Source organism: Heptranchias perlo, chromosome 25, assembly GCF_035084215.1.
Source record: "Heptranchias perlo isolate sHepPer1 chromosome 25, sHepPer1.hap1, whole genome shotgun sequence".
In the NCBI taxonomy this organism is placed as follows: domain Eukaryota; kingdom Metazoa; phylum Chordata; class Chondrichthyes; order Hexanchiformes; family Hexanchidae; genus Heptranchias; species Heptranchias perlo.
In genome coordinates, this window is record NC_090349.1 from 14,958,544 (window position 1) to 15,503,900 (window position 545,357).

Below are 545,357 nucleotides of genomic sequence, written 5' to 3' on the forward strand. Positions count from 1 at the left end.
GGCCATGATTTGGACTATCTCCCTCTTCCTGCAAATTTGCATACATTTTTTCCTTGTTGCAAAATTAATCCCCCTCCCTCCAGATCTCTGTGTCATGAAATGGCTGTGGCTGGGATGATGGGAGGGTGAGCAGCTGTCTCTGCTGATGCAGCTCCAATCATTGCTTTGTTTAGTAATTTTTGTATATTTTTGTTGGGTAAGAGCATCAAGGGAAATGGAGCTAAGACGGATAAATGGAGTTGAGGTCCTGATCAACCATGAGCTAATTGAATGGGCTCGAGGGCCTGAATGATCTACTCCTGTTCCTATGTTCCAGGTGTGCCACCCATGTTGTTCAAGAATGGTGACAGCGCTCTGTCTGATTTTTTTTTCTCTCTCTACCCTTTGTGCGCAGGTGCCCGGCCTCACTGCCTCCCCATTAAAGTAGCACTTGAGTTTGGGAATTAAGTGAAGTTAGGGATTAAGCTCACAGGCTGAGCTCTCCCTATGAGTAGCTCAGCAATGAGAACAGGAACGACTGAGGTTCCATCCCCAGTCTATGCTGAGTTGGCTGATCTCAGCCAGAATGGCAGTTGCAACTGCATCTTAGGATAAGAAACAAAAAATCAGTCAGCGTTCCTGCTCCTGATCGCTCTCTAGTGACCTCGCTGAAAGTGAGTGTGTGTGGACTTGAAGTGAGTGCTGCAAGATGGAGTTTGTAAGCCAGCAGTGAGTCACTGAATGTTGGCTGACTATGAAATTGTTTTCAACCATAATAAGTCCAGCTCGTTTTCTTTTATCATTTGATGCTGCGTTATTGGGGACAACAATAGCTTACATTTATATAACACCTTTAACGCAGTAAGATGCACCAAGTTGCTGAGCTGCAATAGAAAAGTTAGGAGATGTAATCAAAAGTGTGGTCAAAGAGATAGGACTGAAATAAGCTCACCTGTGATGCACTCATTGTCAAACCGGCTGCTGGACCCTCGCCATCAAGACTCGCACATGAACAATGGTTACTTGGGAAAGCAGCCTGGTCCAGTGTCAGCTGGGCTCACTGGTAGCAAATGGTTGTGGGCCAAGCCCCACTCCAGGACTTGAGCATAAAATCTAGGCTGACATTTCACTATGGGTGAATCACAGGTGAGCTTATTTCAGTTTTAGCTCCGCCGTCGCAATCTTGCTCCGTAGCGGGAACAGCAGAGGAATTTCCCGGCTGGTGATGCTGAAGGGGCCATCGTACTCCAGCTGATATATCCTTACATATTGAACCCTCCTCTCTTTGAAAGGCACTTGAAAAATATTTACCTTTGTAAAGTTCTCTCATTGGGTTTTCTTTTTAAGTGCACCTCTAACCTGGCCGATCTCACCTCCCTCTAGACCAGCTGCAGTGATGGACATGATAGTGGCCCCTGTTGGTGAGCATTTCCACCATGCAGAAGGACTCAGGCAGCACGGCCTACGGGAAGAGATTTGCTTTTTGAAATGATTATTCTCAATCAATATTCTGGGGGAAGAATCGTGCAGTGACATCATAAACATGATTCATAATAATAATAATCCCACCACTAAGAACATCGGTTGGGGATTACGACTATTTCCCTATGGATCTGGTAAATAAATGCAGGGTCTATGTGTCTTTTGAAGTTTGTAGCTGTACAGCAGATGAATGCACACAGACTTGTACACTGCAGCCCCCGTACACACAGCCATCTGTGATCTATAAACATTGTGTATATGGAATTAATATTACAGTGCTAACAAAGACATTTTTAAAATGAGTTAAATAGGATCAGATTAACTCAATCTTGAAGGTCAGGTTACTTGGTATAAATTCTTTTCTGGTTTATGTTATCTGATTGTCTCTCATTTTATATTGCTGTCTGGTAGTCATCCATTATTTTACACACATTACATTGGACCAAACTTTTCAAGTTTCAAGCCAAGTTGATTCATTTAATGGTGGGTGACTCCTTGCACTGTACTGACGGATTGAGGCTAGGTGTGTCGATTTAGACTGCAGTTTGAGACCTTCAATGGGCTTCTTGTCCTCTGAACTGTGATGATGTTCAGGTGGTTGTTGCTGTCGAGTAGTTCAAAAATCGTTGTTTGTGCTCAAACAGATGAATCAGGCCTGCTACTCCTGTTTCTCTTTTTTTAGTTCTTTGCTGGACCCTGCTCTCCTTACCCATGTCATTTTCATCTTCCCCTTCTCTAGCACTAAGACCTCCCCCTTCTCAGATCACTACTCCAACCCAACTCTCACCCATTGTTACTCCTTGGCCTTTCTTGCCCGCATTGCAGGCTTGAATCTGTCTTCAGCAAGCCCAGGGCTTCCATCTGTGCCTCCCTCAGCATTCCCTGTTGGGGCCTTTGTAGCATCCGTCACCACCTCTTTAAGAACTGCAACCCTGATTACCCCATCTTCCTGCTTTTAGAAACTATCCCGCACAAGGCACTCCTCGGTTAACTTCTCCAACTCTGCACTCACTGCAAGGGCCGACAACTTGTTCCAGTGGTTGATGACCCTCTGTGAAAAGAAAAACCTCCTGACATCTAACCTACTTAGGCAAGCAACTCCTTGTGCTAGGCGATTTCAGAATTTACCTCAACTCCCCTAGCTCCCTCTCCCCTGCCCTCCTGTTCTCGTTCAATCTCACGCTTCATATAAACTGCTTTATCCATATCCTTAGTGACCCCTTGACCTTGTTATCTCTTGTGACCTCTCTGCACTTGTGCTCTCGGACTCTGACAAGGCCATATCTGGCGATAGCATTTTAATCTCCCTTGCTACCCACATCTCCATTCAATCCCATTGCTTTCACCATTCACCCACTTAAAAAAAAACTCTCTCCCAAGTCCTTTACAACCACCCCCTCAGACTCCCTAATCCCTCACTTTAGGCTCCCTATTTGTTAGGACAACTCTGCCGCAGTCAATTTCTTTAATTGCTCTCTTGTCTCTATCTTCAGCACCCCAGCAAATGTCTCCGACCCCTGCCATTCCCCAGGTGTAAATCCCAACTTTGTTCCTCATGTCTGAAGGGGCACAAATGCAAGCACAAATTGCCAAGACATCCATCACCAGATCTGGCTTGAACATGTCAAGCATTACCATGATTTGCTCTCCTCAGCCAAAGCCTGGACGCCAAGGATGACCTCAAGCTCTTTTTTTTAAGCAAGAATAGCTCAAGATTCCTTTTTTTTTTACAAACAACTAACCACCTCCTTAAACTCCGCTCTCCCCTCCACGTTAAACATCAAGGAGCTCATAGACTTCTTCATCGCCAAGATCAACAACATTTGCGCAGCTCCCTCCATTGTGCCCCCCTTTCCCCTTGCTCCTACGCCTCAGCCCTCTCTCTGTCTCCTATCCACTCTTCTTCTAACCCCACCACCACCCCCCCCTCCCCCCATCATCTCTCTGCAGTGAGATTCCTCCTGCTCCCTTGAACCCCTTCCCACTCAACTCCTAGCCACACAACTTCCCTTCTTGGTTTGCTTGCTAGCTGACATCGTCAATGGTTCCTTCTCTCCTCAGGCACCGACCCTCTCCCCTTCAATACTGACATTTTACCCCACTTCCTCAAAGAAACCCACCATAGACCTCTCCGTCTTATTCACCTACCATACCATTTCCAACCTCGCTCTTCTCTCTAAGGTCCTTCAACACGTTACCCATCTTTGCTGTAATTCCCTATTCGTATTCCTCTAGTCTGGCTTTTTCTCCTCTTGCAGCACTGAAGCAGCCCTAACCAAACTTAGGAATGACATCCTCTGTGACTGTGGTGCATTATCCCCTCTCATCCTTCTTTGCTGCATTCAACACAGTTGACCATGCCTTTCTGCTCCATCGCCTCTCCTCTGCCATCCAGCTACATGGGAAACCTTGTATGGATCGATTCTACCTATTTGAATGTAGCCAGTATATCTCTAATGATGGTTTCTCTTCCCTCCCCCATTCCATAGTCCCTAAATATCTATCCTTGGCCCCCTCCTCTTCTTCATCTGCATGTCACCCCTCGGTATTATAGTTTCCAGACATAGGGTCAGTTGCCACATGTTTCCTCAAGGCCTACTGCAATGTTACTTCAACGTCCCAACATTTATAGTGGGCACCACACAGAATTCCATTGTGTTGGCATTGCAAAGTAACTACTGAACTTTTAAGGTGAGTTTTACAGCCCCGTGTTTTGATGTGATTTCATAATCTCAGTATGTAAAGCAGAGGCAAAGCAATTAGTGGACTTTTAGATGCTGAAGGCCTGAATTATCTTCAGTTAAAACATTGGTACACCGTTTTAGTAACTTGTGCTTATAGGGTTGCTATGTGTAGTGACATCCTAGATGTTGCAAAGATTTGCTCTTGACATCCATAGCAAATATTTTTAAGCATGTTCTAGAAATACCAAACAGAAGAACTCTTCGCAAAACACACTCATGATGTTGCTACAAATCAAAGGATTCGTACCCTGGTCTTAGTTATAACTGTATCATGCACTATAATATACTGCTATGGATCATATTTCGTATTGGAAATTCAGGCAGCTTTGTTCCCAAAAAGGGGCCATGACATGTATCTTTTGAAGATAAACTAGTGTGAAGTTCAATTGACATTGATCTAGAGCAGTGTGCTCTCCTGCATGGTACGACAAGCAGCATATCAGAAGCATGTAATCCTTTAGGCTCCTCTGTCAAGGCATTTACAATAGTTGTAAACAATGCTTGTCAGTAAAACTGAAAGACAGCTAACTCCACATAAATGCACGGTCTTGTTCCAATCAAGAAGCTGCCCCAAGTGCTAAACCATGTCCCATTCTATCGAATTCCTGATCATAATATAACTTCTTAATTCTCTCCAATAGTCTCCCCATCTTTCCCAAAGGTGCTAAAACAGGCCATTTGACCCATCAGGTCTGTGCTGGTGTTTTTCTGTGCACAAGATAACTAGTCTAATCCTATATTCCTGCCTGCTCCCCATACAATTAAATAATCCTCTTTTTCAAGCAACTAATTCCCCTTTTAAAAGGATTTCTGATCTCTGCTTCAGCCACGAATTGTGACAGAGAATTCCAGGTTCTGGCCACCTTTTGTGTAAAGACATTTTTTTTTCTAACCTCCCCTTTAATTCATACTGGACCATGGTTCCATGGGCCTCACTGCCCTCTGCCATCTGGTCCCAGTGGCCATTCTAAACATGTGGACTTGGGAGAGTATGTGAGAGCTCAGTCCTGTCCTCGTTAGATATCTGCCCATGCACTCTATCGGAAGGAGTCACCGAGTAATGATCCTGGGTGGAAATCCTCCCGCCTCACCCCAATCCTAACCCAGGGCACCAAAACCAATTGCAGCGTCCCTACAACTACCACTGCTAACTCAGCACCGACTGGGGACCAAACCTGGGTCTTTCCTGGTAGTATCTTATTTAAAGAAAGTGGCAGAGTGGTGATGTGGTTGGCTTGAATCTAACATATGGAGGTTCGATTCCTTCCTTTCTTGTTATGTATGGGCCATTATCATTCTCCTAATATAATATTTAAATACAGCTTCCTATTCCAAATGTAAAATGTCTGCCAGTGATGCGATACTAAGTGCAGTTGGTAAGTTCTCTTAATGTCGCACAGGAACTGACTGTTTGCCGGATTCCGCAAAATGCTCAAAGGGCTCAGCAGCCAGGCCTTCGTTTAAGTAAATGGGTGGGTTGGTGGTAATTTCCACTGCTCCCAGTTTCAGGCTTTCAGTTCAAGCTGCGAGCTGCTTTAGCATTGAAACCCCGTAAATTACTGGAATAATGTCCTTAGCTAGGCAAGACTCTGGTCGTGCACTTTCTCCACACAGACAGGGATGATTCTATAAAACTTATTAATTATCAAGAAAAACGCTGGTTCTATGTCCTGGCTGGAACCAGTTAACTATCTTTACCTTCACACCCACTGGGAATTATGAGTTCAGATATAAAATGCCTGATTCTAGGTAATGAAGTTCAGTGTGCAGTTCTGGTCGCCACACTACAGGAAGGATGTGATCGCTTTGGAGAGGGTGCAGAGGAGATTCACCAGGATGTTACCAGGGCTGGAGCGCTTCAGCTATGAAGAGAGACTGGGAAGATTGGGTTTGTTTTCCTTGGAACAGAGGAGGCTGAGGGGGGACATGATTGAGGTGTACAAAATTATGAGGGGCACAGATAGGATGGATACTAAGGAGCTTTTTCCCTTCGTTGAGGGTTCTATAACAAGGGGACATAGATTCAAGGTAAAAGGCGGGAGGTTTAGAGGGGATTTGAGAAAGAACTTTTTCACCCAGAGGGTGGTTGGAGTCTGGAACTCACTGTCTGAAAGGGTTGTGGAGGCAGGAACCCTCACAACATTCAAGAAGCATTTGGATGAGCACTTGAAATGCCATAGCATACAAGGCTACGGACCAAATGCTGGAATATGGGATTAGAGTAGACAGGGCTGATGGCCGGCGCGGACACAATGGGCCGAAGGGCCTCTATCCGTGCTGTATGACTCTATGACTCTCTATGACTCTATGACTCTAATACATGTTTATTACCAGTCAGCAAGAAATAGCCCAAGTGGATACTCTGCCTGATTCCTGCTGGTGGTGCAGCCCTAATCCAGCTCAGCGGGCAATGGGCCTTCTGGGTTTTTATTGCTTATCAATTTTTATTGCTTATTGAAGTGTAGTCAATCCATTGCCAGAGATCAGTCGGAGACAATCGAAGATCTTGACTGCATTTACCTGATAGTGCTGCTGCCAACGGTATCCCCCACTTAGGCAGCAGTGCAGCACAATAAATGAGGCAGGGCTGCTGCCTGTGGTCGGTGGTGGTTTTCACTGGAGGCCTGGGCTTGGTCTCTCTTGGTTGCTGTTGGGCTGAGTGGCTCAGCCTGCCCATTCTCGCAGGCCCAACCATCTTCAGCTGCTTCATCAATGACCTTCCCTCCATCATAAGGTCAGAAATGGGGATGTTCACTGATGATTGCACAGTGTTCATTTCCATTCGCAACCCCTCAGATAATGAAGCAGTCCGTGCCCGCATGCAGCAAGACCTGGACAACATCCAGGCTTGGGCTGATAAGTGGCAAGTAACATTCGTGCCAGACAAGTGCCAGGCAATGACCATCTCCAACAAGAGAGAGTCTAACCACCTCCCCTTGGACATTCAATGGAATTACCATTGCCGAATCCCCCACCATCAACATCCTGGGGGTCACCATTGACCAGAAACTTTATTGGACCAGCCATATAAATACTGTGGCTACAAGAGCAGGTCAGAGGCTGGATATTCTGTGGCGAGTGACTCCCCTCCTGACTCCCCAAAGCTTTTCCACCATCTACAAGGCACAAGTCAGGAGTGTGATGGAATACTCTCCACTTGTCTGGATGAGTGCAGCTCCAACAACACTCAAGAAGCTCGACACCATCCAGGACAAAGCAGCCCGCTTGATTGGCACCCCATCCACCACCCTAAACATACACTCCCTTCACCACCGGCGCACAGTGGCTGCAGTGTGTACCATCCACAGGATGCACTGCAGCAACTCGCCAAGGCTTCTTCGATAGCACCTCCCAAACCCACGAACTCTACCACCTAGAAGGACAAGAGCAGCAGGCACATGGGAACAACACCACCTGCACGTTCCCCTCCAAGTCACACACCATCCCGACTTGGACATATATTGCCGTTCCTTCATCGTCGCTGGGTCAAAATCCTGGAACTCCCTTCCTAACAGCACTGTGGGAGAACCTTCACCACACGGACTGCAGCGGTTCAAGGCGGCGGCTCACCACCACCTTCTCAAGGGCAATTAGGGATGGGCAATAAATGCCGGCCTCGCCAGCGACGCCCACATCCCATGAATAAATTAAAAAAAGATTCAGCAACGAGAAACAAGACCTTCAACTGTGTCCGTACAAACTTGTACAACCAGAAATGTTTCGTTGTCGTTCCTGTACTGGGCCTGGCAATGTAAACGAGGTGGTTTCCATAGCACTGGGGATCTGCACAATGGCTTTATAAGCAGGTTAGATTTTTTTTTAATGCCTGTTTTCCTCCGCCAATTATTTCCCTCCTTCTTCTGAAGGTATCAGCTCCTTGCTGGTATTTGATTTCCTGGGCGCTGGGGCACTTCCCAGTACCTTGAGCCCAAGTAGCCATTCTGCGTGCATGAGCCAAGAAGATGGCGATAATTTTCGTGTTCACCGCTTGAGCTGTAAACCAACGGGCATTGTGGATTCCACGCCAGTTATAGAGACCATCCGATTTTCAGTTGCATTGATTTCAACAGAAATAATAATCGGGCGGTCGATCCGCATCGGCAGTTTTACGCCCAGGCGGCAAGCTGACAATCTACCCCAGTGAGCGTTAGCAGGTCATTTGGCCATGAGGGTCGAGCTTGATCTGTTCTCACCCAACAGCTACAGGTATGAACTTCCAGCAGGGGGCGCTGTATTGCATTCGAGAGTAGAAACCCCAGCTGAATCCCCCTGCCCCTGTTCTCCCCTCGCCCCTCTCCTAACTCAGGGACTGTACAGCACATCGCAGTGCGATATCACCACCCCAAGGAGAGATCAGCCAGCTCAGGATGTTATACAATCCTGGATTAGCTACTCACTGGATAAACTCACCATCAGCGGGGAAGCCTCGAAGCAATTCTGCAACATAAATGCGGCCTTAGAATACAAGTGGTTGTGGAAAATATAGGCTTTTGTTTAATGCTTACAGTTAATCTGAAGCTGAATTACAGGCTGATGCATTAAATCGGATGTTTACAAACCGTTGTAAATTGAATGCCTTTATCCAGTGTTTATGACAGTCTTGATCCAAGCAAAATATTTCTTACCAAATTTGGATTCAAATTGAATAACATTAGAAAGATAGTTGAACCCTTTAATCCCGATCTCATCAAAAAAACAGGATAATAAATGCAATTGCCAGGAATGGGAGTAACTTTCTACACACGGCCTGGGATTCACCAGCCTTTAAGGCGGCACTTGGCTGGAATTTGTGCTATTTTTTTGTGCAATAAGTTCTGAAATAAACAGGAAACTAGTACAAATTACCACTATTGGACAAATTACATTAATTTCATTTTAGCAACATTTATGGAATTGTTGAGGTTGGTCAGCCTCGATACTAAGATCAGGAGTGACACAGCACAGCAGGCACTGAACTAGTCACTGGCAGTATACGACAACTTGCATTTATTTAGCGTTTTTAATGTAGGGAAACGCCCCAAGGGACATCACAGAAGCGTAATCAGACAAAAATTGCCTAAAAGCAAGCACAGGGGTGATGGATGAGTGGGTCTTGGTGCAGGTTAGAATATCGGCACCAGAGTTTTGGATGAGCTGAAGTTTATGGAGGGTGGAAGTTGGGAGACCAACCAGTAGAGTATCAGAATAGTTGAGTCTGGAGGTAACAAAAGCACAGACGGGCTGAGGCAGGGGCTAAGACAGGCGATATTACAGAGGTGGAAGTAGGCAGTCTTAGTGATGGAGAGGATTTGGGGTCAGAAGTTCAGCTCAGGGTCACATAGGTCGCCAAGGCTGCAAACAGTTCGGTTCAGCCTGAGAGAGTTGCCAGGGAGAGGGGTGGAATCGGTGGCAGGGGTACAGAGTTTGTGGATGGAGGAGGGCTGGGAGTGAAGCCAATGGCTTCCCAATGTTTAACTGGAGGAAATTGCAGCTCATCCAGACGGACAAGATGGCTGACAACACAGAAACAGTGGAAGGGTTGAGAGAGGCGGTGATGAGGTGGAGCTGGGTATCATCAGCGTACATGTGCAACAGGACGCCAAGTCTTCGGACGATGTCGCAGAGGGGCAGCGTGCAGATGAGGAATAGGAGGGGGCCAAGGATAGATCCGTGGGTGAAAGCAGAGGTAACGGTGCAGGGGCAGGAAGAGAAGTCATTGCTGGAGATGTTCTGTCCACGACTGAATAGACAAGAATGGAACCAGGCAAGGGCAGTCCCACCCAGCTGGACAACGGAGGCTGTGCATTAGAGGAGGATGGTGTGGTCGACTATGTCAAAGCCTACAGAGAGGTCGAGAAGGGCATGGAGGGAAATACGCACCACAGTCATGGTCACAGAGGATGTCACTCGTCACTTTGATTAGGACCGTTTCAGTGATGTGGCAGGGGTGGAAACCAGATTGGAGAGATTCAAACATGTAGATTTGTTGAGAATCTCCATTTAACATAAGCACAAATAAACTATTGAATTCAACACATCTGATTGACATCAAGTGGTAGATGCAACTCTCATGTCCCGAGGATTGTGTTCGATGTCTTAACGGATTCACAGAAAGATGCTGACACCTAGTGGATCACTGTAGGATTGTGGCTAGAGATGTAAAGCTATCAAAAACCTCGACAGACCACAGGCAAATATTGAAAGCATTTTTCTCTTTAACATCTTTGGCTCTGAGAGTGAAAGTTCAAAGAGGAGATAATGATACGAAAGCCTAAGATTAACAGGTGTGGTTTGTATAGAGTGAACCATGATCAGCAACATTTATAGGCTCCTGGCTCCAGGTATTCATGGAAACATGAAATTTAATGCACTCATAGAATTTTAAGAATTGCAGTTTTAAATATTGCCATTTGCATTCAAATCACGTTTGATGAAATTACTTGATGAAAAGGGACTGAAGTCACTGCTGCCATGATATGATCAGAACGATGTTAGATAAAATTGGGCAGCTCTTAATAATTAAGGTCTAGATAATCAAGGTCAATGGGTAGATTGGAGTAGGATTACCGGGGATGGGCAACTTAATGAGACCCAAGATTCTTTCACCTTTGGGATTCTGAAATTCAAATTCAGCTCACACTGAGATGGTAAATGTTTCCTTTCTTTGTTGGTCGTAGAGGTCCTAAATTAAATGAGAAGCCGTTTTCCAGTCCAATCCAAAGCCTTTCCTGTCCAGCTGGTTTGGAACTGTCTGAAAACTCTGCTGAGTCTGCTCAATTCTGTTATACTAAAACCCGAGTTTAAAAAAAATGGTGGAGAATGGGTGAGATATTTTCAAAACAAAAAAGGATTGGTACAGGAGAGATGGACTGTAACTAAACCAAGTAGGGGGCAGAGGCCTGCAAGTAACATTGAGGCAGTAACAGAGAATCATTAGACTAGATTGGCTGGTGGTTGGTAGGTGGGGAGGGGGGGGGTGGAAGAGAGGGCAAGGAGGAAATGGGATTCTCGATGTGTATGAGCATAGGGCAGAAGGTAATCAGCTGGTGGATTTAGACACAGAAACTCCAAATCATATATGATCCAAAGACCAGGAAAAGTCGGACAGTGGGGGGGCCATGAAATCTATATTAAAATGTGTATATATGCGAATGGTAAAGTATTAGAAATAAGCTGCTGGATCTGGGGCCTGTTGTGACAGCAGGGCAGTACGACGTAGCAGGAATAACAGAAACGTGGCCAACTCCAGAGGATGGGAATGAGTGTAATACTCAGAGGTATAAAGTGTTCAGACACCTGGAATGTAAAAGAAGTTGTTCCACTAGGAGGCGGAAAAGTACACAACAAACTACTCTGGTTAGACAATAACTTGAAAAAAGCCAAGTTAACATTAGGGGTTTGCCATAGGCCTCCAGGTCAGCACAGGAAGGAAGATAGTTCGCTCTTTGTAGAGGTGGGAAAGGTATATGAGAATAGGAAAGTTATTTGAATGGCTGATTTCATTCAACCTAATATAAATTAGGTCTAGAGTCAGAGCTGGTAAATATCATGCATGACTGCTTTGTGACCGAAAGCTTCTGAAAAGCCACAAGAGGTAGAGCTCATCTTGATCTGGTGTTTGTAAATGACCCAGACACCGTACAGAAAATAAAATCATGGTTTTGTAGACAAACATGACAGCCAATTTGCACACAGCAAGGTCCCAGACCAAAGTCCTTGGCTTTTCTGAGGAAGTGACATCCCAGTGGACTGTGGCAAGCCTGACAGTATGTTGTACCTAGACTTTCAGACACATTTGCTAAAGTTCCACATGAAAGGCTTTAAATAAGCTCAAAGCTATGGGGATTCAAGGTAAATCTTGGGTATGGATAAAAAACTGGCCGATGGATGGGAAACAACAGGTAGCTGTTGGGAAGAGTTACGTTGGGATGTGGGGAATAACAAATGGGGTTCCCCAAGTATTGGTGTTGGACAACTATTGTTTCAAATTAATGACTTGGACTCAGAAACCCTATGCAAACTGGTCAAATTGACAACTAAGAGGGGCATTGGAATCAGAGGCGGCAGCTGAGAAATTATAGGATGAGCTGAACAAAATATGTAAGTGGGCAGAAAAATTGCAGATAAATTTTACTACAGACAAATGTGAAGTACTATAAATAGGAAGGAAAAATGAGCAACACATATACTTTTTGAATGGTGTTGAACTGGCTAAGGATGCAGTTGAAAAAGACCCAGGAATCTGAATAGATTTGGCACTAAACATGTCCAAACAATGCAGAGCAGCAATCAACAAAGCTAATAGAATATTGAACTGTACAGCCAAAACAGTAGAATACAAGTCAGAGGAAGACATTATCAAAATGTACAGTGCTCTGGTCAGACCGCACTTTGAATATTGTGCCCAGTTCTAGTCACTGAGACACAAGGGAGATCTCCAAACCCTGGACATGGTGCAGAGAAGAGCCACACGGACAATCCAATGCCAACTACACTTTTGTTATAGTCCCAGCCTGCTAGTTACATAGCCTAGTAATACATTTAAATTTTCCATCCTTGGTGCTCTCAGTTATGAGGAAAAATTGAAGCAATTTAAGCTGTTCAAGCTTGAAAGAAGACGTCTAAGGGGGGATCTTGTAGAGGTATATAAGATAGTTAATCATTTGGAAAAGTTAAATCCAGAAAGTTACTTTAAATTAAATTGTAAGAGTAGAAGACAGGGTCACAGGTTCACTCTAGTAAAAGGCAAATTTAGGATTGGTTTCAGGAAATTCTTTTTCACACAGAGAGTGATCAATACGTGGAATAGACTTCCAGATAGAGCAGTGAAGGTGAAAATCCTGGAATCATTTAAGAACTAATTGGAGACCTTGGGATGGATGGATGGATGAACTAAGATGGACCGAATGGCCTTCATGTCCATAATTATCTTACAATCCTGCAACGCCTGATTCCAGAGTCAGCCTAATTTGAATAATGGTGGCAAGCTCCCAGTGTCAGAAATTGGGAGCTCACCACTTCAGGGATTTGGGGAGAAGAAACTAGAACATGCTGTGCAGTAGAAGGATCTCAAAACCCATGGAACTTGAGCATGTCATCCTTTCTTCTGACAATCACCAGGCTCTTAAAAGTGGCGCTAACTGACCTGCGTTCTTCCAGCATTTTCGATTTCTTTGAAATCCAGCATCTGCAGTATTTTGCTTTTAGCAGCATCCAGACTAGTTTTGTTCGTGAAAATGCAGACCAACTGGTTTTAAAATGTAGTGTAGAAAGCTATCAGAAGGGGGAAAGATGGCATACCCTGCAGCATCTCTGATTGGGACCTCCTTTTCAAGTTGTGTCACCAGGAAAAGGCAATGCAGCAAGACTTGAAGTATTTTCCACAGATGAAAGGAAGTATATACAACCTTAAACACAAAAGAAATGCTCAGTCATTTCATATTTCCCAGCTCAATAAAAGGAGAAGGTTGATTGCATCAGTATCAGATTTAAAGGCCTGTAGCGACTTAAAGGGGTAGTGCACTGAAAAAGTGGATTAGGAGCAGCTATGAAAGCTTTCCTGCCAAATGTGTTTTTAGGTTTGCAGGAGGCATCAGAACCCCCACCCCCAACATTCGATGAGGCAGTGGAAATGCTTCTCCATGAAGTTAGGCCGAGAAGGGAGAAATTGCCTGGAACCTTGGATGTCATCCCACAAAGAGAGCAGCACGGCGGCAATGGTAGTCGATGGCCAAAGCAGTCACTGCAAACTCAGCAGCTCCATGTACAGCCCCCCATAAAATTAAATGACTTTACCAGGTCTGGCAAGGTAAGAGAAGGTAGCTGCACCTTCCAAGAATGAACTGAACTAATCATGTTTCCTACTTACAATTACTTCTCCTTCCCTGTTAAAGTTCTTGAATAGGTCAATATAAAGACCCATGAGATAGCATAGGGCCCTTTACATGCCCAGCATTCACCGGCAAGTATTGCTTCATTTACAACACTTTCAGTCCATTAAAAGCCTCACTTAGTACATAATTGATTGGTTCTCACACTGTTGACACCTGGATTTGACTGCATCTCATGGCAACCAGAGGTCATTCTCACTTTTTTCATTCTTTTTTGAGGAAAATAGAGCCTGTAATAGCTGAGAGAGATTGGTAGCAGACAGTGGACTCCCAAATCTCACTTTTCCCCCTCCTACAAAGCAGCAAGCATTGAAGTCCCTGTGCAGATTGGGCAGGAATCCATTGAGGGAGTCAGAGACGGGAAGTAAGAGGGCAGGCTCGTCATGACATCAACTATATGTGCAGGCATTCAGAACAGTTTCTGACATATGTGCAGCAGGTCAAATGGAGGAAAGAAAGAAAGACTTGCATTTATATAGCGCCTTTCTCGACCTCAGGACATCTCAAAACACTTTACAGCCAATGAAGTACATTTGAAGTGTTGTCACTACTGTAATGTAGGCGACGCGGCGGCCAATTTGCACACAGCAAGGTCCCACAAATAGCAATGAGATAATGACCTGATAATCTGTTTTTAATTATGTTGGTTGAGGGATAAATATTGGCCAGGACACCGGGGAGAACTTCCCTGCTCTTTGAAATTATGCCACGGGATCTTTTACATCCACCTAAGAGGGCAGATGGGGCCTTACTATGCTCAAGTCTCTGCAGTGGAACTTGAAGCCACAGCCTTCTGACTCAGAGACAAGATTGCTACCAACTGAGCAGCGGAGCTGACACTGGCTGAGGAATTCACTACCTGCATCTGCAATAGCTTGATGAACGGTTTGGAGAAACATAAAGTGCTATTCCTTGAGTTTCATTTGGAACAGCATTGAATGCTAAAGATGAAGATGGGGAATCAGACTAGTGAGCCATAGGGAGCTCAGGGTCACACTTGCAGACAGAATGGAAGTGCTTTTTATTTGTAGAGGTTAACTGCTGTTGGTGGGGAAGCTTACAGATTGACAGGTAGTTGTAGCTTCCTGGCTGTAGATCAGAGGAAAGCGACATGAAATGACTGTCTTGCTTTCTCTTCTTTTTATCGTTTTGACACTGTGAAGTGTGATGGATGTACACAAAATTCAAGACAAAAAGTGAGAAAGAACTGTTGAAAACTTGACTCTACAATTAGCTGCTGTTAAAATGAACCACTGCGCTGCTGCTGAAAGATTGATACTGCAGGTTTTCTGAACAGAAAGGAATTTTCTTTGACTGTGAAATTCCGATTGGGGCCAAGGAGGAATCGCAGCGGATGTCTGGGTTGGGCCTTGAAAAATTGGGCACAATAATGTTCCACTGGGATTCCGCCACGTGTTTTCCATCCTGCTATTTTCCTGGTCCAGAGGTAGACCTTTTGTCCACCCACACACCCCCTTATGTCGTCGGAGGCTGTGTCTGAGGGAGTTCCCACTACCCTGGGAATTCTGCCTTTTATGTCCTCTGTAGACCTCAGTAGAATACATATTAATTGAGAGCAACCAGCAAAAGGGGCCTCAGACCCGTACTAAGGAAAGATAATTGATCCCAGAGGGGATTAATTAACTTCCAAACAGGGCTGCTTGCTCCGTTGGGAACAGAACAGAAAAGGAGATATTTCTTCAGGGCCTCCTCCCTGCTGTCTGAGCAACATGGCACCGCTCCAATATTCCATCACGGTTCAGGGTGGGCACTCTTGATATGCACGCCCCGACCATGCAACTGACTCCGTCCCTAGGGTTTGGGATGGGGTTTCCACCCTAGAGCTAGGGCGGATGGGGGGGTCCCATTCCACCACACCTGCAAAGCAAACCCTGCCCCCAAAATTTCAGCCCCCATATATTTTACAGATGACAAAATTGGTTAAAAAGTTTGTGTTTCCATATTTCACAAGTAAAAATATATTACATTGTAACTTATGTTTGGTTATTAATATTTAGGCAGCACTAAAGTTAGCTGCAGTATTAGGTTAGAGCAGTGTCACCCTCTTTGTGCCAAGGAAACTATTTTGCCTTTCTCTCTCAGTTCTGTACCCATGAGCTCTCTTTTTTAAAAAAACATTACTACTGTTTTGATACAAATTAATAATTTTGTGCAAATGTTAAGATATGATGTCTCCCTCTGGGTAACTTGCAGACTGTCTCGACAGACCATTTGGTGCTTTGTAATCAATGGTAAAAAAGCATTTGCACCATGAGGTTGCAGCTCAACTGAATTTTCTGCAGTCAATTTAGTTCCTAAATAAATGTATAATCCATTAACGATGAGTTTTATGTATTTTGATATCAGCTGTATGAAGTGTTGTGGAATAGTTCAAAATATACATTATTATATATTTTCTTTTGCTTTAGAATCATAGAAATTTATGGCACAGAAGGAGGCCTTTCGGCCCATCATATCTGTGCTGGCCGAAAAAGAGCTATCCAGCCTAATCCCACTTTCCAGCTCTTGCTTCGTAGCCTTGTAGGTTACGGCACTTCAAATGCACATCCAAGTACTTTTTAAATGAGTTGAGGGTTTCTGCCTCCACCACCCTTTCAGGCAGTGAGTTCCAGACCCCCCCCCCCCCCACCCTCTGTGTGAAAAAATATTCTCCTAATTTCCCCTCTAATCCTTCTATCAATTACGTTAAATCTTTGTCCCCTGGTTATTGATCTCTCTGCTGAGGGAAATAGGTCCTTCCTGTCCACTCTATCTAGGCCTCTCATAATTTTATACACCTCAATTAAATCTCCCCTCAGCCTCCTCTGTTCCAAAGAAAACAACCCCAGCCTATCCAATCTTTCCTCATAGATAAAATTCTCCAGTCCTGGCAACATCCTCGTGAATCTCCTCTGTACCCTCTCTAGTGCAATCACATCTTTCTTATAATGTGGTGACCAGAACTGTACACAGTACTCTAGCCGTGGCCTAACACCCCCAGTGTTTTATACAGTTCTAGCATAACCTCCCTGCTCTTATAGTCAATGCCTCGGCTAATAAAGGAAAGTATCCCGTATGCCTTCTTAACCACCTTATCTATCTGTCCCGCTACCTCCAGGGATTTGTGGACATGCACTCCAAGGTCCCTCTGCTCCACTACACTTCCCAGTATCCTCCCATTTATTGTGTATTCCCTTGCCTTATTTGCTCTCCCCAAATGCATTACCTCACACTTCCCCACTTGCATTTGCTACTTATCTGCCCACCTGACCAGTCCATTGCTATCTTCCTGAAGTTTACAGCTTTCCTCCTCACTATCAACTGCATTGCCAATTTTTCATTTGCAAACTTCTTAATCATGCCCCCTACATTTAAATCTAAATCAATAATATATACCACAAAAAGCAAGGGACCTAGTGCTGAGCTCTGCGGAACCCCACTGGAAACAGCCTTCCAGTCACTAAAACACCCGTGGACCATTAACCCTTTGCTTCCTGCCACTGAGCCAATTTTGGATCCAACTTGCCACTTTCCCTTGGGTCCCATGGGCTTTTACTTTCCCAACCAGTCTGCCATGTGGGAGCTTGTCAAAAGCTTTGCTAAATTCCATGTAGACCACATCAAACCTCATCGACCCTCCTTGGTACCGACTCAAAAAACTCAATCAAGTTAGTCAGTCACGACCTTGCCTTAACAAATCCATGCTGACTGTCCTTGATTAATCCATGCCTTTCTAAATGACGATTTATACTTTCCCTCAGAATTGTTTCCAATAATTTGCCCACCACTGAGGTTAGGCTGACTGGCCTGTGATTACTCGGTCTATCACTTTCTCCTTTTTTAAACAACGGGACAACGTTAGCCTCCGGCACCATGCCTGTAGCCAGAGAGGATTGGAAAATGAAGGTCAGAGCCTCTGCAGTTTCCTCCCTTGCTTCTCTTAGCATCCTGGGATACATTGCATCTGGGCCTGGTAATTTATTTACTTTCAAAGATGCTAATCCCATTAATACTTCCTCCCTCACTATGTTTATCCCATCCAATATTTCACACACCTCCTGCTTAACTACAATGTCTGCATTATTCCCTTCTTTTGTGAAGACAGACACAAAGTATTCATTAAGAACCATACCCACATCTTCCGCCTCCACACATAGGTTACCTTTTTGGTCTCTAATAGGCCCCACTCTTTCCTTAGTTATCCTCTTGCTCTTTATGTATTTATAAAACATCTTTGGGTTTTCCTTGATTTTACTTGCCAATATTTTTTCATGGTCTCTCTTTGCTTTCCAAATTTCCTTTTTAATTTTATCCCTGCACTTTCTATACTCCTCTAGGCTTTCTGCAGTATTGAGCTCTCAGTATCTGACATAAGCTTCCCTTTTTTGCCTTATCCTACCCTGTATGCTCCTTGACGTCCAGGGGACTCTAGGTTTGGGAGTCCACCCTTTTCCTTTGTGGGAACATATTTGCTCTGAACCCTCACTATCTCCTCCTTGAATGCCTCCCACTGCTTTGACACTGATTCACCTTCAAGTAGCTGTTTCCAGTTCACTTTTGCCAAATCATATCTCAGCTTAATAAAATTGGCCTTTACCAATTGAGGAATGTTACTCTTGTTCTATCTTTATCCTTTTCTATAACTATGCTAATTCTAACTGAATTATGATCACTATCACCAAAATGCTCTCCCACTGATACCCCTTCCACCTGCCCAGCTTCATTCCCTAAAACTAAGTCCAGAACTGCCCCCTCTCTTGTTGGGCTTGCTAAGTACTGACTAAAAAAGTTCTCCTCAATGCATTTTAAGAATTCTATGTGCTCTGTACCTTTTATACTGTTTGTATCCCAGTTAGTATTTGGGTAGTTGAAATCCCCGACTATTACTGCCCTATTATATTTGCACTTCTCAGAAATGTGCCTACATATTTGCTCTTCTATCTCCCTCTGACTATTTGGGGGTCTATAGTACACTCCTAGCAGTGTGATTGCTCCTTCTTTGTTCTTCAGTTCAACCCATATGGGCTCATTTGGTGATCCTTCTAACATATCATCCCTCTTCACTGCTGTAATTGTTTCTAGTTAAATGTAATCTTGTGCTCCTGTTTGAAAATTCTGCTAAATTTCTTAACTATTGTGACATAAATGGATTTTTATCTATGATTGATGTTTAACTTGTATTTTCTCTTGCTGGAAACCACAAAGTTGCACAGATTATTTTTCAAAGGGAAAGCCATGAGCTCAGAGACCAGATATACTGGCAGCGGTAGTCTTCACAAGGCGTGAATGTTCAGGGAAGTACACTGGAATGTCTAAGGTGCTAACTGGGTTAATTGGCCACGCATTTCACATTGTATGGCAAGCATCGTAAGCCATTGCCAAAGATTGGTATTATTAAAATTCACAATGAAAGTGAAGCCTTTTGTTTTAGTATAACTTCATAGAGATTTGGATTGTACTTCTATGAAAACCAAGACTTAACCTATTGCCTTCTACCTAAATTTGGACTTTCCCAGGATCTCAACTCTATGAAACTCCTGACCTCTCTCGATCTTTCTCTTCCTTCTACAATCTACAGACTTTTAAAACTCAGACTGGTATTATCCAATGAGTACTTCTTGATGTATCTCATCTGATTTCCTAGTGTTTTCAACCTTGGTGATGTCCTCACTCTGGTCTTTGGTCCTTCACCTGGCTTTCTCAATAATTAAAAACAATTGATTACAAAAGCACTGAAATTAATTTTTGATTTACATCTGAGCAGATGCTACTGTCATGACAGAGAGTAGTGATAAAGATATCTGCTTAGCCAGTGTGTACGTGTATGTATAAATACTGGTTTCAAAATGAGTCAATTTAACATTGTCAGACTAAAATAAAAAACAATGAATAGCCATTAAAACCACCATACCAATGCCAAATTTTTCTAACTGCTGCAGATTTATTGATTAAATCTGAAAACTCTCAACTCTAAATATAGCAGTTAGCATGGATCCAGGATGGTGATTGAACTCCAAATGCAATTTGAGAAGGAAAAGGATGATGTCTTGTTCCAGAGAAATTTGTTGCATATCATAGAGTGGCGAGAATGAGTAGGACAAGTCAATCCCTGGACTCTTCCATATTGAATGCACCTTAGGATTTGTGTGGTTTGAGGTAGAAATCCTTAAATGGATCATTATTCTCAGTGGGTTTTATTTCAATGAATGAAAAGGTATTACTGCTAAACTCTGATGCAACTTTGTTCTCCTGCACAAACTGTGCACCTTTACTGTAAAAATGAAGGGCTTCATCTTTTGGCTAAAGGACTATGTTTAATTTTAAGCATTGCCAAGTATTTGTGGGTTCAACAACACCTTGCAATGATTTAGCGCCTTTAATGTGGTAAAATGTCCCAAGGTGCTTCACATGAGTGTTATCAAACAAAATTTGATACCGAGCCACATAAAGAGATATTAGGACAGGTGACCAAAAGCTTGGTCAAAGGGGTAGGTTTTAAGGAGCGCCTTAAAGGAGGAGTGAGAGGTTTAGGGAGAGAATTCCAGAACTTAGGACCAAGGCAGCTGAAGACCCGGCCGCCAATGGTGGAGCGATGAAAATTGGGGATGTACAAGAGACCAGAATTGGAGGAGCGCAGAGATCGAGGAAGATTGCAGTATTGGAGGAGGTTAGAGATAGGGAGGGGCGAGGCCATGGAGGGATTTGAAAATCCATTACAGCTGTGACCAACAGAAATATGGAAACTCTCAATGGTATTATTGCCTTCTAATCACTCCAAGGTATCTATGATTCTCTGTACAGGTAATTGCCAACAGAGTGCTATTCCTGTTGCTAACTCTGCCAGGGCCACCATTGCTTTTATCCACTGCCCAATTTCTCTCTTTCCCTCCTGAAGGCACTGACTTGTTGGGGTGCAGTTCCAAGATCACAGGCTGTCCTCCAGTATGTTATCCCAGTGAGTGTTCTTCGCTTGTCAGCCTGGAAAATGAGTGTCAGCTGGCTATTAAGCCATTGGTAGCACTCTCGCTTCTGAGTCAGAAGAGCCCTGCTCCAGAGATTTGAGTACATAATCTAGGCTGACAGTCTAGTGCAATACTGAGGGAGTGCTGCATTGTTTGAGCCGTCGTATTTCGGATGAACATGTCACCTCCAACAGTGGTTAAACTGAGGCCCCATCGGTCCTCTCAGGTGGAGGTAAAAGATCCCATGACACTGTTCAAAGAGGAGCAGGGGAGTTCCCCAGTGTCCTGACCAACATTTATCCCTCAGCCATTATCACAAAAACAGATTGGCTGGTCATTTATCTCATTGCTGTTTGTGGAAACTTGCTCTGTATAAATTGGCTGCCTTGTTTGTCTATATTACAACAGTGACCACACTTCAAAAGTAAGTCATTAACTGTGAAGCATATTGGGATGTCCTGCAGACATGAAAGGCGCGGTATAAATGCAAGTTTGTTTGTTCATTCTGTTTGACTATGAGGCGTATCAGAGGGAAGCCCGATCCCATCATTGCCCAATGTTCACATGTGTGCTTTCCAACAGTGATCACTGGATGGGACTTAGGAATAAGAATCCCATCAACTCTCATTTATTTTCAATGATAGTCATTCTTTTTAGGAAAAAGTTCAAACTATTTCTTTATATGTCACCTTGAGGGAGAAATCTTGACTGGTGTCAAATTGATTTATAATCTGTTACTGTTTTCTCAAAACATCTAAATGCTTCCTCTGATGATGCAGTGAGATTTTCCAATGAGGAGCCACGCAGAACAAGAAAGTCCTAGGTTTGATGCTGGTCTCTGCCAAGTTAGTTGGCAGATGCAGGACTACCATAATTGGCCTCAGCAATGCTTGGGTACGGTTCCTTCCCTGATTGTTATCCAGTGACTCCTGCTGGACGTGAACAAGAATGGATGTTGGGCTCACCTGTGATATCTCCAATGTCAAATAACCCGTTGACCATCACTGTCAAGGTTCAAACAAGAATAACAGCCAATTGGATGGGCTGTCAAGGAGACGGTGGTGCCTGTTGAATTGCACTCAACAAAGAAAGGAGAGGGGAGAAAATTTGAGTAATTGATGAAGGAAGAAAAAGCTGTTCTAAAGAGTTTGATCTTGCCATGGATGACTCAAGGGACAGCAGGCTATTTGACCACTGGGGTATCACAGCCGAGCACAACACCAACACATAATCTTTAAAACGGTGATCAATAGAGTTCAGGAGAAGTATATTCCTCTAAAAAGCAAGAACAAACTAGCCAATAATGAAACACCATGGATGAATAAAGAGGTAAGGGTAAAATTGAAACTAAAGAAAAAGGCATACTCTAAAGGACAATAAAGGAGAGGATGACAAAAGGGAATACAAAGAGGTTAGGAAAGAAGTCAAAAAAACAATTAGGAAAGTAAAGAGGAACCATGAGATTAAATTATCAAGAAATATAAAAAGAAATAGTAAAGTATTCTATGGGCACATAAATAACAAAGGAAAAATCAGAATAGGGATAGGGCCACTAAGGGATGCACAAGATAAACTCACAGGTAACGACAGCGAAATGGCAGAAATATTGAACAGTTATTTTGCCTCAGTATTTAACAGGGACACTAACATGGTGGGCATGATATTAGAAGAAGAGACCAAAAAAGATATAAATACATTTAAGATAGAAAGGGAGGAGATAATTGATAGACCAATCAAGCTTAGGGAGGATAAAACCCCTGGTCTGGATGGATTGCACCCACGAATATTAAAAGAAGTTAAGGAAGAGATAGCAGAGCAACTATTACACATACATAAAAATTTATTAGAAAAGGGAATAGAGCCAGAGGACTGGTGGACAGCTAATGTTATTTCTATATTTAAAAAGGGAGATAGAACAAGTCCAGGGAACTGCAGACCAATTAACTTAACATCGGTGGTAGGAAAGATAATGGAATCTTTACTCAAAGATGTAATAGAAAGACAACTAGAGACCGAAAATATAATAAAGAATAGTCAGCACGGATTTCAGAAGGAAAAGTCATGCTTGACCAACCTTATTGAATTCTTTGAAGAAGGAACAAAAAGTAGTCAAGGGTAATGCAATAGATATAATATATTTGGATTTTCAAAAGACCTTTAATAAGGTACCTGGAGACAAGAGAGAGTTTAACCACCTCCCCTTGACATTCAACGGCATTACCATTGCCGAATCCCCCACCATCAACATCCTGGGGGTCACCATTGACCAGAAACTTAACTGGACCAGCCGTATAAATACTGTGGCTACAAGAGCAGGTCAGAGGTTGGGTATTCTGCGGTGAGTGACTCATCTCCTGACTCCCCAAAGCCTTTCCACCATCTACAAGGCACAAGTCAGGAGTGTGATGGAATACTCTCCACTTGCCTGGATGAGTGCAGCTCCAACAACACTCAAGAAGCTCAACACCATCTAGGACAAAGCAGCCCGCTTGATTGGCACCCCATCCACCACCCTCAACATTCACTCCCTTCACCACTGGCGCGCTGTGGATGCAGTGTGTACCATCCACAGGATGCACTGCAGCAACTCGCCAAGGCTTCTTCAACAGCACCTCCCAAACCCACGAGCTCTACCACCTAGAAGGACAAGAGCAGCAGGCACATGGGAACAACATCACCTGCATGTTCCCCTCCAAGTCACACACCATCGCGACTTGGAAATATATCGCTGTTCCTTCATCGCTGGGTCAAAATCCTTTCCTAACAGCACTGTGGAAGAACCTTCACCACACGGACTGCAGCAGTTCAAGAAGGCGGCTCACCACCACCTTCTCAAGGGCAATTAGGGATGGGCAATAAATGCCGGCCTTGCCAGTAATGCCCACATCCCGTGAACGAATAAAAAAAAATTGGAGAGGGAGCATAAAAGATTCATGAGGTTGATACCAGAACTGAGAGGATATCCTTATCAGGAAAGGCAGTACAGGCTGCGGCTCTTTTCTCTAGAAAAGAGAAGGCTGAGGGATGACCTGACAGAGGTCTTTAAGATAATAATGTTTGAGAGGGTAAACGTAGAGAAAATGTTTCCACTTGTGGGGGAGACCAAAATTAGAGGTCATAAATATAAAATAGTCGCTAATAAATCCAAAAGGGAATTCAGGAGAAACTTTTTTACCTAAAGAGTGGTAAGAATGTGGAATGTGCTACCACAAGGAGTAGTTGAGGCAAATAGCATAGATGCATTTAATGGGAAGCTAGATAAGCACATGAGGAAGAAAGGAATAGAAGGGTATCCTGATAGGATTAGATGAAATAGGGAGGGAGGAGGCTCGTGTGGAGCATAAATGCCGGCATAGACCAGTTGGGCTGAATGGCCTATTTCTGTGCTGTAGTTTCGATGTAACTTGATGTAACATGTTCGCTTACAACAAGTATTGCTGGACCTATCTTTTTCCAGAGATTTTAATTTTAATTGGCAATTCTGCTGAAGGAGAGAATAGCTGTTGTATTAGTGCTGCACTGAAGAATCTCTTAATAAAAAAATAATTTTAAAATACAATGTTATAAGGTTATAAGAACATAATAGAAGCAGGAGCAGGCCATATGGCTCCTAGAGCCTGCTCCACCATGGCTGATCTTCAACCTCAACTCCACTTTCTCGCCCGATCTCCATATATATAGGGCTCGATTTCTAGACGTCCGAGCGGGTGGGTTCGTGGCGGAGGGGGGCTCCGAAAATCGGGGATTCCCGGGGCGGGTCCGGAGCCCGGCTCAAACTCGCCCACTTCCGGGTTCCCCAGTGACCTGCTTAGATGCGCGTGCAGCTGCAGGACATGTAGTGGCAGGTTGGGTGAAGCATGAGAGGGTGAGTATGAGATAGAGCCATGAGATTGTATGAGGATTGGGTTGAGTGGTAGTGGTGGGATGAGTACTGGCGAGGTGAGTAAGTGCGGGTAAGATGAGGATGAGTGGGTGTGAGGAGTGATGTGATAGAGCAGTTTTGGCAGTGCAGAAGGAGATGTGGGATGGGGGCAGTGATGTGGCAGACGGAGTGTAGGGGAATGAGTAAGTGTACTCACTTCGGCTCACCTACTTAAGTCATTGAAGGGCCTCCTGCACTGTATGCAGGTGCGTGATATGTTGGTGGTGCTGGTGACCTCCTTTGCCACCTCGAGCCAGGCCTTCGTGGTGGCAGAGGCAGGCCACTTCCTCCCGTCCGCCGGGTGGAAGATCTCCCTGCTCCTCCTCCTCCTCCTCCTCCTCACCCCATCCAGTAGGACCTGGAGTGAGGCATCATCAAACCTGGGAGCAGCCTTCCCCCTGGGCTGCTCAATGCTGTAATTTTGCCTATTTTCTGCAGCATCAGTCAGTGGAGGACTGCCCCTTTAAATAGGAACATAGGAACAGGAGTAGGCCATTCAGCCCCTCATGCCTGCTCCGCCATTTGATAAGATCATGGCTGATCTGTGATCTAACTCCATATACCCGCCTTTGGCCCATATCCCTTAATATTTTGATTGCCAAAAAGCTATCTATCTCAGATTTAAATTTAACAATTGAGCTAGTATCAATTGCCGTTTGCGGAAGAGAGTTCCAAACTTCTACAACCCTTTGTGTGTAGAAATGTTTTCTAATCTCACTCCTGAAAGGTCTGGCTCTAATTTTTAGACTGTGCCCCCTACTCCTAGAATCCCCAACCAGCGGAAATAGTTTCTCTCTATCCATCCTATCCGTTCCCCTTAATATCTTATAAACTTCGATCAAATCACCCCTTAACCTTCGAAACTCCAGAGAATACAACCCTAAATTGTCTAATCTCTCCTCATAACTTAACCCTTGAAGTCCGGGTATCATTCTAGTAAACCTACGCTGCACTCCCTCCAAGGCCAATATGTCCTTCCGAAGGTGCGGTGCCCAGAACTGCTCACAGTACTCCAGGTGCGGTCTAACCAGGGTTTTGTATAGCTGCAGCATATCTTCTGCCCCCTTGTACTCTAGTCCTCTAGATATAAAGGCCAGCATTCCATTAGCCTTATTGATTATTTTCTGCACCTGTTCATGGCACTTCAATGATCTATGTACATGGACCCCGAGGTCTCTTTGGACATCCATTGATTTTAACTTTTTACCATTTAGAAAGCACCCTGTTCTATCCTTTTTTGATCCAAAGTGGATGACCACACATTTGCCTACATTGAATTCCATTTGCCACCTAATCTATCAATATCCCTTTGTAATTTTATGTTTTCATCTACACTGCTTACAATGCCACCAATCTTTGTGTCATCGGCAAACTTAGATATGAGACTTTCTATGCCTTCATCTAAGTCATTAATAAATATTGTGAATAATTGAGGCCCCAAGACAGATCCCTGCGGGACTCCACTAGTCACATCCTGCCAATGTGAGTACCTACCCATTATCCCTACTCTCTGTCGCCTTTCGCTCAGCCAACTTCCTAACCAAGTCTGTACTTTTCCCTCGATTCCATGGGCTTCTATCTTAGCTAACAGTCTCTTATGTGGAACCTTATCAAATGCCTTCTGGAAGTCCATATAAATGACATCCATTGACATTCCCCTGTCCACTACTTTAGTCACCTCTTCAAAAAATTCAATCAGGTTTGTCAGGCACGACCTACCTTTCACAAATCCATGCTGGCTCTCTCTGATTAACTGAAAATTCTCGAGGTGTTCAGTCACCCTATCCTTAATTATAGACGCCAGCATTTTCCCCACAACAGATGTTAGGCTAACTGGTCTATAATTCCCCGGTTTCCCTCTCTCTCCTTTTTTAAAAAGCGGAGTGACATGTGCAATTTTCCAATCCAGAGGGACAGTTCCTGAATCTAGAGAACTTTGAAAGATTATAGTTAGGGCATCTGCAATGTGCTCACCTACTTCCTTTAAAACTCTGGGATGGAAACCATCTGGTCCTGGGATTTGTCACTCTTTAGTGCTATTATTTTCTTCATTACTGTTGCTTTACTTATATTAATTTTATCGAGTCCCTGTCCCCGATTCAATATTAGTTTTCTTGGGATTTCCGGCATGCTATCCTCTTTTTCTACTGTAAATACTGATGCAAAATAATCATTCAACATGTCCGCCATTTCCCCATTGTCAATGACAATATCCCCGCTTTCAGTTTTTAAGGGGCCAACACTGCTCCTGACCATTCTCTTTTTCCTAATGTAACTATAAAAGTTCTTCGTATTGGTTTTGATATCCCTTGCGAGTTTCTTTTCATACTCTCTTATTGTAGCTCTTACTATCTGTTTTTTGACCCTTTGTTGATCTTTGTATCTTTCCCATTCGGCAAATCTGTACCATTTTTTGCCTTTTTGTATGCCCTTTCCTTATGTCTTATACTGTCCCTTACCTCTTTAGTTGTCCATGGCTGTTTTTTTTGGCAAGTAGAGTTCTTGCCCCTCAGGGGTATAAACTGATTCTGTATCACGTTAAATGTTTCTTTAAACATTTCCCACTGAACATCAGTCGTTTTACCCATTAACAGATTTGCCCAGTTTACTGTGGACAGTCTCTGTCTCATCCCATTGAAGTCGGCCTTACCCAAATCTAGAATCTTAGCAGCTGACTCACTTTTTTCCCTTTCAAACACTACATTGAACTCAATCATGTTATGATCGCTATTGGATAATGTTCACGTACAGTTAAGCCGTTAACTAAATCTGGTTCATTACTCATTACTAAATCTAATATGGCTTACCCCCTTGTTGCCTCTAGGACATACTGCTGCAGAAAACTATTCCGGACACTCAAGAAATTCACTACCTTTCTGACAGTTGCTAGTCTGCTTTTCCCAATCTATGTGAAGGTTAAAGTCCCCCATTAAGACCACAATGCCTTTCTTACATGCTTGTCTAATCTCTGCATTTATGCAGTCTAGCACTTCAGAGCTGCTGCCAGGGGTCCTATACACAACTCCCACTATAGTCTTAGATCCTTTCCTATTTCTCAATTCAACCCATAAGGTCTCTGTTGGCTGCTTACCTCTCGTTATATCCCCCTTTATCATTGAAGTGATTTCATCTCTAATCATTAAGGCTACTCCTCCCCCTCTTCCATTTTCCCTGTCTCTCCTGTAGACCTTATAACCCGGTATATTTAGTTCCCAATCCTGACCATCCTGCAGCCATGTCTCAGTAATAGCTATCATGTCATACCCTCCAATTTGAATTTGAACCTGTAGTTCATTTAATTTATTCCTTATACTCCGTGCATTTGTATATAGAACTCTTGGTTGGGCCACACACCCTAGCCTGACCTTCAGCTTTGATGCTGGGTTAATTGCCTTACACCTTCTAGTTTTCACTTTATCTGTAGTGTCTAAAGTACACTTTCTTTCTGCTGCTCTACGCTTTTCCCTTTCACTTGTTCTTGAACAACTGTTTATACTATTTGTATTGTAAATTTCCCCTGGGTCTTCCCCTCTCTTGCTGCTCTCAACTTTACTCCCTTCTGACTCCCCTCTCAGGTTCCCATCCCCCTACCACTCTAGTTTAAACCTTCCCCAACAGCACTAGCAAACACCCCCACGAGGACATTGGTCCCGGTCCTGCTCGGGTGTAACCCGTCCCGCTTGTACAGGTCCCACCTTCCCCAGAACTGGTCCCAATGTTCCAGGAATCTAAATCCCTCCCTCCTACACCATCCCTGCAGCCACGCATTCATCCGGTCTATTCTCCTGTTCCTATACTCACTAGCACGTGGCACTGGTAGTAATCCTGAGATCACTACCTTTGAAGTCCTGCTTTTTAATTTATCTCCTAACTCCTTAAATTCACCTTGCAGCACCTTACCCATGCGCCCAGTCGACCCCCCGCTGCCAAGCCGCCTCCCTCCTAATATCGAGCCCATAATGTGGGAAAATGTGAACTTGTCCACTTTGGCAGGAGGAATAGAAAAGCAGCATATAATTTAAATGGAGAGAGATTGCAGAACTCTGAGGTACAAAGGGATCTAGGTGTCCTAGTACATGAATCACAAAAAGTTAGTATGCAGGTATAGCAAGTGATTAGGAAGGCAAATGGAATGTTGTCATTTATTGCAAGGGGAATGGAATATAAAAGTAGAGATGTTTTGCTACAGTTGTACAGGGCATTGGTAAGACCATATCTAGAATACTGTGTGCAGTTTTGGTCTCCTTATTTAAGAAAGGACATAATTGCTTTAAAGGCTGTTCAGAGAAGGTTCACTCAACTGATTCTTGGGATGAGGGGGTTATCTTATGAGGAAAGGTTGAACAAGTTGGGCCTGTAAACACTGGAGTCTAGAAGAATGAGAGGTGATCTTATTGAAACATATAAGATCCTGAGCGGATTTGAAGGGGTAGATGCTGAGAGGATGTTTCCTCTTGTGGGAGAGACTAGAACTATGGGCCACAGTTTAAAAATAAGGGGTCTCCCATTTAAGATGGAGATGAGGAGAATTTTTTTCTCTCAGAGGGTCGTGAGTCTGTGGAACTCCCTTCCCCAGAGAGCGGTGGAGGCAGGATCATTGAATATTTTTAAGGCTGAGTTAGATAGATTCCTGATTAACAAGGGAGTCAAAAGTTATAGTAGGTAGAAGGGAAAGTAAGGTTGAGGTCACAATCAGATCAGCCATGACCTTATCAAATGGCAGAGCAGGCTCGAGGGGCTGAATGACCTACTCCTGCTCTTAATTTGTATGTTCTTATGTTCGTATGTATCCCTTGATGCCCCTAGAGTCGAAAAATCTATCCCTCTCAGCCTTGAACATTTTCAATAACTCAGCATCCACAGCCCTCTGGGGTAGAGAATTCCAAAGATTCACAACCCTCTGCATGAAGAAATTCCTCCTCATCTCAGTCTTGAATGGCCGACCCTGTATCCTGCGACTATGCCCCCTAGTTCTAGACTCTCTAGCCGGGGAAACAATCTCTCAGCATCTACCCTGTCAAGCCCCCTCAGAATCTTATATGTTTCAATGAGATCACCTCTCATTCTTCTAAACTCCAGAGAGTATAGGCCCATTCTACTCAACCTCTCTTCTTAGGACAACCCTCTCATCCCAGGAGTTAATCCAGTGAACTTTCGTTGTTCCGCCTCCAAGGCAAGTATATCCTTCCTTAGATAAGGAGACCAAAACTCTACGCAGTACTCCAGGTGAGGTCTCACTAAAGCCCTGTACAACTGTAGTAAGATTTCCTTAACCTTGTACTCCAATTCCCTTGCAATAAAGGCCAACATGCCATTTGCTTTCCTAGTTGCCTGCTGTACCAGCAAACTAACTTTTTGTGTTTTTTGTACCAGGACACCCAAATCTCTCTGATCACCAACATTTAATAGTTTCTCACCAAAATATTTTTAAAATATTCTGTTTTTCTATTCTTCCTACCAAAGTGAATAGCCTCACATTTCCACACATTATATTCCATCTGTCACTTTCTTTCCCACTCACTTAATCTGTCTGTATCCCTTTGCAGACTCTTTGTGTCCTCCTCACAATTTACTTTCCCACCTAGCTTTGTATCATCAGCAAACTTGAATACATTACACTCGGTCCCCTCATCTAAGTCATTAATATAGATTGTAAATAGCTGGGGCCCAAGCACTAATCCTTGTGGCACCCACTAGTTACAGCCTGCCAACCTGAAAATGACTTGTTTATCCCTACTCTCTGTTTTCTGTCCTTTAACCAATCCTCTATCCATGCTAATATATTACCCCCATCCCTATGAGCCCTTAACTTGTGTAACAACCTTTTATGTGGCACCTTATCGAATGCCTTTTGAAAATCCAAATATACCACATCCACTGGTTCCCCTTTATCTGCCCTGCTAGTTACATCCTCAAAAAACTCTAATAAATTTGTCAAACGCGATTTCCCTTTCATAAAACCAGTTGACTCTGCCTAATCATATTATGATTTTCTAATTGCCGTTACCACTTTCTTAATAATGGATTCCAGCATCTTCCCAACAACCGATGTCAGGCCAACTGGCCTGTAGTACCCTGTTCTCTTGCTCCCTCCATTCTTGAATAGCGGGGTAACATTTGCTACCTTCCAGTCTACTTGGACTGTTCCAGAATCTAGAGATTTTGGAAGATCATAACCAATGCATCCTCTATCTCTGCAGTCACCTCGTTTAGAACTCTAGGATGTATGCCATCAGGTCCACGGGATTTGTCAGCTTTTAGTCCCATTAGTTTGTCCAATACTTTTTCTCTAGTGATATTAATTGTATTAAGTTCCTCACTTTCATTAGACCCTTCGTTCCCCACTATTTCTGGTATGCTTTTTGTGTCTTCTACTGTGAAGACAAGATACAAAATATTTGTTTAATGCATCTGCCATTTCCTGATTCCCCATTATAATTTCTCCTGTCTCAGCCTCTAAGGGACCAACGTTTACTTTTGCTACTCTCTTCATTTTTACATACTTGTAGAAGCTCTTACAATCCATTTTTATATTTCTTGCTAGTTTACTTTCATATTCTATTTTCTCCCTTATCATTTTTTTGGTCGTCCTTTATTGGTTTCTAAAACTCTCCCAATCCGCAGGTTTATTACTTCTCTTGGCAACATTATAGGTATAATACATACTTTTAAAAATAGAGCATATACTATTTAGTCACCGGGGAACTAATGTTATTATCCCAGTCAGTCAGCGAGCCCAGGCCTATCTTACTTGAGTTGCCTTTTTTCACTCAAGATTTGTATAATGGCCTGGAGCCAACAATCTTTAAATGTGCTCCCAGGCAATAATGTTCACCATGTGTTGTTCATCTCCTGGACTGAGTTATATAGTTCTCTTTCGGAAAAAGCTCATGGATTTAAAAAAAACTTCTAAATCAGTCCATCTTGCTGCCTGCATAATTAGACCGGACCATGTGAGGCTTCGTGGATGCTTTCTGTGGCACTCCTTGGTTCCTTCAACTGAGGGTTACTTGAGCAATGAGGGAACAAACCCATAGTTTCTCTTCTCCCTGCTTCGGGCCACCCTGGCAAAGGCTTATTAGAAATATCCAACAAGATTGGAATGTCATTGTTGGGCTCCATTTCTGGAGTCAAAAGCTCTACTGCACTTGCCACCAAACCCTGGCTTTTGATGATTTGGATAATATTTCAATGCTCCCATATCTTTGGGAAGAATGCAGCCTTGACAGGGCTTAGGGACATGATTTCATCCCATCAGCTAGTCTATACAAGATTGCCAGCTTATCCAGGGTACTGTACATGTGGGTATTTTTGACCAAATTGTTTATGACCATTTTGTTGAGTGCTTTACCTCAGGATCCAGGTGACATGTTCTTATATTCCCTGTGAATCCTAAAAACATAAGAAATAGGAGCAGGAGTAAGCCAATCGGCCCTTCGAGCCTGCTCCGCCATTTAATAAGATCATGGCTGATCTGATCCTAACCTCAAATCTAAATTCATGTCCAATTTCCTGCCCGCTCCCCGCTTTGGGAGAAGCAAAGAATGAGGGAAATAGCAGCAAAAAAATAGAATGAGGCTCGTCAACCACAAGAGTCAGTCGCAGCTAAATGGTTAAAAACATGTCTGCCAATGGGCTGAGTGGATGAAGTACTTCAGGAAAGGTTGTTAAATATAAATACAGTCAGAGAGTAAACAGTAAAGAAAGAACAAATTTGCATTTATATAGCATCTTGCACCTCAGGATGTCCCAAAGCACTGCATAGTCAATGAAGCCAGGACACCAGGAGAAGTCCCCTGCTCTTCTTCGAATAGTGCCATGGGATCTTTTATGTCCACCTGAGGGCAGATGGGGACTTGGTTTAATGGTATCATCCAAAAGATGGCACCACCGACAGTGCAGCACTCCCTCAGTATTGGACTGTCAGCCTGGCTTTTATGCTCAAGACTCTGAAGTGGGTCTTAAACCCATGACCTTCTGATTTGGAGGCGAGACTTCTATTACTGAGCCATGGCTGACACCTATTTAACAAGTTAGGTTAAAGGATGAGTACTGTAATTAAGTAACTATATAATACAAATGCTTTCTATGTGCTTGTTCATTCTTTGTCAAATAAGTTTGTTTGCTATTTTAAACTTAAAATGAGGTCTGATGTGACACTCTATTGGAGTGTGACCTTATGAAAACATAAAATAAGTCCAGTAGTTGAAAGCAATGGACAGGATTTGTTGTTTATTTCCCAGGCAAGTTACCTGAAAGTCTACCTAGATCTTAAGGCAAGGATAGGCACTCCCTGAAAGAATGGAGAATTGGAATTCATTGATAAGAATTATTTAAAATACAAGAGCTGAAATAATTTAAAGTAAAAAGGCTCGAAAGACCCAAAAATGTAATCAGCTCCTAGGCTGAGAAATTCCTCAGGGCTGCTCCCTCTCGGCCTTCATAACTTTGCCAGAAATGTGGCAGAAATCCGGTTTACGGCAGAACAGGAGCAGCTCCAAAGAAAGTCTCAGCCCTATTCTGTGATAAAACTCCTAAGCCATGGGGCATTCATTATAGGGGGAATAGAAAACTATGAGATCAAAGAAATCATCTGCTGTCGATTAACAGAGTGCTTTGCATGGAAAACAATTTTTGAAATAAGTTCCAGCTCCAGTACAATAATACCAGACATCTCGCACTGAATTAAAGAAAGAACAGACTTGCGTGTCTGTCGCACTTCATCGCATCTCTCAGTAAGGTTCCAAAGTGGTTCACATTAGATTAATTATTTGGAAGTGCAGTCACTTTTGTTAGGTACACACACACTGCAGGCATTTTGAACACAGCAAGGTCCCATAAATAAATGAGATGATTGGCCAGTTAGTCTGTTAATGTCATGGATCTGTTAACCTAGAACAAAGCTTAATACTGCTGTGAAGTTTGGGATTTGTATACAAGTACAACCAGATGGAGACCCCAGGAGGAACTTGACAAATCTGCCCTCCCATTTCTCCATCTCCTATACCTTCAGTCACCAGCCTTCCCCCAGAATCTCTATGGCTTCTTTCTGAAAGCGGGAAGGGGGATGGTTTAGAATCGGTCAGTTCACCTGTCACCAGTTGTATTGCTCTCCCTCAGAATGTGGGCTATCTTCTTCCTGCAAGGGTAATATAGGAAATGTGAGACATAATGGTATCTCAATCCACTGAGTATTGCAGTGGGATTGTTGAAATGAGTAAGGATGCTTGTAAACACACTTGCGAAGGGGAATGTATGGACAGGCCTGTGAGACAATTGGTGGGTGGGTAAGTTCGTGGGGAACGTATGACAGCATTCAGGACTCTTGAAGAGATTGTAAGTGTCCAATGGCTGAGTATTGGGGAGTCAACACACATGGTGGGACAAATATCTATGTTGAGTTTCAAGTGTCTGGTCTTGCCTTGCCCATCTCCGTTGGGACATTACATTTCTCGTGGCACTGAACTGCTGACCTAGAGGGTCATGGAAGTGGCACTCTCAGGCTGTGACATCTCCTCCACTGTGTTTCAGCCACTTATCTCAAGGAACCCTTTGCACTATTCCCCCATGCAGAGTTTCCTTCTTCTTCCTGACTTGCTGCAGGGTATCTACAGCTCCCCATCACTGAACTTGGTTGAGCGATGTCCTGTTTATGCCTTGGAGGCCATTCTGTGAAACCTCCCAATAGTTTCATGCCCTGCTCCTTCTCTCTAGATTCCTCAGTGAATTCCTACTCACCAGTCTGAACACAGCCATCTTCTGCCTCCTCCACCAAGTGTAACCATAAACTTGCAAAACCTCTTTACAGACGATCATGGTCCCTGGAGAAGCAGCAGGACTTGTAAATGCCCCATGAAGCATCTTGAGACATTTTTACTACGTTAATGGGACTGTTTAAATGCATGGGGGGGGGGGCAGAATTGTACTCCCGCTGAAGTTCCACCAGCTCAACAGCATAGTGGAAAAGCCTAGGCTTGTACCTTAAATCTCTCCTCCTAACCATAGTTTCTGATCCCTGGCATCAACCTGGTGAATCTATGCTATACACTCTCTATGGCTTTAGTGTTGTTTCTATAATGGGGCCCAGAGATCCACCCAGTAATGTAACTGTGATCGGAGCAAAGTCTGGGGCAAATTCAGTTTACTGGGGAGTTTTCCCCAGTGTCCTGGCCAATATTTGTTTCTCAACCACCATCACTAACAAAACAGATTATCTGGCCATCATCACATTGCAGTTTGAGAGATCTTACTTTGTGCAAATTGGCTGCTCCGTTTCCTACATTACAACAGTGACTACACTTCAAAAGTACACTAGCTGTAAGCTGCCTTAGGACGCCCCAAAGTCATGAAAGGCACTATATAAATGCAAGTCTTTCTTTACCCATTGCTTGATATTTGTGACGAGGCTAATTCATGCTTCTTGTTGAAAATTGAGCCATATATTGCTTTTTAGAGATATCTATTTAGTAAGAATTCCTCCTAATTTAAAACTTATCTTCTCAGGGCCCCTTCTGCTCTATTGCCAGTGAAACTGGTCAGAGAGTCCACAGCACACGCTCTGACCAGTTCTATCCTAAAATGGCAATGGGTGGGGGGGGTCGTCCTGTGTACGTCTTAGGATCCCAATTTGCATATTAAAAGTGGTCTACCGCCTGAAACAGGCAGGTGCTTTGGCCACCAAGCGGTAGGCCCGTTAAAAGCGGCAGTAGGTCGATCGCTGGAGTTACCTGGGCGTTAAATCTACCGGCCCCATTTTGAGCCGTTAACACCGCTTTCGGCAAGTTAAAGTCAAACACCATTGACTCTTGTGCTGCATTGGTGGAGGCCTTGAAGTGTGGCGGTTGTCTGTCCCCTGGGCTGTAGGTTGCTCTGAAATTTTAAAAAAACTGCCACCAAAAGTAGAAAAACAATAAAAGAAATGACCTTCACATTTAATAAAAGGAGGTTGGTGCCATTAAAATATGCTTCCTAGGCTTGGTCTAGAAATAACCAAAATGGAGCAGACTTATAAACTAACAGGAAAGCTTAACATATGACTAAAGTGAATCATGAGAGCTAGACGTGAATACAATATGGGGTTGAGGAGAGGCTAGTAGGCCCAGATTGATGCAACGTTAAGATAGGCCCCAGTCACCAACTCTCACCATTGCCAAGGAAAATACCAGAGTCTTAGGGCTCTGATGTAGGAAAATGATGGAAGATTTGAATTACATCATCACGTGGGCTCCAGAACTCAGTGTAACCATTTTAGGCATTTATTTTTTATATGCGCAGTGAATTCTTGGAAAACTATACTGTCCCTGCAAAGTTATTTGGATCTCTCCGAGTTGTAATGCAACTATGCATCTGACTGAAATAGGATCAGATTGTACTGCCAACCTGTGCAGTCTGTAAAATCTTCCAATCCAGTCACCATTTCTGGAGACCTGTGCAGAAGCGTGCCAATTATACACCAATCACAGAATTGCCTTTAGGCAGTGGTGAAATCTCACAAAAGGAGATATGCCTCTCTGCCGCAGTTGTTGAAAGTCTCTTTAGTGGGACTTGAACCCAGAGGCGAGAGTGCTACACACTGAGCCATAGCTGACACGTAAACACTATAAACACATCAGCTATAAGAATGCAGAGTAACTCAGAACATGGAAACAAACAACTAACACCAAAAGAACTGAACGATGAAGATTTGATTTGAAGCCACAACAAGAAAGCGTCAGTAAAGCTTTACTTGATAAAACTGTATTTTTCACAGACATTTGTACATTTTTTGTTACAAAACTGTATAGTACTAAAATTTAAAATCAGTTTTTGGTCAGAGAATATTTAATCTTTTGTGTGCAATTATCATGTATTTACAAGGTCTCATGTTAGTGATTTTCCAATGATTATTTCATAATGTCATACACTCTCCACATAAGACATGGCTTAAGATAAATATATTAGTAAATAAATATTCTGAGAACATATTTCCATAAATGAAATGTGCCGCTATACATATACAGAATATACAGACAATTTCTAGCCTTTTAACACGTTAGAAAAAATGGTAATGACGGAGAGAACTCTTGACCATTTTATAATTCTTTACAAGAATTTCAGACAAATCTTTTAAGTGCTACAAATGTAAAATAGTGCCTTAAGTACCCAACAAAATTGTTACTTTGCATGGATCGGTCAGGCAGTAAAGGCATTATTGTGTACACAAAACTCAACCTTGGTGCCTTCAACATGGATGTACAAAACATACACAACTGTTGCAGTGTCACTCTACTTGTCCCATGGCTTCCATGAATCCCCGTTATAGCCAATCTGCTTCTCTTGATACAGCACAGTGAAGAACATTCAGTCACAGCAGTAATAGGGCTGCTACTTCCCTCCCCCCCCCTTTTCTTTCCCAACTCCTTCCCCTTCTTTTCCCTCCCTTTATGTTTCCCATCCCCTCCCCCACCCTCCTCTCTTTCCTCTTCTTGCATTTCATATTGCTGACTTACTAAGGCAACCATAACCCTGAGCGTGCGAAAGGCTCAAAAATCCCTCTGACTACGGATCGAAGTTTATTCCTGACGTTCCTTGACAACAGTAGTACAGTTGCCTTGCGATAAAGGGCAGCAGGGTTTTAAATAACAGCAGAACTTGGTCTCGAAATCACGAGACAGGAAGCACGAACTGGGTCGTGGGAAGATGCATCAGATTTGGTGTTTTTCTCCACATTACCACTTTTGTGTGTTTTGTCAAAGCTAAAACAGTCGCACAAGGACTGAGTTTGGAGTCTTATTGATCGCTTCCCGTATCTCCGTACTTATATACATATATATATATATTTATTTTAAAAAATCAGATGTCCTGCTCGGTGGCACAATCCTTTTCCAGCATGAGAGATGGTCCAGACCCTAAAGAAAAAAAAAACAGGATTACCGAGGAAGAAGTGCCCTTATGCATCCCTTAATTGAAATGAATAAGTTTTTTAAATTCAGAGGTATAAAAGGATTCCTTTATTTATACGGTTTAAACGCAATACCCATCGTCTGTTATAAGATGTAGCTTATTAACTGAAAATATTCTACCATAGAACAGTGTTACTTGTTAACTTTTTGACAACGGCCAGAGTCCAAATCGATGTCTTTTGTTTGAGCTCCACTCTTCGGGATGTTCCATCGCCAAGTAGAAGACGACAGGTCCATAGCTATGATTTCCCCATACAGTCAGCTGGCTGGTTTCAACTCTGCTACTGTGAGCATTTGCTAAGTGGAGACCAGATCTTAGGCACTGACTTAAATGCAGAGAGAAGCAACAGCTCCTCCACTGTTCAAATTGGGAATGCAATGGACCCCAATCTGAGAATGGCTGCACTAGCCTTGCTAGGGGTAGGCCCGTTGCCAGATGGTGGCCTGCTTGTCTGCATTTAGTGCAGTACTAAGGGAGTGCTGCGCTGGCGGAGGTTCCCTCTTTCGGATAAGATGTTAAACCAAGGCCCTGTCTGCCCTCTCGGGTGGATGTAAAAGATCGCATGGGACTATTTCAAAGAGTAGGGGAGTTCTCCTTGGTGTCCTGGCCAATATTTATCCCTCAACCTACATCACTAAAACAGATTATCTGGTCATTATATCATTGCTGTTTGTGGGACCTTGCTGTGTACAAATCGGCTGCTGCGTTTCCTACATTACAACAGTGACCACACTTCAAAAAGTACTTCATTGGCTATAAAATGCTTTGGGAACCCCTGAGGTCATGACAGGTGCTAAATAAATGCAAGTCTTTTATAGTATCATAGTATGATACAGCGGAGAAGGCGGCCATTCGGCCCATCATGCCAGTGCCGGCTCTTTGAAGGAGCCATCCAATCAGTCCCATTCCCCTGCTCTTTCCCCATAGCACTGTAATTTTTTTTCCCTTCAAGTATTTATCCAGTTCCCTTTTGAAAGTTATTATTGAATCTGCTTCCACCACCCTTTCAGGCAGTGTATTCCAGATCATGACAACTCAATGCGTTAAAAAATGCTTCCTTATGTCATCTATGGTTCTTTTGCCAATCACCTTAAAATCTGTGTCCTCTGGTTACCGACCCTTCTGCCACTGGAAACAGTTTCTCCTTATTTACTCTATCAAAACCGTTCATGATTTTGAACACCTCTATCAAATCTCTTCTTAACCTTCTCAGCTCTAAGGAGAACAACCCCAGCATCTTCAATCCCTCCATATAACTGAAGTCCCACATCCCTGGCACCATTCTATTAAATCTCTTCTGTACCCTCTCGAAGGCTTTGACATCCTTCCTAAAGTGTGGTGCCCAGAATTAAACAATACTCCAGCTGAGGCCTAACCGGTGATTTATAAAAGTTTAGCATAACTTCCCCACTTTTGTACTCTATGCCTCTATTAATAAAGACCAGGATCCCAAATGCTTTTCTAACAGCCTTCTCAACTTGTCCTGCCACCTTCAAAGATTTGTGTACATACACCCCAGATCTCTGTTTCTGCATCTACTTTAAAATTGCGCCATTTAGTTTATATTGCCTCTCTTCATTCTTCCTACCAAAATGTATCACTTCATACTTCTCTGCGTTAAATTTCATTTGCCATGTGTCTGCCCATTTCACCAGCCTGTCTATGACTTCCTGAAGTCTGTTACTATCCTGTACATTGTTTACTACATTTCTGAGTTTTGTGTCATCTGCAAACTTTGAAATTATACCCTGTATACCCAAGTCCAGGTCATTAATATATATCAAAAAGATCACCTGGGGAACACCACCATATACTTCCCTCCAGTCTGAAAAACAACCATTCACCACTAGTCTGCTTTCTGTCCCTTAGCCACTTTTGTATCCACGCTAACACTGCCCCTTTCATCCCATGGGCTTTAATTTTGCTTATAAGTCTATTATGTGGTACTTTATCAAATGCCTTTTGAAAGTCCATACACACATCAACCACACTACCCTTATCAACCATCGCCGTTACTTCATCAAAGAACTCAATCAAGTTAGTCAAACATGATTTTCCTTTAACTAATCCATGCTGACTTTCATTTATTAGCCCATACTCTTCCAAGTGCCAACTAATTTTGTCCCGGATTATTGTGTCTCAAAGTTTCCCCACCACCGACAATAGGCTGACTGGCCTGTAATTGCCAGGTTTATCCCTCTCCCCTGTTTTGAACAGGGGTGTTACTTTTGTAGTCCTCTGACACCGCCCCCATAGCGAAGGAGAATTGGACGATTGTGGTCAGAGCCTCCGCAATTTCCACCCTTCCCTCAGTAACTTGGAATGCATCCCATCTGGACTGGGTGACTTTTCTACTTTGAATATTGCCAACCTTTAAGTACCTCCTCTTTATCTATTTTTAATCCTATTCAATATCGCTACTACCTCCTCCTTTACTGCTACATTGGTAGCATCCTCTTCTCTAGTCAAGACCAGTGCAAAGTATTCATTTAGTACCTCAGCCATACCCTCTGCCTCCATAAGATGATTTCCTTTTTGTCCCTAATCGACCCCACCCTTTAATATTTACATGTTTATAAAAGACTTCTGGGTTCCCTTTATGTTAGCTGCTTATCTATTCTCATACTCTCTCTGCCCATTTTATTCCCTTTTTTAGATCTCTTCTGTACTCTCTGTATTCAGCCTGGTTCTCTACCTTACATTTCTCATAAGCCTCCTTTTTCTGTTTCATTTTAATCTCTATATCTTTAGTCATCCAGGGAGCTCCAGCTTTGATTGAGCTTCCTTTCCCCCTCGTAGGGTTGTGTCTACTCTGTACCCAAACCAACTTTTCCTTGAAGGCCTCCCATTGTTCAATTACTATTTTGCCTAGCAATTTTTGATTCCAATCCACCAGGGCAAGATCCCTTTTTAACTCACTGAAATTAGCCCTCCTCCAGTATTTTTGCACTTGATTGTTCCTTGTCCTTTTCCATAACTATTATAAACCTAATGATATTATGATCACTGTTCCTCAAATGCTCCCCCCACTGAAACATGCTCCACTTCATTCCCCAGAACTAGATCCAGTACTGCTTCCTTCCGTGTTTGGCTGGGAATACATTGACCAAGAAAGTTCTCTTGTATATATTTCAGGAATTCCTCCCTCTCTTTGCCCTTAACACTGTTTCTATCCCAGTCTATATTGGGATAATTGAAGTCCCCTATTATCACTACTCTGATTCTTGCATTAATTTGCCTGCAAATTAGCTCCTCTATCTCCTTCCCACTATTCGATGGCCTATAATATACACCCAGTAGCGTAATAGCTTCTCTATTGTTCTTTAATTCTAACCAAATAGATTGACCCCTCAACCACATCACCCCTTTCCATAGTTTCTTTGATCAATACTGCCACTCCCCCTCCTTTCCTGAATAACCTGTAGCCAGGAATATTAAGTACCCAATCCTCCCCGTCTTTGAGCCAGGTCTCTATTATTACCACTATATTTTAGTCCCATGTGGCGACTTGTGCCTGTAGCTCACCAACCTTATTTACCACGCTAAGTGCATTTACACACATACACACCAAACTCACCTTAGACTGCCTCGCATTTCCCCGCTGTTTGATCCCTCCTATTCCTGAACTGTTCTTTACTCTAGTGCCATTTGTCTCTCCCAGTCCTCTGTGCACCTTGTTTCTCCTCTCTAATGGTACAGCCTGGTGCCCATCCCCCTGCTAAATTATTTTAAACCCTCCCCCAAGGCAGTAGCTAACCTCCCCGCGAGGACATTGGTCCCAGCCCTGTTCAGGTGCAACCCGTCTATCTTGTACAGGTCCCTCCTGCGCCAGAACTGGTCCCAATGCTAAGTCTTGCTTTCTTTCTTAAATCCATCAAATTTCCCGTGCTCCAGGGAGCCGATCCATCATTCCCCTCAGCTCCCCGGAGTGCAGAATATTATTCTGAATCCGCTGATCGCCCATGCTTGGGAATTAAAACAGGTGAGCGTTCCAGCACTGAGCCCAACCGGAGAAAGGAAAGCAATCCACTCAGAGAATGGCAGCCCTGGGTTTGATCTTTCTTGTGTGCTGATCTCAGTTGGAATGCTGGTAGAAATACTACAAATGGAACTCAGCTCTCTGGGGCTAGAGAGGGGAAACAACAGCCCCAGGGCCCTCGCTCCTGTTTGCTGTTCACTAACCTTTGCTGAAAAGGTTGATATGGATCCAATTTAGCTGTGATTCGTCCCCTCTCACATTCAAAGAGCTTGCTGGCAATGACGGTCTAGATTCACCCTTGAAGACAGAGGTACTAGAGGGTTATTGGCATTAGTGCTACAATTTCCCAGCATATGTCCGCACCTTCGGGGAAGAGAGGGGGAATAAAATTGGGGAAACAACAAATTTGATGCAATGGGAGTTAATGGTTCTATACAATAGGATTAATGTGGATCAGCATGAATCATGTGTTGCTTATTTGGAGGCAACTGCAGCATAATAATGAACTGTTGCTCTTCCCTGGCCCCATTCATAAGTTAACATTTTTTCTTGATTTAAATAAAATAAAAATTCATCTTTAGTTTGACTAGCTCCTCTTTCCAGATGGCTCAAGGGCAGTCATAGCTCTGTTCCCAATTAGGGACACCAATCTTCAAAAGCGCAGAGTTCACTAAATACTAATGTTTCACAAATGTGCTAAGCAAAACTGAGGCTATGAAAGCCCACCATCCTGAAAGTCATTCAGAAAATAAATTTACCATTTAATCATAGGAGGCACTCCTGCTACTGGCACTTAAACGTGACCAGCAGGTCACTAAGGGCTTCTAGCTGACGTCTGCTGCAATATTTCAGCAGAAGCACATAATTTGTTTTTCAACTTAACTTTTCCGGGCAGTTGCCAACAACAATAGACAAGTAATGATAATGATACTGCACTCAACGAAGTGCGTGCTAAATAAGGCCAAAGATGAAGGATAACACGGCACGGTTCTTAAAATTACTGCGGTAACTTCAAGGGCATCACAACACACTCTTGGTTGGATTGTAATCATGGCAATTGACCTTGCGCAGTACAACATGTTGTAACAAATCTTCGATTTCCATACTTGAAAGAGCTTGCTTTTATAAAGCATCCATCATGTCCCAAAGCGCTTGACAGCCAATGAATTATTTTTGAAGTGTAGTCACTGTTGTAATGTAGATAAACATGGTAGCCACATTGCCGACAGACGGCAATGAGATAAACGACCAGATATTCTGTTTTTTAGTGATATCGGCTGAGGAATAAATGTTGGCCAGGACACACCAATTTTACATATCCAGTTATCCTGGCACTAAAGTGTGCGCGGATGTGTGTCCACATTTGCTATTTAAGATCCCACATGAAGAACGGCCACTTGGTCAAGACAGCAAAGGGTGGCTGGTACCCGTAGAATTGGACACAGCAAGAGTCAACATATTGGAAGAAAGAGGGGACAAAATCGGAGGCAAACCAGAAATCAGTAGGGAGAGGAACATCTGGAAGAAGAAAGGTTGACATTTCAGATGGAACCTTTGGGTAGTTCTGCTGAAAGGGTTTTTCTTTATCTTGCTAGTTTTCTGCACCAATTTTGTCCCTCTACCTTCCTCTCAGCTTTCATTCCTCACTGCAACGCGGTTCCACAAGAGCTGGTCACCCACCAGTACTTTGCCTCAGTGCAATGGGGAATGTCAACAGTCTATGCAGTCTCAGGGGTATCACAACTGAGCTTGATTCTTGTCCAAGTTCACTTCCAGAAAGGGTGATTGAATAGCAAACAGGAACAGGGACCCTATCCAATTTTCCTCCCCATAATCTAGGGAGATGAGACCAATTTTAGTGCCTAATCACTGCCCTGGCTGATATGAGAACATAAGAAATAGGAGCAGGAGTAGACCACATGCCACCTCGAGCCTGCTCCGCCATTCAATAAGATCTTCAACCTCAACTCCACTTTCCCGCCCGATCCCCACATCCCTTGATTCCCTTAGCATCCAAAAATCTATCGATCACAGCCTTGAATATACTCAGCGACTGGGGTAGAGAATTCCAAAGATTCACAACCCTCTGAGTGAAGACATTTCTCCTCATCTCAGTCCTAAATCGCCAACCCCTTATCCTGAGACTATGTCCCCCAGTTCTAGACTCTCCAGCCAGTGGAAACAGCCTCAGCATCTACCGTGTCAAGCCCCCTCACAATCTTATATGTTTCAATGAGATCACCTCTCATTCTTTTAAACTCCAGAAAGTATAGGCCCATTCTACTCAATCTCTCCTCATCCCAGGAATCAATCTAGTGAACCTTCGTTGCACCTCCTCCAAGGCAAGTATATCCCTCCTTAGGTAAGAAGACCAAAACTGTACATAGTATTCCAGGTGAGGTCTCACCAAAGCCCTATACAATTGCAGCAAAACTTCCTTACTCTTGTACTCCAACCCTCTTGCAATAAAGGCCAACATTTCATTTGCCTTCCTAATTGCCTGATGTACCTGCATGCTAACTTTCTGTGTTTCTTGTACAAGGACACCCAAATCCCTCTGAACACCAACATTTAATAGTTTCTCACCATTTCAAAAATATTCTGTGATTCTATTCTTTCTACCAAAGTGAATAACCTCACATTTCCCCACATCTCCCATCTTCTTGCCCACTCACTTAACCTGTCTATATCCTTTTGCAGACTCTTTGTATTCTCCTCACAGCTTACTTTCCCACCTAGCTTTGTATCATCAGCAAACATTACACTTGGTCCCTTATTAGTTGACTCTAAACAGATCAGGGATTGAACTTACTATAACTTTCAGTATGACTCAGCTACTAATTGGATAAAATCACTGAGCCGTCATAAAAGATTAACACATCAGATTCAACACATGTTTTTCTTTCAGTTACTGTTTGATCTTTAGCATTGTTTTTAAAAGTCTGAAGTAAAAAAGACTGAATCCCCTATATGATTATTCTATTATGGATCTTCCCCACCCCCACCTGTTTAGTCCCCCTTTTTAATGAACAACCAAGTTTTTTCCTCCACTGAGGAAATATAAAGCAGCGCTGTTAATATTTCTCTATTCCTCAAAACCCCTTTTCAACAGATATCCAGCTTTCCAGCATATTATTCAAAGGTTTGGATTATGTGTAAATCATTGAACTGTCAGTTGACTTTTAATTGTCTTGAATAATCTGTTTAAGAATGTAGCTCCCAATTGGAGTCTTCCTGGGACCAGGAACAATGCCTAATATCTTCAGGGCACGGTAGTCTAGTGGCTATGGTACTGGCCTAGTGACCCAGAGGTCATGAGTTCAAATCCCAATGTGGCAAGATGTGCAGTTGAATTGAATTCAATACACCCGGTCATTTGTGGGCTAGCATCAGAAAATAACCACTAATGGATTATTATAAAAACCCCATTGGTTCACTAATGGGAACCTGCCATCCCTACCTGTTCTGGCCTACAAGTGACTCGAGTTCCACACAACGTAGTGAAGTCTTAATACGCTCAGGATAACTAGGGCTGGGCAACAAATACTGCTTTGCCAGCATTACCCACATCCCAAACAAAATCATGAGTGGTGAATAAATGATTGGTATTAACTAAACATACACAAACACACGCACCCACTACACACACCAACTACATGCTGCACATTAAAACATAAAACAATATTTTTACTCTGCAGCATTGGTGCAAACTAGCTGAATCTGTGCTAAAAATAAGGATTCTTTAGCTTTTACTAATGTGCATGCTGCAGCAGGGTATCATTTGGTTAAAAGGTAACATCTGTTGCTTTGACTCTCAAGTTTTCTTTCTCGTTTTGCCAAGCCTTAAATCTAACACTGGTTGCTGAGGAGGTTCACAGAAAGTGTACTGTAGATCTGTTTTTTTTAAACCAAAAATCCCAACGGGTCTAGACAGCATTAAATTAGAAGATACAGTGCACTGTGGGTTTCGAGCATGCCAGTGCTAGTTATTCAGAGGACTTAAAAGCAGGTGCTGGCGACTTAAGAGATGCTGCCGATATTCTTGGTTAATTCCCCAATATTATTCTAGCTTCTAGCTCTTTGAACTGGGTTTTTTTCTGTTTGGGGCCAAAGAAATTCTTCTGGTTTAGAAAGAAAGAACTTGCATTTACATAGTGCCTTTCACCTCAAAACATCCCAAAGCACTTCACAGCCAATGAATTACTTTCGAAGTGTAGTCATTATAATGTAAGGAAACAACAAACTTTGCTTCTTATTGTATCTCATCACTGCTCCCAGGATTGCAGGTATTCATAAAATAAGGCAGATTATTTAATAAATCATCCTTTTCTCTTTCTTGAAGACATTGGCACCAGTTTGGAGAACGGAGTGCACAGAGGCTGGTCATCTTCCAACGCCTCACTCAAGTGGCCATTCTAAATGTACGATAATCTAGGCACCTCTTAGATCTCCACCAATATTATTCCACTAGATGGTGCACCAGAGGGATGCAGGATGATTTCCCCCACTCCTATGCCCTCCGCTCAATGCCTCCCCATGTCCACAAGGCTGAGATCAGACACTCGCTTTATGCACATTGTTGGAATCGCACCCTCAAAAATAAATAGCGAGGGAGCCTCTGGGGAAGGACCAAAGGTTAGAACTAGAATTGCCACTTAAATATTCAAATAAATGTCCCTCAAATGTCTATTTTCAGAAATATTCCAATTATTTTCTCAAGCTGAAATCCAGTCCCCTGTCATAACAATTTGATCCCACTCACAGGATCACATAAGAAATCTCTCTTAAGTGGATGATTAATAATAAGTATCCTCAGTTGAGGCAGGGCAGGAGGAAAGAATCAGCTACTCTCAATTGCTATCCCCGTGACCCTTGTTGGAAACTGCAGGCACGTGGATGTCGGACAAAGACATGATACGGCTCAGTTGTGATGTCATCTTCCTCCCTCCCTCCCTCCCTCCCTCCCTCCCTCCCTCCCATGATTGAACGTTAACAGGCTATTCTTTGTCCAAGCTCACTCGTGAAGAATGGCCATTTGGGTGAGCGACCCAGGACTGCCAGTCCCTATGGAACCATGCAAGGTGCAGCACCTTTGAGGGGAGGGGAGAAATTGAAGGGGAAGCTGTGTGTTTTGTACTGATATCCTGATGGGTAAAGGCACCGTTAAAACAAGATTTTAATATTAAGCTCAAAACACAATGGCCTCGATTTCAACTCCCTCCGCCTGTCAGAAACTGGACTAGGGGGGCAGTTAAAATTAAGGCAGTAACTTACCCCCTCTGATCCCACTGCCTTCCTGCCGTGTCCTGATGTTAACCTGCAGGTCTAACCTGCTAGTGGATCTGGCCGGGTTGGGAGAAAATTTATGGAAATGAGGCCCAACCGTTGAAATCGGTCAGGCCTCCACCTCCCCAGACTCTCCCGGTTCACCCTCTTCGGGGCTCGCATGCACTTCACCCACCCCTCCCCCCTTTAAAATTGGGGCCAATGAAGCATGATTTCTATTGTGGCTGATTTATTAACTGGAGCACTGGTTTGGGAACATTCAGCTTTAAGAGACAAAAACACTCAAATTTTAAATCTCAGCATGAAGTAGACCAGGCTGATAATGATTGATATCCAGCCTTTGAAAAAACAATCTACCTCCCTCACAACGTTTTATCTTTTTACCGGAAAATGTCATAGCAACACATTTTTCACTTTTGAAAAAAATACTATGTATTTGTGCTCAGTAGGCAGGGTAAGGGAGGTCAGTGATAGGGAAATGAACATAAGGTTGTGTATTGTCTGTAAGGTGTGATACAAGGCTCCTTTCTAGACCACCCACCAATGTATCTCCACCTCAGCTTTAGAAAAATATACACTGTAACTGTCGATCATTTTCATTTCTAACACATTCTGGCGTGCCAGTGAGGCTGCCAAATTAGTTCCATTAATGTATAAAGATGGAGATTATTTGCTATGGGAATTGGATTAACACCAGATAGTTACTGTACACGGGACTCTGAATGGTAGCCAGAGTGAGGAAACTTTAATCCTATCAGTGTGAGTTGGACTCAAACCCAGGTGCCAACAGTGAAAGGATCATCACTAGATGTGGACGAGAGGGGTGATTTGGCCCATTCGAGCTCATTATCCAGAAAAATATTATGGACCTCCCCACCCCCACCCCTACAGCAACCAACTGTTTCCTAAATGATTCCAGGGCTTTTGCCTCATCTACCCCACCCAGAAGGGTGGCAAGTTCAGTTCCCAGAAGGACATTGGTGAACCAGTTGCATTTTTACAACAATCCGGCAGCTTTTCATGGCCATTTTCTGGTGCTAGGCCACAAATTACCAGATTTATTGAATTCAATTTCACAACTTGAATTCATGACCTCTGGATTGCTAATCTAATACCATAACCACCAGGCTATTTTACTTGTCTCCTGCCATTACATAAATACTTTCCACTGTTTGGCAATACAGAAAAATACTTTTAGATCATGCACTTTTCAGCAAGTGCTGGGAAGTCAGGAAATTGCAAACCAACTCATGATTTTCCATCCATGAGTACCCATAGACAATGTCTCCTATGGTCTTTATATTGTGACAGGATATGGTGTGACACCCATCCACAGACCAGGTAGAGTTCTGTGACACCCCCAGTAGTTGAATAGCCTGTCAATGCTCACAACTGAGGCACAGACACGAAGAATGGCCCCTTGGGCAAGGTGACAAAGGATAACCTGCATCCACATTGCTGTACCCAGCAAGTAGTCGACACCTTCAGGAGGAGAGAGGTGTGGAGAAAACGGGCGAGAGCTTAATAAAAAAAGACATTTTATGCAAGGCTGCGACTTCCTGCATAAATTGAGTGTGATTGGGATAATACATGGATGCAGGATTAGACTGATCATGTCCTTGAACGTTTCCTGTATTGTACTGTACAGTGCTACAATGGTACTGTCCGCGTGGAGTTTGTTCAAGAGATCATATTCGGCAACCTAGAAAAATGACACAAAGTTGACCAATTGCTTTGAAAAGCTGACACAGGCCCCAAAAATTGTCAGCTCAAAAGCAACTTTGAATATTAACCTACAATAACATGAAAACGAGTGGTTACATGGGCTTGTGTAAATCTAGCTCGAAGTACGATCTGCATTCCAATTGGAAAGGAGAAATGCAAAGGTTAACGGGACAAAATTGGTGGTGCATTTCTATGAGGGGGGAGATACTGGCGCATATTCCCCCAGAAAATTTTGAACTTTTACAATAAAATTGTTGCTGTTAATTTTTAAGCACTTTTATACTTCACAATGATAGATTTTTAGTCTTAAAAACAAAGTGACATTTCAAAAAAACAACCAGACCATCACTTACTCAGAAGTTACCTCAACGGTCACTCTCCCATGACAACACCCCCGCCCCAATGCATAGAGACACTGTAGCACCCCCCCCACCCCCTTCACAGTAAAACACTACTTTTTCTGGCACTCTTTTCCCCCTAGTCAAGCTGGTATTTTTCTCTTCCCCCACCAGTTCAAGTGAGCATTCTTCTTTCCCCTTTAATGTTGGTACTCTTTTCCCACTCCCCCCATCTCAGTTAATATTGAGACACACACACACACTTTTCATTTAATGCTGGTACTCTATCCCCTTGCTTGATAAACTTTTCGCTCCCTCCCTAAGTTATTGGTAGTGTTCTTAAGTCTCCACATAAGAGATTGTTAGCTAAAATTAAAGCTCATGGAATTGAAGGCAAATTATTGACCTGGTTAGGAGATTGGTTAGGCAGTAGAAAACAGTAGGGATAATGGGTATGTACTCGAATTGGAAGGAAGTGACTAGAGCTGTCCCATAAGGATCTGTGCTAAGGCCACAACTATTCATTATATTTATTAATGACTTAGATAATGCAATAGAGAGTCATATATTCAAGTTTGCTGATGACAGAAAGATTGGTGGCAAAGTAGGTAGTGTAGACGGAAGCATAAAATTATAAAGAAACATTGATAGATTAAGTGAGTGGGCAAAACTGTAGCAGGTGGATTTCATCATAGGCAAGTGCAAGGTCAAGCATTTTGGACCAAAAAAGGATAGATGAGTATTCTTTAGGTGAAAAGCTAGGAACAGTGGAGGTTTAAAGAAATTTAGGGATCCATGTACACAGATCACTAAATGTAATGGTCAGGTACAAAAAATAATCAAAAAGGCTAATGGAATGTTAGCCTTTATATTTATAGGGCTAGAATATAATGGGGAGGAAGTTTTGCTACAGCTATACAAAGCCCTAGTTAGACCACATCTGGAGTACTGTGTGCTGTTCTGGGCACCGCACTTTAGAAAGGATATATTGGCCTTGGAAGTAGTGCAGCGCAGATTCACCAGAATGTTACTACAGCTCCAAGGGGTAAATTATGAGGCGATATTACATAAACTAGGCTTGTATTGCCTGGACTATAGAAGGTTAAGGTTTGATCGAGGTTTTAGGGTTTTGAAAGGAATTGATAGGGCAATTAGAAACTTTTTCCACTGGTGGGAGAGTCTAGGACAAGAGCACAAAACCTTAAAATCAGAGCCAGGTCATTCAGGAGAGAATTTAGGAAACACTTCTTTACACCAAAGTGGTAGAAGTGTGGAACTCTCCCACAAAAAGCAGTAGATGCTAGCTCAATTAATAATTTTAAATTGGAGATCGATACATTTTTTCTAGCCAAGGGTATTAAGGGTTATGGAACCAGGATACAAATCAGCTATGATCTCATTGAATGGCAGAACAGGCTCGAGGGGCTGAATGGCCTTCTGTTCCTATGTTCTTTCCCCGCTCCGTCTCCAGCTAATGCTGGCACGCTCCCTCCCCCATCCTCAACTCACCACTTCCAGCTTCTGCCTTTCCCCACCTCCTTCTCTCTGACTTCTCGTTTCCCCTTAACACAGCTCCGACCCGAATGCTGCTACTACAAGTGATTCCATCCACTGTATACGGTTAGTGGGAATTCCTGTTCTCAAATGCTGACATGTGAACTGGGCCCCCCAAGACATTGACTGCCAATGTGAAATACTGATGGTTAGTATGTATGGAAAGATGGAGTGATTAATAATGGCAAATTACTGTCATCACAATTAGTCTCATTTTGATGCTATCATTACATCAAAACAAGACCCAATTATTAAAGTGAAATCAACTTATTTCTTTTCAAGTATAAAACGTACATAACAGCTGCAGATAAATTTTATTCTTGAAAACATCTGTTCACCATATATTTTAAATAATCAAAAACGGGCAGAGTGGTTGTCACATTTTGATGATATCACACATGATGCAACCCAATTCTCTACAGTAAAAACTTGGCAGGAGGAAAGGGGGAAATTATGTGTGGGCAGATATGGATTTCATTACTACCAAACAAATTAGAAAATAAGGTACATATATTGTTTTTTTTTGCCTTACGCCTGGCTGAATATCTGTGCAGAGAAATTTGCCGCAGTGGGTTCCCCCATAATTGATACTGCAAAGTCAGCTGTGTGCATGGACCATTGGGTCCCAGGGCATAACGTTCAACAAGTGTCAGTTTTGGCTCAGTGGTAGCACTCTTGCCTCTGAGTTAAAGGTCGTGGATTCAAGTCCCACTCCAGAGACTCGAGCACAAGTGTCTTGCTGCATGATATGAGAGCCACGAGACATGTCTGTGTCTGTGCATTCCCTCAAATAGTGAGACCCACTGCGGGCGGTACAAAGTGGAATACAGTTCACGCAGGAAAAGACAGAAGAAACATCGAACAAACGATAGGAACAATACAGAAAGGACAAAAAGCAAATTGCTGCAGACGCTGGAAATCTTAACCAAAAACCAGAAAATGCCGGAAACACTGAATGGGTCAGACCGCGCCCGTGTAGAAAATAGACACGTTAATGTTTCAGGTGCAGATCCTTCACCGGAACCGGAGTGTTCAGACAAGGGCTCGGCACCTGAACCCAAATTGACTTACCTGTTCTCTCCGCAGATGCTGTCTGACCCGCCGAGTGTTTCCTCCATTTTCTCGGTTTTGTCTCCGATTTGCAGCATCTGTGGTATTTTATTTTTCATTTAAAATCTCCCCCCACATCTCTGAATCTCTCCTGCACAGGACCGCTCTGCAGAAGTTTAAGTGATTCGAAGACATTGTGGGTGAAATTGGTCTCGGGCGATAGATCAGGGGCAGCCCGTTTTGCGCTACCGCCTGATTTTCTTTTCAACAGGAGAAGAAAATCGGACGGGGCGTAAAATAGGGCGGGCGGTGAGCCACCGCCCGTTTTGCGCTGCCGCCCGGGACCAATCTCACCCCAGCCCAGATCGACTCCATGTACTGTTTAATACTCGTGGGTGATGTGCGAATGTAATCTTACCCGCAGAGTTACTTTTTATCGTGGACTCGTGCAATCCGGAGCAAATGTTCTGAAAGGCGGCCTCATGGTCGGGAGGGCTGTGGAAAGGCGGCGGCGGCGGCGGCGCGGCGCACAGTTCCCTCCGTTCCTCCGCTGCATTCTCCGGCTCGGAGGGGGCAGCCCCCGGCCCGCACAGCCTGGTGGCCTCGCAGTCCTCCTCCTCCTCCTCCTCCTGCTGCTCTTCCGCCGCCGCCGCCGAGTCGCAGTCCGTGTCCTCGGGGATTATGGGGATGCGCTGGCCCAGGTCGCCGGCCGCGAAGCGGTTGTGGACGGCCTCGTCGGCCAGGGTGTACTGCACGCTCACCGCGTAGTCCTCGGCGAAACAGCCGCTGCCGTGATGCACCTGTTTCTCCTCGTAAAAGCAGCAGGGCAGGCCCTCGTATTTGCCGGGGTCTGTCCGACACGAGCGGCCCGCGTTAATACTGTACAGAGTCTGCGAGGCAGTCCTAGACTCGGCGCTCCTCCCGCACGCATTGCAACAGGGCACGTTTAACAACGAAAAGTGACGGTCTGTTTTGCTGCCGTCCGCCCCTTTGCAGTCCAAGGGATGGATCTCGAAGCAACAAGCGCAGGCCTGCTCGGGCGATGCCGCCGCCGCCGCTGCTTCAGGTCCGCTCCAGCTGTTACTGTCCGCAGCAGAGCCCGAAGAGCACTCGGGCCTCCCTTCTGAGGTAGTGGCATTCGAATCCCTGTACTCGAGTGAGGAGTTGCTGCTATAGTTCATGTCCATGCTACAGTTTGAGAGCTGGTCCCCCGGGGACGGGGCCTGCACCGGCCTGCTGTCGCCACTGGGAGAGGTGCAGCTGTACGCCGGCAGCTCGTCCTCCTGCGGGCCCTCCATCAGCAAGCCCCCGCCGCCCCCGCCCCGGTTGGAACTCGACTCGCCGCCGCCGCCACCGCCGCCGCCGGCCCCGGCCCGGCAGGGGCTCCGGCTCCGGTAGACGTACGGGTCGTAGTCGCTGCTGAGGGAGCTGCGGAAGGTCGAGCAGCTGCCGTAGACGCCCTGGTTGCTGACCTCGGTGCAGTCCAGCATGGAGTCGCTGGAGGAGCAGTGGCACTGGCCGGAGGAGCTGGAGCTGGAGCTGCTGCTGCTGCTGTCACTGCCGGGGCAGTCAGCCAGGTAGCCGCTGCACACCGACCGGTGACCATGGTAACAGCTGAAGCTCGAGCTGCTGCCCCCGTCCAGGTGGGAGGCCGGGGGGATGTGCACCACCGTGGGATACAGCATGCTCCCGCCCGACGGGAAGGCACGGGAGGGTCCCTTATGATTAATAACCCCGGCCTGGGATTCAGTCTGCGGGTAACTTAGCCCTTGAATGTAATAATGTTGGTACATCGTCTCATACTGAGAAAAGCAGGCGGCCCTCGAGTAGTTCCGCCCGTTAAATTTAGGCCGTCGGAAGGTGTGAGTCTGAGGGTAGGCCCGGTGCTCCAGGTTACAGTGGTGAGCGCTCAGGCTGTGGTCCAAGTGGACAGGCGGGTAACTCCTGACATAGGCGCCCGACTGTGCGGGGAACAGCCCCTGCTCGCTGTGCTGGTCCACCGTCAGCACGGTGACGGGATTCCCGCGCGGATCCATGCTGGTCCTGGTGGGATACGTGGTCAGCTGGCTCGTCCTGTGGACTCGCCCGGGGTAGTGGACAGGAAGCACCACCCTCTGCCTGCTGCGTCCTTGGCTGTCGGCCTCTATGCAGACGGGGCCATTGCTTTCTTTTTTTCGTTCTGCGGAGAGAAATGAAGGGGTAAGTCGTGTTTTAAAAGACGGATTTATTTTTTTTTTAAAAAGCGTAGAGTGGCACCTCCGGTATCCGCGCTCACATTAACTTCGACCCACCGGACAGCTTTCTTTTGTTATTTGTAGCTGCTGTTCAGTCGCAAGTTTCCTGCACGATGTGGTTACATGGATTTTTTTTTTAGATTGGTAGTGAGGGAGAACTGTTTTTTTTTTAAATGGGATTTTCCGGGCTCCTAACTATGCAGTGATGGCTGTGTGTTTCCGTGGTGACAACATGTTGTCATGCACAAACATCATTCCTCTGCGCCTACGTGGTGGCCATAATCTCAAGGCCAGCATGTGCAGAATGTTGGACCTCCTTCCCCTTTACAGTGCAGATGGTGTACAGGAAAACATAATCCAGGCTGACAATTCAGTACAGTGCTGAGGGAGTGCTGCACTGTCAGAGCTGTTATCTGTCGGATGAGACGTTAAACTGAGGCCTGGTGTCCTGGCCAACATTTATCCTTCAACCAACACCACTAAAACGGATTATCTGTCCACTTATCTCATTGCTGTTTGCAGGACCTGGCCAAGTGCAAATTGGCTGCCGCGTTTCCCTACATTACAACAGTAAGGACACTCCAATGGAGAAGAAAATTGGACAGATTGTAAAATGGGCTGCCACTTCGGTATCACCTGCTTTGCACTACTGCCCAAAACAAATTTCACAGCGAGTGTCTTGTGTTTAGGGGTGTGCCTGTATTGCACAATATCTAACTCTATGATCATGTAAACCAGGGGTGTAACAATTCCCATCCCTTGTGATTTGAACTGTATGGTCATGTCTTTCACAAAAGTGCTTCTTCAATCTCATCAAAAGGAGGAGCGAGAAAACACTTGGTGTGATGAGGCTAGAAACAAATCATTGAGCTACTTTATTTCACAGTGAGTGAACATACAGAGCAACATTTTTGAACAGATTCACTTACTTTAATCAGCACTTGTTTTCATGTAATAATACAAAATAATGAGCATGCTATACTTCCCCACATTGGTGGGTCATCTTACTTAAATAAAACAAAGTAACTTAAAACTATGTTCCTCTATTCTCCTTCTGAGCCTGGCCAGAGCTTGCCTGGGCAACTTTATGTCTGCCTATCTTTTTTTATCTCCTTTTGTTCATGGCCTAAAAGAAACAGAAACTTTCCAGTGCAATGAGCAAGAGGTGTTTAATGATTGCTAAGGTAGGCTTATGAATTGGTTGTTGGAAAACATCCCATTAGCATATTAATCACCTTTTGACTAGGGTTTTTTTTAGAAAAACTTGTCAATATACTTAAAAACTCATCTTTTAAAAGTTTTTCTTTTTCTAAATCCTTTCTGTGGAAAACTAGTCAAAAAAGCCCAAAATATGACATACATACAGGCATGGAACAAGAACTAATGCCAAGTTCATTCGTATTTATTGAGGAAATCCATTATTGACTAGAATTTTAGTGAGATATGTGGAAACATATAAACAGGCTAGTAGGCCAGTGCAAATTTCCCTTTTGCCATTTAGACCAAATTATATATTTTTGATGCCTTTGTCTATTGTATTGAAGGATATGTACCGGAGAATGGAATGCTTTGCATTTAGTGACAGTGCAAGATCGGGAATAGCATACAAAGCAATTGTACTGTAAAGTTTCCCTGTTCAGTGTACCTGAAACCCAATCTCAGAAGAACAACTGTATGAAATCATCAAACATGCCAATTGTGCTGAATCATCAGATAGTACCTTGTACTGTTACCTCATGCCCACTTTAAACTGGATTGAGTCTGCTGCACTTAATTGAATGAGGACTTTTAACACGAAGAGGCATTTTCAGCCCAAGTCCATGGTGAAAGGATAGCATTCTATCAACAAACGAGCCAGTGACCTTGCTTGTGCGTACTAAGAAGTTTTTGCCTGAAGGGGTTTCCGATACGTAGTGTTAAATATACAGGGACCAAAAACTCGCCACTCCTCCTTGCATTCCCACCTTGACTCCACCTGAGGGGTCGCAAATTAGGCTGAGACTTGGATATGCTAGGTGCCTGCCTTCCATTGGGAGTTCCTGATGGCATGTAAGAAGCGAAGTTTTCATCTGCCCCAAACAAAGCCATCGGTGTAGGAGGGGGCAAGGCCGGGACTTCCATTGTGGGCGTTTTCATGTCTTCGGCCTACAAAACAACAGCCAGATCCTTGGTAGCTGGGCTGCCTGGTTCGACCAGGTATCCCACCCTGCTGAATAGCCCTCTGGTGGCCCTGGGTCATGGCCTGAATCCTCAAAAGTGGGGAGGGGGAAAAGTCAACGAACCCCCACCCGAATCCACCATGCAAGGCCCCATTTTGCGAACTGTCAACCTCGGTGGGCACCCAAGATGCACCCCTAGTGGGGCGGATGCCTGCCAGATCACTAAAGTTAGGGAATCTCTCTCTGACCCCAAAATGCTTGCCAGGAACAGCACGAGTGGTTCCCGGCAGACACATCCTGGCACTTATGCTGGGTTGCCGCTTCCGACGATTTTTGGCCTCTCAGTTGTCTTCTTTATTTTATCAATGGAAATCTAATGACTAATATTGGGAGACCGTCACACCCTTGACCCCAGGGAACTGGCCATGAACTCTACTAGGTTTGATGAGGATGAACTTACCAATGATATTGTGTCTGCAGTGCGGACAGGTGTGATGCTGTAGGAGCCAGGGATCCACACACTTCTTGTGGAATCGGTGTGTGCACGGGATCACACGCAGCTCCTGTCAACAAGAAAGTCATCATTTAGAAGAGGCTGGACATTTTAAAATGTAAAATTCAATGTGCCGAAAAGTACAGATGTAAAACTATAATTGACTGATTAACAAAGACTTGAGCCCCTGCCTGTGTACTGACCAAACTGTTGATAGAATCTAAGGAAGATAAACAGAAATAAAATATAAATGTGACATTAATCACCTATACAGGACCTTTGTAACTGTGGAGTACGTTTTTGGCTTTCTGTAAATCTAGAGTAGAAGTTCAACACATAATGGGGCACTAAATAATGTTTATAAAAGTAATCTGTAGGATCAAGTCCAATTATGTTTCAAGGCAAGGAAATGGAACTGATAGGTTTGAGTGCCCATTCAAGAAGAGAGGAAGTTTGAATCCCATTCTGGCTGACTCCAGTCCTCCCTCCCAGTCAAAGAAAATGCAACACAGTAGATAACAAACCCCGTTCCTTCCGCCACCATCCCTTTCCACAATGAGAAGATATTATGAGTACCTCACGCTGAATTCAATAACTGACAGAACTCTTGTATGGCTGACATTCCAGGTCACAGACCATAGCTCACATCTAAATGTTCTTAGTTGCACACCCACGCTTGGCAACCTTTCCTCCATATTTTCCTGTCCGCTTTTGTTCTTTGTATAAAAGCAGATGTTTTGACAACCGGCCAGCCGATATGCTGGCCTAAGGCTTCGTTTTGTTTTTTGTAGGCTTCAGTGAATGTAACATCCATGAAATGGCTTTAGATCTTGAGAGAAAAATGGTTGTAGGCCCTTGTTCCATATATTTATAACTCCTCACCTCGTCCTTTTTTGATTTCTACAATTCTCTTTATTCACCTTTCTTTGTCCTTCCCTGCTCAGCGCTCACTGTTCTGCTGCAGCCATGTCACATGATCACTCGGAGCAGCGTGAATTGGTATGGATTGTCCTGGATTGGTATGGCTGTTCCCAGCATTGACCTCTGACCCAAGATGGAAAACCCTTTCTCACAGGCTTACTTATACACAAGGCTTGCAATTGAAGACCGAATATTGATTCTCAAATTATACCGCTTTCAAAGTCATGGTATGAAGTCCAAAAGCAACATCAACAGCAATCAATACAAAAAGGTAATGCAATATTGCCATTGTTCCTTGGGGCTCACACTGATAAATTAGGCAGTGGGGATAACTCAACACAATTGAAACTGTTGCCTGATCCACATGAATACTTCCAAGTTTTTTTTAAAAAAACAGATCCATTTAAGATTCTGGAATTTTCCAGCAAATCAACTGAAACTGAAGAACTTTCAATGTTACTATTTGATCAAAAAAAATCCGCACAATTTGCTTTGTAAGATCTTGATGCTAATTAAGCTGACTATTCTATACCAAGTAATTTGCAAACTGTCTGAATCAACCAGGAAGCAGCTTTTTAAAAAAAAAATACTTTCCCCACCTCTCCGTCAACGTATCTTTCCAAACAGATAGCGCAGTCCGAGGTGGAGCTGCTGCTGAGCGTGTCTGAAGCACCACAGCTGCCTTCTCTAGGAACTTTGCTCTTTGACTTGAATTTTCTTGTCTCCATCTTCTCCAGGGCTTGGACTGCCATCCTATTCATCGAGCTCTGTAGTAGTATAGAAAGATTCGAATAAGTTACAATACAGTCAAGATTTGTTGCAGACTAATTCTTTGCCAGAAGCTCAAAACAGTAGAGTTCCTTACTTCCCTCAATCTTCCAATCCTCCTACAACCTACAGGCCTTGAAAATCCATCCCCTAACCATTACTACTTGATTTACTTCACCTTTTTTTCCCCATTCAACTTTGGTGCTGTCCTACGTTATGGGCCTTGACCCTTCACCTAGGGTTGCCATTTTAAAAAACAGTTAGTGATCTTCGTAGACGGTAATTTGCTGTAGGGATTTGGCTTCACTAATTTCTTCAATTTAATAATTGTTTGACTACAGCACGTGTATAGAATTACTCTTCAATGCATCAGGTATTGCATCATCTGCCTATTGCTCCCTTGCTGGATTATGGTCCCATGGGCACCAATTGTCCTCTGCTCCCTTGCCCAAGTGGCCATTGTTCATGTGTGAGCATTAATAGTGAATGTTAAAGTCTAGTCATCTGCAGGGGATATGACAGCTGGGGCCAATCCTATCCCTACCTGATGTCCACACATGTATACTTCCAGTTGGGGGCGGGGGGTGGTCTTTGAATGCCAATCAGCAGTGTGAACCCTGACTGTTTTCCCCTACTCCCCAACCCAGGGACATTGCAGCATCCCTTCACTTCCCTGCCTAAAGTTAGGTAACTGAGCATACAGTGGCAATCAATACCTCTGCCATTGCTGGTCTTTGTGGCTCGCTGGATAAACCCACTGAGCCATCAGGGGAGACCTTTGGTTTGGTTTGGTCATGGTCACTGTACAGGTTATACTCACTTGTAATTTAAGGCACCTCCACTATCCAACTTTTTTTTTTAAAAGACTGCTACAGGTTGGTGTTTGTTGGTTGACATGGTTTGGGCCGACTCTATTACGTACTGTACAGTGCACCATTCAAAACCTGAAGTCCGTGTGCATGCTTTAGACTTCGGAGTAAAGTCTTCACTCAATGCAGTTGGGTACAGAACGCCTTGTCTGATGGATTTGAATTAGAGAAAGTCAACCCAAGAAATACGCCAGCACAGTGTGGGGACATTTCCTCGATGCGCCACGTGTATCAGAATCGTAAGCTTGTTCTCTTTTAATAGGTTTATGATTTAATTCCACATGGCATGCAGAGGAAATCTTCTTCCAGTAATCGATGTGCTATTGACATGATTTTTATTGTCAGTTATTGAGATTGTGTCCCGTTTTTTTTAAAAAGACATAAAATATTTTGACAGTACATTCAAAATTGTTAAATAAGAACAGCCACGACAAGCTTCATAAAATAAATATGTATCCCAGTCATTTTATTCAACCACCAGATAATAAACCTTTGTGGTCCTGATGCTCGTTGTATGAAAGGTATGGACTCTGTTATACACTTGACAACTGGGCAGGTGATTGCATAGATCTAGGAATGGAATCAACTGCAGTCAGTTCCATTTATAAGGATACTCAGCTGCCGTATTAAAAGTGCTGCAAACGGTATATACAAAACAGTGAAGAAACTTGTAATGTACCATAATTTTAACTTGTAATATTAACATAAGTAAAGCAACAGTAATGAAGAAATTAATAGCACTAAAGAGTGACAAATCCCCAGGACCAGATGGTTTCCATCCCAGGGTTTTAAAGGAAGTAGGTGAGCAGATTGCAGATGCCCTAACTATAATCTTTCAAAGTTCTCTAGATTCTGGAACTGTCCCTCTAGATTAAAAAATTGCACATGTCACTCCGCTTTTTAAGAAAGGAGAGAGAGGGAAACCGGGGAATTAAAGACCAGTTAGCCTAACATCTGTTGTGGGGAAATTGCTGGAGTCTATAATTAAGGATAGGGTGACAGAACACCTCGAGAATTTTCAGTTAATCAGAGAGAGCCAGCATGGATTTGTGAGAGGTAGGTCATGCCTGACAAACCTGATTGAATTTTTTGAAGAGGTGACTAAAGTAGTGGACAGGGGAATGTCAACGGATGTTATTTATATGGACTTCCAGAAGGCATTTGATAAGGTTCCACATAAGAGACTGTTAGCTAAGATAGAAGCCTATGGAATCGAGGGAAAAGTACGGACTTGGTTAGGAAATTGGTTGAGCGAAAGGAGACAGAGAGTAGGGATAATGGGTAGGTACTCACATTGGCAGGATGTGACTAGTGGAGTCCCGCAGGGATCTGTCTTGGGGCCTCAATTATTCACAATATTTATTAACAACTTGGATGAAGGCATAAAAAGTCTCATATCTAAGTTTGCCGATGACACAAAGATTGGTGGCATTGTAAGCAGTGTAGATGAAAACATAAAATTACAAAGGGATATTGATAGATTAGGTGAATGGGCAAAACTGTGGCAAATGGAATTCAATGCAGACAAATGTGAGGTCATCCACTTTGGATCAAAAAAGGATAGAACAGGGTACTTTCTAAATGGTAAAAAGTTAAAAACAGTGGATGTCCAAAGGGACTTAGGGGTTCAGGTACATAGATCATTGAAGTGTCATGAACAGGTGCAGAAAATAATCAAGAAGGCTAATGGAATGCTGCTGGCCTTTATATCTAGAGGACTGGAATACAAGGGGGTAGAAGTTATGCTGCAGCTATACAAAACCCTGGTTAGACCGCACCTGGAGTACTGTGAGCAGTTCTGGGCACCGCACCTTCGGAAGGACATATTGGCCTTGGAGGGAGTGCAGCGTAGGTTTACTAGAATGATACCCGGACTTCAAGGGTTAAGTTACGAGGAGAGATTAGACAAATTGGGGTGGTATTCTCTAGAGTTTCAAAGGTTAAGGGGTGATCTGATCGAAGTTTATAAGATATTAAGGGGAACGGATAGGATGGATAGAGAGAAACTATTTCCGCTGGTTGGGGATTCTAGGAGTAGGAGGCACAGTCTAAAAATTAAAGCCAGACCTTTCAGGAGTGACATTAGAAAACATTTCTACACACAAAGGGTGGTAGAAGTTTGGAACTCTCTTCCGCAAACGGTAATTGATACTAGCTCAATTGCTAAATTTAAATGTGAGATAGATAGGTTTTTGGCAACCAAAGGAATTATGGGATATGGGCCAAAGGCAGGTATATGGAGCTAGATCACAGATCAGCCATGATCTTATCAAATGGCGGAGCAGGCACGAGGGGCTGAATGGCCAACTCCTGTTCCTATGTACCATGTCATAGAATTATAGAAAGGTTACAGCATCGAAGGAGGCCATTCAGCCCATCGAGTCCGCGCCGGCCCTATGCAAGAGCAGCCCAGCTAGTCCCACTCCCCACCCTATCCCTGTAGCCCTGCAAATGTTTTCCTTTCAAGTACTTATCCAGTTCCCTTTTGAAGGCCATGATTGAATCTGCCTCCACCACTCCCTTGGGCAGTGCATTCCAGATCCTAACCATTCGCTGTGTAAAAAAATCTATGTTCTCTGGTTCTTGACCCTTCCGCGAATGGAAACAGTTTTTCTCTATCTACTCTGTCTAGACCCTTCATGATTTTGAATACCTCTATCAAATCTCCTTGCAACCGTCTCTGTTCCAAAGAGAACAACCCCAGCTTCTCCAGTCTATCCATATAACTAAAGTCCCTCATCCCTGGAATCATTCTAGTAAATCTCTTCTGCACCTTCTCTAAGGCCTTTACATCTTTCCTGAAGTGCGGTGCCCAGAACTGGATACAACAGTCCAGTTATGGCCGAACCAGTGTTTTATAAAGGTTCATCATGACTTTCTTACTTTTGTATTCTGTGGCCCTCTATATGCTTTTTTGACCGCATTCTCAAACTGCCCTGCCACCTTCAACGATTTGTGCACATATACTCTCAGATCTCTCTGTTCCTATACCCCTATCAGAGTTGTGCCCCCAGCTTATATTGCCTTTCCTCGTTCTTCCTACCGAAATGTATCGCTTCGCATTTTTCTGCGTTAAATTTCATCTGCCATGTGTCCGTCCGCCCATGCCACCAGCCTGTCTATATCCTCTTGAAGTCTATCACTATCCTCCTCACTGTTTACTACCCTTCCAAGTTTTGTGTCATCTGCAAATTTTGAAATTGTGCCCTGTACACCCAAGTCCAAGTCATTAATGTATATCAAGAAAAGCAGTGGTCCCAGCACCGACCCTGGGGGAGCACCACATGCAATAGTCAGTGTGAAGTTATTTGTTTACTTATGTCACAACCATGCAAGATTCCTGGCAGGCCTGGTCCATCACTCATTGACCCTCCAGGTAAACAGTGTTATACCAGTAAAGCTAAATTTGTACCATATAAAGCACTTACCAAGGAGGGAGATAAGGATTGTAGCCAAAGTAACAAGACCAATAACTGCAGGTGTTTGTTCTGATGGTTAATGATGCAATTTGAACTCCGCTGTTGTGCTACAGCTTTAGCACATAAAAGGAGTACATTACATTTCTAATATTTTACCTATTTTAGTCACTGGCTCTCAAACCAGCACACAAATGTATTAAATAGGAATGCACAGAACTGGAAGAGACTGCTGCCGGTCTCAAAATTAAAAAAAAACCACTGGGTAATTTTGACTTTGGGCGATAGTGTAAAACGGGCAATATTAGATCAGCTACCCGTCATACATCTCTCTCGATTTATGTTTCCATGGGAAATGAAAATCGGGAGAGATGTAGGAAGTACGGCTGATCCGATATTGCTCGTTTCAGACTATTGCCCAAAGTCAAAAGGACTCCCCCCCCGCCCCCCATACTCCTGTAGCTCACATTTCCCTCGATCCCTTTCTCTTCCCAAATATCTATCCAGTTCCCTGTTTAATTTGTTGACACGATCCACTTTTACTGCCTTCCTGAGCATATTTACCTTCTTTATAAAATAGATCAGTCTAAACTTTCTGATCATTTTCACCCTTCTAAGCCTGTGCTCCCTTGTAGAAGTTGTGATTATGTGGAAGATATTATTCAGGTTTGGGTGTTTCCAAAGCCTTTAGAATCTGTACTGATTCTGTCAGATTAATGCTAAAAAAAAAGCAACCACTCAGACTCTTACCTGACTCCTGCGTTGTTTGAGCTTGATTTTAATGAGTAGAACCAGACAGACGAGAGACACCACCACAAAGAAAGCCAGGAAGATCCCCATATCAAAGTATTCTGTGGGCTGCTGGTGAGGTGGAAGGAAAGAAATATGTTAATAGCTGCTGTTAATCGCAGGGGTTGTTGACAGAACTGTAATATTGTTAAATTAAGCAGGTCCAGCCACAAATATTGTAATAATTGGTGACAAGAAACAATAGTGAGCATTGTTCATGAGGGGTATTCAGTCTTGCTATCACCTAAGCCTTTAATGCCATGCTAATATGCTTTTTGTGTGATATTCTTAATTCCCTCTAGCATCACCAATGACAGACCAGTAACTATCGGTACTTCACCATATTGTAGCATTGACAGTACAGAAATTACACTCCCTACCGTTACATTTTACTGAAATCCCAGTCACAACACAGAAACTACAGAAAAATTACTCTCTGCACTTACTGCTTTCAGGTACTGGAGTGCTTGGAATACAAAACTAACATCTAGATTACAACATACATCACCAGCCAATATTTAAATGGACGAGGCACTGTTAAAATTGGAATTATTGTGTTGGATATCGTACAGGGCAGTCCGTAAAGTACATATATTGTTTTTAAAACATTTTCCCGCTTGCCAATCAGACTCCCCACAAGTTAGGGGTACCAACCCTCCCGGAATGACCAGGAGTTTCCCGGAATCAGAGGTTCCTCCCTAGTGCTGCCTCCAGCAGCCCGAGAGATCAGCGATTTAAATTGCCTGCCGCAATGCACACCCCCATGCCATAACGTCACCAGCTGCTGTTGGAGAAGCCCCCAGCTCGGTAATGTCACCCAGAGAGAGCCACAGTTGGGGGAGGGCTGGAGGGTCGGGAATCGGGGAGTCTCGACATTCCGGGGATGGGGGGTGGGGTTGATATTGAGGATCTCTGAAATCATGGGGGAAGGGGCTATGAAATCAGGAGGTCTGAAATCAGGTTGGACTCGAGTGTGTGTGGTGGGGGGAAAGAGAGGGAGACTGGGGAGAGATGGGTAATGTGGGCTCGGGGACCGAGTGAGACTGGGGATGAGGGATCAGTGGGAGAGATGGGGAATGAGAGCTGGGGAAGCGAGGGAGAGAAGGAGACTAGGGGTCGGGGGATTGGGGCTCAAGTTGGGGGGGGGAAATGGGTTGGGGGTGAGCTTGGGAACCAGCATTTCCCATAGAGCCAGGTGCAGCAGCAGCAAGGTGGTGAGTGGCAGTGAGAGAGGGGAAGCCAGTAAAGGGGTGAGTGAAACCTGGGGACCTTACTATGGGTAAATAGTGGAAGATTATTTCCACTGATGGGCAAATGGGGAACTAGGGATCGGAAACCAAGGATTCTCACTGGAAGAAACTAGGGAGAAGGGAGGAGTAACGTTCTTGAACTGAGGGCTATTAGACCGTGGGATACTTCACCACATGTGGATATTGAGGTAGAGACTAAAACTTAATTTCAAAGGGAATGGGATATATATTTGAAAAAGAGGAATATAAATAGATCTTGCGGTGAGGGGGTTGAAAATGAAATTACAGGAGAGAAGGTCAGCACTGGGAGCCAAATGGCCTCTTCCTGTGCTGTAATTTCTATAATTCTATGAAAACTTTCCTTTATCGAGCCCAAGCTCAGGGAGTGGTTTAGAAATGTTGGTGCTCAGCTGAATTTAGGACGATATGCCCTGTGACAACTGCCCCAAACACTGAGCCCACCGCCTTGTGTGTGATCTCTTGGTTTAGTTCCGGTCGGTCTGAACATTACCACTTTACCATTAGTTATCAGTGCAATTTCAATGAGTTACCATTAGTTACTGGTAGAATTAAACTTCCTCCCATCTCTGGTTTCCCCTCTGCTAATCGCTCCCCCACCATCGGTTTCCCCTCTTCGCCTACTCAAGGGGGCCTCCTGGTTCTTTGAATTTGTGGCACAACAGCTGCTGGCACGAAACCACGAGCAAAAATACTCAACTACAGGGGACCCAACCTTTATAAGGTAAATGTAATAACTTTTTTAGAAGTCACTTGATCAAATGTCATGTGAGCAGATGTCATGTGGTCAGAATGTCACGTGACTAAACCTCCAGGAATGCCTCCAACCAGAGTTGGCAACCTTACCACAAGTACCTACACTTTGAGTATCTCCCTCCAAAAGTTAATTCAGTCAACTGTTTGGAAGAGTCGTTCACTGCTCCTCACCCAACAAAATTGCCTTAATCTTTCTGCCCACACCCAAGGTCTCATTTTTCATTCATCCTTACAGGTAGGCCCAATTCCTTTCTGACAGCGAAGGCACAACACAGATGTCCAGGTGCAACCCTTCTCTCAAGTCTTCCCCATCAACCCTCAGCCTATTAAGACCAACATGGTGAGCTGAGAGCTGGATCCTGATCCGTAGGGCCTGCCCAACACTGCAGCACCAGACGGCAGCTACAGAATATGATCCCTGGTAAGAATCCTGGGAATCCCTAAGTTCATGCAATAAAAAAAAGAATTAAACTTATTCGGTCACCATGAAAGTAGTGTCCCCAATTATAGATCATTGTATCTAATCTGTTCTTTCTGCTAGAAACCAATAGATATGCATTGCATTATTCTATATTATTTAAACTAATCAGCTGAACGTATGTGCAGAAAATACACTTTGATGTGGAAGGGTTAATGCTGAACTGTCTCCAAACATGGTGACATCACTGGGTCGCTAGCATGTCAGTGAAGAATGTTGGCCCCCAGATGTGATGTCATCTCGCTTCCACACCCTTGTAAGCCTGGAGTTCTTTTTCAGGAAATATTCCGATATATAAACCGATTTGCATGAAAATCTCTAGGTCAGAACAATACTCAAATATTAAATAGGTGGAGTTGGATTCCATTATTTTCAAAGAACTTTAAAAAGTCTTTTTAAAGTAGAGACCTCGTTTTTTTTTCTTTGCTAATCATTTGTATCATTTTTATTTCTTGTGCAGAGAGAGTAGCCTTTCATTAGAAACAAGGAGTGGACCTGTGGAAACTGGAGAGTCTTGTGTCCACTCTCTGAAAGCAGATGCTTTCCACCCGGTGTTCTAGATATTGGATATACTGGGAGGTTATTTCCAACTTCACTGCCCTAGCGTTAACCTGGCGGAGTGGATTGTTGGCCTGTTGAATCTGCACAATCTTTGTTCTATTGACTTCAAGGGAATGAAAAGCGGGCAGGTTTTACAATGGGCACATTACCATCTAGGCAGTGAAGTTGAAAATTACCTCACACGCTTCTATAATTTCCAAGGGAAATGATGGTACACCCCATCACTTCTGTATTGGTTCCATTCAGTTTGAATACGGATATACCGGGATTTTGGATACAGCTACTTAATACAGAAACTGCAGAAATACCTTTTTTTAAACAAAATGGTACTCACTCAATTAGCGAATGGCTCCCAAAAACCATTCCTGAATGAATTAGTGGCAGTTGTTAGCTAGACTTTACCTTCTTGTAACGAACAACAACAAAAAAAATTCCAATCCTGACCTGACTGAGCCAGCAAGTCAGTAAATGCATGACCTAGCATGGAACTGAATTCATACAGACCAGGAAGGGCCCAAATTTGATCGCAGGTCTGTGCTGTTAACGCAGTCGAGGCAGTGTTAAGGGAACAAAACCAACCAGGGTTCCTGTGATGCCGTGACCCCTGCTGCTGGCTGTTTATGGATGCCGGTTAAGGACAGGACTACGCTCAGCCTTCATGCTCCCCACCCCCTTTTCTGCAATCAAAAAGCCCTGGTGTCATTCATGGCCCAGGCTTACGCTCAAAGAATGGGCAATATACTGGAAGCCGACCAGCATCTGCGGAACCCACGTGAGTTAGAATGTGGGATTCTCTGCTGTAAACCTTTGCTGATGCAGAGTCCATCAATTCTTTTAAAAGGGAATTAGATAGTTGCTTGAAAAGAGGAAAATTAAAAGTGGGGAATGAGCAGGAATATAGGATCAGACTAGATAGGTCATGTAGACTTTATAGGCTGAATGGCCTGAATCTGTGCTGTAGCATTTTATGAGTCTATGATAACAGCCACGTCAGCTCCTTCAGTAGGGAGAAATACAACAAAACAATCTTTTCTATGGTAGACCACTCAATGGAACAAGCATTGCCGCCCAAAAATGTACTGTTGAAAGGATCAGTCAGTGTAGTGGTCACTAGTTGGACTTCAACCTCTTCAAACAAACAAAAAAAAACTCCAGTCTTGAATTATAAATATAATAAAAGATTATTAATAAAGGAAGCCCCATTCACCTTGAATAATAAAAACAGCCAAGTATTAAAACAAGTATTGTTTTTGAATCTGGCAACACAAATGTTCAACAACACTGAGCTATTAGCAGAAGCAAATAATGGAGAGCTCAGTTTAGAATTACATTGGCCAGCAGATGGAGGCCTAGCTGCACAATAAAGCCTCAGCCAAAGTTATTCATCATACTGTGAAGCACATTTCAAAGGCATTCTCCTGTCATGAACTCATCTTTCATGTCAACCCACATGGATTTTAATTTAGCAGGAAGGCTTGGCAGGCAAAGTGTCAAATTAATTTTTCAGTTACACTGTGTGGTTGGTTCCTGCATAACTGGAGAAATCATTGGGGAGAGTTTTTTTTTGCCACTCAGTGAATCAAACAGAAATTTAGGTCAAAGACAAGGGATACTTCAGTGATACCAGGCTAGCATCCGTCCATTTTTTATTTTCTGGAACTTCTCGCAAGCAGTGTCTCTCAGCTGGGGTTGGCTGGATGATGTGCGTGACAGATTTCGCTACAATTAATGGCAATTCTTTTTCATAACGGAATATACAAACATTTTTTTTTCCAAAGGACAAAGAAACAGCCGTCAAGCCCATTACTTCCACGTGTGTCTAACTTGTCATATTGACTATCGAATTAAAGGGGCGCTTCCTTCATGAACAAAAACAGTAAACCTTTTCTTGTTTCCAGAATTGTCTAAGTCACTGGGCCTAATTATGTGTTCTGATACAATTTACACATCTGGATTTTAAATGAGTGAAAAAATAATTGCCAAACATTTTTTAAGAGGGTGGCCCCTTAATCTCCTAAGGGAGGTGAAAACGGGATGTCATCTTTTTCCCCCTGAACCCCTAAACTAATCCAGCTAAACTCCAGGATATCAATCTAATGCTGCAACCTACATTATTCAACCATAATGAATTGCATTCCATAGATGCCATTCCCATGGTGGCAGCAGCATGGGCCCATCAGTAGTGCATTTGATCATCTATATATGTATTTACCTTTGTAACCTGCACTCCCATTGCTAACTAGTTGTTTATCCGCGCTCTCTAAAGGGAGTTAATCAACATAGTCTGAACTGGCTTTGCTAGAAGTCCATTCCATCTACTTTACAAGAGGTGGGGGAGGTCAGAGCAAATTTCTTCCAATCTCACTTGGGGCTTGTTAATTTTGCATTGGTGGTGGGAGAGTAATCAGCGTTTGCAATACTTTTGCTGAAATTATTATTCTTGAGTCATGGTGAAATGGATATGACAACACTGTCTTTGTGCAAACTGTGGCAAGATTTTAAGCCACTGTGTGCATTTGTATTGTCAATATTGTAACAATTGCATTTGAAAGGAAATGCTACTTCATGTTCTAATTTCTGAGGCCACCAACAGCAATTCTCTGTTATTTCCTGTCTTGATTATCCCAGGAAAACCACATGCAGTCGCTTTGCTGGTACAACAGAGGTAGGAAACCTGTTAGATAGACCAAAGTAGTCACCAAAACAAATGGGGTCCCTAATGACAACTAAACTGGAATCAGCTGGGATCTGCAGAGGAGACCGACTCAATCAGGAGAAGAGCAACCTAATTAGAAGCAAATTGACCTAATCAGGAGGAGCATAGGAGATCAACCTAATCAGGAGAGGTATAGAATGACCCAATCAGGAGAGGTATAGAATGACCCAATCAGGAGAGGTATAGAATGACCCAATCAGGAGAGGTATAGAATGACCCAATCAGGAGAGGTATAGAATGACCCAATCAGGAGAGGTATAGAATGACCCAATCAGGAGAGGTATAGAATGACCCAATCAGGAGAGGTATAGAATGACCCAATCAGGAGAGGTATAGAATGACCCAATCAGGAGAGGTATAGAATGACCCAATCAGGAGAGGTATAGAATGACCCAATCAGGAGAGGTATAGAATGACCCAATCAGGAGAGGTATAGAATGACCCAATCAGGAGAGGTATAGAATGACCCAATCAGGAGAGGTATAGAATGACCCAATCAGGAGAGGTATAGAATGACCCAATCAGGAGAGGTATAGAATGACCCAATCAGGAGAGGTATAGAATGACTCAATCAGGAGAGGTATAGAATGACCCAATCAGGAGAGGTATAGAATGACCCAATCAGGAGAGGTATAGAATGACCCAATCAGGAGAGGTATAGAATGACCCAATAAGGAGAGGTATAGAATGACCTAATAAGGAGAGGTATAGAATGACCTAATCTGGAGACATATAGAATGACCTAATCAGGAGTAACATGGAATGGCCTAATTAGGTCATTCTCCTATATTGCTCCTGATCAGGAGGAGCAGGGGTGCTTGGGGCCCGATACTTCCACACATTACGTGGAGAATGGAGGAATGATTTAAAATTTAGTAATATACGCTCCTGTCTACTCGCATAATGGAGTTTTTTTTTGTTCTGGATGTGGGCGACACTGAAAAAGCGCATTTATTGCCCATCCCCAAATGCCCTGAGAAGAAGGTAATGAGCCTTCTCCTTGAACCACTGCAGTCCTTGTGATGGTGGTCCTATAGTGGTGTTAAGTTGGGAATTAACCCAGTAACAATGAAGGAACGGCGATATATGTCCAAGTCAGGATGGTGTGTGAGTTGGAGGGGAACTTAGAGTAGATGATGTTCTCACAACATTGTTACTTTTGTCCTTGTTGGTGGTAGAGGTCTCAGGAGATGGAGGTGCTGTCAAAGTGTTTTTGGTGAGTTTCTGCATTTCATCCTGTAGATCATACATACTGCATCCAGACGTTTTTACTACGTTAAAGGCACTATATCAATGCAAGTTGTTGTTTTGCCGGTGATGGAGGCAGTGGAATTGAGCCTGGGAATAGGGTTGTCAATCAAGCAAATTATACGTCTAGGATGGTGTTGAGCTTCTTGAATGTTACTTAAGAAAAGACATACTTGCTCTCGAGGCAGTACAAAGAAGGTTCACTCGGCTAATCCCGGGGATGAGGGGGTGGACATATGAGGAGAGGTTGAGTAGATTGGGACTCTACTCATTGGAGTTCAGAAGAATGAGAGGCGATCTTATTGAAACATATAAGATTGTGAAGGGGCTTGATCGGGTGGATGCGGTAAGGATGTTCCCAAGGATGGGTGAAACTAGAACTAGGGGGCATAATCTTAGAATAAGGGGCTGCTCTTTCAAAACTGAGATGAGGAGAAACTTCATCACTCAGAGGGTAGTAGGTCTGTGGAATTTGCTGCCCCAGGAAGCTGTGGAAGCTACATCATCAAATAAATTTAAAACAGAAATAGACAGTTTCCTAGAAGTAAAGGGAATTAGGGGTTACGGGGAGCGGGCAGGAAATTGGACATGAAGCTGAGTTCGGATCGGTCAAGGCCCTGTGCTGGCGGTGCAGGCCCAGGGGCTGAGTGGCCGGGTCCTGCTCCTACTTCTTGTGTTCTTTAGATTTGTGGTTGGGATCAGATCAGCCATGATCTTATTGAATGGCGGAGCAGGCTCGAGGGGCCGATTGGCCTACTCCTGCTCCTAGTTCTTATGTTGTTGCGGCTGCACCCATCCAAACAAGTAGTGCGTTTTCCATCACACTCCTGACTTAAGCCTTGTAAATATGGTGGTATACAATTCTGCTGCTGCTGGTGGCCCAAAGTGCCTCATGGATGCCCAGTTTTGGGCTGCTTGACTTTAGTCTGCCCTGCTTAGTAGGGTGGTAGTGTCTCACCACACAATGGAGATACAAATCTATCTTCACAAGGACTGTATGGTGGTTATTTCTACCAATGCTATTGTGGACAGGCATATCTGACAGGTAGGTTGATGAAGATGAGGTCAAGTAGATTATTTCCTCGTGTTGGTTTCGTCACCAACTGATGCAGGTCCAGTCTGGTAGTTGTGTTCTTCAGGATTCAACCAGCTTGGTTAGTGGTGGCACTGATTACATTCTGTGCCCACCAAGTGATGTTCAATATGGAGGAGTACTGATTTATCATTTCAGAGAGGGAATGTAAGGTGATAGTTAGCAGGAGGCTTCCTTGACCTTTTTTACCTCATGCCATGTCAGCTTACGGGGTCCAAAGTCAATATGGAGGACTCCCAGAGACACCACAACCCAACTGTATACCACTATACCCCCACATCTGGTGGGCCCATCCTGCCATACCTAATGATGGAGGAGTCTGGGATGTTGGCTGATAATTCTGTGAGTCAGGCTGTTACTTGACAAGTATGGGTCAGCTCTTCCAACAAAGGCACTTGGTAATGAGGACTCGGCAGAGTTCGCTTGGCCAAGATTGCCTTAGTTTATCCTGATGCATTGCTGATAGGTCCGTTTCTGTCTAATTTTCTTATTATTATTGAACTTTGTAACAATTATTTATAACTGGATAGCCACTTCAGAGGGCGTAGTGTGGGACTAGAATTACATGTAGTAATACCAAGTAGGAGTAGCAAGGCTCCCTTCCCTAAAGAACATTAGTGAGCCAATTGAGTTTTTACAACAATTCAGTTTTCTTGTGCTAGCCCACAAATTACCAGATTTATTTAATTCAATCCAACAATTTGTCACTGTAGAATTTGAACTTATGGCCCCAGGATTGCTAGGCCAGAACCATAACCACTAGACTACCATATCCTCCTAAAACAGCCTCCTGAAAGATCTGAAAGCTATGGACATGTAAATAAATAACCCCAGGAGATTTGGAAAGTTCACTATTTGGTCAAACTCATATGACCACCTCAGTTCTGCCAGGTTGTCCATGAAGAACAAATGAAGACCATTTTCTGCAAATGAGATCAGCAGCCACCCAGGGCATGCAACGTGATGTTGACACCAGTTGGTACTAGCTACGTCCCCAGAGGACACTCAAAGTGAATGATTTGTCAGAAAAGGACTGTTTTGTTAGGTCTAACGGTCTTTCCATATTCCTAAAAGATTGTCACCACTCTTCTGATCTTCATATGTTTAGTTAACAGTCTGCTTCTTGACAGAATATTGAACCACTACCTTACAATTAGCTGCGTGTTCATTGGGTCTATGTTTGAAATTCTTGGACACAACAGCTTCTCTGACATGGAGTGGAGGAAGAAACCAGCTTCCATCAGATCAGTCACCTTGCTGTTGTCTTTACAGCTGGTGTAGTAAGACCATGTTATCAGAAACACAACAAAAGCCAAAGCTGTGTGGTGTCCAAAGTGTAGATAATTTATAGATAACAGAACCTCTGGTAATAAGATTTCCTACTAATTGCCTTTCAGCTGGCTTGCAGAGCTTTATAAATACCAGCTGCCGATTAATCTGCGACCAAGCCTCCAAAGGAATGTTAAATATGATATTATGCATAAGAATCTGAAGCCCAATAGGTTTTCTTTGAAGTGCACTTATAAAGTAAATTATAGTCCCCGGGTTCAATCTCTGGTCTGTGCTGAGTTAGCTGATCTCTCTATGGGGTTGCTACAGCCAAGCTCAGTAACCCTTGGCTAAGGAAATAGGGCTCCTGCTACTGATCTTTATCTAGTGCTCCTTGCCGGAGGTGGACCTGTGAGGGAGTTGGGTGAGGACAGGATCAGGCTCGGCTGTGACTATGTCCCCCAGGCCACCAGTGTAGCCAGGCAATGTACTGTACGCAAATATGTACATTTTTTTTTCCCTTGGAGATGATGCATCTGCTTGTGCTGCAGCAGCTAATCTACCTCTACAAGTAATCTGGTTTGGGGGAGGGGGTGCGGTTGAGACATTTCTGAATCGGGGTGTAGTAAGTCAGGCTATTATATTACAGACATAGAATTTACAGCTCAGAAACAGGCCATTCGGCCCAACAGGTCTATGCCAGTGTTTATGCTCCACGTGTGCCTCCTTCCACGCTACTTCATGTAACCCTATCAACATATCCTTCTATTTCTTTCTCCCTCATATACTCATTTAGTTTCCCCTTAAAGGCATTTATGCTATTTGCCTCAACTACTCCATGTGTAGCAAGTTCCACATTCAAAGCACTCTCTGGGTAAAGGAGTTTATTCCTGAATTCTTTATTGGATATATTAGTGACTATCTTATATTTATACATCTGTATTTCCACTGATGAGGTTCAGGTAGGATTTTTTTGTGTATTTTGTATAAGGAGAATAACAACGAAAATGCAAATAGAAACACTGAATGGAAAAAATGGATGCTTTGTGAATTCGGGAGGGTGGCAAGATATGGAGAAAATATACTGGTTACCAATGGGCCAGTCACAAACTTTCCACAGTCCAATACATCTTCCAGCAGCCCTGATTCAGCCAGTAATGATTAATTCTGCACCAGATCTTCTGCATACAAGAAAGTTCCAAGCAACACCACCGTCTGGCTGGTGTCCTACAGGATAAACGGTGGATGAAGTTTAGGAATTGACATTATCTATGGGCTTTTCTGGGTTGATCCAGAATGTTGATGTGCGGCTTGCAGCAGGATTTATGACCCTGGCAGTAAGCTTTTGTGCTGTTCCAGTCGTAATCTTGACAGACAGCATGGCAACACATCTTTCTAGTGTTGTGTGGGACTTGGACTAGGCTACCCTTGTCAAGCTTGTTAACGTGTGTGGCTTTAAACTGTCCCGAGTCCAGCAGAAGATGGGCTTTGGTTGCAGCTGCCAATTGGGCCTACAATATTTAATCACTGGACAGATGCATGCTTCGTAAGAATGCTTCGTTATTGGCAATGACGGGTAGGGCTGGGCTTTCTCGAGGATTCCATTTTTTTCCCAGCCATCTTTACCTTTATAAACACATTGGATCTGGAGTGGAGCAGACCAGTAACAAAGAGATGAATGTGTAACAGAAGAGAGGGAAATAGAAAGTGAGCGGGCAACATAAAAGTTGTTAACCCCCTCTCCCCAAATTCTCATTTCTAACTTTTTCCTCCCCCCAAAAAGTTTAAATTTAGGTTGATCCATCGAACTACACAATTAAGTTCATGTTTGACTCTTTATTCTGGATCTCAGCTACAAACAGTAAGCATCGGCTGGAATGGCCTCAGTGAGTTGTCCTGTCTGTCAGGCACAACACTCACATATGCAGTTTTGTCGCAATTTCCGTCTAACTCTGTTCACAGAAGTAATATGCAAACAAAAAAAGTATAAAATAGTCATTCTGTTTGACGTAATAATGTTTTTTTTCTCAGATTTGCTGTTGGCACTGATAATCATCTAGCATTTCAGCAGTCACTCACTTTTGGTTTGTTTTTTTATGATGAGGGACCAGTTTTGTGGAGAGACAACAGAAGCTGGGATTGTTCTCGTTAGAGCAGGCTCGAGGGGCTGAACGGCCTACTCCTGTTCCATTGGTCCTAGGTCCGTACAGGCCAACAATGCACTGCACAGTTAGGCCTTGTGTGAGAGTCCCTGAGCATACAGGGTTAAGTGCACATAATCCATGTGACCCTTCTTCACCTCCACCCTCAACACAGCTTTATTCAGTTTGACCCCTAACCGTACACTTTTGTGTAGCTGCACAGTGTTTTATAAACTTTGAACTGTTACCACAGGCTCCATCATTACAGAACTAGGGTATCCACAGTACGAGCACTTTGGTTCCATATTTAAATAAAATGTTTTGTTACAGATTCTACTCTGATGAAAGTTTCATTTCCGTTCTGTGAAGACTGAAATGAAAAGCTTATAATTATCCTTTCAATTTTTGATGAATATACTGCTTCATCTTCCAGTAGTTTTATTTTTGATGTACATTTATGGCTACAAATTCTACACGGATATTAAATGGAAGTTATTTAAAATGGCTTTAAAATGACACATAATAACTCTCAACATTGCTAAGCTGGGACAGTCTCGATATACACTAGAAGTGCTAAAAGCCTGTCGTGTTACATACGTTAACCCCTTCAAGTCAAATTTCCCAGAGAATTAGTTTCAATTTAAAATGAATCCTTAGTTTTCCTCATGGTTGTGTTGGTAAGTGCAGGCACATGTGGAGGTAAGTGTGAAAATGAGGTATAAAGAGCAGATAAATCCCGGATTAGATCCTTGCCCCGCACTGAGTTGACTAATTTCAACCAGGATGGCATTAGGGTTCGGTTCTTGTCTCACCAGCTCTGGGTTAGGGAGGAAGAGGGGAAATTAGGCCGGGTTTCCACTGCTGCCCACTGTCCTGTAACCCCAGCCGGAAAATGAGATTGTGCGGACACTGAACGAGTGCAGGAGTAGGCACTCGTTGGTCGAATTACCGGCCAGTGCTGACAGCTTAAAGAATGGGCACTTGGGTGAGGTGCCAGCTGCAACCCATGGAACTGTACCCCAACGTGACCTGGCGTTACAAGAAGAAGAAGTTGGGGTTGGGGGGGAAAAATAATAATTATTTTTAAAAATGCTGAACCCAAGTGACTGCCAGACCATAGATTCTGATGGTTGGTGAGCCCCTTATTATTGCTGCAAAGTGCAAATGGTCAACACTATGTTGGAGTTTCATTTTAGGCCATTTCAGAGATTGAGATTAGGTGAAATGCTTCCCAAAATGGTGATAGAGCCCCTTTGAATCCAGTAAAAATCTTGAATATATCTCGTGTATTTCCATATTTAATTTGTTCCCTACTTTTAGAGATTATGGTAAATAGATTATCCACGTGAATGGATATTACAAAAAGGACTGCAAGATAAGTGGACTCTTTTCCCATTATAGTACTATTTGTTTGCTGTGCTAGTATCACAGAGCTCCAGTGAAGGGTTAGGTACATTTATATAACAATTGAAAAATGGGAGTACTGAAATGGCATAGAAAGGAAGTCAAAGAAAATAAAGAGGCAGAAGTTCTAGGGGATAAAAGTATTAGGGAGGAAGATCTAGAAATGTTGCAAAACAGGTCTTGACTGATTAAAAAGGATGAACTTAATGATGAGTGCTATTTACATTCTAGCTAATTCCCAGAGCACACCTTCAACAGTCCACAATTAGCAGATTGAAAGCTTTGGGCATGTTTATGCTTTAATTTAGGTTAGCTACAGGCTGCTCGTGGAAAGAATCAAACTCAGAAGGATGGATGAAATTAAAATGGATTTAATTATAAAATGGGGTTAATTTAGAAACAAGACAACTGATCCTAGTTCCACCTGACTAGCGCCTTGCTCCTCATTCTTGGGAATTTTGCCCACTAGTGGAACCTAAAGTTTGGGAATCTTTTCCAAAACGTAATATCGGATACCTATAATGGGGGGAAATTATTAACTACACTGCAATGGTTTTAAATTTTTTTTTGCATGTGTCCTCGTTAAAGTGAGGATATCTGTGTCAGCATTACTCCCAGTCACAGGCCAGATATTACATGGGTTAGATGCAGGATAAAGCTCCCTTACTCAGTCTCATCAATGTGTCTTGACTCCAGTCTCAGGACAGCACTGTGTGATATTTCCATTCCCACACCAGCTACCTTTGTGACCCCCTTTGAGTGAGATTGCTAATTAGTTTTTGAGTTGTGGGCAGCTTACTCAGCGGATTCATGCCCGCTATTGGATTTGGGTTCAGACCAACCAAACTCATCTTAGTTAGGCCCTTACAGACATCAGAAAGAGAGACACTTTGAGCTGAATTCAAACCCAGGTCCCAGAACTGAAAGAACAGGGTTTGCACCCACCGTACTGCACAGTTCCCTGACATTACCCTGTGTGATGTGACGCCCACAATTTCTTTGGTGGAATATATTCTGATAGCCTTTCAACTCCATTTCATTTAACTATCTTACATGCAGTTCATGTGCTATGGGCTTGTACAAATCTTGGAAGATGACAGGAGACTTGCCTTTTTGCAATGTTCTAAGTGGTTTAGGTACAGCTGTATACTAATAAGTGACTGTCAGTGTAAATTGGATCTACTAAGTACATTACAACAGCTGGAATTCACCATTTGAGATCTCAGGTTAGGGAGTCTAGATCTAGACTTCTTACAGTTGCCGTTGTTTAAACAACTTTAAGCCACGTACATAAATGTGCATTTTGTTTAAAAGAAAGATTTTCCTCCGCTCCTATTCGTTTAAAGTTGTGACTGGAAAGAGCCCTGACTGCAGCCTGCAGCCATTTGGTGGTTCAGTGCCACTACCTAGCGAAAATATTCTTTTGATCTTTAATTCAACTTATCAATCAACCTAAGCAATGGAGCCTGTGGCAAAACAGTACACAGGCAAGGCTAGGGCCTCAGCAGCAGAAGAAAAAAAACACAGCGCACAAAAGGGAATATATTTTAATGCCTCCCATTTTCCATTTGGAAAAAAAAAAGGTGAAATGATCCCTTCTGTGGAAAGAATGAAAAACATCTCCCAGATGAAAAAAAGGACATAAAACATAGTAATCCAAACCAAAAGAATTTTTTTTATTTAAAAAAAAAGGAATGGAGCCAAAAGGCCAGCATTGAGAAAAGCAAGAAGGCTGTAAGCTCAATTCTGACATAGCTATTGGCAAAGTTTGAGTCACAAAAGGCATGAAATTAAATCTGCGTAAAAGTATTCTTACAAAAGCACTGAGCTATAAATAATTCACAGTAGGAACTGGTAAGATTAATGAGCTGTCATTTCTCATAAGCTGAGGGTGTTAGCTGAATATCAGAAGACCTTGTTCTCTTACCTCACCTATTTAATGTGCCCCGTAAGGCTCCAACATGAAGAAGGAACTTAATTCACAATAGAATATGCTTGATCATTTTGATCCACATTTTTGTCCTACATCCTCTCCAACCCCCCCCACCCCACCCCATCCTCTCCTCTGTGGGTTGCTACATATCTTCCTCTAGACTTCGATTATGTGTTTCTACCTTTAGCTTCAAAAATGTCCACCTTTCATGAGAAAACTTAAGCAGAAACTAAATGTTGATCACTAACTATACCTTTAAAGAAAAAGGGTCGTACTGTAGGACCCACTATATAAAAAGATGTTGAAAAGAACTCTGACAAATTTTATCATCCATGGTTCTGGATATTCCTGTTGAATTTCTTTTGCATATTTTTGTGTTAATAGTGACTGTTTCAATCATCAGAGGAACCAACTCAATATTGGAAATCTTCCTGCTACGTTTAAAATGCTGCCCACCTATATCAACCACAGGAAATCTTTGCTCTAAGGAGGTTTTAGAGAACTGAATTGCTGCATACAAAAACCCACTATAACACTCTTGAGTAAGTGACCATCTCTGGATATTAAATCAGCAACAAAACACCATTAGGTATGGTAACTTTCAAGCCAGTTTCACCCTAAGATGTCACCAGTACCCACCATGAGCCATTTTATATGTGATGTAAATGTCATTGAAATCCACCTTTGTGTGATGCCTTCATGATACTGGAGCCATGGGGCGGGGGGGGGGGGGGCCGAGGGGGAGGTTGTCTATGGATAGCAACGGACCCGAGTTGGAGCTGTGAGGATCGATGATGATTCGGTGGTTTTGGGGATCAGGGAATATTTATGTAGAATTTTCCCTCCGGAGATTAAAGAGGTGGGGCAAAGTTTGTGATGAGGTAGATTGTATATGCTCTGTGGAAGTAGCAGACTTGACAGCCTGAATGGAGTGTTTTTTCCTGCCAACCAATCTGCGCACTGATTGAGACAATAAAATAAAACCTCAAGATACTTAATGGGGAAGGATTGGAGATGGAAATAATTTTCACGGGCTCTATGCATCCAGAAAGCTCCTTTCTCACTTTCAAGTAAAGTTGGGAGTATTGAACAGGACCTCAGTGATAGAGATTGAAGTGTTTTCTTCATCCTTACCCGTGGTGGTCGATGTTGGATCCGTGCTCGTGCCACTTTCTGCTTGTTAACGATGTTCATTAATCTCACTGCGTCAACGCCTTTGACATAAACCACAGGCCGTTTTAATGGGTCTTCTGAACCTTGATTCAACTGCAAAACAAATAAAGCAACATCAGCATGGTACTGGTTTATAGAACTTATAGCACAGAAACAGGCCATTCAGCCCGAGGGGTCCATGCCGGTTTTTATGCTCCTCACGCGCCTCCTACTTCATCTAACCCTATCAACATATCCTTCTATTCCTTTCTCCCTCATGTGTTTATCTAGCTTCCCTTTAAATGCATCTATGCTATTTGCATCAACCACTCCATGTAGTAGCACATTCTAACCACTCTCTGGGTAAAAATGTTTCTCCCGAATTTCTTATTTGGATTTCTTAGTGACTATTTTGTATTTATAGCCTCTAGTACTGGTAAGAAGAACTGTGAATTGCTGTACAACATGGTTGACTCTTAATTGCCCTCGGAAGTCGTCTAGCAGGCCTCTCAGTTGTATCAACCCGCTACCACACGGACTGCAGTGGTTCAAGAAGGCGGCCCACCTCCACCTTCTCAGTGAAACCAAGGATGGGCAGTAATTGCCAGTCTTGCCAGCAACGCCAACATCCTGAGAATAAATTTTGAAAAAAGGAATAAAAGAAACATTAAGCATAGGAATTGTCTTAGATCGCTGCATGCTCTTGGGTCTGATTATTAGAATAAAACATGTCTGATAGGCGGAGGTACAGTAGTTGATGGTGTTACCTTTGCCATTAGCCTGCGTATGTTGGACCTTAATTGGGCTTCAGATTACTTCTATCCATAGTTATGGCCGTCACCAGAGGTTCAAATAATAAGGTTTGATGTGAGTCCTTAATTGGCCGTGGCATGGGATGGCTCCTAGTAGTTGAGCTTTGAAGTGGGAGGAAAATGGAAGTGGAAAAGCTGATATAACGCCTGTCAGTAGGGAGCAGGAAGCAACATTGTGTGTCAAAAGTCAGAGGCACTCAAAGTATTTGAGAGCTGACCAACCAGCTGGAAATGACAGCATGGAGGCGAGACTGCATAGAGAGGGGAAAGACAGCTGACAAACTTATGTTATCAAACAGTTACAAACGTAATCCAGTGGCACAAAGATCTGGCAAGCCCTTTAGAAAAACTCAGGCCCTTAAATTAATCAGTGGGGTTTTGTGAAATTCCTCTTTCTGCTATTTTGATAGAGGCATTAACTGGTTTGAAATAAATGTGTGAACGTCACTGCTAAAATAATGGAGAGCAGAATTTCAGAACCACATTCACACTTGTTCATTGGTATCCCATGGAGTCATTTTGGGGCCCAGAGTTTCAGGGTGCATTCGTGCTATAACTGTTGTGTCAGTGTTACACTTATAGCGAAATCTGAGTGACACCACAGATGACTCCTTGGCCTGAGGAGTATTATTATTCCACAGGACGTGTTCAGTTTGAAATGCTACACGCATGTCCAGCTAGAAGACAAGCAAATGCTGGCACAGTACCCAAAATACCAACTACTGACCAATGGCCTTGATTATAAGCCTATGACACGTGACAAGTACTTACTCAGGCTTTGTATCTAGGGTTGCCAACTCATGTTGGACATATTCCTGGAGGTTTCATCACATGACCTCCTGCGTCCAACCGCCCCGCCCTCTCACTCCTGCCATTGATTGCCCGACGTGTCCATACTTGTGGTGCACCATCTTCCCACGCCAATTGAAAACTAAATAGACTCTTTATCACCCATCTGGATGATTCTTGACTGTCAGTCAAACAGCCTTTTTTCCCATGTCCAATAATTTTATAACTAGTAAACAAAAGTGTTCAAAGAAAATTTTTTTGAAACACAATTTATTTTAACGCCACAGTGATTTATCTCCTGGGTTTCTCGCAGCAGTATCTTGGAGATTAGTCTTTCCCAGAGACACCAGGGCAATCCTGAAGGGTTGGCGACCCTATTAGTACCATAGTTCTAGGTATACTCTACATTCCTTCAATTATGTTGGAGGGGTTAAAATTGTTGAAGGCAACTGAGTTGGTGGTGCAATTTTAGGGTTTGTCTGGGAGCACGCGCCCCTGGAAAATTTTGAATTTTTGCATTAAGAATGACACATTCTGGTTAATGTTAAGCACTTTTATATTTCACAACCGTGAGATTTTTGATCTTAATAGAAAGAGTAAAAAAAAGTGACAATTGCATTTTTAACAGATCAATCAGATCATCACTTCCCCAAAAGTTACCTCAACAGTCACTATCTGACATTCAATCCCCCACCCAGTTCACAGGTACTATAGGCATCCAACTCCCCACCTCTCCGCAGTGACTCTCGCTCCTCCTCTAACCCTCTCTTCTACTTCTTCCCCATTCAGTTCAACTTGACACTCTTATTCCCCCCCCCCCCCCCACCTTCCTTGGCTCCAATCAAGTTACCACTCTTATTCCCAACACATTCACGTTGGGACCTTCTCCCCACCATAGAATCATAGAAAATCTACGGCACAGAAGGAGGCCATTCGGCCCATCGTGTCCGCGCTGGCTCAGAAACGAGCCACAGAGCCTAATCCCACCTTCCCGCATTTGGTCCGTAGCCCTGCAGGTCATGACTCTTCAGGTGCACGTCCAGGTATTTTTTTTAAATGAGTTGAGGGTTTCTGCCTCTACCACCCTCTCAGGCAGTGAGTTCCAGACCCCCACCACCCTCTAGGGGAAAACATTTTTCCTCATTTCCGCTCTAATCCTTCTACCAATCACCTTAAATCTATGCCCCCTAGTTATTAACCCCTCCGCTAAGGGAAATAGTTCCTTCCTATCCACTCTATCTAGGCCCCTTGTAATTTTGTACACCTCAATCAAATTACCCCTCAGCCTCCTCTGTTCCAAGGAAAACAACCCCAGCCCATCCAATCTGTCATCATAGCTAAAATTCTCCAGTCCTGGCAACATCCTCGTAAATCTCCTCTGCACCCTCTCGAGGGCAATTACATCCTTCTTGTAATGTGGTGATCAGAACTGTGCGCAGACTCAAGCTGTGGCCTAACTGGTGTTTTATACAGTTCCAGCATAACATCCCTGCTTTTATATTCTATGTCTCGGCTAATAAAGGAAAGGACCTAGTACCGAGCCCTGCGGCACCCCACTGGAAACAGCCTTCTAGTTGCAAAAACACCCATTGACCATTACCCTTTACTTCCTGCCACTGAGCCAATTTTGGATCCAATTTGCCACATTCCCTTGGATCCCATGGGCCTTTACTTTTTTGACCAATCTGCCATGTGGGAACTTGTCAAAAGCCTTGCTAAAATCCATGTAGACTACAGCAATTGCGCTACCCTCATCGATTCTCCTTGTCACGTCCTCGAAAAATTCAATCAAGTTAGTCAGACATGACCTCCCCTTAACAAATCCGTGCTGACTGTCCTTAATTAGTCCATACCTTTCTAAGTGACAGTTTATCTGGTCCCTCAGAATTGATTCCAATAATTTGCCCACCACTGAGGTTAGGCTGACTGGCCTGTAATTACTCGGTCTATCCTTCGCTCCCTTTTTAAACAACGGTACAACGTTAGCAGTCCTCCAGCACTACGCTTGTATCCAGTGAAGTTTGGAAAATGATTGTTAAAGCCTCCGCTATTTCCTCCCTGGCTTCTTTTAACAGCCTGGGATCCATTTCAGCTGGCCCTGGTGACTTATCCACTTTCAAAGATGCTAATCCCCATCCCCACCCTCCCACCTCCATCACCTCTGTTGAAGCTGGAAACCCCCCCCCCCCCCCCCACCAAATCTCAAAGCACCACTCCTGGCTTCTGCCTCTTTCCTTTCCCTCTTCATTTCCTTCCCTTCACTCACCCCTCAGTGCTGCTCCTACCCACGTACTGTTGCTATCTGAAATTATTCTGGCTACTGCATTCCGTAGGTGGGAATTCCTGTTCTCCTGAGACTTCTCTTCTAAAGTATGCAACAGTCGAGCTCACTTCAAACAGCAGCACGATGTGGATAGGAGCAGCACAGAGGGGAGAGGGGGGCCTGGTCTGCATTGATTATTATCAGCAAATGCTGACAAGCAGACAGCAGGGTCAGAATGACAGCCTATGCCTTAAAAAGCTGATTAGATGTTTGTGCCTAAAAGGTAGCTTCAGTTTAAGTAATATCTTTTTTTTTTAGCCCCTGCCAAGTTGGCAGATGCGTTAAACAAATATTTTGTATCTGTCTTCACAATAGAAGACACAAAAAGCATAGCAAAAATAGTGGGGAACCAAGGGGTAAATAAGAGTGAGGAACTTAAAACAATTGCTATCACTAGAGAAAAAGTACTGGACAAACTAATGGGACTAAAAGCTGACAAATCCCCTGGACCTGATGGCCTACATCTTAGGGTTCTAAAAGAGGTGGCTGCAGAGATAGTGGATGCATTGGTTATGATCTTCCAAAATTTTCTAGATTCTGGAACGGTCCCAGTGGACTGGAAGGTTGCAAATGTTACCCCACTATTCAAGAAGGGAGAGAGAGAGAGAAAACAAGGAACTACAGGCCAGTTAGCCTGACATCAGTTGTCTGGAAAATGCGGGAATCCATTATTAAGGAAGTGGTAACAGGGCACTTAGAAAATCGTAATATGATTAGGCAGAGTCATCGTGGTTTTATGAAAGGGAAATCATGTTTGACAAATTTATTAGGAGTTTTTTGAGGATGTAACTAGCAGGGTAGATAAAGGGAGAACCAATGGATGTAGTATATTTGGATTTTCAAAAAGCATTCCATACGGTGCCACATAAAAGGTTGTTACACAAGGTAAGGGCTCATGGGATTGGGGGTAATATATCAGCATGGACAGAAGATTGATTAAAGGACAGAAAACAGAGAGTAGGGATAAACGGGTCATTCTCAGGTGGCAGGCTGTAACTAGTGGGGTGCCACAAGGATCAGTGCTTGGGCCTCAGCTATTTACAATCTATATTAATGACTTAGATGAAGGGACTGAGTGTAATGTATCCAAGTTTGCTGACGATACAAAGCTAGGTGGGAAAGTAAGCTGTGAGGAGGACACAAAGAGTCTGCAAAGGGATATAGACAGGTTAAGTGAGTGGGCAAGAAGGTGGCAGATGGAGTATAATGTGGGGAAATCACTTTGATAGGAAGAATAGAAAAACAGAATATTTTTAAATGGTGAGAAACTATTAAATGTTGGTGTTCAGAGAGACTTGGATGTCCTGGTACAAGAAACACAAAAAGTTAGTATGCAGGTACAGCAGACAGTTAGGAAAGCAAATTGCATGTTGGCCTTTATTGTAAAGGGATTGGAGTACAAGAGTAAGGAAGTCTTACTACAGTTGTATAGGGCATTGGTAAGACCCCACCTGGAGTACTGTATACAGTTTTGGTCTCCTTATCTAAGGAAGGATATACTTGATTTAGAGGTGGTGCAATGAAGGTTCACTAGATTAATTCCTGGGATGAGAAGGTTGTCCTCTGAAGAGAGGCTGAGTAGAATGGGCCTATACTCTCTGGAGTTTAGAACAATGAGACACGACCCCATTGAAACATATAAGATTATGAGGGGGCTTGACAGGGTAGATGCTGAGAGATTGTTTCCCCTGGCTAGAGAGTCTAGAACTAGGGAGCATAATCGCAGGATAAGGGGTCGGCCATTCAAGACTGACATTAGGAGGAATTTTTTCACGCAGAAGGTTGTGAATCTTTGGAATTCTCTACCCCAGAGGACTGTGGATGCTGAGTCATTGAACATATTCAAGGCTGAGATGGATAGATTTAGGGAATCAAGGGATATAGGGATTGGGTGGGAAAGTGGAGTTGAGGTCGAAGATCAGCCATGATCTGATTGAATGGTGGAGCAGGCTTGAGGGGCCGTGTGGCCAACTCCTGCTTCTATTTCTTATGTTCTTATGGCTGCATTATTAACAGCCTGGAACCATTCCTTGGAACCATTTCCAGCCAAGAGTTAGAATGAGTTTTGAGGACTGGTGTATATTCTAAAATCTATTTCTCTGAGATTCTACTGTGCAACAAGTATTTGGATTGAAACACAAGAAATTGTTCTTCTATCCAAATAGCTTAACATCTTGTTTAGCATCGAGCCAGGTGATTGAGATGTACAGGAAAGATATAGCCACATTGGTATTACAGGGCTCTGTTTTTTATTACTCCTGAATCAAATGAAGCAATTATTGATCCACATTGATACTACGTTGATTGGTTTCTGTCTCTGTATGGCTGGATTCTGTGTATGGCGATGGTTTAATGCCGTTAGTAGCTTATACAAATCATCTTCATCATTACCGGTGTTCCAAATCAGGAGCTCCCAACAATGCAGCTCCTTTAAAATGCACGGATTTCTATTTCTGGAGATAAGAAGGTGGACAACCACTTGCTGTCTGTCTACTCACAGTGTAAGCATAGGAATTGTTAGACGAAAAAAGACCACGGTCCATCTAGTTCACCTTCTACCATCCTGGTAGTCACATGATACAATGATAATGGAGTTGTTGACTAATTATAGCAATGAATCTCTATCAATTAGACAGACCCAGACATGACACAAAGAAAACCCCAGTGGTGGAAAGCTTTGAGAACCATAGACCCAAACTCACTCCCCCCACCACCACCACCGTCCCCCCCACCAAGTTTGCTACACTTACCACATCACGTATCACATTCCTCATATCCCAAAATATTATTTTCTGAAAGAAATCTATCTAAATTGCATTTGAATGAATCAATACTAACTGCTTCCCTAGGGAGTCTGTTCCACAGATTGACCACTTGCTCAGGTGAGGTCTGGTACCCAGCCTACTGTAACCTTGCACACTATACTGACAACATCCACCTCTCCCCCAGCTAGGCAGACCATCCCAGTTCAGGCATTTTTATATTGTGTCTAGCACTCCTGCACAAGGAGGTCGGTGGTCTCCATTTGAGTCAATCTGTGGAACTGTTGGTGCTGCTGCTTCTAAGGAAGATCTATCAGAAGTGGCAGCCCCTGCAGTTCCCAGTGCTAGACTTGAGGAATCAGTCTCAGTCACAACTCAGCAAGGCCCAGGAAAATCATAAGAAAAAGTAAGCTGCTGTCAGATAAGGATGCTTTGTGTCATTTAAACTAGAGTGACACAGACAGCGAGACTACTGTACTTAATAGGTAAAAGTGCCTTATATGTAAGCTCACGCCTCACAGTTATACACAGTACAATATCACAGCAGTGGACTAAAATATCCACAAATAGTGTATTTCTAAATCAGAGTCAGGCTACTAAAAGTGTGTGTGTATGAATTTACAGAAAGCGCAGCGGTTCAAGAAGGCGGCTCACCACCACCTTCTCAAGGGCAATTAGGGATGGGCAATAAATGCTGGCCTCGCCAGCGACGCCCACATCCCATGAACGAATAAAAAAAAAAGTCCTTCATGTTTAAAGTACCTGTCAAACCTATTGTATAGAATGTATAGATCCCTGATGCAATAATGTAAATTATGTTGAAATGTTTTGTTGCGTCTATTGGACTCTGTATGATTCTTATGTAAATAATGCAAGGAAGGATTGTTCTCCTGCCCCAAAAGGTTTGCCAAATGGTTTCATGACGACAAAGCCCTTCAATGAGCGGGTTATTGGCTTTAATTTGTCACACTGCTTGTCCGACATCCAGTACTGGATGAGCAGAAATTTCCTCCAACTAAATATTAGGAAGATCGAAGCCTTTTTCGTCGCTCCCCACCACAAACTCATCTCTCTCCCTGGCCACTATCTGAGGCTGAACTAGACTGTTCGCAATCTTGGTGTCCTATTTGACCCTGACATGAGTTTTCAACCCCATATCCACTCCATCACCAAGACCACCTACTTCCACCTCCGTAAAATTGCCCGTCTCCACCTGTGCCTCAGCTCATCTGCTGCTGAAACCATGCCTTTGTTACCTCTAGACTTGACTATTCCAATGCTCTTCTGTCCGGCCTCCCATCTTGCACCCTCTATAAACTTGAGCTCACCCTAAACTCTGTTGCCCAAATCCTAACTTGCACCAAGTCCTGTTCACCCATTACCCCTGTGAGCGCTGACCTACATTGGCTCCCGTTCCGGCAATGCATCGATTTTAAAATTCTCATCCTTGTTTTCAAATCCCTCCATGGCCTTGCCCTTCCCTATCTCTGTAACCTCCTACAACCCTCCGAGATCTCTGTGTTCCTCCAATTCTGGCCTCTTGCGCTTCCCCGATTTTAATCGCCCCGCCATTGGCAGCCATGCCCTCAGCTGTCTAGGCCCTAAGCTCTGGAATTCCCTCCTTAAACCTCTCCGCCTCTCTACCTCTCTCACCTCCTTTAAGATGCTCCTTAAAACCTACTTCTTTGATCAAGCTTTTTGTCACCTGTTCTTATATTTCCTTACGTGGCTCGGTGTCAAATTTTGTTTGATAACGCTCGTGTGAAGCTCCTGTGGGACGTTTTACTACGTTAAAAGCGCTATATAAATGCAATTTGTTGTTGTTATTAATGCTTCCCGATCCTCAAATATTTCGTAGACGGGCAAGAAGAAGGGGAGGTCAATTTTAACTGCGACTGCCCGGCATAAACGGGGCCTGAAAATGGTGTTGGGTCACTTAGCGCCCTGTTTGTGCTGACATTCCAGCCGCTGCCATCTTGGCGGGGAGCCTTTGGATGGGTGGCCGGAGCAGTTGTCTCTTTAAGGCAGGAGGCCACTTTTAAGTAACAAATTGAAGCCCTACGATGTACATGGGAAACCATTTTCCTATTTATTTTTGTGGAGCCAGGAGAATGGGAATGCTTATCCTGGCCCTACAAAAATACTCTGGTTTGTAGCAGGCCCGTGCCAGGCCACTTGCCCTACATCACCCTCCCCCGCCCCCCCCCCCCAACATGTCCTATGTAATCTATTTTAAACAGGTTAGCACTTCTGTTAAGGAATAGCATAAATGCACTAATAGTCACACAGCATAATCTTGATAACTGAACACCTCCTCCTAGCCTTCCTCTGACTCACTGTTTTAAAGTGTGTAAACTAAGGGATGAGGAGCAGACACCAAGTTTGGCAATTTAGAGGGATACTATTTCCCTTTAACCCTCTATGTCATTCCCATATAGAAACACCAAACCAGTTTCACGAAGAAAGGCTTAATCTTTGAAATCCTATGTAAAGCGATTTATATTCCAGGAATAGTCATCCTTTGGTGATCAGGTATATGTTAACATAGTAACAAAACCAATGAGCCTTATCTATCACTTCCCTTTTCCTAGAAATTAAAACCACTTTTCCCATCCGTGACATCAAAGAAGCCACAGTTAATGACAGTTCTTGGGCCCAGCCATAAATCTTTTATTAATTTTCAACTGCGCGTTGTAATATAGCCCTGGGTCTCTGACTAGTTCAAACTGTTCCCTTGAACATTTGCTGTTCCTGCCCAGACAGCAATACCGGTGTTTACCTGGAGGGGTGGAGGGCTTCTCAATTTTGGGTATTACAAAGCAGCCAAAGAAATGCACAGAGGAATGTGCAGATTCCATGTTTTCTTCCAGACCTGTACATTCCTATGACAGAGATTGAGGGGGTCTGGGAGACAAGAGTAGTGTTTGGTCTGTTTTTTTATCTTTTGTGATTGGCAGGTGGACTGCCCTAGCCTCTTTTCAGTTCTGCACATTCCTATTTAATATCCTGACAAACTCAAAAGGTAAACGTTTGCAAATGTAATAGATGTTTGCTCTTTGGGGCGTTTGTTTATGAAACAGGCCAACACCAACAGCTCATCAAAAGTGAAGCTCTGCTGAGGGCTAGAAATTGGGACCAGGGAAGGTCCCCGGGTTTGATCTCTGGTCTATGCTGAGTTACCTGATCTCAAGAAGGGTGGCAGTGATAGTTGGCCTCAGTGCCCTGGGATGGAGAAGGGAAAACTTAGCCAGGGATTTCCCCCCCCACTCCCCCAACCCCTCCTTCTCACCGTCCAGTGAACTCTGCTGGATAGCACAGTACATGCAGGGCAAGGGTATGATCCGATGCGATGCCACCTCAAACGTTCAGATAGGATGCCACCACTAACTGTCCAGATCAAAGCATGAAGAAAGCCATTCAAGTGAGGTGCCGAGTGAGGGCCAGCACCTGCTGAACTGTACCCTAACATGAGTTCATTTTAGGAGAGGAGGGGAGACACTCGGGGCTGGGGGGGGAGGGGGTGGAAGGTGCAATTCAGAAGTGATTTAGATAGATTCCTGCTTAAGCAGGGAGCTAAAAAATATTAATCCAGGTCCTGAGGGAAAACCTATATTCTAGGGCCACTTTTCATTCCTAAAGTTTAATATTATAAATAACTTGGATTAATGTATATGATTTGTTCTACTTTTTGCTGAAGGATGCATAAAATTTAACTAATGATTTGACTAGATTAGTTATTGGCCTTTCAACACTACACCAAGATTATGATATTGGGTCAATTCCTCCTTTAACCAATAACAGGACACTGTCTGCTTTCCTCTGTACTGATGACCCACTAAAGGGACTATGGGAATGAACTCCTTTCAAACGTGCCATTTTTGAGAATGCAGTTTTGTTCATGGGCCCATTGATTGCAAAGACAGTCAGATATTCCCCCACTTTTTGTTGAGGAAAATTTCACCATTTATTAACAGCAAAAAAAAGAACATTTCCAACAGAAGAAAAAAGAAAAAAAGAACTTGCATTTATATTGCGTTTTTCACAATCTCAGGATGCCCCAAAGCGCTTCACAGCCAATTGAGTACTTTTGAAGTACAGTCACTGTTGTAATGTAGGAAACATGGCAGCCAAATCGCACACAGCAAGGTCCCACAAATCAATTTGATAATGACCAGATAACTTGTTTTTTTAGTGATGTTGGTTAAGGGATAAATATTGGCCAGGACACCGGGGAGAACTTCCCTGCTCTTCTTCAGAATACAGCTGTGGGATCTTGTATGGCCACCTGATGGAGCAGACATGGCCTCGGTTTAACGTCTCATCTAAAAGACGACACCTCTGACACTGTAGCACTCCCTCCGTACTGTACTGGAACGTCAGCCGAGATTATGTGCTCAAGTCTCTGGAGTGGGACTGGAACCCACGACTTTCTGACTCAGAGGGTCTACCAACTGAGCCATGGCTGACACTACCCAGAATCACTGCCAGTCAGGCTTAAAGAGAAAGCTGGGCCTATGACTGGGCCTAGTTGTCGGGATTGAAATAGTAAATGCAGTGTAATATTATTGGGCGTGTGTACCAAGTGACTTTTTAAAAAGGGCACACATATGTACACATGTTCACTGCTCCTGACTGGTGACTTATGAAGGAAATTATCACTCCAATCTAAAATAATGAAAAAGGTTAACAAATTGTTAATAAATGTTGACTGTTATTTAGCAGCAATCAACTGCAGCTGGTCCCTTGTTAATGTTGAAATAATATCTGGATCAATAATTGAGGTATGAAATGTCTGTCATGACACCGTTGGCACCAAGAAAAAATGTAAATAGAATTAAATTGTTCTCACTAACATCATAGTACTATATCCCTCTCTCTCGCTGTCTACACCAGCTCATGCTGTGTTAGAGGATATGTGACTTTATAGGGGTGCAATAAACAGTGTGACAGGGATAGGGTTACAGGAAGTAAATGCAACACTTTACACAGAGCGTGCTATAAACAAGATGTGTTATAGATAAATAATAGGAAGAACTTGCATTTATATAGTGCCTTTCACGTCCTCAGGATGTGCTTTACAGCCAGTGAATTACTTTTGAAGCGTAGTCACTGTTGTTAATAATAATATAACCATGGAATGGGTTTACAGGCACCAATCTGATCTCGGAAATTAAATGGCAGAACTGCCCTGGTTTTGTTCTTGCAGTTTGTGACAATACGTGAATCTCTCAGTGGAACTGCCACCTTGAGGTAGGAATTCCTCTGGTCACTTTGTGTAGAAACATCATGAAGGTGTTCGCAAAATCACTTCACTATTTCCAAAAGAACATGGGGGAAGATCTTAGCAGATAGTGTAAAATGGGCGATAGCGAGTCGGCTGGCCATTTTACATCTCTCCTGATCTTTTGAAGTCAGTGGAAATAAAAATCACTTTTGCCCGTTTTACGCTATCGCATAAAGTCAAAATCTACCCTCACGTTTCCAGTTTCGGTTAAAATGTCAAACACAGGAAGCCCTCACAGACACATTTACGATGTCGCTACACGTGGCAATTGAGGAACCTTTACCCCTTTGTCCTCATGCCGGGAAATTCATTGTTTGATAATGTAGCTATACAGAAGGTTCAAGGGAAGAAAGAGCCTGCATTTATATAGAGTCCTTCACAACTTTGGTACGCCCCAGAGCATTTCACAGTCAATCAAGTACGGTTGAAATGCAAAAGTGTCACACAGCACTTTCAGAATGCTATTACAGTAACTCGTGTTGGCATGAGGTTAGAACTGGTACTGATAGGAAACTAGTTCAGAAGAGAGTTCTCAAGATTGAGATGTAGACTTTATGGGAGACATCTTGCCATTAAGAGTTACTGTTCTACAAATCATAGAGTCATACAGCATAGAAGAAGGCCGTTCGGCCCATTGTGCCTGTGCTGGCTCTTTGAAAGAGCAATCTAATCAGTCCCACTCCCCGGCTCTTTCCCCATAGCCCTGCAAATTTTCTCCCTTCAAGTGGTTATCCAATTCCCTTTTGAAAGCTATTATTGAATCTGCTTCCACCACCCTTTCAGGCAGTGAATTCCAGATCATAACAACTTGCTGTGTAAAAAAAAATTTCTCCTCTGGTACTTTTGCCAATTACCTTAAATCTGAGTCCTGTGGTTGCTGACCTTCCTGCCAGTGGAAACAGTTTCTCCCCATTTACTCTATCAAAACCTCATAGAATTTTGAACACTTCTATCAAATCTACCCTTAACCTTCTCTGCTCTAAGGAGAGCAATCCCAGCTTCTCTAGTCTCTTCACATAACTGAAGTCTCTCATCCCTGGTACCTAATCTCCTCTGCACCTGCTCCAAGGCCTTGACATCCTTCCTAAAGTGTGGTGCTCAGAATTGGACTCAATACTCTAGCTGAGGTCCAACCAGTGATCTATAAAGGTTTAGCATAACTTCCTTGCTTTTGTACCCTATGCCTCTATTTATAAAGCCAAGGATTCTGTACGCTTTTTTTTTTAAAAACAGCCTTCTCAACTTGTCCTGCCACTTTCAAAGATTTGTGTATGTGAACCCTCAGGTCAACCTGTTTCTGCACCCCCTTTAAAATCATAATATTTAGATGTGATGAGTAGACTGTATGTCCGTGCCAGACAGGCTTTTGTTAACTTGCCCTCACTTTCCCTCCGAGGGTGTACTTTGACTTTGCTCGCCTCCTGATGGGCCCTCCTACCCCACCCCCCAGCCTCCACCCCATCGACATTAGCAACACATCTTGGAGGGAATTATGGGTATGAACTCATGCCATACCACCCTGTGGTGGATGGCTCTGGGAGTCCAGCACCAATGGGTGAGCTTATCTCCCCACTTTGTGCCCCATTTCACCTAGGTAGGAAAAAAAATATTGGAATGTTGATATTTGGACTGTGGTTAATAGCTGACGTAATCCCATGATGTTTTAACCCTTGTATATTACATTTAAAGTGAAATTTTAGACGCCACATCCTGTACCGGTTATCATGTGCTATGAAAATTAGAGCTTGCTCAAGTCAGTCAAAATGACCCTGTATAAAACACTGCCGATTACTCCCAATCTCACTGCTCCTTTACTTGGGGAAAGGAAAGCCTCTTGAACTTGCAACCTCTGAATTCAGGAAATCCTTTTGCTTGTACACAGAGATCATGTAGAAACTCTGGGAAATTGTGTACTGCACTGATGCTAAATAATGGCTCCATTTTTCTCTGTTCGCTAATTTTAGTGCTAAAATATTCATGAGTAAAAGGGGACAGTGTTTATACTGTATGTAGATAGAGAAGAACTGTTTCCATTGGTGGGGGTTGTGGGGTGGGGGGGTGGAGTCCAGAACAAGGGGCCATAACCTTAAAATTAGAGCTAGGCTGTTCAAGGGTCAGGAAGCACTTCTTCACACAAAGGGCGGTGGAAATTTGGAACACTCTCCCCCAAAAAGCTGTTGAGGCTGGGGGTCAATTGAAAATTTCAAATCTGAGATTGATCGATTTTTGTTCGGTAAGGGTATTAAGGAATATGGAACCACGACGGGTAAATGGAGTTAAGATGCGGATCAGCCAGGATCTAATTAAATGGTGGAACAAGCTCGAGGGTCTAAATGGCCTACTTCTGTTCCTATGTTCTTCTACTCATGCCTGTGTTTTTGCTAATATTGGCAAACCAAGGAAAATATACCCCTAGGTGATGTACATTTGTGAACATGCAATATTCCTTTGGATAAAGGGCCTTCAATAAATTCCAGCACCCTTTAATAATCTTTTAATATGGCTATGCCTTTTCAAATGAACACACAGCTTTTATTTTATCTCGGCAATAACATTTTTTGACCAAGGGGTCGGACGCTACTTTACATTCTTGGTTACGGGAGGGGGAGGAGGGGGGAAACAGGAAGGAAGGTTAGTATGTTGTGGAGTTCAGAAACTCCATTGTAGTAGTTGGTTGATGGTAATCTGTGCCTTAGTTTGTGGGCTCTCCAGTGGCATTGCTCATGGTAGGTCAGAGGATGCTTGTTTTATAATGTCAGGAACGTTATACTGTGATACGAACTATGTATTCTGTTGCTAAGATGCAAGCCGTGCTTAAATTGGCAGATCCCTTTTTAGGCCACAAAGTATCATTGCTGAAAATAGGCACATGCTGAGGTCAGGTTTACAGATAGTAAGTTCCCAGCTTCAGGTCAGAAGAAACTGGCTTTGCAATGACTGGCTTTCTTTCTCTTTTTGTTAATACTCTCAACACCTCGAAGCATGACAGACTCCAAACTTTCATTGTTTTGTATGTATAATAAATACAATATTCAGAAGTATCCCCGTGAAATGTCTTGACTATGTACACACAAAAGTATTTTCCACTCAAATGCTGGCCTCTTGGGTGTCTGCCATTACAACCTGTATTCTGAAGAGTTAATTTAAGCACAACTAATATTGGCAATAAAAGAGGCAAAACGTTGGCAGTAGCTACATGGCTTTATAGCATGGCGACCTTCAAAGATAATAAATAAACAGTACGTGGAACTTTCTAAATAGGTCAAGATGTATAAAGGTAATTCTTCATCAACTAAGACTTTTCAAAATTACCTGATAACACTTAAAAGACAAAACTCTGCTCCCGATGACTTAAATGAGCAAAGCACTGCTCGGTGTGGTACTGAGCCATACAAATCAAGAAGGTCTCCGGTTCAAACCCTAGTCTTTGCTGAGTTCGTTGATCTCAACCAAGATTGGTGATAGGGGTTGATGTACGGCAGTTTGGGGAAGGGGGATGTAGTTTACTCTTTTTCTCTTATGATCCACCTCCTCCAAGCAAGATTCACAAATCCACACTTAAAACTGAAACGGTGGAGCAGGTTGGTAGGATAGAGTCAAGTGTTGGCCAAAGGGCAAAAACAGAAGCTTGGGGCTGAGCATCAGATGTCAATCCAACCTCCAGAAATGAAAATAATAAAAAAGCTCCCACTATTCCTTCAGGTAAAGATTCCTCTGGTTGCTATGTGTAGTGACGTCGTAGAAGTAAATAGTGAAAGATTGTTTTCAATGGCCGGTAGTTTGTTTACGAAAGGATATAAACTCAGGATTATCACTAAAAAGAATAAGAGAGTGTTTTTTTTTCCACACAGAGGGTTATTAGAACATAGAATACTTTACCACGAATGACTATTGAGGCAAGGACTATAACATCATTTAAAAGGGAACTGGAGAAATATTTCAAAGGGCACAATATAAAAGGATACAGGGGAAGGGCGGGGGAATGGGATTACAGTAGCTAGCTCCAGTTGCAGAGCTAGCACTGGTATAGGCCCAAAGGGCCAAATGGACTTTTGCTGTGCTGTAATTTCTATGATTCTATGAAATGCATTAGTCCTCAGGTATTTCTTGTGAAATCGTGAACACATTTATGTTGCAATCACATATAGGGGTAGATTTTGACTTCAGTGGAAATAAAAATCAGGAGAGATTTTAAAATGGGCTTCCGATTCACTATCACCCATTTTACACTATCGCACGAAGTCAAAATCCATCTCATAGTGACCAGAGGAATTCCTATCCCTCTCTGATTTTTTTAAAGCTCTAAAATGGCCTAACAAACCCTGTACAGATCTGCAATGAGAATCCATTCCATACCTGGTCAATGGCATCTGGGTTTTCAGATACATCAAAGATGACAGCTGTCGCTCCTCTCTGGACCGCCCGCTTAGCCTGCAAAACAAAATGCAAGATCTCTAAGTACAGAGTATATTTTAAAGAAACAAAAACAGTTTAACTACAGTAAGCATGACAGTGATATAGTTTTCTCCAATGCAATGTATAGCACAGCTGGTAATATTTTTCTAGGCAAGATGGCCAGAGCTCTTTTCAGGGAATGAAGTCTGTAGCAGATAAATCTTTATGCCCTTCCCCCTCAAGAAATTCCCACTTATATACATCTTGCTTCGGTTAGGTAGATTAGTTAAACGTGGCATGGATTGTCACCAAAGTGATACAACGTTAGGGTTTTTAATAGTAACACACCTTCTTTAAAAGTTGCTCACCCTCTCCTTTCTATTGTTGGTCTTATATCACACATCATGCATGGTGGAGAAGATAAGTGAGTGAAGGTCTCTTCAACAGTGCCCTGAAACTGGCTGCTAGGAGATATACAAGAAGGTTCTGGGGTTGGTTCTCACCAATCCATCTTGCTCCTCCTCCTGTGAGGAAACACTGGACCCCCCCTTGTTCAATGCTTCCTCGTAGAACCATGGCCACGTTCCAGAATTCAGCATGTTTGGCAGGGTGCAGGAGTCAAAATGTGAACCTTAATTCTGCCGGTCCATGGAACAAGTCGGTGTTCCAATGCCATCCCTATAAGAATATTATCCTCATCCCCCTCCCCCAGTTTTCTCTCTTGTAGGCTCATATTGGGGTATGGTCCCATGGCAACCGACAGCCCTCTGGTACCTTGCCATCCTTACTGTGTAAGCCTCGACAACAAGTGTCAGCGGGCAAGCCCAATCGTGTCCTCACCCAACGTTTGTACACGTACACATTTGGCTACATAATAACAGTGACTGCACTTCAAAGTAATTCATTTTACATGAAGTTTTTCAGTGCAGTTCTAAATCCAAGTGTTTATTCATTTTCCTTTCATCGGGAGCCACTAGATAGCGAGGAGCGCTAACCCCTGCTTAATACTTCTTTCTCCGTCCATAAGCAAGGGGATGCTGTGGCCAATTTTATCGGTCGAGATCAACCAATTTAGCGTAGGCCGAGGTTCAAATCTAGTCTCTGTGGCTCAACTCCACACTGCGCAGTGCATTTACCAAGGGAGAATAGGAGGAGCTTAAAGATAAAAGTTTTTAATTAGTGTTGAAATACAGCCAAGGGATAAACCATCTGTTCGTGACATCTCTTGCTCATCAATCACTGGAATTTGTTTTTTTTTTCAGTTACCCTGAGGTCTGGAAACTATTTCAGTGTGAGGTCTGCAACTCCCCTTGACTATGGAAAGGATTGTTTCCTACTATAAAAGTTAAGACATCCTACTGGGCTGCTTATCTCAAACGAGCTTGTCATCGGGCATTAAAGATTTGAAAAGTCAAAAATTCTGCTTTCAGATTCTGACAACACAAGGCACCGCTCAGTCTAGTCATATCAAAATGGCAGCGTAAAATAAATGAAGGTATTAGAGGCTTTCTCAAGGCGACCGGGCAGGTAGGCCCCACTAATTATTTGCACTTGCAACTCAAATACCAATAGGCCTTCTAATTCAACACAGAACATTCACCATGTTATTTGAAAATATCTATGGAAACAAAATGTCACCACTCCTTCCTGATCAGATGGAATTGTCAGCAGAATGTTTTTACAGTCTCAGCCACCTCACTATTTGTAGTAGTCCTGTGCACTCACCCACTATCAGGAGAGATCCGTAGTTTTTTAATACCGTGAGACCCCGGAGAGCAAACGGATGAATGGATTTCACCATTACAAAGGGCCTTCCCTTTCTTTCCGCTGTTGAGAAATCCCATTTTCTCACATGGAATACAATGTCCTCAAGGACCACTAATGCGCTGTGAGGCTGTGGTAGACCCAAGAACGTAAGGAAATATAGAACAAGAAGAGGTGATTTGCCCCATCAAGCCTATTCCATCAATACTCCATGCAGAATTCCCTCTTATCTTGGGAGTCTAACCAACCCATTAAAACCTCCTGAGGAAAGTTTCTTCTTGCCATCTCCTCTCCGCAGGTAAATCAAGTAAAACTCCAGACTACCCCATCTAAACTTGTGTTCACCATTATATATCCTGCACCGGTAGCTCTCCTTGGTATGGTCCTTCCATGGTCCCAGCAGTTCAAGGGCCTTCCGTACTTCTCCATATAACGTGCAGCCTCGCTACTAACCAGATGTTCATCTAACCCCTTTTTTCTAATGGGGTTTATATTGCTGATCCACTTTAGGAAGGAGATCGCAATGCCAGTTTAGGTGGAGGGTGCTGCGGAAACTGCCCGAGGGTGGGGTAGGTTACTCAGCAGCCAGAACAATAGAAAAACAACAAGTGGGCTCTATCTAGCCAGCCTGTTGGCTTGGGGAAAACATGGCCTCCTTTGGCTCCAACATCAATCAAGTATATGTTCATGTTGCTTTACTGCAACGTCGGTGGCAGGGTTGTTATCAATGAAGCTTGGTAAAATAGAGAGGATGCTCTGAGGTTGTGAAAGGCGCTATATAAATACAATTCTTCCTTTCTTTTTTCTCTACACCGTCCCCACCACTTAAACGTCCATGTTTAAAACAGGCAGTCGCTTATATCGGCTAAAAAGCGATAACCATTATCCGTTTGCATTAATGTCAATTTCAAAGTTGTTGTTTGTAATGTCTTAAGTGCTCCGTGTATTTCGGGCAGAAACAGCTGTGTTTACTCACTAGGACTCCTCAATCACTCAAGAGAAATAGGAGTGCATCGGCTTTAATCCCAAACCGGATTTTTTTTAAATTATGATATAAAAACTGCTGGTTTTATTTTCCTGGTCTAAATGTATTTTTTATTTAATCTTGATACCCTCCAAGAAAAACAAAAAGTAATTCTTTCACCAATAAAAGTCCAAGCACTTAACAGCAACTTTCAAGTCAACCTAGAAAGCTCTGGCAGCTGACTTTAAACGTCCTTCCGGTATCCTAATTTCATGTTGCTTACACACATCATGATACTCTGCTGTATTAGTGCTGTAATGAGTGAAATACTCTTAAGAAACATGACAAAGATTTTATGGTTCTGTACAGAAATTCAATCAATTTATTCTGGCCAAAATAATCTTATTTAATGCAATGTTGTTTAAAACAATCGCTTGTAGCTGGCTTGTATTTATTGGTCGAGGAATTCTACGCTGACAATTTCAGGATGATTAATGAAGGCACCTTTTTCTCAGTTATAAGGACTTCCAATAGGCATTGTGTTGGTAAATCTTCTGGTTTCAGTATATACACTAGGAGGGTACTATCGTAGTGCTACCCCGTTATACCAGCCATCGCATATAGTGAGCAAATCGCGTCTGCACGAACACGCCCGCTGTAAACAGTGGGGACTGGATTACTGGGTTCATTGATGCAGCATTAACTGTTATAGCTATGAGCCTAATCCACATATCCATGACTGTGGGGATAAGCTTTCCTTGTCATCTCAAATCTTGCTTAAGGTTTATTACTTTTTTTTACTTGCATACATGAGGGAGAAGGGAATAGATGGAAACAGGGTCAGGGTAGGAAGAAGTTATTAAGAGTGGGAGGAGGTTTATATGGAGTACAAACACCGGCGTAGACTAGTTGGGCCGAAAGGCCTGTTCCTGTGCTGTAAATTCTAGGTAATTCTATGTAATTCTATGTAACGCTTGCATCCTTTAGTTTTGTGCTCACAGTCGAAGTTAGATAACCTGCTTCCATCTACATTGCCCAGAACTTCTCTGCATTTAAAACTCTGAATTGTGTCTCCTGATCTCAGCCAGACTGTCTGGGGCTGTGGATTTGGGGGTAGGGGTGCAGGAGGGGGAGGAAGTGAAGTGTAGTGAAGTGAATACCAGGAGATGCCTCCAAGAGAAAAAATCTGATCTAAAATTGTATCCGTTTGGGAAAAGGGTCATGCCAAAGTGCTCTTATGCCTCTTTAAGTAGTGTTGTAAACACCTGCTTTGTTCCGATAAAAGATACACACCTGAGACATCGTATCCTATCCTTTCTCTTTACAGATGCTGTGTATTTCCACCATTTTCTGCTTTTACTTTTAATATATAAAGAACACACTAGTCCCACTACAACTCACAAACCACGAAAATCTTCCCCCTTAGAAAGTGGTGGAAACATAACTTCTCAAATGGAGTAGGGGGAGGGGGGAGGGGCTGAAGGGGTGGGGGGGAGTTTGCGGAGCAGGATTTTTTTTAAGTGCGGACGCTTTGCTGAGAACTGTAGCAACTGAAAACAAAAGTGGAAACATCGCAGACTTCCTAGAATAAGGTGGGAGTCGACACTTTATTTATGAACTTCAAAGAGCTGGGTATTAAGGCCGTGTCCCTCACAGCTATAGAGGGAGTGAATTTATGGGTGGTGCGCAGTACACTGGCGCTGTTAATGGGAACAGAGCTGCAATTGTGCAGCTGCTGTAAACTGTATTGATTTATTGCAGTGTTTATTTCATTCAAGGAGTAAACTCATCCAGCGACATAATCTCTCAAATGAAGACCTGAGGCATTAACCCTTCGACTGCAGCATCCATGTTCAGCTTTGCAATGTTACCACGATAAAAGCTCTGTCAGTCTCTTCCTGCTTCAAATTGTTTAAGGAACATACGGTGCTTGGAAGGCTTTTCCCCCACGCCCCCCTCTAATTTCTCTCCTTAATGCATCGACTCATGCTGGGGGCATAGGCCCTCCAATACCTCTTCCGAGTAGCCATTATTTATGTGCGAGACCTAACCACGAGTAGAGGTAAACTAAGGGCACATCACGGCCCAGCATGATCTGTCCTCAGCAGATATACAGGCAGGTGTGACTTCCATCTCAAATGCCTGGTGGTGCCCTAACCCAGAGGGTGTGAATCCCAACTGTAGTGCCCCTACTGTTCTCCTGGCTACGATCAGTTAACTCAGCACGGAATTGAACTGGTCTTTGGTTTCTGGTCTTCATGGCTGTTGGTTTTCTTTCCACGTTGGGCAGTGCATTTGCAATGGAGCCATCCGGGGGAGTTCACCCCAAAAAGCTTTCGTATTCCAAAACGAAGTAACTTCATAATATTTTTAGTTTTGATGCAAAAGGGGTTAGAGAGATCTTAACAGGGCACCCGGCTCTACTCCACTCCGAACCAAACTTGGTGCAGTGGACCTCTTCCACCTGCACTCCAATCTCCGACTTCAAATGGAGAAGAATGAGTTGTGCAATAAAACGGTGTTGCTTACTTCAGCAGAACAGAAGATCTTTTAATCCAGATACAAACGCCTAGCTCAAATGGCTCGGGTTTCAGCAGACTAACACAGGAATGTTCCACACACGCTGTTGATGCAGCTGACTTTCTGGGCTGGAAACAGTCAGGTTTCCCTCAGACTCTATTCTCCGATGCAAAGCTTCAGCTCCACGAGCTTGAGCAATGAGGCTGATCCCTGGCGTTGGAGGGGTGAACTATGAGGAATGACTGGATAATCTAGGCCTCTTCAGCTTTGATAAGATATGTCTTAGAGAGCACCACGTAGAGCTTTACAAGATACTTAACGGGATAGAGAAAGTAAACCCTGATAATGGGATAAAGTAAACCCCGAGTAATACTTTCAGATAAACCAAGGTAGTTGACACACGAGGCAGGTCCACAGTTGCGAGGAGCAAGCTTATGATAAGAGTCCAGGATGTATTTCTTTGCACGGACAGTGATAAACAGCTGGAATGGGTCACCATGAATGGTGGTTGAGGCTTGGACACTGGACTAAGCTTAAGAAACAGCTGGAAGCTGTAATGGGAAGAGGGTAAAGTGGGCATTCTGGAAGGATGAGATCAAACTAGCCGAAGGATTGTCTTCATCCGAAGTGATGTTGTGATGTGGGACTGTTCTGGGCCTGCTCCCAAATCCCTGAACTTGTAGTCCCATGATAAGATTTAACAATGAGAAGAGCCATACGATCAAAATGGAAAAGCTAGATTTTGTCTGATTTGAGGCAAAGTATGAATCTGAGATGAATAGATTAATTTGAGGAAAATCACAGGTTGGTGTACAGGAAGAATTCAGGCCAAACGTACACTCGTTGGGGCAGATCTTGACTTTGTGTGAGAGTGTAAAACGGGCGATAGCAAGTTGGCAGCCCGTTTTACATCTCTCCCCATTTTTATTTCCTTTGACTTCAATGGAAATGAAAATCGGGAGAGATGTAAAACAGGCTGCCAATTCACTATCGCCCATTTTATACTATCGCCCAAAGTCAAGATCTGCCTCAATGGCTCTGAAATCCCATGGGAAATCTCCCACTCTCCCACTGTAACTTTGACAAAAGAACAGGATTAAGCTGGATAGCTCTTTTTCGGCCGCCACGAACACGATGGGCCAAATGGCCTCCTTCTGTGCCGTAACTTTCTATGATTCACAATTTCCTGGGGAACTCAGGCAGTCTCTTGGGAATGATACACCTGAAAGAAACCTGTGGAATTTCAGGGCCGATGCTTAAGTCCAGAAGGCCGGTTCAAAGCAATAACTTGCGCTTCCTTAGCTAGGTTTATGACCGAATAACTGTGCGTGACTTCCCAGCATACCTTGCACGAGAAAGAGGTGAAAGTTCAATGGACACAACGTCTGCACTCACCAGTTCGCAATTTTCCGCCTATTCACTTTAACAGAGGGGAAGTCGTGGACTGGCAAAAACTTCAGCAGAATTCCTACCCCTTGCTATTCAAATGTTTATTGGCTTTCCCAATGTGCGAATCATTCAGTAGAATGAGCGTTCAGACTCTCAATTCAGTTTGGATTCCTCAAAATTTAAATAATCGAAGTGTGAATTTCGTAGAAGAAAAATTGTTCATTATTTGTATCAAAATTGGAAACGTCAGTATAAAGAACACATTTACAACTTTGCTACAATGCATTGAGCATAGAACCTGAGATGTTTTCAGCTTAGACGGTCATTCGACCCATTGTGACTGTCAGTTCTTTGCAAGAGCAATCCTAAACTAATCCCATTGTTCTCCCCATAGCCCTGTACCTTCCTCTACTTCAAATATGTATCCAACTTTCCTTTAAAAGATGCGATGGTATTTACCTCAACTACTTCCTGTGGCAAAACATCCTATACCTGAACAACTCTGCATAAAGTAATTTTTCCTAAGTTCTCTCCTCGCACTCTTAGTGACAATTTTAAATCGATGATCCCTCATCACTGATTCCCCAACCAGAGGAAATAGTCTTTCCCTAATCACCCTATCAAAACCCTTCATAATTTTAAAAACCTCTTATTAAATTTCCTCTTAGCCTTTTCTGCTCCAGTGGAAATAGTCCCAGTATCTCGAGTCTCCTCATAACTGCAGCTTTCCATCCCTGGCATCATCGTGCTGAACAGAGGGAGTCTTCCTGCAGAGAGTAGCCTCTCCGATGGACAGCATCTTCCTGGATCATGAGGGAACATGGATAGATCAGTCCCCGCTGGAGGCCCCTAATTGATTGGATAGACGTGTCCTCATCACTCACCAGAGGGAAGTTGGGCAGATGTCACAGGCACCACAGCCAGAGAAAATGGAAAAGGAAGCAAAAGTACCAGACTGGACACTAGCTCACGAAAAAGAAATGACACAAACCTTTGATGTGGCTTCCAAAATGACACAGGGCTCGTACAGAAAGGACACAAACTGTGGAAAAATTTGACATTTTTGTGGTGGGGGGTGGGGGAAGAAAGGAAACAAACCATCTGAATTCAATCTTGCAGGACATCGAAATTTCAACTAATAAAGGGTTTGTTTTGCCTGTTAAGCTCGGCCCTGCTGTGCTGATTGTGATCTCAGTAGAACAGAAGTGGCCTCTGCCATAGTGATGCTTCAAGTTTGAATTCTTTTGCAGTAAAACAATATCATAATTGTAGCATCCTTCTCCCCGAGGGAACAATGCTGCAAATGGAGAATAAAGCTCACTGTGCAGAGTGCTAGCTGTCCAGTAGGGGGCACTCTCTTCCCTCTTATGACTTAGCAGGATGCTGCACTGGAGCATCAGATCACAGGTACCAATTCGTAGTAAAATAACTATTGGAAATGGACGTTGGCTCTATTTAGAGCTGGAGACTTCTGAAGTGTGAAGATCCAGCACAAATTTTTAAAAAGGCTTCAATACATTTTTGCTGAAGTAATGCATTCTGATGTAAAACTGGTTTGAGATCTTGTTGCAGGAACCCAGGACGTCAGAATATAGCTTGCATATTATAAACAAGGACAGGCACTGCATTGTTGCAAAGACATCCACCTCCTACACAATACGGTTTGTGGGACAAAGTAAATGCACGTCACAACAAGATTGTCACCATTGTAACTTTCTACACAGGTAGCTGACTTAACTCAAAACATTTAAAATCTAACCCTATCAGGATACCCTTCTATTCCTTTCTCCCTCATGTGCTTATCTAGCTTCCCCTTAAATGCATCTATGCCATTTGCCTCAACTACTCCTTGTAGTAGCACATTCCACATACTAACCGCTCTTTGGGTAACGAAGTTTCTTCTGAATTTCCTATTGGATTTATTAGCGACTATTTTATATTTATGACCTCTAGTTTTGGGGCGGGCGGGAGGAGAGGGGAAGGGAGGAGGTGGAAAATACATCAGGGAGGTGCATGCATCCTGCCATTTGAGTCTGCAAAGGAAAAGACCACGTACACATGGGGCAGGGAACTTGACGGCACCTGACGCATGAACTAAGTGCATGCACAGCAAAATGCAGCTGCTGGAAGAGTACCTTCAGTTCAGCGCCGCTAATCAACCAGATCCAACATGAATGCAAATGTTTAATCGCAGCTTCTTCGTATGAATCGGTTCTCTTGTAAGCCCACCCAAAGTCTGAAGCCATTGCATTGTTCTAGAGCAGAGGCGGCCTCTGGCCTCCTTGTTTTGGACTAAACTGGAAACTAGCACGCATTCTATAACGTTAGTGACCCGTGGACACCAGTGTCCGTATCCTACGATTCTCTTGTGACTCAGAGTTTTCCGAGCAGGGAGCCTGTAGCAACCTCTGATGTCATCCCACTGGAGTTGGTCCGAATGTACTGGGCATGTTTTTCATGGAAACATAGAATCATTGAAAGTTACGGCACAGAAGGAGGCCATTTGGCCCACCGTGTCCATGCCAGCCGAGAAAGAGCTATCCAGCTTAATCCCACTTTTCAGCACTTGGTCCGTAGACCTGTAGGTTACGGCACTTCAAGTGCACATCCAAGTACTTTTTAAATGAGTTGAGGGTTTCTGCCTCTACCACCCTTTCAGGCAGTGAATTTCAGGCAGTGAATTCCAGACCCCCACCACCCTCTGGGTGAAAAAAATTCTCCTCAGCTCCCGTCTAATCCTTCTACCAATTACTTTAAATCTATGCACCCTGATCACAGACCCCTCTGCTAAGGGAAATAGGTCCTCCCTATCCACTCTATCGAAGCCTGTCATACATAATTTTATATACTTCAATTAAATCTCCCCTCAGCCTCCTTTGTTCCAAAGAAAACAACCCCCCACAGCCTATCCAATCTTTTCTCATAGCTAAAATTCTCCAACCCTGGCAACCACCTAACCACCTCCCCTTGACATTCAACGGCATTACCATCGCCGAATCCCCCACCATCAACATCCTGGAGGTCACCATTGACCAGAAACTTAACTGGACCAGCCATATAAATACTGTGGCTACGAGAGCAGGTCAGAGGCTGGGTATTCTGCAGCGAGTGACTCTCCTCCTGACTCCTCAAAGCCTTTCCACCATCTACAAGGCACAAGTCAGGAGTGTGATCGAATGCTGTCCATTTGCCTGGATGAGTGCAGCTCCAACAACACTCAAGAAGCTCGACACCATCCAGGACAAAGCAGCCCGCTTGATTAGCACCCCATCCACCAGCTTAAACATTCACTTCCTTCATCACTGGCGCACTGTGGCTGCAGTGTGGATGCACTGCAGCAACTCGCCAAGGCTTCTTCGACAGCACCTCCCAAACCCGCGACCTCTACCACCTAGAAGGACAAGGGCAGCAGGCACATGGGAACACCACCACCTGTACGTTCCCCTCCAAGTCACACACCATCCCGACTTGGAAATATATCACCGTTCCTTCATCGTCGCTGGGTCAAAATCCTGGAACTCCCTTCCTAACAGCACTGTGGGAGAACCTTCACCAAACGGACTGCAACGGTTCAAGAAGGCGGCTCATCACCACCTTCTCAAGGGCAATTAGGGATGGGCAATAAATGCTGGCCTTGCCAGCGACGCCCACATCCCATGAACGAATAAAAAAAAAATCCTCGTAAATCTCCTCTTTACCCTCTCTAGTGCAATCACATCTTTCCTGTAATATGGTGACCAGAACTGTATGCAGCACTTAAGCAGTGGCCTAACCAATGTTTTATACAGTTCCAGCATAACCTCCCTGCTCTTATATTCTGTGTCTCGGCTAATAAAGAAAATTATCCCGTATGCCTTTTTAACCACCTTATCTACCTGTCCTGCTACCTTCAGGGATCTGTGGACATACATTCCAAGGTCCCTTTGTTCCTCTACACCTCTCAGTATCCTCCCATTTATTGTGTACTCCCTTGCCTTGTTTGCCCTCCCCAAATGCATTATCTCACACTTCTCTGGATTGAATTCCATTTGCCACTTTTCTGTCCACCTGACCAAGCCATTGATATCTTCCTGCAGTCTACAGCTTTCCTCCTCACTATCAACCACACGGCAAATTTTTGTATCACCTGTAAACTTCTTGATCAAGCCCCCCATATTCAAGTCAAAATCATTAATATATACCACAAAAAGCAAGGGACCTAGTACTGAGCCATGCGGAACCCCATTGGAAACAGCCTTCCAGTCGCAAAAACACCCGTCAACCATTACCCTTTGCTTGCTGCCACTGAGCCAATTTTGGATCCAACTAGCCACTTTCCCTCGGATCCCATGGGCTTTTACATTTTTGACCAGTCTGCCATGTGGGACCTTGTCAAAAGCCTTGCTAAAATCCATGTATAATACATCAAACGCGTTACCTTCATCGACCCTCCTTGTTACCCGCTCAAAAAATTCAATCAAGTTAGTCACGACCTTCCCTTAACAAATCCATGCTGACTGTCCTTGATTAACCCGTGCCTTTCTAAATGACGATTTATCCTGTCCCTCAGAAATCGATTCCAATAATTTGCCCACCACCGATGTTAGACTGACTGGCCTATAATTACTCAGTCTATCTCTTTTTATCAGCAATCAGAGCAGCTTCAGTGAGCAAAGAGATAAAGGCCTGTGCAAGCAGGGTCAACAGAGATGCCAAGTGCTCGCAAACCACAGGCTTGGCTCGCACCTTAATGCCGAGAAGGGTGTATCTGCAAACTTACTTTATTTTATATATATATTTTTAAAAAAGCAATGGGGTTTTATTTCAATTATCTTCCCTCTCCAACTGGGACAGCAGCTGAGATGCTACAGTTGGCCTCAGCACTGCTGAAGGAGAAAGAAAATGAGAATCAAAGAATGGTACAGCACAGCAGGGGGCCATTCTGCCCATCGTACCTGTGCTGGCTCTTTGAAAGAGCTATCCAATTAGTCCCACTCCTCCTGCTCTTTCCCCATAGCCCTGCAAATGTTTCATTTTCAAGTATATATCCAATTACCTTTTGAAAGTTACTGTTGAATCTGCTTCCACCACCCTTTCAGGCAGTACATTCCAGATCATAACAAATCGCTGTGTAAAAAAATTCTCCTCATCTCCCCTCTGGTTCTTTTGCCAGTTATCTTGAACTGGGGCTGAGGGAACCAAAAAGTATATATTGCAAATCCACCAAACTCCAATCAAGTCTACATGGCGGTAGCTCCCATTTTACAAGATTTGGAATAAACTCTACTGCATCAACTGGTCTGCAGAGATGCACTGACATTATCACCCATCCCCATTACAGAGGCCTTATGAAAAACTTAAATGTGTCGTCTTGTCTTGAAACCTATTAACCAGGAGCCTAAAATGTTTCACTAACCTCCCTCCTACATTGGGGAAGAAACCCTGGTTTTACCTCAGTGGCTGGGATGGTGTGTGTGTGCAGGGGTCGCCAACTCTAGTTGGACGTATTCCTGGAGATTTCATCACTTGGCCTCCCACCTCCAACCGTCCCGCCCAATCAGCTATTTTCCCCATCTCCAATATTTTTTATAACTAATAAAAGAAAGCGATAAAAGAAAATGAAAAAAAAAACACACGATTCTTTTTCTTGTCCCTACGATTTTTCTCCTGGGTTGATTGCAACAGTGCCCAATTCCTGGAGCATCCAGGGCAATCCTGGCTGGTTGGCAACCTTATGCGTGTGTTGAAATGTAAAAGGCTGCGAATGACTTCTCCAGACCTTAAGTACAAGGCCCTTGCGTTGTACTGTGCCGCACATTTTACCGGTCAGCTTTTTTTTTTCCGACCTCCTTAAACTTTGATGATCAACTTCCTGATCAAAAAAAAAGAAAGGGTGGGGGAAAAAAATTGGGAAATTAGGTTTCATCGCCGAAGCGTTTCCACCGCAGCCCAGCGAGCACGGTTAACGTTTCTGCCCCTTTTGATGTCTGCTGACCTGGTTAATAATTAATGGCTTTCAGTGAAGGGCTAAAAGCACCTCCATCAAGGCTATCCCTCTGGTGCAGAGGCTTGCCTGAAAAACAGGGTTGGAGGGAGAAACTATTCCCTTCAGGCCACCCAATGTTTCTGTTTTCCCAAACCCTGGTTCTGAAGGAAGGCCTCAAGTCTTTAATTTTCAAGCTGTCACAGTTTGTATTACCTGCCTTTAATTATAGAATTGTTTCTTGCAGGTGCATTAAACATGGAAAGAGAAACGTGGGCCATTAACTCTTTCAGTGCCACAGATTACACGTTGACTACCTGACTCAGGGTTGAGGGGCTGGATGGCAGGGTGTAGTTTGTGCTCCTTTATATTACTCCTGATAATACAATTTGCCCATAAAACAATTGAAATGATCCAGCAATTCAAATTAAGAACATAAAATAACAGAAAAGTGGGTGTTTAGCAATCGTAAAAATTCCAAATGATCAGATACATAAAAACACATGGAAGTTATAACATGGAAGCAGGCCATTCGGCTCAACCAGTCCGTGTCAGCGTTCACCCCCTATGCAAGTAAACAGTCCAAATCACCCGTTTCCCTATCCCATCAACCCCTTTTCTTTCATCCATCTATCCAATCCCCTCTTGAATGTTAACGTGGGCTCTGAATTTACTTGGACGTTCTGTCACTATGCCAACGTACCTTTGATGAAAACACCGTCTACACGTGTAAATTGCAGCGCAGTGGCAGAACAAAATTCTTGGCCATAGTGTCTCTCAACCACCAACCCTGGAGTTGAAATCCACAGCCGTGCAACTCTGTGTAAAGAACTTTCTCCTGCCCTCTGTTAAAAAGAAAGACCTGCATTTATATAGCGCCTTTCATGACCTCCAAAGTGCTTTGTCTCCATTGAAGTACTTTTGAGGTACAGTCACTGTTGTAATGTAGGGAATTCTCAATTGAATTGAGCGACTTCAAATTAAGCGTAAACTACCCATTTCCCACATCAGTCTGAGAGCACTGCATCTTCATGGCATAGAGCGTAAAGTATACCAACTGATTAGGATGGTATTTATCTCCCACAATTAACTCACAAAGATGTTCCCTACCTCAGCCGAGCTGTCTTTGGTGGGATTATTTCCACGGAGCAGAGATGCTCTAATGAAACAAATGAGGAAAGGCGACAACCCAGCACGGCTTTAGTTCCTTGTATGGAGGGCAGTAAAGTGACCTGCTCCCTGCCATGCTTTTCCTAATCCCTCGCCTTGCTAAAACGGCACGTGTTAGTAGTCCAGCGTGAGTCACATTTCCCCTCCCTACAGGAAGCCTGGGTTCTTCACTGCGTAGAGAAATAAGCACTTTTATATCGCAAGAGACCCATGACTGCACCGCCAGACCTCCCAAGTGTTGGGACTTGCAAGCCAAATGTAAGCCCACTGGGATTCGGTAAGAACGGCTGCCAAGCCGACCTATTTCTAGTGGGTCATTCAGGTCACCAGCCTTAGCGAGTCGTGGCAGTTTTACAATGGGCTTCCAGCCAGCTGTGTGTGACCTGCGGTTGGGGAACCCGGTTACTAGTGCCTACATGAGTGAAATTCTTTTTCCTGTATCTGGAAAGAACAGTAAGTCGGGATCCTGCCACCCTCCTCTGAGATGAGTGACCAATCCGTTACCAGTGTTTGAAGAGATGGCTTTCAAAATCCAGTGGAATTTCCAAAACTAGGAATGTTTAAGCTCCAGTGTCAATGTGCGAACATCCAGAATTCCCTAACACTTCAGTAGTGACCTCCCTAGTTTTTATCCCTTCCTCAGAAACCATTGCTCGATTATACAGATCATCAGAGGCAATGCGATCTTCATGGAAAGTTTCTGGCAAACCTTCATTGTTTATTCTTAAACATGTTATGCAAAACCTTGAATTGTTTTGAAAACTGCCACTTACCAATAAAGTGACCGTGACTCAGAGGGTAGCGCTCTCACCTCTGAGTCAGGGGTTGTGGGTTCAAGTCCCACTCCAGAGACTTGAGCACAAAATCTAAGCTGACACCCTAGTGCAATACTGAGGGAGGGCTGCAATGTTGGAGATGCTGTCTTTCAGATGAGACATTAAACCGAGGCTCTGTCTGCCCTCTCAGGTGTTCGCAAAAGATCCCATGGCACTATTTCAAAGAAGAGCAGGGGGGCTCTTCCTGGTGTCCTGGCCAATTTTTATCCCTCAACCATCACTAAAATCTCATTTTCTCATTGCTGTTTGCGAGATCTTGCTATGTGCAATTTCGCTGCCATGTTTCCTACAGTGACTACACTTCAAAAGGATTTTACTGGCTGTAAAGCTTTGGGACATCCTGAGGTCATGAAAGGCGCTATATAAATGCAAGTTCTTTTAATGTGAAAAAAAAGTACACAGCCTTCCCCCCTCCCCGGACAAAAAGGATTGGCCAAACGCTTTTCCTGAAGAAAGTGCCCCTTTAAAAATTTGCAGTTGTTACAGGAGAGTTTTTGATCTGCGCTGTTTGAGAGCATTAAGGAACATTTGACATTTAAAGAGCTAGTACACAGTGGCGATACCATACACAATGTACGGTTTTTCATTTCCACTTATTCCTTTTGTTCCTTTCTCCGGTTTCATTATTTGCACGACCTCAAAAAAGTTAAATAGGGGGCATTACGTTGGAAGCAAATTACAGCGCAAGTTAGTATTTCTATAGTGCAGAATAAATTGCTACCACCTGCAGCCCACTTGCCACACTTCCTGCTGAGTGTTACCTTCACAATAGTTTATCACTACTCAAATATATAGAAAAGAAATAGGAGAAAAGTAAGATTACTTCAGAACGCCATGGTTCTCTGTTTTACCGCACTCACAACTTTTACGTCTGCTGAAGTGACAGACACCAGAGTGAGACAAACATATCTGTGTCACCGCTACCTGGGAACCAGGGCCCGGTTACAGATGGCTGATAGCGTGCTTGAAATTATTATTATTGAATTTTGTCAATGATCCCACCTCTCGCAATCCTTTTAAATACTGGGATCCCTGCTGCTTAAACAGGAAATCTGAATGCCTCCACACTATTCTCTGCACGTTTCTTTCCTCCAGTTTCCTCTCTTTCCCTTCTGGTACGTTCCATGGATGCTGACAGACTTCCACTACCTCAACCCAAGGGGCGATTCTTAATGTGTGAGCTTGGATATTGAATGTCTATTCAACTGTTGGGGCATCGCAGCCGTCTGCCCTCTCGGGTGGACGCAAATAGTGATCCTGTTCTCACCTGAAGTCCACATGCAAGTGCTTTCTAGGGAGGTGTGTGGGGATTGGGGGTGGGGGTGTAATCGCATATCGGATAATGGATCAGGAATGGGGCCTTGGCTGATTTTTTTCCCTCCTTCCCTAGTGCCCCAAATGATATCAACTAATTCGGCATTGAACTTGAGACCTTCTGGTCTGTATGACATGTATGCCACACCTTTAACCATTAGACCACAGAAGAAGCTACATATTTAGACCAGTCCTGGTCTATTATCTTGCTTCCCCTACCCTTATGTCATTTCCCTGCATCATCCGCCATTATGGGCCGAGAGTATGGGCAGGAAACACGTTCTCAAGTTTCTGTCGGTTTTCTGTTTAACCGTCCTTTTGGAGATGAATGGCAGCAACATAGTGAGGCTCTCCCTCTGCTCTTCCTTCCCACTGTGGACGGACTGGGCCTCTGCTGGAGGCTTCTCCATGGTGGCATGGCACGCCTGTATAATTGTATCCCACTGCTCTCTGTGGCAGGCATATCAAGGTGACATAACACTGCACCACCATCTATGTAACTCTTGAAGATAGAATCTTTTGAGAGGAAAAAAAAACTAGGCCCAGGTTTCTTGGATCAGATTGTGAGAGCTTGACTTGTTCCAACCCATGCAGGATGGTTGTTTCCATAGTTAATGAATGTTGGTTTGCAGCTATTTTCCAAACATACACTGTACTAGAAATACATTGACGTGTGACTGACCACTAGATCATGTTCCTGTGATTGTTCACTAGACATTTTTCAATTAACATTGAGAAACAGAAATCTACCACAAACGTTGATTCACTGAGAAATGAAGGAATCACCATTGCAAGAGGGAGGCTGTTGTGAGACAGCCTGAGCTGCCAATCTATAATCCATGGTGGTGCCGGGCATTAAAATAAATGGAAGTCGATCCCCTCTCCCCCTCCACCCCACCACCAAATAATCACAATAAAAGGGTCTTTGTTGTCAGGGCTTGCAAGCCAGATATTGTTGATTATTAATAGGACAGTTCCGGGAGGAGAAGGGTGGGGGGGGGGAAGGGGCTGTTAAAAAAAAGTCAGAATGGCCATCATGTACCTGTCTGCTACTGTCTTCACAGTGAGCAGTTTGTAAATCCATTTCAAAAAGATAACACCCAGAACCCACCTTTGAAATGCTTCAAGAGCATCTTTCATTGTAAAAGTGACAGCAAACCTGTGGTTCCTCTGAGTTTCAGTACTTTGACTGGCCTAAGTTTATGCACAAACATGTCTGGCTTGCTGTCCAGAAGCCTATGCTCTATGTAGTGCTCTGTAGTGTTTTTGGCATGCAATCAGGAAATTCAAGGCAATAATGTGCCTTTAAGTTTTGAACTTTAGTGAGAAGTGCTTTAAATCCCACTGATGGTGAAACCCAGGGGTTTGAAGCTGTCTGAAGTGCAAATACAATGATTATATACAATTAAAGGAGCGGTGTCGTCAAACGGTGAAGGGTTTTGGAACACTGTGTTTGTAAACAGACATGTGTGATGATTCAATCACATCTTATCAAGTTAATTTTTAACTAAAAATATAAAAACTTGATTGTAGATGATCAAAGTGTTGGTGGAGTGAGCCTGTCGAACATTTCCTGCAAGTGCGGCAACATCAGCCCTTTAACACCTCCCACTCCAACAGACCTCTAATTTACTAAGCTGGGAATAAAGTCTCTAACCCGCTCCAATTTTCCTCCCTTTTCTCCTCCCTCCTCCCCCCCCCTCCCCCCGCCTCTCCTGAAAGCCCTGCCTCATGCCGAGATACAATTCAGTACATCACTCAAGCAATTTTTGAAGTGTAGCGAGCGTGGGGAGGCTATTCAACTATGGGAGAAGAATCACAACCGAGCCCAATCCTGTCCTCAGCCAAGACTTCAGACCGTGAATTAAGCCCGGGGCAGTCCTGGTCTAAATGATTTCGTATTACATCACATGGTTCATTTGCTCACTGATGGGGAGAGGGAGATCAATCTCAATAGCCTGTTTCACATTTTGATCTGTCAATGGTTGGGTTAAAATATCCATTTGCTGATGGCCCCTGCTTTACAGTTGGGTTAGAAAACAAGAGATCACTGGCTTCACTGATAGCATTCTCACCTCTAAGTCAGAAGGTTGTGGGTTCAAGCCTTAACTCCAGCACCTGAGCACATAATCTAGGCTGACACTTCAGTGCAGTACCGAGGGAGTGCTGCACTGTCGGAGGTGCTGTCCTTTAGATGAGACGTTAAACCGAGATTCCATCTGCCTGCTCTGGTGGATGTAGAAAAATCCCGTGGCACTATTCAAAGAAAATTAGGGAATTCCCCCAGTGTCCCAGTCAGTATTCCTTCCTTGTCCAGCATCACCAATGAGGATTAACTAGCCATTCATCTTATGGCTGTACATGGGAGCTTGCTGTGTCCAAAATTGGTGTTGAGTTTCCCTATGTAACAACACTCCATACCATTCAAAATAATTCATTGCATGTGAAGTGCTCAGGTCCTATGTAAATGCAAGTCCTAAACTTGACTAATGACACGGACAGTGTAAAGCTAGTTTAATGACTGCAGTGCTACCAGGCAGGGGTTGGAGCAATAATCAGCCTCTTTTAAAACTGAACTTTAAAATCCCTGTTTTGAAGAAGCTGAGGAGAATAGGGAAAAGAGTTTCAGAGAAAACAAAATGTTTGTCAATTTATGGCAATAGTTTCTGGCTGTTTCTGGGCATGTGTGGATTATTTTTTTTAATTGGTCAGTCATCTTAAGCCCTGATGCCGAACCAAGCCTTGCCTGCCTCCTCAGCCAAACAGGTTTTCAGCTGGGCATGCCCCCCCCGATCCAGACCCTGTTTCCCCCCCCCCCCCCCCCGATCTACTCCCCTCCGCCCCACCTCGATCCACTCCCTCTTCCCCACACACCCAGAACGACATAAAATGGAGCCTGAACCAGTCACGCCGTATTGTTCTCTAATATCTATAAGCTTTTACCAGAGATTCCTGGGTTCATCCACATCAGGATCGTGCTTTCATAAATGCAAAGAGCAAGCCAGATTCTGAAGCCATCGAGTAGGGTTTATTATGGAACCGTTCAGACATGTACAAACAGGTCATTTGTTTTAAAACAAAAATTAAAATCAAAACTGAAGGTGTATGTTTCACTCCAAAGGAGTAAGACTTGACAAGCCTACAATTATGCAGCAATTTTAACTTGGTGCCTTTGTGTGAAGTACACCTTCGCTGCTGGTTATTAAAAAATTGGGTGTTTGAAGAGATTATTAAAAGATTGATGTGATGTTGCTGGCAGTGATGGGAGGCTGGACTGAATTCCCTTTCTATATTCATAGGATCTGCGGGCAGCCATTTTGCAAGAATCCCCAATTGGGAAAGACTACCAGTGAAATTTTCCAGCCAAGGCCTCCCGATCATGGAGAGATTTTATCCAGCGGGACAAGGAAGATCCCAGGTTTGATCCACGGTCCGTCGGGTTTGCTGAACCCAGCCCCGTGGCTGTAGGGGATTCTACAATTGGCTTCAGTGCCCTTGGGTTGGGGGTTGCAGGTTGCTCCTGCTCCTGATTGCAATTCAGTGCCCCTCCCAGTCCCAGCTGAAAGTGTGGATGTTGGGACAGGACAGGATCGGGCTTCAGCTTTGATTCTCTCCCCCCCCACCCCCACGCCAGATATCCCGCTGACACTCACTGCCTGGACTCTCAGATGAAAAGTGGACACTTGGGTGAAGTACGTGATTGTATCTGGTGTACGTGAAACCCTGGAGTCAACAAGGGGAGCATAAAAATAAAATCAGCAAGAAAGGGGACGAGATTTTTTTTTAAAAAGAGGTTTTCTAGTTTGCATTTTAATGTCCAACTCCTGAGGTATGAGATATTGCCAATTGTTCATTCTGCCATGGCTAACTAACCTGCTCGTATTAGAGTTGAGTCATGAGAGAAAACAGGAACTACTGTTCCTTTCACAATGAGACATATGTCATTTCTTCCTTGTCCCCTTGTGATTCATCACTACGACAGTGTGTGTGTGTGTTGCTCTCCCCGTCTTCTCTCTCCGGCAAGGAGACAGCCTGGGACTTCAAAGCGCCGCTCCGAGAGACACTTCAGGGCACCTCCTGCCATCCCACGAGATGAAAGGGAGCCAACAGAAACTGTTTATGCAGCAAGCTGGGGCTGGGAGCAAGGCTTGCTGAGACGTGACTGGGCTGAGGCACTGGAAGCTGGAGGAGGAGGAGAGGGGCGAAGAGGCAAGCAGCCGGCAGCCTGCTCAATGAGAAGGATCTAGAAGGTGGTTTTTCTTTAAAAGAAAAAGAGGCTGTAGTCCTTTCTCTGGGCCTACATATGGCTGCAGCTGGTGGGGGGAATCGGAAAGCCCTCATTGGCTTTTATTAATCTTTCAACAATTATGGTGAATTTAGTAAACAGGAAAAAAAAATCCTAAAGGGATTTTTTTTGTTGTTGTTATTAAAAGAAAAATGCAACACTACATCAAAAGAAACATTTAATAAGGGGGATAATGCTCAGACGAACTGGGCCTATTAGTTTAAAGAAATTAAAAGTGAATAAGCCCGATAGATTTTGAAGTGCTAACTAAACTCCAGAATTGCTTGGTGCACTGATAATGAAATTCAAATTTATTCCATATTCCTTCATAGAGAAAAAATAATTTTATCTCCCTCTCTCTCTCTCTTCCCTGCCCCCCTCCAAAAAAAGACTATTTCCATATCTGTCAACATTGAGGGACTGTTAAGACACTGAGCAGAAGCAAAGCCAATGGGGGTCAATTTTAACCTAACTCATCGGGCGGGAAACCCACGGGATCGGGCGGACCGCTAGTTTTACTCCCCGCCCAGTATTACTCTCTATTGACTTCAACGGAGAATAAATTCGAGTGGGATGTAAAACCAGCGTTGCTCCCAATCCCGTCAGTTTTCCGCCGGACAGGTTAGTTTAAAATTGCCCCCAGTGGCAACTCATAGAAGTCATCAAAAAGTGGGGCTCGTCTGCTACTTTGAGGCACAGAGAGTCAGTGGAGCTTGGTGAGGGTGGGTGATGGGGGTATGGACGTGGGCAGTGATGTTTTCAATAAGTTGTAGAGTTAGTGGAAGGAGAGTGGAAGAGCTTTCAAGTCTTGAGGTGATAAAGGTATCAATAAGGGTTTTGGCAGCAGAGGAGGAGAGTTGAGGAGGGCAGCGTTTCAAAAGGTAGGAATGCACAGATCTGCTGTATTGATCAGATACAGGAGAGGAATCTGAACTTCACACCTTTGGGTTTAGCCTGAGATGGCAGCCAGGCTGGAGGTGCACAAATGTTAGCAGGAGCCGGAGAGGATTGCATCAATTTTTCTGACATTTAGTTGGAGGAAGTTTTGTCTTAACTGGGCCCTAAATTTTGAACAGGGATTTGGAGAGCAGACTGACAAGACTGGAGTCAATGGAGGAGGCAGAGGGGTAGAGCCAGGTGATGTTAGCCTGCACGTAGAAACTGATCTCGGCCTTCCAAATGACGCCACCCCGGGGTGGCATATAAATGGTGAAGAGGAAGAGGACAAGGCTGAGACCCCTGTGTACACTCTATGAAAAATGTGAGTGATAAAAGATTACGGATTGACCTTGCTGGCTTGAAACAAATGCTGAAGAGAAAGGAAATCTCTAAAATTAAATGGGTGGATTCAAGCCATCAACTGTCGGATTGTTTTACTAAAAGAAATACATGCACAAAGAAATTATTAGGGGTCCTGGAGAAGGGTCGCCTCACAATGTAATGCTTTGAATAGTATAAGTTGTACAGAGTATGGAAGTTTTTGATTTTTGTATTGTATAAGGTTTAATTTTTTTATATTTAAAGAGAGAAAGAAGGGAATCTGTTAATTGTATTCATATGATTTATATCAATTGTATTCAGGTGGTGCGTATCAATTGGGGACACTATTGTATCCATTTATATGAGAGCTTATCTCGGGTGTGGTGTGGGTAATGTGGATCTCTGTGAATAAAGGGATGGAAGCAACTGAAGACTAGGCGCTCGTAATCTATCCTTCACCAGCTGGCTATCCAATTTATTACATGGATGGGACCCCTGTGTACACTGTACATGGTCATATGGTTCAAACTCCGAGAACATCGGAGGGAAATCGTACCTCGACGATTTAAACTTGCTTTCTGCCGTTTTCCACAATGGCCACTAGGCTTTCAAGTTTTTTTTTGTTCAAAAAAAAAATCGTAGTTTCCAGCCTCCACCTTTAGGGCAACCATTCTCTGCTACCATGTAATAAATCATTAACACCCTGGTGTACAGTAGAAGTAGCAATACAGATATGAGAGGAGAAGCCATTGGAGGGAAGGAGGCACCAATGAAGGGGATTCAAGAAGTCGGTGTGGAATCCTGAGAGAGTAGTGCCACAGATGTGCTCTGTGGAGGAGAGACGCTCGAGGAGTTTGGAGCAGTAATGGTGTTTAAGGTAGAAGAGAGGAACAGGGGAGATGATGGGTCTGGTGACAGTCATACAGGATGGTGTTTGTGACTTTGGCCAGTCTCAGTTCTGGAGGGGGAGTTGGTGGATTCCTGACTGGGAAGGTCTCAAGTAGGGAATGGTGGGAGCATAATTACGAGGTAATCACTCATTTCAGGAGTTTAGAAAGAAACAGCAGGTTGGAGACTGGGCATAGTTGGAGAAAAAGACGGAGGGGGTTGGTGATGGTTGTTTTGAAGGACTTGGGGTCTGTGCCAGTAGACATGTACAGATTGCAAGAATCTGTTTCATATTTTGTGTCAAATAATATTCTATCACTTCATCTATTGTGGATGTCTGAACTGCCTCGAGTATCTTTCAGTAGCTCACACCAGATTCACTGCACTTCTTCGAAAACCTTCGTATTGTCTTTGCTGATATTAATGGCTTTTGTAGCCGGCTTGTCTTGGGGCCAGGGGGTCAGACTAGTCAAGTGACCACAACACTTGCCAGATCCTGAAGGGTATCTAAGCTCATCTGATTTTGCTGCCTCAAAGAATTAACCAACTTGGTTTGAAGTAAGAACAAATGAGATCTGGCAACTATAGTGGCGAAGGCTAAGTGCCCAACTCAGAGGTGGCAAGTTCAAGTCTCAAGGGTGCCATTACCCAATGGTTTTCGGATTTCACATCTGGGGCCCTAGATGGAACGCCGTGCAGAAGCGAGGTGCAAGATTTGTTTGGATTAACTGGAGCAGGGAGGGGAAACTATCCAACATGGGAAAAGTCCACAGCCCATATGTCCCTGTGCTATAAGAGAAAATAGTTTTAAATAAGAAAAAGTAAAGAAAAGATACCTACATTTAAAAAGAAAAGAATGTCAAAAAGAAATTGAATCTGATTAACCTATTTCACCTAAAGATGGAGGCCTGGAAATTCCATGGGGTTCCTCAATCTCCTGCTTTAACTTTGCCAGGAAACCAGCAAAACCCCCAGAGAAATGGTGTAAATGGCCACTTACTCCGTTTTTCTGGTGTTACCAATGGTCTCCTGTTGACGTTGCAGCCGGAGACTGGGAGAACCCATGTGGAATTCCAAGGCCGCATTTTTAAAACTAGTACACCGACCGTTCTGTCTTCACGGGTCACATAGCTTCAATCCGTGGAGATTTGGGGCCACAGTTAAAATTTCAATCCATGTTCCCGTTAATTTACATATATCTCAGTTTGCTGACACTAACAGATCTTCGTGTTCTGATTTAGGATTTATCCATCGATGAAGCAACAGGGCTTAAAAAAACAGCCCGTTCCAAACCTCCAGGCCCACAAAATTCAAGCAGGGCAAACCAGCGAGTAAAAAATATAAGCACAAGTAGGGCTGAGTCGCCTTGGTTTCGAGGGCAGGATTGCCATTGTGGCCTATAGGCTGTAGTTCAGACACCATTATAGAATAACATTGGCACCTCTAATTAACACTGGAATTAAAATGTAGTTTCTTTAAAAAAGTTGCAAACACACTGATTAAAATAATGGAGCAGTTGTTTATAGAACTCGTTTCCATGCCATGTTTGCTCCAGTGCTTCTTTAAGATCTGAATTAATACCCTTCCTCAGGCTGCCCTCTGGTCGGTTGTCTGTAAACAAGAGGTGCGTGAAAGGGTTAACTGGCTACAGGCAGAGACAACAGCATCTGCTCTTCTCCCCACCCCCCCCCCACCCACTCCCCTCTCCTCCCCTCATAATACTCTCACTGTAGCTCAAACCCACAGCTTTGTATGGGACTGCTCCATTGCCAACTTTCTCTGAGGTTTATTGTGCAAGAAAAATAAGATCCTGAATCCACTTTTGGGCCAGCTCCATTTCCACTGATTAGCAGCAGCGCGGCCTGACCTTCCAGGTTTCCTTGGCTGGAGATCAAAGTGGTAAGCCGCAAACACCACAGAATGCAGTGGATGTGCTGCTTCCCTTCCCCCACCCCTCGGTGCTCCTCCACCACTGCCCCTTTTCTACAGAGCACAGCGGCAGGCTGCAGCTCGAGCTGTGCTCTTTTATCTCATTGTGAGTCTTTCCCCTTGGATAGCAACTTGCGATCCAGAGGCCTGGGAGCATAAACACACCTGCAGCATGGAGGGGATGGGGGAGTATGGGGAGGGAAGAGGCGGCACATTCTTTTCACACCACAATAATGGGATACTTTTCAGCAAAGTCACTCAGCATTGCATTGGGAAAGCTCGTATTGGTATAATTAAAGCAATTATGCCTTCAGAAATGTTCCTATCTTCCATTATACTGTAATTTTATGTCCTTCATTGCCATCTGTTTATTAAAAAGGTAAGTACATACTCTTCTTACCTAAACCAGCTCTTATCTGTCAGTTCGACTTAACTCAATATTGCAGCCTGGAACAAGGTATTATTTACCCACTGGGACTTTGAATCAACAATAGCTGTGGAGTCAGGTTAACCTCTGCGACCTTGCCTAGTATTTTTGTACAGTAGCAATTGGGTTAAGGGAAAAAGGGGGGGGGGGGTGGTTTCTTGTTGGGCGGCGAGGGGGAGGATTTCAAAAGTCACAGGACAGTACCCATGATGTGCTCCCGGCAGCTCCTCTTACAGGGGTGGTGTTATGAATTGGGGGGCTTCTGCTTCAAGCTCTGTTTCACAAACAGGTTGCCCCCCTGAAAGCTTAGGTTCAAAGATAGCACAGAATTCCTCGATATGATTCCCCCGTTTGCAATCTTAATTTTAAAGGAACACCCTCAGCTCCACTGTTTTGGCTCAATTGGTCAGTGCAAAGCTCACTGCAGAGGTGAGGTATACAGGCCACGGCCTGATTCCCACGATCCATTGCTTCCAACGTGGAGCGACGCTTTCGGGGGAGGGCAACTCAGGAAATGGCCAGCTCAACACCCATCCCGAAATACACTTCCTGTCAACACCCCTCCCTTTGGGAGCGCTGGAATCACTCCTTAGGTTTGATGCCTAACTTGGTGTTGATGAGTGCTCATAAATTGGGGGTTGGAGATTGCGAAAGGTTCCCCCATCTCATTGCTATCCAGTGATTCCTGACAGAAAGTTTATCTGTGTGGATGTCAGCCGAGGACAGGATCAGGCTTGGCTTGACGTCCTCCACAATTAAACAGCCTACCTCAATATGTACTGTCTCGCACAAAGACTGGCCACTCGTGTGAGATACAGGAGGGCTGGTGCCACCTATGGAACCATACCCCAATAAGAGTCATCTCCATCAGAGAGAAGGCAGAGATAATTGGCATGAAAAAAAAATCAAGTGCCAGATGCAATCACTGCCACACTAACGTCATTGCAAACCTTCTCCTCAGTGTATAAGTACGGTTAGTCCCTTGTGTGCATTCTATCATTGGGGAATCCAAACTATAGCCTAAGGGCTACATGTGACCCATGGGATCTGGGTATTTGGCTGGCAAAGCCCCAGCCCTAAAAGAGCAGGGGAGTTCTCCCCGGTATCCTGGCCAATATTTATCCCTCAGCCAACATCGCTAAAAAACGAATTATCTAGTCATTATCACATTGCTGATTGTGGGACCTTGCTGTGTGCAAATTGGTTTCCGGGTTTTCTACATTACAACAGTGACTACACTTCAAAATTACTTCATTGGCTTTAAAGTGCTTTGGGATATCCCAAGGTCATGAAAGGTACTATATAAATGCAAGTTCTTTCTTTCTTTAGTCCCCATTGATTTAAGTCTGCAGTGTGGCTTGGGGAGAGCTGTCTTTACATGTATTTAATTACAATGAATTAATTGTTTAATTGACTGCTGATTAAAGAAAAATAATATTGCTTTAGTGTAATGCCGGCACTTTTAAGAGTGACAATAGTATTGTCTACAAGAAGAAAGTGAGAAAGAACTTGCATCTATGTAGCATTTTTCACGACCTCAAGCTGTCCCAAAGCGCTTCACAGCCAATGAAGTACTTTTGAAGTGTAATCACTGTTGTAATGTAGGGAAACCCAGCAGCCAATTTGCGCTATTCAATAAATTATTCCTTGAATGTGATGTTTGGTTTTGTTATTGTCACTCTGTGCTCAGAGGGCCGCAAAGTATAAAAGTAAAACCACTTTTACATTAAGCGTGTCTGTAGTTAGGATCACGGGAGAGCAACATCCATAATAAGCGAGACTCCATACTGGGATCGGAGTCCCTGAAAACTCACTCCTGTATCATTTGTAATAGTAAACTCTGGGCCTAATTTGACGTCAGAGTGCAAAATACGCAAGCCTCATTTTCTTTTAAGCTACTCAGCTAGGGTTACCAACTCTGGTTGGACGTATTCTTAGAGGTTTCATCACATGACCTCCCACCTCCAACTGCCCACCCGGTCAATCAGCCTTTTTTCCCCATTTCCATTATTTTTATAACTAATCAATGGAAGTGTTCAATGAAAATAACACACAATTTTTTTAAGCCCCATATGATTTTTCTCCCAGGTTGCTTGCAGCAATGTCCAGGAGGTCAATCTTTAATTCCTGGAGGGTTGGCAACCCTACACTCAATGCATTTTCAAAAGATCATTCGAAGTTTAAACGAGTGCAGAAATCTCATTAATCTTGTGTTACTGGCTGTGCCTTAAAGTATAATGGTACAAACAGAACAGGAGAAACCTCCGTGCAAACCTCCTTGTTTAAAAATATATATAAATATGATGCAATATTGATTAACGTATAATGCAAAGGAATACAAAGATCTGGACTTTGAGTGCCCTTGGCCCCCAGTTAAAGTACAATTAAACTGGTGAAAATATGAATGAGGCTGCACTGACTCAATGTTTGACTCTGTTCTCTGGAACGTCCTGTTAAAACTTTACTAGCAGTTGTACAGGGGCCAAGCCTGCCAATGTTAATAACACCAGGAGAGCACAAGGATTTGTTTTATGGATCTATGGAGTTCAACAAGAGGGTGACTGGAGACACTTGCCCCACCTCCACAGGTGTCAGCCATGGCTCATTTGTAGCACTCTCACCTCTCAGTCAGAAGGTGGTGGGTACAAGTCCCACTCCAGAGACTTGAGCACAAAATCTAGGCTGACACTCCAATGCAGTATTGAGGAAGTCTCTTGGATGAGATGTTAAACCGAGGCCCCTTCTGCCCTCAGGTGGACGTAAAAGATCCCATGGCACTATTTTGAAAATGAGCAGGGGAGGTCTCCTGGCCAATATTTATCCATCAACCAACAGATTATTTCATTGCTGTTTGTGGGAGGTTGCTGTGTGCAAATTGGCTGCCACGTTTCCTACATTACAACAGTGGTGACACTTCAAAAGTACTTCATTGGCCGTGAAACGCTTTGGGATGCTTCGAGGTCGTGAAAGGTGCTATATAAATGCAAATTTCTTTCTTTGATTTCTCCCCCAGGTCAACTTTTTGAGGACTGCACTAACAACCCTGTATTGATTGCAGTGTTGTCACTTGGTATATTTAGTAATGTTATTAATATGCTGTAGGATAAATGTCACTTATGCCAATACACCTTAATGTTCAACGATGCTCTTAATTCATCCCCTCCAACTGGTTGCACCAGCAGTGACAGACCTGAAACCACCTGTTTCGGTATGGCTGTGACATCCCATGATTCCAGTGTTAAAAACGTTGGGGCTGATGTTCAATTTATGTGGGATCTGAATGCTCATCCTGAATGGTTACCTCAGCACATGGCCCTAACTGTTCTGCAGAGAACAGAAGATTCAAAGAGAGCCGCCATATTTACCCTAACAAGCTCTTTTGATAGTTTCAAAGCTGCAGTGTACAGATTAAAAGCTTTTATTTTCCTGAGCAGTCCATGTTCAGCCATCAGGAAGACATCCTGCAGACAGTGTTGCTATGGTAACATCACCTTTAAGAAAAGCAGTACTTTATTGTACATATTCCTCAGCCCCCTTTTCTCTCGTCAGTTTTACCCTCCTACATTCTTCATGTGTGAGCCTCAACAGTGATCGTTGGTGGGCTATTAAACCACAGTGGGCATCACAGTCAAGCCCAATGTTGTCCTCATCTGACGTCCATCCATGTAACTTGCCAGCAGGGGTCAATAGATAGAGATTGAGGCGGGATCTACGCGTGCAGGGGCCCTGGGCGAGCGACAAACTCGCATGCTGAGGCCCAGAGAGATTTTAACTCCTGGGCCTCATCTAAATATTCAGGCTCGGACTCCTGCCCTAACCCGTCATCGGAGCCCGAACTGCATATTTAAAGAGGACCTCACCGGCTTGGGGGAAGGGGGTGGCGGTGGTGTCCTTGTTGCCTGCAATTTAAAATTGCAGTCGGTCGGATCGGGGCGGGCAAGGAGTGGATAAGTCCCCCATTCCATTTTAACTGCCCTCCCCTCACCCCGCCTGGTTTCCACCAAGAGAGGGGAGTTAAAATCGAGGCCCAAGAGTCGGAAGCCCTCGCTGATTTTTCCCTCTCTAACCCATGGACGCTCAGGTCAATTATAACACCCCTCCCATCACAGACCAGGACTTGAACCTGGACAAAGTCACTGAGCCACGGGGAACTGTTGTTTAATGTACAGTCTATGAAGTGTATTTTCATGGTTGTAGAGGATAGTTGCTCCTCACGGGGTTAATGATCACTAGCTACAGTACTGGGGAGGGTGAAGCCATGCGTTAGGTACCATCATTGCCTTAGGAACTCGATGTGGCAACAGTGCATCATTAATGGAAAACAATCCATATTTTGTTTATTGACTCCTGTGGAAGATGTAATGCCCTACTGCAGAATTTGTATAGGCTAGCAAAGAAAGAACCTGCATTTATATATTACCTTTCGCATCCTCAGGATGTCCTAAAACTTTTGAAGTGTAATCACTTTTGTAATGTAAGAAACGTGACCGCCAACTTGTGCACAGCAAAGTCCCACAAACAGCGATGATATAATGACTGGATAAATCTGGTTTTAATGATGTTGATTGAGGGTTAAATATTGGCCAGGACAAAGGGACGAACTCCCCAGCTCGAAAAGTGCCATGGGATCTTTTACATCCACCAGATGGGGCCTTTGTTTAACCTCTCATCTGATAGTGCAGCACTCCCTCGGTAGTGCACTGAAGTGCTAGCCTGGGTTATATGCTCGGACCTCTGGAGGCTTGAACTCATGACCATCTGGCTCAGAAGCAAAAGTGCTACCACTCAAAATGACTTTCCAGGATGCTATGGGTGTGGAATAGAAGGATGGAGAACGAATAGTGGACTGCCCCAACATAAGAACATAAGAAATAGGAGCAGGAGTTGGCCATACAGCCCCTGGAGCCTGCTCTGCCATTCAACAAGATCATGGCTGATCTTCAACCTCAACTCCACTTCCCTGCCCGATCCCCATATCAATTCATTCCCCTAGAGTCCAAAAATCTATCCATCTCAGCCTTGAATATACTCAATGACTCAAGATCCACAGCCCTCTGAGTGAAGAAATTCCTCCTTATCTCAGTCTTAAATGGTCGACCCCTTATTCTGTGACTATACCCCCTAGTTCTGGACTCTGCAGCCAGGGGAAACAGCCTCTCAGCATTTACCCTGTCAAGCCCCCTCAGAATCTTGAATGTATCAATGAGATCACCTCTCATTCTTTTAAACTCCAGAGAGTCTCGGCCCATTCTACTCAATCTCTCCTCATAGGACAACCCTCTCATCCCAGGAATCAATCTAGTGAACCTTCGTTGCACTGCCTCTAAGGCAAGTATTTCCTTCCTTAGATAAGGAGACCAAAACTGTACGCAGTACTCCAGCCCTGTACAATTGTAGTAAGACTTCCTTACTCTTGTACTTCAATCCCCTTACAATAAAGGCCAACATGCCATTTGCCTTCATAATTGCTTACTGTACCTGCGTGCTAACTTTTTGTGTTTCTTGTATGGGGACACCCAAACCTCTCTGAATACCAACATTTAATAGTTTCTAACCATTTAAAAAATATTCCATTTTTCTATTCTTCCTACCAAAGTGAATAACCTCACATTTCCCCACATTATACTCCATCTGTCACCTTCTTGCCCACTCACTTAACCAATCTATATCCCTTTGCAGATTCTTTGTGTCCTCCTCACAGCTTACTTTCCCACCTAGCTTTGTATCATCAGCAAACTTGGATACATTACATTTGGTCCCTTCATCTAAGTCATTAATATAGATTGTAAATAGCTGAGGCCCAAGCACTGATCCTTGCGGCACCCCACTAGTTACAGCCTGCCGACCTGAAAATGACCTGTTTATTCCTACACTGTTTTCTGTCTGCTAACCAATCCTCTATCCATGCTAATATATTACCCCCAACTCCATGAGCCCGTATCTTACGTAACAACCTTTTATGTGGCACCTTACTGAATGTCTTTTGAAAATCCAACTATACTACATCCACTGGTTCCCCATTATCTACCCTGTTAGTTACATCCTCAAAAAACTCGAATAAATTTGTCAAACACGATTTCCCTTTCATAAAACCATGTTGACTCAGCCCAATCATATTATGATTTTCTAAATGCCCTGTTACCACTTCCTTAATAATCGATTCCAGCATTTTCCCGACGACTGATGTCAGGCTAACTGGCCTGTTGTTCCCTGTTTTCTCTCTCTCCCCCTCCTTTCTTGAATAGCGGGATTACATTTGCTACCTTCCAATCCACTGGGACCGTTATGGAATCTAGGGAATTTTGGAAGATCACAACCAATGCATCCACCTCTTTTAGAACCCTAGGATGTAGGTCATCAGGTCCAGGGGATTTATCGATTTTTAGTCCCATTAGTTTCTCCAGTACTTTTTCTCTTCTGATATTAATTACTTTAAGTTCCTCACTCTCATTAGCCCCTTGGTTCCCCACTATTTCTGGTACGCTTTTTGTGTCTTCCACTGTGAAGACAGATACAAAATATTTGTTGACGCATCTGCCATTTCCTGATTCTCCATTATAATTTCTTCTGTCTCAGCTTCTAAGTGACTAACGTTTACTTTGGCTACTCTCTTCCTTTTTACACACTTGTAGAAGCTCTTGCAATCCGTTTTTATATTTCTTGGTAGTTTACTTTCATATTCTATTTTCTCCTTTTTTATCAATTTTTTGTTCATCCTTTGCTGGTTTCTAAAACTCGCTCAATCCCTGAGCTTACTACTCTTCTTCGCAACGTTATAGGCCTCTTAGAACATAAGAAATAGGAGCAGGAGTAGGCCATACGGCCCCTTAAGCCTGCTGCGCCATTCAATCAGATCACGGCTGATCTTCAACCTTAACTCCACTTTTCCACCTGATCCCCATATCCCTTGAATCCCCTAGAGTCCAAAAATTCTATCCATCTCAGCCTTGAATATATTCAATGACTTAGCATCCACAGCCCTCTGGGGTAGAGAATTCCAAAGATTCACAGCCCTCTGCGTGAAGAAATTCCTCCTCATCTCAGTCTTGAATGGCCAACCCCATATCCTGCGATTATGCCCCCTAGTTCTAGACTCTCTAGCCAGGGGAAACAATCTCTCAGCATCTACCCTGTCAAGCCCCTCATAATCTTATATGTTTCAATGAGATCACCTCTCATTCTTCTAAACGCCAAAGAGTATAGGCTCTTTTAATCTAATACTATCCACAGATGAATCACTTTTCCCATGCAGTTTTTATTTCTCAATGGAATGTATATTTGTTGAGAATACTGAAATATTCCTTTAAATGTTCACCATTGCTTATCTACCGTCATACCTTTTAATCTAATTTTCCAATCCACCTTAGCCAACTCGCCCCTCATACGTATGTAATTGGCTTTATTTAAGTTTAAGACTCTAGTTTCAGACTTAAGTATGTCTCTCTCAAACTCAATGTGAAATTCTATCATATTACGATCACTCTTCCCCAGAGGATCCTTTACTGTGAGGTTACTAATTAACTGTGTCTCATTATACAATACAAGATCTAAAATAGCCTGTTCCCTGGTTGGTTCCATGACGTATTGTTCTAGGAAACTGTCTCAAATGTGCTCCATGAACTCGTCCTCCAGACTACCTTTGCCAATTTGATTTGTCCACTCTATAAGACGAATAAAGTCCCCCATGATTACTGCGTTGCCTTTGTTACAAGCACCTATTATTTCATGATTAATACTCTGTCCAACAGTATAGCTACTATTAGGAGGCCTATAAACTACTTCCACCGGTGTTTTCTGCCTCTTGTTATTTCTTATTTCCACCCATACTGATCCTACTTCCTGATCTTCGGAGCCAAGATCCTTTCTCACCACTATCCTTATGTCATCCTTTATTATCAGGGCTAAACCCCCTCCTTTTCCATTCTACCTGTCTTTTCAAAATGTCAAGTACACTGGAATATTTAGTTTCCAACCTTGGTCACCTTGCAACCATGTCTCTGTAATGGCTATTAGATGAAACCCATTTATCTCTATTTGTGCCATTAATTCATCTATCTCATTACAAATGCTTCGTGCATTCAGATAAAGAGCCTTTAATTTTAACTTTTTACCATTTTTCCCTGCTTTGACCTTATACTATTACCGTTAAACTCTCTGTCCCTTCCTGCCGCACTCTGCTTATCTTCACCCAAATCACTACACTGCTCTGTTGCCTTGACTTTTCTCTTTATATTTCTAAATTTCCCCTCACCTGACCTCTCCCCCCACTCCTTAGTTTAAAGCCCTATCTACAGCCCTAGTTATTCGATTTGCCAGGACACTGGTCCCAGACCAGTTTAAATGGAGCCTGTCCCAACGGAACAGCTCCCACTTTCCCCAGTACTGGTGTCAGTGCCCCATGAATCAAAGCCCTGTCTCCCACATCACTCTTTGAGCCACGCATTTAACTCTCTGATCTGTTTGTCCCAATGCCAATTTGCACACGGCTCAGGTAGTAATTCAGAGATTATTACCTTTGAGGTTCTGCTTATTAATTTAGACCCTAGTTCCTCAAACTCCCTCAGCAGAACCTCATTCTTAGCCAACATAATTGGCATCCATTTTTACCTGTGGGATAGGAGTGTAATTCCACTTGACATGCATGCTTAAAAAAAGTCTAAATGCATCTTAAAATGCAGGAGACGTGCTTAGCTGAGAAGACAGCATCCCTTTTGGAGTCTTCTGTTGATCATATTTAATAACCTTCAGCAGCTCTGGACATGCCATCCTGTCCTGACCTTTCACAAGGTAGGATCTATATTATTGGTAAATGACTTTGAATTAAGCGCAGGACTCCTCAGAAAAGGTCACCTGTTGTCCCTCTTTTAAAGTCAGACAGCAGCAGAGGATAAAAAGCTTACAGAAATTTCTCAACTCTTGAGGGTCAGGGACTCCCTTTAATTAAAGAGCCTGTTGGCAAATGTTGGAAGTAACATCATCTGCATTTAAAAGCAACATAAACTGGATTGTGTTTTTTTATATAAAAGAAAACAACCGTCTTTGGCACTATCAAGGGCAACGCTGTATAATAGATAGCCTGATAATCTGATAGGATCATTTCTCATCATTGCCCATGAGATACCAGCACAGCCCCATGGTAAATCGCCTCCTCCATCTGTCGATTAGAGTTCCCACTCCTCATCACTGTACAGTGAACCCCACTGGAAAACGCACAGATATGGAAGTCAGATAACAGCAAGATCAGGCTGAACTGTGATTGCCCCCTCCTTCCCCCTCCCCCCACAACAACAACAACAGCAACTTGCATTTATATAGCGCCTTTAACGTAGTAAAATGTCCCAAGGTACTTCACAGGAGCGTAATCAAACAAACTTTGATGCCGAGCCACATAAGGAGATATTAGGACAGGTGACCAAAAGCTTGGTCAAAGAGGTAGGTTTTAAGGAGCGTCTTAAAGGAGGAGAGAGAGGTGGAGAGGTTTAGGGAGGGAATTCCACTGTCAAATGTCCGTTAACACTCACTGTCAAGACTCGCATGTGAAGAATGCCCGCTCAGGCGAGACAGTGGAGAGTTAACTGACACGTACGGAACAGTAAACCAGCAAGGGTGAGCATCATAGCGGGTAGAAGGAAGAAAATGGGGGAGCGACAGGAAGGAGACCAAGGGGGTGATTTTAAACCCCAAGAATGGGTGGGTTGAGGGTGGGTGAGAGTTGAAAATAGTTGTTTTTTTTGATCACAACGGCAAAATTTTCCGACTTTGCATTCCCAATGCAAAGCCTGTACTTTTCCGCACAGACGTTAAACCCGGAAATAAAGCCGGGTTGCAGTGGCGACCCAAAAAAACAACTATTTTCAACTCCCACCCACCCTCAACCCACCCCTTTCTGGGGTTTAAAATCACCCCCAAGCTGAGAAAAACCACGCTTTGGGAAAGTTGCCTTGCTCAGATACAGCACCTCATACAGGGCCCAACCTTTCGAAGATTAAGCCGGCCTTAAGCTCAAAGAGACTTTAAAGTTAAACATGCTTACTAAAAGAAAACTATCCATTTACTGGTAACTGCAGAACTGTGCTCGTCAGGAACCATAGAGCTGGGATCATTGAAACACACGGACCTGCCAGTCGAGGCTTTTGAAGAGTGAAGACTGCTGGATGCGATTTCCTGTACGACATTGATCTGTGTCTAATTCTTCATATAAAAATGCCAGACCCAGCTCGCTACATTTGCAAATAAGCAGGTGATGTCGCTGATAAGAGTCTAACTAAACCTCCGCATACAGTCAGGCCTGCTCCTGAGGAAAGCATTTCCTGCGATGTGTCTGATGTGTTTCAGAAAGTCATCCCAATCGATAAAAGAGCAGAGGAAAAGGAAATTTGCAAAGCTTCAAGCCTTTGTCCTTCAGAGGCTACCACGAATCTCCAACAGACAAGATGTGGTATAACTGTGCCGACATAAGCTTTTTGGTCTGTGTTGCACTTGGCCCATTCCACCCACCTCGATCACAGTGACCTTTGATTGTGGGTCCTCGCCAGTATGTAAATACAGAGATTGGGACCAATGTGGGGATGGGTTGCGTCGAAAGCCTTTCTCGCACGATTTTCTGATCATTCATTTTCATGGATGGAAAACCGTGTGGCCACATCCGAGTTCCCAAAATGGGCTCTCATTGCACAAAGCTCTACGTCGGGAGCACTAATTCGTAAAGTTCATCACTGTGTTTCGGATTGTGCAGATCTTGGTTTGCAAACTTGATTTTATCAGATGACGCTATTCCTATCTGTGCTATATACCTGGAGATCATTTAATAATTATATGAAGCCAGTTGCAGCCAACAAAAAAAAAACAATCTTTTAGCCATATATTCCCAGTGGACAAATTACCCTAAAACCTATTTTAGATGAATAGATCAACTTTGGCCAATGCAGTGAAGTACACAGCAGGTGGCATTAAACTGGTCCAGTTGTACTTAGTGCTACAGAGGGCCAGTAAAGAGTTAAGGATTTGAGATTTCCAGAATCTGAAATCCCTGAGTTCACAATACGTCCCCTACTTACCACAATGTTAAAAGTTCAGCCTTATTCCTTATGCATGACTTAGTTCCTGAAATAAACACTTTCTTGAATAATTTACATACGAGTGGCTGAGTCCACTGTTTTATTTATGTGTAAAGCATTCCACTCACTCTTGTGCTGCTTTCATACATGGAATAATGAAATGAGTTCTCAGATTTAGAGAAAAACAGATCTCGATCAGCCCTGAGACAACAAAATAACCATGTAATTTACACAGACTGCTAGAAAGTAGTCAGCTAGCGAGTGAGGATACTAATTACACTGCTTCACTCATTGGCAGTGCCTCAATTTAGAACCTGTACGGAGGCACACTGCTCTTCCTCACAGGAAATGAACCGCTCTTCCTGGGAATAATGGGAGATTTCTCCCACCACCTCCTCCCTACTCCACCCTGTAACTGGTGGTTTTAGAAGGTTTTTTTCCCCATTTGAAGTGGCTTGGTAATGAAAGCAGTGCAGGCCTAGCTTCCTACCGGATCACTCCAGGGCAGGCCCAACATCAGGCCTCCTACGACCAAAGCACAATTAGGATAGAGAAGAAAATAAATATTTTTTTCCCTCAACTTTCTTCCCTTCTTGAGATGCGGACTCACGCTAGGATATGACTCAGGGCATCAGCAGCCATTCTGTATCTTATCTGAGTGGCCATCATTAGGGTTGCCAACTCTGGTTGAATGTATTCCTGGAGGTTTCATCACATGACCTCCTGCCTCCAACCACTCTGCTCCCACACTCCTGCCATTGGTCGCCTGACCTGTCCATCCTCACGGTGCACCGCCTTCCCATGGCCAATTGGAAAGCGAATAGACTCTTCATTACCCAATTGGATGATTCTTGACTGTCAGTGAAACAGCCTTTTTTCCCATGTCCAATATTTTTATAACTAATAAACAAAAGTGTTCAAAGAAAACATTTTTTTAAAAACACAATTTTTTAATGCCCCTATAATTTTTCTCCTGGGCTGTTCACAGAAGTGCCCTGGAGATTAGTCTTCAATTCCTGGAGACTCCAGGGCAATCCTGGAGGGTTGGCAACCCAAGCCTACACAGCAGGCTATTTGACCGTTTAGGGTATTGCTCCCAAAACTCATCCTGTCCTCACCTGTGGAAAATACATAGGCACTTTCCATCAGAGACATTTTTTTCACACAGAGGGTTGTTAAGATCTGGAACGCACTACCTGGAAGGATGGTGGAAGCAAATTCCATAGGAACTTTCAAAAGGCAATTGGAGATATGCTTGAAGAGGACTAATTGGCAGGGTTATGCGGAGAAAGCTGGAATGTGGGACTAAGTTGGACAGCTCTTTCAAAGAGCCGGCACAGACATGACGGGCCGAATGGCCTCCTTCTATACTATAAAGCTCTATGGTTCTATGATTCTATCAAGGGGTCACTGAACCATGATCAAAAAAGGGATCCGTGACTGGTTTATCATTGTGCATCACGGTGACACACTAAAAAGGAGCAGCTTATCCCAGCTGAGTCGAACTTTTATTAAAATTAGAATCAACTCCAATGTGAATTGACTCATTTTATAATTTCTGGCTGCCATCAAATCAAATCAGCAACTTCACGGCCGGCCTGATTCTCCTTACCCCAAAGGTATATTGTTTTATATTTTTTTTAATTGTTCCGTTCAATTTTTCTGAGGGGGTAGCGGTAGGGAAGAGAATGTCTGAATAAAGTGCTCAGTGTCTGTCTGGCCCCCATCAGTAACACCAGGCAAGAGGAGGGATCGAACCCAGGCTCAGAGAGCACAGCCAGACACAGACTGCCGAGGAGGACCATTTCATTATTAATGGCAAAGTGAACAATTGGCTCGGATCCCAAGTGTCCTTCCCAAACAACAATAACAGAATAAAAATAGAGAATTGCACTATTAACATCAAAGGAAGCACCGAGCAGAAAATTGGCTCAGGGCCAGCTCAAGCCAGCGTCCGATTAGCCTGGATTTTTGGATCATTTCTGTACGGTACGCGGCTTTTGCAAAGGTTGGAGTTCTTTGATGGCTCATGTGATAGCTTTACACATGGAACATCACAGAGAGCTGCTAATAGATCTTAGTAACTGTTTAACAGTTTGCCACGGAGGACCAGGCGCAGGGGGTTTAACTAATAGCCACCTCTGGGTTTCAGAACCTCAGTCCACATTAGTGCCAGTCACATTTGGAATAGCAGAGTACGCCCCAATGGCTTAATGGGAAAATGCACTGCCCGGTGTGGTACTGAGCCATGAAGACCAGGGAAGTTCCAGGCTGGTCTCCCAGCTGAGATTAGCCAACTCAGCACTGGCCAAAAAGGTCCATGTTGAATTAGCTGATCTGAGTGGGGTACAGTCGTAAGATCACTACAGCTGGCCTCAGTGCTCCTGAACTGGGAGGTGGAATAAAAATTAAATCTGGATTCCAACTTCTACTTGATATCCAGCGACCTCCCCTGCTGAATCAGACACAGTGCAAGGCCAGGAAGGAGCTCAGCTGTGATGCCCTCCTCCCACTGCTGAATTGCCTGTCAACAGCGAGGGGGTCATTTTAACCTAACCCCCCACACCACCCCGCGCCCCCCACCCTCCCCGCCGGGCGAGAAACCAATGGGATCAGCTCCCTCACCCCATTGAAATCACTGGAGAGTGAAATTGGGGGTGGGGTAAAATGGACGGCTGACCCGATCCCGTCAGCTTCCCGCCGGGCTGGGTCGGTGACAATGACCTCATCGACCGTCTGGGCCCATGTGAAGAATGGGCACTTGGGAGGACGGACTGGAGGCTGCAAAGTCCCCAGTGAACCCAACACTGTAACTGTGCTGCGTGGCCAGCTAACTCACTTAAAGGACTCATTTTTAAGGAATTTAAAGGAGACATTTGAGGAGGTGGGGAGACAAAATCAATAGCAGAATAAACCTGACATCATTCATTAAAAAAAATTCAATTGAAAATCTAAAGCAGTAGATTATAAGTTCTACAGGGGAAACAATAGACATTTGAGTTATATTTCCCTCTAAGTTGAGTAAAGTTCTATCTAATGCTTCATTGTGAAGATCCTATGATCTGGAGTTTATATCCGTGCTTTAATATTTAATCTCCACATTATATGAAGAGGCAGCAGAAGGAATTTTTTTTTGCATGAGAAATTTTCCTTCAGGCATTCGACATTTCTCCAGCTGACCTACAAAGACCCTTGTCTTGCAGCATATCTATTTTTTTTCTCTCTCTGAACTACATTAATGAGAGAAGTTAGTCATTAACAGTTCAGGAGACATCAGTCAGTTAATATAGAAATCCTTCCTAACCGCTCTTATCTCTGATGCATGCCAAGATTACAAAACCAATATCTCCTTGGAAGCTTCTGCAAGCGGAAAAGAGAGGTGGGGGCGGGGGGGGGGGGTGGGGGAGAGGGAAAAGGATCCGAACCACATTCCTGATAACAGAGGGAGGAAGAAAGGAGCCGATTTTGAACTCGGTTTTGCTTGTCCACCCCTTGAACTGCCCCAGGAAACCTGCCCTTTGCGAGCAGGATGAATGATTTAAAGCCTTTCAGACACTTACAGACGGAGTCTTCAAGTTGCTCGGGGTTGGGGGGGAAGAGGAGGGGTGCGGAGAAGATACCATGGGCAGGATTTTGACTCGGAGCCTGGAAGGGGGCGGGGGGGGGGGTCGAATCAGGGAAGTACGGGTTTCCCGGACATCCTTATGATTTTGATGTAAGGTCGTCTGTTTTTTTGTCGGTTTCCCATCCGACAGGCTGGCCTGATTGACAGACTGGTCTCAGTTGGATAGGAGCAGAGCGAGGAGGAGGACGTGAAAAGGTAAGTCTTCAGGTAAGTCTTAGATTGTATGAATGGGAGGGGGCATGGGTGGGCATGGGGGCACCGGGGTGGACATGGGGGCACAGGGGGCACGATTGGGCATGGGGGCATGATTGGGCATGGGGCACAGGGGACATGATTGGGCATGGTGCACCAGGGCATGGGGGCATGGGTGGGCACAGGGGCACCGGGGGTATGGGGATCATGGGGGGGGGGATCAGTCATCGGGAGGGATGAGTCAGCAGAGGTCGGCCACCAGGGGAGTCAGTCATGGGGGGATGGCGGTCGGGGGTCATGGGGGGCGATCGGGGGTCATGGGGGCCAATTGGGTGTCAGTCACCGGTGGGTCAGTCTCCTGGGGGGGGGGGGGTCAAGATCAGGGGTCATCTCAGGGGTCCGCGATCATTGTGGGGGTGGGGGGGGCCGCAATCATTGTTGGGGGGGGGGGGGGCTGCAATCATTGGGCTGGGGGTCTGCAATCGTGGTGGGGTGTGGTCCAAGATAACTGGCGGGGAGGGGTCGCTGCAGGTAGGCTTGTTGGGCCTGGGGGAAGCACTCCTGCTCCTCTGAGCCCACAAGCTGTGCCAGAAAGGCACCTACCTACAGTTTCGGGCCTTCTCGCCTCCTCTCACGTGGTGTGAAGGAGAAGGCCCAGGAATCCTGGCTCCCATGGGCTATAATCGCAAAACCTTTCAAAATGGAGGCCCACAGCCTGAATTGGGTCTGAAATTGTTGCAATTTTCAATGCCCCCCCACCCCCAACCCACCCGTTTCTCACAGTTAAAATCCTGTCCCGTGTGTTTTTAAAAACACCGCTGCCCCAAATCAAACCACCAAGGTGCTTACATGGACAGTGAATTGTTCCAAAAGGTGACTTTTTAATTTTCGTAACAGAAGGGGCAATTTTAACCTAACCCTCCTGTCGGGAAACTGACTGGATCGGGCGAAATGCTGGAATTACATCCCTCCCCACCGATGTTACTCTCCGTTGAGGTCAAGGGAGAGTGATATTGGACGGGTGTAACACTGGCATTTCACCCGATCCTAGGGGGTTCTCGCCCAGCGAGTTAGGTTAAAATAAAAACCTAATAAAAAAATTGGCTGTGGGAGGGTGGGAGTGGGTGGCGGGGGGTTAATTTGAACATAACCCGGGTAACGCGGGTGACTGACCCGACCCCATCAGTTTCACGCCGGGCGGGTTCCGTTAAAATTACCCACCAGATGTCTTCAGTATGCACATTTCCCAGCTAGATGTTATTGGTTAGTGATCAGGAGCAGGAATCCGGCAGGATTTTTCACTCCATAGCCCAGGGGTGCCAAAGCCCTATAGCATTTGGCTGAGTCCAGCTACCTCAGCCTAGACTAGGGCATTAAAGCTCATTTCCACACTGGGTACGGCGTCAGCGTGTACAAGGGGCAGTTTCAATCTGGAACACCTTTTTATTCCCCGCTTACAATTTCTACCCCCTCCTTCAACGTAACAACTGTCAAAATCTGTATTAAGGAAACGATACAGAATATCTCACCATGAGATAGCCCCACCCTCGTCACTAGCGGAACTGTGTTATAAATTGGAGAGCCAGGTTGTGAAGGATAGAATACTAGAGCCTAGTCTTCAATTGCTTCCAAGCCTTTATTCACAGAGCTCCACATTACACCCACACCACACACTAGATCAGCTCTCATAAATGGACACAAGAGAGTCTCCAATTGATACGCACCACCTGAATACAATTAACACTAATTGATATAAATAATATGGATACAATTAACAAGCAGGACTCTTTTACTTTGTGGGAAACTCAAAAGTTGCAGAATACAAAATGCCACTTTAATACTGATGTTGGCACTAGGAGAGCAGAGACCCCTGACCTCCAAGTACCACTTGCCCCTTTTAATTGGCCAGTGCCCTACCATTGGTTCTTGGGCCCACTGAAGAGTCAATCAGAAGGAGAGGCACTTTTCCTCTGACAGCTTCTCTCAAGACCCATGGAAGTTCAAGCCTTGGATGCAGAAAGATGCATGAATGGTGTTCGCCTGCTTTATACTGTCCAGTGCAGAGGAGATTTACCAGAATGGTACCAGGGATGAGGGACTTCAGTTATGTGGAGAGATTAGAGAAGCTGGGATTGTTCTCATTAGAGCAGAGAAGGTTAAGTGGAGATTTAATAGAGGTGTTCAAAATCATGAAGGGTTTTGATAGAGTAAATAAGGAGAAACAGTTTCCACCGGTAGGAGGGCCGTTAACCAGAGGAAACAGATTTAAGATAATTGGCAAAAGAACCAGAGGGGAGATGAGGAGAATTTGTTTTACGCAGCGAGTTGTTATGACGTGGAATGCACTGCCTGAAAAGGTGATAGAAGCAGATTCAATAGTAACTTTCAAAAGGGAATTGAGAAAGAAAAATTTGCAGGGCTATGGGGAAAGAGCAGGGGAGTGGGATTAATTGGATATCTCTTTCAAAGAGCTAGCAAAGGCATGACGGGTCGAGTGGCCTCCTTCAGTGCTGTATAATTCTATGATTCTAATGTAAAAGTGCCCAAGTATAGATTGGTGTATAAACGGACTGGAGACCCGGTACATTGGAGCGGCAACACGTTTTGTTATGGAATACCCACAAGATTGTTTCACGTGAAGAAGGACCTTAGCCCATTTAACCAAATTCTTCCAGAATACCAGATTCCCATTACTAGTTATTTCTAAATTGAGCTCAGTGTCCTGGCCTCAATCACCCTTCCTTGCACCTCACTGTTGATTGCCCTTTATATGTAGAAATACTTCCTGGCATCTGTCCTAAATTTGCCCTTTGCAACCCTAAATGGGTCCAGAGGTCTGACCCATCCCCATGGGTAACCCGTGGGGGGTGGGGAACACTGTACCTTATACAGCTCCTAGTGGCCAATGATACAGCATTGTAGGCAAATGATTGATATGTGTCAATCAGGGTGTGGTGTGTGGTTTATAGGAGCAGACACAGACCAGCATTACATACAGTAATGGTTTTAATCCACAATCATAGGACCTAGGACATAAATAACAAGCAAGTGCTGCCGTTCAAAGGACGATAGAGACACCACATTTTTCTTTGCGGAACTCGATGATCCCCAGTCACAATACTGTTGTCACAGTTCGAGGCTGGAGTCGAGTACTTTTGGATGAACAATTGTACAAAATACAAACCTCCACACCCCAGAGAAACCCGTCCATTAAAAAAAAACCTCTGGTTCCTAATTAGAAAAACTCTGAAAGCAGAGAAAAGAAACCTTAAAGTCTGTGCTATGTCTGGCTCTCGGAGCAAGAGAGCAGGTTACCACATAACAAAAATCCAAACGACTGCTGCATATTGCCGGGAGTACAAAGGATTGCTAAACGGCTCCACCTGAGTTTTTTCTTTCTTGCGTTAAAAGCCAAAACGGTGGCTGGTGCTGGGATCAATTCACCGAGCCACGCGTGGCAAGTGGCTGGGCCTGAATCGCAACTCTGACACACTGAGGTTAATCAATACCCAACAATCTGCCAGCCTGGGAATGAAATTTCTATCAGGCAATATGTTTCTTCATGTTGCTACATTCTGCCACACCTCTGAAAGAAATGCTTTTGAAGTCCATTATGCTGCATGTGGAGGGGACTTAAGGGGACCTGCACGTTGGGATGGCAGTTCCATTTTCTAATATTTTTCTTCTGCGGGCTACTCATCTCTTTCCCCATCCCCTCCAATTTTCTCTTCAGTTTCTCCTCTTGCTGGGGTAACATTCCACAGGGGTCAGTACCTCACTCAAGCGAGGTATTTTTCATGTGCGAGGCTATGTGGTGAGTTTCTGCAGGCTATTTGACAGCAAGAAGCATCGCAGTCAAGCCCAATCCTGTCCTCATCTGGTGTCTACACACGTGCACTTTCTAATAGGAGAACAAGAGTTGCCAGATAATGATCGGGAGCAGGAACCTGGACTCATTTCTCATCTCCATAACTCCAGGGAACTGAGGCCAACTATACCAATCCTACAGCCTCCTTGTCTGAGATCAACTACAGGGATCAAACCTGGTCTCTGTGGCGCAGTTCTAACAATTTACCAACTGAGTCAGCAAAGTATCTAGCTAAGCATCTGATGCAGTTTTGCTCTGTCTCTCTCACACTCTCACCCGCGCTCTCTCCCTCCCCCCGCCCTTTATTAATCAATCCCTCATGGCATGGTGCTGCATGCAAGGAGTCAGGGTCAACTGTAGTCTTCAGGTGAACTACGCTTAAGAGGACAGGAATAATTATACCAGACCGCAGAGATGTATTTCAGTCCTTGTTACGCTATTACTCAGGTAACTTCTTTACCGAGAGAGTGGTTAGAATGTGGAACTTGTTACCACAGGGAGTGGCGGAGGCAAATAGCATAGATGCTTTTAAGGGGAGGCTAGACAAGTACATGAGGGAGTAAGGGATAGAATGCTTATGCTGATAGGGTTAGATGAAGTAGAGTGGGAGGAGGTTCATGTGGAACATAAACACCGGCACAGACCAGTTGGGCCGAATGGCCTGTTCCTGTGCTGTAAAGTCCATGTGATTCTACCCATATTTTTGTATTTCCATTATTAACTCCTATATTCTGCCTTTGTAATTTGGCCACGCTGCAATTACACACTTTTGCCAGCGGAGGTGCTGCAGCATCATCACAGGCAAGAGGGTGTAATTGCAGTGTGATAAGTTTACACAGATAGTTTTCAGTATAAATGTAGACCTAGGAATTTATAATGGGAAGTAAATTGACAGGAAGGAGCCGATTTTAACTCTGCCCTCTCCGGCAGAAACCATGTGGGATTGCAGTTAAAAATGGCCACTGGTCCTCAGCATCGGCCTCCTGCCACCTCAAACCGAAATCCCGCTCCCGGCCAGCAACTGCTTCCCGCAGGGTGCGGGTGGGAGACCGATGGGAGTTAAAATCTCCCGGGCCTCAATCTGTGGAGGGCCGGATGGTTTGCTGTCTGCCTCAGTCCCCGCCTGCATGCTGGGAGTTAAAATCGGCCCTGAACAGTGCGAAGGTGCAAGATTTTTAATGTATGACAAATTTAAATGGGTAAAACCCACTACAGATGCAGACATAGGAATTTATAATGGGGAAAAAGTTGACACTCAAAAAGTGCGACAAAAAAGCTGACAACAGGAAGTCAAGTTGTGCAGACAGGAAGTGTGAGCAGACATAAGATTTTTGATAAGATTAGATATGTATGTATTTAAATTGAAAAAAAAAATGCTCTTCAAATTTATTTCCAATGAATAAGTGGGAGTCAAATTCTGTAATAGTATTTTGTTAACATGGTTCAGGATCTATGGCTCAATAGAAAGGCTGGTGTGGAGCATAAGTGCCAGCATGGACAAGTTGGGCCGAATGGCCTGTTTCTGTGCTTTAGACTCTTTGTAAAGTAGAAATGACTGTTAATGATGTTATTGTACAGATATTTAACATGCTTGTACCAAATTCCTCTTTCCAACAGGTTAATGCCTCTAAAATGAGAGAGAGAGAAATTTGGTACAAATGCACTAAGTTTTTATAATGGTAACATCACTAATGGTAATTTACAGAGATTCTGAGTTCAAATTACATGCACGGCCCATTGAAGTAAATGAAGCCTTCCTCTCCCTTTCCCCTGTTTCAGCTGCTTTTCAATTGAGCCAGACCCGGTGATACCAGCCTCGCACAGCTGCCTGCAACGCAAACTTGCACGAATATGCCATGGTTGGCAGCCGGGAAAGCCCATTCTTACCGGGACCTTGCAGCCACTGGCCTCGGCCAAACCTGGCAAGTTTACTCTCAGGTTGCAGCCGGCTGCGCTTGGAAGCCAGTAGCACTAGTGCAGGCCGCGTGCAGTGTGAAAGCTGCCTTCGCTGGCTCCCATTTTCCAACACTTCCAGTGGGAGGCCATATAGGGCCCGCGAGGATAGCAGGGTAGGAGTTTCAACTTGCCGCCGCAGGCAAGTCTGGCGTAAAATCGGCGTCGCAGATCGGCCGCCCGTGTTAAAAGCCATCGAAATCGGTGGAAATGGATGGTTTCTTTGACGGGCGGTCAATCCACAGCGCCAGTTCTAAGCCCGAAGATCGACCCCAGCATTTCGGGAAAGCACCGGGCCAACAATCTCTAGCGCCACGCTCCCTCTCCCAGCGGGATGTCCCCAATTGCCTCTGTAGTGACTTAAGAAGAAACTAGAGGAAGTGGAACGGATCGTTGGAGAAGGAACTGAAATCTGAACTTTGGATTCAACAGGGGGTGGGGGCAGGGGAAAAACCTGATTCCTGCAACACAGTCCAGCCAAGTGGCATGTTAATTATTAATAATACTCAAACTATTGGCAAGAGCTTTGAGAAAGTGCAAATGGATCTGAATCAAAATATTTTAAGGTGCACTTTTTTTTCTCTGATAGTCAGTCAACAAAGAGGCCCTGTACAATCTGGATGCGGTCTTACTAAAAGCTAACTGTAGTTATTGCAAGCGAACGCCCATTTTCCCACTGAACCAGGTGTGTGAAACCAACTCCAAAATGGTCTCTTCACCCATTAGCTCAGGCTCACAGGTCACAGCTGGGCAGTTTGCTGCTCTGCATCACAATAACAGGCCGAACAAATGCAGGCTCCCCCCTTCCTCCCTCCCCCTCACCCCCTCCCCTCCCCTCCGAGGGAGTCCCTTGGACAAAAAAAAAGGCCAGCAACCACCAGGCCTCAGGATGAATAAGCGGGGCCTGGCACTGCAGGACATCACAGCAAGAGAGCCGAGCGCCGGACAAAGCTTGGGACACGGTGAAAGCATCTTCCACGACAACTGAAGATTGATTAAACCCCCTGGTTTCCACATCAAAGCGGCACCAACGCTCTGATATCATTTACCGTTGTCCAATTCCCAGCTAGAGGCCCGGGGAACGCATCCATTCTGTTCAGACCGCTGATTCACACACAGATTTAAGTGCCAGGGGATTTTGCCCTACGTTCTGAATACTTTTATGCTTCAGTCCTGCAGTGTGTCTTTTCTTATCCGAAGCCTTGAGCTTCTCTCTCTCTCACTTTTTGGGACAATCGAGCCGGACGGAGGGATTTTGTTTTTTTTTATTACCGCTTTGGCCAGAGCTTGTCCTTTGTGTCAGTTTTAACTGCTCATCCTGTGTTAACAGTTGGTGATTTTCATCAAAAGGTGCTTGTGTGCTCAAACCTTTCTCGCTAGAATGTTGTTTTTTTTTTCTTTTGGCCTCTTAAAATTATTGGCTCTGCAGTGGTGCTATTTAGAAAAGGGTCCTGCTTTGATGCATGGGCAGCGAGGTATAATAATGCTCATTGTACTTCACTTTCAAAGCCAAGTCATTCTGTGAGGGAACAGCTCACTTGGAACCACATGGCATTGAAAGCTTCCCAGTGACCATGGCAACGGGCCCAGTGGGTTCCCATCCTGAGAGAGCCGATCGGTTCGCGGATGCTGGCCCGCAGAGGGGAATAGGAGGGGAATAGCTGGGCCTGGCAGAAAAGACGGGAGACTCCCCACCAGGAGAATCCACTCAATAATTCCCAGAGGTCTGCGCACACAAGACAATAATAAAAAAAAACCACTAAGCTCCGCGGCTCCTTCTGCTCTGAAGCTTCCGATGGCGAGGCACAATGTCGCCTTATTGTCCCTGATATCCCACTGTCCTCCTCAAAAGCTCATCGGATCAATAAATCCGAGGCCTGTCAGGCTGGGGTTTAAAAGGTAGCAAATGTAACGGCACTAAATACGTTCTTTTATGGTGCAAGCTGGCCGAGGGCTTCTCGCTGCCGCTCGGGCCACAAATAACTCTGGGTAACCCCGGCACACAATGATACAGAAAGCCATTCAGGTTTTCCTATTCAGGGGACACGACATGGGTTCCCAAATTCCTCCCCCTCCCCCCACCACCGCTGCCCTTGCTTCACGATTAAACTCCAGTTGGACATCGGCAAGTGGTTTAACAAGAAAACTTAACTCTTCAATAGTTCTCAAGGGTGGAGTTGCCTGCAGCTACAGAACAAACCAGGGGTGCAAGCCCACATTTCCTGACAGCAGCACTACAAACAGGAGTGAGACAACAATGCGTTAGTCAGTGCAGAGTATTAAAACAGACCCGATCCTCAAACTGGTGATTTGACACAGTCTAAAAGTCAAAATCCTATTTTTGTTAAAATCCTCATGAAAGTTTTAACGACAGCAAACTGCTTTGAACATCACGTCTCAATGCTTCAATGCCATTACCGGGGGGCTTGTAAATAAAATATGGTCTGGTTTTGGCTGTGCAGCAATTCTTGTTCTCTGATCAAATTAAACTTGTTGTAGCATGAACGAGTAGCTGAAATGATTGGTGTGTGCAGATGGCAGAAGGCCGGATTGTTTTAAACCTCAAATCTGAGGTAAGTCAACAAAAGTAGCTCACCTCCCCACCCCAGAGGAGGAATTTGTTTTTCTAATGTTCAGCTTTCCCTCTCCCCCCCACAACCCCAACTTACAGGATAAAAATGAACCGCCTAGTGTGAAACTGAGCCACACAGATCAAGAACGTCCTGAGCTTGATCCTTGGGTGACCTGCGCCCAGTTCGCTGATCTCAGCTTGGGCCTATTGGGAGAAGCCCAACAATTGGCCTTGGCTCCCTGGGCTAGGGTGGGAACGAGGAGGAATATCAGCCGAGTATCTTGCTCTCGATTGCTATCCACTCCAGTGTGTGTGGATGCCAGAACCAGGCTCAGCTACGGTGCCTCCCCCCTCCCACCACAGTCGAATAGCCTGTTGACGCTCGCCGTTTTAGGCCTGGACACGTGGAAAATGGCCACTTGGGAAAGGTGCCAGAGGGCAGCTTGTGCGCATGGAACGGTGCCACAGCATACGTCAGTCAGCGCCTCGGGAGGAGGAGTGAGAATTTTCCTTTCAAATGCTCAATATTCCTCTGTATGAAAACAGGATCAAATCCAAGCCAGTGATGGCCTGTGGTTTCCAGTTTGACGGTTCTCCAAACAGACACAAGACTTGGCAGCAGCGCGCAGCCAACGACAGAGCAGAGGAAACTTATTGTGGAGCACAAGTCACCGAGTCGGCCCCTTCGGGACACTCCTTTTGCTTGCTCGTTAAAGCCTTTCAAGAGAGAAAAAAAAATCAAGTCTAACCCCTCTCTGTGTGTGCAAAGCAACGTTTTCTCTGTGCAGATTCTCTGTGTGCTCCTTTCAGCTGGCATTGTCCTGTGGCGGAAGCTGTCATTTTGGAGCATCAGAGGGTGATTGATTTGTCTGTTGGTCTGCCAGTAAGTAAACCATACTGGATAGTCGGCCATTCCTAAGGAGATTGGTTTCCGTGCACGCAGAGCACAGACCAATGCTCCTGCAACTTGAAATTAGTTTTTTTTTTATATAATGTAAATACCTCCACTTTCTCTCATCTTATTTTCAAGTCCTCCGCTCACAACAGGTAACAGCATTGTTCCACAGCAGATCTACATCAATACGGGAGGGGGAGGGCTATTTAACGTAGATAAAAGAAGTAAGTTAGTGCTGCAGATCTTTTAAAACCTGGGTCAGCTGAGCAGGTATAAGCAGCACTCACTCCTGCTTGTTTACAAACCAAAAAAGAGGGTTTGGTTGCCGAGGAGTTCAGTGATGTCACCACCGGCGACGAGCAGACGGGGTCTACTGCCAGTTTTCCCCTGCGTGAAAACTGGTTTGAGACAGTCTGCTTTGTACTGGCTACTTGTAGATCCATTCCCCCTCCCCACCCCCCTCACTTTAAGGGGCAGTGTCATCCTTAAAATGACACAAGATCAACTCAGGACTGTCGTCACAGTCTCAGCTGTCACGTCTCTGACATTCCCACCTTTCTACAATTTTGAAGGCATGATTTATTTCGAATCCTTGAAATGTTTTTTTAAAAAATCTGACTCAATTTTTAAAAGGTGTGTTTTGTTTTTCTCCACACCGTAGAAACATAGAAAATAGGAGCAGGAGTAGGCCATTCGGCCCTTCGAGCCTGCTCCGCCATTCAATATGATCATGGATGATCCTCTATCTCAATACCATATTCCCACTCTCTCCCCATACCCCTTGATGCCTTTTTTTGTCTAGAAATCTATCTAGCTCCTTCTTAAATATATTCAGTGACTTGGCCTCCACAGCCTTCTATGGTAGAGAATTGCACAGGTTCACCACCCTGAGTGAAGAAATTTCTCCTCATCTCAGTCCTAAACGTCCTACCCTGTATCCTGAGACTGTGACCCCTCGTTCTGGACCCCCCCAGCCAGGGGAAACATCCTCCCTGCATCCAGTCTGTCTAGCCCTGTCAGAATTTTATATGTTTCAATGTGATCCCCTCTCATTCTTCTAAACTCGAGTGAATCTCTCCTCATATAACAGTCCTGCCATCCCAGGAATCAGTCTGGTGAACCTTCGCTGCACTCCCTCGATGGCAATTATTTACTTTCTTATGTAAGGAGACCAAAACGGCACACAATACTCCAGGTGTGGTCTCACCAAGGCCCCGTATAACTGCAGTAAGACACCTATCACTGGACAGCAGATCAGTAACCCAGAGCCAGAAAGCCCTCTTAGTGAAAAGCAAGGAGCGTGCTTGTTCTTTTTTTCTCTCTCTGCAGTTAACGTTGGCCAACGAAATCATAAGAACGCCTGACCTGGAAACATGCGAATGTATAGAATGCCAATGTTGCTGAGCTGCTGCATGAAAAGTGGTCGCATACAAACTCTACTGGGGTGACTCGTCCTAGAGAGTTTCACCGCAGGGAAGAAGTTGACCTCCCTCTGCGCCTCAACCCGACAGCAAAGCCGAGATCAGGAACTTGGCTAGCTGGGGAGCCCTTCGCCATTGCTGCCCAGATAGAAAATCCAAAGCATTCTGGTCAAAAAAATAATAATTCTGGATATTCAGGTCATTGTAGAGTGCTTAAAATGGAGAGCGACATCTGTCGTTCTGTCGGACGGTAAAAGTTGGCACAGAACATATTAAAGAAGGAGAACGATCATTAAATGTTTGCTAGAACAATGATTCTAGGGTCAGTCCTGTTTTCATGCACATTGAATCTTGCTGATCCAAATGCAGATGCCTGCTCTCCAGCTCACCTCATGAGGCACTTTTACCTGTGCACTTATATTGCATCCATTTGTGGGAGAGAGAGACATCCGTGTACCTCTCTTCCACTTTTATGTTTGGGCTGGGAAGCCAGGGTTGATCTGTTCCTAAAAGCAGAACACAGGCCAACTAAGAAGATAGGAACAAGAGGAGACCATTCAGCCCCTCAAACCTGCTCTCTGCCATTCAATTAGATCATGGCTGATCTGTACCTAGAATCATATAGCACAGAAGGAAGCCATTCGGCCCATCGTGCCTGTGCCGGCTCTTTGAAAGAGCTATCCAATTAGTCCCACTGCCCCCTGCTCTTTCTCTGCAAATGTTTCCTTTTCAAGTAAATATCCAATTACCTCAATTCCATTTACCCGTCTTAGCCCCAAATCCCCCGAGAACCTTACCCAACAAAAATTTTGTACAGCGCACTCCAGCGAGTCAACATGTGGGTGTTTACATAGCTAAAACCGACTCCCTGCCCCAGCAGCAGAATTGTAGACTCACATTATCAAGGGCCTAGAGTGTTGTTGCTTCCTGGAACCCGGGCTTGTTTACACTATGAAACACAGCTGAGGGAGACCCAGGTGTTTGTCATTGGCTGCACTCCCGTAGTATAAAAACACCTATGGACTAACTACACGGTATCATATTACCAACCAGCATGCGCTTCACAGTGTAATGCAGGGAAGGAGAGCAAAGGGGGAAATTCTATTTTTTCCTTTGTTTTTACAACCCTCCCAGATCTCTGCATTCTTCCAATTCTGACCTGTTGCACATCCCCGATTTTCATCGCTCCACCATTGGCCGCCGTGCCTTCAGCTGCCCTAAGTTCTGGAATTTCCTCCCTAAACCTCTCTGCCTCTCCACCTCTCTCTCCTCCTTTAAGACGCTCCTTAAAACCTACCTCTTTGACGAAACTTTTGGTCACCTGTCCTAATATCTCCTTATGTGGTTCGGTGTCAACTTTTGTTTGATAATCGCCCCTGTGAAGCGCCTTGGGGCATTTTGCAATGTTAAAGGCGTTACATAAATGCAAGTTGTTCTTGTATCATCATCAAAGGTGAAGCTATTTGCTTTGGAGAAAGTGGCTGTTTGGGCAAGGATTTGATTCTTCACTCTTAACTGTTTCTGAACCAGCATCGCAATTAAGTCAATTCCCATGGTTTCCATGGCGATTTTAAATCTGGAACAGCTACTAAGGTAGAGGTGTTGTGAGTTTAGAACCGGAGAAGTGCATGGTGGAGAGATAAGCCCACAGACAGCCAAGTACTGATGTTCCCCCTGTCGTAATCTATGCTAATCTGTCTAAAAATACAAAGCTCTAGGTAGAGCTCACCAGCCAGAAAGGTTTTGTCCACAGGATAGAACGTGATCTACCAATTAACAGTGATTGATGTGGCTCTCTGATGCCTAGCCTGCTCACTGACAAACATATAAATCCTCTAGAGCTTTAAATAACCATCCTTACAGCTGTCCGTGACAATATAAATTGATGTGGGAAAACCTGGGGAGACCCCCCACTGTCTGTCCCACCCAACATCCTGAGACCCTTGGTCTCCACGGACTACAAATTACAACGGCAACATCTGCCTCGACAAGGAATGCTGCTGTTAACAGAAGGGTATAATCTGCTAGTCACTTGGCGCAGTTTAGTAGCACTGAAAGTTATTACCACCAGCAATGCAATGGGTGGGAAAATGGCCCAGTTAAAACAATTCATCAGCAACTAGAAATTCACCACAGGAATGGACCACACCATTGAGTATTGGTCGTTCCACCTTGTAGATTAGTCTACAGTTCACAAAAATTCTCCATTTACAAAGCCACAGTTAAAATATTGTGTTCAGTTCTGGGCACCATACAACAACAACTTGCATGTATATAACGCCTTTAGCATAGTAAAACATCCCAAAGTGCTTCACAGGCATGCTATCCAACAAAATTTGACACCGAGCCACATAAGGAGACATTAGGACAGGTGACCAAAAGCTTGGTCAAAGAGGTAGGTTTTAAGGAGCGTCTTAAAGGAGGAGAGAGAGGTAGAGAGGCAGAGAGGTTTATGGAGGGAGTACTTTAAGAGGATGCCAAGATTGAGATGATGCCAGAGATGAGAGGCATTCGTTATGAGGAGAGACTTAAAGAAACTGGGGCTTTTTTCAGTAGAACAAAGAAGGTTAGGGAGATCGGATAGGGGTGTTCAAAATTATGAGGGGTTTTGATAAGATAAATTGGAAAAACTAGTTCCACTAGTTGGTAAATCAGTAACTAGATGGTGTAAATTTAAGATCGTTGTTAAAAGAATAAAGGGAGAGGTTAGGAGAAATTGTGGCATGCGGAGTTTTGTTAAGGCATGGAATGCACTACGAGGAACAGTGGTGGAAACAGAATCCATAATAGCTTTTAAAAGAGAAGTGGATAAGTACTTGGAAAGAAAAATTTTAAAGGGTATGGGAATGGGACTAAGTTTCTCTTTCAGAGAGCCGTGTCAGGTACGATGGGTGGAATAGCCTCCTTCTGTACTTTAAAGTTCTATGATTCCACAACACTTTTATGATGACTGATGTTGGCAAGTTCTTTAAATCACAACACAATGCCAAGTCTCACAATGGAAATACGTGCTTCCCAGCACTGTGTAAACGGAGCCTACAAGCAAATGAAGAAGTGCAATGTAAAGCCAGTTCAAGGTTCTTGTATCCTCGGGCCTACCTTGAACCCAGACCCACCATTTGTGTACTCTGTCCACTATAGACAAGGGACCAAGAAACTGGAGGCTCATCTAGAACAAAACATAATGGAAGGCTTGTCGACAGCAGAATCTAACGACCAGTAATTTCCAACGAGGGTTCTCCCGACTTTCTGCCATAACTTCGACAAGATATGAGCGGAAACCCCAGAGAAACGGATTAAACAGCCGTTTAGATCTTTTCTCTGGGATTTACGCTGGAGAGATGGGGGCAACCCCTACGGAAATTCTACCCCTATGTGTACATTGCAACACTATCTGTTCTTTGAACGAAAAGTTGGCCCAACATGATGCTGTAAATTGGAATTTTATATCATTCTTATCAATTGGAGATCGCGTAAGTCAAATTATCCACCCCTTCCTCCTGTCTGACCATGCCTTGGTCCTGAGGGACTGGGGTTTGTGACATTCAGTGCAGTACATTTCTCTTGAGCACCTATATGCCTAGAGCTTTGTGTGTTGTTTATAGGAAGTTAACCACAGAGTTAACCACAACTTCCTGAACCAGAGTCACTAGAGCAGACATTCAACTCTGGGAAATCTTGTCAGTATTCCGGTATAATTTCTTCAAGTTTTTCTCCGCTACCAGCAGCTACCAAGATCAATTTTTATGAGACATCCGGTCTTGTTCCAGTTGTCTCCGACCCAACAAAACTCTTTGCACTTGTCATTTGTTGAGCGAAGGGGTAATTGTTGAAATCCATGGAGCTGTTGCAGAGTTTTGTAGCTGATTTTTTCACACTGGCACCGAGAAGGATTCATGGGCCACACACTTACCAAGAAAGTACAACTCTGAGGTTTCTTAATCGCCTATAACTGGGGCAAGTGAGGTGCAACAATCTAGGAACATTAGGAACAGGCGTAGGCTATTCAGCCCCTCGGGCCTGCTCCGCCATTCAGTTAGATCATGCCTGACCTCTGCATCAACTCCATTTACTCGCCCTGGTTCCATATCCCTGGATACCCTTACCTGCAGTAGTAATTCCTGCAAATTTCTACATGTGGTGCAGTTTGAGGCCCTTGTGTTGTGATTTTGAATGGCAAGTCCTGGTAAAATGCCAAATTTTGGAGTGTATTCGAGAGATAACAAATTGTTTCCCCTAGCTAGAATACATCACCAAGGCCAGGTTTGCATGACTCAAATCATATTGGTGTGCTTTATGTACATGTAAAATTTCCGGCTGATTAGAATCATGTGCCAATATTGTCATGGTAAATACAGTGCTAAGCAGCTGTCTTGTCCTGGTTTGATGGGAATCTCATGCCCGTTGTATCTTCAATTTCTCCACGTGATATCAAGAAATAGCTGAGTGCACTGGATACAGCAAAGGCTATGGGCCCCGACAACATCCGGCTGTAGTGCTGAAGACTTGTGCTCCAGAACTAGCCTCGCCTCTAGCCAAGCTGTTCCAGTACAGCTACAACACTGGCATCTACCCGACGAAGTAGAAAATTGCCCAGGTATGTCCTGTCCACAAAAAGCAGGACAAATCCAATCCAGCCAATTACCGCCCCATCAGTCTACTCTCAATTATCAGCAAAGTGATGGAAGGTGTCATCGACAGTTCTATCAAGCGGCACTTACTCACCAATAACCTGCTCACCGATGCTCAGTTTGAGTTCTGCCAGGACCACTCGGCTCCAGACCTCATTACAGCCTTGGTCCAAACATGGGCAAACGAGCTGAACTACAGAGGTGAGGTGAGAGTGACTGCCCTTGACATCAAGCAGCATTTGACCGAGTGTGGCATCAAGGAGACCTAGTAAAATTGAAGTCAATGGGAATCAGGGGGAAAACTCTCCAGTGGCTGGAGTCATACCTAGCACAAAGGAAGATGGTAGTGATTGTTGGAGGCCAATCATCTCAGCCCCAGGACATTGCTGCAGGAGTTCCTCAGGGCAGTGTCCTAGGTCCAACCATCTTCAGCTGCTTCATCAATGACCTTCCCCCCATCATAAGGTCAGAAATGGGGATGTTCGCTGATGATTGCACAGTGTTCAATTCCATTCGCAACCCCTCAGATAACGAAGCAGTCCGTGCCCGCATGCAGCAAGACCTGGACAATATCCAGGCTTGGGCTGATAAGTGGCAAGTAACATTCGTGCCAGACAAGTGCCAGGCAATGAGAGAGTCTAACTACCTCCCCTTGACATTCAACGGCATTACCATCGCCAACTCCCCCACCATCAACATTCTGGGGGTCACCATTGACCAGAAACTTAACTGGACCAGCCATATAAATTCTGTGACTACACGAGCAGGGTATTTTGTGGTGAGTGACCCACCTCCTGACTTCACAAAGCCTTTCCACCATCTACAAGGCACAAGTCAAGAGTGTGATGGAATACTCTCCACTCACCTGGATGAGTGCAGCTCCAACAACACTCAAGGAGCTCGACACCATCCAGGACAATGCAGCCCGCTTGATTGGCACCCCATCCACCATCTTAAACATTCGCTACCTCCACCACAGGCGCACCATGGCTGCAGTGCGTACCATCCACAGGATGCACTGCAGCAACTCGCCAAGGCTTCTTTGACAGCAGCTCCCAAACCCGTGACCTCTACCACCTAGAAGGACAAGCGCAGCAGACACATGGGAACACCACCTGCATGTTCCCCTCCAAGTTACACTCCATCCTGACTTGGAAATATATCGCCGTTCCTTCATCGTCGCTGGGTCAAAATCCTGGAACTCCCTACCTAACAGCAGTGTGGGAGTACCTTCGCCACACAGACTGCAGCGGTTCAAGGTGGCAGCTTACCATCACCTTCCCAAGGGCAACTAGGGATGGGCAATAAATGCTGGCCTTGCCAAAGATGCCTGCACCTCAAGAATGAATAAAAAAAGAATAAGTTCTCCAGGTACCCTGGCTAACCTGCCTCTCTCAACCAGCTTCACCATTAAGACAGATTAACTGGCCTTTTGTCTCATTTCCAACATTGGGATTGTGATGTGTGCCAAACTCTTGGCTACATAACAACGGTCACTGCCCTTCTCAATGACATGATGAGGTACTAAAAAATGCAAATGGTTTTCTTTCCTTCTCACCACTGATAGCGACAAAGTGAGGGGTCATTTTAACTTTGGGCGATAGTGTAAAGCAGCCGATACCGATTTAATCGCCCATTATACATCTCTCCCCATTTTTCTCTCCCCATTTTCATTTCCATTGAAGTCAGTCGGGAGAAAGTCGGAAGAGATGTATAACAGGTGGCTGAATCAATATCACCTGTTTTACACTATCGCCTAAAAGTGAAAATTACCCCCAGTCACTGACAAGAGTCAGCAGTAGTTGTGGCAGTTTTAAATGAAGGCCAGTAGGCTGAGGAGACCCTGTGGGAATCAAAAGAAAAGGCTCGGCAACTTTCTGTTAAATACATTCTCCAAAGTTGGTGGAATGCCTTAGGAAATGAGACTTGACATGTTTCTCCCTCTAGAAAGCTCACTGAAAGCTCAACACAACTGTGGTTATGTGGCACACACGGGCATCATGCCAGTCCAATTCCTCAAGTACGTGGGCAAGTTACGGCCCAGCCACTGGTAAAATATATTCAATTAAAGTGGCTACAGATTCAGAATTTCTCAGCCGTCCATTTGTTTCCCAGTGAAAGACAAAGTAATAATTTAAATCCCTTGAACTGCAAATATACACAAGAGGCAGGTGTTTGATGTGCCTCCTGGTCTCTTACTGAATATCAGTAATGAAATAAGTGACTACTCATCAGCTCTCCATTACTGCATCTGATGACAGACAAACCGCAATGCCAATTTGAGCAAAAACAGTTGGTAATAAAAACACTGCACTCTTTTATATAATGAGGCTGACATTCTTTCCATTAATCTATTCACTGTAAAGCATCCAGGCACTGTTTGCAAAAAAATCCTTTCATTTTACATCATTAGGCCACATTAATCCTTCATGGTGCGTATGGGTCCCTCCTCAAGTGTCGGAAAACACCCCCATTCTCACTCAGCTAACATCTGCCACCAAGAATACTTTCCAAAGATCAAATAAGACACGTGTTGAATGAACAATGTCAACGCCACTCGCGTACGGCACTACAAAAAACGATGACTCCGAGCTCCCCCGATGGTTCAGAGGGCGAAGGGACAACCTTTGCGGAATGGAAACGTAAAAGCCCAAGATCGGCCCAAGTTTGATCCCTGTTGTGAATGAGTTAATCTCAGGTCAAGTTCCACAATTGGCCTCAGTGCCCCTACACTAGGGAAGGCCAGAAAAAAAAAATGTAGCCAAAGTTTGTGCATCCGCTGAAAAGTGGGTGGATGTGGATGTTGGATGATGCCAGGATTGGGTTTCTAGAATAGCCACCGGGGCAAGGTGGTACCCGAGGGGCCAGGGCTTGAGGAAACAAAATGAACAATGGTGGAGTTAAGCTTGGCTGACTGAGGGGGGGGGGGGGGGGGGGGAGTGGGGGGGGAGGGAAGTCGAACTCGAGATTTGACCGACTTTGCAGGAAGGGGACCGAGCTGGGAAGTTGGGAATGCCGACACACCTAGTCCGAAGGCCGAGCCAGGAACTGCACAGACTTGCAAGCTGAACTCGGAGGCAGAGGACAGATGACAGAGGTTCCTGGGAGCGAAATGGAGACGGTTCTCTATAGCTATGTTGGCCAACCTCAAAATGATTGGGTCAGGGTCATGACCCTCCCACTGGTTCGGCCACCTGTAATGAAATCTGACTTTGATACACCAATATTATCCCAACCTTTGCAGGTTAATTCCAGGATATACAGGTCCACATGTCTTCAATCTTTTCAAAAATATGAGACTTCTAAGCTGTAAGCTGTATGCTGTGGAACAAAGGGGCTATTTACAAGGATGAAAGATCTGCAATTCCTTGGTTACAAAGTTCTCCCTCTGTTGCATCTGCATCTTTTGGACTTTTTGAGGCAGGCGCATGGAGAGTTGGATACCTGGATCAAACACACGTCCTAATAATAGTTGTGTCAGACATTTTTCCACTGCCAAATTCCAACCCCCCCTTCCCCCCCCCATCCCCTGCAGACCACTATCACAGGCATTTCATACATGTAGAATATAGCCTGTGTAGCCCAGAGATTAGATATTAAGAGATGAATGTTTATGATATCCTTGTGTTCGCTATTTAACACCTGTGTTAACTGGTTGATTTTCAATGGTTTAATCCCTCTGTTAAAATAGCAGACAAAGAAGCATCATTCGAAAGCATTAAGCATTCCTCTGCTGTTATCATCGATAGTAATTTCTAGACATAATGAAGGACCAATTCCAGTCAATACAAACCACCATTTCCTTCATCAACTTATCAGCCCACTTCCCAGAAATAATATTCCATATACTTTTCCAACCCCAGCCAATGAAATCAGTGATGGGTCATTCAGCCTGACTTACCCACATTAGCAAAAAAAGGATTTTTTTTAATAATTAACATCTTTAATGAACCTGAACTAATAAGGTAGGCCTTGATCTTTTTTTTATATATATATAGCTTTGGGACAAGATAAAACCAAATGATGATTGACAACATGTTACTGTATTGATATGAAGAGTTCTGTTTGACACTCAAGGGCACATGTTGGAGTAGACTTCACTGCACTGTGCGGATTGAGTAAATGGCAATTACCTTTAGATTACCGTATGATGAAAGATACTTTTTGAAAAGGGGAATTAGAGTCCTCCAAACTTGCCTCCATAATATGTTTCACACCAATCTTCTTGTCCGTGTTGTCCATATAAGCCCATACAAAGAGGCCGAGATTAGGAGGAGATGAAGAGCCCTGACAACTTCACTTCTTTCAACAATTAGGCCTGAAGAGACTTGTGGTTCAGCTGGCTCTGGTATTGTCTGGTACTGTACGAATTCCAAATAACTTGCATATTGCTGAAGAATTAGCTTGAAAAAGTTACCTCAGCAGAGTAATGAGAAAGATTCTTTTCTCCCCTCCCCCTACTTTTACAATGTTCACTGTGGCCTGGCATTAATCCAGCTATTTTATTCCCACCCCCCAATTTCTCCTCTCCTGCGGGCATGGATTCTGACTCGTACCAAAGAATAGTTCCACAGGGACCAACAGCCCTCTCATAACAAGCAGAATTGGCCATTTTCCATGTGTTGTACTAGGCTGTGGAGTGTTAGTCAGCTATTCAACCATAGGAAACATAAGAACATAAGAAATAGAAGCAGGAGCAGGCCACATGGCCCCTTGAGCCTGCTCCGCCATTCAATCAGATCATGGCTGATCTTCGACCTCAATTCCACTTTCCTGCCCGATCCCCATATCCCTTGATTCCCCTAGAGTCCAAAAATCTATCTCAGCCTAGAATATACTCAACGACTCAGCATCAACAGCCCTCTGGGGTAGAGAATTGCAAAGATTCACAACCCTCTGAGTGAAGAAATTCCTCCTCATCTCAGTCTTAAATGGCCCCTTTATCCTGCGACTATGCCCTCTAGTTCTAGACTCTCCAGCCACGGGAAACAACCTCTCAGCATCTACCCTGTCACCCCCCCTCATAATCTTATATGTTTCAATGAGATTCACCTCTCATTTGTTTAAACTCCAGAGAGTATAGGCCCATTCTACTCAAACAGCACAGCTGAGCCTGATCCTTTCCTCACCCATTATTCACAGTTAGCAAGAGACACTGGAGAGTGATCAGGAATGGGAACTTAGGCTAATTTTTGTCCCTCCCTTACCCCAAGCACACTTGAGGTGAATTGTATTCCCAACTACTGATCAAGCTAACATGGTCGAGACCAAGGGTCAAACCTTGGATCTTTTTCATCTAGGTGGTAGAGTGGAGCACCATCACTGTGCCACGGAGTGTTGGGGTGCAGGATTGCGTCTACAATCTCCTTTTCCTAAAGCCTATAAACCCTTCTATCCAATCTCAGCCATGCTGTTGTGGGAGGTGGCAAATGTAGTTCAGGCCTTTCCACAGGAAGAGAGAGGCCAGGTAAAAAACAAAATCACAGACAGTGTCAACCTCCAGGCCATTCTTGTATACCTCCTACACAGCGACATGGGTAAAGGTCTATACAGATAGTGCACAATGCAGGGTCACTAATGCAATAGGGAATCTTGTCCCAAAGAAAACAATTCCCAAAGCTCCCCTTCTCTGGTTTAGTAGGTAAATGCACTGCATAATGTGTTCCTGAGCCAAGCAGACTAGGAAGGTCCAAAGTTTTATCCCAGTCCAATGCACTGCATGGTGTGTTACAGTGCCAGGCAGGCCTCGAACATTTGATCCCAGGCCTGGCCCGAATTAGCGGATCTCAGCTGGGACAGCAGTCGTACTGCTACAATTGGCCTCAGTGTATACACGCTATAGAGTGGTGAAAAAAGAATCACTTGGGTTCCCACTCCTGATGGCTGTCTAAGAATGCTGACTAAAAAGTGACCAGAGCAGTAAGGTCCCGGGTTCAATTCTTTCTCGCGACATGCGTATTTTGATGATTAAATGGAAGCCATAAGCAGGCTTGCTCCTGGTACAATGGACACAGTGGGCAGGAACCAAACAGCCAATATCATCACTATTATGCTTTCAGCCATCAAACTCACTCAGTTACAAGGCTCCCAACCTGTCTTTCAGATGAGACGTGAAACTGAGATCCCATCTGCCCTCTCAGCTGGACGTAAAAGATCCGACGACACTATTTAAGAAGAGCAGTGGGAGTTCTCCCCAATGTCCTGACCAATATTTATCCCTCAACCAACATCTAAAACATATTATCACATTGGTGTTTGTGGGACCTTGCTGTGCGCGATTTAGCTGCTGCATTTCATACATTACAACAGTGACTACACTTCAAAAGCACTTAATTGGCATGATCTGAGGTTGTGAATGGTGCTATAGAAATGCAAGTTCTTTCCTTCTTTATCACTCCTGATAATGTTTCCCCTCCCCTCCTGAAAATATTGACTCTATACTAGGGAATGGCTCCATAGGCGCACATCACCCTCTGACACCTCACCCAAATGTGGTTAGACAACGTGACTACAGGAGCCATCATGGCGGACCTCGCCCCTGCGCCCTTCAGATGTCGCTGGCTGGCGCTCAGGGGCGAGGTGTTTACACGTTACACCTTGTGGTGCGTTATGGGACATCATGAGGAGCACACCCCTCCTTATAACACCCACATACTTGGCTGACGAGACGTCGACGAGGGTGGAGTGCATTGGGGATTTGCATAGCAGCGTTGCACATACAATGTGTGGATTTGGCTGCATCTTCCTACTTTGAAGGTGAACACTGGGAGTATTTTGAGGGAATCTGCGTACGTTTTACTGCAAGTCGAAGCCCCAAACAGAACACAGAATGGAATACTGTCTCCTTGAATTTATTTTGCTCAAGTTCAAACAAATTGAAATGCAGGGATTAAGGCTCTTTGAAGTCTGTCGGTTTACAGAGTACAGTTGAATTGGGGCTGCACTTTAATTGAATCTGAATGTTACCAAGCTCTGGGTAATAGACAATCAACATGGTTTTAATTCAGACCCATTCTCCCCTCTATACATGATCTGCATACAAATTCCTCCCGACTGGCCCTTCAGGCACTCAATCAGCATTTATTATCGTTACAAACATGAACATTACATTTCCACATTGTTAAAACTGCACAAAATACCTTTAACAGACTCTTTTTTTGACAGCCATGTCAAAAATTGATTTTACTTCACTTCCAAAGTGGCCAGCAATCTTTAGGACGGAATATTCAAATTGCTCAATATTCTTAAAAGTCATTTTCTATTCACAAAATTGCAACTCCATTGGATGAAACATTTACAAAATTGGTGGCACAGAGACAGTTTTCATAGGTTTTAACTGGTAGTTTTGGGGATAATGGGGTAAATAAATGTTGTGAAGTAAAATGTGGCCACGCTGGGAAGTAGCCTGGCCATGAAGTTTGCTTCTAATATGCAAGATGACATTCTTGTTAAGGGAGCTCCACTGTATGTGGGGGAACACTCTCTTATCACCAGCCCCAGTCTATAATAACCTAGCTGTCACACATCAGCAGACAGGTTCATCACAGTCCTCAGATCAACCAGCAGGGAGAGTCTGTCCACAGGTCAAAAGGAACAAACAAAAAAGCACAACACTGAGAAATACTGGTGTTTTGGATTTTCCGTGAGGCAGGGGGGGGAAGAACACGAGAGAGAGTACCAGTGAGGAAGGAAAAAGAGAAACGGCCAAAAAGTGCATCAGAGGGGGAGAGAAAGTATGAGAGAGAATAGGAGCGTACAAGAGAGACAGAGGCCGAGTACAAAAAAAAAGTACACGAAAGGGAGTGAGAGAGAGAAAGTGAGGCCGAGGCCAAGATTCTTATTACATAGAATTTACAGAATTCGGCCCAACAGATCTATGCCAGTGTTTATGCTCCACACGTGCCTCCACCCACCCTACTTCGTCTAACCCTATCAGTCATAATCTTCCATTCCTTTCTCCCTCATATACTTATCTGCCTTCCCCTTAAATGCATCTTGCCGTGTTTAAAAAGGGTTTTCTTTTGGCATCACCCATTCACTTAAGGTTTCACAGCAGAGGCCAGTTCCAGAAATGGGCAGCGTTTGTATAGACTCTACAGAGCTCTGCATTCCGTCCCTTGGCTGCTGCTTTTCATGAAATGGAGGAGGTTGGTGGTTTAAGTAATGCAAACTACGCACTCCTGACATGGATTTCAACTTGAATAAACGTCAATGTTTTCAAGATGGCTGACACAAAGAAACCATTTTAAGTAGAGTGGCTACGGCAGGTTCCTATCCAAGTCCCTCTCTTTCCATTTGTTCTCTTTCCATCTCCCCCTTCTCTCTATTGTTCTCTCATCACCTGGCTTGACTGGGAGTATTTTCCTTTTTTTGTCAGGTTTGCTGTGCAGAAATGGTCATGAAGAAAAAAGCGGATGGGCAAAAACAGAAAGACAGGACAAAAAGGGAGAGAAAGACAGGAGAGAGAGAGCAGAGGAGTTAAATATATAGATGTCACATGTGACAGATCCCTTTTGACACTTTTAACTATGTTTTTTGGCATGATTGGACTCCTTAGATATACAGTTCCTGGCTGAAAATTTTACATCTAGGATTTGTCATGCTTTGCCTGTGTCACACCTTTTTTTTAAGATGCAAAAAAGCAATTAAAAATGGGCTCAAAGGACACCCTACCCTCCCAACAGATAAACGTTTTGAGATGCACGTCCCAGCTGCAGGATTAAGATGCCAACTCTGGTTGGACATATTCCTGGAGGTTTCATCACATGACCTCCCAACTCCAACTGCCCTGCCCGGTCAAACAGCCTTTTTTCCCCATCTCCAATATTTTTATAACTAATAAACAAAAGGTATTAAAAAAGAGCATCATTTTTTCGAACGCCTCCTATGATTTTTCTCCTGGGTTGCTCACAGCAGAGTCCAGGAGATTAATCTTCAATTCCTGGAGACTCCAGGCCAATCCTGGAGGGTTGGCAACCCTCTGCAGGATGCCAGTGAAGCTATAAACAGCACCCAGAGCTGGCATGCCGCTGGGTTAAACTTTAAGCTAAAGAGACAGCTGCTGTTAACCGATTTTTCTTTTATTTCATGACCCATGGAAATTTCAGCACAGAAAGCTTATGTAGGTCGGGCCTGCACACTCAGGCATCACCCAGTGTTTCCTGCCTTACCTTGCCCAGCACAGTGAGACAGGGTTTGGGGTCCAGCTCCGGTTGCTCCAGCTTCACTACTCCAACCCATCCATATTCGTATAGGTCCTCCTCATCATTGTTGTTACATAGTCCCAATGGGTGCATCTGGAAGAGTCAAAATCAATGGGAGATTAATAGCTGCAAGATTGTTTTTATTTTATTTTTCTGAATAAATTTTACAATTATATTTAAGTATTATGTGCAGACAAAATAACAGTATTGAGCTGCTTAACCAGATTCCACCACATTTTGAACACATAGCTCCCAGTTCCTAGTAAGACCAAGATTCTATGCCAGCCTTATCATACGTAGATCTATCCTTCATTTACCACCACTAAAATCAACGCAACAGATCCCCCCCCCGCCCACCAATGTTATTTGTCTTGTGAGGTGTCACTCTCTGAACAGATCAGAGTAAGCAAATGGTTATCACTCCAGTGATTTATCCCACCGTCATGACTAACCATCTTATAAATGCCAGTGCACTGTAGCTGGTGGTAGTGGCAAAGGTAGGGCCACCGGTATGATTGGCAGCATGAATATACTTCATTTACTGCTGCCCTGCCCTTGTTATATGATCACAGTGCAGTGAAATCAGAGCAACTACTATCCCAAAGGGAGGGCTGGTCCTCTAAGGAGTGCTTCTTTAGAGGGAAAATTGGAAGTGTTGTCCATCTCCTTTGCTCTCCACCCGCACCTCCAACTAGCCCATCCATTAACTTGCACTGATGTCAAGCTTATTCATCCACCTAATAGAGAACTGCACATGGCAAAAGGCTTTGAAAACAGGATATACTGTAAAAAACATGGGCTGAAATGCAGGGGTGGGGAGGAAGAGGTCAGGTAGAGATAAATAAAATCTAGAACAAATTCCTATCATAGTGGCTGCCTCATAGGATTTAATATTGATGTAACAATTTGGTCAGATGGTGTGAAATTTTAGTTTGGATCAGGTCAGAAGTACCCAAGTTCATCAGTGCAGCAGCACAGCCTGTCCAGGTTAAATGGCAAAGGTCATTTGATGGATTGGTCAGCAGATGTCCAGGAAAATACATCACCATCCACCCTCCCTCCCCCAAAAAACATACTGATTAACATCCCAGGACACACTATTCCTCCCTCCTCCCTGCCCCCCACCCACCACTCCCTTCTCTCCCAAGGTTGCTTGTGGCCACGTTCCTGCTGTAAGGGAGAACTGGCTGTATATGTTGACAGCATACACAAGCACTGTGCAGTGAGATGGACAATCTGTCTAAAGATAATTGAATACCACAAACATTCAACCAGCTGGCCAACTGCACGATGCCCCCCGAGTACATTGTGAAGACAGCTCGCATTTTAAAATCTAACGATTGTTTGCTGAAAGTAAATACGAGATCGCCAGACTATATTAATAAAACAAACTTTTTTTATTAACTTTTTTTACCCCCACCCCCTCCCCAATCTTCTCCCCTCTCCTGAAAGCCCCGTTTATTGCTGAGGTACAGTTCCATAACTGCCAGCCTCCAATTGACCATTCTTCATTTGCGAGCCCAGGCAGTGAGCAGATACAGAGTATTCAACCATGTGTGGCAGCATTGCCCGAGACCAGCCCTGACATCGCCCCCCAAACCTTTACATTCGTGCACCTTCCAACAGGGTCACTAGGACAACAGTCAGGAGTTGGGACTCCCACCCCCCGCCACCGGAGGCAGCGAGGCCAATTGCAATTTGAACCTGGCACCTTCCTGGTCGGAATGATTCAATTCCGCACTAGGCAGTGCCCTTTACCAATTGATCCAGTAGGGGAGCTTTCCTTAACGTGGTTTTGGGTGCTCACTCCCAAAGACAAACCTGCATTACTCAGTGACCACCAGGGCGGGGCTTTCTTATGGGACGTCCCCCAGATTCCAAGCAGGTTCTTTTGCTTAACCAGGAATTTAAGTCCTAGGATCCACTTGAAGCAGAGGAGAAGTGAATGAACTCACTCTGCATTCAGCAAGCGGCCTGGATCACAAGCCCATGGCCTCTCAAACAGTTACCTCATCGATTCAAACAGTAACCTCATCAATATCAAGCATTAATAGATAAATACAGACGTAAATTATATATACATGCATACATTCTATACACACACTGGCTCAGTGACTCAGCCGTGGCTCAGCTGTCGCACTCTCGTCTCCGAGTCAGAACGTTCAAGTCCCACTGCAAAGACTTGAGCACAAAATCCAGGCCATCGCTCCAGTGCAATACTGAGGGAGTGCTACACTGTCGGATGTGCCATCTTTTGGATGAGACGTTAAACCAAGACCCCGTCTGCCCCCTCAGATGGGCGTAAAAGACTCCACGGGATTAGTTTGAAGAAGAGCAGGGGTGCTCCCCCGACGTCCTGGCCAATATTTATCCCTCAACCAACATCCAACAAAACAGATTATTTGGTCATTATCACATTGCTGGGATCTTGCTGTGCACATACTGGCTACTGCATTTCCTACATTACAACAGTGACTACACTTCAAAAGTACTCCATTGGTTGTAAAGCGCCTTGGGATGTCCTGGGGTCGTGAAAGGCGCTATATAAATGCAAGTCTTTCTTTCGCTAGTATTGAAACTGGGCATATTTAACAATACATACTGTAGGGAAAAAAAATTCACACTGAAGCCCAATAAATAATCTTTAATATTATGCTTCTTGTACGATACTCTTAATTCATGTACGATACTCTTAATTCATCATCTCAAATTGTTACCACTGCTACCATTACCATGGGTAGACTTGTAACCTTCACTATTTCATCCTAAACATGCTCATTCCAGACACATCCCCCAAGTTCGGAAAGGCAAAACCCATCGCTGAACTGCTGGGTGTTTTTTTTTTCCCGCAGTGCGAGTGATGAGCATTTCACACGCCCACCATTGAACTATTCTGAAGTCCTAGCGACAACGCTGCACGTTATCCCCCAAAAAAACCACCACATGGAAACGGGAGGGAACACAATAAAAAAAACACTGCCTTTTTTTTGGCTGCTGTAATTATGTTTATCTTTGTGGTAAACTTCATGGAATTTGTTGACAACACAGACATGCACTACAGTACATGAAAGGATGAATGATTTTCTGATAGTTATTAAATATGGCTTACGAAGTCAAACAAAGGGGATACTGTCTATTTAACCGCAGAATGTACAATGCTGCAGCCACCTCTAATAATGCTTGGCCTTGGTCACAAAGCAGGGGTTTGTGTGAGCTGGTTGGATTACAGCATTGGCCAACAGCCTCACTTATTAAACCTGCCCTAATGGTCTCCCTCAAAAACGTTTCGGACAATGATTCAGTTTTGCTTTAGTTGCATTAAAGCCCAAATGTTTTGAGTGGGCTAGTCCAGTGTACAGTAGTTGCTGAATGTTAGGACTGCCCGGTGTTTGCAATTTAACATTGGTTACTACATCCTTCCACAGGAGTAGGGTTGCCAACTCTGGGTGAATGTATTCCTGGACCTCCTGCCGACAACTGCCCCGACCCCACTCTCCCACCATTGGTCGCCCAACATGTCGATCCTCATGGCGCCCCGCCTTCCCACACCAATTGGAAACGAACAGGCTCTTTGTTACCTAATTGGATGATTCTTGACTGTCAGTCAAACAGTCATTGAGTATATTCAAGGCTGAGATGGATAGATTTTTGGACTTTAGGGGAATCAAGGGATATGGGGATCGGGCTTGAAAGTGGAGTTGAGGTCGATGATTAGTCATGATCTGATTGAATGGGGGAGCAGGCTCGAGGGGCCGTATGGCCTACTCCTGCTCCTATTTCTTATGTTCTTATGTAACAGCCTTTGTTCCCATCTCCAATATTTTTATAACGAATAAACAGAAGTGTTTGAGGAAAATGAAAAAAAAAACACTATTTTATTTAATGCCCCTATGATTTTTCTCCAGAGTTGTTCGCAGCAGCGTCCTGGAGATTAATCTTCAATTCCTGGAGACTCCAGGCCAATCCTGGAGGTTGGCAACCCTACAAAGCCCTAAGCCTTTGGCTTAGTGATAGCATTCCTGCCTCTGAGAGAAGGTGACGGGTTCAAGCCCCACTCTGGACGGTCGTGGCGAGTGGAGACTGTTTTGTAGTCTCTAAATACTGGGTTGACATCCAGTGGGGTACTCGTGTTGTAAGGGAAGGCGGGGCTCTTTAGCTTCAGTTGCAGCCCTTCTAGGAGAAGGTGCTCTGTGTCAGCTCTCTGAAAGGGCTATCCACTTAGTCCCATTCCTTTGCCCTTTTAAATTTTGGCTTTTCAAATATTTATCACTTCCCTTTTAAAAGTGATTGTGGATTCTGCTTCTACCACTGTTTTTGGTTGGGCATTGGATGTCCTAACAACCCTCTGCGTGAAAACATTCTCCTAACCAGCTCCTATGTTCTTTTGGAGATGATCTTAAATTTATGCCCCCTAGTTATTTTAAAGTAATATTTGGGGTTTACCTTATGTAAAGGGGCGAGCGGACTGCCCTCAGATCCAATCAGGTACAAACATTACCATTTGAACAGGGCCTGCAACTTCCTCCTCTTCCGCAGTCCTACCCAAATAAAACAAATGGAACCTGTTTTAAGAGGTCCCATTCATGGCCCCAGAATGGAAAGCAGTCTTTAAACCAGTGTTCGTTGTAAAAACAAGTCCTTGAAAGCCACAAATTGCACAATTGACGGTCAAATCAACTCAGGTAAAAACAGTTATTAAAAAAAAAGAATGTTTTTGCAGTTTTAAAAAAATACGCACATCTGTTTGAGTGAAACCTCCACAAATCACAGGCTGAAACAATCTGCTAGTTACCACTGGTGAGTCCTGACGCAACGAAAAGCAGAAAAGCTCAGTTAAAAACCATCTAAAAACTGCAGTGTTCTACTGAGGAGAGAGGGAAATTTCCTCTGCCCTCCCCTCTTCTCACCTCTTTTCCTGAAGATGATGACTCATGTTGGGGTATGGCTTCCTTGCCATGCCCCATTCTTCAGGTGTGAACTGGGAGGCTATTTGATCGGGGATGCCATCACGGCTGAGCCAGGAGGGAATGCCCAAGGACCTCGGGCCTGTGCCTGGCTCGACCACACGTTGAACGTTTATGAGAGGTCGGACTCGATGACTATTTGAATGACATTCACTCCAAGATAAAATCCGCCACACAGTCCACTTGCTTGTGATCATAGTTATATTTCTGGGCCACGGTGTCGCATTGTGAAGTTACATGAAGTTACATGACCAGTGAGCACCACACAACAACCTGGTGCAAGTATTCTTACAGTCTACGGCCACATTCGTTATTCAATATTTTGGAAACCATGGGAGGAATTTTAACCCCCCAGGACTGGCGGGATAGGGGTGGGGAGGGTTAAATTCTTAAAAATGTGAAACCCGGCCCCAACCCGCTGCGAACGTACCTACTGCTGGTTTAACTGGGGCGGGTTGGGTGGGGGGGGAGAACGGGCAACTCTTGAGAGGCAGGTTGGTAATCTAAATATGTTAATGAGGCTACGTGCCTCAGATTTTGTTAGCCATTTCGATTTAACGCCTGTGGGCTGGGTTCCCCTGGGCTCGGGAGACCCATCAACTGAAGGTAAGTGCTTTTCCAGCACTGCTTGTGGGCCAGGAGGAGTAGAAGAGTTTCCCCCTGGCCCCCAAGCCACGATCGCCCTCCCTCTCCGCAATCCACCCCCCCACTCTGCGTTCCCCGTATTTCTCCGCTGAAAGTCGCCCCCGCTCCCTGCCCACCTTCCCGTAAATATCGGGGCCCATGTTACTAGTTCAAAATATTTCAAATAAGTAAACTAACAAGTATTAGGATTTAAAACTGTAATAGAAAGAAAGAAAGAACGAAAGAAAGAACAAGCTTGCATTTATATAACGCCCACATTACTTTCAAAGGGGAATTGGATATATACTCGAAAAGGAAACATTTGCAGGGCTATGGAGTAAGAACGGGAGAGGGGGACTAATTGGATAGGTCTTTCAAGGTGTCGGCACAGGCATGATGGGCTGAGTGGCCTCCTTCTGTGCTGTAAGCTTCTATAATTCTTTCATGTCTTCAGGACATCTAAACCGCTTCGTTGTAGTCACTATTGTTTTGTAGGCAAACACGGCAGCCAATTTGCGTACAGCAAGGTCTCACAAACAGCATTGAGGTAAATGACCAGATAACCTGTTTTAATAATGTTGATTGAGGAACAAATATTGGCCAGGACACTGGAAGAACACCCCTGATCTACTTTGAATGGTGTGGAGATGCCGGTGATGGACTGGGGTTGACAATTGTAAACAATTTTACAACACCAAGTTATAGTCCAGCAATTTTATTTTAAATTCACAAGCTTTCGGAGACTTCCTCCTTCCTCAGGTAAATGTTCAGGAGCTCCTGAACATTTACCTGAGGAAGGAGGAAGTCTCCGAAAGCTTGTGAATTTAAAATAAAATTGCTGGACTATAACTTGGTGTTGTAAAATTACTTTGAATGGTGCCTTGGGATCTTTTATGAGGGCAGACGAGGCCTCGGTTTAACATCTCACCCTAAAGGTGACACCTCCGACCGTACAACACTCTCTCATCACTGCGCTGAAGTGTCAGCCTAGCCCAGTGTTGCCCAATATGTTAGCCACATGTGGCTAATTGGGAATCCAGATGTGGCGAATTGCATTTTTGATTAATAGATAAAACAATGAATAACATACACCGTCATTGGGCACGTGATCTCAATACTCATATTCGCACGGTGTAAGCACCCGTACTTTATAATCTTTTTCTGCATTTGTTGGTAAAATGCAAAGACGAAAAGCAGAGTGTGCAAGTGTTTTTTGATCGTTGTGTGCTTTACTTCCTTGGATACTGAATGGTGGTCGATGTTTGTTAAGTACATGTACATGTGAAATACATACTCAATAAAGACACATTGGAGAAATGAAATGCTGTCCTTCTGCATATTCGGTGAATCCACTCACTGAAAAGATCTGTACCATAAGAGATGGTTTCAAAATCAGGAACAGTGAAATGACTTCAGCACAGACATTACTAAGTCTGTTAGCTTTGAAAACTACACTTTGAGAACGTGACTTCATTCTTTGTCATTGAATCCGGAGATAAATTGGAATTTCCCCCAGTTTTTGTTATTGAAAAATTTCACCCACTACATTTGTAAAGTAGGAGTGTGTAAGGATGCCAGCAACCTCATTACATCAACATCTCTGTACATGTCAGTCAGTTTGCTGAAAAATGGAATCTACTAAAATATATTTGAAAACATATTACAAAAGATGTAAGAGGTAACAACAAAATTTTCAGAAATCACAGTTTTCAAAGACTACAGAGTTAAAACTGGGGGAATTGGCGTTCCTGTGAAGCATCTTGGGATGTTTTACTACGTTAAAGACGCTGTATAAATGCAAGTTGCTGTTGTTTATCTCTGGAAATAATGACCAAGAACAAAATCACGTCCTCAGAAATGGGATTTTCACTCACTGGAAGTGAATACTGGGAATTTTGGCATACTCTTCCCACAATTTTCTATCCCATCCTTTCAATGGTCGGAAAATGGTGAGGAGTGCGCACCAGAATTCCTGATATCTGCTCCTGGAGAACAAAACTCTGCATCGGGAGGGCAAATGTGTAAAATGATCCCTACAAAAGTCTGCTGCTGTGGGCACTTTATTCAGCACCCGGTGTTTCAAATATTTGGAGCAAGTTGTTACTGAATAATAAAAACTTCCCAGTTCAAGGGCACTGCCCCTTTAATTGGTGATTGGGAGAATCCTCAGCTGTGTTAGTATTCAAGTAGGCTGTGACTGGACACGTAGCAATCATGACCAAAGATTCTCTTTGAACAAGGCCAGTAAAAAGATTTTACAACTTATGAGATGAACCGAGTCATCCCTCAGCATGAAAACAGTGTAAGCAGCTTGCCCTCAATTCAGATCCCAAATGAGCGTGTCTTTGTGATCCAGGCTAAACTACCGGAACGCAACTGGATGTTAACAGGGATCTTAAGTAGGATTTTTTAAAAAAGAATAAACTTGCACTTATACTCTATCCTCTCACAACCTCAGGCAATCCCAAAGCACTTTAAAGCCATTGGATTTCTTTTGAAGTGTAGTCAATTGTCCTTCAGGGAAACATGATAGCTGCTTTGCGCACAGCAATGTTCCACAAACAGTAAATGAACAAATGATCACATTATTATTTTTGGTGGTGTTGATTGTGGGTAGAATGTTGGCCAGGACACTGGGAGAAGTCCCTGCTCTTCTTTGAATGGTGTTATGGGATCTATTACATTCACCTGAATAGGCAAGCAAGGCTCGGTTTAACCTCTCATCTGAAAGACAGCACCTCAGACAGTGCAGCACTCCCTCAGTACTGCACTGATGTGTCAGCCATTCTACACAAGTCTGTAGTGCGGCTTTAACCCACATCCTTCTGTAAGAGATGCTACCAACTGAGCTAAGCTGACACTTGACCAGCTGACAAGGGTTGCATTGGAGCCCCAAGTGTTTCTGCGATTGCACTGGCTCTTATAATACATTGCAAAATTATCGAGCTGCCATTTAACAAGTAATTCCTGTATGTAAAAGGATTACTTGGGTCAAACTGATGGACTGAGGATCAGATTTCACAACCAAAACAGGATCTAACCAAATACACTTCTATGTCAACTTCCTGTACAAAACTGCAGATGTGCTTTGAATTGTGCTTTTTGCCTCCTTTACTTCAATTTTCTCACTTTTAGAATCATAGAAAGGTTTCAGCAGGGAAGGAGGCCATTCGGCCGATGGAGTCCACGCCAGTTGGCCTCCCATTCCTTGCCCACGTTGTAAGCCTAGACAATAAGCATCAACGGGCTACTTGACCTTGGAGGACATCTCGGCCACGCCCGATACTATCCTCCTCCGATATCTGTAAACACTCACTTTCCAGCAGGCAGCACGACAAAGCAATCAGGAGCTGGCACTCTGCAACCCAACCGTAACTTTTACTGCCACCCTGTCGAGATCAGCCAACCTAGCACAGACTGAGGATTGAATCTGGGACCTTCTGAATCAATCTAGATGTCAGCCTTGACTCAGTGGGTAGAACTCTCACCTCTGAGCCAGAAGGTCGTGGGTTCAAGTTCCACTCCAGAGACTTAAGCACAAAATCCAGGGAGTGCTGCACTGTCAGAGGTGCCTTCTTTCAGATGAGACGTTAAACCGAGTCCCCGTCTGCGCTCTCAGGTGGACGTAAAAAATCCCACGGCACTATTTCGAAGAACAGCAGGGGAGATCTCCCCGGTGTTCTGGCCAATATTTATGTCTCAACCAACATCACTAAAAAGCAGATTATCAGGTCCTTATCACATTGCTGTTTGTGGGAGCTTGCCGTGTGAAAATTGGCTGCCGCGTTTCCTACATTACAACAGTGACTGCACTTCAGAAAGTATTTCATTGGCTGTGAAGCGCTTTGGGATGTCCTGAGGTTGTGAAGGGTGCTATATAAATGCAAGTTCTTTCTATCTTTCATTTGAATGGCTCAGTTTCACATTGGGCAACGCCTTTATCAACTGAGTCATCGAGAGATTACTAGATCCTGTTTATCGTAAATGCTGATTTAACCTACAGGAAGACTAATGTTAAAAAGGGCCCCCTGTGGTTTACAGCACTATTATAGCATGCAGTTGGGAGGACTCAAGAGTGGAGATGAAGCAGGCCATCTAGAAAACAAAACTGGTTGCCAGGGAAACAGTATGTAGTTTTCCCTTCTGGAGCCTACACCTGTTCTCCATGTATAATTACACATAGTTTATGCAATGATGGGGTAGGTGTCTTCACCCCATCCATGAAAATGTAGGCCGTTAGCCTCTGATCGGAAGTTGTGTTTCAATATGAGCATTTACAGTGGTAAACCATACAATTATTCAATCAGAGGCATTTGAACCACTGTTGCTCGAGCTGAAGTTAAACCCATTTCCAGAACAGGAATTTAAAGCAACAGTACAGCTTTCTTTACTAAGTAACCACTTGGGTGAGGTACCAGAGGCCTGATGGCACCTGTAGAACTCTTGCCAGTCAGTACTAGAACTCTTGCCCATCAATACTAGAACTCTTGCCAGCCAGTACTACAACTCTTGCCAGCCAGTACTACAACTCTTGCCAGCCAGTACTAGAACTCTTGCCACTTGGTACTACAACTCTTGCCAGCCAGTACTAGAACTCTTGCCAGCCAGTACTAGAACTCTTGCCACTTGGTACTACAACTCTTGCCAGCCAGTACTAGAACTCTTGCCAGTCAGTACTAGAACTCTTGCCAGTCAGTACTAGAACTCTTGCCAGTCAGCAGTATCTTCTGGAGAGGAGGCAGAAAGCTGGGGGAAAACAACTTTCAGAAAGCGATTGGAGTGGGGGGAGGAGGTTATTATGCCTAATAATTTACATAGGAACATAGGAACAGGAGTAGGCCATTTAGCCCCTCGAGCCTGTGTCCGCCATTCAATTATATCATTGCTGATCTGTATCTTAACTCCATCCACCCGCCTTGGTTCTGTAACCCTTAATACCCTTGCCTAACAAAAATTTGCCAGCCAAATTGACCGGGAAACTAAATAGAGGAGGATGACAAATGTGGTGACATGACAAACATTGCAAATACATTTTCTTAGTTTTAATAAAACCTGAGTTGCAAATCCTTTATTGTAAAAGGTGCATACTGGAACAGATGAAGTTTCCGCTGCATTGCCAGTTTTTCATGACAATCAGCATGGCGGGGTGGCATTGCTTTCCCCCTAGTGTGGCAAAGGAGTTTTCAGGGACAGCTATGCCAAGCTCTGATCCAGCCTGATAACTTTCCACTAAGATGGATAGTGCACTTTTAAAAGCTGCAGTCATTCAGCTCTCCAGTGGTTACTAATAGTGCTGCCTTTTGCAAATTGTTACTCAGTTCCATATAGAGCAAAACCACCAAAAGCATTTAAAGGGACAGTGTCTAAATTAAAGACAACTGTGCAACCTTTCTCTGTTTACAAACAAACAACAAATCAAAATCCTGCCTTTCAAGTATGCTGGCATCACGACAAAAATGTCGAGTTATCCTTCCAGCTGTTCTCCTTCCCCAAATAAGAGCTTGCCAGATTTCCCACCCCCCCCCCCCCAAAGAAGTTGGTGCCCCTTTAACAAATGATCTGCCTACAAAACTGCCTCACTCAATCTTAGAATCTCAATAGAAGAAACAAAGCAGAAAACTTCAAAGCCATTTGAAAGGATGGGAATACCTTCCAGTGAAATGTTACTGTACCAACAAAACAATCACAGCTACCAGGAAACAGGTTAATGCCAGTCCAGGAGTTGCCAATGAAAGTAGCTATTTCATCAGGAAATACCACTTTCAAAATATTAAAGCACCATTTTACTTTATGGCCATTTAAACAAGTAATTACTATAAATCTATCGACATGTATTTTTTATATATATTGAAAACAGTACGTCGAATGTGCACAGACATGACACACCAGACATCACAGTTTGTTACAGATGTAAAACAAGATTAGATTGGATAGGTGGATAGAGGAAAAGGGGTTGAAGGGATATGGGAACAGGGGTGTAAATGTGATTAGAACTATTCGCTCACATGGACGGTAAACAGAAATGCGCACTGGTTGGGCAAAATGGCCTTTTTCCGTGTTGTTATTGATATATCTATATACGTGTTATTTATACTGTGTGTATATATATATATATATATAATCTATATTGTGTATATATATATATAATTTATACTGTATTGTGCATGTGTTGATATATATGTATATTATTTATAATACATATATGTACACAACATTTTTAGAACTGAGGATGCACAGCAATATGTGCAAGGTGTACCAGTTGGAGGTAGATATCTGGTATTTAGCAGCGCAGGGGAGGAGGGATGGCGTTTAGCTGCAATGGTGGGAGTGGTCATAGGCTTTGGCAGCATTAAGTGGATAGTCCTGCAGTTTGGCAGAAACAGGGGTGGGATCTTAGAGTTTAGCAAAACTGGGGTAGGGGTGCTGCGGTTTAGCAGCATGGGGTCCCTTCAATCTGGCATCACTGTGGAGGGAGAACGTGAAGTTTGGCGGAACTGGCGATAGATTATGGTATGTCAGCAGTGAGGGGAGGAGGAGAACACGGACCTGGTAGTATGGGAGAAAGAGGGGTCCTGGGTCTGGCAGCATAAGTTTCGAAGAGATCTCTATAGACACATTGAAGTCAATGTTTTATTATTAGTTCCTGGATGTGGCTGTCTGGGTCACAATCTCCCAGTCTCGCTCTCTACCTCTTTCTCTGTCTATCTCACAGCTGGGACTAATTGGAAGGATTACATTCTATGATTATGAGGAAATTAAGGTGTTGATAATCAAAATCTTTTTGTTTGCGTTAAAAAACTAACAAAATTCAATTAATTTGTTAAAAGAAGAAATAACTCAAATTAGGATGAGGAATGACATTATTTCTGTCTGTCTCTTTCCCCCTATCAGCTTGGTATGCTTTCTGAGAGAAAAAAATGAATAGCTTTTATTTATCAGTTGAAAACTGATCCAAGTTTATCATCCAATTTGTGTTCAACTCATTCTCAAAAACATATAAGCTGAAATATTGTTATGCACAGAGATACAATTTTACTTGAAAAAATTGGAATGGTCACAATTTAATCATAAACAGGTGCGCAATCACCACAGTCATATTTGAAATGCGCCTCTGTTCCTCTCTGTCTTTTATACGCATACATAATAGGTAGTCTCTCTTTTTGAAAACACTCAGTATAAACTTTACCTGATTAAAGTATCGAAATATCTCCTCTTTCTGCCCTTCAAATAGTTTTTAAAAAACAGCCAAATAGATATTCCTAGAGACTCAAGTGAAGCAGTGGGAAAACTAATTGCTACAGATGCATCCTGGGCAACTGTGCACACTGCACAAACTCAGACTTAACGATCTGCCTTCATCCAAGAATCACAGCTCTGGGCAAGAACATCAGGGTTGAATCTCTGCAGGGGACCTCCCATGCTTCTGCCATAAGTTCAGTGGAAGAGCCGCATAAACCTCGGAATAAGGACATCAGTACCATTTACACTGTTTTTCCGGAGTTTCTGCAGTTCTTCCGCCGAGTTATGGTCGACGGGCGGGAGAACCCCTTCAAAAATTCACTGGCATCAAGTCCAAGTTTGGGTTTTGGGAGAGATCTTGAGGCCTTCAAGTGAAAATCTTAATGAAGATATTAAAAGACATTTTAAAAATTCAATGGAGAAATTTAAACATATTATTGTGAAATATGTAATTTGTATATTTTTATTTTGTTTAAAATCCTATTTTGGACATTTGAAATTTCAGTTACTGAGAAAAAATGGCTTGTGAATTTTTTTTTCAAAAAGCTTTTTTAGTGATTCAATTGACCCACTTTTTTATTATTATTGGTGGGCTCGTCCAACCAGCTGTTTAGGATTGGTTATTTTCATGAGTCCTTTCCCATTGGCAGCTTTATAGCCACTTTCCTTGTTTTTGATTTGTAGTTTCTCTACCTCTTCAGTTCAGATTTGCTGCTGCTTTACTTTAAGTCAATTAACTAAGTGTGACAGCACAAGTGTGACAAAAGAAAGTTGCATTAGAGGCAAGACTTTAGTTTTACCTCTGCCATATTGATGGTATATTCCATACCCCACACTCCAGATGTCACATTTTGTTACAGATGCAAAACAAGCCAATCATTTCATCCTGCGTTCTTCCTACGTGGAACCTATAATTTAGCAACTGCTAAAATAGTTCTCAGGTGTTTAGAAGCAGCTGCTATTGCCTGCATTTATCTATTTAGATCACTTCCCCATAGATCATTCTTGTGCAGTGGCCTTACAAGGTCATGTCAGGTTAAACACAGCTCCATCTTAACAGTTAAATATCACAGCCACGCTCCAGGCCCCAAACAACTGGCTGCAGCACTGCAAGCTAGAGAGGTGAATAAGGGCCATAATTCCTGCTACTGATTGCTATCCAGTGACCCGTGTGTGTGCGTGTAGGCAGGATTGGGGGTGGATGTGATACACCCCTCAGTTGAATAGCCAGCATAAAATTGCTGTCAAGGCCCGCAGGTGAATAACGGCCACTTGGGAGAACCGAGTGATCACAGGTAGAACCAAGCCCTAGCGAGGGTATCAGTGGTATCTGCAGAAGAGGGCAGGGGAGTAAATCAGAGAGAAAATAAGTGAATGCTGCTGACATTATCAGAAGAACCTGGGCTAGAGGAATCACTGAAGGAACAGTGAGAGGGGACAGTGCATGGTCGCTGGATCCCCTCAGTAATCTGGGGAGCCTGCACTTTTTATTTGCTATGGAAGTATGAATTCAGTTTCCTTACACTGGGGTTCAGTAACTCCTCCAAATCAGCACCCCCTCACCTCTCCACAATGAGGTTGTCAGTACTGAAGAGTTTCTTCATCACTGAGTAATGTCCTACAGTCAACATCACTGCCTCGGGACTGCAAAATGCCCACTTTGGTCAGTTGCAATTGCCTCTTTTGCGGAGAAGTACACCTGGGATACACTATTGGGAAGAATCAAGAAAATTCCGTCAAGCTCTCAAATTACCATGCAGCTAAGAGCAAACTCCTCCTGGTGCACATACTTAAGCTAGCCACAAAAACAAGGCCGGGCACCACCATACAGCCTCGTCCGTTGCAACCATTGCTTTACTGACCAGAACTTTTCAATATCGCAGTAGGACCAGTGTCCCAGTGTAGCTTATCTAACAGTTGCATAATATAATTAAAAATTAACTGTAGGTCGGCAATCAGTGTTCATGTTTTTATTCGCTTGTGAAAAGAAACACCAGAAAATCTCAGGGTGCACAACATACTTGTTAAAAACACACTGATTTTTTTATCCTTGCCCCGGAATCCTGGTTTAGTTGAGGAAAAATGCTGGACAAAAGTAAGGAAACTTTGTCATCCCATGGAACAAATCGGATTAAATGCTCAGTTATTTAAAAAGGCAGATTAATGGATAAGCAGCCCCTCTGTTCTCAATCTCCCGATCTGATTTAAGGACACAAAAGTTGCCGCATTTGAGCGGAGGTCAGAAGGTTGCCCAGCCTCATTTATCCTATTAACCCAATGACCAAACAATGCCTATAAACCAGTTTTGCTGTGCTGGCGCCAACACAACCCTATACCCTTGGGGCGGAGGCTGACTCTTAAAAGGTCCCTCTGGTGACCCATAGCAGCCCAAAACCCCACCTCAGCTTTCATTGAAGGCTTGCAGCCTGGAACAAAAGGGGTCAGCTTTAACTGGACCCAAAGGGTCCTTAAAGAAAAACTGATGCAATGGTTTCTAATAGGTGCTTATCCTCCTCCTTTTGTGAAGGGGTTTCAGCATTAAAACCTTACAAAGAAATGCAGAATCCTCTCTTTAGAAACCAGCCCAGACCATTTCAGGAGTTAATCCACATGGTTTCTGAACGGAGGCCCTTTACCTCAAGGCAGAGAATTCTTTCATTAAGAGAGAGAGAAAAAAAAATCTCAAATTAGGGGAAATTGTGCACGGACATACCATAAATAAGTAAGCTGAAACACAGCCACAATATTATAGTAAGTGGTCAGTAAGAAAGAACTGGAATCGTTCAGTTCAAAATAGCTTTATAAATGCAATTATAGCTTTATATAAATGTAATTAATGCAATAGAAGAAGAAAAAAATAACGAGGAAAATATATAGTCTACTATGGGGTGTGGAAAACCAGTCTCCAAATTACAATGTCGAATAAACTTTTAATTTGCTTCAAAATGGATGTTTACTCTTTAATATTGTCTTGCAACTTGTGATACTAATTCACTTTAAAAAGAGCAGTACAAAAGTTTTCATTAACATTGTCACAGATCCTTTCATTAAAAAGTGTTTTACAAATCATTTTTCCCTGTCTGTCTGCGAAGGCACGACGTAAATGATACTCGACTGCATCATTGCATCACCCGCAAAATAAGAGAGAAACGGCAGCCGGCTCTTCTCCCTCCCCAAACAATTAAAAAAACTTTTGCCGAACAATTTTTTTTGCTGTAGACAATTACAACAGTGACTACATTACAACAGTGACTACACTTCAAAAAGTATTTAATTGGCTGTAAAATGCCAGGATGTCCTGAGGTCGTGAAAGGCGCTATATAAATGAAAGTCTTTCTTTCTTTCCTTCTTCTATTCTTCTTTCTTCCCTTCTTTCTTTCATTTTTTGCTCAAAGCGTGTAGTTCAGTGGAGTTTGTAAGAACAGGTGAAAGAGTTTGTGAGGTTTTTTGCATTTCTTCAACAAAGTCTCATTCCTGAACCTGGATGGACGGGGAAATCACAAGGCACCAGATCAGCCTTAAAGCAGACGGACTGATGACTTGTTAACTTAGTGCTTTTTATTCCCCCTATAGTCTTCTCCCCCTCATGTCCCGAAGGTGCTAATTCACATTGGGGTATGGATCCACGGTGCCCTCCAGGACCTTGTCCAAGTCGCCGGTCTTTTATGTGTAAGTGCGGGCTCTGAAGCAATGATATTCCCACTGGCATCATTTTAACACCGGCAGTTAAAAACCCATTTAATATGGGCTAACGCAGGGTTATAATAACACCAAAAGGAATATCTAGCCGGATATTCAACCATGATGGGTGTAACAGAGGCGAGCCAAATCCTGCCCTCACCTGAAGTCCAGACACGTGTCTATCAAGAATCCCACCAAGATATCCTCTAGGAGCAGGGCCTCTGGCTGGTGTTTCTCTCTCTTTTTCTTCATTGGCTGTAAAGCACTTTGGGACATCCTGAGGTCATGAAAGGAGCTATATAAATGCAAGACTTTCTTTCTGTAGCCCAGGTTGCTGAGGTCAATAGTGGTGCTCCTACTGATACCCTGGCTGAGATCAACGAACTCAGCACAGACTGGGGCATCGAATCTAGGCAGGGCCTTCTGGGCCTCTATGGCTCAGTTCCACTTTGGCTGCTGGGGGGCTGGGGATTAGGGGGAGCAGACTTGTTTTATTTTGTCCTGCTGAATTGATTAGCAGCACACCAGCAGCGGAAATGTGTTGCCTTGAGCCTCGGGCCCTGTAACGTACACCGGCCGGCTGGGCAGGTGACTGCAGCAGAAAGGCGTCGACAGAAAAGGGATAGTGTCGCTTTAAACTGAAGGGACGAGGCTTGAATACGTGCCTTGCGAAGATGGTCGAAAGGATATAATAAGATGATAATAGGCACTGTAGGTCTGCAAATGTACAATACCGACCGGAAGGGGTGTGGCTCCCCCAGCTCCAGCTCTGATACAAAGTGTGGCGACAGACTCTGTAGGGCTTGCTGTTCCTGTCTATTGTTAGCAGGGTTCCAGCTGGATGATATGAGGACTCAGACAATGAACAGGATTGAAAAGGTTTGATACAGGGACCATGATATTGATATCAGATCTGGTATTACACTGGACAAAGTCTGGCTCTTAGCCCTTTCCATGTCAGGAAAGAATAGCTGCTGGCCCAAAGCCATAGGGTGATTATGTGACCAGTTCAACAAAAAAAGTTAAAACCGGTTCTCTTCCCCCCACCCCCCATACATAGTAGTTTATATATTTTTTTTAAACTGTTAGGTTCCATTCAAAAGGGAGTTTAATTCATCTTGATGTGGTCTTAATTTACCTAATGTGATATCCTGTTTCCTGAATCTTTTATCATTCTCTTTAGACTTGAAAAATGAAAACAGAGCAGGGATTTTTGTTTGCATCTAGGTCAGCTTGATTACTCATCTATAAAAGTAATTGTTTGAGTTGACTGACTGACTACCTGCAGTTATTAGGTTGTTGGTGCCTCCCGCATTCAGAGTAAACAAATCTCCATTGGATTTCGGTGATGAAATTGATCTGAAATTGACCCAAATTGCCATTGGATTTTGGTTGGTGAAATTGATCTGAAATTGACAAGATGCCCCCCTCCCCCAGTTTGGATGACGTACTCAGTAGGATACCAACTCTTGATACCAGTGCACCGAACAGAGAGTTACACTACTCACACAGCATCCAGCAACGAGACTGGAGCTATACTGCACTCTGTGAAACTGGAGCAAGATGACCTCTTGGAGGGGGCTTCCTCAGGGTTATAGAACCCTCGGTAAGCACCCCCCCACCTCAAGTAACACTGCAACTTTTGTGTTGCTGCATACCCAAAAAGGCCGCCTTACCTGATTGCAAAAAGCGACAGTGTAAACTGCACCCTGAGGGAGCTCACTCTGTATCCGGAGCAGGGACTAGTGCAGAATGCATCGTGAAATTTATATCTTTGGGTTTTTGTTCACAGGGTACACAAGATGAGGATAGAAATCCGCCTTGGGATGGTAGCCCAAAAACGGGCGGTACGACATCTGCCGCCCAATACACTCCCCTCCCGATGCACTCCCTGTTGGATATACTCCCCGCCCGATATTCCTTTGATTTCAATAGAACTGGATATCAGGGGGAGCGTGTAATGGGCTGTCGATGCCATACTACCGAAGATGATTTTCTACCCTAATCATCTCCATTAAGCTAGAAAGACTAGCAGTGCATCGATACAATGCACAGTATTCAGCAGGAATTCACTTCCAGTAGTTTGCCGGGAACTTGTATACTGGGTATGGATACAGCTAAAAATGAGGATGTGTAATTAGGCTCCAGAGACCTGCATTTCCTCAGTTTCTTCATTCTGTTTAAATTCCATAGTTATACTGAAATTTTGATTAGACTCAATGTAATGGTTTCAGCCAGACAGTATATAAAGGACACATGGCTGGAGTAAATGATGTATCTATTTTATTGATACTGCTATTGGCAATGCTCTTCTGAAGTGTCTTCTCTTGTTCCTCCGAAGCTATAAATACACCATTCCACATACTCTACCATCTCCCTGCATCCTCACAGTGTTGAAATTAAGACTTTTGCATTGCCTCCTGCTCTTCATTCTTCCCCAATTCTTCAAAAATTGAGGAGCTCTTTACCTCTCATAGCCATTGCCTATATAACAACTGTCACTGCACTGCACAAAATGTGAAGTTGAGAGGTTTCGATGATACGTTGACGCTCTGCAAATTCAAGTTCTCTCCGTTTTTTCTCCTTTGACAAAATACAGGCTTTTAACTCACCTCGCCTCCTATTCTTTCCAACCTCGGTGGTAACCTGCACTAGAGGCCTTGGCTATTTAGTTACATTTCTCAATTTTAAAAAAAAATGTGTTTCATACTGTACGCAAGGCATTTTGCTCAAAGCAGCTGTAAGTACTGATTATGCTGTAAGTTTATATCTGTTAGTGCTAAGCCACTTTCTTTTATGGAGCGGCAGATTACACGTCACCAACTTGGAGTGGAATTACAGTCACTGTGGAAGCTTTTAATTTGTAGTTTGTCCAAATTTAGCAAACTCATGTTATTTCCTGAAGCTCAATTAAGGGTTTAACTTGGACCAAATTGCACATCAAAAACACACAACTAGAGGCCTATAAGTGGCTAAAATAAGATCACTTTACTCTTCTTTCTATTTAACATCTTACTCCTATTTGTAAAAAGACGGAAGAGCAGGATCCAGATAGATATAGTAGGTGTGACAGACAGCCAGTTGCAACATCATAGCAGCCTTCAGGAAAATCAAATTAAGTCACTGGGAGAGCTGCTTCTCCCTGAATACATCTTGGCTACTAGCAGATGGGACATAGAGGCCCATCTTTAATGGGAGTATGTAAATTGTTACTGGCAAACAGTTATCAATAGGGTTACTTAAAGAGGGGAGGGGAATCATCCACTCCGCCAATATATTCCTTTCTCTTTCCTTCCATGCTTGCTTTTCCAGGTCCACAGAGTCTCAAACAGGACTCACTCCCAACACCACAAGCAACCACCAACAACCACTACACCTGAACATGATGAGTTACTTTGGAAACAGATTTCTAAAGCCTCAAATATATGCCTTTTCTAAAATAACCAATAAGGAGACACTGGGTTGCCCCAGTGTCATCAACCAGAAACTAAACAAAAGTGCCTCCTTTTCAGAGGGGCACAACTAATAAAGAACTTAACCATGAAAAAGCAAAGGAAACTTATATATTGTTACCAGTGTCCACTATACTCTCCAGTCCCTGCTGGATGCAGCATGAAGATTTCATCAACTCACTATTGGCACCAGTGACAACACTGCAGCTCTGATGGCAGATACATTTCACAGACTTGGCATCTTGAAGGGAATTAAAATATTTTCCCCTCTACCCCCCCCCCCCCCCAACCTCTTTAGGTCTTCCCAGGTCGTACGCTATGCTCAGCTTGCTTCTGGGTACCACTCATTGGCGTAGTATCCACTCAGTTGTGAAACAATTGCTTCAGTTGCTGTCAGCCATGGCTTAATGGTAACACTCTCGCCTTTGAGTCAGGAGCTTGTAGGTTCATAGTCCCACCCCAGTGACTCGAGCACAAAATTTAGGCTGACACCCCAGTCCAGGGCTGCAATGCCAGAGGTGCCGTCCTTCAGATGAGATGTTAACTGAGGCCCTATCGGCCCTCTCAGGTGGACGTAAAAGATCCCACGGCATTATTCTTTGAAGAGCAGGGAAATTCTCCCTGGTGTCCTGCCCAATATTTATCCCTCAACCAACATCACTAAAACAGATTATCTGGTCAGCATCACATTGCTGTTTGTGGGACCTTGCTGTGTACAAATTGACTGCCATGTTGCCTACATTACCACAGTGACTACACTTCAAAAGTACTTCATTGGCTGTGAAGCGCTTTGGGACATCCTGAGGTTGTGAAAGTCTTTGACTCTGCCTCCCCTTCTCCAGCTCTCCAGGTTTACCTTGAGGCATTGCGTCAGATTTACCTTTTCTCTGGTGTTCAGCAGTTTACATACCTCTAGAAGGCCACCTTTTCAGTTGCTTTTCAAGGCTTATTCACGCCAGGAGCAATGGAACTGAGCAGAAGGTACTTCATATGTTGTAGAACGTTTAAGGGGGATTTCCCTCCCCCTTGGTCACAGAACATATGAAAACGATTTTTAGAAAAGTAGCATGAAAAGAGCAGAATGGCCATCTTAAGTGTGGGGGGAAGGCTTCATCTCAATGTTCAAACGTTTAGTGACGTTATATAAGTTAGCCGCGAAGCAGAACTTTTTATCTTCTCCCAGCATTGTAGACACTGATATTGGTGCGTGTCCCAAAATGTCATAGGCCGATTTGTATTAAATGGCGAGCTACCCCATAAAATTTAGGGGGACAGGGAGAAACACAGCACATAGTTTTCTGGCCAGAAAATAGCTGCAGACTTTTCCACTGACTCAACTTGGCGTCAACATGACAACAGTCAATCAGGCCCATCGAGTTAAACAAAGAATCCTGCAGCAGGTGCAGGGTTAACGGGTGCTTGGTCTTATTTGCGATAGCTGATTATCCTTGGCAATGATAAATGCCAATATTGCCAGATGTCAATCACACCGCAAGGCACCACTCTGTATATCTAATTCCGCCCCCCCCACCTACTTTTATACTGACATTGGCAAGTAGGAGCATTTCTAGCTCCCGTCAAGCTCCAACTTGGAATGGAAGAGTATAAATACCAAATATCTCTGGAAAGCTGCAGATTTTCCCAGCCATCATTATTCCTTCATTACAACAGTGATTACACTTCAAAAGCACTTCATTGGCTGCAAAGTGCTTTGGGATGTCCTGGGGTCGTGAAAGGCGCTATATAAATGCAAGTTTTTTCTTTCTTTCTTCATCCCTTGTGAAATAAAATCCGCTTTGGCCGGGGGAATCTGGGATGTAATTGGACTTATCCCAGGTTCCCCCACTTAGGGGGCCTGCATAAAGCAAAATGTTACCGAGCAGTACAGGGAGGGTTGTTGTGTGATCGGTACAGACGGCCTCACGTCGAGCCCCGGCAGTCAGATCCAAAATCAAAAGCTGTTCAAAAGAAATGATAAAGGACATCAAAACATAAATCATGCAAGCATGACAGTGAGCTGATGGGACCCAAGGGGCCATCTCCAGCTGGGTACTTCACGCATCATCTCGTTCAAGTCTTGTCTGGGCTTAACTAAAAATAATTACCAATAATATATTTGGTACTTGCTCCAGAATCATAAAACAAGGCTCGACATATCCAACAGCAATCAGGAGCTGCTCCTTAAATTCTTTATGAAATGTTCGATTCTGTGCAACTATGGGATACAATGCCTGGGGGCGTGGGGGGGGTGGCGGTGGAGGAGGAATTTGGTTGAGAATTAATCAATCTTGTGAAGTGCAGCATGGACTATTTGATGCCTCTCACTAGTTCTTCCATTTGTTGTGTGGAATGTAACTCTTTTCGCACACTTCTGGGAGTTTCGGGTTCTTTTTGGGAGGAGAGATAGAGGAGTGCCTCTGAGGCTCCTCGAGGTGAAGGATGTCCATGTTGCACAGTTCAATATTTTGCCATTTTTTGCAGCCAGCTTCAGTTGCAAACATTCAGGTATAGCATGGAGCAGATACAGAGGAAAGCTCCCTCTTCCATACATTACAACAATGACCACACTTCAAAAGTACTTCATCGGCTGTAAGGAGCTTTGGGACGACTTGAGGTCGTGAAAGGCGCTATATAAATGCAAATCTTTCTTTTTCCTTGCCTCCTTGGATGTGTGAAGTTCACAATTTAATGCCGAGTCTGGTACAGTTTTGTGCTGACCCCACTCCAGGAATTGAGCACATTATCTAAGCTGACACATCACTGTGGTACTGAGGGAGAGCTGCTGCATTGTTCGAAGTGTCATCTTTTGAAGGAGACATTAAACTGAACCTCTGTCTGGCTGTTCAGAATGATCTCGTGGCACAATTTGAAGAAGAGCAAGAAATTCTTCTGGTTTCTTGCCCAACATTTATCCCTCAACTAGCACCACCAAGACAGATGAACTGGCCATCCATTCATTTGCTGTTTATTGGACCTTCCTGTTCACAAATTTGGTTACAGAGCAAGAGTAACTATATTTCAAAAGTAAAAGTTTTGGGTGTGAAGTGCTTTGGGATGTCCTCAGGGTGTGAAAGGTGCTACGTAAATTCAAGTTCTTTCTTTTAGACTCTCAATGAAGTTCCTATTGGGCGCTACAGGCCTAACTCATTTAGTATGGGATTAAGAACATAAGAAATAGGAGCAGGATAGGCCATTCAGCCCCTCGAGCCTGCTCTGCCATTCAATCAGATCATGGCTGATCTTGAACCTCAACTCCACTTTCCTGCCCAATCCCCATGTCTCTTGATTCCCCTAGAGTCCAAAAATCTATCTATCTATGAATATACTCAATGACACAGCATCCACAGCCATCTGGGGTAGAGAATTCCAAAGATTCACAACCCTCTAAATGAAGAAATTCCTCCGCATCTCAGTCTTAAATGGCCGACTCCTTATCCTGCGACCATGCTCTCTAGTTCTAGACTCTCCAGACAGGGGAAACAACCTCTCAGCTGTTCCAAGGTGTTCCAGTAAAACTACAACACTGGCATCTACCCGACAATGTGGAAAATTGCCCAGGTATGTCCTATCCACAAAAAGCAGGACAAATCCAATCCGGCCAATTACCGCCCCATCAGTCTACTCTCAATCATTATCAAAGTGATGCAAGGTGTCGTCAACAGTGCTATCAAGTGGCACTTACTCACCAATAACCTGCTCACCGATGCTCAGTTTGGGTTCCGCCAGGACCACTCGGCTCCAGACCTCATTACAGCCTTGGTCCAAACATGGATAAGAGAGCTGAATTCCAGAGGTGAGGTGAGAGTGACTGCCCTTGACATCAAGGCAGCATTTGACTGAGTGTGGCACCAAGGAGCCCTAGTAAAATTGAGGTCAATGGGAATCAGGGGGAAAACTCTCCAGTGGCTGGAGTCATACCCAGCACAAAGGAGGATGGTAGTGGTTGTTGGAGGCTAATCATCTCAGCCCCAGGGCATTGCTGCAGGAGTTCCTCAGGGCAGTGTCCTAGGCCCAACTATCTTCAGCTGCTTCATCAATGACCTTCCCTCCATCATAAGATCAGAAATGGGGATGTTCGCTGATGATTGCACAGTTTTCAGTTCCATTCGCAACCTCTCAAATAATGAAGCAGTCCGAGCCCGCATGCAGCAAGACCTGGACAACATCCAGGCTTGGGCTCATAAATGGCAAGTAACATTCGCGCCAGACAAGTGCCAGGCAATGACCATCTCCAACAAGAGAGAATCTAACCACCTCCCCTTGACATTCAACGGCATTACCATCGCCGAATCCTCCACCATCAACATCCTGGAGGTCACCATTGACCAGAAACTTAACTGGACCAGCCATATAAATACTGTGGCAACAAGAGCAGGTCAGAGGCTGGGTATTCTGCGGCGAGTGACTCACCTCCTGACTCCCCAAAGCCTTTTCACCATCTACAAGGCACAAGTCAGGAGTGTGATGGAATACTCTCCACTTGCCTGGATGAGTGCAGCTCCAACAACACTCAAGAAGCTTGACACCATCCAGGACAAAGCAGCCCGCTTGATTGGCACCCCATCCACCACCCTAAACATTCACTCCCTTCACCACCGGCGCACTGTGGCTGCAGTGTGTACCATCCACAGGATGCACTGCAGCAACTCGCCAAGGCTTCTTCGACAGCTCCTCCCAAGCCCGCGACCTCTACCACCTAGAAGGACAAGAGCAGCAGGCACATGGGAACAACACCACCTGCACGTTCCCCTCCAAGTCACACACCATCCCGACTTGGAAATATATCGCCGTTCCTTCATCATCGCTGGGTCAAAATCCTGGAACTCCCTTCCTAACAGCACTGTGGGAGAACCTTCACCACACGGACTGCAGCGGTTCAAGAAGGCGGCTCACCACCACCTTCTCAAGGGCAATTAGGGATGGGCAATAAATGTCGGCCTCACCAGCGACACCCACATCCCATGGACGAATAAAAAAAGAGCCTCTACCCTGTCAAGCCCCCTCAGAATCTTATATGTTTCAATGAGATCACCTCTCATTCTTCTAAACTCCAGAGATTATAGGCCCATTCTACTCAACCTCTCCTCTTGGGCAACCCCTCATCCCAGGAATTAATCTAGTGAACCTTCGCTGCACTGCCTCTAAGGCAAGTATATCCTGCCTTAGATAAGGAGACCAAAACTGTACACAGTACTCCAGGTGAGGCCTCACCAAAGCCCTTACAATAGTAAGACTTCCTTACTCTTGTACTCCAATCCCCTTGCAATAAAGGCCAACATGCCATTTGCTTTCCTAATTGCCTGCTGTACCTGCATGCTAACTTTTTGTGTTTATTGTACCAGGACGCCCAAGTCTCTTTGGACACCAACATTTAATAATTTCTCACCATTTAAAAAATATTCTGTTTTTCTATTCTTCCTTCCTCACATTTCCACACATTATACTCCATCTACCACCTTCTTGCCCACTCACTTGACCTGTCTATATCCCTTTGCAGACTCTTTGTGTCCTCCTCACAGCTTACTTTCCCACATAGCTTTGTATCATCAGCAAACTTGAAAACATCACACTCGGTCCCTTCATCTGAGTCATTAATGTAGATTGTAAATAGCTGTAAGTTGCAAATAGACCCAAACTGATTCTAACAGTTGATAGAGAGAAGAAACTTTCTTCCCATTAATCTGGGCTGTATTTGAAGACCCCCTCAGGTCAAAGGGCAATGGAGTAACCAAGTATAACATGATACAGTCCTCTTAGTGAAGACATTTAACAGCGAATGATACCATTTATTTTGATGATGGTCGGTCGAGATGAGCTCTAGGTCTTTATTTTCTGAATCCATGTTGGAATATATATTTTTATGAGATTGCGTATATCACAAAAATACTGGACTACAAAAAGTCCAGCGGGAATGTTGTAACAACTGAATATTTGAAATAGCTTTGGCAGTTAATCATGTAAATAGGAGTCCCGATGGTTTAAACCCTTGCTATTCAAAGCATTTGTCCCTCATATATGAAGTTCCTGTTTACTGTAAAAAAATTCTCCTGACTGTTCCCTCTCCAAACGGCTCACTCCCTTGACGGCTCAAAGAACTTATTCAGTGTTCGGTTGAGCCATACAGATCAGGGAGGTCCCAGGTTTGATCCCTGTCTGGGCTTAGTTAACAGATCTCAGCCAGGATGGCAGTAGAAGAGCATCATCTGGCCTCAGCCGAGGTAGAAAAATGGCACTCAAACATAAATTAAAAAGCAGCAAGAAAAAGGCCATTTGTTTCCATGAAAAATGTTCAGTGGGTTTTGTCGTTGGTTTGGTGAAGAGAATAATTTTTGGTCACATTTATATCACTCGCAAGTAACGCGATGATGCCTCCTGATGGCTCAGGTGCACTCGCTGGTAACAGTACCGAGCTATACAGACCAGGGAGCTACCAGGGAGCTTCCAGGTCCCTCAGTTTGGTCATCTTAATGGGTTGGGAATGTTACCATTGGTGTCAATGCTTAGGTGACGCAGGAGGGGGAGGGGGGAGGAAACGGCCAAGGCCCCTTTCCTTATTGCTACTTAGTGCCCGCTGCGGGAATGTGCTGACGTTTTGTGTTGACATTGTGGATGGGGGGTGGTGGAGACAGGTTCAGGCTCATCCCACACACTTGAAGATCTAGATGGAAGTACTGGGCAGCAGCTGACACCCATGAAACCATCTCCCATAGCACAGCACAGTGACATATTTCAATGCAATTTGAATTATTGCGTTTCTGCCCGAAAAAGAGAAAAAGTCTGACAAACATGATGGAAATCAAATTGTTGAGTTACAAAAAATAATTCCTATCCCTTCAAGCAAATATGTTCAGGACTTTGGAGTCATGGACAGAAAGCAGCTGGGAATGCAAGAAAAATATGTTTAGTAAATAAACATAAAAACATCTACATTTCTTTTCTTTTGAAAATGTATTTCAAAGTCCATTATTCTGTTTGGCAAGTAAATATTCGACTCTAAGCTGCGGTCAACAAATGTTTGAACTTATTTTAAATCCGAGTACAAAAGAGGCAAATAAACATTATGACGCTTGGCAGCCAATAAGAAAGAAGAGGAAGTAAACAGTCCCATGACCTTTGACATCAAAAATGACAGAATCCCAACCCTCTCTCTGCCGCCACAGTTCCTAAACGCTATACCATTGTGACAGCCTTGGTGCCAGAGGTTCTCCACTAATAAAGGTCAGTACCATTTGTTTTCTGTGAAGTGACCAAGACCCCTCCCTTCTCGGCCTAGACCATAGATTTAAGAAAGAGCAAGGTAAATATCAAAGGTATGAGGTAAACAACCTCAAGAGTCGGCCTGTCTGTCATAATGACTGGCTATAAAATGATTTGAGGCCCCAATCTGTGTGGACATGGCACAATCAGATTAAGGGCGGCCAACTGGACAAGCCTTTGATGCCATTGTTTTATCTGCCTTGGGTAAACACGTAGTGCGGTACTAAATAGTGTTCAAATTATCCTGTATTCTGATCGCCCATTTCCACCAGCTTCAAAGTACAGAGAACAGGATGGCTGGGAGTGCGCTACAAGGCTGTAAACATGCTCAAAAAAGGTTTCAGGTAACAAACAAAGCCAAGAGAGTGAACTCTTGAACACAATCCCAGCCACGTAGATTTCTTAAAAGGTACAACATTCTTCACTTCCTTGGGAGCTTCCCATTCCAGTTTTATGGATTCAAGGCTGTATCTTTGGTTACTGCCAGCATTGTGCACAAGAAATGTGTTTTGTTTATGGAATACAAGATTGCAACAAAAAACGAGGGTTGTAAAGGTATCAGCTGACACGAAGTGTTGTGTTAGGACATGGTGCAATGGTTGAAATCTTTATTGGTCTTTTTCTGTTATATGCTACTCTATGAAACTCTCATTCGTGCCTTCATTACCTTTATACTCTGAAGCTCTCTGCTGGCCTCTCATCTTTCTCCTTTCACAAACTGCAGCTCACCTACAATTCTGCTGCTCGTATCCGATCCTGTAGCACTCGCACGTTATTGGTTCCAGACCCACCAACGTCTCAAATTTAAAATTCTTGTCCTTGGCATTAGGTCCCTCTATGGCCTTGCGTGACCTCCTCCAGCCTTTACAACCCTCCTCCTGAACTCACCATTCCTCCTCTTGTGCATCCCCACCCCACCGTTGGCAGCCTTGTTTTCGGTTGTCTGGAATTCCCTCTCCAAACCCCTTTGTCTCTCCACCTTCCTCCTCTCCTTTAAATCTCTACCCAAGTTTTTGGAAACCACTCATAATCTCTCTCTCTTTCTCTTTGGGTCGATGTCTGTTTCTCACTGTGCCTCTGTGAAGGATCACAGAACTTTTTTCTACATTCTGGAAAGTGGTGGCTGTGAATACTTAAGAGGCCATATTTAGAATTGGGAGCCCAACTTAGTCACTAATGTAGAAACCGTATCTCAACGCAACCTTGATCTCCTGGAATTCTAAAAATCTGACTGCTTTTGTTCCAATTGTTCATGTATAATTTTTTCACCTGCCTTCTCCTGTCTCTTGAAGGTGCTGCCACCTTGCTTGGTGTGGTGTTCTTTGGTACCTAATCCAAGTGCTCATTATTCTTGGATGATCCTTGACAGTGAGTGCTATCAGGCTATTCAACTGCTGTGGCCATCACTGCCTTCACTCATTCTATATCCATGCACAGAGGAGAGAACGGGAATCCTGGCCAATCGTCTCCTTTCTAACCCCGGGGAGGGGGTCACTGAGAGACCAGTTGCATTGACCCTACCGCAGCCCCGGATGAGATCAGCTAATTTAGCACAGGGAAGTATCGTCCACAAGAACCTCCTGATCTGTTATGACCTAGCAAACTTGCTGGATAAACGCACTGAGCCATCAAGGGAGACCTATAATATTGGTGATGCAATCAGATGAATATGCTTTCCTCCACTTTCTAACTTGCCTAAGTGGCTAGCAAAACAATTTGTCAGGAAAGAAATAAAGAACTTGCATTGATTCCTGGGATGAGAGGGTTGTCCTGTGAGGAGAGATTGAGTAGAATGGGCCTATACTCTCTGGAGTTTAGAAGAATGAGAGGTGATCTCATTGAAACATATAAAATTCTTAGAGGGCTTGACAGGGTAGAGGCTGAGAGGCTGTTTCCCCTGGCTGGAGGGTCTGGAAAAAGGGATCATAGTCTCAAGATAAGGGGTCGGCCATTTAGGACGGAGATGAGGAAAAATTTCTTCACTCAAAGGGTTGTGAATCTTTGGAATTCTCTACCCCAGAGGGCTGTGGATGCTCAGTTGTTGAGTATTTTCAAGACTGAGATCAATGGATATTTGGACATTAAGGGAATCAAGGGATATGGGGATAGGGCGGCAAAGTGGAGTTGAGGTAGAAAATCAGTCATGATCTTATTGAATGGCAGAGCAGGCTCGAGGAGCCGTACAGCCTACTCCTGCTCTTATTTCTTATGTTCTTTATAGTCTTAAAGAACTTTACAGCCAATGAAGTACATTTGAAATGTAGTCACTGTTGTAATGTAGGAAACAAGGCAATCAATTTGCACGCACCAAAGTCCCACATACAGTAATGAGATAAAAGACCAGATAATCTATTTTTTAGTGATGTTGGTTGAGGGATAAATATTGGCCAACATACCGGGGATAAGTCCCCTGCTTTTCTTCAAAATAGTGCGATGGGATCTTTTACGTCCACCTGAGAGGGCAGACCTGGCCTTGGTTTAATGCCTCATCTGAAAGACAGCACCTCCGACAGTGCAGCACTCCTTCAGTACTGCACTGGAGTGTCAGCCTAGATTTTTGGGCTCTCTGGAGTGCGACTGGAACCCACAACCTCCTGACTTAGAGTTGTGAGTGCTACCACTGAGCCACGGGTGATACTATGCTGTCAGCATGCAGCACCCATTTAGCAGATGGTGAAAGCCACAACATCTGCTTCTTAGTTTAAGAGATATGTTAATAAGTGGACATAAATCTGAGTGTTGACTTAGAGGAGGTTCAGTCACAACCCGATCCAGATACACTTTTAGGCAATCATATGACATTTTTTTTAAATTTAAAGGGCATCAACCTCTCTTTTGATAAATGCATTTTACTATCTTAAGAGGGAGAATGCCCCTTTAAGTAAATTAATTATGGCTGCACCTCAGGTAAGATTTATTTGCCTGTAATTTTAAAAAGAAGCCGGGTGGAGCTCAGCACTTAATCGTATAAAACTCAAGATTTTTTTTAGTATAAATTATTATACTTTTCAAGCCATTCCAAAATCATGAACAGACTAGTCACTCTGAAAGTGTTAAAACTTGCAGCAGGAGCCAAGCTTCATTCTGCAGAATTGGAGCGTGAAGGCTTTCATTATTTCCACCGTAATGACAGGGTTTAAATGGTGGAAATGAGGGCCGTTGTTTTTAAGTGTGTGACAGCCATTAACGACATGGAAAGTGATGAGGGAGGGCAACTTTTATTTTACAAAAAAAGGGTAAATTGCTCATTGAGGGGAGACGGGGTTGATTTTAGGACAAGTTACTGGTACCTTTGAGGACACAAAATCTTCTAGAATCAGCAGGCACTGCACAAATCAGGTGAACATCGGGTACAATAACCCACTGACTTAAGATGTAGTTTGGTGCTTGCAGTTATCCTCACGACAAACCCTTCTGTGCAACTGTGGTAATGGAATTAGACTTTCTCCAAAAGTTATACAAACATATGAAGAATGACAGACAGGAAAAGACCCTGTGGTCCATCCAGCCTGTCCCACACAATTGCGATGCCTTGTGCATCACAATATATAAACTCCCCATCCCACCCGAAAACCATATGAGCTCCTGGGAGAATCGACAAGCCAGATGAAAACCCAGGCCAATTAGGGGGGAAAAGATCTGGAAAATTCCTCTCTGGTCCCTTTGGTTGATCGAAAACTAGTCCAGGAGACCATTCTGGCCATGATTAATGCTATACAGTGCCTACCTTATCCTAATTCTGCAATTGCTTAGTTACCAAAGGAAGTGCTAAGAAGCACAAAGGTCTCAGGCAACCCGTCTCAGTCCATTTAGAAGGGGGGTGCTACAATTTGCTTCTGTGTCCCTGGGCTGGAAGGAGATGGGCAGGGTGGGAGAAATACGCAGCAAGTCAGGCAGCATCTGTGGAGAAAGAAACAGAGTTAACGTCTGACGAAAGGTCTTCGACCTGAAACGTTATCTCTGCTTCTTTCTTTACAGATGCTGCCTGACTTGCTGAGCTTCTCCAGCATTTTCTGTTTTTATTTCAGATTCCCAGCGTCCACAGTATTTTGCTTTTTGAAGGAAAAAAACACAGCCTGGTTACATGTGCATTGACGAGAACAGGATCGGGCCTTGTCGTGATGCCCTGCAAGGTTCAAGGAGCTTGCTGATAACCACTGTATCAATTCATACATGAAGAATTGGGTGGTGATGCTGGCAGCCATGGAATCGTACCTCAGCATAAGTTAGTGTCTTCCAGCGATCAGGGCAGAGAACAAAAAGCAATAAAGAAAGTTACAGGATTGCTCAGTGGTTACACTCTTGCCTCCGAGTCAGAAGGTTGTGGGTTCAAGTCCCACTCTAGAGACTTGAGCATATAATCCAGGCTGACACTCCGGTGCAGTACTGAGGGAGTGCTGCACTGTCGGAGGTGCTGTCTTTCGGATGAGATGTTAAACCGAGACCCTGTCTGCCCTCTCAGGTGGACATAAAAAATCCGACAGCACTATTCGAAACCGAGCAGGGGATTTCTCCCTGGTATCCTGGCCAATATTTATCCCTCAACCAATGTCACTAAAAACAGATTATCTGGTCATTATTTCATTGCTGATTGTGGGAGCTTGCTGTGCGCAATTTGGGTGCCACGTTTCCGACACGACAATGCTGAATCCACTTCAAAAAAGTACTTAATTGGCTGTCAAGCGCTTTGGGACGTCCTGAGGAGGTGATACTATATAAATGCAAATCTGTCTTTCTTTTTAAACCTTGTATTAGCCGGTTACATAGTGGCACTGGCAAAGCTTGGAGGTTTGTTGCCTCAGTAACACCCAGTAGAGGTAATGAAAGGAATGCCTTTCTTCATTTATCCTTTCTTTGAAGATATGTGTCCTGCAATTATAAATAGTTGGGAGATAAAAGCTGTAATTCAGCTTCAATCATCTTTTAAAATACTAGGTGGTGTCCCATGGTGTTGCTCACGGGTAGTTTGAGGTCAGAAGCACAGTTGTGATGTTTAGCTGCTAGCTTTGGCTCTCCCTTTTAAGACCAGTGCTCAAATATTTGCTGTGGGGAAGAGGTCAAAATTGGCAAATGCAGCTAACCCCAACTGTTTTGAAACTGCTGAGGTCACTTAGAGTGCAATTGCTTGCTAGTTGTCAATTTCAGGGTCCAGGCTTTCTTTTGTCTTTTTTTAAAAATCATTTTTCACCTGTATCAAAGTGCAAATTCTGGAGTATGAGGGACTTGCAATAGATGCAAGACTTTTACAATATATGGAGGGAGACATTCTTGTAGTTTTGTAAATCTGAACCCTGCAACTGAGCAGCAGCTTATAACTCAGTCCCAGAGGTTGTTGATCTATTCTCGATCCGGGAGCAAAACCTGTCGTGGCAAAAACTATCACCTCTGGTAGCTCTGTGGATAAATGCACCACCTGGTGATACTGAGCCATACACGGTTCAATCCCCAATCTGTGCTTAGTCAGTCAGTATAGGCCGTATCTGATAGGGTCAAGTGAAGAGGGGAGGAAGGAGGCTCGTGTGGAGCATAAACACTGGCATGGACCCATTGGGCCGAACGGCCAGTACGTTCTATGTAAAGTTGAGCACTACAACTGGCCCCGAAGTTACCAGGTTAGCTAAAGGGGAAAATTAGCCACCTAGTCGTAAAGGGAATTAGGGGTTATGGGGAGCGGGCAGGAAATTGGACATGAAGCTGAGTTCGGATCGGTCAATGCCCTGTGGGTGGCGGAGAGGGCCCAGGGGCTATGTGGCCGGGTCCTGCTCCGACTTCTTGTGTTCTTTAGATTTGTGGTTGGGATCAGATCAGCCATGATCTTATTGAATGGCGGAGCAGGCTCGAGGGGCCGATTGGCCTACTCCTGCTCCAATTTCTTATGTTCTTATGTTCTAGTCACCACTGCTAGACAGTGCGCACATATGTGAACATTGGTTGAGGGTAGGGCTGGATTTGGTTTTGACGTTTTATAGAATCATAAAGAATCATAGAAGTTTACAACATGGAAACAGGCCCTTCGGCCCAACATGTCCGTGTCGCCCAGTTTATACCACTAAGCTAGTCCCAATTGCCTGCACTTGGCCCATATCCCTCTATACCCATCTTACCCATGTAACCGTCCAAATGCTTTTTAAAAGACAAAATTGTTACCGCCTCTACTACTGCCTCTGGCAGCTTGTTCCAGACACTCACCACCCTTTGAGTGAAAAAATTGCCCCTCTGGACCCTTTTGTATCTCTCCCCTCTCACCTTGAGAGTGGTCGAATAGCCTACTAAAACACATGAAAAGTGGTGACTCGGGCAATGTACAGGCTACCTGTAACTTAGCGCATCGCACCTTTCAGAAGAGAACAGAAAAAAAATTGGTCAAAGAATTGAAAGTCCCGTTTAGGTTTCTGCTTTACAGCTTTAATAATCCCTTGCTACAAGGCCATGCTGTGAGGGCAGCATCACCCTACCATGCCTCCTATCTCACATGAGATAGGTTATGAAGCCTTTTGCCCACTTGTCAAGAAAGGGGTGGATGGTGAGGGAATGAATTTCTGATTTGGAATGAATCCTACTTTTCACAAGTGGCTGTTGACGATGAAAATTTATAATTCAATCCAGACAAGAAAGAGTTATTTAGAAACAGTTGCCTAGATCTCCAGCGATGTTTCTAGGTTAACATCTGGTCACTGAGTTCAGAATAACTTGTGTAGTGCCCTCAGGGACTAGGAACACAAATAACTCTTCAGAAAACTCTTTGAAGGGCCCTTCTCTCTCTCTCTCTCTCTCTGACGCTCGTTTTGCACTCTTTCTCTCCATCTCCCTCACGTGCACTTCCCTCTTCACCGCCCCCCCCCAACTTCCCCTGCTCCCAAATACAATTAGAATCTGAGGTCCAGAGAGCTCCGCTACAAGGACAGTTGGAAAGTTTCCAAAAGAGAAGGAATGTGGCAAAAGCCTCGGCTTCACCCGAGGAATGCGATTATTCCAGTGTACAGGAATCTGTGTGCTGGAAGAGCCACTCTGCAGCCTTAGCCCTGCTGAGGCCTACATTTCTACATAGAACCAATTTATACAGCAGGGTTAGCACTGTTTAGCTTAGAGAGAACTGAGGTTACTGGTAATGCAAGCTCTAAAATTATTATTTATTTTCAGTAATAATACTATACATATATTGTACGCATCAAACGGGAGCAGTAGTAATGTATGGAACACCCTCCTTAATTAACAATGGCATGACTATATAAAGCTGTGGATTAGAAAGGGGGCATTTTTTCTTCAAAAAAATTTACATTTGATTGAAGTGCTACAGACTGTCTCTATGGCCTTGAAGATCAATGAGATATTGCCTCCATTAAAATAGTGAAGAACTTTAGATGAACAGTCCTACCTAGTATTCCATGGAGTAATTTGACGGCCTATAAGTGCAGTAATTGGGCTTAAACAAACATTAATTTGTTCTCCCTTTCCCCTGAAGTTGTCGACTTCTGTCTGGGGTACGGTTAGGAACATTAGGAACAGGAGTAGGCCATTCAGCCCCTCGAGCCTGCTCCGCCATTCAATTAGATCGTGGCTGATCTGTTTCTTAACTCCATAGGCATAAGCCATCCTCCGGTACCCCCTCTCCGGTACCCCACCTCAGCGTAAACCTAGGCAGCGAGTGTCGACAGCCTGCTCAACTCTGGGCCTAACAGGCCCGACAGCCGCGGCTACACTCAAAGCCCACACATGCGCACCTTCAGTAGCAGTCACTGGATTACAATGCGGGATGCAAATCCTGCCTGATTTTACCCTCCCTAATCCCATGGATATTGAGGCCAATTGTAGCCCCCCGGTAAGAAAGAAAGAACTTGCACTTATATAGCCCCTATATAACCTCAGGATGTCCCAAAGCGCTTTATAGCCAATGAAGTACTTTTGAAGTACTGTTGTAATGTAGGAAATGCAACAGCCAATTTGCGCACAGCAAGCTCTCATAAACAGCAATGTGACAATGATCAGATAATTTGTTTTAGTGATGTTGGTTGAGGGATAAGTATTAGCCAGGATACCGGGGAGAACTCCCTGCTCTTCTTCGAAATAGTGCTATGGGATCTTTTACGTCCGACCGAGAGGGCAGACGGGTCCTCGGTTCAACGTCTCATCCGAAAGGGCAGACCACCCTTACTGAGATCAGCCAATGGCACCTTTCTGGTCTCTATGGCTCAACTGTTCACCAGCGAAACTCTCCAGCCATCATATCTTTATGAGATTTAAAAAAAAATTTTTTTTATTCGTTCACGGGATGTGGGCGTCGCTGGCAAGGCCGGCATTTATTGCCCATCCCTAATTGCCCTTGAGAAGGTGGTGGTGAGCTGCCTTCTTGAACCGCTGCAGTCCGTGTGGTGACGGTTCTCCCACAGTGCTGTTAGGAAGGGAGTTCCAGGATTTTGACCCAGCGACAATGAAGGAACGGCGATATATTTCCAAGTCGGGATGGTGTGTGACTTGGAGGGGAACGTGCAGGTGGTGTTGTTCCCATGTGCCTGCTGCCCTTGTCCTTCTAGGAGGTAGAGGTCGCGGGTTTGGGAGGTGCTGTCGAAGAAGCCTTGGCGAGTTGCTGCAGTGCATCCTGTGGATGGTGCACACTGCAGCCACAGTGCGCCGGTGGTGAAGGGAGTGAATGTTTAGGGTGGTGGATGGGGTGCCAATCAAGCGGGCTGCTTTATCTTGGATGGTGTCGAGCTTCTTGAGTGTTGTTGGAGCTGCACTCATCCAGGCAAGTGGAGAGTATTCCATCACACTCCTGACTTGTGCCTTGTAGATGGTGGAAAGGCTTTGGGGAGTCAGGAGGTGAGAAACATTTCCTTCCATTTAACAGAGTTATGGAAAAACCAGAAGAAATCATTTTTTTATATATAAACTTTTTTTTTAATTGAGCTCTCAAAATTATACAGTTTTGAATTTGATGAAGCAGCTATACCTATAGGTGTACATTCATACATTTTTATGGGGCCAATGGAGGATTAACTGTTTTAACATAGAATCATACAGCACAGAAGGAGGCCATTTGGCCCATCATACCTGGTTAGCTGTTTATACTAATTGGAGGGCACAGTTCCAAGGTGGAGACTCTCAACCGTATGTATCAGTAATTTATATGGGGCTTTTTGGATAAGTTGCTCCCTTTATACCCAGTAATTGCCACCGCCCCTCCCCCCCACCACCCCGGTCTGATGCTTACAACTGGGAGGTCGGGTACTATGAAATTGTGAAAAATGTGAACAGCCCATTGAGAAAAATGTTGCTGCCCTTCAGCGGAGTGGCTGAATGGGCTGGCGCATTAGTAGGAATGCACAGTGCCAGAGGATGCAATGGCTCACAGCTGGCCTCAGATGAAAACATTCCGAATGTACAGATGTTAAGTAAGTGTTTAAAAATTGACACGGTCGAAAATCTCAGCAGTATTGTCCTCTGCGAGAAGATTTAGGGTTTCACTGGAGGCCTGTTTCAGGAATGTGCAGTTTTGTGTGCTGACACTCTCCACACCCCTGGGTTCTGGCTCAGTCATTGGCAGGGGCCCAGGGGCGAGGAGCAACGAGCTAGCGCCATGAGTACACAAACCAAACAGGCCTCGACTCAGCCTCCACTGGGGAGAAAAAACATCAGAACTGAAGGGCAGTTACAGACAGGAAGGTATCCTTAATGCTTACCTACCCTCTTTGACTGCAGGGCTCTGTCGCTTGGCCGTACTCACAGCAAGAGAGTGCAAATGTAACTTGAAACACAACCAGGCTCTCCTTAATGGTTCAGTAAATGAGCCAAACAAATCAGGCAGGTCCCAGGTTCAAATCCTCGGTTTGCACTGAGCTAACTGATCTCAGCCAGGGAGGTGGGGGGTGAGGGGTGATGGGAGTGCTATAACTGGGCATTGCATCCCTCAGGATGTGAGGGGGGAGGAGGAGAAGGGGAATCAGCCAGGGTTCCTGCGCCTGATCACTATCCAGTAACCCTTTCAAGTGTGCGTGCGTACGTACAGATCGGGTAGGAAGGACTGGATCGGGCTTGGCCCTGATGCCCTCATGGTCAGATACCCGGTGAACATAAATACTGAATCGTCCATTTATTTGGGCACCAGTCGAAGCTGTGCCAGGGTCGGGGATTGGGGGGGGGCGGTGAGGAGGGTGGTAACATGGGCTGGCAGGCCTTTGAGTTCCTGGGCGCACGAGTCAGGCAGATGCCAAAGGCGTGCCTGAAGTGGTAATTGAACCTCGCCTGCCCCGTGTAAATGAGGTGCCTTCCCACTGACCTCTAAACTCTGGCACGAGGCAGGGGGGGATCAACGTTTGAGGTCACCGATGGAATCGCAACCAATGGAATTTGAGGGCCCGAATACATTTTAAAATTAAAGTAAATGGATATTTTAGCAGAAACAAAGCACAGTATTTAGTATGTGATTCTCTACCCCCAATATAAGAATTCGGCCCTCATTTCTCCTAGGAATTTTAAAGAACTACTGTTTGTAATTCTTGGGAAGACGAGCCGAAGGGGATTCTAAAGGCTAACCATAAAGGGATGTGTCACGATCCAATATGAATAAAAACTCTGGCACAGATATTCTCTCCGGGGAATTTTGAAAAGGAAACTGCACATCCCTGGCAGGCTGCGCGTTTAGTCTGGAGCAAGCCGCGAGTCTAATTATTGCGCTGCTCGGGTTTCAGGGATCCCAAGTTTGTTTTCTTTAGGAAACATTAACTGGTGCTGGTATCGTTTCGGAAAGAAACATCCACCTGCCCCCGACATCCAGCTCCGCACTCGGGGTCAGCTCACATGTGGCATTCATAACCTGCCTGCCAACAGCCCCCTCAATAAGAAAAAAACACACAACACACTCACTGAATGCTGGGCAAAGGCTTCTAGTTACTCACGGATCATGTGTTAAAATTCTTTTATCCCTTCCTCCAGGACACCTTTTTAAAATCAGATTTACCCATTCTTCATTTTTGTTGGCGTAATTAAAATAAATAGTTCCGTTTTTATTTTAAAATTGTGTTTTCTTTAACCTTCCCCAAGGGACCATCTCTAAAGTTCTTGGTCTAACCTCAAGTGTACAACATTTAGTATGAATTTCGATTGCCACTGTTTCCTCTTAAATCAAGAAGTGGTTTGTTGGCTCTTCTGCAGAGTGAAGATGCAAAACTACAATGGCCTTTTGTGTCATTTTCCTACCTGGTCTCCTGCCATCTTTACTGCTCACTTCCTTTCTCCACCTTCATCTACCTATATTTATCCCTCAATCAACATCACTAAAACCAGATTATCTGCTCATTATCACATTGCTGTTTGTGGGAGCTTTCTGTGCACAAATTGGCTGCAGCGTTTCCTACATTACAACAGTGAGTGCACTTCAAAAAGTATTTTGTTGGTTGTAAAGTCCTTTGGGATGTCCTGAGGTTGTGAAAGGCGCTATATAAATGTAAGTTCTTTCTTTCTTTCCTCATTCTGCTCATTTTTTTTCAGTCCCAATTTTCTACCCTCTTTTACTGAATGTTGGGTCATACCTGGAATTTTAGAAAGATCCTCTCCTTGGAGCTTTCATCCACATGGTTATACTTCAAAATTCTCATTGTATGAGACGTCATTGGGGTCATTTCTGAGACACGCGATAAGGTTTTTTTTTAAACTACAAACCTGTCTTTCTATTTGAGCTGGAGAGACAATCTTACCACCAATCCCACAAGGTTTTGAGAACCAAGAGCAGGAGTGCTGTAGACCTAAAATACAAATTAAAAAGCTGGCAGAGTGGAAAATGCAGAGGAATGGAAAGCCACAACACGCAGCCAATTTATGTCATATCGGATCATATCCTTTATGTCATCCAACAGCATGTCAAAAACACTCACCACTGCTGTGTAGATTACATCGACTGCTGTATGCCAATCAGGTGACCAACCAGCGGTGCCAAATTCTGACTAATGTCAGGTTCAGAACATTGCTGGGGCATTGGTGGAAACTTTGACTTCTGGGCATAAGATTCCTGGTCTTTGGTGCGTTAGTACAAGTCTTAAGTGAAATTTGGCTTTAAAGTAGTTCAGTTTGCAATTCCCTTTTATTGTGTGAGGGCTCCTCTTATCCCAGCTTGTCCACTCTCAATGCCTGATCACTTTAAATACCATAAAGTCTCAGCCTTGGCACAGTTGGTAGCACTCTTGAGTCTGAAGGTTGCAGTTTCAAGCCCCCACTCCAGAGCACATAATCTAGGCTGACTCTCCAGTGCAGGACTGAGGGAGTGCTGCCCTGTGAGAGTTGCCATCTTCTGGCTGATGCGTTAAACCGAGGCCCCATCTGGCCTCTCGAGTGGATATAAAAGATCCTATAGCATTATTCAAAGAGCAGGGGAGTTCTCTTGGTTTCCTGGTCAACACATCCTTCAACCAACACCAAAAATAACAGATTATCTGGTCATTAATATCACTGCTGTGTGCAAATTGGCTGCCGCAGTTGCCTACCTAACAACAGTGACTACACATTAAAAGTACTTCATTGGCTGCAAAGCATTTTGGAGTGTCACGAAAGGTACTATATAAATGCAAGCTCTTTCTTATGAAATTGACCAGGAACTATGCCCACAGGAAATCATTTAGTGAACTTCCAATGTTGACTATGCCATCCAGGAGACACAAGAAGGCAAAAATTGCCAGGTGGATAAGTCACCCCAAGTGCCACTCGAGCAACGTTGATGATGGACAGAGGAACAGGCTACCTTGCTGCTCACTTGAGAGAAGAAGGTATGTAATATGGATGACCTAATAAAATATTGGAGAAATGGATAGGGTAAGGTCTCATGTTGGGTCAATTGGTCAGTACTGAGTCATACAGACCAGGAATGCCCCATGTTCAATCCCTGGTCTGTGCTGAGTGAGTTGACCTCAGAAGGGGCAGGAGTAGGGATGACACAGTTTATAACAGGCCCTAGGACTGAACGTGCGGTGGTGATGAAGGGGGGTGGGTGGAGTGGGGGGGAGGTGAAATGAGCCAGAGTTCCCACTGCAGATCATTGCCCAATAGCTCCTGTTGGGAAGTGCATGTGTCTGGACATCAAGTGGTAACAGGGCTGACTTCAGCTATGATGCCCTCCATAAGAATGAAAAAAACCTGAAGAATATTTTACAACCAACGAATTATTTTTGTGGTGCAGTGATTGTTGTTATGTGAATAAACACAGCAGCCAATCAATGAATGACGAGCTAATCTGTTTTTGGTGCTGTTGGTTGAGAGAGGAATGTTGGCCAGGACACTGGAAGAGCTCCCTCCTCTTCCGCGAATACTGCCTCAGGATCTTTTACATCCAACTGAACAAGCACATGGAGCCTTGGGTTAACATCTCATCAGAGAGACGGCACCACCAACAATGCAGCACTCCGTCAGCATGGCATCGCAGTGTCAGCCTAGATTATGGGCTCAAGTCCGTAGTGGGGTTACACCCTGTAACCTTCTAACCCGGAGACAAGGGTGCAACCAACTGAGCCAAGCTGACTCGAATAGTCTGCCGATGCTCCTTATCTAGGCTCATACATTAAGAATCTCCAGTTGGATGGGGTACCAGAGAGCTGTCAGTGCCGGTAGAACCTACCCCAGCATGAGTTGGTGCTTTTAAGTGAGGTGGAGAACTGACTTGTAGTTACAGTATTAGTAAGAAAGCAAACTAATTAATGAGGAATATTATTGACTGCACTAGGTGTAGTAGCATTTATATGTGCAAAGACCTTTGGGCCAATCTTAGCTGGAAGGGTTTAATTTGACAGCCACTGACATTTACTGCACTGGACAGAGCAATGTAATCACAGGCACTTTCACTTGAACCAAGTGTTCACACTGCATACATATCTTGATCCGTTTAATTAGTTCCACATTGTAATGGGAAAGGAGCTGCTAACACATACAGAAATGCAATGTAAAACTTGACTTGTAAAACTGATTGATCAGTGTTCTGATTTACAGCTAATCTGGTGAATATAATACCTGCATTTACAGTCTCTTCCCCATTGAGGAGTGTCTCAAAACTCTTCACACAATGAATCACTTTTTTTTGAAGTGCGGTGACTATTCTGCAGACAAATGAGGGCTGTCTATTCAACCAAAAAAAAGCTGCACTGATCGCTTAACCAGTTGTTAAATCAGCTTCATTTCCCTAATGATACTTGCATGCAATATAAATGTGCATAAACAGGGCCAAAGTGTTTCCTGGTATTAAATATTGAGGAGGGGAATATTGGCTGACAGTATAATCAGGGGCACCAGTGATATTGCACGAAGGGAGAAGCCTGGCCTGCCACTGGGTGTGGGGGGGGCTCTAGAAACTATCGGAAGTGCTTCAGATTGGGGAGTCGTTTAGCCTTTGGCAGGCCAATCGGAAAAGCTTTGCGTCAGCTCGTGTCCCGCTGGACCCACGCGACTGTGCAGTCACACTGTGGCAGCACGAGCAGGCCCAAAGACTATCATCAGCTCAAGCTTGGAATCATTGCCTGGTGAAAATAATGGGTTGGGGGGTGGGGAAAGAGCGAGAAAAAGACTTGATAATCTGACACTAAATAGTCACAGTCCCGTCAAACAATCCCAAGGTCCCGTCTTTGGAAGCGGAGATATTCGTTCCTATACACACTTTTAAAAAAAAACTTTTAAGAGCAACGGTGACCCTGAATTTCCTTGCGACTTTCTGCACCCCGTATCTTCACCAGAAGTACGTTCGCTAACGGGATTTCCGCTGCACCTCCAGCAAAGTCATGGCAGCAATAAAAAAAAACGCCGGAGGAAATTCAGGCGCCAGTGTCATTGAGATACACTGCCTTAGCACAAGGTTTGATCAAGTCTTTCAGTGCAATGATGTATTGCCACATGTATTGTGTCTTGTCACATCAATTATATTTGTCTTTTTAATTATCAGTTTTCTCCCCTGCTTGAGGGTGCTGATTCATACTGGGATAGTTTCACAGACACACTCCAGCACCTCTCCCATGTGACCATCTTTCCACCATCACACTAGATAGTGAGCATTGGTAAGATATTCTACCACGTGGGGCATCCTACTCTGTCCTCACCCGACATCTACACACGCACATTTGGCCCAGCTCGGGTCATTTAATAGCGAGGAAACGTAACCTAGGACAAGTTTCCCCCACCTCCCCCATAGCTCAAGGGTACCGAAGGTTCACAAGATTGATTCCTGGGATGAGAGGGTTGTCCTATGAGGAGAGATTGAGTAGAGTGGGCCTATACTCTCTCTGGAATTAAGAATGTAAACAAAACATTTACCTGAGGAAGGAGAAAATCTCCGAAAGCTTGTGAATTTAAAATAAAATTGCTGGACTATAACTTGGTGTTGTAAAATTGTTTACAATTGGAATTAAGAAGAATGAGAGGTGATCTCAGTGAAACGTATAAAATTCTCAGAGGGCTTGACAGGGTGGATGCAGAGAGGCTGTTTCCCTCGGCTGGAGAGACTAGAACCAGAGGGCATAGTCTCAGGATAAGGGGTGGACGATTTAGGACTGAGATGAGGAGGAATTTCTTCACTCAGAGGGTTGTGAATCATTGGAATTCTCTACCCCAGAGGGCCGTGGATGCTGAGTCGTTGAATATATTCAAGACTGAGATCAATAGATTTTTGGACTCTAGGGGAATCAAGGGATATGGGGATTGGGTAGGAAAGTGGAGTTGAGGTTGAAGATCAGCCATGATCTCATTGAATGGTGGAGCAGACTTGAGGGGCCGAATGGCCTACTCTTGCTCCTATTTCTTATGTTCTTATGAGGCTGATTGTAGCACCTCGATCGCTGGCCCCGGTTGCGGTTAAAGGATTCAACACGGATCTCGAGCTTGGGACCTTCATGTCCAGGATAGCTCTGTAACACACAGGGCAGTGCCCTTTCCAACTGAGCCATTAGAGAGCTCCATCATATTTGTATCAATTGAACTAAAACACACCTGTCTGCAGCATTGCTATCTGACCAGGTTGTTGCACGTACTGAACATACCCACTTCTCACGCCCCCAGAATGACAATATCAAGAAAAATTAAGAAATTCATACAATAAATTCAAAATGGAAACCGGGTATTTTTTCTTTCCTTTCAAATTTCTTCCTAAAAATATCAAAATAAACCTAACCGTCTCCACCTTGTGGGTCCAGACGTAAAATCTCCACATCACAGGAATTCGGAAGCTCCCGGGTTTGACCCCTGTCCTGTGACGAGTTAGCTGCTCTCAGTGGTGACGGTCTCACTATTGGCCGGAGTCCCTACTCCGGATCGGTATCCAGCGCCCCCACCCCCCCTGCTGCCTAATGCGCACGTGTGAACCTCATGGTGATGACAAGGTCAGACGTGGCCGTGATGCACTCTACAGTTGGACAGCACGCTGACTCACATTGTCCAGACTCACGGTGTAAATAATAGGCCAGTTAGGTACCATTTCCCCAGCAAGGAGTCAACAGCTTTAGGTGAAGGAGAGAAAACCGGAGGTAAATGATAGGTAACGGTCTCTCGTAACAGAGGCAAAAGCTTGGAATGATTTTAAGGAACCATCAGACAGGGTGAAGATTACTGGAGTGCTGCTGCTTCACACACCTGCAGCAGAGGGCATGTGATAAATATTATCCAACAACAAAACCAACCTATTGAGAGAGCAGGGACCCCCACACATACCTCAGTAAAATGTCCGCTGACTGCAGCCCCCTTTACAGGTTTTATTCAATGTGAACACATGACAAAGAAGTAGAGGTGGCCAAGTTAACAAACCCACTGTTGACACTGTTCAAACACCCCCCACGTCCCGGATCTGTAGACACCTCAATTCAGTTCTGTCTCCAGCAGGAACCACCCTGCTCAAGCTGAATAAAAGTTCCTCGGGAGGAGGAAATAAGATATCCTGCGGTAAATGTGAAGCACTGGAGTGGATAATATCCTGATGAGGATCTGGACATGCACATACACATATATGTATGTGGCAACACAACAGGCCGTGTGTGCCATCAGCAGGAGGGCTGTACTTCGATCACTAATGACACACTATATCAAAGAAGGTAAACTCCAAACCTTCAGTGGACCCAGCATTAAATTGCTTGTGGTTCCAGAGAGCAGGGATATCAAACACAAGAGCCTCTTTTCATTGCCCTCCTCCCAATGGGGACTGGAGGCTCACAGGTGCTATAAACAGGGGAGAAAGCTTAAGTGATGCCATCCCAGAGCTTGAGGAAGGAGAAAATCTCCGAAAGCTTGTGAATTTAAAATAAAATTGCTGGACTATAACTTGGTGTTGTAAAATTGTTTACAAACGTAAAGGGAGTTTGAGGCAAACGAGCCCCTGTTAGTTTTGGAGTGTGGTAATCAGAGAGCTCCTGCAAAGCAATTTCTCCGCAGCTGCAGTATAAACAAATGATAGGAAATTCAATTTGAATAAATCTATTGGAGTTTGATTTGCTATAACAACGACAACTTGCATTTATATAGCGCGTTTAACATAGTAAAACGTCCCAAGGTGCTTCACAGCAGTGTTATCAAACAAAATTTCACATCGAGCCACATAAGGAGATATTAGGACAGGTGACCAAAAGCTTGGTCACAGAGGTAGGTTTTAAGGAGCATCTTAAAGGAGGAGAGAGAAGTGGAGAGGTTTAGGGAGGGAATTCCAGAGCTTAGGGCCTGGGCAGCTGGAGGCACGGCTACCAATGGTGGAGTGATTAAAATCAGCGATGCGCAAGAGTCCAGAATTGGAGGAGCGCAGAGATCTCAGAGGGTTGTAGGGCTGGATGAAGTTACAGAGATAGGGAGGGGCGAGGCCATGGAGGGATTTGAAAACAAGGATTAGAATTTTAAAATCGAAACGTTCCCGGACCGGGAGCCAATGAAGGTCAGCGAGCACAGGGGTGATGGGAGAACGGGACTTGGTGCGAGTTAGGATATGGGCAGCAGAGTTTTGGATGAGCTCAACTTTATGGAGGGTGGAAGATGGAAGGCTGGACAGGAGACCATTGGAATAGTCCAGTCTGGACGTAAAAAAGGAATGGATGAGGATTTCAGCAGCAGATGAGCAGATAAATGGAGCCCAATTGTGATGGCACAAAAAGCTTCTCAACAACAACAACTTGCATTTATATAGCACCTTTAACATAGTAAAACGTCCCAAGGCACTTCACAGGTGTGTTATAAAACAAAATTTGACATCGAGCCACATAAGGAGATATTAGGAGAGGTGACCAAAAGCTTGGTCAAAGAGGTAGATTTTAAGGAGCGTCTTAAAGGAGGAGAGAGAGGCGGAGAGGTTTAGGGAGGGAATTCCAGAGCTTAGGGCCTAGGCAGCTGAAGACACGGCCGCCAATAGTGGAGTGATGAAAATCGGATACATTTCAGGTACAAGGAAGTGTTCAATCATCAATTAAACCAGGCAATATCTAACGTTGCTGCTGTCGATTTAATTCCGTCCACACTTCTCTTTCACATTAGGGGCAAGTTAAATAGTTGTAAATTATGGTTACACAATTTGGTGGGGCCCATCACAGACTGGTCCGCATGAATACACCTTGTACCTTATAAAGGCAGTACAGTAATGACAGTTCAGTGAGTCAGGTAAATGCCTGTTATGATAACATCAAGCTAACTAGACATTGTCACAATAACACCCTCAGAGGGAACTGCTTATTAAATGCTCACTTTTACATTAAAGGAGTTGTCCGAATGAGAAAATGTTCGGGCGGGATATGTTCTTACAGCAATCCTCTCTGTGCTGGGGCCCCGCCTCCATCCAGGCCAGTGAAGCAGGTTTTTGCTGTTGTTGGGTTCCATGTCCCTTCTCTAACCATTGGGGAAGGTAGTGGCTCCGGCAAAACAGGAATTGTTTCAAACTTTAAAGATTGTTGCATCAACAAAGCTTTAATGTGGATTTGGCTGCTGTAGAGACTGCACCACAATATAAACAAGGCCGTTTCTACAGCAACGGGAGAGGCAGCGACTAATGAAGAACTGCTTCAGAAGGCCGTTATCCAATACAAATGCAGTAAAAGTCTTGCCTCAGCTCTTGTACGCAATTGATGTTTTCTGGGCCCTGGGAGGAAGGAATAGGAAAATATCTCCTCGTGCGCAGGGTTGGTACCTTGTTCAATTTGGATTTATTTTAAATATGCAGTTCACTCCGAGTACCAATCCCAACATCTCCGGACCGTGGGCCATTTGAGCACTGCAAAAGAAATGCCAGCTCTGCGTGGAGATTCGCACATCTGCCATTCTTGGCTGCCATGAGGCGTGTGGGAAGATCAAAGACTCACTCTGGAGTCAGATTAGGCCTGCATTTATACGATTATAATGCTGGCATGATGTGGGTATGAGGCCCCCATGGTCCAAAGGGCAGAATGCTTACAGAATAAACATGGCAGAGAATGGTGGCATAGAGCTGACATATCAAGTGAGCTCTGGGACCAGTATTCAATTAGTCACTCGGCCCATGGTGTCTTGATGATGCCTGCGACTCAGTGCTGTTTTAAATTTAGCAAATCCATGAGGTAAAGAAGAAGACTAGACCCTGTAGATCACTTGTTTGTTTTTTAATATCTGTATATAGCCCATAAAATACCAGAGGGCCTATAAATTTGGAAGTATCGTGATGTAACCACAATCCAAGCCGGCTGCCATTTTCTAAATTGGCAGTAGCATTTAACACGGCTTTAAGAATTAACAGCAGCTGCAGGAGTTACAGCACAAGCCAGTTTTGTCCCCTGAACTCCAGCCCACTGGCCCCTATCTTATCCAGCCGTCTCTTGTTCTAAAGCAAAGCACGCCTTTGATACTCGACTGGAAGGAATCTGTAGGCGTTAAATGTTTCTTCTGTACCCACAGCAAAGAGCCCTGTGTACATGTTTAACACTCAGAGCGTGTGCCAAAGCTTAGATTATTTTGAAATGAACCACTACAATGAGAGCAACTTCTGCCCTTTCGATTGAAGCTCCTCCGGGCCGGCAGTTGCAGCACAAAAAAAAAGGCCCGATTGTCCACTTTTTGTACTTTCGCCAATAAGGGATTTAATTTTGAATTGGGATGAAAGCGGTCGGTCGGCGGGAGGATCAGTACACTAAATAAAGAAGGTGTAATAAAAGCCGTCTTGGGATGAATCACGCTAATGCAGCAATTTTTTTTTTAAAACAATAAATAAGTGCCTTTCAGTTTCTTTTCCTCCTCCGACCCCACTTCTACCCACTCTTGTAAAACTGACCACATCAAACTTCATTACACCACTTCAAAAAAGACCCAGAAAGGTCATTTACTTTTGCAGCCAGATGGTGAAGTGGGCATCTGAATGCCAATTTTGCCAGTCTCCTGAATTTGAAAGGTCACTGTGAGCCAGTAATCGGAATGCCACATATGGTTAAAGAAGCCACGGAGAGGGGAATATGGAGGACACCCGTGTCCTTCTCCTTTCTAACTCGTGTCGCCTGCTGTTTCACAACTATAATATGTATTTTTTCAACGAGTTTTAGAGGCCGATTTTCTAATATTACAAAGCATGACCATTAGATTCCTTGTTGCTGTTTACAGCCAGTATGCTGACTCCTTCATCTGGGAGTTTTCAGACCATTAGCCAAAAGAACATTTGCTTGTGAGGAGCAGGACCGAACCTCCTCTCTTTTTCTCTGCCCATACCTCCTCTCAACATGAAAAGTGGAGAGATGCAGCAAGGGGGAGGGGTTTAGAGAGAGAAAGGTTCAGTGTGTGGGGATAACATATTTGAAGGCTATGCCTTCTGATGGTAAAGTAGATGGAGGAGGAATGTTCAGTAGACTACAAAATAGTAAGAGCAAAGGGTTTGAGTGGGGATGTAGAGCTGGAGGAGGTTACAGAGGAGGGACAGAGCGAGGCCATGGAAGGATTTGTAGAAGAGGATGACGATTTTGATACCAATGAGCTCAGGGAACAGGAAGTCAGTGAAGGTCGGCGAGGAGAAAGCTGATAGATGAATGGGGCATTGTGTGGGATAGGACGTGGGTGGCAGAATTCTGGATGAGCTGGCTAGGGTAATATGTAGGGTTGAGCTTGGGATGTCGTCAAGGAGAACATTGGAAAAGCTGAGTCTAGAGGTGACAAAGGCCTAAGTTAGTGTTTCAGCAAGGATGGGGTGAGCTAGGGACAGAGAGGAATTATATTTTGGTAGTGGAAGTAGACAGCCTCGGTGATGGAGTGGATGCGGGGCTTGAAGATATGTTCAGAATCATGCAGGACATAGAGGTTGCATATCTTGGATTGAGCTTGTGTGGGCTTCCAGGAAAGGGAAGGGGATCAGAGTCTAGGGCGCAGAGTTTCTGTTGGGGGCTAAACAGGGTGGTTTCAGTCTTGTGTGTGTTGAGGTTCAAAAAGTTCTGGTTCATTCTCAACTTGATAATGGACAGATAATCAGGAAGAAAGGTGGTAGAGATGGAATCAATGGTGGTGGTGGAGAGGTAAAGCTGGATATATTGGCCATCGACCTATATGTTGATCATTCCACTCATGTAGGTTAAATTCCCTCCATAAATATTGCAACGCAAGGCATTTTAATGATGGAATGACAATTTAATTGAATGTTAAAAATCTCATTATGACATTAGGAAAATGTGAGACTGCTTCTTGTCGCAAATCCTTAACTGTAAAAGAGTGGCTCCTTTAAGGTACTCTATCATGTGAACTCATCTATTATTGGTGGAGAACATGAAGTAACAATGAATTTAAAGGGGCACTGTCTTTACAAACAGACAACAGAGTATCATCTACACTGATACTAGGATTTCAATAAAGCATCATGGTGGGCTTGTGAAATTTTTAGCCAATGTCTAATTGAATTGTGAGAAATACCCAATAGTACAATTGTAGATTGTGTTCTTCCAAATTTGAGTTTTATTTAGTAAGTATTGAGTTTGAGTGCAGTAAGAGTGGTGTTGGGCCTGTCATTAGGCCTGTTGGTAACAGTGGAAGTAATTTAATTGAAATCAGAGCATCGCAGAAATGTACAGCACAATATAAATACAGATGAGGAAGGTCAGAAAAACACACAGTTTCCCCTCACGACAACATCCAACTGTTGTAAACAATTCCAAAGTTTTTGCCTCCACTACCTGATCTAGTCTTTGCAAGAGGAAGAATTTTGTTACATTAGTCCTAAATTTGCTTTTCATCTGTAATAACAGGCGTCCCTTATCCTACTGTCACAATTCGACTTGAATCAGTTTTAGTTTATTTACCAACATAGCCATTAAGGCAGGTAGTACAAATAGGGTGAAACGGCAATTTAGACGCATTCAGGAGAGAGAAGAGATTGAATGATACGGAAAGAAGGATATGGTGAGAAGGTGATATATGGGATATCTATGTAAAAGGGTCAGGTATGTTAGACTCATTAGCCTTTTCCACTTGCGAAAAATTCTTAACAACATCTTTGCCTACAGTATATTGGCGCCAACAGGTATTGGTGCCAATATACTAAATACCATTTGGGACAAGACTGATTGAATCCATGTGCTGTCACATCACCTGCATAAAAGACCACTCTTCTCCCTCTGCAAATAAGAAAAGGTTCACAAAGATAATCCCTCCTTAACTAGTGAAAGCACTGGCACAATGTAACAGCATAGTAATATACTCGTCCATACCAGATACATCTGCTGCTGCCTCGTGCAAATCCCTTGCATGCAGTGCAACATTCCACAGGGGCCAGATTCATTCCAATAGCCGCTTATCCAGGAGTAGAACTGTGACAAGTATCAAACGATACATTCCTCAGGAATCCAGCCAGTTTGATCATAAAGTAAATGGTTGGATTAACGAGGGTGTCAGATTATTAGTTAATACAGGCTGCGTGTGTTTGCTCTGGGCCAATGCCCGTCTGTGGGGCGTCGAGGTTGCAAGATTAATGAGGTGCGACTGCACTTCCAATGCTCTGGCTGTCCTGCAGCTCCTCTGCGGGGTGTATTTCGTTTGATTCTGGAGGACATGTGCAGAGTGCAGACTCCCAGAGTTTGCCACGGAGGGCTGGCTAAATTCACTTTGTGAACGTTTTTAAAATGACTGGCTGAATGTTTGCGTAGAGATATCCTCCGCCACGTTAGAAAGTAACAAGTGATTCACATCAAGCATTTGAAAAACGTCAGGCTTGTGCGCACCTTTCTGCACCCTACGCCCATTCCAAGGGAGGGTTTGGGAGTGTCGGGGAGGGGGGGGAAGAGAGGGTGATAGAGAAAAGAAAGAACTTGCAATTATCTATGTACGTGCCTTCCACAACTTCAGAATGTCCCAAAGTGCTTCCCAGCCAATGAAGTATTTTTGAAATGTAGTCACTGTTGTAACGTAGAAAACATCAGCCAATTTGCAGACAGCAAGGCCCCACAAACAGCAACCAGATTAATGACCAGATAATCCAACATGTGCTTGTGCACAATCATTTAGTGCAATTCAGCCGCAAGTTCAGAATAAAATTGGATTTGCAGTCATAATATGAATGGTCATTGTGCTCCATTGGAACGGAACTAGTGTTCTGTCACCATGTAGCATTTATTTTGCTACTTTCCGACTGATAATACCCGGTAATAACACGGTGAGTGAGGGGGAACTGGCGGTACTGGAGTACCAAACAAAGTGGCCCATGCGTCTGACAGGAACACTGCCCTCAGTGGTAATGACAGCATGCTGGCAGTCTGCACATCGATCATACCTGCCCTCTGCAGACCAGCGAGGCTCCCATTGTCTCATATGGACCATAAGGGAAAGTAGCAGCGACCAAGGCACAGCAGCAATCAGCAACTTTAAAGCTGAATGGCGCACAAACTTGCGTGCTGCGATTTGTTTTAATGTGCATTGCAAACAGGGTGGGTTTCCCACAGCAACGGGAGCTGCAGTCAGTACTGCAGAACCACTTCAGGAAGTCAACTGCCTTATCTACTGTAAACCTGGCTCCAATTGTCTGAGGTACAGCCACTCCTATTCATCCCTGTGCCTTTCAGGGCTCCTGCATGGATACTAAGATACATTATATCATCAAGGAAGTATTTACATTCATTCTTATCCTTTGATACGGTAACAAGGGGGTCCCAAGGGTACCATTCCTATTGTTTAATAAGGGCGTTTGATGGCTTTAAATCCTGGAGAGAGGAGGATTATGGGAAAACTTCATGTCTAGCAGGGCTGCCACTTTCTAAGAAGCTCAGAGGAAGGCAGTAAATTCAATTAAATCACGTAGTTCCACACATCTATTGACATGGAACTTTTTAGGTTTTTAAAGAGGCACGGTCTTCCTGAAAAAGTGTTTGGCAAACTTTTTTTTAAAATGGAGAATAGGGAAGTTGGAATGTCATTGCCATCAAGTTGATATCTGCCTGTGCCACTCTAATGGTAAATTCTGAGGTGATTTCCCCTTGTTGTCACTGGGATTTCAGTAATGTATAGTGGTTGTCATGTGAATTTTCCAGATACACTCAAAACTGGGAAGGGAGAGGAGCACGACCCTCATTCAAAGAGTGGAAGTTGAATTGAATAAGCAGTGCAGTGATTAGCCACGTTCTAAATCCACTTTTATAAGACCCTTGTTCAGTTTGCCTTCCGGGAGAGTGGCACCTGCGAGCCACCTCTTAGTGCTCTGCACCATTAAATCCTGCTCCTTAATTCAGCGGCAGACTGCGAAAGCCAGTTTTCTGTTGGTCTTTGAGTCTACCACGGCGATAAGGGAGCCAGTTTTAGCAATCTACATTTTGGAACATGGCTACAAACAGCCACCGTCCAAACTAAGAGAGTACCTGTACAAAAATGGCTCAGCATCATTAGGAAACTCAATGTCAGTCTCAAAGTTGCCTCAAAATTGGTTGTGTGTTACTAGACAGAGGGGAAGATAGCCAGGTTGGGCTGATTTCATCTGGATTAAATAAATCCAGATTTTCTTCATGTAAACATGTCTTTAAATGGTGATGGTAAACTAGATCCTGGGGATTACTACCAGATTAATCAATGTTGACCATTCAGTAAAAGAGAGAGTGACAGGGAACAGCCAATTTACAGTTTTCTGAATGGCCTTCCTTTCCAAGCTTCAAGGCATTTCAAAAGGACAGGGGGAAAAACACTAAACAAAGACTAATGACCAGATTACAAGAAACAAAAGAGCATTCCTGTTGGCTGAGTCACGTCAATGGCTTCCAAATCAACTGCTATAAGATCAGCCTCTCTTTAGTCTTCTGGGCCTATTGTGAGGTACAGTTAAAGTGACCGCTGTTTGTTTAGATTGCATCCTGCGCTTAAGGATACAATTCAGGACGATAATCACCAGCAGACGCATTCATGTGGTACTGCCAATGGAGGATCTTGCTCTCTGTTTCTATTACTTTGATGGACCTCTTCTCCCCCCCGCACCCCCCCCCCGACCTAGGAACACTTCCTCTTCACACATTTGCACATGGAGCATTCTCAGATTAACAGGTCTGTACCTCACAAATATTTAGCCAACAGATATCACGCAAGCATTTACTCAGTAGTGCTTTGGTTCCCAAACAAATTGAAGTGCTCTGCAATTTGCATAGTTTGTTTAAATGCTGCGGTATGAGTTTGTGTGAAAGAGTTTCTCCGTTTGAAGGGGGGAGTGGGGGGATCTCAGCTGTTCCGGTCTTTCTCGTTCCCTTGCCCCGTTATTTTTTTTTTTAAAACCTTGATAAAAGGCAAGTGGCTATCATCATTTTACAAGACTGTATTTTAGTCAACAGTTGCTTTTGCAGAAAGCAGTCTGGAAAACTTGCCTTGAGTAAAAAAGGGTCAAGTTGCAAAGTGTGACGTGACATTTTTCGAGATCCTGAACTTGAATTCTGTACTGGGATTCAGCCAAGTCCCAAACTACTCCCAACTAACTACACACCAGTAAGAGCAAACAAGGCTCTGTGTTGCAGCCTGGTCTTGTTTCTTCTCATAACATTAAGGGGCACACGTAGAACCTGAGCATGCATTATTGCATGAGAAACCAAGATCGTTTTCCCTGAAATATGCATCGTATGTATGAAAGCACAACTTACAGAGATTCAGTATGACCAATAATCTAAATTGATTTTGTTACCTCAGAAACATACTGCTCCTCTTCCAAATATCTACAGGTGATTTTACTGATATTAAAGCTTTGGAAGAGTTCACAGACCAAAATATGAAAGTAGACACTATTATAGGATGATTTTGTACCTGCCAGATTGCGATGGTGCTGTAGGTTATTTCTATTGTGACTACAGTTTGCCATGGTCAGTTAGTCAGTCCGAGTTATTAGTCCAGTGATCTCCCCTCACTGCTCCCCCAGCCACCACACACATTGGTACATCTGCCACCTGTAATTTCATTATTGTTTCCTTTTACAATCATACCATAGCTTTCCCTACCAATTTATCCGTCCATTCACAACTTAGCAGCTAGGCATGGATCTCTGGACTTCATTCTGTAGCAGAGTGATTAACTTACTGGACAAGTATTAAAAATAACTTTTGGAGACTGTAAGGTGCTGTGAGGACATGATGCTTTCATTTCTGGGACTTGTGTTCAAATCCAGCCTACAGTGATTAAATTAGTAAAGCCAATCTCAGGCTGATTTTTATTAAGTACACCCCCACCCCCTATAGACAGCCTGACCGAGATCAGGAACTCACTTTGTTGGCAATTGATGGATCAAGCAAGTGTCTCCCCTTCAGTCCATAGTGCTAGCCATTAACACATCAATATCAATGACATCCTACGGCTTCTATTAATATCAAAAAGAGTCCAATTTGGCATTGTGGGTGACAGTTTGAGTTGGACTCTGAGAAAATTTTCCTGCATATTTAGTAGAATTTTGGATCTTTGGTGAAGAAAACTTTACAATCCAGCACTTGAAACAAAATGTGACTTGATATTAAGAAATTGGTTCTAACTTTACCACTTAAAAGATTTGCAAGAAAATTCAAAAATAGTACTTTTTTTAATCAAAAAAAGCATCCTTACTCTGCTGATAAAAGTATTGACATCTCTGCCACTGGTCTAGCCAGTTACACCAATCCAAAATGGCGGTTGTATTTTTTTAAATGAGGTTGCTGATATTTAATAGGAGTGCTGTCCTGTATGTTGTTAATGCTCCTGTTACAACAAATAGCGTAGGTGTGCTTTATTGATGAGAAAGGGCAAAGGTTGGAAGAAAGTGTCTCCTATACTCCGCCACTAAAGATACCCACTGTTTATTTTTGCTAAAGGTTGCTGCACATTTCCCCTTGATTACGAGCAAAAAAACCCAATGCTGCTCCACGGCTTCTGCAACTCCCCTCAAGCCTTCGGTTGCTCGCTGCCAACTGAGCCTTGCAAATATTACCTCAGCATGATCAAACAAGAACAGGCTCAGCTGAAGCACAGCGAGTGGAGTGGAGGAAAGCTGGGAAAGTGGAGGCTGGCAGTGGCCAGCAAGCAAACACTAGGACCTCATCCATAATATTAAAAGAGGAGACAACAGGAGGAACAGCAAGGGGTCATCATCAAAGCTCCTTGTTACCACAGTGAGAGAACATGGGCGTTAAGCATGTGAACATCAAACCCGGCAGCTGACAGCACACCGCCGAGGCGCTGCTCGTCACAGTGGGGTCAAAGACGCAGACAAAAAGCACCAGCGAGCAGCTGGGTACTAGAAAGTGAACTAACTGCGATTGAGGCAGAGGCCTAGCGACGGGTCTCCCATCTAAAACCCAGCCGGGTGCTGCTTTTGTTCCAGCGCACCACATAAGAGGAATGTCACAAAGCATGACTCATCCACGCACTGTCAACAGCTAGATAAAAGTGAGGAAGATGCCGATCTCCAAGGGTTTTCAAGTGAATGCCACAATTTCAGCACCATCACTTAACAAGGGGCTGGGACAGGCTACTGTACAACCAAAAGACTTGTGTGTACCTTGTGGATCAATGGTGATCCACCCCATTACTCTTTGTCCTTGCATTTGTTTGAAAGCACTTTTAAAAAGTAACCTTTAACATCATCTGCTGAAGTTTTCTGTTCTTCTTCGATGTGACCCATTTCTTACTTTAAAAAAATGAGCTGAACGAACTATTATCAGTTACCAAGCTGAAAGATCCCCTTTCAAGTTGGAACTTTGGGTAGATTTTGGCAACATTTATGCTTCTGAAAAAGCTAAGAAATTCAATATGTTATTCTCAAGTATCTTTGTCATCCTGCATTGCCTGTAGAAAGTGATGTCCTTGTGAGTGTTTCATGATGGTTCAGTTAGTAAATACACTGCTCCTTGTTTAAAGGAGCAATGCAGCCCAGGAGGGTGCCAAATCCAATCCCTGGTTTTACTGATTTATCTATCTATTTGAGTTGGACGTGGGGACACACTAGAATTGGCCTCAGCATCATAAGGCTGGGGTGGGGGGGGGAGGTGGGTACACAGTGATAACCCTGTAAGCCCTGGAATTCCCTCCCTAAACCTCTCCACCTCTCTACCTCTTCCTTTAAGGTGCTCCTTAAAACCTACCTCTTTGACCAATATCTCCTTATGTGGCTCGGTGTCAAATTTTGTCTGATAACACTCTTGTGAAGTGCCTTGGGATGTTTATACTATGTTAAAGGAGCTCACTGTTTTACACAGCGAGTAGTTATGATCTGGAATGCGCTGCCTGAAAGAAATTGGATAAATACTTGAAGGGAAAAAATTTGCAGGGCTACGAGGCAAGAACGGGGGAATGAGACTATTTGGATTGCTCTTACAAAGAGCCAGCACGGGCTCGATGGGCCAAATGGCCTCCTTCTGCGCTGTAACCATTCTATGATTCTATGATGTAAATGCATGTTGCTGTTGTATCGGTCAAACACAGCCCACATTTGAAAGGACAAAACCCTACCATTATCCTGCTTAGTGGAATGATAATTTCACACATCCCCACCCTCCCGCTATTAATCTTTACTGGAATTCCAGTGACAACACAGCAATGGTAGGAGAACAGCAGAGAATGCACGCCGGTGACAGTATAAATCTGCCTTTTAGTTCAGAGCGAGAAAAGGCCATTAACTCAATCAGAGCTACTCAAATTGGTCCACAAATACAACCACTTAATGTACGTGGCAGATCACAGCGCAAAAAACCCCAGTGCAGCAGTTAATCATTAAACTATTGGTTAAACTTCAGATACCAATGATTTTTTTTTCTCTACTGATAAACATCAGTATGACGGGTTTATTTAGCGATCTGAATGAATTTAGAACAAGCTATTATATTAAACCTCCATCTCTGGGGTCCCGTTCAGCTGTCATATTCTTAAAGGACAGCAATAAAAAGATTCATATTTTATAACAAAGGGAGAAGTAAAAAGGGATATCAAAGGCAACCAGCCCCTATAAAACAACAATATACTAGTGAAGGCCCCATGCAGTGCTAAATCAACTGGTTTACACTACAATAAAAGTCCTTATTAATAATGTGAGACTCGATCAACAGCCACAGTTTAATTGTACGTTTAACCAATTTTCAGACCTCGGGATTGTATTTCTTTGCGATTTCACAAGTAAGGGTTCCCTCGGGCCTCATGGTGAGTGAGCTTTCTTTCCAAACTAAAACGGTCTTTCGGCTTTAGAATTTTAGTTAGACATGAACTAGCCTGTGCTCATTTTGCCTCCCCCACACCTCCTGGTAATTGTTATTGCGGCCCAGTCTGGCACTGAACCTTACAGACTAATAGGATGCTAGGTCTGTGTTGATTGGTTGATCTCAAGTTAGGGCAATGATAGGAGCGCTACAATTAGTCAAGATTCATTAGCTAAGATATCAGCCAGGTCCCCACACCTGAATGCTATCCTCTTTTTAATTGGATCAGCTCTTTATTGTGGGAGGGGAAATACCAGGATTTGGACTCAGGGCCTCCTGTTAATGAGGCAAGTGTTGTAGTTCACTCTGCTAAAAAAACGAACTTGCAGTTATACAGCGATCTGACGATCTCAGTAAGTCCTAATGCGCTTTATAGCCAATGAGGTATTTTTGAAGTGTGGTCACTGTTGTAATGTAGGAAATGTGGCAGCCAATTTGCACACAGCAAGGTCCCACAAACAGCAATGAAATTAATGACCAGATAATCTGTCTTACGTGTTGGTTGAGGGATAAATGTTGGCTGGAAAACTGGGAGAACTTCCCTGCTCTTCTTCAATTAGTGCCTTTTACGTCCAGCTGGGAGGGCAGACTTGGTTTAATGTCTCATCCAAAAAACAGCACCTCCGACAGTGCAGCACTCCCTCAGTACTGCACTGAAGTGTCAGCCTAGATTATGTGCTCTAGTCTGTGGAGTGGGACTTGAACCCACAACCTTCCAGCTCAGAGGCGAGAGTGCGAACCACTAAGCCAAGGCTACGTACCAAGCATGCTCCTGGTCAATAACAAGTTGCATTTATGTAGTGCCTTTAACGTTCCAATGTACTTCCCAAATAGGCAGCTAGATGCAGAGCCAGAAAGGCAGAGATTAGGGGCGGTGACCGAAAACTTGAGATGGGTGAATGAGGATTTTAAAAGGTAGAGAGAGAGAGAGAGAGAGGAGATCGCTATCTAATGACTGCTCCTGGAAAGTGTGGACATGCTCAAGGCTCTTCAAGGTCAAACTAACCTGTTGACAATCACCTGTAGGCTCATACACATAAAGAAGTCATCTCTTGGGCAAGTTAGCAGAGGGCTACCTACCTCATATAAGTACAGAAAATACTGAAAACGCTCAGCAGGAAGAGGAGAGAGAAAGGTAGGTTTAACGTTTCAGGTCCTGTGACCCCTACCTACCCCAGCATGATTTGGTGACTTCAGAAGTGCAAGGGAGAAAATTGGGAGGAAAAATTATCATATTAGCTTGCATATAGGGCACCATTTTTAAAAAAACAAATCAGTTTTAAGGTGGGGGTGTGGCCTATATTCAAGGTAATACCTCACCACCACCACCCCCACGAGGGAGGGGCTCACATCTGGGATGCAGCCTATAACATGCCAGTATGATATTTCAGTATCATGCGAGAGGGAGCCCCCAGATTCAATAAGTAAAATCCATCCGCTGGACACAATCAAAAACTTGAAATTCCTAACATGCATCCCTCTATTAGTCCCTGGATGGTGTCAAGATCCAAGGTTCAAGACTCCGAAAGGATTTATGCTGGAATTTAGTTTTGCCAGTTAATTACCAGCTGAACTGGTAAAGGTAGATGCTGCACGTAACTCTTTATTCGAGAGTTCAGCCTCTGAGCCGAGAAGCATTCACCTCTTAGAAACTTAAAAAAACTGGGGGGCAAGAAAAGAGCACGTGGCTCGAGCAGCTCAAAGCGACAGTGCCTCCCCACCCCACATCAGAGAGATTGCAGGCACCGACCGGCCAAGTCCTGGAATTGACTGCTGCAAAATGCTATGCAGCAAAGGCCCATTCCATTAGCTGCAGAGGGAAGGTCATCCAGTTATGAGGCTTAGTTTAATACTTTAAAAGAAAATAAACAACAACCGCAAAAAAAAATGTTTTGTCGCACTGGGCAGATTGGCAGCACCGTCCCGCCATTGTGCCGCGGATCAATTCATCGCACCCTCCTCCATAGAAAAACTCTGGTTGATTGGCTGGCTTGCAAGATGGATTACCATGGTGACAGCACTCCATTTAAATGGAAGCCTTCTTGTGCTAAGTCTAACTATAGGCCTAGATTATGTACATCAAAGGTATATACTGATACACATGAACTAATAAGAATTTTCCTAATTCTTATTAGTAGTCTCTAATCTTCTCCTGGCACTTCGGTTTGAACAATCACCATCCCAGTCGGCATTAACCTACACATTTATCCCCCCCCCCCCCCGCCTCCCTGCCCCACCCTCTCTGCTGACTGTTGCCGGGATACAGTCCCACAGGCGCTACTTGCCTTTCAGCACCTTACTCAGCAGATCTTTTGTCGCACGATCCTAAGTGGTGAGGGTGTCTCGGTTAGTTAACTGATTAAAGCTGATCCCAATGCTGTTGTCACCGATGTCCACACACCTGTGCTTTCCGGCAGTGGTCACCGGATAATGATGAGGGGCAAGAATAATGGCCAACTTTTCTCCCCCGGTGGGTGCTGAGGCCAATTGTAGTGCCTTTCCCCCACTCCATCTGATTAATCTGGGGGGAGGGAGGGTACAAAAAGGGAAATGGAATATTCAAACCTTAGAAATGTTTTATTTGATGTAATTTACTCAAACGTTTTCAAGAGGAGTGTCGGGCAATTTGAAAGATTTTTCAAAGTTGCGCATCAGAAGGTTTTCTGCCGCTGCCATAATATGCTATTGTTAATCTGGTATAAAGATGTTATCCATCACCGCAGTAGGAACATTCTGAGAATGCAGCCCTTCACCCAGGCAGCATTCCACACAAAGGATGTGTGTTGCTGTGGGCCTGAGCTCAAAGGCAGGTTTCATAGGTTCTGTCAGAGTGGGATATGTGTTTGTGTGGGTGGGTATGGGTGTGTGATATGTGTATAATTGGGATATGTGTGTGGGTATTGTGTGTGGGATATGTGTTTGTGTGTGTGGAGCAGGGGGGAATGTGTGTGTGTGTGTGTGTGTGTGTGTGTGTGTGTGTGTGAGATGTGTGTGTGTGTGTGTGTGTAGTGAGGTACCCGAGAGTCATCACAGGCTAATTGAACACAAGTTTAAAGAAAAGTCTTTACACAGAGAGTAGTACATATGTGGAACTCGCTAACACATGGTTAATCACGTAGTTGAGGTGAATGGCATAGATATATTTAAGGGGAAGCTAGATAAGTACATGGGGGAGAAAGGAATAGAAGGATATGCTGACAAGGTTAGATGAAGTAGAGTGGGAGGAGGCTCATGTGGAGCATAAACACTGGCATAGACCTGTTGGGCCGAATGGCCTGTTTCTGTGCTGTAAATTCTATGTAAGATTAGATTATAATCTTGAATCTCTCGATGTTACCATTTTGCAAAATCCTACCTCTTTCAATCTACGCACTGCGTATTCAATTTTTATGTCAGTTCTTACATACATTGGCTATCGTTAGTTGCTGTACTATTGCATGATGAGGGGGGGTTTTGTGACATGATCAGTGCAGGTTTAAAAATGGAAGAGTCTGCAGTCATTCCAGTGGAAATTCTGGAATGCAAAAGTTTATGTAAAATTGTTGCCATTATTTTGTCCTGAACTCCCTGCAGTTTCCCTACAAGGAACATGTAATAAAAGTAGAGTCCAGAATAGATACAAATTATTTTTAAAAACACAGCACAGGACAAATCATATCATAACTTTATCCAGCTTTAATATGACAGCATGTTAACAGTATCACCCATTGATAGCTGTGCAAATGATTGGAGGAGAGGAGTTGGCAGGCAAAGTATTTAAATACATTTCAGTACTTTATCTTTCTGCTACTCCATTGTTTAAAGAAACCGTGGACTAAAAATTGGGCTGCGTAGTGCTCGTCTTTTTAGGTGCTACGCGGCCTCCTAAGGACCCAAAATGGCGTCCAGAACACGCGCACACACTTCTAGCATGACATGCACCGGACGCCATCTTGGTAAAGGCGTTTGTGCACACGCAGATAATGAACACTGGCACCATGTAAAGTAGGGACAATATGCGGTAGATCAGTGTGCGATGCAGACTTAAGGGGACAGATGCGATTTTGGAACTCAACGCTCCAGCCAACGCATTATCTTAACCTCGCACAGCTGAACAGGTCGTAGACGGCCTGGAGGACCCCCCACCAGCACTATTTAAAGGGATCATGCAGGTGTTGCTGGATTGTTGCTTCTGGCTGCTGGTACAATTTTACGTGTTTGTTGAAGCTTCCTATACTTGGAGAAAGTTGCAATATTATATGGAAGGTGGTCTGGCAGGTCCGGCATTACTGTTGGTGGCATTTAAAACAGTGCGCTGAGCAAGGTATCCGCCAACCATGGGTGGCCTGCTTGGGCCCCCGCTGGGTATTGAACATGACTGGGAGAATGCAGAGAGGCCACGCAGGGCAGGTCAAGTTGCGAGGAGAGAGGGGGGAGGAGGAGGAGGCGCAGGGCAATGAGCAGGAGGCCATATCCTATGAGGGCCTTCAGGGACCATTTCTCTTACCTCAACATGAGCAATGGTCAGTGCATCAGACGGCTGAGATTCATGAAAGAGGTCGTGACAGAGATTTGTCAAATGCTGCAGCCACAACTGCAGCCTCAGACCAGGGCAAGGACAGCATTGCCTGTGGCTGTGAAGGTAACCATGGCGCTGAACTTCTATGGCTCTGGATCCTTTCAGGCTGCTGCTGGTGATATGTGCAACATCTCGCAGTTTGCAGTGCACTGCTGCATAAGGGAGATTACTGAGGCACTGTACGAGCTGTGCAACAGATTCATAATGTTCCCTCTTGACAGACTGGCAGATTGAGCGAGCATGAAGGTTTGCTTGCATTGCAGGCTTCCCCATAATGCAGGGTGCCACGTGTGTGGTGCAGTGCTCCTGGCATTCACTTCCAGTGCAACTTCCTCCCACTACCTCCGCTGCTGATGTCTGGAGGGCCTCCTGTCCCCCTGCAGATACGGAATGGCCCTCCGTGCGTCCACCTCATGCCAAGGCCTCCAGTGCGTCATCCGAGAACCTTGGTGCACGCTCTCTCGCGGGTCCAGCCATTAAACTTTTCTTCCACCACCGACTGAATTGACAGCGCACCTCCCCTTTAAGAGATGCAGGCTGCCTTTAAGTAGTGCTGGCCGCGCCCCATATCGGGCCGCCTGCTGGTGCATCAGCCACTCAGCAGCGCAGGTAGCGCTGGCTGCGCGTGGAAATCATGGAGTTTATCAGGCAGCATGAATCTCACGTGCTGCCTGCATCTCAATGACCAGGCGCGGGTTAATCGCGCACCGTGACTCCTGCGCCCGGTTTTGGGGGTTATCCAATTTAACCCCCCCCCCCCCCACCGCATCTCTCTTTGGAACCACCGAGGCTGCAAATCTAACCAGTCATCAAAACCCAAGGAGGTGAGCTATATTTGTAGCATTACTACCATGTTGTTTGATTGGCTTTTGTTTAATTTACCTTGATCTTTTGGAGAGAATGGGTATGGGAAAACAATGCTGCATTGGTCAGATTGTTGATACCTTGCAAATAGCTTTGCTTTGATAAATGCTCACTGTGTTTGCTAAGAACAAGCCTTTGAATCAACAAACTGGGTGAATTCAGATGGGCCTCGTCTCTAGTTTCGGTTCACAAGATACTTGCATGTGAGGAAGGCCATTCGGCCCATCTTGGTTCAGCCATCCAGAAAGATCCTAAAGTCCCTCCATTGCAGCATACATTTGTTTCTTAAAAGATTCCAGGGTTATTGCCTCCATTACCCTTTCATACTTTGATCACTCTTTGTGTAAAGAAGAATTTCCTGATATCAGTACTAAATTTACCTTTTACTGGTTTGGATCTATGTCCTACTCTTGCTGTTTAACTTAAAGTAATATTCCGGATTTATCTTCTCCATTCCCTTAACTATCTTCTAAACTTCTACAAGATTGCTTCTCAGATGCCTCTTTTCCTGGCTGAAAAGCCCAAGTTTTTCCATGCTTTCCTCATAACTCAGACCCTTGACACCAGGGATCAGTCTCGTGGCTCTTCCCTGCGCTGCCTCCAATGCTTGAATGTTCCTTGTGTCTTGGTGACCAGAAATGGACACCACAGTACTCTAGGTGTGGTCTGATCAAAGCACAAAACAGTTTGATCACTATGTCCCCAGACTTGTATTCTGTTTTGGTTATGTAATTCAACATTCTATTGGCTGTGTTGATTATTATTATGCATTGGTTGGATGTGTTAATCGTTGAATCTACTGGGATACTAGGGTCTCTTTCAGCTTCATCCTTAGCCTTTCAACACCATTCACAGAGTACATGTGTCGCTTATTTTTTCCTTCTTATGTTCAGTACTTTACGACTGTTTGCATTAAATGTCATCTGCCATTTTTCTGCCCACTTGCATAGTCTATCCAACTCATTCTGCAATTCCTCCTCCTCCAAATCAACTGGTCCTCCTAGTTTGGTATCATCTGCAAATTTGACCACTTTGTATTACTATTATTTATCACAGTCCTTCTTGCAGAGCACTACGTTTATGCCACTTGCCAATCATGGTGTCACGGTAGTAGCTGTTTTGCCATCAGATGCCTCGATTGCTCTCTCTCACTTGTGCCCAGAACACAGAATGGACTAGGGAGAGGAATATCAAAAATAGATGCAGTATCTACAATCTACAGAGTGCACTGCAGCAATTTATCAAGGTTACTTCAACAGCATCTCCCCTCCCCTGCAATCTCCACCACCCAGAAGGATAAGAGCAGCAACGGCTTGGGAGCGTCATACCTTCAAAGACCCCTCCAAACCACGCACCATCCTGACTTAAACATTTATCGCCACTGCTTTATAGTCACTGGCTCAATATCCTGGAATTCTCGACCCATCACCATTGTGGGACTGCTCTCACCACAAGGACTGCAGTAGTTCAAGGAGACGGCTTCTTCTCAAGGCAACTAGAGCTGGGCAGTAAATGCCCAACATTGCCCACATTCTGAGAATTTTTTTTAACTTCTGGTTTTACCCTGGTCACTATCACAACATGCTTCTGACTGTCGATGTTATTGTTTAGGTTTGCAAAAATGAGTGAAGCTATTATAAATCCCAAGAGGGCTAATCTGTCCATTCCCACGTATCGATTAGTTCACTGAATAAAATATTTATAAACTTTCTTGGTGAACCTTAAATTAACGCCTAACTTGGAAAGTGTCTGAGCGGAAGTGCTGGTGGCTATTTCAGTAGATGCGAGGTGTCACAGTTTGAAACCTCGAATAGTCAGCTGAGGTGCGGCCCATTTGCCACTCTCACCCCTCCTCTAATCAGTACAGTTTCATTAAATTGCAGTCGATCCGTAGCGCAAGCAGTGGGAGACCCTGGAAAATGCAGAATCAGTGGTCGCTCGACAAGGTTGGACTGTGCCTCCCGTTGAAGCAGTGTGGAAACTATTTTGTCCGATTATTTTGCGTCAATATCACTGCAGCACAAATACGCTTTAACAGCCAGTCAGAAGAGGAAAGCTCCAGCTCCGGAGAGACATATAAATGATCTAAAAGTTTGAAAAGTTAACTCTGAGGGACAAGAAAAAGAATCCTATTTTTAAAGTTTTGGTGTGCGAAATCTTTTCATTCTCTTATGCATTTGAAAAAAGAAAACTTGACTTTTCTTTTCCTGTTCTTTTATTGTTTGGTTGTGATATTCTCAAAGGGGAGGGGGAAGCACAAACCTATCCAGGGTATCCAAGGCATTTTTCCAAGCTGATTTTCTAAGCAGATATGGCCCCTGCCTCTGTGTGACTGCATTCATTCCCTCAGTTTATCTCAAATCATTCCCTCCCTTATGAAAACGTTGTCCTTTTTTTTTCCCACTCAAAACCCCCTTTGTGTTGTCTCGCAGACCGAGCCAAAGAAGTATCTATCCCTGAGGCTCCGATCATGCATAACAGACGGGACGGGACTTGGCTCCTTTCGGTTCCCCTGTACTGAAGGGGGAGAGCCAGGCAGGACAGGCCAGCAGCACTCGGAGGCACTTTGATCTCCCAAAAAGCTGCGTGCTCGTCAGCAAGTTCTCCTTCCCCGATAGCATCAGTCTCAAGACAACTCGGCACGTGTACAGCAATGTGATAACGAAGAGCGAGATTACAGCCTGGCCTGAAGAAAGTTTGGGCCGGTCGGTTTATAGAGCCAGACTATGTATGGGCCAGAATAAAAGCTACACCAACTGCTAAACCACCGTGCTGGCTGCTGTACAAGAACTGGGTTAGTGTGTTGACCTCAGTCATGCTGTGGGGAGGTGGGCAGAATAGAAATGACCAGTACATGGCATAAAAACTCAAATACCAAAATGCAAAAGACTATTTCACAACTTTAAAGAGAAGTTTAATAAGAACACTGAACTTCTCAGAGTTCCCAGTTTTTGAATGTGATGATTCTACCTGTTTGATATTTTCAGTTATCCTGAATGTCAGTGGTTGCACACACTCAGGCAGCATTGCTATCTGATGGGGCAATTTTCCTATTTTGATGAAAAAAATAGGAGTGTGCCTATTTTTGTCAATAATTAATGACTCGCTAATGAATTTGTAGGAAGGCGTGGCTTCGAAATGCGTGATTTGTGGGACTATCAACTGGAATACTGGGGACTTTTGCATTGGATTTCACAGTAATAAAGCGACAACTGTTAATGAAAATCAATCAAAACCAAATCGCCGTTGTCGAGGCCACTGATTTACAGTTTTCATGAGCAAATGGACAGAATCACAAACCGCAATCATCTAAACACAGGTTAAAAATCCTGGAATTCCCCGTTAAAAAAATCGAACTGCACTTATTGAGTCATCTAAATCAGTGGGGCTTCCCACTGTAGTCACCAATTTACTCAAATGTGAAGTTTTGCCACTTCAGATCACACCGTGAATTCTGTACATCGGTGCTGTCGTCAGGCTTATTTAGTGCAATAGTACCGCTACACAATAAGACAATAAAATCACAATTAAACCGATGTGCTTTAATGCCGTGCAATACACTTCTCGTGTAATAATTGCTCAAGTTATTCCCACAAATGACGGATCTGTAATTGCCAATACCCCACTCAAACACAGAATACTCTTCAGACACAGCTCACGTTTGGAAGGGGCAAAAAGATATTCTTCATGTGAACCTTCAAAGGAAACAATATCATGTTGTAACAGCTGAATGCTTGTATGAAGTTCACCTGTTCTCTATTTTAACAGGTGGCTTTAACCCTTCTACAATTGGGTAATGCCTCATCTAACAGAGAACAGAGGAATGTCATAGGAATACATTTATCTACTAATCACCATAGTAACAAAAATCTCTACTTATTGCGGCCTGGATGTTTTTAACAGTTCATAGTACGAACATGTTATAAGACATGATATTTTTGTTGTGTACCAAGTTTGGTTACTTTCAGCAAGGCTAAAACGTTGATGTGAATGAAAAGCAGAAAGTCTTCAGCTGGAGTTAAAGCTGCACAAACATCTGATGGCAAACTGCTGAGTCAGTGTGAGGGGAGTGGGTCTCCTTCCCCCAACAAGGGCACCGTGGGTGACTGACAGCTCACCATTCAGCCGCATCTTGTCATGTACACGCTCGTTTCATCCGCCAAAGTCAGTTCCACGCTTGCTTCTCAAAGGAAGGGCAAGGAGAGACCAGCATCTATGTCCCCTTCCCCCTCTATCTCCACCAATCCCAAATTCAACCCATCGCCACTTCATGCTCAGTGTCTTCCAATCTCCTGAAAAATGCCTTGGGAGGTTTGTTCCGTGAAAAGCACCATATATAAATTGATTTTAAAGGGGACTTTGTTCCCCCTCGAGGGGAGAATCAGTCCAAAGGAGTGGCACATCATTTGATCTCATTATCACGCCTGGAGCAAGTAACATAGTGAAATGTTTCCAAGTTAAGAAAGAAAGAACTTGCATTTATATCGTGCCTTTCGTGACCTCAGGACATCCCACAGCTCTTTACAGCCAATGAAGTACTCTTGAAATGTAGTCCATGTTGTCATGTAGGAAACGCAGCAGCTCATTTGCGCAAAGCAAGCTCCCACAAACAGAAATGAAACAAATGACCGGATCATCTGTCTCAGTGGCAAGAATGCTACCACGGAGCCATGGCTGACACCTTAATGAATTAAGAACGTCATTGTGTTGTGTATTTATACACACAAAGAGAGAGATAGGTCAACCACTTCTCAGTGGCAGTGATACACCTTTAAGAACTGGCAAATGCACCAGTGTTCAAAGAGGCTCCTTACTGTAGGTACAGAAGCATCTCAGAACCCTGCTGCCAAACATTTTGCTTTGCTGGCAGTAAGTCATTTTTAAATTGCCAGGGCCAAATTACCCCAAATAAATGATGCAATAAATAAATAACTTTAAAACCAGCGTCCTGGCCAATATTTATCCCTCAACCAACATCACTAAAACAGATTATCTGGTCATTATCATATTGCTGTTTGTAGGACCTTGCTGTGCCCAAATTGGCTGCTGCGTTTTCTACATTACAACAATGACAACACTTCAAAAGTACTTCATTGGCTGTAAAGCGCTTTGGGACGTCCTGAGGTTGTGAAAGGCCATTATATAAATGCAAGTCTTCCTTTTAAGTCTTTCTGAACAAATTAAAGAATGTACATTTTTACCTTTTTAAAATTAAATTACTATCAAAACAACCAATACAGGAGGGACACCAAACACCCTCTGGATGGATTTTCCCCATCAGTCCCAAAGGGAGTTGTACAGAAAGGGCTGGAGTACATGGGACGTGCTGCTGAATCGACAGGCTAACAGGAAGTATTCAGTTACTGTTAAGAATGTGTCTGTGAGGAGTTGAGGACTGTGATATACAAAGTGGTTGATTTATGTGTGTAAGTAATGCCTGTGGAGCTGCCAGCATTTACTGAAATTATCCAGCTGTTCCAGTCCAGCTAGATTCATTTATTGATATGGCAGAGAGAAAAAAACACATGTTTGTAGGTTTTTAAAAAAAAAATCCAATTCAATTTTTAAAAAAATGATATTTCAGGAGATGAAGGCATCTCCTACATAACCACCGAGTGAATTCCCTTCAGGAGGGTTTAGGAAAAAAACATTATATCTTGCTGGATTGTCAAGTACTGATAATCAGTTGATAATTGCAGAGCATGGAGTATAACTGAATGCTTCAATTCCCCCACCAGTCTTTTGCCCCTGTTCTTCTGAAGGTGCTGACTTATACCAGGATACAGTCCTTCAGCACCTCATCTAGACGACCATTCTTCATGTGTGTGGGAAAAAATGAGTGTTGGCCAGCTATTCAACCCTGGAGGGCATTAAAGCCAAGCCTGATCCTGTTCCCACCCAACGTCAACACTCATGCTTTCCATCAGGGGTCGCTGGAGCATGAACCCAGGCTGAATTCCTTCCTCCCTAGCTCAGTCCCAGCTGAGGTCAGCAGATGGATCGAACACTTGGGCAGTGCATTTGCCAGCTGAGGATACCTAGAACTCACCAAGCAGTACATGCGTAGTAATCACAAAACTAGCGGCATCCAGGGGCCATTTTGCTCTTGAAGGGTGAAAACAGCTCAATAATAAGAGGTATCAACTTGGGAGCACAGGTCATCTTCACATTATAGTGCCTCCAAACTGTATTTAGCAAGAAACCAACAACTGACGGGATGTACTTCCTTACCAAATGGTCGGAATGCACTATTTGGCATATTAATGTTGCGAACCAGTTCAATTGGTAAATGCACTGCCCAGTATGGAACCGAGCCATACCAGACCAAGAAGGTCTCAGGTTCGATCCACCCGCTGCGTTGAGTTGGCTGATCTCATTTAGAGTATCAATAGAGACTCTTTATTTGGTGTCCAATGCCCTGGGTTTGAAAAGGACAGAAAAAAACACAGCCACTCCTACTTGCTATCTGATGATCCTTGTGGGTAAGTATGCAGGTGGACATTGGGCCAAGATGGGTTTGGGCTCGGTTGTGATTTCCTCTCAGGTCGAACAGCCTGGCAACACTCCCTGTGAAAGCTCACGTGAAGAATAGCTATTAGGATGAGTTATCAGAGGGGTACTGGCGCCCATGGAACCTTCCCCAAACAGGAGTTAGTACCTTCCGGAAGTGAGCACACACAATTAGAGAGGGGAATTACCAATATAAAAGGTGAGGTAAAACACTTGATGGGATGTGGTGGAATTGTTTGCTATTGTACTAGCTTTCAGCTAAGTGACAACGCTCCACTACTGGCTTAGAAAAGTTCACTTTTAGCCCTTGATATCAGTTGATCTATTCCAGCCATCCCTTGGGGAAATTTTAACATGGAGATCAAAGGAAGGAGAGGCCAAAAGTTCAGAAGTAACCTTTTGAGTAATGGGTGATTAATACCTGAAGCTTTTAAACTGAGGAGATTGAATCAGATCCTATTGGAACAACACCTCCAACAAAGGCTATCAGTATTCATACAGTAGAAAGTCTTTCATGATACAATAGTGGCATGCTTGGCTTTGTGCAGGCTCTCTGATGCATGGCTACAAGGCCTAAATTCACGGGGTGCTTTTCTGTGGGCTATGGTATGCAGACTGTATTTTTGTTGAGTTCCTTAGATCAAATCTACACCTTTTGCGTTTGGTACACTGTTGCCATATTGCAACATGAATGCGTGCGATCTGATAGGAGGGGAGCTGGCCTCGTGTTGTGGGTTTCCATTCATGTGTGTTCAGTGTAGGAGACCTGTGAAGACTCGTGCATTCTTGTCAGGGGTCATTACACATCTTCACAAAAGTACATGGAGTACAATATGAAGGAGGGCATCCAACCCTGGTGTGTGCTTGACAGCTGAAGTAAAATGTTTTCATTGAATGTGTGTCTGTACTCCTTTTAAAGGGTAGGGGGGGGAAGAGAGAGATTACTTGTTTTTAGCCTTGTAAAGATAGTGATGCATTTCATCTCCTTCCTGGCTTTCTACTGCATCCTAGATTGCAGTTGAGAGTGGATGAAAGACTTGCATTTATATAGAGTCTTTCACGATCACAGGAAGTCCCAAAGCGCCTTACAGCCAAGGATGTACAACACCTAATGGATGAAAAGGCCGTCACAGAATCTGCCGGTGTTGCTCCATGGCTATGTGGTATGGCATGTCAGAAGGTTCACCTGAGGTGGGGGCCTCTGGCTAAGTATCCCTCCCATCTGTCAGGCACCTGTACCTCTGCTCTATACTGCACCCGTGAGCCTTGTGAGAGATCGGCAGCTCAACTCCTACGTGAGGTGGAAGTAAGAGTGCAAGTTTGAGTCTGAACGATGTGGTCTTGAGCAAGCTGCAGGAGTAAGGAATGGTCCCAGAGAGAAAAACAATTAAAGTGGGGACCCCGAATTCCCACAGATAGAAAAGGACAAGCAAAAAGGAGGCTGAATTATTCAGGGCTACAGTGGCCCTTTTTCTAGCAGTTGGCTCAGCCGCAGTAGTGACAATTATCTGGGGGCAGGTTGATTGGGGGAATGGCTTTTGAAGAGTTTGAGTTGTACATATAGTTGCTATGAGTAGGGTTGCCAACTCTGGTTGGACGTATTCCTGGAGGTTTTATCACCTGACCTCCCATCTCCATCCACCCCGCCCGATCAAACAGCCTTTTTCCTCCATCTCCAATATTTTTATAACTATTAAAGAACAGTGTTCAAAGAAGATGAAAACACACAATTTGTTTTAATGCCACCATGATTTTTCTCATGGGATGCTCGCAGCAGTGTCCAGGAGATTAATCTTTAATTCCTGGAGACTCCAGGACAATCCTGGAGGGTTGGTAACCCTAACTATGAGTGTTGGGGGGGGGGGGGGGCAGCGAAACACATTCCATGACTTCATCCTTTCCCTTGTCAAATGTAAACTTCATCATCCGCTTTCCTAATTTTCTGCCAGAATTTTTGCAGGATAAAGATGTTGCCCCATTGCACAGCCCACTAATGCCTACCTCCTCACAGCTGAAGAAAGGTTCAATTCAGTTTATGTTATTTGTTTTGTACTTGTCCTCATTCCTATACCGAGGGTATTGTTGTACCGTGCATCTAAGGCCAAACTTTGGGGACTCTCCAATTTCCATTATCCAACAGAGTTTCCACACATGATTATTATGAGGTTCCACAATATGTCCAAAGTGACCCAATATCTGTTACTTATTGAACGTGACCTCAATGATTCGACACTTCCAGTGATATCAAACAGGTTGGGGGCACTTTCTTTTTCTCCTTCCCTCCCTTTCCCAACACCATTCAGACCTATGACACAAACTCCCGTGGCATGTGACATTATAAAGGCCATTTTGCTGATTCTTCCACACTCCCGTCTTTCCTTGCAACGTGCTGCCCTACATAGTTTCCTCAAAGCACGCAATTTAATTGTGGCAGCTCCTGCCCACTTAAGAATGTGTAAAAATAATATAACTGAAGAGAGCTTGAGGTCGTGGTTAGAGAGATGACAAGCTTACAGCCAAACATTTATTACTCACCTCAGATGAACTGAAAGGAAATGGTTGCTATTTGAGGAAGTTTTCTTTGGTTGTGTCAGAATGGAGTTGAAGGTTAATAGCTATATATCGACATTGGAGGAATGTACAAAGCCACTGTGGGTCCCATATTTATGCCCCTTATTACTTTTTATGCTAAAAGTAAGGGAAGTACTGACAGAATTTCTTAAAGGGGCTATTTCACTTCATTGGGGAGTTTTGAGCTGGAACAGTTTACTGTCAAATTCTGATACTAGGCAGCCATATTGGATGTCAACAAAAGGTTTGCACTGTGACAGAGCAGCTATATTCTGCTCAGTTTGTGTATTAAAATAAAGATAAATTAGATGGCATCATCGCCATCTGTAAAACACATTAAAATGCCTTGTGGGAAGTTTGACTGTGGACACCTTCCAGCCCTGGTTAATATCGTCATGTTGAAGCTCCCCAAATGACTCAATAGATAAAAGAACTGCCCAATGTGATACCGAATGATACAGTATCAGGAGATCGCAGGTTTGTTCGCTAGTCTGTTGGGGTGCTGTAGCTGATCTTAGCTCTGTTCGGCAAGGGGAAAAAATATCAGCCAGGGTTGTCTCTCCTTACAGACTTTGAGTAGCCCCTGCCTGAGAGTTTGCAGATGTGGAGGAGGTGAGAAATTGGCCTTGTTTTTGATAAAATACAGACAGCTCAGCGTGGAATATAAACGGCCCTACAGTGTAGAGGAGGACATTGCTTTACACCCCCAGCATGGATTGGGTGTGAACATGCCAATTTTCAGGACTTTGCACAGCCCTAGTTTTAAAAAGGGTTCGCAAAACACTCCAATAAATTTTTGCCCAAGTTGTTATATAGTGATTACAAATGTGATTTGAACTCTGTAAAGTGTGCTTACACACTAACATCCAATCTCAGTTATATGTCTACAGGGAGCAATTCACCACATCACATTTTGCCTTTCCAATGCAAATCCGTGCTGAGTTGCAGGCAGGTCTTTGCAGCGGTCGAACTTTACCTATTAGTATTGACCTTTATCTGACCCTTGTCCACTTGCCCCTGCAGTATGGTTACATTTCAGGCTGACTACCCCATAATCTATGACTTTGAGAAAGTAAAGGAAACAAAATATAGGGAAAAGCAATTGTTCAACAGTCATTTTAATTTAAGTCCATAATAAATGGAATTTAAAAGGTATTCCGTTAGTTCTCAACAATCAGTCTTGTATCCATACAATAGATCAAGCACAAGTTGCATTTATTAGCTTTGCCACCCTGCTATCTAAATCTCCGTGTGGAGAACATTGGTTTGTTGTTCCTCTGGGGTCATGTAGGGGTTAATGGTGGGCAGTATTTAAAGGGACACTGTCTTCACGAAAGAGTGTTTGGTGAATACTTTGTTTTGGGGGAAGGGAGAAGTGCTGTGCATTATGGTGTGACCAACACTTTTTCATGACAGACAATGCCCCTTTAAAAAAATAAGAAAGTCACAAGAACTTGAGTTAGCTGTTTGATGACCTCAGGGAAGGGGCTATTGCAGCAGCAGAGTTTTTAAAAATTGAAATGAAAAACAGCCAAAAAGTTGCTTTCTCTCTTGCCTGCCCCTTGGTGACTCTGCCCGTGCTCAAATGCTGATAGCTACATTGTAAAACTCAAGAACAATGGAGCCTTTTAAAATGTGACAACAGGTGTGTGCTGTTCATCAGAGCTATATACTGTATGTAGAGAGCTAGTGGAAAACAGCCTTTATCGCACTGAACTCTCCAGCTGTCACCTGGGCAACTGAAATGACTTTGATCTTTTGCCTAAAATACAGCGACACCAGAGGAGGAAGTTCTACTGCTGTGGGTGCAGGTGGAAGGAAACCCTTTTTTTCCTGGAACACAAAATGACCTTTCCAGCTTCCCCATGCAACACCTGCAATCAGGACCTGCCAGAAATTCCCAACCTTGAATATTCAATAGAACATTTTCTAGGTAAATAATGACTTGGCTTGGTGGCCATTTTGAGGTGAACTTTTAATAAGTATAGAATATATACATAAACCTTTGTTACAAATGTTCTGCACATAACTCCTCAATGTTTATATAAATTTGAGTCATTAACTCTAGGCCATTCCTTATAGGTCGCAATGGAAAAGAGGTTGGGTTGTTTACTGCAGATGAGATTAGGGACTAGCCTCTATAGAATTGTACAGTATTGATTAAGTATCTGGCACTGTGGGGGCATTTTCAGTCATGACACTCTTTGAATTAACTTAAATTGAGAAACTCGGGTGAAAGGCCATGGGTGACAGGAAGCTCGGGTTTTAAAAGCCTGTGGATTGTAGGAGGAAGGAGAGAGCATGGAATGCAAGGAGTCCTCACAGCTGTGAGGGTCCTGGGTTTGGTGTTTTTTTAATAATATATGTGGAGCAGAAAATGATACTGGAGTCCCTGCTTTAATTCTGGCTGAATTAAGGCTTTTTAAAATAACAAGGATCACTGGATTGCTTACCCTCGGCATTTTCCAACAGTAGGTTCCATTTTTCAACTTTTGTTATAACACAACAAACATACCCTGCCGATGCGCTGCTAAGATAACCTCTTTGTGAGGAGACTTGATTCCAAAATGGCCACCCTAGTGATGTTAGGAAGAGAATCGGTCAATTTTTTCTTTTAACTGTCAATTACGGTACTAATTTTAAAAAAGAAACTGTTCAAGCAGGGTCTGTAATCTTGTAATAAATAGAACACTTTGAATTCTCAGTGCTTCTCTGATTTTGAAATAAAAGTAGCACTTTTTTATTACCAGTAGACACTGCTAACCTGTAGTTTGGCAACCTCCATAGCTCAAGTTTTGTTCAGCTCCATTACACCGTGCTTTATAAGGCTTCATCCTTTGAATAGATTGAAGCCAGTTAGCATAATGGTGACTTGAAATTTGGAACGGAGCAGAGAATGGCACTTAAAGACCTCCTATTAAGAAAAGTTGGGCAAAGACAAAAGTAGACCAGGGAGCACCTCGACAACCCTCCCCCCAACCTTTACTTTTCTAACTCTGGCTCTTCAAGGCCTTCCTCCCCTGCCCCCTCCCCTCCAACCATCAGTGGCACAACCATCAGCGGCACAACCATCAGCCATTCTATTATGCTCCTGAACCTCAGAACTCCCTCTCTAAACCTCTTTCACCTTACTACTCATCAAAAAATTATCTCAACTGTGCTTTTTGGTTCCCTCCTCAAATTTTTCTCCTCCCTGCTCGGTGTCCACTGCTCGCTCTGTAAAGTGCCTCAAGGCAGCTTGTCACATGAAAGGCACTATTTAAATGGAAGTTGGTGGTGGTGTCATGATGGTGAAACGGTGAATAGTTGAAGTTGTTCAACAACAACTTGATTTTATATGGCGCCTTTAACATGGAAAATCCTCCGAAGGCACATCGCAGAAGCCTAATCAGACAAAATTTGAAACCAAGCCAAAGAAGGAGATATTAGGAAGGGTACCTAAAAGCTTGATCAAGGAGATATGTTTTAAGGAGAGTCTTAAAGGAGGGGAGAGAGATGGAGAGGCAGAGAGGTTTAGGGAGGGAATTTCAGAACTTAGGCCTTAGATGGCTGAAGGCACAGCTGCCAATGGTGGGGAGAAGGGAGTGTCGGGTGCACAAGAGGCCAAAGGATGCAGGGTTCTCAAAGGGGGAAGTTCTGGAAGAGATTACAGAGATAAGGAGGGGAGAGGCCATGAAGCAATTTGAACGTGAGGATGACTATTTTAAATTGGGGGCGTCGTGGGACCGGGAGCCAATGTAGGTCAGCGAGCACAGGGGTGAAGGGTGAGTGGGACTTGGTGTGGGTTCAGAATTTTGGATGAGCTGAAGTTTATGGTCATCGTGAACTGCCACTAGAAATTCACGGCGAGGCATTCTCTTCCCTGTACCTGGGCTCCAGGGGAGTGGCACGACCTCCGAGAGCCACTCTCCTCTTTTTATACTGCATCTGTGTGACTTTGGTCCCCAATGGGAGGATTAAAAGAAAGACAAAGAGAGAGAGAGAGAGATAGGGGGAGAGATAGAGTGCAGGGAAATAGCGAGTGAAGGCTGTGCCACTGATGGTTGAGGGCAGAGGAGGCAGAGAGGGAGAGGAAGATCACAACTGAAGAACTAGAGGTGCTCGGTTTCCCCTGTCTTTGGCCTCCGCTCTCATCCATGAAAAGTTGTATACTGGATGCATTGCGTGGCGTTGACTTTGCCCTCTTTATATTACTGTGTGGCAGTGGTATGAGCTGATGATAAACTGTCATTTTAAAAAGTGCCTTTAAGGTGAGCCACGTCAAATTGCTTTACTCAGGTTATATTTAATTGGCCCTGGCATTGCTTACTCAGTCAGGTACAAGTCACAGCTTGGTGGCAGTTTGCTTCAGTGAAGAATGTGTCTCGATTGACGATTTGTAAATACTGCAACATCCCCTCCTTACATGCAAGGACTTTGGTGTAGCCACAAGTTCAGACCCAGTGACATAACCCCCTCTGAAAAGGCTGCACACGCAACTGGGCTGGAGGAGGAAACCCACGACTAAAGTTATCAGCAGTCTGCTAATCATTTAACATTATCTCAGGTAACCTGGGCTTATTTCTATAGGTAGAGAACTTGGAGTCAGATCAGGAATACCCATTGATTGATCTTGCACCGAATCATAAGTGAAGCAGTTCAGAGTATTGCAGTGGGACTGCTTTCCTGTTACACATTTCTTCATCTCTTTATTGTAAAGAGAAGGGGAGTCTCTCTAAAATGCAGATCGTTTTCTTGTAATAGGGTTTTACTTGGAACTATTTGTTCTTATAGAAGTGCAACACAGTCTATTCCTCTTAATTCAGTTTATTTAATTCAAATTATCCGATAAGTCAAACAGCTTTTACCACTAAATTCACTTTTGCTGTGTTATTTACTCTGCTTAATTCAAATCATTGGACTATTCAATCTTTTAGTACAAAGATACAACTTTGAATTGTCCGGGCTAGTTTGCTGTTTTATGTTGCAGTACTTCTTGCAGCAGCAGCCAATACAGTGGGTTCAGATTATATTTTTTAGAGTAGGTTATCCCATGACTTGGACCAGCTTTTAAGCTCCCCATTAGAGCATGACCCCCTTTAAGTGAGGTATATATCCTTTTAAGCAAATTATTTTGGAAAAGGTGAAATTGTTCTTTCCCCAGATTCTATTTCTTTTGACACTCGATTGATTGAAACGCACAAGGTGAGAATAGTTTTGGACTCCTAATGAGAATAGTCCAACAACCCATGTATATAACATTCTCAGCTTTGTTCTGTTAAATTCTCCATTTCTTTGGGCCATAAGAGCAGGAGAGTGCTGTCTGATTTACTAGGTCCAGCCAGCACAGAGGCCAATTTCCTAATCTCTTTCCGAACTGTCTTGTTTTCTACATAAGTCTGTGTACCTTCGCTTCAAGACCACATGAGGAAGATAGAGGCAGAAACTTAATGAGACGCTCAGGGAACATAATGGTCGATCATTTCTTCAAGAAGAGTACTGGCGGGTGGTAGGAGAAAAATTTATGTTCCAGAAATAAAAAAGTATATTTTTTTTAGCCACATGCTTTTTGGAAATGGACCAAGCAAGAGGCGACTCTGGTGAAAGTGAGGATAATTAACACGCCCCTATAATAACAAGTTTCCATTCACCTGTCACCCCTGTGCTCGCTGACCTACATTGGCTCCCGGTCCAGCAACACCTCAATTTTAAAATTCTCATCCTTGTTTTCAAATCCCTCGCCCCTCCCTATCTCTGTAACCTCCTCCAGCCCTACAACCCTCCAAAATCTCTGTGCTCATCCAATTCTGGCCTCTTGCGCATCCCCGATTTTCATCAATCCACCACTGGCGGCCATGCCTTCAACTGCCTAAACTCCAAGCTCTGGAATTCTCTCCCTAAACCTCTCCGCCTCTCTCTCCTCCTTTAAGACGTTCCTTAAAATCTACTCTTTGACCAAGCTTTTGGTCACCTGTCCTAATATCTTCTTATGTGGCTCGGGGTCAAATTCTGTTTGATGACGCTCCTGTGAAGCGCCTTGGGATGTATTACCATGGTAAAGGTGCTATATAAATGCAAGTTGTAGTTGTTGATTATCACTTCAAATAGATTGCAGGGCAGGTTCCTGAGCCCCAATGGCAACACATTAAAATAAAACACTGCACGTGTGCGAGCATCCCTGGTGTCAGTGGGTGGTCTGCGCAGGCCAGCTTAATGGAAACTACCTTTGCTAAGCCGGCTGGGCAGACTAAACCCTCAGCGGGTGAAGAAAAACGGCAGCACGTGGCATCGGGCACTGCCAGTGGCAGCCGCGTGTCTTTTGCCTTTGACCTCATTGTGACCTCTGGCACCACAAGGGAAAGGGGAGTGTGGGGGACACGAAAGGCAAACACTTCCTTGTGGTGACACTCCATACCACCAGTGGCACAGGCGCCGCATCACTGGCACTTGATACTGCCGGTGAAGGTCCCCACCGCAGAGCTGCATTGCAAATGCGGCTGAAGAGGTGCGCTGGGAAACAACGCAAGGCACATCCCTGTTGTTCTCATTATTTCTGTTTAGTGGCAGATAGGCACGATCCTCTCTCTAATTCATGCGCCTCATTATAAAACTAGATAGCTTGAGTTATGCAGAAGGTTTTTTGAATAGATTCAGTAGGAGGTTCTGTTCAGCGCTGTACAGTAATGGGACAATTAACACATGCACTTAAAAAAACACCTCCATAAGCAGACTTCCTGGCAAACAATGATCCAATTCCAATGTCGCCCCGAACACCTTCAGGTTTGGAGCTCGGATATTGCAGAAGAGTGACACGCCCCAGGATTAATCTTTTGTGACTGAACTAAAGCAGTAAAGTGAGATTTCACTGGGGCTAGTGTATAGGAATATATCTCCTGTCACAATGGAGAGCTCTAGCTTAAGGGGCATATTTTAGATGAAATAGTGTTTTGTGCACCGAACAGGCATGATGCTGTCTCGCCATCCTCCCCGTCAGGAACAAAAAGAGACAATAGAGCAATAACCTGTCACACCAGACAGTGCTGCCATTGGTAAAGTGTGCAATTTTCATGCAATAGCATTGTGGATCAGGTGTCAGCCATGACTCAGTTGGTAGTACTCTAGTCTCGGAGTCAGAATGTTGTGGGCTCAAGACTCACTCCAGAGACTTGAGCACAAAATCTAGGCTGACATTCCTGTGTAGTACTGAGGGGGTGCTGCACTGTTGGATATGCCGTCTTTCGGATGAGACATTAAATTGAGGCCCTGTCTGCCCTCTTGGATGGAGGTATGAAATCCCATGTCACTATTTCAAAGAAGAGCAGGGGAGTTCTCCCCGATGTCCTGGCCAATATTTATCCCTCAATCAAAACATCCCTAAAAAACAGATTATCTGTTCATTTATCTCATTAATGTTTGTGGGACCTTGCTGTGCGCAAATTGGCTGCCGCGTTTCTTACATTACAACAGTGACTATACTTCAAAAGAACTTCATTGACTTTAATGTGCTTTAGAATGTCCTACTGTCGTGGAAGGCACTATATAAATGCAAATTCTTGCTTTCTTTAATGCCAAGATTTCAGTAAAGTGTAATGGGAGAGGAGGTTACATTTCATTTTACACCCACTTAGATTGTGAAAACTACCCAGCACAGTTAAGATTTTGCATTTTTATCCTTTTTTGCTTGGTATTGAGTTTGGAGAGATTATAGATTATATTACTTCACTGCTTGTTCCAGGATCTTGCTTCGGGAGACCATTCTTTGTGGGCTGCTTTCCCGCTTTTAGGCGCTTTACAGAGAGTGGTGAGAATGTGGAACTTGCTGCCACGTGGAGTGATTCAAGCAGATAGCATCGACAAGTTTAAGGGAAGGCTTGGTGCGTACATGAGGGGGAAGGGAATGGAGGGATATGGGGGGGGGGGTTAAGAGGTCATTTGAGTGGGAGGAGGTTGGTGTGGAGTATAAACATCGGCATAGATCAGTTGGGCCGAATGGCCTGTTTCTGTGCTGTAGATTCAATGCTATGGATCAGGAGTTGAATTCTTTAGCATTGCTTGCATTTACCTCGTAGATGGGATATTCATGGACCTACATTTTCACGGGGTCTACGATTCTCTAGAATTCCAGAAACTTACTTCCTTTATGTCATGGTGCACAGCCTTACTCCTTACAGTGTAAAAGTACCTTATTTTGAGCTGAATCACATTAGAGTGAATTTCTGGTGGTTACAGTCTGACACTGGGAGTGGAAGCAATTTAATGTGATGATTTAAACAGGTCACACAAGAAGCCTATTGGCACAATACAGTTCTGGTCTCCATATTTTAAAAAGGATATGGATACATTGGAGATGGTGCAAAAAAGATTCACAAGGATGATACCAGAAGTGAGAGGATATACTTATCAGGAAAGGCTGAACAGTCTGCAGTTCTTTTCTCTAGAAAAGAGAAGGCTGAGGGGTGACCTGATAGAGGTCTTTAAGATAATTAAAGGGTTTGATAGGGTAGACGTAGAGAAAATGTTTCCACTTGTGGGGGAGTCCAAAACTAGAGGTCATAAATATAAGATAGTCACTAATAAATCCAACAGGGAATTCAGGAGAAACTTCTTTATCCAGAGTGGTTAGAATGTGGAACTCGCTACCACAAGGAGTAGTTCAGGCAAATAGCATAGATGCATTTAAAGGGAAGCTAGATAAGCACATGAGGGAGAAAGGAATAGAAGGGTTTGCTGATAGGATTAGATGAAGTAGGGAGGGAGCAGGCTTGTGTGGAGCATAAACGTCAGCATAGACTAGTTGGGCCGAATGGCCTGTTTCTGTGCTTTAGAGTCGATGTAACACTACTATAGTTTACTAGTCACAATACACTAAAAAACATAAGCCTAACAACAACACTGCTAGAGAATTTTAAATTGATTTTATGCTGGTTTAGTTCGTGAGCCAGCTCCCAGTGACAGAATTGGTCTATGATTCTACCCCTAGATAAGAGAGTCGGGTGTAGCCATGGAAACACGGGGAGCTGGTGCACGGATGCTGAGATAAAAGGTCAATGTTTAATCCAATGCATCCATTTAAAGATGGATTTTATATTTGACCTATAAAATCCCAGTGTAAACTTTGTGCTCCCAATAAGTACCTTATATGAAAGCGAGCCTGTGAAATGCTTGCAAAAGAATTAGATCTTTATTTAATCCCAAGACTATTCCAATAAAACAAACGTCCAAAAGCATTGAAAATTACAGAGCACACATCTATGTAGTTTGCTTAAAAACAGTGTGAAGAAAATGGTATTATTTATGCAAACGTTTTTGGGGGATCTGCAGTAATTAAAAATAAGTTTACAATCTCGTGCAAGACTAGTTATATTCTACGCCCTCTGTGACTAACTGGCCGATTCCTAACTCCAGCAATTGCTGCACTGAGCAAAAACTTTTTGAAGTACTTTCAAAGAAAACTTTTCTGCAAAGCCCTGCCCAAAACTAAATGCAAAGATTTCCAATTTGAGATTAGTGCTGCACTGGCCGAGGGTCAGCTTTCCCGCCAGCGTAGGTGGCAAATCAATTCTGTGTTTGATATCAGTAAAACTTATATTTCAAGGAGGGAGGGTGAAAATCCATAAATACCTTCTAAAAAAATCTCAATAAAGGAGAGTTTAGTGTGGTCTCACTGTTGATATTAATTCAACCCAGTAGCACTGCACCCTCTTTGCACCCCTTCAGAAGCTTTGTAACTCTTCTATACCAATTCAAAAGCACTCTATATCCCCTCTGAAGCCCTGTATCCCTCCCCCCCCCAAAACCCCCTTGGAAGCTCTGCAGCTGCTCAGAAGCATTGCATTCCCCTCAACATCCCCTCAGAAGCACTGTACCCCTATAGAAGTACTGTATCCCTTCCATACCCCCTTCAAAAGCACCATACCCCTCCGAAACACTGTACGCACTTCTGCCTATATGTTTGGGGTGTAGAGGTGAACAGTATGAAAGAGATGATGTGAAACATCAATTCCATTTAGATAGGTTGAAATGCTTCGGTGTTAGATCACTGCATCTTTCCTTGTGTCCATTAGGAATCTTTCCTTTTTGTTAAAGGACCTATTGAAGGTTTGAGTAGCACCAAGTCCATTCCGAAGCACCCTCTACGCTCAGACTATCCCCTGTTCCATTACAGATTGCATATCATCAACTTCAAATCAAAATACAACTCTCATCACAGCCGAATGCAAATCTGTGCAAATGTTGAGGTCTTATAAACATCAATTGTGAGAGTCTGCAGTGTTTGTCACACTGCTGGGCTCCACCAGTTGAAGCAGTGAAACCCGAATGAGGACAGTGTACCTCGGGGTGGGCCACAACTAGTGGTGTAACGTGGCTTTACCTCAGTGCCATGGTGTCCTGCTACACCTGCACTGCAAGTAAAGCTGTGCTGCTCAATGTTTGTGGGACGACAGGAAAACCTTCCGAAAAGGTCTGGGAAATGGAAAAGTTGCGCTCAGGGCAAAGTCATTTAAAACAGAATTTGTTTCTTAGCAGATAGTACACACTGGTTCAACAACAACTTGCACTGATAGAGTGCCTTTGATGTAGAAAAACATCCCAGAGGTGTGAAGAAAAATAATGGAGGCCAAACCAAAGAAGGAGATTTTAGGAGGGGTGACCAAACGTTTGGTCAAAGAAGTGGATTTTAAGGAGGGCCTTAAAGAAAAAAGGAAGGTGGAGAGGCAGAGGGATTTTGGGAGGGAATTCCAGAGAGTGGGACCTAGGTGTTTGATGGAATGGCCACCAATAGTGGAGTGAAGGGGGAGGGGGGGGGGGTGGGATTCAGTGCCATTCTGTATTCAGTGCAATTCATTTGAAACAGAACTTGTTTCTTAGCAGCCCGTACGCACTGATTCAGTGCCATTCTTTCCAAGGCTGAAAGGAACTCAGTATTCAGATCCCCAACCACATCCTCCCCAAGGACTTCTGCTGTAGGCAAACGGTTTGCATAAGCCATCTGAAAAGGTCAAGCGAGGTTACAGAATTGTTCAGTAAACTTATTGTGATGTTAACTGCATGTGCTTTCTAAATAGAGAATAACAGATTACAAGGCAGTAATCTAATCAAGGGGCTCTGATGATGTCATAGGCTGAAAGTAAAACTCAGGGTGTTAAAACCATAATCTGAACTCGGAGATTAGATTAAACACTATAGAAATTATATATATATGTGTATGGACATCTTTATGCAAACAGATTTAATATTTACCTATAACTTTTAATTTTGAGAATAGGGACTATTTCCTCCCGGAATCTTTCTGTGGGACCCATGCTTCTTTATAGGGAACGTTCACTCCCCAAATTGTCTTTATTATCAGAAGTAGTTAGAGGTTGTACTAACTTCCTTAACCACCCTTCACCACACAATTAGGGACCGTTCGTAAAGAATGTAAAAAAAAAGACATTCCTTTAATTAACATTTTATCACATCTCCAAGCATGCCCCCCTCCCCGCCGATGGTGGACCCCACCCCTTTGGTGCACCCCACCTACTTCCAACTCCTCATCCAACCTCCAGCAACCTCTGATCTCTTCTTCAGCCCCCCAATCTTCTTCTCAGTCCCCCGATCTCTTCCTCAGCCCCCTAATCTTCTTCTCAGTCCCCTGTTCTCTTCCTCAGCCCCCTGATACCTTCCTCAGCCCCCGAATCTTCTTCTCGGTCCCCTGATCTCTTCCTCAGCCCCCCCCGATACCTTCCTCAGCCCCCTAATCTTCTTCTCAGCCCCCCCGATCTCTTTCTCAGCCCCCCCGATCTTTTTCTCAGCCCCCCCGATCTCTCCCTCAGCCACCTGATCTTCTTCTCAGCCCCCCGACCATCTTCTCAGCCCTCTGATACCTTCCTCTGTCCCCTAATCTTCTTCACAGCCCCCCAATCTCTTCCTAAGCTCCCCGATTATCTTCTCAGCCCCCCGATCTCTTCCTTAGCCCCCGATCTTCTTCTCAGCACCCCAATCTCTTCCTTAGCCCCCGATCTTCTTCTCAGCACCCCCTCATTCTTCTCCCCGGCCTCCCCCGATCTTCTCCCCGACCCCCCACAATCTTCTCCCCGGCCTATGGTTCCTCCCCCGGCTGCGGCCTGCTGCAGCAGACCTTCCTGGCCGACAGCCAGACAGCGTGTCAGTCAGGCTGGCTGCCGGACAAGTAACCCAGAAGTGCCATTGATGGGCCTTATTAAGCGCGACCCGCCCACTTACCTTCCGTGTTCTGCATCCGGAAATCTTCCCCCCACTCCTCCCCCTACCTCCCTTCTGGGCTGGAAGTTAAAATTTATCCCAATGAATTACTTTTAACTGCAGTCGATGCTGTTTTGTAGGCACATAAAACAGCCATTTTGTGCAAAGCAAGATCTACAATTATCAATGATGAATCGGTTGTTGGAGGTTTTGATTGTGAGAGGAATGTTAGCTAAAATAGAAGAACTCCCTGCTCCTTTTCGAATAGTGCCGCGGGATTCTTGACATCCAAGGATTGTATCCCTCTCACCATCGACTGCACCATCACTGCCACCAGCAGAGAATCCCAGATAGATCTTTTTAACCAGGAGAAACGTGGAAGAAAATCTTGGGAGTACCATACCATTCCAGCCAGCACTCCCATGAGTAACTGGGTGATTACTGTGCTTAGTATTTTTTTGGTTCAAATATCGCTGACTCTTTTTTAAAAAAAAAAGTTGCCAGAAAAAGAAATTTTATATAGCGCTTTTAATGTAGTAAAACATCCCAAGGAGCTTCACAGGAGCGATTATCAAACAAAATTTGAAACCGAGCCACATAAGGAGATATTAGGACAGGTGACCAAAAGCTTGATCAAAGAGGTAAGTTTTAAGGAGCGTCTTAAAGGAGGAGAGAGAGGTAGAGAGACGAAGAGGTTTAGGGAGGGATCCCAGTGTTTTGGACCCAGGCAGCTGAAGGCACGGCCGTCAGGCATTTCAAATCACCCTGATGCACAGTGAAAAAAAACAGCACGTAGAATACAGCTAGAGGAGCTTCTACACTGGCGATTCTTCAGTTCAAATTCTGGGAGACCCTTGTTTGTGTGTTGGTTCTCATTACTTGCACAGCTCTTATCTTGATAGCAGAATTGTAGTCATGGGCCTACAATTCTGTCAGCAAGACAAAGGAGCTAGATTTAGCAGTGGAAATATGGGGAGCTGGCTCCCCTGAACTTAAACGAACATTAAGAGTGTGGTCCCACGAATTCGAAACAAAATATGTCCCCTCAACTTTATTTCATTGCTGTTTGTGAGATATTGCTGTGCACAAATTGGCTGCTGCATTTACTACATTACAATAGTAACTACACTTCAAAAGTAGCTCATTGGCTTCAAAGTGCTTTGGGACGTCCTGAGGTTGTGAAAGGCGCTATGTAAATGCAGGTCTTTCTTTCAAATGGGGCACGGCCGTGAATGAGGAATATAAGAGTAATAAGGGCCGATGTTGTCTGGGCTCTGAGGGCTGGATTGCCAGAGCTTGGTCAGGGTGGGGGGGGGCGCAAGGGCACTGCATGTGGCCCTCCAGCCACAGATTGGAGACACCCGCTTTAAATGACCCAGGTGAGCACTGGATTTCCCTCGCGGGAAAGCGGCCTAAATGCGCCGGCCCTCCTCGTTTACGCGCACCGAGTGCAGCAGGTCTCAGTATGGGTTGGCACCAAACTCAATTTGTGTCCATGTGCGGCTGCCCCGTGACAGTTTGGCCAGTGCTGATGTACATAGTGCTCTGTATCGGGAGGCAGTGATCCCCAGCTCCCCACAAAACTCAACACAAGAGGAGCGGAGGGGGGGTGGGGGGGGGGGGAAGTTTGTATCCGCAGGGTTGGCAATCATGGAAATCTACACGCTTTAACATTCATTTAACCTGAAAAAATGCTAGGTAAAAGCTTCCGCTCTCTCTGAATTGTGTTACAGTCTTTGAACCAGATAGTGTTTGCAGTGATGGTACGACAACCCTTTGTAGGGTTAAAACTCACACAGAGAAAAAAAATCACTTCAGCATTTATGATTAATCGCAATGATTAGCGTCGTTTCAAGCACGGTTCAGCCTTTGTATACATATGCATTTTTAATAAGCCCCCTCAGGCAGGAACCTATTGTAAACAAGCTTTCCAGCTTAATAGGCTATCCTGTAAAAATAGCTTTTAATAAATAAACTGCTTAATGGGCTCTGAAATGACTGCATTCATCATTGCTAAGGAGGTGGTGATGTATCCGCACTGTGTGTGTGATAATACAGCCACATTAGCGGCTTTCATATTGTGCTTAGTGAGGTTAGTGCCACCAGCTCCGAATGCGCAGGTCTCGAGATGCCACAGGCAACTCCCGAGTAAACTTGTCAGATTATTTGTTTTTTTAAACTGGGTCTGCTTGGAAAATTGACCAGTTTACTGTGGAGTTGACACTGGAGGTGCAAGGCCCAAAGACCAGGATCTGGCAATCCCAGCACCTGAGTTTTTTTTTAAATTTATTCTCGGGATGCGGGCGTCGCTGGCAAGGCCGACATTTATTACTCGTCCCTAATTGCCCTTGAGAAGGTGGTGGTGGGCCTTCTTCTTGAACCGCTGCAGTCCGTGTGGTGAAGGTTCTCCCACAGTGCTGTTAGGAAGGGAGTTCCAGGATTTTGACCCAGCGACAATGAAGGAACGGCGATATATTTCCAAGTAGGGATGGTGTGTGACTTGGAGGGGAACTTGGAGGTGGTGGTGTCCCCATGCGCCTGCTGCCCTTGTCCTTTTAAGTGGTAGAGGTCACTGGTTTTGGAGGGATTGGAACATGAGAACTGCAATTCTTAGCAGCTTGAAGCAGCAGAGTTTAGGTGTCCTGAGCACTGGACTCGAAGGGCAGGATAAGCTTCCCTGGGCTACAAAGTTTTTAAACAGTTTCCTCTTAATGAAAATTGGGAGAACCCGTATCTTTCTCCAGTGATTAACGGCCAGCCAAAGAAATGGGATTCTCGGAAATCATACATTTCAAAGCCACGTGTTCCCATAATTTGATTAGTGAGTCATTAACTGTGAAGAATGACTAGTTTTTCGTAAAATGCGGAATTTCACCCCCTCAAAAGTCACAAGTTTAGTTAAATTTTTTCTGTTATACAACTTGCATTTAGATAGCGCCGTTAACTTAGAAATATGAGTACATTTCCCATATTAACCAGGAGATCTGCGGTGTTGTTCAGTGAGTATGAGGTTACGCTACTTATAACAATAGGAGTGTTATCAACAAAATGTGACAGGGAAAGCGTTACAGGAAGTAAGTGTGACGTTACAGGATGCAAAACTTTGAATTCATCAGTGATTATGCTGCTTTATGTTTGGTTAATATATGCACAGAGGCTTTCTTGTCAGATAGAACAAAATTGAATCATGCTGCTGTTATTACGAATTCCAGACTTGCAAGCCAAAAATTAGAGGATGTTACAAAATGTGTTCTTCAGTAGGCTTCTGCAACTTTTCAAAAGGTTTTTTTTTCCTCTCTAAGGGAAAGAGTTCAAACAGTGTGATCGTCCCTGCTAAGTTTCCATGTCAGTCTGTTACTGTTCCATTCAGCCTGTGCTCCATCAACCCACCTGGCTGCCAATTCAGGCTAAGTTCAGAGATTCAGAATCTTGGACTATTACTTGACCACCAGCTCAGCTTCCTCTCCCACTTCCCATCTGTTACCAAGATTGGGTTATTTCACCTCTGACGCATCAACCACCTCCATGCGTCGGAAGATCGCGGCAGAAGATTTGCTTGGGGGGCCGGAAGGAAGCACTCCTGCTCCTCCTGGCCCACAAGCAGTGCTCTAAAACGCACTTTCCCGCTGGATCCGGCGTCTCTCGCCTCCCTTCAGTTGCCGGATTTCCAGAGCTCGGGGATACCCGGCCCACAACCATTAAATTCAAATGGCTGCCAAGATCTGAGGAATGGAGCCTCATTTACATATTATAATTACGGACCCGCTTCTCCAGAGATTAACCGCCGCGGTTAAACCAGAAGTAGATGTGTTCGCGGCGGGCTGAGGTCGGGTTTCACATATTTACTGATTGAACTCCCCCTCCCGTCATTGTAATTACCACCCACACCCACACACACACACACACCCCCTTCAGACTGTAAAATGAGACAGGCAGCAAAACTGAAGCGTCCAATCTGGTGTATTTTAAAATCTGCTTAAAATTATTTCAGCAATAAATTTTCCATTAGATTATTGCATTTTACAACACAGACACACTTTAAATACATTTCTGCAGTGTGGTCAAGGTACTGTACAAAAATGGATTGCCTCTGTGAGATAATGTTATTGCTTTTGCATCATATATATATTGGAATAACATATTATACCAGAGCTTTAGATGCAATCTGTTGTATTGCAGTAAGTCAACATATGGTATATATATATATGGCAACGAGGTTATAACGTCATCCTCAATGCACATCAGGTCGCTCCCCCCACCCCACCAATGGCTCAGTGAGTAAATACATCATCTGGTATATGGAGCAATGAACCAGGACTCCTGCTCCTCATTGTTGCTCAGTGACCCCTGTGGAAAATTGTGCATCTTTGTCTATTTTGTGATGCAGCTATGGAAATTTCTTTACGTTAAAACACTATATAAAATCAAGTTGTTGTCTGTATGTGTGGACATTGTATGAAGACTGGATTGGACTCAAGACACGTTGGGTCCTCCCTTAGAATCGAATAGGAGAATAGACGTCCAGGATGGACCCAGTCAACAACAATGATGCAGTTGTTCACTCACTCAATGGATAAATATTGCTTTCAATGGGATCCTCCACATCTGTTTATGCAATGTCACATATTGTTCATCTGATTTAAAGTATGTTTGAGTTATATTTATGTTACTGGGGCAATATACAGCAAAGGGAGTGAGAGAACCTCCACAGTGCCCTGATTTGGCGTGACTAGCTTACACACGGGGTTGTCAGTGTCATGGTAACGTGGAGAGGAAGTGGAACATGACTGAAATAATCCGCAGAGGACTATCAGTACCGTTGTCAGTACATTTATAAATTAATCTTGTGATCCATGTCTGTGCATGGGATTAAATATCTTAACGAATGGGTATTATGCAGCAGGTCTCAGACCAATGGATTAAAGTACAATTGTCAACAATATTGCACATGATTCTAGGAAACTGACCTATTAAAATAGCCACCACTCAAAACTAACTGGCACCATTGAAAGGCGAGTCAACCAAAGCCATTCAAGGTAAACAGTTTGAAAAGACACACACCTGGGCCTTCAGCCCTTTGTCCCAATTATTCTAATTAGGATCTCACTCATATAGCCAACAGAAAGATTAGATGGTTAATCAGGTTAATCACACAGATGCTGCCGATTATATGCCCAGACCATCTCCCTTTTGGTTTCCTTCAAGTACGTTTTCTCATTTTATTAGAAATCAATTCTTGGGCCCACTGACTGCAACTCCATTCATTTTAACTCTTTGGGTACTGAAGGCCTTTGTCAAGAATTCAAGCATTTCCTACTCTGCTAACAAACCTGATCCACAGAGAGGATTTTCTGTTTGTTTCCAGTGATGTTACAAAGTGGAACTTGGGGAATAGACAGAAGGAACATTGCCTAATACCATACAAATGATGCTGGCAATTAAAGGACTTGCATTTTATAGCCTTATCACACCCTCAGGATGTCATAGAGAGTCATACAGCACGGATAGAGGCCCTTCGGCCCATCGTGTCCGCGCCGGCCATCAGCCCTGTCTACTCTAATCCCATATTCCAGCATTTGGTCCGTAGCCTTGTATGCTATGGCATTTCAAGTGCTCATCCAAATGCTTCTTGAATGTTGTGAGGGTTCCTGCCTCCACAACCCTTTCAGGCAGTGAGTTCCAGACTCCAACCACCCTCTGGGTGAAAAAGTTCTTTCTCAAATCCCCTCTAAACCTCCCGCCTTTTACCTTGAATCTATGTCCCCTTGTTATAGAACCCTCAACGAAGGGAAAAAGCTCCTTAGTATCCATCCTATCTGTGCCCCTCATAATTTTGTACACCTCAATCATGTCCCCCCTCAGCCTCCTCTGCTCCAAGGAAAACAAACCCAATCTTCCCAGTCTCTCTTCATAGCTGAAGCGCTCCAGCCCTGGTAACATCCTGGTGAAAAGTCCCAAAGTGTTTTACAGCCAATGTACTATTTTTGAATGTAGTCGCTCTTATTACAGAGGCAAACACAGCAACCTGTTTGCGCACAGCGAGGATGCACAAAGAGCAGATAAATTAATGATTACTTAATCTTTTCTCTCAGAAAATAACATTTTAGGATACAGTACAAGAGTAATTTGAGACATGACATGTGGCAAGTGTAGCATGCTTGGGAGGTAGGGTTGCCAATTCTGGTTGGAGGCATTTCTAGAGGTTTGATCACGTGACATTCTGACCACGTGACATTCTGACCATGTGATGCCTGATCACATGACATCTGATCATATGACATTCAATAACGTGACATTTGATCAAGTGACTTCTACAAATTTTACTGCATTTACCTTATAAAGGTCGGGTCCCCTGTAGTTGAGTATTTTTGCTCGTGGTTTTGTGCGAGCAGCTGTTGTGTGACAAGTTCCAAGAACCCCAGGAGGCCCCCCACCCCCCCCACCACCGTGAGCAGGTGAAGAGGGGAAACCGAGGACCCCCCCCCCCCACGTTGCCGAGACCGCCCGATTGCCGAGACCGCCCGATTGCCGAGAACGTCCGGTTGCTGAGACTCCTCAATTCCTGACTCTTCAGCCCCCTCCCGACCTCGCTCCACGAGGTCACGGCTCTCTGCAGGTGAGGTCACCGAGCCGGAGGTTTCTCAAACAGCAGCCAGTGATGTCTGCGGTGGGAAATTTAAATCTTCCAGGTTGCTGGGGGCAGCACTCGAGGGAGGAACCCCCGATTCTGAGAAACTCCCGGGTGATTCCAGGCAGGTTGGAAACACTATTGGGAGGAAAACGGGGATTTTGGACCTATGGTTCCCAAAGCCCTCCACCATTGGGGTGATCCTCGCATGTTGTCTGGGTTTGTTGGAGACTAGTTGATAGGGATTGATTGCTATGAATAGTCAACAAGTCCATTATCATGTGACTACCAGGATGGTAGAAGGCAACTAAATGGACCGTGGTCTTTTTTCATCTAGCAATTCCTGTGTTCCTGTGTTAATCTCTTTTGGGTAGTGTTGATGAGGGAGGAATATTGGCCAGAACACCAGGAAACTTCCCTGCTCTTCTTCAAATAGTGCATTGGGACCTTTTACTTCCACCTCAGCAGGCAGAAGGTGACTCAGTTCAAGGACTCAACTGAAAGACAGCAACTCCTACAAGGCAGCACTCCCTCGCTACTGCAATGAAACATCAGCCTAGATTTTGTGCTCAAGTCTCTGGGGTGGGACTTGAACCCACGACCTTCAGATTCAGATACGAGAGTGCTACCAACTGAGCCAAGTTGGTAAAAAATAAATAAAAACCAGGAATGCTAAAAACCTTAAATAGAAACAGAAAACACATCACAGGTCAGTCAGCATCTGAAAGAGAAAGATGGCGCTATTTAAATGCAAGTTGTTGTTGTTGGGTCAATTTTTTGGGCATTCCCTTCCCGCACACCTGAAATGTTACCTCTTTTCTTTCAGCTGCTAATCAGTCATTTTTGTCATGTTCTATTTTTATTCGAAATGAGCAGAATCTAAATTTAGTGTGAAAGGATTTGATTTTTTTTTTGGCATGCCAACAAATAAAAGACTCCAGACAAACTCTGTGCAATCACAACTGACTCTTTTCACTTAGTTTATGGTTTCAAAATATTATGAAAAGGCTGAGCTAATTGCAGGAGAATGTGGGGCAGATAGCATTTCCATGGATTGCAAAATAAAGTGAATGGCTGCCCCCTTTCATGGAAAATGCAAGATATGGAAAAAGAAATATAATTCCAATTATTTACATGTTAACGTTTATAAAACCAAAATTAACCAACCCATCATCGCTAGTCTTAGATTAGTGACAAGATTTACTGGAATCACTGGAACCTCCATTACCCACACTCCAATTATCCACCTTTCCCATTATCTACCAGGGTTTTTGCAGGAGAAAGCCTTGTGGGAGACATAGCCTGGTTGGAAATCCCACCATCACCAATCTCCTACTCAATTACCTCAACCTCACAGCCCAAGAAAGATTATTTGCACTGTACTTGTCGTCATTCCCCTGCCTCGGGTATAATTTGGGGAATCTTGGCCATCTATGGGGGTCGGGGGGAGAGTTATGTTGAATACTGGAAATATTATTCCACAACACTAAAAAAAAATCAGATGATCTGGTCATAATCATATTGCTGTTTATGGGACCTTGCTGTGTGTTAATTGGCTGCCGTGTTTCCTACATTACAACAGTGACTACACTTCAAAAAAAAAGTACTTCATTGTCGGTAAAGGGCTTTGGGACATCCTGGGATCATGAAAGGCACTACATAAATGCAAGTTCTTTCTTTCTTTCTTTCCATCATATTAATTCAACAAGCCCGATACACTAGATTGATGGACAGTTCAGAAATTACACATGCCACTTCTGTTTAACGTAAGATTTTGCAACTTGTAAACCATAAACTGCCGTCATTGTCCCGGACAGATGGTTAGCAAAGTTTTTTTTAAAATAAAAAGGATTCTATACACAGGTGATGTGGGTTAATTCCCACCTCAGCATGAAAATGTTACCGCGTCACAATATAGTCAGCATCCAGTTCATCGCAGCTGTCATATTCCTCTTCCGTCTGGAAAATAGCGACCATTCCCCTTTAAAATTCAAATATAACAAAGGACATGGACAATTTGGGAATTTAGTGTCCGTCGGGGAAAAAAGGTACAGAGTGACCTAAAAATCAGTGAGAACGGTACTGAATTTGACTGTAGTTATGAACTGCCCCAGTTATACATACAGATTATACACATACACAGAGATGTCATTGATAGCACTGTGTCCTTGTTACTCTGGACGCTAGCGAGGTCAGGCTGATCCAGAGTCCAGGCTACAAACCAAAGAGGCACTCCGTCTTTTCCAGACTGCCACTCGTCACAGCACTTCAAAGGCGGAATATATTTTTGTGAAAGCACAGCTATGGGCATAAGAATGTAAAATAAACTGGACAGCTGTGTTTAAAGTGAGGTTCCCCCTCCCACACATATACACATATACACACACACACACATGCTTTACTTGGCCATTGTACCAGTGATATTTCAGATTGGTGAGAAATATACAACCACACTACAGCCATCACTGGAAACACAGTGACCAGTCTTCACAAAGCATTCCATGTGCTTCCTTGAACAGTAAAAGGATCAGATTAAACTGGCGGTATTCTTTTTCATGGGCCTTTTGAAAGGCTTTTATTGAACCATACAAAAAAAAGGTGCACTGTCCCATTTGAAACTCAACGGCTATTTCACAATCCCTCCCGTTAATAAAATAAAGTTGATATTAGCCATCCTGAGTCTGTGACAGTTTTAGAGTTCCCTGATTGATTTTTAGCAAACAGATCATCGAGCCCGCTTTCCCCTGGCTCTGAACTTGCTTAAAAGCCGTTCATCTCTAACATCTTCCAATTCTAATGAAAGGTCATCGACCTGAAACATTTCTCTCTCCACAGATGCTGCCTGACCTGCTGAGTGTTTTGCAGCATTTTCTGTTTTTATTTCATTAAGGAAGGGATCCGGGGTCACTTCTGCTACTACAATGTAAATATTTCCTTGGCCGTTCAGCTAAGGTTGCAGTTATTATATTCTTCTAAAGCTGGTAGCTGTAGTGTGCAAAATGCAGCTGGTATAATCCAAGTTATACCACAGGCGATGCCTGCTTGTGATTTGCACTCTACCTACCAGGAAGCTGCGTTACGAATACCTGCTTATATACATGCACAAAACTCTGTACCGTACCTCCCCCCTCTCCTGCGCCTCACTCTATAGGAGAGTGCCTGTGGCAGGGTCGGCTAATAGACTCAATAATGAGTCTGTAAAGGACCCTGGAAGTCAAACTGACCGCTTTTTAAACTGGGCGTCATCCGGGACTGGAGATAAACTCCATACAGCGTGACGCCCAAGTGACATCCTCCTAGCAAGGTCGCGTTCCTGCTCGCTTTATTGTGTTTGGGGTTAAAATCAGGACTTGAAACTCGAATTACACTGCAGCCGAAACCATTTCACATTGACATGAAAGTTGCAGTGTAACTGAACCCTAAAAAGATAACTATCTGCAGTATTTTATTCTTTTATAAAATTTCCGGTACCTTAACTTGTAAGGGGCATGGTAATCTCTCCTAAAATATCTTTTAAATAGAAATACATTTCATCAGGTGTGTAACAGAGGAACCTACAACGATAGGACAGTGAGGCACTCAGAGGGTTGTGAATCTTTCGAATTCTCAACCCCAGAGGACTGTGGATGCTCAGTCGTTGAGTATATTCAAAGCTGAGATAGACAGATTTTTGGACTCTAAGGGAATCAAGGGATATGGGGATCGGGCAGGAAAGAGGAGTTGAGGTCTAAGATCAGCCATCTTATTGAATGGCGGAGCAGGCTCGAGGGGCCGAATGGCCTACTCCTGCTCCTATTTCTTATGTTCTTAGACGTTTGTCACTAATAATATTTCCATTTAGTGACCAGATAGTGAAAATGGCAGGGCAAGTGAAAAGCCAACTTTCTGAGCAAATGTGAGAGACAATCACCTTTAAGGTTTTTAGCATTCCTGGTTTTTATTTATTTTTTACCAACTTGGCTCAGTTGGTAGCACTCTCGTATCTGAATCTGGAGGTTGTGGGTTCAAGTCCCACCCCAGAGACTTGAGCACAAATTCTAGGCTGATGTTTCATTGCAGTAGCGAGGGAGTGCTGCCTTGTAGGAGTTGCTGTCTTTCAGTTGAGACCTTAAACTGAATCACCGTCTTCCTGCTGAGGAGAAGTAAAAGGTCCCAATGCACTATTTGAAGAAGAGCAGGGAAGTTTCCTTGTGCTCGGGCCAATATTCCTCCCTCATCAACACCACCCAACATAAGGTCACATTTTGGGCAGGGATTTCAGAGAAGACTATCTCAGGGCCTCAGCCTGCCCGAATCTAGTGCCTCAGATACCCCCATTTATAATGGTCTGCAGTGCGTGAGATTCAGCCCCCAATCCAAACACCTGCTGTAAATTGACTGGAAGACACGTCACCGAAATGTCATGAGCATAAACCTGACCCAGCCGCTGCTCCAGGTCTCCAATCATAGCTGCGCGCGCAGCTGACATATTGCCCTCTGCAACCCCACATCTGTCAAATAAAATCAAAAGTCTGTCCAGCGACTCCTGCTGGAAAGTCCTCAGCCGGGAATTTCCTCGGAGCTGCTTCCGCTCTGCCATAACTACACTGGGAGTACGACATAAACCCCGTCGTACGCACGTAAATCTGATTCCGATGTACGTCTGGCAAAGTTACAGCAGGGCGGAGCGAGAGAAGCCTCCGGGCCCATGTGTGTGGACATTGGGCGAGAAAGCGGTCAGGCTTGGCTCTCATGCCCTCCGCACTCACACTTGGCCGGGGTACTAGGGGGCACCTGGTGCCAGTGGAGCCGTACCCCAGCATGAGTCGGCACCTTCAGAGGGGGAGGGAGAGGGAAGGGACTGGAACATAAGGAATAGGAGTCGGCCATTCAGCCCCTCAAGTCAGCTCCGCCATTCAATTAGATCATGGCTGGAAGAAAAAAAATTTGGTCAAGGAATTCCTCAGGATTACAGAACAGGGCAACTCCACTCAATCTGGCAGTGTACAGTGAGAGAGTCTGGACACAGCACCGGGTGTCAGTATAAACAAGAAGTAACACTACATGAGGCACAAATTTCCTTTCCTTCCCCTCCCCCGCCCTGGAAAAAGAATATTTTACCTCTGCGAAAGAGACAATGACTCTCTAACCTCTCTCCCCCACCCCCCCCCCCCCCAACCTTGCTGGAGACTTCCTACCAAAACACCATTCACTTCAAAAGGAAGCTCCTGCTTTTCTCAGCCCCCACTGCCAAACCCTCCCCAGTATAAGGACAGGACACTTTTGCTAACCTACACAAAAATTCAATTCAGTTAAAACCTTTTCAACAAAAAGAAATAGCCTGCAGGACGGTATCCACCTATGTTTCACTTTCCGATGCTATCATCTTACAGTCCCACCACCATTCCCTTCCACAGAGCACGTAGCATTCCAAAACCTCGTTTGCACTGAAGACTTTGTGCCAAGGTAAATCTGGTATCGTTTACTCCAGGTACAGCCAAGATAAGGATCAAAGCTCACCCATTTACACTACAAACGCAATGCAGCAGCGGGAGATAAAGAAAACTGCTGAACAGGCTGCTTGAAAACATGGTAGACCAGAGCAATAAGATAACAACAACTTGCATTGATATTGCTCCTTTACGGTAGTAAAATGACCCAAGGCGCTTCACAGGAGAGTTATCGGCCAAAATTTGACACCGAGCCACACAAAGGACCGATCACCAAAAGCTTGGTCAAAGAAGCAGCGTCTTAAAGGAGGAGAGAAAGGTAGAGAGGTGGAGAGGTTTAGGGAGAGAATTCCAGAGCTTAGGGCCTAGGCAGCTGGACTGCACAGTGAGAGTCTGGACACATCAATGGGTCTCAGTATAAACAGAGAGCAGTGCTGCACGATGTACACATTTCCTTCCCTTCACCCCCCCTCCTCCCCTGCCCTTGAAAGACGTGATGTGTCGGGGGGAGGTTGGGCTGCCCCTGATTTCCCTTGAAAGGTGCGCCAGGACCCCGTTTATTGGCATTTGACACTTCGCCGTAAACCTGGTGCCATGTCAGCGGCGATTAGGAAGGGAGATTCCTGCCAGCAGTGAGCCAAAGAACAGTTTTTGGCAGAGTTCCCGCGGTAAATTTGGTTTCTTATAGCGGTTACTCTGGGAAGCGGTGTATCGGAGGGTAATGTCAAATGCATGAAGCAAAAGGAACATCAATCTGAGGTACTCTCCCTCTGGATTTCATAAACAAGATATTTAATAAATGTATGAAAAGATAGGCATGCAGCAAAAAAAACACTTGTTGTGAGCACAGGATAGTGGAAACATTTGGTGTGTGGGTTTTTTTTTCTAACATAAGTCATGTTTAGCATAAATGTGGTCAGTGAGATCAGTTACTGGACAGGTTACAGCAAATTCACATACCTTCTGTACACAAGTTAAGTTTAATTGGGATTTGTGCCCAATTTTCTGCTGTGAAGTATTGCTCTTAACAAGTACTTAAAGCAATGTTCTGTGTCTGTGACTTTCCATTTGTAACCTACAACGCTGCAGGTAGTCAAACTTTTAATTTTAGTGTCAGCCTCGGCTCAGTGGTTGCACTCTCGCCTCAGAGTCAGAAAGTTTGTGGGTTCAAGCCCCACTCCGGGAATTGAGCAACTAATCTTAGCTGACACTCCAGTGCAGTACTGAGAGAGTGCTGCACTGTTGGAGGTGCTGTCCTTCAGATGAGACGTTAAACCGAGGCCCCGTCTGTCTGCTCAAATGTAAAAGATCCCACGGCACTTTTCGAAGAAGAGCAGGGGAGTTCTCCCCAGTGTCCTGGCCAATATTTACTCCTCAATCAACAACACTGTAAACAGATTAGCTGGTCATTGCTGTTTATGGGACCTTGCTGCATGCAAATTGGCTTCTTAACAACCTTGACTATACTCATTGGGACGTCCTGAGGATGTGAAAGGCACTGTATAAATGGAAGTTCTCTCTTTTAAGGGACTTTTATATTGGTCTTTTAATTCGGATTCTGGGGCTTGGCATCCGTGAGGGCAGCTCCCAGCATTTATGCCGTGAAATCTGTTTTGTATAGGCTGGCAGCAGACTTGTAGCCCCAGGTAGAACTGGATTTACCGAAAGGTCAGTGGAAATTGTATTTAACAGCATAACAGGAGTAGGCTCAAAGATGCTAGGCCCCAGAATCTGAATTTAAAAGATCAATATAAAAGCAGCTTTAAAATGCAAGGGGTATCAATGCATAACTGCTTTAGGTGCAAATTTGGACCCTTCAGTTTGTGAAATGCTTTAATTATTAGCTGCACCTGAACATAAATTCCCCAAGGGTGGCTACATTAAGCAGTTCCTACTGTATATAAATCAGGTTAAAATGAGTAATTACTGTAAAGCCTCTCTCCGTGTATTTCTTCCGTGACCAGCTGAGCTGCAGCGGGAAGGAAGATCCCAGATTCCCAGTCCCTGAGCACTTAAATGTCTGCTCACAGCTGGAGCCGCGGTCGGGGCCCTTAGTGCTCCCGGGTCAGGGAGAGGAAAAGAAAAATCTGCTGGGGTTCCGACTCCCCCCTGGCCACGCCGTGAACCCTGCTGCAAGTGTGCACGCGTGGACTTCAGCTGCGGATGAGATGGGGCTTGGCCACGATGCCTCTCACGGTCGAATAGCCCCCTGCTGCTCAGCGTCCAGGCTTGTACGTGAGCACTCAGCAAGTTGCCGGGATGCCAACCTGCGCCTTTGAAACCGTGCCCCAGTTAAGCCCTTCAGGATCGGAGGCGAGAGGAGCGCGAGCTATTACTGCAAGGGCGGCCTTTTTATGTTATTGTTTTGTTTTTCCACCAACTATATCCCCCAAAGCTGCTAACTTATACTGGGTTACAGTCCCCACAGGCATTCCCCCAACCTCTTGTGCCTCAGCCAGGCAGCTGATTTTCCCTGCCCCCTTAGCCACCGAGGCTACTTTCTTTGCATGTACAGTATGGCCCAGTGATGTGGTGAACAACTCTAATTTATTTTAGAGCCAATTTTTCTCCTTCTCCCCCCCCCTCCCCCACACCCTTGCCCCCTGAAGGTGTAAACTCCTCATTAGGGTAGGGGTGCCAGTCACCCTGCATTATCCATCTGTGAGCATCTGCACACTATTCAACAATGCCTGCCCTCATCACACACACACATTCCGAGTTCCAGCAGGGATCACTGGATAGCAATTGTAGAGCTGATTTTCTCCCCCCTCCCCTCCCTGGGGTGCTAAAGCTAATTGTAGCACCGTTACTACTCCCCTCCCCCTCCCTCAGGGTTGCCAACCCTCCAGGATTTCCCTGGAGTCTCCAGGAATTGAAGATCAATCTCCTGGACACTGCTGCTAGCAAAATCATAGCGGAAGTTAAAAATAATTACGTGTCTTTTTCATTCTCTTTGAACACTTTAGTTTATTAGTTGTAGAAATATTGGAAATGGGAAAAAAAAGGCTGTTTGATTGGGCAGGGCTATTGGAGGCTGGATGTCATGTGATGAAACCTCCAGGAATATGTCCCACCAGAGTTGGCAACCGCATTCCCCCACCCCGTCCCAGAATGAAACCGGCTAACTCAACACAGGCCAGAGATCGCATTTGGGACTTCTGGGATATTCTACCACTTTTTGGTTCAATTTAGTGCTCCAGCCATTGGAGAGAAAAAAAAAGCAAGCAAACTGGTGTGAGAAGCCACAAGTATGATAACAGAATAATTTAATAAGATATTGAAGATATACAACTGCGGTTCAGATGAGGGCATTCTTTTCACTCCAGCATTTTGGAAAAGAAACAAAAAAATAGTGATTCGGAGCTGCCTATAAATATTTTAAAAGCACATCAATGCAGGTCCTGTTAAATTAAAGTGTTGTCACATTGGTACAACTAGCCTCCAGCAATGCGAGCTCGCACATGCAATCCTCAGCAGCACAAATCACAATCAAAGTTAGCAATTGTCACACTGCGCCCTGCTTATCGAAAGTGTTACTTTCTTTTTACAGTGGTAGCTTACTCTTACAGTAGAAAGTGAGACAGATTATGCGGATTCAATGTCTAATTTGCACTGATTGCCATTTTAATCTCGTGCACATATTAGGGACACGAACCAGTTTATGGGGAAAGTGTCACGTGCGCTACAACGCGGCCAAGTCAACAACTGCTATACTGACTACTGAATAAAACTGCTACTTTCAGGAGACAACGTGCGAGGGCAAGGCATTGTACTGTACAAAAAAAAACAAAGCCCAACTAAGATAAAGCGTTCCCAGCATGTGAAGAGCTGGCTGTACTTTAGCATTCTTCACTCCCAAAGTAATGAATTCCCTTTGAAACTTTCAAACAGGCTCCCATGTGTTCATCACATAAACCACCTTAACATCCCTTTTAAGTCCAACACTGACATTGACTTTTTTTTCTTTCCCTCAACTATCATTCCTCAACAATTTGCATTTATATAGCATCTTTGACGTAGTAAAAACATCTGCTGAAGGTGCGGACTTGTGCTACGGTACAGTTTGCAGCAACAGCAAGACTCGCGGACCTCACCTTAATGGCCATTCTTCCTGCGCAAGTCCAGATAATGAAGGTCAGAGGGCCCTTCGACCATGGGGGCAGGGGATCACAGCCAACCCCGATCCTGTCCTCGCCTGATGTCCACACATGCATAATCTCCAGTCGGGTCACAGGATAGTTATTATGAGTGGAAATAAGATCAACTAACTCTGAGCAGCCTAAGGATTAAACCAAGAACCTTCCTGGTCTATATGGTTTGATACCAAACTAGCCTTTGCACTGTTCACTTTTTTCTTGAAGGCTGTATATATATATTTTTTAAAATACTATATAATTCTCATCAGCAGTAGAACAATGCAGAAACGGATGCTAAACGCAAGTCCTTAGCATACTGAGGGTATATCACAAGATCTGGTTTACCTTCAGCTCAGACACCAGAATCAACCACAATATTTTTGACCCATCAACTTGTCTGCCCTACTCAATTTCCCTGCTATAAAACAGTAAGAAGGATATTTTGAAAGAAAGTTCACATACTAACAGATTTACACACATACATGCATACAAATACCCGAGAAGGATACAATGGCTATAAAAATACCATCAATGGGGCTCTGCTGGAGTTAATGAAATATTTGAGCATTTCTCTCATGGTTTATGATATCAAACTCCTAATAGCACTCTGGGACCGTAGCTCAGTTGATCAGTGCACTTCTGGTGTAAAACTGAACCCTACAGGTCATGATGTCCCCTGTCAGTGCTGAGTGAGGTGATTTCTGCCAGGGCAGTGGTAGGGCCACTACAGTTATCCTAGTTGCCCCTGATCTAGGGGGGAGGAGGGGTGGGGAGGTGAGGAGGGTTTGTGGGGGGGGGGGGGGGGGGGGGGGGGAGGAGAGAGGGCAAGTCATTCAGAATTCAATCTTCTAGAATTGTGTTGGAACATGCCCATTGGGTGAGAACAGGGTGATGCTCCCCATAGTAGAATGACCTGCCGGTACTCAGTGTCATATTTGAAGGATGGCCACCTGAACGAGGTACTGGACAGCTTCTAGCACCAGTGGAACTGCACCCCAGCATGAGTTGGTGTCTTCAGATGAGAGGGGAAACACAATTGAAGGAAAGCACAGAACCCCAATGGAGTTGCAGCCCACAACTCACATCTAGGTATCCACATTCTACACTGAAATAACCTGAGGCTATTGAACTTGAACTCTCACAACAACTTGCATTTATATAGCATCTTTATCATAGTAAAACATCCTAAGTTACTTCACAGGAGTGTAATCAGATTAGAAAATTGACACCGAACCAAAGGAGACAGAAGGTGACCAAAAGCTTGGTCAAAGAGGTAGGTTTTAGGGAGCGTCTTGAAGGAGGAGGGAGAGGTGGAGAGGTTTAGGGAGGGAATTCCAGAGCTTAGGGCCTAGGCAGCTGAAGGCACGGCTACCAATGGTGGGGTGAAGGGAGTGAGGGATACAGAAAAGGCCAGAATTGGAGGAACCCAGAGTTCTCGGAGGGTTGTAGGGCTGAAAGAGGTTACAGAAGCAGGGAGGGGCGAGGTCATATGGAGTATGGGTTGGAAATTGAAGACACTTGCAGAGATGGGCAGATATGGAATGGCAAATTAAGTTTCATCCTTTCTTGTGAATTGGACCCAAAGAACATGATCGCTGCCCTTAGGAAGTAAAAAAAAAGGCTAAATGCTTAGCAGTTCAAGAAAAAAAATAGCTGGTGGTAATTTATCAAGGGAAATTACCTGTGGCTACACTCCACTTGTGATCAACAGTTAGTTCACCTCCTGAAGTGACACCTTCATTCTGCAACGTTAATGCCTGAACAGTCTCTAACATAACTTTGTGGACCAAACCTATGTTCACAAAACACTCCTGAAACGTATGGGCACATTGTAATGTGATACTTCATTCGAGGCAGCCATGCATGCAATATCTTTGGACCTGTGACTGCACAGATACTTCCACTCAAAAGATAACTGTGGACAGAAAAAAGCTTTTGGAAGGTGTGCAATGAAAAGTGAAAGCTTCAGGCCAAAACTACCCCCCAAAAAACATCATGTTGAAATAGAAAAAAAACACACTCACAGAATTTCCCATTTTTTGTGTTCCAAAAACAAGACAGTCAAATGTTTTGAAGGGAGATGCAAATTGCTAGCCAATAAAGAATGCTGAAGGTAGAGAGATAGCCATCTAAAGAGTGCTTCAAAGAAAAATAAAAGAACAGGAGTCGAAAGGGTTTGGTCTGTGCATAAATGCAGCTATTGTTAGCTGATAATCAGAGCCCAGTCAGCTTTGTGAATACTGTAGTCGTTTACATGATCACGTTTCCCGCATGTCTCTGCACAACAGGTTACTATGGTCGTGTCGAATCCATTGAATTTTCCCACAACATGAGGTTTGCTGAACAGAGATGGAATGAATTCCCCCCCCCCCCAAAAGAAGAGTTTAATAGAATGTTTAATGTGAGGGGGGTGGATATTATAAAAGAGCAGATTTCAAATCTGAAATTTGGGGCTTGGTTATAACTTAACTGATCTCTCTTGAACATGGTATAAATATATAGAATTAGACTTGGATACCATCACTTTGGATGATCATTAACACTGGAAAGTTCACCTTTACTTGAATAATCTATAAACCAACAGCAAATATATTAAATCTTCCACTCACTATAGTTACTTGCTATTGAGCGTTTGGGAACAATCTGTTAGGAGGTGGAGAACAAGGTGATTCACTGGCTGAGGTTGGTTGTCTGCAGGTGCAGCCTGGTAGATGTCGCTGGCTGTGTTTTTTTAATGTATTTTTCTTACAAAACAGGAGTGCTGCAGCCTCAACATTTCTAATTCTCCACTATAAATGCAGCTGCTTAGGAAGGACCAGTTTATAGCACTCCAGCAACGCTGCTCAGATGCAACTTTTTTTGGTGTCAGTTATGAACCATTGTGTAAACCACAGTCCCTCTATAATAAAGCGATTTTATCTAGCTCCGTTAAAATTCTGTTTTATTAAACTGTACTTGGCACAGTTAAACGATAATAAACCTAATAGTTTAACCTGTCATCAAAAAATATAAAACACACTAGGCAATAGAGATCATATGCGGAATAAACAAAACATGCCTATTAATGATTTACTTAAACAGACAAAACTATTAAAATACCATCCGTGCCTGTCTTCGGTATACAGTCATTGCCGATCCGAAAGCACCTTTTCTAGCCTAATGGAGTCGATAAGGAAGTTTAGAGAGAAATTGTAGCAGGGAACCAAGGAGAATTCGGGATTGCCAACTTCAAACATTAACTGCCAAGTCTCCACCATGAGCAGAAAGATCTAAGTGGTAGTAAATGAGTGGATTATTCAAATAGATAACATATATTAAGCTTTAGGGTACTTAGATAGCGAGCTGACCTTGAAAATTCCCCAACTCTTAAGCCCTTGTACTTCATGCAGTGCACGTTTAGCAGTTAACAATTCAACTTTTATCTCGCAGGCAAATGCTTTTGAGAAAGATTGTCCCTCCCGGCACTGCCTTTTAATCATTCCAGACATACACATTTCCCTAATGCAAACTCTTCCGAGGGCTGAGGATTTTAAAGAATTTTTAAAATTTTTATTACAACCGATTGTTAAGAAGCAACAAACGTTTGTTTAAAAAAATTCTTCTTGTGCATCATCGGCTACTGAAGCGCAGAGCGACTCTGCGGAGGCTTTTTGTGTGTGTGGAAATCTTCCTTTGATGTTTGAATTGGGATTACTTTGATGTTCGTCTAGACAAACCGGATTTAGCTGCTAGCTTTGAAGGCGAAGGCAGTTTTAACGTCGCTAAGACAGTTATTAAATCGTAGCCAGAAGGGGAAAAATCTCTGAGCTCAGTCACACTTAAAAAAAAAACAATTTCTAAATCGCTTTATAACATAAGTCTCCAAGTGCCATTCTCTCAGCAATCTGCTCGTCTATTTCAGGTCAGTTTCACTGACTTCCCAGGAGCAGTCAGTCACTCACCAAACCCACCCCCCCGCCTTGATTTACATACGGCCCCTTCAGTAAATCGGTTATTACACTGGGAGATTTAATTAACTTTAAAGGACAAAGTGACATTATTATAATCAAGAACATTTTATTTATATATGATGCACTATAAAAAAAATAATCACCAGATAGCGTAACCTAGATCTCTACAGCATCTGAATCTTTTGATTTCTTTTTCTCTCTGCCCTAATTGTTAATAAGAGGCACTCTCCTCACCTCGCTAGTTCTGCTCGGCCAACCGTACAAAAAAAATCAAACGAAAAATAAATAAAAGATGCAAATCAATAAAAGCAACGTTGCCAAGTTTTTTTTAATGGTTTAAAAATCAGGACATGTTTCCGCTTGATCAATAGGTGAGTTTCTCTCTCACATTCGGCAGCTGCAACAAAGCACAAATAATACTGGGGTTTTTTTTTTCATCTCGGGGAGGATTGAGTTACAAAGGACCTAACAAGAGGTACTTCTTTGCTGGCGGAGCACATTGTCACACACACTGTGGGACAAGCTACTTTGATCAAGCGAGGGGAATTCTCCCTCCCGTCTCGCAACACCTAGCTGCTTTTAATAATTAGAAGGGAGACAGAGAAATCTCAGGCTGCACAAACACATCGGAGACTGTTGCAAACAAGATAACTCAGAACAACCCATCCAACTGCACTCACACACCAAAAGAACACAGATTTGGGAACGAGGTGTCGTTATCTGCCATTGATTTAAAACTAACCATAGTTTAGACACACAGAGCGAAACAGAATACGATTCACAAACAGAACTAGTGTTTATCTTTTTTAAGGAAAATGTTAAAGCCAGTATAATGGTTAAGTGGCTCTGTTAGCAGTTGTCATGGTAATCTGGTGCTGTGAATTAATAAAACATGGTCACGTCCCCAATCTGTACAACTCTCAAGCGGATCTTTTCACGGACCCAAACACGTTCATACCCGAAAGACTGGGAAATGATGACGTGCAATCGGGTACTCTTAACTCCAATGGAAATATGTTTAATTTTTAAATTAAATATATATATATATATATATATGCACCAAAACTAACAAACAAAATATCCACATGGCAATCGGGAACCTGCATTCGTGTCAAGTCACCACGCTCTCGCCCTCCACGTGCATTTAAAGCCACCGACCCTGCTCACCACAGGGCTCAGTTCACTAAATTATATATATGTGTATATATAAACACACACACACAATTGCAAAAATATATAATCTTTAGCACCGGCAAATGAGCCACCAGTAAACTACTCCACATTGCATCTGAACTCCATAAACACCTCCCAGGACAGTGTGCCTGCACTGCATTTTCGGAGAGATAAAAATTCTTTCTAACAAACTTTGCAACTCGGGTTCCATTAAAGTTTGTACACCAGACCGGTTTAGGCAAGGCATGGACAAGGACTGTTGACAGCGGGATCAATAACTGCCAGTACACCAGCGATAAGCGATGTGGTTATGTGTTTGAACCCCCGTTCACGCTACTCCACCAGCGGCCAAGATCGGAGCCATCTTGTTGAGTGTAAAACTACTCTCAGCAAAACTTTTAATTTTTTTTTGCCCAAAGCATTGCCGATCCAGCGGAAGAAGAAGGAGTCGATCCGTTTTTACCTGCACAATCTCTCCCTCGGCGCTGATGGTGGCTCCAGCCCGGGAGAATCGTCCTTGCAAGTCGGTTGTAAAAGTTGTATATTCACCATTGGGACTCGACTCGAAAAGCACCACTTCCACAAAGGCGGTCTCCTTGGCACAAACGGACCCCAAACTTGCCACCACCACTACCAACAGCACCAGCACCAACTCAACTCCCCTCAACATCATCTTGCCGGTTGTACCAGCGCTGATCGGGACATAATTTCTGATTAATCCTGGCTTGTACGAGGCTTGTTTTCTGTCCTGTTTACAAATGTAAAAAAAAAACTTTTTTTTTGTTTTAAAAAGTGGGATCAACAAAAAAAAAACACAACAAAGATGACTTGGAAACCGGTATCGTTCCTTGGCTGGGCGATGCGTCTATTTCACTATGTCAATGACATGGCTCTGCGCTCCTCGCTCGCTCGCCTGCTCTTGCTCTCTCTCTCTCTCTCTCACTCTTTTCTCTCTCTCTCTTTCCAGCTCCACAAGGCGGCACCCGGCTTTGATCCAGCACGTGATCCATGCAGGGTTATCCCCACCCACCAATCTCTCTGACCCCTTCACTTTTTACACGGCTAAAACCCAACGACTTCGGCGTTTTTTTTTAAAAAAAAATTAAAGAGCGGACTGTCCTTTCCGTAAGAGCCCGGCCCTTTGCAAATCCGTTCCGAGCAGGCTGGCTGAAGTTTGCAGCCGGCAAGGCTCGGTCGCCTCTCTCGTCTGGCAGTCAGAACCCGCCGCAGCTGAGGCATGAGGGTAGATTTTTCGTCCGAGGATGGAAATTCCGCCGCCCGCTTTCCAAAACTGTTAAAGCTTCATCAACTTTGAACACCTGGAAAATGTATCGTAGCAGTTTGTCTGGAAGGACGGTGGAATCAGATTCAATAGTAACTTTCAAAAGGGAATTGGATCTCTACAGGGCTATGAGGAAAGAGCAGGGTAGTGGGACTAATTCGATCGCTCTTTCTGAGAGCCAGCACAGGCACGATGGGGCGAATGGCCTTTTTCTGTGCTGTATGATTCTGAGTTTATTTTCAAAGTGCCAAATATATGCCAGATTCTGGGGTCAGTTACCTATAATATATATTTAATAAAACAATACATTTGGATGGATACCTTTTGAAAAAAAAGTATGATTTGAAAATAATTAGAATAACATTGGAAAAAGGAGCGGTTTTGTCACAGATATAAACTTCCCCAGGGTGGGGAATCAATGAGCCACCCCCCCCCCCCCCCAAAAAAAAAAGCTGGTCGACTCCAAAAACTAATTTTGATCCCTTCTCCCAGCTTATAGATGTAATTTTATATTATTCAAGAAAAGCCTTCAGCTGAATGTAGCGATTTTAATGTATTTAGTTCACCCCAAGTCGTCTTAAAGAAGTTAAATGTATCTGAGTCAGGCCTCACTGATAAATTAACCCACTGCACTTCGGGTTATTCGTGTTAATCAGCCGTTATACAAAATCTTAACAAAATGCACATATACGTTTATTTTATTTTTGGAGGCGGGAGCAGGAGGTTATTGAAAACACTAAGTTAAAATGTACAATATCAGAAAAATAGTTTGGATAACATAATTACAGCTATTTTATGAAAAATAACTTTGAGGGCAAATGTATGGTACTCAGTAATGACATTCACTGTAAGGCATTTATTAACATACGGGTCTAATGTTTTGCCTACACCAGCCAGTTAAGTCATAATGTGGCTGTTATAATGCACCTCCATTGTTTTCTATCCAAACGATCTTTTATAAAATATTGGAGAACATTTGGCAACTTTCTTTATCCAAATATATATTATATCCTTTCCATCATTATGATAAATATATTAGGACATAAATTGAATGAGAACCAATTGGCCCGTAACCTCCTCGAACCCTCTTTGAACTTTTTTTTTAAGTGACCCAGTACAAATATTGTTTTATGGTGATATTAACACCAGCTCTTATTAACTGTTGATGGCTTTGATGCAATACCATGTTACACGGCCACATGCGCAAACGACTTAAGAGGGGAATAAAACCGCACGTTGGTCTGTTTCTCCTGTGGGCTGAGAAATATTAAGCCACGGAATTGTTAAATTTGCACCATCACCACTTTAAAAAAAAACGTATAATAAAAGCATTCTCCTGCAGTGTAACGTGTAACTTTTACCGCTGTTGTTAAACAGTAACTTCATTCGTCCTGTAAACAGGCCAAACCACATGAGTGGGGGGTTGCTGAATGTGTCGTCCAATTTTTTTTGTTGCTGGAATTGCTCCATATGTTTCCCCAACTCCTTATACGTGGTTCCTACTTTGCATTCTATTTTGCAAAAAAAAACGTGTTGCCTTGCTCGCAGCGACTCGTAATGTTACAGAGTTAAAAAAAACACACGAATCGGCCATAAATCCACTGGTTAAAGCTAAAAAAAATCGACCTGGGTTTTACAGGCTAAATAAAGTGACGTCTAAATCTGTCATGTTAAAAGCAGGGCTTTATTCCCTCCCTGTTAACTTTATTGAAGTTATATACAGGCGATTCCGTATCCTCTGCTGATTACAGAGGGCACAATTGATATGCGGCGGCTCCCTTTGATCTACCCTCTGATCCAGTGAAGTTAGTCCCGCCCACCTGCCACTAGCAGCCTTCATTGTTTTGTTAGGGCAACCACATTAACCAGCAACTATATCGTGTTGTGCTTTTTAAAAAAAATGCAGGAACTCATTTATTTGTCAGCAAATTATATTGTATTTAAATCCAATTCCCTCTCACACTTTTATTGTACAGAGGTTGATGTTAATGCCATAGTAATTGAGTGTTTTGTCAGTTTGTGTAAATCGGCCATTTACATTGTATTCCAAAGGACATTGTTAATTTGCTTCTCTGAAATAACCAGCACCTTAATGAAAAAATATATTCCCCACCATTATTTAAAATGTTGTATTTTCCCCCTGTTGGTTTGATTTTGGGCTGTCCCGAACTGGCTGAGTTCAGCCAGGGCGTTGGTGGGTGGGAGATGGGGGTGCTCCAAGTGGCATCAGTGCTACAAAGCTGGGGAATGAAAAATATCTCGGGTTCCCTCTCCTGACCGCTATCCAGTGACCCATGCTGGAAGGATGTGTTTATGGACATTCGGGGAACACGGGATCTGGCTCGACTGTTGACTCTCACAGTTGAATGCCTGTCTTTTGGGTGAGACGTAAAAGATCCCATGGCACTATTTCGAAGAAGAGCAGGGGACTTCTTCCCGGTGTCCTGGTCAATATTTATCCCTCAACCAACATCAGTAAGACAGATGATCTGGTCATTTATCTCATTGCCGTTTGTTGGACCTTGCTATGTGCAAATTGGCTGCCACGTTTCCTACATTACAACAGTGACAACACTTCAAAAGTACTTAACAAGCTGTAAAGCGCTTTGGGATATCCTGAGGTCATAAAAGGCACTATATAAATGCAAGCTCTTTCTTTTCCTTCCTTTCACTTCAACTTCCCTTTATTCTTTTTATCCTTGCTTGTGCTTGCACTATGGGCTTTGGCCCTTTACCTTGATATCACCTCAGCCTACTCTCAACTGTGGCTCAGAAGGTTTGTGGGAAGCCTATACCAGGCCTTTACTAGTGCCACTGAGAGCTGGCCACTAGCAGGTACATGTGAATGACCCAAGTTCAATTCTCCTTTCTTCCCTGTGCATGCACTTGGCCTCTCCCTGGCTAGTTAGAAACTGCAAAACAAGTTAATAGAGCTTCACAAAGAGCTATATAAAGTAGATCTTATCTGTACAACTCCTCCAAGAGTATTGAGATAAGAAAAGCTGTTACATTGATATAGGTACAGAGCAATATGAAGCAATTTAATTCAGGTTTTGTTGTACAGCAACAGTAAAATTGATAGCTCATGTTAAATTGGGTTTGCACTTAGGTCCATCAGTATTTATGTATTGAGATTTGACCTTGTATCATGTTTTGTCATAAAGATGCAATTGTTTCATTTTGCCTTGTTCTGGACATGGGAAGGAAACCAATAAAGTAAAAGAAACAAAAGACTTTCATTTACATAGCATCTTTTACATCCTCATGACTTCCTAAAGCACTTTATAACCAATTAATTACCTTTTTGAAGTGCATTCTCTATTATATAGACAAACACGGCAAACGATTTGAGCACAGCAAGGTCCCCCAAATAGCATTGAGATTATTGGCCACTTAATCTGTTTTGGTAGGGTTGGTTGAGGGATGAATATTAGCTAGGACATTGGGAGAACTCCCCGCTTTTCTTCATAAAATTGCTATGGGATTTTTCATGTCCACCCAGCCAGGCAAATGGACCTTGGTTTAATACCTCATCCAAAAGACAGCACCTCTGGCAGTGCTGAACTCCCTCAGTATTGTACTGAAGTGCCAGCCTGGATTTATCTGCGCAAGTCCTGGAGAGGGGCTTGAAGTAAAAAGGAAAAACGAAAAATAGGATTTGGTTTTTGGAAATGCTCAGAGTTCACATTCTCTTCCTTTGTGAGGGTGAGATAAGGCCATGGAGAAAATAAAGAAAGACTTGCATTTGTGTAATGCCTTTCATGACCTCAGGACGTCCCAAAGCGCTTTACAGCAAATGAAGTACCTTTGAAATGTAGTCACTGTTGTAATGTAGGAAACATGGCAGCCAATTCATGCACTGCATGGTCCCACAAACAGAAATGTGATAATGATCAAATAATCTGTCTTAGCGTTGTTGGTTGAGGGATAAATATTGGTCAGGACACCGGGGAGAATGCTACCGCTCTTCTTTGAAATAGTGCCATGGGATCTTTTACGTTCACCTGAGAGGGCAGATGGGGCCTCGGTTTAAAGTCTCATTCAAAAAAAGGCACCTCCGACAGTGCAGCACTCCCTCAGTACTGCACTAGAGAGTCAGCCTAGATTTTGTGCTCAATGTCTCTGAAGTGGAAATTGAACCTACGACCTTCTGACTCAGAGGTGAGAGTGCTACCAGCGGAGCCACAGCTGACACAAAAACAGTTTCCTGGGACCCTGCATTACTATCTCGCTGCCTTTTCCCGGGTCCCCTTGTTCACGGACATCCTGCACTTATCCATAATTTTTTGCTGCTCTGTGTAATAAGGCTCTCCGCAGCCTTCAACATGTCATCAATGAGGACAAACACCTCGCTATGGCCATCCCCACACCTCCACTACTCGCCTTTAAACAGCCACCCAACCTCAAACAGACCATCGTTCGCAGCAAATTACCCAGCTTTCAAGAGAACAGCGTCCACGACACCACACAACCCTGCCACGGTAACCTCTGCAAGACATGCCAGATCATTGACACAGATACCACCATCACACGAGAGGACACCACCCACCAGGTGCATGGTTCATACTCCTGTGACTCGGCCAACGTTGTCTACCTCATACGTTGCAGGAAAGGATGCCCCAGAGCATGGTACATTGGCGCGACCATGCAGACGCTGCGACAACGGATGAACGGACACCGCGCAACAATCGCCAAACAGGAGGGTTCCCTCCCAGTCGGGGAACACTTCAGCAGTCATGGACATTCATCCACCGACCTTCGGGTAAGCGTTCTCCAAGGCGGCCTTCGAGACACACGACAACACAAAATCGTCGAGCAGAAATTGATAGCCAAATTCCGCACCCATGAGGACGGCCTCAACCGGGATCTTGGGTTCATGTCACGCTACACGTTACCCCACCAGCGAACAAATGTTATCTGTTTTTAATATAACGGGTCAGTTGCTGTCTTTTCTATGTTTCTACCTCTCTATCTCTGTTTTTTTTTGTTTGTTTGTTTTTTGTTTTTTTTTGGTGATTTGTATATTCTGTGAGACCTGGCAGGTAACACCTGTCTGTCTGCACACTGATTGCCTTGGCAACGGGCAGTTGAAAAAACTGTCTGTACTCACCAAGCATTGTTCTGTGAATTATAAATGCGATTTCATTTCGAGGATCTCATTTCACATCATTCACCTGACGAAGGGGGAAGCCTCCGAAAGCTTGTGAATTTAAAATAAAATTGCTGGACTATAACTTGGTGTTGTAAAATTGTTTACAATTGTGTAATATACAGAAGACCTATGGAATCATGGGTTTTTTAATTTATATATTTTGCTGAGCTCAAATTGGTAGGAATCTGGCTTTGAACCCAGTAAATTAGGGCCACCTAGAAGGTGGGTTGCTCTGAAAGCACTTTGGGCAGCTGGCACAGAAGCATATTGCTTTGCTATTGCCACAACTGTGGTTTCCCTATCTTTCTTTTGTCGGTGAAACCATGCTTGTTCCCAGCCCATAGATGGCTCAGCAAGTTTATCCAATGAGTACTGTCCACGCCAATCTAGAAAACTAGCAAAAGTTGACCAACAGTTTCAAAAAAGAAGGTGCAGCCCCCCCAAAAAAACTGCCACCTGAAGAATGACCCAGAATCCTATGATGGGCGAGATCAAGTAGTTCCCTGGGTTTGAAACATAAGCTGTTGATAAACCTTTGCTTGTATTGGTGTCAAATTTTGTCTGGTAACAGTCCTGTGAAACGCCTTGGGACGTCTTACTACGTTAAAGGTGCTATATAAATGCAAGTTTTCGTTGTTATTGGAGGGAAAAAATAAACAGATGAAAGCACTGAAGTGGGAAATCAAACTCTTGAAAGCACAAAATTGGTTTGGCAATTCTGGGACAGGGAGTGACGAAGAAGCAAACTCACCTGGAAAATTTTGAATTTTTACATTAAAAAAGATGCATCCTGGTTTATTTTAAGCACATTTCGATTTCACAATTAATAGATTTTTAATCTAAAAAAGACCAGGGTCTGGTCTGTGCTGATTTTTTTCTGTTAGAAAATGTTGTCTGGGCCCCAAAATACTGATTGTCAGCACAGAACATTGACAATTGGCATACACAGAGTACAGACCAGAGGAGGATTACAGTAACGGTCCATGGTCTGTGCTCAGTTATCTGATTTCATCCCAATTGTCAGCCAGGGTGCTACAATTAACCTCAACATCACTGGGTTAAGGAAGAGGGAAAAAATAAGGCAGGTTTCCTGCTCCTGATCCCGATCCAGTTACTGTTTGCTGGAAGTGCATCTTTGATTTCAGTGAGAACACATTGGGGTTGATTTTAACTTTTGGGCGGCCGACCAGCTGCCCGCTCATTCTGGCGGCGAAGAGGCCGCAGCCATTTTAAGGTCCGGGCCTTATTTAAATTGTCGGTGAATTGCGGGTGCTAAACGGGCATCTCGATGCAGCTTGCTGCATTCAGGCCGGTGCAATATCAGGTGGCCCACAGTCCACCTAGCTGGTAGCAAGGTAAGTCCAGGGGATTTGCTCCGATCAGCTCTGTCCTAACATGGAATTTGGGGTCATATGTACACCATAGGACTTTGACTTGCAAATTAAAAGGGGTCTACTGCCTGAGGTTGGAATACAAAAGTAAGGAAGTCTTACTACAATTGTACAGGACTTTGGTGAGACCTCACCTGGAGTACTGTGTACAGTTTTGGTCTCCTTATCTAAGGAAGGATATGCTTGCCTTAGAGGCGGTTCAGCAAAGGTTCACTAGATTAATTCCTGGGATGAGAGGATTGTCCTAACGGACAAGGTTGAGTAGAATGGGCCTATACTCTCTGGAGTTTAGAAAAATGAGACGTCATCTAATTGAAAGATTTAAGATTATGAGGGGGCTTGACAGGGTAGATGCTGAGAGGCTGTTTCCCCTGGCTGGAGAGTCTGGAACTAGGGGACATAGTCTCAGGATAAGGGGTCGGACATTTAAGACTGAGATGAGGAGGAATTTCTTCACTCAGAGGGTTGTGAATCTTTGGAATCCTCTACCCCAGAGGGCTGTGGATACTGGGTGGTTGAATATATTCAAGACTGAGATAGACAGATTTCTGGACTCCAGGGGAATCAAGGGATATGGGGATCGGGCAGGAAAGTGGAGTTGAGGTTGAAGATCAGCCATGATCTTATTGAATGGCAGAGCAGGCTCGAGGGGCCATGTGGCCTACTCCTGCTCCTATTTCTCATGTTCTTAAACAGGCAGGCACTTCTGCTGCCCAGCATTAGGCCTCTGTAAAAGTGGCTGTGGGCACAGCGTCGGGGCTAAAGTGGTGGTAAGTCTACCAACCACATTTTGAGGCCGTTAACACCGATTTCAGCAAGTTACAATTAGCCCCATTGTCCCGGCTCAGACGTGAAGAGTGGCCATTTGGGTGAAGTAACAGAGGGCTGCTGATGCCTGTAAGGAGTAAAATGCCTGTAAAGTGTCCATGTGAGAGACAATACCTTCAGCGAAGGAAATTAGTCAAATATATAATTTTTCATTAATAAAAAAAGAAAGCCAGTGAGGGCAGATTTCAGAATGAATAAGTGTCAGGGGAATCTGCTTGGTTCGCACGATTTCATTTAGCTCAGAGGTTCCCAGCTCACAAAAATCCAACAGCATAACTGTGAGTAGCCTGGATCCTCATTGAGTCACTTCCGGTACTGCTCAGGCATATATTGAAATTATCTTCAGGGTAAAAAAAAATTTCAGCCACCTGATCAGACATGCTGCAGACTTTAGGGTTTCAATTTTGGTGGTCTAACAAATATTAAAAATTTTCATGACTGTTGTTGAATAAAGAGGGAAGAAATTAGGACTTGCAGTTATATGGTGCCCAGAAACATTTCTCAAGGACATCTCGAAGCGTTTCAAATGCAGTTTATTACTTTGAAGTCCAATGATAATTCTTATTGGAGGGAAACACAGCAGCCATTTTGTACGGAGCCAAATCCCACAAATAGCAATGAGGAGAATGTCCAATTAATCTGTTTTTGCTCGTGTTGGTTGAGGGAGGAATGTTGGTCAGGACACCAGATGAACTCTCTGCTCCTCTTCTGAAAGTGCAGTGGGATCTTTGATCTCCACCAGAACAGGCAGACGGGGCCGAAGTCTATTGTCTTATTTGAAGGAAGCGACCTTCTAATTTTTGACCATCGAGTCTACTTTCTTGTCCATTATTGGTTGAATCTTTTGTGTTTTTCTCCTTCCTAATTGGTTATTTTCCAGTTTTGTTATTCACCAATCACATTACATAAAAACTTTTCTCCCCGATTTCTATTTTCTTCCTGGTCGCTTTCTACCCAATCACGTTCCAGCAAAAATAATTCTGAGATATGACATTGTGACAGTTCATCACCAATCTATTAAATCTCCCTAAAAATAAAATTTATCACATTGCAAATGTGAAAAAATGAATCGCTCAAGACTCGGCAATATTGGCGCAGGCGCCCACCAACATTATGTAAATTGCCTGACCCTGCGACCTCTGGAGGGGGTCAGACGTTTGGGTTGTCAATGGGGGCATGATTCCCTTTCTGCCATTGTCATGGCGATGGTGCAGGTTTATGAATTTGCAGCTGCTTGTTTTTTGTATCTAACAGGGCAGTCGTACTTCCTGGGGGGGGGAAGAAAGAGTGAGGGGGCTGTGGAGGCAGTGAACACTAACAGATTGCTCACCTTGTATGTTAAATGGTCCTTGAGGGAGGAATATTGGTCAGGACACCAGATCAACCCTCTGCTCCTTTTCAGATAGGGCTGGGGAATCTTTGACCTCCACCAGAGCAGGCAGGCGGCATTTACCAACAAGTACTGAAATAACTTAATTTTGAAAGTATTATGACATAAAACTGCTCCAAAGTGGGATTATCATGTAGTGATGCAAACTGATGACATCAAGCCACGCCTGGTCCCTGGAATCCCTTCACCTGCAGCTAAAATGTAATTCCCACTGGAGGACAATATGAGCCAAGCACCAACAGTCTCCACTTTTACTGGGCTGAGAATGTTTGCGAACGAGGAGTCCGTTTGTCCAAGAAGTGTGATAAGAGAAATTTGTCGCAAAACTTTTCTTATTCAGTGACGAGAAATGGGGTAAAAAAAAAGATTGGGGGAGAAAAACTGGGAACTAGTTCAGGACGTCAATGGCAAAGGTAAAGGTAACATGGACTGTTGGAAGTGCTAGTGATCACAGAAGGGATTCACTATGTGCTCAGCGAGACATGGGGCGCCTAGAATCCACAATAGATGCACAATTCTTTCTCTCGAATCTTCTCCCATTCCTGATTATATTAGGGTTGATTTCCTAGTTGTGCACTCCCAGTGCTGAGCAGTGTTCACAGGGAGCACTAGTTGGGAAATTTCAGGCCCACAGTGCCTGAAAAATCAATTTAATGGATGGGATACAGGCCCTCAAGTTCCTGGTAATGGCTCCCTGCGGGCGCTGCCCTAATCCCAGAACTCCTGTCAGGGGAATCAGCCCTTGTAATTCATGCAGGAACATCACAAGATCTTTGCGTTTAGCCGAAGGAGGTCCTCTGATCTCACCTTTCCAGAATTCCAATTCTACCATCTCCCGTTACAGAATCTAAATGTTTCTTAAATGAGAATAATGGCTTGATCTCATTCATCATTCCTGGCAACCTGTTCCATCTGGTCATCATCCTCTGTGTAAAGAAATATCTCCTGGTGCTGGTTCTTAATCTCCTCTTCATGATACTGAATATGTGACCCCTGTCCTGCTGCTGTACCAATTTCTGAAGATCACAAGCTTCAGATGAATAAGGCCCACTGAGATGAAGAAGGCCTTGAAATAATTTGTAAATGCACAGGCTCTGCTGTGATTTGAATCCAGATCTCCAGTTGACTAGATCTAGTTGGTTTAACTAACTAAGCCAGGGTGCCTTGTGGCTTCATGGGTTCGAGCTGCCCCCCAGCACCTTACCCAAGTGGTAATCTTTTATGAATGATAGTGGGCTATTCGACCACGAGGAACATGACAGCTGATTCCACCATACCAGGTGTCCACATGCATGCATTTTTCAGGAGCGATGGTGACCAAGAGCGTGAACCTTGGCTGATTATTTCTTATCTGAGGGCAATTGTAATACCCGATCATACCCCCAGCTGAGATTAGCTAACTCAGCACAGACCTTGGATTAAACCTGAGATGTTTATCATCTGCATAACTCACTAATACACCGGCAGTTCAAGTACCCATTAAGCTACTGAGGATGTCCAATACAAACTGTTTCATTCATTCACCATGTGGATGTGGATGTGACCATTTTTTTCTTCCTTATTCATTTCCTCCAGCAGTTTCTCCCCTTTGCTCATTCTTGAAGATATTGACTCCTTATTGGAGTACGGGCAACCTCCAGTACCTTACCCAGGCAATGAGTGTGGGCAGCCTGTTATTTAGTGAATGGCAACACAACAGGATTGACCCCCTCCCTCACCCTCCTTCGGCTGGAATCTAGCCAATTCCTTAACTCAAGGATGCTGAGGCCAACTATAGCATCCCCGCTGCCACAAGGGACTTAGATCGGGGATCAAAGCTGGAACTTTCTGATCTGTACTGTTCAGCCACTCATTGTGTAAACTAGCTGAGCCATCAGGTGCATACTTACCAGCTTTTGTTGCCTTCTATATGTGGGTTTCCACTCTGAAACGTTTCGTAGCTTCTCCCAAATTTTCATCGTCACTTTTTAGTCAAACCTTTGATGAAAAATGTGCCAGTTTGCAGTTGTATTGAAACTGAATATTAAGGGACGGGGAAACATGCGGCCAATGAAAGCCTGGCAGAGATTTCAACCCACGCAGCAGATATGTTTTGCTGAAACTTATATATTTTTTGCTGAGGTGGAAATAAAAACCTCTTCATTTTACATTACGGAACCGAGTGCCCCCTTGTTATTTTCTGGGTTGAAATCATGCTCTGTGATGTTAAGTAACAAATGCGTTAATGTGTTTGTGTAAAATTCCTTTGTGCACTATTTTAATAAAGGTGTTAACCTGTTTATTTTAAATGTGTTATTTTGCTTGTGAAAACAATAGAATAATTGTTTGTGCTCGTTATGAATATTGCCCAGCATAGTTTCAAACCATTAAAGAGGGAGTTTTACAATTAATATCCATTTAAAAATCAAATGGTTAAAAAGACCATAATTAACTCTTAACTACCCTTTGCATTTCTATCTGTTTCTGTGTTTTTATAATTTTTGTTTAATCCTCAAGCACTGATGAGATCACGGGGGGAACTCTCTGGGCTGTGTTATTGGGGAGTGGGAGTGAGAGGGAACTGAGATACAGTATTGAGGTGAAGTCGCTGAAACACCCTGGGTTAATGTTTGTATTTGAATTCGCTCAATTTGTCAGACCGAGTAACTCACCCCAACCAGTTCCTCTAATGATGTCATCATTGCTCACTGTCTCGATAAACTTAAAGAAAACAATGGAATTGTGATTCTTCGCAACTATTTAATATTGAAAGGACACTCAAGCAAAGCTCGGTCTAAACTAGGCACAAATGTCAGGAATCTTACAACACCAGGTTATAGTCCAACAGTTTTATTTGAAAATCACAAGCTTTCAGAGATTATCTCCTTCGTCAAGTGAGTGAGTGAATGAGAGGTTCTCAAATCGCATATCTTATATTAGGCTGGGAATACATCATAAAGTAGGCACAACAAGTTGATTTCGATTGCAAGAGTTACTTTACAGCAGAGGCCCACTGGCATGTTACAAACACAAGAGGAGAAACATGATACTATAATGTAGGGCAAAGGATGAGTAATACAACATGAGGAAAAACACGGTTAGAAAACAGGAAATGAAAATCTCTTTTAGTTTGCCAGCTTTAAACATGCCAACTTATTCCTCCTGATGTTGATAAGTGCACTGTCTGTGTGCGGTATTGAGCCACTCAGACCACAATGTCCCAGGTTCGATCCTCAGTCTATGCTCAGTTAGCTGATCTCAATTGGAGTAGAGGTAGTGCTACAATTGGCCTCAGTGCCCCTGGGCAAGGGAGGGAAACTTCAGCTGTGTTCCTGCTGCTGACATCCTTCCTGGTAGAAAGGGCACCCGTGTAGGTGTTGGACTTGGCTCCGATACTCCACACAAATCGCCTGCTGACACTCACTGACGAACCTTAGACATGAATGACCACTTTGGCCCATGGAACTGTATCCCAGCTTGAATTAGGAGGTGAGGGGAGAAAATTGCAGCAGGCGTTTTGTTTTTGAAATCACATTTCTATAAACAGAAAAAAAGAGGTTCAAAGCCCTCCACGGCCTCACCCCTCCCTATCTCTGTAACCTCCACCAGCCCTACAACCCTCCAAGAATTCTGTGTTTCTCCAACTCTGGCCTCTTGTGCATCCCCTACTTCCTCCGCCCCACCATTGGCGGCCGTGCCTTCAGCTGCCTAGGCCCTAAGCTCTGGAATTTCCTGCCTCTGTGCATCTCTCTCCTTCTTTAAGACCCTCCTTAAATCCTGCCTGTTTGACCAAGCTTTTGGTCACCTGTCCTGATGTCTCCTTCTTTGGCTCGCCATCAATTTTTTATCTGATAACGCTCCTGTAAAGGGAGTTCTACTACTAAAAAGGCACTATATAAATGCAGGTTGTTGTTGTAAAATGAGTGGGTTACGATCAAGTAACGATTACAAAATCTAGGCAAATGTCTCCATAGATGATATGAACCGTTTTTACCAACAACATTTTAAAAAAATCTCATCCCCACTATTGCCATTGACACTATGCCCTGTTGATGCTATTTGAGCCTCATTTATCAATCAATCCACCAACTAAAATTGAAATTGTCAACAGAATAGATCATGAGTGAACCAATAGAAAAGTGATCTGATTTGATGGCTCCCTAAAGCAAGTTACTTAAACGTTACAGATTGCTGCATCATTTTGATCTTGTGCTTTTATCTGTTGAGCACCGCCTTCGAGACAAAGTGTGCAACCTTTTTCTGTTTGTTTGTATGCCCAAATCCTGAACATTACTTGTGAGCGACGTTAGCTTGATGAAAATGGCATCTGGCTCTTCTCATTCATCAGAAAAAGGTTTTTCATGAAGACACGATGCATTAGCCAGGTTTCCCACTCCCAATCAGTATCGGATGGAAAATGTGCCTCTGTTTAGAGTATGGCTTATGTTTCTGGAGATGAGGCTAGAATTAGGTTGGTTGTGATGCCCCACACAGTTGAATAGGCTGCTGAAACCCATTGTCCTTTTCATTCCACCATCAGTGGTCACTCTTTCAACCACCATACCCCAGTGCCTTGCTGCCTCCCTCCCTACTTTCAAAAAGCATTTTAGAAACTTTCCTTTTCTTCCTATCTTTCAGCTTTAATTTCATTTTTACCTGTTCTTCTTCCCTGTGTGGGGTTTAAAACCCCTTTAACAAAAGACATTTGAAGGAAAGGGTTAACTCTACCCCTTTTAAACAAAGACATTTGAAAACCTGCAAACACAGTAATGTGGTAAACTGTGTTCTCGCAAATCCTGTTTTTCCCGCACTGACACTGATGGCATTGGAGAAGTAGAAGTTTCAGGATTGAAGACATTGTACTGCGAATAGACAGCTAGATTATTAAATAAATAAGCTGGATGGATAATATTGAGTATAAAGCGTTGTCAGGCTTTCAAAACACACAGGCTTTTGGAAGCACAAGCTTTTCAACACAGCAGGGGGTAATGTAAGAAAAGGCAACAAAGACAATACATCAAAGGCTTCGGATAGGTGCGAAAGAAGCATGGGCCTCTCATTCCTATCTGTAAATCTGTTAAAAAGAACTGGATTTTGTAAAGCATCAAATAGTATTGCATCCAGCATATGGTCAAATGGTATAAAGAATGGATTTGAAGCCACTGAAGCAATCAAAATCGGAGACGTAAGGATCATTAAGAATGTCTGGGCGTAGAAATGTAAGGGGGCTATCTCTACTTGACACAGAGACAGTAAAGGGGTCTTTTACAGCCTACCGTTCAAACACATGATCTTTTCTACATCAAAGGGTCTCCAGTCACATGATCAAAACCTAAATTGCCAATCATTGAAGTATGTTAATAATTGAGGCATAGCAACTGGGAGCGATTGGATAAAAAGAATGACCCTCCCCAATCCTATGTCCTATTGGTAAAAAAACAATATAAAAAGACTTTGAGAGAAAGACACCACATGGAACACACACTGCAGTTGAACATCACGCAAGAAGAAGAAGAAGAAGAAGAAGAAGAAGAAGAAGAAGAAGAAGAAGAAGAAGAAGAAGAAGAAGACGACGACGACGACGACGACGACGACCTCAAGGACTGAAGAGCTGATCAACCTTCAGGCCCGATAAGCAAAATCCTTGGTTTAAAGGTTGTATATGTATTAATGATTTGCCTGATGTGTGTATGAATTGTTAAATCATTACATTATAACGTTGTGAATTATTAAGTCTATAACGGGATTTTATAAAGGAAAATCATTTGTATGGTTTGATTTTGCTTCATGAATGCTCATATGAATGATAACATCATTAAATAATTACTTTTGATTAACGAAACTACTGTGAGTGAGGGTGACTTTCTTTGCTTGACTATTCGTCCAGTGTCCAAGAATCACACAAAATAAGGAATTCCCTACACCTGTTCATACTCTTCTCCATCTGTGAAGAACGATGACATTTCCTTTCAACACGAGGAAAGCTCTGGAGCACAGGCCTCCAAGTCCAATAATTACAAGGCTCCCACGCCTAAAACATTGCGACACTTTGGACACCGAACATCAGATTAACTCCCGCCACAAATAAACACAATTGATTGTTGTTGTTTAGGCTCAGATATGAAAGAATGGCCAGTCAAGTGAGGTACCAGAGGGTGACCTGTGCTTATGGCGCTCTACCTCAGTCAATGCCTTTAGAAGAGAAGGCCCTAGAGGTCCTTATTCTCAAGGCAGAAGATGCAGTGTCCCATAGTTTCCCTGCAGACCTCACAAAAATTGTGCGCAGATGTTCTGAAACTTTCCAGAGATTTGTATTCCCCCTTGACATAGGCTCTGACCAATGAATATTTATAAGGAGATAAAGATTTGGGCTTTAATTACACTCAGAAAATCATGCGACAGATATAGATGTGGAAGGTTATTCAGCCATCCTGGTTCATTTATCAAAAAAACCTTATATTCCCGCATCACAGCTTTCAACTGTCTTTCAAAATGATTCCAGGGTTTTTGCTGCTGTTACCCTACCTGATGATTCATTCCGTGCTTTGATTCCATGTGTCAATCCCATGCATTGATCCCGTGCGTTAATCCCACATGTTGATTCCATGTGTCAATCCCGTGCGTCAATTCCGTGCGTTAATCCCGTGTGTCGATCCCGTGCGTTAATCCCATGCGTTAATCCCACGTGTTGATTCCATGTGTCGATCCCATGCGTTGATCCCATGCGTTGATCCCGTGCGTTAATCCCACACGTTGATTCCATGTGTCGATCCCATGCATTGATCCCATGCGTTGATCCCGTGCGTTAATCCCACACGTTGATTCCATGTGTCGATCCCGTGCGTTGATCCCATGTGTCGATCCCGTGCGTTAATCCCACACGTTGATTCCATGTGTCGATCCCATACGTTGATCCCATGTGTTGATCCCATGTGTCGATCCCGTGCGTTGATCCCATGTGTTGATCCCGTGCGTTAATCCCATGTGTTGATTCCATGTGTCAATCCCGTGTGTTAATCCCGTGCGTTGATCCCATGTGTCAATCCCGTGCGTTGATTCCATGTGTTGATCCCGTGCGTTAATCCCACACGTTGATTCCATGTGTCAATCCCGTGCGTTAATCCCACGTGTTGATTCCATGTGTCGATCCCGTGCGTTGATCCCATGTGTTGATCCCGTGCGTTAATCCCACACGTTGATTCCATGTGTCAATCCCGTGCGTTAATCCCACGTGTTCATTCCATGTGTCGATCCCGTGTGTTAATCCCACACGTTGATCCCATGTGTCAATCCCCGTGCGTTGATTCCATGTGTTGATCCCGTGCGTTAATCCCACACGTTGATTCCATGTGTCGATCCCGTGCGTTAATCCCATGTGTTGATCCTATGCATTGATTGCTCTTCGTGTGCAGAAGTGCTTCCTGACAGCAGTACTAAATCGCCTTTTGCCAGTCACCTGGTCTTACTATCACGGTGTAACTAGAAGTAACTAGAAACTGATATTTCAAAGTAGTTAACAGTCAATCAGCTGTAAGTAGATTCCTGACTAGGTGTTAGTTATTGTGGCTGGATGTTGACTAACCAATTGTAACTAGGATGTGTCAGAAAGTTATACAGTACTTTGCAAAAGCACAGAGTTTGAGCACAGAGGTTGGGAAAGACACAGAGTGCAGCGCTACCAGAGTGAGGACATTCAACTGGGAATTTGATGGTTAAATGCGTGGCTGAAAGAGTGGTGTGGGAAGTAGGGGTTTCAATTCATGGGGCACTGGCACCAGTACTGGGGAAAGAGGGAGCTGTTCCATTGGGACAGGCTCCACTTAAACCGGCTGGGACCAATGTCCTGGTGAATTGAATAACTAGGGCGGTAGATAGGGCTTTAAACTAATAAGAGAGGCGGAGGGTTCAGGAAAGGGTAAATTTATAAGTCTAAAGAGAAAAGTCAAAGCTGTAGAGCAGAGTGGTCATTTGGGTTAAAAAAAAGCAGTGTGTCAGGAAGGGACAGAGAGTTTAACAAAGGGTGCTAGGGCATTAGTGACACAGGTCACATCAGGGAAAAATAGCAAAAAGTTAAAACTAAAGGCACTATATCTGAATGCAGAAGCATTCGTAACAAGATAGATGAATTAATGGCACAAATAGAGATAAATGGGTTTGATCTAGTAGCTATTACGGAGAAGTGATTGCAGGGTGACCAAGGTTGGGAACTAAATATTCCAGGTTACTTGACTTTTAAAAAAGATCGGCAAAATGGAAAAGGAGGGTGGGGGGGGGGAGCCCTGATAATAAAGGATGAGATAAAAACAGTAGTGAGAAAGGATCTTAGCTCAGAAAATCAAGATGTAGAATCAGTATGGGTGGAGTTAAGAAATAACAAGGGGCAGAAAACATTGATGGGAGTAGTTTATAGGCCCCCTAGCAGCAGTTATGGTGTTGGACAGAGTTTAAATCAGGAAATTAGAGGAGTATGTGACAAGGGTAATGCAATAATCATGGGGGACTTTAATCTTCATATAGACTGAGCAAACCAAATTGGCAAAAGTAGTTTGAAGGATGAGATCATGGAATGCATTCGAGACAGTTTTCTGGAACAATATGTCAAGGAACCAACTAGGAAACAGGCTACTTTAGATCTAGTATTGTGTAATGAGACTGGGTTAATTAGTAATATTATAGTTAAGGATCCTATGGGGCAGAGTGACCATAATATGATAGAATTTCATATTGAGTTTGAGAGTGATGTAGTTCAGTCCGAAACTAGGGTCTTAAATTTAAACAAAGCCAATTACTTCAGTATGAGGGGCAAGTTGGCTAATGTGGATTGGGAAATTAGATTAAAAGATATGACGGTAGATAAGCAATGGTGAACCTTTAAAGAAGTAATTCATAATTCTCAATGAATTTACATTCCCCTGATGAATAAAAACTCCATGGGAAAAATGATCAAACGTGGCTAACTAGAGGAGGTAAGGATAGTGTTAGATTAAAAGAAGAGGCTTTCAATGTTGCCAAAATGAGTTGTAAGTCTTTTATTCATTCATGGGACGTGGGCGTCGCTGGCAAGGCCAGCATTTATTGCCCATCCCTAATTGCCCTTGAGAAGATGGTGGTGAGCCGTCTTCTTGAACCGCTGCAGTCTGTGTGGTGAAGGTTCTCCAACAGTGCTGTTAGGTAGGGAGTTCCAGGATTTTGACCCAGTGACGATGAAGGTACAGCGATATATTTCCAAGTCAGGATGGTCTGTGACTTGGAGGGGAACGTGCAGGTGGTGGTGTTCCCATGCGCCTGCAGCCCTTATCCTTCTAGGTGGTAGAGGTCGTGCGTTTGGGAGGTGCTGGCAAAGAAGCCATGGCGAGTTGCTGCAGTGCATCTTGTAGATGGTACACACTGCAGCCACGGTGCACTGGTGGTGGAGGGAGTGAATGTTTAGGGTGGTGGATGGGGTGCCAATCAAGCGGGCTGCCTTGTCCTGGATGGTATCGAGCTTCTTGAGTGTTGTTGGAGCTGCAATCATCCAGGTAAGTGGAGAGTATTCCATCACACTCCTGACTTGTGCCTTGTAGATGGTGGAAAGGCTTTGGGGAGTCAGGAGGTGAGTCACTTGCCGCAGAATACCCAGCCTCTGACCTGCTCTTGTAGCCACATTATTTATGTGGCTGGTCCAGTTAAGTTTCTAATCAATGGGGGATTCGGCGATGGTAATGCTGTTGAATGTCAAGAGGAGGTGGTTAGACTCTCTATTGTGGGAGATGGTCATTGCCTGGCACTTGTCTGGTGCAAATGTTACTTGCCACTTGTCATCTCAAGTTTGGACGTTATCCAGGTCTTCGTGCATGCTGGCTCAGACTGCTTCATTATCTGAGGGGTTGCGAATGGACTGAACACTGTGCAATCATCGACAAACATCCCCACTTCTGACGTTATGGTGGAGGGAAGGTTATTGATGAGGCAGCTGAAGATGGTTGGGCCTAGGACACTGCTCTGAGGAAATCCTGCAGTGATGTCCTGGGGCTGAGATGATTGGCCTCCAACAACCACTACCATCCTCCTTTGTGCTGGGTATGACTCCAGCCACTGGAGAGTTTTCCCCTGATTCCCATTGACTTCAATTTTACTGGTGGTCTTTGATGCCACACTCGGTCAAATGCTGCCTTGATGTCAAGGGCAGTCACTCTCACCTTATCTCTGGAATTCAGCTCTTTTGTCCATGTTTGGACCAAGGCTGTAATGAGGTCTGGAGCTGAGTGGTCCTGGCGGAACCCAAACTGAGCATCGGTGAGCAGGTTATTGGTGAGTAAGTGTCGCTTGATAGCACTGTCGACGACACCCTCCATCACTTTGCTGATGATTGAGAGTAGATTGATGGGGCAGTAATTGGCTGGATTGGAGAGTTCTAGAAATTAGCAAAGGATGACCATGAAATTGATAGAGGGAGAAAATTGAATATGAGAGTAAACTAGCGAGAAATATAAAAACAGATTGTAGGACCTTCTACAAGTATGTAAAAAGGAAGAGATTAGTGAAAGTAAATGTCGGTTCTTTAGAGGCAGAGACAGGAGAAATTATAATGGGGAATAAGGAAATGGCAGAGACATTAAACAAATATTTGTTATCTGTCTTTACAGTAGAAGACACAAAAAAATACCGGAAATAGTGGGGAACCAAGTGTCTAATGAGAGTGAAGAACTTAAAGTAATTAAGATTAGTAAAGAAAAAGTACTGGAGAAATTAATGAGACTAAAAGCCAACAAATCCCCTGGACCTGATGGCCTACATCCTAGAGTTTTAAAAGAGGTGGCTGCAGAGTTAGTGGATGCATTGGTTTTGATCTTCCAGAATTCTCTAGACTCTAGAACGGTCCTCGTGGATTGAAAGGTAGCAAATGTAACCCCGCTATTCAAGAAAGGAGGGAGGGAGAAAACAGGGAACTATAGGTCAGATAGCCTGACATCAGCAGTAGGGAAAATGCTAGAATCTATTATTAAGGGGATGTAGTAACAGGGCACTTAGAAAATCATTGTATGATTCGGCATATTTAACACGGTTTTATGAAAGGGAAATCATGTTTGACAAATCTATTAGTGTTTTTTGAGGATGTAACTAGCAAGGTAGATAAGGGGGAACCAGTAGATGTAGTATATTTGGATTTTCAAATGGCATTCAATAAGGTGTAACACAAGAGGTTGTTACACAAGATTAGGGCTCATGGGATTGGGGATAATATATTAACGTAGATTGAGGATTGGTTAACGGAGAGAAATCAGAGTAGGAATAAACTCATAATTTTTGGGTTGGCAGGTTGTAACTAAAGGGGTGCCACAAGGATCAGTGCTTGGGCCTCAGCTGTTTGCAATCTATATTAATGACCTAAGATTTGGGGACCGAGTGTAATGTATTCAAGTTTGCTGACGATACAAAGCTAGGTAAGCTGTGAGGATGATGCAAAGGGCTGCAAAGGGATATAGACAGGTTAAGTGAATGGGCGAGAAGGTGGCAGATGGAGTATAATGTGGGGAAATGTGAAATTATCCACTTTGGTAGGACGAATAGAAAAGCAGAATATTTTTTAAAAGGTGAGAGACTAAGATATGTTGGGAGTCAGAGGGATTTGGGTGTCCTGGTACATGGATCACAGAAAGTTAACAGGTACAGCAAGCAATTAGGAAGGCAAATGGTATGTTGGCCTTTATTGCAAGGGGGTTGGAGTATAAGAGTAAGGAGGTCTTGCTGCAATTATATAGGGCTCTGGTGAGACCACACCTGGAGTACTGTGTACAGTTTTGGTCTCCTTATCTAAAGGAAGGAATTAGTTGTCTTAGAGGGGGTGCAACGAAGGTTCATTAGATTGATTCCTGAGATGAGAGGGTTGTCCTCAGAGGAGAGATTGAGTAGAATGGGCCTATGTTCCCTGGAGTTTAGAAGAATGAGAACTAATCTCATTGAAACGTGTAAAATTCTTAGAGGGCTTGACAGGGTAGAGGCTGAGAGGATGTTTCCCCTGGCCAGAGAGTCTAGAGCTAGAAGTCATAGTCTCAAGATATAGGGTCAGCCATTTAGGACCAAGATGAGGAAAAATTTCTTCACTCAGTGGGTTGTGAATCTTTGGAATTCTCCACCCCAGAGGGCTGTGGATGCTCAGTCGTTGAGTATATTCAAGACTGAGATCAATGGATATTTGGACACTAAGGGAATCAAGGGATATGGGATAGGGCGGGAAAGTGTAGTTGAGACAGACAATCAGCCATGATCTTATTGAATGGCAGAGTGGACTCAAGGGGTGGTATGGCCTACACCTGCTTCTATTTCTTATGTTCTGATGTTCTTAAATGCCATGGAACACTTTGATATGCTGACTGTTTTCCAGGTATTGTTGCATGTATTCGATAAGAACATAAGAAGGAATAGAACAAGAAAAAGCCACTTGGCCCATCAAACACGCACCTTCCAACAGACCATGTACAATTTACACCGTTGTTGGCTCTCTCCAACATATTTAATCTCTTGAGGAAGGTGAATAACTGAGGAAGAACCTTCCTGAAGCTCAGCAGGAAAAAAAGGGCATTAATACAGGAATGTCATCTACATTCTTAAGCTTTGACCAGTTGCTTGCTAAAGGTAATGGGAGTGATTTTGACTTTGTGGAAATAAAATCGGGAGATGTAAACGGGCTGCCAATTCGCTATCACCCATTTTTGCACTATTGCACAAAGTCAAAATTACCGCATCATTTCCAAGAACCCAACAGGACTAAAGCCGTCTTCTGTACAATATCTGTTCATCAGTCTATACTTGCCTTTATAAACCTCAATCCCGCTCTAAACTAGACTTTCCTTTTTAGAGTCATTTGTAAAGTATATCTCACAGATCTAGTGATATGGAAGAGAATAACATTTTTCAAATGCCTGTTCATGATTGAGGCTTGCTAATTTGTTGCTCATGACCTCCGGCATCCAGTTACATTATCCATGCATTTTGACATTATATGTTTGAGAATGGACTCCATTTAGACAGTCTGTAAAAAGAAAATATTTCTCTTTCTATTTTCATCCAACATGAAATTATATTTTATATTGGATGTGGTTGAAAGTAGCTACTGTATGATGTTTTAATGCTTGCAGGATCTCGTAGTGCGATGAATTGTAATATGAACCAAATGAAACAAGCAAATCAGGGTAGTTGCTGTAAGATATTGAAAGAAAGGTGCAAAAGAAGAAAATAAATACTACAGTAGAATATATATCATAAACATTATACTATAATGTAATGTAGGAAAAGCTGCAGCCAATTTGTGCACAGCAAGGTCTCACAAAGAGCAATGATCAGGCTCAGCCATGGCTCAGTGGTAGAACTCTCACCTCTGAGTCAGAAGGCTGTGGGTTCAAGTCCCACACCAGAGACTTGAGCACATAGTCTAGGCGACACTTCAGTGTAGTACTGAGGGAGTGCTGCACTGTCAGCGGTGCTGTCTTTCGGATTAGATGTTAAATCGAGGTCACAGCACTGTCTATTTGGAAGAAGAGCAGGGGAGTTCTCCCTGGTGCCCTGGCCAATATTTATCACTCAACCAACATCACTAAAAAAAAACAGATTATCTGGTCATTATCACATTGGTGTTAATGGGACCTTGCTGTGTGCAAATTGGCTGCCACATTTCCTACTTTACAACAATGACTGCACTTCAAAAGTACTTCATTGGCTGTAAAGCCATTTGGAACATCCTGAGGTCGTGAAAGGTGCCATATAAATGCAAGTCTTTCTTTCTTTTCGTTAAGTAATCGATACAAAACTTATCATGATCGTGGGGTCGATCATGATAAGTTTTGCCTACCCACCCGACGGGTTAAAACGGACCAGGTGACTTACCCGCCGATCACGAGCCTGGATCCCACCATCTTCCATTTTAACTTGCTCTTCTGAGCAGGCGGCAGTGGCACCTGCCTGAAGCTGGGGGGGGGGGGGGGGGGGGCGTCCTTCTTTAAATATGAAGCTCGAGGCCTGACGATGTTCTCGGGCCCCGGCCGTGATTTTAACTTGAGCGGGGAATCCACTGTGGCTTTTCGGCCAGGTAAAGTCAACGAGAAAAGGATCAGAAGCAGAGGAGGCCATTCGAGGTGAGATTTTTCCATTCGTTTGTGGGACCAGTAGGAATGCAGACCTCCCCTGCCCCAGACTACCCCATGCCCCCCCATCTCCTGCACCACAAGCCCTATTGGAACCCCGGCCCCCACACTTACCCCGAGTGCCGGCTGGTGGCTAAGGCGGGCAACTCCTCCCTGCCCATTCCGGCAGCATGTTAATGAGGCCCAGTGGTTAAAATTGCCGTGGCCTCATTCTGCTGCCCGACGGCAGGATTCTAACTGAGACCAGCGGTTTCCTGCCAGAAACCTATTTCCAGTTAAAATCCCCACCGCCCCGCACCATGGCATGGATATTAACTCAGAGCTGGGAAGAGAGTTGGGGGGTGGAGGATTTTCAGATGGGAAGCCCGGAAACAAGGGTCTCCTGCACGTTGTGACGATTTTGACAGTGGGACGTCTTTAAAATGTTTTCAACAGGTTTCGCGCCCCACAGCCAGATTGACAGGCTGACTGCCTGTCAGGCGGGAAAGCCGCCGGGGAGAGTCGTGGTCATCGGGTTTATATGGGGGATGTCCATTGCGGGGTTTGGGAGGGTGCGGTGGGGGAAGTCAGACATCGTGTTGGGGGTGGGGGGTCAGCTGATCAAGGGGTGATCACTCCTGCTCTTCCTGGCTCACAAGCAGTGCATTAAGGGCATTACCTCATGGATCCGACCCCTCTCGCCTTCTTTTACCCGTCGTGATTTCCGTGGCCCGGATGAGGCATTAAATTCTAATGCCCGTTAAATTCAAATTAAAATCAGCTCATTAACATGTGATAATGAGGTAAATTGCTCTGATAAGTACCCACCCGCCTGCACTAATTATCGACCCGCTTCTGGCAAGTATGTTACTCGCTCGCAGCTTAACGCTCGTTCGTTAAACCTGGAAGTGGGCGCGTTGGAGCCGGGTTACGGTCCCGCTGGAAAATTGTATTATTTTAACTTCCCACCCGTTCTTGGGGTTGAAACTCCGCCCCCATGTTTCAATCATAAGTTACCACATAAGCCACATAAAGGACACATCTAAAAAAAATAAATAAGTTTACTCTTGCATGAAATCGTCTGTGAGTGGTTAGACCCATGTGTTGCCACAGTGACAAGGTACAAGTCTGCCACAATTATGTCATCCTATCCAGAGTGCTCTGCATGAACTAAAAACAATGGTCATTCTGCGATGCTAAAAAAGAACCCTGTAATCTTACAAGATGGATTTCACCAGAATACATGGTTCAGAACATTTGACAATGGATTTTGTCCAGGTGAAAAATGTAGAAAAATGTTTAATTTTAAAAAAACGCACCCTTTGAAATGCTAATAAGTGTGACGATGGTTCAATACAATGGGTTTTGAGTTCTCAATTTTAAATTAACAACAGGAATGGCAAAGGTTATGGGGCTTGCATGCTTGCTCGTGTGCTGCATCGAACCCTTTGCCGAGTCCATCAGGAGGAATGCGGGCATAAGAGGGATGACGATCCCAGGCAGCGGAGGCACTCAGGTCAAGGCCTCCCTGTACGTGGACGACGTCGCCGTCTTCTGCTCAGATCAGCTGTCGGTCCGCAGATTGATGAGCATCTACGACCTGTTCGAACTGGCCTCGGGGGCCGGAGTAAATCGCAGCAAGAGTGAGGCCATGTTCTTTGGGAACTAAACTGACCAATCCTTTGTCCCCTTCACCGTCAGGTCGGATTACCTGAAGGTGCTGGGGATCTGGTTCGGGGGGGCCGGGGTGTGCACCAAAAACTGGGAGGAGCGTATTGCTAAGGTGAAGCAGAAATTGGGACTGTGGGATCGAGGATCCCTCTCAATCGTGGGCAAGAACCCGATCATCAGGTGCAAGGTGCTCTCGGTGTTGCTGTACGTGGCGCAGGTCTGGCCCATACCTCGCTCCTGCACCGTGACAGTCACCCGAGCCATCTTCCGCTTTATCTGGAGATCAAAAATGGACCATGTCCGCAGGGACACGATGTACAAATCTCCAGAGAAAGGGGGGAAAGGCGTGCCCAACGTGGCCCTCATCCTAATGGCCACCTTTGTGTGCGGCTGCATCAAGCTGTGCATAGACTCTCGGTACGCAAACACAAAGTATCATTACGTGCTGAGGCTCTATCTGTTCCCAGTGTTGCAAAGGATAGGCCTGGCCACGCTGCCACGGAACGCTCCATCCAGTTGGACCATTCCGCCCCAGCTGTCCTTTGTGGAAAAATTTGTGCAGAAAAACATCTTTGACCACAAGGCGATCAGCAAGTGGTCCGCACGTAACGTCCTCGAGACCCTGCGGGAAAAGGAGATGGTGGATCCTGTCGGTTGGTTCCCCGAGCAGACTGTCAAAGTCATTTGGCAGAACGCCTCATCGCCAGAGCTCTCAAACAAGCACCAAGATGTAGCTTGGCTGGTGGTGAGAAGGGCCCTTCCTGTCAAATCCTTCATGCACTCCCGGAGTCTCAGCGTCACCGCGCGCTGTCCCCGAGGAGGCTGCGGTGGAGACGAGACAATCACCCATCTCCTTCTGGAATGTGCCTTTGCAAAGAAGGTCTGGAGAGAGATGCAGTGGTATCTGTCCAGGTTCGTCCCAAGCAGTTCCGTAACACAGGACTCTGTGCTCTACGGGCTGTTCCCGGGGCTGCACACTGAGACGGACATCAACTGCTGCTGGAAGACCATCAACTCAGTGAAGGACGCCCTTTGTTCTGCCTGAAACTTGCTGGTCTTCCAGTGCAAGGAGCTGTCCTCGACCGAGTGTTGCAGACTGGCACATTCCAAGGTCCAGGACTACGTGCTCCGGGACACACTGAGGCTGGGTGCGGCCGCTGCAAAGGCTCTGTGGGGAAAGGCAACTGTTTAGAGCCTTCCCGCCATTGTATACCGAGGGGCTGCAATCAGGGAAAACCCCCCTAGGGCAGAATGTAAAATACAAATTTATGTAATGAAATGTAATGTACCTGTAATGAATCTGTAATCAACAAGTTGTATTGATTGCAATGCAATGAGGCACCCGAGAGTGTCATGAACTATAATTATGTACAATGTGTAACTGTATTGTTTGATGTATCTTGCAAATTGTATAATCTGTATTGTGTACGTTTGAAATGTGATATGACAACTGTATTGTACGTATTGTTGCAAATTTTATGAATAAAGTATATTTTTTGAAAAAAAAATGAGTGGATTCTGAAAAGGTGGTTTGTTTCTTTACCACCATTCGTTATAAATTGCAAGAGAGCAGTTTTACTCTGATAGGCTCGACTTTCCAATGCTCTCCTGGCTGGCCTCCCACCTTCCACCCTCCGTGAACTTGCACTCATCCAGAACTCTGCTGCCATATCCTAACTCACACTAAGTCCCGTTCACCAATCACCCCTGTGCTCGCTGACCTACATTAGCTCCCAGTCCAGCAACGCCTTGATATTAAAATTCTCATCCTTGTTTTCAAATCACTCCATGGCCTCACCCCTCCCTATCTCTGTAACCTCCTCCAGCCCTACAACTGTCCGAAATCTCTGCGCTCCTCCAATTCTGACCTCTTGCGCATCCTCAAATTTCATCGCTCCACCATTGGCAACCGTGCCTTCAGCTGACTAGGCCCTAAGCTCTGGAATTCCCTCCCTAAACCTCTCTGCCTCTCCACCTCTCTCTCCTCCTTTAAGTTGCTCCTTAAAAGCTACCTCTTTGACCAAGCTTTTGGTTGCCTGTCCTAATATCTCCTTATGTGGCTCAGTGTGAAATTTTGTCTGATTATGCTACTGTGAAGCACCTTGAGATGTTTTTACTACATTAAAGGCCCTATATAAATGCAAGTTGTTGTTGTTGATAAAGTTTGCCTAGTGTCTCAGCAGATTGATCTGGTGAGTAACTGGGACAATTAGAAAAGATCCCTCCTTGGTCAGTACTGCATTAACTGATCTCAGCTTGGGCGGCAGAAGGTGCAATACAGCATATAATCGGTTTCCATCTCCCTGAGCTAGAGAGAGAATAAAATAGCTAGTGCTCTCGCTCCTGATTGCTGTTCAGCAACTCCTGCTGCACATGTGCACATGTGGATGTTTGGTACAGCTGTGGAACCTGTAACACCAGGAATTATTGGCAGATTGCTGTCTACTTGCCTAAGCCAGTCTGACGTTTAATGATAGGACTTCTTTGATACCAGTGGTGTTTAATACCACTTTTTCAGTTATCTACCTCTGCATTTCAAATGGACGTCATGGGGGGGGGGGGGGGTCAAATTGGATATTGGCGGAGACGCAAAACAGACTGAATACTGTTCCATATTCAGTCCCATTGACTTCAATAGAACAAAATATTGGGTGTGTCCTATGACGGTCGGCCAATGTGATTCTGCCTGTTTTGCGCCCCTGCTCATGTCCAATTTCGCCTCCGTCCACCACTTCATGGAAGCATAGGAGAAGATTGAAAGGCATCTGAGGCCTGTGGTATTGCATTTGTTTTCAGTCAGCCTGAGGGAGCCTCATAATGGCACCTCAAAGATTGGATTGTAATTCTCACACAGCCTAAGAGAAAATCTGAGCGCGGCAGAAGAAGGTTCTGATCTCGTTGGTTTATACTTGGAACACAAAGAGAAATGAAGACTTGCAGCAAATCCAAAGGCAACCATTGTTGCCAGTAACTAGCTAAAGTCATCAGAGGAGCAGCTCTGGAGCCCTGACTCTTTAGCAATCTCTCAACAAAAACAACAGCAAATTACATTCATATAATGGGCTGGAAATTGTTCTGAGCAGCGAACCAGCAGTGCTCGCTACTCATTAGATTTAAATTCGCCCACTAAGTTACCGCGTTATTTTTGGTGGCAACTTCCTTAAACTATGACTTCAAATAACACCAGCGTTCTTTCCCGGGCTGTGTGAGTGGTGAAAGGATCTCTAAGGCCCCTCAACCAAACAGCTTGAAGCAAGCCACACTGTGAGAAGCAGGAAGTGCAGTTCATTCACAAACCGCGCAAACTAAAAACCCGGATAAGGTTTTATAAAATGACATCGAGAAAGCAAAATAAAGAGAGGATAAGATTAAAAGACTGAGATTAAAGAGAGAAAAGGAAAAAGTAAAAAAAAATTACATTTTTTAAAAAATTAAATTTAAAAAAAAATCCAAAAACTATTAAAATCAGAAGTAATGAGACTCCACATTTTTAAAATTTAATTCTTAGTGCCAGAGTGGTTGTTTGGCAATCATTAAGACTTACCACGCTGTTAAAACTTAGTTTAGACCTAAAAAACTGAGTGTACCTGTTTTATGGCGATATTAGTTACTTTCCAGCTGGGCAGGAGAGCAAGTTGGCGCTGGTCTGTTGATTCCATTGATTGCAGCAGGAGATATCCCTTTAAGGCGAAGGTGTCACATCGCCAGCGAAGCAGGAAGAGCAAGTTCTGGATTTCTGCGTTTAACTGCACATGTGCATTGACCGGAACTTGCTCTTTGATTTTGCCTTTAATAACGGTGAGCGCTGTTAGGCTCACCGTTATTTTAAAAGCAATTTCTGGGCCAATGTCTTTCTAATGTATTAAATGTCCCAAGGCATTTCACAGAAGAAAAAAAAAAGCTGCGTGTGTTGTGTGGAAGAAAACAGGCACCAAGTTAGCTGTGGTGAACAAAGGTGTGGTCAGAGAGGTTTTGATGAGGCTTTTAAAGGACCTCCTCCAGCTCTATAACCCTCCGAGATCTCTGCGCTTCTCCAATTATGGCCTCTTGCACATCCCTGATTTTCATCGCACCACCAATGGCGGCCGTGCCTTCAGCTGCCTGGGTCCTAAGCTCTGTAATTCCCTCCCTAAACCTCTCCGCCTCTCTACCTCTCTCTTCTCCTTTAAGACGCTCCTTGAAACCTACCTCTTTGATCAAACTTTTGGTCACCTGTCTGAAAATCTCCTTATGAGGCTCACTATCAGATTTTGTTTGATAATCGCTCCTGTGAAGCACCATGGGACATTTTACTATGTTAAAGGCGTTATATAAATGCAAGTAGTTGTTGTTGTAGAGAGGCAGCAAAATGGAGTGATTTAGGGAGAGAGCTGTAGAGGGTGGTGTCAAGGTGGCTGAGAGCTGTGCCGCCAATGGTGGAGCTGGCAGGGGTGGGGGGTGGCATGTGGGTGGAGGGGGATGCACATTAGGCCACAGTTTGGAAAAGCAGAAAGTTTCAGCTAGGATGCAGGGTTGGAGGAATTTGTGGAAGTAGACAGGAGGCCAGGCCATGAAGGGATTTGTAAGCATGAATTTTGACGTCGGGGGAGTGGAGGTCAGTGAGCATCCTCAGATAGAACCAGAACAGAGAACAATGCCACATCTACGTAAACCTCCACTGACTTTGCCTCTTGTCTTAAGATTGGAAACAGAGAACAACACATGTGCCTGACCCATTCCCATATCCCTTTCTTCTCCTTTCCTTCAACCACCTAGCTAACCTATTCTTAAATGTTGACATAGCCTCTGTTCTAATCACTAACTCTGGTGGTGCATTCCACAGCCTCACAATCCTTTGTGTAAAAAAGTTTGTTCTGCTCTCGGTCCTAAAGTTCTTAGATTTAATCTAAAATCCCCTCGTTCCAGACCCCTCAATCACTGGAAATAGTCTGTTTCTATCTACTCTGTCCCGTCCTTTCATAAGTTGAAAATCCTCTATCAAATCACTCCGTAATCTCCGCTGTTCTAATGAAAAGAGGCCCAATTTTTCAAGTCTTTTGTTGTATTTGTAATTCCTCATACTGGCAGCGTCCTAGTGAATCTGTGCTGTATCCTCTTGATTGCCTCAACATCCTTCTTATAGTGTGGAGTCCAAAACTGCACATAGTACTCCATCTGTGATCTTACTATGGTTTTATATAGATTCACCATTGCACCTTGACTTCTGTATTCTACACCGATTGCAATAGAGCCCCATACACTCCCCACCGACATCAATGGAACGGACTCTCAGTCGGAGCATATAACAGGCGGCCCATGCGATACGCCCAAGACGGATTTCGACCCCTTTATGTGGATAGGTGAAGCAGTATATTTATGTGCAAAGATAATGTAATGAGAATGGGTGTCATTAATTGAATGGGTGAGATGAATTTGTCTGTATTTGTGTGTATGCTCGCATCACTGTGCTTCTGCGGATGCCAATCTACCTGTACATACTATGCTCCCTAGGGATGTACCAGGATTTGGTGCCTGCATAAATGCCACTGTCTAATTCTGGGGAAGAACAAGGCCCTCTGCCTCTAGCAGCGATGCCCCAGGATCGATCCTAGGAGCTTCTCAAGATGTGCGCCCCATTGACAGTTGTGCTGGGCTCATTTTTTGCGTATGTCTGTGGCCAACATGATAGCCAAGTAGCAAATCCTGCACACAGTCCACCTGCAGGCGGGTATATCTCCATAAGGTACATCGTCTGCTGGAGTACGGAATGATACACCCATCCGAATTCTTACGATCCTCCCTGTAGGATTGCCCCTCATGAGTCAATGCTGGAAATCACAGCTCCCTGCATGGCTCCCAAAAGCTTCGGTGTGAGCATCCATTTGAGATATGAACATACGGTAATGACAGACAGGAAAAGACCCACTGGTCTATCTAGCCTGTCCCACACAACTGTGATGCCTTGTACATCACAATGTATAGACTCCACACCCCACCAGAAAGCCTTGTGATCTCCTGGGAGAGTCGAAAAACCAGATAAAAACCCAAGCCAATTAGAGGGAGAAAATCTAGAAGATTCATCTCCAACCCCTTTAGGCAATCGAAAACTCGTCCAGGAGAACATACTGTGCTCATGATCTCATGACTCACCCAGCAGAGTTACCGTCTTAACATTAAAGTTGAAGTGGTGAAAGAATACTGACAGCGGGAAACATGAGTGATTTCACATGGAGGAATGTTGGTGTTAATAAAGCCAAAAAATATTATCAGTACTCTTATAGCAACAACAAAATTTGCATTTATAATGCGCCTTTAACGCAGTAAAATATCCCAAGGCGCTTCACAGAGCGTAATCGGACAAATAATGACACCGAGCCAAAGAAGGAGATATTAGGACAAATGACCAAATGCTTGGTCAAAGAGGTAGGTTTTAATCAGCGTCTTAAAGGAGGAGAGCGAGGTAGAGAGACGGAGAGGAATAGGGAGGGTATTCCAGATCTTAGAGCCTAGACAGCTAAAGGCATGGCCGCCAATGGTGCGGTGAAGGGAGAAGCTGAAGACATCTCCCTTTGTGTTTATGTTGTTCACATACCCAGATATTGTATTGAGACCCTTCCAACTGTCCTACTGTGCTCTTACCCTGAGCATGCTTTACACAGCTGACGAGTTCTGGACTGGATGAGGAAGTTCTTGGTGAGGCCTTTATAACTGTGATACTGTCTTGACTGCCAGTCCATGTCTTGCCATTGTTTGCAGATTGAATAAAAGTCTTCACCCTGGTTCATTGCAGAAGACACGCAAATGATTTCTGGAAGCCTGTGGAGCAAATTATTCTGCTCATGACAGAGGTTTAATAGGAGATCTGTCAGGGATGTTTCAAATTATGAGCAGTTTTGATATGATAAGTTGTGGAAACTATTTTCACTGGCTGCTGAGTTGGTAACTGGGTGGCACAAATTTAAGATCATCATCAAAAGAATGAAGGGAGATGCTAGGAGAAATTAGTGTCGTTAGGACATAGAATGCCTGACCAGAAAAGTGGTGGAAGCAGAATTCATAATAGAGAAGCGAATAAATATTTGTAAAAGGGTATGGGGAAAGAGCAGGGGAATGGGATTGAGCGGCTAACTCTTTCAGGGAGTCAGTAAAGGCGTGAAAAGCCGAATTGCTTCCTCCTCTGCTGAAAAATGCTGTGACCCTATGAACTTTAACACTTCACCCTATCAGATACCAACCCATCGACCAACGACAAGAGGCTTTGATTAGAGCTTACTTAGTGCAAAGGCCTTCGTTCGAAGAACGTTATTAACTGGTGGGACACATTAAAATAAGAAATGTATTCTGATGGCCTTATTCATATTCTCCCTTCCTCTCTATGGAAAGGATGTCTCTCCATGGGCTGGGTAAGATCAGATACTTATTATGATCACCTATGCCCTAATTTTGTGAGGATCCATGTGTTTGTATTCACTGTTCAATAGGATGCTTTGCTTTCTTTGTCCATGTGATACGTACATTTTCCTGGCTTGGAAATGGGTTGAGATCTGAAATGCAACATACATTGCATAACTATTTGTAATCATATCCTTATGGTCCTGTTGAGACATGTCCCCTGAGATACAATTGTTGTCTAAACATCTGAATGCCTCCTTACTGAGCAACAGTACCTTTGCTAGAGAGTTGGGACATTTTCAAGGAAGAGTGCCAAGACAATCGTAGAAGCTAACTTCATGTACTCTTTTTAAACAGTGGCACTCGCTCAGAAACAGAGTTTGAAGGTAAAACAATAGTTCTTGAAAAGGAACACAAATATCATGGTGGGTAATTCTGAGAGCATGTGGAGAGCACCTCCGTACTTTAATCTCTGCTTAGGCGGAGGCCAACTTTAGTATAGAAAACAAATATATAATGAACACAGGGACAAACCACTCTATCTCTTAGCATATAGGGGTCTAAATTGAGCCACGTTGCACCTGTTTTGTAGGTGCTAGGTGGACATCAAAGCCCCGAAAATGGGGTCTGAGATGCGCGCGCACACTACCGGCATGACGTGCGCAGGACGCCATCTTGGTAAAGGTCGTTTGCATGCGCTCACCTAACGAACGTCGGAAGCATGTAGAATAGGGAGATTATGACGTAAATCAGTGTGCAACGCTGATTTGAAGCAGTCGGCGGTATTTTTGAACTCCCCGCTCCAGCCAACGCATTGTCCTAATCTCGCACAGCCGAGCAGGAGTTAAAGAGCAGGAAGGACCCCCCCCCACCAGTGCTATTTAAAGGGAGCATGCAGGAGTTACAGGTTAGTTGTTGGATTAGTTATTCTGGCTGCTGGTGTAATTGTAGGTGTTTGTGGAAGTTTCCTATACTTGGAGAAAGTTGCAATATTCTACAGAGAGTGATCTGGCTGGCCTTGCAATACTGTTATTGGCAACCAAAGTTGCTTTCAGGCATGGGTGGCCTGCTAGGGTTTCCTCTGGGAAATGAACATGACTGGGAGCATGCAGAGAGATCACGCAGAGCAGGACAAGCTGCCAGAAGAGGGAGGAGGAGGAGGAAGAGACGGAGGAGGAAATGGAGGAAGGGGCAGGGAGGCAACAAGGTAGACAGGCCCTGTCTGCCAGGGCTCTGTGTGATCAGATTATCAATGTACGGTACCAATAACCTCATCGACATCTTCCCATTCACCAACAGTCCCACACTCCTCACCTTTCCTCTCCCACATGACCATCAAATCATCTTCCTTACGATTACACATTGCTTCCTCCTTCAGCTTATCGCAGAAATGAAAACCAACACCAAACACAAATTCATAACCACATTTATCGATTTACACATGAAATGATTCAAACAAACTGATACTATTCACCCTTGTGCATTCCCTTAGTGCCTATTGTTCATGTACCTTTACCTATCTTAGTGCTCCCACGAGGTGTATCCCCAGTGGCTGGAGCATGGGTGATGGAAGGCTGCTGACCTTCAATGGTGTAGCATGCAGATGGCCTTGGAGGATGACCACCAGCAGTTCTGAACTGGTAGAGCCTGACTTCAGACTGCACCATCTCAGTATGGGCTGCAGCAGTCTGGCCTGGCTGGCTGACAGGCAGCAACAAGGGCACTGGCGGAGTGGCAGAGGTGGGAGCAGGAATGCTGTCATCCTGAGAGAGATCAGCAGGTTCATCTTACATGGCGCCACTGCCAGTCTCCCGGGGCGACGCCTCAGCAAACCTGGTGAGCTGCTGGTGAACAGATTGCTGGATTGCTGTGACGCCCTGGAAGTCCCGTTTCACAGTAGGACCCAGAGCCACAATAGCAGCAGCCTGAGCTTCCAAAGCAGCAGTCAGACCTTGGGTGGCAGATGTTTGTGCTGCAATGGAAGCTGTGACATCAGTCTTCAGGCGCTGCATCATGGTGGGTTCTACAGGTCTGTTGATGGAGGTGACCACCCGTTCTATGTTGGAAAGAATGGGTTCCAAGCTCTGCGCAAAGCCTTGTGCCAAGTTGGAGCTGGACTCCTCCGTGCCCCTTATCATTGTGCACAGGCTTTCTGGCAGGCTTTTCAGTGCCCCAAGCATTTGGCGGTGTACGCCCATCAGTTGTCTTCTGTAGCCTGGCCCATCAACATCCTCATCTGACTCCTCTGCAGCAGAACTAGTGAACGACTTCGCCCTCCAGCGAGCTGGCACCTGCGGTATCCGTTCCCCCGCCCCGGCTCCTGCGCACTTGTGCCTGGTGTCTCACCACGTGCAGATCCCTCCTCTAACCTAGCCTCTAAAGGACGCGCAGTGTCAGTATCTGAGTTGGTGGCTGCGAGTGTAAGATCGAGTGACGGTGTGTCTTCATCATCACTGTCATCTTCCTCTGCCTCCTCTGACTGTGCAGGTACTAGTTCTTGGGTATCTGAAATGACAAAGGGACACGGGTTGAGTTGTGGTGAGGGGAGAGGAGAAAGTAAGATGTATGTGCTGACATCATCTGCAGCACGTGAGTCAGAAAAGGTTGTGGAATGAGGGAGACGTGGGACGAGAGAAGGAGGATTAGGTATGTAGAGACCTTCAGCACTGCCAGTGACCACGGCCGCAGCGACGGCCCGTCCAATGATGGACAGCACTGTCTCTTCCGTGGGGGTGAGGACGTGTAGACGTGTCTGTCCTCCCCCAGGTCTTTGCTGCTGCCTTCTGTAATGCGCCACCTTCTCCTGAAACAAAGAGGGAAGTTTGTCAGTGAGTATCCTGCAAGATGTTTGGGTGATGTGGCTGTCATGGTTGAATAGCTGCCAGTGTTGAGGCCTGTGAGTTATGGGTGTGTGGCTTGCCAGAGTGGTAATGTGTGAGGGTGAGATGCAGCATGTGATTTGAAGGGTTTGAGTAGTGATTAAAAGAGTTTGTTGATAGGCGGGTAACAGGGAGTGTAGTGCGTGGAGCAGTGGATGAGGCTGGTGGTGCAGTTTGTAGGAGATGCCACTTGAAACTTGAACACACTCACCTTGACTACTCGTGGCAAATCATTGAACTTCTTCCTGCACTGCATCCATGTGCATGGTGCGATGCTCCTGGCATTTACCTCATCCACCACAGCCTCCCACTGCCTCTTCAGCATATGTCTGGAGGGTCTTCTGCCCCCCTTGCAGATACAGGATGGCCCTCTATCTGTCCACCTCTACCGCCAAGGCCCCTAGTGCACCAGCCAAGAAACTTGGTGCACGCTCTCTCACCAGCGCAGTCATTCTTCAGTATATTCCACCACAGATTCACTTCCCAAAGCACTTCCTGCAGCCACAGTGCACCTCCCCTTTAAGAGGTGCAGACTACCTTTAATAGCGCTAGCCACTCCCGATATCGGGACCCCCGCTGGCACGTGCAGCCAATCAACAGTGCAGGTAGTGCTGGCTGCTCGCAGCTATCATTGAAATCATTGGGCAGCACGAATGTTACGTACTGCCTGCATCGCTACAACCAGGCACGGGTTAATCCCACACCGTGATCCCAGCACCTGTTTTCAGGGATTAACCAACTTAACCCCCATACTATGAGGAATCAGCAACAGGTTTGCTCCTTCACATCCATTAAAGTTCTGAATAGGTTACTCTTGCAGGGCTGTAAAGTATTGGGGTCGATTTTAGGTGGCCAACCGGCAGAGAGAGCTGGCAACCGTACATCCCAGGGGAGCCATTTTGAGGCCCTGGCTTCATTTAAAATGGAAGCAGCGAGCTCTGGATGCCTCTGGGAGCCCGGAGTGGCAGCAGCCCAGATTATTTTTGTGGGGTTTGTTAGAACACATCTGCTCCTCCTGGTCCCACAGAAATCATTTAAAACTTACATTTACAGGGCCTCTTTACCCCTGTTGTCGGTGAAACTAGTCAGGGATTGCACGGCCCATGCTCCGACCACCTCTATCCTAAAATGGCAATCGGGGTCCTATGTGGACTCTATTTGCATATTAAAAGGGACCTACCGACTAAATAGGCAGGCGTTTCAGCCTCCCAGTGGTAGGTCCGCCTGAAAGTGGCAGTCGGCCAATCGTTGGCATTAACGGGGCGGACCCCATCTTGAGGCCGTTACCACCCCTTTAACGCTGATTTCGGCAAGTTAAAATCGTTCCCATTAAGCGAGCTTTAGATCAGCTTTTACGAGTAGCTGGCTGTACAAAAGTCGATCCCCCCTCCTCTCACAGCATACGTTTGAAGGTTTCTTTTTTATATGGATATGTGACTCACCACAACTTAGCAAGGTAGAATTATATGGATGCAGATGCCAAAATCTTCCTTTAGATAGAGCTACCTAGTGGGAACATACTCTTAAAACACATAATCAGGAAGGTTACCCCATAAAGTACTACAGAGAAACATTGATTTCATTGCCTTGCCTTTAGTATATTTGTATAATCGCATTTATATTGCTGCAGCCAGTAGTCAAAGTGGACCAGAACATTCTGGAATGACGGTGCTCTTTGATCCTGTTCTGGAAAGCAACTTCCATGCACCATTCTCCCCCTTTTTACTTTGGGTGTTGGGAGTGGAACGGCATGGCAGCAATTCCCCCAAATTTACTGAAACCATTGGCCCAATTTCTTTGTAGGTCCATGATCCAATTCCCTAACATCAGGCCGCTCACACTATGGAGTGCAGCTGATGTGGGGAGAGCCAAACATCCATGAGAGAACATAATTCAATTTGTTCAACCTTTTTCCAAGTAATACCTCATCTGCATTACCAGGAAATAAGTTTTTAGATGATTAGCTTAATATTTTTTCAAAAGCCCTAACGATAGAAGATTTGACATCGGATTCAGAGATTCATCCTGTCCTCTATTCACCTTTGCATGATTTAAAAAAAGATTAAAGTACTTTGTACATTTTTATGCTGGAAGGAGTATTGCAGGTGGCAGGAAAGTCCTGGGTCTTTCAGAAGGACCCTCACAAATAAAGAGCAGAGAGGCAGTGGAAGAAACCCAGGTCAAAGGTTAGGAAACCATTTCCCCCGACCATTCATAAAAGAATTTTCTCATCGCAGATTCCGATTAATGCCAGGAACCCTCCCTGACCCATATAGAGATGTGATTATTTTACTTATCCACAGCATTAGAGAAGATGCCTCTTCCCACCAGTGTGGCTGATAGCATTTCACAGCAGTGATCCAAAACTGTTGACCAAAGTCTTGGCCATGAGAGTAGAGAATGTTTCTTATAAGTCAGTTCACCTGGATCAAGCTGGATTGATCAAAGGATATCACTCATTAGCCAGCTTTTAGATGTGGTCCATCGTTTGACAGAGCAAACAGAATGCTCGGGTGCTCTCTCCAAAAGCCAAAAAGGGCTTCAACTGGGCTCACTGCCAACTTGTTTTGGCAGTGGTACAGAAGCTAAAAATTAGGAAAGCATTTATAAAATCAATAGCCACCTTCTGCTCACTACCCAAAACAGTAGTTCACTTGAATGATCTTGATTCCCTATCACTCAAACTGCAACGTGATACAAATCAGGATTGTCCTGCTTTGACCCCTCTGCTTTCCGCTCCAGTGGGTATGGCTTATCCAGTTGTCATAGCATTGAGAAAAACCTGGAAACCCAGCGAAGGCCAGAAGCGCATCAACACAAACCAATGCTCGCACTCCCTTACCAGCTAAGTATGATACATATAACATTCACTCATGTTCCTATTGCATGGATTGCCAGTTACTATTTGTTAGAGCTTCCTATTGAAGGAGACAGAGAAAGATTTCATCCACTTTTGGAGTAACATTTCTCTTTACTGACGCCACCAATGTCTTAGTCAGTTCATCCAGTGAGTAGCTCAGCATAAAGGCCAAGAAGGTCCTAGATTCAACCCTGGTCTGTGTTGAGTTAGTTGATCTCAGTCAAGACCTAGTAGGTCACTACAATTTGTCTCTGTGCCTCTGTCTTAGGGAGAGGAAAGAAATCAACCAGGGATCCAACTCCTAATGACTGTCCACTGATCATTACTGGATGTGAGTGTGCGTATGAGGTTAGGCCTCAGCTGGAGTATTGTGTTCAATTCTGGGCACCACACTTTCGGAAGGATGTCAAGACTTTAGAGAGAATGCAGAAGAGATTTACTAGAATGCTACCAGGGATGAGGGACTTCAGTTATATGGAGAGTCTGGAGAAGCTGGGGTTGTTCTCCTTAGAACAGGGAAGGTTAAGAAGAGATTTGATAGGTTACATTGAGTCTACTGCACAGAAACAGGCCATTCAGCCCAATTGGTCCACGCCAGTATTTATGCTCCACACGAGCCTCCTTCCTCCCTACTTCATCTAACCCTATCAGGATACCCTCCTATTCTTTTCTCCCTCATGTGCTTATCTAGCTTCCCCTTAAATGCATCTATGTTATTTGCCTGAAATTCTCCTTGTGGTAGTGAGTTCTACATTCTTACCACTCTTTGGGTAAAGAAGTTTCTCCTGAATTCCCTATTGGATTTATTAGTGACTATTTTATATTTATGACCTCTAGTTTTGTACTCACCCACAAGTGGAAAGATTTTCTCTACGTCTACCCTATCAAACCCTTTCATTGGGCCAAAAGTTGCTCCCGAAATAACAGAGTACCTCAACAGCGCTCTCCGTTTTTAATGGCAAATTGAAGGAGCAAGTTCCCGCGTTCGCACATTTTTTTTTATTCGATCATGGGATGTGGGAGTCACTGGCGAGGCCGGCATTTATTGCCCATCCCTAATTGCCCTTGAGAAGGTGGTGGTGAGCCGCCTTCTTGAACCGCTGCAGTCTGTGTGGTAAAGGTTCTCCCACAGTGCATTTAGGTAGGGAGTTCCAGGATTTTGACCTAGCGACGATGAAGGAACGGCGATATGTTTCCAAATCAGGATGGTGTGTGACTTGGAGGGGAACGTGCATGTGGTGTTGTTCCCATGTGTCTGCTGCCCTTGTCCTTCTAGGTGGTAGAGGTCGCAGGTTTGGGAGGGGCTGTCGAAGAAGCCTTGGTGAGTTACTGCAGCGCATCCTGTAGATCGTACACACTGCAGCCACAGTGCGCCGGTGGTGAAAGGAATGAATGTTTAGGGTGGTGGATGGGGTACCAATCAAGCGGGCTGCTTTGTCGAGCTTCTTGAGTGTTGTTGGAGCTGCACTCATCCAGGCAAGTGAAGAGTATTCCATCACACTCCTGACTTGTGCCTTGTAGATGGTGGAAAGGCTTTGGGGAGTCAGTAGGTGAGTCACTCGCTGCAGAATACCCAGCCTCTGACCTGCTCTTATAGCCACAGTATTTATGTGGCTGGTCCAGTTAAGTTTCTGGTCAATGGTGACCCCCAGGATGTTGATGGTGGGGGATTCAGTGATGGTAATGCTGTTGAATGTCAAAGGGAGGTGGTTAGACTCTGTCTTGTTGGAGATGGTCATTGCCTGGCACTTGTCTAGCGTGAATATTACTTGCCACTTATCAGCCCAAGCCTGGATGTTGTCCAGGTTTTGCTGCATGCGGGCATGGACTGTTTCATTATCTGAGGGGTTGCGAATGGAACTGAACACTGTGCAATCATCAGCGAACATCCCCATTTCTGACCTTATGATGGAGGGAAGGTCATTGATGAAGCAGCTGAAGATGGTTGGGCCTAGGTCACTGCCCTGAGGAACTCCTGCAGCAATGTTCTGGGGCTGAGATGATTGGCCTCCAACAACCACTATCATCTTCCTTTATGCTAGGTATGACTCCAGCCACTGGAGAGATTTCCCCCTGATTCCCATTGACTTCAATTTTACTAGGGCTCCTTGGTGCCACACTCTGTCAAATGCTGCCTTGATGTCAAGGGCAGTCACTCTCACCTCACCTCTGGAATTCAGCTCTTTTGTCCATGTTTGGACCAAGGCAGTAATGAGGTCTGGAGCCGAGTGGTCCTGGAGGAACCCAAACTGAGCATCAATAAACAGGTTATTGGTGAGTAAGTGCCGCTTGATAGCACTGTCGATGACACCTTCCATCACTTTGCTGATGATTGAGAGTAGACTGATGGGGCGGTAATTGGCCGGATTGGATTTGTCCTACTTTTTGTGGACAGGACATATCTGGATAATTTTCCACATTGCCCTTTTTATGGCCTTATTAACCTGTATCACTACTTTTAGTGATTTGTATTTCTTCACCCCGAGATCCCTTTCCTCCTCTACCCCATTTAGACTCTTATAATCCAAGCAATATGAGGCCTCCTTATTCTTCCTACCAAAATGCGCCACCTCATACTTGTCTATATTGAAATTCATTTGCCAATTACACGCCCATTCTGAAAGTTTATTAATGTCTTCTTGCATTTTAACACATTCTTTCTTTGTATTAACTATACCCTCCAATATGGTGTCATTCACAAATTTTGAAATTGTACTTATGATTCCTAAATCCAAATCATTAATGTAAATTGTGAACAACAGTGGTCCCAGCACCGATCCCTGTGGAACACCACTTCCCACCTTTTGCTAGTCTGAGTAGCTACCGTTAACCCCTACTCTCTGTTTTCTGTTTTGTAGCCAGCTTGCTATTCATTCTGCTACCTGTCCCCTAACTCCACATGCTCTGACCTTAGTCTACAATGCGATACCTTATCGAAGGCCTTTTGAAAATCCAAATATATTACATCTACTACATTGCTCTTGTCTACTCTTTCTGTTACTTCTTCAAAGAATTCAATAAGGTTGGTTAAGCATGACTTCTCTTCTGAAATCCATGCTGACTATCCTTTATTATATTTTAATTTTCTAGATGTTTTTCTATTACATCTTTGAGGAAAGATTCCATTACTTGTCCTACCACTGATGTTAGGCTATAGCTCCCTGCACTTGTTCTATCTCCCTTTTTCAATATAGGAATAACATTAGCTGTCCGCCAGTCCCCTGTGTGTTCAAAATCATGAATGGTTTTGATAGAGTTAATAAGGAGAAACTGTTTCCAGTGACAGAAGAGTTGGTAACCAGAGGACACAAATTTAAGGTGATTGGCAAAAAAAACAGAGGCGACACGAGGAAACATTTTGTTACTTGAGTTGTAATGATCTGGAATGTACTTCCTGAAAGCATGGTGGAAGCAGATTCAATAATAATTTTTAGAAGGGAATTTGATAAATACTTGAAGGGAAAAAATTTACAGAGCTATGGGGAAAAGAACAGGGGAGTGGGACTAATTGGATAACTCTTCCAAAGAGCCGGCACAGGCATGATGGGCCAAATGACCTCCTTCAGTGCTGTATCATACTATAATACTATGTGGGCAGCAACCAGGGTCAAGTTAAGGGTTGGCTGGGATAGCCTTATGGTTGGATGGTTCCCTGTCACTCAATGAATAGTGGCCACTTAGGTGAGGTACCAGAAGGTGACTGGTGTCTTTGGAGCCATATCCCAACACGGAGTCAATGCCTTAGAAGTGGAGGGGAATGGAAACAACTGGCAAGAAAAATAGTCTTATTATTGAGGGATTATACTGAGGGAACTATTTGCCAGTTGCTAAGACGTTCAGAAATGACCTGCCGCACTAGTCATCTCTGCCCATTGCCTGGACTGATATCAAAAATCTACTTAAAATGAGTGCACTTCCATGATTTTGTTAATTATTAATCTGTAGGTTGGTGAACTTTCAAAAATAAAACACTAACCTCTTCCACCGATTCTGTCCTTTCGCAGTTACAAAAACACATTCAGTGGCTCACCATATGGTATGGAATGATGCGCAAATATACATGGGGGACTCCCTACATACCTAATTTGGCTAGACCTTGATTCCTTACCTATTGCTTCAGATGCTGACTCTATATGACGCCATAAAGGAGCTATTGATTTTATGCAGCGTGATAAGCTGATTTGATGCAGTCAAGTCTGCACTTGCTTTGATTTGGTCAAACTCCCAAGGCTGCAAAGTCTCGTAAAGTAATACTCACAATCTGCTGTTTAACCATCTCCTGTTCGCATGAATTTAGAATCAAACTAAGGTTAGTCTGGTAGAGCAATTCCATTAGCTTCAAAAAAGCAGTTAAGATTTGCGATTCCTGGGCAAGAGGCTTAACCAATTATCAAAGGGAGGTCACTGTGGGTCAGCTGACCTTGCTCTCAGCCTGAAGCAGGAAAAAAAGATTTACAATGAAATGGTATACACACAATAGAATACTTGCCGAGTCGACAGGGTTCATGAACAAATCCCAGTAGATTGCCGATGAGAAGCTTCGGAGAACTGGACCACATCTGCATAAGCTCTGGGCTTGTTCAAACTCACCAGTTTCTTGAAAGTGCCACTGCACAAGTTCAAATATTATTGTCCCCTGGAAGCAAGTGTGTTGTATCTTGGCCGTCCTACTTGGAGGTGCAGATACCAATGACAACTGCAGACCCACCATGCATATGCTGGCACACTATCCAGTCTCTTAGGTTTGTTCATGCATTCTGTGGATTAACCGGGCATTTTTTTAATGTAATAGGTTGATATTGGTGGACTATCTGACAATCTTCCTTTTTCAACTCTCCTGGAAGCGAAATAAACCTGTAGGTTTCTTTTGCTACTCTGGGCACTAAGGCTAAGATAACACCTCTTTCAAGTCTTTGCTCTTCGGCTTATTTAATATCATTGGTCTCTGATTAGCTATTTGCATAACTCCATTGGTTGGTCAATTCTGTTGCCGATACTATCATAGACGTGTATATGTCTTTCAGATGAGACATTAAACCGAGGCCCCGCCTGCCCTCTCAGGTGGATGTAAAAGATCCCATGGCACTATTTGAAGAAGGGCAGGGAGTTCCCTGGTATCCTGGCCAATATTTATTCCTCAACCAATATCACTAAAAGAAACAGATGATCTGGTCATTATCGCAATGCTATCTGTGGGACCTTGCTATGCACAAATTGGCTACCGTGTTTCCTACATTACAACAGTGATCACACTTCATTGTCCGTAAAGCCCTTTGGGACATCCTGAGGTTATGAACGGCGCTATATAAAAGCAAGTCTTTCTTTTCTCTTATTATGACATGAACGCCTCCTCTTACGATTGTCATAAACAGGTGAGCCACTGATGCACTTGATTTTGCCATTGTGTCCTCCCCTCTAATAATTCCTGACACAGCCTGCTGTCACTCTTCCATTTAGGTCGTCTCATACACGATCCTACCATTTTAGCTTTGGCTTTCCTTGTAGTCTTTCCTCAGATGAGGCCCGTTCCATTATTTTTTTGCTGGTGTCAGTCTTCAGCCATTCACATTCTGCCCTGCTCTTATATTTCTAAATTAAATGACCAATATTATTATGGGGGGGCTTTAAGAGAGTCTGTCCCTTAGTTATTAAACTCCCTGGGGTTAATTTTAACTCTTGGCGATAGTGTAAAATGGACAATATCGGATTGCCCGCCCATTGTACATCTCTCCTGATTTTATGTCCTGGTCAATGGAAAGGAAAATGGGAAGAGATGTATAACAGGCGGCCGATCAAATAGCGCATGTTTTACACTATCGCTAACAGTTAAAATTATCTCCCCGTCTCTCAATTTTACCCGCCACTTTCTTTAACTGCACTAAGCTCTAATATAAACGTAACCCCACTGTAATAATATGTCGGTGTCATTATTAACCATCCTCATTTGTTCCTAAACTAAATATGCGTAGTTCAAAAAAAACAATCTTTGCACGAAATTGCCCACTCGCAACCGCTTTAAGAATGAAAACAGACAACTGAAGTTCAATCCATTAGATAGCACTGATTGGCAGACTCCATCCCATTGAGAAAACTGGCCTGGCATATGAATGGTTAGCTTTGCGTTCAATCAAAGTCCAGACAGCCAAGAGGTCATGAGAGAGAACGGCACAAGGTCTAATTAATGAGTAAGTTTCAAAGACTTCCTTCAGGTAAGGCACCGCCCAAGATGATAAATCCTGTCATTTTATTAATATATTACCCAACCTCTCCAACTGCAACTCTAATCTCTTGACTTTCCTGATCAGCAATCAACACTTTCTATAAAAGAAACATCAAAGGCTCAGTTCAGTCGCTTGTGCTAATACGATAAACGTCAGCGCATTTGCAAGGGCTCTTTATAACGTTCTCGTAGGGCTTGCCAAACTTTTATGTGCGCCTGCTTACAGACTGAAATTACTACTAGTGTGATTTATATAGTACCGAGAGAATAATATGAATGTGAAAAATAACAACGTGACACCGTGATTAAATGAAAAAGGGAAAGAAAGGTTCTCATGGAGGGTTTAACATAAAGACGTTTCCCAACTTTGTGTAACAGAGAAAAAAAAAGTAAGTAAAGAGATCCGGTATGTGATAGAAACTTTTGAAGTGGTGCAGGTGTGTAAACACAACAAGTAATTGTAAGCTTTGGTCATAAAGAGGAATTCCTGAGATATTTGTAATTCACATTAAAATGCCACAAACAGCACCTTGAGAACAAAAATTAAAGATGTGGGCACCTTCCGACTGCTTTGCCTGGGTTGGAATTTGAAACCAGCAAAAAAATGACATTTTCAACAACAAAATACTAACTGACACAGAAAAAAAAGTCCCATGTGGTTTCCTTTAAAATTCCATTGAAATGGTGGAGTGTTCTAGTGGTCTTGTGCTTTGGCTTAAAGCGAATGCATTCGTAATGCTCTGATCAAAATAGATCAAAAGCAGTGACAGCATAGCCCATTAGCGGGCGACCCTCCAAGGAATTATTATGACAGTCCACTGCCCGCCATTTTAACAGAGGCGCTAACCCATTTAAAATAAACAGGTCGACTCCCCCATTAAAATGGTGGACAGAGCAACATCATACAAACATGTTAAGCGTGCATCTGTTAAAATAGCCACCACTAATTCCTAGACCGATTTGCTAACTGAATGGAACCATAAGGACATCATTAACATCGGGAAGGGCCTGTCTAAAAACCCTCCCCGTAGTTGTAGAACTGGTGCTCACGAGATCCTAGCTGAAGTTATTGAGCAATAGTTGTCACAGTAAAGAACTTGGCATTTGCTGCTTTGGTACTCACCTGTCGGAACTCCTGGGCAGCTCCCAACGCAAGCAAGCCAATGTTGAAGTACGGACAAACAGGAGTGATACAAACACTGGACCTTGCTGCAAGCCATTCCATCCCCACTCCTCGATAAAAACTAAGACCAATTCCCTTCCCTCCCAACTGAGGTAATCTTTTTAAGTGTTTCATCAGACATCCTCACAGGTTCCCCCACCCATACAATCATAATTGAGTAAACTTACAGTAAGCAACATTTTGAAACGTGCACTTGGCAATTTCACCCCTCGAGCTGCAATTTACATCTTGAAGCCAATGAAAGGAAGATCTGGATGCAATGTATAATGAGGGGCGGTGGGGGGAATAATTCACAACTGCCTGTTGTGCACCCCCCCCCACCCAAAGTTGAATTTTACCCTCTATGGGTCCCTTCAAAACTTAGAGCACCAAGTCCCAGAATCTGTAATGTCATCAATGGGTTTTTGAAGGTAGAGTGCCCAGTTGTGCACAATATACACCTGGCTTTACCAATGAATTTTGTAGGGTTAACGAACCTGTTTTGAGCTTTAATTCAAATACCCTCAAGATGGATCCTCGTATTTGATTAACTTTGTTGATAATGGCCTTACATTCACGAAGCGGGGTAGGGTAGGGCAAGGGAAAGATTTGGGAAATTTATTTTGGTGAATGGCTGATTCATTTTGATGGGTGAACCATTCAAAGTGTTAAATTATGGTTTAATTGGACAGATTATTCACAATTTCTTTCACATGTAGAAGAAATAGCACCGATAACACTGGACCTTTGAGAGCTAAACGTTGTGCTTTTGCACTACAGTTGCTAACACACTCTATTTCTATTGTGGAGCTGATCATGATTCAGACTCAAAGCAACTCTGAGCATTAGATTTCTACTTGGCTGCAAAGCAGCAGTTTTGCATCACAATGGCATAAATAAACAACCTGCTATTTTCATTGCTGAAGTGAAACCCAGTTTAATTTAGTAATTTAATAGGACCTATTGTGTTTTGGGAAGCCACAAGTATGAATGTGAGGAGATTAAAAGAACAAGAAGTACACCCATTCCATCCATCATTGATTTGTTGTTTTCTTTCCCTGTAACTTTCTCCCCCTCTCTCCTAAAGGTGCTGACTCATGCCGGAGTACAGTTCCATGAGCGCGAATAGTCCAACATTACCTCACCCAACTGCTTAATCTCCAATAAAAACAGAAAATGCTGGAACTACTCAGCAAGTCAGGCAGCATCTGTGGAGAAAGAAACAGAGTTAAGGTTTCAGGTCGATGACCCTTCGTCAGAACTGGAAGAAGTTGAAGATTAAACAGGTTTTAAGCAAGTACAGAGCCAGAGGAAGTGGGGGGGTGGGCAGGGGGAGGAGGAAGGGGAGGGAAGGGAAGGAAGAAGCAAAGGGAAGGTAGATGGGTAGATGGCAGGAGTGATTAAATGACAAAAGGGATGATGGTGCAAGGCAGGGAGGGTGGGAATGGGACAAGTAAAGAAACAAAAGATGGGTCGAGAGGAGCTGTAAATGGCAACAGCAGAACCATCACCAGCATCTGCTGTCTGAAAAAATGGGAGCAGTGGTTATGGTCTGAAGTTATTGAAATCAATGTTGAGTCCAGAAAGTTGTAAAGTGCCTAATCGAAAGATGAGGTGCTGTTCCTCAAGCTTCCATTGAGCTTCATTGGAACAGTATAAAAGGCCGAGGGCAGAGAGGTCAGAGTGGGAGTGGGAGGGGGAATTAAAATGGCAAGTGACCAGCAGGTCAGGGTCACGCTTGTGGACTGAGCGGGAGTTTTCAGCAAAGAGATCACCCATTTTCTGTGTTTGGTCTCCCCGATCTCGAGGAGACTGCATTGTGAGCAGCGAACACATTATACTAAATTGAACGAAGTACAAGTAAATTGCTGTGAGGTCCTGGACGTTGGGAAAGGAGGACGTGAAAGGGCAGGTGTTGCATCTCCCGCGCTTGCATGGGAAGGTGCCGTGGGAAGGAGGGCGGGTATTGGGGGAGATGGAAGAATGGACCAGGGTGTCGTGGAGGGAGCGGTCCCTTCGGAATGCTGAAAGCGGAGGGAAGGGGAAGATGTGTTTGGTGGTGGCATCGTGCTGGGGGTGGATGATATGTTGAATGTGGAGGCTGGTGGGATGGAAGTTGAAGACAAGGGGGACCCTATCATGGTTCTGGGAGGGAGGAGAAGGGGTGAGGGCAGAAATGCGGGAAATAGGACGGACACGGTCGAGGGCCCTGTCAACTACAGTGGAGGGGAGTCCTCGGTTGAGGAAAAAGGAAGACATATCAGAAGCACTGGTGTGGAAAGTGGTATCGTCAGAACAGATGCGATTGAGATGGAGAAACTGGGAGAAGGGAAAAGAGTCCTTACAGGAAGCGGGGTGGGAGCAAGTGTGATCGAGGTAGCTGTGGGGGTCGGTGGGCTTATAATAGATATTAGTTGACAGCCTATCCCCAAAAATGGAGATAGAGTAGTCAAGGAAGGGAAGGGAAGAGTCGGAGATAGACCATATGAAGGCGAGGGAAGGGTGGAAGTTGGAAGCAAAGTTGATGAAATTTTCCAGTTCGGGATAAGAGCAGGAAACGGCACTGATACAGTCACCATTGTACTGGAAAAGGAGGTGAGGGAGGGGATCTGAGTAGGACTGGAACAAAGAATGTTCCATGTATCCCACAAAAAGGCAGGCATAGCTAGGACCCATACGGGTTCCCATTGCAACATCTTTTATTTGGAGGAAGTGAATGGCGTCAAAGGAGAAGTTGTTCAACGTGAGAATAGGGACTGGATGGGCCTCCATCCAAGGAAGAGGTGAAGGGCCCATAGGCTGTCCTGGTGGGGGATGGAGGTGTAGAGGGACTGGGCGTCCATGGTGAAAAGGAGATGGTAAGGGCCGGGGAACTGGAAACTGTTAAAGTGGCGGAGGGCGTCAGAAGAGTCGCGGATATAGGTCGGAAGAGACTGGACAAAGGGAGAGAAAATAGAGTCGAGATAGGAAGAAATAAGTTCTGTGGGGCAAGAACAGGTTGAAATGATGGGTTTACCAGGGCAGTCCTGTTTGTGGATCTTGGGAGGGAGGTAGAAGCGGGCTGTGTGGGGTTGGGGAACTGTGAGGTTGGAGGCCGTTGGGGGAAGATCTCCAGAGGAGATGAGGACGGTGACGGTCTGGGAAACTACGGTTTGATGTTCGGCGGTGGGGTTATGGTCCAGGGGGAGGTAGGAGGAGGTGTCGGAGAGTGGCGTTCAGCGTCCACAAGGTAGAGGTCTGTTTGCCAGACAACAGCATCGCCCTTGTCAGCAGGTTTAATGACAATGTCAGGGTTGGACCTGAGAGAACGGAGTGCTGCGAGTTCAGAGGGAGGGAGGTTAGAGTGAGTGAGGGGAGTAGAGAAATTGAGACAGCCGATGTCACGCCGGCAGTTCCCAGTGAAAAGATCAAGAGAGGGTAAGAGGCCAGAAGGAGGGGTCCAGGTGGAACGAGAATTCTGAAGGTGGGAGAAAGGGTCCGCTGTGTGGGGGGAAAACTCTTGGCCAAAGAAGTGGGCGCAGAGGCGAAGGCGACAGAAGAAGAGCTCAGCATTGTGTCGAGCTCGAAATTCATTGAGGTGGGGATATAACAGGATGAAGCTGAGGCCTGACTGTTTGGGGCAGAGAGGGGAAGGTCAGAGGGGATTGTGAAAACACAAGAAAGGGTGAGATTGGAGAGAGGGATAGGGTCAGAGGAAAGTGAAGAGGAAGAAGGATCAGGAGGGGCATTGGTATCGAAAAGTTATTGAAGCTTGTGGTCCTTGACGCCTGAAAGGAAGAAAACAAGTTTTTTGTTAAAGTGCCGGATGAGGCGAAGGATGAAATAGAACTGCGGACTACGACAACTCTGAAATAGAGTGAGTTGGTGCTACTGAAGAGATAGGGCGAGAGCATGCATTTGGCGGTGCATGCTTAATCTCCAAGTATGAGCCCAGGCTATTTGAGTGTAAAATGTATCACAGTTAGGTCCAACCCTGTAGTCAAACGATCTCGTACACATTTCGCAGCAGTAGTCACTGGATAATGATCAGAAGTGGGACCTTTGGCTGACTTTTTTCTCCTATCACTAACCCAGACCATTTGAGGCCAACTTAAGCATCCTTATCACCACTGCAGCTAGAGTTGGCTAATTCAGCACAGACTAGTGATTGAGCCTTGGACCTTCCCGATCTGTAGGGCTCAGTACCACACTAGGTGATGCACAGAGCCCTCAGGAGAGCTCTCCTACTGATTTCCCTTTCTTGATCCATGTGTTTCTAGCCCAATGAGGAAGGAAGCATTTCTGGATCTGGTTCTGGGGAATGAGGTGGGTCAAGTGGAGCAAGTGTCAGTGGGGGAACAGTTAGGGAACAGCGATCATAGTATCATAAGGCTTAGATTTGTTATGAAAAAGGACAAGGAGCAATCTAGAGTAAAAATACTTAATTGGAGGAGGGCCAATTTCAGAGGGTTTAGAAAGGATCTGGCCCAGGTAAATTGGAATCAAAGATTGACAGGCATAACTGTAATCGAACAATGGGTGGCCTTTAAAGAGGCGATGGTTTGGGTACAGTCTAGGTACATTCTCAGGAGGGGGAAAGGTAGGGCAACCAAAGCCAGATCTCCCTGGATGACAAAAGAGACAGAGAATAAGATGAAGCTGAAAAAGCGGGTGTATGTCAGATGTCAGGTTGATAATACAAGTGAGAACCAGGCTGGATATAGAAAGCACAGAGGAGAAGTGAAAAAGGAAATAAGAGGGGCAAAGAGAGAGTATGAGAATAGACTGGCGGCTATCACAAAATGGAATCCAAAAGTCTTCTATAGGCATATAAATAGTAAACGGGTAGTAAGAGGAAGAGTGGGGCCCATTAGGGACCTAAAAGGAGATCCACGCATGGAGAGGGCATGGCTGAGGTACTAAATGAGTACTTTGCATCAATCTTTACCAAGGAAGAAGATGCTGCCAAAGTCACAGTAAAAGAAGAGGTAGTTGAGATGCTTGATAGGCTAAAAATTGATGGGCTAAAGAAGAGTTAATAGAAAGGCTAGCTGTAGATAAGTCACCCAGTCCGGATGGGATGCATCCTAAGTTGCTGAGGGAAGTAAGGGTGGAAATTGCAGAGGTGCTGGTCATAATCTTCCAATCCCCCTTAGATATGGAGGTGGTACCAGACTACTGGAGAATTGCAAATGTCACACCCTTGTTCAAACAAGGGATTGCTCGTACAAAGAGCCGGCACAGGCTCGATGGGCCAAATGGCCTCCTTCTGTGTTGTAACCTTTCTATGATTCTATGAAACCTGCTCAGCTGTTTTTTGAGTAATTCTACTGGCTCAACCATCGTGGGAGAAAATTGGTCTTCTTAATCTTCAAGACACTTCACCTCTTTCCTTCCAAGATTCAACGCAAAGCTTCGTTATTATAAACAACTGGAACACCTCTCCCCGTAATGGCCTTATTTTCAAAGGAAAAATAACCCTAGGAAAATACTTGCCTCTGAGAATTCATCATGATGAGGGCAGGTTAAGTAAATAAAGGAATAAGTATGCAACCAAATCAAAGAAATTTTCTACTTGCTATTGGCCAGCTTTCCACCTTTGTACACTGCTGCGTCAGCTTGGCTCAGTGGTAGCACTCTCACCTCTAAGTCAGAAGGTCATGGGCTGAAGCCCCATTCCAGAGATTTGAGCATGCAATCCAGAGTGACACTTCAGTGCAGTACTAGGCGTGGAGCGCCCTTAAAGGCTGCACACAAAAATGGTAAATTTCCGTTTTAAAAAAAATCTTCCCGCCCACTGCCATTCCCCCATCCTGCGATTGTCTCCCCACCCCCCACCCCCGACCCTTTTAAGCTCCAACTTCCAGCTCGGCTCCGCGGAGGAGCTATCAGATTTCCTGGCCTCCCCCGATCAGCAAGCTTCCCTTGAGCACTGGCTCAGCACTTGTAGCTTGCCAATCAGATGCAAATGAGGCCCAACCATCAAAACGGCTCAGACCTCTCAGTGAGGAGATCGGGTGGGTGGTGCAATCTTTCTGATGCTCGCCTAGAGTAAAAATCAACCCCATTATCTGGTCTTATATCTCAATGCTGTTTGTGGGACCTTACTGAGTGCAAATTGGCTGCCACATTTCCCTACATTAAAACACTTCAAAAATATTCCCTTGGCTGAGAATCGCTTTGGGACATCCTGAGGTTGTGAAAGGCATTATATAAATGTAAATTCTTTCTTACATGTTTGTACAAAGATTTTTTTGTTGGTTTTTCTTTTGGTTGCAAGATGAATAATTAATGTTAAGACTTTGATGCACTTTTAATTAATTCAACCTGCCACATCAGATGCTTTCTGCAGACTAGGCAAGTAATCCACCAGTGTTTCCTATTTAAAGGCTCAACATTGTCACAAATTTACCAAATAGTTTTGGTACGGTAGTCACACTTATAAACTCTGGGCTAAATATGGAGTGGAGGCTGTTGGAACTTCAGTACTTTGGGGTTATAGGAACACGCATGGGTCTAATTTTTTTTTTTACCTTTCTTTGTCTGCAGCAGGATCTTTTGCAGGGCTCCACTCCCTATGAAAAATGTTTTCCTATATTTCCTAATGATCCACCAGGTCTCCGGATTTTACCCTGACCTCTCACCAAAGGGAGCGAATTGATGCAATGGAGAAACTTTTCTTTTGGTTTCCCCAACGCTGTCTTCACCCGCTGACCCATTGGAGGTCTGCAAAAGACAAACTTAAGAGTATTTTATATCTTTCGGTGTGTGAAAGTTAAGAATGTACAAATGAGAAAGGTTAACTAGCCCATTCCTTTATCTGTTTCTTATGTCTTTGCATTCTCCAGTGGCCACACTAGCTAAGAGGGCGGATTGCGTGCCAGTGTCAGCCAGTAGAGATGAGTCAGGGCGCTGGTCCTCCAGTTTCTCTGCCACATGGTGCCTCATCACAATGGCATTGGTCAGATTCTGTGGGGAGTCACTGGTAGTATCTGTTTCATGGGAACATAGGAACAGGAGAAGGCCAATCAACCCCTCGAGCCTGTTCCTCCATTCATTAGATCATGGCTGATCTGATTTTAACTCCGTAGAATCATAGAATCATAGAAGTTTACAACATGGAAACAGGCCCTTCAGCCCAACATGTCCATGTCGCCCAGTTTATACCACTAAGCTAGTCCCAATTGCCTGCACTTGGCCCATATCCCTCTATACCCATCTTACCCATGTAACTGTCCAAATGTTTTTTAAAAGACAAAATTGTACCCGCCTCTACTACTGCCTCTGGCAGCTTGTTCCAGACACTCACCACCCTTTGAGTGAAAAAATTGCCCCTCTGGACCCTTTTGTATCTCTCCCCTCTCACCTTAAATCTATGCCCCCTCGTTATAGACTCCCCTACCTTTGGGAAAAGATTTTGACTATCTACCTTATCTATGCCCCTCATTATTTTATAGACTTCTATAAGATCACCCCTAAACCTCCTACTCTCCAGGGAAGAAAGTCTCAGTCTATCCAACCTCTCCCTATAAGTCAAACCATCAAGTCCCGGTAGCATCCTAGTAAATCTTTTCTGCACTCTTTCTAGTTTAATAATATCCTTTCTATAATAGGGTGACCACCTACCATCTACCCACCTTGGTTCTGTAACCCTTAATACCACTCCATGGCACATTTCAGTTGGCATCACTAAATAAGATTAATTTCTTTTTACAAGATTTTCCACTCATCTGAGTGCTGTCTTTTCTTTCTTACTCAAGATCTTAGTTGTAGCTATTGCATATCTTAAAGAACTTTATTTTAAAATTAACCTCATTGGAAAAAAAACACACGTACTGCCTCTGTGGCCCAGTATCTATTTCTAGGTCATAGCTAAAACAAATGACTAAACACCAGGGCCCTGAAATTCCTTGGGTTAGGATCTTGGCAGTTGCCTTCGGACGCCGACAGAGCCAGAGTTTGCAGGGTCAGTGGGAGAGTACCTCATTAGCATGGAATAACAGGTGCAAGTAGCACATTTACCTGCCCTGTGCCCATTAAAACTCTGACTTTGTTATGCCTTTGCGCAGGGTGGGGGCGGGGTGAGGTGGGGGGAGCAGTGGGGTGATGGTGGTGAGGGGCCGTTGTCCAGGCCTTCCACCACTTACCCCAGCAACGATCCCCTTGGTTTTATGATCTGCAGATTTCTTGACAAAAACAAATCTGCACTCTTTGAGGGCCAATGCCACTGGCCTGGCCTGGATCCCACTGGTGGGGCCCACATTTGCCCTTGTAGAGGTTGGTGCACCTCCACTCATTCGGCGTACCCACTGAGGCTCAGGGGCGAGAGCTGCTGTTATCGGGGGGGCCCCCCACCCCTGGTTTCGACCTAGCTGTCATTTGATTTGCAAGGAGCACATAGAGGTTCTGCCCCTTACAAGGCAGTGATGAAACCTCTGGAGACAGCAGAGACCTGGTGCAACTTGTGGTGGTTGGGGTGGTAATTTTACACCAGGGCAGCAAGTTAAAAATCTACCCCTTAGGTGTTGTGCTGGTCTCTTTCTGGAGCTACAGTGAGAGGCCAACAGAATCCTCAAGGAATTTCAGGGCTCAATTCCTTAGTTGGCAAATCTGTTACATGCAGCGTTTGTGTAATATTCTAAAAATCATCAGTTGACACAGAAAGTATCCTCATGGGCCTTTCATGGCATTCATAATATTCATAAGGTAGACAATTGTGCCATTTTAACAATGTAAATACACTTACAAGAATAAATATGACACGGGGATGCACAGATGGTCAACGAAAAGAAATGTTACAATGAACATGCAATGTCCTCTTTAAAATCTTTGCCAGCTACATCTTTAGTTCAAGAAATAGAATAGAAAAGTTATTTACAAAAAGTCCTGATAGTCTTTGTTGGTCTAAATAAAGCCAATGACTCATTAGCCCTTCCAGCATGTCCCTGAATGAACAACATATCATTAATACAGTATCCTAACCGTTAATAAGCCTTTCATAAAAAGAACTTTCATTTACCAAAGCGCCTCATGGCCAGTGAAGATCTTTCTGAAATGCTGTCACTGTTATAATGCAGGGAAATCCAGTGTTAAAATGTCACCTTCTTGTATCTACACCTTAAATTATAATTGCAAAATTATGTTGCCCAACTCTTTACAGTTGTTTCACTGAATGTTGTCTGAATCTTATGTATTGCTTCTTCTTGCCTTATGAAGTGTACAATGGAAAAATGCAGCTGTATAATAGCCATTAAACTCTTTTACTCCATTTACCCAGACTGGCTCTGTCTTATGAGGGTTTGCCAAGCCCACTTTTTCTTCCATGAAGTACATTTTACTGGGAGTTCTCAAAATCGCGTCTTCCCAGTCAGCTGATAATGTTCATAGTACGACAGGTTAACAAGGAAATGATTACAGTTTGTACCCAGTGATAAGGTTGACAATCAGTTCATTCGTAGCTGTCTAATTTACAGTGATAATGCTGTTGTACTGAGTTATCAATTAACAATGTGGCATATCTAGCTAGCAGTTACCATGAGGTTTAGTTTAAGATTTTCTGATTCCAAAAAGTCATGCTTACAGTGCAACAATTCCACTATCTTTATTTAAAGGAAAATCAATCCTAAATGTATCTGAACTAAGATGTTTGGGGTTAAATATCTCAAGTAACAACTATTTATTTATGTATTTTTTCCCCATCTTTTGTTTGAAACTAATGGAGCCCAGAGTGTCTGATTGAAACTAATGGACCCCAGACTGTCTGGTTGAAACGAATGGACCCCAGACTGTCTGGTTGAAACTAATGGATCCCAGACTGTCTGATTGAAACTAATGGACCCCAGACTGTCTGATTGAAACTAATGGATCCCAGACTGTCTGATTGAAACTAATGGACCCCAGACTCCGTCTGATTGAAACTAGTGGACTCCAGACTCCGTCTGATTGAAACTAGTGGACCCCAGACTCTGTCTGAATGAAACTAGTGGACCCCAGACTCCGTCTGATTGAAACTAGTGGACCCCAGACTCTGTCTGATTGAAACTAGTGGACCCCAGACTCTGTCTGATTGAAATTTGTGGACCCCAGACTCTGTCTGATTGAAACTAGTGGACCCCAGACTCCGTCTGATTGAAACTAGTGGACCCCAGACTCTGTCTGATTGAAACTAGTGGACCCCAGACTCTGTCTGATTGAAACTAGTGGACCCCAGACTCCGTCTGATTGAAACTAGTGGACCCCAGACTCCGTCTGATTGAAACTAGTGGACCCCAGACTCCGTCTGATTGAAACTAGTGGACCCCAGACTCCGTCTGATTGAAACTAGTGGACCCCAGACTCTGTCTGATTGAAATTTGTGGACCCCAGACTCTGTCTGATTGAAACTAGTGGACCCCAGACTCCGTCTGATTGAAACTAGTGGACCCCAGACTCCGTCTGATTGAAACTAGTGGACCCCAGACTCCGTCTGATTGAAACTAGTGGACCCCAGACTCCGTCTGATTGAAACTAGTGGACCCCAGACTCCGTCTGATTGAAACTAGTGGACCCCAGACTCTGTCTGATTGAAACTAGTGGACCCCAGACTCCGTCTGATTGAAACTAGTGGACCCCAGACTCTGTCTGATTGAAACTTGTGGACCTCAGACTCTATCTGATTGAAACTAGTGGACCCCAGACTCCGTCTGATTGAAACTAGTGGACCCCAGACTCCATCTGATTGAAACTAGTGGACCCCAGACCCTGTCTGATTGAAACTTGTGGACTCCAGACTCCGTCTGATTGAAAATAGTGGACTCCAGACTCCGTCTGATTGAAACTTGTGGACCCCAGACTCCGTCTGATTGAAACTTGTGGACCTCAGACTCTGTCTGATTGAAACTAGTGGACCTCAGACTCTGTCTGATTGAAACTTGTGGACTCCAGACTCCGTCTGATTGAAACTTGTCGACCCCAGACTCCGTCTGATTGAAACTAGTGGACCCCAGACTCTGTCTGATTGAAATTTGTGGACCCCAGACTCTGTCTGATTGAAATTTGTGGACCCCAGACTCTGTCTGATTGAAACTTGTGGACCCCAGACTCTGTCTGATTGAAACTTGTGGACCCCAGACTCCATCTGATTGAAACTAGTGGACCTCAGACTCCGTCTGATTGAAACTTGTGGACCCCAGACTCCATCTGATTGAAACTAGTGGACCCCAGACTCCGTCTGATTGAAACTTGTCGACCCCAGACTCCATCTGATTGAAACTTGTCGACCCCAGACTCAGTCTGATTGAAACTACTGGACCCCAGACTACGTCTGATTGAAACTAGTGGACCCCAGACTCCATCTGATTGAAACTAGTGGACCCCAGACTCCTTCTGATTGAAACTAGTGGACCCCAGACTCCGTCTGATTGAAACTAGTGGACCCCAGACTCCTTCTGATTGAAACTAGTGGACCCCAGACTCCGTCTGATTGAAACTTGTGGACCCCAGACTCCGTCTGATTGAAACTTGTGGACCCCAGAATCCGTCTGATTGAAACTTGTGGACTCCAGACTCCATCTGATTGAAACTTGTGGACCCCAGACTCCGTCTGATTGAAACTTGTCGACCCCAGACTCCGTCTGATTGAAACTTGTGGACCCCAGACTCCATCTGATTGAAACTTGTGGACCCCAGACTCCGTCTGATTGAAACTTGTCGACCCCAGACTCCTTCTGATTGAAATTAGTGGACCCCAGAACCCGTCTGATTGAAACTAGTGGACGCTGGCCTCTGGCTGGCCGACTGGACGGGCGAAATGGATGTTTCATTGCCTCCAACAGTGCCACGTAATGTCTGGTTATAGGGAGTCCTAAACTAACCTCTGTTAGTTTTCTCTTCCATTAAATGACGAGATACATCATGCTTAGTCTCATCTTGAAGGCTCAAGTGAGATTAGACAATTTGCATGTGCTTATCAGACAAGGCTGGGACGTGAAGCTGTATCCTCTAGTCAATGGCCCAATGCACCTCTGAACTGTGTGACAGCTCGGTTTAATGAAGAAATCTGTTTCTGTGTAATAGTTGCAATCAATGCTTGTCACTCATTTTTCTTTTGTTCAATTCTCTCCTGAAGACCGTTGTCTTCCATAATGTAATGTGCATTATCTGCGCATTGCAAGTGTCAGCTCCCAGAAAACTATAAAAGTTTAAAAAATTCAACAGAGACATAAAATACGCTTTCATCACATCACATTAGTTATGGAACAGATTTCTTTTCTTTCCAGTTATTAATAATCTGTAAGAACAATTTTTATAAAGCTTGGAAAGGTATATGCAGGGCCAGTATTGATTTGGCTTTAGAAAAAAATTATACATTGTGAAATAATTCTTTGTCATGCTTAAACTTTGTAAAATCACTCCACCACTGATGAAGCATTTGCGTCAAATAGAATATGACCCTTATATCTGTGTAACACAAACCATGTATCATAGCAGCACTCTAATTGTTTTGTAGTCTTAACAAAGTTGAATTTGTCAGATGTGTTGCCAACACCCTTTCATTTTGGGCACTCTTGGCTTGCCATGAAAGAAACTACACAAATGTGTCAAAATGTAAAAAAAATGTATTGCTTAAGTACCAATAACTTGTCTGGATATGTGTTGCTTTCCCGTAAGTAGCACACACAACATAGTCATCAAGAACAACCCCCATTACAATCACCCCACCGTCTTGGCCATTATCCATTAGAGGCAGCAAGCCTATTATTATCACCATTACTGTCCTCACCCTCACCGCCTCAAAGCATCCTTCAATTCCATGGGAGAGCAGTGCAATGTAAGACACAGCACATTATAAAATTCTCAAAGAGTGGTAATATGGCACAGTAACAGACATATCTGGGCAATGGAAATGGGCATTCAAAGCACTCAAGTGGGTAAAGTTCCTCGGGGACCTTCTCCTGCTCTGCCGGAGGAAGTTCAGCGAAAATGGGACACTCAACCAGCATAAATGTCAAAAAAATGAATTATTGGTAATCCAGCATGTTTGTTCCCACAGCAATGTGTTAATGACCAGATAATCTGTTTTTAGATGTCAGTTGAGGGATAAATATTGACAAGGGAGAACTCCCCTGCTCTTCTTCAAGATAGTGCCATGGGATCTTTAACGTCCACTTGATAGGGCAGATAGAACCTTGGTTTAACATCTCATCTGAAAGACGGAACCTCCGACAGTGCAGCACTCCCTCAGTACTGCATTGAAGTGTCAGCCTAGATTATGTGCTCACAACCTTCTGACTCAAAGGTGAGAGTGCTACCACTGAGCCACGGCTGACACATTGCATGCCTTCAAAAAGAGCACAAAGATAAGGCATGATTATTACTGCAAAGTAGTAGTCAAGGACATATATGGACATTATGGAAACAAGCTATTGTTAAATTAGTATATAGTTGTCGACCACTTGCATTTTGCATGAGCTGCCAGCTTTTTGAATGGCTGCTCGCTCGATTCATGCAGCCCTTTAAATGCTTGTAGATCTTTGGCACCTCAAAGTCTTTTCATTATATATCTCTCCACACATAATGCTGAAATACTGTGCATGTGCAATGATCTACATTGGCTCCCAGTCTGGCAATGCCTCAATTTTAAAATTCTCATCTGTGTTTTCAAATCACTTTATGGCCTCACCTCTCCTTACCTCTGTTACCTCCTCCAGCCCTACAACGCTCCGAGATCTCTGCACTCCTCCAATTCTGGCTTCTTGCACATCCCCGATTCTCATCGCTCCATCATTGGCAGTCCTGTCGTCAGCTGCATTGGCCCTAAACTCTGGAATTTCCTCCCTCAACATTTCTGACTCTCTGCCTCTCTCTCCTCCTTTAAGACTCTCCTTAAAACCTACCTGTTTGATCAAGCTTTTGGTCACCTGTCCTAATATCTCCTTATGTGATTTGGTGTCAAATTTTGTCTGATAACGCTCCTGTGAAGCGCCTTGGGATGTTTTACTCCATTAAAGGTGCTGTATAAATGCAAGTTGTTGTTGTTTTTGAGATAATGTGCAAAGGATTGTGCAGCCATCTCATTGGTACCCCAGGCCACCTGCATGATCAAGAGTTGGGACCATTGAGAAGTCTACAATATGGGAAGTCTGAGGTGTGCAGGTTACATTGTTCAAAACAATTAATTAGTGAATATGGATTATTGGCAACAAAAGTACCGACTGGTGGCTAGAATGACCATGCAGTTTCAAACAATTTAACATTTCAAACTGCCCTGTCGCTGTACTGATTAGTATTTGTTTTGCAGCAGCTGTTTTCCCCATCTAAGGCTTGATGTGGGATTGTTATTAGTATTTGCCATCCTCTGCTTAATCCCAGAGGAAATTCCGATGACAGGTGGGATCCAGGGAGCTGCCATAAGGACAAACGTACTTTCCATAACAGTGTAAGGGGTACGAAGCAGACAAGATTCTTTCCATGGAGGGAAATTGGGCTAGGGCTCACAGAGACTGTCCTCTGGGAAAGCCACCAGGAATTCTTTAAATTTTCAAATTAACATGACACGAATGGATAAGTTTGCCATTTAGAGAATTAAATTATACCAAAGTACAATGATGATCAATAAATGGTTAGTAAATTTCTATTTTTAATAGTGTTCAGAGAACTGGTACTTTAGACGGTAGGCTGGAAAAGCTCATCGTGTGTCACATGAAGAGAGGGACTTGGTCCTAGAGTGGGAGAGAATGGGCGGGTTGGTTATAACAGACACTGCATATAAACTCCTGGAGTAGAAAATCATCCATTGGGCAAAATGAAAACCAGCTAGAATTTCTTTTTAAAAACGATGTTTACATGTATTTTAAATATAACTAATTTTGATTGGAGGAAGAGAAGTGTTGATATGGTTGCTACCACCTTTGCTAAGTCCAAAAACCCAATGGCACAAACTCAGCGCACTTCAAAGTGCGAGAAAATGCACCAAGAATGTATCAAAAATCAATATTTCCCAAGGGACATGCCCCCAGATTCCTCTAGAAAATAATTTTTTCACCATCACAGCTCACGTTCCCCATCAAGGATTTCTATATCCACCATGCGAAAATTGCATGTTTGCGGACTTGTAACACAGCTGAGGGTATATTGGGGGTCACTGCAGCTTAAGTCATGACAAGTTCATGTCTCAATGCACTGCCATTGTAACTACTTTTTGTATGTCACACGTGGCCATTGTGTTTCAGTTTTCATTCAAAAACAAACTGAATAACAAAGTGCGATCCCAAAACATCAATAGAAATCCTGAAATCCAATGTAATAAAAAGAAATTGAATTTATTCAGCGAATGAAGCAGCAGCCTTGGTCATAGCCCTTTATACAGGTCTGTTTTTCAGTTGTACGTTGTTTTTAGAGTGGTCAGCTTTTCTGAGTTTTGTAGGTTTGCAAGCACGCTAAGAATCTCCGCAAGATATGCTGTAGTAATGCAGAAAGAATTTTCATGAATGTTGCAATAAGATAGTAGAAATGAAAATAGCAAGGTCATGCAAATTGCTGATATGTACCACAATAGCAAAGAGAATGTACTGTAGGAAGAAATCTTTCTTTTAGAAATTTGAGCAGGAGTAGGCCACATGGCCCCTTGAGCCTGCTTCGCCATTCAATCAGATCATGGCTGATCTTCGACCTCAACTCCATTTTCCCGCCCAATCCCCATATCCCTTCATTCCCCTCGAGTCCAAAAATCTATCTATCTCAGCCTTGAATATACTCAACGACTCAGCATCCACAGCCCTCTGGGGTAGAGAATTCCTAAGATTCACAACCCTCTGAGTGAAGAAATTCATCCTCATCTCAGACGTAAATGGTCGACCCCGTATCCTGAGACTATGACCCCTCATTCTAAGCTCTCCAGCCAGGGGAAATAACCTCTCAGCATCTACCCTGTCAAGCCCCCTCAGAATCTTATATGTTTCAATGAGATCACCTCCCATTCTTCTAAACTCCAGAGAGAATAGGCCCATTCTACTCAATCTCTCCTCATAGGACAACCCTCTCATCCCAGGAATCAATCTAGTGAACCTTCGTTGCACCCCCTCTAACGCAAGTATATCCTTCCTTAGACACAGTACTCGAGGTGAGGTCTCACCAAAGCCCTATACAATTGTAGTAAGACTGCCTTACTCTTGTACTCCAACCCTCTTGCAATAAAGGCCAACATGCGATTTGCCTTCCTAATTGCTTGCTGTACCTGCATGCTAACTTTTTGTGTTTCTTGTACGAGGATACCTAAATCTCTCTGAACACCAACATTTAATAGTTTCTCACCATTTAAAAAATATTTTGTTTTTCTATTCTTCCTACTAAAGTGATAACCTCACATTTCCCCACATTATATTCCATCTGCCACCTTCTTGCCCACTCACTTAACCTGTCAATATCTCTTTGCAGACTTTTTGGGGGTGATTTTAGACCCCAAGAACGGATGGGTTGGGGGCGGATGGGAGTTGAAAATAGAATAGAACCATAGAATCATAGAAGTTTACAACACGGAAACAGGCCCTTCGGCCCAACATGTCCATGTCGCCCAGTTTATACCACTAAGCTAGTCCCAATTGCCTGCACTTGGCCCATCTTACCCATGTAACTGTCCAAATGCTTTTCAAAAGACAAAATTGTACCCGCCTCCACTACTGCCTCTGGCAGCTCGTTCCAGACACTCACCACCCTTTGAGTGAAAAAATTGCCCCTCTGTTGTCTTTTGGGTCGGGACCGCAACTAGGCTTTATTTCCAGGTTTAACGTTGGCGTGTAAAAGTACAGGCTTCCCACTGGGAATGCAAAGTCCAAACATTTTGCAGTTTTGACCCAAAAAAACAACTATTTTCAACTCTCAACTGCCCCCAACCCACCCGTTCTTGGGGTTTAAAATCACCCCCTTTATGTCCTCCTCACAGCTTACCTTTCCGCCTAGCTTTGTATCGTCAGCAAACTTGAATACATTACACTCGGTCCCTTCATCTAAGTCATTAATATAGATTGTAAACAGCTGAGGCCCAAGCACTGATCCTTGCGGCACCCCACTAGTTGTAGCCTGCCACCTGAGAATGACCCGTTTATCCCTACTCTCTCTTTTCTGTCTGTTAAACAATTCTCTATCCATGCTACTATATTCCCCCCAACCCCATTAGCCCTTTATGGGAGAAACCACTCTGCCTCAATCCCACTACTCTTATGTATAAAGGCAAAGTTTGCACATAATAAGAGAGCACAGCACAGAATAGGCAATAGACCATATACCAAAAACAACTCACTACATATGATCAAGCAATTGTTGGTTTACTTGGGAAGAAAAATCCAGGAGATGCAGAGACTGCGGGGGTTGAAGGGGTTTATAGAATTACTCCTATGTTCCCATATTAATCGGAAATTCTAGGATTTGCACAATATATCACATCAGTGTTTCTATACACACTGTGCACAAACGCCTATTGGTGCTTATAATGGCAATTCAGTACCCAAATAAGTAAGCGTACTGATAAGGGTACATTTTTCAGTCTCTCCTCTTGGCATGGAGAATTTGGCACAGAGATCAGCACCCCTGATTTGCAGCGCTCCTGATTTCCCGGTGATTAATTTTAATTGCAGGAAAGTTGGGGGCAGTGACCTCTGTACTGAATTTTTGGATCTATGCGCCCATTAAATGAGATTCCACGATGGGAGTAGAGCTGTGCAATATTTACCCTATCATGTCCCATCTGTTCTTTTTACAATAGCAAAGAAAACCCAGTGATCTGCAAGATGCACTGGAAGAGCACCACTTATCTTAGCATCAGCCATCACCACCCTACTTTAAGCAGATATCAATACTGGTACACATCCCACAGGAGGAGATCATAGTGATGGTGAGGAGGAAACATGTGTGAGGCACCGATAAAAGGGTAGCAGGGGTGGGGTTAATGAGGGGACCGGAATGTCCCTGTGTCATAGATTTTGAGGGTGGTGGCGATCTTCACTGCCACTGGTTCAGTGTCTCTGCAGATCTTCATGCCCAGATACCCTACCTCAGTCACAGCCTCTCTGGTGAGTCTGAACCTCTAAATGAAGTGCTGCGGTAGTAATGGCTTCAAATCTTGTACTTCCCAGGCTGCCCTTTCCTCCTGTTGCAGGAATGCAGAGATCTCGGCGGGTTTTTCAGGCTGGAGGAGGTTACAGAGATAGGGAGGGGCAAGGCCATGGAGGGAATTGAAAACAAGAGTGAGAATTTTAAATTTGAGACATTGCTAGATCAGGAGCCAATGTAGGTCAACAAGCACAGGGGTAATGGGTGAACGGAACTTGGTGCAATTTAGGATACAAGCAGCAGAGTTTTGGATGAGCTCAAGTTTATGGAGGGTGGGGAAGACGGGAGGCCGGCCAGGAGAGCATTGGAATAGTCAAGTCTAGAGGTAACAAAGGCATGGATGAAAGTTTCAGCAGCTGATGAGCTGAGGCAGGGGCGTAGATGGGCGGTGTTATGGAGTTCGAAGTTGGCGGTCTTGGTGATGGAGCGGATATGGGGTTGGAAGATCATCTCAGGGTCAAATAGGACGCCGAGGTTGTGAACGGTCTGGTTCAGCCTCAGACAATGCCCAGGGAGAGGGAGGGAGTTGGTGGCTTGGGAACGGAGTTTGTGGCGGGGACTGAAGACAATGGCTTCAGTCTTCCCAATACTTTGTTGGAGGAAATTTCTGCTGATCCAACACTAGAGTACCTTCTGACTCAGAGGTGAGAGCACTACCCACTGAGCCACTGCTGACGCCATGTAGAGCGAGAAGCTTTAGTTAGATAATTGTACACTTTCATTTTAAAGACTTGTGAATGATAGGAGGAAGGTACTATTCAGGGAGGTAAGAAGGTCCATAGCTTTGACATCGTGAGAGAGAATGGGGTAGATTTTGAGCAACATTGAGCCCTCAGTTGCTTCTTTTTATGCTGCTTGACGGTGACTTTGAAGAAGTTAAACAGTCATTTTCCAGCTGGCAGCTCAATTGTGGATTAATCGCATTTTGGACACAATACGAGAAAGGTCTCGCAATAAATCACAAAAAAATTCCTCCTGGGCTGTGGGGGAAAGAAAGCCACAAGCAGCAGCTTCTCACCACCAAATAAAACACAAAAACTCTGCAAGGGATTTTTGAATGTTGGGCTGTAACAAATCACCAATCCAAAGATTTAATAGGGACAGTTTTATAGGACCTTCTATAAAATGTCTTTATATAGGAAAAAGATCAAAGCAGTAAACGTGTTAATGATTTAACGCATAAATAAAAACGCTTCAAATATCAAGGCACAGCCACAAAAGCCATTGTCAGCCACATTCCTTACCTGCCAAGATTTGTGGGGCCGATTTCAATGGCTTGGGAGGTCCTCCCTCAGTGAAAGCTGAGGGAATGAATGGGACAAACCCCCCCCGCCCCATGGAAATGACTGGACTCTTCTGCCTATTATAATATATAAAGCTTCAAATCTTAACAAGACCTTTAAATAAATGTTGAGGCAAATTCATAAAAACATGGGTAAAACTATTGTTTGTTGTGAGTGCTTTACTTCTTTGGTTACTGAATGGTGATAGATATTTGTTAAGTAAATATACACATGAAATACATTTACCTGTATTGTGTGTAGGGCGATTTCTACTAAAATTAGCGCATGTAGCTAAAATGGTGTCGGTGTAGCCGCACCTGTGGCTAGTCAGCAATTTCTACTGGACATCACTGGCCTAGAAACTCCTGGAGCCTCATCCGGCCACACATCTGCCCCAACTGTGTCCCTATCCCAAATCTCGGGGACAAGTTATTTACATAATAAGGATGGGCACTCATGGCATTTACGGCACTGCTGGGGCGTCTGCAGCGTGAGGGCATTGCAATTTTGGAGCAGTACCTTGCCAATCTGCCCGCACACTGGACAGAACTGACAGGGTTACTGACGGAGCCTGTCAACCTGCCAGTCCTACCTCCGAATGTGATGTCACAACGGGGGGAGTGGGAGTCGGTGGGTGAAAGAAGCACTCAGGCTCCCCCCACTCCCCTCCATCCCCACAACCCCAACTGGAATTTAGGAAGTCGGCCGAAAAAGGATGGAAACATATTTCTTTCCCCTGTCCGGGTCGTGGCAATTCCACACCCAAAACAGATGGAATTTCTAGGCTGGGTTGCTAGGGGAGTTTTTAAAGGCGGAGGGAGAAGTAAAGAGGCAGAAGGGTTTAGAGAGGGAGTGCCAGAGAGTCGGGCTGAGAAGAATGATAGCTCCATTACCAATAGTGGAACGTGAGGGAGAGGAAAGCACAGAAGGCCAGAATCAAAGGACTGGAGGGCATGGGAAGGAACACAAAGCTGGAAGAGGTCATTTAGGCAAAATTATGACGTCTCACATGGCAGCAGAAAAAGTACGAGGAAATTCAATGTTCACTTGAATAATGTCATCCAGAAGTATGGAAAATAAATCAAGCACACTTGAAGAACTATAACCTTTATGCTAAGGCTTTCTGACACAACACCATGGGGGTAATTTTGGATAACCCCCGAAAACGGGTGCTGCGATTAACCCACGCCTGTTGGTTGTGATGCAGGCAGCACATAACATTTGTGCTGCCTGGTGATTTCAGTCAATGCTGCGTGCAGCCAGTGCTACCTGCGTTTTTGAGTGGCTGCACGCATCAGCAGGGGGCCCCGATATCGGGAGTGGCTAGCACCACTTAAAGGCAGCCTGCAACTCTTAAAGGGGAGGAGCACTGTGGCTGCAGGAAGTGGTGGAAGTCAATTGTGAAGTGAATCTGTGCTGCAATATAATGACGAATGGTGATGATGGCAACTCTGGAATTTTTAATGAGCAACAATTTGACAGCTCAAAAGTTTGCGGGACTCTGATATCTTCAAAATATAATAAAGGTTTCTCAAAACTACATCCCACATCCTCCAATTTGCACTCCAGACCCAGTCAATCTGCCGATCTGAGTTTCTACTGGGCCTGCAAGAGAGCGTGCACCAAGGTTCTCGGATGATGCACTAGAGGCCTTGGTGGAAGAGGGGGACAGAAAGAGGGGCATTCTATTTCTGCAAGGGGGCAAGAGGCCCTCCAGACGTACGCTTCCGAGGCAGTGGGAGGCAATAGCCGACGAGGTCAATGCCAGGAGCATAGCACCACGAACATGGATGCAATACAGGAAGAAGTTCACTGATTTGACACGAGTGGTCAAGGTGAGTGAGTTCAACTGTCAAGTGGCATCTCTTACCAACTGCACCACTAGCCGCATCCACTGCTCCACACACTACACCCCCCCGTCACCCACATACTAACAAACTCTTTCCATCAGTACTCAACTCTTCCAATCAGATGCTTCATCTCACCCTTACACATTACCACTGTTGCAAGCTGCACACCCACAACTCACAGCTCACACACACTGGCAGCTATTCAACCATGACAGCCACATCACCCAAACATCTTGCAGGACACTCACCGACACGCTTGCCGCTTTCTTGCAGGAGAAGGTGGCGCATAACAGGAGGCAGCAGGTGGCAGTGGCTCCATGGAACATGAACCTGCTTTCCTCTCTCAAGATGTCAGCATTCCCGTCCCACCCCTGCCACTCTGCCGGTGCCCTCGCTGTTGCCTGTCAGTTAGCCAGCCCATTCCCTATAGAGGATTGCAATTTTATTCAAGTACACGAAACCTCCAAAAACAGGTACGAATGCAGCAGCAGCCAAAACAAATAATCCAGCAACTAACCAGTAACTCCTGCATGATCCCTTTAAATAGCGCTGGTGGGGGGGGGGGTTCCCCATGCCATTTAAGACCTGTTCAGCTGTGCGAGGTTAAGGCAGTATGTTGGCTGGACCGTAGAGTTCCAAAATAGCAGCGGTCCCTTTAAATCAGCGTTGCACAATGTTTCGTCTCATAATCTCCCTACCCTACATGCTGCTGGCGTTCGTTAGGCGCGCGTGCGCAAATGCCTTAACCAAGATGGCGTCCTGCGCATGTCACACTGGAAGTGTGCGCGTGCATCTCAGTGTCTGCATAGCGCCTACAGAACGGGCGCTACACGTCCCAATTACACCCTCTACATCTGTTATTAGGCTCCCAACTTCTTCACTTTGAATTCTATGCAACGGGACATTCACTGCAGGGTGAACCCACTGTAACACACAACATGTGTGACTTGCAAGGACCATATTACGAGGGTGGAGTATAGTTCCAGGCATTTCTGATGGATTGAAGTAAAGCAGCACTGAAGAAATTTTATCCCATTACTAAAACAAGCCACATTTATATTTAATTATATAAACGGTCACTTTGAAATCGCAACGCATAAAGAAACAGAAGCATGCAGATCAGATAGGCCGGTGCAGAATAAAAGAGAAAGCTGAAACTTTAGAAGTTGACTTCAGGTGATGTGTGGACAGGGTGATGATTTGGGAATGTAATTAAATTGATACAGAGGGCGTCAGCCACAATGTTTTATGGTGACACCCTAGCTTTAAGTGAACTTTTTGGGTGTTTGGGAGTGGGAGCAGTGTCCTGGGAGAAACAAGACACTACCTAGAGCACAAATCTTGCGTGAGAATAGACATCTGCCTCTTCTTTTAATCCCACTGGTTTCTAAACATGTCTAAGCAAACACTGCCACACCATGTCTGTAGTGTGGGACTTTTATTCTCCCGCTTTCCTTTTAAAAACTGCCTTGCCACTCAAATTTTACTGATCAGATGCAATTGGTAATTGCTAACGAAAGCAAGAAAAGTCTTTTATTTCAGTCCCAATTGGGGGTTATTATCTTCAGTCAAGCTTTACAATGGTAATTCCTGGAATGTGCTATGATGAGCTGACTTAACGTGAGTTGAATTTATCAATAATGTATGACTACTTCAAACAGAAGGGCTGGCTCAGCAGATCAAAGCAATCCAAATACAATATCAGAATTACCAACACTGAAAATGGTCTCAGTGTTCCTTTTTGCACTATATAAATGAAAGTTCTTTCTTTCTTCCTTCTTTTGCTTCATTTTTTCGTCCAAAGTTAAAAAGTAAGTTGAGTCGGATTGCTTTCACCTTTCAATATTTTTTGTAGAGATGAGTTATGAAGCCGTTCCAAATCGGAACAATTTTTCAAGTGTGCAACATTTGGATTACCTTGATGCCACTTTGGCCTGCTCTAGGCAAGTGCTGTGACAAGTGCAGTGACTATCTGGGGAAGGGAGTTCCATCGACTCATGACCCTCTGAGAGAAAAAATTTCTCCTCATCTCTGTCTTAAATGGGAGACTCCTTATTTTTAAACTGTCCCCTAGTTCTAGTCTCTCCCACAAGGGGAAACATCCTCTCAGCATCTACCCCTTCAAGTCCCCTCAGGATCTTAAATGTTTCAATAAGATCACCTCTCATTCTTCTAAACTGTATACAGGCCCAACTTGTCCAACCTTTCCTCATGAGATAACCCCCTCATCCCAGGAATCAGTCGAGTGAACCTTCTCTGAACCGCCTGTAAAGCAATTATGTCCTTTCTTAAATAAGGAGACCAAAAACACAGTATTCTAGATGTGGTCTCACCAATGCCCTGTACAACTGAAGCAAAAGGTGAGAGGGGAGAGATACAAAAGGGTCCAGAGGGGCAATTTTTTCGCTCAGAGGGTGGTGAGTGTCTGGAACGAGCTGCCAGAGGCAGTAGTAGAGGCGGGTACAATTTTGTCTTTTAAAAAGCATTTGGACAGTTACATGGGTAAGATGGGTATAGAGGGATATGGGCCAAGTGCAGGCAATTGGGACTAGCTTAGTGGTATAAACTGGGCGACATGGACATGTTGGGCCGAAGGGCCTGTTTCCATGTTGTAAACTTCTATGATTCTATGATTCTATCTGGATCGGAGATCCAGACTGATATTTTTGGATTGGAGAAGTGAAAACTGCAGTTCCACTTTTACTGGTGTGAAGGTGTAACTTTTACTGGTGTGCACATATGATTTATACAGGTGTGAAGGTGTGACCTATAGTATTAAGGTGTGAAGTTTTGTAGATCTGAAGAGGTTACAGGTGAGAAGGTGTGGTGTATACAGGTTTGAAAATGTGACTCATACAGGTGTGAACATGTGACTTATACAGTTGTGAACATGTGGCTTATACAGGTGTGAACATGTGACTTATACCATTGTGAACATGTGGCTTATACAAGTGTGAACATGTGGTTTGTACAAGTGTGAACATGTGGTTTATACAGGTGTGAATGTGTGGTTCATACAGGTGTGAACATGTGGCTTATACAGGTGTGAATGTGTGGCTTATACAGTTGTGAACATGTGGCTTATACAGGTGTGAATGTACGGTTTATTCTTCAGGGATGAAAAATATCGAGAGAAGTCTCTCAATTTTCATATTAAGTTAGAAGTAATTATCGATATTAATGGATGAGGTTAAGATTCAACCTGAGGCTGTTCTAAAATTATTCAAAGTTCAAGAACAGGTGATCCCAGTAGGGTGACTGAGTGACTGTCCCCCGCAGGGAGTGAGAGTTGGCTTTTCTCCATAGGATTTTCATCAGGTTGTGCTAAGTGGCCCAGTATGGCCAAAGTGTTCCTTGCTGGAGTAAACCACTGGGCCAATGGTAAAGGCCATTGGATTGGTGATTAAATACATTAATTAACTGAGAAAGAAAGACAGAAAGAAAGAAAGACATACCATTTATATAGTACTTTTTCATGACCTCACGACATCCCAAAGCTTTACAGCCAATGATGTACTTTTGAAATGTAGTCACTTTTGTAATGTAGGAAATATGGCAGCCAATTTGCGCACAGCAAGCTCCCACAAACAGCAATGTGATAATGACCAGATAATGGGTATTAATTTAGTGATGTGGGTTGAGGGATAAATATTGGCCAGTACACTAGCGATGTAAACACTCCAAGATCATGTTCCCTGTTTCTTCTGATCCAACTGGAATTCTGTCTCTTAGTATAAACGTAACTAAAGAACTGCAAATATCTCAGACTCATTCAGGTTTTGTTTTGAAGGGAGGAAGAAGGGTGAATGTTAAGTGTCACCTTGGCTCAGTTGGTAATACTCTTGCCTCTGAGTCAGTTGATTGTGGATTGAAGACTCACTCCAGAACTTCAGCACTTAATCCAGGCTGGCACTTTAGTATAGTGCTATGGCAGTGCTGCATTGTTGGAGGTGCTGCCTTTCATATAAGACATTAAACACAGGTCCTGTTTGCCTGTTCAGGTGGACCTAAAAAATCTCATGGTACTATTTGAAGAAGCATAAGGAGTTGTCCCAATGTTCCAATGGTGTGGCCAACATTCCCTCCTCAACAACAACAATAACATCAATTTGCATTTATATAGTGACTTTAATGTGGTAAAACATCCCAAGGCACTTCACAAGACAAAAAAATTGACACTGAGCCAAAATTAGGACAGGTGAGCTTGGTCAAAGAGATAGGTTTTAAAGAGCATCTTAAAGCAGGAAAGTGAGATAGAGAGAGGTTGAAGGAGGGAATTCCAGAGCTTAGGACCTAAACAGCTAAAGTCACAGCTGCCAATGGTGGGGCAGAGGAAGTCGGGGATGAACAAAAGGCCAGAACTGGAGGAATGCAGAGACCTCGGAGGGTTATAGGGCCGGAAGAGGAGCGAGGCTATGGAGGGATTTGAACATAAGGATTAGAATTTTAATTTTGAGGCTTTGGTGGACCGGAAGCTGATGTAGGTCAGTGAGCACAGGGGTGATGGGTGAGCGGGATTTGAAATCAGATTACCTAGTCATTCACCTTATTTGTTGTTTATGGGATGTTAATGTGTGAAATTTCCTGCCACATTTGCCTGCATCCACAATCTCTTTCAAATCTGTCATCACCAACCCCCTCCTCAAAAAATCCACCCTGGACCCCTCCGTCCTTGCAAACTATCGCCCCCTCTCCAACCTCCCTTTCCTCTCCAAAGTCCTTGAAGGTGTTGTTGCCTCCCAAATCCATGCCCATCTTTCCCACAATTCCATGTTTGAACCCCTCCAATCAGGATTCCACCGCTGCCAAAGTGGTGAAACGGTCCTTATTAAAGTCACAAATGACATCCTGTGTGACTGTGACCTCAACAATCTCAACTATCTCTCCTCATCCTTCTCGACCAGTCTGCAGCCTTTGGCACAAAAGACCACACCATCCTCCTCCAACGCCTCTCCTCCATTGTCCAGCTGGGTGGGACTGCCCAACCTGGTCCCATTCTTATCTATCCAGTTGTAGCCAGAGAATCACCTTCAATGACTTCTCATCCTGTTCCCGCACTGTTACCTCTGGAGTCCCCCAAGGATCTATCCTTGGTGCCCTCCTATTTCTCATCTACATGCTGCCCCTCGGCGGCATCATCCGAAAACACGTCAGGTTCCACATGTACACTGACTACGCCCAGCCCTACCTCACCACCACCTCTCTTGACCCCTCCACTATCTCTGATTTGTCACACTGCTGGTCCCACATCTAGTACTGGTTGAGCAAAAATTTCCTCCAACTAAATATTGGGAAGGCCGAAGCCATTGTCTTTGGTCCCCGCCACAAACTCCGTTCTCTAGCCACTGACTTTATCCCACTCCGTGGCCACTGTCTGAGGCTGAACCAGACCGTTCTCAACCCTGGTATCCTATTTGACCCTGAGATGAGCTTCCAACCACATATCCACTCCATCACCAAGACTGGCTACTTCCACCTCCGTAACATCGTCTGTCTCCACCCCTGCCTCAACTCACCTGCTGCTGAAACCCTCATCCATGTCTTTGTTACTTCTAGACTTGACTATTTCAATGCTCTCCTGGCCGACCTCCCATCTTCCACCCTCCATAAACTTAAGCTCATCCAAAACTCGCACCAAATCCCGTTCTGCCATCACCCCGGTGCTTGCTGACGTACTTTGGTTCCCGGTCCCGGGAACGCCTCAATTTTAAAATTCTAATCCTTGTTTTCAAATCCCTCCATGGCCTCACCCCTCTCTATCTCTGTAACCTCCTCCAGCCCTACAACCCTCCGAGGTCTTTGTGCTTCTCCAATTCTGGCCTCTTGCGCAGACTCGATTTTAATCACTCCACCATTGGCGGCCGTGCCTTTAGCTGCCTAGGCCCTAAGCTCTGGAATTCCCTTCCTACACCTCTCCGCCTCTTTATCTCTCTCCTGCTTTAAGATGCTCTTTAAAACCTACCTCTTTGACCAAGCTTTTGGTCACCTTTTATCTCGTTATGTGGCTGGGTGTCAGATTTTGTTTGATAACACTCCTGTGAAATGCCTTGTGATGTTTTACTACATTAAAGGTGCTATATAAATGCAAGTTGTTGTTGTTTTTTGCTGTACTTCAAAAAGTAATGAATTGGTCGTGAAACACTTTGCAATGTTCTTTCTTCCACTAACGCCATTTATGTCAGGAATGAGGATACATTTTTTTTTCATAAAATATACTTTATTCATAAAATTTGCAGCAATACATTCAATACAGTTGTCATATCACATTCCAAACGTACACAATAGATTATACAATTTGCAGGTTACATCAATGAACACATTGTACATAATTACAGTTCATGACACTCTAGGGTGCCTCATTGCATTACACTCAATACAGATTATTGATTACAGATTCATTACAGGTACATTACATCAATTTGAATTTTACATTCTGCCCTAGGGGGTTTTTCCCTGATTGCATCCCCTCGGTTTACAATGGCGGGAAGGCTCTAAACGGTTGCCTTTCCCCACAGAGCCTTTGCGGCGGCCGCACCCAGCCTCAGTGCGTCCCTGAGCACGTAGTCCTGGACCTTGGAATGTGCCAGTCTGCAACACTCGGTCGAGGACAGCTCCTTGCACTGGAAGACCAGCAAGTTTCGGGCAGACCAAAGGGCGTCTTTCACCCAGTTGATGGTCTTCCAGCAGCAGTTGATGTCCGTCTCAGTGTGCATCCCCGGGAACAGCCCATAGAGCACAGAGTCCTGTGTTACGGAACTGTTCGGGACGAACCTGGACAGATACCACTGCATCTCTCACCAGACCTTCCTTGCAAAGACACATTCCAGAAGATGTGTGACGGTCTCGTCTCCACCGCAGCCTCCTCGGGGATGGCGCGCGGTGGCGCTGAGAGTCCGGGAGTGCATGAAGGATCTGACGGGAAGGGCCCTTCTCACCAACAGCCAAGCTATGTATTGGATACATGATGATCCCCTATGTCAGGTAAGGCATGGGTCTACTTTGCCTCAACAATATACCTTAGCTTCAGCCTCAGAGGACTACCCCTTACTATACGGCTGTGACATTTCAGTTTCCCACACCAGCAATCCTTGTGGTCTCCTTGCATGAGATTAACAATTTAGTGCCATCTAGTGCCAAATTTTGGGGAGCTTCATGCTATGATTTTGTACCCATTGGAGATTGGCTTGAGACTCATTTCAGTCTGGACTGTTTCAACTGGCGGAGAGAGGAAACCTTCATCCCACTGATCCAGGCTGGATTTGAAGTCAAGATTCAAAGATAAAAAGAAGCTGCTCTAATTTAATTTGCCACACGATCCTCACAAGATAGAATTCCGGTAGAACTTAGCCTGCATTGGGTTGAATCTTGTCTGAACAGAATCGGTCTTTTTTTCTTGAGTGTTACCTTGGATCCAGTCCCAACCCCAAGCAAATCTGGGCGAGCTCTGTAAACACAGTCGATTCCAACATTTTCTTGCTCTTTGTAAGAAACCTACTGGTCAATAGTGTTAAAAAAAGCTCCACCTCTCCCCTGATTGTTACTAAGATTTACCAGACCATCCCACTTCCTCTCCTTTTTTGATTACCGGGACCGTTGGTCAACAGTCATATCCTTTATTGATGATTTCCCCCAATTAGTACAATCTTTACACCCGTGTGTATTTGATCTGCTAGAGGGTGGGAGCTGGGTGACACACAACAGTTGCAACACATTACAACTGTGTTAGAAATCATGAGGCATAAATTCACACAGCCATTGAGCCAAGTAAAATATTATAGTAGAATATGGATAAAATGTGTAGAGCAGGTGATCTATTTTGTGTAATATCTCTCATGATGCAGGTTCACATTTGTTGGATATGTTCGGCAAATTCACAGCAACTGGTCAAACACTGTAGATAAGAAACTGCAGGAAGAATAAAAACTTTTTGACCCATTAGCCCTGCTCCTGTAAAGGAACGATGTACAATTCTACGGTTATAGATTTGCCCGAGTTCATTTTATTTTCAAGAGAGAGAGAGAGAAAAAGTAAGATAAGGAAAAGCCAAAGCCATTCGGCCCATCGAAGTCCTCCCTCCAGTCCTCCAACTCACCCAGCCGACATTCACCTACGCGTTGAACACTCCTGATTGCCTGACTCTACTGCCTTACCTGGTAGATTACATAGAATTACATAGAAATTACAGCACAGAAACAGGCCATTTGGCCCAACTGGTCTATGCTGGTGTTTATGCTCCACACCTATTGAGAAGAGCGGTCTTTAGTGATTAAAAAAAGCTCCACCTCTTCCCTGATTATTACTAAGATTTATCGAACCATGCCACTTCCTCTCCTTTTTAATTACCTGTACCACAGATTATTCCAAACATTTAGCCCACTTTAATGGAATGGAAAATTACGAGGCATGTAATACCCATCTTGTACCCCTACCGAAGCTGAATTTCACCCTCACTGGTTGGTGCATTGACCCAAAAAGCCATTGGGCAAACTGGAGCTGTTTTTAAAAAAGAATTAATCAAGATGACATGGCATATGTTTGATGAAAATCTGTTCATAACTCCACCACCCTGAGAGGAAAAAAATACCCATCTAGTTTCTATCCTCAAAGGACGCTTGCCAATTTTGTCCTGATATGCTCTGAACTGTGTAGAATTGTTCAGTCAAATCAGATTTCAAATCAGATGCCTCAATTTCTTTCTCTTGCCTTTGTCCGGAGCAGAAGGTTTGCACTAGATTAGGATAAATAACTGGAATTCAAACCGCAGCACACCCATCAGGATCCATATATGAACGGAATCATGGCGAGGCCTACCAATAAATCCTCGGAGGATGCTTTAGTTGAATAACACTTATTTCTGCTGTATAAGTAAGACTAGGAATGATATTGCAGCAATCTAACAATGGTTGGGGGTGGATTTCACAGTTGGGTAAGAACTTGATGCAAATCAAGTGGCAAATACACTAGCTAGTTAACCAGATATAGGTGACTACCTCTCTCTGTCACTTTCTAACTCTTATTAATTGGGTTTTACCCCATTCGCACACTACATTGTGTGTAACACTCAGCACCAAGAAATAACAGCACATTTTTTTTGATAAATCAATAGCTGTATTTTAAAATTGAATTCTTTTAGAACTTTAAAGTGAAGAAGGGGAAGAAAATGAAAATTCCAACTGTTTGGAATACACAGATCTGCATTCGCCACTCACCTTATTATAGAAGATTTCTTTGCTCATATTTACTTCAACATGACAGCGCAGTTGAAAACCATCTGGGCCAGGGAGGCAGAGCCTTACATGGGTCTCATGGCGATCTAAGCATAAATAGAAATAGAGGGATACAGTTAACAAGAGTTAATGAGATGCATCTGGATTGAAACATTGTGAGAATCTCAAGGGCAGACTTTCCTCGGCAGTTACATCAGCTCCCTGGCATAACTATAGCGGGTGGGGTTGCAAGGCCCAGCTGTCTGTCACCTGATGCCAGAAGTGAGGTCAGGCATGTTGTAATGAGTCATAAAATGATGGCAGTATGTGCCCCATTGCCATCCGGAGTTGCTAAGGCAACTCGGGGGTGGGTACTTAAACTTTGAAGGGCACCTTGCTTAGTGCCCAGTGCAATTCACTGCAGAATGATTGACTGCACTAAGCAAAGTGGGAAATGGAACATTCTATAAAAAGTTATATATTTTTTCTTCTGCCAGGGCCACACCATGCTGCGCCGTTCCCCCCTCCCTCCCAACCCGAGGCGGGCAGCCAGGAGAGGCAGGAACACCACTGGGAGCTTGCCAAAATTACGGGCTATCGCCCATGGGGTGAGTGGAAGTCCCGCCTCACCAAAATTGCACTGGCGTAGCGACCGAGAGGAAAATCTGCCCCTCGGTTTCTCATCACTCAACGGTGATGTTTATTCACCGAGTGTTAACTTCAATTTGATTTGATTGGGACGTTTTACTATGTTAAAGGCGTTGTATAAATGCAAGTTATTGTTGTTATTGATTGTATTTGACAGTGACAGAGCGATGCAGCGATCTGGCGTTCCCAGCTGGATGTGGCACTTGCACAGAGTGCGTCTTGGTAAATTGCGGGGGTTCAGTCTGTAATATTCCCACGTTGCATTCCCTGTGTGTTCTGCACCCTGCTGGGATCACCAAATTGCAAAATCACCTCCCCACCTAGATATAGTGACAAGTCATAGCTGAATTGTGGTGGCCATAATACTTACATCATAAATGAGAAAATTGAATAATTATATAGGTTTATAACCAATATTCAAAACATTTCCAGTTTATGTTACTCATTGAAATCCCCCAATGACTCAGTTCTTAAGGCCTTACTGCCTGGTGCAAAACTGAACTCAGTAAGTCCTAGGTTCGATCAGTTAATCTCAGCTGCGTTGGGAGCAGGGGGACCAGAATTGCTCCCAGTGCTCTTGGAAGGGGAAAAATTAGCCGTTCTCCCTACTCCTGAATGCTGTCCATGGTTATTTGCTAGAAAGTGTTTATATGTGGAGATTGAGTGAGTGACAGGAGCTGGCTTGGCTGCAATGCCCACCACAGTAAAATAGCTTGCTGACCGTCACACGTGGAGAATGGCTTCTTGAGTGAGGTATTGAAGAGTGGGTGCTGTCTGTGGACCCGCACCCCCATCAGGAGTCAGTGCCTTCCAGAGAGGAGAGGGGGAAAGCAGTATTAAAATTAGCTACTCAGTGTGAATTGTACCTGGAGGAAATGAACTCTAAAAAGGGAACAGGTATTGGAAATTAGATTTTTTACTGGACTAATTAAATCGTACCTAAATATAAGCTATATAGGGGTCCAGGGGATAGCTACAGTCTGGTATAAAGGATCACAGATAGTGGCAAAGCAAGAAGCAGAGAAATAAATCACGATGTTTGATTTAGAGCAAAGATTGCATTGGCATTATTGAAAAATCAGAAAAGTTTTCTGATACTCCTATACCAAGATGGCGTCCGGCGCATATCACGCTGGAAGCATGCGTGCGCAGCCAAGATACCACCTTGGATGTTGGAGAGGCTGTGTAGTGCCGAAGCAACGGGCGCTACACGGCCCAATTTAGCGCCCCACATTCTGAGAAGGGAGGGATGTACTTCCTCATGGTGTTAAATGATGATGAAATTAGAAAGATTTCACTTGCCAACTCGTTGGGTTGAGTTACCTTTCCAAATGGAGAAACTGAAAAGCAAAGCTGGTGGGGGTCCTCCAGGCACTCTAGGTTAGGTCACTGGTCCACCATGATCTCATTGAATGGTGGAACAGGCTTGAGGGGCTAAATACCACTGCCACTTGCTGCCTCCTGATATGCGCCACCTTCTCCTGCAACAAAGCGGGACGTGTGTCTAGGTGATGTGCCTGTCATGGTTGAATAGTTGCCAGTGTGTGTGGCCTGTGAGTTGTGGGTGGGCGGCTTGCAACAGTGGTAATGTGTAAGGGTGAGAGGAAGCATCTGATTGGAAGAGTTGAGTACTGATGGAAAGAGTTTGTTGGTATGTGGGTGATGGGGGGTGTAGTCCGTGGTGCAGTTGGTAGGAGACGCCACTTGACAGTTGACCTCATTCACCTTGACCAGCATTGGACCTTATCCTGCACTGCATCCATGTTGATAATACTGTGCGCCTGGAATTGACTTCGTCCCCCGCTGCCTCCCACTGTCTTTTGGGTATATGTCTGGAGGGCCTCTTGCACCCCCCCTCACCACCCCCCCCCCAGATATAGGATGTCCCTCTTTCTCTCCACCTCTTGCACCAAGGCATCTAGTGCATCAGCAGAGAATCTTGGTTCACACACTCTCGCAGGCCTGGTACCAACTCAGATCGGCAGATTAGTGTGGATGCATGCAGATTGGAGGATGTGGGATTTAATAGTGTGCAACCTTTATTCAATGTTTTAACATAACTCATCAGTTTGTAAACATAGTGACTGGAGCTGCATCTGTGTTTTACGTGTGCAATGTTTGATCTCCATTCAGACTCCGTCCAGACAGCAGACTGTTATTTTCAGCAAATAACAGGTACCAGCTAACTTTAAGAGATTTTTAACAGTCTGCCTTTAAGAGATTGTGACTCCCCCTGCTGGTGGAAAGTGCAAATTGTATTGAATCCTCATTCAATGCTGATTCGGAACGCTGCTTGAAGGTAAGTCCTCAGGCCTCACAAAAGCCTCGTCATGCCTGCGCAGGGGCCATTGGGCATGGGGTAATAGCGGATCGCGCTACCCCCGTCCAATGATTGGACCTATCCAATTATTTTCCCCCGTGGTGTTTTAAAGTTTCCTCCCATGCCTTAGAGCTACATATACCTAGGTGGAACCAATTGTCTGGCTCTGTCTGGACTATGGCAGCTTATGTAAAAAAAACTAAGACAGTGAGCCAAGAACAAGTCACAGCTGCCCAGCTGTTTAAAACTCGAGAGTTACTAGAACCATGTGGAAACATCATTGGGAATACAACAATAATACATTTATTATGCAACAATGTTGAAAATTTCCAGTTGGTCTAAAATCAATCCTAGATGTTTTCAACCTGGCACTGTTAGCTTTGTGGGTTTGCTGGGCTGGATTGCATGGCTAGTTGCCATAGAAACTGGTGGAAGTAAGCATATTGCTGACGATGAAGCAGAGAAAGAAGTTAGTCAATTGACTCTACATGGACTTTATGGTTGCAACAGAATGGAATCATAGAATCATACAGCACAGAAGGAGGCCTTTCAGCCCATCTTGCTTATGCCGGCTCTTTGAAAGAGCTATCCAATTAGTCCCATTTCCCTGCTCTTTTCCCATAGCCATTTTGAAAGTTACTATTGAATGTGCTTCCATCACTGTTTCAGTCAGTGCATTCCAGTTCATAACAACAACTTAGAAACAAGACAACGCCAGGTGCTTCTGTCCTTTGTAATGTTGCTCAGGCAGAATAGGTCTTATTAACGGATCTGGTGATCTTGAGCAGTTGATCAGCCCGGGTGAGGATGTAGTTGTCCTTGAAGATGCTTCCAATCTGGTGCTTGTGGGTTGGTTATGAAGACCTGGTTAACTGGCATCTCCAAGATCTGTAATATGGCATGGACAAAGTTGGGCATCATTGCAGGTTACGGACCGGTGTTAGTGCATTGAAGGACAGTGATATTTGTGATATATCGTTGGCAGGTGGTGCAGAGTAACTGGTGTTGATGTGACATATTAAAGTCTGATAGTCCCTGCAGTTGGGCTCTGATCAGAGTCCAAGTTTCAGCGCCATGCAGCGGTGTCAGTAGTAAGGCAGCACGAAAGTTTTCAATAAGAAGAAAGGCAACTGAAAAGAAAGGAACAAGCAGAAATAAAGATAAATAGAAACTGGCAAGAGACAACAGAAATAATATTGCAGAAGAAATCACATGATTGCAGATAGATAAATCATTTGGTTTGTCCTAGCTTATCCATAAATAAAGACCCGAGTTACCCCCATCCCAGCCTTAAGCTGTTTCTTAAATGAGTCTAAGGTTTTTCCCACTACTCGACCCAGACACGCATTCCATGTGTTGTTCTCCTTGTGTGAAGAAGAACTTTCTGACATCAGTCCTAAATTTGCCATTGACTAGTTTGCCTTTCACTAGTTTAAATCGATCTCCCCTAGTCCTAGTGTCGTGATTTAGCTCAAAGTATTAATCCAGATTTGACCTTTCTACCAATTCCTATTATAAATACCTCTATGAAATCTCCCCTTGGTTGTCTCAACAATCCAAGTTTAGCCAATATTCCTCATAGCTCAGTCCTCTGCCACTTGAGATTAACTTCTTCTCTGCACTGCTTCCAGGACTTGACTACTTCCTTTGTTCCTCAGTGGCCAAAACTGCACTCAAGGTGCAGTCCGACCAGAGCACTGAAAAATGTTAGCATCCTCCAACTTGTACTCTACTCTTTTAGCTGTATAGTTTAGTATTCTGTTTGATTCATTAATTGCTGTTCCACAGTGTTAAGCACTGAGCATACTAATATCTCCATACTTCTTTTATTTCACCCTAAGCTAACTCAACACCATTCATGACCCTGACCCTGAACATAACGCTAACACTGACCCTGACCATAACGCTAATGCTAACGCTACTGCTGACCCTGACCCTGACCATAATGCTAATGCTAACATTAACACTGACACTAACCCTAACGCTAATTCAACGCTAACCCCAACCCTAACCCTGACCATGACCCTGACCATAACGCTAATGCTAATATTAACCCCGTCCCTGACCATAATGCTAATGCTAACATTAACACTGACACTAACCCTAATGCTAATTCAATGCTAACCCTAACCCTGACCATGAGCCTGACCATAATGCTAATGCTAATATTAACCCCGTCCCTGACCTTGACCATGACCATGACCCTGACCATAACGCTAATGCTAATATTAACCCCGTCCCTGACCCTGACCATAACGCTAATGCTAATATTAACCCCGTCCCTGACCCTGACCAGAATGCTGATGCTAACATTAACAACAGCACTAACACTAACCTTAACCCTGGCCCTGACCCTGACCATAACACTAAACCTGGCCCTGACCCTGACCATAATGCTAACATTAACCCTGACCCTAATGGTGACGGTGACACTAACACTAACATTAACCCTAACCCTAACGCTAACCCTGACCCCAACCATAAACTTAACCTTAACCCTAACCCTCCCCAATACTCGTGCATTTTCTTTATTTTTATTGGCTTACCATAAGATTTGGTTCTTGGAAGCAAGCCATGCCCTAGGCGTGGCCCAGCCTCTGGTATATCTGGCTCTGCAATTCCTTGAACTGTAAGGTGTTAAATGAATGGCTCGGCAATGTGATATAGAAAGCTGGCACTGTCAAAACGGAGATTAGCTCCTCCATACTAGTCACTGAATAAAGTGTTCATAAATCATTCCACACCTACTATAATTCTAAAAGTCATTACACATAGGTACAAGACAATTAAAACATCAAAAGAATTCAAATAACATTGCAAACTAAGACTGCACAATTTGAATACTTTCTGAACCCTGGTATGTGAGTGCCGTGTTCTTGAAGCATAGTGTTCTTCTTTATAATACAGATCCCCCGAAGGTAAAGTTAGTAAGTGCTGTACCCAGTGGTGTAGGCAGGATTTTTTTTATCAGACGTTGTTTGGATATGAACATCATTGACTAACTTATCCTACCCCTGAGCAGCAAGGTTATTTACTTGGGTGATTTCAGTTCGTTTTTTTGGTGAGTAATTTCTGGTGAAGTTTGGATGCTCTGGGTTCAGACTTGGAATCTTGGCACCTTCTGCTTGAATGTCAGTTTTATAACAAACCTTTCCAGTCACTTCCTCAGAACAGTGCGAAAGTCCCTTATTGGAGGCCTGTGTAACAAACCATAAACTACTCTTCCTCCACCTGCTTTCACTTTTTCCCCTAGTGTTTTATGTGCTTAAGATAAGGACCATAGGACTTCTACAGATCTTTTCCCATCTGGTGTCGGATTTAGCTGAGGTATAATGCAGGAAAGGTTCACGAGCCTCAAAGATTAGGCCTACGGATTTCTTTAAATGAGAGCACTTAGTAGCAAGGGGTTGGCAGTTTTTGTAGAAGGAATGCCTGCAAGAGTCGGGATTGTCTAAATTTCGGTCAGGAGCCTTGAAAAGGAGATGCTCGTCCCCTCGACCCAGCTGACTTGAAATGTTAGGGGTGATAGTGTGGTTCTGACCCATTGTCCTGCCTGTTTTTTGTCTGTACGAACTATCTGTGCAGTTGACGGCTTTGCTCAGGTATTGGGAGATGGGGGGGAAACAAGTACATTGTGATTTCTAACTGTAGCAAAAGAATGTTGAACAGACTTATCCTTATTAAAGGGGGTGCTGTCGTTTGGTGAAGGGCATAGTTAAAAACTTTGCCAGGCAGACTGATGTGACAAATGTGCTGCAATGGTCTTGTGGCTGATCTGCTATGAATTTAAATTTAGCTCCAAACAGCATAAAATTCACCAAGTACGCCAGCTGCAATAGATACAGCATTTGAAGCATGATCACACTTTGGCCAATTGGGAGTTTATTTTAGTTCAATTAGATTTTATGTTTAATTATATTAGTGGTGCCTCCTCAGATTGTGCAGTTGCCTTTCTGTTAGTGCCACTGGGGCAACCCAGGGTGACCCATAGCAGTTTATTTAAAATAGGCAAAAGAAATTGCAAAGGGATCTTGATAAGATAGGGAATGGGCTAAAAAGTGGCGGAAGGAATTCAATGACAGTAAGTGGGAGGTGATGCATTTTGGTAAAAAAATAACGGCAGTAATTATACTCAGAATGGAAATAGGCTCAATACTGTGGAAGAACAGAAGGATTTGGGGGTACAGGTTCACAGGACGTTAAAGATTGACAAGTGGTATAGAATATAATAGCTAAAAGGTAATGGTGAGCCTATATAAAACATTAATAGGACTTCGGAGTACTGTGTGCTGTATTGGGCTTCCACATTAGAAGGATATTCAGTCTCTAGAGAGGGTACAGTTAGGGGTAACCAACCCTCCCGGATTGTCTGGACGTTTCAATGAATGGAAGGTTAATCTCCAAGGGACTGCTGCTAGCAACCCAGCAGAAAAGTAGAGGTAGGCCTTTGCAGTTCGTACCTTTGGATAGTGCCTGCATACTTTCTTTGCCTGCTCGTGAAGCGGCCTCCTGGTTCTCAGAACTTCTCGCATGACAGCTGCTGGCGCGAAACCACGAACAACGATACTTAACTACAGGAGACCCAACCATTATAAGGTAAATGCAGTAAACTGCAGACAAGCGTCCCGCGATCGAATGTCACATGATCAAGTGTCACATGATCACACCTCCAGGAACACCTCCGAGCAGAGTCGGCAACACTAATTTAAACATAATCCAGCATGAGTTAGTGTCTTTAGGAGAGAAGGAGAGAAAATTGGGAAAGAAGGAAATCTGCTGAATATATATGCAGTTGGAGATCCGGGAATGATTTTATTCCCCTTTTGGAGAATGTTTATCCCCATGTCGGAAATATACAAACAGCAGATTCTCATGGTTTAGTGACCTAATTGGAATTGGAATGTTAGTGATTGAACGACAGTGACAATGGGCTTTATCTTACTGTGAGTTTCTGGGAAACAACACACCCTTGTAAATATTATATCGAGAATGATAATAGCTGGTGAGACAGGTTCAGTGGTCATGCGGCTGTATAATTTAGATGGGAGTAAATTGAGCCTTGTGCATGTTTGATGTTCTCGAATAAATTAGAAGCCAAGGCAGGTTTTGTCTTGTGCCTGGAATCATAAGGTGGCCAAGAGGTGCCAGTTTGTCTGGACCGCTGCAAATCCTCTTTGTTCTCCACAATCAGACTGGTTTGATCTGCCAAATAAACCATGTTACGGAAGTGCAAGCCACACCCATTCTGTACGCAATGCAACCTTGGAACTGACGTCATCAGAGATGAGCACTGTGAGACAGATTAGCGTTTTTTATGCCCGCATCGCAAACTATGGGAAAAATCAAAGAGAGAAAAAAGGTATATAAACCCCAGGTTTAGGCACTAACGGGAAAGTGGGAAAGCAAGCAAAAGGAGCATGAAAGAGGGCCTGATTGTTCCGCCACGATTCCATCCCAAAATTGGGCAGGGCAACGGCAGAAATGTGGAAGAACCGGGCAGCAAAGCCCTCCCCCATCCCGCTCTGGTTGGGATGCCTGCCTCTTTCCCTTCTCGTCATATGTAAATAATGCAGTGGGGGGAGGGGGTGGCGGGGGGGGCGGAGAGTGGGGTCTTCCAAGCCGCCTCATTTCCCTGACCTTGCTGACCCCAAGGACCACCAGGAATGTGAGTGGTGTGAGTTCCTGGGCCAGTGGAGGAAGGCCCACCATATCCATTTTGGAGGGAGATGGCCCATTAGTGGGCAACTCTCCCTTCCCTCATGGCTCAAACAAATACCTCCTCAGGCCTCGGCCCAGTCTGCACTGGAGCAAGAGACAGGCTTTTGGTGCAAAAGGTCGAGATTTCCCTCCGCAATAATGGACCCCACGTACGACTATTTTTGGGATGCAAGACAGAGGAAAAATGGGCAGCGATCTGTTATGCCTGAGTGTGGTGCCCCCGTATAGCTGGTTGCACTGCACATCTGTCCCATTAACTTGTGCCTCAAAGAGGCGTAGCCATGAAAATAAGATTTAAATTGGGGTCAAATAAACTAGGCGCTGGTTTACTATATTAAAGGTGCTATATAAATGCAAGTAGCTATTGTGTGTATTACCTGTTAATACACCACGCTTCACAATTACAATTCTCCTCAATATATATTATAATGAGGGTTTATTGGGCTATAAATCGCCTATATTTATTGTATAATTGTATATTGATTTACTGATGATCTTTCTCCTGTATAAATAAATTATTAACAATAATAGAAATGATTCGTATTTGTTGTTAAAAGATCCTTTTGCAACCCCTTACCTTCCCAGCCATGAGAGGAAAGGATTTCCTGTAAATCTTTATGAATGGGCTTAGCCCAAGTGTAATTGAACATGTAGTCATCTTCATGGTTTAGTAATATCTCCTTGAGGTGCTGATTGTCATCAAGATTAGTTTGGAAGTGAGGTGATGATTGATTTCTAAATAATATAACAAAGTGTATGCCAGGAACGGCTACATGGATCTATCAGTAACGATGACAGTGGCTTCTACAGAATAATTGTAATTTATACAGAGAAGAAAATACAAATGACCAGCACTGAAATTTACTTTTTAATTTTTTTAATATAATTTTTCCCTTTCCAGTTTTCTCCTGCAATTCCCTAGATGTTTCATGTCTTTGAAACAGGTTTCAACCTGCGCTTTATGTATATATAATGCAAACATTATTATTTGCTTCCATTTTCAGCCCACAAACAGGGCAAGACAACTATAGAGGCAAGCCCATTTCAACAAAAACAACAACAACTTGCATTTATATCGCGCCTTTAACACAGTAAAACGGCCCAAGGCGCTTCACAGTAGCATTATCAGACAAAAGTTGACACCGAGCCAATAAAGAGATATTAGGACAGTTGACTAAAAGCTTTGTCAAAGTGGTAGATTTTAAGAAGCATCTTAAAGGAGGAGAGAAAAGCGGAGAGACGGAGAGGTTTAGGAAGGGAATTCCATAGTTTAGGGCCTAGACAGCTGAAGGAACGGCCGCCAATGGTGGAGTGAAGAAAATCAGGGACAGATAAGAGGCCAGAATTGGTGGAATGCAGAGATCTAGGAAGGTTAAAAGGCTGTAGGAGGTTACAGAGCCAGGGAGGGGTGAGGTCTTGGAGGGATTTGAATGCAAGGATGAGAATTTTAAAATCGAGGTATTGCCGTACCTGGAGCCAATGTAGATCAGTGAGCACAGGGGTGAAGGGTGAATGGGATTTGGTGTGATTTAGGATACAGACAGCAGAGTTTTGAATAAACAGGCAGGTTACCCTGGCTCAGTCACCAATTAGAACTAAAGGCCCTGATTTTAAATGGGGGGGTGCGGGTATAGTACAAGTGTGTCCCGAAGTGGGCAGTGAATCCAGGGAGTCTGGGGACATGGAGGCACGGCCGGGCCTCATTACCGTAAATTTTCTTAATGACCCGCCTGAACCTGGCCAGATCTATCACCTGACCAGCAGCAAGGAGTGGGAATTCGGTGGCAGGCGTTCGCAGCCGGGGACTCAGGTAAGTGGTGAGGGGGGTTCTGGATGTGATCGGGGAAGGGTGGGGAGCCCAGGGTAAGGGAGACCTAAGGCTTCTTGTGAGGCCCCAAAGAACACTCCTGCTCCTCCTGGCCCACAAGGAAACCTAAAATTAAATGTAATTACCTGCCCAACTGGGCCTCTTCTGGCCCACGTTCCCCCCCCCTGGCAGGCCTGGCCTGATGGGAAGCCGTCACTGCTCCCCCGCTCAGGCCTCCAACTAAAATGGCAGATCCGATCCCAATGACGTCATTGGGCGCTAATCTGCATATTTAAAGAAGACCCCGCTGCCTTCCTGCAGGTGTCCCGCTTGCCTGCTCAAAAGAGCATGTTAAAATTGGGACACAGTTTAGAAGCTTGACTGCAATGCTCTCCAGTCAAACTTAATATCTATGCTGACATATGAAAATGCCCATTCAAGTAAGGTACCGGGACTCATGGAACCATTAACTGACTAGAACTCAACATCTAAAAGAAAGAGGAGAAAATGACCACTAAAAAGATCCTGAAGTGTTATTGTACCATGTGATTGGAATTACAGTGACATTTGTTTCTATGTCATTGAGAATTACAGGGAAGTAACATATCCTGTATATATTACCAAAGAATAACATTCTCACATCTTGAGGGTGAAATTGGTCTCGGGCAGTAATGGAAAAAGAAAATTTTGCTGGATCTAAAGCGGCCTGCCGATTCACTATCACCCTTTTTGCACTACTGCCCGAGACCAATTTCACTCCGATTGAATGTTATATGGGAGTGATTATTTGGCACTAATCTTATGGAGTGGTTCAGATAATATTGCAACCAGCAAACGCAAAGCTGGAATGATTTATAACCATGATTTCAACCAAGGTGAAGCTAAAGCCTTAAAATAACTCCCATTTGTATCTAGAACTTTGAAAATAATATTATGTGCTGTAATAGTACTCGCATTTATATAACACCTGACACCACTTCACATAATGAATTACTGCCGAAGAGCAGCATCTGCACATCCTACAAACAGCTGTGAAATGAATGACTAAACTGTTTTTGGTGATATTGATTGAGGGAGAGACATCTGGCCGGAAAACAATCACTGCTGTTCTTCAAATAGTGCCATGGGATCTTTAACATAAAAGAATAAAAGACTTGCATTTATATAGCGCCTTTCACGACCTCACGACATCCCGAAGCGCTTTACAACCAATGAAGTACTTTTGAAGTGTAGTCACTGTTGTAATGTAGGAAACGCAGCAGCCAATATGCACACAGCAAGGTCCCACAAACAGCAATGTGATAAAGATCAGATAATCTGTTTTAGTCATGTTGGTTGAGGGATAAAAATTGGCCAGGACACAAAGGAGAACTCCCCTGCTCTACTTCAAAATAGTGCCATGGGATCTTTTATGTCCACCTAATAGGGCAGACAGGGCCTTGGTTTAACATTTCATTTGAAAGATGGCACCTCAAGACAGTGCAGATTTACCCTCAGTACTGCACTGAAGTGTCAGCCTAGATGTTGTACTCTAGTCTCTGGTGTGGGATTTGAACCCACAATGCTCTGACTCAGAGATAAGAGTGCTACCCACTGAGCCATGGCTGACACCACCTAAACCAGATAGGACTTTGGTTCAATGTTCCATCCAAAGGACAGCAAATGCAGCAATGCAGCACTTCCTCAGTACTGCACTGGAGTGTCATCCCAGATTGTGCACTCAAGTCCTGGTGTGGGGCACAAATCCACAACCTTCTCACCGAGAGGAAAGTGTGCTACTAACTGAGCCAAGCTGACACCCCTCAAAGCTTTTGGGGTGGTTTTAGTCAGTATTAGTTCTGCTGTTTTGCTGACAACAGAAAGAAGGCAGTTGAAGGGAGTCCTCATCAAAGTGTATAAAATATTAATTGGTACAGATAAGTTGAACCAGATTCTTACTTCAAAGTATGCCAGAAAAGTAGGACATAAATAAAAATTAATGAAAAGGAAATTGACCACATGCTTAGAATAGTCTACCAAACAAGGCAACGGGGACAAAAACATTGGGATTATTCAAAATACAATTTAATGTCATGATGAGCGAGTTAAGGGAAATTAATGGGACTAAAGGCTGACAAATCCCCAGGGCCTGATAATCTACATCCCAGAGTACTAAAGGACGTGGCCCTGGAAATAATGAATGCATTGGTGATCATCTTCCAAAATTCTATAGACTCTGGAACAGTTCCCACAGATTGGAGGGTGGCAAATGTAACCCCACTATTTAAAAAAGGAGGGAGAGAAAAAACAGGGAATTACAGACCAGTTAGCCTAACATCAGTAGTGGGGAAAATGCTAGAGTCTATTATAAAAGATGTGATAACAGAACACTTGGAGGGCATTAACAGGATTGGACAAAGTCAGCATGGGTTTATGAAAGGGAAATCATGCTTAACAAATCTACTGGAGTTTTTTGAGGATGTGACTAGTAGAATAGATAGGGGCGAACCAGTGGATGTGGTGTACTTGGATTTTCAGAAGGCTTTTGATAAGGTCCCATACAAGAGGTTAGTGTGCAAAATTAAAGCATATGGGATTGGGGGGAATATACTGGCATGGAATGAGAATTGGTTGACAGACAGGAAACAGAGAGTAGGAATAAACGGGTCTTTTTCCGGGTGGCAGGCAGCGACTAGTGGGGTATCGCAGGGATCAGTGCTTGGACCCCAGTTATTCACAATATATATCAATGATTTGAATGAGGAAACTTAAGTAACATTTCCAAGTTTAGAAACATAGAAACATAGAAAATAGGAGCAAGAGCAGGCCATTCGGCCCTTCGGGCCCTTGCAGACGACACAAAGCTGGGGTGGAATGTGAGCTGTGACGAGAATGCAAAGAGGCTCTAATGTGATTTAGACAAGTTGGGTGAGTGGGCAAGAACATGGCAGATGCAGTATAACGTGGATAAATGTGAGGTTATCCACTTTGGTTTTAAAACAGAAAGGCAGATTATTATCTGAAAGCTGATAGATTGGGAAAAGGGGAGGTGCAACGAGACCTGTCCTTATACACCAGTCGCTGAAAGTGAGCATTCAGGTGCAGCAAGCAGTTAGGAAGGCGAATGGTATGTTGGCCTTCATTGCAAGAGGGTTTGAGTACAGGAGCAGGGATGTCTTACTGCAGTTATACAGGGCCTTGGTGAGACCACATCTGGAGTATTGTGTGCAGTTTTGGTCTCCTTATCTGAGGAAGGATGTCCTTGCCATGGAGGGAGTGCAACAAAGGTTTACCAGACTGATTCCTGGGATGGCAGGACTGATGTATGAGGAGAGATTGGGTCGACTAGGCCTATATTCACTAGAGTTTAGAAGAATGAGAGGTGATCTCATTGAAATATATAAAATTCTAACAGGACTAAACAGACTAGATGCAGGGAGGATGTTCCCGATGGTTGGGGAGTCCAGAACCAGGGGTCACAGTCTCAGGATACGGGGCACGTCATTTAGAACCGAGATGAGGAGAAATTTCTTCACTTAGAGGGTGGTGAACCTGTGGAATTCTCTACTACAGAAGGCAGTGGAGGCCAAGTCATTGGATGTATTCAAGAAGGAGATAGATATATTTCTTAATGCTAAAGGGATCGAGGGATATGGGGAAAAAGTACTGAGTTAGACGATCAGCCATGATCATTTTGAATGGCGGAGCAGGCCCGAAGGGCCAAATGACCTACTCTTGCTCCTATTTTCTATGTTTCTATGTTAACATTGTGGAGGGTTGAGCTGATTTTTCCTCTCATAGGAGATTCATAGAATGATACAGCACAGAAGGAGGCTATTCAGCCCAACGTGGCTATGCCAGCTCTTTGAAAGAGCTATCCAATTCGTCCCATTCTCCAGCCTTTTCCTCATAGCCCTGCACATTTTTCCCCTTCAAGTAGTCATCCGATTCCCTTTTAAAAGTTACTATTGAATCTGTTTCCACCGCCCTTTCAGACAGTGCATTCCAGATCATAACAACTTGCTGTGTAAAAAATTGTCTCCTCATCTTACCTATGGTTCTTTTGCCGATTAAGTTAAATCTGTGTCCTCTGGTTACCGACCCTTCTGTCACTGGAAACAGTTGCTCCTTATTTACTCTATCAAAATCCATCATGATTTTGAAGACCTCCATTAAATCTCCCCTTAATTTCTGCTCTAAGGGGAACAACCCCAGCTTCTCCAATCTCTCCATGTAACTGAAGTCCTGCATCCCTGGAACCATTCTAGCAAATCTCCTCTACACCCTCTCTAAGGCCTTGACATCGTTCCTAAACTGTGGTGCCCAGAATTGGCTGCAATACTCCAGTTGGGGCCTAAACAGTATTTTTAAAGGTTTAGCATAACTTCCTCGCTTTTGTATTCTATGCCTCTGTTTATAAAGCCAAGGATCCCAAATGCTTTTTTGTCCTGCCAAATTCAAAGATTTGTGTATGTGCACTCCTAGGTCTCTGTTCCTGCACCCCCTTTAAAATTGTACCATTTAATTTATTTTGCTTCTTCTCATTCTGCCAACCAAAATGATTCACTCCATATTTCTTTGCGTTACATTGCATTTGTTATGTGTCTGCCCATTTCACCAATCTATGTCCTCCTGAAGTCTGTTACAATCCTCCTCACTGTTTACTACATTTCTAAGTTTTGTGTCATCGGCAAACTTTGAAATTATGCCCTGTATACCCATGTCCAGGTCATTAATATATATCAAAAAGAACAGTGGTCCTAATACTGACACCTGAGTGACACCCTAGTTATGTTCTTGTCAGCTTGGTGGCAGTCTTCTCTCTGAGTCAGACCATTAGGGGTTTAAGCCCCATTCCAGCACATTATCTGGGCTCACACTTCAGTGCATTACCGAGGGAGTACTGCATTGTCAGAGATGCCATCTTTTGAAGACGTTAATGTGACGCTGCAGCTGCCTTTTCAGATGGATGAAGAAAAGCAGGGAGTTCTCCCAGTGTCAATATTTATCCTTCAATCAACACCACCAAAAATGAGATTGGCTCGTCATTTATCACATTTGCTGTTTATGGGACCTTGTGGGAAAATTGACTGCCATGTTTGCCTAAATAACAATGGTGACTACATTTCCAAATTAATCCATTGGATGTGAAGTGCTTTAGGACATCCAGAAGATGTGAAAGATGAGATATAAATGCTAGTTCTTTCCTTTTTCTCTCTTTGTGTAAGATTTTTATGTATTAGCAGACACTGGCAAGCAGTGCTGTCTCTGTCGTTGATGCATCGCCATATCCAACCTGAAATATTAATGACTGTGGTATAATTACTGCAGGTCAATGGAAAGAGTTGATTATTGGAAAATAATATGGCCAGTATATATAATAAACAATTATTACTTTTCATTGGTGATGGACCATAGATACAGTTAGACTTTCCCATGGCAGATAAAGGAGCTTTCTGTGCTTCTCCAGCCCATCTATATGAAGACAATTAAATTTTGCACTTGAGCTGCTCTCTGAGAACCAATGGCCTGTGTGGGTGGATATTCAACTTTCGCTATTCTCCCCGGATTTCTGCCATTTACAAAACCAGAATCGCACAGCTCAAAGAGCAGAGGTCAACAGTATAGTGACACAAAGATCCCAATTGTCCAACTCTGTAAAAACATCATCATAATAGATGGGGCTAGGATGATCATTTTAATAGGCTGACTTTCATTTCTACATTGAGGGTGGGGAGAGGAAAGCAAATTTCTGACAACTTTGAGGCTATTGCCAAATTCGCACCATTTTTGCATTACAGTTTTTTGTTACTTTACGGTGGGGTGGGGGGGGGGGTGGGGGTGTTCACAATTATTACCATTTAACTTCAAGCATGGAATAGTACCGGGATTTGAAAACGACCGAAATGAACAGAATGTATCGCTCAGCTATTTCCTGGTGAAGGGAAGGACCTAGTCACTCATCAGCTAATTTACATATCACGCGATATACTGAAACCAAAATCATTATTTACCTGATAAAGCCTGGAAGCAGTGCAGTAGTGGGGCCCACTATACATATTCCCAGCACCTGACCTGTCATGCAGGCAGATTAAAGAATTTAATTGACATGTTACTGATATCTAACAAACATTAGGATCAGAAAGAGTCGGTAGGAATATAACGTAAAATACTTGTTGAAAGATCCAATATCCCGTGTTGAGTTAAAACACTCCTTAACTTTGATCCATTCTTTTGGCATCCTATTTTGTTTCAAATTTAAATCGTATCAGTGGCTTCCAATGTGCCAGGTATAATTAAAATACAAACGCAATTGTGAAAGTTAAAAGACAGTGATAGACTTTCAAGGTATAGACGCTCCTGCTGGTTGCATTTGATCTAATATTGCAGGTAGGAGAAGGTTCAAAAGAGGAGGAGTACTGACATGTTTTGCAGTTAAGAAATCATCCTGATTTATTAATCCTAATTTTACATGATATCATCCTGAGAGTCTTACAAACAGAGAGGAAATTTGGCCGAATTTCCACAAAGATGGTGTCATGTGTGATCTAATTTGGGAGGTAATGGAGAAAATTACGGTTGGAAGGTACTCAAGGTAATAAATCATATTAAACAAGCAAAAGCTGATGAGTGATCGTCACTCAGCCGCAAAGACATGCATTTGTCACATTCTCTCAGGTAGATGATGATTTCAGTCTCAACAGATAATGATCAATTGGTCAAGGTTGGATTTGAACGGAGGTTCTAGAGATGAAAGGTCACTGTGCCACCCCTTTGGGCTCCTCCTTCATACTACTGCGCTGGATTCTCTTTACCGATCTTCATTGGCTCTCTGCCCCTCATTGCATTAATTTCAAAGCCCTTGTCTTCACCTTCGAATCTCTCCATGGCTTCACCCCACCCTACCTCTACAATCTTCTCCACCCTACAACAAAAGGTGTTCCCTCTGCTCTTCCGATTTCAGACTGCTCTGGTCCCCACCTCCTTCACTTCCACAGTATAGTGACACAAAGATCCCAATTGCCCATCTCTGTAAAAACCTCAACATCATCATAATAGATGGGGCTAGAATGATCATTTTAATAGACTGACTTTCATTTCTACATTGAAGGTAGGGAGAGGAAAGCAAATTTCTGACAACTTTGAGGCTATTGCCAGATTTGCACCATTTTTGCCCTACAGTTTTATGTTACTTTACAGTTGGGGGAGGGGGGTTCACAATTTTTACCATTTAATTTCTAGCATGGAATAGTACCAGGATTTGAAAATGACCGAAATGAACAGAATATATCGCTCTGCTATTTCCTGGTGAAGGGAAGGACCTAGTCACTCAATTTAGAAATCACACGATATACTGAAACCAAAATCATTATTTACCTGATAAAACCTGGAAGCAGTGCAGTAGTGGGGCCCACTGTATGTATTCCCAGCCCAATCAGAGGTAAAGCCTTCAGCTTTCACAGCCCTATATTTTGGAGCATCCCTCCCAGACCTTTTTGCCTTGTTAATTCTTTTCCCACCTTCAAAGGCCTCCTTTCTGACCACGTTTTTGGTTACCTCCCAAACTTCCTGGTTGGCGTCCACCACGTTCCCTGCAAAGTACCTTGGGATATCCTGTTCATGGAAAGCTCCATATAAAATGTAAGATCTTGTCTTACAGCAATAAGTGGAACAAGCACCTCAAAGCATTAAAATATTTTGTAGCATTCAAGCATAATTTAATCATTGCAAAATTAAGAGCAATTAACAAATGAATGAGGTCATGATTTTAATCTGGAGCAGACACAAACCTGTGGCAAAAATGTACTCCATGTCCAGGGTACTGAAGACAACACTCACAGGCACTGATGTGTTTGTTGAATGTTAGCCAAGTACTTTGAACATTAGAAGATTTTAACATCTCTGAAGGAAGGGTTGGCTAATTTGTTAATTCATGAACATTCTGAGCTGATACACAATTATGTCAAACACACTGACCCGAGTAAAATTTGATTGAGTTTACGTGATACCAACGTCTGATGGGAGGTCCTAGAGGGGGTGCTGTTGTCAATTTCGTTTATGTCAGTTTATACACTCCAAAGGTTCTCCCGCGGTATAAACTAAACACTAATATATTAGCAGATCCACATGTAAATAGCCTGGGGGTGATTTCGGTCTGCCTACAGCACAGTTCACACTGAAAAAACATGGCGACAGGCAGATTAATTCTGTTTTTTCAATCCGAACGCCCATTGGCCAACTGGGGTCCACCCACCTCAATTTTCGAGTGGCTTTCGAAGTAGGCAGCCCACGCTCCTTCCCGAAACAGGCCGTATTAAAATATTTAAATCAGGGTCCTATCTAGGATCCCAATGCAAATTTTTCAAGTACTAATGGGTGGCAACAAAAAAGTGGTGCCACTGATTTCTGTGGGATCAGGAGGTGCTTCAATGCTCCTCCTGGCCCCAGAAAAATCTTCCCAATTGCTACCGGTCGTTCAGTGCCCCCTCTCCTCCCAACATTGCCTCCCACCTTCAAGGGAAAATTTAACGGTTCGACTCCGTGGAGGAGCTGCTAGATTCCACCCCTCCCCTCAACCCCCACCTCCAAATCAGCAAGCTCACTGTCAGAGTTGGCAGCTTAACCGAAAATATGCTGATGAGACCCAACCGTGAACCTCTCACTGGTGCCAATGGGCAGAGGGTGCAATCGCTCGGCCCATTGACCTGCTCCCAACAGGAAAATTGACCCCCGCTCCCAGAAAATTGAAAAATACTGAAAATTCTAACGGGGCACTTTAGCTTGGTGCCCGACCCTAAAGCATCGTTGTTTTGAATGCATTGATGTTCAGTGACAAAATGGAACTAACTTGATTCATTTAAAGGCTGAAGTCCCATTAGCTGACTCAGTTTGTGGTCAGTGTGTGTCAGCTTGGCTCAGTTTACAATCTCGTTTCTGGGTCAGAAGGAAGACTTGCATTTATATAGCGCCTTTCACAATCTCAGGATGTCCCAAGCTTTACAGCCAACAAAGTACTTTTGAAATGCAGTCACTGTTGTAATGTAGGAAACGCAGCAGCCAATTTGCACACAGCAAGGTCTCACAATCAGCAATGTGATAATGGCCAGATAATTTGTGTTAGTGATGTTGGTTGAGGGATAAATATTGGCCCAGGACACTGGGGGTAACTCCCCTGCTCTTCTTTGAAATATCGCGTGGGATCTTTTGCTTCTACCTGAGATTGCAGTCGGGGCTTCGATTTAACGTCTCATCCAAAAAACGGCACCTCCGACAGCACAGCACTCCCTCAGTACAGCACTGAAGTGTTAGCCTAGACATTGTGCTCAAGTCTCTGGAGTGGGGTTTGAACCCACAACCTTCTGACTCAGAGGCAAGAGTGCCACCACTGAGTCATGGCTCTGAGTTTGAACCCTGTACCAGAAGTTCGAGCACATAAACTACATTGACACTCCAGTGCCGTTCTGAGGGAGTACTACATTGTCTTAAGTTGTGTCCTTTGGATGACACATTAAACTGAGACGTTGTTGCCTGGTTCAGCGGTTCAAGTTGGCAGTAAGGATCCCATGGAAATGTTTACAGGAATGCAAGGAGTTCTCCCCATATTTTGGCCAGCATTCTTCTCTCAACCTTGACAGTGTAGATGCTGAGAGGTTGTTTCCCCTGGCTGGAGAGTCAAGAACCAGGGGGCATAGTCTCAGGGTAAGGGGTAGGCCATTTAAGACTGAGATAAGGAGGAATTTCTTCACCCAGAGGGTTGTGAATCTTTGGAATTCTTTACCCCTGAAGGCTGTGGATGCTGAGTCATTGAGTATATTCAAGGCTGAGATTGATAGATTTCTGGAGTCTAGGGGAATCATGGGATATGGGGATCGGGCAGGAAAGTGGAGTTGTGGTTGAAGATCAGCCATGATCTGATTGAATGGCGGAGCAGGCTCGAGGGGCTGTATGGCCTACTCCTGCTCCTATTTCTTATCTTCTTAACCAATACCACCAAAAACAGAGTGGCTGATGGTCCATCTCACTGCTGTTTCTGTGATCTTGCTGTACACTAAATATTTGTCCATATAACAGCAGTCACTGCACTTCAAAGTAATTCATAGTATGTGAAGTGCTTTGGAATATTTCTGAGAAATGCAAGTCTTTAAACTTTAGTTAGAGACATCTAATTATCTTGGTTCCCTTTTCTTTCTGACTCCATATCTTTTCAGTCCTCATCTCTTTCTCTAACGCTTTCTTCCTTAGCCTTCACTATGGTGTATATCCACAATGTTTACCTCAGTTTTGGGACCGACTGATTCAGAAGCACTACTTGCTGTGAGGAAGTACTTATGCTCTGTGCTGATTTTTGTTTCCTGAATAATCTTTTTCCCCCGCCCCCAGTTTTCTGTCCCTCTCTCCTGAAAATGATGACTTATGCTGGTGTGGAGTGCTGGTGTGCGCGGTTGGGATCTAACCTGAGATGCTCTTACCCATGTTTGAGCCAAGACGGTGCGTGCCAGTAGCCTATTCAGTCGCTAGAGGCATCGAGGTCAAGCTCAATCCAGGCCTTGTTGACTATCCGCCTGTGTACTTTCCCACCAGAATAACTAGATAGTAATGAGAGGAGCAGAAACAATGGCCAATTTTACTGTTCTCTGTCCTGGGGACGCTGAAGGCAATTGTAGCCACACAGCTGAAATCAGCTAACTCACCACAGACTAGGAATCTACTCAGTTTGGTTCAATACCACACCATCTGGTCACAAAGCTAACAAAAAGGCAACTATGAATGAGGAGGCCATTTGGCCCATCATCCTTCAATAGGTACCTTTGGTACTCCCCCATCACAGCATCTGCCTTTGAATGATTTCAGAGTTTTTACTTCCCACTAATAGTGGGACCACTGTGGGGTTTAAAGAGATGCACATGTTGTCTGGGGACCTGTGGAATGACACTCACCCACTGAATCACCAGGGAGGCCCTGACACATCCCATTTATAACTTGCGTACGTTGCTTTAAGCTTGAGCGAATGATGAGTAATTCTGCGTGTTGGCTGATAATCTCTGCCAACAGGTAATGGCTGCTGCTAGGTGAGAAACTCCCATCCGCTTTGAAACTAAACAGTGTCTTGAACCCAGTGAACAGCTCGGCCTATTTTGTAAATGCCCTGTCCACGCAGTGCATTGTATTGCCATGGCAACCGTTCAAAATCATCGTACAATAATTGGCAAAAGGTTATCGTGGGTTTAATTTTTTTTGCCAGTCTTGATAGTATTCGCATAATTTATATTAAGTCTGTGCAGTTGTAATCCACTCAATTAAAATGACATTTACAATATATCAGCACTTGGAGCAATGGACACTAAGGGCCCGATTTTAGCACCCGCTATCGGGTGCGTTCTCGGCGAGGGGGCCTCGAAAATCGGAAAATCCAGGATCCCGAACGGATCCCGCCCACTTCCGGGTTCCCCGCTGACGCGCCGGTGTGCGCGCGCAGCCCCCGCTGGTGGGAATCCCGCAGGCAATTAAAGCCAGCGGGATGCCACTTGAGAGTATTTATTTAGCTATTTCAGGTCATTAACTGACCTGATTAAGGGACTGTGTGTGATTTTGGATCAACATGGGACTGTTTCCCACACTGGGGGAAACACTCCCAGATCGAATGGACGTGTTGCAGCTGTCAGCCTGTGGCAGCTGCAAAGGTCCATTTGACAGGTGGGGGGGGGGAGACCCTCACCCATTGCAGGAGGCCACTCTGTCACTTGGGACAAAGTTTGGCCTCCACCACCCTCCTCCTGACGGTCAAAATCACCAACCTGCACACTTACCCCGGGGTCCGGAGACATGTACCTACCTTGCGGACCCCCTCAGATGTACATCTTGCAGATGGGGGCCGCCGTAGCTGCAGTCATGACCTCCTCGGAGGGCAAATAGCATCACCAGCCTCACCAGCCTCGCCATCCACGCCGTCCACCTCTGACACATGGAGCTCCACAACACAGTGCTGTGACACATCCACCTGTCCAGCAGGAGGGAGGGCTACCGCAGAGAGAGATGCGTCGCAGAGGGCACTACCCTCGCCACAGGTTCCACAGACCGAGGCTCAGCCTCCTGGACCTCTCTGAGCAGCAGTGCACACGGAGGCTCAGAGTCACTCGACATGTAGTCGTGGACATCTGCAGCCTCTTTCATGCCGAGCTGCTCCTGGCTGGCCCGTGCACCATCTTCCTACCTGTCGCTGTCAAAGTCACCACTGCCCTCCCGAACTTCTCCTCCACAGCCGTCCAGGGTGCAACCGGGGACATCGCCGATGTCTCTCAGTCTTCTGCGCAGAAGAGCCCTGCAAATACACCTACACCCACTCTGCAGTGACACAATGGGTGGCATCAGTGGTGGGTCCTCATAGTGATACCCAGGAGCGGGCATTATTGCACGAACCGGACAGGATTCGCGAAGACATGGCAGTAGTGGTGCCAATATAATGTATGATGTGAGTTGTTCTGAAAATCAATAGAAGTAACAACCATGACAAACCCTGAAACACCCTTGTGCATCCCCTTCATGCTCACGACACGTTTGCCTTACGCTGCCTACTGCACATATGTGATGCATGCGCAGCCCGCCCGACGCGCAGATCAGCAGCGGGGAACCTGGAGGAGCAGGTAAGTGAATCCAAGTAGTGGGTTGCCTGCTGCGATCGCGCGGGAAACCCACTAATTTCACCGGCTTGCCCATCCGCCGGGAACCCGCACCCCTGGTAAAATCGGGCCCTAAGTGTTGAGATCAGCTCCTCTTTCGGGGTTGGTGAGAAGAGATTGTAAGTGGTGTGACTAATTGTGCAGTTAACTCTAATTTTGTTGTAATATGTACACTGGCGTGAAAGATGTTTGTCTTAAATATAAACGAGCTCCATCCTGAGGCTATTCCCGGAGAAACACCTGACATTGTTTTGGTTCCTGCTCAGAATTCCGCCCAGCCAGCCTCCTGACAGGCCCAGCGGAACCTATGCGTGCTGTTAAAATCACGTGCGATATTGGCAGTGGGTCATAGCTTTCAGAAATATAGCAGAGAAAGAAATTTCATACAAAAGCGTGACTGTGTTCGGCACAATTTCAACCCATGAATCTTTAAAGAGCTGATGTAAAAACACAGGAACGTATTGAATGAGAAAATGTCATTTAGCTCATCCAGCCCACTGCTTCAACAGACCATGGACAATTCCCATAGCTATATACTCCCCACCTTATATCATCTCCTGAGAGGCTAAAGTTCAACAATAGGAATCTTCAAATGGGGGGAGGGGCAGGAATTCCTCCAGTTACCACGGCCTAGAAGTTACTTTTAGAATGGGTGGAGAATAGGGTTGGAAACTGTTGGATATGTGAGCACTGATAGTAGTTATAGGCCTCATTAAATTCACCCAAAGTGTGTTTCTCCTGGTAATAAGTGCACTCTCCAATGTGGAACTGCTTACTCACCAAGCCATGAGAAATCCTTGCCCAAATAGCTTTGTGGGTTTCTCTTACATATCATTTTGCAGAGACCACACCAATCTCTTTGCTGGAGCAAGTAGTTTATCCAATTGTTTAACTGTAAGGGATGCTCTGAAATAATGAATTATACACACTGGGTGTCACTGCGTTTTATTAATGAGCTTCTGGGAAGTACTTTGAAGCAGATTCATCCTATTTCTTGAAGTGAAATCATTGAGGTGGATGAGTAATTATCATCCCTGGACCTGAACATCTGCACATGCTTAAACAGGGAAGATCAAAGTGCGAAGGAAAGGGGGAAGTGAATGATCTCGGTAAGCAACACAGGGAAGCATCGTGTATCATTAATGCTGGGTGTGTAGCTGTCTCAGTAATGTCGCTTTGTTTTGCAAAAAAATGTTGTACTGATTGTTCCAGTGTGTGTCAGAGAAGGTCAGTCAGTATGTTCCAATTCAACGATGTAATGGGCAGAATTCAGAGTGAGATATACAGGATGTGACAGCATTCAATGTGAGGTGGAGTACCTCAGAAAATACATACAATCCGATCCGACTAGGATCAGCTGTTTCTTTGTAGTGTACGCGTAGAGGAAAGGTCCCAGTGGACAGTGAGTCACTGGTATTCCTTTACAAAGCGTGAAAGATCAACTGTTACAACGAGAGGAAGAAACCTGTAACTCCCTGCGACTGGAGATACGGGTTTATTCTATGGGAGACAAAGGCCCTTGGAATCCTACATGGCATTTACGTCACAATTCTATTACATAAAATGCTTGATTTAGTGGCCTTTGTTCCATTGCTGGCAGTGGTGGTGGTGAAGGAGGGCAGCCAGAGTAAGAGAGCTCCTTTTCCAGCCGTGGCACTCTCGCTTCTGAGCCAGAAGGTTGTGAGTTCAAGTACCACTCCAGAGACTTGAACACATATTCCAGGCTATGGAGAGAGTAGCTGCACTGTCCGAGGTGCCGTCTTTTGGCTGAGACGTTAAACATCTGCCCTCTCAAGCGGACGTAAAATATCCCATGTCACTATTTCAAAGAACAGCAGGGGAGTTCTCCCCGGTGTCCTGGCCAATATTTATCCCTCACCACAACAGATGAGTGGATCATTTATTTAATTGCCGTTTGTGAGACCTTACTGTGTCCAAATTGGCTGCCGCGTTTCCTACATTACAATAGTGACTACGTTTCAAAAGTACTTCAATGGCTGTAAAGCACTTTGGGATGTCCTGAGGTCGTTAAAGGTGCTATATAAATGCAAGTCTTTCTTTTTTTTCTTTTTTCCATATCATCAGGCACATCTGGATGTATTTCGTCTATACGGAGGACAGAGTAACAGAAATGAATGTGACCCAGTCAGTTCACCTGGATTTTTCTGGTTAGCTGACGGCACTTTTGTTCTGCTAGAGCCTCAGAAGCCAGAAGTATTTCATCTTTCTGCAAACCTGTTTCTGTCACCCGCCCACCAATCCCTTCATCTCCAACACCTTCTGCCATCAGACATCTCACGATGCTAAGTGCCTCCTCCTTGTGAGGGGTCAACCCGTGTTTATTTGCCACTCCTCCTGTGGACTCTCTCTCCTTTGCATTATAAGCTATCTTTTGATGCAACACAAATGCAGCCTTGGTTAAATGTCATTTAGCTCATTTGAGAAATTGGAAGGGTGCCCAGTAACTGCATACAAACGTCAAGACTTGTAACTGTTACATTCAGAGGGCTGGCGATCATGGTTTTCGTGGGAAGCATACAAGGTGTGTCGATTGAGCGACGACAGCCTGCAAGAGCACTTCACATACAACACTCAGACATTGATTGTACCAAGATTGGACATATTTCACCATTCCTTCGTCGTCATTAGGTAAAAATCCTGGAACTCCCCGCCTAGCAGCACTGTGGGAGCACCTTCACCACACCACGGACTGCAGCGGTTCAAGAAGACGGCTCACCACCACCTTCTCGAGGGCAGCTAGGGATGAGCAATAAATGCTGGCCTTGCCAGTGACGCCCATATCCCAAGTATGAATTAAAGGAGGCCAACATATAAGGTGCTGCTTAGAAGACCTTTAACAGGGTGGGAAATAGACTTGCCTTGACCATTTGGGTCAGGTCAATAAATATTTTCCAAACTGAGTTGCTGACCTGAGGGTTGAATTGGGGCATTAACTGCTTCTGCCACCTCCCTCCACTGTGCCCTCACTGTGGTCTGAAATGGTCTCTTCCCTGTTGTGCCAAAGAGTCCTGCCCATCTTGCCTTCATTGCATCCAAGAGCACCTCCATCTCAGCGACAGTGAAGTTTGATGCTCGTGTTCCTGCAAATCTTTTGGCTGCCGTCACTTCTAGCCTCCTATCCGAAGCTCATTTCTGCTGCCACTTCTCCTTTAGGCTGCTACAGGCCTTCAAATCCAATAGCAGCATCTGAGTTTCTGCCCCACAGGAACGTGTGCCCAATCACTAGTGCCCAGTCTAGCAGAAGCCCACTGATAGATACGTAAAGTGGGCTGTTTCTGAGAAACCAACCGGGATTGGCGGTAGGGTCGATGCGTGGGCAGAACACGTCCGCCCACGGAACGGGGAATTAGGAAATCAAAGCCAAAGTGTCTGCCCAAATACGGGCAGGCCGATTCAGACATGGTGACACGGTGACATTGTGCATCCCATTTTCCATCATTGCCACCTCATTTATGCCAGACCTTAATCACGCCCCTATAAAAAGGGGATGCAGCGTTGCTAGGCTACGGAAAAGTTGGAAGTAAACTCAACGATCCAGAGCAGGTACTGAGAGGGGGCTTCAGTGGTGGTGAAACAGGGTGGGCTGGAATTTAAAGTGGATCCAGTTCGACCAGGTCTTCGCCCCTTTTTTTCTTGTGAGTGATTGACTTGGAAAAGATCAGACGGATTGTATAACGGGCGGCCGATCCGCTACTACCCATTTTGCGCCCTGCCGAAGTTGACTTTCACCCCCCAGCTTGTGTCCATCTGGCCATCCCCACCATGCGGGCACCACTGGAAGAGGCAGAACTAGTGGGATGACGCCACCCATCCAGAACTAGCTGCGCCTCTAGCCAAGCTGTTCCAGTACAGCTACAACACTGGCATCCACCCGACAATGTGGAAAATTGCCCAGGTATGTCCTGTCCACAAAAAGCAGGACAAATACAATCCGGCCAATTACCGCCCCATCAGTCTACTCTCAATCATCAGCAAAGTGATGGAAGGTGTCGTCGACAGTGCTATCAAGCGGCACTTACTCACCAATAACCTGCTCACCGATGCTCAGTTTGGGTTCCGCCAGGACCACTCGGCTCCAGACCTCATTACAGCCTTGGTCCAAACATGGATAATAGAGCTGAATTCCAGAGGTGAGGTGAGAGTGACTGCCCTTGACATCAAGGCAGCATTTGACCGAGTGTGGCACCAAGGAGCCCTAGTAAAATTGAAGTCAATGGGAATCAGGGGGAAAACTCTCCAGTGGCTGGAGTCACACCTAGCACAAAGAAAGATGGTAGTGGTTGTTGGAGGCCAAGCATCTCAGCCCCAGGGCATTGCTGCAGGAGTTCCTCAGGGCAGTGTCCTGGGCCCAACCATCTTCAGCTGCTTCATCAATGACCTTCCCTCCATCATAAGGTCAGAAATGGGGATGTTCGCTGATGACTGCACAGTGTTCAGTTCCATTCGCAACCCCTCAGATAATGAAGCAGTCCGAGCCCGCATGCAGCAAGACCTGGACAACATCCAGGCTTGGGCTGATAAGTGGCAAGTAACATTCGCGCCAGATAAGTGCCAGGCAATGACCATCTCCAACAAGAGAGAGTCTAACCACCTCCCCTTGACATTCAACGGCATTACCATCGCCGAATCCCCCACCATCAACATCCTGGGGGTCACCATTGACCAGAAACTTAACTGGACCAGCCATATAAATACTGTGGCTACGAGAGCAGGTCAGAGGCTGGGTATTCTGCGGCGAGTGACTCACCTCCTGACTCCCCAAAGCCTTTCCACCATCTACAAGGCACAAGTCAGGAGTGTGATGGAATACTCTCCACTTGCCTGGATGAGTGCAGCTCCAACAACACTCAAGAAGCTCGACACCATCCAAGATAAAGCAGCCCGCTTGATTGGCACCCCATCCACCACCCTAAACATTCACTCCCTTCACCACCGGCGCACTGTGGCTGCAGTGTGCACCATCCACAGGATGCACTGCAGCAACTCGCCAAGGCTTCTTCGACAGCACCTCCCAAACCCGTGACCTCTACCACCTAGAAGGACAAGGGCAGCAGGCACATGGGAACAACACCACCTGCACGTTCCCCTCCAAGTCACACACCATCCCGACTTGGAAATATATCGCCGTTCCTTCATTGTCGCTGGGTCAAAATCCTGGAACTCCCTTCCTAACAGCACTGTGGGAGAACCGTCACCACACGGACTGCAGCGGTTCAAGGCGGCGGCTCACCACCACCTTCTCAAGGGCAATTAGGGATGGGCAATAAATGCCGGCCTTGCCAGCGACGCCCACATCCCGTGAACGAATAAAAAAAATTTAAAAAAATTCCTGCCTATCGCACCTGAGCTGTCTCAGTGCACGGTGAAGGTGCACTTGAGTACCAGAATGAGATCCTGGCAGAAGTGGGACTGCAACGCCAGTAAACGCCAATTTTCTAATGGCAACCCTAAAATTAGAGCTAGGCCATTCAGGGGTGATGTCAGGAAGCACTTCTTCAAACAAAGGGTAGTGGAAATTTGGAATTCTCTTCCTGATGCTGGGTCAATTGAAAATTTCAAAACTGCAATCGATAGATATTTGTTAGGTAAGAGTGTTAAGAGATGTGGAACCATGGCAGGTAAATGGAGTTATGATACAGATCAGCCATGATCTAACTGAATGGCGGAACAGGCTCGAGGGGCTGAAAGGCCTCCTGTTCCTATGTTCCTTCCTATGTTCCAATTGATCACCGTTGGGAAAGTGGCAACTAATGATTTCTGTCATTGATGAAAAAAATTTAGTCTTTCTTTGGCTCGAACCTCAGGCCTCGTATCACAGTGGTTCCACTGCAGAATTCCTGGCTGCACATTGGCGCAGTAGGACCGGTTTAACATGAAATGTGTGGGCACCTGCTCCCTATGTAAATGAAACAGCCCCTAGGATTTCCAACAGTTTCAGGGCCATAACAGACTGGCAATGGAAATCATGCCCTGACACACTTTCAGTGACAAAGTTGGACTCCAGGAATTTCAAAGCCCTTGTTTTGGAACTGTTTCACATCGTAATTTTTTTTTGCTACCATGCAGTTAGAGTCCATGTGAAGCATTTAGTGCAGTGACTGCATGTGAGGATGTGAGGGAAGGACTACTTTGAGATGATGGCTGGGGGCATTTACTGGCTCCTGGACATTGATGATAAGTAAATCACTCACTTTAACACAGAGTGAGAAATGATCACTGTAAGTGACTGAGCTTTCTACGGTGCATGCTTGCAAGGTGCTGCGGACTTCTCTCCCTCTCCAATATTTTGATGTGCACCTATCCTTTCCTCTCCACACGTTGATCTGTATCTAGCTCTCCATCTCCAGCTCTTTGATGTTTATCGATGCCTTCAGTTCCAATCTTTCATTGTTTCTTTCTCAGCTTAGCCCCATTCTTATCGTCAACAATCTGATGGTATCATTTAAAATGATCTTTTACTTTTGGTCACCTACTGTGCAAAAATATATTACATTTTGCAATGGTTTAACACTCCTGTAAACATAATAAAGCATTCTAACATAACTTCTGTTCATTGTACCTTAACAGTAAGTTAGAATGGTCAAAGGGGCAAAACTTGATTTCATTCCTGATCTTTATGTTCACTTACATAAGAATGTAAAATTCAGGGACAGCCAAAGGCAACTTCACTCACTGATGTTTATCCCTCTGTGCATTAATTTTCCCATCATAGCATCTAGCTGTATTTTGAAAAACCCAAATGTTTTTCCCTCTATTACCCTGCCTGGCAGGTTATTCCAGACATTTATTAGCCTCAACATTGTTCAGTTGGTAGCATTTTGCCTCTGGGTCAGTAAGTTGTGTGCTCAATCCGCACTTCTAGACTGACATTTCAGAGTTGTGTTGAGGATTATCGGAGGGGCCATCTTTCTGATGAGATGTTAAATTGAGGTACTGTCTGCCTGATCAGATTAACATAAGAGGTCCAATGGCACTATCCAAAGAACAGCTGGGAGTTCTCTTAGTGTGTCTCAACCACCAAGACAGATTAGCTGGTGATTCATCTCATTTGCCGTTTGTGGGATCTTACTGTGTGCAAGTTGCCTCTAAATCAAATGACTACACTCAAAATAAATTCATTGCCTGTGAAGTGCTTTGGCTCTCTATAAATGCAAGTTTTTTTTTAATCACTGAATAATTTTTTTTGCCTGATATCGGTTTTAAATTTTTTTTTACTAATGTCCATTTGTAGTGTTACATTCCTGGCTTGTTTTGACAGACGAACGTTTTGTTACCTTATTGAGACCATATTTACACAGCGAGTGCTCTGGTTACCCTCAGTGCCCCTGGGCGAGGGAAGGAAAATTAGCTGGGCTTCTCACTCCTGACCATCATCCAATGACTCCTGCTGCAAAATGCACAGGTCAGGTCAGGTCAGGAGTGGGCTCAGCTGCGATGCTTCCCATGCTCGAATAGCCTGTCTATAGATCCTTGTAACATTGCATGAAACCTGTGCCAGTGCCACTGGTTTCCTGAAGCATAAATCTTGTGAGCAACAAGCCAAACGTAAGACTGCCAGGGGCTGCTAAAAATGGCTACCAGGGAAGGCCCATTTTACTAGATCAGTCGCTGCCAGGCTTAGCGAGTGCCAACAGTTTTACATTTTGACCTGCAGCCAGCTGGACTGGCACAATACTTCCAGGGCTGTGGGGAAAGAGCGGGAGAGTGGGACTAATTGGATGGCTCTGTCAAAGAGCCGTCACAGGTATGATGGACCGAATGGCCTCCTTCTGTCCTGTAAGATTCTATGATTAATATAATGCTCACTGTCTGGGCTCACAGATGAAGAATGGCCACTTTGCTTTCGACTCCCAGAATACAGTCGGAGTTCCTGTTGTTAGGTTGTGAAACGACACTTGTAAACAAACAGTGTTGACTTTACATAGAGAAGAATGTCGCTCAACGCAGATTTGAGCTTGAGCGTAGAGGTTGGTAAGGACAGAGAGTGAACTTCTAACAGAGTGAACTTCTAACAGAGTGAACTTCTAACAGAGTGAATTGCTAACAGAGTGAGGACTTTCAACTGGGAATTTGGTCAGTGTGGGAATTAGGTACAGAGGGGGAAGGAGGTGCTAAATAATTTAAACCAAGGGACTATAAACTAATCTATCAACTTTTAAAACTTAAATAATAAAAAAGATACATCAAATAAAAAAAGACTAAGTAATTACTAGTTATTTCGAAATCAAGCTTAATCCATTTACTAAATATAATCTAGATCTCAGATTCTGTTAGTCCTAGAAATAAACTACTGATAATATCAGTATTAGTACAAAATCGGGAGTGGAGCAGAGTTGAGAGAAGTGGTGCTGAGCACCAGGGGAGGAGCCCCATTCATTAAGAACAGGGTGAGGTCACAGTGATGTCACAGTGTCCAGAGAGGAGGAGCTCTGAGACACCCAAAGTAAAAGGGTAGATTGATCGGGATAAGTAAACAGTAAGTAAATTAAAAATAATCGAGTATCTAAAGGGAGTTTAGGAAAACAAAGGTTTCTAAAGATAATGGACGGGCAGCTGAGACCCATTGCCTGCAATTTCTGCACCATGTGGGAACTTCAGGATGCTTCATTTGTCCTGGAGGGCCACATGTGCAGGAAATGCCTTCCATTGCTCTAGCTCAAGCTGAGGGTTTCAGAGCTCGAGGGGCGGCTGAAGTCACTGCCGAGATTAAGGGAGGCTGAAGGTTTCCTGGATCGTACGTTCCAGGAGGTGGTCACCCCACAGCCACGGAGAGTTCAGGATAGGTGGCCATCTGAAAGGGTAGGAAGAGGCAGGCAGTGCAGGAATCGTCTGAGAGGAGGGACTTCAGTTACGTTGATAGACTGGAGAAGCTAGGGTTGTTCTCTTTAGAGCAGAGAAAGTTAAGAGGAGATTTGATAGAAGCGTTCAAAATCATGAAGGGTTTAGATAAAGTAAATAGAGAGGTGTTCCCATTGGCAGAAGGGTCGAGAACCAGAGGACAAAGATTTAAGGTGGTTGGCAAAAGAACCAAAGGCGACGTGAGGAGAAACTTGTTTAGTGAGTAGTTATGATCTGGAATGCGCTGCCTGAAAGGGTGGTGGAAGTAGATTCAACCGTGGCTTTCAAAAAGGAATTGGATAAATATTTGAAGGGAAAAAATTTGCAGGGTTACGGGGAAAGTGTGGGGAATAGGATGATTTGGATTGCTCTTATAAAGAGCCGGCACGAGCTCGATGGGCCGAATGACCTCCTTCTGTGCTGTAATCATCCTATGATTCTAAGAGAGGAAGCACTGTTGGATCTAGTAATGGGAAATGAACCAGAACACATAAGAGAAGTAAGCATAGGGGAACATCTAGGCAATAGCGATCACAACATAATAAGGTTGAAGATAAAGATTGAGAAGGACATAAATAAGTTAAAGAACAAAGTAATAAATTGGAAAAAAGCTGATTTTAAGGGGCTGAGAATGGAATTAGGGAAAATAAACTGGAAAAATTTACTGGCAGACAAAGAAATAGAACAGCAGTGGGAAACATTTAAAATGGTGATCAGTAGAGTCCAGAAAAAATATATCCCACTAAAAAGCAGGAACAAACTAACCAATAATGACACATCATGGATGAATAAAGAAATAAGGACAAAATTGAAACTAAAGAAAAAGGCAAACACTAAGTACATAGACAACAAAGGAGAGGATGACAAAAGGGAATACAAAAAGGTTAGGAAAGAAGTCATAAAAACAATTAGGAAAGCAAAGAGAAACTACCAAATTAAATTATCAAGGAATATAAAAAGAAATAGTAAAGTATTCTACAGACACATAACTAACAAAAGAAAAATCAGGATAGGGATACAAGATAAATTCACAGGTAATGACAGTGAAATGGCAGAACTATTAAATAGTTACTTTGTCTCAGTATTTACCAGGGAGACTAACATAATGGGCATGACTTTAGAAGAAGAGATCTAAAAAAATATGATGACATTTAAGATAGAAAGGAGGGAGCTAATTGATAAACTAATCAAACTTATAAAGGATAAAACCCTTGGTCTAGGTGGATTGCATCCGTGCATATTAAAAGAAGTTAGGGAAGAGATAGCAGAGGCACTATTACATATATATAAAAATTCATTCGAAAAGGGAATAGTGCCAGAGGACTGGCGGGCAGCTAATGGGGTCGATTTTAGCACCCGCGATCGGGTGTGTTCCTGGCGGGGGGCCCACGAAAATCGCCGATTCCCGGGGCGGGTCGGGAGCCCAGTTCCAACCCGCCCACTTCCGGGTTTCCCACAGACACGCTGACATGCACGCGCAGCCCCCGCATGTGGGACTCCCGCCGGCAATTAAAGCCGTCGCGGTGCCACTTAAGGTATTTATTTTGGTATTTCAGGTCGTTTACAGACCTGATTAACGAGATATTTTAGGAGGGTTGGGATTTTACAAACAACTGGGACTGTTTCCCGTACTGGGGGAAACACTCTCAATTCGAGACTCAGCTTCCTGGACCTCTCTGAGCAGCAGTGCACACGGAGGCTCAGAGTCACTCGACATGTAGTCGTGGACGTCTGCAGCCTCCTTCATGCCGAGCTGCTCCCGGCTGGCCCGAGCACCATCTTCTTACCTGTCGCTGTCAAAGTCACCACTGCCCTCAACAACTTCTCCTCCGCATCCTTCCAGGGTTTCACCGGGGACATCGCCGACGTCTCTCAGTCGTCTGCACAAAAGAGCCCTGCAAATACACCAACACCCACTCTGCAGTGACACAATGGGTGGCATCAGTTGTGGGTCTTCATAGTGATCCTCAGGAAAGGGCATTATTGCACAAACCAGACAAGATTCGCAAAGTCGTGGCAGTAGTGGTGCCAATATAATATGTAATGTGAGTTGATCAGAAATTAAATATAAGTAAAAACCATGACAAACCCTCAAACATCCTTGTGCATCCCCTTCATGCTCACGACACGTTTGCCTTACGCTTCCTACTGCACATATGTGATGCATGCCCTGTGGCTGCAGCACAGGTAATGGCAGGTTGAGTGATACTGACCGTGAAAGAGATGCACGAGAGGGTGAGTATGAGATAGAGCCATGAGATTGTATGAGGATTGGGTTGAGTGGTAGTGGCGGGATGAGTACTGGCGAGGTGAGTAAGTGCAGGTAAGATGAGGATGAGCTTTGAGTGGGTGTGAGGGGTGATGTGACAGAGTAGTGTTGGCAGTATACTCACTTTGGCTGACCTACTTAGGTCATTCCAGTGCCTCCTGCACTGTATGCAGGTGGGCGATATGCTGGTGGTGCAGGTGACCTCCTCTGCCACCTCGAGCCAGGCCTTCTTGGTGGCAGAGTCAGGCCACTCCCTCCCGCCCGCCGGGGGGAAGATCTCTGTCCTCCCCCCTCCTCCTCACCCCATCCAATGATACCTGGAGTGAGGCATCATTAAACCTGGGAGCAGCCTCCCCCCTGGGCTGCTCCATGCTGTAATTTTTCCTATTTCTTGCAGCATCAGTCAGTGGAGGACTGCCCCTTTAAATAGAGCTCCTCCAGCTGACAGGCCTTACTACGCATGCGCAGTCCGCCCGCCGCGCAGCTCAGCAGCAAGGAAGCCGGAACAAGAGGTAAGTGGATCCAATCAGCCTGAGATTGCGTTCGGGGCAGACTGATTTCACCGGGCGCCTTACCCATGCGCCCAATCGCCCCCCCCGCCCACCGCGAACCCGCCGCCCTGGTAATATCAGGCCCAATGTGATTCCTATATTTAAAAAGGGAGATGCAACAAATCCAGGAAACTATAGAACAACTAGCTTAACATTGGTGGTAGGAAAGATAATGGAATCCTTACTCCAAGATGTAATAGAAAAACATCTAGAAAGCGAAAATATAATAAAGCATAGTCAGCATGGATTTCAAAAGGGAAGGTCATGCTTGATCAACCTTATTGAATTCTTTGAAGAAGTAGCAGAAATGTTAGACAAGGATAATGCAGTAGATGTAATATATTTGGATTTTCAAAAGGCCTTCGATAAAGTAGACGCATGACTAAGGTCAGAGCATGGGGAGTGGGGAGATAAGTAGCAGAATGATTAGCAAGCTGGCTACAAAATAGAAAACACAGAGTAGGGGTTAAAGGTAGTTATTCAGAATGGCAAAACATGGGAAGTGTTGTTCCACAAGGATCGGTGCTGGGACCACTGTAGTTCACCATTTACATAGATGGTTTGGACTCGGGAATCGGAAGTACAATTTCAAAATTTACGGATGGCACCAAATTGGAGGGTATAGTTAATACTGAGGAGGACTGCGACAAAATACAGGAAGACATTAATAAACTTGCAGAATGGGCGTGTAATTGGCAAATGAATTTCAATATAGATAAGCATGAGGTGGTACATTTTGGTAGGAAGAATAAGGAGCCCACGTACTCCTTGGAAAACAAGAATCTAAATGGGGGTAGAGGAGCAGAGGGATCTGGGGGTACAGATACATAAATCACTAAAAGTAATGACGCAGGTTAATAAGGCCATAAAAAAAGCAAACCAAGCATTGGGGTTCATTTCTAGAGGGATAGAATTGAAAAGCAGAGAAGTTATGTTAAATTTATATAGAATCTTGGTTACACCACACCTGGAGTACCATGAACAGTTCTGATCTCCATATTCTAAAAAGGATATAGAGGCACTGGAGAAGGTGCAAAAAAAATAAACTAGAATGATACCATAAATGAGAGGTTATACCTATCAGGAAAGATTGAACAGGCTGGGGCTCTTTCTTCTAGAAAAGAGAAGACTGAGGGGTGACTTGAAAGAGGTCATTATGATTATGAAATGGTTTGAAAGGATAGATGTAGAGAAGATGTTTCCATTGGTGGAGAGACCAGAACTAGGGCCATAAATATAAGATAGTCACTAATAAATCCGATAAGGGATTCAGGAGAAACCTCTTTACCCAGAGAGTGGTTAGAACGTGGGATTTGCTACCACAAGTGGTTGAAGCAACTAGCATAGATACATTTAAGGGGAAGTTAGATAAACACACGAGGGTGAAAGGAATAGAAATATATGTGGATAGGGTTAGATGAAGAAGAGTGGGAGGAGGCTCATGTGGAGCATAAACACTGGCATGGACCTATTGGGCCGAATGGATTGTTTCTGTACTGTACATTCTATGTAAATTCTATATAACAACAATTTGCATTTATGTAGCGCCTTCGTAAAATGTCCCAAGGCGCTTCACAGGAGCAGACAAAATTTGACAGATATTAGGACAGGTGACCAAAAGTTTGGTCAAAGAGCGACTTAAAGAAGGAGAGAGAGGTGGACAGGCAGAGAGGTTTAGGGAAGGAATTCCAAAGTTTAGGGCCTAAGCAGTTGAAGGCACGGCCGCCAATAGTGGAGCGATTGAAATGGGGATGCGCAAGAGGCTAGAATTAGAGGAAGACAGCGTTCTCGGTGGGTTGTAGGGCTCAGACATATTTCTTGCCGTATTCTGGGAAGAACTGGCCTGTTTTCAACAAGTTGGATGATTGATTATAGTTCTTGGTTTATCAAGTACAACAAAGGATTGTATGTGTGAATAGAGTGCATTCTCCCCCAGCTGTAAAGTGTATCTGTTTCAAGATACAGATATATTATATAATGTTCAGAAATCTAATGTAGTAATGAGACTAAACGTTTTTGTTTAAACTGTATAGATTGGCTACAAGACTTTCCATGATCGGAGTTACCAATCTTGAACTCTAACATGAATAAAGAGAAATGAAAGACAATTAGCACATGCTAGTGATGGAAATACTGCTGCTATTTTTTTTTGATGTGGAGATGCCGGTGATGGACTGGGGTTGACAATTGTAAACAATTTTACAACACCAAGTTATAGTCCAGCAATTTTATTTTAAATTCACAAGCTTTCGGAGGCTTCCTCCTTCGTCAGGTGAACGATGTGAAAATGAAATCCTCGAAATGAAATCGCATTTATAATTCACAGAACAATGCTTGGTGAGTACAGACAGTTTTTTCAACTGCCCGTTGCCAAGGCAATCAGTGTGCAGACAGACAGGTGTTACCTGCCAGGTCTCACAGAATATACAAATCACCAAAAAAAAACAACAAACAAAAAAAACAGAGATAGAGAGGTAGAAACATAGAAAAGACAGCAACTGACCCATTATATTAAAAACAGATAACATTTGTTCGCTGGTGGGGTAACGTGTAGCGTGACATGAACCCAAGATCCCGGTTGAGGCCGTCCTCATGGGTGCGGAACTTGGCTATCAATTTCTGCTCGACGATTTTGCATTGTCGTGTGTCTCGAAGGCCGCCTTGGAGTACGCTTACCCGAAGGTCGGTGGATGAATGTCCATGACTGCTGAAGTGTTCCCCGACTGGGAGGGAACCCTCCTGTTTGGCGATTGTTGCGCGGTGTCCGTTCATCCGTTGTCGCAGCGTCTGCATGGTCTCGCCAATGTACCATGCTCTGGGGCATCCTTTCCTGCAACGTATGAGGTAGACAACGTTGGCCGAGTCACAGGAGTATGAACCATGCACCTGGTGGGTGGTGTCCTCTCGTGTGATGGTGGTATCATCATATGTGATACAACCATCACACGAGAGGACACCACCCACCAGGTGCATGGTTCATACTCCTGTGACTCGGCCAACGTTGTCTACCTCATACGTTGCAGGAAAGGATGCCCCAGAGCATGGTACATTGGCGAGACCATGCAGACGCTGCGACAACGGATGAACGGACACCGCGCAACAATCGCCAAACAGGAGGGTTCCCTCCCAGTCGGGGAACACTTCAGCAGTCATGGACATTCATCCACCGACCTTCGGGTAAGCGTACTCCAAGGCGGCCTTCGAGACACACGACAACGCAAAATCGTCGAGCAGAAATTGATAGCCAAGTTCCGCACCCATGAGGACGGCCTCAACCGGGATCTTGGGTTCATGTCACGCTACACGTTACCCCACCAGCGAACAAATGTTATCTGTTTTTAATATAACGGGTCAGTTGCTGTCTTTTCTATGTTTCTACCTCTCTATCTCTGTTTTTTTTGTTTGTTGTTTTTTTTTGGTGATTTGTATATTCTGTGAGACCTGGCAGGTAACACCTGTCTGTCTGCACACTGATTGCCTTGGCAACGGGCAGTTGAAAAAACTGTCTGTACTCACCAAGCATTGTTCTGTGAATTATAAATGCGATTTCATTTCGAGGATTTCATTTTCACATCGTTCACCTGACGAAGGAGGAAGCCTCCGAAAGCTTGTGAATTTAAAATAAAATTGCTGGACTATAACTTGGTGTTGTAAAATTGTTTACAATTTTTTTTTGAAGCATTAGTTTGTGTATAAAAGCCAGGCCTGTTTTTTACACCACAACCTTACCCATCAACAAGATGAATTAGTTTTAAACATACGGAGCAGGTGACAGTAAAACTAAACCACCATGTTAAAGTGACATTCTGCAGTAAAAATTACATTTTACAGAACAGCAATAAAAATGAAGACAATTTATTTTCCGGGACCGGATCGTGATGGAGGTGGAGCGCAACGTCTATTAAATGGCATTAACGTTAGTGTGTACATAGAGCACACTGTCACATAAACATTACAGAATAAAGCAAATTCTGGTTCTTTTCCTCCTGCAATTTTCAAGCTTTTAATACCCCAGCTTTGTGTCAATTAATTATTACTTCCTTGTCTTTTCTTCCATTGTTTTCAACCTTGGTCCTGCACTCTGCATCTTTCCTTTCCCCTGGGTTTTTCAATTAAAAATAGAGTTACCACTTTATATCATCATAGGGCTTATATTAAGAAGGTTTATAATATACTAGCCTTTATACAACACCTTATCACATCAAAATGTCTCAAAGTGCAGTGTCTATTGCTCAATGGGCAAACAAAGCCACCATTTTGTGTCCACATTGTTCCACAATGAGACGAACGACAATTTAATATTTTTTTCGATGGTGTTGTTTGAGGGAGGAATGATGGATCGGACTCCCTGTTTTTCTTCACAGAGGCATGGGATCTTACTAATAGAACAAGAACAGACACTTCAATCCTTGATTTAATGTTTCATCCAAAAGATGACACTGCCATTAATGAAGTAAAGAAAGAAAGAACTTAAAAAAAATTAATTCTTTGGATATGGGCATCACTAGCAAGGCCAGCATTTATTGCCCATCCCTAGTTGCCCTTGAGAAGATGGTGATGGGCCTTCTTCTTGAACCGCTGCAGCCCGTGTGGTGAAGGTGCTCCCAAAATGCTGTTAGGTAAAGAGTTCCAGGATCTTGACCCAGCGACGTTGAAGGAACGGGCGGTATATGTCCAAGTCGGGGTGGTGTGTGACTTGGAGGGGAACTTGGAGGTGATGGTGTTCCCATGCACCTGCTGCCCTTGTCCTTTTCGTTAGGTCACGAGTTTAAGAGGTGCTATCAAAGAAACCTTAGCGAGTTGCTGCAGTGTTTTCTCTGGATAGGGTAAATACTGCAGCCATGGTGCGCAGCTGGTGGAGGGAGTGGATGCTTGAGGTGACTTATGGACTGCCAATCAAGTGGACTGCTTTGCATTAATATAATGCCTTCCCATCCTCAGGATGTCCCAAAGTGTTTCACAGCAAATGAATTACTTTTTTACTTTTTGAAGCATAGTGACTGTTGTTACGTAGACAAACGCAGCAGAGAAATTGTGCAGATCCCACAAACAGCAAACATGATAAATGACCAGTTAACCTCTTTTTGATGGTGTGCGTTGAGGGATAAATATTGGCCAGGACACTGGGAAAACTCCCCATGCTCTTCTTTGAATCGTGCTATTGAATCTTATACTTCCTTAGTGCTTCATTGAAGAATCAGCCTAGACTGTGAGATCAAACTCCAATATGGACCTCCATCGACTGACCCAGAGATCAGGGGTTCAACTTTAAAAGGGCGGCGGGATGGCAGCTGGGGCGGGGGGGGGGGTCAATGGGTGCGCGGCAAACCCGGATAATAAAAACTTACCTTTCCCCGCGTGATCGCGACTTAATTGGTGGCCATTAATCTTGTTTCCGGGTTTGTTCTTTGGAGCAATGAGGAAGAAGACCCAATGGAGCAGCACAGGGGCAAGGCTGCACCAAGATTCAACAATGTTTCACTTCAGCTGCTACTGGCCAGGGTGAGGAGGAGGAGGGAACTATTTTACCCGGCCGACAGGAGGAAGTACCCTGCCTCTGCCACTAAGAAGGCCTGGCTCAAGGTGGCAGAGGAGGTCACCAGTAGCAGCAACATATCCCACACCTGGGTCCAGTGCAGGAAGCGTTTCAATGAGCTAACAAGGTCAGCAAAAGTGAGTACACTTACTGATTCTCCTGCATTCTGTGGTGCACATCACCCCTCCCCCCCCCATCCCAACTCATTCTGCGCTGTCAAGACTACTCCATCACATCACTCCTCACACCCACTTAAGGCTCATCCTCAACTTACCTTCACTTCCTGAGCACTTCCTCACCCCCCCATTTGTGACCCCACCACTACCACTCACCCCAATCCTGATCCAATGTGATGTCTCTGTCTCATACTCACCTTCTGATGCATCTCTTTCACAGTCAGCCTCACCCAAAGCAATGCATTCATCGGCTGACCACTTCACCATCACTCACTCACACGTCTGTACTTTCTCCTCATCTAGAAGAGAGCGCAAAATGCACGCGAGAGGGTGAGGACTGAAGGGGGGAGGGGGGACAATAAATAGTGGTCCTCACAGAGGCAGAGGAGGAGGCCCTGGAGATCAGCCGCACCCCACAAACGGCTGGTGACACAACTTTAACATTCATCACACACAACATGAATTGATGTTAACAATGCTTGGAATGTTGAACACCTCAGTATGCTCATCGCAACATGACACATCTGTGATGATGCTTAATATTGCCTTCAGTTCTCTTACAGACCCTTTAATGACTGCAGTGATGGCAGAGGACGATTCCTCAGAGGACCTGCCAGCCTCTGAGGGCGCACTGTCACATCTTAGTGAGCCATGCACCAGCGCAGATACTCACACCTTGGTGGGTCCTAGTAGTCAGTTAGTTGGGTTGGCACCTGGTGAGTCACCACACACACGTGAGCACGAGCAGACACTGGTGGCAGGGGCAGCTGTGGAGAGACCGCATCGGCGGGTGCACTGCTCTCCAGATGCAGATGCTGAACCCTGGGGGCCATCCTTTAAAAGGAGAACGATCGAGGGACAGCAGCACATTTGCATGGTACTGGAACATGTGTCACACACACTCTCCACAATAGCCCAGAGGATGGAGGAGTCCAACTCCTGCATGAGTGGAATGGTGGCACATATACGGGAGATATCTCCCCCCCAACCCACACTGTTTGAGGTTGTCCGAAAAGTTGGTAAATATGTGTAAACAGAAGAATTCTGAGTGTAAACCAAGAATTTTCAGTCTAAACACAAAGATCTCACAGCCAAAAGTTTGTCTGAGAGAACTAAGTGCCCTGCTGCAATATCTGATCTTTTATCCCCATCTGTCAAACAGGCATTTAAACGTCCAAATGGCTGCCAGCTAAAACACGACTCCTTCACCATGGCGTGTTTCACACTGCAGGGGAAACACGCTGAGGCAGCGTTGAAATTGCTTGCCAGCATAATTAATTACATTCATGCACATTTCAAGTATTTTAAGTACTTGAATTGTTGGTTTAAATATCGTCCCGCCGGCTTTATTTGCTGGCGGGACTTCCAGGTTCGGGAACGGCGTGTGGACCCAGATGACTCTGGGTTGTACGTGTTCTTCAGCATGTTGGAGCCGGGATTCCTGCCCTCTCCAGAAGATCCCGATTTTTTTTGCCCCACCCCCAACACATCCTGACTTCTGTTTTAAAATTGAGCCTCAGAACACTATCAACTGAGCCAAGCTGGCAGCCACAAATGCAAGTATTATTAGTTGAAATCAATAAACAATGACCATACCAACCACCAACAAGACAGTTTCCATTCAAAAGGATTAATTTGATTACGTTCTTAACCAATGGTGTTGAAATTTATTTTCCCCAATGAATTGAGGCAATAAGGCAAATCAAAACCTTCCTGATCAATTAGGACATGACCTTTATTTGAACAATGAAGTTAACTAATTCAATCACTACTTCTTCATGTGAGCTGTGTGGAAGCACTGAATCCAAATCCTGGGAGATAGCCTGCAAGAATGCACATGCCACTAGTTATATTGCTCTGCGATGCCTGGATTTTTACAACCTGACAATTGACTTTTATAGAGGACAGATGATGCGGATCTGTAGTCTGTGCAATTTAAAATCTGAGTGGCCTGCACTGGCAACCCCGTGGGTTACAATTGATCAAGTGTGCAATGAATTCCAGCTAACCAATTTGTTTATGCTACATTTTAGTTGTGTTTGATTAAGTATAACAGGCGTCTCTTTTACTGTCCAGGGCAGGGCTTGGTCACACTGTCCATTTTCACGCTTGGCATAACCCATTCCTCCTATACTACAAGGTTGGGCTGGAGTGTCAGATACAGTTGTGATACAAACAAAACTACAGCATTGTAACCCTAGGAAGATAAATGATTACTACCGCCAAGCACTGGACAGAATTCGAACTGTTTAAATGCACAATGCAAGACCTCACCTCGACAGTACACATCTTTAAGTCTGTTGACAAATGGTTACATAAACCCTAGTCACTCATACATTCACAAGCTTGGCTTAAAGAGAAGGAAACACCCTTGGTTTTCGTACACACATATAGTGTACACATGTAGGAAGATCACTATCTGGCAGTAACATGCTACTCTTAATTAAGGCATCTTGTTTTTACATGTCACGCAACATCTAATCACCAAACAAGAGAGCACAGGTCTCACAAAAGGAGAGACAAACTACTTCTATAAAAAGAGGCAAGGGATTTAAACTTTAGGGGTAGAGAATCCATTCGAATAATTCCAAAGTCCATCATCACGGAGACTAATGAAGGGAGTAAGTGGGTATTTTCAGGAGACAGATTAGTGCCAAGAGCAGTTTGTAATGGACTTTTCAGCCATTTGACTGAACCTGTTTCCATTGTCTTTACACCAAGTACCAGTTAATCATTGAGGTTTATGTCAAGTATATCACATTTAAAACTTTACTCTCTGAGATCCCTTTCCTCGATTACCTTATAACTGTAACTTCCTAAATGTAACTTTCATGTGGCTGATTACACGAGTTTGTAGCCAAATTCAATTCTTTCTGTGAGTGTTGGCATGAATGCTGCAGAGAACAGACTCAGACATTTTGGGGTAGAGATTAGTCTGCCAGACTCAGCGCTGCAAAGGCAACGGCAACCGAGAGGCCCGAGGCTGGCCCAAAATTGGGCCTCGGGCCTCATTTACATCTGGTGTGCGAGCTGCCGGTGCCTTTTGCACCCTCACATCGACTCGCACATTCCAAATGTTGAATATTGGGCAGCTGGTGTTGGGCCTGCCCCACTCACAATTCTTCAGTGGCCTCAGCAGCTGCCAATGAAAGGTATGTATTTTTAAAATTGAAATTGAAATTAAATGATGTCCTGGGACTTACCTTCAGAAGACAGCAGCCCACTCGCTATTACCTCTACTGATGGCACCAGCTCCACTCTGCTCATCGTACTCTAATCTTACATCGAATTTTACAGCACAGAAACAGACCATTTGGCAGGTCCTTCAACAAATGTCAGGCCCTTAATTTACATATGCAAGGGACCAACGGCTGTTTTAGGTGGCCGCCCGGAAGCCAGGGTGTGGGACGCTGCGGCCCAAAATTGGTCTGGTTTGCCCCCTTTTTCTGCCTGGGAAACCGGGGCAACGAAGACCAGTTTCTACCCCTTTGTATTCTACTGGTCACTTCAGTGCATCTGTTTATTAGCCGTTAGATTTTAATGTGTGCATACAGAATGGTAAATATGTGGGTGGAGTTGACTATTGAGCACAGCTATAAATGTCTGCCTCTAGCAACAGCAGCAATGAGTAAGCCAAGCATGGGGCATCTAGAGGAGAAAGCTGGAGAAGCCAGAAAATAGGGAAGTAGTAATTAACAATTGTAGGCAGATAAAGGAATGAGTATCTGAAGCTCGGGATTTCCTGGATTGCACTCACGCAGAAATAACACAAAAAATTTACGTCGGTTTCTGCCCCAATCTTGCCGATGGAAACTTACAGCCAAATTTCCTGCGGAGCTCATCTGCCTCCAACGTAATGTAAAACCCATCCTAAAACGAGCGCGAATGCAGCGCCACCAGTAGAAGTAATAGCGAGTGGGCTGCTGTCTTCTGGCAGGGAGCCTCACTCTCACTCTTGCCTCTGTTGCTCCTCTCTCTCTTCCATTATTATGCAGAACAGGGGTATGCCCATTGAAAAAGCTATTCCAGCTGCTTAGTCCTGCTGAAAGCATGGAGTTGGGGTCTGAAAAATTTCCATTGCACTGAGATTGATAGAACTTTGGTTCGGTGTAGTGCAGGTCTCAGTAAGAATTTTTTTAAAAATCACAAAGAAAATCGCTATCAAACTCCAGAACTCTCAGTTAGGCCAATATCAGGTGACTTTGGGCCGTGCTGCACCTAAATTTCTGGGTGTAAATTAACGCCAGCACATTATTTGTGTCAATCCAGCAATCTCGCGTGAGCTGGTCTTTTGTATGGGGGGCGGAGCTATGGAAATGAGCGGCAGAGGTTTTCAGCGGACGTATCCCGGAAGCAGTGCAAATGATCGGAGCAATTCGCAGGTAGCGACGTTTCAGCATAAAATCGGCGTAAATCAGTTCCATACGAATTTCCCCAGAACAAGCCGATGCAACTTACACCACAACTTTCCAGGAAATTCCAGAGTTATTCTGACATGTAATGTATACTCACCTTATACTGTAACCAGCAACTCAATTGTTGATGCATTTAAGAGGAAGCTAGATAAGTACACGAGGGAGATCCACTAGTATTATAAAACATCAGTCATTTTGTTATGCCCAACAAAGCATACAAAGAGCAATTTAACACCTAACAATGTTAGACAAAAAAAAAAGTGGAGAGGAAGCATGGGGTGAGGACGAGGTCAGGTGGGAGCTCGAGTCTGAATTTAGTCCATTTTGCCCAAGTCTCACTGAAATATATTTCCATAGCTTGGCAATTTGCTACTTCTTACTCCGAGAAACATACAGAGCTCAATATACTTAAATCGGTTTGCCCTGTCTTGCTCGTTGCCCTATTAAATATTATTGCTGGCAAGGATGCACCTTGATGTCTCTGCATTAATATTAACATCTCTGGTACTAAAATAAGATATTGCCATGTAATACAGTTTGGAATAGGGCCAGACTAAATCACTACAGGATGCGATTGTAAAGAAAGACTCGTAATGGAATCCATTGAAGTAAAATTCATAGGGGATAATGTTATAAATGGGGAAGGAAGAAGTTAAATGACATTTAGAACACAGTCTTTGAAAAATGTAAAGCCTGAACAATAGTGTTGATATCAGTTCTCACCCAGTTGTTCCTGATCCCTGAGGTGTCAGTGGTTCAAAGAAACATCCTGACGATTATATTAACATTCAGTTCCTTCGTACTTTATACTCAAATTTGAGCTAGTTTTATACTGCGCCAAGATCCGCGGTAGTGGCGCCAGTTCCAGACGTGCAGGCCTCACGCAGCCGGTTACTACGGGATTCGTTAAGGCCAGCTTCTGGATTGTAGCCAGCTGAGCTAGGCCTGTGCATCGGCAGACGATGCTACAGCATGGGTGTCAGTGCAATATAAAAGCAGCTTTCGTTAGTCAGGCACTGGGTGGTACCATGGGCTGACTCACGATTCTTTCACTTCTGAGCCCCTGGGTTTGAATCCAGCCCAGACTGACTGGCTGAAAGATTGTTCTCTCAGCTGGTGGGAAAGGTCGCAACAAAATAAATCCAGGGCACTCTCAATCCAGTCTCCATCAGAGGTGAGTCCACAGCATAAAACTAACCAGAATACAGCGCTAAATTGGCAATCAAGATGCTTCTACATGTATCTTTGGCCCAATCATCTTTGGCTGCTTTAGCAATGGTTTTCCCTCCATCATAAGATCAGGATTGGGGCTGTTTGCTGATGATTCTACAGTGTCCTCTGATAATGAAGCAGCCCATGCCAGCCTACAGCAGGACCTGGACAACATTCAGGCTCGGGCTGGCAGGTGGCCACACAAGTACCATGTAACGACTATCTCCAACAAGAAAAGGCCTAACCGTTTCTGCCTGATTTTGAATGGCACCTCCATCGCCAAGTCCCCTACTGCCAATATCCTGGGGATTACCAATGACTAGAGGCTTAACTGGATCAGCCATATCAGCAACATATCTACAAGAGCAGGTCAGAGGCTGGGTACTTGGTGACAAATGATTCATCTCCTGACCGCTCAAAGCCTCTTCATCATCTACAAGAATCAAGTCAGGAGTGTGTCCTTTATCTGCCTCCCTACCTATCCCACCTTTAAGACGCTCCTTAAAACCTACCTCTTTGACCAAGTTTTTGGTCACCTGTCCTAATATCTCTTTATGTGGCTCGATGTCAAATTTTGTCTGATAACGCTCCTGTGATGCGCTTTGGGATATTTTACTAGATTAAAGGTGCTATATAAATGGAAGTTGTTGTTGTTGTTGATGGAATACTCACCACTTGGCTAAATGGGGGCAACTGCAGCAACACTCAAGAAGCTCAACATCATCCAGGGCAGAGCAGTCCATCGATTAGCACCCTTGTCACTAGACTCAATATCCACCCTCTCCACCATATGCACACTGTAGCTGCAGTCTATACGATCTACAGGATGCACTGCAACAACTCACCAAGCTTACTTCAACATCATCTCCCAGCCTCACAACCACTACCACCAAGAAGGACAAGGGCAGCAAAATCATGGTAGTGCCAGCACCTCCAACTTGCCTTCCATGGCACACACCATTCTGACATATACCACTATTCCTTCATCATTGTTGGGTCAAAATCCTAGAATTCCCTACCTAACAACATTGTGGGAGCACCATCGCCACAAGGACTGCTGTGATTCAAGGAGAAAGCCCATCACCACCTCCTCAGGGTAACTAGGGACGGGTAGTAAATGCGGCCTTGCCAGCGCCACCCACGTCACAAGAATCAATTTTTAAAATTCCCTTGGCGTCACTATACTATATATATATATATATAAAGATGTTGACCACATTTTTGTGGAACTATGAACTGCTGCTCGATTCATCAACTCCTTGTCTGCCAGACATCTATCTGATGGAGAATGGCGCTGGGTGGGAATATAAATAGGAAAAGCTCTCCCCCAAATTGCTTATAACTACACTTGCTTAAATCCCAACAGCCTAACCTTTGGCCCTCCACTCACTACGATACAACTATCAGGAAAGACTGAACAAACTGGGACTCCTTTCTCTAAAATTATGAAAGGGTTCAATAGGGTAGATGTAGAGAAGATGTTTCCACTTATGGGGGAGACCAAAACTAGAGGCCATAAATATAAGATAGCCACTAATAAATCCAATAAGGAATTCAAGAGAAATTTATTTACTCAGAGAGTGGTGAGAATGTGGAACTTGCTACCACATGGAGTGGTTGAGGCGATTAGAATAGGTGCATTTAAGGGGAAGCTAGATAACTACAAGAGTGAGAAAGGAACAGAAGGATATGTGGATAGGATGAGATGAAGCAAAGTGGGAGGAGGCTCGTGTGGAGCATAAACACTGGCATAGGCCAGTTGGGCCGAATGGCCTGTTTCTGTGCTGCAAAATTCTATGTAATTCTATGATGCCTCTGGAACTGTTGATTTGCTCAATCACCTCCTTCCTCAAAACCACATCCTTGACTTCTCTGTTCTTGCTAACTGCACCCCACCTCCAATCTTCTTTTTCTCTCCAAAGTCCTTGAACATGTTATGGCCTCTCAGGTCCATATCCATCTCTGTTGCAACTTCCTGTATCAATCTCACCAATCAAGTTTCCACCCTTCCCACAGCACTGAAATGGCCCTAACCAAATTCATGAATGACATTCTCTGTGACTGTGACTGTGGTATATTATCACTTCTCGTCGTCCTCCAACACCTCTCCTCCATTGTCAAACTCAGTGGGGTTGCCCTCACTCTCACCTAGCATTAGCAGTGGCTTCTTTTCCCACCCTTGCACTGTCAATTGGGAGCCCCCAAGGATTCAGCCCCATTCTCTTCCTCATCTACATGTTGTCCTGGGGTCTGCTTCCATGTATATTCTGACGGCAACCTGCTCCATCTCTCCACCATCTCTCTCTCTCCCTCTCTCTCTCTCGGGAGACCTCCACTGCCTGTGTGCTGTCAAACTGCTTGTCCAACATCCAGTTTAACTAAACATTAGGAAGACCGAAGCAATTGCTGTTAACCTCTGTCACAAATCCTTATGCTCGCCACCGACTCCAGACCCCTTCCTGGTTACTGTCTCAGGCTGAAGCAGACTGTTCACAACTTTGACATCCTAATTAACCCCAAGCCGAGCTTCTGATCCCATACCCTCTTCATCACAAAGACCACCTACTTCCACCTCAGTAACATCGCCCACCTCCATCCTTGCCTCAGCGCATCAGCTGCTGACAGCATCATCCATGCCTTTGTTACCTCCAGACTCAATTACTCCAATGGTCTCCTGGCAATGCACCATTCTCCACCCTCTGTAAACTTCAGCTCATCCAAAGCTCTGCTGCTCATATCCTATCCTGCTCAACTATCATTCCTGTCCTCGCTGACCTCATTAAATCCCAGTCCCCCAGTGTCTCAAATTTGAAATTCTCATTCTTATGTTTAAATAGCTCCATGGCTTCCCCATTCTTATCTCTGTAACCTCCTCTCATGCTACAACCTGCCCCTTCCTAACTCTCCATTCCTCCAACTCTAGCCTCTTGTGCTTCCAGCCCTCCCTTCACCACCCCACCATTGGTAGCCATGCCATCAGCCATCAACACCTTATGCTCTGGAATTCCCTCCCTAAACCTCTCTGCCTCTCCATCTCCCGCCTCTCCTTTAAGACCCTACATAAAACACACCTCCTTGGCTAAGTTTTTGGTCACCTCTGCTTTGGCTCAACGTCCATTTTTGCCTCTGTGAAGCACATTGGAACATTTTTGTGCATTAAAGGCATTTTTTAAATACAGTTATTAATGATGGGGAGCTGAGGTTGCATCAAGTTAAAGATCAGCAGTTAAGATATGACTGGGTTAACGATAAGCAGCTAAGATTGGAAGTGAGTGAATAATGAGCATCCAAGATTGGACTAAGCTTAATGATGAAAAGGTAAGGCTAGAATTAGGTTAATGATCAGGTACTAAAATTAGGCATGAGTTATTGGCTAGGAGCTAAAACTGGACATGGTTGAAAACTATATGGCACCTAGGTTAATAGTACTGAACTAAGATTAGATGTCACTTTTAGCTACCAAATTTTGGAAAAGGTTTTGGTGCAAAACAAGGATGCTGCAATTATTTAATGAGAAACTGAATAATGGTCTTGCATATTTAACATATTTGCAGCCTTCACCTATAGGAATCGTTAGTAAATGTAATCAAAATCTACCTGTAATATTCTGGATAGGTTACTTGTCCATGTTACTGCTGGAGGAGGGGACTGCGTCTGTTCAGTTCTTCTTGTAACCGCTCACCAGCTCTGTGACATTTAAATAGCAACTCTCCGTTCCCACTCGCGTCTGCAATCTGGAACGAATTAATATCACAAAATATAACGGCAGCATGAACTGTGATTGCTAAAAACAGAAGTACAAAAAAACGCTAGCATTTTAAAAAGTGCTTTGCCCCTTCTGGTTAGGTCTCTGTGCACTGTTATTCAGTGGGTACAGTGAGTAAAGCAGTGGGATGCAGGTTACATCCTCTGTTGCTTTGCAACTGGCTACTTGGAGCATTACAGGAATGGCTCGGGGTGAGTCAATCTTCGAACTTCTGCCCTCTTTCTTTCCTTTCTCTCCCCTCACCTCTTCCTCTCCTGAAGGCATTACCTTCTTGGTGAGGTGTAGCTCCACAAGTAGAGGCTGTCCTTTGTGACTTTTCTCATCTGACCATTCTTCACGTGTCAGTTCACACAGGGAGGGCTGGATCCTGATACTGTAGAACGGGTGATAGTGAGTCCACCCCCCCGTTTTACATCGTTCCCCATTTTTATTTCTACCACCCGTTTTACACTATTACACAAAGATCTACCAGAGTGTCTGCAGGCTATCTTATCATGGGGAGCACCACAGCTGCGTTCAATCCTGTGTACACACATATGTACACACGTGTACACACACACGCACATTTCCCCTTGCCCAGCTTTGTGGTTAGGCCATTCACCAAAGCTGGCTCAGCCCCACATCATGTGGAGCATTTACACTGTACCATCAGGTTACCCTTGCAGAGCGACTTCTTATTTTAATGTTTTTTCCAATTAACAGGCGACCAAACCAGCAGACAAACAACATAAACACAGCTGTCTAGTTTTGATTTTTATGATTCCTCTGGTGGTATCTCTACAGTACTGGTGTAGAATTCCCTTGTTTTGCAAGGATTCCTCTCCCTCCATATCTCAGGCCTTTTACTTTATCACAATAATGTCCTGGCACTGGGTCCATGATCTCATCCATTCCATGTTTATACATGTGCTGCATACTTGCATCTGTTGTGAATTTACCACAGGAACAACAGCAATTGCTTCAGTATGAAGATTTAGGCATGTGGTCAGGCCAACATGTGGGAGCTCCATTTTGCATTTGATCTAAAGGTATGACCAACCTGGGATAGCTTGATGCTTGTTTACAAATCTCTCCATGGCCTCACTCCTCCCTATTTCTGTACCCTCCTCCAGCCCTACAACCCTCCGAGATCTCTGCGCTCCTCCAATTCTGGCGTCTTGTGCATCCCCGATTTTCATTGCTCCTCCATTGGCAGCCGTGCCTTCAGTTGCCTGGGCCCCAAGCTCTGGAATTCCTTCTGTAAACCTCTCCGCCTCTCTACCTCTCTCTCCTCCTTTAAAACGCTCCTTAAAATCGACCTCTTTGGTCACCTGTCCTAATATCCCTTTATGTGGATTGGTGTCAAAATGTTGTCTGATTACGCTCCTGCGAAGCGCCTTGGGACGTTTTACTATATTAAAGGCGCTATATAAATGCAAGTCGCTGTTGTTACTATCCATCCTGCAATGGAAAGAGGGCAGATGCAAGATCGCACAGCACCAGCCGCCTTGAGCTCCTTTGAGGAGCTATGTAGCATAAAGATCGCATAAAAGTACTGCCATTCCAACCCTCGCCACAGATATTCAGATATTGTTCTGCTTTAACACAATAATGTCCACTGTTCAGGGCTCAGAACATCAACATTACAACAGCAGTCTATCTTCACGCCTCTCACAGTCACCTTATCTTAACTTCCCAATGTGAGATCTAATCACAGACAAGGCACTGAATTACTCAGTATCAAGCTGTGAGATAAGAGTTAACGGTACGCTAATGTGAGTCACATGACATCTTATCGCTTCAGCCAGGTGGTTACAGTACGGTAACGGCTGCTCTAACCTCACTCTAGGCCCCTTATGTTGTTAGCGACCATGAGACTCAACTTTTTTTAAAAGCCAAGCTCATGTAAATCTTTAATACATAGGTTTGAATTTAAAAATGTGTAGAGAGCTTCAAGGCAATAATAAATCTCACAGTTCAGATAACACCATCAACAAAAGGAGATGAACAGTTGATTTCTCATTATGTATCACTATCCTCTGAACTGTGAGACATGTCATTGCCTTGAAACCTGCTCCTATATGTTATTCTATAGATAGCAGAACTACTTAAAGGGGTGAGTTTCCTTGGACCTTTTCCTGCTCCGCTGCTGTAACTTTGCTGGAAGAATCTTGGGTCTTGCTGACCTGAATGTAATTCCTCTGGACTTGGGGACTTAGGGAGGTGGGGTGAGGAGATGAATGTGCAATCCATAGAATTACATAGATTTAAATAGAATTTACAGCATAGAAACAGGCCATTCGGCCCTACTGGTCTATGCCAGTGTTTATGCTGCACACGAGCCTCCTCCTACCCTACTTCATCTAACCCGATCAGCATAACATGTTAGACAAACTGAAAGTCTACCTGAGTGGACTTTTAAGTAGTTTGGTTGGAGATTCTTAAATATGATTGAGTTCCTGCATGTGTCAGATTCCTGGCTGACCAATAAAAAATCATAATGAAATCAATAACAATTAATCCCTTTGTGCAAAATCCCTTAACATAAAAGAGAGATGTTGACTTTTTGTTTTTAATACTTTGAAAGTAGTTGTCTCATTAATGGCTCCAACAGTCACTCTTTGTTTGACATTGAGTCATTTTTAATTTCTGGGATTTATGCTTTATAAAAGGAAATTTCCAGGACAGGGCAGATTTGCTTTAATTTTTATTTAAAGGAGAAACCCAATTATCATTTATCAAAATATTTGATTAGCTGTCTTTCATTAACAGGTGTTATACCTCCCAACATAATAGGAATGTCAGTCACTGGCCAACACTGCATCTCCTTTATGATCAAATTGAGGGGAAAATATCCAGATTTGACACTATAAATTTCCTAGCATGTTTGTAATTTGCGGAGGGTTGATGTTGGTCACACTCAAAATGGTTGTTTTCATTATGTAAGGAGCAGAGATCGATTGAATCAATTATTTAATTATTGCTGGACTTTTATTTGAAACTCAGTTGGCAGAGGAACAAGTTTTCATCTGTCATTGTTTAGTTATTTCCTCCTATCTTTAAAGCAGCCATATGCGAACGATTATTCTGTGACTTGGAGGGTCGGTGTGTTTTCTTCTGCCAGTGCAGCTCTCTGCCCATCCACTAGGAAGCGCACAAGAGCACCCAGAGGTACCTTGATGTCCAATTTTCACTCTCTCCCTCTGGGCACTTCACTTTCTTTCACTCGTATCTCTTCTGTTGGCCCATTCTGAAATCATCACCTCACAGGCACTTAGCTGCTTTCCTACGACACTCGGGTCCAATACACTTGTACACCAACTGCCCATACTCCATTACAAATCGATTCCTGGAAGTCAGTTTTGTGACATTAGTGTTGACTGTCCTCAATCATCAGACTTTTGGCCAGTATTGTAATAACTGTAGAAGTACAGTTGAATCGTTACAATGGAGAAGCTGCTAAGAAAGGCTCCAGAAAAGTCAGGCTCAAAAAGTCAGAATGCAAAAGAGTTTGTCTCTTTAACTTGAGCAAGACAACCCATTGAAGTGGGGCAGCATTGTGTGTCCATTATTTTTATGTTATTATGCATTGACAAATTGTGTTGATGGAAATAAGGACTATTGCTCAGTACATCCATCTCATTGTGGAATCAAAGAACTTAATGATTCAAACCAGGCCTCACCTCATCTAGTGTTAACTCAGTCCACTTTCAGCGAGATTACAAAAACACACGTACGAAAGACACAGTTCACAAAGGAATGCCACTGTTTCATCTTTGAGTTTTGCTAAAGTATAAGTAGACATAAGGCAGTGTGAGTTAACTCCATAAAAGTAAGATCCTCAAACTGATAAAGGAAAAAACTAACCTCACTAACCCCCAATTTTGTAACACATTGCTAAAAAGAAATGATCATGCTCTGTTAATTAGCTGAAAATTGCGCTGATTCATAGCAGATTTCACATTTGTGATTATGTTAACGCATTTTAGTGGAAACTCAGCGCAAAATGTGCCAAAATGCTGAATGCGTCCAGAGCAGAAACTCCAGGCCTTCATGTTTACGGATCTTTTGACCATTTTTCCATGGAAAGGTTTTGTTTTAAAGCATGCTATATTCACACAAATTTTAAAAATGCCTCCGAGACAATATGTCAATGAGGTATTAATAAGCTAGCTTCGGGGTCAGCCATGGCTCAGTTAGTAGCTCCATCGCCTCTGAGTGTCGAAGGTCGTGGATTCAAGCGCCATTCTAGAGACTTGAGCACAAAATTTAGCCTGACACTTCAGTGCAGTACCAAGGGACTGCTGCACTGTCGGAGGTGCCGTCTTTCAGATGAGATGTTAAACTGAGGCCCTGTTTGCCCTCTCAGGTGAATGCACAAGATCCCATGGTATTATTTCGAAGAAGAGCAAGGCAGCTCTTCCTGGCGTCCTGGTCAATATTTATCTCTCAACCAACATCACTAAAATAGATTATCTGGTCATTATCACATTGCTGTTTGTGGGATCTTGCTGTGTGTAAATTGGCTGCCAACGTTTCCTACATTTCAACAATGATTGCACTTCAAAAGTACTTCATTGGCTATAAAGTACTTTGTGACATCCTGAGGTCATGAAAGGCGCTATATAAATAGAAGTCTTACTTTTTATGTTTTTATGTTGCAATGTAGATGGAAACATAAAATTATAGAGAGACATTAATAGATTAAGTGAATGGGCAAAACTGTGGCAAATGGATTTCAATGTAGGCAAGTATGAAATCATCCACTTTGGATCTAAAAAGGATAGATCAGAGTACTTTCTAAATGGTGAAAAGTTCGAAACAGTGGAGATCCAAAAAGACTTAGGGGTCCATGTAGATAGATTATTAAAATGTTATGGGCAGGTACTGAAAATAATCAAAAAAGCTAATGGAATGCTGGCCTTTATATCTAGAGGACTAGAATACAAAGGGGTAGAAGTCATGCTACAGCTATACAAAGCCCTGGTCAGACCACACCTGGAGTATTGTGTTCAGTTCTGGGCACTGCACCTTAGGAAGGATATATTGGCCTTGGAGGGAGTGCAGCGTAGATTCACTAAAATGATATCTGGACTCCAAGGGTTAAATTACGAGGCGAGATTACACAAACTAGGGTTGTATTCCCTGGAATTTAGAAGATTAAGGGGTAATTTGATTGAAGTTTTCAAGATATTAAGGGGAACTGATAGAGTAGAGAGAAACTATTTCCGCTAGTTGGGGAGTCTAGAACTGGGGGACATAGCCTAAAAATTAGAGCCAGGACTTTCAGGAGTGAAGTTAGGAAACACTTCTACACGCAAAGGGGGGTAGAAGTTTGGAACTCTCTTCCGTAAACAGCAGTTGATGCTAGTTCAATTGTTAATTTAAAATCTGAGATTGATAGATTTTTATTAACCAAAGGTATTAAGGGATGTGGGGCTAAGGCGGGTATATGGAGTTAGGTCACAGATCAGCCATGATCTCATTGAATGGCGGAACAGGCTCGAGGGGCTAAATGGCCTACTCCTGTACCATGTTCCCCATAGACTGTAAATAATAAGCAACTCACCAGCCTGTTTTGGCAATCAATAAATACCTCATACAGTTAGTTATTGGGCAACACTGGCATATATGTAAATGTAAAACACTATGACCATTTAGTGGAGTGATTTACACAACTACACCTGAGAGAAGATCCAAGGCAAGAGCTTAAATTTGTGACAAGCATTTAATCTAGGCTGATGCTTCGGTGCAGTACTGAGATACTGTTGCATTGTTGGAGGTGCCGTCTTTTGGATGAGACATTAAACTGAGGCCCCACCTGCCTGTTCCAATGAATGTAAAAGATCTCATTACATTATTATGAGGAGAGAGTTTTCCCAGTGTCTTGGTCCACATTCTTTCCTCAGGCACATTTACTGGTCACATCACAAGGTCACACCACAGCAATGAAATAAATGGCCAGTTCATCTGTTTGGAGTGCTATTGCCTGAGGGAGGAATGTTGGACGGGACACCAAGAGACTATGTACAAATACTCTAATTACAATTTTTTTTGTCTTTGTCCAGGGAATAAATTGAAAATATTTAATTTGAAACCATTTGAAGCAATATTTGATATTTAAAATGAATGAGCCAAAATGACCATTGCAAATAACGGTACATTTTTTATTATACACGTGGGACTAATTGGATAGATCTTTCAAAGAGCCGGCACAGGCACGATGGGCCAAACAGCCTCCTTCTGTGCTGTAAGATTCTATGATTCTATGTGGTATGAATTGCCTCACTTGTTTTAAACAGAGTCTCTTTACCTTAATGATAAAGAATAAGGCCCCATTCCAAGAGCCCTGCTTCACCAGCGGTCCTCACCTTTAAGGACACTGCAGAGGTGCCCGCCCCCCTTTCACCAGGAGGAACCACCGCACCGTGCCACGCAGCTCTAATGGTGAAAATGAGGCCCGGGAAGGGCTGAGGAGAATTCCTTCCTACCTTTTCCTATGCTCCCGAGGGAGCAAATGGGCCCTTTTCTGGGGTCAGTTGATCCCCTCCAGGATCCATTAGCTTTCCCTGGTGCAGTCTTGGGACCTTTGTAAGTCATGCCAGCTCTGAGTTGGCGAGAGTGCCATTGGGCCTCATAAGGACGTAATGGATGGAATTTCCTGGGAACTCCCCAGAAATGCTCCATTGATGGAGGGGGAATGGGCAGAAGACTTACCCCTTCCCTGAAGACTGGAAAATTGTGAACTGGGAATCCCAAATTCCATCCCCCAGCAGTCAATGACCTCGCTCTCCATCCTCTCTGGCTTCTGGAATCTCTAGACCAAAGTGATGTTACAGGGTTTCATTTATTATTCATTGTATTGGTCTTTTCACTGACTTGTATATATTACTATTACAGTAATCCCAGTGATCTCAGAGTTAAAACACACCCTCCTCTGCCCTCTGGTCGTGGTGTGAAGTTCTGCCTTGCCTCTGAGCTAGCTCAGATGATGATGCTTCAGTGTTGGGTCATAAGGTTATGGGTTTAAGCTCCAGCTGGGGTACTTGAGTCTATGTCCAGAACTGAGGCTCCAGCACAGTGTGAAGGTAATAATCTGTGTTGCCTCTAGCATTTCAGTACAAGACCCTGTACTACAATTACTGATTTTGTTCTTCCAAATTCAGATTTGTATCTGGAGAGAGCATTTTGAGTTGCGTAACACTAGGGTGATGACAGCACTGTCACTGCTGGTGGGAGCAGTCTGGAGCTTGGCAAGAATACCACAGAACATTAAAGCATATTCATTTAAGTAAAGCTTAGAAAAAGAGCTTGCTTTATATAAGACCTAATCACATCCTCAGGATGCTATAAAGCACTTTACAGCCAACGGATTACTTTTGAAATGCAGACACTGTTGTAATGTAGGAAAACGTGGCAACCAATTTGCGCACAGCAAGCTCCCACAAACAGCAAATGAACAAATGACTAGATAACCTGTTTTTGATGATGTTGGTGGTGGGACAGATGTTAGCCAGGATACTGGGAGAACTCTTTGGTCTTCTTTGAATTGTGTCATGGGATCATTTACATCTGCCTGATCAGGCAGACGGGGCCTTAGTTTAATGTGTCATCTGAAAGACGGCATCTCCAACAACGCAAGACAACAATGCACTGAAGCATCAGGCTGGATTATTGTGCTGTAGTCTTTGGAGTGAGACTTGAATGCACAACGCTCTAGCTCAATGGCGTATTGGCACCGATACGCTAACGAAAAAGCCCAGCGATGGCTAATTCTTCAGGTGAGAAGTGATGCAGAAGTTTCCTCATCCTAGTAAAGAACGGGGTAACCCTGGGCTCTTGACCAGTATTGCTGTAAGAAATCTGTCATTATGAAAATTAAAAGCATGTGGCAGAATCAACAGTGAACAGAACTCAACAAGGTCAGGGGATTACATCTGGGTGAGTTTGCAAGAGCTTTTCTTTTTTAATAAGAAAATACTCTCAGGGTCTTGGCGATGCTGACAAAGCTGCATTTATTGCCCATCCCTAGTTGCCCTAGGAAGGTTGTGGTGGGCTATTTCAAAGGGCATTAAGGGGTAGATTTTCAACTTGAAAGATGGCATTGCAGATCGGCGACCTGTTATAAAAACTGGCCAATTTTCATTTCTATTGATTTCAGTGGGAATGATAATCGGGCGGTTTCTATAAATGGCGGCTGATCCACATCGGCAGTTTCACGCACAGGTGACAAGTTGAAAATCTACCCCTAAGAGTCAACCACGTAGTGTGGGCTAGCATCGGTTGTAGGACATTAATGAGCTTTACAACAATCTATTTTTCCAGCCTACAAATTACCAGCTTAATTCAATTCAATTAGCATGACTTGCCATGGTCTGATTTGAACTCATGACCTGTAGACTACTGGCTAAGTACCATAACCATTTTTTGGTAAGCAACTAGAGGTCCCATTCTAAAGGGCCAAGGTTAGCATTCAAAATAATCAACCATGCTGAATTTTCACAACCTTGCGCAAGAAATCGCCTCATTGAACAGCTTCTTTTGTTACTTTCTGTTTCTTGCTCAATAAACTACTTAATCGGGATTGATTTCCTCTGTGTGCTCTGCGTAAAAAAATCATAAATGGGTTCTTGACAAGCATTACACATAGGGCCCAAAGGAAATCTTCTCTGATGTTTCTTCTGTTATTTGTGCTGTACTTGTCTTCGTCCTGGTGCCCAAGAGTATTGCCGTGGTGCGCGGAAGACCAAGATTGAGGGACTCAATCTCCATTGTCCAAAATATGACAATTCCCCTGGCAGATATTTAACACTAAATGGCTTTTTAAATGCAAAATTTCTACCACAATTTTTTTAATTGTATTTCATACTATAATGGATTTTTACAATTTCTTATTAGTTAGCTGCATTTTCTCTTTCTGTTCTCCTTTTGGTCAACTTGATTTCTTTTTTAAAAAATCATTCTCAGGATGTGGTAATCGCTCCATTTATTGCCCATCCTTAACAACTGAGTTGCTTGTTGGGCCATTTCAGAGGGCAGTTAAGAATCAACCACATTAGGGTGGGACTGGAGTCACAGATAGGCCAGTCAGGGTAAGGATGACAGGTTTCCTTCCCTAAAGGGCTTCAGCGAACCAGTTGGATTTTTACAACACTCCGACAGATTCATGGCCATTTTACTGAGGCTAGCTTTTTATTTCTTCTTTATTTTTAAACTAAATTCAAATTCTCAAACTGCCATGGTGGGATTTGAACTCACGTTCATCTGGATCATTAGTCCAGGGCTCTGGATTACTAGTCCAGTGATGTAACCGTCCCCCTTAAAATTTCTTTCTTTCCATCCTTCGAGTTTCCTCCGTCCCCTGTTTCAGTTTTCCTTTAAGCTAACTCTTGCCCAGTTTATATAATTCCGAGCAGTTCCCTTTTTTTTGGGCCTGTTGGCACACATTCTTCAGAGAGAGGGAGAGCAGCAAAACAACAGTGTGATAATATACACAAAACAGGCAATGGGCCAAGGCCCTCGCCAGGGCCTCCGTGACTCTGCTGATCCACCACGGTTTGTAAGACCTCTCGCTGGTAGACTGCGAGAGGAACACATTTTCCCCCTCTGGGGTAAACACACACGGTGATATTGGCAGCTGTACCAATGTCACATTTGCACATCAGATGGTCTTTGATACCGCCAGGCATATGCGATGCATGTGTTTCACTGCAAACGGCCAGAAATCACACACAACTGGGGAGGGCTTGGGGGGAAGAGGGGAGAACATCTCTGGCAGTCTATTACATAAGTGAGAGTGCAACGATTGCCACATGTTTGCAAATCCGATGGATGCTGTGCAATTTTTAAATGCCATTTATTTGTTCAGTGGGTTAGCCCACAGGCATTTCAGCTCTAGAACTGACTTTAAGTGGAATCCAGACTGATGGAACGAAAGTCTGTCTGCGGGTTGTAAATATTGCAGGTAGTTCTTAGCGAGTGAGCTGTTAACTTGCCACTGTAGAGGTCATTTAAGAGATTTACACTGTACGGCCTCGAAATTCAATTGCGCAGCACCAAAACGGGCCCTACAGGGCCCAATATGGCGTGTGGCGTGCACACGCTCAGTCTGCGCCAGAAGTGCACTGCACGCCATATTGGTTAGGGTGCCCTGTAGTCTTCAAGGACGCCCACCTGGAACTGGTGTTAGGCCCATTGTTTATGTAAATTGGGGGCCTAATGCCTTTTTCAGACCTCTTTCTGAATTTAGTTTGTGACTGACTGCAGCGTACGCCCTCCCTCCCGGTCTCACCTGAGGACCTTGGCCAGGGTCCCAGCTCACCGAATTTGCTCCACACCCCCCCACCCCCGTCACCAGCTTACTAATGACGTCGGCAGACCAATCTGCCGTGGTCCTGCCACTGGCCTCATTAGGTGCGTGTAGTGTGAGCTGCACCCTGATCGCAGCCCGATTCGGGCGCGGTCCAATTTCTAGGCCTATGTGTCAGCCTTGGGATCTTTTGTATCCACCTGAGCAGGTAGTTGGGGCCTTGTTTTAATGTATTACCTGAAAGACTGCACCTCCAACAATGCCGTACTCACAGTACTGCGTTGAAATGTCAGACTAGAATCTGCCTATATTATATAAAGATAGAAATTCCTATTTTTGTCATAAGAAACATATCATTATTTTTATGAAGTGCCCAAGGCTAAGTGAGAGTCAATGAGAGACCTCGCCCGAAGTTCAAAGGACCACCTTATAAAGAAGTGCTGGCACCAATTGGCGAAACCATCAAACATAAGGCACTGTCCATCCGGATGAAAAGGAATCTTTTTGTTTCAGGAACAGCTCACGATGTTTGCCTGCATTTCAAGCTGTGTAGAGCAAATTACTCGTACGAGAATGTCGAAAATTTAAGGTCAAATCCAATGCATCAGACACTGCTGTATCCTCTGGGGGGTTTGAAAGAAGTGCAGGTTGGTCCCCATTTGGATGCTTTTGTACACAAACTTTAAAAAAAAGTGTTTCTCCTCCTGTACTGAAGATGCAGCTGAGGTCCAGTTCCACAGTTAATGGCATCCTCCAAAACCGTGACCAGGTGGTCATTATCAAATGGGAGCCTAGTCAATGAGTGCAGGCAGGTCTTTCGACAATACCTTAACTATACCTGTACATATCAGTCACTGCACTTCAATGAGTGACTCATTGTATAAAGCACTTTAAGGTATTTCAACATGAAGGAACTATATCAATGCAACCCTGTCTTTACCCAATGACCATTCTTCACCTACGAACCTAGTTAGTGTCAATGGGCCGTGCAGTGAGGTGATTTCATGCGTAAGGCTTTGCCCTGTTAAAATTCAGGATGGCTGATAATTTTGAATGCTAACCCTGGCACCTCAGAGTGGGGCCTCCTGTTGCTTGCCAAAACAAAGGACCTGTTCCCTCCAGGCAATGTCATGGTTATGGTACTGCACCAGTAACCTAGAGGTCAAATCACGCCACGGCAAGTCATGATAATTGTACAAAGTAAAAATGGGCATTCAACAGCCGAGATTGATCTCATCGTCATCCAACACCGATGAATATGGACTTTTAGCAAGGGTTACTGGATAATGTTCAGGAGTGGAAGCACTGAGGCCAATTATAATGCTCTGACTGCTATCGCAGTGGAGATTGACAAACTAGGCACAGAAGGGATTGAATCTGAGACCTTCCTGGTCTGTACAATCTAGGTTTATTGCCGAATTTTGCCGTAGTCTTCCGATAAGTGGCATTCTTTTTTATTCCTGACTTTTATTGTGTTCACCCAGCAAGTGGTATTTTTCTTTCCTGGGGACATTGTTAAATAAACAGGAACTCTGTGTGGTTAGCACAGCAAACGCTGTGATTTGTGGCTCGGGGGGATTCTGACGACAATGAACATTCCAGGGTGATTTATCTTGGAATAGGGCAACTTGAAGCTGATTGAGACATGAAGCACAGCCAAGTTTCTTTAATCAGCTCAAAGTCCCCTGTCCCTTCATAAAACACACTGGAACATCTATTAGAATTATTAGTTGATCGTAGTGGAGCTAATGCAAGCCGATAATGGCAGTTCAAGAACTGGCACCGAATCACTTCTGTGTTTTTTTTTTAAGTTCGGTCCAAAAATGAAAGCTTTTGTGGTCCAATTTGCTTGTTTTCTTAGCCATCCAATGATCAGAGTATTTAAGAAAAAAGAAAGACAAATAAAGCTTGCATTTATAAAGTTCCTTTCACATCATGTCCTAAAGTGCTTTGCAAACAACAAAACCATCACTGTTATTACATAATGTGGAGATGCCGGTGATGGACTGGGGTTGACAATTGTAAACAATTTTACAACACCAAGTTATAGTCCAGCAATTTTATTTTAAATTCACAAGCTTTCGGAGGCCACCTCCTTCGTCAGGTGAACGATCGTTCACCTGACGAAGGAGGTAGCCTCCGAAAGCTTGTGAATTTAAAATAAAATTGCTGGACTATAACTTGGTGTTGTAAAATTGTTATTGCATAGTTAAACACAGCAGCCAATTTGCGCACAGCAAAGTCCCGCAAGCAGCAAGTTAATGAATAACCAGATAATCTGTTTTTGATGGTGTTGGTTGAGTGAGGAGTGTTGGCCCCAGGACAGTGGGAGAACTCCTTGCTTTTCTTTTACATGCGACCTCTACAGGTAGATGGGGACTTGGGTTAACGTCTCATTTGAAAGACGGCACCTCTGACAATGCAGCACTTCCTCAGTGCTGCACCGAAGTGTCAGCCTGGATTATGTGCTCAAATTGACAGTGGAGCTTGAACCAATCACCTTCTGAATATCTAGTAATGACCTTACAAATTAGCAAGCATGAAACATACCAGATTCTGAGGGGACTCGATAGGGTAGATGCTGAGAGGATGTTACACCTCATGGGGGAATCTAAAACTAGGGGGCATAGTCTCAGAATAAGGGGTCTCCCGTTTAAGACGGAAATGAGGAGGAATTTCTTCTCCCAGAGGGTCGTGAATCTTTGGAATTCTTTATCCCAAAAAGCTGAGTCATTGAATACATTCAAGGCTGAGTTAGACAAATTTTTGATCAGCAAGGGAGTCAAAGGATGTGGGGAAAGGTGGGAAAGTGGAGTTGAGGTAAAAATCAGATCAGCCATGATCTCATTAAATGGCGGAGCAGGCTCGGCGGGGGGGCTGAATGGCCTACTCCTGCTCGTATCTCTTACGGTCTTACGGTCTCTTATGATCGCAAGGCAGCTTCTCAATTCTGCCAGCCCACAGTCTTTGCTTCCTTCTATAATCCACAAGTTTGATTTTTCCTGTCTTCTTTCCTATTTTCTTTCGCCCTAGTGGCATCCAGGACCATGGACTTTGGCCCATCACTGACCTATCTCAATATCTGTAACATATTAAAAGTCCTGCACGTAATACATACTTCTGTGTCACTTACTTCCTGTTACACTTTCCTGGTCACACTTTCCCTGTCACACTTTTCTTATCACATCTTGTTGACTGGCACAAAATAAATCAGAAGTGAATAGGAAGGGAACATAGCACTCCAAAACAATTAAATTGGCTGGAAAACTACTGAATGAAAAACTACATCTGAAAACAACGAGTCTTGAATGACCAGTCAGGAGAATTCACCAATAAAAGTTATATCACTCAAAATAATTTTTGAAAAATATATCACCAATATATATTTTTTCCGTAACTGAAATTTCTGAGTCCAAAATGAAGTTGTGAAACAAAATAAAACCATCAAAAATATATCTTTCACAAAAAACATGATTAAATTTACCCACTAAATTGTCTTTTAGTGTCCCTGTTAAAGTCTCACCCTTGTTTTCAAATCCCTCCATGGCTTTGCCCCTCCCTATGTTTGTAATCTCCTCCAGCCAGCCGAGATCTCTGTGCCCCTCCAATTCTGGCCTCTTGCACATCCCCGATTTTAATCGTTCCACCATTGGTGGCCGTGCCTTTAGCTGCCTAGGCCTTAAGTTCTGGAATTCCCTCCCTAAACCTCTCTGCCTCTCCACCTCTCTCTCCTCCTTTAAGACACTCCTTAAAACCTACCTCTTTGACCAAGCTTTTGGTCACCTGACCTAATACCGCCTTATGTGGCTCAGTGTTAAATTGTGTTTAATAACGCACCTGTGAAGCGCCTTGGGACATTTTACAATGCTAAAGGCGCTATATAAATGCAAGTTGTTGTTGTTTTGCTTCAAGGCATCATAAGCCTAGGGTATTTTTCCCTAGAACAGTTGAAGGAAGTTATCAAGCACATCTGTGCACTCTTAGCATTTGCACTGTGCAAAATTTCCCAGCATGCGTCAGTAGGTTTCCCTGAATTAAAGTAGAAGAGGGGCTGCTCCTGACAGACTTTGTGAATCTCTTTGTTTTTCCAAAAGATTTGGAAATAAACTGGAGATAAAATTCTCAAAGATGTATTTCAGGCAAGTTGTACATTTAAAATATGATCAGCTCCATCTCTATTATGAACTGCTCAATTTTCACCTTTCACGTAATTAGACAGCACCTGCGATTAACAGCACTTCTGGTTTCTTTTGATGGTAACACAAAGATTGTTTATCGAGACTATCTCTCTTTTTCTCAATGGAAATGTCACACGATGTTTACACTTGTTTTTTCTGGTGATTTTAATCTAGCTGGAAGACAAATTTAAATTATTGGGCTCTTGCTGATTGGCCGATCCCCATGTCACTCATGACGAGCCCCTCCTCTCTTCATTTTGGCTCCAAATTCAGTTAACATTGTTTAAGGGAAGACAGTGAACCATTTTTGCAGCTTAATGGCAATTGTATATATAAATAATAAACCTTTAAGCATTTTAGGACATCATTTTGTTTGTTTGTGGAACGTTATGCTTATTAAAGACTGTATAAGTTGATAAAACCTCAAGGTCTTGGGGCTGTCCTGGGATCTGGAATCTTTGGCATGGTAGAATGGATTATTTGAGGCAGGAATTTAAAAACAGGAATCAGCTGATGACCTGTAAAGCTCTGTGGGGGGTGGGGGGAGGGGGTTAGATTCCTGACCGTCCAAAAAAGGGTTGGGGGAGAAGGCTGACAGGTGGAAACATGGAAGGGAGGGTATCTGATGGTCCAAAAGGGGACAAGGGCAGTTCAGGCCTCATCCTCCTAGCCTTCCTCCTCTCTAAAGGCTGCAAGATCTTGCTTGTCCCAATATTACCAGATCCCAACAACCCTCAATACTGGTAGACCCAAGCTCCTCAGTTCTCCTTGGGACCAGGTCTACCCTCTCCAGGACTTGCCCAGATTCTGGTCTCCCCCTCCTAGTTTCACAAACTCCAGTCCACCAAGCCAATGCTTCCAGATCCCAGGACAGCCCCCAGACCGTGAGACCTCTCTTCCAGTGTTCTTGATCACAGGACTGCCCTAATGCTCCCTCTCCAAATCTCCCAGCTCACCCAAACCTCCCCCATGCTCCCAAACCCCGGGGAGCCCCTTTCACAGACCCTGGAACTCTCCTCAAAGTACTCCTAAACTCCAATCCAGTACTGCCAGACCTACACCCTTTCTAAGTCTCCCAGATGCCAAGTCCTATGGTGATAAATCAGTGTTCACGCCCTTATAATACCTCTGACTCACTATGAGCAATGCCACCGGGCATCAACTCGTCATTAAAAGAAAACTTTTTGTCTTTCTGACTTTAGTCTTGAAATACATTCATTCTAAATGCCATCACAGCAGTGGGACAGAAAACCTGAAGACACTCATTTTTCCTTTTACTTCTTTTGTTCCTCCCCCCCCCCCTCCCAAAACCAGCCTTTCAGAAAGGGTTAACCTGTGGAGTGTGATTAAGGGGATGGCTCACCTTTAATTGTGGTAACAGCTCTGGAAACGTGTAACAGCCATTCCATTAAAATCCTGTCTGTTCATTGCTATCACGTGTTTCGATCATTTTAAAAGCTGCAGGCAAAAGCTGACACTTTTTATTAAGTGTCTTCCCAAACTGACAGAGTGTACAGTGCAGATTCTGAAGAGAGAGTTACAAGTGTGCCTAGACTCTATACATTCATCACCAGATCCATACATTTCCTGCTATTAGGCGCTCCTGAGATCCAGCATTGATTGCACTTCTCATGTGAACAGGATAACAGCACCTTGAAACTATTTTTAAAGGCCAGTTGAAGTCTCTCTCCGCTGACCTGTGTTGTGTGAGGTGCTGGAAGACGGGACCTCCGACAGTGCAGCACTCCCTCAGTCCTGCACTGGAGCGTCGGCCTAGATTTTGTGCTCTCGTCTCTAAAGTGGGACTTGAACCCACCACCTTTAGTGACTCAGAGGCAAGAATGCTACCAACTGAGCCACAGCTGACTCTAAAAGGGGGAGGTTACAAAGTGCGAAGTTAGCCAAATGAAATTGAATCCAATCGTTTTTTTTATTTTGGTGCTGCGTGCTTTGTCAATTGTGGGATCACTGCACTGAACATCGCTGATTAGGGCCCTTCTACGGATTCATTCCGCGTTTGACATCTCCGGATTAATTCTGTGATCTCCATGGGTGGGACCTTCAGTGTGTTTGTAAACAGACGAGGTTACGATGACCTGAGGGAAGATTTCCTCTTGTGTAACCAAATCCCAATCCTGTTTATGAGAAACAGATTCGCTGTTTAGTCACACGCAGTGCACAGCGAGATGAACTCTTCCCCCCTCCCCTCCTGAATTGATGGTGCTACAGATTTGTCCTTTTTATCTGAATCTGAATTTTTAAAAAAAAACAAAGACAAAAAGTGGGGGAAAAGTGCCTCCGTAGAGCTTTGGCCTGGGCTTGAATCCAGCCCAGACTCTGTGCTGACTGTAAGGGTTCTGTATGGAACAACTTTGGGCTGTCTGACCCAGTTATGAGCGGGAATGAATCTACATCATAAAACCATGCACGATTTTGCACATAATGGGGTCGTTTTTGAGTGCCCTCACCGGGTGTTAACAGGACGGTAACGGCCTCAAAATGGAGTCGGGAGCCTTACCGATCCCGTTAATACCGGCGATGCGGCCGCCGCCAGTTTGAAAGGTGTCTACCGCCGGGTGTCCAAAGAGTCCTCTTATTTCAGGCGATAGGCCCCTCTTAATATGGAAATCGGAGTCCTGTGACGTAACTCGTACCCCGATTGTCATTTTGCATCGGGACAGGTCGGACCATGCACCGTGCACACTCCGACCTGTTCCACGGGCGGGCGATGGAACCCCAGAGGCCCGGCCAAAGGTAAGTGTTCAATTATTTTTGTGGGCCCTGGAGGAGCAAGAGTGCACCCCCGGGAACCCACAAAAATAATCTGGGCCACTGCTGCCCTGAGCTCCCCCCTCCCCTCCATGACCACGACCCTCCCCCCCCCCCAAACCTACCTGATTCTGCCACCGTACCTCAGCACAGACTATGGGAATCGTACCTGGGTGGGCTTTAGTCTTATAATGGGCAATGCCTGTATCCACTCATCCATCGGTGGAGAGTTTTCAGGTTGCATCTAACACTTGCTGTGATTGGAGCCAATGCTTGATACAAATCTTCCCATTCCCCAGCCCTGGCAGTCCTTATTTTAATACACCTGATAATTCACCTCAAAGTAATAATTAAAAAAGAAGATGGAAATGCAAGAATTGTGCTGCTGCAGTTATAGTTTCTAGTCAAGCTAACAAGTCAGATAATGGCCTTGAGACCAAGCCTCCTCAGCTCTCTGATCCACATTGTTCTTTGGCTGTTACACCCACCGTGTCCACCAGAGGGAGCCAGTGCACCCCAGAATAAACTTTTTCTGATTCAGCACTTCCTGTCACACTATCTCTCCTTTTGGCCTCCTTTAATACAATTAATGTTAATTGGGTTCTTTCTAGCCCAGGTTCCTTTGCTCTGTGTGTGTCTGAAACAAGCCATCAAGCAGGTAAGTCTCAGTGCAGTGGGAGGAAAAGTTGTTTTGAAGGCAGTGCTCCATGCATTAGTCCCACGAAGTTTTGAACATTGATGCAAAGACGTCTCACAACAAATCCCCCTTGTTTTACAACGTAACTCAAAAAGACTAATGGAATGTTGGCTTTTATCTCGAGGTGGTTAGAATACAAAGGGGAGGAAGATATGCTTCAGTTGTATAGAGTCTTGGTCAGACCCCATCTGGGTTCAGTTCTGGGCACCGCACCTTAGGAAGGATATATTGGCCTTGAAGGGGATGCAATGCAGATTCACCCGATTGATACCAGAACTTAGAGGGTTAAATTATGAGGACAGGTTGCATAAACTTGGCTTATATTCCCTTGAGCATAGGAGATTGAGGGGTGATCTGATTGAGGTGTTTAAAATGTTAAAAGGATTTGATAGGGTAGATATGGAGAAACTATTTCCTCTGGTGGGGGAATCAAGAACAAGGGGACATAATCTTAAAATTAGAGCCAGGCTGTTCAGGAGCGAAATCAGGAAGCATTTTTTTTCTCACAAAATGAAGTGGAAACTTGAAAGAATCTTCCCCAAAAGACAGCAGATCAAAATTGAGATTGATAAATTTTTGTTAGGTACAGGTATCAAGGGATATGGGAAAATGGCGTTGAGGTGCAGATCAGCCTTGATCTAATTGAGGGGCTGAATGGCCTACTCCTGTTCCTATGATTTGTTGAGTGTCCATTTAAAATGGGCACTAGGAGACCAGCGAGCTGTTTGCTGAAGAACTCCACCAGTTCAAAGTAGGATGTCATATTTGTGAGTCTTGTGTTCTGACGACTGTTTATGATTGGACACCCTGACCTTTGTGCATTATACATAGTATATTGTTTCCCAGCTGCTCACTGCCATTTTCCTCTAATTATCAGACTCCACTCACCCCACACCAACAAATTAGGTCTAACCCCATCTACTGTCAACTATGCCAACAGCCATATGCTCCTTTTACCCAACAAATCATCAACAAACATTCCAAAGAAAGTGCAACCAATTAATGTCCCTACTCTACACGTGTGCCCCATATCGATGTTTGGTTCTCGAGTGCTTGCCCCTAGTGATGATGTAGGGTGTGTGATATTTGCTTCCTAATCTCTTGCTCCTTCTGGGTGTCACCTCATTGGGAGGTGCATGTGCGATGGCATGCAGCTGTTCCTTGATGGATACTTGTAACTCGACTGTGGTGATTGCCCTGCTTCTGATGGGTCATGAGGTGGCCTGACCACCATTGCCAGTACCTTGGTGTCTGCGCTGGTTGGTTGCTGATCTCCCCTCACTGCCTTGTCTGGAGGTCCTCTGAGGGGGGCCTGATTGGGAGGGGTGGATGGGCCTCCACCCCGAGAGGGAATGTCTTCATTTCTCTCTCTCTCCCCTCCTGCTATTATCACAACTGCTGGCTGCCTGTTGCAGATGACCAAGTGAAGCCTCATGAAGCTTCGCATTGAGCTGCTCTCAAGCCAAGCTCTTAGCCTTCGTAGACCTGAAGTGAGAGCCTCCGGTAAATTGGAGCTCAAGATCTCCATGGCGCCAAACACACAGTTTTAATGACTAAACAGCATCAGCACTTGGGCCCCCTGCCCTTAGGTTCTCACTTCCAGGATGCCCTGGAGTTTGCCATTCGCCCCATGGTGCTCTGCAGGTTCTCCACACTCTGTGCATCACTGCACAGATGTTAATGCAGCACAGCTGTATGTTCTCCGTCAGTCCATGCAGTCCTGAGAATTCTCAAGGAGGCCGCATCGATCGGTGTGAGTGGCCCCTTTAGGGTGTGTCCCATGGCAACCACCCACCTGGCCCCAACCCTTCCTCCTGTTGCTGCTTGCCTGATGTGCCATTCCTCATCCTGCGCTCCCTCCTGATTCCCTCTATCTGACAATGAATGTTCCTGGACTGGTGTTTGCAGTCGTCTAAAGTGCTTGACGGGCGCTGATGTGACAACGCGGCCTCCTCCTCCTCCTCCTCCTCCTCTACCACCTCCCTGCCGCCAGTGTCCTCATCTTCGGGGAGACCCACACAAAAAATAGGGAACAGGTTATGCAGCCAATGGCTGTGAGCACGGTAACAAAGCCTAAACGGTTGACTGTAGCAAAGGCATGGGTGTAAAATGCTGCCAAATGAAGCCTTACCCTGCTGGGCTGGCATGAAGCCACCAAGAGCTCCCTTGTCCATTCCCCAGGTGATCAGTTGGAGAGCCAACTCCTTGTAGTACCTGAGGTGTCACAGTTTGGCCGGTCCACCACCACGGGCGCGTTTCCAGCTGGCATTATTTCGAAGAAGAGCAGGGGAGTTCGCCCCCGTATCCTTGCCGATATTTATCCCTCAACCAACATCATTGAAAAGCAGATTATCTGGTCATTATCACATTGCTGTTTGTGGGATCTTGCTGTGTGCAAATTGACATTTCTTGCAATACAACAATGGCTACACTTCAAAAGTACTTAATTGGCTGTGAAGCGCTTTGGGACATCCTGAGGCCATGAAAGGTGCTATATAAATGCAAGATCTTTTGTTCGTCTTCTCACTTGAAAAGAGAGCAAGAGGACCTTTTGTGCATTAGGGAGACCCAATTGAGCAGCCTACATTCCACCTGGTCTGAAAGGATGAGGGGAGAGCTTGCAGGCCGTTCTAGGAGCCTTGCAGCGAGTTGGTGAGAAAATACACTGGAGGTGTGAGTGAAAGGAAGCTAATCCCTTTAACAGGTGATCAAGAAAGCCAACGGAATGTTGGCTTTTATTGCTAGGGGGATAGAATATAAAAACAGGGAGGTATTGCTGCAGTTATACAAGGTATTGGTGAGACCGCACCTGGAATACTGCATACAGTTTTGGTCTCCATACTTAAGAAAAGACATACTTGCTCTCGAGGCAGTACAAAGAAGGTTCACTCGGTTAATCCCGGGGATGAGGGGGTGGACATATGAGGAGAGGTTGAGTAGATTGGGACTCTACTCATTGGAGTTCAGAAGAATGAGAGGCGATCTTATTGAAACATATAAGATTGTGAAGGGTCTTGATCGGGTGGATGCAGTAAGGATGTTCCCAAAGATGGGTGAAACTAGAACTAGGGGGCATAATCTTAGAATAAGGGGCTGCTCTTTCAAAACTGAGATGAGGAGAAACTTCTTCACTCAGAGGGTGGTAGGTCTGTGGAATTTGCTGCCCCAGGAAGCTGTGGAAGCTACATCATTAGATAAATTTAAAACAGAAATAGACAGTTTCCTAGAAGTAAAGGGAATTAGGGGTTATGGGGAGCGGGCAGGAAATTGGACATGAAGCTGAGTTCGGATCGGTCAATGCCCTGTGGGTGGCGGAGAGGGCCCAGGGGCTATGTGGCCGGGTCCTGCTCCGACTTCTTGTGTTCTTTAGATTTGTGGTTGGGATCAGATCAGCCATGATCTTATTGAATGGCGGAGCAGGCTCGAGGGGCCGATTGGCCTACTCCTGCTCCAATTTCTTATGTTCTTATGTTAACAGCCAGCAAGTTGGAGGCACAGCTTCTGATTATTAGGATGTTGAAGCAATGAGAGGTGGAGGTGGTGCTTTGCAGACTGCATTGCCGACGTGGCAACACACTGGGGCATACTGCTTGGTGCATGCGTCATACAAGCGACCCCTTATTTTTTATGGGTACCCATTAGTCTTGGCTCTTGGCACTCTTCCTCAGTCTGGAGAACCTTCTCTTTCACTTGTTCCCGAGAGCAATGCACTGAGGAGACATCATTGACCCGACTGGCCTCCTCCTGCCATGTTTGCCGTACACTGGCTATATCTGACCCTCCCACTCCCCAAACATCGCCACTTTCCACAGGGACACCTCCTTCGATAAAATCTCCAGGCTCACTTCATTGAAGAGACCGTTCTGGGAGCTTCTTCAGCCATGTTGTCTGGTAAGTTGGCCCTTTAACAGCTGCTGCACTCCCAAATGTCTGCCGCTGCAGGTGAACCAACTCTCCTCCCCCCTCCCGCCATGTGGAAAAAAGCACACAGGGAGCTTATTTAAATTATGCAAGTTAGCTGAACCCATGGATCCAGATAGACCTTACCATCTCAGAGATGGAGGGAGAGGGAGAGACGGACAGAGGGAGGGAGGGAGAGACTGAGGAAGAGGGAGAGACGGAGGGAGAGAGAGAGCGATAAAGAAAGGAGAGAGAAAGGGAGGGGGGGAGAGAGAAAGAGAGAGAGAGATAGAAGGCATGCCTCCCGCCTGCCGGTGAAGGGGCCCAGTGCTCTCACACTGTGTGGTCTACACTCTCCGGTTTGTGGGAATGGGAGGCCCCTGAGGAGAAAAACCTGGAGCAAAGAAAAAAACAATTATATTCCATTGTTAGATGACATTTATAGTAAAACCAGAATCTGTGAAAAGCTGCTGATTGTGATTTAAGTTATAATGGAGTACGTTAGTATTTTACTGATACTAATTATTACTAACTGTACTTTGAGACTGGCAATGCCAATCCTCCTGAGAATAACAATCTGAGCGAGGGGAGGTGTTGAGTTGTGTCATAATATCATGGCAGGTACAGCACAGGAGGAGGCCATTCAGCCCATCGTGCCTGTGTCGGCTTTTTGAAAGAGCTACCCAATTAGCCCCATTCCCCTGCTTTTTTCCCTTCAAGTATTTATCCAATTCTCTTTTGAAAGTTACTATTGAATCTGCTTCCACTGCCCTCTCAAGCAGTGCATTCCAGATCATAACAACTTGCAGCATTAAAAAAAATGTTTCCTCATGTCGCCTCTGGTTTTTCTGCCGATCATCTTAAATCTGTGTCCTCTGGTTACCGACCCTTCTGCCACTGGAAACAGTTTCTCCTTATTTACTCTGTCAAAACCCTTCATGATTTTGAACATCTCTATCAAATCTCCCCTTATCCTTCTCTGTTCTAAGGAGAACAACCCCAGCTTCTCCAGTCTCTCCACATAACTGAAGTCCCTCATCCCTGGTACCATTTTAATAAATCTCTTCTGTACCCTCTCTAAGGCCCTGACATCCTTCCTAAAGGGTGGTGCCAAGAATTGAACACAAGACTCCTGCTGAGGCCTAACCAGTGTTTTAGAACGGTTTAGCATAACTTCCTTGCTTTTGTACTCTATGCCTCTATTAATAAAGCCCAGGATCACATATGCTTTTTTAACAGCCTTCTCAACTTGTCCTGCCACCTTCAAAGATTTGTGTACATACACCCCAGGTCTCTCTGTTCCTGCACCCCCTTTAAAATTGTACCATTTACTTTATATTGCGTCTCCTCATTCTTCCTACCAAAATGTATCACTTCACACTTCTGTGCGTTAAATTTCATCTGCCATGTGTCTGCCCATTTCACCAGTCTGTCTATGTCCTCCTGAAGTCTGTTACTATCCTCCACACTGTTTACCTACATTTCCGAGTTTTGTGTCATCTGCAAATTTTGAAATTATACCCTCTAAGCACAAATCCAGATCATTAATATATATCAATAAGAGTATTGGTCCTAATACTGACCCCTGGGGAACACCATTGTATACTTCCCTCCAGTCTGAAAAACAATCGTTCACCACTACTCTCTGCTTTCTGTCTGTCAGCCAATTTTGTATCCATGCTGCCACTGTCCCTTTAATCCCATGGGCTTCAATTTTGCTAACAAGTCTATTATGTGGTACTTTATCAAACGCCTTTTGAAAATCCATATATACATCAACCACACTACTGTCATCAACCCTCTCCATTACTTCACCAAAGAACTCAATCAAGTTAATTAAACACGATTTTCCTTTAACAAATCCGTGCTGACTTTCATTTATTAGCCCATACTTTTCCAAGTCCCAATTAATTCTGTCCCGGATTATTGTCTCTAAAAGTTTCCCCACCACTAACATCCAGCTGACTGGCCTGTAATTGTCGGGTTTATCCCTCGTCCCTTTTATGAACAGGGGTGTAACATTTGCAATCACCAGTCCTCTGGCACCATCCCCATATCTAAGGAGGATTGGAAGATTGTGGCCAGAGCCTCTGCAATTTCCACCCTTACTTCTCTCAGTAACCTAGGATACATCCCATCTGGACCGGCTGACTTTTCGACTTTGAATACTGCCAATCTTTTAATACCTCCTCTTTATCTATTTTTATCCTATCCAATATCACTACTATCTCCTCCTTTACTGCTACAATGGCAGCATCCTCTTCTCTAGTGAAGACAGATGCAAAGTATTCATTTAGTATCTCAGCTATGCCCTCTGCCTCCACAAGATCTCCTTTTTTGTCCCTAATCTGTCCCACGCCTCCTTTGACTACCCTTCTATTATTTATATATTTATAAAAGACTCTCTCTCTTTGACCCTCTTATTCCCTTTTTTAGATCTCTGTATTCGGCCTGGTTCTCTACTGTATTATGAACCTTACATTCGTAATAAGCCTCCTTTTTCTGTTTAATTTTAATCTCTATATTTTTAGTCATCCAGGGAGCTCTAGCTTTGGATGCCCTTCCTTTCTCCCTCGTAGGAATGTGTCCACTCTGTACCCGAACCAACTCCTCCTGGAAGGTCTCCCATTGTTCAATTACTGTTTTGCCTGCCAATTTTTGATTCCAATCCACCGGGGCAAGATCCCTTTTTAACTCACTGAAATTTGCCTTCCTCCAGTTAAGCATTTTCACATTTGATTGTTCCTTGTCCTTTTCCATAACTATTCTAAACCTAATGATATTATGATCACTGTTCCCCAAATGCTCCCCACTGAAACATGCTCCAGCTGCCCCACTACACTCCCCACAACTAGATCCAGCACTGTTTCCTTCCTGGTTGGGAAACACGCTGTTCCAGAAAGCTCTGTTGAACACATTTCAGGCAGACCATTCTGCCTCTGTGGTGGTCCATTAAAAAAATCAAATCAAAATATAGACAAAAATCCATAAATACAACGAATATGTTATTATTGCACTTCCTCTGTATAAATAAATTAGCCTTTGGATCTCGTTGTGAAAAGCTGATGTGCTATTTCATTTGTCCACTCAAATAAATATTTTATTTCACTGCCGTTTACTGGCTATTTCCACATTGCTGATGAATATCACTAGAACGGAATGATGCAACTATTCATATAGTTACTTCAAGTACAGGTTACTGCTGATGAAACCCTAACCTACTGTTGTAGATTGTAAACAATTTTACAACACCAAGTTATAGTCCAGCAATTTTATTTTAAATTCACAAGCTTTCGGAGGCTTCCCCCTTCGTCAGGTGAACGATGTGAAATGAAATCCTCGAAATGAAATCGCATTTATTTTGTTTAATTTATTTCGCATTTATTTCGTAAATATTCATTTCGAGGATTTCATTTCACATCGTTCACCTGACGAAGGGGGAAGCCTCCGAAAGCTTGTGAATTTAAAATAAAATTGCTGGACTATAACTTGGTGTTGTAAAATTGTTTACAATTGTCAACCCCAGTCCATCACCGGCATCTCCACATCATGACTACTGTTGTAGAGTCACACGGCCAAACTCTGCCAGTTGCACTGTAAATGACTTCCTCCTATTTTGCCACAAGGTGGCAGTATGATGTCAGGGACGTGCACAGACCGTTGAGGTCCACTGATATGAAACAGTAACTGTGCTGTCACAGGTCACGTTATCCATCGTTGTTATCTCAGTGACACTGGACGCTACGTGAACCCGGGCACCACAGCTGCCCAGTGTCGGTGGGGGAAATGATATTTCAATAGAGACAACCATGCGAGCGGAATGGATTTTTGGATCAGAACCACAGCTGCCATTACCTGAGGGACCAAACGCTGCCCCATTAAAGCTCACAGCGGCCATTCCTCGGCCCCCATTGGGGAGCTCCCAGACACGGCCAGGGAACCCCCGCTGAGAGGCTGCTCTAAGTCTGCAGGTTAACCTGACCCCAGATCCCGCGTTGGGATCATCTGTGGGCCTATCGGTTTGGGCACAAATGCACCAATTGGTGGTGGGCAGAAATCCTGGCTGTCTAGTTTAAATGGGTTGTTTTGATCATAACTGTGAATAACACAATGGCAGGCTGATAACGGTGCTGTTTTTCCATTTTGAAAAGGCACCGTTAATCTGAGTGCGACTATCGTGGCTGCAGCTCAGATTTATTTAAGTCTCGGTTTGTGCCAGCGTTCCTCATTCCTAACCGACCCAATTAAAGGCAAAAACATAAGTCAGCCAGAGTTCCCGCTCCCAGTCGCCAACCGGAGACTCCTGCAGGGAAACATGGCTGTCGGTCACAGATGGAATTGGGTTTCTCTGCGATGTCCATGGCTAAATAGCTTGCCGATGCTGGGTGTCCGGGCTCGCCTGCGAAGACGGCCATGTGGCTGAGGTACCTTGGGGGTCCATGGAAAATTGGCCTGTCAGGGGTCAGTGCCTTCAAGAGAGGAACAGGAGAGAAAAAGGGGAGAACATAGGCCAAAAATTAAAAAGGTAAATGAATCGATTTGACAGGACACTCATTCCACCCCACGTCATGTCGAGATGCAATATAGGAAATGGGAAGGAATGCTCAAAGTGACTGAAAATATAATGTAGAATGGACTGAGATCATGGCCAAGTAGCATTAGGGCGTATTGCGGAGAAACCATGAGTATCTAGATTGGATGGAGTGCAGAGTTTCGACTGCAAATAGTTTTGTGAAAATTTTTCCCCCCAGTTTTGAATAGTTCTGCGGTGTCTTTGTCACTATCGATGTAGTCACATTTTACTCTCAGAAAGTAAAAATCCTAGTGACTGTGCAGAGGATTGAGTTAGCACAGTGTCCTTTCACCTCTGGTTTAATCCATCACAGATGGACATCTCCTGAAATAAAAACTGAAAATGCTGGAAATATGTACAGGACAGTTGGCACCAAAAGATGGGTTAATGTTGTTTGTGAGTGGAATCTGTTATCTCCCAGCTGCAACACGAGATGAGTTGGTTCAGTCTCTCGCCCCGTTCCTTATGGGCTGCGAGTAAGAAAGAAAGACTTTCATTTATATAGCACCTTTCATGACCTCGGGACATTCCAAAGCACTTTACAGCCAACAGTCACTGTTGTAATGTAGGAAACGTGGCATCCAATTTGCGCACAGCAAGGTCCCACAAACAGCAATGAGATAATGGCCGGACAACCTTTTTTAGATAGTCTCTGATTAAGGGATTCGACTCCCATTCCAGAGACTTCAGCACATAATCTAGGCCGATGCTTCAGTGCAGTACAGAGGGTGTCCTGCACTGTCGGAGATGCTGCCTTTCAGGTGAGACGTTAAATCAAACATCTGCCTGATCGGGTGGATGTAAGCGATCCCATGGCACTATTCGAAGAAGAACAGGGGAGTTCTCCCTGATGTCCTGGCTACATTTTATCCCTTAACAAACATCTGATTATCTAGTCATTTATCTCAATGCTGTTTTTGGTACCTTAATGTGCGAAAATTGTCTGCCTTGTTTCCTACATTACAACAGTGACTACACTTCAAAAGTACGTTATTGGCTGTAAAGCGCTTTGGGACATCCTGTGGTCATGAAAGGCGCTATATAAATGCAAGTTCTTTCCGTCTTTGGATAGGCAACCAGGATGGGCAGATAGGCGGCAGATACAGTTTAGTGCACAGAAAAGTGAAGTAGTTTATTTGGGAGTAAGAATAGGGAAAGAAAGTACTTCTTAAATGGTCAGATTTTAAGAGGGGCAGAGGGACCTTGGTGTGCAGGTAAGCAGATCATTAAAGGTGGCATGTAGATCAGGCTGAAACAAGGTTTTTTTTTATCTAGAGATATCAAATACCAAGGGAGGTAATGTTGAATTTACACAAGGCTTCAATTAGGCTGCAGTTGGAGTGTTGTGTTGTGTGCAGCTTTGGGCAGCCCGTTACAGGAAGGATATAGAAACAGTGGATACAGTGCAGCACAGATTCACTAGGATGTTACTAGGGATGTGGGGGTACAGTTCGAAAGAAAGGCTTGATGACCTAATCAGCTCACCCCCGAGGACCCTCTCACTGGAGCTGAGAAAGTGAAGGGCTGACCTGATAGAGATCATCAAGCCTATGAAGGGTAAGTGCTAATTGGTTGTTTCTGGGGTTCAGGGAGACAGAAATGTGAAGACACCAGTTTAAGATAAAGAATTAAAGGGATATTAGAAAAAAATTCTTCACACAGAGGCCGGTTAGGAGGTGGCATTCTCTGCCACAAACTGTTGATGAAGCAGAATTCATAAATTATTTTAAAAAGAAATTAAACAGTTGCTTGAAACGAAGGGATATTAAAGGGGAGCGAGCAGATTACATCAGATGGTTTATATGAAGGAAACATCAGAACAGATTTGATGGGCCGAATGGCCTGTTTCTGTGCAGTAACATTGTGATTCTGTGACACGAGTCATACTTGTAGCGTGAATGGGAAAAGGGTTGAATTTAATTTGACTTGAATTTTCTGTCTTTGCCCAGCAGGCGGCGCTCTTGCAGTGTCATTTCTTCCAGTGCCGATTGTTTTGGAAATTCAGATTTAAAACCACGATAAAGGTTATTTTGGGGTGACTAAAGTCTGTTTACATCAGCGTTTACCAACTGTAGTTTAAAACTGGTAGTTCAGATTGTAACAGAAATGGACGCCCTTCTCACTCTCCTTGACACTCACGGTTAGTTTGTCTGAGAATCAGTGCCCATTTCATTGCGGGCTGAACTGACGATGGTTTCATTCAACCACAAACTTTGAGACCTTGCCTCAGGAGTGCGGGATTACTTTGAGAGATTAGGCACTGCTTTGTGTTTCTGCTACATGATACATGTATATTGCGTCACAATCAACATATTACATTTTTAGTTACAGCCCAATTACAATATCCCTGTTGAAATGTAAGATTCTAATGATTCCTGCATCATTTAATGATACTTCACATCAGGTTACATCACAGGAGATACATTACATTAGTGCTGTACCCAAGTGCCTGCTTTGCCCAAAGTCCAGCTCCTATCTTGTCAAGGTCTGGCTCCCTGATGATAGCCGCCTATTTATGCGAGATTACAGTCATCCAGACTCCAAACCTTCCTGCACTTACCCTGCTTCTCTCATAGTCTAGAGGCCCTGGCCTTGTACCAACTAGTGCTCTCTCCATACTTTCTCAATGGCCTATCTTTGATGCTTGTCCGACACCAGATTGAATCTCGGGGCCCCATTCACTCCTGCTCTCTCAAAGCTTCAAATAAATTAATTTGACCAATTCTGTTTCATTACATTATTTGTTAAATTAGTTCTCGGTTAATTAAAGCAGCCAGTTCCTTCACCCAAACTTGTTCTCTCAGTTCGTTGTTCTCCTCCTCCTCCTCCTCTTCCTCTCACTCCCAGACAGACCCGGTGATCTTAGATTACAGCAACAGCAATAACAATTTGCATTTATATAGCGCCTTTAACATAGTAAAATGTCCCAAGGCGCTTCACAGGAGTGTAATCAGACAAAAATTGACACCATGTCAAAGGAGTCATTAGGACTGGTGACCAAAAGCTTGGTCAAAGAGGCAGGTCCTAAGGAGCTTCTTAAAAGTGGAGAGGTTTAGGGAGGGAATTCCAGAGCTTAGGGCCTAGCCGGCTGAAGGCACGGTCACCAGTGGTGGGGCGAAGGAAGTCAGGCTGGATAAGAGGTCAGAGTTGGATGAACGGGGCCAGGGTTATAGGACTGGAGGAAGCTACAGAGAGACAGGAGAAAAATCATAGGGGAGTTAAAGAAAAATTCTCTTTTTTTCGTTATCTTTGAACACTTTTGTTTATTAGTTAATAAAAAATATTGGAAATGGGAGAAAAGGCTGATTGACTGGGCGGGATGGTTGGAGGAGGGAGGTCATGTGATAAAACCACCAGGGATACGTCTTACCAGAGTTGGCAACACCACTATGGAGGCACTACTCATTCACATTACAGGACTGTGTTTTAACATCTTAGATACAAGCAACCTCCTAAAAGGGTGCGTTCTCCCCTGCCCCTCCCATCCAACCACAGAGGTGTCCCTCCTACCTCCCTCTCCTCTCCTCTTCTCAGTCAGGCACCTTTTATGACAGTGTCTGGCAAACATTTACCCTGTGTTGGTTAAACACTGGGACGCAATGATGTAAAGTGCATCACTGTGATGAAAAAGTCATCACGTTGCCTGTGTGCATTGTTGCTCCTTACTCTCTCCAGCAACTTCAGATTTTGGCAGTTTAGGAACAGGAGTAGGCCATTAAGCCCCTTGAGCCTGCTCCGCCATTCTGTTAGATCATGGCTGATCTGCACCTTAACTCCATTTACCCACCTTTGCTCCATATTTCTTGATAGCCTTACCTAACAAAAATCTATCGCTCTCAGTCTTGAAAGCCCCAATTGTCCTGGCATCCATTTAATGATTTGTGTACTTAGACTCCCAAATCTCTTCACTGCTCTACAATTCCTAGTTTCTCACCATTTAGAAAATACTCCAATTTGTCTTTCTTGGGTCCAAAGTGGATGACCTCACACTTGCCCACGTTGAACTCCATTTGCCATAGTTTTGCCCACTCACTTAATCTGTCTATGTCCCTTTGCAAATTTCTGCTCCCATCCGTACTACTTAATGGCCTGGAATTTGCTCTGAGCAGCGAACGAACAGCGCCCGCTGCTCATTAGATTGAAGGTTACCCACCAACGATCCACGGGCTTTAGTGCGGGAACGTCCTCTAATGGTGAGCTGCAAAAAGTGCAGCGTCCTCTCCCGGGCATCTGTGAGCAGGGAAAGGATCTCTCTGTCTCCTCAACCAATCGGATTGAAGCCGTGCAGTCAGAACCAGGAAGTGAAAGCTACATCAGTAAATTCAATGTAAAATCAGTTAGAGAAAGCAAAATAAAGAGAGGGTAAGAAATACTGAACTAAAAGACAGAGTTAAAAGAGACTAAGAAGCTTCCGGATTTCCACGTTTGACTGCGCATGTGCGCTCGCCAGATGTTACTCTTCATTTGCCCTTAAACATGAGCGCTGTTCGGCTCTCCGTTAATTTTGGAGCAAATTCCGGGGCCACTGTGTCTCCTAACTTAGTGTCCTCTGCAAAGTTGGATATACAACTCTCTATTCCTTCATCTGAGTCATTAATAAATATGGTTTAAGTCACATTCAGTTTGGCTCGGAATGAGATGGATTTGAATATGTTCCATCCCACCCAGTACCTAGATTAGTTCCGATGTGGCTTCACTCAGTCTGCACCCCTGGAGGAGGTGACATTGATACCTGTTCCTCTCTCCACTTGCTGAGCTTTTCCAGCATTTTCTGTTTTTACTTCAGATTTCCAGCATCCGCAGTATTTTGCTTTTGATTGATACCTGGATGTCATTCGTGCAAAAATCCCCAGTCAGTGTCGGGCTGCGAATGATGCAGGTACTGAAGCCCAGGGGCTGCTTTTTTTAAAAATAGTGTGCGGGATAGTTCGCATCTACGCACTGAAACCCGAGCTTCATGCGATGCACAGTTTTTCCTGTAGAAGAAATCGAACCTGTGAGGGGGCTACAGGTCCCAGTATCCTGGGTGTGGAAGTGGGGCTCTGCTGTACTGTCTTAGTGGTTCAATCATTTAAAAATTGCATCCTCCCCATGTACAAAACCCAACCAACCATTTGCACTCTGAATCCTCTGGATGGCGTCTGCGGGCCAATGTTTTAATCCTACAAACCATGATGGATTTACCATTCACCGGCAAAACGCGATAACACCAACGCGCCCGCTATAAGCAGTGGGGATTGTACCGACACATCTGCCTGACCCTCACAGTGGATATGAATTCCACTTTAAATCCGTTGGCGATGTTAGATGCCCTCTCTTAACAGTTTGACCTGATCGCTTTGGAGAGGGTGCAGAGGAGATTCACCAGGATGTTACCAGGGCTGGAGCGCTTCAGCTATGAAGAGAGACTGGGAAGATTGGGTTTGTTTTCCTTGGAGCAGAGGAGGCTGAGGGGGGACATGATTGAGGTGTACAAAATTATGAGGGGCACAGATAGGATGGATACTAAGGAGCTTTTTCCCTTCGTTGAGGGTACTATAACAAGGGGACATAGATTCAAGGTAAAAGGCGGGAGGTTTAGAGGGGATTTGAGAAAGAACTTTTTCACCCAGAGGGTGGTTGGAGTCTGGAACTCACTGTCTGAAAGGGTTGTGGAGGCAGGAACCCTCACAACATTCAAGAAGCATTTGGATGAGCACTTGAAATGCCATAGCATACAAGGCTACGGACCAAATGCTGGAATATGGGATTAGAGTAGACAGGGCTGATGGCCGGCGCGGACACGATGGGCCGAAGGGCCTCTATCCGTGCTGTATAACTCTATGACCCTATGACCTTAACCTCATGTACTACACTAAGTCAATTCTGTGCAGGACAAGGTGGGAGATTTTAACTTTACACTGTCTGATCACACTAAACTCTACTCCTAATAGCAGCAGGCGCACACTGCTATCAATTTCCATATGAAGGAGGGGGAATGGGTCAGAATGCCACATAAATGATGGGATTACTTTTCCTGCAACACTACACATTACTTGAAACTGCGCTCTTTTCCCCATTCAAATTCACGGAGGTTAGAACTCTTTAATAGACTTTCAATATCGTATTGTAGCTGTATAAAAATAAAAGAAAGACTTGCATTTATGCAGCGTCTTTCACAAACTCAGGACGTCCCAAAGCGCTTTACAGCCAATCAAATACTTTTGAAGTGTAGTCACAGTTGTAACATAGAAAATGTGGCGGCCAATTTGCGCACGGCAAGGTCTCACAAACAGCAACGTGATAGATGACTAGATAATCTGTTTTAGTAGTGATGTTGGTTGAGAGATAAATATTGGCCAGGAGACCAGGGAGAAGTCCCCCGCTCTTCTTCAAAATAGTGTCATAGGATCTTTTAAATCCACCTGAGAGGGCAGACAGGGCCTTGGTTTAACGTCTCATCCGAAAGACAGCACCTCCGGCAGTGCAGTACTCCCTCTGTACTGCACTGGAGTGTCAGTCTAAGCTTTGTGCTCAAGTCTCTGGAGTGGGACTTGAACCCACAACCTTCTGACTCAAAGGTGAGAGGCATGACTGACACCAATATATTATATTGGTGTTAGCTGTGTAATTGTCTTTGGCTGCTTTTGTTTACAGTTAAATGAACTTGGCAGATAAACCTCTTGCCCTCATGCAGATGGGGTCACTTGGAACAAATTCCAGCCAGAATCAGCAGATCTCTGAACTTGACTGAGGGCTTTTCTGTGTTTTTTTTATTCATGGGATGTGGGCGTCGCTGCAAGGCCAGCATTTATCACCCATTCCTAATTGCCCTTGAGAAGGTGGTGGTGAGCCGCCGCCTTGAACCGCTGCAGTCCGTATGGTGTTAGGGAGAGAGTACCAGGATTTTGACCCAGCGACGATGAAGGAACGGCGATTTATTTCCAAGTCGGGATGGTGTGTGACGTGGAGGGGAACGTGCAGGTGGTGTTGTTCCCATGCGCCTGCTGCCCATGTCCTTCTAGGTGGTAAAGGTTGCTGGTTAGGGAGGTGCTGTCGATGTGTTGCAGCATTTGTTGTACGTGAAGGTAACAGGGAAGCACGTTCCTCGATGAGCAGGCCTTTGGGAAGCAGTTATCAGGGTCGGGTGCAATCAGTAGTTTGTGCATAAAATTCCGTCCTGCTTCACCCAGACTGGAAGCTTCCATCTATTTCTCCACTGACTGTCAGGGTTCCAAGAGTTAATGAAAAACAATTCCTATCTATCACCTGAATTAAAGGGATGGCATTTCCATTGTTAAGTGTCTGGAGAATGTTTGGTGGTGAAATTGGTCGAGCTGTAGTGCAAAACTGGTGATAGCAAATTGGGAGCTTGATTTTACATAAGAACAGGAGGAGGACATTCAGCCCCTCGAGCCTGTTCCACTATTCAGTTAGATCATGGCTGATCTGTACCTCAACCTCATTTATCTCCAGAACCTCGCCTCTCCCTATCTCTGTAACCTCCTCCAGCCCTACAACCCTCCGAGATCTCTGCGCTGCTCCAATTCTGGCCTCTTGCGCATCCCCGATTTTCATCACTCCACCATTGGCAGCCGTCCCTTCAGCTGCCTAGGCCCTAAGCTCTGGAATTCCCTCCCTAAACCTCTCTGCCTCTCTCTCCTCCTTTAAGACACTCCTTAAAACCTACTTCTTTGACCAAGCTGTCCTAATATCTCCTTATATGGCACATTGTCAAATATTGTCTGATAACGCTCTTGTGAAGCGCCTTGGGACGTTTTACTACGTTAAAGGCGCTATATAAATGCAAGTTGTTGTTGTTGATTTGGTTCCTTTGACCCATATCCCTCGGTACCCTTACCCAACAAAAATCTGTTGATCTCAGTCTTGAAAGCTTCAATTGACCCCAAGCATCCATATTGAAGTCAATGGAAAAGAGAATCAGGTGGGTTACAAAACTGGCTGCCGATTCAGTATTGCTTATTTTGCACTGCTACACAAGACCAATCTCACCCCCTTTGTGATTGATGTTCTACACGGCAGTGCAGCTTATTATTCAGGTCCAGGTGTGAAATCTGCACCGAAAAAGTTTAAACGGCAGCCTCCCTGAAATGCCTTGCCCAGTGTGGAACGTAAAGCAAAAGTTCACGTCCCGCAGATATATAAAGGTAGATTTCATGAAGTCCTGATCCCAAGGTGGAGCTGCTCGCACCAAGATCACATACCGGGAAATCAGGTGTGAAGTCAATGGGCCCCACAGGGTTTCCCATCCGTTCATTTTAACAGGCGGCAGATCCTGTACGGCCTGCTGACCTCAGCAGTGCACACGTTCCTAGTATGGGCAAAGCTGTGGCCCTGTGGGGATTTGACCGAACTTGGTTGTAACGCCCGATGTAATGTACGTGATCCCTGGTGACCAACATGGCAGCACGTGAATGGAGTTTCTAGTCAGCTGACGGTTGGGGGGACTGAACCTCCGCAACAAACTCAAAAATACAGTGACACTGCCCCTTTAAAATGATTGCCTTTACACATCACATCGTGCTTGGTGGTGAAGTGCCTACAGCAGCGTTAGCAGGTCCAGTCCCCACCGCTTATAGCGGGAGCGTTGATGTTAGATTGATTTGCCTGCTATTTGCAGTGGGCAGTAAAACCAAAAAGCAAAGTAACCAACATATTTTTAAAAAACAGGACATCTCACTTATCACCTGCCTCTAATTGTTAGCAGTTGCATCTCTTCACTAAGGTAATCGTACTTTAATGAGGTGCGAACAGCTGTTTGGAACTGCTTGAAGACCTGACTTTGGCTGAAATCAGTGGCGCCTTTTAAATGTGTAAGTACAGGGTAAATTCTTATTGAACTGCCCTGAAATAGTCGGCGCCCTTAATACATGATAAGCAGCACCTTTATAATTGACTCCTATGGTGATGCCAATTGGTTAGAGCCATTTCTCCGATACACTTTCTTTTATTAGCCGAGGCAAAGAATATAAGAGCAGGGAGGTTATGCTAGAACTGTATAAAACATTGGTTAGGTCACAGCTTGAGTACTGTGTACAGTTCTGGTCACCACATTACAGGAAAGATGTGATTGCACTAGAGAGGGTACAGAGGAGATTTACGAGGATGTTGCCAGGACTGGAGAATTTTAGCTATAAGGAAAGATTGGACAGGCTGGGGTTGTTTTCTTTGGAACAGAGGAAGCTGAGGGGAGATTTAATTGAGGTGTATAAAATTATGAGGGGCCTAGATAGAGTGGATAGGAAGGACCTATTTCCCTTAGCAGAGAGGTCAATAACCAGGGGGCATAGATTTATAGTAATTGGTAGAAGGATTAGAGAGGAGCTGAGGAAATGTTTCTTTCACCCAGAGTGTGACGGGGGTCTGGAACTCAGTACCTGAAAGGGTGGTAGAGGCAGAAACCCTCATCACATTTAAAAAGTACTTGGATATGCTCTTGAAGTGCCGTAACCTACAAGGCTATGGACCAAGTGCTGGAAAGTGGGATTAGGCTAGGCCAGCTCTTTCTCGAACGGCACTGACACGATGGGCTGTAAATTTTCCTGTTTCCATAGGCGGCTGCCCATGATAAGTGTGGACGGTGTAAGAGGTAGGGACTGTAATGGGTTAGCTAAAGGATATCATACCCGAGTGAAACAAACAATTAACTTGCTCACACCCGTAGCGAATAAAGTTATTGGGGCCTGAAGTTCCTTGGAGGTTCTCCTGTCTCCTGTTGATTGTCTGGGTTTTCGTGCGGAAGCGACTGCAGGAGATTGGAATAATCACTGCGGGAATTCAGGGCCAATATTCCTGGTCCATTGTTAGGTCCCCTCACATTGTACTTCATTGAAAGGGTGGACAAGCACCTGCTACCTAGATCTGGAAGGAGCAGAAGGATGAGATTCGATTATGTTCTTTAAAGGTTTCCAGTGATCTGCTTCGCTTGTGGTGCAACTGATTGGCATAACGGTCCTGTTATAATGAAATTATTACTCACTAATAAAAACCCAAGGGCTCATTTCTTATTAGTGATAAGCTTCACCGATCAATGGGAACACGTACCTTCAGTGAATGGTACTGTTCTTTTACACGTTCTAAAAGCATCTTTTTCACTTCAGCTACAGAAAGTGGTGAACCTTGTGTTTCTGATGGAGTTAAAGGAGAAAACACCAAATATTCCCCAATTCAGATAATTTTGGGTTGCCGTGACTCTTTAAAAAATGATGTTGCACCTGCATAGATGGATATACCTAACATACCAACAATGATGGACAGGAAAGGACCCTCTGGTCCATTCAGCCTGTCCCACACAACTTGTGCGTCACAATATAAAGACTGCACCCCACCGTGTGAGGAAACGTGTAATCTCCTGGGACAGGCGAAAAAACGGATAAAAACCCAGGCCAGAACACCTGGAAAATTCCTCTCCGACCTCTTTAGGTGATTGAAAACTAGTCCAGGAGACCACTCTGGCCCTGATTAATGTCACACAGTAACTACCTTTTGTGCAAGGTGATCTTCGCCCCAGTCAGAAACAGGTCCAGCTCTCGCTTAAAGATATTAAGTGAATGTGCGTTCACCACACGAGCCAAAATATAGCCCTCTGCTCCTGTGTGCCACCATTTTGAATATGTTGGAATCTATTTTCAGTGTTAATAGAAAATGGTGGGTAGTCTGTTACCTTCAGTCGGATTCACAATAATAACAGTGAATTTTTTTTTAATGTTTGTGATTTTATTAAACTTTCAATTATTAAAAAATCTGATTCCTGGAGTTCTAACCTGGGCGGCAATGAGAATGACTGGCGATAAATCCATTTTTCCCGATTATCCAGTGGTACAGGAATTCTGTGAAGTTTTCTTAAATGAAGATTAGAAATCAAGAAAATATGGCAAGTGGTACGACAGATGATTTTTTGATGAACGTTCAAATCTCTGTCTCTGCACTTCTCTCGCCTCCATTTAAGACCCGTCTTAAAACCCACCTCTTTGACCAAGTTTTTTGGTCACGTGTCCTAAAGTCTCCTTCTTTGGCTCAGTGTCAATTTTTGTCTGATTACGCTTCTATGGGACATTTTACTATCTTAAAGGCGCTATATAAATGCAAATTGTTTTTAAAAAGGGAAGTTTTTTTGTTACTGGGATCTAAGTCGTTAAAACTCTAGATTTGAATGGTGCTACAGGCAAACTCGGACTCCAAACAGAACATTCTGGTGTTTTAAATCTTGGCACATGGCGTGTTCCAGGAAGTGAGATTAAGCAATGGAAACCCAAATCCACAAGCAGAGGAATGCTGCCAGTGGGTTATCTTTGTTAACATTGTGCTTTTTATCATCACTTCCAGCAAGCAGCCCTGTGTTCTCAGAAGATAATCTGGCAGAGGTTCATAGTATTGAAAACAATGAGAGATTTCACTGGAAATTAGATCCTGTTTAACTCTTTCAAGTCAGACCTCGCCTTTCAGTAAAAGATACATTCACCAGGGGGGTTACAATGACCTGCTCTTGGATTAGGGAGGGACAATCAGTAGGGTTCTCTCTCCTGTACAGAGGCCGCTATTAGACATGAATGGGCCTGATAGGCCTCAGCCATGATGTCTTCCACTGTTGGATAGACTGCCGACACTTTCTGCCAAGCTTCGCACATCACTAATGGCCAGTTGGGTAAGGTAAGGTGTCTTGTGGAAGTGTATCCATGTGAGGGAGACAACACCTTTAGAAGAGGAGAGGAGGGGAGGGTGGAAATCGGATCAGAAGGAAATGAAAATAAAAGCTACGTTCACATAGATTCAGATCAAGCAATGATTGCCCACAGAATATGTCTACAATGCCTGGATTCTAAAGTTAGACATTAGGCCAGATTTTGCTGGAGCGGGACATCTCGCAGCGTGCCTTGTTAGTTAGACTTAACTTTCTGTGGCGAGTTTAATGGACAAATGCAGCAACTTCATGAAAATCACCGGGAGGTTAAGAGCGAGATGCCGTTTTCACGAGACTAACGGCAGAGCGGCGCAAATCGGCCAGAAATTTGTGGCGGTTTGCAATTCACGGGGTACCTCTCCCTCGCTACAAGTTGCTGACAGATTTGCGCATTAATAACGGTGCGTGCCGTTCAGACGCCATTATTTTTTCAGCAAAACCTGGCCCAATATTTTGATCAGAGCTCAGTTATGTTGAAGGTATGCGTTCAGTATGTGCAAACACCAATGATGAGTTGCCCCAGTTACACTGAGACTTGGCGCTGATAACCTGGGTTCAGGATTTGGAAATATCCCCCTACTTGATCGCAATGGAGACACAACTCTACGTAAAAGGTGCTCTTACTTTACTTCAGTGGCATTGATTCCCGAGGTACGGGTCTCATTGCAGTATGACTCTGAAAGAAAGAACATGCCTTTATATATCGCCTTTCACAACCTCAGGACATCCCAAAGCGCTTCACAGCCAATGAAGTATAGTCACTATTGTAATGTAGGGAAATGGCAACCAGCCTGCATACAGCAAGGCCCCACAAACAGCATTGAGATAAGTGACTAGATAACCTGTTTTTAGTGATGTAGGTTGGAATAAATGTTAACCATTTACCCCTGCTCTTCTTCATGAGGTCTTTTACGTCCGCCTCAGAAGACAGGCGGGACCTCAGTTTATCATCTCATCCGAAAGACGGCATTCTCTCATTACTGCACTAAAGTGTCAGCCCAGACTCTATGCTCAAGTGTCTGGAGTGGGGCTTGAACCCACAAACTCAGGTAAGAGTGCTACCTCTGAGCCAAGGCTGACACCTTGAAGGCAACAGGTGATTGAGAGACAGCAGCATGTGCGTAGATATCCTCGACAACTTTTCAGATTATGTGGCAATTCAGATGAATGCAGCTCCCACTTAGCTCTTTTGACATGAGGCCTTGGAGGTGTTTAATTGGGATTTCAGCTGTTTATCACTATTTGTTTGCTTTTTGAAAAAAGAAACATGTGCTATTCCCTTCATGAGGTGCAGGGTACCAGATGTGGCCTGTCGTGTAACACAGTCATTGCTGAGCCCTTGGGGCCTGTCAGTATATTAACTGTGAATGCAACCACATGCAGAATGTGTAAAATACTTTGTACCAACATGTAAAATAAAAGTTTAAACATGTAGGCCTCAATTTTTCTCTGCTCCCTCTATATAGAAGCCAATAATCGGTGTAAATTTTTGTGCGAGTTGGCCTGAATGAAGCCAGTGGCCATTTTGTCAATTTTCCCTCCCGGGGGGTGGGGAAGCCATTCTGATTTGCTGCTCCTGGGAAGAATGGATGTAAGCATTTGTGCTTGTGCTTCTAATTCTTCTGAACCATCCGAGAAGCTCCCCGTAATGCACCTCTTCCCCACCCCCCCCCCGCCTTTTGGATTCCCAGTCCACGCAGATCTAAAGATACAGCCTGGTGACCTTTACCCCTTTCTTTGATTGGCTGAGCCTAATTGAACTTGACCTTCCGGTGGCTGCTATTGATTGGGCAAATGGATTGCCCATTGGCACTCGAGGCTTGGATTAGAGTTGGTTCTCTGTGGAACAAACTGTGGTAAAATTTGTGCTTTACATTCTAGACCAGAAACATTCGGGCTTTGAGACTAAAGAGTTTGGATGTTGGAGCAACTTTAGGCTTTGATATCATTTGCCTTTGAGTGCTGCAGCTGGTGGTTTGGGCAGCACCACTGTCTGGTCATTTTAACCCCCACTGGCACTGATGCAGAAAGAGCAGTCCCACCCTGATTTACATTAGACTAGTACAGAATACCGATTTCAAATCGTCTGTGTATCCACTGTACATTATGTCAGCACACAGAGATTCAGCAGGTCAGTTAGTTGAATATCTTTCCGCACCTGACTCGCAGCACTCAGTGTGTGAACTGCATCAGGGCAGCTCCTATTTTAAACCCATAGGACCTGGTGGGGAGGCGGAGGTGGGATACAGAGTCTCAGTTTGGTACCCTGACCCTAACTAGTGCAGCCTTGAGTGATTTGAGAATATAAATATGGTTACTTAGCACCCGAGGGGTAACCCCTGTCACTGGTCTTGTTTATTTATGTCAATACTTGTGAAACAGCACAAAGTGCTTATGCAAAGTCATCTGGAGTTTCAGAGGTGTCTGTAATCGGAGGCCGTTTGATCATTTCCCTACATTACAACAGTGACTGCACTTCAAAAGTACTTCATTGGCTGTAAAACGCTTTGGGACATCCTGAGGTCATGAACAGTGCTATATAAATGTAAGTCTGTCTTTCTTTCATTTGTTAATTGCTAGGAAGAACAGGGGCACCGTTTGTAGATTGTTCATTTTATCTACACCCTGCTCCACAATTGAAAGCGGTTACTGATTACACAGAGATGGGAATCTAGCAGCCCATGTGGCTATGAAAGAATGAGTTTTTGTAGGAAGAGTTATGCTGGGCTGTGGGTGGGGGAAGTAGTGAGTGGGGTATCTCAGGGCTCAGCACCTGGATTAGTACTGTTTTCCAGTTTACATGAATGACCTGGACTCAGAAGCTCGATGCAAATTGGTGAAGTTTGCAGACGATGCAAAACTAGGAGGGGCAGTGGAATCAGAAGAGTCAGCTCAGGAACTACGCAATGAGTTGGACAATAAGTATGTGGCCAGAACAATGGGAGATAAAATTTAATGTCAAAGTGTGAAGTGTTACACATAGGAAGGAAAAATAGACGACTCACATACTCCATGAATGGTGTTAAACTAGCTTAGGGTGCAGCTGAATGAGACTTGGGGGGGTCTCAGTAGATATTGATGCTAAACATGTCCAGCCAATACGGGAAGCAGCAATCAAAAAAACCAATAGGATATTGAGTTACACAGCCAAAACAATAGAATATAAGCCAGAGGAGGTATTGATCGAACTCTTTAGGGCTCTAAGTCAGACCGCACCTTGAATTCTGCATCGAGTGCTGGTCACGTTCAGTGCAGTGTAGAGAAGAGCCAAAGGCTGATTCCCACTGGGGGGAGGCTGAGCTATGAGGAAAGGCTGGAAAATATAACGCTTTTCAGCCTGGAAAGGAGGCATCTCGGAGATGAACATATAGAGGTATTTAAAGGGTATGGAAAAAGTTGACCCCAAATTAAACCGCCAGAGTAGAACTAAGGAACTCTTAGTGATAATGTGAAATTCTTCTTGACACAAAAGGTGATCAACGTATGGAATATATTTCCAAATAGAGTAATAGAGGCAAAAATCCTGAAATTATTTAAGAAACAATTGGATGCTACCATGGGGGGATGATAGGATCTTTCTGGATGGATGAATTAAGATGGGCCAAATGGCCACCATCATCTGTAATTATTTTGTAACATCACCCAGATAGCTCGTGAAAATGAAAGGTTGATTCATGGATACATTTGTGCCCCCTCCCCTCCATTCCTCTTCCACCAACATCACTGAAACAGATTATCTGGTCATTTACACATTGCTGTTTGTGGGACCTTGCTGTGTACAAATTGGCTGCTGCGTTTCCTACATTACAACAGTGACTGCACTTCAAAAAGTACTTCAATGGCTGTAAAGTGCTTTGGAACGTCCTGGGGTTGTGAAAGGTGCTATATAAATGCAAGTCCTTTCTTTTTGCACTCAGTTGCAAAATGATGAGGTTCTAAGCTGTACGAAACACATAAACTCCAAGTTTGTTCATTAAGGTAATTCTGCAGTCTGACAACTCTCAGAGCGTAGGTCAAAAATAGGATGACATTTATAGCCTTGATTCTCTCAGCCCATGCTCACTGTGAGTGCGGCTTCCCACTGGGATCGGAAAGTCAGCCCTCTCGTTCTGCACTGGGTTAGTAGGGTGGAAGGGAGAACTGCAATCGGACCAAGTATCCTTGGGCAAAGGAAAGGAAGGGAAGGGAAGGTGAGTTTGGGTGTTTGCTCGTGATTGCTGTCCCGTGTCCCTTTTGCTGAAAGGCTGCGTGCCCTGTACACTGGATGTGGCACTGCAGGGCCGCCGTCATCCACGGAGCTGCCCCCAGTACACGTCATCACAGCCGGGTCAGGATGGCAATCAAAGTTTAAAATGTACATTTTTCAAGTCGTCCTTTTTTCATTGATTGATATTTGTATGTCATTCACTGCAATTAATAAGACTTTGCATTTTTAATATTATTTATTTTTACTGCTGTGTTAGTAAAAATTTGTCAGCTGTAAAGTCAGTCCACTTGCACATCCACAAGTTTCACTCAATGATGCCATTTGACCCCAGCACGCTGTACTCCACTCTTTCCATCCACACAACCCACATTTATATAGTGCCTTTAATGTAGTAAAACGTCCCAAGGCGCATCACAGGAGCGTTATCAGACAAGAATTTGACACCCAGCCACATAAAGAGAAATTAGGACAGGTTACCAAAAGCTTGGTCAAAGAGGTAGGTTTGAAGGAACAACTTAAAGGAGGAGAGAGAGGCGGAGAGGTTTAGGGAGGGAATTCCAGAGCTTAGGGCCGACGCAGCTGAAGGCACGGCAGCCAATGGTGGAACGATGAAAACAGGGGATGTGCAGGAGGCCGGAATTGGAGGAACGCAGAGATCTCGGAGGGTTGTAGGGCTGGAGGAGGTTGCAGAGATAGGGAGAGGCGAGGCCATGGAGGGATTTGAACACAAGGACGAGAATTTTCAAATCGAGGCATTGCCGGACCAGGAGCCAATGTAGCTCAGTGAGCACAAGGGTGATGGGTGAACGGGACTTGGTGCGAGTTAGGATATGGGCAGCAGAGTTTTAGACACTTCCCTGGATGCTTCGTCCTGCAGGATTTCTTGCCTCCACTTCCACTTAATTCATGGTGCCGACTGCTCTGTGCCTTCAAGATTTTCCTTCTTTCCTCCTCTCCTCTCTTGAAGGCACTGATTCTTGCCCATGGGAGCAGTGCCAGCTTGCTCATGGTAGACCAGCTGACCTCTGCAAACCCAGCCCTTGTACCCGACCTTCATGTATGAGCCTGGACTTTGAGGCCGATTCCAATCATGTCCACGCCTAACACACCCGCACATGCATTTGCAGTGGCAGTGGCAGTTGGGGCTGGGGGTCGGTGTCACTGGATAGCAACCCAGAGTGGGAAACATAGCTAATTTTCTACACCTATCCCATGTAAGGAAGCTAACTCTCGCGGAAAAAATGCGGGACTTTCCTGGTCTGTGTGCCTCAGTACCGCACCAAGTAGCAGGCAGTACATCCAGCGAGTCCTCCTCAAGAAGACCCTGGGGGGAGGGAAGGGGGGGGGGGTTTGAATAAAACTTTCTCCATCACTGACTGAAAACCCTGAAAATTTACGAGAAGCTTTAAGCGCTGAGTGAGGTGGACAGGCCAGGAGCACTTTCATGTGATCCAAAGCAGGTCTCCAGGCAGTTTCCCATTAATATTTCAAATAACTTACTTAACTCCCGCCACCTGATCTTTAACTTTTAAAGAGTGACACAAGTTCTGGTATTTAACATTTCAAAATTTTAATGCCAATGTTCCTTGCAGGCCCGTTCATTTAAGAGAGATACTTAACCTGTTTCAAAATGGCCTAAGTGCTGGTGATTAACTTTTCAAAATCTGGCCCCAGGCTTAGCCGTGATGTGTAACCGTGCAGAAGCTAAAGCTGTACAAACCTCTGGACTCAAAGGTCCTTTTAACCCGTTCATTATTGGACTTAAATAAAGGCCCTGAAACTCCATGAGCTGTGATCCCAGTGGTTGTGTGGCATATACAGGCTTGGGATACTGCGAGGCCCATATAGGCAGCCAGACAAGTGGTGATGTTCCCACTTGTGGGGGAATCCAAACTAACGGCCGTAAATGTAAGATAGTCACTAATAAATCCAATAAAGAATTCAGGAGAAACTTCTTTACCCAGAGAGTGGTTAGAATGTGGAACTCGCTACCACAGGGAGTAGTTGAGGCGGCTAGCTTAAATGCCTTTAAGTGGAACCTAGATAAGTACATGAGGGAGAAAGGAATAGAAGGTCATGCAGATAGGATTAGATGAAGTAGGGTGGGAGGAGATTCGTGCGGGGCATATACACTGACATAGACCAGCCTGTTTCTGTGCTGTAAATTCTTTGTAATTCTGTCATGTCAGGGTGGAGGAGTACCATCTGTTCAGGAGAAGCTCACGCTGGAGGAGTTAAGGGACGATACCTTTGGGTATAGGGGAGTCATGTTTCCATACAGACCTGCAGGTATCGGGAGATTAGCCCACGGGACAAGGCCCAGCTTGCTCACTGATACACCAGGGCCTTTGGTATTCTTAGCAGCCACCGGATTGAAGTTGAGGAGACATCTGCTCTCATGGCTTCACCTTGTTTTCATGCACTTGATACACAAGAAAATAAAAACAACTTGACGCAGATAGATGGAGTCTGACTCGTTCCAGCTCTGAGCTGAAGACGATCTCCTTTGAGTTCACAACCGAAGCCCACAGCTGCATTCTCATTGAGCCTGTACCTTCTATTAACTTAGAAATGCAATACTCTCTCCTGGGTAAGGGGCTGGGAAAATCTTGAGACTTAAAATCTTTTCCAAAACATGGTTAGAATAAAAACAGTGTTGGAACTCTATTACCTTGGACCCAGGGCTGGGACCCCAAAATGGTGAGGTCTGTTTGGCATAGATTTTCTTTTCTACAGAATAGTTGATCCTATTAAAGTATGACATAATAACAGTTAGTTAAGTTGTTTGGTATTTCGGTTAATGAGAACTGCATTTCATGAACTCTGCCTCGGTTGCTGACAGGACGTTTACTGAAGCACATTTGCATGGAGCAAAATAAAAGGCACTTTACTATGTCTACCCCCTGCTTTACTTGAAGTAGGAATATTTAGATATTTGCAAGTCGCGTGATTTGTGGAGATTTTGAATGTCCATGTTTCACATGGGAAATCCAAAGGTGGTTTTCTGATCTGCTTAAATATCCCACGTGAAGTATGGGCTTTTGAAAAAACATCCACAAATCATGTTGAGTTCTGGTAACACTCGATACTGCCACTGGGTGTGAAAAGTGAAAACTTGTTCCATTCCCCAGCACCGACATCCCTGATCTCAATAAGCACAAAAACTCACCAAACAAAATAATACTTCCACAGCAAGCTTCTCTTACTGAAATACTTAGCCATCTTAGGCACTTTAGCACGACTGAATAACGTAGCGTTTGTTTCTATCAGGGCCTGGAATTATCTGAGTTGATCCTTCTAACTAGTAAGAATGTTTTTCCTAGATGCATATCAAGACACTGGTTATTGAAGTAACCCAAACCTTAGGCTCTCCTTGACTATTTCCACATAGGAAAAATCAACTTACGCTGCTGTCTAAAATAACATGTTTGCACCCACACGACGTACAATGTGTAGGGCAAACCCCCCCAATCCCACCACCATAACTTCGATCCAGTAACCAGGGTTTTCCGCCTCACTTCCGGCAAAGTTGCGGTGGCGGCATGGGAGCCCCTCCGAGATAATTCCCGGATATTCCCAGCTTTCTCCACATTCAATTCCTAAACCTGGTCACTCAGCGAAAGACAAAAACTACCAACAACAGCGAATTCTGTAAATGCACAGCAAGGTCGGTCAGTATTTGGGAGAGAAAGACAGGTTCATGTTTTGGCTGCAACCCTTCATCAGAGCTCATTAGCAAGCTGATAATTCAGGTTGCCATCTCAGGTTAGACGAATTCCTGGAGGTTTCATCACATGACCTCCCGCCCAGTCAAACGGACCTTTTTTTTAATCCCATTTCCAGTATTTTTATAACGAACAAAGAGAAGTGTTCAAAGAAAATAAACAAAAAATACACAGTTTTCTTTAATGCCCCTATGATTTTTTTTTTCAAAAAATATACTTTATTCATAAAATTTGCAGCAATACACACAATACAGTTGTCATATCACATTCCAAACGTACACAATACAGATTATACAATTTGCAGGTTACATCAAGTACAGTTCAATGAAACACATTGGACATAATTACAGTTCATGACACTCTAGGGTGCCTCATTGCAATACACTCAATACACATTTTTGATAACAGGTACGTTACAGATTCTTTACAGGTTCATTACAGATTCATTACAGGTACATTACATCAATTAAAATTTTACATTCTGCCCGAGGGGGTTTTTCCCTGATTGCAGCCCCTCGGTATACAATGGCGGGAAGGCTCTAAACGGTTGCCTTTCCCCACAGCGCCTTTGCGGCGGCCGCACCCATCCTCAGTGCGTCCCTCAGCACGTAGTCCTGGATCTTGGAATGTGCCAGTCTGCAACACTCGGTCGAGGACAGCTCCTTGTGCTGGAAGACCAGCAAGTTTCGGGCAGACCAAAGGGCGTCTTTCACCGAGTTGATGGTCTTCCAGCCGCAGCTGATATCCGTCTCAGTGTGCGTCCCCGGGAACAGCCCGTAGAGCACAGAATCCTGTGTTACGGAACTGCTCGGGACAAACCTGGACAGATACCACTGCATCTCTCTCCAGACCTTCTTTGCAAAGGCACATTCCAGAAGGAGATGGGTGACGGTCTCGTCTCCACCGCAGCCTCCTCGGGGACAGTGTGCGGTGGTGCTGAGAGTCCGGGAGTACATGAAGGATCTGACTGGAAGGGCCCTTCTCACCACCAGCCAAGCTAGGTCTTGGTGCTTGTTTGAAAGCTCTGGCGATGAGGCGTTCTGCCAAATGACATTGACAGTCTGCTCGGGGAACCAACCGACAGGATCCACCATCTCCTTTTCCCTCAGGGTCTCGAGGACGTTACGTGCGGACCACTTGCTGATCGCCTTGTGGTCAAAGATGTTTTTCTGCACAAACTTTTCCACGAAGGACAGGTGGGGCGGAACGGTCCAACTGAATGGAGCGTTCCGTGGCAGCGTGGCCAGGCCCATCCTTCTCAACACCGGGGATAGGTAGAACCTCAGCACGTAGTGACACTTTGTGTTTGCGTACCGAGGGTCTATGCACAGCTTGATGCAGCCGCACACAAAGGTGGCCATTAGGATGAGGGCCACGTTGGGCACGCCTTTCCCCCCTTTCTCTGGAGATTTGTACATCGTGACCCTGCGGACACGGTCCATTTTTGATCTCCAGACAAAGCGGAAGATGGCTCGGGTGACTGTCGCGGCGCAGGGGCGAGGTATGGGCCAGACCTGCGCCACGTACAGCAACACCATGACCACCTCGCACCTGATGACCAGGCTCTTGCCCACGATCGAGAGGGATCATCGATCCCACAGTCCCAGTTTCTGCTTAACCTTGGAAATACGCTCCTCCCAGTTTTTGGTGCACGCCCCGGCCCCCCCGAACCAGATCCCCAGCACCTTCAGGTAATCCGACCTGACGGTGAAGGGGACAAAGGATTGGTCGGTCCAGTTCCCAAAGAACATGGCCTCGCTCTTGCTACGATTTACCCTGGCCCCCGAGGCCAGTTCGAACTGGTCGCAGATGCTCATCAATCTGCAGACCGAGAGCTGATCCGAGCAAAAGACGGCGACGTCATCCATGTACAGGGAGGCCTTGACCTGAGTACCTCCGCTGCCTGGGATCGTCACCCCTCTTATGCCCGCATCCCTCCTGATGGACTCGGCAAAGGGTTCGATGCAACACACGAACAAGACGGAGGAGAGAGGACAGCCCTGCCTGACTCCAGATTTGATCGGAAAGCTTTCTGATTCCCACCCGTTGATTGAAACTGCGCTACTGATGTTTGTGTAGAGCAGTTGGATCCAATTGCGGATTCCCTCCCCAAACCCCATTTTGGAGAGCACGTCCATCATGTACGTGTGGGATATTCTGTCAAAGGCCTTCTCCTGGTCCAGGCTGATCAGGCAGGTGTTCACCCCCCTGTCCTGTACGTAGGCAATCGTATCCCTGAGAAGCGCCAGGCTATCAGAGATCTTCCTGCCGGGTACGGCGCAGGTCTGATCGGGGTGGATCACCACCTCCAGGGCTGACTTGACCCGATTGGCGATGACCTTGGACAGAATTTTGTAGTCCACGTTAAGTAGTGAGATGGGTCGCCAATTTTTGATTTCTTCCCTCTCCCCCTTCCGCTTGTAGATGAGGGTGATGATGCCTTTCCTCATGGAGTCTGACATGCTGCCTGCCAGGAGCATACCCCCGTACACTTCCAGCAGGTCTGGGCCTATCCAGTCCCACAGAGCCGAGTACAACTCCACCGGTAAGCCGTCGCTTCCGGGAGTCCTGCTCTTCTCGAAGGAACGGACGGCCTTTGTCAGTTCGTCCAGAGTTAGCGGGTGATCCAGACTCTCCCGCTTGCCGTCGTCTAGAACCTCCGTGATAGACGACAAGAAGGACTGGGAGGCCGCGCTGTCTGTGGGCTTCACGTCGTACAGTCCGGCATAAAAGGATTTGCAGATCCTCAGTATGTCGGGCTGTGAGGACGTGACCGAGCCGTCCTCTTCCTTCAGGCTGCTGATCACAGAGCTCTCTCTGTGTTACATGCCCCTATGATTTTTCTTCTGGGTTTCTCACAACATTGTCTAGGAGATTAATCTTGGAGTCTCCATGACTCCTGGCAACACTACTGATAAATCCCATTTGGATTTGATGGTTGAACAATGTTTTACTCCATCCTGCTCTGTGCCCTGTGTGCTTTTAAACAATATGCGTTCTTGTAACTACAGCCAAGCTAACACTGTGTAGATAGGGAGGAGCAGAGAGTACAGCAGGTTATGTCAATAACCTCTATTCTCATGGAATTTTATTAGAACCTGACACTCCCTCACAACCAACAGGTGCCTTTTCCCATGTCCTCACATTCAGTGAGACAAGTTGTTATCGCCAGCCTTGTCAAATTAACTTTTCAGACAGAGTAGTTTGCTTTAGGCCCTGTACAAATAATGGCTTACTGGAGCCAAATAGTCACCTTCTGCTGGGTCAAATGGTCAATTATTCCTCCCAGAAGAAAAATACATCACACTGAAACTGCTGATGCTATCAGTAGATGGCTCAGGGCCGGCTGTTCTAGTCACTGGCTGGTGCTTTTGTTTTGCACATTGAAGGGTTTGCCCGACACATTGTTATATTGTGTGGGTACAAACATTATTTTATACAGCAGCGTAAGTTGATTTTTCCTATGTGGAAATAGTCACGGAGAGCCTAAGGTTTGGGTTACTTCAATAACCAGTGCCTTGATGTGCATCTAGGAAAAACATTCTTACAAGTTAGTTGTCCTTTATATTTACAACCCATTCTCCTATAATGCCTCTCAAACGTTTTTCTTGGTCCCTCCAGTTTTCTCCCCTCCTTTCCTGAAGGTGCCGACTCCTGTTGGGATACAGCCGGTAATCCTGTAATACCTCGCCCTATTGACCATTCTTTATCTGCAATACTAGACGGTAACTGTCAGCTGGCTATTTGATCTTGCTGGTGAGGTGGGGGGTGGCAGGAGGGGGGGAGGAAGGGGCATCACAACCAAGGCCGAACCTGACCTTACCCTATGTGCCCAGGTGTGCATTTCAGCACAAAACCCCTGGATAGTGATCAGAAGTGGGAATCTTGGTTGATTTTTTTTTTTGTTGACACGGGGTTCAATTTTAGCGTTCCCTGGCTGAAATCAGCTAACTCAGCACAGACCTGGGACCTTCATGGTGGTCTTTAACAAATATATGCATCAGGGACCGGGCTTAGCTTCTGGTACAGTACTGAAGCCTTATATTTCAAGGGTGTATCAAGGTGTATGTAGACGCTAACTTCCATGTTGTAACAGCCACACTTGTTAACATGGCCCTGCTCCATTTGCATTGTATCCCAACAACTTGTATTTGTGTAACTTCTTTAACATAGAAAAGAATCCCAAGGTGCTTCACAGAGGCGTAATCAGACAAAAATGGAATTTCAGCCAGAGGAGGAGATTTTAGGAGGGGTGACCAAAGGCTTGGTCAAGGAGGGGGTGAGGGGTTTAAAGGAGGGTCTAGGGAATGAATTTCCAGAGCATGTGGCCTGGATGACTGAAAACAACAAACGGGTGAAGGGAGGGAGGACTTCACAAGAGGCCAGATTCCAATGAAGAGAGAGTTTGGGTTCGGTTGTAGATCTGGGAGAGATTAAGGAGCTAGGGAGGGGTGAGATAATGAGGGGACTTAAATGCAAGGATGAGCATTTCAAATTGGATGCAGTGGGAAAATAGAGACAATGTAAGTTACCGAGGATATGGCTGATAGGTGAGCAAGATTGAAGCAAATGTATGTTTGTGACTAAAGCAAATATGTGTTTCTGCCTGTATCTGTGAATCACTTTTATCCTTATTGTGCATGGGTATTAAATCTAAATTAAATGGGACAAATGTTCCTGAACCTGAGGCTATTGAATCATTTGAGTGCAGCATATGATATAAAGTAGGAATATCAGGTACACTTGTAAAGCAGCCTGCCTGATTTTCCATCCATTTAAATTAATGGAAGGAATATCTGATGGGCTCTTTTCGGGGCAGTCCTCTCCCTGCCCCGATTCCCAGCCTTCTTCATCACAGGCCTCCTCCATTCCCGATTGCCGAATGGAGCTTCCTCACCAGTGCCGGCCTCCTCTCCATCCCGAGGACTGTCCCCAAGTTTAACAAATTGGATAGCCAGGTGGTGAAGGATACAATACTAGAGCCTGATCTTCAGTTGCTTCCAAGCCTTTATTCACAGAGCTCCACATCACCTACTCCAAACCCTAGATAAGCTCTCATATAAATGGATACAAGAGAGTCTCCAACTGATAGGCACCGCCTGAATACAATTAACACCAAGGGCCTCCTGCCCGCCGGCCAGGCTGTCCATTTGGCCGGCTGCCAGGCGGGAGACAGAGCTACACAATTCAAATGAGGCCCAGGTGTTAAGATCGGCAGGACCTCCGCATCCCCAGCCTTGCCAGGTTCCTCGGCCGTTTTCCGCCTCACCCGCACCCTCTCCGCCCCCCCCCCCCCCCCCCCCCATAAAGATCAGGGCCGATATGTTTTAAACAGTGAGTGAAAAAATTGATTTAGTGACCCCCCCCCCCCAAGAAAAAATTGCCAAGAAACACTGTCTAGTATACTGAAGTTAAATTTACATTCATTTCTCCTTTGTAAAGTGCCATGGGACATTCACTACACGAAAGGTGCTATATAGATGTTGTTGTACTGTTTGAGCGTGGCAGTTATTTAAAAAAATTGGAAAGGTTTAAAGAAACAAAACAGTAGGTGTTCAAGTAGCCAGCCGGGAATAAGACTGGCATTGTGAATCGACAACCCGTTATAGAAACCATCTGATTTTCATCTCTATTGAAGATCTACCCTTGTGTCACTAGAAATCATTACTGACTGGCAGCAACTGACTGTGCCTGGGACTGGTCTGTAGAACTGAGGATATCCAAACTGACTGAAGGACAGATGATGGATGTGTGCACTGGAGTCTGTTCCTGGTCACTGGAGTGGGTATACTTGCTGATCTGAGGGGGAAAGGCATGAGGTTGACCTCTAATGGTCTAGTATGACTCGTGTCTGGAAAAGTAATGTCCACTTGACAATCCCTTTTGGAGGTTGTGAATGCACTGGTTTTGTACCAGTGGAAGCCAGGGCCCAGATAACCCAACTCTCAACTCTGAAATGTAAGGCATATGTTCAGCGGTTGGTGATTATTCTGTAACATGCCCAGGTCACTTTTGCTTGAATGACCAGTCGTACGTTTACAACCAAGAATAAGTTTACAGCCCCCAGTTACAGATCTGTCAGCATTTTTGGATGAATCTCTTATTACTCCCCTTACCCCATTCAGCGGCCATTTGTCACATATGAGTCTGAACGGTGAGTGCTGATGGGCCATGCACTCATCACTGCCGCCACAGCTGAGTGCAAGCTTGTTTTCACCTAACATTCACACGTACGTACGTCCAGTAACGGGGATTGGTTAGTGATTAGAAGCAATAAACCAGGGCATTTTTCTTCCTCTTTAGTCTGGGGCTACTGATGTCAGTTGAAGACTCGTCATTACTGAATGAGATGGCCTTTGGCTGATCTTATATTGGTTTAATGATGTACTGGTGCCCATTGTTTTACTGGGTCTTCCCAGCAGGTAGTTGGCTTTAATGAATCCAGCCAGTTTAATTAGAGATCCGCAGTTTAATTAGATCATGGCTGATCTGTACCTCAACTCCATTTACCCACCTTTGATCCATCTCCCTTACATATTAAAAATCTGTCGATCTCAGTCAATTTCAATTGACCCCCAGCATACACTACCTTTTGGGGGAGAGAATTCCACATTTCCAATACCCTTTGTGTGAAGAAGTGCTTCCTGATTTCATTCCTGAACGGCCTAGCTCTAATTTTAAGATCTTGCCCCTTTGTTCTGGAATCGCTCACCAGAGGAAATACCTTCTCTCTATCCAGCCTATCGAATCCTTTTATCATTTTAAACACATCAATTAGATCACCCCTCAATCTTCTAAACTCAAGGGCGTACAAACCAAGTTTATGCAACCCGTCATTGTAATTTAACCCTTTAAACCCCGGTAACATTCTGGTGAACCTGCGCTGTATCAAAATATCCTCCTTGAGCTGTGGTGCCCAGAATTGAACGCAATGCTCCAGATAGGGTCTGAGCAAGGCTCTGCACCAGCCTTTGAATTACTTGTCCAGTAAGATAACCACCACACTACCGTCACCTCATGATTTCAGATCCGTAGAGTGTACCCCAGAACTCTGAGATTATAACTCAGCGACCATCAAAGTGACACAACCTGCAGTCCGCTTTTTGAACCATAAGTTAAGAGTAGACTTAAACCTTGGTTCTGATTTTTTTTCTCCCCAGCTTTTAATTACATTCTGAGACCTTTCATTAACATCCCTCTGGTAAATTTCTTCTATAATTCATCTTCTTGAACTCGGAGAAGTTTTTTTAAAAAAAAGCACTAATATGCAACTAAGCTGCTGAGACGATGCCAACAGGAACTGAATTTACGTAAAACCAGTATTCAGAAGCAGTGACTCAGAAAAGCTGCAGGAACAGATTGTGTAACATTAAACCACAATGGATTTGTGCACAACCAAAGACACACAATCTGGGATGAGAAACATGGCAAAACTGGTTTCCACATATTTCAAATTCCAGTTCTGGTAGTGGGATTGATCTTAAAGGGGCACATTCTTCACGGAAAAATGATTAGGAAGCTTTTCTGTTTGAACCAGGGAGCCGTGCGCCATCTTGTCACGTTGATGTCACACCACAAGTGGTGCATTTCTACAGTATTTGTGTCATTGTGTTCGTAAACAAACGAAAACAATAAGGTTAGCCTGAAAAGTTCTATTCTGAAGGCACTGCCTTTAAAAAGGCAATAGGATAAATGTTGTGAAGTCCCTGGGATGAAAAACCAGACGCTGGACTTGGTGCCCCTAAGTCCTACCACACCTGATTTTACGAGGTTTGGTGGACCGCACTACCGGCACTCATGGGCCACCTTACAGCAGCTCCACATCTCAGGCCGAACATTAGGGGTTCCAGTGAGGCTCTGCCCACAGCTCAGTCCTTGTCAGTAAAAAGTGGCTGTATAGATGTCCCAGGAAGCTGGTCTGATGAAGCAGGCCCCTTGAAGCAAGAAGATAAGTTTGTCGTTTTTTTGTTGTGTGTGTGGTTTCATTTTTAGTTGCTACATTTGCTCCATGCATTAGTTGGTTTTGTTGGTAAGGTCTGAATTTTTGCTCTTTTTGGTCTCTTTCCCTGCAAGTACTTTTCTGCATTACCGTTGGCTTTGAAGTAGTGCCTTACAAAGAGGAGAGGATGGGTGTTATTTTAGGGGTTCCAAATGTGTTCCACTGTTGACATGAGGAAGAGGAGTTTATGAGGGACAAATAAATCCGGCTGTCAAGGGCCCCTGAGGCGTCAGGCCACACCCATCACTAATACGCTAGGGCCTCTACTTGGATGTGTTAGAGGAGTCCCGTCCTTGTCGCTCTCCCATTGCAATTCATGCAGCCATTGATTTGTGCTAGCTGATTCATATTGATCGCCACACAACAACTGGGACCGGGCATGGCTCTTCCCATAGAAATGAAGGTTACCACAGCATGAAGCTTCTATGCCACCTCAGGAAGCATCTGCTACATCGGACAGTCTGCAGTGCATACGTAGAAAGAAAGAACAACTTGTATTTATACATCAGGGTCCCACAAACAGCAATGAGGTGATGACAAGAAAATATGTTTTTTTTTAAGTGATGTTGGTTGAGGGATAAATGTTGGCCAGGACACCAGGGAGAACTCCCCTGCTCGTTTTCGAATAGTGCCATGAGATCTTTTACATCCACCTGAGGGGGCAGACGAGACAGCAGATTAATGCCTCATCTGAAAGGTGGCACCTCCGACAGTGCAGCACTCCCTGGATATCAGTCTAAATTATGTTCTCAAGCCTCTGGAGTAGGACTTGAACCCACGACCTTCTGACTCAGAGACGAGAGTGCTACCAATTGAGCCAAGGCTGACACATGTGTTGGGAAATGCTTGCTGTAGAAAGGAAGCATCAGCTAGCCAGAATCGACATGGTACCCATGTGGGCATCAGGGCTTTTCATATCAACCACATAGCATTCACAAAGAGAAAGGGTTTGCACTTAATTAGTGTGTAGGTGATATGCGACCACAGAAACATCATTGTTTACGTCAGTGGCTGTTATACGAGAAGCATACAACATACCACAGTGTGCAGCCTGTCGATCCTGGCTAGCTGATACTTCCTTTCTACAGCAAGCAGTTCCCACATTATTTGAAGGAGAAGACGCACTTGGTGGATGGTTCTTAGGAGAACAGGGCTATCCTCTGCATCCAAGACTACTGACTTCACTGGGACAGTCACCAACAATACCTTGAATACATCAACATCTGTTTAAAGTTCCTTGGCTGCAAACCTCTACCTTCGGGAAAGGTGTTGTATGAAGCTCAGGCACAATGAAAGGATGTGTAAAAAGGATAAAGGGGTTGGGCACAATCTTCACATTGTACCTCCTAGAGGGTGCAAGAGTTCCCAGCTTAGCTTTGTGCAATGCTTGATGGGCCTCTCATGAAATGTTTGATAAAATGAGAAGCCCACTCATCTTTGTCTTGCTTCTGATAGTAGCACACTTCTTCCTCATTTGCAGCCAAGAACAAGGGAGATAGGTGACTGCATGGACTCAGGCAGTGACCTCCCTCCATAAAGTTGCCACCTATATTCTTATTAGATGGTGGCCTTCAGCCCTAGATAGGACCACCCTCCATTGGCGCTCCTGCTGTAGTGGGACTTCTGACTCTTTGGATAAAAGGGAGCAGTGTTTCCATTGTGAATAATTAGTTCACTTTTCTACCACCACTACAGCTTCCCCCTTACGATGAGCTGCAGCTCTTTAAGTGCTGCTCCTGCACTAGATTTTGCAATGCATAGCCAAGTAAGCTGTCTGCCAAGTTCCTTGGGCAAGCTTTTCCTTTACTCGCAACCTATTGAAAACAAGGATAGGGTTTATATCAAAAAAATTGATGCGGCCCGCTCTCTGTGTTACAGGCGCTGATGTGCCCACAGTCTCTGCCAACACAATCCCATTTTTGCCCGGGATGCAAAATAAGGCTTAGAGCTCAAGGAATATTAGGTTTATGATGTGCTATCTCTGGTGCGACTCCGACAGTGAGTTGCAGAAGAAGTTACCATTGATTGTAAAGTCTAACATAAAAGAACTCTGCAGCAAGAATAGGTGGGTCTGAGAACTGAGCACGTGCTTTCAGTATTAGCTTGGGAGAAGGGGGGAATCAGGGTGCTATATTTCCTGATCTGCCTTAAAAATAGCACACAGAGGAATGTACTGCGAGTGTATTACATCATCATATCTCAATTTTGCCTGGTGGAAAATATGCCCTTAATGTGCAAGCTCTTTTGGAGTTGGAAAAATAAGATCATGTGAAAATAACTTTGGAAATGCCCGTAAGTGTGTTTTGAAAAAAAGCCAGAAGAGGTAACGTGTTAAATTTAGATGCATCGAGTTGACTCATCCTCCCCCCGCCCCCCCAACACCAACAAAATTATATAACTGCAAAATATGTTGCATCTATCAGTGTGTATAACTCTCCACTCCTTCCCCCTCCTCCCAACAGTGTTGACCACAGATATGGCAAACAGTCCCTGCCACATTTTACTGTTTTGGGGAATTGTGCTGTCCCACAGCTGCAAAGTGAACTGAAGCTGTTTGTAGAATTGTTCAGTGAGTCAAAAGTGCCAGATGCGTCCTGAAAGGACTATATTTGGTTTCAGGCTGTGCAGCTCACAGTGGAGACGAGTAAGGAGGAGACACATTTATAATTAGAAACCAGAGGCTTCATGATAAAACACACAGGTTTTCGACCTATGCATCTGTATGCATTGTCACTCAGTAAAAGCTTTTCATTTAGCTTTCAATTATCAGCTACCTTTGCAAAGGAGAAAGTTATGGTAAATTCAAAGTGATGGCAAGTATCTTGGATCAACATTATCATCCTGTGGCAGCTACTATGAAAAGAAAGACTTGCATTTATATAGCGCCTTTCACGATCTCAGGACGTTCCAAAGCATTTTACAGCCAATGAAGTACTTTTAGAGTGTAGTCATTGTTGTAATGTAGGAAACGCGGCAGCCAATTTTGTACATAACAAGGTCCCACAAACAGAAATTCGATAAATGACCAGATCATCTGTTTTAATGATATTGGCTGAGGGATAAATATTGGCCAAGACTCCGGGGAGAACTTCCCTGCTCTTCTTCAAAATAGTGCCATGGGATCTTTTATGTCCACCTGAGAGGCCAGACAAACGTCTCATCAAAGCTTTAAGTGTAACCGAATAGTAATTTACTCAGATACAATGGGTCCAATTTGCCAGTTTTTCTACCCAGATAAAGTTTGACCATTCAGCTGTATAATATTATCCGCTTGATCAGATGTAATATCATTTGACCTGAACCTTGATTTTCCCTCCATCCCGTGAGCTTCACATCTACCAAAAAGTTTATCAGATTTTATTTACATATGTTCTGCACAAGCCCCATATCAGGTACGTAGAAACTACAACACGGAAACAGGCTGTTTGGCCCAATCAGCCCGTGTCGTTGTTTACTCTCCACACGAGCAGTGACCTTAATTCCTTTTCAGGATTTTTTGACGTTTTTCTCCACAGGGGGCATTTGCGAAGATGAAAAGATACCGTCGTTTTAAGTGTTGGGTTTTAGAACAAAGTGGATTTGCACAGGTTTAATTAGGAAGGCCACAGGCTGCAGGCATTTGCAGAATGTGTATTAAAGCCAAACATTGCTACTGTTGCCCAGGGTGATCAGAAACAATAGGGGAATCATTATCACATCCCAGGAGCTCCCAACAAACATTCACAACTGGGGGTGGCTGGGGTGGAATGGAATGCCCCTTCCCTTCCTGTTGAGCATTGGTTTTCCAGTTCAGTTTTAATACACATTCTGCAAATTCCTTGCAGTCTGCAGCCTACCCAATTAAACCTGTGCAAATCCACTTTGTCTGAAAACCCAACACTTGAAACAACAACAGCTTGCATCTATATAGAGCCTTTAAAGTAGTAAAACGTCCCAAGGTGCTTCACAGTAGTGACTATCAGACAAAATTTGACACCGAGCCACAAGTAAAAGTAACCAAATTTTCCCCCCAAATTCTCTCTGTAGAAAAACAGTCAACAAAATCCTGAACAGTTCATGTGTGAGCCCTACAGCTTGCTTGTAAATGGGTAAAAATCACCATTCATGTGGCCTATCCAGGGTTTTCACCAAAATTATGGTTGGCGAACCCTATTGAAATTCTCCCCCAGTGTGTTCTAACTGTTTCTCCAGCATTTCTGACTTTCTGAGTCTATCCCAACGAAGGTCCTCACAGCTTTCCCTTTGGGTCCTCATTCACCTCTTTTCTGTCCCCACAGGAAATTGGAACTTGGTTCCTGACCCCAGCGCTTGAGATGACACTGCCAAGAAAGGCAGAAGCAAACCATCTAGCAAGATACCTTGATTGGAATGCCACCTCCCCACTTGAACATGCCATTGTGGGCTTTATAGTGTGGAATTTGTATTGATGATCATGTTGTAAGCTGATTGTGATGAGTAAGAAGCGATTAACATTACAGAATCATAGAGCACAGAAGGAGGCCATTCGGCCCATCGTGCCTGTGAAAGAGCTATCCAATTAGTCCCACACCCCCGCTCTTTCCCCATAGCCCCCTTTGTCTGCTCTTTGCTCCCCCTCTCACTCTGCAAATTCACTGTCCCACACAAGCAGGGTGATTATATACTTATTCACACATTTAAATACGCTCTAAATGCTTGGTATTATTACTGCATTTTTTGTCTGCTTGCCTGATAAAAATGTTCCCAGATTCACTGGTTTCCCTGGAGCAGCTGACAGTGGGATTGACTAATAAGAACAGTCAAGGATGAGAAATGGCCATTTGACCAATCCATCTCGTACCCTAACTCTCCCAGCTTAGCACCCAGCTGTGTTTTGTATGTCCTTATATTTTTAAATCTCTACTAGGGTAGATGTAGAGAAGATGTTTCCACTTCTTGGGGTGTTCAAAACTAGGGGTCATAAATATAAGATATTCACTAATAAATCCAATAAGGAATTCAGGAGAACCTTCTTTACCCAGAGAGAGGTTAGAATATGGAACTTGCTACCACATGGAATAGTTGAGGCGACTAGCATAGATGAATTTAAGGGGAAGCTAGATAAACACATAAGAGAGAAAGGAATAGAAGGATATGCTGATAGGCTGAGATGATGTATGGTTGGAGGAAGCTCGTGAGGAGCATAAGCACCATCATAGACTAGTTGGGCCGAATGGCCTTTTCCTGTGCTGTAAATTCTATGCAATACTACCTTGTTGGACAGATTATTCCAAACTTTTTCTTGTTATTTTATCACCCTTTGTGTTAAAACTGGTTTAAACTTACTACTCACTCGCTTAAATTTACGTGCCCTTGTTCTACTGACCTGACTTGTTTGATGTAAATCTCCATACCATTTAATAAACCTCACTGAGGTTTTCCTCTTAATGTTCTTCTCTCTCGATTGCAGAGCATGAGTTTTGTAATTCTCTCATAGCTCACCTCCTTTATACTTGTGATCATTTTTGCTGCTCTTTTCTGTTCTCTCCCCAACACATGTCCACCCTCAATGTAGCTGTAATGTTAGGCTGACATCCTGTAGTTTCATTGTACAGCACCTTAACACAGTGGTGTCCAAGCTTTTGTAAACTTGAGCTCATCCAAAACTCTGATGCCCATATCCTAACTCGCACCAAGTCCCGTTCACCCATCACCCCTGTGCTCACTGACCTACATTGGCTCCCGGTCTGGTAATGCCTCGAATTTAAAATTCTCATCCTTGTCTTCAAATCCCTCCATGGTCTCGCTCCACCCCGTCTCTGTAACCTCCTCCAATCCTACAACCCTCCGAGATCTCTGCTATCCTCTAATTCTGGCCTCTTGCGCATCCCTGCTTTCCTTCGATCCACCATTGGCGGCTGTGCCTTCAGCTGCCTAGGCCTTAAGCTCCCTAAGCCTCTGCACCTCTTTCTCCTCCTTTAAGTTGCTCCTTAAAACTTACCTCTTTGACCAAGCTTTTGGTCACCTGTCCTAATATCTCGTCATGTGGCTCGGTGTCAAATTTGTCTGATAATGCTCTCATGAAGCACCTTGGGATGTTTCACTACATTAAAGATGCTTTATAAATGCAAGTTGTTGTCTTGTAGGCTGCATAGGTACAGATCTTAGCGTCCAGGAAGGGCTAAATTTCCTTCCCTCCCTTCGTGCCAGCATAGCTTGTGCAGTGTTGCATGGGTCTGACGTGACGTTGGCTGAACCCATCTTATTTAAATATGTTGGGCAAGAGCTGTGCTGTTGAAAGTACCATGGGGGGAATTTTAACCCATATGACGGGCGGCTTAGTGGTGGGTGGGTAGGTTAAAATTTCAAAAATGGGAAATCCGACCCCGCCTTCAACATGCCCACTTCCAGTTTTAATGGAGGCGGGTTTGGCTGCAGCCGAGTAACCCGCTCTCGAGAGGCGGGTCTATCGTTATAATATGTTAATGAGGTTGCTCTCATGAGATTTTGGCAGCGATATGAAATTAACGCCTCCAGCACGGGTTTCCCACAGTAATAAAACTCAGCAGTGAAACAGAGGTGAGATTGAGCAGCACTTCATGGGGATGGTTAAATGTCAGGTGTACCGATATGAATAAAGGCTCAGTGCTCACAGCTGCTTTATCAGTTTCCTCTGGTAAACAACTTGCTGAGAGTTCTTGTGTTGACAGACGTATTGTTAAAGTTTGGAGGTGTTCACACAGAGAACATTAGGTGGGTGGCACATGGCTGCTTCAGATTGGACCTCGGACAAGGAAGACAATCACCATTCACAGCAGCACAGGCATGCTGTGGTGGGAGCTGCAGTTGGATGACAGAGAGAGAGGTGGACAACAGAGAGAGAGGGGACCAACAGAAAGGCCGAGTTCACAGGAGGCACTACCCACCTAACAGTGTCTACAGGCTCAACTTTCTGGACCTCTCTGAAGAGCAGTGCTTCCGCCACATCAGGTGGTCGCAGACATCTACAACTTCCTAGAAGAATAGCTGCTCCCTGCTGGACCCGGGGGCCATGCATTACCAGTCGCTGTGAAAGTCACCACTGCCCACAATTTTTTTGCCTCAGGTTCCTTCCAGGGCACCACTGAAGAGATATCGAGTGGGCTGCACATAAATGCATAAGGCATGTGATGGATGGGTTGTTTGCCAGGGCTGTGACTTATGTCAACTTCCCCTGCGACAAGAGCCAGAATGAGCGGGCACTTATTCAAATCTCTGGCTGGCTTCCCACTGGTACAGGGTGTCATCGATTGCACTCACGTGGCAATCCGAGGACCACCAGATCAACCAACTTTGGAGCAACTTTGCCTGCATGAATTGTGCACATGCACAGTTATCAATTTTTGCGAAGTTCATCCCACAGCATAAAAAGGGAAACTTCAGTGATAAGAGAAATGGTTGTAATACAGTACTGCTACCAATGGAAATGGGTCTCTACTGGAGTGTGGTATGAGTTATTGACAGAGCATTGTGGAAAAACAAAACTTGAAGTCTGTGAAATCAATGGAAAACCATTCAGCTGATCATAGAATCATAGAAATTTCAGCTCAGAAGGTGGCCATTCAGCCTATTGTGTCTGGGCTGGTGCTAGCTCCCCCATCAGGGCTATTTACTTTAATTCCATTTCCCCTCTTCTTCCTCCGTTTAAGATTCCAATTTGTGCAGGGATTCCCAATGCACTAAATGACCATCAACTTAATCACTTGGCTATGACTACCATTAAAGAAAGACTTGCATTTATATAGAGCCTGGTCATGTCCCTCAGAAACTTTGCAAGTTGCTTCGCATATAATCAAATACTTGGAAGTGAAGTGACTGTTGTTGTGTGGCAGCCATTTTATGCACAGCACGATTTCAGGCTCAGACAACGGCTGGCTCCACAGAGTCAACGAGGATTAATATCCCATCTATTACTGGACGTCAATACAAAGCTCTGTTATTTTTTAATTCAGCTGTGACTCAGTAATAGCAATTCAGACCTCCCACACCTCAGGGAATGCTACCAAAAACTGTTCCAACCTGTTCATAACAGCTGTGCCACATTTCATAAGTCAGCTTTCCCATACTTCACAGCAGTTAACTACACACGGGGGTTTAGCAGAGCCCTGGGAGAAGGGATCCTGCCCATGGGAATGGGGCATGAAACAAGTAAGATGAAGAAATACTTTTATTGGCTATAGTGATAAACCAGAAAACTAATATGTAAGATAAATAAACTAACTGACTTAAAAGTAATGCAATTTGCAAAAAAGCTGTATTTGTGGTGTGTTTAAAAGAGTTACATCATTCATCCCTATTCTCAGTCTCACGCAGTAAATTACTCCTATATTCCAAGCTGCTCCTTGTTAACAACACTATTGAGTGTTTTAAACCTTACAAATATTATAAATCCCTGAATGATTTGGTGACATTTAAAACGCTGTCCGACAACACAGCCCAATAATGAACTAGAAGGCACCATTCTAGGATCACTGCAAAAGCTACCGATCAAACCTACAAAAAATTGTTGAAAATATACACGACTGTTTCCTGACTCAACATGTCAATGAAGTAACCAGGGATGATAATATATCAGAGCTATGTTTAGTCGTGAGCCTGACCTCGTATCGGGCCTCCACGTGGGGGAACACCTGCGCAACAGTGACCACAACATTATACGGTTTCAATTGGCTGGTAGAACCAAATGTAATGAAAACCTACAACTCATACCAGATTTCAGAAGGGCATACTTCGCTAAAATGGCAGATGATTTGGAATGGGTTAATTGACTAATCCTACTGGGTGGTGATGAGACTGATGTAGAATACAAATAGAAAGTTTTTAAGAACAAGATTAAAAATGTGGAAGACAAATATGTACCTAAAGTCAAAAGAAGGATGTGTAAGACAAAGCCAAGGTGGCTGACTGGTCATGTACAAAGGCAAATAAGATGTAAACAAAAATGTTTCTACAATCTAAAGGCATCTAATACTCAACTAAACAGAGTTAAGTACAAAGAATAGCTAAAAAAAAAACGAAGGCTCTTATTAGGCCAGCTAAAAGGATAATGGAAAAGAGGATTGTAGACTTTGTGGAAGTAATGGGAAAAGCTTTTTCAGTTATGTGAAGAGTCAGAGAACTGTCAAAGACTGTATTGGGTCATTGAAGGTCGTTCAAGGACAGGTTACGAAGGACTGACGGGGTATGGCGGAAATATTAAATGAGTACTTTGCATCAGTCTTCACTCTTGAAGACGATGCTCGACTGTTACAATTTAATGGTGTTAATAGTAACACTAGTAATATTAACATGGACAAACATATTGGGGGTTAAATTGGTTAACGCCCAAATCCGGGCGCGGGTGTGTGCGCGATTAGCCGCGCCCGGTGATTCCAATGCAGGCAGTATGTTAGATTTTACCTGATTGTAGCGCAGCAGCCAGGCCCCTCTGTGACGTTCTCACCAGTAGGGGGTCCGGATATCACGTGAATTGCTTGCGCCTCTTAAAGGCAGCCTGCACCTCTTACATGCAAAATATAAGAAGTGGGTCTGCATGGAGTCTGAACAGAGATCAGACATCGCACATGTCGGTGTTGGGGGCACGATCTCCAAATTTGCAGATGATACCAAGATCTGTGCAAGTGTGTTTGGATTGTAGCCGATGCTTGACTGGTTCAGGTGTATTTTGATGTGTTGGGGGATTGGGTTCGTGACTGGCAAGTGATGTTTAATTTGGAAAAGTGCAGCGTTATGCATGTGGGCAGGGCAAATGCTCAACATGCATACACTCTTCAGGGAACAGCATTAAAGCAGGTGGAGAAAGAAAGATATCTGGGCATTCTAGTACATAGATCCCTAAAGGTTCATGAGCAATGCCGTGAAGCGATAGCTAGAGCGAATAGGGTGTTGGAGTCCATTTATAGGACAACTGACTGTAAGCATACTATTTTGACCTCGTATAAGACCTTGGTCAGTATACAGTTTTGATCTCCTCACATGGTGGGTGATATTGAGGCTTTGGAAAGGGTGCAGAGGAGGGCCACTAGACTAATTCCCAGTTTAAAACATCTTAGTTATCAAGATTGGCTAAAAGACCGGGACTCCACACTTTAGAGAAGCGCAGACAAAGAGGTGATCTGATCGAGGTTTATAAGATGATGAAGGGAATAGATTGTGTTCGAGTTGACAGATTCTTCCAATTAAATAGGTTAGGGAGGACCAGGGGTCACAATTTTAAATTGTATTAAGCCAGATCTAGGTTAGATGTCAGGAGGTGGTTCTTTTCCCAGAGAATAGTGGAATTCCTTCAAGTGAGAGCAGAACCTGTTTCAGGCTGGGGCGGAGATCACCTCTTACAAAAGGTAGGTAATGTAATGCATAGAATTATCAGGGCCAGAATGATCATCTGGACTAGTTTCAATCGCCAAAGGAGTCGGAGGGGAATTTCCCAGATCTTTTTTCCCCCCAAATTGGCCTGGCTTTTTATCTGGCTTATAGTCTCTCCCAGGAGATCACATGGTTTTGGGTGGGGTGAGGAGTGTATATGTTGTGATAAACAAGGTGTCACAATTGTGTGGGACAGGCTGGATAGACTTTTCCCATCCATCATTGTTCTTGTGTTCATAAACACAATCACTAGCTTCACTCAATCACACTCACCTCCTTCAATAACAAAAAGTCTAACAAAAGCTGCACACACAAAAAACCTTAGTGCCCTTTATGTTTGCTTAATCAGTGATGACATAAACATTGTATACTGAAGACTTTAGATGTGCAAATTGGAGCCATGGGACTAATTTTTGACCCAAGTGAATTTTTTTTTGGTTGATGTCAGGAGATAAACAGAGAGTTGTTAAATTAGCTCTGAGAAGTGATATATGATCCCTGGAGACAAGCTTCTCTTTATTTTCAAACGGCAGAATCTTGCAGCTTTTATACAAACCTTCTTGCCCTATTGATGATCATAGGTTTGAGTCCGAGTGGTACTTGAGTCTGTAACTCAATAACCAATTAATATGTTTCACCATATTATAAACCGTCATGTCACTCCTGAGCATTCAGCAGGTGACTCCAGACAATCAAAGAAACATTTACTCTTAGCATTGCTCACCTTCATCAGATTTTCAATCCTCCTTCCTACTGGATGAATTACGACGTAGGGATTAGCTGAAGCTTGACATCACCTAACCCCCATTTCTGTATTCACCCTGGGGTACATCTTCATCTTCACCGCCTGGGCAGTAGTGTGGTGGGGCGGATTGTCCAACTGTTATAGAGCCCACCTGATTCTCATTCCAGGCGGTGAAGATGAAACTCTACACCCACCTCTTTTCCCCACCCCCCCACACCCATCTTCTCTCTTAATCGTTATAATCTTGGTGGTGTCCTGTTTGGCTCTTCATTTCTGTTTCTAATTTTTTTTTCAAACTACTCTTCCTGCACTTAGTGTCAGCTTGGCTCAGTTGGATGTAAAAGATCCAATGGCACTATTTGAAGAAGAGCAGGGAGTTCTCCCCGGTGTGCTGGCCAATATTTATCCCTCAACCAACATCACTCAAAAAAAAAAACAGATTATCTGGTCATTATCACATTGCGGTTTGGGTGGGACCTTGCTGTATACAAATTGGTTGCTGTGTTTCCCTACGTTACAATGGCTGCTACACTTCAAAAGTAGTGCAGTGCACAATTACCAAAAAATTGGCTGTAAAACACTCTGGGACAACCTGAGGTTATGAAAAGCACTGTATAAATGCAAGTTTCTCTTTCTTTGTCGTCTTCTATTACTACTGTGTACTGAGGGAGAACTTCTGTCTTTTGGATGAGGCAATAAACGGAGACCCCCATCTGGCTGCTCAGGTGGACATAGATTCCACAGCCCTCCCCCGAGCAGCACCACCAGAACAAACAGACTATCATTCATTTGCTCTTTGTCGGAACTTGCTGTGCACAAAATGGACTATTGCATTTACCTACATAACAACATTGATTGCACTTCAAATGCAATCCATTGGTTGTAGGGATGGGGGGGTGGTGGAAGTGGCGGAGGGGAGCCTTGAGGACCTGATAATGTACTGAGTTAATGCACGTTCTTTCTTGTCACCTCCCCGTAATATGTCTGGAACAGTCGACTTGAATGTTGTAACAACACTCAGATGTATTTATCTCCATATTGAGAGGATTTTTTACAAGATTCCCATCCACATTCCAGAATCACTCAGCGTAAGGACTGCAGTTACACAGTGAGGAGTCTTGAGAAGGCACCCTCAGCCTCACATCATAGATGAACCACTGGGTGGAGAACCTTTATGGAGAAAATGGACACTGGTCAGAATTTTCACCTTGCGGCAAACCTTTGGCCATTTTCATGGCCTTATCAGGGAAGGAATTGGAGTATTTGCTCTAGTAGTAGCAACTGTATTGCTGCGTCCCTGCTAGCAATAACATTGCACTGTGTAAGGGAATGGTGCACTGCACTTCTTCATTTTATCCTCAACAAACAGTGGATAATATTTATGCCAGGGGGTAGCATTAATGTACTGCCGATTTGCGCCCATTCTCCTCTTATTTTATTTTACTACAAAAAGTATCTTTTTGCTATTAAGTGGTAAAAGCTTATGAAATTTTTCTATTTTACCCTAGTGGACGCCCAGCTCCTGAAACCAAAAGAGCACAGGTGAGTGAGTTCTACTCAGGCTTCTGCCAATGTTATGGAGAAGCAGCTGATAGGAAGTGAAGAGAACAACCTGGGGATGTCTCTTCCTCTGACTACCTCTCTCCCCATGGGAAATGTGCCTGGCCTCTGTCTGACCATTGCCCACTGGAAGTGGAATGAACTTCTCGACTCTTTAGAGTAAGGGACAATTGAAACAGCACTGTACAAAAACAGTGCGGGAGAAGGATTGAGCTGCACTGCCAAGTACATGCTATGAGCATGCTCATTAAGAGTGTAATCATTGGATTTGAATTTCCAGCACTCTTGGGAGTCATGATAATTGGGTCCAAGAAATGCAGGTTTTGCAAGAAATTCAATCTGCTGATTTACCTACAATGCAAATGGGAGGCAGCTGGCAAGTTTCAGCAATCAACTCACTCTGTTCCCAAGCAAAGCAAAGGAAATCATCTCAGACTGCACAATATTAAACCTGGGGCAGCAGTGCTCCTGCTCCCCTTAAGTTGGCCATTATATAAAGATGCCTCACCACTCTGGTGTCAAACATTGGTGCTCCACAGTACTGCGGTTCCATGTTACCTAACCTAATGAAAGGTTTTTTCAAGCTATGATGTGTCAGCCTTGGCTCAGTTGGTAGCACTCTCATCTCTGAGTCAGAAGGTTGTGGATAGAAGCCTCACTCCAGAGACTTGAGCTCATAGTCAGGCTGGGCACTACGGTACAATACTGAAGGAGCGCTGCACTGTCAGAGGTGCTGTTTTTTTGGATGAGACGTTAAACTGAGGCCCTGTCTGCGCTCTCTGGAGGACATAAAAGATCGCCTGGTACTTTTCAAGAAGAGCAGGGGAGTTGTCTTGCTGTCCTGGCCAATATCAACCAACATCACTAAAAACAGATTATCTGGTCATTTATCACATTGCTGTTTGTGGGGCCTTGCTGTACATACATTGTCTACCGTGTTTCCCTACATTAGAACAGTGATTACACTTTAAAAGTACTTCATTGGCTGTTAATCACTTTGGGATATCCTGAAGATGTGAAAGGCACAATATAAAAGCAATTTCTTTCTTTCTTCTTTTGATAGATACCACTGACTCCAGAGGTCCAGGATTCCAGGCAAGTGAACACAAATGCACTTAAATTAGTAGCTCTTCTGTCGGTGATGTGAAAGTGTGCTTTACAATCGACACCTGTGGTTCACAGAACAAGATAACATTAAAATTAGAAAATTATCTCAGGGTTTGATGTGTCAGGAAATTGTTGCAAAAATTAGCAAGTGTTTGAATAAAGAAAATATTTTTGTATTGCACCTGTCATATCTCTCAGGACATCCCAATGAATAAATAAATTTCACTGGTACTTGTCTTATGAGGAAAGATTGAACAGATTGGGTCTATACTCATTGGAGTTTAGAAGAATGAGAGGAGATCTTATTGAAACATACAAGATTCTGAGGGGACTCAATAGGGTAGATGCTGAGAGGATGTTACCCCTCATGGGGGAATCTAAAACTAGGGGGCATAGTCTCAGAATAAGAGGTCGCCCATTTAAGACGGAAATGAGGAGGAATTTCTTCGCCCAGAGGGTCGTGAATCTTTGAAATTCTTTACCCCAAAAAGCTGTGGAGGCTGAGTCATTGAATACATTCAAGGCTGAGTTAGACAAATTTTTGATCAGCAAGGGAGTCAAAGGATATGGGGAAAAGGCGCGAAAGTGGAGTTGAGGTAAAAAAATCAGATCAGCCATGATCTCATTGAATGGCGGAGCAGGCTTGAGGGGCTGAATGGCCTACTCCTGTTCCTATCCCTTATGGTCTTATGGTACAAACCTTTAGTGCACAGCAAGGTCCCGACAAGTTAATCTATTTTTGGTGGTGGTTGAGGGAACAGTCTTGGCCAAAAAGTTCCCTGATCTTCTTCATACAGTGCCTGGACATCCAACTGAAATCAGAGCCTAACCCGGTCCTCATCTGATATCCAAGCATACACTTCAAAAGTACTTCTTTGGCTGCAAAGTGCTTTGGGACGTCCAGAGTTCGCGAAAGGGGTGCTATATAAATGCAAGTTCTTTCTTTTGTTCATGCACATTTTCCAGTGGGGGTGGGGGGAACTGAATAGTGATGAGGAGTGGGAGTTTACCTGGTTTTTGCTTCTTCCTAGACAAGGGATCTCTAGGCCAACTGCAGCACTACTGCAGTGCAGGACTGAGGGAGCACTGCACTGTCGGAGGTGATGTCTTTTGGATCAGAAGTTAAATGGAGGCCCCGTCTGCCCTCTCAGGCAGACATGAAAGATCCCATGGCACTATTTCGAAGAAGAGCAGGGGAGTTCTCCCCGGTGTCCTGCTAATATTCATTCCTCAACCAACATCACTAAAACAGATTATCTGGTCATTTATCTCATTGCTGTTTGTGGGATCTTACTGTGCGCAAATTGTTTGCCGCCTTTCCCTATGTTACAACAGTGACTACACTTCAAAAGTCCTTCATTGGCTGTAAAGCACTTTGGGATGTTCTGAGGTCATGAAAGGCGCTATATAAATGCAAGTTCCTTTCTTTTCACCAGTTCTGTGAGTTTCTGTTAAAAATCTTGGTGTAAGATTTCTACTGGAGTTCCCCTATCTCCTGCCATAACTTTGCTTATGCTGCTTCTTACTGGCGACGTTACAGCAGGAGATTGGAAAAACCCTGCAGAAATTCTGTTCTCGTTTAGATAAAATGTTGAATAAATGATTGAGAGTAATTGTGGTGCAGTTACTGCCAAATTAACCATTTAATCTCTCATTCGAGTAAATCCCAAGTGCAAGATTAAGATTTCTGGGCAACTTAGTAATGGTATCTTTGATGGGCTCAATAGTATAGCAACTTAGCTGAAAAGATATTGGGCCATAATTTCCTCTGTATGTTAAATTTTACAAGAGATGTCGGCATGAGTAAATTGAGGAGATACAGCATTAGAAGGCAGTAATTGACTTTTACTACCACTCTGAGGCCCCGATATTAGCAGGGAGGTGGGATGGCAGCAGGGGGGCGATTGGGCGCGTGGGTAACCCGCCCAATAAAATCTGTCTGTTTCCCACGCGATCGCGGGGCAGTTGGAGCCACTTAACGTGACTTCCGGGTTTTCTGTCCGAAAGCTGCGCAGCAGACGGACTGCGCACCCGTATCACAGGCTGTCAGCTGGAGGAGCTCTATTTAAAGGGGCAGTCCTCGAATGGCTGCCTCTGGAGGAAACACCCACACAGCACAACGGAACAGCAGAGGGGAAAGGCTGCTCCTAGATTTAGCGACGCCTCACTCCAGGTGCTACTGGATGGGGTGAGGAGGAGGAGGGATGTCTTCTACCCGGCGGACTGGAGGAAGTGGCCTGCCTCTGCCACCAAGAAGGCTTGGCTCGAGGTGGCAGAGGAGGTCACCAGCACCAGCAACATCTCCCGCACCTGGATCCAGTGCAGGAAGCGCTTCAATGACCTAACTAGGTCAGCCAAAGTGAGAACATTTATTGATTCTCCTACATTCCGTCTTCCACATCACCGCCCTCACCCCCAACTCATTCTGCACTGCTAACACTACTCTATCACATCACTCCTCACACCCACTTAAGGCTCATCCTCAACTTACCTGCACTTCCTCACCTCCCCATTAATCACCCCACCGCTGCCACTCAATCCAATCCTCATACAATGTCATGGCTCTGTGTCTCATGCTCACCCTCTGATGCATCTCTTTCACAGTCAGCCGCACCCAAACCAATGCATTCATCGGTTGGCCACGTCACCATCACTCACTCACGCATCTGTACTTTCTCCCGTTATAGGAGAAGACAGCCCAGAATGCACGGGAGAGGGCGAGGACCGGAGAGGGGCCGCAACAGATCGTCATCCTCACAGACACGGAACAGGAGGCGCTGGAGCTCAGCCGAACCCTCGAGCGCCTGTCTGTCGGGGACGCCAAGACTGGCACCCGACAAACGACTGGTGACATAACTTTAACATTCAGCACACGCAATATGAATTGATGTTAACATGCCTTGTCATCTTCAGCACCTCAGTATGCTCATCGCAACATGACACATGTGTGATGATGCTTAATATTGCCTTCTGTTCTCTTACAGGGCCTTCAGCGACTGCTGTGACAGCAGAGGGCGATTCCACAGAGGACCTGCCAGCCTCTGAGGGTGCACCGTCACATCTGAGTGAGCCATCCTCCAGCGCAGAAACTCACACCTCGGTGGGTCCTAGTTCTCAGTTAGTTGGGGTTGCACATGGTGAGTTACCACACACGTGAGCACGAGCAGACACTGGTGGCAGGGGCAGCTGTGGAGAGTCCGCATTGGTGGGAGCACTCTTCCCCAGGCTTTGCTCAGCTGGACGCAGATGCTGAACTCTGGGGACCATCCTTTAAAAGGAGAACGATTGAGGGGCAGCAACACATTTGCGAGGTGCTGGAACAGGTGCCACACGCACTCTCCACAATAGCGCAGAGGATGGAGAAGTCCAACTCCTGCATGAGTGGAATGGCAGCACAGGTACAGGAGGGAATCTCTGAGATACTGTCACAGGGACGTGAGGGCATCTCTGACTTACGGTCGTGGGTAAGTGCGGGAATGTCTGCGATGGAGGGAAGGCTAGCCTCCATTGAGCTTCATGCACGGCTCACAAACGAGTCCATTCAGGCCCTGACCACGGCCATTCAGACTCAGGGTGAACAACATTCTGCCGCCTTAAACAGGCAGGCAGATACACTAGCACTGGCCTTTCAAGGCTTCACACATGTTCTCCAAACTGTCGATCAGCAGAGTGGTGTGGGCCTGGCCCAGGGGAGGGGTGATGGCGAAAGGGGACATGGAAGTGGGGACTCCACTCAAAGCGCTCCCACGTCTCACCCGTTACCCCCCCTCTCAACCAGTACCGGAATTGCTGCCCTCCTCTCCAGGTGGCCGCGTCTGCCCCTGCACAGTTGCAGGTGGAGCAGTCTTTGGAGGGACCCTCACGGGCACTAAAACCCAGAAGCTATGGCCCAAAGCATCTAATTGGTCAGGGCATGAACAAGAGCAACCTGCCTCTACCTCTGCTGCAGCCACAGGGGATGCACCACTTAGAAGTAGTCGGAAGCATAAGGCAAAGGTTTTGTAAACACGAAGGGGATGCACAAGGGTGTTTGATGGTTGGTCATGTTTTTTATTTATATTTTCTTTCTATTGAACTCACGTTAAATGTTATTATTGTCACCACTACTGCCATGTCTTGGCCATGCTTAACTGACTTGTGTAATAAGGCCCTTCCATGAGTTCACCATGAACGCCGACACTTGATGCCACCCATTGGGTCACTCTACAGTGGGCATATGTGTAGTTGCAGGACTGTCTTATGCGGGGGTCGGGGGGGTGCTGATGTGGCCGCTGCTGTATTGAGGTGGTGTGAGAACTGGACTCTTCACACTGTCTGATGTTAGGAGAACCGTTCACATATCAGTGACTCCCTGGTCTCACATGCAGCCAGATGAGCCGCTGTTCTGCCCATGGGTCCCTCCTCCTCCTCAATGTGAGTGGCAGATGTGGATGGGGCCTCCTCAAGCGGCACCCCTCTCTGTTGTGCCATGTTGTGCAGTGCACAACACATGACTATAATGCAGCTCTATAGCATGCTCAATTGTAGACCTGGTAGCGATGTGGTTGTCGTTATATCGACGCTGTTGCTCGGTGATGGGGTTCCTCAGAGGTGTCATGAGCCATGTGTGCAGGACGTATCCCTTGTCCCCGAGGAGCCAGCCCTTATGGCTGTTCGATGTGTGGAAGAGGGGCGGGATGTTGGATTCTTGGAGGATGAAGGAATTGTGGCAGCTGCCAAGGTATCTGGCGCACACTTGAAGGAATCTCTTGTGGGGGTCACAAACGAGCAGAGTGTTGATGGAGTGATAGCCCTTCCTGTTGATGAACAGTCCTGGCTCGTGTGGAGGTGCTCATATTGCTATATGTGTGCAATTGATTACACCCTGCACCCGTGGGAAGCCAGCCACAGCGTGGAATCCCACTGCCCTCTCCGTCTGGCTGAGGTCGTCCATGGGGAAGTTGACGTAGTGCGAGGCCCTGCAAAACAAGCTGTCGGTGACCTGCCTTATGCACTTGTGTGCAGACAACTGAGAGACCCCGGCGATGTCCCCGGTGGCACCCTGGAATGATCCGGAGGCGAAGAAGTTGAGGGTAGTGGTGACTTTGACAGCGACAGGTAAGGAGATGCTCTTTGGCCCAGCCGGGAGCAGCTCGGCATGATGGAGGCTGCAGATGTCTGCGACTACCTGGCCACTGACTCTGAGCCTCTGTGTGCGCTGCTCCTCAGAGAGGTCCAGGAAGCTGAGCCTCTGTCTGTAGACCCGGTTGCGAGGGTAGAGCCTCCTGCGACGTTGCTCTCTCCATTGTTGCCCTCCGTGCTGTTGTGCAGGTGCCTGTGGTGCAGCACTGTATTGTGGAGCTCCACGTGGCGGAGGTGGATGCCGTGCCTGGCAAGACTGGTGATGTTGCTCGTCCTCGGATGTAGTGTTGAATGCAGCCATGGCGCCCGCCCCCCCCCCCCCATCTTGACGGTGTGATTTTGAGAGGGTCCGCAAAGTAGGTAAATATGTTTGAACAGCAGAGTTTTGGGTGGAAAGTGAGAATTTTGAGTGAAAACACAAAGGTCTTGCAGCCAAAACTTTGTCTGAAGTGACAGAGTGCCCTGCTGCAATAAATGATGTTTTCTCCCCACCTGTCAAATAAGTATTTGCATCTCCCACTGGCTGCTGGCTGAAACACGTCTGTTGCAACAGGGAGTGTTTCCCACAGCACGGGAAACACGCTGAGGATCCTTGCCAAAATGTCTAGTCAATCAAGAAGTTCAAGTACTTCAACTATTTGACAAACTATGCAAATTATCATCCCGCCAGCTTTAATTGCTGGTTGGACTTCCGCATTCGGGAGGCGCGGGGACACCCAGGAGTGTCACTGGGGAAACCCGGAAGTCGGCGGGTTGGAGCCGGGCTCCGAACCCACTCGGGATTTCAGCGATTTTCGGAGCCCCCAACGCACCCGCTCCTGCACCCGAAAATCGAGCCCTGAGTCTTGCTCCTGTGCTATGTATGTTAACGAAAATTAACGGGAAAAAAATTTGTCTGTGAAGCACTGTTAAGATCCAGTTAAAAGTTTGTTTGAATTGCACGGGGCATTTGAGTCGAGGTGGGAAGGAATATAAACAAGAAATGTATCATGGACTCCAGCCCAGAACATGCTCAACAACCTTAGAAAGATTCTTAGGGTGCAACGCACACTGTCATTTTAACCCTGGTCTGATATGTTCACTATCATATGAGCTGTGAAGAATCAAAACTTAATTTTCCTTTTTTAGGAAATCCCATTTTACGTAAAGACATGTATTTCCTTTGTTAGCGATCTAATCAGGACTTTGATGGAATACTCTCCACTTGCCTGGATGAGTGCAGCTCCAACAACACTCAAGAAGCTCGACACCATCCAAGATAAAGCAGCCCGCTTGATTGGCACCCCATCCACCACCCTAAACATTCACTCCCGTCACCACCGGCGCACAGTGGTTGCAGTGTGTACCATCCACAGGATGCACTGCAGCAACTCGCCAAGGCTTCTTCGACAGCACCTCCCAAACCCGCGACCTCTACCACCTAGAAGGACAAGGGCAGCAGGCACATGGGAACAACACCACCTGCACGTTCCCCTCCAAGTCACACACTATCCCGACTTGGAAATATATCGCCGTTCCGTCATCGTCGCTGGGTCAAAATCCTGGAACTCCCTTCCTAACAGCACTGTGGGAGAACCGTCACCACACGGACTGCAGCGGTTCAAGAAGGCGGCTCACCACCACCTTCTCAAGGGCAATTAGGGATGGGCAATAAATGCTGGCCTCGCCAGCGACACCCACATCCCATGAAGGAATTTAAAAAAAAAATTAATTTCAAATCAAGTTTTTTCTGTGCAGAATCTTTATTGTGTTTTTGCCAGAATTCTTAGGCAGGCCCTGTAGATAAATTAGGATTTTGTCCATTTTGCTGAACCGTTATGCATGAATTTTGTGCACACGATGACTTGATTACCTTTTCATCATTTATGCTGGTTATGTGTTCATTTAAGTTCTTCACCTGTGGGATTGTTCTCCTTAGAGCACAGAAGGTTAAGGGGAGATTTAATTGAAGTGTTCAAAATTACGAGGGGTTTTGATGGAGTAAATAGGGAGAAACTGTTTCCACAGGCAGGAGGATCAGTAACCAGAGGACAGATTTAAGATAATTGGCAAAAAAGCCTGCGGGGAGATGAGACATTTTACATAAGTTGTTATAATCTGGAATGCATTTCCTGAAAAGGTGGTGGAAGCAGATTCAAAAGTAACTTTCAAAAGGGACTTGGATAAATACTTAAAAAGGAAACACATTTGTAGGGCTTTGGGGAAAGAACAGGGGAGTGAGGCTAATTGGATAGCCCTTCCAAGCATTGGCACAGGAACGAGGGGCTGAATGGCCTCCTCTTATGCTGTAAGATTCTATGATTCTTATGAAAACACAAGTGAGGTATTGTCATTCCTGCTACCAAAATTGATGGGACTGGATTGTTAAATTTTATTATAAGAAGTTAAGAAACTTTTTTTTGATAAAGAGCAAAATATGTCCTTTTTATATTTTTTTAAACAATTGGAAAACCACCATATGACTCTGACCTAGTAAGATTCTACCCCAGTATCTGATACTGCATACCTGATGTGAGTCCTGCACCATCTCATGCACTGCACCAATGCCACACATGCAACATAATGCTGCTAATTTGGTAACAATGTGAAAATGGTGCAATTGGCCTGAACGCAGTGGCTCCTAGCTGCAGTTATACTGCAGGCGGTGCAAGGCTACAAAGTACACACCCCACTGTTCACCACACATTGCATGTACAAATGTCCAAGCGCGATGCATGTGTTCAAGCAGACACCCATGAGACTCCTGGACCCACAGTCTCAACCTTTCCCCTTCCGTCCCTCCAAAAGTAGTAGGAGGAGATAGTATTGCCTTGACTTTCCATCCCCATCGTTGATTAGGGAATGTCTCCATGGCAGGGGGTGAGGGATGGTGGGAGGGCAAGACTCATCTGCAACAGAGATGCATCCCAACCTAATAGTTGTTATGATCTGGAATGCACTGCCTGATAGGATGGTGAAAGCAGATTCAATGGTAACTTTCAAAAGGAAATTGGATATATATTTGAAAAGGAAATATTTGCAGGGCTATGGAGAAAGAGCAAGGGAGTGGGACTAATGGAATAGCTCTTTCAAAGAGCCAGTACAGGCAAAATGGGCTGAATGGCCTCTTTCAGTGCTGTATGATTCTATGAAACGCATGTCACATTGCCACAATGCGGCTCATTTAAATTCCGGCCTTTGGCTGGGGGTCCCATTTAAAATGGGAACGGAGTTTTGTTGCAGCAGGCTTCCAGGGCTTGGGGGAGTATGGTGATGTATGCAGGTGGCCTTGTGCAAGGACCCGTTCTGTGGGATCTTAATAATAATGGCGGGCCCAGCCCTTTGAATGCAGGTTCCCTGGGCCCATAAGGCACCTTCTGCGTCCAGCAGTCAACCGACCCAAATGTTGAAATATAATTCAGAGGGTGCATTTATTTTCCACACTCCTGCTGATAGATGGGCGAGCGCATTCTGAGCCGCTGGGCCCAGGCACTGGGAAATTGGGTGGGGTGTGGGGCACGAGGAGACGGAGAGTGTCACCGAACACTTTCCCACCCCTGCCCCAAATCCATTGAATGCTCTTGGGCTTGGCCCAGGTCAAGGATATGAGGGGCCCATGGTAGGGGGAGGTCGCTCTGGCTGCCTGCCTCTCTTCCATGGTATTGTCCGTGCCCGGTTGGCCTTGAAGCGGAAACATACGGCATCCACCAGTACGCATGAGGCCTTCCGTGACCAGTGGACAACGCAAGGTATGGAGTGTCTCCTAGACTCCAACAGTAATATTGTTATTTAAATTGTTATGGTTATTTTTGGCTTTGCTGCTTATATTAAGCATCTTAGTTTAATTAGACCCATTGTTTATTTTATTATATTAGTGGTGCCCTTAAAGGACTGATTTTTGTTTGGTGACCCTGGGCTGTCACCCTGGGCTATTGGTCCGTTTAGAAAAGGCCCAAGTCCACTGAAAAATCGGCACAAAGTCTAGACCTATAACTCCACGATGCTCACCCGGCACCACTCCACATGACTGGTGTTGCATCAGCTGTGACAGCTGGTTAAAAGGACCTGTGTGAAACTGGTTATCCTGGATATTGTACCAGGGGATAAGTGTCAAGTAACAAAGATCCAACCAATTTTCAGGACAGTATCATTAACTTATTATTTGAAATTCTTTTTGACACTTTTGAAGTAAATCAGAGCAAAAGGAACGATTCCATTTTTAATATTCTCAGTCAGTTCATGTGCGATATTACCTAAGGCGATATAACTCGTTTCAGCCCTGCGAGAGCTTTTCAGCTTTCAAAGTACACAAGCCCTTTCTGTCCTGTAAACTCGATACCTACAGACGAACGCAAGATAGATTTAGACTTATTTTACGTGTTTTCAACCATGAACACTGTCAGAAAATTGTTAAAGATTTTGGATAAAATAAATGAGAAACAGAACGTATACGTTGTATTTCAGTCGTGTAACTGGGTATGCTTTAGTTGTACCCTTTAAGAAATTGGATGAACAGTCCGTGCTGGAATACATACGGCGTTTAGGGAAATGTACAGCTCTTCAAATGAAAAAAGCCTTCATTAGGAAACAGCTGATGCAATACCCCGGGCTACCAAGGAAACACAGAGAGTTCAGATAACTGAAAGTCGGGGGTGGGGAGGATATGGTTCTCTTACAGGCGATTGAATCAGTCTGGCATGAACCAGGAAACTTTCAGCATTAAAGAAATACATTATTATTACAGATATGGATATATAAACATAATTATTATCATTATAGATATATGTGTAATATCTATATATAATTATCCCTATAGATATATGTGTGTAATGATATGTAATTATTATCCTTACAGAGATTATATATATGTGTGTGTTATACATTGAACCTACAGCCCATAAACAGGCCATTCTGCCCAACTGCTCTATGCCAGTGTTTATGCTCCAGAGGAGCCGCCTCCCTCCCTACTTCATCTAAACCTATCAAATTACCCTTCTATTCCTTTCTCCCTCATGTGCTTATCCAACTTCCCCTTAAATCTAACTATGGTATTTTCCTCAACTACTCCTTGTGGTAGCACGTTCCACATTTTTACCACTCATTGGGTAAAGAAGTTTCTCCTGAATTCCCTATTGGATTTATTATAATTACTTTATAAAATATTTTATATTTATGACTTCTAGTTTTGGTCTCCCCCACAAGTGGAAACATTTTCTCTACATCTACCCTATCAAACCCTATCATTATCGTAAAGACCTCTATCAGGTCACCCCTCAGCTTTCTCTTTTCCAGAGAAGAGTCCCAGAGTCCCTGGATCTTTATTGCACCCTCTCCAATGCCTCTATATCCTTTCTATAATATGGAACTGTGCACAGTACTCCAAGTGTGGTCTAACATAACTTCTCTGCTTTTCAAATCTATCCCTCCAGAAATGAACCCTAGTGCTTGATTTTCCTTTTTCTGGCCTTATTAACCTGTGTCACTATTTTTAGTGATTTGTGTATCTGTACCCCTAGATCCCTTTGCTCCTATATCCTGTTTAGACTCTCATTATCCAAGCAGTATGTGGCCTCCTTAATCTTCTTACCAAAATGCATCACCTCACACTTATCTATGTTGAAATTCATTTGCCAATTACAAGCCCGTTCTGCAAGTTCATCAATGTCCTCTTGCAATTTGATGCATTCTTCCTTTGTAATTGTACTTCTGATTCCCGAATCCAAATTGTTAATGCAAATTGTGAACAACAGTGGTCCCAGCACTGATCCCTGTGGAACACCACTTCCCATCTTTTGCCAGTCTGAGTAGCTACCGTTAACCCCTACTCTCTGTTTTCTGTTTTGTAGCCAACTTACTATCCATTCTGCTACCTGTCCCCTGACTCCACATGCTCTGACCTTAACCATGAGTCTACAATGTGGTGACTTATTGAAGGCCTTTTGACAACCCAAATATATTACATCTACTACATTACCCTTGTCTACTCTTTCTGTTAATTCTTCAAAGAATTCAATAAGGTTGGTCAAAGGTGACTTTCCCTTCTGAAATCCGTGCTGACTATTCTTTATTATATTTTCGGTCTCTAGATAGCTTTCTGTTTCATCTTTTGAGTAAAGATTCCATTATCTTTCCTACCACCGGTGTTAAGCTATTGTTCCCTGGACTTGTTCTATCTTCCTTTTTAAATATAGGAATCACATTAGCTGTCGGCCAGTTCTCTGGCACTTTTCCCTTATCTAGTGAATTTTTATATATATGTAATAGTGCCTCTGCTATCTCCTCCCTAGCTTCTTTTAATATTTGCGGATATATATACACATGATTATTATCCTTCCAGATATATATAAGTGTGTGTGTGTTATAATATATATTTTTATAGGCTGCAGCAGCTTAATAAACAAGATCTGACGCAATCTGGGCTATTACTTTGAACAGTAAGTCACCAATAAGACTGTGGGGTTTCGGTGATGCACAGCCTGCTCTGCCAATGGTGTTTAAACACGATGGTTGAAATTGACTCAGGAGTGCAGTGTAAGCGCAGACGGAGTGTAACAGAGCGCCTGGGAGGGAACCTCCTGCCAGCCCCAATAACCCACCATCGGGATACCACGTCCTCCTCCCCCCACCCCACCCACCCACCCCTTTTTCCTCGATACATTGTAACGGCGAGAGATTTTTTTTTTGGCGAAGATGGTGGCGATGAACGCCGCGGGCTCGGCGAAAGTGCTGCTGATCCCGGGAGGGAAACAGAACGGGCTGGAAATCAGCCGGCACGTCTCGGTGGTGTACCCGGCTCAGAGCGCGTCCGTCGCGGCTTGCGAATCGCTCCACCACGACTCCTCGGGATCCAGCCATGCTCATAGGAAAAGGCAGCGGCTCACTCACCTGAGCCCGGAGGAGAAGGCGCTCCGCAGGTAGGGCGCTGACAATGTAGGAATGAATGTGGTCTTTTTACAGAACAGTGCGGTACATGGTTTAAAGCGTGACAAGAACCGGCTGTGATCTACAGCGTGGGGATTTCCTGATGCAGAATGTAATTTATGTGAATTGTGTAACTGTAGATTCTAATGTTAAACGCAAATGTTGGGATCGCATGGTCGGCTGACCAGTGATATTTGGGATTTTGTGCTGTTCTGTTTTATTCCCATTAAATGTCTGTCTGATGCCGTTCTGCCTGCGTGGCAACTCGCCCTAGACTTACGCAACGCCCTCTCGACCTTTGACTCACTCACTATACGTGCATATATTCTAACTCTGTCTATATTGTATCTGCATATAATAGAGATTTCAATGTCTATACTGCATGTATAACATATATGTAGATATTCTCATTGTGTGTGTGTGTGTATATATACATCTGTTTCCTAGACTGTGCATACACACTTACAAAAAATAAGCACCTTTACAACGAAGTCTTACAAGTATTAGCTTTTGTTTTGCTCTTGGGAAGGAAAACCATTTTAATCATAGTTTTATTCGCGTTTTAAAAGGAAGCTGAAAAACCGAGTGGCGGCACAGACAGCCCGGGACAGGAAGAAAGCTCGCATGTCTGAACTGGAACTGCAAGTGTTGGAGATGGAATCCGAGGTGAGGAGAATAACATTCCGTTAATTCTACAATAGGCATCTGTCGGTGGTTGAGACTGGGTTTGGCTGAGTCCCCTCTGACTGCAATGATTTAAATTGAAAGACCTCGAAAGGACTTCATTCCCCACGGAGAGAGGAAAGGACTGTAGTTAAATATTTTGCTGGCACCAGCTGGAGGCTGTCGCTTGTGTTTCTCAGATCCACAAATTTGGGTTTTCCTAACAAATTTTTCTCTCCTCCTCTTCACAGAATCAGAAACTGCAAATTGAAAACCGACTTTTACACAAGAAGACACACAGTCTACTGTCTGAGAACCAGGAGCTCCGACAGAGACTGGGCATGGAAGCTCTGGATACAGAGAAAGAGAAGGTAATGAGAGTCCATGGATCATCTGCCTGTGTGACTCATCGCAGGATTAGTCAAGTTTGAGAACACTCGTGTGCTTTTTATATAACATGGTGGAATTGCCACCTTTGCTTTTAGTACTGGGGGAGCTGGTGAATGGTTTTGCCCTCTCTGTATCCTGGAGAGGTGTTGGAATGTGTGCAAAACTGGCATGTGGGCAGGTGAGCTGTGGTAACCAGGAAACTGAAATTTGCATATTTGTTCCTGATTTGTGGTTTTGTTTCACTTCCCTGACTCGACCTCCTGCCAGCTGCCAATTTACAGAGCAAATTATTTGCATAAGTTAACATTTAAATCGATCTTTAGTTCCTCTTGTTAAGTCAGGTTGGTCTTGATATGCTGGTAACTGTCCCTGCACCTTTTTATATCTGGGCCATTGTGGCAAACTCTTGATTTCAAAATCTTTTGGTAAAGTGTGATTGGAATTGTGGAACCATTGAGCATTGTTATTGCCCAGGTCTGTTAATACCCCAGATATGACTCCTAGCATTTGGTTATTTGATTAACCATGCATTACTGCATCTTCTCTTAACTTTCCCTCCAATTTTCTTATTTCATCATTCTCCTTACTCACCTATCTTAACCACAGTGCTGTTGCCTTAAAGACTGAATTTCAGGCCAGCTCAGTTTTTGGACCTGCCGTGGTTATTCCGCTTTGAAGACGCTCGCTGAAGAACTGTTAAATTAGTATGCTCTCTTAACAAACTCATGTGAATTATTGAGAACCCAAGTGTCAGGTTTGTGCAGCAGTGAGGTTATAAATGTTAAATCAGGAGTGGCCATGACATTTCCTGATTGTGCCAGCCCCTCCATTTGTGAGCAAGGGAAAATCTCTTTACTGTGAGAACACACCATTTGTTGGTGGGGGAGAATTTCATGTCCCAATAGTTGCTCTGTTCCCAATTCCAAATGATGATTGCTTATAGTTGATCAGTCTCCTGTGCGTCCTATTTTTTTTCCCCACCATTGGCAGCTTTGCCTTCAGCTGCCTCAGCCCTAAGCTCTGGAATTGCCTCTCTGCCCCCTCCCTCCTTTTTTGAAGGCGCTCCTTTACACCTAGCTCTGATCAAGCCTGTCCTAATATTCCCTTGTGTCTCGGTGTCAAATTTTGGTCTGATAATGCTCCTGTGAAGCCCCATCGGCCATTTTACTATTATGGGTGCTATATAAATGCAAGTCTTTTTTTGTTGATAAAAGCTCGTGCTGGTGCTTTCTGGCTAAGCCTTTGTTCTGTTTGTTGTGCAGGTACTTCTACAGGCCAGGGTGGATGAAATCAGCCTGGCGGCCGGGTCAGCTGAGTCCGCAGCACTCAGACTACGTGTGCCTCTGCAGCAGGTGCAGGCCCAGCTGTCTGCCAGTCTGACAACTTCCACATGGATACTGAGAGCATTGACTCTTCAGACTCTGAGGTAAGTGCTGGGACTGCATTGGGCCAGAGGGGCAGCAAGGTGGGCTGGGATCAAGCACATCTCTGGTCACATTCAGTCAACCCAAAGCTCAATTTATCATGCTGAGCAATTCATGGGGCACTGTACTGTGAGCATTAATTACTGTCTTAAACATTGCATAAGCCAGCCATTGCTACATATTTAACCAAAATTGTATGGTAGTGGAAAGTAGGCACATTTCCTTATCACTGAGCAGTTTCTAGTGATTTGAGGCTCAATCTACAAAAACATGTGACCATTCATTACATACATCAGAAGTAGAATACCATAACTATCTGTGATCTATATGATATACATCTCCACTCTGGGGTGATTCATTTTTGAAGAAGAGCAAGGCATTTCTCCCTCAACCAACACCTAAAAACATATTATCTGGTCATAATCACATTGCTGTTTGTGGGACCTTACTATGTGCTCATTGGCTGCCATAATTCCTACAATGCAACAGTGATTACACTTCAAAATTACTTAATTGGCTGTACAGCACTTTGGGACTTCTTGAGATTGTGAAAGGCACTATATAAATGCAAGTCTTTCTTTATGAACATGATTCATTCATAAACCTGGTAAATTCCGTGGGCAGCTTCACAAGTGCCTATAGTGTTTTTTTTTAATTAAAAAAAGTCCCAGGGTGTTTTATTGGAGGTGGGAAATATAAAGGAACAGATGCTGAGCTATTGTGGGAATAATGGGAGCAGTGACTGAGAACTTGGTTGAAAGGCTGTGTCTTGAGATGGCTTTTAAAGGTGGAGAGAGGTGCAGAGGGGAATTTGAGTGGGGACGAGGTGGCTGAAGGATCTGTCACCAAAGATGAGGGGAGGGGGGGTGGAATTCAGAGCTGGAAGACCATTGTCTGTGACATATACACTAATGGAGACATGGCACCAATGTGACCGCTCTCCCCATATCCCACACCAACCATCCTATTGGGTCAGATTGCTAATTAGTGGCAAATTAGGAACCGTTGGGCAAGTGACTTGCTTTCACTCAGATCCACCAAGAAACCAGGATTTTGTATAAACTAAATTGGCGAATTCGGGCAGCAGATCATTGCGATGTGTGGACATTTGTGGAATATTGTGCAGCACCAGATCACTTGTCCTACCAAGCCTGAATGGGGAATTTGATTGAGTCAGACCTTTTACAGCCAGGAAATCAATTGCTTGTGCCTGGGCTGGATTCAGACTTGGGCTGGGAGGTGAAGTGTCAGTCAAACCCAACACTGCCATCAATTAGAAAGTAATCTTGACTCGCTTTTTATTCTGAATTCACATAACTTGTCTAACTGTGTATACTAATCTTGACTGCATTCTAACTACACGCTATGTACTAACCTTGACTGCATTCTAACTACACGCTATGTACTATCCTTGACTGAGTAGCTATTCATTTGGACTGAACAAATTTCCACATTTTCCAATTGATATAAAAGTTGCGTTTTAAATTCAGAAAATCCTGTCAACAATGACTTTAAAATTGTCCTGAAATAATGGAGCAGGATTTATCCTGTCATGAGTGTCAAGCTAACTGGTGTTCAGTCTTGTAAAACTTGCTGCCTTGTTTTTGTTATACACTTGTGTCCAGCATGTGTTTGACATGACTTTTATGACCTATTGGTGCATACAGCTCAACATTGCTGCATTGTAACATGTACCACAAAGATTGCTGCACAAGAGATATCACCGATAATTTGAGGTCTTGCTGTGTGAATGTGAGCGCACTAACAGGAGAAATTCCTTTTGCCGACTATTTTGAGGGAGGGACTAACTAGGTTAATGTATCTGTTCAAATACTGGACAAAGACCATTCATACAGACACTTCTTAATCCATCTTGATTGCCCTAAATCAGCAGCAAGTGGGTGACCATATTACCTGAATTGAGGCTGTATTCCAACTCGCAGAATTGCATACTGCACTTTAGTGATTTTAACTTGAATTTTCTGATTTACTGGAAGTTATATCTGTTGGTGCTACAGAAATGTCTGACTGGACTGACTTGTTTTCTTCTCACAGTCTGATCTCTTCCTGGGCATTCTGGACTACTTTGATCCAGAAACCTTGCTCCGACTCAGTGAAGAGGAGTCTCGATCCTTTGCTGACCTGGGAGAGTGTGCCTACAGTGAAGACAATGGTTCCCTACCACCCTCCCCCTCTGGCCCTCTGGGGGCCCCATCAACAAAGCTGGAAGCCATTAATGAACTGATCCACTTCGACCACTTCTACCATAAGCCTCTTGCTGAGGCCAGCTTAGTACAGAGCGGCGAAACTGCCATCAAAATCGAGCAAGCATCTTTCAGTAGCCCGGATGAAGGAATAGCCGAGGCCCCTTTACAAATGGAGCTCAAACAGGAATCCTTGGAAGATGAGTTCATCACCGAACTGGGACTTAAGAACATTCTTTCATCCAGGCAAAGTCAAGAAAAGCCCAACTGTCCCTTAGATTCCTATAGTGACTCTGACTATGAAGGATCCCCATCCCCTCTCAGTGACATGTCCTCCCCACTAACTCTGGACAACAGCTGGGAGGACACTTTCACCAGTGAACTCTTTCCCCAATTAATAGCAGTTTAATGGTCATGGTGACTCCTAAAGCTTGGTCCAGGTGGAGCTGGATTCAGTCTAGTGCATCCAAGGCAGCTTGCTTGCAATGCCTAAGCACATGGTAAGCAAGTTTCCTTGTTTGCACTATAACCTGCAGAAATTTGAACCCTGGTTAACATGTAACTATAAAACCAAGTCCCAATTCATGTGCATTTGTCTGTATAGGCATCAAAGTATGATGCAGCATCTCAACCTCTAACAGGGCTGGAGGTTCCTCAGACCAGATGCTTTAGCGGGCACCTAATTGGGTGTATATCATTGGAAATTCATTGATACAGGAGCTTGTATCTTCAAAGTCTTCATTCGCTCTCTTGTATACCTGGTATATAGATGACAGGTGTAGAAATTGAGGCAACAAGCATTGCTTCCTATTGTAAATTATTTGTCCCAATATTTTGCATTTATTAGACATATAATACTGGAGTACCACAATGCTGTGGTGTACATGGGCCATTCTCTTTCCCCCCCCCCCCCCACTTCCCTATTTAAATATAGTACTTGCATGTGTATAGATGCACACTATATACTAGACTTATTTTTCTGTAATTAAAATTTACTATGTAAATGCTTATGAGTCTGATTTTCATGATGGGCTGTATGTAACTGTAAGATGCTTACTCAATTTTAATATTTAAACTTGTGCAATTAAAAAAAAGTGCAATAATTTCTGTGATCCTGGTGAGTTTATTATACTGAAACACAAAAGTATATAATTATTGTGACAATGCTAAGACATGTGACTTATGATCAAATACCAGACTGAATCAGTGAAGAACCCACAATCTGTCACACTCTCTTTGCTATTTTTCTCCTCCCTCACCTTATGTTAGGGGCACAGCTCATGGTTGCTGGTTGTCCTCCGGGAACCTTTTCACATGTGTCCATTCTTCATTTGTTTGCTTGGGCAGTCAGTTAAGCTATTCCACTGTATGAGGCATCACATTGTCTACGCCTGCATCTTTTCCAACCAGGGGCCAACGAATAGCAACCCAGAGCTGGAACCCTGGCTAATTTTCATCGGCCCAGCCAATTGTGTCCCTGCCGCCACTGTGGCAGGAATCGGCTAATGCAGCACAGGGCAGAGCTGCTTTTATGTTGTGTTTAGTGGGTGGGGCCTGATCTGCCGATCTTCCACAGGCAGCAGCAACCCCACAGTAGAGTTGGTGGATTTGCTAAAATCTGCTGCTGGCATACCCACATTAGTGATATTTCCCCTCCCCTTACTGAATTCTGCAGTGTCAAGTTTATTAGAATTCTCCCAGTTCAGATTGTCGTAGGATATGGCTGCTGACTCTTGGATGTTGAGGCCTAGATTTTTCCAATCAGATTTTTTTTTAATGCTGGGATTTATTTTAAATAGGTGACCATTAAATGCCAATTGGAACATTTAGACTTGTGACAGATGAAGCTGCCTAATGAAGACAAATTTTGGCCAGTCCTTTTAAAAGCAGAGAATCTTGCAGCACAGAAGGAGGTCATTCGGCCCATCATGTCTGTGCCGGCTCTTTGAAAGAGCTATCCAATTAGTCCCATTGCCTAGCAATTTTTTTCCTTTCCGAGTGTGTAATATATCCAATTCCCTTTTGAGTGTTACTATTGACTCTGCTTCCACCACCCTTTCTGGCAGTGAATTCCAGATCATTTCAACTCACGACATAAAAAAAGTTCTCATCTTCCATTGGTTCTTTTGCCAATTACCTTAAATTGGTTTCCTCTGGTTACTGATGCTCCATTAGAAACAGTTTCTCCTTATTTACTCTATCAAAATTTTGAAAAGCCTTATTAAATCTTCCCCCTTCTCTGCTCTAAGGAGAACAACCCCAGCTTAACATAAGAAATAGGAGCAGGAGTAGGCCAATTGGTCCCTCGAGCCTGCTCCGCCATTCAATAAGATCATGGCTGATCTGATCCTAACCTCAAATCTAAATTCATGTCCAATTTCCTGCCCGCTCCCCGTAACCCCTAATTCCCTTTACTTCTAGGAAACTGTCTATTTCTGTTTTAAATTTATTTAATGATGTAGCTTCCTGGGGCAGCAAATTCCACAGACCCACTACCCTCTGAGTGAAGAAGTTTCTCCTCATCTCAGTTTTGAAAGAGCAGCCCCTTATTCTAAGATTATGCCCCCTAGTTCTAGTTTCACCCATCCTTGGGAACATCCTTACCGCATCCACCCGATCAAGCCCCTTCACAATCTTATATGTTTCAATAAGATCGCCTCTCATTCTTCTGACTCCAATGAGTAGAGTCCCAATCTACTCAACCTCTCCTCATATGTCTGCCCCCTCATCCCCGGGATTAACCGAGTGAACCTTCTTTGTACTGCCTCGAGAGCAAGTATGTCTTTTCTTAAGTATGGACACCAAAACTGTATACAGTATTCCAGGTGCGGACTCACCAATACCTTGTATAACTGCAGCAATATTTCCCTGTTTTTATATTCTATCCGCCTAGCAATAAAAGCCAACATTCCGTTGGCCTTCTTGATCACCTGCATACTAACTTTTTGATTTTCTTGCACTAGGACCCCCAGATCCCTTTGTACTGCAGTACTTTCCAGTTTCTTGCCATTAAGATAATAACTTGCTCTCTGATTTTTCCTGCCAAAGTGCATAACCTCACATTTTCCAATATTGTATTGCATCTGCCAAATCTCCGCCCACTCACCCAGCCTGTCTATATCCCCTTGTAGGTTTTTTATGTCCTCCTCACTCTCCACTTTCCCTCCCATCTTTGTATCATCTACAAACTTTGATATGTTACACTCGGTCCACTCCTCCAAATCGTTAATATAGATTGTAAAGAGTTGGGGACCCAGCACCGACCCCTGCGGAACACCACTGGCTACTGGTTGCCAGTCCGAGAATGAACCATTTATCCCAACTCTCTGCTTCCTGTTAGATAACCAATCCTCCACCCATGCCAGAATATTACCCCCCAATCCAGTGATTCTTTATCTTGAGCAATAATCTTTTATGTGGCACCTTGTCGAATGCCTTCTGGAAGTCTAAATACACTACGTCCACTGGTTCCCCTTTATCCACCCTGTACGTTATGTCCTCAAAGAACTCAAGCAAATTTGTCAGACATGACTTCCCCTTCGTAAAGCCATGCTGACTTTGTCCTATTAAATTATGTTTATCCAAATGTTCTGCTACTGTCTCCTTAATAATAGACTCCAAAATTTTACCCACCACAGATGTTAGGCTAACTGGTCTATAATTTCCAGCCTTCTGCCTACTACCCTTTTTAAATAAGGGTGTTACATTAGCAGTTTTCCAATCTGCCGGGACCTTTGCCGAGTCCAGAGAATTTTGGAAAATTATTACCAAAGCATCCACAATCCCTACTGCCACTTCCCTCAAGACCCTAGGATGTAAGCCATCAGGTCCAGGGGATTTATCCGCCTTGAGTCCCATTAATTTACTGAGTACCAATTCCTTAGTGATTTTAATCGTATTTAGCTCCTCCCCCCCCCCCCCCCTCGAGCCCCCTGTTTGTCCAGTGTTGGGATATTCTTAGTGTCCTCTACCGTAAAGACTGAAACAAAATATTTGTTCAGCATTTTTGCCATCTCCATGTTTCCCACCATTAATTTCCCGGTCTCATCCTCTAAGGGACCTACATTTGCCTTAGCCACCCTTTTTCTTTTTATATAAAGCTTCTCCAGTCTCTCCATATATTTGAAGTCCCTCATCCCTGGTACCATTCTAATAAATCTCTGCACTCTATTGAAGTTGTGATAGGTTATTATTCTCCTATGGAGGATGCCCAGCTCACACTGCTGCCATGTAATCTCGGATGGTTGCCACTTTGGCTCTGGGGCCCAATGTCGACAGGGGACTACAAAGCATCACAGAGTCCTGGGGGTGATTTTTAAACCCCAAGAACAGGTGGGAGTTGAAAATAGTTTTTTTGGGTCGCAACTGCAACATTTTCGGGCTTTGCATTCCCAGTGGGAAGCCTGTGTTAAACTCAACGTTAAACCCGGAAATAAAACCAGATTGCGGTCGTGACCCAAAAAACATCTATTTTCAACTCCCACCGCCCCCCCACCCACCCATTCTTGGGGTTTAAAATCACCCCCTGCACTCTGTTCTCGTGCAGAGCCGTAGCACTGCTGAGGTGACATATCAGGAAAGTGGTTTTGGCTCCACGAGAGAGGCATCTGCTGTCCTCTCAGGACGACAGCATGCCATCTTCCCACAGCCAGGGTAAGAGTGTCTGTGCTCAGTGTATTGCCACTCCAGTGTGCTGTGTCTCTGCATTCTCCTGCTAATCCAAACTCTACGACCCAAAGACCTAAATCTACATCGATAATTAATCTGGTTAAGTCCAATTAAATAACCTGTTCTAAAAGGTCTGCAACTTGGCCACTGCAGGACGTAATCTGTAAAATTGATCGTGACAGTGAGATCCTGATTTAATATTATGCTTTTTTTACTTTGATTGGACCATATATAAGACTGTTGTATTATTGGTTCACTCCTTAGATGGAGGGGGCAGTTATGCTGATTTCTGATTACCCACTGTTAGTCCAATTAAAATAGTCCTGTTCTAAAAAGCCAGGGCCCAACTTGTGCTGGACTATTCCACTGAATGATATTTGTTGTCAGAGCTGCAATTATTTGATTTTATAAAAATATTAAGGAAAACATGCAGGAAGATTATTTTGAAAAACCATAACCAAAGAAGAAAATCCCCAGAAATTTCTGGGCCAAGCCAAAAAGACCACCAAAACCATCCTTCAGATCCTATCTCGCAGTAATATCTCTAGAATTTTTCTTTGCTCTGATTTTCCATTTCAGAACAGGGAGTTGACACAGGAGTTAATCTCGTTGGGTATAAAAGTGGGACTTTTCAGTGATTCAGTTGTGTACTGAACCCATCCAGTCTGCTGGTCCCACTGTTCGACCTCCTGGCTCGTTCCTCACTCAGCACTTTCCTTCTGCTCCATTGAGTCTGTATCTTACCAGTATTTTCCTTGCAGGCTGGGTCCACTCAGGCCTAGTTTGGCAATGTTGGTACTATTTGTGAAGTTAGCAAAATCTGCCAGCACACAAGGTCATTATTTTGTGTCATGCAAGTCTGATGATCCAATAGTGCCTGGTAGGCATTAATTCCCATGCCAACACCCTTTCTCGAACTTTTGGACCTATTTCTATCTGAAGAAAGCAAGGTGACGCTGACCCAGTCCTGACTCTGAGTGATCAATCTGAACATGGTATTAATAGATAGCTGTTTTGTAGAAATATAAATCAATTCAAATTCAGCTGCTTTATTTGTAAAAAATCAGCCCACTATTCCACATTCTGAATTCTCAATTCTATCTGATACTGGAGTTCATAAATGGTCACATGAATCAAAGGGATTTTTTTTGGGGGGGTAGGGGAGGAAGAATTCCTCTGTGTGCTACTTGTCAGTTCTCGTCCTCGCTTTCAAATACGTCCATGGCCTCACTCGCCTCACCTGACGTTAACAATTGCCTCCAGCCTTGTCCTCACACATCCTCTGCTCCTCTACTTCTTGTCCACTGCCCCCTCCACTGCACAACTGGAGGCCACTCTTTGAGCCACCAAGGTCCCTCAGTCTTGCCACCTCCCTCCCTTAAAGCCTCCTTAAAACTCTTCTCTTCAACCTTCCAAGTGCCTTCAGGTATAAGATGGTTGACATTTCCCAGTGGAGATCAGTCACAGTGATGTGTGACTTGTGTACTTACAGGTTTCTTCCTGTCATGTGTAAAATAGGTATTGGAGACCTTGGACATGATTTTAACTAGGAGGCGGGTTCTCAGCGGGGTGGTCAATAATCGGGTGGGAAACCCGGAGAAAAAAGAAGTGCGGTTTCCCGAGCGATCGCGACTCAATTGGAGCCACTTAGCTCAGCTTCTGGGTTTCACGTCCTCAAGCTGCACAGTGGGTGTACTGCACACCCGCATGACACGTTTAAAGCCCGTTATTTAAAGGGCCACTCCAGCAATGCATATTGAAGGAGAAAGGAGGAAAAAATGAGTGGGGGATGTCGTAGAGTGAAGCCAGCACCTAGATTCTCCGATGCCGCCCTGGAGACGTTGATGGGCGCAGTAAGAAGCAGGAGGGAGGTGCTGTATCCAGCAGACTGTAGCCAGGATCCTGGACATGTCACCAAGAAGGCGTGGCTGGAGGTGGCGGACGAGGTGAGCAGCAGGAGCACGGTCCCCCGGTCATGGCTTCAATGCAGAAAGAGGTTCAATGACCTAACCAGGTCAGGAAAAGTGAGCACAGTTACTGATTGACCTGTATTCCATGGTGAACAGTACTCCCCCTCACACTGCCCTGCCAAGCCTGCTCTATCACATCACTCCTCACACACACTTAAGGCTCAGTCTTGACTCACCTTCACTTTCTGTGCACTTCTTCACACCCACCCCCCCCCCCACCCAATTTGTGCACCCACCTTTCCCACTCACCCCAATCCTGATGCAATGTGATCAATCTGTCTGATTGTCACCCTCTGATGCATTTGCTTCACTGTCATCCTGACCCAAAGCAATTCATCCATCGGGTGACCACTTCACACTCACTCACTCACACATCTGTACTTTCTCCCCTCGTAGGAGAAAAGGGTGCAAAATGCAAGGGAGAGGGTGAGGACTGGAGGGGGGGGCCTCCACACATCATGGCCCTCACAGAGGCGGAGGAGGAGGCCATGGATATAAGCTGGAAGGTGGAGTGCCTGACCACCGGGGATGCTGAGACTGGCACCCCGCAAACGTCTAGGGACAGAACTTTAACATCACACACAACATGGACTGATATTATCGATGATTGGTCTGTTGCACACCTCAGGACGCTCATCGCAACATTACTTCTGCGATGATTATTAATATTGCTGTGTGTTCTCTTCCGGGGGCATCACGGATGAAGACGTGGCCAAGCGCAATTCCTCAGAGGAGCTCCCTGCCTCCGAGGGTGCACCGTCACATCTCAGTGAGCCATCCAGCGCAGATACTCACACCTTGGTGGGTCCTATTATAGTGGTAGTTGGGTTGTCACCTGGTGAATCAACACACACAAGTGGGCACGAGCAGACACTGGTGGCAGGGGCAGTGGTGGAGAATCCACATCGGTGGGCGCACTCCTCTCCAAGCTCTGCTCAGCTCAGCACAAATGCTGAACCCTGGGGGCCATCCTTGAGAAGGAGAATGATCGAGGTGCAGGAGCGACTTTGCAAGAAAACGTGCCATGCACACTCACCACAATAGCGAAGAGGATGGAGGAGTCCAACTCCATCGCTAGTGGATTGGCGGCACAGTTAAGTACGGGAATGTCTGCGATGGAGGGAATAGCAGCACGGCTCACAAACGAGTCCATTCAGGCCCTGACAACGGCCATGCGGGCTCAGGGCGAACTACATTCTGCTGCCTTAGACAGGCAAACAGATACACTAGCACTGGCCTTACAAGGCATCACACATGTCATCCAAACTGTTGTCCAGCAAAGTGGTAGGAGTGATGTGGGCCTGGCCCAGGAGAGGGATGATGGTGAAAGGGGACATGGAAGTGGGGACTCCACCCAAAACTTTCCCCTGTCTCACCCCGTTGCCCCCCCACTCAACTGGTACCCACAATGCTGCCTCCTCTCCAGATGGCCGAGTCTGCCCCTGCACAGGTCTTTGGAGGGGCCCAGATGGGCTCCAAAACCCAGAGGTCGTAGACTGAAAGCATCTAAGCAGCCCGGACATGAATCTGAGCAACCTGCCACTACCTCTGCTGCAGCCATAGGGGATGCACCACGTAGAAGCTGTAGGAAGAGGAAGTCAATGGTTCTGTAATCACCAAGGGTATGCACCAGGGTGTCTGACAGACTGTCATGTTTTCCATTTCTATTTGGTTTATGTCACATTAAATGTTATGATTCTCACCACCACTGCCACGTCTTGCCCATTCTTGAGTTCCTTTTGTGAAAGTGCCCTTACATGTGGTTGCTCATGAAAGGTAAGACTTGATGCCACCCATTGGGTGCGTTTGCAATAGGTGTCTGTGTCATTGTATGACTATTTTGTACAACCTGAGGTGGGGGGTGGTGGTGGGGGTTGTGGTTGTGATGGTCCTTACAGGTGGTCTGAGTACTTGGCTGTAGTCACTTAGCAGATCTCCCCATGAGAATCTATCAAATGTGACTCCCTGGCATGACAAGCAGCCAGGTGAGACGCTGCTTCACTGATGGTTCGCACATTGTCGTCCTCCTCCTCATCCTCCTCCTTGTCTTCATCCTCAATGTTGATGGTAGGTGCGGCTGTTTGTGGAGCGCATGGGACCTCATCCACATGTAACCCTCTCTGTTGAGCGATGTTGTGCAGGACACAACACACAACTATTATTGTACACCCCCTCGCCGGTGAGTATTGAAGGGCTCCCCCAGATTGATCCAGGCATTGGAAGGGCATCTTCAGCATACCTGTGGCTTGCTCCATGACAGACCTGATGGTGATGTGACTGTTGTTGTACCGCTGCTGTACCTCACTGGTGGGGTTCCTCACAGGTGTCATGAGTCACATCCGCAGGGGATATCTCTTGTCTCCAAGTAGCCAGTCCTTAAATCTGTTTTGTGCGCGGAAGAGGGCCGGGATGTTGGATTCGTGTCGATTGAAGGAATCATGGCAGCTGCCAGGGAATTTTGCATAGACCTATAGATAAGAGGCATGGTCGGAGGCGAGTCAGCACGCGGTCCGAGAGAGCGGGAGGCTAAGAGGCACCGTCGGAGGCGAGTCAGAACACGGTCTGAGGGAGCAGGAGGATAAGAGGCGCGGTTGGAGGTGTGTTCGGAGGTGTGTTCCGAGGTGAGTCAACACACGGTCCAAGAGAGCGGGAGGATAAGAGGTGCGGTTGGAGGCACAGTTGGAGGCCCGGTCGGAGGTGCGTTCGAAGGTGAATCAACACACGGTCCGAGAGAGCAGGAGGATAAGAGGCGCGGTCAGAGGCGTGTTCGGAGGTGTGTTCCGATGTGTGTTCAGAGGCGTGTTCGGAGGTGTGTTCGAGGTGTGTTCGGAGGCGTGTTCGAGGTGTGTTCGGAGGTGTGTTCCGATGTGTGTTCAGAGGCGTGTTCGGAGGTGTGTTCGAGGTGTGTTCGGAGGCGTGTTCGAGGTGTGTTCTGAGGTGTGTTCGGAGGCGTGTTCGAGGTGTGTTCCGAGGTGTGTTCGGAGGTGAGTCAACACACGGTCCGAGAGAGCGGGAGTATAAGAGGCGCAGTCGGAGGTGTGTTCAGAGGCGTGTTCGAGGTGTGTTCGGAGGCGTGTTCGAGGTGTGTTCGGAGGCGTGTTCGGAGGTGTGTTCAGAGGCGTGTTCGAGGTGTGTTCGGAGGCGTGTTCGAGGTGTGTTCGGAGGTGTGTTCAGAGGCGTGTTCGAGGTGTGTTCGGAGGCGTGTTCGAGGTGTGTTCGGAGGCGTGTTCGAGGTGTGTTCGGAGGCGTGTTCGGAGGTGTGTTCAGAGACGTGTTCGAGGTGTGTTCGGAGGCGTGTTCGAGGTGTGTTCGGAGGTGTGTTCAGAGGCGTGTTCGAGGTGTGTTCGGAGGCGTGTTCGAGGTGTGTTCGGAGGTGTGTTCGGAGGCGTGTTCGAGGTGTGTTCGGAGGCGTGTTCGAGGCGTGTTCGGAGGCGTGTTCGAGGCGTGTTCGGAGGCGTGTTCGGAGGTGTGTTCCGAGTTCCGAGGTGTGTTCGAGGTGTGTTCGGAGGCGTGTTCCGAGGTGTGTTAGGAGGCGTGTTCGGAGGCGTGTTCGAGGTGTGTTCGAGGTGTGTTCGGAGGCGTGTTCGGAGGTGTGTTCGGAGGCGTGTTCGGAGGTGTGTTCGGAGGTGTGTTAGGAGGCGTGTTCGGAGGCGTGTTCGGAGGCGTGTTCGGAGGTGTGTTCGGAGGTGTGTTCGGAGGCGTGTTCGGAGGCGTGTTCGGAGGTGTGTTTGGAGGCGTGTTCGGAGGCGTGTTCCGAGGTGTGTTCCGAGGTGTATTCGGAGGCGTGTTCGGAGGCGTGTTCGGAGGCGTGTTCGGAGGCGTGTTCGGAGGCGTGTTCGGAGGTGTGTTCAGAGGCGTGTTCAGAGGCGTGTTCGAGGTGTGTTCGGAGGCGTGTTCGAGGTGTGTTCGGAGGTGTGTTCGGAGGCGTGTTCGAGGTGTGTTCAGAGGCGTGTTCGAGGCGTGTTCGGAGGCGTGTTCGAGGCGTGTTCAGAGGTGTGTTCCGAGTTCCGAGGTGTGTTCGAGGTGTGTTCGGAGGTGTGTTCGGAGGCGTGTTCGAGGTGTGTTCAGAGGCGTGTTCGAGGCGTGTTCGGAGGCGTGTTCGAGGCGTGTTCAGAGGTGTGTTCCGAGTTCCGAGGTGTGTTCGAGGTGTGTTCGGAGGCGTGTTCCGAGGTGTGTTAGGAGGCGTGTTCGGAGGCGTGTTCGAGGTGTGTTCGGAGGTGTGTTCGGAGGCGTGTTCAGAGGTGTGTTAGGAGGCGTGTTCGGAGGCATGTTCGGAGGCGTGTTCGGAGGTGTGTTCGGAGGTGTGTTCGGAGGCGTGTTCCGAGGTGTGTTCCGAGGTGTGTTCCGAGGTGTGTTTGGAGGTGTGTTCGGAGGTGTGTTAGGAGGCGTGTTCGGAGGCGTGTTCGGAGGCGTGTTAGGAGGTGTGTTTGGAGGTGTGTTAGGAGTTGTGTTCCGAGGTGTGTTCGGAGGCGTGTTAGGAGGCGTGTTCGGAGGCGTGTTCGAGGTGTGTTCGAGGTGTGTTCCGAGGTGTGTTCGGAGGCGTGTTCGAGGCGTGTTCGAGGTGTGTTCCGAGGTGTGTTCGGAGGCGTGTTCGAGGCGTGTTCGAGGTGTGTTCCGAGGTGTGTTCGGAGGCGTGTTAGGAGGCGTGTTCGGAGGCGTGTTCTGAGGTGTGTTCTGAGGTGTGTTCAGAGGTGTGTTCCGAGGTGTGTTCAGAGGTGTGTTAGGAGGCGTGTTCGGAGGCGTGTTCGAGGTGTGTTCGAGGTGTGTTCCGAGGTGTGTTCGGAGGCGTGTTCGAGGCGTGTTCGAGGTGTGTTCCGAGGTGTGTTCGGAGGCGTGTTCGAGGCGTGTTCGAGGTGTGTTCCGAGGTGTGTTCGGAGGCGTGTTCGGAGGCGTGTTCGGAGGCGTGTTCGGAGGCGTGTTCGGAGGTATGTTCGGAGGCGTGTTCGAGGTGTGTTCGAGGTGTGTTCGGAGGTATGTTCGGAGGCGTGTTCGAGGTGTGTTCGGAGGTGAGTCAACACACGACAAGTCAACTCATCACAGGCAGAAATTGAAAAAGTGAAGTGACACCTCAGCAGGTAGGTGATTGGTTGGTGAGTATCACTTTTATTTCTCTCCAGCTTAGAGCAGGGGTTTAACTAAGAGCTTAAAACAATAATTTAAACTAGATAAATTAATTAGTCAATAAAACTAAGAATAGCAACAGATTTGAAAACTCAAATAAAGTGAATAAATAAATTCTGGTTCGACAAGCAATGGCAGCGCAGATAAAGCGTCATAACTGCAGCATGTGGGAGTTTGTGGAGAGCAGTGGCAACCATCGGCAACCACATCTGCAGTAAGTGTCTGCAGCTCGAGGAGCTTCAGCTCAGAGTTGTTGAGCTGGAGTCCGAGCTGCAGACATTGCGATGCATCCGGTAGGGGAAGAATTATCTGGACTCTTTGATCCAGGAGGCAGTCACACCCTTTAGATTAGGTAGTAGTTTAGATTTGTTCAGTGGTCAGGGACAGGAGGATGTGACTGTGAGTCATGCAGGTATGGGGACCCAGGATGTAGTGATGGAGGAGCCTTGGCCCTTGACCTTGTCCAACAGGCACGAGGTATTTGCTACCTGTATGGATGAGAGCAAGGACTGCAATGAGGATGGGCAAACTGACCATGGCACCTTGGTACAGGAGGCCATTCAAATGGGGGGAGCGAAAAGGAATGTGGTAGTCATAGGGATGGTATAGTCAGGGGGACAGACACTATTCTCTACAGCTGCAATCGAGAGTCCCGAAGACTGTGTTGCCTGCCAGGTGCCAGGGTTAAGGACATCTCCTCATGGCTGGAAAAGAACTTGGAGCATGAGGGGGAGGATCCAGTTGTCATCGTCCGCGTAGGGACCAACGACATAGGTAGAACTAGGAATGAGGTTCTGCTAAGACAGTTGGAGGAGCTAGGGTCTAAATTAATAAGCAGAACCTCAAAAGTAATAATCTCTGGATTACTACCTGAGCCACGTGCAAATTGCCAAAGGAACAAACAGGTCAGAGGGTTAAATGCGTGGCTCAGAGTGGTGTGGGAGGAAGGGGTTTCGATTCATGGGGTACAGACAGCACTACTGGGGAAAGAGGGAGCTGTTCTGATGGGACGGGCTCCACTTAAACCGGGCTGGGACCAGCACACTGGCGAATCGAATAACTAGGGCTGTAGATAGGTCTTTAAACTAAAATGGTGGGGGAAGGGGTCAGGTGAGGGGAAATTTAGAAATCTAATGAGAAAAGTTAAGACAATCGAACAGTGTAGTGACTTGGGTAAAGATAAGCAGAGTGTGTCAGGAAGGGACAGAGAGTTTACCAATAATAGTGCAACAACAAGTAGGGTCAAAGCAGGAAAAAATGGTAAAATGTCAAAATTAAAGGCTCTTTATCTGAATGCACGGAGCATTCGTAACAAGATAGATGAATTAATTGCACAAATAGAGATAAATGGGTTTGATCTAATAGCCATTACAGAGACGTGGTTGCAAAATGACCAAGGTTGGGAACTAAATATTCCAGGGTACTTGACATTTAGAAAAGACAAGGAAGGCAGAATGAAAAAGGAGGGGTGGGGGGTAGTAGCCCTAATAATAAAGGATGACATAAGGACAGTGGTGAGAAAGGATCTTGGCTCCGAAGATCAGGAAGTAGAATCAGCATGGGTGGAAATGAGAAATAACAAGGGGCAGAAAACATCGGTGGGAGTAGTTTATAGGCCTCCTAATAGTAGCTATAGTGTTGGACAGAGTATAAATCATGAAATAATAGGAGCTTCTAACAAAGGTAATGCAATAATCGTGGGGGACTTTAATCTGCATATAGAGTGGACAAATCAAATTGGCAAAGGTAGTGTAGAAGATGAATTCATGGAATTTTTTCACTCAGAGAGTTGTGAATCTTTGGAATTCTCTACCCCAGAGGGCTGTGGATGCTGAGTCATTGAATATATTCAAGGCTGAGATGGATAGATTTTTGGACTCTAGGGGAATTAAGGGATACGGGGATCGGGCAGGAAAGTGTAGTTGAGGTCGAAGATCAGTCTTGATCTGATTGAATGGCGGAGCAGGCTCGAGGGGACGTATGGCCTACTCCTGCTCCTATTTCTTATGTTCTTATAAATGAGACCAGCTGTGCACTGATGGAATGATATCCTTTTCTGTTGATGAACATTCCAGGCTCATGTGGACATACTCGGATTGTCACGCGTGTGCAATCAATTGTGACCCTGTACCAGTGGGAAGCCAGCCAGCGAGTGGAAGCCCACTGCCCTCTCAGTCTGGCTGATGTTGTCCATGGGGAAGTTGACATAATTGGATGCCCTGGCAAACAAGCCATCTGTGACCTGTCGTATACATTTATGGGCAGACGACGGAGAGATCCTGGTGATGTCACTGGTGGCGCCCGGGAAGGATCCGGAGGCAAAGAAGTTGAGGGCAGTGGTGACTTTAACTGCGATGGGCAATGCGTGACCACCAGGCCCAGCCAAGAGCAGTTCTGCATGAAGGAGCCTGCAGATGTCTGCGACCACCTGGCCACTCAATCAGAGCCTTTGTAGGCACTGCTCCTCAGAGAGGTCCAGGAAGCTCAGCCTCTGCCTGTAGACCCTCTCACGAGGGCAGTGCCTCCTGCGACCTCGGCCCCTCCATTGTTCCCCTCTCTGCTCATCTGCAGATCCTTGCGGTGCACCTCTGTGTTGTGGAGCTGCAACTCCCAGAACTGCAGGCCGTGCCTGCCATGGATGTAGTGCCTCCCCCTCAGATGTAGTGCTGAATAAATCCACTGCTCCCCCCATCCTTATGGTGTCAGTCTGAGAGTGTCCAAAATGCAGGTAAATATGTCTGAACAGAAGAATTCTGAGTGTGAACAAAGAAATCTGAGTCCAAACACTAAGAACACCCAGCCAAAGGTCTGTCTGAGAGAGCTGCTTGCCCTGCTGCAAAAACTCACCTTTTATCTCCATTTGTAAATCAATGGTTTAAATGTCCAAACGGCTGCTGCCTGCAACTCACCTCTGTTTCCATGGCGTGTATCAGAGGCCACGAGAGACACGTTCAGGCAGAGTTAAAATCGTCTGCCTCAATCCCTACAAATTTAATTGATTTAAGTACTTCAACATTCTTAATTCCCCCTTTAAATTTCATCCCACTGGTTTTAATTGCCAGCGGTTTGTTCCCGCTCCCAACTTTTAACATTTTTACTCTCCCCCTGCCCCCAACCCACCTGGTCTTCGGGGTTAAAATCATGCCCCTTATGTCGTGATCAGTGGAGCAGTGTGATATGTGGGGATCATAAGAACATAAGAAATAGGAACAGGAGTAGGCCAGACGGCCCCTCAAGCCTGCTCCGCCATTCAATAAGATCATGGCTGATCTTCTACCTCAGCTGCACTTTCCCGCCCTAGCCTCATATCCCTTGATTCCTGTCGTGTCCAAATATCCATCTAAGTTTTGAATGTATTCAATGACTGAGAATGCACCCCCCTCTGGGGTAGAGAATTCCAAAGATTCACAACCCTCTGAGTGAAGATATTTTTCCGCATCTTGGTCCTAAATGGCCGGCACTTTATCTTGAGACTATGACCTCTCGTTCTAGACTCTCCAGCCAGAGGAAACAACCTTTCAGCATCTACCCTTTCAAGGCCTCTAAGGATTTTATACTTTTCAATGAGATCACCTCTCATTCTTCTAAACTCCAGAGAATTTAGGCCCATTCTACTCAATCTCTCCTCAACCCTCTCATCCCAGAAATCAATCTAGTGAAACTTTGTTGCACCACCTCTAAAGCAAGCATATCTTTCTTTAGGTAAGGAGACCAAAACTGTACACAGTTCTCCAGGTGTGGTCTCACCAGAGTCCTATATAATTGCAACAAGACTTCCTTACTCTTATACTCAAACCCCCTAGCAATAAAGGCTCACATACCATTTGCCGTCCTAATTGCTTGCTGTACCTGCATGTTAACTTCTTGTGATTCATGTACAAGGACACCCAAATCCCTCTGATTACCAACATTTCTTAGTCACTCGCCTTTTAAAAATATTTTGCTTTTCTATTCTTTCTACCAAAGTGAATAATTTCACATTTTCCCACATTATACTCCAAAAGTGATGCATTAGTGTTTTCATACTGTGTTTGTATTAAAGTAGCTCCATATAAAAGTGGCACCAAACTGGTGGCACTCAATTGCCAAACACTTATAAAGATTAGTGGAAGTACAGCATTTGATTTCTGCAGTACTACTCCCAAAATGTTTTCGGCCAATTTTTGTCTGTTCATACATCAGCTGACATGTTAGCACACACTCTTTCATCCCCTACCTCTGGGACCAGAATAGTGCTACCATTAGCTGCAATTGCTACAAAAGTATAATATAAATTTCATCCGGAGTCCTTTGAGAGCAGAATAAACTAAACCAGAGGGCTGCAACACAGCAGCAAGCTGCTTCCATCTCAGAAATGCATTCCCCTGGATGTGTCACACACTGATGCACAAGGCACCATCCCGGGCAGTATGAGCAATAAATCGGAAAATATTCCATTATAACTGGCCCAGAAATCCAAATCCAAATCCAAAGTGGATCTGAACTGGAAACATTCCAGTGTCTGTGAACCAGAAGCACAGTAACCAGGGTTACGGTGCACACTCTGAGCAGGTTAATAGTTTATGCTGTGGTAAAATACACCAAACTAATCCGTGAAATTATGTTGCGGGATACCAGTAAACGAATGCTTAACTTGTCTGTCTGAAATATCTCTCTGCTATTTTAGCAGAGCAGTTTAAAGTAAGTGAGCTAATAACTAAGAACATAAGAACATAGGAAATAGGAGCAGGAATAGGCCATACGGCCCCTCGAGCCTGCTCCACCATTCACTAAGATCATGGTTGATCTTCGACCTCAACTCCACTTTCCTGCCCGATCTCCATATTCCTTGATTACTCTAGAGTCCAAAAGTCTATCTATCTCAGCCTTGAACATACTCAACGACTCAGCATCCACAGCCCTCTGGGGTGGAGAATTCCAAAGATTCACAACCCTCTGAGTGAAGAAATTCCTCCTCATCTCAGTCTTAAATGGCCGACCCCGTATCCTGGATACGCCCCCTAGATCTAGACTCTCCGGCCAGGGGAAACAACCTCTCAGCATCTAACTCTGCTAAACTAATAGAGAGAGAGGAATTTCAGATGTGCACATTAAGTCTTTCTAGGCCTATATTTTTTGTGAGATTAATATTCCCTATTTCATTTAAATGTATTTGCCTCTATTTTCTCCCAGTTGGCTTTCTCCGTATCCCTTACTGCCCCCAGCCAAGAATGGGAGGGTTGGGGAGGTGACTCACTCCCAATCCACTGCTTACATTGCTGTGAGATGAGGTGCTGTGAAAGCAGTTTGCTAACAGTCACTATCCAGGTTCACATGGGTAAAAGGGCTACATAGGTGAGGTACTGCCGCTCTGCTTAGCACCTGTTGGACCGAGCCGCAGTATGCGTCATCAGCTTCAAGGGAGAAGGTTAGAATATGGAAGGTCTTTTTTTAAAAATAAACTTTGTAACAGTTTCATTTCTGACGGGAGTCTTCCTCTTTAAAACATGCCCATCTAAAGAGTACTTGTAACACAGGGAATATACAGAAACTTTAAAGAGGAAGAATATTCTACCAAATGGCTTCATAATTCATCAATATAATAAAGTGAGATATCTGTACAACTATCCCTATTCTTCAGTCACTCATTGCTGTGTTTTTGCTTTAGAACTGCTAACTAGAAGCATCCAGGGAGCCTGAAACATTATGAATGGATCTCCTCGTGATGTGACATCATGAAGTTCTGCTGACAGTAGCGCTCGGGCTGAGAAGTACTGCAGACATCCCACTGTTACCATTCGTGATATCTCAAGAGGGGGCTCCACACAGAATGTCGGCTCCCATGCTGTCTCCGACTAGCAGTTCAACATACTCACAACGGGTTAACTGAGAGACACCAGTGAGTGTACGGACAGGTCCCTTTATAACATTTGGGGGTTTTAGTTGCTTTGCATGTATATCTCTTTCTTTGGCATAGTGTCCATCTTTGTCTGACTGCACCTCTGTGAAGCGTCTTGGGACATTTTTCTATGTACAAAGCGCTGTATAAATGCCAGTTGTTGAAGTTGATGTTATTGAAGCACCAGTGGGAGCAGGTAGAGTTTGGGGATGTGAGTAAAACAGCAGATAGCTAAAGGAAATTGTCAAAGAGGAACCTTTCTGTGAACACAGCAGCACGGAGGTAGCAGCAGGTCTCTCTTTTTTTGAGATTTTGGGAGAGGATGAGCGGGTGCAGCAAAAGACCATGTCCTGGAAGGGTCAAGGCTATAGGAGGCAAACTTTTGGGATTTGGTGCGACTGAACGTAACGTGAGCTGTCACCATGTCACCTACCTCGACCCCGGTGATGGACAATGTGTTAAGGGGCTGTGGTTCGACAGGCACCATGGTTGCAACTGATCACCCTATTAACTCCATGATGGCCTCCTGGTCGTTTACTCACACAACAACAGCAACTGCATAATTTCATTCATTGCAATGTGAAGGGCTGTGAGAGACGTAATTAATGCAAGTCTTTCTTTCTTGAAATAGGATTGATTTTCTGAGCCCCACCACCAGTTCTCACAGGCTGGACATGTTCAAGGCTCCTTTCTTCTACATGAAGAAATTCCTTGCGTTAATATAGTGCCCGATCATTGTCTCTCAGAAACATTTCCGATCGCTTCACAACCAGTGAATTATTTTGAAGCGCATTGATTCGTTATGTAGGCAAATACAACGTCCACTTTGTGCACAGCAGGATCCCACAAACAGCCATAAGTTGAATAACCCAATTTGTGAACAGAATGCATTGCTTGAGATGAAGTATTGCAGAGAGAAAGAAAGGCTGTACAACAGTTTATATATTGTCAGGTCTGGGAGAATGACATTGGAACTGCCATTCTGGCTGAAGATGGAAAGGCAGAGTGAGTATTTTGGTGGAGTCCGTTCTATCTGTGCATAAGGATAATTAGTGAACAAAGTTTCTCAGCTGATACCAGGCATGTCTGCCTTATCTAACCTGTTGTGACAGTTCAGAAATATCCTCATCACCTCTCTTTTGTGCTGCAAATTACTTGGTAATTTTGAGTTTAGAATACCTTTCTATTAAACTCTCCCGGTGTCCTGGCCAACATTTATCCCTCAGCCCTCACCTAAAACACCTGGTCATTTATTTCATTGCTGTTTGTGGGAGCTTGTTGTGCACAGATGGGCTGCCGTGTTTCCTACATTACAACAGTGACTACACTTCAAAAGTACTTCATTGGTTGTAAAGCGCATTGAGATATCCTGAGGTTGTGAAAGGCGCTATATAAATGCAAGTTCTTTCTTTCTTATGGCAAATACACACCATCTTGAAAGTCTAGTGCACTATCTATAATTCACTTTTAAATTGGTACAGCTGTGAAATCTGGGAGTCAACTCTCTTCTGAACTGGACAGGAAGGATCACAAGAATGTTTTTTCACTATGTACAAAGCAGGTGGGAACCAAATAGTACCCGCAAAGAATACTCTGAATAAAAATATTATCGGGGATCAGGAAATGACAGACATGTTAACTGAAGTCTTCACATCAGTCTTCGCAAATAAAGACTCTGGACTAATTCCGACCCAGAATCTATAACATGTATGGAGGTCAGGAAAGCAAGTTTTCTAAAGAATCTTAAAACATTTGGAGGTAAAGGTTCTGCTGCGCCACTCCAAGGACATGCTGGGAGCACGTATCAGAAAACCATGTATTCCCAGCCCGTGATTTTGTATCCATTAAAGTTAATGGATGGAAAATTGTGGGCTGGGAGTGTGAAACTTTACGATATGTGCAGCGTGCAATGTAGATTGTAATACCAAACTAATATCCTGGAATTTTTGCTCAAGTGTTTTTTTGGGAGGTCAGGGAGAAATTCCATAGGATTTTCTCTTTTTGGAAGTTTAGCTGCGACTATTGACCTCTCCCAGTTCAGATTGTGGTGGGTGAGGCCAGCATGATGGACCAAATGGCCTTTTCTCATTCTATAGTTTCTGTTATTTACCCCCCCACCCCACCCCCCCAGTTTTATCCTCATGCCCCTCTTCTCCTGAAAGCAGAATTATCTGTAACAATTGGGACAGAATTTGGTCGAAAAGCAAGTATGGGTTCTAGAGTCTGGAGCCCAGACTACATAGCACAATGACAGAAAGACGTGCTTGATAGCTTTGTTTCCTGCAATGCATTCACGCACTTCAAATTTTATAGCATTTAGCCATCAAGGATACCTTTTTCTAAAACATTTAAGGATGCACTGGGTTGCCCCAGTGTCATCAATGCTAGACCCATAGATGTGTCCCCCTTTTATAAGGGTCACAACTAATAAAAGAACTTAACCATAAAAGAAAAGGAAACTTATCAAACTAAATGATAACATTGCTCTGGTTGCCCACTACGCACTCCAGTCCTTGCGGTGCCCACCGGTCACGACGGCCCCAATCGTACCAGTAGGCACCGCATGCTCCTTCTCCAGGGCCACCGGGGTGTGGACAAGACTGCGGAAGAGAGGCAGGCAGCCAGAACGACTCCTTCCCAGGCCACAACCTATAGGTGGCCACCTCAACTACGCAGGAGCAGAGCCACAAGAAGGTCCTCTGACTTGCCTGCCCGCACCCCCCCCACCCCCCCACATTCTTCGCTGGGTGGCCAAAGATCAGAAGCATTGGACTGAAGTGGAGCCTGAAATTGAGGAGCAGCCCCCTCAAATAATTGAAAAGGAGCTCAAACCTCTCACACCAAGCAAAAATGTGCCGAGCGGGTATAAGGTTTGTGTTTTTGGTGTAACTGAAGCTTTGATGGATTCCTCACACCAGAAAGCATCATAACTGGAGTAAGTATATCTCCAGCACGCATCAGTACTGTGTGTTGCCAGACTGTTGGGGTGGGCAGGTATCAGAATGCCGTGCCAGAATAGAATCTGTACTTGAGGGGTATTTAAGGAGATCCTCAGTATTTGCAAAGCTCCCACTAAATTCAGGATGACTGCTACTATAACACAAGCTGTCAAGTAAACAGGTCATAAAAAGCAAGCATTGCCACCTGATGCTAACCAGGTACTCAGATGAAATTCCCCTGGATGTCAGCTGCGGGTCAGTTGGAAGCACTCTCACCTCTGAGTCGGAAGGTTGTGGATCCCACTCCAGAGACTTGAGCACAAAATCTAGGCTGAGGGAGTGCTGCACTATCTGAGGTGCCGTCTTTAGGATGAGACGTTAAATCAAGGTCATGTCTGCCCTCTGAAGGTGGATGTAAAAGATCCCATGGCACTATTTTGAAGAAGAGTAGGGGAGTTCTCCCTGCTGTCCTGGACAATATGTATCCTTCAACCAAACAGATTTTTGGTCATTATTGCATTGCTATTTGTGGGACCTTGCTGTTCTCAAATTGCTGCCGCGATTCCTACATTACAACAGTGACTACACTTCAAAAAGCACTTAATTGGCTGTAAACGCTTTGGGATGGCCTGAGGCCATGGAAGGCGCTGTATATATATATATATATATACAGGTTCTTTCATTAGGATAAGACCATCGTGAACAAGGATATTTTTAGGGATCCTGCTTTGAAGCACAAAGCCAGGCGTGAAACCAAAGTAAAGTTTGAGGAAAGGTACAAGATAGGAGAGAACAAATGGTTCTTCTAGAAGCTGCGATTCTAATTTGTGTATCGGTACAAATAAATATTCATTTAAAAACAAAGCCAGCAAGGCCATGGCTGGAGCGGGGGTGGGGAGTTATCAGTCGCGCAGTAACTGAGGGAGGTAAGACCTGCAAACAAAGTGCAAGTGTGTTCTGAGTCACCTTGACCCAAACAGGGGCCACCTTTCTGCAGGAAAATCAAATATTAGTCTTCTTCTGAAATGTGGAGGGATCAGAGCTGCCACATAAACAGAATGGAATCCAGTCACCAAGCAGTGGAGGATTATACTGTGATGTAAAAGAGGAGATTGCTTAACCCTGCCTGGCTGTATAATGTCAATGGTATTTATAGTTATCAAGGGACAGTCAGTTAAAACTGTTTCTTAGGAAAACAGTGCACTGTTGGGAATGTTGTAATCAGGAACATTAGTTCCTTTCCACAACTTTCTCTTTTCACAGACGTATATAGAAATTACAACACGGAACAGCTCGGCCTAATCAGTCCCCGTTGGTGGTTATCCCCCACACGAGCAGTAGTCCTATTCACTTCTGCCCGCCCCAGGGATAACGCTAGGACTGTGTAACCTGTGCAACTGGATGGGGCCCCGAGCTAGTAAGTGGCTCCATACGGCTCCAGTCTTAAGTTTAAGGATTGAAGTATATCGATCTCGGTCTAAGGTGACTACATCAGTTTCTTCTCCCCCATCTTCATACAGTGATAGCGAGCACCGTGATACCGAGCCCTGTGATACCGAGCCCTGTGATACCGAGCTCTGTGATACCGAGCCCTGTGATACCGAGCCCTGTGATACCGAGCCCTGTGATACCGAGCCCTGTGATACCGAACACTGTGATACCGAGCCCTGTGATACCGAGCCCTGTGATACCAAGCCCTGTGATATCGAACACTGTGATACCGAACACTGTGATACCGAACACTGTGATGCCGAGCCCTGTGATACCGAACACTGTGATACCGAACACTGTGATACCGAGCCCTGTGATACCGAACACTGTGATACCGAACACTGTGATACCGAGCCCTGTGATACCGAACACTGTGATACCGAACACTGTGATACCGAACACTGTGATGCCGAGCCCTGTGATACCGAACACTGTGATACCGAACACTGTGATACCGAACACTGTGATACCGAACACTGTGATACCGAACACTGTGATACCGAACACTGTGATGCCGAGCCCTGTGATACCGAGCCCTGTGATACCGAGCCCTGTGATACCGAGCCCTGTGATACCGAGCCCTGTGATATCGAACACTGTGATACCGAGCCCGGTGATATCGAACACTGTGATACCGAACACTGTGATACCGAGCCCTGTGATACCGAGCCCTGTGATACCGAACACTGTGATACCGAGCCCTGTGATACCGAGCCCTGTGATACCGAGCCCTGTGATACCGAACACGGTGATACCGAGCCCGGTGATACCGAGCCCTGTGATACCGAGCCCTGTGATACCGAACCCGGTGATACCGAGCCCTGTGATACCGAACACTGTGATATCGAACACTGTGATACCAAACACTGTGATACCGAACCCGGTGATACCAAGCCCTGTGATGCCGAGCCCTGTGATGCCGAGCCCTGTGATACCGAGCCCTGTGATACCGAACACTGCGATACCGAACACTCTGAAATCGAACACTGTGATACCGAGCCCTGTGATACCGAATACTGTGATAGCGAGCACTGTGATAGCGAACGCTGTGATACCAAACGCTGTGATACCGAACACTGTGATACCGAGCCCTGTGATACCGAGCCCTGTGATGCCGAGCCCTGTGATACCGAACACTGTGATGCCGAGCCCGGTGATACCGAACACTGTGATACCAAACACTGTGATACCAAACACTGTGATGCCGAACCCTGTGATACCGAACACTGTGATGCCGAGCCCTGTGATACCGAACACTGTGATACCGAGCCCTGTGATACCGAGCCCTGTGATACCGAACACTGTGATGCCGAGCCCGGTGATACCGAGCCCTGTGATACCGAACACTGTGATACCGAACAATGTGATATCGAACACTGTGATACGAGCCCTGTGATACCGAACACTGTGATACCGAGCCCTGTGATACAGAGCCCTGTAATTCCGAGCCCTGTGATACCGAACACTGTGATACCGAACACTGTGATACCGAGCCCTGTAATTCCGAGCCCTGTGATGCCGAGCCCTGTGATACCGAGCCCTGTGATACCGAACACGGTGATACCGAACACTGTGATACCGAACACTGTGATGCCGAGCCCTGTGATACCGAACACGGTGATACCGAACACGGTGATACCGAACACGGTGATACTGAGCCCTGTGATACCGAACACTGTGATACCGAGCGCTGTGATATCGAACACTGTGATACCGAACATTGTGATACCGAGCCCTGTGATACCGAACACTGTGATACCGAGCCCTGTAATTCCGAGCCCTGTGATGCTGAACACTGTGATACCGAGCCCTGTAATACCGAACACTCTGATACCGAACACTGTGCTGCCGAGCCCTATGATACCGAGCCCTGTGATGCTGAACACTGAGATACCGAGCCCTGTGATACCGAGCCCTGTGATACCGAACACTGTGATGCCGAACACTGTGATACCGAACACTGTGATACCGAACACTGTGATGCCGAACACTGTGATACCGAACACTGTGCTGCCGAGCCCTGTGATACCGAGCCCTGTGATACCGAGCCCTGTGATACCGAACACTGTGCTGCCGAGCCCTGTGATACCGAGCCCTGTGATACCGAGCCCTGTGATACCGAGCCCTGTGATGCCGAACACTGTGATACCGAACACTGTGCTGCCGAGCCCTGTGATACCGAGCCCTGTGATGCCGAGCCCTGTGATGCCGAACACTGTGATACCGAACACTGTGCTGCTGAGCCCTGTGATACCGAGCCCTGTGATACCGAGGAGTCAGTCATTTTCTTAGCATTAGCACATCAGCATACAACATTATATTGAACAGGTTATTGGGAAACTCAGAAGAGAATGGCAGAATCTGTAATCTACTGTAATAAAGGTTTATTGGGACTCTTGACATCGGGCTGACCATATGTTATCAAAAGTAAATTCTGCACTTCTCTAGATATGTAGCCACTAATGTATCCATTATTGTTTAACTACATACTGTTGATAACTCTAATCCAAGGGCCTAATTTGGACAATTTTCAATGTCTGGTTGCAGCATGGGATTAGCAGGAATTCAAGTCAAAAATAAACTGATGTCTTGTCATCACATCTTGAGACCTCCATAAGGTCTATTGGTTTCACCCTATGGTAAGAAGTATGGCTGTAATTTGCTGTCATTTAATCCATAACTAGTCAGCTAAGCAAAAAAACTTCCCGTAGGATCACATTATGAGATTTGAGAATTTTTATATTAAAAGGCTTCCCCAATGAGTTTGTGTCGAAAAGCTTCACGTGCTGTGGAGCTGAACCACACATCAAAGGTCCCAGGTTTGAACCCCAATATGATGATACCAGGACTGAGAGGTTATACATATCAGGAAAGGCTGAACAGGCTGGGGCTCTTTTCTCTAGAAAAAAGAAGACTGAGGGGTGACCTGATAGAGGTCTTCAAAATAATGGAAGGGTTTGATAGGCTAGACGTAGAGAAGTTGTTGCCACTTGTGGGGAGACCAGAACTAGAGGTCATAAACATAAAATAGTCGCTAATAAATCCAATAGGGAATTCAAGAGAAACTTCTTTACCCAGAGAGAGGTTAGAATGTGGAACTCGCTACCACAAGGAGTAGTTGAGGCAAATAGCATAGATGCATTTAAGGGGAAGCTAGATAAGTATATGTGGGAGAGAGGAATAGAGGGTTATGCTGATAGGTTTAGATGAAGTAGGGTGGGAGGAGGCTCATGTGCAACATGAAGACTGGCATAGACCAGTTGGGCCAAATGGCCTGTTTCAGTGCTGTAAATGTAATAGATGTTAATGAAGCTCATCCAGAGCAGCAGTTGGGGTGCTACAACTGGCCTTAGCAATTTCCCCTAGGGGGAAAAAAATCAACCAGGGTTCATGATCCTGATCAGTATCCAGCTGGAAAGTGCACACAAGCTTGGCCACGATGCCCTCAGTGGTTGAATACCTTGCCGACATTCACACATTGCAAATGTACAAGTTATTGGAAGCCTACTACCACCAGTAGAAGTGTACTGGAACAAATGTCAGTGTCTTGAGGAGAGAAAGGGAGGGGAAAACTGAAAATAAATACTACTAGTAGTAAATTAATGGTACACAACGTCATTGTGTAAATAGTACCATAGATAAAATCGGCATGTGGCTGTCAACCAGTTCTTGATAAAACAACAGCATTTAATAGGACTGTCAGAATGATTGATGAATGTGATCTACAGGTAGGTATCAGCACAGAGATGGTCTGATTAGATTGTTGGACTTCCATCACATTGTTTCATTACTCATTTTTTTGATGTCTAGATGTTCCCTGTTACCATTTTACAAAAGAGGGGAGGGCAGGACCATTGTATCACAGCAACAAGTAACCATTAAGGAAACGAGTCTCGCTTAAAATAATAAGAATTTCTGAGAATAGGAAATAGCTAAAGAGAAGGCTTGCGGTGAGAGGGAAGGTGGGACAGAGATGGTGGGCAGAGGGCAGAGACTGTTGCTTGAGAGGCAGTACTGTTCAGGGCATAATATTCGCTCTCTGGTTTACTCATTTATTTGTTTAACAGCGCAGCAAAAAGGTCAAGAGTTCCCTTAAAAGTTGGTAAACAACACAGCCTGGAAATTATACTGTGTGATATTGTTGTGCCAACACATATTGCATTCCTCTTTCCGCTATTTTAACAGACACATTAACTCATTTATCTTAAACGTCTCAATTAAAAAAGAGGATGAAAGAATTTAACAGTAACATGTCAAGGATTTGCACAATAATGTCACATAGTATAGTTTCCGGGCTCGCACTATTGCTAAGATTTTTCAATTAGTATTCCTGGTGCGGGGCTCCACAGACAGGAGTGCATCTCAGGAATTCAGGTCCAGAGATCAGCGCTTTTGGTGTCAGCCGTGGCTCAGTGGTAGCACTCTCGCCACTGAGTGAGAAGGTTTTGGGTTCAAGTCCCACTCCAGAGACCAGCACAAAATCCAGGCTGAAACCCCAGTGCAGTACTGAGGGAACGCTGCACTGTTGGAGGTCCCGTCTTTCGGATCAGACATTAAACCGAGGCCCCGTCCCTCCTCTCAGGAGGATGTTAAAGATCCCAGGGCACTATTTCGAAGTTCTCCCCAGTATTTATCCCTCAGCCGTCATCACTAAAAACAGATTATCTGGTCATTATCACATTGCTGTTTGTGGGACCTTGCTGTGCGCAAATTGGCTGCCGCATTTCCTACATTACAACATTGACTACACTTCAAAAGTACTTCATTGGCTGTAAAGTGCTTTTGGGACGCCCTGAGGTCATGAAAGGTTTCTATATAAATGCTAGTCTTTCTTTTCTTTCTGAATGATTTTCTGTTCATCACAATTAATCATGCAGGACGCACTGCTCACCGAGCCCAAATTTCCAAATGTGTTTCCACTGAGAGAAGCTGTGCACCAGGAGTTCTGACTCGTAAAATCTTCTCCTACATCTGTTTTACTGCGTATTGCTCCAGGACAACTGCTCAGACAGGGAAAGCTGAGCACTGAACACTGCCTTCTACTCCCTGATTAACACTCAGTCCCCTATGTGAATATCTTAATTGGGGGTGAATTGATCTTGGGTGGTGGTGAATGGGCAGCTGGTTTCACATCACACCTGATTTTCTTTTCTATTGAAATGGAAAAGAAAACCGGGCGGGTTGTAAAACGAGCTGCCCATTTGCTGTTGCCCCTTTTGCGCCATAGCCGAAGGCCAATTTCACCCCCAATTAAGTCTTAAAGGGGTTTTGCCTGATAAGGTCATTGCATGAATGTACAAAGACAAGTCAGAATGTCTCACTCTCACCTCTGAGTCAGAAGGTTGTGGGTTCAAGTCCCACAGCAGAGACTTGAGTACAAAATCTAGGCTGACACTCCAGTGCAGTACTGAGAGAGGGCTGCACTGTCGGAGGTGCCGTCTTTCAAATGAGACATTAAACCAAGGCCGCGTCTGCCTTCTCAGCTGGACGTAAAAGATCCCATGGCATTATTTGCAGTAGAGCTGGGGAGTTCTCCCCGGTGTTCTGTCAAATACTTATCCCTCAACCGTCATCACTAAAGCAAATTATCTGGTCATTATCACATTTCTGTTCGTGGGACGATTGCCCAATGGTAGTCATTACATTAACTTAACCAACACACATTCACTTGCAGGAGGACAGTCGGTTGCTGCGAGGACCTGCCCTCATTTGTCAAAGGCACTTTGTGTTCAATGAACAAAGCTGTCACATAAACAACACCAACAGACACAGCAAATGATGAAAACACTGTTTTACTGTGTTGGAAAGTGAACTATTGAAGATCTAGTTAAAAGATTGTTAGCTCACGGCCATGACATTTACATTAATAAACACAAAGTCAATAGATTCTCATTTTGATTCACTATTAAAGAACTTTAAGTGCAGATCCATTCATCTCCCACTTAATCCTAGATTTTATATTTAAGTGGCTAGCATTGGCTCATATTTCTCTTTCTCAATGTCTCATTACCAGATATGGCTGGTAGCAAAAAGTATAGCAGTACTGGTTTGGTGCTTGTTCCTATATGGGACAGATCAAAGGGCCATTACTTTATTAATACTTCATAGCGCTCCTGATTAACAAAGAAGGGCATTTTTTGATGTCAGAAGAGAGTCTTGAGCCTGTGGAGAGAGGACTGAGACACAATGCCTCCAGATCAGCACCAACCCTCTCCCATACACGGTGTATTTTTCCTCTGCTGCTCGCCTTTGCTTCTTTCCTATACCTTATTAAGTGAGAGCACAGCAAAGAATGAAGCCATCGTGGTGTTTTGGTTGAAGGTTATATTCAATTCCATGTAGGTTATTATCAATGATTGTTTGGCTTCACACATCAGCAGCGAGCTTCAACCCAGCTGCATCGCATAAAGGAAATTTACCAACAACAACTTGCTTTTATATAGCACCTTTCACGTAGTAAAACATCCCAAGACGTTTTAGGTACAGGAGCATAATCAGTCAAAAATTGACACCGAGCCAAAGAAAGAGACATTAGGACGGGTGACCAAAAGCTTGGTCAAAGAGATAGGTTTAAAGGAGCGTCTTAAAGGAGGAGAAAGAGATGGAGAGGTTTAGGGAGGGAATTCCAGACCAGGCATGTGCTGCACGTTTTTCTGACCATTCTGACGGCTGGAAAATCATATGCAGCGTGCGGCAGGATTTCTGAGTTGTGCTCCCAGCGGGCAAAACTCCTTGCCAAGAGCATGAAGTCGGAAAGCTACCCCTCTATTCAATGGAAGTACATCGGCAATGGGAAGAAAAATAACTTCAATTTCTAATATTTCTACAAAGACGTGGATGGTTTGGGATCACCAGTTGTGTAAACTATTACACTTGCAGTTTGCTTTGCTTCTCTCCCCAGCCCTCTATCGTTAAGGGATGCAGCTGATGTTTGATTCTCCATCCGATAGCTGCACTCCTAATTTTAGATAGCACAACCTGCAGGGAACCCGCAGCACCACAGACCTGAGGAGCTGAGGTTCTACGAATCTGCCATTAGGTCAAGCAAGAGAAAAGAACTTGCATTTATATATTTTTTTTATTCGTTCACGGGATGTGGGCGTCGCTGGCGAGGCCAGCATTTATTGCTCATCCCTAATTGCCCTCGAGAAGGTGGTGGTGAGCCGCCTTCTTGAACCGCTGCAGTCCGTGTGGTGACGGTTCTCCCACAGTGCTGTTAGGAAGGGAGTTCCAGGATTTTGACCCAGCGACGATGAAGGAACGGTGATATATTTCCAAGTCGGGATGGTGTGTGACTTGGAGGGGAACGTGCAGGTGGTGTTGTTCCCATGTGCCTGCTGCTCTTGTCCTTCTAGGTGGTAGAGGTTGCGGGTTTGGGAGGTGCTGTCGAAGAAACCTTGGCGAGTTGTTGCAGTGCATCCTGTGGATGGTACACACTGCAGCCAGAGTGCGCCGGTGGTGAAGGAAGTGAATGTTTAGGGTGGTGGATGGGGTGCCAATCAAGCGGGCTGCTGTATCTTGGATGGTGTCGAGCTTCTTGAGTGTTGTTGAAGCTGCACTCATCCAAGCAAGTGGAGAGTATTCCATCACCCTCCTGACTTGTGCCTTGTAGATGGTGGAAAGGCTTTGGGGAGTCAGGAGGTGAGTCACTCGCCGCAGAATACCCAGCCTCTGACCTGCTCTCGTAGCCACAGTATTTATATGGCTGGTCCAGTTAAGTTTCTGGTCAATGGTGACCCCCAGGATGTTGATGGTGGGGGATTCGGCGATGGTAATGCCGCTGAATGTCAAGGGGAGGTGGTTAGACTCTCTCTTGTTGGAGATGGTCATTGCCTGGCACTTATCTGGCGCGAATGTTACTTGCCACTTATGAGCCCAAGCCTGGATGTTGTCCAGGTCTTGCTGCATGCGGGCTGCTTCATTATTTGAGGGGTTGCGAATGAAACTGAACACTGTGCAGTCATCAGCGAACATCCCCATTTCTGACCTTATGATGGAGGGAAGGTCATTGATGAAGCAGCTGAAGATGGTTAGGCCTAGGACACTGCCCTGAGGAACTCCTGCAGCAATGTCCTGGGGCTGAGATGATTGGCCTCCAACAACCACTACTTTGTGCTAGGTATGACTCCTTTGTGCTAGGTATGACTCCAGCCACTGGAGAGTTTTCCCCCTGATTCCCATTGACTTCAATTTTACTAGGGCTCCTTGGTGCCACACTCGGTCAAATGCTGCCTTGATGTCAAGGGCAGTCACTCTCACCTCGCCTCTGGAATTCAGCTCTTTTGTCCATGTTTGGACCAAGGCTGTAATGAGGTCTATATAGCGTCTTTCACAACCTCAGGATGTCCCAAGGTGCTTTATAGCCAATGAAGTGCTTTTGAAATGCAATCACTGTTGTAATGTAAGAAACACAGCAGCCAATTTGCGCACAGCAAGATCCCACAAACAGCAATGTCATAACGACCAGATAATCTGTTTTTAGTGATGTTGCTTGAGGGATAAATATTGGCCACGACACCGGGGAGAACTCCTCTGCACTTCTTCGAAATAGTGTTGTGGGATCTTATACGTCCATATGAGAAGGCAAATAGAGCCTTGGTTTAATGTCTCATCCAAAAGACAGCATCTCTGTCAGTGCAGCACTCCCTCGGTACTGGACTGGAGTATCTGCCTCGAATTTTGTGTTCAAGTCTCTGGAGTGGGACTTGAACCCATGACCTTCTGATTCCGAGGTGAGTGTGCTATCACTGAACTATAGTTGGCACATTGAGTGGCACAAATTAAACATGGGAAGCAGCGGCACGTGGTTTTACCCATGTACAATCAGATCTCCATATCATGGAGAGGAGCCCAGCGGGCCCTCAGAGACTGGCACCCGGTGACAAATCTAAAGAGGGGAGAGCGGCACACGGAGACTGGGATGGAAAAATAGGTCGTATTAAAAATATTTTCCATGTTTCTGCAACAAAAACAGAAAATGCTGGAAACATATCATGGGGGATATTTTAAACCTCACCCGCCCATCAGGAAACTGACGGGATCAGGTGCAATGCTGGTTTTACACCCTGCCCGATTTTGCTCTCTGGCGAGTTAGGTAAAAATTAGCCCCTGAGGTGGTTCTGGTTTACACCAGCGCCAACTCTGAATGAATAAATTAACCTGAGTATTACTACATCGGAGGCCAGATTGTGCTGGATTCCCACCTCTGAGTAGCAGTGTGAGCGTGAAACGTAACTCAGAACGTAGTAGAATTCTGGAATTCTCTCCCCCAAGGATCTGTGGATGCTAAGACAATTGGAGTTTTCAAGACTGAAATCAATAGATTTTTGTTGGGTAAGGGTAACGGGATATGACGCTAAGGCGGGTAAATGGAGTTGAGGTACATGATCTAATTGAATGGTGGAGCAGGCTCGAGGGGCTGAATGGCCTACTCCTGTTTCTAGGTTCCTATGGGATCACGGTTCTTATTTGACCTTCAGCAGAGCCTGTTCCCTGTTCCCAGCTCCCATATGATCCTCAGCTGGCAGCTTTCTCAGTGCCTTTGTTTTTATATGTCAATTTTATCAGATTCTAAAGAACCTTGGCGTCTATCAACAACAGCCTAATAACCAATGCCAGTTAGCACTGTATCTCTTTGACCTCCATTCTGACATAATAATAAAACCTATCAACATAGCTCAAAGGTTACGAGTAGCACACCCTTTGTACCAGCTTTGCCAGCAGATTTCTATATAAGGGTACATTTTGCAGGTCGAGGCTCCAAGCGCACAGCCTTGCTCAATAGGAACATGAATCGGAGAATTGGGTGTGGAGGTCAACATTCCTCCCTCAACCAGTGCAAAAGAAAACAGATTAACTGGTCATTCTGGGAGTGGGATGTGGCCGGCGCACAATGGCTGCTGCATTTGCCTCCATAACAACAGTCACTGCACTTCACAGCAATTCACTGGGGGTAGATTTTGGCTTTGTGCGAGAGTGCGAAACGGGCGATAGCGAATCGGCTGCCCATTTTACATCTCTCCTCATTTTTATTTCCATTGAAGTCAGTGGTCGATGACCAACTGTAACAGAAAGGAAGTTCAACAAAAGCAGATCTTCTGCTTGTGGGTGGAATAACAAATGGATGGGAAAGAAATCGAAACAAAGTTGAAATGAAAAGGAACCAAAAGACACAAATGAGACTTGAAACAATTACGATTTCAATGAGAGAAAGGCAACAAAATTCTATATTAGTGGTAACAATGCAGAAACTAAAACCACCAAAATCAAAATCCCAAAACAAGATATGATTGAAATGGAGCATTCTTCTTGATGTTTCTCTGTCATTGCCTTCTTTCCTTCTGTCATGGTACATATAGGGTTAAAAAAAACAGGTTCACTCACAGAGAATGGCCCCAGCTCATTTTGATACATAACCAGATGTTCTTGTTGGGTGAGGTGTCTGAGGGATGGGCCCAGCTATTCGATTCAAATACAAGTATACTGTGAAATAGAAACAGAGAATGCTGGAAACACTCAGCAGGTCAGGCCAGAGTTAACATTTCAGCTCGATGGTCTTTCATCAGAATTGGAAGATGTTAGAGATGAACAGCTTTTTCAGCAAATACAGAGTCAGGGAAAACGGAAAAGTGGGGGGGGGGAGGCGCAGGAAAAGAACAAAAGGGAGAAGTCTGCGATTGGGTGGAGGGCAGGAGTGATTAAATGCCAAAAGGGATGATGGCGCAAGGCAAAAGTAGGCAAGTATAGCAACAAAAGATGGGTCAAGAGGAGGTATAAATGGTTACAACAGAATAGCAGAGGGGGAGGGAAACATGGAAAATCTGGCAAAGAGGAGAAGGATCCCATGGCCCGATAATGTGGCAGAAGGCAGGTAGATCCCAGAGGTGCAGACCCCCCCAGCCGGCCGTGTGCTTTATGATACTGTGCATATTGTGAGTCTTGTTTGCATATATTTTTGATTGGCACCTCTGTCTGAATTTAATAGACACATATTTACCCTACGGGACAAGAACACGAACATGGACCAAAATGAAAGCGAGCTAACAGAAACTGAACGCAGAATTCACAAAAGGAAAGGGGAACAAGCCAAGAAACTGCAGAAAATGCGAGACCCAAACAGGCAAAGAGGAAACCACTGGGACAGGCCGAGGAGTGAGCATTGAAAGCAAACCGAAACGAGGAAGAGGAGTTGGGCAGTGGGAAACTGCAGAAATCAGCCAGCAGTGATGATGTTTTGGGTCATTAAAATCCGATTTAATTAATCGCACAATTTATCTACACTATGCATCATCTACACTCTTCCTTTGTAATATATGTTTGAGAGAATTTGTAAGGATTTCATCCAAACAGCAGAGCTTTTATGCCATTGCAGTCAGGTCAGTGGGCAGCTTCTGGTGATACCTGCTGCCGCTCTTATGAGGAATGTAAGGAGTCTTACAACACCAGGTTATAGTCCAACAGTTTTATTTGAAATCACAAGCTTTCGGAGGCTTCGAAAGTTTGTGATTTCAAATAAAACTGTTGGACTATAACCTGGTGTTGTAAGACTCCTTACATTTGTCTACCCCAGTCCATCACCGGCATCTCCACATCATGGCTCTTATGAGGAACAGGGAGAACTGATGTCCAAAATCCAAAGTAAGAAAGCATCTGACAGTGACCCACCTGGAGAGATGTTATAACCACTGACTATCAGTGTTATCACTCCAGCTTTATGACACCTCTTGGTCCCCGTTGTTGCAGTTCAGGCTTTCCTCCCAATACATTTAATTCATGTTCAGAGCAATGAGGCAGTTTCCATAAGCAGACCCACATAACAATCTAATTGCTTAACCTATCCTGATCTGATTAGACTGAAATTCTGTGGGGGTTTCTCCCGATTTCCTGCCGTAACTTCAATGGCAGATTGGCAGAAGCCCCAGGGAAATGGAGTCGAGGGCTGAAAATGGCTGTTTCTCTGGCGGAGGGGGAGATTTTCCGGTCTCCTGCCAAAGCTACAGTGGGAGATCAGGAGAACCCCTTGCAGAGACCAGAAATACTACCATCGTACGTTCCAAATTGTTCTGAACTTCCTGAAACATTCTTTGCAAAGCATCTTAGTGAACTTTTCTTAGGCTATGGACCATGCTAATTGCCAGGCCCCATGGTTGTCATGGCAACCTTTCAGTGTGCCTGGCTACATAAATTTTGAACACTGCTTTCCGAAGACTCCTCATGAGACTATAAAAGTGCCTTCAGAAATGTAGGCCTCTGTAGAGTGCTGTGAGCCATGTTTTTTTTTATTCGTTCATGGGATGTGGGCATCGCTGGCGAGGCCAGCATTTATTGCCCTTGAGAAGGTGGTGGTGAGCCGCCTTCTTGAACCGCTGCAGTCCGTCTGGTGAAGGTTCTCCCACAGTGCTGTCAGGAAGGGAGTTCCAGGATTTTGACCCAGCGACGATGAAGGAACGGCGATGTATTTCCAAGTCGGGATAGTGTGTGACTTGGAGGGGAACGTGCAGATGGTGTTGTTCCCATGTGCCTGCTGCTCTTGTCCTTCTAGGTGGTAGAGGTCGCGAGTTTGGGAGGTGCTGTCGAAGAAGCCTTGGCGAGTTGCTGTACTGCATCCTGTGTTGTTATGCTTTGGACAAACCCTGTACTATATATTTTTTTTACAACCGAATGGATGCCATAGCAACTGCTTCAGGTTCTGGGGGAAAATCTGCTGGTTTGTGCCCTCGAACTGTGCTGCAATATTTAAATATAGAATAATATTTTACACCAGTGCTGGCTTTCTTGTATGTGCTTCATTTTGTAATTTTATACATCAATAAAAAACTTGTTAAGATACATTAACTAATGCTATTTTTATTTGTTAAATCCTAATACTGATTTTTACAGGGCTCTTCTTCCAGTGTAACTTTAACCACTCAGGCACGCTAAATTCCTTTCCCCACCTTTCCCGCACCCAAGGAACCTGCTCTGCATTACTGGGCAGAACTTTCCTTCCACCCATTAAAACAATGGAGATAAAATTAGCCTTTAATTTTCTGCTCTTTCCTTCTGAGAGGAATCTGACCTTAAAGGTTTAATTACCTCTCTCTGCTATTTATAAGAACATAGGAACAGGAGTAGACCATTCAGCCCCTCGAGCCTGCTCTGCCTTTCAATTATATCATGGCTGATCTGTACCTCAGCTCCATTTTCCCGTCTTTGCTTCATGTCCCTTGATACTCTTACCCAACTAAAATCTATCTATCTCAGTCTAGAAAGCTCCACTAGTGCCAGCCTCTTAGGGGGAGAGAATTCCAGATTTACACTATCCTATGTGTGAAAAAGTGCTTCCTGATTTCGCTCCTGAACGGCCTTGGCTCTAATTTTAAGATTATGTCCCCCTCGTTCTTGATTCCCTCAGCAGAGGAAATAGTTTCAACGTATCTACCTTATCGAATCCTTTTAATATTTTAACCACCTCGATCAGATCGCCCCTCAATCTCCGACACTCAAGGGAATACAAGCCAAGTTTATGCAGCCTGTCCTCATAATTTGCACTGTGTTTGTAGGTAGTTTTTTAATGCATTTGTTAACCTGTTGAAAATAAACTTGAAAAATTAGACTCCTTAAAAGTTCTGTTTCTCAATCAGTGTGAAGGTGATGTGAGCACCTTGCTCACGTGTGTGATTCAAATTTACAGTGACAGCTTTCACTTTCTGGCAGCAGATGTTCCTCACTTTCTGCAACCTGTGTAAAACTCTGCTGCACCCACCCTGACCAGATCGGCATTTTTTTTTTGGTGGTTCAGGGAGTAATGTTGACCTGCATACTGGGACAACTCCTTCCTCTTCAGACAGGATTAGATCTTTAACATCCACTTGAAACACACAGAAGGGATCTTATCTCAAGGAGAGTAGCCCTCATTTACTCCCTCAGTGCTGTACTTTTCAGCCTAGGTTATATGCTGAAATCCCAGAGTGGGGCGTTAAATCCATAACCCACTGACCCAGAGGCAAGATTGCTATCCAACTGAGCCAAGCTTATAATAAAACTCAAATGAATCAAATTCCATGATGGGATAGCCAGGATCATTGTGAAATACTGCTCTATATTTTAATATTAAAGTTGAGGTGTTTAAGACGTTTAGCGGATTTGATAGGGTAGATAGAGAGAAACTATTTCCTCTGGTGGGGGAGTCCAGAACAAGGGGGCATAAACTTAAAATTAGACCTAGGTCGTTCAGGGGTGATGTCAGGAAGCTCTTCTTCACACAAAGAGAAGTGGAAACCTGGAACTCTCTTCCTCAAAAAGCTGTTGAGGCTGGGGGTCAATTGAAAAATTCAAAGTTGAGATAGATTTTTGATAGGTAAGGGTATTAAGGGATATGGAGCAAAGGCGGGTAATTGGATTTGAGCTACAGAGCAGCTCTGATCTAATTGAATGGCAGAACAGGCTCGAAGGGCTGAATGGCCTACTCCTGTTCCTATGTTCCTTCCTATGCAGTTACAGAACATAAATCAGCATAACTTTTCTCAGAACCAATTACTTGCAGGACCTGCTGTGGATTCCATTCGGATGTACAAACTGTGTAAAGTTATAAATGGGATTTGTCCACACAGTTCAGGACACAATACTGGGGTCTAGATTTTTTACGACACTTTTATACTCCACAAGGGATCCTCGCGAAACGGTGCACAAATGGATTCAGCTGAGCACTGCTTTTGCCCGTTCACTGTAACTGCTGCTGCTGGTGCTGGACGGGCCCTCTCAGAGGCCAGAGATGTAGTTGATTGCCTTAGTTGCAGGAGAGAGAATTCCAAGGCTGTGGGCTTTAGCTTTAAGTGAAGCTTGCAAGATCCAGGAAAGTGTGGGTCACTGAGCTGTCGGGTCCCCGAAGCTCAGGTCTTTTTACATTGCAAAGCTATGTCCACAGCAGGAGTCTCCCGAAAATCTACCTGTTTGACCACTAACAACAACTTGCATTTATATAGTGACTTTAACATAGCACAGAGGAAGATGGTAGTGGTTGTTGGAGGACAATCTTCTCAGCCCCAGGACATTGCTGCAGGAGTTCCTCAGGGCAGTGTCCTAGGACCCACCATCTTCAGCTGCTTCATCAATGACCTTCCCACCATCATAAGGTCAGAAATGGGGATGTTCGCTGATGATTGCACAGTGTTCAGTTCCATTCTTAACCCCTCATATAATGAAGCAGTCCGTGCACGCATGCAGCAAGACCTGGACAACATCCAGGCTTGGGCTCATAAGTGGCAAGTAACATTCGCGCCAAACAAGTGCCAGACAATGACCATTTCCAACAAAAGAGAGTCTAACCACCTCCTCTTGACATTCAACGGCATTACCATCACCGAATCCCCCACCATCAACATCCTGGGGGTCACCATTGACCAGAAACTTAACATGGCCATCCACATAAATACTGTGGCTACAAGAGCAGGTCATAGGCTGAGTATCCTGCGGTGAGTGACTCACCTCCTGACTCCCCAAAGCCTTTCCACCATCTACAAGGCACAAGTCAGGAGGGTGATGGAATACTCTCCACTTGCCTGGATGAGTGCAGCTCCAACAACACTCAAAAAGCTTGACACCATCCAGGACAAAGCAGCCCGCTTGATTGGCACCCCATCCACCACCCTAAACATTCACTCCCTTCACCACCGGCGCACAGTGGCTGCAGTGTGTACCATCCACAGGATGCACTGCAGCAACTCGCCAAGGCTTCTTCGACAGCACCTCCCAAACCCGCGACCTCTACCACCTAGAAGGACAAGGGCAGTAGACACATGGGAACAACACCACCTGCACGTTCCCCTCCAAGTCACACACTTGGAAATATATTGCCGTTCCTTCATCGTCGCTGGGTCAAAGTCCTGGAACTCCCTTCCTAAAGCACTGTGGGAGAACCTTCACCACACGGACTGCAGCGGTTCAAGAAGGCGGCTCACCACCACCTTCTCAATAAATGCTGGCCTTGCCAGCCATGCCCACATCCCATGAACGAGTAAAAAAATAGTAAAATGTCCCAAGGCGCTTCACAGGAGGGTAATCAGACAAGATTTGATACTGAGCCACAGGAGGAGACATTAAGACAGGTGGCCAAAAGCTTGGTCAAAGAGGTAGGTTTTAAGAAGCGACTTAAAGGTGGAGAGAGAAATGGAGAGACGGAGAGGTTTATGGAAGGAATTCCAGAGCTTAGGGCCTAGGCAGCAGAAGGCTCAGCAGCCAATGGTGGGGCGAAGGAAATCGGGGATGGACAAGAGTCCAGAATTGGAGGAACGCAAGAGTTCTTGGAATGTAAGAACATAAGAAATAGGAGCAGGAATAGGCCATATTGCCCCTCGAGCCTGCTCCGCCATTCAATCAGATCATGGCTGATCCTCAACCTCAACTCCAGTTTCCTGCCCGATCCCCACGGTGGGGGGTTTGTAGGAGGTTACAGAGATAGGGAGGGGAGAGGCCATGGAGGGATTTGAATGCAAGCTTTTGGCCACCTGTCCTAATATCTCCTTCTTTGTCTCTGTGTAAATCTTTGATTGATTACACTCCTGCCTTGGGGCGTTTTACTATGTTGAAGACTCGATGTAAATGCAAGTTGTTGTTGTTGAATCCCTTCTACTGTTACCAACATTCGTTCAGTGCAAAAAGTGTCCGGAACAAACTGTGTCCATTTTATTAAACGGGGTAGAGTTGCCCTTTAAAAGTTCCCACCCAAATTACAAATTTGAATGACAGTAATAGCTGCCATGCTAAATAAAACACATGTTACAGGAATTTGGAACTCCCTGAGCCTCGAGGGTGGGCTAAACCAGAGCAATATTACTTGAATAAAGAATTCAAGGGAGGACCGTAATTTTCTCCTCCAGATTCTTTCATATTGAACAAACCAAAAGCAAAAACGGAAAATGCTGGTAACACTCAGCAGGTCAATCTGCACCTGTGGAGGAAGCAGAGAAGTTAATGTTTTCGGGTATAATACTTTGTCAGAACAGAAGTGTTTCTGGCATTTTCTGTTTTCGTTTTGGATTTCCAGCATTTATTATTTTTATTTTCACTAATAAACCTGTTGGGGCACGTGGTGATACTCTGAACTTTCACCCCGGGTGTGAATCGATGAAGATCGGTTGGGTGAAAGTCTCTTTCTGTTGCCCGCAGAAGTCCAAGGTGAAATGGATTTGGGCAGTCGCAACCCAGGTCCCACTGCCCATGGGTACAAGGAACCCTTATGGGCAAGTGGTTTATAGAAAGGTTTGGTGATGGAACACAGCTTTTTGAGTCTTCTGGTTTCAAACAGACAATTTGAATAAAAAGAAAAGACAGACAGTCGTTAAGAAAAGATAACAGCTCCTTCTGTTGCCATGGTTTGAGTTCCCCCTGTGTTCACACATCAGATATCGAATACGATTATGAAGAACAAACACAGAATGAACCAGCCAGATGGGCTGCAGAGTCTTTCTTGGTCCTATCCTTTCCTATGCCGACTGTGGGATGTTGTGGTAAGAATAATCACAGCCTGGGTGCACAAATATCTTTCACCTTGGAAATCTTTGATTCAATGTTACATGATCTTGAGGCAACCTGGGTCAGGAACAGTCCAAAAGCCATGAATAGATCATAGAATCATACAGCAAAGAAAGAGGCCATTCGGCCCATCGTGCCTGTGCTGACTCTTCAAAAGAGAAGTGGTGCTGTGCAATGCCGGAGTCATGGATATCCCGGCGAGGGACAGCATGCTCACAAATGCTGACTACTTGCTGCTAAGTGGAAAGTGGTACTTTCAGGCTGCTTTAGCACAGATGGCAGCCCCAAAGTTGGAGGCAGCACTGAAATATAAGAGACAATGGACTCGAAATCGGTCCTAGACGGCATTGCATGGGCCGCCTGTTATAACCCCGGCCATGGCTTCAACGGGACAGAGTATCGGGCGGGTGCATAATGGGCGGCCCATGCGATGCCCGCTCGTTTTGCGATACCATGCAAGACCAATTTCAACCCCAATGTTACTGCCCCAGAAGAAAGCACAAACTGCGGCAAAGGGATGGATTTCTGAGGTGACTCTGGAGTGCAGCTGTGTTTCCTCTGGCGAATGTCAACAGCTGTCCCCAGCAGCATTGCATACTAAACACTGCTATTTCTGCCGGTGGCCTGCCCTCACAGCGACAGCAAAATGGCTTTTATACTGAATGAACCTTCCGCCCAGGAAGGTGACTGGCTCATAGCCAGAAACCCAAGGCTACGACTCCAAAGTTATGCGTGCAGAAATGCAGCAATGATTCTAAATTACAATTGCAGTTTCAAACTGTTTGTGTAGAATCACAGAATCATAGAAAGGTTACAGCACGGAAGAAGGCCATTAGGCCCATCAAGTCCACACCGGATCTATGCAAGAGCAATCCAGCTAGTCCCACTCCCCCGCCCTATCCCCGTAGCTCTGCAAATTTTTTCCTTTCAAGTACTTATCCAGTTCCCTTTTGAAGGCCATGATTGAATCTGCCTCCACCACCCCCTCTGATAGTGCGTTCCAGATCCTAACCACTCGCTGTGTAAAAAAGGTTTTTCCTCATGTCACCTTTGGTTCTTTTGCCAATCACCTTAAATCTATGCCTTCTGGTTCTTGACCCTTCCGCTAATGGGAACAGTTTCTCTCTATCTACTCTGTCTAGACCCTTCATAATTTTGACTATCTCTATCAAATTTCCTCACAACGTCTCTGTTCCAAGGAGAACAACCCCAGCTTCTCCAGTCTATCCACGTAACTAAATTCCCTCACCCCTGGAATCAGTCTAATAAACCTCTTCTGCACCCTCTCTAAGGCCTTCACATCTTTCCTAAAGTGCGGTGCCCAGAACTGGACACAATACTCCAGTTGTGGCCGGACCAGTGTTTTATAAAGGTTCATCATGACTTCCATACTTTTGTACTCTATACCTCTATTTATAAAGCCCAGGATCCCGTATGCTTTTTTAACCGTTTTCTCAACCTGCCCTGCCACCTTCAACAATTTGTGCACATATACCCCCAGATCTCTCTGTTCCTGTACCCCTTTTAGAGTTGTGCCCTCTAGTTTATATTGCCTCTCCTTGCTCTTCCTACCAAAATGTATCACTTTGCATTTTTCTGCGTTAAATTTCATCTGCTACGTGATCGCGCATTCCACCAGCCTGTCTATGTCCTTTTGAAGTCTATCACTATCCTCCTCACTGTTCACTACACTTCCAAGTTTTGTGTCATCTGCAAATTTTGAAATTGTGCCCTGTACACCCAAGTCCAATCATTAATATGTATCAAGAAAAGCAATGGTCCCAGCACCAACCCCTGGGAACACCACTGTACACCTCCCTCCAGTCCGAAAAATAACCGTTCACCACTACTCTCTATTTTCTGTCAATTAGCCAATTCTGTATCCATGTTGCTATTGCCCCCTTTATTCCATGGGCCGCAATCTTGATGATAAGCCTACCATGCGGCACTTTATCAAACACCTTTTGAGAGTCCATATACACCACATCAACTGCATTGCCCTCATCTACCCTCTCTGTTACCTCATCAAAAAACTCTATCAGGTTAGTTAAACACAATTTGCCTTTAACAAATCCGTGCTGGCTTTCCCTAATCAATCCACACTTGTCCAAGTGACTGTTAATTCTGTCCCGGATTATCGTTTCTAAGAGTTTCCCTAACATTGAAGTTAAACTGACTGGCCTATAGTTGCTGGGTTTATCCTTACACCCTTTTTTGAACAAGGGTGTAACATTTGCAATTCTCCAGTCCTCTAGCACCACCCCCGTATCTACGGATGTTTGGAAGATTATGGCCAGTACCTCCGTAATTTCCACCCTTACTTCCCTCAGCAACCTAGGAAGCATCCCATCTGGACTGGGTGACTTATCTACTTTAAGTACAGCTAGCCTTTCAAGTAACTCTTCTTTATCAATTTTTAGCCCATCCAGTATCTCAACCATATCTTCCTTTACTGAGACTCTGGCAGCATCTTCTTCCATGGTAAAGACAGATACAAATTGCTCATTTTGTACCTTGGTCATCCTCTCTGCCTTCACGAGTAGATCTCCTTTATGGTCCCTAATTGGCCCCACCCCTCCTCTTACTACCTGTTTACTATTTACATGCCTATAGAAGACTTTTGGATTCCCTTTTATGTTGGCTGCCAGTCTATTCTCATAATCTCTCTTTTTCCCTCTCATTTCCTTTTTCACTTCCCCTCTGAACTTTCTATATTCTGTCCGGTTCTCACTTGTGTTATTAACCTAACATCTGCCATATGCCCCTTTTTTCCATTTCATCTTACTCACTATCTCTTTTGTCATCCAGGGAGTTCTGGCTTTAGTTGCCCTACCTTTCTGCCTCGTGGGAATGTGCCTAGACTGTACCCGAACCATCTCCTCTTTAAAGGCTGCCCACTGTTCAATTACAATTTTGCCTGTCAATCTTTGATTCCAATTTACCCGGGCCAGATCTGTTCTCATCCCTTTGAAATTGGGTATTTTTACTTTAGAGTGGTCTGTACCCTATTCATGAATAGCTGCTTTTCAATTTGGCAGTGTGTTGCTATTCACCCTTCAACAACAACATTTATACAGTGTAAACGGGGCTAAGCCACAACACCAGGGCATACATAGGGAAATAGGAACAGGAGAAGGCCATTCAGTCCCTTGAGCCTGTTGCCCCATTCAATGAGATCTTGGCTGACCTGTATCCTAACTCCATTTACCTGCCTTGGCTCCATATCCCTTAATACCCTTGGCTAGCAAAAATCTATCAATCTCCGATTTAAAATTATTAATTGAGCTAGCATCGACTGCTTTTTGTGGGAGAGTTCCACACTTCTACCACCTTTTGCATGAAGAAGTGTTTCCTAACCTCTCCTGAATGGCCTGGCTCTGATTTTAAGGTTTATGTCCCCTTGTCTTGGACTCCCCCACCAGTGGAAAAAAATTCTCTCTATCTACCTCATCATTTCTTTAAATGTCTTAAACACCTCAACTTTAGTATTAAAACTTAGACCAATATTTCACAACAATACTGGCTATCCCATCAGGCTATTTGATTCATTTGAGTTTTATTGTAAGCTTGGTTCAGTTGGGTAGCAATCTTGCCTCTGGGTCAGTGGGTTATGGATTCAAGGCCTCTCCATGTTGTTCCTCCCAAAGTGCATCTCTTCACACTTATCCACACTAAACTGTATCTGCCATGTGTCTGCCCATTTCACCAGTCTGTCTAGGTCCTCCTGAAGTCTGCTACTATCCTCCTCACTATTTACCACAGTGCCAAGTTTTGCATCATCCACAAACTTCAAAATTATACTCCTTATACCCAAGTCCAGGTCTTTTATATATAAGAAAAGCAATGGTCCTAATACAGACCCATTGGGGACCCCACTGCATACTTCTCTCCATTCAGAAAAACATCTGTTCACCACTACTCTTTGCCTCCTATCTCTTAGCCAATTAAGTACCAGGTTACCACCGTCTCCTTAATCCCACGTGCTTCTATTTTCCGAGTAAGTCTGTTATGTGGTAATTTAGCAAATGCCTTTTGAAAATCTATATATACATCTACTGCACTACCTTCATCAACCCTCTCTGTTACTTTAGTTACTTCCTCAAAAAATTCAATTCGGTTCGTTAGACATGACCCACCCTTTACAAATCCAAGTTGGCTCTCTCTAATCAGCTCAAATTTCTCAATAGCTCAGTCACCCTGTCCCTAATTATAGATTCCAATAACTTCCCCACAACAGATGTTAGACTAACAGGCTTATAATTTCCTGGTTTCTCTGTCTCACCTTAAGTTTCACACTCTCCATGGTGTCTCCCATCTTTGAATATGACATTAATGGATGGCCAACTAAAAACACCAGTTTTGCCAATTATCCTGCTTGGGTCTCCCTTCAATTAAAGTGCTCTCACATTACCGTGTGTTTTATTAGTCCTGTCTCTCCATGCTAGCTCTTTCAAAGAGCAGGTACAAGCATGATGGGCAGAATGGCCTCCTCTTGTGCTGTACCTACTATGATATTATGATGCATCAGACTCCACCTTTTACCTTTGGTGTCAGGTTCTGGACTCTGATGTGACCCAAGTACAATTCAGGTACATAATAGTATAAAATTTAATTTGTTGCAATGTTATTTTTTAAGGACACAATTTTCACCTGCAGTGTAAGCATTACTGAAAACTCATTTATTCAGTGGGTGTGCATTAACTCCCTGAAACGACACTTATAGCAAGCATCCTGCTGGCCAACAGCCTTAATGAATTCTGGCAGGTTTGTCTTTGCATCGCAAAAGGAGCCCTATATTTTGGTGACCCTACTGATGCAAAATTCCTCTTTTAATGAAAAGCATTGCCTGTTTATTTTCAAAATCAGTTGTCAGCTCGGCCCAGTCGGTAACACTCTGGCCCAGAATTTCCTAAAAACCTGCGCCAAAACAACAGTGTAATGCCGATTTTTGGCCCAAAAGCTCAAGGAAATTCGGGGTAAGTGACTTACCCCCATTTTTATGCTACACCCAAATTTCCTCGCTCTTTTACGCCGATTCCATGAAATCTTCCGCTGCTTGTTAACATAGCTCCCTCCTCCCCCACACCCCCGGCTGATGCAAAAGTACAGGTCATGCGAATTTCCTGAATTTACACCAGGTCTGAACGGGCTGTAAACTTACGCCCAAACTTTTAGGCACAACATGACCCAAAGTCATATTTCTTGTGATTTATGGTGATTTTGCACAGTGATTTTGAAAAAAAAATCCTTGCTGAGACCTGCAATATATTTTTTTTACCTTCTAATGTATCATTATGGCATCAGGATGAGTTACATTAAAACCACAGCACAGAAACAGGCCATTTGGCCCAAATGGTCTATGCCGGCATTTATGCTCCACATGAGCCGCCTCCGTCCCTACTTCATCTAACTCTATCAGGATTGGCAATAAAAACATGCTGTGCCAAATAGCCATAAATAATGGTTTGATAGTCCAAAATGAACACAAGCCAATCTGCTCATTCCAAGGTGTCAGCCTAGGCTCAGTGGTGGCACTCTTACTTCTGAGTCAGAAGGTTATGGGTTCAGGTCCCTCTCCAGACACTTGAGCACATAATCCAGGCTGATACACCAGAGCAGTACGTTGGGAGTGCTGGATGACTTTTAGATGAGACATTAAATCGAGGCCCCGTCTGCCCTCTCAGGTGGACCTAAAAAATCCCATGGCACTATTCGAAGAAGAGCAGGGGAATTGTACCTGGTATCTTGGCCAATGTTTATCCCTCAATCAACATCACTAAAGCAGAGGGGGGGGGGGGAAAAATTGGATAGGGGCTGTTTTTGGGCCTAGGTAGCGCCACGTGCTATTACCCTGAGTCCAATGGCCCCTGCAAGTTTCGGCCCACCCAAGGACCTACCCACAATCAGCGTTCCTTTCCGGGCCTTGCATGTGGAATCAATACAATTCACACTTTCCACCACCAGGGGAGCTCAATCTCTTAAAGGGAGGATGTTTCTTAGAAATCTCTTAAAGGTAGCTGGTACTTGTTATTTGCTGAAAATAACAGTCTACTGTCTGCACGGAGTCTGAACGGAGATCAGACATCGCACACGTAAAACACAGATGCAGGTCCCATCCCTATATTTACACACTGAAGAGTTTTGCTAAAACATTGAATAAAAGTTGCGCACTGCTAAATCCCACATCCTCCAATCTGCACGCCAGACCTCACCAATCTGCCGATCTGAGTTGGTACCAGGCCTGCGAGAGTGCGTGCACCAAGGTTCTCTGCTGATGCACTAGAGACCTTGGCTGCAGGGGTGGACAGGAGGAGGGGCATCCTATATTTGCAAGGGGCGGGGGGCGGAGGAGCAAGAGGCCCTCCAGACATATATCCAAAAGGCAGTGGGAGACGAAGTCAATGCCAGGCCCACAGCATCATGAACATGGATTCAGTGCAGGAAGAAGTTCAATGCTTTGACATGAGTGATCAAGGTGAGTGAGGTCAATTGTCAAGAGGCATCTCCCACCAACTGCACCACGCACTACACCCCCCATCACCCACATACAAACTCACTCTTTCCATCAGTACTCAACTCTTCCAACCAGATGCTTCCTCTCACCCCTACACATCACCACTGTTTCAAGCTGCCCACCCACAACTCACAGGCCACACACATTGGCAGCTATTCAGCCATGACAGGTACATCACCCAGACACACGTCCCACTTTCTTGCAGGAGAAGGTGGTGCATATCAGGACGCAGCAAGTGGCCGTGGCATTTAGTCCCTCGAGCCTGTTCCGCCATTCAATGAGATCATGGTGGAGCTGTGACCCAGCTCCATATACCCGCCTTAGCCCCATATACCTTGGTTCACAGAAAGCTATCAATCTCAGATTTAACATTCACAAGTGAGCTAGCATCAACTGCCGTCTGCAGAAGAGCGTTCCAAACGTCTCCCACCCTTTGCGTGTAGAAGCATTTCCTAACTTCACTCCTGCACATCCTGGCTCTAAATGTTAGGCTATGTGCCCACGTCCTAGTATTCAAGTCTAGGAGACCTCCAAAAACAGTTACAAATGTCTTGGCAGCCAGAAGCATTAATCCAGCCACTAACCTGTAAATCTTGCATGGTGCCTTTAAATAGCGCTAATGGGGGGTCCTCCAGGCACTCTAAGACACGTTCAGATGGTCAGGGTTAAGACTGTGCGTTGAGTTGAGCGTTAAGTGCCAAAATGGTGTCTATCACTTTAAATCAGCGTTGCACCACTGATTGAAGCCATTTTCTCCCTACTTTACATGATTCCAGCGTTCATTATCTGCGCCTGCGCTAACTCCTATACCAAGATGGCGTCTGGCGCACGTCACTGGAAACGTGTGTGCGCATCCAAGATGCCATCTTGGATGTCGGAGAGGCCGTGTAGCACCGAAACAACGGGCGCTACACGACCCAATTTATCGCCCATTATCTGGTCATTATCACATTTGTGGGAACTTGCTGTGCATAAATTGGCTGCTGCATTTCCTACATTACAACACTGACTATACTTTAAAAGTACTTAATTGGCTGTAAAGAGCTTTGGGACATCCTGAGGTCATGAATGCAATTATTTCCTTCAAACAAATTTGTTACATCAGAGCACGTATATTCTTTATATCAGTTTGAAGACGCGACACCTGGTTCCTCGATAGCTCAATGCACACTTTCCAGTAGAGATCACTGCACAGCAACTGGGAGCAGAATCCCCAAACCTCATCCGATATTCTTTTCCTTCACTATCCTAGGACACGGAGGTCCATTGTAGCATGTTACCATTCTTCTGGCCGAGATCAGTCTGCTCAGCACAGACTAGAGTTTAAGCGGGCGACCTACTTCATCTATATGATAGATGCTGTAACATGTGATGCCTTAATGCGCCGAGCCATCTAGGGGACCAGATGTTTTGTCTTCTAACAGTTTGTTAAAATTGGTGAAGAAATTTCTCACCAGAAGTAAACTTCAACGGTTTGTCAGTTACATACTCGTTATGTAATGTGGGTTTCACTGATCTGATGTAACAAACGTTTTTCTTTTCTGAGTTGATGAGGCCTCACAAAGGCAATCGCTGTGGTTACTGAGCGTGCGTTTTACGAGACTTTCAGGAAATGGTATCACTGTGTCAGCACCACTCCATGTGAAATCTGAAGAAAATTAGAGGAAGAGTTCAATCGAAAATGCTCTTGGAAAGAAACACGTCACATTCATCAATGTAAGGCACAGCAGGCTAGCAATTATTGTTGATGATATTAGCGTACAAGTGCTGAGCATTTTCATCTGACACGCCTACAACAACTTACATTTATATAGCGCCTTTAAAGTAGTAAAACATCCCAAGGTGCTTCACAGGAGCGTTATGAAACAAAAATTTGACACCGAGCTACATAAGGAGGTATTAGGACAGGTGACCGAAAGCTTAGTCAAAGACATAGGTTTTAAGGAGCGGCTTAAAGGAGAAGAGATAGAGAGGCAGAAAGGTTTAGGGAGGGAATTCCTAACTTAGGTCCTAGACAGCTGAAGGCAAGGCTGCCAATAGAAGAGCGATGGAAATTGGGGATGCACAAGAGGCCAGAATTGGAAAAAAGCAGGAGGGTTGTAGGGCTGGAGGGGGTTACAGAGATAGGGAGGGGTGAGGCCATGGAGGGATTTGAACACAAGGAAGAAAATTTTTAATTTGAGGCGATTTTAGTGGGGGCATTAACCCATTAAAATAAATGGGTTGGTGCTTCCATTAACATAGCGGAGGAATGCTATACAAATGTATTGAGTGCCATACGAATGGCCAATCAGGCGTTTGATCACCCTGGCGTGCCTTCTTTCATGCAGTAACATGTAAAGTTTGACATGCTGCGATTGGCTGCTTCTGAAGCACCGTTGAGCACAAGGATTTGTCAGGTCTTTGCATATCTTAGTGACATCTTCAGGGGCCTGTCGGTAAAGCTTCCTGTGATAAGAGGTGGTAACACCAACACTAATTCTGATTTTGCCAAAGTGAGACCATTCGACCTCCGTCTGCAGATGCAGCTTACGAATGAGGGCATGGAGCAACTCTTGGAGTGAGGGCATGGAGCCTGAACTGCCTGGCATTCTTTCACAGATCCTCTTCATCGTCAAAATATGTCAGTTTGGAGGGTTCCCATTGGGAAACCCATTGGTGCCAGTAATGCTGTTGGGGGCAAAAAAAAATAATAAATGAGAACAGCTGAGAAAACCTAATTGAGAAAACCTAAGGGCTAAAAGTAGAACAGCCCTGAAATGGCCTAACATCCTCTGCCCTTTAAATATACTGGGCTGTCCACCCCTAGCAACACTGGATGCCAGGTTTCTTGGGTGTGGGTTGCTCTTGGTGTCCAGCTTGCCCGCACATCACGAAATCACATACTGGACATTCCCGCCCTTACTTAATATGCAAGTGAATCTCCTGCCTGCTTCAGATGGTCTGTTGCTTGGGATTGAATACAGGGCTGTTGCTGGCGACAGTTGCCACTCCAGCAGTTCTCTAGTATAAACCGGTTGTGGCTCTGGAGTCCTTTTTTTAACTATGTGGCCAACAGCAAACATGAATGTCCATCACCGGTAGTACTGGATGCTGCCAGACCCCATATTTTCAGGCCTTGGGCACAAAATGGGAGCCCCCAGCACTAGTACGTCAATAAACCCAATATTAAAGCAGCATGTGAAATGGTAAAAGCAGTGAAAAAATGTGCTTCAGAAAAAGGTGCATGGAAGTACACTTTGTGCTGCTCATTAATGTCAATACAGTAATGGCAAAGCCCCACCTTGTTTGTCTCAGTTGACCTGTTCGTGCCTGTCTGTAGGGCAGGGTGTTCTGCCTTTTTAAAATAGAAATCAGGGTCAGTATCGCTGGGCAGCCTGGTGTTGTTTGTTCATCTGACATTTCAGTAACCTCAAACTGTTCTAATCCTGTATGTTTTCTACACTGTCGCTGCTCAAATGCTTACTTGTATGATTTGGCGTTCGGATTATGCTGGAAGGTTACACAAGAATGCATGAATTAACTAACGATGCTCTGGCCCATTTTATATTGTCAACATGCAGCAATATTTAACTATTGACACTATGCCAGGGTAAAATCACCAGTTAGATCATTAAGGTATAAAGTTGCTACCTCCTCCGATGGTTGAATGGGTAAATGCGCCTCATGAAGTGACACTAAGCCGTACAGATGAGGACAGACTCAGGCTGGATTCCCAGTCTGGGCTGAGGTAGTTGACCTCAGTCGAGCAGCAGATGTGACCGTATGGTTGTTTCCATGTCAACTTAGAAAATTAGCAAAATGTGGTCAACAGGTTCAAAAAAGCTGACACCCTATAAAGGTTAACGGTTCAAAAACTGTCTCTGAATATCAACAACAACAACTTACATTTATAAAGCGCCTTTAACGTAGTAAAACATCCCAAGGTGCTTCACAGGAATGTTATCAGACAAATTTTGACACTGAACCACATAAGGAGATATTAGGACAGGTGACCAAAACCTTGGTCAAAGAGGTAGGTTTTAAGAAGCGACTTAAAGGAGGAGAGAGAGGCGGAGAGGTTTAGGGAGGGAATTCCAGAGCTTAGGGCCTAGGCAACTGAAGGCACGGCCACCAATGGTGGGCATAGGAAATCGGGGATGCTCCAGAGGCCAGAATTAGAGGAGCGCAGAGATCTCAGAGGATAGTAAGGCCGGACTGGGAGGGCACAGAGACAGGGAGAGGCAAGGCCATGAAGACATGGAGTTAGACTGAAAATGCAGTAGGATATGGGCTTGTTATAATTTAAGTTGCAGGTATGTTCAACATTTAATGATTTTTGTTGATTTTAGTAGTTGGAAAATCAGGAAGGCTGCGAATTAGGTGCTGTGACGTTTATAAAACAAAAAGCAAAATACTGTACTGGAAATCTGAAATACAAAGAGAAAACACTGGGAACCCTCAGCAGGTCAGGCAGCATCTGTGGAGAAAGAAAGCTAGGGTTAACATTTCAGGTCGATGACCTTTCATCAGAAATGGGAGATCTCTATGCCGGATTCTCCCGTCTGTGCTCCCATCATTCAAGACTCCATGCTGGGAGTGGAGTCTCACAATCTTGGGACTCTAAAATACACAGAAGTGCAGCTTGCAGTGGTGATGGATTTAGAAATTATTGAGGGGGGAATGCAAGCACTGAAGGCATGAGATTTATTCTCTAGTGAGGTTTGGGGCCAGTCCCCCAATTGTTTTGATGCATTTTCTGACATCACTGTAATTCTGCCTTTTGAGCTAAAAATAACTTCTCTTTGGAAGGCTTATTAAATATGAAAGTAAAATAGTTGTAGGAACTTCAATCCAACTTTATGGTGCCAGTTCTTCCTGTTAGAAACCTAACCCAAGATACATCATGTTAATTTGCAAACTGATGCCTTTTACAGCAGGCACCTAACAGTAATACCAACTAGCAGGGCAATCTGCATTCACATGACCAAACTGGCTTAGTAAAGAAAGAAATTGCATTTATATAACGTCTTTCATAAAGCGATATGCAGTCAATTAAGTACTTTTGAAATGTAGTCACGTTTTAATTTAGGAAACGCGGTAGCCAATTTGCACATAGCAAGCTCCCACAAACAGCAACCAGAAAAGCTGCTTCACTGATGTTGATTGAGGCATAAATTTTGTCCAGGACACCAGGGAGGACTTCCCTGCTCTTCTTTGAAATAGTGCCATAGGATCTTTTACCTCCATCTGAGAGGGCAGACAGGGCCTCGGTTTAATGTCTCATCCGTAAGACAGCACTACCGACAGTGAAGCAGTTTTGCATCTGTCTCTGTCGCAAACCCCACTCCAGCAATAAGGTAGGCAGGAGATTACTTGGATTAAGGGTTGATTTAAGTTTTATTTTCTGGAGCTCGTGAGTCGAACAGGAGGAATATTCCGATCCGGGTGCGAGGTTGGAGGGAGTAGATTGCAGGATGTACATTTTTTAAAGGCTGACCTCATTGGATATTGTGAGATAAGTTCATCTAAAAAAGAAATTCTGCACTCTCTGCAAGGATCTGGAGTAAGGAGCTCACCTGTTTTTATGGGGGGTTGGGGTAAACTTGCATTCACCAGCCTTAAAGGGGCTGTTGATAAATGATAGGGATGCGGCCACTTAAAGAAAAACTGAGGACTTGCATTTATATAGCACCTTTCACAACCTCAGGACATCCCAAAGTGCTTTACAACCAATGAAATACTTTTGAAGTGTAGTCACTGTTGTAATGTAGAAAACACAGCAGCCAATTTGCACACAGCAAGTTCCCACAAACAGCAATGTGATAGTTACCAGATAATCTGCTTTAGTGATAAATATTGGCCAGGACACTGGGGGAATTCCCCACCTCTTCTTCAAATAGTGCCATGGGATCTTTTATGTTCACCTGAGAGGGCAGATAGAGCCTTGGTTTAACATCTCATCCGAAAGTCAGCACCTCCAACTGGAGGGTCAACCTAAATTATGTGCTTAGGTCTCTGGAATGAGACTTGAACCCACAACCTGCTAATTCAGAGGCAGGAGTGCAACCTTCTGAGCCACAGCTGAGGTAAGTGGTAGGTGAATATGTATCCATTATCCCTGGTAGAAAAGGGAAATTGTAAAGTTCAGAATCCAAAGCAGCATATTGGAAAAGATAATGGGGTACAATTTGGTCTGGGTGCGTGTTTTGGGCCCAGACTTGGCAATGTACGACCAGTGCACGCCTAAACCAAGAGGCCTGAGGATTGATGGAAATTGGTCCTCGGGCCTCATCAGCATATGGCGAGCTGCTGGCTCTAGTTGCACCTCCTCAAGCAACACTTCTGAGCGAAGACATTAATGTCGGGCCACCTGCCCTTAGATAAGTCTTGGGAGGGGGGATTGAAGCAGGCTACGGGGGTGGGGGGAGCGATCGTGACCTCTGTGGAGTCAGGGTTCAGTACTGTGAATAATAGGAATCTAATACTGTGAAAAATAGGAGTCCAGTACTCCAGATAACAGGATCTGATACTGTGAATAATAGGAGTCCAGTACTCCGGATAATAAGAGTCTGATACTGTGAATAATAGGAGTCCAGTACTCCAGATAACAGGATCTGATACTGTGAATAATAGGAGTCCAGTATTCCGGATAATAAGAGTCTGATACTGTGAATAATAGGAGTCCAGTACTCCAGATAATAGGATCTGATACTGTGAATAATAGGAGTCGAGTATTCCGGATAATAGGAGTCTGATACTGTGAATAATAGGAGTCCAGTACTCCAGATAACAGGATCTGATACTGTGAATAATAGGAGTCCAGTACTCCAGATAATAGGAGTCTGATACTGTGAATAATAGGAGTCGAGTATTCCGGATAATAGGAGACTGATACTGTGAATAATAGGAGTCGAGCACTCCGGATAATAGGAGTCTGATACTGTGAATAATAGGAGTCGAGCACTCCGGATAATAGGAGTCTGATACTGTGAATAATAGGAGTCCAGTACTCCGGATAATAGGAGTCTGATACTGTGAATAATAGGAGTCCAGTACTCCGGATAATAGGAGTCTGATACTGTGAATAATAGGAGTCCAGTACTCCGGATAATAGGAGTCTGATAATGTGAATAATAGGACACTAGTACTCCGGATAATAGGAGTCTGATACTATGAATAATAGGAGTCGAGCACTCCGGATAATAGGAGTCTGATACTGTGAATAATAGAAGTCCAGTACTCCAGATAACAGGATCTGATACTATGAATAATAGGAGTCGAGCACTCCGGATAATAAGAGTCTGATACTGTGAATAATAGGAGTCTAGTACTCCAGATAACAGGATCTGATACTGTGAATAATAGGAGTCCAGTACTCTGGATAACAGGATCTGATACTATGAATAATAGGAGTCCAGTACTCCGGATAACAGGATCTGATACTGTGAATAATAGGAGTCCAGTACTCCGGATAACAGGATCTGATACTATGAATAATAGGAGTCCAGTACTCCGGATAACAGGATCTGATACTGTGAATAATAGGAGTCCAGTACTCCGGATAATAGGAGTCTGATACTGTGAATAATAGTTCAGTACTCCGGATAACAGGATCTGATACTGTGAATAATAGGAGTCCAGTACTCTGGATAATAGGAGTCTGATACTGTGAATAATAGGAGTTCAGTACTCCGGATAATAGGTGTCTGTCACTGTGAATAATAGGAGTGGAGTACTCCGGATACTTGGTGTCTGGTACTGCAGGTACAGGACTCCGGTACTGGGATAGAGGAGTCTGGTGCTGTGGATATTGCACTCCTGTACTGTTCACTGGCAAAGGATGAGATCATTGTTATTTTTTCCCTTGACGATTTTCTCCCCTCCTCCCCTGCAGAGGGACATTTCCATGGTTACCTAGGGACCATACTGCCATTACGTGTAATAAGGCAACTAAACAACAGCTGTCTGCAACTCCAGTCAGAGTATCTTCATTAGTGTTATTCTAACTGAATCCATTCGTTGTGTGTGGGAGTAGATGGATTCTTCTGTAGTTGGGATTCAGAACATAATACCCTTAAATGGAACTCTAAACTAATCAAAATATGGGTGCACCTTCAACAGGACTACAAATTACTACATAAAATATACTTTTCTGCCCTGCTGGCATATTACTGTGGCATTACATTGTGAAAGGCTCCAAGATGGAGCTTCATTCAGAGGGGATTGTTTGAACTGAACAGAAGGCTGACTTAAAGAGACAGAAAATTGGAACCAATCAGATGAAACAGAACTTGTGGGAGCCGTTGGTCCCCAGGTCAACTGGTCCATGCTGGATTCTGTGTCAGTAGACTCAATACTCAGAGTTTGATTTTTAGCTGGAATAATTACAAAATCCTGCTTCAATCAGGATTTGAGGCACAAAAAAGATTGGGACCATCTCAAATAAACAGGGACATATGACAGCAAACATACATTAGTGATTTGACCAGGGGCAAGGTGACAATGGACACAGACTACATACAGCAGTAGAAGAGGTCTTTTTATAGAGTGTGACCAGATATTTCAGCCAAGAAATCAAGCATGACATCCTTGCTCACATATTGCCACCTCAGATCTGAAATCTTCCATGTTAGTACTGTGTTGCCTCACAATTTTCTTCTCTCTTGAAGGCACTGACTCTCTGCTGGGGCACAGTTCTATGGGCACTGGCTAGTTTCCAGTACCTCGCCCAACTGGTCAGTCTTCATGTGTAGGGTTTGAAAGTGTGTGTTGGCAGCCTGTTTGACTGCCATACATGCCCACTATCCAATGACCTCTGCTGCAAATGATCAGGAGTGAGCACCTTAGCTAATTTTTCCTCTTCTAGAAGTGCTGAAGCTAACTGTAGCATTGTAGTGTTGATGCTTTTGGTCTTTGCATAAGTCATAAATTGAATCTCACCTTCATTCAGTTGGTAGCACTCTTACCTTTGAGCCAGAAGGTGATGGGTTCAAGCTTTACTCCAGAGTTTGAGCATATAACCTAGGCTGGCTCTTCAGTGCAGTACTGATGGAGCGCTGCATTGTCGAAGGTGCCGTCTTTTGGATGAAATGTTAAACCAAGGGCCCTGTCTGCTCTCTTAGGTGGATGTGAATAACCCTGTGGCACTATTTGAAGAAAGGCTGGGGAGATCTCCTAGACAACATTTATCCCTCAACCAAAACCACTAAAACAGAATATCTGGTCATTTAGCTCATTGCGGGACCTTGCTGTGTGTAAATTGACTGCTTTGTTTTCCTACAAAATAACAGTGACTACAATTCAAAAGTACTTAATTGACTGTAAAGTGTTTGAGATTTCCTGAGGATGTGAAAGTTGCTTTACAAATGCAAGTTTTTTTTCTCTCAGGAACTACATATAACATTTAAATTAATGTATCTATTAATTTTGCATGTATCTCAAATTGCTGATTTAGGATTTAGAAAGAAATGAATTTGTATAGTGCCTTTCATGACCTCAGAATGTCTCAAAGCACTTTACAGCCAATGAAGTACTTGTTGAAGTGTAGTCACTGTTGTAATGTAGCAGCCTGTTTGCGCACAACAAGGTCTCACCAACAGTAATGAGATAAATTACTTGATAATCTGTTTTTTTTAGATGGATAAACATTGGCTAGGACACCAGGAAGAACTCCCCTATTCTTCTTTGAAATAGTGCCACAAGATCCTTTACATCCACCGAGAAGACAGAGCCTTGGTTTAACATCTCATCCGAGAGAAGGCACCTCCGACAGTGCAGCACTCCCTCAGTACTGCACTGGAGTATCAGCCTAGGTTTTGTGCTCAAGTATCTGGAATGGGACTTAAACCCACAACCTTTTGACTCAGAGACAAGCGTGCTACCACTGAGCCACAGCTGACATCCCAATGAGACAAAAGTATTAAGAACAGCCATTTCCAAATCCCCAGCCCTCACCATTCAAACAAGTCAATCAGCTAATTAAAAATATGTGTAAACTTGGACTGAGTTGCCTGGGCTCAGGGGCACTATGTGGCTCTCAGATACAATTGGGACACCAGTGCAGTAACAAGCCTATTGCTGCCCAGCTGAGCTTAACTAACAGCACAGTTTGAGGAAAGAACCTGGTACCTTCCTGGTATTTATAGTTCAGCTGTTCACTGTACAAAGTCCCCATTGTGCACTCGGGGAGCCCCAGCTTACTGTGTTTCTATAGAATTAAAGCATCTGCTGCAAATTCAAATTCCGCTGTGTCACCAATTTAAACTGAGCCAGCGATGAGAGCTTTGGAAATATGATGCTAGGAAAATTTCAGATAAATTCACTCAGAAAGTGCAAACTGTAGTCAAGCAAAAATAGCTGAGAGTATAAACTTATGGAACGCAAAGGTGTTTTTTTCAAGGATTTCATGTCTTCACTAAAATCTTTGGGCGCCAATTTAAACAACATAAATGGAAGAACAAATAGAGATCAGAAAGGCTGATTGTATCATGTATAACAAAGAGGTATTTAAATCAAAGTGGGCTTTGACCTTCCTTTTAGCACAAAGTCATACCATTTAACTAAGAGTGTGGACATTTTCAAGTTTGCAGGAACAAATCTTCCTGCTCCTGATCACCATCCAGTGATCTTGCTGAAAAGTCATGATGTGGAGATGCCGGTGATGGACTGGGGTTGACAATTGTAAACAATTTTACAACACCAAGTTATAGTCCAGCAATTTTATTTTAAATTCACAAGCTTTCGGAGATTTTCTCCTTCCTCAGGCAAATGTTTCAAGATGAAAAGGGCAAGTGTGTGGATGTTAGGTGAGGGCAGGATTGGGCATGGCTGTGATGATGTTTCATCCTCCTTCCAAGACTCTCCTGGTAAATACTGTTCCTGTACAGTAACCTGTGTAGAACCTGCATATTGGTGTGGAGCTGGTTTTGAAAAGTTATTCATGGCAAACAGCAGAAAACAACCTTTCTAATTCAGCTTTAAATTCTGTACTGCTCACCTTACATCAAACATCCTGGTATTCCAATAATCCTTGTGTTCCTTTCCTATGTGGATTAGGCATAACTTGTACCATCGTTTATGATGATACAAATTTTATGACTTTTCCAAGTTTTATCCACATACACACACCCAGTGTGGACAAGATGTCCACAAACCGGGCAGCTGTGATGGATGATCATAGAACTTGAACTTGAAAGGTAGTTGAGTGTTTACAGGCCAATGGAATTTACTTGTAATAGATCTGAGACTTTGGCCCAGTAATTGGGCTGTGTAGCACCAGTTGTTTAGGCGATACGCGGCCTCCCGAAGTTCCAAAATGGCGTCCGGAATGCTCACGCGCAGATAAGGAACACCGGCAATATGTAAAGTAGGGAGAATATGCGTTAGATCAGTGTGCAACGCTGATTTAAAGTGATAGGCACCATTTTGGCACTTAACGCTCCACTCAACGCATTGTCTTAACCGCAAACACCTGAACATGTCTTAAGTGTGCCTGGAGGAACCCCCACCAGCCCAATTTAAAGGGATCGTGCAGGTGTTGCAGGTTAGATGCTAGATTATTGCTTCTGGCTGCTAATAGAATAGGACGTGTTTGTTGAAGCTTCCTACATGTACAGAGAGTTCCTGTAGTATATTTGAAAGTGGTTTGGCAGGTACTGCCTTGGTGTAATTTACAACAGTGTTTGAACAAGATTCCTGGCAAACTCAGGCAGTCTGCTAGGGCTCCTGCTGGGCATTGAACATGACTGGGAGCATGCAGAGAGGCCACGCAGAGCAGATCAAGCTGCGAGGAGAGGGAGGAGGAGGCGCAGGACATTGAGCAGGAGGCCATATCCCATGACGGCCTTCAGGGAACACCACTCTTACCTCCAGACGAGCGAGGATCAGTGCATCCGACGGCTGAGGTTCACCAAAGAGGTTGTGATGGAAATCTGTCACCTGCTGCAGCCAAAACTGCAGCCTCAGAGCAGGGCAAGGATAGCATTGCCTGTGGCTGTCAAGGTAACCGTGGCGCTGAACTTCTATGGCTCTGGATCCTTTCAGGCTTCTGCTGGCGATCTGTGCAACATCTCACAGTTTGCAGTGCACGGCTGCATAAGGGAAGTCATGGAGGCACTGTACGAGATGTGCAACAAGTTCATCATGTTCCCTCTTGAAGCAGAACAAGCAAGCACAAGGGTTTGCTCACATTGCAGGCATCCCCATGTGCAGGGTGCCATTGACTGTGCGCATATTGGCATGCGTGCTCCATATCTCAACTTGGCCATCCTCACGAACCAAAAGGGATCCCACTCCCTGAATGCGCAGCTGGTATGTGACCACAAGCAGCGCATCATGCAGGTCAATGCCCGCTACCCTGGCAGCAGTGATGCCGCCTTCACTATGTGGCAGTCCAACGTGCCCAGCTATCTTTGAAACGGCTTGGCAAGTGAAAGGCTGGCTACTGGGTGACAAGGGCTATCCCCTCATGAGGTGGCACATGATCCCAGTCAGGAATGCATGCACATGTGCAGGGCGGGCCTACAATGAGAGCCATGCTGCCACACGCAACGTCACTGAGCACACCATAGGTCTCCTAAAGCGATGATTCCGCTGCCTGGACCGTTCTGTTGGAGCCCAGCAGTACTCAGCTGAGTGGGTGCTAAGAATCGTCGTGCAATCGTCATATTGCATGCTGCACAACCTCGCCATTATGAGGGAACAGCCCTTGTCACCGATTATCAGGCAAGATCCTGAGCCAGAGGAAGAGGAGGAAGAAGAGGAGGAAGATGCTGAGGATGAGGGGGAGGAGACGTAGGGGGAAGTGGAAAAAGACGCAAGGGGGCAACAAGGATTACTGGCCCTGTCTGCCAGGGCTCTGCGTGCTCACCTGGTCCATGAGCGATATCACTAACGTGAACGACATCTCCCAAGTCACCAACACTCCTATACTCCACATCCGTCCCCTCACATGACCATCAAATTGCCCTCCATAGGATTACAAATTGCTTCCCCCCTCAGCTCATCGTAGAAATAAAACCCACCACTAAATGCAAATTCAAAGTCACATTTATAAATTAACAAATGAAATGATGTAAACAAAAGGAGACTATTCACCCTTGTGCATTGCCTCAGTGCCTGTTGTTCGTGCGACTTTACCTATCCGAGTGCTCCTACGAGGTGTATCCCCAATGGCTGGAGCATGGGTGGTGGGAGGCTGCTGATCTTCAATTGAGGACAGTGCAGATGGCCTTGGAGGATGACCTCGGGCAGCTCTGGGCCGGGAGGGCCCGGCTTCAGACTGCACCATCTCGGCATGGGCTGCAGCAGTCTGGCCTGACTGGCTGATAGGCAACATTAGGGGCACTGGCGGAGTGGCAGGGGTGGGAGCAGGAAGGCTGTCGTCCTGAGAGAGGAGAGCAGGTCTGACTGCCATGGCGCCACTGCCACTCACACGGGCGGCGTCTCAGCACTCCTGGTGATCAGCTGGAGAACGAATTGCTGGAGTGCTGTGATGTCCTGGAAGCCCCGTTCCACAGTGGTCCCCAGAGCCATGTTGGCAGCAGTCTGAGCTTCCATAGCAGTAGTCTGAGCTGCTATTGCAGCAGTCTGAGCTTCAGCTGAAGCTTGTAGACCTTTGATCATAACGGTTTGTGCTGCGATGGAAGCTGTGACATTGGCCATCAGACGCTGCATCATGGTGGGTTCCTCAAGTGTGCTGACGGAGATGACCATCCATTCTATGTGGGTAAGGATGGGCTCCAAGCTCTGCCCAAAGCCCTGTGCCAAGTTCGAGGTGGACTCCTCCATGCCCCTTGACATTGTGCACAGGCTTTCTGGCAGGCTTTCCAGTGCCCCAAGCATTTGGTAGTGTATGCCCATCAGCTGTATTCTGTATCCTGGCCCATTGAAGTCATCATCTGACACCTCGGCAGCAGAACCACTGTGGACCTAGCCCTCCGGCTAGCTGGCACCTGTGGTATCCGCTCCCCCCGCCCCGGCTCCTGTGCGCTTGTGCTCGGTGTCTCACTACTTGCAGATCCCTCCTCTAACCTAGCCTCTAAAGGATGCGCAGTGTCAGTATCTGAGCTGGTGGATGTGAGTGTCAGATCGAGTGACGGTGTGGCTTCAGTGTCCTCCTCCTCCTCCTCCTCCTCGGACGGTGCCGGCTCCAGTTCTTGGGTATCTGCAATGACAAAGGGAAACAGGTTGAGTTGTGCAGCGGGGAGAGGAGCAAGTAAGATGTGCGTGCTGACACCATCTGCAGCACGTGAGTCAGAAAAGATTGTGGGCTGAGGGAGATGTGGGAAACGAGAAGGAGGGTTAGATATGCAGAGACCACCCCCCTACCATCCTCGTCGGGACCTCCAGCGCCGCCAGTGGCCATGGCCGCAGCAACATCCCGCCCAATGATCCGCAACACTGTCTTCTCCATGAGGGTGAGGACGTGTAGGCGTGCCCGTCCTCCCTCAGGTCTCTCCTGCTGCCGGCTGTTATGCGCCACCCTCTCCTGCAAGACTGAGGACAGTATGTCGGTGACTGGATGATGTGCCAGCAAGGTATCTGGATGATGTGCCTGTCATGGTTGCATAGCTGCCAGTGTGTGTGACCTGTGAGTGGTGGTTGTATGGCCTGTAAGTGTGGTACTGTGTGAGGGTGAGATGCAGCATGCAAACTTCAGCGTTACGTATGGATGGGCAGCGTTTGTTGGTGGGTGGATGGGTGACAGGGGGTGTCGTGCGTGGAGCAGTGGGGCAGTTGGTAGGATGTGCCATTTGACACTTGCATTCACTCACCTTGACCACTCGTGTCAAATCATTGAACATTTTTCGGCATTGCACCCATGTGCGCGGTGCAGTGCTCCTGGCATTCACCTCCTTGGCCACAGCCTCCCACTGCCTGAGCTGCTGGTGTCTGGATGGTCTCCTACCACCCTGCGGATACAGGATGGCCCTCCTTTCATCTGCTCCCTCCACCAGGACCTCCAGTGCATCGTCAGAGAACCTTGGGGCGTGCTCCCTTGCTGGTCCAGCAATCCTTCCTGCCATCTTGCATTGCTCTCAATTGACTGTGCACCTCCCCTTTAAGAGGTGCAGGCTGCCTTTGACAAGTGCTGGCCACGCCCCATTTCAGGCCTCCTGCTTGTGCGTGCAGCCTCTCAACAGCGCGGGTAGCGCTGGCAACACGTAGAAATCATGTTAATGACCAGGCAGCACGAGGCTCACATGCTGCTTGCATCGGAGGCACAGGGCGTGGGTTAATCGCTGATCCCGATGCCCGCCCCCGGTTTCGGGGGTTAATGAATTTAACCCCCTTAGTGCCAAACATTAGTCAAACCACAGTCGTAAACTACAGGCAGTTAGCAGTAGCATTTGCTGTTCATTTGCAGCTATTTTCTAATGCAGTGATCAGTTTATGAACCGATCAGAGGTTTAACCCTTTAACCTCTCAATGGCCCTTTTTTTCTCACCAGCACAGTGTAAAACCTATGTGCCTTAATACTGTCATCACCCTAGGAGCAAAGCCATCTTAAGATATAACGTGCGGAGTTGCTGAGTCGGTAGAGTTTGCAGACAGCACCAGGTGGTCATTAGGACACAGAAGCTGCAAGGTAAAGACATAGTGAATGGCATTGGTGACTCAGTTGGTAAATGCACTGCCCAGTGCGGAACTGAGCCAATCGTCACAGTGCAGGTTCACGTGCTTCGTGCAGCAGTGGCGGACAGCTGACAACGGTGAAACCTACCCCAGCATAAGACAGCACTAGCAGAAGAGGATGAGAAAATATTGGAGAGCCCGTATACTATCCTGCACCAATTCCCGCTTGCCCTTACCCCTGTGCTCGTTGATCTACACTGGCTTCCAGTCAGCCAATGCCTCAAATTTAAAATCTCATCCTTGTGGTTGAATCAGTCCATGGCCTCGCCTCTCCCTATCTCTGCAGCCTCCACTAGCCCTACAACCCCACGACGTCTCTGTTCCTCTGACTCCAGCCTCTTATGGTAACCCCCTCCCTTCCAGGTCCCACCCACTGAAATTCCCTTCCTAAATCCCTCTGCTCCTTCACTCCCTTCTATTCCTTTAATAACCTCCTTAAAACCCACCTCTTTGACAAAGCTTTTGGTCATCCCTCCTAAACATCCCTTCTCCGGCTCAGAACCCATGTTTTCCTTATGCCTTTGTTAAGGATCCTTGGGATGTTTTTTTCTACATTAACGGCACTATATAAATGCAAGTCGTTGTTGCATTCTGACCCGGAGGCAAAACTGCAACCACTGAACCAAGCTGGTAATCTTGTAACTACAGAGAGGAAAGGCTAACCCACTGTTGGTCTCCCTAAGGGGGTTATGCATTACATTGTAACATATTTGTCTGATGACTGTATGCCTGACAACATGTGGATTTTACATCAGATATACTTTATATCGTAAATATCTACAAAGCAGGTGCACTGCATCAAAACCGCAATCCCAACAGAGTTTAACTGCTGCGGACACTAACAATACAAAATGCAAATCAGAATTAACAGGTGCAAGTAGACTTTGAAACGCAAATGTTTTTAACTAATCCACTTTGTAGCTTTACTGCAAAGGAACAGAACAAATATTGGGTTTCATTTTCTTTTTCCAAACCTCTGTGACTCTCAGTCAAATACAAGTTTTACATTATATAACTGACTGGCTAGAGAAACAGTGGGGCCAACTTTCACAGAGACTGCCCATCGGGCAGGTGGTGGGTGCAGTGATTGCACTGCCCGCCCGCTGGCACCAGTGAGAGGCCCGAGCTAGTTCCATGTGCGGGTCTTATTTAAATGGGATTGGCGACCTGCCAGCACTCAACGAGTGCTGTCGGGCAGCTTGCTGATTGGGAAGGTGGGAGTCGGGAAATCTGGTGGTTCCTCTGTGGAGCCAAGCCAGATGTCTGAATTTAAAGCAGAGGAGGCAATTGATGCTCATCCTGGCCCCACAAAAATCAGTGCCATCAGTTTGTTTTTAGGTGTTTGGGAGCGGTCCCTTTAAGAAGCGCTGGTCATGCCGCCCTGCGTCCACACCAATAAGGGGAGCGTGTACGGCGCATGCCCCACCCATTGCTACATGAAAATTGCCACATGTAGAATGAAGCAATTGTAAATGTTTCTCCACAAACCAAGGTTGGGAGCGTCAAGAAAGACACAATTAGAACCTCGTTACACCAATGGTGCTTCACGGGTGAATTCTATTAAATATTTCCAGCATTTATTTTTTTTTTAAGAATGATGGAGAAGTGTGAAGGACACAAAATGCACACACGACATACTGTGTTCATAACACAATAGTTCTTTTTTAAACTCTGAACAAAAAGTGCTCCATCTAGATTTCCCTCCCTCGAAGCCTGGTCAATTATGATCCTCACAAAACTGAATTTGGGTTTCATGTTAATGAGTTGGAATCAACTGAAATCTGGTCCACCCTCTCAAAGGTCATAATCAAAACTACAAGTTCATTTCTTTTTCTCTTCACCCCTCCTCTTCTCTGGAGGGCCCAGACTACTTGCTGGTAGCTCACTCAACGTATGACCATGACAGCGAGTAGCCACGGACAATGGGGGATCAAAGCCAAGCCTCATCCTGTCCTCATGCTCATGTGGAGCATAAACACCGGCATGGACCTGTTGGGCCGAATGGCCTATTTCTGTGCTGTACATTCTTTGTAATTCTATGTAATTACTCAACACTCACACACGCACACTTCCAGCATGGATGGACGAATAGCAACTGGAATCCTGACAGATTAATTGTAGGAGCTTTGTTATACATTTCCTAGAAAAGAGTTAAGGGATTCCCTATGGCACATTCTCAATATAGTAACACAGGATACACACAAAGAGACACCAGTCACCTTAGCAACTTGTTTTCCACACGTTTGAAAACAAACCAATGCCTTCTAGTATCCATTTCCCTATTCTATAGTTCAATAGATGCTGCTGCTGAGTTACAAGGTTTCAATTCAATCAAAGGGTGCTAATGATGCCATGATTACCGGGAAAACATGATGAGTTTATAAACATCAGCCGAACACAAAGGTATGATTCCAGCTTCTGACATATTGCCAAACATTTTTATTCACCAGTACATATAAGGATTATTTCTTCTTAAAAAGTTTGATTATATTACTTTAAAATCATGCTGAGCCCTTCTGACTCAGTGCCTAAGTGCACTGTAATACATGCACCACGTGGTGTGGTACAGAACCACACTATCAGTGCGGCAGGGAAATCATGGTATGGGACAGTAGCTTATGAGCACATTAGCAGAGTCACATGAAATTCCTGACTGCTACTTTAAAGGCGACATGAATCTGCTCATTTTAAAGGGGCAATGTCCCCCTTAAGATACTGGCCAAAGGAGTTTCATTTGTATGCAGAATATCACAGAGTGAGATTTCACCCCGTGGGAGCATTCTATGTTAGATCTCTGATCATTTCCTGGTTGCTGTAGCTCACATTAGTCCTTTTACAACAGCTGTGAATAGCACGTAACTTCAGGAGTACAAATCAGCCTGCGGGTTTGATTTCTGGTCTTAATGACCTGATCTCAGCCAGGATAACAGCAGTGGTGCTACAACTGCTCTCAGTGCCGTTGCTATCTAGTGATCCCTTGCTCGAGAGTGCAGTGGTGTGGACGTCAGCTGAGGACTGGATTGCGCTCGACCGTGACACCTCGGTCCAAGGCCAAACCACCGGCTGACACCTAACTGTCTGGATTCTCAGAGAGATTTAGTCCTGGGAAATGAAAATGGGCAAGTGGGTGAAGTGACAGTGGGTGACCATATTGGGGATAGTGACCACAATTCAGTTAGTTTTAGAATTATTATGGAAAAGGACAGAGTAAAATCAGGAGTAAACGTTTTAAATTGGGGGAAGGCAAATTTTACAGAAATAAAAAGTGATTTGGCAGAAGTGAACTGGACACAACTACTTAAGGAGAAATCAATGGCAAGCCAGTGGGAGGCATGAGAAAGTGAAATTCTACAGGTACAATGCAGACATGTCCCCTCAATTTAGAGCCCCCTGGTTGTCTAGAAGTATACGGGGCAAGATAAAGCAGAAAAAGAAAGCTTATGACTGTCACAGAAAACTAAATACTGCAGAAAGCCTAGAGGAATATAGAAAGTACAGGGATGTAAAAAAGGAAATAAGGAAAGCAAAGAGAGGGCATGAAAACATATTAGCTAGTAAGATTAAAGAAAACTCAAAGATGTTTTATCAGTACATTAAGAACAAGAATAGTTAAGGAAAAGGTGAGACCTATCAGGGAAGATAAGGGTAACTTGTGTGTAGAAGCAGAGGATGTGGGTAGGGTTTTAAATGAATATTTTGTCTCCATATTCACAAAGGAAAGGGATGATCCGGACATAGTAGTTAAAGAGAGGTGTGAAATATTGGATAAGGTAAACATAACGAGAGAGGAAGTACTAGAGGGACTGGAATCCTTGAAAGTTGATAAGTCACCAGGGCCGGATGGATTGTTTCCTAGGCTATTGAAGGAAGCCAGGGAGGAAATAGCGGATGCTCTGAGGATCATTTTCCAATCCTCACTAGATACAGGGGAGGTACCGGAGGACTGGAAGACTGCAAACGTAGTAGCATTGTTTAAAAAGGGTACGAGGGGACGGCCGAACAATTATAGGCCGGTCAGTCTTACCTCGGTGGTGGGCAAACTATTAGAATCAATACTGAAAGATAGGATAAAACTGTCACTTGGAAAGGCATGGTTTAATCAGGGATAGTCAGCATGGATTTGTTCAGGGAAGGTCATGCCTTAAATCTGATTAAATTCTTTGAAGAAGTGACAAGGAGGATTGATGAGGATAGTGCAGTGGAGGTTGTCTACATGGATTTTAGTAAGGCATTTAACAAGGTCCCACATGGCAGACCGGTCAGAAAGGTAAAAGCCCATGGGATACAAGGAATTGTGGTTAATTGGATCCAAAATTGGCTCAGTAACAGGAAACAAAGGGTAAAAATCGATGGATGTCTTTGCGAATGGAAATCCATTTTCAGTGGTATGCCACAGGGCTCGGTGTTGGGTCCCTTGCTGTTTGTGGTATATATTAATGATTTGGACTTGAATGTGGGGAGAATGTTTAGCAAATTTGCAGACGACACAAAAATAGGCCCTGTAGTTGATAGTGAAAAGGATAGCTGTAGTCTCCAAGAAGATATCAATGGGTTGGTGGAGTGGGCAGAAAAGTGGCAAATGGAGTTCAACCTGGAGAAGTGTGAGGTAATGCACTTAGGGAGGGCAAACAGTAAAAGGGAATATGCAGGAAACGGGAATATATTGAGAGGGGTGGAGGAAGTGAGAGACCTTGGAGTGCATGTGCACAGAGTCCCTGAAGGTGGCAGTACAGGTAGATAAGGTTGTGAAGAAGGCATACGGAATGCTCTCCGTTATTAGCCGAGGTATAGAATACGAAAGCAGGGATGTAATGATGGAACTGTATAAAACGCTGGTAAAGCCACAGCTGGAATATTGTGCGCAGTTCTGGTCACCACATTACAGGAAGGATGTAATTGCTCTGGAGAGAGTGCAGAGAAGATTTACAAGGATGTTGCCAGGGCTTGAAAATTGCAGCTACGAGGAGAGATTGGATAGGCTGGGGTTGTTTTCCTTGGAGCAGAGGAGGCTGAGGGGTGACTTGATTGAGGTGTACAAAATTATGAGGGGCCCAGATAGAGTAGACAGGAAGTACCTGTTTCCCCTAGGGGAGAGTTCAAGAACTCGAGGACATAGATTTAAGCTGATTGGCAGAAGGATTAGAGGGGACGTGAGGAAAAACTTTTTTTACCCAGAAGGTGTATGGAATTTGCTGCCTGAATTGGTGGTAGAGGCAGGGACCCTCAATTCTTTTAAAAAGTACCTGGACCTGCACCTAAAGTGCTGTAAGCTGCAGGACTGGGTGCTGGAAGGTGGGATTAGAATGGGCACCTGGTTGTTCTTCAAGCTGGCGTGGACACGATGGGCTGAATGGCCCCCTTCTGTGCTGTATCTTTTCTATGGTTCTAATGGCCACTTGGGTGGGGTACCGCGTACAGCCAGTGCCCGTGGAACCACACACCAGCCTGAGTCTTAAAGAAATGAGAGGAGTAAAGTGGGTCCTCTGACCATGATAAAGAGCAGCACAACATTATTGAAAAGTAGCAAAGGTGACTGTAATGGAGCGGTGGCAGATGGTGTAGCATTTTTTTAAATTAAGAAGCTCAGATGAACCGTGTGCAAACACCAAGGTTAAAAGAGTAGGAGACACAAGGTGAATCAGAAAGTAGCGAGCAGATAACTCCAAACTTGCATTTTAGTCTATTCCTCTTCAGTCATTTAATTAGAATGATCTATTAATTCATTTTTTTGAACACAAAGCCCTCCTGTGCCATTTTATTTAAATTGCATAATTTGAATGAATGAATAATTTGAAGTTGCTTTTGAGCAAAAAAATGCCCTCAAACTAACAGTAGACTATTCAAAATAAATGGGTTAATGGCTATGCTAAAATAGCAATGAGAGGAATTGTGGAGGAATTTGTATCCCATAGTATAAGCTCAGGACCATAGCTACATTATGCTGCTAGGGTACAAATGTGTGTAATTGACCTGTCCCTTTAAGGCCACAAAGTCTAATTGCTATCAACACAGTATATCCTGGGGCCAATTAGAGAGTAATTGTTGCTGATAAGGGAGGTTTGAGGGTTGCCAGCTGACTATATTTTTCCAGCTGCTTGTCAGAAAAAACCAGCACAAACTCACTGCCTTTCTTTCTCTTCTCTGTTCATCCTTTTGATGCTTGTAAGTGCAAAGTCGGAAACATGATGGGCTCAAAACATTGATAGATAGGGACATGACTAATAATTTTCAAGAAGTTATATTTAAATGAAGAAGGAAAGAAAAAGAAATCGGAGTGGATATTGACAGTGAATGTGTCAGCCAATGAGTTGGAGGTGGGGCGGAGCAAACAGAGCCACTGAACTCATGACTGAAACTACAGCAGAGTCTCCCAAGTATAGCAGGATTATTTCTCCAGCAAAATGCAGTGAGTGGAGGATAGTTACATAATACAAATTATATGTATAAAATCAATCCCAGTTATACAGCATGGGGTTTCCAGATGTGATTGGGTAATTCTCCTGTCAATCACCTCTATTCTGGCCAGGAATTGCGGTGTCAATATATTAATGACTTGGACTTGGGTGTACAGGGCACAATTTCAAAATTTGTAGATGACACAAAACTTGGAAGTGTAGTAAACAGTGAGGAGCATAGTGATAGACTTCAAGAGGACAAAGACAGACTGGTGGAATGGGCGGACACATGGCAGGTGAAATTTAACGCAGAGAAGTGTAAAGTGATGCATTTTGGCAGGAAGAACGAGGAGAGGCAATATAAACTAAATGGTACAATTGTAGAGGGGGTGGAGGAACAGAGAGACCAGTGGGGTATATGTGCACAAATCTTTGAAGGTGGCAGGTTGAGAAAGTGGATAAAAAAGCATACGGGATTCCTGGGCTTCATAAATAGAGGCATAGAGTATAAAAGCAAGGAAGTTATGTTGAACCTTTATAAAACACTGGTTCGGCCACAACTGGAGTATTGTGTCCAATTCTGGGCACTGTACTTTAGGAAGGATGTGCAGGCCTTAGAAAGGGTGCAGAAAAGATTTACTAGAATGGTTCCAGAGATGAGGGACTTCAGTTACATGGATAGATTGGAGAAGCTGGGGTTGTTCTCCTTAGAGCAGAGAAGGTTAAGAGGAGATTTGATAGAAGTTTTCAAAATCATGAAGGGTTTAGATAAAGTAAATAAAGAGAAACAGTCCCCATTGGCGGAAGGCTCGAGAACCAGAGGACACAGATTTAAGGTGATTGGCAAAAGAACCAAAGGTGACATGAGGAAAAAAGTTTTTATGCAGCGAGTTGTTATGATCTGGAATGTGCTGCCTGAAAGGGTGGTGGAAGCAGATTTAATCATAGCTTTCGAAAAGGAATTGGATCAATACTTGAAGGAAAATAATTTGCGGGAAAGAGGGGGGCAATAGGACTAACTGGATTGCTTTTGCGAGCTGGCATGGTCTCGATGGGCCGAATGGCCTCCTACTGTGCTGTAACCGTTCTATGATTCTATGCAGCCAAAAGAAATACTTTGAAAGCTTTGGAGAGCCAGGATCCTGAGTGGCGACTGGGATCGTACAAACGTTATGTGAAGCAGGCATCTGATGAACTCACGGAAAAGTAATCAGTGTAGTGCACCAGTTAATTATGCATGTTCACGCATTGCAAACATTGTAATGAGCTGCAGTCAGTAGAAGCATGTTTGAATAAACTGTTAAGATATGAAAAGAACTCCCAAGGGGCTGGCTCGAGTACATC

General features: G+C 44.5%; 2 protein-coding genes and 3 long non-coding RNA genes across 14 annotated transcripts; 4 read left to right on the forward strand and 1 right to left on the reverse strand.

Annotated features, from left to right (window-relative positions):
- Positions 1-37,407: 37,407 nt before the first annotated feature.
- znrf3 (zinc and ring finger 3) lies at positions 37,408-265,723 on the reverse strand. 4 transcript variants are annotated; one of them, XR_010967188.1, is made up of 10 exons: positions 265,261-265,723; positions 159,958-160,083; positions 95,827-95,901; positions 79,483-79,614; positions 63,443-63,553; positions 58,239-58,406; positions 56,686-56,788; positions 52,251-54,011; positions 42,083-42,176; positions 37,776-37,845 (listed from the first exon to the last, which is right to left on the reverse strand). XR_010967188.1 is itself a non-coding variant. In XM_068005681.1 (9 exons), exons 1-9 carry the CDS (start codon positions 265,468-265,470, stop codon positions 37,790-37,792), a joined length of 2,739 nt encoding a protein of 912 aa, XP_067861782.1. In that variant the 5' UTR covers positions 265,471-265,723; the 3' UTR covers positions 37,408-37,789. The 4 variants fall into 4 exon arrangements, 3 of the variants coding, with proteins under 3 accessions (XP_067861782.1, XP_067861781.1, XP_067861783.1); XM_068005681.1 differs by lacking the exon at positions 42,083-42,176 and having other exon boundaries at positions 37,408-37,845; positions 63,443-63,550; XM_068005680.1 differs by lacking the exon at positions 42,083-42,176 and having other exon boundaries at positions 37,408-37,845.
- LOC137342055 (uncharacterized) lies at positions 52,306-103,665 on the forward strand. 7 transcript variants are annotated; one of them, XR_010967190.1, is made up of 6 exons: positions 52,306-54,031; positions 57,663-57,910; positions 65,741-65,926; positions 78,733-78,890; positions 97,128-97,392; positions 103,171-103,665. It is a non-coding gene; the product is annotated as an uncharacterized lncRNA (long non-coding RNA). The 7 variants fall into 7 exon arrangements; XR_010967194.1 differs by lacking the exon at positions 97,128-97,392 and having other exon boundaries at positions 52,316-54,031; XR_010967192.1 differs by lacking the exons at positions 97,128-97,392; positions 103,171-103,665 and adding an exon at positions 79,925-80,161 and having other exon boundaries at positions 52,316-54,031.
- A 164,704-nt stretch (positions 265,724-430,427) lies between the features above and the next one.
- On the forward strand, positions 430,428-450,838 carry LOC137342355 (uncharacterized). The gene is made up of 3 exons (XR_010967231.1): positions 430,428-430,550; positions 431,920-432,046; positions 449,710-450,838. It is a non-coding gene; the product is annotated as an uncharacterized lncRNA (long non-coding RNA).
- A 2,535-nt stretch (positions 450,839-453,373) lies between these two features.
- On the forward strand, positions 453,374-459,203 carry LOC137342356 (uncharacterized). Its single transcript, XR_010967232.1, has 3 exons — positions 453,374-453,577; positions 458,048-458,081; positions 459,163-459,203. It is a non-coding gene; the product is annotated as an uncharacterized lncRNA (long non-coding RNA).
- Positions 459,204-470,818: 11,615 nt separating this feature from the next.
- On the forward strand, positions 470,819-476,044 carry xbp1 (X-box binding protein 1). The gene is made up of 5 exons (XM_068005684.1): positions 470,819-471,220; positions 471,797-471,893; positions 472,142-472,261; positions 473,543-473,706; positions 475,760-476,044. Exons 1-5 carry the CDS (start codon positions 470,997-470,999, stop codon positions 475,947-475,949), a joined length of 795 nt encoding a protein of 264 aa, XP_067861785.1. The 5' UTR covers positions 470,819-470,996; the 3' UTR covers positions 475,950-476,044.
- The last annotated feature ends 69,313 nt before the right edge of the window (positions 476,045-545,357 follow it).

Excerpts from the sequence above, each read along its gene's own strand:
- xbp1 (XM_068005684.1), top strand. The coding sequence starts at position 470,997 with ATGGTGGCGATGAACGCCGCGGGCTCGGCGAAAGTGCTGCTGATCCCG. Across the intron at positions 471,221-471,796 it reads GAGGAGAAGGCGCTCCGCAG|GAAGCTGAAAAACCGAGTGG; the intron begins GTAGGGCGCTGA and ends GCGTTTTAAAAG. Across the intron at positions 473,707-475,759 it reads TTGACTCTTCAGACTCTGAG|TCTGATCTCTTCCTGGGCAT; the intron begins GTAAGTGCTGGG and ends TTCTTCTCACAG.
- znrf3 (XM_068005680.1), bottom strand. The coding sequence starts at position 265,470 with ATGATGTTGAGGGGAGTTGAGTTGGTGCTGGTGCTGTTGGTAGTGGTG. Across the intron at positions 79,615-95,826 it reads ACCCAGATGCCATTGACCAG|TTGAATCAAGGTTCAGAAGA; the intron begins GTATGGAATGGA and ends TTTGTTTTGCAG. Across the intron at positions 58,407-63,442 it reads TCAAACAACGCAGGAGTCAG|AGCTCGATGAATAGGATGGC; the intron begins GTAAGAGTCTGA and ends ATACTACTACAG.